The sequence below is a fragment of the Tursiops truncatus genome, chromosome 14 (assembly GCF_011762595.2).
Source record: "Tursiops truncatus isolate mTurTru1 chromosome 14, mTurTru1.mat.Y, whole genome shotgun sequence".
NCBI lineage: Eukaryota > Metazoa > Chordata > Mammalia > Artiodactyla > Delphinidae > Tursiops > Tursiops truncatus.
In genome coordinates this window covers 8,527,001-9,015,853 of record NC_047047.1, presented here as the reverse complement: position 1 = coordinate 9,015,853, position 488,853 = coordinate 8,527,001, and the positions used below count along the sequence as shown (strand labels likewise).

General features: G+C 50.7%; 13 protein-coding genes and 4 long non-coding RNA genes across 57 annotated transcripts; 9 read left to right on the top strand and 8 right to left on the bottom strand.

Moving 5' to 3' along the window:
• The first annotated feature begins 20,152 nt into the window (after positions 1-20,152).
• ARID5A (AT-rich interaction domain 5A) lies at positions 20,153-32,560 on the top strand. Of its 2 annotated transcripts, none has more exons than XM_073791089.1 (7): positions 20,153-20,296; positions 27,559-27,674; positions 29,112-29,232; positions 29,591-29,643; positions 30,087-30,184; positions 30,447-30,606; positions 30,960-32,560. In XM_073791089.1, exons 1-7 carry the CDS (start codon positions 20,293-20,295, stop codon positions 32,184-32,186), a joined length of 1,779 nt encoding a protein of 592 aa, XP_073647190.1. In that variant the 5' UTR covers positions 20,153-20,292; the 3' UTR covers positions 32,187-32,560. The 2 variants fall into 2 exon arrangements, with proteins under 2 accessions (XP_073647190.1, XP_073647189.1); XM_073791088.1 differs by having other exon boundaries at positions 29,591-29,709.
• LOC109549300 (uncharacterized) lies at positions 20,528-38,850 on the bottom strand. The gene is made up of 7 exons (XR_004521738.2): positions 36,978-38,850; positions 28,053-33,130; positions 27,466-27,564; positions 27,073-27,296; positions 26,767-26,885; positions 26,406-26,531; positions 20,528-24,627 (listed from the first exon to the last, which is right to left on the bottom strand). It is a non-coding gene; the product is annotated as an uncharacterized lncRNA (long non-coding RNA).
• Positions 38,851-59,445: 20,595 nt separating this feature from the next.
• KANSL3 (KAT8 regulatory NSL complex subunit 3) lies at positions 59,446-100,800 on the bottom strand. 10 transcript variants are annotated; one of them, XM_073791087.1, is made up of 22 exons: positions 100,727-100,800; positions 99,467-99,731; positions 96,313-96,483; positions 86,134-86,224; positions 85,803-85,988; positions 79,123-79,254; positions 78,778-78,894; positions 78,451-78,552; positions 78,286-78,357; positions 77,026-77,100; positions 76,690-76,847; positions 74,333-74,396; positions 73,686-73,886; positions 73,322-73,478; positions 71,799-71,876; positions 70,201-70,392; positions 69,652-69,736; positions 69,227-69,357; positions 68,248-68,357; positions 67,626-67,848; positions 67,146-67,279; positions 59,446-61,982 (listed from the first exon to the last, which is right to left on the bottom strand). In XM_073791087.1, the coding sequence occupies exons 2-22, from the start codon at positions 99,679-99,681 to the stop codon at positions 61,962-61,964; spliced, it is 2,715 nt and encodes a 904-aa protein (XP_073647188.1). In that variant the 5' UTR covers positions 99,682-99,731; positions 100,727-100,800; the 3' UTR covers positions 59,446-61,961. The 10 variants fall into 10 exon arrangements, with proteins under 10 accessions (XP_073647188.1, XP_019786676.1, XP_073647184.1 ...); XM_019931117.3 differs by lacking the exon at positions 71,799-71,876; XM_073791083.1 differs by lacking the exon at positions 71,799-71,876 and having other exon boundaries at positions 70,201-70,377.
• A 6,474-nt stretch (positions 100,801-107,274) lies between these two features.
• On the top strand, positions 107,275-155,434 carry FER1L5 (fer-1 like family member 5). Its single transcript, XM_073791753.1, is given in 54 exon segments — positions 107,275-107,359; positions 109,538-109,590; positions 110,179-110,270; positions 110,962-111,070; positions 112,102-112,156; positions 112,616-112,725; positions 114,391-114,519; positions 115,697-115,759; positions 116,503-116,553; positions 121,417-121,447; positions 122,123-122,238; positions 122,469-122,592; positions 123,018-123,070; positions 124,282-124,350; positions 128,133-128,176; positions 128,270-128,352; positions 128,433-128,527; positions 129,505-129,633; positions 131,321-131,498; positions 136,916-137,040; positions 137,866-137,966; positions 138,688-138,865; positions 138,941-139,096; positions 140,030-140,161; positions 141,323-141,486; positions 141,812-141,926; positions 142,450-142,552; positions 143,096-143,259; positions 143,349-143,522; positions 143,766-143,910; positions 144,037-144,114; positions 145,002-145,183; positions 145,725-145,901; positions 146,224-146,313; positions 147,370-147,516; positions 147,597-147,759; positions 147,915-147,940; positions 148,719-148,769; positions 148,906-149,010; positions 149,327-149,446; positions 149,921-150,082; positions 150,322-150,413; positions 150,818-150,988; positions 151,200-151,348; positions 151,558-151,697; positions 152,863-152,951; positions 153,213-153,308; positions 153,475-153,616; positions 153,842-153,941; positions 154,017-154,210; positions 154,398-154,507; positions 154,797-154,944; positions 155,054-155,171; positions 155,174-155,434. Coding segments are annotated over 54 exon segments (6,183 nt in total). The 3' UTR covers positions 155,281-155,434.
• Positions 155,435-156,403: 969 nt separating this feature from the next.
• On the bottom strand, positions 156,404-196,328 carry LMAN2L (lectin, mannose binding 2 like). 10 transcript variants are annotated; one of them, XM_073791082.1, is made up of 9 exons: positions 180,502-180,714; positions 179,174-179,292; positions 176,039-176,156; positions 175,145-175,227; positions 163,108-163,140; positions 161,863-162,024; positions 161,497-161,611; positions 158,216-158,335; positions 156,404-157,886 (listed from the first exon to the last, which is right to left on the bottom strand). In XM_073791082.1, the coding sequence occupies exons 1-9, from the start codon at positions 180,686-180,688 to the stop codon at positions 157,744-157,746; spliced, it is 1,080 nt and encodes a 359-aa protein (XP_073647183.1). In that variant the 5' UTR covers positions 180,689-180,714; the 3' UTR covers positions 156,404-157,743. The 10 variants fall into 10 exon arrangements, with proteins under 10 accessions (XP_073647183.1, XP_019786692.1, XP_019786683.2 ...); XM_019931133.2 differs by lacking the exons at positions 163,108-163,140; positions 179,174-179,292; positions 180,502-180,714 and adding exons at positions 195,845-195,931; positions 196,229-196,328; XM_019931124.3 differs by lacking the exon at positions 163,108-163,140 and having other exon boundaries at positions 179,135-179,292; positions 180,570-180,719.
• Positions 196,329-196,476: 148 nt separating this feature from the next.
• CNNM4 (cyclin and CBS domain divalent metal cation transport mediator 4) lies at positions 196,477-233,853 on the top strand. 5 transcript variants are annotated; one of them, XR_012325588.1, is made up of 8 exons: positions 196,477-198,102; positions 223,197-223,340; positions 223,632-223,766; positions 224,775-224,944; positions 225,207-225,303; positions 230,247-230,428; positions 231,400-231,655; positions 232,452-233,852. XR_012325588.1 is itself a non-coding variant. In XM_033838434.2 (7 exons), exons 1-7 carry the CDS (start codon positions 196,701-196,703, stop codon positions 230,938-230,940), a joined length of 2,328 nt encoding a protein of 775 aa, XP_033694325.1. In that variant the 5' UTR covers positions 196,478-196,700; the 3' UTR covers positions 230,941-232,395. The 5 variants fall into 5 exon arrangements, 1 of the variants encoding a protein (XP_033694325.1); XR_004521767.2 differs by having other exon boundaries at positions 196,478-198,102; positions 230,743-231,655; positions 232,546-233,853; XR_004521766.2 differs by having other exon boundaries at positions 196,478-198,102; positions 230,743-231,655; positions 232,537-233,853.
• Positions 233,854-236,377: 2,524 nt separating this feature from the next.
• CNNM3 (cyclin and CBS domain divalent metal cation transport mediator 3) lies at positions 236,378-261,490 on the top strand. 8 transcript variants are annotated; one of them, XR_004521763.2, is made up of 9 exons: positions 236,378-237,749; positions 251,112-251,255; positions 252,249-252,398; positions 252,696-252,865; positions 253,069-253,165; positions 253,524-253,657; positions 254,009-254,147; positions 256,943-257,042; positions 257,537-257,663. XR_004521763.2 is itself a non-coding variant. In XM_073791079.1 (8 exons), exons 1-8 carry the CDS (start codon positions 236,405-236,407, stop codon positions 261,335-261,337), a joined length of 2,193 nt encoding a protein of 730 aa, XP_073647180.1. In that variant the 5' UTR covers positions 236,378-236,404; the 3' UTR covers positions 261,338-261,490. The 8 variants fall into 8 exon arrangements, 6 of the variants coding, with proteins under 6 accessions (XP_073647180.1, XP_073647179.1, XP_033694319.1 ...); XR_004521764.2 differs by having other exon boundaries at positions 253,977-254,147; XM_073791079.1 differs by lacking the exons at positions 256,943-257,042; positions 257,537-257,663 and adding an exon at positions 261,324-261,490.
• On the bottom strand, positions 261,467-270,132 carry ANKRD23 (ankyrin repeat domain 23). Its single transcript, XM_033838679.2, is given in 13 exon segments — positions 261,467-263,042; positions 263,115-263,216; positions 263,358-263,419; positions 263,422-263,449; positions 263,541-263,645; positions 263,735-263,833; positions 264,082-264,207; positions 265,361-265,420; positions 265,422-265,490; positions 265,690-265,793; positions 268,548-268,691; positions 269,745-269,970; positions 270,115-270,132. Coding segments are annotated over 13 exon segments (1,770 nt in total). The 3' UTR covers positions 261,467-262,415.
• On the bottom strand, positions 269,255-274,789 carry ANKRD39 (ankyrin repeat domain 39). The gene is made up of 4 exons (XM_004314457.4): positions 274,627-274,789; positions 273,473-273,576; positions 272,933-273,136; positions 269,255-270,487 (listed from the first exon to the last, which is right to left on the bottom strand). The coding sequence occupies exons 1-4, from the start codon at positions 274,724-274,726 to the stop codon at positions 270,344-270,346; spliced, it is 552 nt and encodes a 183-aa protein (XP_004314505.1). The 5' UTR covers positions 274,727-274,789; the 3' UTR covers positions 269,255-270,343.
• A 1,418-nt stretch (positions 274,790-276,207) lies between these two features.
• SEMA4C (semaphorin 4C) lies at positions 276,208-286,958 on the bottom strand. Of its 6 annotated transcripts, none has more exons than XM_033838511.2 (15): positions 286,533-286,958; positions 283,909-284,057; positions 282,274-282,422; positions 281,885-281,947; positions 281,640-281,738; positions 281,468-281,564; positions 281,229-281,345; positions 280,980-281,131; positions 280,708-280,883; positions 280,290-280,434; positions 279,967-280,189; positions 279,739-279,851; positions 278,212-278,369; positions 278,053-278,123; positions 276,208-277,925 (listed from the first exon to the last, which is right to left on the bottom strand). In XM_033838511.2, the coding sequence occupies exons 2-15, from the start codon at positions 284,015-284,017 to the stop codon at positions 277,096-277,098; spliced, it is 2,502 nt and encodes an 833-aa protein (XP_033694402.1). In that variant the 5' UTR covers positions 284,018-284,057; positions 286,533-286,958; the 3' UTR covers positions 276,208-277,095. The 6 variants fall into 6 exon arrangements, with proteins under 6 accessions (XP_033694402.1, XP_033694401.1, XP_033694403.1 ...); XM_033838510.2 differs by having other exon boundaries at positions 283,909-284,054; XM_033838512.2 differs by lacking the exon at positions 286,533-286,958 and adding an exon at positions 286,059-286,196.
• A 3,905-nt stretch (positions 286,959-290,863) lies between these two features.
• On the bottom strand, positions 290,864-334,922 carry FAM178B (family with sequence similarity 178 member B). The gene is made up of 10 exons (XM_033838516.2): positions 334,805-334,922; positions 331,194-331,305; positions 330,364-330,457; positions 329,915-330,091; positions 329,568-329,665; positions 314,624-314,711; positions 306,879-307,004; positions 293,064-293,141; positions 292,603-292,755; positions 290,864-291,256 (listed from the first exon to the last, which is right to left on the bottom strand). The coding sequence occupies exons 2-10, from the start codon at positions 331,250-331,252 to the stop codon at positions 291,224-291,226; spliced, it is 906 nt and encodes a 301-aa protein (XP_033694407.1). The 5' UTR covers positions 331,253-331,305; positions 334,805-334,922; the 3' UTR covers positions 290,864-291,223.
• On the top strand, positions 304,478-317,238 carry LOC117307891 (uncharacterized). Of its 5 annotated transcripts, XR_012325591.1 has the most exons (5): positions 304,494-305,119; positions 305,615-305,932; positions 306,076-306,123; positions 308,767-312,592; positions 313,216-317,238. It is a non-coding gene; the product is annotated as an uncharacterized lncRNA (long non-coding RNA). The 5 variants fall into 5 exon arrangements; XR_012325590.1 differs by having other exon boundaries at positions 304,493-305,119; positions 305,615-306,123; XR_004521802.2 differs by having other exon boundaries at positions 304,502-305,119; positions 305,615-312,592; positions 313,216-315,366; positions 315,868-317,238.
• A 64,583-nt stretch (positions 334,923-399,505) lies between the features above and the next one.
• On the top strand, positions 399,506-401,332 carry COX5B (cytochrome c oxidase subunit 5B). The gene is made up of 4 exons (XM_004326872.4): positions 399,506-399,661; positions 400,224-400,297; positions 400,466-400,565; positions 401,134-401,332. The coding sequence occupies exons 1-4, from the start codon at positions 399,559-399,561 to the stop codon at positions 401,244-401,246; spliced, it is 390 nt and encodes a 129-aa protein (XP_004326920.2). The 5' UTR covers positions 399,506-399,558; the 3' UTR covers positions 401,247-401,332.
• Positions 401,333-410,000: 8,668 nt separating this feature from the next.
• Positions 410,001-417,945, bottom strand: ACTR1B (actin related protein 1B). Its single transcript, XM_019931138.3, has 11 exons — positions 417,780-417,945; positions 415,855-415,919; positions 414,563-414,638; positions 414,109-414,234; positions 413,633-413,757; positions 413,174-413,390; positions 412,960-413,052; positions 412,689-412,863; positions 411,548-411,609; positions 411,255-411,295; positions 410,001-411,060 (listed from the first exon to the last, which is right to left on the bottom strand). The coding sequence occupies exons 1-11, from the start codon at positions 417,825-417,827 to the stop codon at positions 410,958-410,960; spliced, it is 1,131 nt and encodes a 376-aa protein (XP_019786697.1). The 5' UTR covers positions 417,828-417,945; the 3' UTR covers positions 410,001-410,957.
• A 230-nt stretch (positions 417,946-418,175) lies between these two features.
• LOC109549302 (uncharacterized) lies at positions 418,176-445,128 on the top strand. The gene is made up of 4 exons (XR_002175552.3): positions 418,176-418,922; positions 422,868-422,951; positions 435,912-435,989; positions 444,800-445,128. It is a non-coding gene; the product is annotated as an uncharacterized lncRNA (long non-coding RNA).
• Positions 445,129-447,131: 2,003 nt separating this feature from the next.
• Positions 447,132-452,788, top strand: LOC141276303 (uncharacterized). The gene is made up of 3 exons (XR_012325585.1): positions 447,132-447,264; positions 448,940-449,251; positions 452,154-452,788. It is a non-coding gene; the product is annotated as an uncharacterized lncRNA (long non-coding RNA).
• Positions 452,789-456,063: 3,275 nt separating this feature from the next.
• ZAP70 (zeta chain of T cell receptor associated protein kinase 70) lies at positions 456,064-488,623 on the top strand. Of its 2 annotated transcripts, XM_019931140.3 has the most exons (15): positions 456,064-456,082; positions 458,631-458,732; positions 458,974-459,062; positions 468,049-468,499; positions 469,225-469,385; positions 481,651-481,789; positions 481,889-481,970; positions 482,049-482,095; positions 482,333-482,384; positions 483,440-483,632; positions 484,141-484,347; positions 486,153-486,345; positions 486,437-486,577; positions 486,679-486,791; positions 488,143-488,623. In XM_019931140.3, the coding sequence occupies exons 4-15, from the start codon at positions 468,098-468,100 to the stop codon at positions 488,249-488,251; spliced, it is 1,839 nt and encodes a 612-aa protein (XP_019786699.1). In that variant the 5' UTR covers positions 456,064-456,082; positions 458,631-458,732; positions 458,974-459,062; positions 468,049-468,097; the 3' UTR covers positions 488,252-488,623. The 2 variants fall into 2 exon arrangements, with proteins under 2 accessions (XP_019786699.1, XP_019786700.1); XM_019931141.3 differs by lacking the exon at positions 456,064-456,082 and having other exon boundaries at positions 458,661-458,732; positions 458,959-459,062.
• Positions 488,624-488,853: the final 230 nt, after the last annotated feature.

Here is a 488,853-nt window from a genome sequence, read left to right as displayed (position 1 = left end):
ACATAACAATTGCTGGCGCAGAGGGAGAAAGTCCAGCCAGCCATCATGAGCAGAGCAGTGGCCCACATACGTTTGCACGAGCCCAGCGTACGGCATGGGCAACGTCCAGCCAGGAAAAAAGGCCCGGCTTGGAGTCTGAGTGGACAGGACCCCACCGCTCAGCCCAGAAATCCCCCCTTCCATTTAGAAGGCCAACCTAGCCCTTAACCCCAAAATGATCTCAGACAGAACTTTGGAGAAACTAACATGTCAGGGACAAGCACAGGAATAAAGGCCCTCAAAGGACACGGAGAGGGACGTCAGAGACACGGGAGGTGCAAGGAGCGTGACATCCCGAAGCTAAGGATGGGCGAGGGGAAGGAGCAGGAGGCTGCCAAGCTCACCCCAGGTGTCCGGCGGGATGGCAGCTGGGAAGAGGCCATGGGTTTGTCGGGAAGGAGGTGAGTGGTTGGAGAGGAGGGGTGGAGGCAGAAGCCAGGGGCAGCTGCTGGAGACATGGGTTCGTATGTGTACCTGTATCTGATAGGCTGTGAGGGCAGCTGCCCGTGACAGAGGCTCAAAATTGCTCAAGACTGAGGTTCATTTCCTTCCAAGTCCAAGTCTGGAGGGTGGGGACTCCGCTCTATGAAGTCATCATACCGGCCAGGCCACTTCCAACTTTTGTTTATCCTCCCTGGGGTCCTGCTCTCTCCACGTGGCCCAGAGTGCTTGCCCCATAGCCATGGGCAGCAGCAGGAGGAAGGGGCCCAGGTAGGGCACAGCTTGCTCCTTCCCTTTTAGAGCACAGCCAGGAAGGTTCACACAACCCCTCTTACTTCAGCTCACCTCCCACTGGCCACATCCAGCTACAGGGACTAGGAATATAGCCTTTATTCTGGAAAGTTCTGTGCCCATCTAGGAATGGGAGCCAGCCATTATCCTAGGAGAGAAGGAGAGAATGGATATTGGAGGGGGGGGGGAGCAATCACAGGGTGCAGGGAAAAGGGGGTGGCAGCTAGGGGGAGGGGTGAAGGGAAGAGAGAGCTTTGAGCATGGAACACCTGCGAGCAAGGGTGCAGAGATGGGACCCCAGAGGTCTGGCACCAGAGTGGTCTCCGGCCTATTCTACCTCCCTAGGGGCCTCTCCACCCTCCCCTTGAGCTTTCAGACGCAGGATAAGAACTGACCCATTCCCCCCTCCCCGGGTATGAAGGGGTTAACAGCAGGGTGTCTCTGCCCTCGCTGGGCTGTGCACCCATTGACTTCTGCCGCCTCTCGCAGCTTCCCATTATGTGTGAAAACATGCACGAGGGAAGGAAGACAGGTCCTCGAATTCTGTCTTGTGGGTCTAGCTCATCCTGAGGGTTGATTTTGAGGGCGGGGTGGGGGGCTTTTTGGTAACAACTGCAGACAAGTGCTCCGGGCATCCCCCTGCACTTCATTCTCTCCATCTGTGAGAGGACGCGCATCCCTTGTGTGTGCGGCCTTACCAGGAACTTCGTTAACTCATTGAGTCCTTCGGTGGGACAGTCAGCAGACCTTCCCAGGGTCCTGTGCTAAGTACACAGGATAGCTTAGTGCCATCACAGAGCTGGGTCTCTGCCACCACTGGCCGTGTGACCTGGGTGCGTTTCAGATGGGGAAACTGAGGCTCAAGCTTGAGTAGCTAGTAGAGGTTACACCGGAACTGATTCCAAAGTTCTCCACCCCTTTAATAATTCTAAAATAAAGATAACTAGTCACCTGAGTAAATGTCCCAAAGGCGTTTGAAAAATGTGCCGAAGTTCAGTACATGGAGGGACTTCCCTGGTGGTCCAATGGTTAGGACTCTGTGCTTCCACTGCAGGGGGCCCGGGTTCCATCCCTGGTCAGGGAACTAAGATCCTGCATGCTGCACGGTGTGGCCAAAAGAAAAAAAGAAAAAAAAAGCCAAAAGAATGATGCTGTCAAAAGTAGAAATGTGTACAATAAATTCTACTATCAAGTGAAATATTAAAAAAAAAAAAAAAAGCTCAGTACATGTTCTTGGCACCATGTATATTTTTAACCACATTTCCTTGTTCTCAGGTCTGTTCCGGAGAGATGAGATGGCTAAACCTTAGGCTTCTGGATAAGCAAGGTGTTGCCTCTGCGGATGGAGCCTGTGTTTGTGGGGCCCATCTGTGAGCTCCCCCAGGCCTCACCCAGTGGGCTGTGCTACTCAGAGCGGAGGTAAAACTCCTGAGCCCTCTCTTTAGGTCCAGAGAGGAACCCAGTGCCTCCCCTCAAAGACTCCAGGGACCCCAGGGAGAGGTTAACAAAGTACCCTCCCCCTCCCCCCAGTTCTGGCCCATTGCCTCCTTCTGCCGAATCCTCCTCTCCTGTCTCCTTTCCTGTGGAGGTTTTCTTCCCTGTAGCCCAGCACACCCCAGATAGGCTCTTTTTCTTTGATTTTACTCAGGTACCACTGACCCAGGCGTTTGTGAGCGACTTGAAGGTAGCAGTCACCGGGTACGTGATGGGGGAGTGGGGATTTACAGTGCTGCTTGGCACAGAGAACAAAGTTAAACCAAAGCCCAATCAAACAGTATTTTCACGGTCCTGTTTCTGCCCCTGGGGTGTCCCACTGTTCCTACTGTACAAGCCTCAAACTCCCTTCGTACACCAGGCCTTTCCGCCCACTCCCACACCTGGCGGCCTGAGGGATCTTAGCTCCCCGACCAGAGATCGAACCCATGCCCCCTGCAGTGGAAGCACGGAGCCCTAACCACTGGACCGCCAGGGACATCCCTATCCCTAGGCCCTTTATTCTTCCCCTCTCCTCACCCTGCCGTCTCTGTTTATTTCTCACGCAGAGATGTTCAGCTCTCCCTCTGAACCGATACTCTCCCCAGGACCAGTTTTTCAGGCCCCCAAACCCCCCCACCAGGGGCTCCGGCAAACACCAAGACCACTGCTTTCAGGTTCTGGCAACACCATGGACAGAAATAACACTGAGAAAACACTGAGAAATTCAGAATAGACGTTCGAACCACAGGAGAATTTGTAAAAAGGGTGGGGAGACAACCCGGCATTGAGTGTACAGAGAAGACTGGGTGTCAGAATTGAGCTTTGACCCTGGCCACACAGGGTCAAGAGGTATGGCCTTAAGAAGAAAAGGAACTGTGGGACTTCCCTGGTGGCTCAGTGGTTAAGAATCTACCTGCCAATTCAGGGGACACAGGTTCGAGCCCTGGTCCAGGAAGCAACTAAGCCCGTGCGCCACAACTACGGAGCCTGCGTGCCACAACTACTGAAGCCTGTGTGCCTAGAGCCCATGCTCTGCAACAAGAGAGGCCACTGCAATGAGAAGCCTGCGCACCGCAATGAAGAGTAGCCCCTGCTCGCCGCAACTAGAGAAAGCCGCGCCCAGCAACATAGACCCAATGCAGCTAAATAAATAAATTTTTAAAAAGACGAAGAAGAAGAAAAGGAACTGAGACCGCTATATAAGCTAGAACCCTGGAAAGGCTGCCTATCAGGAAAGAATCTACTCAACAACCTAGGCAATGGACAGTAAATCTGGTTTTGCCTTATGGCTCTGGGCGGGAGAAAAGATTCCTGGGAAAGATCAGAGCTGAAAACCCAAACTATGCATGGAGGTGGCATCCAAACTTACACTCTCCATGGGGCGAAGCATTCCCAAGCTGAAAAATTTACACAAAAATACTCCCCTGATGAGCCCTTGGAGCAGTTGGCATGAAAAAATACAAAACAGACCTCTGAGGCCATTGTCACAGCCCAGGACACACAGGACTCCCACAGAGCAAAACAATCTCACTGAAGAGGAGCTCACAAACACCAATTAAATCACACAAAGAAACTATCTACCGTGAAAGAGAGTCAGCAGTACAGCAAATAGGAACATCATCTCTGAGAACTTGGGGTAACAGGACAAGCTGAAAGAGATCAAATCGGTACGTTAAAAGTTAAACATGTGAAGGGAGGAATAAAAATGACAGTGAAAGAGCAGGATACTATGAAAAAGATTTGAAAAGGAGGAAACAGATTTGAAAAGGAAGCAAGGAAATGAAAGACATAGACACTGAATTTGTAAACAGATTGGACAGGCAAGCCGGCAGATTAGACATAGTCAAATTGACTGAAAGGCAAACCTGAGAAAATTAATCAGAATGCAACACTCTGGCAAAGGACTAGAACGTTTGAAAGAAAGGTTGAGACATAGATGATAAAATGATATGGTTCAATATACAACAAATAGAAGTTGCAGGAGAAAACATCAGAATGAATGGGACAGGAATAATATTTGTAATATTCAAAGCAAAAATGGATGAAAAATTTCTAGAATGGAAAAAAAGGCATGAATCTTCAGATTGAAGAGGCACGCTGAGTCCTAGGCAGGATCAATAGAAGTCAATCCACATAGGAGAAAAGGGAACCCTCCTGCACTGTTGGTGGGAATGTAAATTGGTGCAGCCACTATAGAAAACAATATGGAGGTTCCTCAAAAAATTAAGAATAGGGCTACCATGCAATCCAGCTCTTCCTCTTCTGTGTTTTTATCCAGAGAAAACAAAAACACTAATTCTAAAAGATATATGACCCCCATGTTCACTGCGGCATTAATTACAATAGCCAAGATATGGAAACAACCTAAGTGCCCATCAATGGATGAATAAAGATGTGGTTTACGTATGCAATGGAATATTACTCAGCCATAAAAAAGATGCAATCTTGCCATTTGCGACACACGGATGACCTCGAGGATCTTATGCTAAGTGAAATAAGTCAGATAAAGAAAGACAAATACTGTATGATTTCAATCCTATGTGGAATCTAAAAACAAACAGAAACAAATTAAATGAACAAACCAAACAAAAACAAACACGTAAATACATAGAACAGACTAGTGTTTACCAGAGGGGAAGTGGGGCGGGGGAAGCCAGGGGCAGGTGAAATGGGTAAAGGGGTCAACTGTATGGTGACAGGTGGAAACTAAACTTCTGCTGGTGAGCACACTATAGGGTAAACAGAAGCTGACATCTACATCGCCATCGGGTGGGCTGTGTGGAGCGAGAAGTGGAGAGACTGGGACAGACTGAGCTGGACGGGGACCCTGGAGGGACTGAACACAGACGAGGATTAGAGAAAGCCTTTGTCCCCAGCCCAGAAACCAAAGCCTACGGTGTCCCGCCCTGGGTCTGGAAGACCCTGCCCGCCCCAGGGCCGGATGCAGCTCTGCCCAGCCCTGAGAAGAGGGCTGTCAGCCTAGAGACCCCATGAGGCTGACTTCTCACGCATCAATCTCACTGTCTTCACGTCAACACCAAGAAGTAAGTGTTCCTATTTTACAGATGAGGAGAGTGAGGCCCAGAGGCGGAGTGGCGTGCCCAAGGCCACGCGGTAAGGGGCAGGGCTGGCAGCTGCTCTGACTCGGAGCTCATTCTTTTCATCAAAGGTGGGCACTGTGCCTCCTACTCGCGGCACCAGCAGCCTCCGGCCCGGCAGGGTGGGGTGCCTGGTGGCCACCCTCCCTGTCTATGGCTGCCTCCTTCCCATCCACAGATGGCAAGAGCAATGCTACGGAGCTCGGGCTCCTGTAGGCTCCCCACCTCAGGGAAGCCCCCTCAACTCCTCAATCTGACGGCCAGTCGGAAAAAGCTTCCCAGAAGTCACCCGGCCAAGACGGAGACCTGGACCTCCCCAAACACCCCCAGCACCCCCTACACTTGCTGGGAACCCACAGCCCTCCCGGGACCTTCACCCCAGAGCTTCCTTCCTTCTCAGTGGTCAGCCAAGTCCCCCATTCCCTGTCTCTTTCCCAGCGGGCCCTCAGCAAGGGGGTGGGTCCTGGGTCGTGTGCAGGGAGGATGGGAAAGGATGGGGGTGCGATGGCATGACGGGAAGGCTGAGCCCCAGCCCTGCACTCTATCTGTGGACCCTTTCCCAGATAAAGACAGCATTCAGCCTCCCAGCAGACCGGGAGTCCTTGGTTCGTTGCAGGCAGCCCTGACCGCACTGGCTTTTATGAGAAAGCGGCAAATCGTAAGAAACCCATCTCCTTGGGAGGACTTAGTTGGGACAGAAACGGCAGATGGATGCCAGTTCTGGTCAATCGCCACATCAGCGTGTACAGAATGCACAATGGATTCCAAACCATAATCCTAAATGCGGGCAAAGAGCCTCAGGCGACCAGCCGCTCCTTTGACTCACTGAGAACGATAACAACAGTGAGGGCGGCTCCATCGCTCGAGCACGTGCTCATCTTTCTAGTGCCTTTCACAGCCTAGAGAGGCAGCACTGGGTGCATTTTACAGATAAGGAAACTGAGGTTACTGAGGTTAGGTAACTTGACCAAGGTCACATATTTAGAAAGTGGTGGAACTTTTCAAAATACTCAGTTGGGGAAATGCTCATCATTTGTAGAAAAAATTTCAACAAGGCATAAGAACACAGGTTTCCAGTTAACCCTCAGTTACCCAGAAAAGTCATTTCCCCCACACACACAACTGTGTGTGTCTGCACGCACTTGAATTGTCTGATTCACAGAGTTCTTGATGAATAGGCCAGACCACAGGGGGGGAAAATGTACAGAAACCAGCAACTATATTCCCTGAATTCAGTCGTGTGCTTGGAGAGCCCCAGGTAAAAGGGAACAAAACATACCTCATTCAAAGCAACTATCAGGGAAAGGATAGGAAGCGCGGGCCACCATCAGGGGCACAGCATCTATCTGGGTCCCCCCTCCAACCCCTTGCTCTCACAGGTGGCTGACCCGGGGGTGATGGGCCACCTACCTGTGCTCACTGCAAGGCTGAAGGAAAAGCAGGAGACTGGTGGATACAGGCAGAGCTCAGCCACCAATCTGCTGTGTGGCCTTTCTGGAGCTTAGTTTTCCCATGTGTAAAATCATGAGTCAGCAAACTTTTTATGAAAAGGGCCAGATAGTGAATACTCGGGGCTTTAGATCTCAGTCACATAGTCTTCATTTTTGTTTGTTTTTTGTTTTTGCACAACCTCTTAAAAATAGAAAACCCTACAAAAATGGAACAAGGCCAGAGAGGCTTCCCAGAGTGTACCAGAAGAAGGCAGAAGCACCTCTGCTCCCCGCATCGTAACTCCAAGTTCTCACTCGGCCCCTTAAAATGGAGATGCTCCCAGCTTTTTCTTGGCAGCCAGGGCTCTCTTCGCCCCTCTGGATTAACAGTCATTCCCCTGCTCTAAAGTACTGATTAAAAACAAAAACCAGACAAGTCTTCTGTAAAACGGAGGCCTTGTCCAGGGGTTGGCCACACTCAAATCCCTCCTGGGGATAACAAAACTGACAAAGCCTGGTGACAAATGGCCTCAGAGTGGGGAGTCCATCCAGGGGATTGAGGGAACCACAGAGCGTCCACCCGACGGCGGAGGGGCAGCTGCTACTCAGGCCCCATCAGGGCACTGTGGCTGGTGAGGCGGATCTGATTTTAAGAGAAGTCCAAGGTCTAGAATTTTATACAGTACTTCCCCACCCCGGCCCCTGCTTTTGTTTTTTTTTTTTTCATGTTGACAATTAGATTAAAAACAAAACAAAACAAAAACTGTTGGAGTTTTGAGATAAAATTTCTCTGGGCCTTATTTGCCTGAGTCTTCCACATGCACCTAATCGGCCAGCCCCTCCCCAAACAAAAGAGAAACCTCAGGGAGTTATATGATGACCCCAGAACCCCGTCCTTTGGGAGACTCCCCTGTCCAGGGGGCTTTTGGAAGTGGGAGCATTCACAGGAAGTGATCCCTGAGGTCTCTTCTCTCCTCCCTCCACAAGGCTTCCTGGACGGGGGGCAGCTCCGGCCCTGCAGCTGGCAGACAGCCTGGTATTCTCGGTCACCCCTGATCTCCACTTCCTTTTCATGGGGTTAGAATTAATCTGAAACAGTGACCGCTAAACACAGAGGAAAGATGCTCCCAGGCACAGAGGTGGGTCCGACAGTTGATGCGGGAGCATGTTGGACGTGCGGATTTGTGCATGTGTGTGTCTCCACCGCTGGCCAGAGCACGATGTTCTAAAGGGGAGCTGCGGGAACCCCAGACGTGCCCACAACACAGCAACCACAGGGAGGTAATGCCAGGTTAATGCCAGGTGTTCTGATGGGTCAGTGGCCATGCTGACCCCGCCCTGCCAGCCCTGCCCATGAGCCTGTGTGTGTCGGGTGCTGGAGGGGGGAGCCTGTGTCCTCCTCACATGCTCAGCTGACCCTGCATGACCCTGACCTTGGACATGTTCTGTGCTTGTCCTTGTGTGTTGTGTGTACCAGCCAGGCCCTCTATGCCACAGGCATCTTGCTGTCTACAGGGCTCTTCCTCAGAAGGCCAGCTGGCCCTGCGTGGGAGCTCATGACGGTCCTGCTTACAGGGCGAATTTTGTGCTGAGTCGGCGAGCTGGGCTGAGGCAGCAGCACAGCAGAGGCCAGGCCAGGTGTTCTGGGTGGCCCAGGAAGATGAACCAGCAGCATCTCCTTTCCACACCTGTCCTGAGGTCAGAACGAACTTGGGTCCAACAGGGTCCCTGAGCCAGAGAGTTTCTGTGACTGCAAAGGCTGAGGAAGCTGAGTTGGAAGGGTCAGAATCCAGTGGGGCCCCCCAACCCACTCCCCACTGGAAGTCCAGCCTGAAAAAATAATGATTAGCTACTACGTATAGATCAACGCTTCTCTCACTGTTAATGTCAGTTCAAAAAACCTTGTTAAAAAAAAAAAAAAAAAAAAAAAAAACCTTGTTAATTTGGGCCTCACTGTGTCCACTAGGATGCTGGCCAGAGGACAAGCCCTGCTGAGCTAAGGGGCCTGGCAGTGAAATCGAGGGGAGGGGGCCAGTGTCGGGGATTTTGAACCTAGTTCAGGGGTTCTTTTCAAGTTGGTTTCAAGCAGGTCTCTACGATGCGAAGCCAGGCGTGTTCTAAGAGGAGATAGAGGTCCCAGGAGGGTCAATATGAGACTCCCAGAAATTTTTCTGTAAAGCTTCACATCTCTGCCCCCAGGAGGGTGTGCAAGGATTTGCGAGCCTGTGGAGAGGGAAAAGTAGAAGGAACATAGGGTGCAGATGCACAGACGCATGAGGGACTTCTTGAACGACCTGAGAAGGGCCTACTGGGGCAGGAGAGGGAGGCCTCACTCACCTCTGACAGAGAGCCCCAATCATCTGGGCCTCAAGGAGGGTCGGGGAGGGTCCTGGGGACCCGGCAGAGCCTGTGGGGCTGGAGGAAGCAACCTCCCCTCAGTCTGCCCTTTCTGCCTTTAGCCCCCATGGTCCCTTTTCTGGGGAAAAGAGGAACTACTTGGGGGCCCGGGGCTTTCAGCGAAGCCCGAGGGGCCAGCGATGCTCCGGCTCTGCAGCTCCCTGCCTGGCAAACATTGGGACCCCAGAGAAATACTGGCGGCCTTGGCTAGCCGAATTACTCTTTCGGTTTGAACCAGCTCCCCCTTTTGACTCAGATCCGGCTGAGCAAAGAGAGCGCTTTCTGGAACCCCCGCCCGTCTCCCCTGGCTCAATGCGCCAGGGGGAGGGTGGCCGGGCCGCGCCGCGGGTCCGCTCGGGCAGCGTTCCCCGCCCCGGAACCCCGGCTCGGCTCCCCGGGGCGGCGCCCCCCGCGGACCCCGCAGTCCCCGCGCCCGGGTGGAGCGGCGCCGAAGGCGGGCGCGGCGGGGGCGCTCGCTTCCCGGAGCAGGCGAGGCAGCTCTCCCGCGTCGGTGAGGACCCGCGCGCGGGCCTGGTTGGAAAGAGAAAGCTGCCCGTCACTTCCCCAAAGCACGTGCTTAAGGCACCAAAATAGAAAAAGAAAAATGCTTGGAAAGAATTCGATATTTCCAAGCGAGCATCGAAATCACCGTTCCGGGAAAAGCCAGTCTTGTGGGACTTCCTTACACTAACTGAACCATTCGGAGTTGTTTTTATTCCGAATTCCGCGGGCGGGTGGGCATCGTGATCCTTTTAGGGTTTAGCTCTCAGGCCTCCGTGCCTCACCAGCGCACCCTAACATTTCGGAGCCCCCATTTCAGATGCTGGGGTCACAGGGCTGCCCAGCTGTTATTCTGCAGTTTCTAGCACGGCAGCCCACTAGGAGTTCTGCTTCACGCTCCTGCCTCTGACTCACAAGGGGAGGAGGGGATTTCTGAGTTGTTTCAAAACTTAACCAGAATAGTAGGGGTTTCAGGCAGCCCTTGTTTATTAAAAAAAAAAAAAAAAAAAGCCCCAAGCCAACAAAATATGACACACTGACACATAGAAACAGAAGGAGGGTAGGTGGGGGAGGAACGCCCTGTCTGCTACCTTGGAGCGGGACCTGGATCCCAGGTTTCCTGTGCCCCTCCCCCAGCCCCGGCTCACCCCATGCCTTCTGCTTTGTCCCAGGCTGTGGATAAGAGCTAATATTTATGGAGATCTTCCTCCCACCAGGCACAGTTCTAAGCTCTTTATAAGAAATAATTCATCCAGTGCACCTAACTGCACTAGCAGGTGTGCGGGCTTTTATTATGCCATGCCCATTTTATAGATGAGAAAACTGAGCATGAAGAACTTAACAGATTTCGGGCACTCAGTCTTCGTATGGAGAATGGCCATCACTTTCCCCACTCCACGGAGGAGTCAGAGCCCTCTCAGACACAAGGAGGCCTCACTCACCAGAGTGCAGCTAGTGGGTGTCTGGAACCTCCCTCTTGCAGATTTCTGTGGGTCAGGGTCTGGGAGGCTCTGAGTCCCCTAGAGGATTGAGCAGGAGCTGCCCAGAGTGGAGTCCAAGGCCCCAGATCCTACTCGCCGCCCCACTGAGGGTCCAGCAGCAGCGGGGATACCCAGTGTAGGGGCTCTGATCCCAGCTGCCAGCCTGGGGTCGGAGGGATGGCATGACCACCAGACCTGTAGAGCTACCTGGCCCGGGGGCTCCAGAAAGACGGGAACATGTGCTACCTCAAGGCCAAAGTATCACAGACTATCCTGCCCTTGAAAATTAGGAAGTGCTGCCCTGGGGAAGGGCTGGATGGTACATGGTGATGTGAGGAAGCCAGTGCGAGGAGGTGGGAATGGATATCCTGCCCCTTCCTCTTCCCTTCTTCTCCTGCGTGTCCTCATCCCGCTTCTATGGACCTCCACTGAGCACCTACTATCTGCCCGCCCTCTGTGGCCTCTCACTTCCCCCTCTTCCTTCCCAATTCCTTTGTCCACCGGCTTTAGGATCTCCTGAACCTACTGCGGGAGCTCAGACAAGTCCCTTCCATCCCCGAACATGGGTCTCCTCTCCGGAAGAGCAGAGGCCTGGGGCTGTGGCCCTGCCAACAGCATGGCGCTGGCTGATAGGAAGGACCACTCCTCACTGGGGACAGGCGCTCAGTAGATGCTGGCCAGTCACATAATGGCATGGGACAGGCCACGGGAGCCTCACTGTGGCAAATGTCAAGCAGAGGTGTATGCTGGAAGCGCTGGGACACAGAGGGGGTGTGGATGTGTGCTTTGGGGGGAGCCTTGAAGGATGAGCAGAGGTTCGTTCTCTAGGTGGATAAGGTGGGAACTCCCAAGCCAGCGAAGGGCACTTGGGCAGAGGGAACAGCGCGTGCAAACACTTGGTGTCGGGAACAGAACTTGGGACATGAGGAGGACAGTCCTCCCAGTGTGACCGTATTGTCAGATCTGGCAGGGAGGGGTGGACGCCAAGCTACCACCATGCCCAGAAGCTGTCCTTACCCCAGGTCGATGCCCAGGGAAACCACCTACATGCAGCCCTCTCCCTTCAGATGTGGCCTGGTAGAACCTGCTGAGGCCAAGGCAGGGAGAGAAGGCAGTTGCCACAGAGGAAACTCTCACAGGCCAGCCCCATGCTGGAGACGCCGAGGCACAGGTGGGCAGCTGAGGAGAGGCGGGGGGGCTGGACAACCATCTGATCCCTTTCAGCATTCCCAAGGTAGGCCAAGGTGGTGCCCCAGATGTGGAAAAGGAAGCCTCAGGGGCTGTGGGCTCTCAGGTGAGTTACAGGTGAGTGTGTATATGTGTATGTGTGCGTCTGTGTGTGAGCTACAGGCTCCTCGAAATGCAGGATGCACGTCAGATACACAGGTGCACATGGGTTTGAACACATGCTCCTGGGTATGCAAGAGCAGAAAGGATGTACACTAGGTGTGGGGAGAATTGGAGCGCTTGGTTGGCAGAGTGGGAAGGAAGGAGGGCCTGGGGTATAGACAGGACCATTTAGACCTGAGTTCCCCTTGGGTTCTCCCTGCCAACGAACATTGTGGGACGTCAGGAAGGGACGGCAGGACCCCACGCTCCTCACCCCGTGGCAGTTTCATCACCGAGAAGATGAAAGCAGAGACCTGACCTTCAGCTGTGGGATTGGGTGTGGGGAGAGGGGCAGGGAGAGCATGAAATTTCTAAGCGATCTTGAATTCTTAGAGCCAATGTTCCCCTGACAACCCCAAGCCTAGAAGCTTTTTATTGACTACGTTGGGACTTCGTTGCAGTGTGTGGGCTTCTCATTGCAGTGGTTTGTCTTGTTGCAGAGCATGGGCTCTAGGCGCACGGGCTTCAGTAGTTGTGGCATGTGGGCTGTGGAGCGCAGGCTCAGTAGTTGTGCCGCATGGGCTTAGTTGCTCCACAGCATGTGGAATCATCCCGGACCAGGGATCAAACCCCTGTCCCTGCATTGGCAGGCAGATCTTAACCACTGCGCCACCAGGGAAGTCTAGAAGCTTTCACTGTGATATCAGCAAAGTCCCATGAGTTCGTTTGGGGAGCAGGAATTAGAGCAGCAATGCCCCCCCAACCCAAGCCTAGGCTTCCAACACTGAAGGGGTTAATGGGGCCCACTCAAGTTGGAGAGAAATCATTTACCTTGAGCACAATTTCTCCCAGCACTCTGGCATCCTGGCCAAACCCTAAGACCCCAACTGGGGACCTCAGGACCTTGAAGCTGCTACCTGCAAACATAGAAAACCTGATCAGATGGGGAGTCTCAGGGCCCAGCCCAGGTCACTAAGGCCAGGGCTTGGGGTGCACACAGGGCAGCGCTGTGCAGGGGAGCCAGCAGTGTGACCAGGGCTCAGTCCCCTGGTGTAGGGAAGATGCCTGCTGTGCTAAGAGATCATTGGGTTTGGGGGGGCGGGACTTAAGTATTTACTTCTTTCTTCCACAGGCTCAGAAATACGTAGAATCTGCTTGGTCGGAGGCTATTTTCACATAACACCACCGACACAACAGAAGGTGTTTGTTGAAGGCCGTTGTTTCTAACCCTCACAGTAATCTTGCAAGGTAGGTATTGCTAAACCCATTTTACATGTGGGAAAATTGAGGACTAGAGATGATGAGTCACTCATCCAAGGTCACCTGAAAGTGAGGGCACCAGGACTGGGGAGCAGTCAGCTTGACCCCAGAGCCTCGGAGGCTCCTGTTCCAGTGGACTGGCTGAGCGGGAGTGCAGCCTCCTGGGAAGTCGTGAACCTCTCCATGCCTCCCTCTGTCCTTCGGTGAAAAGGGAATATCAAAAGTGCCCAATTGGGCTTCCCTGGTGGCACAGTGGTTGAGAGTCCGCCTGCCGATGCAGGGGACACGGGTTCGTGCCCCGGTCCGGGAAGATCCCACATGCCGCGGAGCAGCTGGGCCCGTGAGCCATGGCCGCTGAGCCTGCGCGTCCGGAGCCTGTGCTCCGCAACGGGAGAGGCCACAACAATGAGAGGCCCGCGTACCGCAACAAAACAAAACAAAACAAAAAACAAACTGCACAATTCGTTGCAAGAGTGAACGTGCGTAAGGAGCTTAAAGCTGGGTCTGGCCTGCCTCAAGCGTTCAGCTGTAAGCTTGAGTTACTCTCTACTGCTTTGGGGACTGGTGTGAGAAGCCAGTGGGAAGACTCTGAGGCCCAGTAGCCTTATCTGCCAAGGGTCCAGGTTAGGGTCACCGAGGGGGAGATGATACCTGTGTCTGGCTCATGGCTAGGCCCCAGTTCATGTTGTTGGCCCTGGAGCGGGGCTTAGGGGGCAAGCTCTAGAGGCAGATTTTTTTTTTTTTGGCCACACTGCAGCAGCATACTGGATTTTAGTTCCCCGACCAGGGATGGAACTTGCGCCCCCTGCAGTGGAAGAGTGGAGTCTTTTTTTTTAATTTTAAATATTTATTTATTTATTTGGCTGCACCGGGTTTTAGTTGCGGCATGAGGGATCTTTAGCTGTGGCATGCAGGATCTTAGTTCCCTGACCAGGGATGGAACCCATGCCCCCCTGCAGTGGAAGCACAAAGTCTTAACCGCTGGACTGCAGAGGCAGCTTCTTGATCAGCTCGCCCTACCCAAATTCATCACAATCCTGACCTCGGGATGCCAAAAACCTTGATGACTCCTGCAGTCTAGGGCAAAATTGGCACCTCCGTGAGGTTCGGTTCACCCCCTCCAAGTGTCGCCAGCCCTTTGCCCCTGCAGCTATCGAGATATGAACTCTGGAATCCGGGAGAAAGGGGGGACACTGAAGACAAGGGAACCCTAGCCCCGTCTGGCCTAGGCCCCTGGCCCTCATTCACCTCGCAGGACCGCCCCCACGAGGGCACAGATTCTCCTGAGAGGAGGCAGCCCCAAACCTTCCTCGAAGCCCTTAACAATGAGGTAAAGTGAGGCCTAGCGTGCCGCTCCCCCGCCACCCCCTAGCTAGCTGCCAGGCCGAGCCCAGGGCCCAGCTGTCAAGGCGCTGGCGTCCAGCCTCCGCCCCCGGCAGGGCCGAGCGGCGGAGGCGCGCCAGCCGCGCCCCCTCCTGGCTGCGCTCCCGCCCGGGGCCCCTGGAGTCTGCCTCTCCCCCTCTGATGTAAGCTGATATTTTAATTCTCTTACAAGCAATGGTGTTTAGAGAAATGACTTAACCGGATTACTCATCGTCTATAATGACTTGGCCTGGCTTCGAGGCTATTCCTAGACGTGACGCTTGAGGCTTTGATTCTTTCTTTTCTTTTGCTACTTTTTTTTTTTAATACCAAGAAATGACAGCCTTGTGCTCGCACGGCCCCGCCCCTACACTCCCCTCGCACGGCATCCTGGGAGACGTAGTTCTCTCCGGCCCGGGCGCGGGCCCCTCCCCCCGCCCCCGCCTCCGCCCCCGCCTCGTAGTCCTGGGAACCTGCGGGTGGTAAGAAACCCTGTGGCAGGAACCCCGGTTGTGCCGTCTTTGGGCAAGTTACTTAAGCGCTTCATGCCTCGGTTTACTTATCTGTCACATGGGAGACAGTCATACGACAGGGATGAAAGGTTAGCGGAGATCTTATTGTAAGTAAAAGCTCTATACGGACCCCACGTTTTTTTTAAAAAACAAAAAAACAACCTTATCCAGTGCATTTGTACTGACCTCCAGTCTAGACTTACTATTTTGTGTCACAAAGAACCAGGCTTTGGATACCCAGGTCTCCAAGGCTTAAGAGGGAGCTGGTCTACAGTTGGCCTTTCCTTACTCCTTACTCTGCGCAGATGAGTCTACGATCTCATCCAACACTTACTCTCTGCTCGTCGGTGTCCTCAACTGTAATATGGGCATAAATATAGTGCCCACTTCATAGGGCTGGGGTGACACTAAATGAAATAATCCGTGTAAGATGCTTGGTGCAGTGTCTGATAGGCACTGGTCAAAGGTACCGTCATCCCTCCCAGCACCAGGCCGTGGCTCAGGAACTGTTTGAAGAAGGAATGGCTGATCCTTGGCACCTGTGAGGTTGGCAAGAGCTATAGCTTTTGCTCCACAAGATCGGAGCGTTGTTCTGGTCGTGGCTATGTCCCCAGTGCCTAACCCTAGCCCAGTGCTGGCACATAGCTGCGCCACAAATGTCAGATAAATGAATAAATGAAGAATTACCGGGACTTTCCCTGGTGGTCCAGTGGTTAGGGGCGCAGGTTCAATCCCCGGTCCAGTAACTAAGATCCCACATAACCTGACGCGCTGCCAATAAAAAAAAAAAAAAAAAAAAAAAGCGTTACCCCTGCTTTGCTGATGAGGAACCAGAGGCTCTGAGAGGTCAAGTGACTTGCAGAAGGTCACACAGCAGCTGGGCTGAGTGGAGATGAAAACCCACATTTTCTCTCCTTGTCACCCCCCCTTCTCCCCCTCCCCCCAATACCCATGGGAATTCGACTTTCACCCTTCAGGCTCTAGAAGCATAAGAATCTCGGGTTTCTACCCAGCTGGGACCCAGGCCCAGCCCAACAAAGGATGTTGTTCCAGATTGGGCTGGAGGGCAGGGCTGGGTGGGGAGGGGGTTGGGGGGGAAGGGGCAGCAGCCAGGTGCGGATGTGCTCCCAGAGTGGACAAAGCTGGGGAAGCTAGTGGTCACGTGCCCCCGGGGGGCAAAGTGGCCAAAGCTCTCAGATCCCCCTCCCAGCGCCACCTCCCCACTCCCTCACCCCCGGCAGTTCCCCAAAGGCCGAAAGCTATTCTCGGCTTTTTCTAAAAGAGGCATTTGAAGCCATGAGCCAATTTTTTCCATTCCTGAGCTTGGGTATCGTCTATTTCGGGCGTTTGTTGTTTTCCATGAGTTGCGAATGCCACTATGAAGCCGGCCTTTCCTGGACAGCGAGCACGAGGGAGCGAGGCAGGAGCCAGGCGGGGCCGGCGGTTAAAAATACTTCCCGCTTCATTTCTCCTTTGAAAACAAAGCCCTGGGGGCCTTTTGCAACTGCCGAGCCTGGGAACGGAGCTTCACAGAGCAGAAAACTGGCTGTGTGTTATTTCCTGAGTGTGCTGGATGGGTTTGTGGGTCCCAGAAGCAACAACACGGACTTGCTGTGTGACCTTGGACAACTCGCTTAACATCTCTGGGCCTGCTGGCCTCCTCTCCAAAAAGAGGCCAGGTGGAACGATCTTGAATGGTCCCTCCAGCTCTGAGAGCTCTGGGATGAGGACCACCCCCCAGGACCAGGTTTTCTTCTTAGAACTGCGCCAGCAAGGGGTTCTGGGATTTGGAGGCAGGAGGTAGGAGAAAGCAGCTTTTGCTCAATCTCCTGGACTACTTTGTGAGCTCTGGAGCCTTGTAAATGTTCTAAGGGGGTCCAGAATGTCCTCAGAGGATTCCCGTAATTGCAAAAAGACCAAGCACACAAAGAGGGGATTTAAATAAAGACCGCGGTAGATGCATACCAAGTCCCGCAGCCTAACAGCCAGGAGAAACAGATCTGTCTTCTGACCAAGAGGGATCTCCAAGATGCATTGTTGGGCAGAAAAGCAAGTTGCAGAATGGAACAATTAGAATTGTACCACTTTAAAAAAAAAAACACCCATAAAACAAAGTTACATATTTTTCTACACCATGTATTTATGAAAATACATAGGGAAAGTTCTGGAAGCTTTTACCCAATCTGATAATAGAGTCCTTATCTCTGGGTCAGGGAGGGAACTGAGTTTGGAGTGGTGTCAGAGAGGACCAACTTATTACTTGTAATGTCTTTATGGGAGGAATGCATTCATTAGTGGTGCTTTTTTAAAAAATTTATTTGAGACATAGACACCAAGACATTGAGGGCCTAGGCTACTTCTCTCAGCCCATCGTGGGCTGGGAGCTGATGGTTGGGAGATGCAGGAGGAGGGTGTCTGTGGGCTCGAGGTGGAGGTGCGTGAGATAGTGGCTTGAGCAATGGATGTATTTATGCTTTTGGGGAAGCAAATGGAGATGTCATTCCTCTGCAAGATTTATTGGCTGTTGTAAATTACTTTCTATTGCAAACAGCTGCCGCAGGTGGCAATTAAATTTAGATCATATTGTTCCCAGGTTGGCACAGGCAGGTGTGGACTTGCTGAGGCTTTGCACAGCAGCCACTGCCTGTAAGAGTGTGCTGGGCTGCCCGGATGGCAGAATAACTCTATCCCGTGTGGGATGAGCTGCTGCTTTATCAGGCAGTGAGTCTATCCAATCTGGGAGGGTGGGGTTGGCCTAGATTGGGATGGTGAGGGCAGCGTCCTGGTCTCCATCCTGAACCTTGGGCAAACAATCCTTATAGAATGGACAAGAGAATTCCCTGGTGGTCCAGTGGTTGGGACTCCGAGCTTTCACTGCCAAGGGCACAAGTTCGATCCCTGGATGGGGAATTAAGGTCCCGCGAGCTGTGCAGCACACCCCCCCCCCAAAAAAAAAAGAATGGACAAAGCTACGTGATGGCATTCCACACAGCATCTACCACCACGGCCTCAGCTCTCCTGGAGAGAGCTTGTAAACTGGGAAGTGGGGTGCACTATTATAATCACCATTATAACAATTGTTCTAGGCAGTTACTATTGTTGATGATGTGTCTGTTACCAAATCTACAAGCACTGGCTTTTACAAACCAACCCATTATGGGGTAGACAAGGGAGCCCACAGTGTTGTCCACTCTGGGCTGAGCCTGGAGAGTTCTTTCATCTCAGAGCCAAAGGGTAAGGGAGAGGGTTTCAGGGTCACCAACGTACGACCCTGGTCCATTTGTTTAGGGTGATGGATGGGCAGTAATTGATGCAAACCTGGTTGGTGGGTGCCTGGGTACAAGGGCTCCTTAACCATCTGTATTTCCAATCTGCGCCTTGCTCCTGGATTCCAGGCCTCAGTGCCAGCTACCACTGGACATCTTGCTGACCCACCATGTCCTCACCAGCACTCAAATCTTCCCCCTTACGCTTTCTCCTCCTCAGGCCATGGTCCCTGATTCAGTTAACAGCACTGCCAAGAGATGCTGAGGGAAACGGTTGAAGGGGCCTGTACTGGAGCTCTGATGCCTGTATTTAGCTCAGCCTCCACCACTTGCCAGCTGATTTACTTTAAGCTGATTAATCCTCCAGAGCCTCAGTTTTTCTGTTTTTTGTTTGTTTTTTGGCCGCAAGACTTGTGGGATCTTCGTTCCCCGACCAGGGATGGAACTTATGCCCCCTGCATTGGAAGCGTGGAGTCCTAACCGCTGGACCGCCAGGGAATTCCCGAGAGCCTCAGTTTTATCCTATAAAATTAGGAAATGCATAGAGCTGTTTGTATTAAAACTAATCAACAAAATTGTGGCTGCCTACTCTTGTATTAGGAACAGGGTTTAAGTCCTAGCTAGCCACTGCTGAGACCTTAGGTTCTTTCTTCAAATTGAGGTAAAATATATATCACAAAAAATTTACCATTTTAACCATTTTTAAGTGTACAGTTCAGGGACATTAAGTACATTCATATTGTTGTGCAACCATCACCAACATCCATCTCCCAAACTTTTTCATCTTGCAAAACTGAAACTCTGTACATATTAAGCGCTAACTCTCTATTCCCCCGGCACCCCAGCCCCTGGCAACCACCATTCTACTATTTGGCTCCATGAATTTGACTCTAAGTACTATAAGTGGAATCATACAGTATTTATCATTTGTGTGTGGTCTATTTAAGGTTCATTCATGTTGTAGCACATGTCAGAATTTCCTTTCTTTTTCAGGTTGAGTGATATTCCATTGTATGTACAAACCGCAGTTCACCCATTTATCCATCAGTGGACTCTGGGTTGCTTCCACCTTTTGGCTTATTGTGAGTGATGCTTCCAGACCTTGAGCTCTCAAACCCAAGCCTCGGTTTCCTCTTCTGTGATGTCAGTATGGCTGAGTTACTTCTCCCTCCAGCAGAAGTCCTGCTGCAGCTGGCTCAGCATCTCCTCGGGCCCCCACTCCACCCAAAGCCTCACCCCTCCAAGCAGGGGTCATGCCCCCTCTTTCGACTGCTCACTTTGTAGCTGTCCTCTCTGTCGTTGAGATATATGTGGACACTGGCCGTCCACATATATCAGGTTTCCTGTCCCAGGCATTTCTGGGACCCCACAGAGCTTTGGCCAAAGACTTGCTACTTTGGGCGGGGTCCTTGTTTAGCTAACACCAACCATCACTACTTATATGCTGGGCTGGGAGGGAGATGGACAATGCCTTACACCGAGTTCAAGTCAAAGTCAGAAGGGCTTTGCTCACCCCACGCAGACCCCCAGTTCCCTGCTGAGGAGCAAGGAGGATTTTTCCAAGGCTCGAGTTTTGCCTCCAGAGGCACAAGGCAGCAGTGACTCCTGGGTGTCCTGCCTCAGTCTCTCCAGGTGAGCAGCCTAGTTCCGCGGTCTCGGAGACTGGGGAGGGGAAGAGCACACTACAACTCCCAGAGTTCCCCTGCCTCAGGGGGCGGTCCCTGCCCCTCGCGGAAGAATCGGACCCGCCAACCGGAGCCCAGAGCGGAGCGGAGGCGGGCGGGGCGAGGCGGGGCCGCGGGTAGGCGGCTGGCAAGCTGCTCGGCGGGTCAGTAGCGCGGAGAGCGCGGGGTCGAGAGATAGGGTCGTGCGGAGCACCTCGGGCTGGAGCCGCTGGACCTCGCCGGGCCATGGGTAAGCGGCTCTGTGGTCCGGCCCGGGATGGGGCTGGCGGCCCCGTGGGAGGGCGAAGTTGCGGCGCCAGGTCTCCCCCGGCGCTCGTAGCCGTCGGTGCTGCCTTGGGGGGCTAGCGGGGCCGGGGGTGGACTCGAGGGCGAGGACGTGGGGACCTAGCCTGGACCGGGGCGCCCGCTCCCCCCGCCCGGAGCGGGAGGGTGAGGCCCGGTGTCGGCGCGCGCTCTTCGAAAAAAAAGAAAGACAAAAAGTTTTGGCGGCCAGGGGCTTCCCGGGCGTTTATCTCGAAACTCTTGTCGTCTTTTGACTGAAATTTACCAAGTTCTGTACGGTTCTGTCATCCCACTTCCTGCTGTGGTTTTCAATCTCGAGCTGGTCTCAGCTAATTTGTTGTGACAGCTGTCCGCAGCAGTTCTCTGCCTGCAGCCCCCCCGGCCCCCCACCCCCTCTCGACGTCACATCCCGGTGGTTCTCAGAACCCTCCGGCGCCGCCGAGAAAGGGGCACCGGGGTCCGCTGGGCGCGCGGGACGTTTTCCACTGCGGCCGCCGTTTCCTGAAAGTGACTCTGCGCGGGCTTTGAAGAACTTGCTCAATGCATTTTGAAGAATCAACTGTTCCTCTTTCAGCCGAGGGGCGTGCTGATCCTTCGGCGGTTACCGGCTGCTCGCCCCCTACCCTTTCTCTTTTTCTTTTCCCTTCCCTTTTTTCTTTTCTTCTCTGGTCTCTTCTCTTCTTGTCTCCTGTCCACCCTCCTCTACACACACACCCCCACGCTCCCCACGACAGGGAAGAAGTAGCTTCCCTTTTTGCTCGGCGCATCTTTCTCTTGTCTCTTTTTTCTCTCCTCGGGTCTCCAGGAGGGACGGGATGGCGGCCCCGGGAGTGATGGGGGCGGTGGGGTGGGGGGGAGAAGAGGAGTGGCGGTGCGCGGGCTGCGAGCGTGCGAGAAGTTTGGCTTCGCGCACAGTCCGAGCCTGGGACCACGACACGGCTGCCTCGTCTCGGTCCCTGCGCAGGGTGTTCAGGGGGCGCGGCCAGGCCGGGCTCTCGTCCTCCAGGCCCGCGGACGCTGGGATAGGGGTGGGGGTCGCCGGCTGCCGGACCCCCGAAGGCTCAGGGTGCGGGTACGGCGGCACTTCGCTGGCCAGACCCCGGGTCCCTTTGCGGGGTCGTCAGCTATCGAGGAGGGGTCCGCGGGGCCGAGGAGAGGATAACAGGTGCTTCTTGTCCCCTCCCGAGCACCAGGGTTGGGGGCTTGGGGTCTCTGTGCCCACAGGCCGTGTTAGGGCAGAGGAGGGATGGGAGATGGCAGCTAGTGGGTTGGGCCACGGGAGTGGAGTTCCAGAGTCCGTACAAGCCCCGGGGACCCGTCTGGGGCCTCGAACTTGGAACGGCAGAGGTAGAAAAGACCTCAGGGAATCAGCCCCTTCTTGTATAAGAGTCTGGGAAACTGAGTTTTACAGACCACCCCTGGTCTGGCAGTGAGGACGAATCAGGCCTCTAAGACCCCGCCCCCTCTCCCTTCGCAATGGTTCTGGAAACTGGCCTGGGATGGCCCACCCTCCCTCTGGGACCTTGTGGTACCGACTTGGAGAGCCATCCTTGGCGGAGGGTGTGGGGTGCTCTAGGAGCGGAGCGGAAAAGCTGAGAGGCAAACGAGTGCCCCAGGCAGAGGTCAGGCAGCTGACACAGCTCCGTCCTGGCTGTGCCTCTACTGTTGGCCAGTGTTTTGGACAAGCCGCTGCCAAGCCTGGTTCCCCCATAGGTGGAGTAGGTGCAGGAAATGTAGTCCGTGAGGACACAGGAAACGGTCCGTAGATGGAGCCGTTACTGTTACTGTCAAATATCACCCAGACTTGGAGGGGAGGGACAGTGGGGATTCAGCCCCATCCTGGAACAGGGTCTTTTAGGATATCCCAGAGCCGGCTAAAGGGCGGCCGAATTCCAGCAGGGCTTGGGAGTTGGCAGTGTCGTATCTGGTGCCCCCATGCCCCCACTTTTCTACACTCAAGGCTGTCATCTTGGCCCCAGATGTTCCTAGACCTTGGCAGGTCCCCCTTCCCCAAACCACGCTAGAGCGAGCTCCACACGGAGACTGCCAGGCAGCCGGCTCCTGGGCCACAGAGTGGACTGGCCCCTTCAAAGGCTGTCTTTGTTTCAGCTCCAGCTCCAGCTAAGAGAAACTTAAGCCAACGGCCTTAGGCGAGGAGGTGTGGCCCGCCTCTGCTGGTTGTTATTGAGGCTGCTGTTACCATTATTGTGGTAATTGACACGGTGCTCCCAGTGGGTGACTTTTCATGAAAGGAAGTGTCGCTTCCTTTCCATCACACCAAGGGTGAATGAGGCGGGGGAGGGGGCGAGGGGAGGAGAGAGAGAGAGAGAAAGAGAGAGAGAGGCAGGCCTTGAACTAGTCACAGCCGGGCGGCTCTCAGCATCAGCACTATCTGAGGTCAGGTAGCTCATACTGCACCGGTAAGGCTCAGTGGGGCTTGTGTTTTTGGAGCACCTGCTCTCTGCTGGGCAGGACTCCAGGCGCTGAGACACACCGGGGAGTGAGCAGGACAGGCAGACCTCAGATCTCACTGAGGGATGCGCGCACACATGTGCACACAGTCAACTGTGGTTGGTAGGGAGAGCCTCGTTTCTTGCTTTGTTCTGCTTAGAACGTTGGGCCCATGGGGGGTCTAATATAGATAGGTAAACTAAGGTACAGAAGCACCTGTGTGGAGTCAGAGCTCCCTCCCCATCCCTCCTCCTGCCCCACTCTCATCTGCTTTCAGTTCATCTGGCAGGGCAGCAGACTAACAGGAATGCTGTGGTGGGAGACTGCAGATCCCCCAGGGAGGGTGGGCAAATGGGCACCCTCTGAGCACAGAGAAGGAACTTGGGGTCTCCCTGCTCCCATTAAAAAACTTTAGATCTCAGGGTTCAGTGTCTTGGGACAGGCAGACTGCACTGGTTCCAAATCCCAGCTTTGCCACTAGAAAGCTGTGTGACTTCAGGCAAGTTATTGACCCTCTCAGAGCCTCAGGTGTTGTATCGTTAAAGGGGGGGAAATAATACCCACTGGGTGCTGGGAAGATGGAGTGAGCTAATGTATGGAAGTGCCTACTCCAGGGCCTAGCAGAGACTGATTTCAGTTGGTGGAGTACATAGTGTGGAAAGAGAGGGAGAGAGGGGCCTGAGAACAGGTGGGCTTCACTTTGGGAATCTCCACTTTTGCAGCCAGCGACTGAAATTAACCTCTTCACTGCTGTGGTATTAGGATCTAAGGTTAAGCTTGACTTTCACAGAGCCATGGAGCTGAACAGAGACAGATTCCTAACATAGGAGGGGCCTGAGCCATCCCACTGCCCAGCACCTGCCACGCCCCCTCGCTGCCAGTGAGGGGCTGGGTCACAAGGGCCCCAGAGATGAGGAAATGGCAGCGGGCTGTGAGCTTAGTCCTGCTGTCATTGTCAGGGTTCTTCTCACACTATTGCCTAGCTGCACAAAACTCGGGAAATAAGCTCAACAGGGATGCACAGGGCCTGTGAGCAGGAACCTCTGAGCACTGCAGAGGGAGACCTGAATCTACGGAGACACGTGGTCCTGCAGAGGAAGATGCACTATCAGAAAGGTGTTATTATCTTTCAAAGTAATTTCTAAATGTAAATGCAATTCAATCAAAACCTCAGTGGTTTTTCTTCTTTTCTTTTCTTCCTCCCCCCCCCCCCCCCGCCGCTTCCTCCCTCCCTCCCTTCCTTTTTTTCCTCTTTCCTTTCTATGAGACAGAATTATCCTAAACTTCAGAAGGAATTTTCTAAGAGGAGTAATGATGGGGGACTTATGCTCCGAATAGTACGTTGTGTTACAAGGCTACAGAAATTAAAACTGTGCATGGGTCCAGCATTCCACAGTGAATCAAGCAGAAGAGAAAGTCCAAAACCAGCCCCCAAAGTGTTCCTTACAAGCCTGCAGATTGTGGGAAAGTAGCATTTCAGATTATTGGGGGAGGAGATCACTCAGTCAATACTGGGACCACCCACCCATGGGGAAGTATGGTTAAACCCCTATCTCGTACCTTATAAATTTATTTATTTTTGGCTGTGTCGGGTCTTCATTTCTGCACGCGGGTTGCACGCGGGTTTTCTCTAGTTGCAGCGAATGGGGGCTACTCTTCGTTGCGGTGCGTGGGCTTCTCATGGCGGTGGCTTCTCTTGTTGAGAACGGACTCTAGGCGCGCGGGCTTCAGTAGTTGTGGCACTAGGGCTCAGTAGTCGTGGCTCACGGGCTTAGTTGCTCTGCGGCATGTGGGATCTTCCCGGACCAGGGCTCGAACCCTTGTCCCCTGCATTGGCAGGCAGATTGTTAACCACTGTGCCACCAGGGAAGCCCCTCATACCTTACAGATTCCAGATAGATTAAAGTAAACAGATAAATAATAACCATTATTGTCATTATTGCTTCCTGGATGGAAAAGGCGATGTCTGAAGGGCATGCCTTTGGAGAGCAGAGGTTTTCTTTTTGTAACTGAATCCACCTCCATTACAACAGGGCATCTGAGGCTTTGTGCTCAGAGGGGATCTATACACCCATAAGCTCGGGGCAAGACAGGAACTCAGTGCTCATGGCAGCAGCGGTCACTCAGCGGCAGCTGGGTTTCTGGGAGGCAGGAGGACTCACCCAGCACCTACAGCAGGAGGTTTCAAACTTATTTCTTGTAGCAGAACTCTTTTTCCAAATGAAGATTTACCCGGAACCCTGATCTACCAATGATTGGGGAAGAGAAGGATAGGACAGCCAGGGACAGGACAGGCTGGGGAAGGAGGGCAAAGACTTCTCCCCGCCCTCCCTCATCGGGGCTGCAAGGGTGTGGGCCTAGAAGGCCCTGCCAGGATGAGTGAGCACACCACCAGTCCTGGGTGCGAGAGAACGGAGGCCGGCTGCACTCTGGGACTCAGCCGCACACAGAGATAGAGTGTTTCCCTTTGTGGCTCTAGGGAAGCTATAATCCCTTTCCCGTCTGGAGTTGAACAGCTCAGATTGGTGACCTCCTTTCCAGGTAACCCAAGTGCCTGACTCCAGGATATTTTCCCAGGAGAGAATGGCCCAGGCAGAGCTCACCAACTCTGGAACTGAGCAGGAGGGACTAGGGCCACTCTGGCCTGGTGGCTCTCAACCTGTCTGCCCTCTCAGCTCCCCTGGGGAGCTTTAAACTCTGATGCCCCTTGAAGGACCTTAAATCAAACTCACGCGGGGGTGGGGTGGGAGACAGGCATCATGTCTGTTAAATGCTCCCCGCGTGATTCCAGTGGGCCCTGGTCCCACCACCTTATTTCTCTGAGGCCCGAGGACAGTGACTGACTTGCAGCAAATTTGCGAGAGGGCTTCAGTGAGAAGCCCCATCACAGGAACACGATGGAGAGACTCCTTCGGAGCTGAGCATTTTTGTTTCAGGCAAGAAGGGAGAGAGGATGTAAAAGCAGAGCAGAGAAGGCAGGAAGGGAAAGGAGAAAAACAGGAGGATGCAGGCATGCCCATGACCTAGAAGGCTTTGGGATTCATGGCTAGTTAGCAAAGGACTCCAGCGTCCTTCTCTCCCCATTTCACAGAAGGGGAGGCTGATGCACAGATTCGCCCAAGGACCTGGTTGGAAAGGCATCAGTCTTTTGGGGGGCAGTCATTAGCACCCACTTATTTCTGGAGATTGACCGTGTCTCCAGTGGTCAGGAGCCAGCCTGCAAGGACGGCCCAGGCCCAACTCATGCTTGACAAGTGTTAGGCTGGGTTTCCCTTCCTGGTTTATTTGGACTCTCCACCAAGGCTTCGCGGTGTTGGTGATACAGCAGCCGCAGTGGTGGCGAGGCCAGGCCCCTGGACTGGTGGTCAGACAGACCTTGTTTTGAATCTGGTCCCTCAGGGCGGCAAGCAACTTAACCTCTCTGGCTTCAGTCCCCCCAGCCTCCCTTAAAATGGGATTCCTCTGGGACTCAATGAGAGAACATACATGAAAGGGCCAGTGACACAGAGCCAAGACCCTGCACAGCGCCCTTGTGAACAGCTACGCAAGGGGACACTGTTCAGCGGCCGGAGGTTCTGCAGCTCGTGCTTCTGGGTACTGCTGACCTTGTGGGTCACTCTGGCGCGGGTTTCTTGTTCTTAAGGAGATTCTTTTTCTGTCTGGGTTGGAGGGGGAATCTTGCACGTTCCCAGCAGTAAGGATTTCTTGAGTTGGAGCGAACCAGGACAGTTCTTTAAGGATTAACCAAAAGGAGAAAGGAAAGAAAAAAAGAAAAGGTCAGAGGACATGGGCTCCCGGTCTCACATCTGCTGCCAGCCAGAGCAGCTCCCAGTGGCTGTGCTTTGGCAGCGGCAGGGGTGCTGTGTCTTTGCAGCCATCAGCTCTCAGGACGCCCTTAGTAAAACCAAGCCCCTGGCTCCTCCCTCCCCTCTGTCAGGTTGTTGTGAGACACTCATTCTCGCTTACCTGCCACCTACTTTGTGGGTTGCTGGGCGGCCTCACGAAGTTCTCAGGAGGCCAGACAAGCCGTGGGCATCTCAGTCTGGATGGCCCATCTGGATGGTGTGAGGATGGCTAGAGGATGACTAGAGAGAAGTGCTGTGCTTGGCTGGGGGCTGGGAAGGGCCACCCCGAGGAAGCGACTTGTCAGGTGAGACCTGAAGGGTCACCAGGAACCGTGCAGGTGAGGGGAGCGTGTGGCCTAATTAGGGGCAGTGAGGACTCTGCTGGTGCCTCAGGCAAAGGCTGGGTGCTTCACAAATAGGAACTTACCCTCTTCTTGATTATTTCTGGAGGGTTTATGGTCCAAGCAGCCCCCCGTGGTGCTTTGGGGGTCCACAATCATGGAAGCCTCTGCAGCTTTCCCAAACTTTCTGCCTGAAGGTGGGGCAGGTTTTGGAGACATGATTTCCCCGAGCACCACGGCCCCAGTGCCGGTCTCCTGTCACTTGACCCCAAGGTGATTTAGGGTTTCCTTCGAAGTTGTGGGCAGAGGGCTGGAATGGAGGAAGGAAGAGTGTCAGGTGTGGTGTGGGCGGGGCCTGGTGGGGCTGAGAGGGGAGGAGGGCAGAGTCGGGGGAGCCCTGTGTGTGTTTAGAGGGCTGCCTGCAGCAGCCGGGACCGCGTGCAGAGGACACGCAGCAGAGGACGGCGGCGAGGACTCACCCCCACCTGGCCCTCCTGCCGCCTGCTCCTCCCTGCCAGCATCTCACGTTCTCTCCCTCCTCCCCCCTTCTCTCCCTCTTCCTCTCCTTCCAGCACCTCCTGTCAAAGGCAAAAGGAAACAGTCAGAGGATGGTGACCCCCTAGACCCACCTGTGTCTCCTCAACCCGACGCTGAGCAGAACAGGAGCCAGAGCCCCGTCCAGCTGGAGGTGAGCTGGACGACCCCCCTGGGGCCCTCTTCCCTGCCCCCCCTCACCCCCGCCCCACCTGTGTGTAGCCTCCCAGGTGAACATGGAGACTCCCTGGAGATGTGTTCCCTACCCCCCATCCTGCAGAGAGCCTGGAAAGGGGCCCAGCCCCGCTGTCCTGGGCCCTGCACTGGGCGCTGGGAGCGGGGCAGACAGGAAGGCTCACCCGTCACCCCTGGCTAGGGTTTCAGGCTTGGTTTCTGTGGCAGAACCCTTTTATCAAATGAGGATTACCTGGAACCCTGACATATGAAACAGACAAAAGCACTATTCTACGATGTGGAACTACATTTACATCCTTCCGTCCATCCACATCGATAACATGGACCTTAGAGTCACCTCGTGAGATCAGCGCAGCTGTGTTGACCAGCGAGGTCAGAGTGGGCAGCCTCAACTCCTCAGCGTCGTGCTTTGCAGCCATTTGCTTTGGTGGCACAGGCTGGAGTAGAAATCCTGATTCGTGTAGAAGAGTAGCTGCAAGTGGGAACAGGTTTTAACAGATTGCCTGGAGTTCAGAGAAGAGGAATAGAAGAGCACATTCATTTGAAGCTGTGGTCAGAGCGCCTTCATTCCGAGGCTCCAGAGAACAGCTGCCTTGGGCTCCAGTGTGTGCCAATTCCGTGCATTAACATATGAGGTGGCTTGCTTATTACCAGAGGTCTTTGATTAGTCAAAATCAGGGACATGGTACTCGAATAGAGTATTTTTGGAGCACGTGGCTCTCGGCACGGTTCTAGGCCCTGGTGTTTTTCGTCCTTCTCGTGTTTGGGGCCTGCCCTGCCAGGACCTCAGCCCCAGCCTAACAGTAGTCCCCTGCCCTGAGCTACCAGCCACGTGAACAGCATCGGCAGAAATTCCCCGAGAGCAGAAACCAAAAGACCTGTGCATCTGACAGAAGTGCCAGTTGGAGCCCAGGACAGGGTCTCCCCTCCCTGAGTTAAGCACGTGGACGGGCGGGTCACAGAGTCAGGCCTGGCGGCGCGGCGCCACAGAGCTAGGGAGCACCAGGCACTTTTGTTCCTTCAACCTGGACCACGGAGGCTGCTGGGAGCCCTGGGGGCACTGCGCCTACCACCAGGAACTCACAGTGTGGTAGAGGAGCTGAGATGCAGGTGTGACAAGTGGAAGAAGTGGTCAGAAACTTGGAGAAGGTGCAGGGCTGCTCCCAGGGCCTCTGTGGACCCTGACCTGGGGTTCTGGGCACTAATAGCTGACACTTGTGCCTTTTTGACCCCAGGAACAAGCAATGCAGCCCAGAGCTGGGTCTGGGGGTCTGCTCCCTCCTGTGGGAGCCTGGGGGCCACGCATCTCTTTCCTCCCCAGCAGCCTGAGGTTCCGCCCGTCCCCAGCCTCCCAGCAACTGAGGGCTCATGCTGCTGCCTCATGTTTTTTCCCCAGGACTCCCCCGAGGCAGGCGGGGAGCGGGAGGAGGAGCAGGCCTTCCTGGTCAGCCTCTACAAGTTCATGAAGGAGCGACACACGCCCATCCAGAGGGTGCCCCATCTCGGCTTCAAGCAGAGTGCGTCCCTGGGGTGCAGGCAGGGAGGGGGGGCACCCGGCAGGGGACCCCCACCCAGGCAGGGCATCGGGGAGCACCTCCATTCTGGGTAACCCTGGACGCCGCCAGCCCACGGGGGTTGCACACGGAAAGGGTGCCCCCCTCCAGGCACAGGGCTGGCAGTGGGTGGGGCTGGATTTCCACCCTCACAGGCCACTGGGCCCCCAGTGCACGGGGCGTGGCCTGCCTAGCCATCCCAGTGGCCCTGTCTGGGTACGTGCTGGTTCTGTGCCTGCCTGACAGGGCCAGGGGGACAGGCTGCTGGCTACCCCTTCCTCCTGCCAAGACTGAGAGTGGCCCTGCCCTCTCTTTTCTCCAGTTAACCTGTGGAAGATCTACAAGGCCGTGGAGAAGCTGGGGGCCTATGAGCTGGTAAGGACAGCACCTCTGAGGCCTCACCCTGCTGCATCTCCTGGCACGTCAAGCTGGGGGAAGAGAGTGAGCCCAACAGAGCTGCCCTTACCACTAGACAGGAGGACGAGGCAGCGTCCCAAACCCTGCCCTTCCCCAGTTCCCCTGTGTGCTACGGGGAGAAGGAGGGACCCGCCTTGCCCGCTGCTACTTTGCTGCTCAAAGCAAGATTTCCTCTCTTTCCCATCTGTTCTGTCCTCGTGCTTGGAAAGCTGCTTGGGCCAGCACTCGGGCGGCCCCTGGGCGGGAGACCTGGCTGGCAGCCAGGGGAGCCCCCTCCAACCTCGCCGCCCCACTGCTGGAGAAGCAGCTGCAAAACTGCATCCAAGTGGGGACCCCAAGCTGTGAGGACCCCGTGGCCAGGGGGTGCCCGCCGGCCATGCCTTCACGTGGCATCCTTGCAGGTGACTGGCCGCCGCCTCTGGAAGAACGTGTATGACGAGCTGGGGGGCAGCCCGGGCAGCACCAGCGCGGCCACGTGCACACGCCGCCACTACGAGAGGTACGGCCAGGCCCGCGGCTCACAGGACCTGGGCCTTCACCCCCAGGGTTGGACCAGCACGGCCCTGAGCGGGGAGGGCAGACTGCAGGCCTGCAGGCCTCCTGGACGAGATGAGGGAGAGCGCGGGCCCCCGTGGGTTGTCTGTGTGCTTGCCGGGCAGGGGTGTTTGCGGCCCGGGGCTGGAGGAGGCCGGGTAGGCCTGGAGCGGTGGGAGCCTGCTGCCAGCCTGGCCTCCTGGTCAGCGTGCCCGGTTCCTCCTCAGGTTGGTCCTCCCATACGTGCGGCACCTGAAGGGAGAGGATGACAAGCCCCTGCCCCCCTCCAAGCCCAGGAAGCAGTACAAGATGGCCAAGGAGCATCGGGGGGATGACGGGGCCACTGAGAGGCCAAAGAAAGCCAAGGAGGAGAAGCGGGTGGACCAGGTGAGCTCTGGCCGCCTCGTGCCCTGCCCCTCACAGCGCCCCGTACCTGTCCTCACCTTGGCCGCAGGGCTCCCTGCCTAGGACACCCAGAACTTCCTCTGAGGGCAGCACTGGTGGGTGCGTGGGTAGGGTCTGAACTCCAGTCTGTACCCCGTTCACCAGTCCCTGTGTCCTGACCCCAGGCTGTGTCTATTCAGAGGATGGGACACCTTTTGAAAATTTTGCACAAAGGTGCTGGAAGGGCTAGCAGAGGCTCCTGGGTGCCCCCTTGGGACCTTGCTGTCACCAAGTGCCCAGGTCAGGGTGCATGGCTCACACCCAGCCCTGAGGCCTGGCCTTTTCTCTCTTTCCAGATGATGCCAGGAAAGACCAAAACAGATGCCCCTGACCTGGCAAGGCTTCCTAGCCAGGAGCCCTCCAGGGACGGCATGGAACAGCGAGGCCCAGCCCCTGGGCCCTCTCTGCCCTTCGTGGGTGCCAGCGGCTGCCCTGAGGCCTACAGGCGGCTTCTGTCCAGCTTCTACTGCAAAGGGACACATGGTATCATGTCACCACTGGCCAAAAAGAAGCTTCTGGCCCAGGTGAGCAAGGCGGAGGCCTTGCAGTGCCAGGAGGAGGGCTGTCGCCACGGGGCAGGTGGGGAGCCCCAGGCACCCCCAGCTATTCGGCCCCTGGAGAATCCCCGGAGCCCAGGAGGGCAGGCTGAGAACTCCAGGCACCGGCTGACGCCTCCGGAGGGAACACAGGGCCCTGGTGGCAGCCTCAAGGAGGAGGCTCAGGTGGGCCCTCACCCGTCGGCCCCCATCTTCACTGGCTGCTTCCACGCCTACCCCACCGAGGTGCTGAAGCCTGTCAGCCAGCACCCTCGGGACTTCTTCCCCAGTCTTAAAGATGGGGTGTTATTGGGGCCTCCTGGCAAAGAAGAGGGGCTGCCAGCCAAAGAGCCCCAGCGGGTGTGGGGTGGGGATGCCGACCACCCCTCTGCATTCCACAAGGGCGGCTCCAGAAGGGGCCTGTACCCCAAACCCAAAGCCTGCTGGGTGTCCCCCATGGCCAAGATCCCTGCCGAGAGCCCCGTGCCCCTGACCACCTTCCCAAGCAGCCCAGGCCTGGGCAACAAGCGCAGCCTGGAGGAAGAGGGCTTGGTCCATGGCGGCAAAAAACTGCGGGCAGTGTCTCCCTTTCTTAAGGAGGTGGATGCCAAGGAGTGCGGGACCAAGTCTGTGGGGCCCGACTTGGCCGTCTCCTGCCTGCTGGGCCCGGCCCTGGGGCCCACCCTCCCAGAGGCCTGCAGGGGCACCATGCTGCGCTGCCCGCTGAACTTCGCCGGCACCCTGGACCCCTTAAAGGGCCAGGCCACACTCCCCTTCAGCCCCCTGGTCATCCCGGCCTTCCCAGCCCACCTCCTGGCCACTGCAGCACCCTCACCCATGGCCGCTGGCCTGATGCACTTCCCCCCCGCATCCTTCGACAGTGCCCTGCGTCACAGACTTTGCCCAGCCTCGTCTGCGTGGCACGTGCCACCTGCCACAACCTATGCAGTGCCCCACTTCTCCTTCCACCTCAACACCAAGCTGTAGGACTGAGCCCGCAACACTGTGCACAGGGTCTGACTCAGCCTGGGATGGGTAGGCACCGCCAAAGGGCTCTGGGGTGGAGCCCACTCCTCGGGAGAACTCGGCCGTGCCTGACGCAGGGATGCGCCCTCGGCTTGGGAGCCTGGCCCAAAGAGAGGCAGTGAGAAAAGTGGGTTTATCTCTCGAGGAGGCAGCCCGAGCCCAGGGGCTGGGGACCCAGTGGTTGCAAGGCCTTGGGAGAAGACGTTAAGGCTGACAGCTCCCAGCCAGGGCCCCAGAACAGAGGCCAGGAGTGGGGTGAGGGGTCGAGGGGCCGGTTAGCAGCGTGAGGCATCCGGGCTGCCTACGGAAAAGCCAATAAAACACCTGTGAATCCACGCTGCCCTGAGGTGTGTGGTGTGGACCTTTGCAAGGGCAAGGTGGGGGCATCCTTGCGGGTGGTGCCTCCCACAGGCTGACACAGGGGAGCCAGGGAGAGGGACCTGCCCAGCACCTGCTCGGGCCTGGGATGCCATCACCCCAGTGAAGGGTGGACCCAGAGCCAAACCCAGCCTCCCGCAACATACCTCAGCAGGCTGTGCCCTTCGTCCTGTGCCTTCAATCCACTTGGCTAGTTGCGCCCCAGGACAGCTGCCTTTTGCCTACCTCATGGTACAGATGGGGGCCTGAGGCACAGAGAGGGCTGGGGACTTGCCCAGGTTCCCCAGCAGGTAAGTGGGGGAGCAGAGCTGTGCACTCAGGCGTGACTCCAATGCTCTGAGCTAAGCCACAGGGCGCCCTGCAGCACCCCTGGGGGCTGAGGGTCTGAGCAGGAAGCGCTGGTCCGCCCTGGTGGTGGATGCAGACTTGCCAGGCTGCTGCTGAATCTTCCTGGTGAGCCCCCCGCTTCACCCCCAGCTGCCTGCGACACAAGGGTGTGGGGCACAGGAGGTTCCTACTGGGGGCACCTGGAGGGAAAGAGAGGGGTAAAGGTTACAATCTTGGCCTGGGGCATCTGCCATATTTCAGATGTGGTTGCTCCAGGGGCTCAAACCGTGCAGCCTAACGCCCTCCTTCCTTCAGGCTCTGCCTGGGGAGCAGTGTGCCCCCGCCTGTCTCAGTGGGAGGGGTGCCCCTGTCAGAGGCACTGCTTCCCTCCCTTCCTCAGGCTGCCTGTTCCCGGGAGCCGGGCACAGCTGCCTGCTGAACTTCATACAGGATCCTGGAAGGGCAGTGCCACTATTGGCCTCAGGGTCCTGACTTATGGCATCAGATCTATCAGCTGGCGATGGGGTATCTGGCAGGTGGTCACCGCTGTTGTGAACACTCAGGCTCTGCAGGGACATGTCTGGATTCCCTTCCTCCTCTGGGGAGAAGCCAGGCGCCAGCCCAAGTAGCCCGAGTTCCCGGCTCCCGCAGCACCCACGTGCTCCCATCCCTCTGAGCCTCTGGAGTCTCCGTGGTTGACGAGGAACAGGAAGAGGACCGAATTCTCTGGCTACCCTCCCTGCAAGTGCCCTGGGTGCTGGGCTACAGACCCCCTGGGTAGGGGCATCTGCTGTGTGTGGGGCCCTGCCTGATACGGGGCAGGGTTGCTGGGGTCCCCTTCATCTGCAAAGCCACAGCGGCCTCACCCTGGCACAGAGGTGGGCTGGTGGCCTGGCAGCAAAACTTGAGCTCGGGTGGCTCAGAGCCGTGATGGTGGCGCCCTCTGGAGGCTGCTCTGGGAAATACTCCTTTCCATGTGAGTATCCTCATGCTGAGCTGGTCCCCGGGCGGGGGTGGGGGTGGGGGTGGGGGACGCTGTGGCTCTGCTTGGGCATCAGCAAACACCAGGGCTGAAAGTGGACGTGCTTCCTGGAAAACCTCTGTGCCCTGTGCCCTGCAGCTCCGGCGTGCTAGCTCTCCATGATTTTCCTCACTCTCAATTCCCGGGGATGGTACCATCCCTATTTACAAATGAAGCAGCAGCTCCGAGAGGCCCCGCAGCCTCAGGTGCCAGGCTGGGCTGCGTGGAGTGCCTGGCTCGCTGGAAGGGCACCCTGTACATGCTTCCTGGCACTGCCGCCCTAGGCGGACAGGTGCATCCCAGGTCATCGTGGTTTTTATACTCTTTCCTTTGTGTCACCTGCCCTGTCCCAACAGTCCCTGACTCTGCCCTGGGGACCCACAGGCCAGCACCTGCCTTTGAGGCATAAACCATGTTTCAGGGTCTTTTTAGGACTCCTTCCAAACCATCTGTGGTGTTTGAGCTGTCGGCGGTGGTGAGCGGAGGCGACTCTGAAAGGGATGTCCCCACAGTCCCAGCCCTTTTCCCAGGGACAGTCTAAGTAGAGGCCGTTTGACACACACGGTCTATTTCCAGTGGGTGCCAGGTGCTGTTTTAGGTGTTGGATGGACACCCCAGTGGACAGAACCTTCAAGTTTCTGCCCTCGTGGAGCTGACGCCCTATGGGGGAGGCAGTCAATTAAAAAATGAATAAAATACAGAGTGTCAGGAGAAGCGTTGGGGAGAAAAATAGGGCTGGGAGTGGACTGTGCAGTTTTTTTATGGCAAACGTAACTTGGCATAACCTTTACCATTTTAACCATTTTTAAGTACAATTTTTAAGTACAATTCAGCGGCACTGAGTACATTCACAATGGTGGGCGACCATCACCACTGCCCATTTCCAGGGTGTGGCGTTTTAAACACAATGGCCAGAGAGGTAGAAGGTGGCATCTGAGCAATGGCTGGAGGAGGAGACAGGCTTCTGGGAGCTTCTGGGGGCAGAGCAGCAGGGACAGGGAGAATCAAGGCCCCCAGGGCAGGAGCAGGCACATGTCTGAGGATCTGGAAGGCTACGGAGGCTGGAGTAGTGTGAGCCCGGGGAGCAGTGGCAGGGGAGGTGAGGACGGCAGGGAGTGGGAGACCCAGGACACGGGTCCCTGTGGGCTCAGAGGGCCATGGCCACCAGAGGAGGTGAGCTGGGAACATAAGGGGGCGGCTGAAATCACTTTGGTTATTGGGTGAGTTCGTGGGACTGAGTGGTGTGAGAGTGGGAGAGAAATCACTGGAGGAGAGGAGGTCGGGACCAGAGAAGTTGAGATGTGGGAGCCTTGAAACCAGCTTTCACTGCAGGGGGCGCGGAACTAAGATCCCGCATGCCTCGCCGCCAAAAAAGAAAAAATTTAAAAAAATTTAAAAATTAAAACAAAAAATCAGCGCAAGTAGGACATCAGCGGTTTGGGGCGAGGACTGCTGTCTGCAAGGACTGGGGAGGACACAAGGGTCTGTGGGTGACTGCAGCAAGGACACGGGGGGGGGTGTCCTATTCTGGTGTGACCTTCAAAGCGGGGAGCCAGGGGGTCTGGAAGCAGGGGGTGGCTCAGGCCACTGTGGGTAGGGTAGCGTAGGAGGGGCTGCAGGGGAGCGGGCTCACGGTGGGCACAGCCATGGGCTGGCAGTGGGAGGGAGGTACTAGAAGGGCTGGCTGGGAAGTGAGAGATTTCCATTTAGGCTCAAGACCAGAGGCTGCAGATGGTGGCCTGAAGATGTGTTTAGTTGAACCCATGTAATTTTAAAAAATGTTTTTGTAACTAGTTGCCAGCATTTAAAAATCAAGAGATTTCACATAAAAATTGGGGAATTGGGCTTCTCTTTAAAAATCAGAATTTCCAGACACATGGAGATCACTGCCTGAAGCTCAGTGGTGTCTGCTGTCCTTTGGTCAGGGTATACCTGCCCATCCACTACAGCCCTGCTTGTCGCCAAGCCCGAGGGACCCAGCCTGGGTTGGCCACCTGGTCTCCCGAGGACAACGGGCGTTTCCACATTCAAACTGGAGCCCTGCAGCCGCTCAGACGCTAGGCGGCGGCTTTCGCTCTGTTGTCGTAAGATCAGCCAGGTCTGCTTCCGGAGCAAGTAACTCCAAGAATGTCCTGCTGGAAAACTTAACAGGGCTTCCAGACAGGAGGGCAGGGCAGAATTGGGTCACTGCAGAGTCACCTGTGCAGTGTCCCCTGGTTTCCAGGCTGCAGGGGCAGGCGGTGATGGGTGGATGGGACAAGGGCACAGGTACCCCCCTGCCCGGCTCCTCAGGTATCAAAAGCCTTTGCCCCACTCTGGGCCATGCCAAGTGGAGCCACTGCCCAGCTGTGTTTGTGAGGCTGCCCAGGAGGGAAGGGGCCGCTGGAGGGAGAGCAGGAAGGGGCTTCCAGGCGGGGAGGGGCTGCCTCCCCACCTCCACCCCTTCCACGACCGACCAACGATCCTGACTGTCGGGTTCTTGGCTTGATGTTCGGCATTCCTACCACCTTCCTGGCCTGGTCACCCCTCCCTTGAGGGAGCAGGGGGTGGGGAGGAAAGATCAAGGAGGTGGAAGGCAGATCCCCAGCCCTGAGACCCACTCCCCCATGGTTCAGGAAGGATGCTCAGGCCCTTTACTTGCAAACAACAGGAATGAGCTCCCACCCCGGCAGGAAAGAGCTTGCGCGGCTCACAGGACTGCAGGGAGAGCTGACCAACCAGGCTGTGCAGGCACCGACCCTGAGCCCCTCTCCGGGGCACTGCCCTGAGCTGGCTCCCACTGGGAGGTTCTGTCCACTGGGGTGTCCATCCAACAGCCTCTCTTCCCAGCCCTGCATTCAACAACATCACGCTGGTAGCCTGAACTAGGCCAAAGTGAGAGGATTCGCATCCCCCACAAGCCGGCGCTCCAGCATTTCCCAGCACACCACTGCCATCTGGCTCAGCTCTGCTGCCTTCTCCCCCGGCGGTCTCAGGGTAAGGACAGATTTTTCAGGAGAGAGTCTGATCTCAGGTCCTGTGCTTACCTGTGTTACCTCACAGGAAGTGTGTCTGCCAGGTAGACCAAAACCGTAGCTGCCATGCTGGTGACACCAGACGAATAGGGTTCACTGGGCCTCCATTTCCTCACCTGTAATACGGAAGTAAGTCATTTCTACCTCAGGAGTCATGGGCATTTAGTGAAAGTGCTTTGTAAACTGAAGTTATGGATGAATGTGAATCATCAACTCCTTCCCAGCACTTCTGCTTGGCCAGCCTGACCACCCCCTGCTCAGCTCCTTACCTCAGGGCCTTTGAAATTCCTGGTGTACGGACCGCTGCTCTCCAGCCTGGCTTCTGACTCAGAGTCACCCTGACCTTTGGATCCTGTCTGGTCTGGGACAAGAATGGCAAACCTGCTTCATCCCAGGTACCAGCTCTGATTGATGGTGGTTTGTCTGCAGCTCTGGGCTGACTCAGTGTGAAAGTGATATAATCGATTAGTGATGTCTGCCAAGGGCCCAGGAGAGAGAGGATGCTCACCTGCCACAGAGTTGCCATATTATGCATGATGACTAGCTGGTGACCACCTGATGATGGGCTGTCTAACTTAAACTTAGGTCCCTGACCTCACGGCCACGTCTCAGCCGCAGGTCCTGTGCAGAGCTGTCTGGTTTCCCTCCCACATAAGCAATGGTTGTGGAGGAGCAGTGTTTGGGCTGGGGAGCCAAATCCTAGAAGCTTGGGTTGGACATCACCTGCCCATGAGCTACTGAGTTGAATGCCTGGGTAGTAATCAGGGAGGCAGCTTCTTGGGAGAGATCCAGGTAGGCTGGCCCCAACCGTGCAAAAAAAAAAAAAAAAAAGTCTTTCCACGTGGGCTGTGTGGAGAGAGATTATCTAGGGTCAACTCCAAGAGTAGAGTGGAACAATTCTAGCGTCCCTTGTGGAGTAACTGCGGTGCATTTGAGATGGCCTTGGGTACTGGGGAAGTCAGGAGATGATAAATTAAAAGAATCATTCCAACTTTGATCAGCTCACCGCCCTGCATAAACCTGGCCCATGCACTCCACTGCCCTCAAGTTAAACCCCAGATGTCTTAGTAGGAAGGCTCTTTACTGGCCCTGCTTCCTCCCAGTCTCCTGACTCCCTACCCCCATGGCATCCCCACCCCCAAGGCAACCTCTGTCTGGGCTGAGCCCTGAGGCACCACCTCAGCTCCCCTGCATGCCTGGCCCTCCCTCGGATCTGGAAGTACAGAAAACGTTGACCTGAAAAACATTCCCTTCACGGATCCCACTGTTCCTTCCAGCCTCGCTCAGAAGCCTTCTGAGGAAGACTTACTGGCCCAGGTACCCATCCCATGTGCCTTCATGGTACCCGGTGCTTCTCCCATCCTGCTGTGCAGGACCTATTACAAGTCTGTACCTTCCCCCCAGACTGTAGGCTCCCTGAGGGCAGTCAGTGTTTCCCATTCACCACCAATCCCCAATCCTACCTCCCTCCATAGGACAGGTGTCCTAGGCCCACCCAAATAATTATTATGGTACTTATGCCTAGTAGTCGACATCAGGACCCTTTTCCCCAGCCGCCTCTGAGTGGTTCCCAGAGGGCTCTTACGTGCGCAGGAGCCATCCCCAGGTTATTTCTGGAGAACTGTTCCTCACCCCATCAGCCCAGAATGCTGGTGGCCCTAGAGAGGAGTGACCTCGGCCAACTCCCCACCTGGCTTTGGAGAAAGGATAGAACCAACTCTTGACTACTGCTTCAGAAATACGGGCCAAGCCCCATCCTCTTCCCCCTTAAACACACACACACACACACACACACACACACACACACACACACACACACACACACACACACACACACACACACACACACACACACACACACACACACACACACACACACACACACAGTTGAAACTAGGCAGGGAGAGAAACAAGATTTTATTAAACTTTCAGGAAGAACAGAAGGGAGACACAACAAAGACGGACACAAGCCATAGCTGCTTCTTGAAGTTGCTACTCAACCCCATCCATGTGGCAGGTGCTGCTCCCAGCTGCCGATGTAGCAAAATGGAAATATATATATATATATCACATGTCATTACTATTTTTTAAATAAGTATTTAGTAGTATTCCTTGAAGATAAGCAATAGGAATCAGCTGGGTAATTTAAGAAAAGGATGGAAAGGAGATGGTGGCTCATAAACGTGAAGGACTAGAGTAGAACCAGGCCTTGGAAAGCACAAGTCAGATCTGTGCATGGGATGTAAGCCAATCATAACAATTCTGTTCCCCACTTCTCCAGTCTCCTGGCAGGTGGGAGCCATGACCCAGATCTGGCCCTTGAGATCTGTTATGGACTGAATTGTGCCCCCCACTCCCCATTCAAATATTAAAGCCTTAACCCCCAATGTGACTACATTTGGAGATAGGGCCTTTAAGGAGGTAATTAAAGCTAAGTGAGGTCATGAGGATGGGGCTCTAATTCAATATGACTGGTGTCTTTAGAAGAAGAAGAGACACCAGATCTCTCCCTCCCTCTCTCTCTCTGAACAGAGGAAAGACCATGTGAAGATGCAGCAAGAAGACAGCCATCTTCAAGCCAGGAAGAGAGGCTTCATCAGGAAAAAAAAAAAAAAAAAAAGCAGCAAAAACTGACAGAATTGAAGGGACAAATATTTCTATAGTAATAGAGACTTTAATACCCCACTCACAATAATAGAACAATTGGACAAAAGTAAGGAAATAGAGGACTTAACACAATAAACCAACTAGATCTAACAGACATATATAGAACACTTCACCCAACAACAACAGCATACACATTTTTCTCAAGTGCACATGGGACATTTTCTAAGATAGACCATATGTTAGGCCATAAAGTAAGTCTCAATAGATAGCAAAAGATAGATATCATTAAAAGTATCTTCTCTTACCACAATGGGATGAAGTTAGAAATCAATAACAAAATTAAAACTGGAAAATTCATAAATGGTAGAAATTAAATAATATGCTTTTAAATAACAATGGACGAAAAAAGAAATCACAAGGAAAACTAGAAAATACTTAGAGATGAATGAAAATGGAAACACTTAAAAACAAAACTACCACAGGAATTCCCTGGTGGTCCAGTGGTTAGGACTCCGCACTTCCCCTGCAGGGGGCACTAAGATCCTGCAAGCCATATAACACACCAAAACAAAACAAAACAAAACAAAACTACCCTATGATCCAGCAATTACACTCCTGGGTGTTTATCCAAAGGAAACAAAATCACTATCTAGATATATGTACCCCCCCCATTCATTGCAGCACTATTTGCAATAGCTAAGACATGGAAACAACCTAAGTGTACAGTGACAAATGATGATAAAGCAAATGTGGTGTATATACACAGTGGAATATTATTCAGCCATAAAAAAGAACGAAACCCTGCCCTTTGTGACATGAATGGACCCTGAAGGCATTTTGCTAAGTGAAGTAAATCAAACAGAGAAAGACAAATACCATATGATCTCATTTATATGTGAATCTAAAAAAACCCCAAACAAAGACACAGAGAACAGATCAGTGGTTGCCAGAGGTGAGAGATAGGGGGTGGGCAAAATGGGTGAAGTTGGTCAAAAGGTACAATTTTCAGTCTTCCAGTTATAATTATATCCTGGGGATATAATTTACAGCATGGTAACTATACTTAACAATACTGTATTGTACATTTGGAAATTACTAAGAGAGTAAATCTTAAAAGTTCTCATCACAAGGAAAAAAAATTTGTAACTGTGTGTGGTGATGGATACTATAAATATCATGGTAATCATTTCATGATATATACATATATCAAATCATTATGTTGTACACCTAGAACCAATACAATGTTATATGTCAATTATATCTCAATAAAAAAGGAAAAATAAAACTTTGAAAAAAACCCCAAGAAAATGAAAACATGATATAACAAAATCTATGGGACACAGCAAAGGCAGTGCTAAGAGGGAAATCTATAGTTATAAATGCATTAAAAAAGACAAAATCTTAATTAGGAGCATGGGATTAACAGACACACACTACTATATATAAAATAGATAAGCAAAAAGGATTTATTGTACAGCACAGGGGACTATATTCAATATTTCATAATACCTATAATGGAAAATAATCTGAAAAAAATATATAAATGAATCACTTTGCTGTACACCTGAACTAACACAATACTGTAAATCAACTATACTTCAATTTAACCTCCCCACACACAAAAAACAAAACCCCCCGCAAGATCTTAAATCAACAACTTAAGGAACTAGAAAAAGAAGAACTAAACCCAAAGTTAGCAGAAGGAAATGATAAAGATTAGAGCAGAGATACACAAAACAGAGAATAGAAAAACAAAAGAAAATCAATAAAACCAAAAGGTGGTTCTTCAAAAAGATTTAAAAAACGACAAATCTCTAGCTAGATGGACCAAGAAAAAAAGAGAGAAGACTCAAATTACTAAAAATCAGAAATGAAAGTGGGGGCATTACAGAAATAAAAAGACTTATAAGAGAGTGTTATAAACAACTTCACACCGAAATATTAGATAATCTGGATGAAATGGGGAAATACCTAGAAACACAAAACCAACACCAAGACTAAATCACCAAGAAATAGAAAATCTGAATAGATCTATAGCTAGTATGGAGATTGAATCAGTAAACAAAAATCTCCCAACAAAGAAAAATCGAAAACATGATGGCTTCACTGGTGAATTCTACCAAACACTTCAAGGAGAACTAATGCCAATCCTTACCACTTTTTCAAAACACAAGGAGGTGAAGACTTACACAATGAAAATAACAGAACACTGCTGAAAGAAATGAAAGAAGACCTAAGTAAATGGAAACACATCCCATGTTCAGGGATTGGAAGACGTATTGTTAAAATGTCAATATTACCCAAAGCAATCTACAGATTCAGTGCAATCCTTATCAAAATCCCAATGATGATTTTTGCAGAAATAGTAAAACACATCCTAAAATTCACATGGAATCTCAAGGGACCCCCAATAGCCAAAACAATCTTGAAAAAGAACAAAACTGGAGGGCTCACAGTCCTCATGTCAAAACTTACTACAAAGCTACAACAATCAACTGGCATAAAGGCAGACATAGAGACCTATGGAATATAATAAACAGCCCAGAGGTAAACCCTCACATATATGGTCAAATGATTTTTGACAAAGGTGCCAAGACTATTCAATAGGGAAAAGATAGTCTTTTCAACAAAGTGTGCTGGGAAAACTGAATATCCACACATAAAAGAAGTTAGACCTTACCTAACACCATATAGAAAAGTTAAATTCAAAATGGATCAACAGCTAAATGTAAGAACTAAAACAATAAAACTCTTAGAGAAAACACAGGACAAAAGCTCCACAACACTGGATTCAGCAATGATTTCTTGGTTATTATACCAAAGGCATAAGTAATAAAAGAAAAAAATAGACAAATTGGACTTCATGAAAATTAAAAAAACTAAAAATTTTGCATCAAAAGACATTAACCACAGAGTAAAAAGGCAACCCACAGAATGGGAGAAAATATTTGCAAATCATGCATCTGATAAGGGATTAATATCCAGAATATACAGACAACTTCCAAAACTCAACAGAAAAAAAAATACAAAAATAGGCAAAGAACTTGAACAGAAATTTCTCCAAATAAAATACATAAATGGACAATAAGCACAGGATAGGATGCTCAACTATCATTAGGGAAATGCAAAGCAAAACTACAATGAAATACCAGCTTACACCCATTAGGATGGCTACTATTAAAAAGCAAACAAACAAAAAGACCCCAGAAAACAGCAAGTGTTGGTTAGAGAGGATGTGGAGAAATTGGAAAGCTTATGCACTGCTTGTGGGAGTGTAAAATGGCATAGCCACTGGGGAAAACAATATGGTGGTTCTTCCAAAATTTAAAAATAGAAATACCATATGATTCAACAATTCCACTTTTGAGTATATACCCAAAAGAATTGAAAGCAGGGTCTTGAAGAAATATTTGTATACCCTTGTTCACAGAAGCATTATTAAACAGCTAAAAATGTGGAAGCAACCCAGGTGTCCCTTAACTGATGAGTGGATAAGCAAAATGTGGTATATACATACAATGAGATATTATTCAGCCTTAAACAGGAAGGGACTTCCCTAGTGGTGCAGTGATTAAAAATCCACCTGCCAGTGCAGGGGACATGGGTTCGATTCCTGATCTGGGAAGATCCCACATGCTGCGGAGCAACTAAGCGTGTGCGCCATAACTACTGAGCCCACGCACCACAACTACTTAAGCCTGTGCACTCTAGGGCCCACACGCCGCAACTACTGAGCCCGTGTGCTGCAGCTACTGAAGCCCGCGTGCCTAGAGCCCGTGCTCCGCAACAAGAGAAGCCACCGCAATACGAAGCCTGCACACCGCAACTAAGAGTAGCCCTCACTTGCTGCAACTACAGAAAGCCTGCATGCAGCAAACGAAGACTCAACACAGACAAAAATAAATAAATTAAATAAATAAATTTATTAAAGAAAAGAAGGGGACCCCCCTGGGGATCCTTTAAAATATATATATATATAGTGTTGCTTATTCTGTTCGCCCCTCCAGATTCATCCTTCTCCCTCTCTGCCCTGCTTTGTGTCCTAGAACACTATTCTAGGATGCTGACCTATATGGACTTCTGCTTTGCCTTCTAGCTTCCACCTGGGTTTAGCCCATGGGAAGCACCAGCAGGAGATGAGAGGCAGGAGAGGAGACTGGAGTATTTGTTCCTAATACCCACCTGTAACAGAGAACAAACCTGACTCCACATTGGATCTATTCCTTTAGCTCTAACCTTTGTGCTCTGTTGCCTGTACTAGTCATGCTGGCTCTACATCTTTGTCTCAAATAATAAAAGACTGTTGCCTAAAGCCTGAAATATACATCATACCCCTTTCTCAAGGCTGTCTCCGAGGCTTGACCTTTAAAGGTATGACACTTTTCATTCATATAGAGATAAAAAGTTGCAGAATAGAGAATAACATTTGTCTTATTGGAGGTTTACAGGAACATTGTGACCAGACTTAGGTGGACAGCTGTAAGAACAAAGGATTATCACAACACTCCCAGGGCAACAACCAGCCACACCTGTTCCCCACTTAGCATAAAAGAAGCTTGAGGGACTTCCCTGGGGGCACAGTGGTTAAGAATTCACCTGCCAATACAGGGGACACAGGTTCGAGCCCTGGTCTGGGAAGATCCCACATGCCGTGGACCAACTAAGCCTGTGAACCACAACTACTGAGCCTGCGCTCTAGAGCCTGCGAGCCACAACTACTGAAGCCTGTGCACCTAGAGCCCATGCTCCGCAACGAGAAGCCACTGCAATGAGAAGCCTGTGCACCACAACGAAGAGTAGCCCCCACTCTCTGAAACTAGAGAAAGCCCGCCCACAACAACGAAGACCCAACGCAGCCATAAATAAATAAATACTCAATCTGATTTTAAAAAAAAAAAAGAAACTTGACTTCTAACTCGGTTAAGATGATTCTTTGGGACACCAGTCCGCCACCTTCTTGGTCTGCTGGCTTTCCAAATAAAGTCACTATTCCTTGTCCCAACACCTCATCTCTCGATTTATTGGCCTGTTGTGTGACAAGCAGTAGAGCTTGGACTCAGTAACGCACCTACCTCACTACCTCTTGTATTCCTCTTCCAGTCAAAGTCAGGTGGCCCTTCTACGGGGCTACAGTAACAGTGCTCCTTTGGGTCAATGGGTGGTAACAGTTTTCCACTGGTGAGTCCCTGGGTGCTTCACCATTCCTTGTTTTTTCTCTTACCCTGACTAAATGGTCTCTTCATTAATTCTGATGTGCTCTTTGAGTACGCCATCTCTTCTTGCAAAGGTGTTAACTGATAAACTCTATTAATAAACTCTTTGAAAGAAGACACATCTGATCATTCAGAGTGGCATAAGATTTGAAAGAAAGTTGTGCTGATTCACTCAAGCACATATGCAGTTCTTGCAACCTAAACAGGAAAAGAACCTGTCCTACTGCCTGCTGATGGCTTGCACAGTAGCTTCCTCCTCAGAGAGAGGACGAATTCCAGCCCAGTTCTTATCCTCATGGAGACAGAGTCCTTGCCATCGAAAATTTTCCTTTAAAAAGTGCTGTGTGCTACAATCTCTTCAAAAATTGGTTTTGTGGTACCTTCTAAGGCTGGACGTAAGTATACCCTATGACCCAGCAATTCCATTCCACCAAAAGAAATGAGTACACGTATTCATCAAAAGGAATGAACATAGTTGCATTATTTATAATAATCCCAAACTAGGAACTATCATATGGTGGTATATTCATACAATGAAATACTATACAACATTAAGAATTATCTATTGATATATGCAACATGGATGAACCTCACATAATGTTGAAAAAAGCCAGACACACAAAAAGGTACATGATTCCATCATTATAAAGTTTAAAAACAGGCAAAACCAATGTATAAGTGGTGGAAGTCATGAAAGAAATTACTCTGGAGTAGGAGGGGGACAGTGTGGTAGTGTTCATGTGTTGGGAAAATTCATCATTACTGTACACTTTCTACTTGTGCACTATTCTGCATGTACATTGTATTTAAATTAAAAGTTTACATTTTAGAAAGTGCCTTGTGGAATCGCTGCATGTCAGAGACACTCTTGTACCAGAAAATTGTTTTAGGGCTTCCTGTGTCTAGAGTGGGCTCCATAGGAGGTAGAAGACTTTTGTGTCTGCCCCCTGGTATCCAGCTTCCCAGCCCATGAGACAACAAGCACTCCCAGAATGAGGCCACAGTCTAGAGAAGCAGTAGCAAGTACTGCTCAGAACCAGCTCTGCCACCTGCTGTTAGGCCAGGGTCAGTGGAACAGAATGGGCCCTTTTTGAAGACATTTTGGTCTTTCCCAGCCCTCCACCATGAGCTGTGTGGCCCTGGAAAATTCTCTTCCTCTCTCCAAGACTCAGATCCCTCCTCTGGAAATTGAGGGAGGGTACCAGATGCCAGAGATCCCCAAAGCTCACCTAAGGCACTTATTAAAATGAAAATTTGGGATTTCCCTGGTGGTCCAGTGGTTAAGAATCTGCCTTCCAATGCAGGGGACGCGGGTTCGATCCCTGGTCAGGGAACTAAGATCCCACATGCTGTGGGGCAACTAAGCTCCCGCGCCACAACTACTGAGCCCGCGTGCTCTGGAGCCTGCGTGCCACAACTAGAGAAGCCTGCATGCCACAACGAAGGGCCCACACACCACAACGAAAGATCCCAGATGCTGCAACGAAGATCCTGCGTGCTGCAACTAAGACCTGATGCAGCCAAATAAAATAAATGAAAATTACTAAAAAATAATAATAAAATAAAATGCAAATTCTATGGCACAACCCCAGATCTGAATCAGAAGCTATGAGAGTGGGATTTGGTCATATTTTAAATCCCAAAATAATTCAGTGAGCCAGGTGTGTGGAAAACATGACAAGGCATATCATCTCCAAGGACCCTACCAGCTGTTATTTATCTGACATTTTGCCCCCATGGTTCTTGGGGCTCAGGGTTCTGGATCACAAAGACTGAGACAAAACAGCCCCTATCAGATGCGAGTTACCTTGGACTCTAATTGGTAAATTTAATTCATTTGTATTTACTATAATTACTGTAATAGGACTTATTCTGTATTTTCTGCTTAGGGTATTTCTCTCTCTCTTTTTTTTCTTCTTTCTTACTTTCCAATAGATTTAGCCAAAAAAAATTTTTTTTCTTGTTGGTTGTGCCGTGCGGCTTGCGGGATCTCAGTTCCCCAACCAGGGATTGAACCTGGGCCACAGCAGTGAAAGTGCCAAATCCTAACCACCAGACCGCCAGCGAACTCCCTAGCAAGTTTTCATTTATTGGTTTAAAAAGATTACATACTATTTTTGTTCTTAGCGTGGTTAATTGCCTTAATATCCATTCTTATATTCATATACCCTCATCGTCATCTTAACATCTTCCCAGAACAGGACATGTGCTTCAGCGTGCTTTACATCTCCTTTTATCTCTTGCTTTATATCTGATTTTAGAGGAAAGCTTTCAGCTATTAACCATTAAGTATGATGTTACTTGTGGGTCTGTCATAAACTACCTTTATTATGTTGAGATATGTTCCCTCTATATCAACCCTGATGAGAGTTTTTATCACGAATGGATATTGAATTTTGTCAAGTGCTTCTTTTGCATCTATTGAGATGACCATGCGATTTGTATCCTTCCTTTGTTGATGTGGTGTATCACACTGATTGATAATGTGAATAATGAACCATCCTTGCATCCATGGAATAAATCCCACTTGACCATAGTGTTTGTTTCTTTTTATACATTGTTGAATTCAATTTGCTAATATTTTGTTGAGGATTTTTGCATCTCAGAATTTTATTCATCAAAGATATTGGCCTGTAGTTCTTTTTTCTCTGGGGCACTGTCCTTGTCTGGTTTTGGTATCAGGATAATTACGGCCTCATAGAATGAATTTGGGAGTGTCCCCTCCTCTTCAATTTTTTGGTATAGTTTGAGAAGGATAGGTATTCGCTCTTCTTTATATGTTTGGTAGAATTCCCCTGTGAAGCTATCCATTCTCGGACTTTCATTTGCTTGGATTTTTTTTTTTTAATTACAAATTCAATTTCACTATTAGTGATCAGTCTGTTCAGTTTGTCTATTTCTTTCTGATTCAATCTTGGAAGATTTATGTTTGTAGAAATTTATCTGTTTCTTCCAGGTTGTCCAATTTGTTGGCATGTAACTGTTTGTAGTATTATGATTTTTTGTATCTCTATAACTTCTCTTTCACTTCTTATCTTATGTGAATCCTCTTTCTTTTGTACTTGATGAGCCTGGCTAAAGGCTTATAAATTTTGGTTTACTTTTCAAAAAACCAGCTCTTGGTTTCATTCATCTTTTCTATTGTTTGTTTCTATCTTACTTATTTCCTCTCTGATCTTTATTATTTCCTTCCTTCTGCTGACTTTGGGCTTTGTTCCTCTTCTAATTCCTCTAGATGGTAGGTTAGGTTATTTGAGATATTTGTTTCTTGGGTAAGCCTGTATTGCTATAAACTTCCCTCTTTGAACTGCTTTTGCTGTGTCCCATAGATTTTGGAAAGTTGTGGGGTTTTTTGTTTTTTAAATTTTTAATTTATTTTTAAATTTATTTTTGACTGTGTTGGGTCTTTGTTGCTGCGCACGGGCTTTCGTTAGTTGTGGCGAGAGGGGGCTACTCTTCATTGCGGTGCATGGGTTTCTCATTGTGGTGGCTTCTCTTGTTGCAGAGCATGGGCTCTAGGTGCGCAGGCTTCAGCAGTTGTGGCAGGCAGGCTCAGTAGTTGTGGCACACAGGCATAGTTGCTCTGCGGGATCTTCCTGGACCAGGGCTCAAACCTGTGTCCCTTACATTGGCAGTTGGATTCTTAACCACTGCTCCACCAGGGAAGCCCTGGAAAGCTGTGTTTTTATTTTCATTTGTCTTGAGGTACTGTCTGATTTCCTCTTTGATTTCATTGACTCACTGGTTTTCTAGATTCCATATGTAAACAATATTATACAGTATTTGTTTTTCTCTTTCTGACTTGCTTCACTCTGTATGACAGTCTCTAGGTCCATCCACATCTCTGCAAATGGCACCATTTCGTTCCTTTTTATGGCTGAGTAATATTCCATTGTATATGTGTACCACATCTTCTTTATCCATTCCTCTGTTGATGGACATTTAGGTTGCTTCCACGCCCTGGCTATTGTTAGTGCTGCAATGAACATGGGGTGCATATATTTTTTGGAATTATGCTTTTCTCCAGGTATATGCCCAGGAGTGGGATTGCTGGGTCGTATGGTAGTTCTATTTTTAGTGTTTTAAGGAACCTCCATACTGCTCTCCATAGTGGCTGTACCAATTCACATTCCCGCCAGCAGTGCAAGAGTGTTCCCTTTTCTCCACACCCTCTCCAGCATTTATTGTTTGTAGATTTTCTGATGATGGCCATTCTGACTGGTGTGACGTGATACCTCATTGTAGTTTTGATTTGTATTTCTCTAATAATTAGTGATGTTGAGCATCTTTTCATTTGTTTGTTGGCCATCTGTATGTCTTCTTTGGAGAAATGTCTTTAGACATGATCTAAAGACAAATTTAGATATTCCACCCAATTTTTTTTTTTTTTTTTTTTTAGGGTGGACGTCAGTTAAGGGAAACTTTTATTAAAAGTCACAAAAGAATTTAGAAAAGTAGTTTTTCCAACCATGTTAAATATTTAGATGCAATTTAAATAAAAAAGACTGTGGACTATTCATTCTCATTGGACTTATTCTTAGCAAAACTTTTTACTTGCATTTTTTTCTTATTAGTTATCTGTTTTATACATATTAGTGTATACATGTCAATCCCAATCTCCCAGTTCATCCCACCACCACCACCCCTGCCACTTTCCCCCCATGGTGTCCATATGTTTGTTCTCTACATCTGTGTCTCTATTTCTGCCTTGCAAACCGTTCCACCCATTTTTTGATTGGGTTGTTTGTTTTTCTGATATTGAGCTGTTTGTATATTCTGGAAATCAATCTCTTGTCAGTTGCTTCATTTGCAAATATTGTCTCCCATTCTGAGGGTTGTCTTTTCGTCTTGTTTATGGTTTCCTTTGCTGTGCAAAAGCTTTTAAGTTTCATTAGGTCCCATCTGTTTATTTTTATTTTCATTACTCTAGGAGGTGGGTCAAAAAAGATCTTGCGGGCTTCCCTGGTGGCACAGTGGTTGAGAGTCCGCCTGCCGATGCGGGGGGACACGGGTTCGTACCCCGGTCCGGGAAGATCCCACATACCGCGGAGAGGCTGGGCCCATAAGCCATGGCCGCTGAGCCTGCGCGTCCGGAGCCTGTACTCCGCAACGGGAGAGGCCACAACAGTGAGAGGCCCGCGTACCTCAAGAAAAAAAAAAAAAGATCTTGCTGCAATTTATGTCAGATCGTGTTCTACCCAGGTTTTCCTCTAAGAGTTTTATAGTGTCCAGCCTTACATTTAGGTCTTTAATTCATTTTTATTTTTGTGTATGGTGTTAGGGAGTGTTCTAATTTCATTCTTTTACATGTAGCTGTCCAGTTTTCCCAGCACCACTTATTGAAGAGGCTGTCTTTTCTCCATTGTATATTCTTGCCTTTGTCATAGATTAGGTGACCATAGGTGTGTGGGTTTATCTCTGGGCTTTCTATCCTGTTCCACTGATCTCTATTTCTGTTTTTGTGCCAGTACCATACTGTCTTGATTACTGTAGCTTTGCAGTATAGTCTGAAGTCAGAGAGCCTGATTCCTCCAGCTCCATTTTTCTTTCTCAAGTTTGCTTTGGCTATTCGGGGTCTTTTGTGTTTCCACACAAATTGTAAAAATTTTTGTTCTAATTCTGTGAAAAATGCCACTGGTAATTTGATAGGGAGCGCATTGAATCTGTAGATTGCTTTGGGTAGTATAGTCATTTTCACCATATTGATTCTCCCAATCTAAGAACATGGTATATCTCTCCATCTGTTTGTGTCATCAGGTGCATATGTTTTAATGAGCGTTATATCCTCTTCTTGTATTGATCCTTCTATCATTATATAATGTTCTTCTTTGTCTTTTGCTATAAACTTTTAAAAAAGTCTACTTTGTCTTATCTCAGTATTGCTACCCTAGCTTTCTTGTTGTTTCCATTTGCATGAAATATATTTTGCCATCCCCCTCATTTTCAGTCTCTGTCTTCAGCTCTGAAGTGAGTCTCCTGTAAGCAGCACATAGATGGCTTTTTTTTTTTTTATTCCAATCATCCACCCTACACCTTTTGATTGGAGCATTTGGTCCACTGACACTTTAAGTGATTATTGATAGGTATGAACTTACTGCCATTTTGTTGTTTTCTGGTTGTTTTTGTAGTTTTTCTGTTCTTTTTCTTCTTTATTTTCTTCCCCTGTGATTTGATGATTTTCTTTAGTGGTATGCTTGTGCTCCTTTCTCTCTAGTTTTTGAGAATCTATCGTAGGTTTTTGATTTGTGATTACCATGAGGTTCATACATGTTGACCTATACCTACTTGTTTGAAACTGGTAGTTAAAGTTCAAATACTTGCTAGAAGATCTACATTTTGTGTTTTCCTCACACGTCTTGTGTTTTTGGTGCTATATTTTACATCTTCATGTCTATTCCTTAATTGGTTACTGTAGTTATAGTTACTTTTACTTCTTAGTCTTCATAGTAGCTTATTTAAGTGGTTGATCCACAGCCTTTATTATATATTTGCGTTTATTAGTGGGATTTCTCCTTTCTGATAGATAACTTCTTCTTGTAGCCTTTTCTTTTACACATAGAAAAGACCCTTTAACATTTCTTTTAGGGTTGGTTTAGTATTGATGAACTCTTTGCTTTTGCTTGTCTGAGAAGCTTTTTGTTTTTGCTTGTTTTTAATCTTTCCTTCAATTCTAAATGCTAATCTTGCTGGGCAGAATATCCTACGATTAGGTTTTTCCCTTTCAGTGCTTTAAATATATCATGCCACTCCCTTTTTACCTGAAGTTTCAAAAAGATCAGTTGATAGTCTTCTGGAGGTTCCCTTGTTTATGACTCTTTTTCCCTTGCTGCTTTTAGAATTCTTTCACTTTTGCCATTTTAATTATGATATGTCTTGGTATGGGTCTGTTTGGGTTCATTTTGTTTGGGACCCTCTGTGCTTCCTGTATCTGGACATCTGTTTCCTTCTTTAAGTTTAGGAAGTTTTCAGTCATAATTTCGTCAAATACATTTTTGACCCCTTTGTCTCTCTTCTCCTTCTGGGATACCTATAATGCGAATGTCGGTACCCTTAATATTGTCCCAGAGATTCCTTAAACTGTTCTCATTAAAAATTTTTTTTCTTGGGACTTCCCTGGTGGCGCAGTGGATAACACTCCGCACTCCCAAGGCAGGGGGCCTGGGTTAGATTTCTGGTCAGGGAATTAGATCCCATATGCATGCCGCAACTAAGAATTTGCATGCCACAACTAAGGAACCCATGTGCTGCAACTAAGGAGCCTGCAAGCCACAACCAAGGAGGCTGCAAGCCACAACTAAGGAGCCCACCTGCTGCAACTAAGGAGCCTGTGAGTTGCAACTAAGGAGCTGGCGAGCTGCAACTAAGACCCGGTGCAACCAACTAAATAAATATTTTTTTTAAAGTGCCATTAAAAAAAATTGCTTTTTCTTTTTGCTCTTCTGATTGGGTGATTTCCATTATTCTATCTTCCAGATCATTTAGGCATTCTGCATCACGTAGTCTGATGTTCATTCCTTCTAGTGCGTTTTTCATTTGTTATTGTATTATTCAGTGCTGACTGGTTCTTTTTTAAATTTTCTCATTCCTTGTTAAAATTTTCACTGCGCTCATCTATTCTTTCCTCTAATTCAGTTAGCGTTCTTATTACTAATGCTTTGAACTCTTATCTGGTAGATTGTTTCATTAGTTGTTCTTTGGTTGTTTTTTTTTTCTTCTTTTTTCATTTGAAATGAAATTCCTGTCTTCTCACTTTGCTTAACTTTCTCTGTCTCTATGAAATTAGGTAAGCCAGTTACCTATCACAGTCTTGAAAGGGTGTCCTTATGTGGGTGTGTCCCTATACAGTTTGCATGTGCCCAGTTGCTTTGGCGGGAGAGCTGGATCCGACGTGAGCAGAAGTCACATCTTCCCTCAGGGTGTGTTGGCAGCAATCACCTTGGTAAGAGGTGGGGCTGGAGATGAAGGCGCTAGAGCCAGAGCCAAGTCTGAGCCAGGGCTTCTCCTCTGTTCAGGGGCCAACATCACCCTACTGGTGGGGGCAGGTCCCAAGTTGCTGAAGCAGAAGCCCTGAAGGTCAGGTCCAAGCTGGCTCTGTTCCCTCTAAGTGTGTGCTCTCCCTCACCCAGGCATTGGCACCTCTACCCCAGAGAGAAGCAATGCTGGAGCGAGAGGGGCTGGAGCAGGCCCTTGGCAAGGGTCAGGCCATAGGCTGGGGTCGTCCTAGCAGTCAGAGTTCTGGACTACTCTTGTTCTGCTGCCTCTGCAAGCACCAGTAATGGCTGCCACTGCCTTGTTCAGATGCCATGTTAGGTCTGAGCCAATTCTATCCCCCACAGCTGCATAATGTCCTCACCCCTGGCAGCTTTCACCCTAGTAGAAAGCTGTACTGCAGAGTAAGCAGGGCTGTAATGGGCACTCAGCTCAGACTGGGGCATGTGCTTGGGCAGTTGCAGGAAACCAGCCAGAGCCCCAGGCAGTTTCAATCTGCTTCCTCCACCTTGTTTTGGGAGTAAGCAAGCATGTGCACACTCTTCACGAGTGCAGTCTTGGTTTCTTACAGCCTTGCTGTCAGTTCCACTGGCTTTCAAACCAGCTAAGCGACTTGTCCTCCCAGTGTTGGACCCCAGGGGCACCTAATGTGTAGTCTGAACCGCACACTCCCCAGGGAGGATCTCTTAAGCCCATGTAATCCTCCTCCTCTTCTGTGTCCCCTCCCAGCGGTACAGGTTCCAATCCAACTGCTTCTCTTTCCTTCCTACCCAACTCCATGTGGATCTTTCTTGCAGTGTTAGTTGCGTGAGTTTTTCTGCCAGTCTCCAGTTTGTTCTCAGTGAGAATTGCTCCATGTGTAGATGTATTTTTTATGTGTTCATGGGGGGAGGTGAGCTTTGTGTCTTCCTACTCCACCATCTTGATATCTCTGTTTCTGAGTACTTTTAAATATTTCTTTCAATGTGAGTCTTTATGTGGCGTACTTTTGAAGCCTTGTATGCCTGAGAACATTTTTATCATGTCCTTACATTAAAATTCTATGCTCTTTTCCTTGAATGCATAAAAAGCATTAATGAGTGACTCGAATCCAAGAGTCATGTTGAGATGTGTCACAGCAGTCTGATTTTGGTTCAAACCTTGTGGTGGATCTGCATTTTCTCCATGGAAGCCTTTAAGATTTTCTGTCTTTGACTATATGTATAGATGTGCATTTTCCTTATTGCTCCTTTTGGGACTCCATGTGAACCCTTTCAAACTGAGGCCTATTTTCTCTTAATTCCTGACAATTCTCCATTCTTTTAAAAATTATTTCCTTCCTGAAAATTCTCCATTCTTTAAAAAATTATTTCCTTAGTTTTATTTTCATTTTTCTCTCCAAGACTCTTGTGTTGTACTATTTCTACTTCTACTCTCTATATTTACTTAATGCTTCCTGGAAATGTTCTTAGTTGTAGCCTTCCAAGCCATTAATACATTTTTTAGCCATATTTCTCCTACTTTTTATCCCATTATTATATTGTTCTAATTTTATTTTTTCCAAATTCTATATATTATATTTCCCATAACTAATATTTCTATCTGGTTCTTTTTTTATGTTTTCTTATTGTTCCATCTGGATAATTTCTAACATTAGCTCTACATATATTCATCATATATTAACTTCTTCATCCATCTCTTCCAATAATCTTCTTCAGAAGGCATATGTTGTCCAGCATGCTGCCTTTTTATAAGGTGATTGTCTCTTCAACTGTCTAGATATTTAGGGGTTGGTGTCAAAGAAGGCCAAGTGGGGAACCAAAACTTTTGTTCCAATGAATGGGATGAGGCCTCCAACCTCTATCCCTACTGTGTTATGCGAGATTATATGGTTGGGCTGGACAAGCACCCCACCTCGAGGTAACAAGTCACACTCCCTTTCCAACTGGAGTGGCATCAGCAAAGGCCTACTGGAGAGTCAGAACATTCGCCACTGCCCAGGAGTAATGACATATAACCCCTGCAGGTGTAAACCGAGGCCATGTGAGGAAGAGTAACAAGGTACCCCCTCCCCAGCTGGATTAGCATCAGCAGAGGCTAAGTGGGGAGCTGAAATTCTCACCTCCACACAGCAGTAAAGGGAAGCTCGCCTCCCACCCCAACCCCAGTGTCAATGAAAGCTCAGTGGGGATTCGAGACTTCCATCTCACCTAGCAGTATCAAAGCAGCTCCCTCTTTATCCTACCAGAGCAGTCTCAAACAAGGCCTGCTAAAACAGATGATTTAAAAGATCTAGAGCTTCACAGATAATACACAAGACATCAGATTTCAATAAAAATCACATAACAAACATACCAAGAACAAGCAAAATCTCAGCTTAAATGAGAAAAGACAATGAACACATGGTAAGCATTGCGATGCCGTAGATGTTAGAATTGTCTAACAAGAATTTTAAAGCAGTGATCATAAAAATGGTTCAGCGAGCAACTGCAAACACACCTGAGACAAATGAAAAAAAATTCTTAGCAAAGAAATAGAAGATATAAAGAATAAAATAGAAATTTTAGAACTGAAAAATATAATCACCTAAGTGAAAAACTTGATGGGCTCAATAGCAGAATAGAGGGGACAGGGGAAAGAATTAGTGAACTTAAAGACAGACAGTAGAAATTACACAATCTGAAGAGAGGGAAGATAGAGTGGGGGCAAAAATGGAAGCGTCTCATGGCCCCGTGGGAATATTAAAGATCTAACATTCATGTCACCGGCGTCTAGAGAAGTGGAAAAAGAGGGTGGGGTTGAAAAATAATGGCTAAAAATTCTCCAAATTTGGCAAAAAGGCATAAGCCTACAGATTCAAGAAGCTGACTGAACCCTAACAAGATAAGCCCAAAGGAATTCATGCCAAGACACATCATAGTCAAGTCTGAGAATTAAAAAAAAATAAATACTGAAAGCACAAAGAGGGAAACAACACCTTACCTATAAGGTGAAAAGACAATTTGAATGATAGCAGATTTCTCATCAGAAAGCAAGGAAGTGGCTTAATATTTCTGAAGGGCTGAAAGACAAGAATGGCCAACTCAGAATTTTATATGCAGAGAAAATATCCTTCACTAATAAGACATGGCCAGATGAAGGAAAATTAAAAACTTTTGTTGCCAGCTGAACTTCTTGAAAAGGACAGCTAAAGGAAGTTCTCTAAACAGAAAGGAAATGGTAAAATTAGGAGTCTTAGAACATCAGGAAGGAAGAAAGAGAAATGGAAAGAATAAAAATATGTAAATACAACAGATTTTCCTTCTTTTGAGTTTTGCAAATTATGTTTGAAGCAAAACTCTAGAACATTGTCTAACATGGTTCTCAACATATATACAATTGTATTAGAAGTGGGAGAAGGTAAAGGGACAAAAAGGGAGGATAGGCGTCTACACTTCACTCAAACTGGTAAAATGTGGATACAAGTAGATTGCAGTAACTTATGTGTATATGTAATGCAACATTTAGAGAAACCACTGAAAAAGCTATTCAGTCAAGGAGATACATTCAAAAATATTACAGATAAATCAAAACAATATTCTAAAAAAAAAAAGTTCAAGTAAATCATCTGAAGGCAGGAAAAAGAAACACAAAAACAAAAAACAGAACAAATGAAAATAAAAACTAAAAATGGCTGACTTAAGTCCTAACATATCTACAATTACATTAAGTAAAAAGTCTTAAAAAAACACCAATTAAAAAACAAGAGATTGACATCAGATGTGACATGTGAATGTGAGATAAATTTCAGGGCAAAAAAAAATTACCAGGTACAGAGAGACATTACATAATGATAAAAGGGTCAATCCACCAAGAAGAAACCTAAATGGCATGCACCAGATAACAGAACTGCAAAATACATGAAGCAAAAACTGGAAAAGGACACAGACAAGTCCACAATTATAGTTGGAAATTTCACCACTTCCTCAACAACCAATAGAACAACTTTGACAGAAAATCAGCAAGAGTGTAAGAACTCAATAAAACCATCAACTGACAGAATTTTATCAACATTTATAAAAAACCACCCAACAGGGGCTTCCCTGGTGGCGCAGTGGTTGAGAGTTCGCCTACCGATGCTGGGGACGCGGGTTCGTGCCCCGGTCCGGGAAGATCCCACATGCCGCGGAACGGCTGGGCCCGTGAGCCATGGTCGCTGAGCCTGCGCGTCCGGAGCCTGTGCTCCGCAACGGGAGAGGCCACAACAGTGAGAGGCCCGCATACCGCCAAAAAAAAAAAAAAAAAAAAACCACCCAACATAATACCTTTTCAAGCACCTACAGAAAATATACCAAGATAGAGCACCAGATCATGGACCGTATTACAAACCTCAACAAATTTTTAAAGACCGTAATAAGGTATCACAACACACCTATGAGAATGGCTAAAACAAAAAAACAGAGATAGTGTCAAATGCTGGAAACTGGATCTCTCCTACATTACTGGTGGGAATATAAAATGGTACAACTACTTAGGAAAACAGTTTGATGGTTTCTTTAAAAAATAAAAACTTACTACATGACCCAGTAACCCCACTCCTGGGCATTTATTCTAGAGAAATGAAAACTTATGTTCATACGAAAACCTGCTTATAAACGCTCATAGCAGCTTCATTTGCAATAAGCCCAAATTGGAAACAATCAAGATGCCCCTCAACAGGTGAATGGTTACAGAAACTATGGTACATCCATTCCATGGAACATTCATATTCAGCAGTAAAAAGAAATGAACTACTGAAACACACACCATCTTGGATGGACACCAAGGGAATTATGCTGAGTAGAAAAAACCCAATCTCAAAAGGTAACGTACTGCAGGATTCTATTTATACAATTCTGTGAGATGAGAGATTAGTGGTTGCTACAGGTTAGGAACGGTGAGGGGAAGGGGATGGATATGACTATAAAGGAGTAGCAAGGGGGATATCTTCGTGGGGACGGAATTTGTTCTATATCTTGATTATGGTTACTGGGATAAAATGACATAGAGGGCTTCCCTGGTGGCACAGTGGTTGAGAGTCCACCTGCCAATGCAGGGGACACGGGTTTGTGCCCCGGTCCGGGAAGATCCCACATGCCGCTGAGCGGCTGGGCCCATGAGCCATGGCCACTAAGCCTGTGCGTCCAGAGCCTGTGCTCTGCAACGGGAGAAGCCACAGCAGTGAGAGGCCCGCGTACCGCAAAAAAAAAAAAAAAACCACATAGAACTAGACACACATACTGTACCGATGTTAATTTTTGGTTTTGATATTGTACTATACTTATGTGAGCTTTAAGTACTGGGGGAAACTGGATGAAGTGAACATGGGACCTCCCTATGCTATCACTGTAAGTTAAACACACACACACACACACACACACACACACACACACACACACACATCTAAATAGCCCAAGTCTGTCTGTTTGTTTTAAATCCCTTCTCTCTTAGAAAGGCAATAACACGGACCATACGACTTCATCCTCTGGATGTTATTATTAGACTGGGGTAAGAGAGGATAAGAAGTACCAACCTGTAAGTGGGACTGAGCCAATCAGGTTCACTGTGTTCAGAATTTGAATTGAAAGACAGAAACGCAAAGGGATGAAAAAAATCCTGTGATAACAGGGTCAAAACTGGTCCCTGGCCATTCCACGTCAGTTGACGTCATGCGGCAAGAAGCAGAAACTGTCAGGCTGCCTGTCTGAGAAAATGTCAATTGAGAGAATATTCCCTTTTAGAACTAATATGGGTGGTGAATAGTTTCTGCTTCTTGCCACCATCAACCCTGACTAAAACATATACTGTAGAAAGGGAAGATTAAAAAGGTAACAACATTTCTTCTGCATTGTAATTTGCTATGGCCCTGTCCCTATACTGCTGAAGTTTAAGACAGCTATCATGGAAACAATCTGATCCTCATCTCTCACTTCATCTGACCCACCCAGGTCAGTGAGACCAGAGTTGAAAGTGAGGGAAAGATCAGGTCTCTATTAAGGATGGAAACAAGAAGAGCTCATGCATACCAGACTCTCCAACCAGGATATCAGAACTACAGTTTCCACCCATAGAGGGTTCCAATGCTTAATGTAGAGACCTGGAATTTAAGGATAAGAAGGAAGGTCCTCCTGGATACAAGTTTACAAATAATGTGGAGGTTGGAATTCGTTCATTCATTCATCTCTAAGTCATTTATTTATTGGAGGACGTAGAGGTATAGGGATTTCAATCTCTCAAGAGGGACCCCACCTACTGACTCAGGCATAGCCAAGAGCCCACCAGGGCAGCAATAATCACTCTAGGCTTGGTGGGAGGTGAACTGAAAGGGGTCACATGAAGGCCAAGCCACCATCTCCTCACCTCCTGTGCTCATCTCCACTTCTGGTCTCCCATCTCAGAACCCCAGCACAGTGCACAGTAGACAAACAGACACTGGTATCAGGTTGCCTGGGTTCAGTCCTGCTTCTGCCACTTCCTGCTGTGTGGCTTCTCTGTGCCTCAGTTTCCTCACCTTACAAGTGAATTACCTTAAAGGGAATTATAGTACCCACTTCATGGCTCCAGGCAACAGTAAGATGATCACTGGAATTACCACAATATCTTAACTTTTATTTTCTGTGCCACTCGATTGAGTGGTTACCAGAATAAACAGAAGAAGTCAACTAAAAACACACTGAAGCAATCTAAATTTGTTTTTATTTTTAATTGTTTTGGCTAATGGAAGAACAGAACCGTCACAACAGCTCAGCTCTATAACCCATCCAGCCCAAGACTGTTCTAGTGGTAGAGCCAAGGACAGACAGGTCTTCCTCCATCAGTGACCTCTTCTCAAAACAAGGACATCTTCCATAGAGCATCAACATGTATCTGTCATCCGAGAAATCAACTAAAGCCCTCTTGATCCTTCTACACTTTCGGCCAGTAGTTATCACCTTCCGAGGTTATGGACTCCAGGTTTGCTACATGGTAGGCAGAGGAAAGCTTCCTTTTACACTTCAAGGGCTGGAGAAGTATGGAATTGGGGAACATGGCTGTATAGACTTCAACCACTTCCTCCTTTAGCCTGTCCCTCCAGGGTGCAGAAGAATCAATGTTCTTACAACTTCCCTTCTCCTTTTGGCATTCTTTAAGGTGTACACACAAGCCTCAGGAAATCATCCATGGGAAGCACACTAGGATTTACGCAAATGCAGGACGATGCGTTAGTTTCTCCTTTGGCCCCAGCACACACAGGGCCAGCATCTTTCAGGAGCAGCCCCTCCAGTGCTGTCTAGACTGCACTCTTAAGTCATGAATGGGTTGTTCAGGAACCTCTGTCATGAATGATTCCTAAAACTTCACATAGTCTCAGTTTCACCGTCCTCAATTCCTATTGGTGTGTTACTATCCTACCTGTAAAGTTATTAAACCCCTGACACTGGATGTCTCTTTCAGATTTCGTATCTTCCTCCAACTTACTAAACGCCTCCTGAATTTCAGAAAGCAGCTACCTGCCAGCTAGTACAGGGACGCAGCCTAATTCTGTGTGAATCACTGCTAAGCCCAGCTCTGCAGGAGGTCGGGGAGGAAGCGTATGGTGTATAATCTGCCCACTCCACTCCTATCATACACACTCCCCTGGCCCTGCCTGTACCACCCCAAATGGCCTTGTCTGAGACTCCTGCACACTGTGTACTCCCTCCTGGCTGCCACTCATACTGGAGGTGAGGCTCCTGGATTGAATGCAGGTGGCCTGGTTTGGATATACGATGGATGCACTATACGGGTCAGGACCCTGGACCACAAGTCCAGCCACGGCACGCTGTGGGCCCTCCCTGCCTTCAGTACAGATACTGAAGAGTTATATCTGGGTTGCCTTATTCATCGCCTTGGCTGGAAACATTCTAGAGTATGGAAGGGAAAGGAGCCTGCTCTGGAGGATAGGTTGTCAGCCAAATCTAAAATACTTTTTGCACACAAGTATTGTGAGGAGGTAAGGAGGGGCTCAGAGCTCCATCTTCAGTGATCACTTCTCCAGGGACCTCCACCTCCAGGGCTCAGGCTGGTACCAAGAGCCCTGCACAGCAGAGTCAATACCAATAATTTTCCCACTTCTAAGCAAGAAGACAAAAAGTTGCACAGAGCTGAAACAGAAACACTGAAACATGGCCTTCATCATCCTGATGCCTGAGCTTCATGGGACGGCCAAGACGTTAACTTAGCAGTTATCCCTGTTCCACTTCCAAGCACTGGAGACAGAAATATCAGGGGCTGAAGTTTCTCTCCTCTGGCTTGGCAAATTCTTCTCATCTCCAGTTGAATCAACGGCTCCTTAGGTACCAGATGCTAAGCCTCAAGCCCAAATCGTTTTCACCACTGACGTGTCCTTCAAGCCACTTCATCTGCTGTTCCCTTCCTCTTCTTCAGCCTTTCTGGACCTGCAGGCTTTCTGGATACAAGAACTGCCCAAAGCATGATGGAAAAAAGAAAGAAGCCAGCTTTCACCTCCTGGCGACTGCTGGTCCCAACATCTACAGGTGACCAAAGGGACTGAAAGATGACAGCCCAGTTCTCTGTGCCCTATCGTGGGTTTGAAATGAAGAGTTCCCAGGTCTCAGCAGGTACTCAGTATCCAGTGTGGCTCGTAAGGAGGGAGCTGCACGGGGAGCACTCTCCCATGGCTGCTTGGTGAAGGCAACAGTGATGTGCAAAACAAGCCCTGCTGGCACTGAACCACTGGCCAGTGGGCCAGGATGATCCCGGTCCTCAGCACAGGGCTCTCAGTCCCAGACCACACGGACGTCTCCTCCCAACTTGGCACGGGGCAGTACAGACTTCGAAGGGGAGCTCCTTTATTAAAATGCAGTGAGCAGTCCCACACTGCTACTTGGGTCAAGTTAGAGCTAATGCTGGGGAAGAAGTGCCTCCAATCCATACACGGCCAGATCTGCTGAGGACCTGGAGATTCTGGGCACCAGACCTGCAGATGCTAAGGGACAAGGCCCCCCCTGCTGGCGCCATATCACCTTGTCTAATGGTTACGTAAGACCCAGAGGCCCAACCCTGAAGACAGTTGGCAGAGAGGCAAAAATGACTGTCTTAAAGAGGTCTTCAGACAAGTGTACAGCTCAGCAGGACAGCACACGTGCCAGGCCTCACCGTGCAGCAGCCGTCACCAACCTGGTAAAGGAGGACATATCGCATGGCATCTTCAGGGCGCTGGAGGCAGGCGCTGTGGCAGGAGAGGTAGGGAACAAGGGTCAAAAGTTTGCCAGGTTAACACATACAGACCCTCTGACCCAATATCCCACTCCTGAAAATTTATTCCGAAGAAATGATGCTCAACAGGGAAAAAGCTGGATGCACAAGGATATGTGTTCTAGCAGCCAAGTGATGAATAGAACATGGACTCTGGAGGTAGAAACCCACCTCTACTACTTTTTAGGGCAAGTGACTTACATTCTCTGAGCCTCCTTTCCCCCCTCTGTGAGACAAAGAAGACAGCACCTCCTCCCCAGGGTTGTTGTGAGATTAAATGAGACAAACTGCATAAAGCACCTACAGTCTGTGTTCAACCACAAACATTAGCTCTTATTATTACGTATAAGAACAAGAAAAGAATGCAGGAAAAAGGAAATAGGTGAATCATTAAGGGTGATAGAGCTGAAGCAAAGTTTTCCATGACTGTACTGACAATATCATTGTTTCAGGTCTTGTCCATTTTTTAAGTGCTGTGGAAGATGCCATGAATTGTTGAGCCCTGCAGCTTAGGAAGAAGGAAGCAAGGTAGAGAGAGTTGGCCTTTCTTCACAAAGGTTTTCCCCACCTCTCTAGATTTCACCTTTGGAAAACTCCTAAGAGGTCTCTGAGGATACAATAAAGTGGGGGAGATGGAAGACACAGGAGAGGAGGAATGAAGAAGGGTTTGACAATCAAAACTGGAAAGGATCCGCCTCCCATCTGCTCACCCTGCCCAAAGGTGGGCTGTGCACAGATGAGCACTCCATCCTGACCAAGAGGTCTCCAGAGTGAGCCCGCTCGCCCGGGGCTGCTGCAGGAGCAGCTAGAGGCTGCCTGCCAGCCTGGCCAGAGAGGAGAAAAACCTTGTGATCATAGTCAAGGATTCCATTCCCAGGACCCCGCTGCAGGGCACAACACAGTCTCTGTCTCTCCCCTTCCTCCTGCAGCTTCTCAGCTGTAGGGTGTTCATAATGGTCCAGTTCCATAAAGGAAACACATGGTAAATATTCATCACCGCCAGAGACAAAACACATAATTAAGTGCTTGCAAAGACCTTAGAGAAGTCTAGCCAGTGTTTACAACCTTTTTTCATTTTAAATTCATTTTCTCCATAAATATTACAGTATATAACCCCAAAATTTAAAAAAGGGTATTTTTCAAACTTACAACCATTATCACACATTAAAAAGGTTAACAATTCCTTAATATCAACAATTATCCAGTCAGTGTTCAAATTTCCAGGTGTCTTATAAACATCAAAAATGGGTGGTTTGTTTCTCAACCTTTAAAAATGCATATTGTCAGCACCTGAGGACATTCTGAGACAGCCCCTACTGTCTCACCACCACATCAATCACTGACTTATGCCAACCTCCTCATTAGACTAGATGAGAAAATGCCCAGAGAAGTCAGGTGATTTGCCCAGGATCACACAGCTAGCTGAAGACAGAGGGCCTGTGCTTTCCCTGATATCACACTGTCTGGCAGTCTGAACACTGAGGTAACTGTTAGACGCTTTTGAGTCAGCAAGTCTTAATCTAGTAACACCTCCTTTGTCTAAAAGAAAATTATCACCACTAGAACCCTCCTACTAATTTTATACACCCATTTTACTGAGATAAAAACTGAGCTCTCAAGTTAATACCACCAGGTAGAAGTCAGATTTTGATCTTTATTCCGTACTTCAATTTAAGCCATAGAAAAGGATTCTCAATGACCTCTACTCTTCTCAACTCTAACTAGCTCCCCCGGGCCAGAGCAAGCTGAAGAGGTCCACCTAAGAGAGGAGGAAGAAACCCATGATGGGGATCTGTGTTCTAGCTGTGCCTCAAATGTGGCACCAGCAAAGGATAAGACTGCCTGAAAATAGGCCCAAATGGCTTTATACGTCATTTCCGTCAAACCATCAAGAAACTGTTAATTTCTTGTGCTATATAAATGTTTTGGAATATGAGAAAAAAAATGTTTCCCATCTCATTCTATAAGGATAGAATTATCTCTTTTCTACAACTGGACAAGGAAAGGATACACACAAAAAAGCAAGGGTGGAGAGGAAGAGGACTATAGGCTAATCTTACTAATAAACATAGAGCTCAAAATCCTAAGTAAAATAAAAGCAAATGAAGACCAGACATGCTTTTTCCTCTGAAGCACTTAGCTTCTTTCTTTTTTTGTTTTGTTCTCCTTTGATGGGGTTTTGTTTCCTATACATGCACAATAAATTTAGGTATGTGCAAAACAAACAGAATAGGACATACTGAACAAGTACTGAATCTGGAATTTAGACAGTTCGATATTAGGAAATCTTTGAAAGTAATTCATCATTTTAACTGATTAAAAGGAAATGTTTATACTCATTCAGCTCATTTGTTTCCAAAAGGGCAATGAACAAACTTTAAAACCCATTATCAAGAGAAAGGAAGAGAATAAAGATTATCTTAGTAAACTAGAAACATAATTGATATACTTCCTTAACTTGATAACCTGCATTATCAAACAATAATAAGCTTGTGTAGAAACAGACAGGTCAAGGGTACAGAACAGGCCCTGTGTGTACAGTCATCTAGAATGTGAGAGCAGCTGATTTCAAATGAATAGAGGAAGGATGAATGGGCTCATCAATAAAGTTAAATCCTTACCTCACTGAGCATAAAAAAATAAGTTCAAGGTGGACTGAACAACTAAAGGTAAGCAGATGAACAAAAGCAATATAAGAAAACATAAAAACAGAGTCTCAGTATAGGATGATGGGAAAGTTCTGGAGGTGCATGGTGGTGATTGTTGCACAACAATGTGAATACATTTAATGCCACTGAACCGTAAGCCTAGAAAAGGGTAAAATGGTAAATTGTATGTAAGTAAATTTTACCAGTTTTAAAAATAAAAATTTTTAAAAACACAATAAGATTATATTCTTGCAATGGGAAGAGCTTTCTTAAGACCCAAAACTTTGGAGCCATAAGGGAAGAATTTGAAGACTTTACTACATAAAAATTTTTAATGCCTGTTTGATAAAAGATCTAGAAACAAAACTTAAAAGACAAGCACTTAATACTTCAACAGAGAGGAAAAAAAATATAAGCAATTAACTGGAATAAAATATATGCAATTTGTATAATAAATAAAGGATTAACACCTGCATATATAAAACTGCTATTAATTAAGTAGATACAGGATATGTCAAGCAATTCATAAAAGAAGACACACAACCTCATAAGTAATCAAGAAAATACACGTTAAAACAATTTCATTTTTCACCTATCAAATTAATAAAATTAAAAATACTGACTTCCACAACTGACAAAGGCATAGGAAAACAGATACTCTCATCACTGTGGCTTGAATTACAAATGAGCAAACCTTTTGAAGGGCAATTAGTCAGCAGCTAGCCAGATGTTAGACGCACAGACCCTCCACTTTCTGGTCTCTAACCTGTAGAAATCTCCCAGAGGTACACAAAGATCATGAACAAGGGTATTCACTGTACCATTATTCACAATATCAAAAACGAAAATATAACCCAACCCTCTAACGGGAGCTGATGAAATACGTTTTTGTACATCCACCCAGTGAAATACTAGGCAGCTACTGACAAGCAATAGATAGGTCTCTATGTAATGAACAGGGAAACATGTCACAATATGTTTTGTAAAAAAAGGCTAGTTACCAAACAGCCATACTCTGTGATCCAATTTTTGTCAAAAAAAATAAAATCAAATAAAGTACTTTGTACAGAAAGAAGAATCTAGAAGAATGCACATCAAGCTCCCAACAAGGGGATGTCACCTCTGGGAGTGGCATCATGGGAAATTTTCATTTTCTAAGTTATATTATTTCTGTAACGTTTGCGTTATTTAAAATAAGTGATTGCTTTTGTAATTTAAAAACTAGGGGATAAAGTAAATAAAAACAACTCCGCCTCTCTGCACAAAGGCAGGGAAGGGTAGCTATGATCCCCATGATTGCCAGGGAACAACCTCTGTGCAGTATCTTCCCCTACAGAGGAGGAGGCAGAAGAGCTCCTGAAACAGACAGGTGCCCAGCTCCCGGGCAGGGCTGGTGTGGTGGGAGTGAGGGGACAGAGCCAGGCCCTCAGTCAGGGCAGCCTGCACAGCAGTGGGCCCCGTGCAGGAGGCCTCAGCTGAAAAGTGGACACTGAAGGAAAGGACATGCACTACTGGACTCAAACTATTTTTTTCTTTAACCTCTGATCTTTGGGTGGCTCTCAGATCACCATTTAAGATTAGAAACAGTTTACTTGAAAAGGTCATAATGGAAATTACATCAGCTAAGAGAAATCGATGGTGACTTACTTCCCGGGTAAGAGCTCTAAAAACCTAACTGTGCCCTGAAAAGACAGCAATGAATGCAAAGACCTGGAATGGCACAATGCTGGAAAGTTGTTGATCAAAGAAGGAGTATTAGCCAATTAGCCTCTACCCAAACTCTGAATGATGAAACCAAGAATGAGAGGAGAGAATGATGGAGAGGGGAAGAAAACAGAAACATTAAATAGGCACTGAACATATTTACATATTTAATCCTCACAAGAATCCAGGGAGCGTTGCAGAAAAGGAGACTCACAGAGGTCCATGACTTGCTCAGTCACAGAGCTATAAACTGCAACCAACAAGGACCTACTGTATAGCACAGGGAACTACACACAATATTTTATAACAACCTACGAAGCAAAAGAATCCGAAAAAGAATATATATAACTGAATAACTGTGCTGTACACCTGAAACTAACACAACATTGTAAATCAACTATACTTCAATTAAAAAACAAAAACAGGGCTTCCCTGGTGGCGCAGTGGTTGAGAGTCCACCTACCGATGCAGGGGACACGGGTTCGTACCCCGGTCCGGGAAGATCCCACATGCCGCGGAGCAGCTGGGCCCCGTGAGCCATGGCCGCTGAGCCTGTGCGTCCGGAGCCTGTGCTCCGCAACGGGAGAGGCCACAACAGTGAGAGGCCCGAGCACCACAAAAAAAACAACAAAAAACAAAAAACAACCCAACAACAAGAAAGCTACAAACTCTGAATGTGGATGTGCATCTGGTCTGCCTACAAGTCCAGCTCCTCCAATTGGCCAGCCGGCCCCACGCTTCCCAATATTGGAGGCTGTGTCCTTGGTCTTCCCAGGCAGACTCACCTGTGAGCTGGAGGGCAGCGCCTGGGAGGTGGGCTCTTCTGATTGGGCTGCTCCTGAGCCCATGGGGCTCAGTGTGGTGATTCGGCTGGGCTGGCCACGTAGTGTCAGAGTGATGGTGGTGGGGACCTTCAAGCCTGAGAGAGAGAGACAGAGAGAGGAGTAGGCTTTTTTGTCACAGCCTCCACTTCCCTTTCCTGGAGTTTCCTCCCCATGTAACATACCCCCATCAGCCTCCCGCCTCGGCTTCCTCCTCCCCAGCTGGGTCATCTATGCCCTATCAGTCAGTCTGAAAGGCAACAGGAACAGCCTGTGTTCTCTCAACCTCTCTGGGGGATGGACCCACACAGCTGAATCCCTGAGGGTCAAGGCCAGGACCCTGTGGGGTTGGGTTCAACATCATACCTTGACCATGAGAGATAGCAAGGTCTTGGGGGAAGACCCCTTATCTGGGAGTCCCCACGGTTCTCATGAGAGACTCACCTGAAGCTTGGTTAGAGATCTGAGCCAGGCCAGGGAGGCTGCTTGCCAACTTGGCGAGGCCCCCATTGGTCAGCAGCTGGTGGATGGCTGTGGGCTTCCCACCAGGAGTGGCACCCAAGGAGGAGAGAGTGGTGGCCACAGGAATGGTACGGACAATGGTGCTGGTGCCCGTGGTGATGGCACCCAGGCTCTGCATGGGGGTGGGCAACTTCACACTGGTGGCCTGTGGGACACACAAGCCCAGGTGATCAGAAGCTGTTGCCGACAGCAACGGTCGGGTGTGGAGGGCACATACTGTTAATGGCTACCATGTATTCAGTGCCTACCACATGCAAGGTACTCTGACAGGTATTTTCCATATATCACCTTCTTTAATCCTCAAAACAGCTCTGTGTGGGAGGTACTATCATTACCCTCATTTTACAAACAAGAAAACAAAGATACAGAGATCAAGAAACTGGCCCAAGGTCACTTAGTAAGTGGTGGAGCCTTAACCTTTGGTAGTTCCCAGCCGTGAAGCCAGAAGGCTATTTGTCCTTGACCCAGCGTCCCTGCCAAAACCAACTAAGCTGAGGAGGCCTCCTCCCACGCCTGCCCAGCCCAGTGGAAGGCAGATGTGCACCTGTGGGGCTGGCCCGGGAGAGGGGTTTGCTGGGAGGCCAGAGGTCTTGCTGCCGATATCCTGCAAGCTGAAGCTGAGGCCTTGGAGGAGGCTGCTGGCTGATGCGGCCCCTAGGAGAGGATACAGCAGACATCAGCACAGGCTCAGTCACTTTTCCACAAGCACCTGTGCCTGTCCACCCTCAATAATCAACTAAAACACCAACGCTCTTTCCCTCGGACATTCCCAGTGCTCTCAGAAAGATGCCAGAAGGGCTCCCCAAACACGCACGCTGGACGCCCACGTGAGGAAAGGCACCGTTCCTGACACACTGCCTTGGATTCATTCTGCACACCCCAACCTGCTCCAAACCACCTGTCCTAAATTTTGGACAGTTTTAGGAAAACCAAGGAGAACATGAATCCCACTTTTCAGAAATCTATCCCACCTTCCCAGGGAAGAGGAAGGACTTTTTAAGCCCAAAGAATCCCGAACACCTGACTTACACTTCACTTTACACACAGTCCAGTGGCCTCAAAGCAAAGAGGAAGGTCCTCTTGAAGGATCAGGGCATCTGCAGTGCCTTGGCCCTGCTGGGCTCAGGCAACTAGCCTTTCAGTGTAGGGTGAGGGCGGAGAAAGTGAGGAGACACACACAGGCAGAAAAATGTCTCATTTTGCTAAATTTCCAGTTTTATTCAACCAGATGTGTTTAAAAACACCAAAATGAAACCAGTACATACATCTCCCACCAGCTATTTCTCCTTGTAGTACAGGAGGCATTACCTGCAGATTGGGACATTTACTCGCTGCAGATATTAAGGCCCCAAACTCCCCTACCTCAAAGTTAATGCCAGCTCCATGCCAAGCCTCTACAACAAGCCTGAGACCCAGAGCATCCTCCTCCAGATCTAGCTCCACAAGGCTTTCCCAGGACCACCCTCCAGCAGCAGCCCAAACAGACTTCGCTGGGAGGCAGGGAACATTGAGCTACCAGATACCTGGGAGGGAGCTGCCAGGAGAGGTGGCCACCAGGCGGCTCTGGAGTGTGTGCAAGGCACTGGGAGCAGTGCTGCTAGAGACCACTGAGGACGCTGGGCTGGCTGAGACTCCCCCTTCAGCAGCATTTGACCTGGAGACAAAAGTAAGAGCTCCATTATCTAAAGGTCCTTGCCAACACAGGGAAGGTCCAGAATGGGGCCCAGCAAGGCTTTCAGCAATGGACACAAGGCTAGAACTTCGGTTTCTTCATCCCACTTTCTGGATCCAGCCTCTAGTCTTTCTAAAAAAGTCAGGCCTCAAGGAGAGACTTCAGGCCTTGAAGCAAGAGCTACAGAACTCTTTGTAAATTTTAAGTAAGCACTCAGTGGACCAGCGAAAAGGTGAAGAGAAAGAAGGGAACAGACAGGCCGGGAGACAGACTCACTTGGTTGTGGTGAGAAGTCCTGTGAGCTCCTTGGCCCCTGTGGAAGCTTGCCCCAGTGTCATGGTGATGGGCTTCCCTCCTGCGGCTGCAAAACAGAAAACCCCGAGGCCACTGGTTAGTCCTGTTTGGTCCTGACCTTTCAGGGTTCCAGAGGCCAGGCTAAATCCAAGATATTATGGAAAAGACTGGAAGATGAAAAATGAAGGATAACTACATTAGAATAGGAAGAGTTGGGATTATTTTTTCCTTCTACTTTCTAAACCTTCTGGAATATTTTATTATCTTTAATTGAAACCAAAGAAGAACAAAATGTATGATGCTTTGAATGACCCCACAGCTTCCTCGGATCCTCGCTCGGCCTCCCTGACCCTAGTTCAGATGAGGTTGCTGCCCTCTTTCCCCCCACGTGCAACCTCTGCTGTCTTCTCCGGGCGCCTGTTGTGCTGAAGGCGAGGCTGAGCCGCCCAGCAAGTAGCCACCAAGAGGGCAATACTGTGTGCCTGGGACAGTTCTGTCAGTGTTTATTTAAAGAGGCCAGGAGAAACTCACCTTCTGGAGCTCCTCCTTGGGAAGGAGTACAAGGCCCTCCAGCTGTGTCCCCTTGGGAGATAAGGGACACCTTGATCTTCGGTCGCTTGGAGGTCTTACTGCCAGGAAGAGGACTGGAGGGATGGTGCCGCTTCAGCTGGACCCTGAGATCCTCTTTCTCGGCTTCCTCCGTTTGTTCTGATGAAACAGGAACTAAGAAATGGAGCTGCGGTGAAGTTCTCCACAATCCAAGAAAGCCCGACGGATACTGACAGCCAGTACCAGCACTGGCATGGCTGTGTGGGAACACCAGGAAGAACCATCCCAACACGTGCAAGGAGAATGCCAATGCTTCAGTCCTGCCTCACTCGGGCCCACCTACGGTGCAACTCCACCTTGGCCCTCTCAGAAGATGGCTCCATCCCCTTCCCTTACCCTGCCCTGGAGTTGGAAGGAAGGGGCTCTGAGTTGGTAGAAACAAAAAGAAAGGAGAAGACATCCTGACCCTGCCTGGCAAAGGCCAATCAAACAACAGAGGACTCACCACAGTGGACCTCAGCAGGGCTTCCCAGACTCAAAGAATGTGGCAATTCTCACGCCCTCCCCACATCACACAGCTGGAGGGCAGCACACAGTTTCTGGAGAAGCAATAGAGGAGCAGGCTATCCAGTCCTCCCTACAAGGGAGATATCCTCAAAGCTGAGTCCCACCCTGCCCTCAGAGCCCAAGGTTGAGGGTTTGCTTGCCAAATGGGGACAATGGGAAGGATCATCACCAGGACTTAAGGCTGGCTTTCAGTAACTCCTAGGCAGGTTATCTCAGCCGAGACAACTTTACAGGTCCTGCCCAGAGGTAATAGGGCAACAGTGGCCCATGTCACAAGCTAGTCCCCAGGTCATTTGTACTAGTACAGAGAAAGGCCACCTGTTCACACATGGGCTTCCCCCTCCACTGCATCAAACAGACTCATCCTGCACATGGCCAAGCCTCCTAGACTCTTAGGTTATCCTTCGGGTTTCCTCATGGATCCCCTCCTCTTTAAACCTAGAAGCCCGCCCCGGTCCTTCTTCTTAGCGCAGGCAATCAGGGGCGGAAAGGCAGGAGTCACACGAGAAATGGGAGGCGGGGGGGCTGCCATGGGGCCACAGGGAGCTACTCCAGACCACAGTCAGGCCACAACCAGCTGAAAGGAAGGACTGCATCGACTAAAATCAGAATAAGAAGGAGGGAAAAAGGGAAAGGAGTTACAGGTTTATGCTTGATAAGTGCTTGCAGAGGCCAGGATGGAAGCAGGAAACCAGAGGCAGGGAGAAAAACACAGAGAAATTCAGGCTCACAGGCACTGGCCTATAGGCACACACAGGAGAAGCAGAGCCAAGAGCCACAATAAGAGATAAAAGGAGAAAAACACCGAGAGAGGTAAACAGAAAGAACGGGGAAAAAGCAAAGACTATGGAGTAATAAAGCAAAAGGATCAGCAAAGAAAAAAAAACAGAAGATAGAAAAATGCAGAGACAAACAGAGACAAATGAGAGGCAGGGATGGGAAAGAAATAAGAGGGAGAAGCGGAGAGAGGCAGAGAGCAGAGAGTGAAAAGGTGAGGAAAGAGCAATACTCACCAAAGAGACAGGAGGAGGCGCCGGGAGGAAGAGCTTTCCTCACCAGCATGTTTTGTGTCAGAAAAGCAGCAAACTGCGCTGGAATGAATCAGAAAGAATTACAGAATCACAGCCAGCCAGAGAAAGGAGAAAAAGAGAAGGAGTAAGAAAAAGGTATGAAAATGTTCTGGAAAATGGCCAACAGGGGCTTTTTCTGGAATTACCGCAAGGGTTTGAAACCTGACTCTGCCATTTAGCAGCACCATGGAATCATCCATAAACGGAAGGTAATAAACGCACCTGCCTCATGGGGCCACTGCCCACATTCCACGAGCAACAGCAAGCCAAGTGCCAAGAAGAGGGCGAGGCACGCAGTGAGGGCCCATGACCACGAGCTGTTCTCACTGCCCCACCTATGAGCTCTGCCGCAACCAGGCTGCTGTGCTGCGGCTCTCCTCCGTGATGCTCTGGGTCCCATTTCGAACCTGGTGCACCAGTCAGCCTTCCAGAAAACCTTACAGTCTCCACTAATTATTGGCAAACTGCTGGCTCTCTCTTCATCAAAAGCCCAAGAAGACAACGCCCACTTGGAACCTGGCTCTGGCCACCACTGAAGAGGATGCAGGTCATGCGTGGACCCTAGGGGGGTCCTTTTCGTCTTCACCGACCCACTCACACTTCTGCTCCCTGTTAGCACCACTATACGGGCAACCTCGTAAGAGGCCTGGGTCTAAGTCCTGATCCTTTGGCTCCACTAAAAGAAACACAGGGGAAGAGAGCAGAGGAGCCTCCTGTCTCCTGCACGTCTCTCTACTTGACAGCCAGCTCTGGCTGCTGCCTCTGCCCAGGCACCTGAGACCCTCAGATGATACACGCTCCTGGATACATCACCAAACACCAATGCCCAAGAGACCTCGCCTCAGGGCTGCCCAACTGGATCAAAGTGGGCCAGGGGTAGAGCCACTGCTGCTCCCCTCCCCACCCACTGAACACGCCTTTTCCACAGCTTCTTACATTGTGCTGACTGTTCTCCAAACTCTAATTTCAACCAAACAAATGTTTCCCAGACTAATCGAAAACCTATCTGCAGAGACTCCTGAAAAACTTCACTGGAAGTCCCAGTGTGGGAATCTTAACTCTTCAAGGGCAAAACAAAGGGCGGGCACGACACCAGTGCAGTTGCCCTAGAATCTGATGAGCACGGCCAATCCCCTTGTCTGCGGGACCCGAAGAGCTCCCTGACTGCAGGAGAGGCTGGGCAGGGTCCGGAGTTGGTAAACAATTTGAGGCCGATATACGTGTAGTCAGCTCATAAAACCTAACACCAAGCCGAAGCTGTAATTAGTGGAGCTATACAGTCACACTAATGTCACCTTTTGTGATATTTTACCCTTGAAAACAGCCCTTAGTATTTATTTCAACCTAATTTTGCCTGGACAGAAATGTCGGGAAAAAGCCGCAGATGCCAATACTTTCCAACTGCCACATGGCGTCAACTGCAGAAGACAGAACCCAAGAGAGGCCACCGGGCCAGGCAGCTATACCTTGAGCCTGTTTGTGGGTCAGCACAGCCTCTGTCCGCTGCACGTGTCTCTTCAGCAGCTGAGTGCTTCCGATCTGACTGGACTTCTGGGCAGAGGCCACTGTGGTCACCTTGGTCTTGGGACTGGAGGTGGGGCTACTGGACACACTGGAGAGATCCTGAGTAGATTAAGAAGGACAAGGTCCAAGCCAATGTCATCCAGATTGACTGTCAATCGTCAAGTCCCCCTGGAATTCCCTGGTCAGGAATTCCCCTCGTAGGAACTCACAGGCCCACCAAGGCCAACAGGCATCCCCAGGCAGCGAAGGAACCAACTCTTCAGTCCCCATTTCCCAGCAAAAGCACTCCCTCCCTTTCCGCATTACCTCCGAGCCTGAGGGTGAGGCAGGTAGCTTGGCAGCTGGTGACGCAGGTCGACTGCCCCGCTCAGAGACCTCAAAGGCCAGGTCTCTGCGGGCCACGTCCCGGGGCTTCTTCTTCTTCTCAGCATCTTGATCCCGAGGCTCAGAGCCCACGTGCCCCTCCGCGCGAGTGAGCACTCCAGTCAGGAAGTCCACAATCTCATCCTAGTGTAAAGAGGGGCCGAGGCCTCTGAGTCCTTGTCTGGAGAACAGGAACCACTCCGACAGTCCCGACTAAAATCGATTCACCTCAGCTTTGATGTCAGCGTGCCGGTCCCTCCTACCACACAAAGCCTGGCTCAAACCCCAGCCGCAGCCAAGGACCAGCAGAAGCCTGCGCCCTGCACCCGTGAGGCAGTACTCTGGGGTGGTCACGATTCACCACTCCCCCAATGAACCCTTCCTCCCCTAATGCTCGCTCGTGTCTTAGATCATTACTCTCCTTTCCCCCTCTCTCTTTCCCCCTTTCCTTTGCTGATGATTTAGGCCCAACAGAGGCCACAGTGGATACCCATCCTCCTTAGTCAACAGGCTGCTGCCAACAAGACCGAGCCTAAAAGGTTACAGAAAGGCAAGCCTAGCTGAGAAAACCACATGAAGCTACTGTGTACCTGAATACATCTGTCCACCATGCTCTGAGTCAACCCTTCCGATTTCTTCTTTGCTTTGCTTATTCTAAGAGACAAAAAAGAGGAAATGTTTACTTTCCAAACATTCCACAGCACCATTTCTCTTCTGTGTTGGTTATTCTCTAGACCCATGAAGGAAGACTATGTTAGCCCTCAGGCAGGTCTGCAGCCTCTCTGAACCTCAGTTTCCACATCTGCAAAATGGGGAACCATAACACCTCACTCATGGAGTTAACGGGGATGACACAAAACAACATTTGTAAAGAAACAAAGAGTACATGGAAAGTACCCAGGATGGTATACTTCAGAAGTCCTATACCTATGGCTTCACAGGTATACTCTATCTGATTGCTAAGACCTCATCTCGAGGCACCCCAACACAGACCCAAACCCTGAGATTACTGGGTGCTATTGAAAAGATTACTGGGTGCTATTGAAATGAAATTAGCAGGAGGGAAGGCAAGGTGGCCACAGGTTAGTTCTAAAGGGATGACAGAAACTGACCACAGCTGCTGCATTCTCCTCTTTGAAAGCCAGCCTTAAACGCCCTGGCTTCTGACTGGTGGTCTCAGCAGAGAGAGAAACAAGGCACCAAGTGACAGGATGAAGAACTACATTCTGAGCCTCCAAATTCTGAGACCCCGATTTACTGGTTGTAGGTCTCTGACCTCGTGTAACAATGCTCATTTTATGGATGAGGACAGAGTCCCAGAAGTTAAGTATTTTACCCAAGCTTCTTAGCAAGGGAGCCAAGACTAAATTGAGGTCTCCCAGTTCTCAGTCCAATGCTCTTGGCACCATGCAAATATGTCTCATAAGCAGCCTCACAACTAACTCTCACTAAGGGTTATTTCCATTTCTCCCGCTCCCTCACCACGACTCAACACACAGTCTATTCTCCTATAGATAAGAATGTCTGAATTAGCAAGAAAGATAATGTATTTACAAGCAAACATTGCCTTGAGCATCAAAGGGTTAGATTCTAGGTCCACAAGAAGCTGTCAAATGACAAAGGCCAGGAGGACTTCGCCAAAGCATCTCTGGGTAAGAAACTGACAAGAGAGGTGGGAATAGGTACTCGCTTTAAGCTCTCCAGTTAAAGCACACAAATGAAGTTAATATCTAAGACTGAGCATATAAAAAAGGAGACCAGTAAAGGATACAACCTCTTTTTCAGTACATTTCATAAAAACATAACTAAAGGCCCTACAGGCAACCAGCCTTGTAAGAGAAGAGTGGCCATCTCAATGACTAAAGATGCCCTCCTGAAATCCTCTCCAGGGCTTCCCTGGTGGCACAGTGGTTAAGAATCCACCTGCCAATGCAGGGGACATGGGTTTGAGCCCTGGTCCGGGAAGATTTCACATGCTGCGGAATCTACTGAGCCCGCGTGCCTAGAGCCCGTGCTCTGCAACAAGAGAAGCCACCAGAATGAGAAGCCCACGCACCTCAACGAAGAGTAGCCCCTGCTCGCCACAACTAGAGAAAACCCGCGTGCAGCAACAAAGACCCAACGCAGACAAAAATAAAATAAATTAAAAAATAAATAAACTTAAAATCCTCTCCAAACTTTGGCTGTTTATAGAAGAAATGCCTACCCAAGTGAAAGCACAATGGCCAAGACGATAATTACAACATCTTAAAAGTATTTTCTCCCCACAAGATGACTGCTAACTACAAAGAGAAAAATAGGAACTTTACAATAGAGAAACCTGGCAGATGCTTCCTTGATCAAAGTTAACATCACCAGTAATAAGACACATCAACACCATGTAGCCCCTGAGGGGTGCACTGAGGGCACATCAGATCCATAGCATTCCTGCCAAAAATGTGCACCCTCAACCTAATCATAAGATAATGTCAAAAACCTAAATTGAGGGACCGTCTACAAAACAGAAGTCTTCAAAAGTGTCGAGGTCATGAAAGACAAAGACAGACTAAGGAACAGTACCAAATGAAAGGAGACTGAGGAGACAGGCAACCAACAGCAATGTGTGATCTGGATTTGAGACTGGACCAGAAAAGAACGTTAGTGAGATAACTGATGAAATGTGAGTCTGTAGATTAGATAACAGTATCATATCCATGTTAATTTCCTGACTTCGATAATTACACTTTGGTTATATAAGATGTTAACATTTGGGAAATCTGGGTGAACAGTATAGGGAATTTCTTGGTACTAATTTTGCAACTTTTTAGAAATCTGAATTAGTTTAAAAAATTTTTTTAAGTTTTTTAATGCCCTCTTTTCACTGAACCAGGTTAGCTATAATTACATCACCGCCTGATAAGCATCTCTCCAACATGGCACTCTTGCAGCTCTGGGGGAACCTACCCACCTGAGATTATCATCAGCTCCCCCAACCACCACCAAGCTGTTCTCAGCCCGAATCTTCTCCCGGAAGTCTTCCATGGCTTCAGGGTGACACTGCAGGGAATTCTGACCAATGACAAAGAGGACTGGAGTCTTCATATCCAAGAGGGGATCATCCACATCCTAAAACAGATCCAGGTTTACAGTCAGCCAGTGCATATTCACTGAGTACTGCCCTGGCAAGTATGCTCAAGAGAGTCAGCTGGGCAACTGCAGTCACTGAAGAGCAGCTTGGGCGAGGCATGCACTCCCGTACGCTCACCTGCCAGTGACCCAGAAATCAGCCACACCCTGCGCTTACCCCTCTGGGGCCATCCACGGTAAGCAGAGGAAACCCAAGGCAGACAACTGCAGTGACGTATTCCATCACCGACACCTGGAAATAATGGCACGGTTTGTCTCAAGGTCAAATGACTTCACTGCAGCTACATCCTACCCAGAATCCTGGGGTAGTCCAGACCCACCAGCCAGTCCCACCTCCTCCCCCACTGTCATGACATAACCCCTAGGTGTACATAACTAGGTTAGGACATAATCCCTAGGTGCACCAGCCATAGTTGCAGCAGTAAGAGCAAAGAACACAAGATGTGCTGTTCTACCAGAAGCCACCACCTAGAGAATTGGGGCCCTCAGCGGACCCCAGAAGAGGGCTGAACCATAGGATGGGAAGTTTAATACTTGCATCCTGGCAATTTGCGAGGCTAGAATCCTCCCTTTTCCCTCCACTAATAACAAATGCAATCAGGAGAACATAAATGTTGCTCTTTTCCCTTAAGTGAAGAAAATCTCTCCCTTTTGAACTTGATAGCTCCCAGACACCCCAAATTTCTTAGAGCAGCCGCTGACAGGGTACTGCCATCCTTGGGACCAGGGAGTACCGGGAGATAGCCTTCTTCCTCTCATGCCCCTAGATGTCACCTACACTACATGAAGCAGCACAGACTTTGCTTACTTGATCCACTTGAGAATTGGGGCTTTGGACAGGTCGGAGGCACTTATACAAACTAATATACATGCAAGTGTATGTAAAATAAGAAAAGGTTCTCTGATGACTTGGAAAGGGAAAGAACAGGAACACAACATCAAATTACAGAGCTATTAAAATTTTTGCTGGCCACAATTATTGTTTTGTTTTGTTTTGTTTAGGTGGGAGAATGGTACTTATGTCTAGGGGGAGAAAGAAAAAAAATTTTTCAGCGATACATGCTGAAATATATATATATATAAACACAGTGATATGATATTTGAGATTTTCTTCAAAATAATTGGAGGAGACTGAAAGTAGGCAGAGGTAAGATGAAAAAAGCTTGGCCATGAGCTGATCACTGGCAAAGCTGGGTGAGGGGCCCAAGGGGTTTATTATACTAGTGTATCCTCCCTTTGAACTTCTGCTTTTTTCACAATAAAGTTAAAAAGTAAGGTTTGTAGGCAAAGCATCTAGCACAGTGCTCTGGAACACTGCAAAGCGCTCAACAGTCACTATCATCGCGCTGGGCAGCAGCAGTAGTAGCAGCAGCAGTCTATCTCAGGACAACCTCCAAATAAGATGGGGATTACTTACGTGACAGGCCACCAAGGCTCCTGTATTCCAGCCAATCAAGATAATGGGTTTGTGCGGGAAATGGCTGTGAATCTTTGTGGGAAAAGAAGACAGTAAGACTGGAGGCCACAGATTGGTGCAGAATGTTGGGTGTGCCACAGTGAACTGAAATAGGGACGTTCTCACCTCTAGCACTTTGCTTCGCACTGCCCCAATCATGTGCTCCAGACACTGCAGAACTCCTACTCCACTACCATTGTTCAGCAGATGCGTGGCAACAGGGATGACCTAAAGGAAAGAGTAGCAGCCATGAGAGCAGAGCTAAGTTTCAAATCTCCTCTCAAGTCTGCTTAACCTACCTAAATCCCTTCAACCTCGGATAAGCACCATTGGCATTCTAGACAAAAAGAGACTTGGGGGACGCTCCACGTTTAAGTTGACCCATTTTGAGCCCCTCTTCCTTTCTGTCTGCTCGATCCTCCCCAGGAGGAGTTCCTCCTGCCCAGTACGTACCTTGCCTAAGCAGGACAGCTGAGACTGCCAGAAGCGGTGGCGGCGCGAGGTGGGGAACACGGAGCTGGAGGGCCCGGAGGAGGCAATGAGAATGAGAGGAGAGCCGGGGAGTTTGCTCTAAGGAGAAAGACCCCACCAGAGAGCCAGTGAGTGAGAGGTGCTCCTCCATGGAACCCCAATACCTTTCTTATCCCAACCAATGCTAATTTCCTCAGGAAACTACGTTAAGCACTACACCCAGCCAGTTATTAATGAAAGCAGTTAAACAAGCCATTATCCTCTTGCCAAAGTTCTAAGACTGGATTCTAAAAACAATTTCATGGGCCACAGTTAAGTCCAACTTACTGGTTTGTTATGAGAGAGCACTCCCACAGCGGGGTCCCAGGGCCTCTTCAGTAGGAGGGACAAGGCCTCAGCTCCAGCAGCCCCGGTCTTCGTGTTGGACGACACGAGCATCCGGTCAATCAAGGTAGGGATCTAGAAGCAAGGGAGAGGAAAGATGCTTCCAGCATGAAGTAGGAGACCCCACCACCAGGATCAGGTGGGAGGACACAGCCCCACTATGAGCCGAGGAGATTTCAACTACACCTCTCAAACTTTCCTCACGAGAGAAAGTACAAATCAGTGCATGGCTGAAAAATATGCCTCCCATCACATTAAAGATAAGTGGATACAGTCCTCTGGAAACCAATCTGGTGACACGCACCAAGAGACTTAAACTTATTCTTATCTCTTTCTTAACAACCTGTATCAGAAATACATACACACACACACACACACACACACACACACACACACACACGGGGGCTGGGGGGTAAGCAAAAGACAAATTCACTCTCAATAATAGTCAAAAAGTGGACACAACATTAAGGCATATACAAGGAAGTGGTTAAGCAAATTATCTACATAATTAGATATTATGGATTAATTTTAAATATTTAAAACAATTTGTAATAACATAGGGAAATAATTTGCTAAAACGTTAAAGGTAAAACAGAATATATAAAAATTATCTCTACTCAGAAAAAATACTACAAGAAAATATGCCAAAAGGTTAATAATGAACTTTATGGAGTTATGAATTTTTTTTCCTTTTCAGACATCTGTGTTTTCTGAATTTCCTCAGTGAACACCAGTTGATTTTATAAATTAAAAACAAAACTCTGCACTTACTTCTAGAATACTGCCTTCAAACTGTGGTGTGTTAAAAAAATATGTTATTGTGCCCCAAATAATATATCCTACTATACTGTGTATACAGCTGACCCTTGAACAACACGGGGTTGGATGCCAACCCCCCATTCAGTCGAAAAGCTGTGTATAACTTTACAGTTGGCCCTACGTATCAGTGGTTCCACATTACACCATTATGATTTACCAAAAATGTGACCTCACAGATGTGTAAATATAGGTTTCAGACATGCTGATGCTTACACTGAGAAGAATTATCTGTGTGAATCCCATACTACCCACAAGAGGTCAAAATGACCTAGGGGAAAGGAAAGATTTTTAACTGCTAGAGGTAGTTTTCAGAAAAATAAACTTTTTGAGAAACTGGAGAATAAAAACTACTACAGTGATGCAGGCTGTAAAAGTTCAGTCCATAGCTAACATCGTACTCAACAGTGAAAACCTGAAAGCTTTTCCTCTAAGATCAGGAACAAGACAAGGATGCCCACTCACACCACTTTTATTCAGCATAGTATTGGAAGTCCAAGCTAGAACGATTAGGCAAGAAAAAGAAAGGAAAGGCATCCTTTCCGCTAGATTTAGAAAGAAGTAAAACTCACTATTTGTGGATGACATCATATTATATAGAGCAAACCCTAGACTCCACCAAAAACAACCATTAGAATAAACGAATTCAGTGAAGTTGCAGGATACAAAATCAATATACAAAAATCTGCTGCTTTTCTATACACTAATAGAGAAAGTAAGAAAACTTTCTCATTTACAACAGCATCAAAAAGAATAAAATACCTAGGATTAAATTTAACCAAGGAGGTGAAAGACCTGTACACTGAAATCTATAAGACATTAATGAAAGAAACTAAGACACAAATAAATGGAAAGATATTCTGTGCTCACAGACTGGAAAAAGTAATATTGTTAAAATGTCCATACCACCCAAAGCAATCTACTGTACAAATTCAATGCAATCCCTATCAAAATTCCAGTGGCATTTTTCACAGAAATAGAACAAACAATCCTAAAATTTGTATGGAACCACAAAAGACCCTGAATAGCCAAAGCAATCTTGAGAACAAAGAACAAGGCTGGAGGCATCATGCTTCTTGATTTCAAACTATTTTACAAAGTTATAGTAATCAAAACAGCATGGCATCGGCATAAAAACAGAATCACAGATGAATGGAACAGAATAGAGAGCCTAGAAATAAATGCATGCATATATGGTCAATTAATTTACAACAAAGGAGCCAAGAACTTACAGTGGGGAAAGGACAGTCTCTTCAATAAATGGTGTTGGGAAAACTGAACAGCTACATGCAAAAGAATGAAACTGGACCACTGTATTACATCATACACAAAAATTAACTCAGAAAGGATTAAAGACTTGAATGAAGATCTGAAACCATAAAACTCCTAGAAGAAAACATAGGCAGTAAGCTCTTTGACATTAGTCTTGGCAATGATTTTTTGGATCTGACACCAAAAGTAAAGGCAGCAAAAGCAAAAATAAACAAGTGGGACTACAAACTAAAAAGCTTCTGCATAGCAAAGGAAAACATCAACAAAATGAAAAAGCAATCTATTGAATGGGAGAAAATATTTGCAAATCATGTAGCTGATAAGGGGTTAATATTCAAAACATATGAAGAACTCATGCAACTCAACATCAACAAAATAAACAATCTGGTTAAAAAATGGGCAGATCTGAATAGACATTTTTCCAAAGAAGATACACAGATGACCAACAGGTACACGAAAAGATGCTCAACATTATTAATCATAAGGGAAATACAAATCAAAACCAAAATGAGATATCATCTCACACCTGTTAGAATGGCTATTATCAAAAACACAAGCATTAACAAATTTTGGCAAGGATGTGGAGAAAAGGGAACCCCTGTGCACGTTGGTGAGAATGTAAATTGGTGCAGCTACTACAAAAATCAGTAAGGATGTTCCTCAAAAAATGAAAAACAGAACTATCATATGATCCAGCAATTCCACTTCTGTGTATTTATCTGAAGAAAACAACAATAACTCAAAAAGATATATACACCCCCATGTTCACTGCAGCATTAAGTACAATAGGCAAGCTATGGAAACAACCTAAGTGTCCACTGATGGATGATGGATAAAGAAAATGTGGCATATGTATATACGCCACGTTTTCTACACACACACACACACACACACACACACACACATACGAATATTATTCAGCCATAAAAAAGAAGGAAATCTTGCCATTTGCGAAAACATGGATGGACCCTGAGGGCACTGTGCTAAGTGAAGTTAAGTCAGACAGGGAAACATAAATACCGTATGATCTCACTTGTATGTGGAATCTAAAGAAAAACAAACGAAACAAAAAACCAAACTCATAGATACAAAGAACAGACTGGTGGTTGCCAGAGGGAGGGGGTGGAGGACAGTGAAATGGGTAAAAGGGATCAAAAAGTACAAAATAAATTAAGCCATGGAATGTAACGTACAGCATGGTGACTACAGTTAATAACACTGTATTCCAGATTTGAAAGTTGCTAAGAGAGTAGATCTTAAAAATTCTCATCATAAGAAAAAAAAAATGTTTGTAACTATGTGTGGTGACGTATGTTAACTAGACTTATTGTGGTGATCATCTAGCAATACATACAAATATCAAGTCATTATACTGTATACTTGAAACTAATATAATGCTATATGTCAATTATACTTCAATTAAAATAAAAAATGCAAAGATAGGACAAGAAGATAAGCTGTTCCAGGCAATGATAAGCAAGGACAGTGATCCTAATTTTGAAAGAGCAAGACTAAAAAGGTTTCTGTACAAGAAATGAGGGGAGGGACTTCCCTGGTGGCGCAGTGCTTAAGAATCCGCCTGCCAATGCAGGGGACTCGGGATAGAGCCCTGGTCCGGGAAGATCCCATATACCGCTGAGCAACTAGGCCCGTGCACCACAACTACTGAAGCCCACACGCCTAGAGCCCGTGCTCCGCAACAAGAGAAGCCACCGCAATGAGAAGCCCGCGCACCGCAACGAAGAGTAGCTCCTGCTCACTGCAACTAGAGAAAGCCTGCGCGCAGCAATGAAGACCCAATGCAGCCAAAAATAAATAAATAAATAAATTTTATAAAACAAAAGAAATGAGGGGAATATAACCATGCGACTTTCTCAGTTTAATTCAGGAAACAAATGTTTACGCAACCCAACACTGCTGTTACAAGACACCAGCCTAGTGCTTACTGCGAAGGAATTTAATCTACAAGGGTTAATGAAGACAAGCACACAAACAACAAAAGAGGAGGAGCTGATAAGTGCCATAAAGAAAAATAAGCCTCACACTATGATTCAAACCATCTAACAGAAAAGACGGAAGCAAGCAGGCAATTTTCATCTGAAGATGCAGCATGTGAAGTGAGATGCACTCTGAAGAATTCTAACAGAAGACGGGGGAAAGCCTTCTAATCAGAGACACCAGATATAAGCAAGAAAGAACAGGGCTTATTCTGGGCACAGATAGCCTGAAGTCGAGAATTTGGGCAAGGAAGTAGGAGGACGAGGACATAAGGCTAGTAACAAAGGCTAGGGCCCAACTGCAAAGGATCTTCACCCTAAACTGGCCATTTCTTGTAACTTACTTTGTCACTGTGAGCCACTCAACACCTTGAGGTAGAGGATCTGACTGAATTAGACTTTAAAAGCTTTTATCTGGCAGTAATAAGAGTACACCTCTCAAATGACAAAGCCTTGAAACTCACTTTCTGTAAATAAGAATACTTAGAAATAATTAATCAATAACCAACTTCTCTGCTTGGAGCCAGGCAGACCAAGCATCCCTGGTCTGTCCAGCACTGCATCTCTCTCAGCAGACAATGAAGAGGCTAGGGTCTATACCTTCTCTGCTCCCCTTACAATAGGTCTGGTGGTGAAAGTAGCTGGGCCAAGAGCACGATCCCATCCACCTGCATTTTCATCCAGCAGGAACATTAGAAGTTGTGGGAAACAACCTAAGTATTTGCTGTGAATCTGAGAGTCGTAGGAACATAAGAGCCTGAAGGGAGACGAACCATTGAGAGCAGAGCCTCAAGTGGACAGCGGCTCACAGTCTGGGACCCTGCTGACTGTGTGTCCTCTGCCATTCCAGCTAACCTACACCATGACCTAGAAGCAGGGCCGGGCAGCATGCACTGTGCACACCTGTGGAGTCCCGCCAGTGGTCCATCATGCTCAATAAACCTGAACACCACTTCATTCACATGGGAACATCCAGACAGTGACTTCAGTGGGGGAGCAGGGCAAACTTCTTTACGAGGGAAATGACCTCCAAGGCATACTGGCCGTGCAATGTAAGGCAGAGAAGTGGGCTCTGGGCACTACTAATACTCATCCCTCAGGGGATATTCACCAATGCCGTACTCTTCCCATAGGCAGAATGCTGTGGAGAACATTTAAAATGCCTGAAATACTCACAAGCCACTGTTCTCGGCCAGGGGCCTGTCGTGGCTCCACACCCACCCTGTGCCCATGCCTGCCCCCTATTCACCTCCTGGGCCAGGGTCTCCACTGCAGAGGGGCAGCACAGGGGGAATTCTGGGACTATCTTTTCTTTTGTCTCTTTCTCCACTAGAAAATAAGCTCCATCAGAGTAGACAGCATTTCTGTCTTGCTCATCCCAGCGCCTGGCACATTATAGGCACAAAATAGTTGAATGTATAAATTAATGTCAAATTTCCTACCATGCATTTCATTAACGCATCTGGTCCTGAGTTTTGTTTTATTTCCACACTAAGCCAGTCTTCTTTTGCTTTCAAACAAACTCGGCAACCTTCAAGTAACAAACAGGCAGGAAACAATAAGTCTGGAAATTGGGGGAATATGGCTGGGGAAAGCTGTTGGCCAGGTAAATTATAGCAACAAAGCAGGCCAGCTTCCTGCAAAGGAGAAGAAAACCACTTTAAAAAAAAAGGTGAAGAACTGAAGTAATCCAAGTTGCCTGAGGCCATTCTGTATTGGAGCAAAACACTAAAAATGATGGTACCACTTATAAATCATTAACAGTTACTGTGGGTTTCCTATGTGCCGAACTTTGCGGCAAGCATTCTATCTCGATTAATGAATTTTCACAAAAATCCTAGATAGGTATTAGTATCAGCCATTTTTTTAGAGATGAGGAAATTGAGACACTAATCCAAGACTACACAGCTAATTAGTAATCAAGATGAGATCAGCCAGGCAGTCTGCCCCCAGAACCTGTACTCCAATCACACCGAACACAGCCCAGTGCAGTAACTGCAACCAAAATAAAGTGCAATCATGAAGAAAAACAGTGTAACTTTGTGCAATACCGTCTAAGTAAGAAAGCAGGGAAAGTTAACGATACGCTTTATAAAGAGTGACTGAAGTGAAAGTGTTGCCACCGAAGGCTCATCATGATGAGGAGAGACCGAGGCATCACATCACGGCGCCCCCTGCTCCGGAACACCTCCCCACGCGCACCCCCACACTCTCAGCACCACGGGTCTGCTTCCTGCCCCCCTCTCAACACCCCGCCCTGGTAAACCCCTCATCTTCTCCTTTCTCACCTCACCTCAGACCACAAGCTGCAGGGCTGCAGAGGCTAAACATGTTCTCTGGTTTTCAGGAGGGCTAGAGACATTTACGCCTGGTGAAAACACGAAATGATACCATGTCTCTTATTTTTGATAACAAACCTGTTAGCTTCAGTCATGCCCTCCAGGCCGACCAGGCAATGACCTCGCCCAACCCCACTTCCTGAACCCACAGCGGAGGCTGGCTACCCCAGGACAGGGCAGACGGCAATCACGGCCTCACCTTCCCTTTCAGTGTCTGCAAAGCATCGAGGTAGGCGGCCAGCATGGGCAGACTCAAGGTCTCCACCAGGGTGGTGTGCAGCCACTGGACCAGCTTGGTGTCCCAGCTCACACTCGCCAGAGCTTGCCGCACTCTCCTCGCACACTTGTCCACGGCAACACGGCGCAGCACTGGCTCGTTACAAGCCTGAGAGGTGTAAGTGGGGGGACAAAGTATGAGGGCCACCTCGTTAGCAACGTGAGGTGGGGGTGGGGGGAGCGGGGTGAGGTCAGCTAGCCCGTGAGGCCCAAACTATGGGGAGCCCACGGTGGGCAGGCTTCTAGAGTCTTACCCCTTCGTTGGCCAAGCGGGCAAGCCGATCAGACTGCAGGGCTTTGAGGATCTTGTTGAATAGCTTGTTCTGGGCCATTGTCCAGCCAGTCCTATAAGAGAAACTCTGAGGAATTAAAGTCAAACCCTGGGGATGCTCGCCATGCACGTACACTGTACAAAGAAGATTATGTCATGTTTTTTGTTCCCACTATGAAACAGTATAACTCAAAGTAGCTTAGAACGAAGCTAAAGCACAACACCCAGATTCTGGCCAACCAATGCTGCCAATGAACCACCTCAACATATACTTGTATTAACATACACACTACAAGTCAAAACCAGTCACAAACAGAGTCTTTTTGGTGCGAGCAAAGGTAATTAATTACCTAGTGGCTAATATAATCCATCAGTAAACAGAAGCATGGCACCATTGCACAGACATATTTGAATTTCACAAGTTTAGTATTTCACACAAAAAGGCAGACAGGATGAGAAAGCATTTTAATGTACTAAAACCTCAGACTAAGATAAGAGGCCTATTTAATCAGCTTTAGGAACGAAAATGTAACAAACGAAGTGGCTCTTCTCCCACTCCTTAAGAATCCACCCCTCACTAACCTTTCTCCCTTTTCCATTTTTTTCCCTGTATATCACACAATTAAAAAATTTACTTTTGAATGGTCTGTTCCATATAAGTTAACTCTGTATCATCCCTGCGTATGACCCTGGAAGACACACTTTTACCTTGCTTATGGAAGGCTTTATGGTTCCTCCTCCAGCTCAGCTGTAAACTCCCTGCAATTAGAAACCTGTCCTACTGCTCCTGTCCCCACATAATGACACGCAGCACAGCAGTGTGGAGCTGACTAAAGCCCCCCTCCACCCCACTCCTGGCAATCTTAATTACTCTGATACTCCAACTCTGGCCAGTAATCTTCCTAAAGATACTAAGAGAAAGGTAACAGAAGATACTCAATTGTTTACCAACTCTCCCTGCCATAAAAATAAACTGGTGCTTAAATCTCCTTTAAACAATTTTAGGTGGATGCCAGACCCAAAGGAGAACCTGGAACGAGATCAAGGTAGCGCTCCAAATCAGCAGGGAAAAAGTAAATAGGGCTGTGACAACTACCAGCCACCTGGAAAAAGAAAATCTGGATTCCTACACATCACTCTTTACACCAAAATAAATTGCAAGTGGAATAAAAAGTTAAATAAAAATAAAATGACCAAAGTACTAGGAAAAAACAGTAATTAAAAAAATCTAACTACCTATCTAATCTGTATCTTAGAATGAGTAAAACTTTCTATGTATGACCTAAAACCTAGAAGCCATAAAAAGAAGAAAGATAAATGTAACTACATAAAAATTTCAAATTTCTATAAAGGAAAAAATTAAGTATCATAAATGAAGTCAAAACACAATGAAAAAATAACTACTGTTTCATTAAAATAGAAAAAGCCTCTAGAAAACTATTAAGAAAAAGACAAAACACTCAAAACAAAAACAATGGGCAAAGAACATGAAAAGGCAGTTCATGAAAAGGCAGTCAACCCCCTTGGGCCTTCCCTGGTGGTCCAGTGGCTAAGAATCTGCCTTCCAATGCAGGGGATGTAGGTTCGATCCCTGGTCGGGGAAATAAGATCCCACGTGCCATGGGGCAACTAAGCCTGTGCTCTAGAGCCTGCGCGCCACCAACTACAGAACCCACACGCTGCAACTACTGAGCCCACACGCTCTAGAGCCTGTGTGCCACAACTAGAGAGAAGTCCACACACCACAACGAAGAACCTGGTGCTGCAGCTAAGACCCGATGCCAAATAAATAAATAAATAAATATTAATAAGTAAATGTAGGGACTTCCCTGGTGGTGCAGTGGTTAAGAATCCGCCTGCCAATGCAGGGGACACGGGCTCGAGCCCTGGTCCGGGAAGATCCCATATGCCGCAGAGCAACTACGCCCGTGCACCACAACTACTGAAGCCCGCGCACCTAGAGCCCGTGCTCCGCAACAAAGAAAAGCCACCGCAATGAGAAGCCCAGGCACTGCAACGAAGAGTAGTCCCTGCTCGCCACAACTAGAGAAAGCCCACGCGTAGCAGCGAAGACCCAATGCAGCCAAAAACAAAATAAATCAATTTTTTAAAAAATGTAGTCATAAGAAGTTCAGTAGTACACTGTTGTGTGTTCCAGGGATGTTCCAGATCCCTGGAAACTTTGCTGATGGAAATATAAATTAGTACCGCCTTTTGGAAAACCAATTTTGGAAAAAAATCAATCAAAAACCTAAATCAGATCATGTCACTTGGCTCAAACCCTTCAATCGCCCCATTTCAATCAGCTGAAAGCCCAAGTCCTTGCAATGGGCTGTCTGGACCCCCCCTGCCTCTCCAACCTCATCCTCCATGACTGTTCCCAGCTTACTGTGCTTCCCCACATTGCCCCCTCCCTTTATCTCCCCCATGCACATCCAGCATGCTCTCACAGCACAGACTGGGCCCTAACCATCCATTCCCCTTACCTGAAACAATGGCTCCCCCTCCAATCTCCAGGTCCTCGTTCAAATGTCACCTACTGAGGCTTTCCCTGACTCACCTGTACTTAAAACTGCCGACACCTCACTCCCACCCTGGGATTCCCTATCCCCCCTTCCAGCCATACCACCACCTCACATTGTATCCATTTTATTTATTTGCTTGGTTTGTCCTCCTCTGCTAGAATGTAAAGGCCAAGATGGCCGAGATTGTTGTCCATTTTAAGTGCTACATCCCCAGCACATAAAGCAGTGTCTGACACAGAGTAGGGACTTGAACATCTGCTGAATAAAGAAACAGATGAATTGTGTGCATACTACGTTCTAAATCCTGTAAATAGTGGAGTACAAATTCAAACCCTCTCACTCCCTACCACAGAAGCGCCTGGGTCCTGAGCAGCAGAGGAACACGGATACACCATGTGGGCCAACTGTAAATTGAGCCCTTCACTATACAGGGTGCCTGAACCGCAAGGAAGTTGCTTCAAACAACTTCAGCAATCTCCATTTCTCTTACTTTATAACAGACTAGCACCTTTGCCATCATAACCCACCAACCAGACACCCTCTTTTCTACAGGTCATCTCTCTAACAACATGGCCCAGTAAACATGCAGGTGGAAGGCAAATTACCCTTTGTTATGCACACTGCACAGTTATCCCATTATCCTTTCCTTCTGTAAAATAAAATCTCCACCTACCACGTCTCCAGTTTGACAACTTACCACAGTTACACAGTCCCGGAGAACACTAGCTACGAGCCAGGAGCTGGCTGTGTGCCCTCAGTCTCCTTGACTGTAAAAGAGATGGACTAGATGATCTTCACGGTTCCTTCTAACAGTAAAAAGCTCAGGTAGCTATGACTACTGATGGGAGCAAGCTGAAGTCCAGGATCACAGAATTCTTCAGGGGTACCCTCTACCTGTAGTAGCTTTGTTGCCAAAGCTCAATCCGCCTTAACCTCCAAAGCCTCCCATCCTTTTATAACCCCTTGTGGCATACTAGAAGCAGTCTTAGGTTTCCTGGAATCGTTCTTTTTCTTATTTTCCCATAGCTCTCTTGGCTTAATTTCTGCTACTTCATTAGGATTTGGTCAGTTTTTGTTGTGCCTTGATATTCAGAGAGATTCTGGATTTGGGAGGTAGGGGAGTAGAAGCTTTTACTCCAAGTTGGGACTCAGGATACTTTGGGACCAGGAAGGTTTGTGGGAACCAGCACCTTCCAGCCCACTGGCTCATAATCTCATTTTCCTTCACATTATTTAAATGTACGACACACTAACATGAGTAGCATGTCTCATATGTATAGTGATTCTTGGATGGGCTTGGGGATTTGGTGGTGGTGGGAGGAGACAGAGGATGTCCACAAGTGGTTATAAAAAGCTCTCTGGGGCTTCCCTGGTGGCGCAGTGGTTGAGAGTCCACCTGCCGATGCAGGGGACATGGGTTCGTGCCCCGGTCCGGGAAGATCCCACATGCCGCGGAGCGGCTGGGCCCGTGAGCCATGGCCGCTGAGCCTGTGCGTCCGGAGCCTGTGCTCTGCAGCGGGAGAGGCCACAACAGTGAGAGGCCCGTGTACCGTTAAAAAAAAAAAAAAAAGCTCTCTGGAGATACATGGATATTTCCATTTTAATAAACTTCTTTGCTTTTAATGGCTGGCTCTACCCTACTGGTTGGCATTTAGGTTGTGTCCCTTTTATTGCTATTATAAACAGTCACAGTGACCATCCCTCCTCTCCCCAATACACTCAAACACACATCTATTCTATCCATATCTTTACACGGTTGTGCAAGTATCTCTGAAGGATAAATCTCTTGAAGTGGAAATGAAAGATGTGTTAAAATTTTTGAATTTCAGTTCTGTGAAAATAATATGTATAAAGAACCTGCGACATCTTGAAAGCAGTATTATACTGCAGCCTTACCCCCAGCAGCAATGCTCAGTGATAATCAAACAGGTTAAACAATGAATACAATTTCTTCATGTTCAACAATCTCTTGACCTTTCTCAAAGCCCATTGATCATGTTGCAAACCTTAATCCCAAGGACAGAGAATGAGGTATAATTTTTATTTATGAGGTACCGACAGTGTTTCCAAAATTATCCTGTTCTTTATTATACAACAGGATGTTTTCTCTATTTGTTTTTCTTACTCTATATTTATCCTGAAACCCGAAATGACAGGAGCAAGGAAAATGATGTGAACAAAATGGGAAGGGGACTACAAGCTATTTAGAAATTACTACCATACACCAATGTCAGCTGAAATTAAATTGAAAAACCACAATGTTGAGAATCTAAAATCCCCAGAAAAAGTTCTTAGGATTGTTGCTGGATATATAACAAAGTGATTCCAAGAACTGAAACATGTTCTCTATATTTTGCCAGTTTCGTGGGAGGCTGGAAAATTAAGTGGGCAGAAAAAAATGATCTAACCCAAGATTAAGAGCATGCAAAAGATATAATTAAGGAAAAATTTAAAAACAGGAGACAGAATTTTAAATACAAGTCTAAACAGTCAAATAGCTGATGGGAACTGTGGTGAGTCAACACGCTCCCCCCACCTAAACCTATTCAATTTTCATGAGTGCAAAAATGCCTTCTCTCCATTGCTTAGATGAGATCAGACACTAATGTTCTCCACGCTCCCACTGAACCCAAATGACATTCTGACTTCTGGCTCCTCTTATCCAAAGCAGCCAAAAAGTCACATCAGTCCCAGAACCTGATATTTTCAAAGGTAATTCTTTCTCTGATACTAATTCAATATTAAAATGTCTAAAGGATTTTTTTTTTTAAACCAGAAGGCAAGCAGAGAGACAGAAAGAACATCAGAGAGAAGAAAAAGGTCACACTTACTTTTTCAGATTATAAAATTCTTTGCTTAAACACCAGGAGAAAGGAAGAGAGGAATGACAGGGACAGAGAGAGGCAGGGAGAGAGGAAGGGAGAGGGAGGGAAAATAAACAACTCCAAGATCTTGAACTCAAAATTTCAAACATCCATCTGAGATTAACACATAGATACATACAATATTGAGAGACATAATTAGAGCAAATTTAGAAAAGAAGAATTTTTTTCAATTGAATTCAGAAGTTCTGATTTCTAAGATAAGACAACCTGCTTTAGGACACTAGATTCTTTTACTGAAATGTTGACAACGTCCTAAAATCCATTTGAGAGCAATGCCCCAAAGTATCATATGTCAGCAGTATTTTGTTAAATGTCTTTGAAAAGCTGTTCATCTAATTAAACTTGGCATTTGACAAACATCTGGGGGAAAAAGCTGGTCCAACTTCTTGGGGGAACATTACTACACCAGCAAATGTATAACATTTTCAAAGGTTCTCCAGGTCACATGATTTTGGCATGCAGACACAAGAACGCAATCTAGACCAGAGGTCGGCAAACTTCTTCTATAACGGACTGGATAGTAAATATTTTAGAGTTTGTGTGTCATATGGTTTCCATCACAGCTATGCAACTCCACAGCTGTAGTGCAAAAGCAGCTACAGACAATACCTAAATGAGTGGGCATGACTGTGTTCCAATAAAACTGTATTTATGGACACAGAAATTTGAATTTCTTGTGTCTTTTTAAAATTTTTTTTCAACCACTTAAAAATGTAAAAACCATTCTTAGCTCATGGGCCATACAAAAATAAGCAATGGGCCGGATTTGGCGCATAGGCCATAGTTTGCCAACCCCTGATCGAGACAATTAAATCAAGAAGAGAGGGATATTAAACTGCTTCATGAAATATCAGGCATTACTAGAGAAACTCAGAGTCAGTTCGGGCTGGGTGGGGGGGCCTTCATTTTCTAAACATAGAAAGTTATCTGAAGGCAGTTGCTACTAAAATAATTCAAGAGGGTGAAATAGGGCACTAAAAAAGAAAATTAAGTTTCTGAATCCACTGATAAGAGAGGTCAGTAATCTCTCTGAGGAAAAACAGATTTCTAGGGAGCTGTCCTATATAGTCCATGAGTTCTTGATGTGGGAAACTGTAATTTTACATGATTTTATACAGGAAGAAAAGAAGCAGCAATTTAACAATCAAATCAAGGGAAAGAATGGCAACAAGATGATTACAATCAAGCAGAGAGAACTAACTGCAACCTCCAAACAGGCTACAGATCCAGAACTTGGGGACAAGGTCATAAAGTGGTGACCTCTGAAATTGAAGTCAGTAAGTACCATCAAATAATGAAATTAACTGTGTGCAAAAGTAACCTACCTGAAGAGATGGTTTGTAAGCCTGTTGCTAATGGGAGAAGGACGCCTCCAAAATCTCATCAGACACTAAAAGACAAATAATCTGAGATAAACTGAGCGCTAATTAATCATATCAATCTGTGGCAATGTCATAACACGGGGATGGAGGTCCACATGGAGAAAGACAAGCCAAAGATTAGAATCTGTCAGTGTTTCTCTGCCGGACTGGGCAGGTGGAGGTGTGCCCTGGCCTAACTCTGTGGGCCCATCTTGCTTCGAGGAAAGATGGGTGCATCCAGCTACCTTGTTGAAGGAGGGCACCTCCTGTGCAGACTGTCCACTCGCCATCCACTGCGCGAACAGAATAGCTTCCCAGATTCTCCTACTGAGAATCAATGCTCTGGGCCAGGCCACCCCAGTGTCTCATCTGCCTTGCAGTTGTATCTCTCCTTATAAATTAAGAAACTGGTATTCATATGTATTATTAAGTCTCTGATGACTTTGGTAAACATGAAGAGTCCCCCCAAACCTTCTGATCATGACCATGGGCGAACTGATTGAAAAATTCATGCAATTCTCCCATGCAGTTTCTGAAACTGCAAACTGAGGACAAGGCAACCAACACCATAAAGGACACATAAGTGTGAGGCCACCTTGTTCAGCCATAACTAACTGGTCTCTCTTTTTACTACCCTTAAAGAGAAGGTATAGTAGTTGAGAACACTGGGCTCCAGAGTCAGACTGTTCGCTTTAAACAAATCCTTGCTCCACTACTTCCTAAGGTTTCTTCAACTCCCTGAGCTCGGTTTCTTCATTTGTAAAACAGAGATGAAGAAGGGATATGCCTAGGAGAGTTGTGAGATTTAAAAGAGAGAATGCATATGAAGCGCTTGGCACAATGCCTGGCACCTAGAAAGCACTCAACAAACGGTAGTTCTTTTTTGTTACTACCATTGTCAGTATTTTTAGTATTATTAACTGTAACAATGGTGATAAACTACTTTCCTGAATTCACTGATTCCGGTAATACTCTAGTAGCTGATCTTCATTCACAGCAGTTTTCCTCTTTATCTGAAGCTCTAGAGAGCATTTCCCCTTCTTAGGGCACAACGTTAATTCCAATTCAAGACCCCGAACAACTTCTGCAAAAGCTCTTCAGCCAAGGTGCAGAACTGCTCCTCCTTCAACAGCTACTATCCTGATCACATAAGCATACCAGCTCAGTCTCATTCCCTGCTTCCAGCCAAACTCATAAACCATGCCAATTAGCCTCAAACTTTCCTACCCTTCCTCCTATCAAATTACTTCTTTTTCTTCCATTATTATAAAGTAAGAGCTCTCCAACATTATGGCAAGTTTACCACTTACCAACCCCTGATATAAAGATCTTAACACTCCCTTAGTAGGTAAATACATATAGAGAGAGCCATGAGGGAAATGCAAATTAAAACCACAATGAGATGTCACTTCATACCCACTAGAACGGTCATAATAAGAAAAAGACAGATTAAAAACAAGTGTTGCCAAAGATGTGGAGAAACTGGAACTCTCATACACCGCTGGTGGGAATGTAAAATGATGTAGCCCTTTTGGAGAACAATCTGAAAATTCCTCACAAGTTAGACAGAGTAATCATATGATCCAGTAATTCCACTCCTAGGTATATATGCAAGAGAAATGAAAACGTATGTCCACACAAAAGCAAGTATATGGGGACTTCCCTGGTGGGCCAGTGGTTAAGAATCCATCTGTCAATGCAGGGGACACAGGTTCGAGCCCTGGTCCAGGAAGATCCCACATGCTGCAGAGCAACTAAGCCCATGCGCCACGACTACTGAGCCTGAGCTCTAGAGCCCTCGAGCCACAACTACTGAGCCCGCATGCCAAGACTACTGAAGCCCGTTTGCCTAGAGCCCGTGCTCCGCAACAAGAGAAGCCAGCACAATGAGAAGCCCGCACACCGCAAAGAAGAGTAGCCCCCGCTCACCACAACTAGAGAAAGCCCGCGGCAGCAACGAAGACCCAACGCAGCCAAAAATAAATAAATAAATACATTTATTTTTTAAAAAACAAGTATATGAACATTCAAAGTGACATTATTCGTAATAGTCAAAAAGTGTTAGCAACCCAAATATCCATCAACAGATGAATGGATAAACAAAATGTGGTACGTCCATACCATAGAATATCATTCAGCATTAAAAGGGAATGAAATATTGACACATGCATCAACATGGATGAATCTTGAAAACATTATGCGAAGTGAAAGAATCCAGTCACAAAAGACCACGTTCTGTAATGATTCCATCTATATAAAATGTTTGCAAAAGGCAAATTTAGAGAGACAGAAAGTAGACTGGTGGTTGCTAGGCGCTGGAGGGGTTGGGAGGAAATGGGAAGTGACTGCTAATGGGTATGGAGTTTCTTTTGGGGTTAAGGAAAATGTTCATCAAATTGACTGTGGGGATGAATATACTAAAAACCACTGATTGTACACATTAAATAGGTGAATTGTATGGTCCGTACATTTTATCCTCATAAAGTTTTATGTAATAAATAAAAGATAAATAAATATCTGCCAAATGAACAACAAATGACCTAAAGAGGAGTGCTGGGTCCCCACGGTGAGTAGGCTGTAAGAGAAAAAACTAGGCAGCAAACTCATCAAAGTGGGGTGAAGTGTTCCCCCAAAACCACAGACTACAAATCTATTTTTTTTTTTTTTTTTTTTTTTTTTTGCGGTACACGGGCCTCTCACTGTCGTGGCCACTCCCATTGTGGAGCACAGGCTCCGGGCGCGCAGGCTCAGCGGCCATAGCTCATGGGTCCAGCCGCTCCGCGGCATGTGGGATCTTCCCGGACCGGGGCATGAACCCGTGTCCCCTGCATCGGCAGGCGGACTCTCAACCCCTGCGCCACCAGGGAAGCCCTACAAATCTATTTTTAAAAGCCACTCAAATCAAACATCTGTTAGCTTTTCGTACGACTCCAGAACGTTTTCACTACCCTAATTACAGACAATGTAAATACAGTGTCATACAAATGGACATTTATTTAACAGGGTTTCTTTGTCTAGCAGTCTGGGTAACTCAGACATACACGTATGTTAGTACATAACATAACATGTACTGTATATGCTAGAGAGCAGGTCATACCTATCAAATTTAACTCATTTATTTGTTCAATCAACATTTACTATATGCCTACTATGTGCCAGGCAATGTCCTAGGTGTCAGGGATGGAAAGATGGCTGAGACACAAGCTCTCCTCCCCAGAAGCTCACCGCACAGCGAGCTGAGAGTTATCATGCAGAGACAGGAGAACGTTCTGACTCGTGTGGCTACAGATGAAATAAGCTCCTAATAAATGTGTTTCAGTGAAAACGATACGCATTTACAGTGCGGTGACTACTAACCCTGGAGTGCCCGGTCTTCTCAGAAGCAGCCTACCTGTTGACGTGCTCCTCCCAGTCCTCCGGAGGGGGAGGTGCATCCGCGTCGGTCCTGGCGAAGATGACATGCCGTTCACACTCATTCATCACGCTGCGTGCCTTCTGATTGTCATAAAGTGGCACAGGGGTTGACGTGACTGTCTCCACATCTATTGGGACATCTGACTCGCTGTAAAGAAGTGAGGAAATAGGACCAGCCACACGTACTTCACACAACACAGGTATTTAACGATCATCTGGTTGCCAAAAATGTCTCTTTAATATAATCAGCTTTTATTTATTTATTTGTTTTGGCTGCGCCGTGCGGCGTCTTAGTTCCCCGATCAGGGATCGAACCCGCGCCTCCTGCATTGGAAGCGGGGAGTCTTAACAACTGGACCGCCAGGTAAGTCCCTAATCAGCTTTAAAGTATGCATAAGCATATTATATCCACAAGAAAATTATGATCCAAAGTCATCTTTCCCACGCTTGTCTAGATCTCTGCCCTCTGACATGCTGGTATGTGCTGGGGGAACACAAAGTTGTTTTAAAATGAACCTATGCAAAAATGACAAAGAGCTATTTTTTTTAAAAGGACAAATATATTCCCTAAGCATATAGCTGATTGCCTAAACGTGCTTTCCAATACAGTAGGTATAAGCCACGTGGAACTATTTAAATTAATAAAAATTAGAGGGAATTCCCTGGTGGTCCAGTGGTTAGGACTCTGCACTTTCACTGCCGAGGGCCTGGGTTCATTTTCTGGTTGGGGAACTAAGATCCTGAAGCTGTGCAGCGTGGCCTAAATAAATAAATAAATAAACAGAATTAAAAATTCAGTTCCTCAGTCACACAAGCCACATTTCAAGTGCTCAACAGACATATCTGCCTAAGGCTACCATGTTGGACAGAACAGATATAGAACATTTCTATCACTACAGAGTTCTGTCGGGCGGTGTTGGTCTAGAGTTTTAAATAAATTCATACAAACTTGCCCTTTCCTTAGCAAGTCAACTGGTAGTTAATGATATGCTATAAAAGCCTATGATTGTCTAAGACAGATCACCTGGAATGCAGACGCCTTAGCTTACTCTGTAAGGAGCCTACAACAGAAACAAACATAAGTGGATACCTGAAGGATCTTTCATATTTTAAAATGTTAAAGAAATCCTAGTGCCATGAGGGTCCTTCACTGCACCAACTTTGTCACCCAAAATCCGATGTCAATCAAACTGGCCCACTGGCTATCTACCGAACATCACTTTAACTTTTTGACCTCAAGGATGTTATTGTATCCATTCCCAATGGCTGGAATAATTATACCATTATGAAATGAAGTGAAATAATGTGCAGCTAGATTTGGTGGTGGGTGAAAGAGCTGATTATCTTCTGTGGACCAGACATTGGACAAGATACTTAGACTTGTCTTCCTAAAATAGAACTCCTGATTTCACCATTCCAACCACATCTTCCCCAAGCCTTCCCCGACTCATGGCACCACCCACCTGCTCAAGCCAGAAATCTAAGAGTCATCCGAATGTTGCCTTTCCCCTTAACCCTGGCTACTCCTTCCAATTCACTACAGCAGGGCATGTTGGATGGACCTACAAAATACACCTCAAGGCCAACCGTTTTTCTCCACCTGTTACTATTCCTGCTCCATCAGGCTCATGATCTCTGGCCCCAACCACTGCAATGGTCTTCTAGCAGGTCTTATCTACTCCACTCCTGCACTATAATCTATTCAACAAAAATTCAGAGTGATCTTTTCAAATAAAAATCCAATCTCTAGCTTAAAATCCTTCAATGACTTCTTACCAACTCTTAGGATCAAATTCCTACATGAGGTAGCCTCTGCCAACTTCTCCCTTAGCTCCCACTTACACCCCCATTGCAACCACATTCTGGACCCAATGGCCTGAAAAGAGTTCCTAAAACATGCCAAACTCCCACTTTCAGGGCCAATATGTGGAGCCAGTCTATAAAAGGACATAATTTTCTGAGTACTGAAATGACCAAATCCACAAAATCTCACTTTAAGAAAATATCATGAGATATGAACACAGGAGTCTCAATATCAAGAAGCTATTACATAACTAAGAGAAAGACCTCAAATTCTATTTAAAAGAGCTCTTCAGTTATGCCCTAGGCCAGAAGCATCAGGATTATGCTGGATTATTCCCTAAAGTCACAGACCCCATGCCCTGTACATTCAAAGTAGGCCAACAAAATGCTGCTCTCACTGGGAAAAGAAATAAAAACCACTATTCTACACGTGTTGAACACACACATCATGGTACTTCTAGCTCATTAAGGCTCACTGGGGGATCTAAAAAAGCAAAACACGAGATCTCTATTCTCCAACAAACCTAAAACCTGTGCCAGGGGAAAGATTAAACATCAGGTCAGATTAAAACAAACAAACAAAAAAACCTCTTCCCAATAAAAGTTTATAAAATTACTAAGGGCATGATTTAAGCATCAAAATAGAATATATCAACATATCTTGAAACACCAGTAATCAGAACACCTTAAAGGTCAAAAGAACTGCTAAATGAGTTTATTTAGGCCAAATGTAATTCTATCACATATTACATGGTAAATTTATTAAAAAGTCCTTACCCTATAATGTAGGCGGGCTGAATATGTAACCAGACCTAGGAAGGGTTAAGATCAACCCATGGTGACAGTTCTGTAACAAGCTAAGAGAGAAAGCAAGGTCCTGGGGCATATGCTCCTCAACTTTCCAGGTGAAGCCAGGAAAAGCAAATCGAATTACCGTAAAAAAGTTATTGCTGCCAGTGTTGGAACCAGATCACTGGACTAAAGGAATGAGTCTAATCCTAGGTGGCAATGTTTAAAAGTCAACTCTTCAGTCTTTTTCTTCACAGTTGAAACAATCCTCTTCAATTCCTCTTCCCAGACAAGTCCTGTTATCTAAGTTGTTTGCTTTCCTTTGAACATCTTGCTTTCCTAACTCATTAGATGTCTTGATGTAGGTGTCCACATATAGGCCTGATAACCTCACGATGTTTAACAGTGATGCCTGAATTAAACATCCAAGCCCCACCCCCCCTTTACCATCTCCCACAGTAAAATCCGCTCTAATCTCCAAATCTGATCACTGCCCAGTTAGGGCAATGGCCACCCTTAGGAGAGAAGCCCAAACTCACATGGTACTTTCGTGCTGCCTCCGGGGAGTAACAAAGAGCATGCGGGTGGGCCGGGCACTACTGGCATCTGGGTGGGCACTCCACGGCTTGGCATAGCTATGATCCAGAAACACCAGGTCCAGCTCCCGCTCATGCACCGAAAGCTGGAAGAGCAGCGAGGTGCCCATGCGCCGCGCTGACGTCTGGAAGTCCCTCTCCCCACCGCGGTGGGCCATGTCAGAAGAGGGGCAGCAAGTCAGAGAACGGGTACCTGCATGCTAGTCACCTGCAGTGAAAAGTTCCAGTTTAAGTCAATTCAAATGCTCAGAATTTCTTCCAACCTAGAACATCTAACAGGCTTCTTACTTTTGTGACCTTCTAGCATTCGTTACTGAGTATCCATCACACTACAGACCCTTGCCCACGTAGGGAGGGCTCCTGAGATCCCACTCCACCACCAAAAAAGGCTATAGCACCACCTCCATCCTCAATCTCTACAATTTGGTCCGCTGCAAAGCCGAGGGACTCCAATGTTCACCAAGGCAGATACTAAACTTGCTTGGCCAGCGCCCTAATTTCCTACGTGGGCGGGACGGGTTTTGGCAAACAAGAGGAATTACAAATACTAATAATTCTGAAGCTAAGGGTCTCTACGGCTGCACACCATTCTCGAAAGCTTCCCAGAGCCGTCTCCAGCAGTAGCGTGAGCATCCCAGGAACAGCTGCTTAACGTGGGCCTCACGGAAGCCCTTGACGTCTCGTTTGTGTTAAACAAAAGTTTTGCAACGACTTCATAATGTTCTGGAGTTTTAAAAATATACAGGTGAGAGCTCCTCCCCAAAATTTGTAACAATGCTATGCGAGGAAGACCCCTCTCCCTCACCGAGGCCGGGGTGGTCCCTGGGGAACCGCCCTCTGCTCCAGGTACCCTTCGGGGGTCCAGCCACCGAGCCTCAAAACCGCCCCAGCTGGTAGCCAGGGCTTGTGATTCGCACGTTACAGACGGAGGCGCCGGTTCAGGGGGATGGAGTGACTTAGCCAAGGTCACCGAGAGTTCACGACGAGGAGGAGCCGCCTCCCGCCCACCCCGGCCCCGCGCAGCGCCCGCGTCACGGCGGCCCGAGTCCGCCCCCGGCCCCACACGGCCGTCCGACCCGGGCCGCCCGGTCCCCGCGCACCCTGGGAGCCCGGAGGTCCTCACCGAGACCCCCGCCCACACCGACACGGGCCTCAACCCCACCCCGGGCCCGCCACCCCCGCCGGGGCCGACCCTTCCCTCACCCACAACCTTCCGGCCGCGCGCTCAGCCCTGGCCGGATTCCTGTGCGCTTGCGCATTACCGCCTCCAAGCCCCGGCGCCCCGGGCACCGAACAAAACGCGGAAGTGGATTACAGCCTGGGAAGGGAGGGGCGGTGAGCCGCAAAACCCGGAACGGATATAGCTGCGGGGGAAGAGAAGAGCCCAGAACACGAGCGGGTCTCGCAGGCAAGACAGCGCAGAGTCCGGAGTTCGGGCCTATTGCATCTTCAGCAGGGAAAACTAGGGCGAGGGAGGAGGCTGGCTCCTGCAGCCCCTGTTCTCGCTTCCCCGCATTGTTGCTTTGCCGGGTGGCTGGCATACTTCTTTCCTTTAATTAATTTTTATTGGAGTATAGTTGCCTTCTTTTCAAATCTATGTAAATAACTGTTTAAGAAACTTACAGGGGCTTCCCTGGTGGCGCAGTGGTTGAGAATCCGCCTGCCAATGCAGGGGACACGGGTTCAAGCCCTGGTCTGGGAAGATCCCACATGCCGCGGAGTAACAAAGCCCGTGCGCCACAACTACTGAGCCTGTGCTCCGCAACAAGAGAGGCCGCGACAGTGAGAGGCCCGCGCACCGCGATGAAGAGTGGCCCCCGCTCGCTGCAACTAGAGAAAGCCCTCGCACAGAAACGAAGACCCCACACAGCCATAAATAAATAAATAAATTTTAAAGAAACAGACTTACAGACATAGAAAACAAACTCATGGTTACCAAAGGGGAAAACGGGGAGGGGGATAAATTAGGAGTTTGGGATTAGCAGATACAAACTACTATATATAAAATAGGTAAACAGGGGCTTCCCTGGTGGCGCAGTGGTTGAGAGTCCGCCTGACGATGCAGGGGACACGGGTTTGTGCCCCGGTCCGGGAAGATCCCACATGCTGCAGAGTGGCTAAGCCCGTGAGCCATGGCAGCTGAGCCTGTGCGTCCGGAGCCTGTGCTCCGCAACAGGAGAGGCCACAAAAGTGAGAGGCCTGCGTACCACAAAAAAAAAAGTAAACAGTAAGGTCCTACTGTATAGCACAGGGAACTGCACTCAATATCTTTAAATAAACTATAATGGAAAAGAATATGAAAAAGAACATATATACATATATGTGTGTGTGTGTGTGTGTGTGTGTGTGTGTGTATAACTGAATCACTATGCTGTACACCAGAAACAAACACAGCATTGTAAATCAACTATACTTCAATTAAAAAAAAACTGTTTAATTTATAATTGTGATAGTAAGGGCTGGTATTTAGAGAATGCCAATCAAATTCTAAGTAACATAAATAACCTACTTCATTTAATCCTCTCAGTGACTTTATATGCTAGGTTCTATTATAGTCATATCCATAGAAGTCAAGTATTTTGCCTAAGGTTACACAGCTAGTAAGTATCAAAGGCAGAACTGGAACCAGGCAGCCTGGCTTCAGAACCTCCTCACAGCTCCACTCCCCACCATGCCTACTGCAATAAGGAAAAGTGGATGGTGATCTGAGCACGTCGAACAGCAAGCCAGCCTTGGCTTGGGTGATGGGGTGGGTGTCCCTGGGAAGGTGACCTTAAAGCTGAAACCAAAGGAAGAGAATACGGTAGCATGGTAGATGCTGGGTGAGAAGCTCTCCAGGAGAAGGAACAGCAAAGACAAAGGCTCTGGGGCAGAAAACAGCTTTAGAATATTAAAAAAAAAAAAAAAAAAGTGGCAAGAACAGTGTAGCTAGGAAGCAGTGGTCAATAAGTGGAGAGAGATGAGGTTGGAGAGGCAGACATAACTCAGACCCTAAAAGGCCCCAGATGCCCCAGTAAGAATTCTGGTACTGACCATAGATTGCTTTGAGTTAACTTTCCTCTGTGTTTTGTAAAGAGAGAGTAGATCCTAAAGTGGGGGATGTTAACCTTCTTCGTATCCTTCAGAGAACATAGCCAGAATATAGGGAATGGATCCTGTGTTGACTGATTGATGACCGATCAGTTGGTTGACTGACTGACAGTGGGACCCCAAGGCAAGAAACGTGGTTCAAGAAGAAAAATAAATCTTTACCACTTCACACCCGCTAGGATGTCTAAAAAAATCAATGGTGACAACAAAAAATGTGACAAAAAGTGTTGGCAAGTACGTGGAGAAATTGAAACCCTTGTACATCGCTGATTGGTTGGTAAGATGGTGCGACCTCTTTGGAAAACAGTCTGGCAGCTCCTCAGAATGTTAAGCATAGAGTTACCATATGACCCAGCAATTCCACTCCTACATATATACTCAAGAGAATTGAAAACATATGTACACATAACAAGTACACAAATGTTCACAGCAGCATTATTCATAATAACCCAAAAATGTTAACAACCTAAATGTCCATCAACTGATGAATGGATAAATAAAATGTGGTATATCCATACAATGGATGTATCAGCTCATAAAAGGGAATGATGTACAGTTGTCACCTGGTATCCAGATTGGTTCCAGGACCCCCCTTGGATACCAAAATCCACAGATGCTCAAATCCTTTACATAAAACAGTGTAGTATTTGCTTATAACCTACACACATCCTCTCAAATACTTTAAATCATCACTAGATTACTTATAATTCCTAATACAAGGTAAATGTTATGTAAATAGTTGCTGATGCACAGAAAATTCAAGTTTTGCTTCTGGGAACTTTATGGAATTTTTGTTTTTTAATATTTTCCATCTGCAGTTGGTTGAATCCATGGATGTGGAACCCATGGATTCGGGGTGGCCAACTGTACTGATACATGTTACAAAACGGATGAACCTTGAAAACATTATGCTCAGTGAAAGAAGCCAGACACAAAGGCCACATATTATATGATTCCATTCATATGAAATGTCAGAATAGCAAATCTATAGAGACAAAGTGGATTCATGGTTTCCAGGGGCTATGGGAAGGGGGAAATGGGAAGAGACTGCTAATGAATATGAGGTTTCTTTTCAGGGTGATGAAATGTTCTGGAATTAGATAGTGATGACAGTTGCACAACCTTGTGAATATACTAAAAACCTGAACAGTACTGTTTAAAATACTGAATCTATGGTATGTGAATTATATCTTAGTAAAGCTGCTATTAAAAAAAATGCTTTATTGTTTTAAGACACTGAGATTTTTGGAGATGTTTGTTACCTCAGCATAACATAGCCCATCCTGACTGATACATCCAGCCAGACTATCAGTCAAGTGCAAGGGCGGAATAAAGACATGTGCAGACCTACAAACACTCAAAAAATTCAGAAAGCTATGGAAAATCGTGTTCCACTAAGATGAGAGAGTAACTCAAGAAAGAGGAAAGGATCTGGGAAACAGAGTCCAACACAGGAGACAAACGGGGGAATTCTAAAACTGGTGGTGAAGTAGGGAAGCCCCAGGATGATGGCTGTGCTACAGGACTGGGGAGCAACCAATGTAGACTAGAGAGGAGAGGAGGCCAGGAGAGATCTCCCCAGGGCTCAGGGAAAATGAAAAAACTGGTAAAATACCTGATGGATTTGAACCTGGGGGAGACTGTATTAAAAGGAGATCACAGAGCTGTTGAAGGATGTTAAAAGACTTGGTCAGACTTTTAAGAAAAGCAAGCAAATGAAAAAAACGAAGCAATTTGTAAATTACAGAAAAACACAAAGTTGTATTAGAAAGGATGAGGAGGACTTCCCTGGTGGCACAGTGGTTAAGAACCCGCCTGCCAATGCAGGGGACACGGATTCAAGCCCTGGTCCAGGAAGATCCCACATGCCTCAGGGCAACTAAGCCCATGCGCCACAACTAGAGCCTGCACTCTAGAGCCTACGAGCCACAACTACTGAGCCCGTGTGCCACAACTACTAAAACAACTAAGCAATGAGCAACTAAGCCCGTGCTCTGCAACAAGAGAAGCCACCGCAATGAGAAGTCGGCACACCGCAACGAAGAGTAGCCCCAGCTCACCACAACTAGAGAAAGCCTGCGCACAGCAACGAAGACCCAACGCAGCCAAAAATTAATTAATTAATTAATTTTAAAAAAAGAAAGGATGTGGAATTGGAGGGTACTACTTGATCTGCAGTTAAAAAAACATACATTATTATAAAAATGAAAATACTGAATGTAGATTCAGCTCCCAAATGAGATACAATTATGAGAACAGGATGCAGGAAAGGCAGGTGTAAGAAAGCTGCCATGGTGTGATAAACAGCAGTAGATAATATCTAAAAGTGATGAGTTGGGGGAAGTTTGGGAGAGAGAAGCTAGGAGGTGGGAAAGGAGTGAGAGACGATATAAAAGAGATGACTTGATAGACAGAGTCTCAAAGTGAAAAATTCAAGAGATGCTATTTAAATATGCTATTTAGAGGTTAATACTACTATTAGGATGACAGGAAAAGAGCAGCCTTCGGTCCATCTCTCCCCACGGTTAACTCTCTTTCCCTGGCACTTATCCTGAGCCTTCATTCTGCTGTTTTTTTCTTTATACTCTGATCAGCGCTGTGTATGGGTTTGTATCTTTTCTCTTCCCCTCTTCCTTCCTCAGCACACCAGGTTTATCATTTTTTTCATTCTTTGCCAATTTGGGAGGTGATAAATGGTATCTTGTTGTATTTCTTTGCTTATTAAGGAGGTTGAATTTTTTTTAACATCTTTTTTGTTTTTTGGGCTTCTGAGTCCAATTTGGCAAAGTGATAAACAGTATCTCATTGCGTTTCTTCCTTTTCTTTTTTCATAAATTTATTTATTTATTTTTGGCTGCATTGGGTCTTCGTTTCTGTGCATGGGCTCTTCTCTAGTTGTGGTGAGCGGGGGCTACTCTCTTGTGGTGCATGGGCTTCTCACTGCGGTGGCTTCTCTTGTTGCGGAGCATGGGCTCTAGGCACGCAGGCATCAGTATATATGGCTCACGGGCTCTAGAGTGTAGGCTCAGTAGTTGTGGTGCATGGACTTATTTGCTCCGCAGCATGTGGGATCTTCCTGGACCAGTACTCGATCCCGTGTCCCCTGCATTGGCAGGCAGATTCTTAACCACTGCGCCACCAGGGAAGTTCTCATTGTGTTTCTTTGATTATTAAGCAGGCTGAATTTTTTTTACATCTTTTTTTTTTGGTCCATTTGGACAGTCATCTAATCTATACTTTGCCCCATTTTCCTTTGGAGTATTCATCTTTTTCTTATTGAATTATAAGAGCTGTTGCAAACATTCCCTACTTTGATATACCTTTATTTATTTATTTTTTTGTGGTACGCGGGCCTCTCACTGCCGTGGCCTCTCCCATTGCGAAGCACAGGCTCCGGACGGGCAGGCTCAGCGGCCACGGCCCACGGGCCCTGCCGCTCCGCAGCATGCGGGATCCTCCCAGACCGGGGCACGAACCCGCGTCCCCTGCATCGGCCAGCGGACTCACAACCACTGTGCCACCAGGGAAGCTCTGATATACCTTTTAAGGTATATTTTTCTGTACAAGAATCTTGAATTTTATGCGGTCAAATCTATCCGTCTCTTCCTTTTCCTGGGTTTGCCTTTTGTGTCATGCTTAGTTTGGAAAATTATTAACAAAGCAACAAGCATTGTGTTGTGTTTACATTTCAAGAAAAACTGTCAGGAAGTACTTTTTAAACCTGCTGAAAGCAGTCCTAACACCAAGATCACACATTCAGTTTTTTGGGGTTTTTTTGCTCTAAAACATACCCATGCATGTTTTAGAATGGGTAGTAAGCTTACTGCTAAATTGTTTCATCAACGAATATACTTTTTTAAAACATCTATTAATTTTCACGCTAACTATTGGATAAGGTATAATTTTTATAATGTTCAACCCTAAAGCAGAAAAAACTTAGGGACAAGAGCAATGACCCCGTTCCATCCTCATGCTGAGAGGCCTTGAGGGCAATGAAGATGCCACAGCAAGATAATATGTCAGTGAGATTTTTCTTTAACCTTACAAACCCAGCTGGCGTAAGAGCTCATTGATGAGAAAGCTAGTTTCTGTTGGTTCAAGAGAGACTCATATCTAGACTCACGTTTCCTTTAGAGAAAAGGAGGCCTAAATGTTTGCTTCCACATTAGGAAGGACTTCTGAAACACCACTGAAATCGTCTTTGATTTCCTTATTTCTTTTCTCAGCTCACCTCCCTTCTCTATTTTCTCACCTAAACTGTGTGACTTTGGCAATGGTTCACTCCAGATAACTTGCTTGTATAAAGGGCGGATATTATCCTTCTACCTGATCTTGAAATCAGAAGGACAGTAAGAACGAGAGAGAAAAGAGAACGGAAGGAGGAAGTGAAGTTCAGCCAAACTGGTTTGTTTCTACAGCCCTGGGCGCCTCAAGCCACTGGCTTCGTACTCTGTGATTTCTTCTTCCTTCCGTTCTCCTCATTCCTCTCCAGAACCAAGAACCACCACCCAAGAACCACTGACCTTTGTGACATCACCTCTCTTGCTAAGCAACACACTCGGGACCTTCCTTACCCCCTGAGCCCTGGGAGAAGCTTTGGACCAAGTTGCTCCAAGAAGGAAGCTTTGCCAGAGAAGGACGGAGGGAAGTAGGTGGAAGAGATGCTGCGGCTTGTCGTGTGGTCGGCCAAGATTAGCCCACCCCTGAGCCCCCCACCCAGACCCTGCGTGTCCGTGTACTTCAGAGGTGAGAGCCAGGAGCCCTGAGAGGCAACATACGTTCAATGAAAAACTAGATTTATCGGTGCCCTGTGTCACAGAAAGGTGAGGTAGACACCGTCTGGCTCTTTCAAATTTATCATCCTTGTTGCTATTATTTCTCTTAGTATGACTCCTCTGCCTCCCATTTTTTCCGGAGAGTGACTACTGGAGAAAAAGAAGATGAATACTTCTCAAGTTTCTTCTATGAACTAGGGCTGTGCCACAAACAGTTTAAAAAAACCCCAAGTACCTGCTTCATAGGATGGCTGTGAGGATTTGAAAAGATAATATACAGACAGGTCTTTGTACAACTTCTAGTAATAACTGCTCAATTGGATGAATTACTTTTATAATCAACAAAGTTTCATCATAAACGTAATGATTTTTGATCCTCACAACAATTCTATGAGGCAAGTTTTATTGTCTCAATTTTTCATAGATAAGGAAAAAAGTCCAAGAAAGGTGGGAGGGGTGGTGTAAAGGATTTATGAGAGAAAATGAAAGAGGTTAAGTGTATCTATATAACAAAGAGCTGGGAACAAAAAGGGGAAAAGGGAAAGAAAGATGAACAGTCTGTTGGAGGAGAGAAAGGGGGTGGACACAGGCAAATGAGGTTTTCCAGGAAGTGTGGAGAGTGAGAAAATTGGGACCAAGAGAAAATAGGACACAGTAGTTTCCAAAAGAAATGAGCGAAGACTGAAATTCCTTAAGTTTTTTTCTGGCCTGTGAAACCCTGCTTGCTGAGTATGCTATCACTCAGAGATGGAACACTCAGGACTCCAGGTGCACAGGGTGATGTAGGTTTATGTCCCCAGTTTGCGGGTTGAAAGAGGTGTAGTGGAGGTTCAGCATGTCTTTGCCCTGAAACTAATTTTATGGTGAGCTGGGGAACAGTCTGATTCCAAGCCATCTTCCCTGTCACCTCCCAGGCATTGTCCTTCTCCTCCTAGAAATCTCTCTTACAAAGATGCCTACAGGGCTTCCCTGGTGGTGCAGTGGTTGAGAGTCCGCCTGCTGATGCAGGGGACACAGGTTCGTGCCCCAGTCTGGGAAGATCCCACATGCCGCGGAGCGGCTGGGCCCGTGAGCCATGGCCGCTGAGCCTGCGCGTCCGGAGCCTGTGCTCCGCAACGGGAGAGGCCACGGCAGTGAGAGGTCCGTGTACCGCAAAAAAAAAAAAAAAAAAAGATGCCTACGACCCAGAATCCTGGGTTTGCCCCCAGATTTCCTACACATTTTTATAACTGAATGTTTGTTTGAAATCCTTTATTCCTTTTTCACCTGTCGTTTCTAGCCCCGCTTCCCCCATATACCATCCCCTACAGTGTCCCCCTTTCCCACTACTGGACAGGCACAGAGAGTCCCCTGCTTCTCCCCCCACCCCCGACTGTCTCCTCTCTCTTCTCTCTCACACACATTCTTTCCTTGGGAAGAATCTCAAATTTAGCAATTTAGAGGTTCTTTGCAGGGCTATAGACTGTTCTTTGTTAAAGATATTTCTGGGGAAGGCATATTTTAGTGGATAAAGAGCTGTCAACCCATTAGAGATATTTTGGGATGTATTAGGGTACACTAGCTTTGCTCGGTCACAGCGGAACCCTTAAATCCCAGTGCCTTAACACAACAAAAGTTTACCTCTTGCCCACACCAAGGGCTGCATCGACTGTGCAGATCAGGCAACAATCCTGAATGACTCCTCCAAACAGTCGTTTAGGGACCAGCTGCTCTTTGCTTGTGGCTGCAAAGTCACCAGGTACCACCCAACAGGTGGTGCGAGCGCATGTGGAGAGTGGGGAGGAGAACGGAGACTCTCATGGGAGATTTTGGGAGCCAGTCCAGGCTGTGGTGAGCACGGATCCCACACTCGGTTGGCCAGAATGAGTCACACGGCCGCACCCGGCTGCAAGATGGCTGGGAACTATGTACCCAGGAAGAAAATGAAATGAACACATAACATTATCTGACACATGGGGTGATGTCACTCTTATAAAAAGTGAGAAAATTTGAAATCTCCAGAGTAGGAAAGAATCAGTGCTGTATCACATCTGCCAATGTAGACTTGATGTTTTCTACATCTAGATAAGTCCTACCCCTCTTTGCTCACTTGAACCTAGACTTTGAAATATTTCCTACCACTAATGCCGGCCCCTTGGTGTCTTTGCAGATGTCCAGAGGACAACTCATGAGGTGGAAGGCAATCATCCCATATGGAACGAGGTAAAACACATCAGGCAAGCCCAGATGAGGCAATGACAAGCCCCACAGTGAGGCTGGGTCCAGACCGTGCCCAGGAGTCTAGGGAGGGGACAGGGAGCCTCATCAGCCTTTCCCAAGGCTGGAACATCGTGCCCTGCAAGTAGCCTCTAAGCTGAGAAGGCCGTGCAGGTCTCGGGGCCACAGCAGCTCTTGGCCCATCTCACCCACTCTGGGGATGGACCCATCTTGTCCAACCAGGCCGTCCTGATGTTCCCAGAAACCTGAAATAGAGACAGGCCTCCTTGTGTAGGATCCCCTCTCATCTCCCATCCATCCATGTCCCCCCACCCAGTCCCCAAACCCCTTAGCTACTAACAAGCCCACAATACTGCTCAACTCCCACAGTTAAGCTGTGGGAGCCCAGGTAGGTTGCCTGGTCCCTTGGTGAAGGTAGCAAATGCCATCCTCTTAGGAAATTAGACTTGAGAGATATTCCTCAGTTTGAGAGAAACACAGGGCCAGCCCGTTCCCTGTATATTTTCGAATTTCCTAGGAGGATGGAAAAGGGAGGGGAGAGGGAGGATGTTGACCTGTTTGTGCCTCCCACAGACCCTCATCTGGCACCTCTGGAACCGCCCCCTGCAAAAGGACTCTTTCCTGCAAGTCACCCTTCGGGACATGGGCTCAGTAAAGAAGGAAAGGTAAGGCAGAGAGAGAGACAGGAGGAGCCTGGTTCTCTGACTAAAGCTACGGCAGATGCTGCATCTGTAACTCACTCAGATGCAAGGACCAGAATCCACTCCAGACAGCTAATGCAAAAAAAACAAAGGTGGGGTGTGTGTATATGAAGGCTAGGTATACAGATGGACAGATCAACTAGAACTAGGAAACTGGGGACCCAGGGACAGTTCTGTCTCTTCTGAAGGCACAGAATCTTAAATCTCTTTCTCTCTGCCCAACCCTGGCTTCTCATCACAGCCCCATTCTAGTGCCTCACTGAGACTGGGGCTATGGCATCCCAGGTCAAAATTCCCAGGACAGAGAATCTGACTGGCCCAGCTTTGGTCAGGTGCCCACTTCCTGGTCCAATCAGCTGTTACTTGGCACAGGTCCCATTCCGGAGGCGTGTGGGTGCAGAGCTTCTGGGAAAAGGCTGGGCAGGGCAGAGCCAGTAACTGGGGTGCCCACTGTCCAGGAAACCCCAAAGCCAATTCCCAGAGAGTTGAGAGCCCTCTGGTGGATGCTCCCAGTCAACAGCATCCTTCCTGAAGCCTCGGTGGGCAGCACAGCTTCGAGGAGAGAAAGACATCTCGGGATAAAGTCATGCCTGGGACGGAGAAGGACACCATTTCCTCTGGCTCAGGAGCTCACACCTGCTCTTTGTCTCCCCAGGTTCATTGGCCTGGCCACAATACTGCTCAAGCCCTTGGTGAAAAAACCAAGTGAGATCCTTTTCGTGAAGGACCTGACCCTGCTCAACCATTCCATGATGCCCACAGATGTGAGTCGGGCCCTAGGAAGTGTGCGTGGAGGAGTGGGGGCAGCTGGTGAAGCTGAGCTATCCACTCCAGCAGAGTGCCAGTGTGCCCCCAACCCAGAGAGCACTTTCTGCCCTGCGGGGGACCCATCACACTTCCCATCATCTCCCCAACTTCCCCGTGCTGCCCTCCATCCACCTACCCACATCTCCACCCTTCGTCCTCCCATTGAGATTGAGTGTTCAGTTGATTGTCCACTGGTGTCAGCAACTATGCAAGGCCTGGGATACAAAATTGAATGAAACCCACATCTGTTGTCACTCTCGGTGACAAGTGCTCCAGCACGTGTATATTGGGGTCAGTGAGCTATTTCACTGAGGTCAAGAGAGAATGAACAATTCCACTTGGGAGGAAATGGAAGGCTTTACAGGGGAGGTGATTAAGATGTGTGGAAACACATGAAGACCAACCAGATGAGAACAAGCAAAGGTGATTTATTCAGAGCTTGCTATATAACAAGGGAGTCAGCCACCATCACTTGGCTTTGACAGAGACTCAAAGGCAGGCAGAGGAGTGGGAAAGCTCTATGTTTAGAGCACTTAGGGAGTGTTTAGGGGTCGATTCTGATGATGGTCTGGAGGATGGACGGTCAGTGAGAGTGCTTGCAGGCAGGAGGTCAGTTAGGTGTTTGCTGGAGTTCCCACATGAGGTCATAAGACATTGGGCTCGGAGGTTAGCCTCAGTGGTTCTAGACTGGTCTCAAGTCAACCCTCTCTCTCCTCCCCACCCTGCTGCATCCTCTTCTGTCACCACCACTAATGTGTGCCTCCTGTATTCTTCAAACCCCATCCATGGTAACCCATTGCTCTCTCCAGTTTATAACCTCCCTCCATCCCAGACCGCACAGGCCCCCATGGTGTGGTCCTGTGCCATGGCCAGCATCACTCCACCCGGGAAGACTGGGTGTGGCCCCTGCCAGGCTGGACCATGTTCCAGTGCTATGATTTGGCCGAGGACTGCAGGATCTTACAGCTCCCCTGCCTTTGCTTTGCAGTGCACTGTCACCCTACAGGTGGCCCTTATGACCCCCAAGGATATCGAGAAGATAGGTATGTACTTCCATGGGACTAAACCCTGCATTTCACCAAGCATAGCTGGATGGGCTCTTGGGGATCTTGGAGACTCAACCACTGAGCCCTACAGAAGGATAGTGACCAGGTTAGGGTCTGTAGGCCAGATCTCCGGACACCTGCCTGAGGTCACCTGTCCTCCCAATGTGTCCACTTGTCGTCTGTAGACAGAAGACCCAGCCTCCAATGGGCTGCAGAGAGAGGCAAGGATGGCCATTTCCAAGGGCCTCCATATGTAGAATGTGAGGCCCAGGGTTGCCCATGGTGGGTGGAGACCATGGGAATGTCTGGGGAGGATATGTGCCCTTGTCAGGGCCTCTTGGCCATGATTTTAGTCAGGAGCTGGTCACTGGGGATAGAACACTGAAATGGGGGAAATGCCTCCAAGTCTCCTGAGCCCCAGCCTCTGAGAGCCCACCATGGACTATGTTTCCCCAGGCGATGAAGACCACCTGGCCATAATGGCACAAGAGGTGACCAGGCAGCAACGGATGTTTCCCAGCTCCGCTGTACACAAGGCTCTGTCCCCAAAGCCTCAGCACTTCCAGGTAAGGCCGTCCAGGGTGAAAGCCCACATGATTTGGCCGACACCCTCACTGTGTTCCCAGGCCATCCCTGCCTCTCTACAAGGTCATGGAGGAAGGTCAGGGCTTCAGATTGCTCTCCAGGTCCTCAGATCTTCACCACATCCTCTGCCCCTCCAGGGGCCATTCTGGGAAACTTCTGCATGTGGCTGCCACGTGCTCAGGAGACTGGGAGTCATCCTTGGCTGCCCCTCCTCCCCCCAACCCCCGCCCCCCATCCAGTCAGTGGCCAAGTCCTAGCTCTTCATATCACCTGGCCGCACCCATTTCTCCATTGCCTCTTCCATCCCCTGGTCCCAGACAACAGCATCCCTTCTCTGGACCACCTTGAATAGGCTCCTCCCAAACTCCCAGCCCCCAGCTCTCTCCTGTCCATTTTTCAGTCCAAGTGGTCTTTCCAAGATGTCATTCTTGGGACTTCCCTGGCAGTCCAGTGGTTAAGACTCCATGCTCCCGAAGCAGGGGGCATGGATTCGATCCCTGGTCGGTGAACTAATATCCCACATGCCGCATGACGTGGCCAAAAAATAAATAAAGTCCTTCTTATCATGCCATGCGTGTGCCTAAAACTGTTCTTAAAAATGAGGACTCCCAGTGTTCTCAGGACATAACCCAAACTCCTTACGATGGCTTCCCAGGCCCTTGATAACCCAAGCCTGGCCCCCAGGCCACTCTGTCCCCTGCCCCTGCCCCGCCCCGCCCTGCTGTAACATCCTGCACAACTTACAGTCCCCACTCTCAAGACTTTCTCCCCAGCCACCAGGCCTTTGCACGTGCTGTCGCCTCCTTTGGAGAACATTCCCTCTCCCCATTGGCCCTGTCCCCCTTCACGAGGCTAGCTGGCCACAGGATAGAAGGTCAGCGTGCCCAAATCACTACCCTTCCTACGTACTAGTGCGTAGGGCAAAGTTCTGACATGAGGCCTGTTTGCATGGTTTGACCACTCTTGTCTCTGATGGTCAGGTAGCTGCATGTGTATTAATCCTTGAAGGGCCCCTGGACTTGATGGAGACACAGGAGGCCTCATGGAGAATGGCCGGATCCAGGGGCTGGGCTGGGAGAGCTGCGTGCTGTTACTACCTCTAGTCACGACAGGCTCCCACGACTGTGCCCTGCCAGCCGCCGCCATCTCCAGTTCCTTCCCCTGGGGCCTTAGCCTGGATCTTACAGGCTCTTCTCCCTCCCACCTTCTAATTCTAGGCTCAGACTTCATCGTCCCTTTACTGAGTCTCAGGAAAGTATATAAAAGCAGAAGAAGAAGAAATCACAAATCAGAGATGAAATCACAGATCAAATCACAGATCATAGATTCAACTGCACAGAACTTTAAAATGTTCGATTCCCTGAAAAGATCGCAGACAAACTTAAAAAGACAGCAAACTGAGAAATGTTAGACTTTATTCTGTAACAAGTCCTACCACTCAAGAAACACCCAAGATGAAAAGGGCAAAGCGGAGGTGACAGTTCCCAGAAAAGGAAAGAGAAGGAACCATGGCCTTCCCAGGGCCCATGGGGTCGCTTTCTATCCGCAGTAGATGTTTCTTATCAGAACATATTGTTCTTCTAGGGAAGAGTCCCCACTGGGGAAGGGGAGCCCAACGTCAAGTTCCCCTGTTCGCTCCTCTGCAGGTCCGAGTGAAGGTGTTTGAAGCCCGGCAGCTCATGGGCAAGGACATCAAGCCGGTGGTGAAGGTGGTCATCGGAGGCTACCAGCACCACACGCGGATCAAGATGGGAAATAACCCTTTCTTCAATGAGGTGGGCAGCACGTGCCCTTCAGAGCCGAATGGGGGCACTAGGGCCAGGAGGGCCAGCCAAGGGCCGGGCATTTCCTGCCGGCAGCCAGCAAGCTTGCTCCCTGACACGGGTGCTTTCATTTGTTTGTTCCACAAACTCTTACTGGGCATGGAGGGCCAAACACTGGGCTTGGCACAGGGAATAGAGAGCGAGTAATTCCGAGCCCTGCATGGGGGGAGCCAGTGGTCTGTGGGGGGCCTCCCGCATATGTGAACACATAAAGGATGACAACCGGGCAAGACTGCGGTGCACAGGGATTGCAGCCGCGAAATGCAGACCCTCTGTAGCCCTGGCCACTGCAGAAGCCCCACCTCACAGCATCGTGTCTGACACGGTAGGAACTCCATGAACATGCGCCGAATTAATTGATGACTAGACCACCAAGGAAAAGATAAAAGCACGGTGCAGCAGGGGTTGGAGAGGACTCCGAAAGGGCAGGATGGGGAAAGATAATTCAGGAAAAAGGAATAGTGTTCTCAGAGGCCTGGAAAGGAGAAGCGGCAGGGCTGGTTGGCAGAACTGTAGACATGGGTGTAGTTGAAGGGGAGTGGCCGGAGGTGAGCCTTCAAAACGCCCTGGGGCCCCGTCATGGACGGGACTTGGGAGCCATGGAGGGATTCAAGCAGGAGAGTGACAGGGCCCGGTCTGCATCTGGGGGAGGAGGTTCTGGCTGCAGCAGGGAGTGGGGTGCAGTGGACCGAGAGGGCGATCTTTTTTTTTCGGCCGCGTTGCTCAGCTTGTGGGATCTTAGTTCCCTGACCAGGGATTGAACCCAGGCCCTCGGCAGTGAAAGCGCAGACTCCTAACCACCGGACCGCCAAGGAATTCCCAGGGCGATCTAGAAAGAAGCCGGGGCTTGAATCTCCATCCCAGGGCAGTTAGCTGGGCCTTGGTCTGCTTCTGACAAGTCCTCCAGGGATCCCTTATCCCACCCTTTGCTGGATAGAAAACCCCTCCGGGACCTGGCAGGCCTCTGCTTCTGTGGGGGGAGCGGTAGGTGGTAGTGAGCTGAAAGCCATTGAAATGGGTGAACAGCGGGGCAGAAACCTGCTAGTCTGAGGCTTCAGGCTTGCTGAGTCCCTGGGGGAAGTGGTGGAAGGAATGTCTCCTAAACACACCCCGACTCTCTCTGCTTCAGATCTTCTTTCAGAATTTTTATGAGGCTCCTGCAAAATTCTTCGACGACACCATCTTAATCCAGGTGAGGTGCTGGACAGGGTGGGTCCACTTTCTTGTCCCACCTCAATTCTGGAAAGTGCGTCAGCCCCGCATCCTTACCTGTAGAGCTAGAGTCACATCAGATGGTCTTTCTGACCCCAAGGCAGCACCTCTGCCACCTTCTTTATCCCGGCAACCGGACACTCCATTCATTCATTCATCCATTCATTCATTCATTCATTCAACAAATGTTATGGAAGGCCAACTGATAGGCCCTGAGCTCAGCTCCGAGGTGAACACAGCAGCCCTTTCCCATGTGCCAGTATTCTCATGCCACCCTTCAAATGTCCCCTCAACATGGGACATCCCTTTCTCCAATCAGAGGGAGCCCGGTAACAATGGTGAGCATGTATTTATCAAGTGCTTCCTATGTGCCCAGCACAGGGCTAAGGGGAGCAAGACTTCTCCCTTGAAAGTTTACATGTTCTTGAGAAATAGCCAGGACAGCATGCAGGGGAGAAAGTTGAGTGCAACAATTTGCTTTGTGGAGATCAAGTGAATTGTCCTCTCTGATCGATTTCCTCATCTGTAAAATGGAGCTGCAATATATGAACTTCACAGGGCTCCTCTGCGAATTAAATGAGAAAAACTACATGGAAGTGTCAGCCATTAGGAAGCATTGAGTAAATCCTGGAGAATCCAGATGTACCCTTATGATTCCTCCCATGGGGCTGGGGGAAATTGGGCTTGTGAATAACTGAGATCTTTCTGGAAACTCCCCTGCAGGTGATGAATTCCTCAGTGATGAGATTCAATGCAGAGATCGGGAGATTCCAAGTGAGCACTGGATGGAGGAGGCGCGGTTTGGTGAAACAGTTACAGTGACCCACCCTGGGCTCTAAGTCTAGGGGAAAGGATTTTGATGCTACAAGATCCAGATTTGGATCCACCTACCAACTGGGTGATTTAGACAAGTTATTCGGAGCCTCTACTTCCTCATCTGTAAAATGGGGATAATAATATACTCAACCCACAGGGTCATTGTGGGGATTAAAGTATGTAACATTTATGAAAGTGCTGGGTGCCACGTTGAATCCCCCCACACTTATAACACTGTGGAAGCAGAGGACTCAAAAGGTCAACCAAATTGCTGGAGAAACCTAGAGAAAGATTGCTGCCTATGAAGACAAGAGTAAAAAGATTTGCTTTGGGAAAGACCCAGGTTGAGAAGTGAGGAAAGTTCACACGGTCATGAAGGGCTAAACTAAGATTCTCCGAATCCAGGAAGATCAGGAAAAGTTAGGGTGGCCAGATTAAATACAGGATGCCCCGGAAATTTTGAATCTTAAACAACAGGTACTTTTAAATATAAGTATATCCCCAGTATTTCATGGCTCCTCATGAAATATTGCTTGGGACCTACGTATACTAAAAAAGTTGGCGTTGTCCGAACGCGGGTTGGAAAAGAATTTCCAGACATAAGGCAGAATGTAAAGAAGATAGAATTTATTAGAGGGAAGGGTCGCTGCCGGAACAGAGGGCCAGCTTCCTAGTAGTCTGGGAGAGTCAAGCCCAAACGTGTGCTATTGATCAGTTTTTATAGCCAGAAAACAAAGGAATGGTCCGCGGTGAAATTTTCCTTTACCAATTGGTCGCGGCACATATACCTTCCTTCTATAGGATGGGAGTGGGACAGGGCAGATGCCTTTCCTTATTTGGGACAGGTCCCATCGCCCAGGCGGGCGTCGCCCAGGTGGGCTCAGGAATTTCGTAACCATCGTAACATGGTAGGGAAGGTGATTAAGAGTCTGGCAGGGGGGTGTACCGCTGAAACTTTTTCAGGCAGGGTCGTCCTTTGTCCTTGAAGCACCATTGTCCTTGAAGCACCACATTGTTTATCTGTAACTCTAATTTAAGCTGCCATCTGTATTTTCATTTGCTAAATCTGGCAACTCATGGAAAAGGGCCCAGCCCTTGGGAAAGGCAAATTTAGGGCAAATCAAAGTAAGGTTTCTTTCTCACTACAGTACTTGTAATAAGCACAAGAAGGGTCATGACCTGCCCCTCCCCCACCTAACCCTCAAGGAAGCAGCACAGGTTTAGAAATTAAGAGATTCTAGAGAGGCTGGGTAGCAGGAGGTCAAAATGTGTTTGTTTGTTTTTTTAACATCTTTATTGGGGTATAATTGCTTTACAATGGTGTGTTAGTTTCTGCTTTATAACAGAGTGAATCAGTTATACATATACATATGTTCCCATATCTCTTCCCTCTTGCGTCTCCCTCCCTCCCACCCTCCCTATCCCACCCCTCTAGGTGGTCACAAAGCACCGAGCTGATCTCCCTGTGCTATGCGGCTGCTTCCCACTAGCTATCTACCTTACGTTTGTTAGTGTATATATGTCCACGCCACTCTCTCACTTTGTCACAGCTTACCCTTCCCCCTCCCCATATCCCCAAGTCCATTCTCTAGTAGGTCTGTGTCTTTATTCCCATCTTACCCCTAGGTTCTTCATGACTTTTTTTTCCCTTATATTCCATATATATGTGTTAGCATACGGTATTTGTCTTTCTCTTCCTGACTTACTTCACTCTGTATGACAGACTCTAGGTCCATCCACCTCACTACAAATAACTCAATTTCGTTTCTTTTTATGGCTGAGTAATATTCCATTGTATATATGTTCCACATCTTCTTTATCCATTCATTTTGACAAAGGCCACTGTGCGACTTCCAGACGATGACCGAATGTTGAATACGTTTTAGAGGTCAGGGAAAAACCTGAGCTTTTAAAAATATATATATTCCTTTTTTGGAAAATTTCAAACATACACAAAAGTAGAGAGAATGGTATCAAGAATTCCCCCATCCCCATCACTCACCTTCACCAATTCGTTGTCAATCATGTCATCATGTTTTATCTACACCTGCCCCCTCCCTCTCCCCTGCAGATCTTTTTTTCTTTTTTTATCCCCCTACAGATTTTGAATCAAATCTCAGACATCATTTTATTTTTAAATATTTCATTACCTATTTCTAAAACATACAGATTTTATTAAGCATAACCAAAGACGATGACTACATCTAAACACCTTTTTATAATCCCTGGAGAGCACTAATATCTAGTCAGTGCTCACATTTCCCTAATTGTCTTGTGAATTCCATTTACAGTTTGTTCAAATCAGGATCCAAACCAGGTGCACACACTGCAGTTGGTTAAAATGTTACGTTTAGGTGTATTTCATTCAGTCGGTCCTGCCCCCTAGTTTACCTTGCCATTTATTTGTTGAAGCAACTGGATAGTTTGTCCTGCAGTTTTCCCTCAGTCTGGATTTTGCTGGTTGTACTTCCAGGGGATCAGTTCTCACGTCTCTCTGCCCAGGTATTTCCTATCTATAGGCTAGATCAGACTTGGGTCAATTATTTGGCAAGATGATGTCACCAGGAGACACAGAACGACTGTTGGTCTCTTTTTATGTTGTTAAGAGCTATTGATGATCACTGCCTAGATCTATGGCTTCGTTAGAGGTGACTGAGTTTCATTTTGGTTTGTTTTCTTCTAGCTTTATTGAGGTACAATTGACATACAATGAATTATACTATTTTATTTTATCAGGATCTTAGTCCCCCGACCAGGGATTGAACCCGGGCCAAGGCAGTGAAAATGCTGAGTCCTAACCACTGGACTGCCCGGGAATTCCCTATACATATTTTAAATGTATAATTTCATGTTTTAAAATATGTATACAACCATGAAACCATGATCACAATCAAGGTAATGAACATATCGATCATATCTATCACCCTCCAAAGTTTCCTTGTGCCTCTTTGTAATTCTTCCCTCTTCCTCCAATCCTTCCTGCTCCCATCCCCAGACAACCACTGGTCTGCTTTCTGTAACTACACATTGCTTTGCATTTTCTAGAATTGTATCCAAATGGAATCATACAGCATGTACTTTATTGTTGTTTGGCTTCTTTCAATCAGCATAATTCTTTTGAGATTCATCCATGTTGTTGCATGGATCAATAGTTCATTCCTTCTTATTGCTGAATAGTATTCCATTTATGGACATACCACAGGTTGTTGATCCATTCATCTGCTGATGGACGTTTAGATTGTTTCCAGCTTGGCGCTATTAAAACAAAGCTGCTGTAACACTGATGTATAAGTCTTAGCATGGACCTATGCTCTGATGTCTCTTGACTAAATATGTAGAAGTGAAATGACTACCTCATATGGTAGGTGTGTGTTTAACTTTTAAAGAAAATTCCTAGCAGTTTTTTCCCAAAAATTCCAGATAGGTTCTACCATTTTATATTCCCACCAGCAGTACATATTAGAGTTCCAGTTGCTCCACATTCTTATGCAAACTTGATACTGTCCATCTTTTAAATTTTGGCTCTTCTAAGTACGTGTGGTGGTATCTTGTCATGATTATAATTTACACTTCCCTGATGATGTTGAGCATCTTTTCAAGTATTTGCTATTTAACTTCTTTGATGAAGTGTCTGTTCAAATCTTTTGCTTGTTTTCATTGGGTTGTTTGTTTTCTTACTATGGAGTTTTGAGATTTTCTTATATATTCTGGATACAAGTCCTTTATCAGATAAATGATTTGGAAAAATGTTCTCCCAGTATATCACGTCTCCTTTCATGTTCTTTTCTTTCTTAAGGGTTCTTTTTTTTTAAAAAAAAAATAAGTTTATTTATTTATTTTTGGCTGTGTTGGGTCTTTGTTGCTGCACGTGGGCTTTGTGGCGAGCAGGGGCTACCTTTCTTTGTGGTGTGCGGGCTTCTCATTGTGGTGGCTTCTCTTGTTGCAGAGCACGGGCTCTAGGCACACAGGTTTCAGTAGTTGTGGCACGTAGACTTAGTAGTTGTGGCACAGGGGCTCTAGAGCGCAGGCTCAGTAGTTGTGGTGCACAGGCTTAGTTGCTCCACGGCATGTGGGATCTTCCCAGACCAGGGCTCGAACCCATGTCCCCTGCATTGGCAGGAGGATTCTTAACCACTGTGCCAACCAGGGAAGCCTTCTTTCCATTTTCTTAACAGTGTCTTTCAAAGAGCAGAAGTTTTACATTTCGATGAAGTCCAATTTATCAAAAATTTCGTTTATGGGTTGTGTTTTTGTTGTTGGATCTAAGAAATCTTTGCCTACCTAACCCAAGGGGCTGACTGAGCTTTAAAGCAGTCCTGCATGCAAAACTTGGGGCTTGCTCTATGGACCCTTCCAAGGGTGGCCTGAATGTTCTGCGGTACCTTGCCCCACACCATCTTCAATCCTGTACTGCATCCCTCAGGCCTCAGGGAGTCAAAAACTGTCTCCCAGGGGAAAGGGGAAAACCCATAGTCTCTTTACCAAGTCCTCCCTTGACCATCCTCTTCCCCAGGACGGGAGACACCTTTCCCCACCCCCCAGGGGTAGGGAAGAATAACGCTGTGTTGGCCAGCAGTGCTGGTGGGGGTCAAGAATCCTTTCAATCCAGGTCACCTCACTTACTAGTTGTAAAACTTCGGGCTCAAACTCAGTATCCTCCTCTGTAGAGTGGAGGTGATAATGGCCTCCACTATGATAATGGCCCAACTTCCAGGTCATTGTAAAGATTAAAGGAATTAGGGTGGAACAAGTACTCGTATTGTCATCAAGTTGGTTGGCTGGAGGCCCTAACTAATCCTTACTCTATTCTTGTCTTTTCAGACAGATATTGGGTTCATCTACAACTCTCCAGGTAGGTAGCAGTTGTTGGAAATATGTGTGTCTTCTGAGAAAAACCAGGTCAGGTGTTGAAATCATCTCAAAATCCCTGTATGTTCAACACATGGGGGGGAGAGTATTAGAAGGTGTGAATTATTTTCTGTACTTAACATTTTACTGTACTTCATGGTATTTTATCTTGTTTTATAATAGCGTCTTTCTCTACAAAAATCAAAGCATCTCTTTGGGTCAAATGCTAATTTTTTATCGCAGCCTTGGGTTGAATTTCTATTTTATGCCAGTGTTTGAATTTTGTTGCTGTTGTTGTTTATTTTATTTCTTTTAATTGAAGTATGGTTGATTCACAATGTGTGGCCAGTGTTTGAGTTTTGAGTAGACCTGACCATAACATACATACCAGGTTGAGGTTGGGACTTAGGGTTGGGGAAAATATTTGCCTCTCTCAGACCAGGACAGTAACAACTATAAGTTCCCTGGATGGGAAAGGAGGGTCCCTATTTCCTAAAGGCAATAGCGGGCAGCTTTTGCTTAAAGGTAGGAGTGACTCCCATTTCCCCCTGCCCCTGGCTGGGAACCAGAATATATGAGACACGTTTCCACACCCGTCTCCTACAGAAGCAAAGGCTGGTTTCAGGGAAGAAGAATAGAGATTGGAGGCTGGTCTCCCATGGGCCCTCTGCCTCTCCAGGTCACACACTCCTGAGGAAATGGCTTGGCCTCTGCCAGCCAAATGAACCCAGCAGTGGTGTGAGGGGCTACCTGAAAGTCACCATCTCTGCCCTCGGTGTGGGAGACCAGGCACCGGTGAGGCTGTCCCCCCAACACCCCAGGAACATTTCCTACCCTGGCTGCTTCCGTGGGGTCCCCCGTGGGCCCCCCAAGAGGCCACTGCTCTTCACATGCTTTCGTTTGTCCACTGTGTCCCTTCAGGGTTGTCCATCCCCACCCCAACCAAGCGGAAGGTTGGGGAAGCCAAGTCTGCTGGCTGTGACCTCCCTAAGACTCTGACCCTATTAGCTCTCTGGTCTCTCCAGGTAGATCAAAAGCTGACCTACAGGGCTGATGACACTGACATTCAGATCTTCAAGTCATCGGTGGTGCCCATCAATGTGGCCTACTTACAGTTCTTCATCTACTGCGCCGAGGATCTCCACCTCAGTCAGTCAGGGCGGGGGAGGGGCTGACCCTGAGATTCCCTAGCCGGTGGCACTCTGGTTTTTCCTGGGGCTCCCCAGTTCCGTCTTGACACCACGATTTGGGATGGGGGAGAGAGGGAGACTGAAATCTGCCAAGAATGGTTTTATGAAGGTCCCTTTAAAATGGGCCATGTGCCCCTGCCCTGTCTTTGATGCCCAGATGCAGACTCAAGGTTCCCTATGCCAGGCCCCACCCCCGCTGCTGTTGTGTGCCAGGACACACAACAGCACATGGAGACAGGGTGGAAATGGGAGGTGTCTGCCCACGCGGCACCAAACCAAATTATGGGGGAGGGTTTTAAGTTGTTCTATCACTTCTCCATTTCCTTCTCCTGAAAAAAAAAAAATGCTGCTATCTCAGAAATCTTTTAACTTCTTTGCTCTTAGAGAAACACCACTCAGTGAGTCCTATGTTGGAGGTGGAACTAATTGGGGAAAAGGTAAGTGTAAAAATGGTCTGAGACTTAGAGAAATTGGCACCTAAAAAAAAATGGTGTGGAGGAAAAGTGGCCAGGACCCCAGGTGTTGTATCCCAGTTCTTCCATTTATGGGTGATATGATCCCACTGGACCCGGGCCTCTGTGAAGGTGGAGGCCATGGCTTAGTCAGCCTGTATCCCAGAGCTGTGCCCAGTGCCCTGCATAGAGAAGATGCCCACCGAAAACCAAACACCCAAATGCACGGATGAGTGGACAAGTGGATGAAACAACATGCCCGCAAATGCACAACATTGAAACTGTCACTGTCCGCTTTGGACCTCAGTTTCTTCATCTAGAAGTTGAAGGTTCTGGGCAAGAGAGTTGCTGACATTCCATGAACGTCTATGAACATACGGTAGCATTTTCCAAAGGGTGTTGATGGATGTTATGTGCAAAAAAAAGATCGCATGTTCAAATCTGGGGAATGCTGGGTTAGATTTGTTTCAGAATTCATCAACCATCATTTCCACCATATTCTACCTATTAGAAGAAGTCATTAAATCCAGCCCATACGTGAGGGGAGGGAGGTTAGTGTCCGCCTTTTGAAGGGGAGAGTATCAAAGGGAGGTGTGGACATAGTTTGAAGCCACTACACTGAGTATTTATTTCCCAATGAGTGGTTTAGGAACCCTGGAAGTAGGTGAGATACTGTTGGGTGGTAGAGGCATACATTTTTTCAAAAATTTTAGTATTTCTGTGTTTTTCTTAGAGTGTATGAAAAAGTTTAAGCAGTTCAACTAACCCTTGGTTTCACTGACACGGTTGCTTAGAGTAAGGCTAGGTTTAAAAATGAAGTCAAGTGATGTTTTAGAAAGGGGGATACCATCAGCATTGTTATTGCTGACTTTTTATTGGGATCTTAGAGTTTATCTAACAAAATCTATGTGTTTGCACTGATATAATAAAGTTAGTAACCCTGTATCTATTTAAAAGTTAGTTGAAAGCTGATTTAAGGGAAAATATGAAGGAGTCTGGATCTAGGTAGCTACTCAAAGGACCAGAGTTGTAGCGCATGAGAAGTTGTCAAAGTGTCTTTGGACCAGGGATTCCCATGACCAGCCCTGTGCTGCAGACAGGTTCACCTGTGGGCTGGACCGGAAGGGCTGGGAGGTGAGGCCAGTGGAGGGAGGAGGGGACAGGCTGGCACTGACACTGCTTTGGGATGTTCCCAGCTCAAGACACACGTGCAGATGCAAACCGAGAGCCCCATATGGAACCAGATCCTGACCTTCCAGATTCAGGTATTGCTGTGCCGTCACGCCCGCCCTCTTCCTCCTGCACCACAAACAGAAGGGGGTTTGGGTGTTTGTGGGGGCGTGTGGATGGAAGGTAGGGGCCACGAAGCACGGCGGGAGGGGGCGGGGACACTGCCTGATAGGGAGCATGAGGAAGCCCAAGACATATTACAGAGAACCTCACTTGAAATGAATGGGGGGAATTTCCTGGCAGTCCAGTGGTTAGGACTCTACGCTCCCACTGCTGAGGGCCTGGATTCGATCCCTGGTCCGGGAACTAAGATCCCACAACCAAGTGCTGTGAGGCCAAAAAAAAAAAAAAAAAGGGAAACCAATAAATGACCCAGATGATTTCAGCTAATGATCAAGGAGGCTAGGTTTAAAAAAAAAAAAGAAATGCGGCTTCCCTGGTGGCGCAGTGGTTGAGAGTCTGCCTGCCGATGCAGGGGACGCGGGTTCGTGCCCCGGTCCGAGAAGATCCTACGTGCCGCGGAGCAGCTGGGCCCGTGAGCCATGGCCACTGAGCCTGTGCGTCCGGAGCCTGTGCTCCACAACGGGAGAGGCCACAACAGTGAGAGGCCCGCGTACCGCCAAAAAAAAAAGAATGGACCCTACAACTGAACTTTCCAGAGAACTTAAATGTGCCCTTTCACCTACATTAAAAAAAAAAAAGCAATCACTTTCAAGACTCATTCTAAATTGTATTCTGCATTTTCTTATCTTCTAGGCAATGCGCCCTGAATATAATTATAGCTCTTTATTGATGGCTTAGAGGCACTGCAGGAACACAGCTGCATGCTGGCTACATGTAGTGTGGGGCTGTTTGTTCCCACATTAAATGGCCCCAACATGCTCTTCTCTGTGGGGTTCTGTAGTCTGATTCCTAAAGCCTTTCAGTCCTTCTCAGTCACCTATCAGCGGTGTGGATGTCAGTTTTCTCCAAGCCCTGGGAGAGCCTTGATTGCTTTTTGACTCCACGCCAGGCTTCTAAGAGCTGTGTGTAAAATAAGGGTATGCAGTGTGAGAGAGAACTTGGGCACTCCCATAAGTGAGAGTGTACAGAACTTTGTGTGGCATCTGTCTGGCTACCCAGGGAGTGTTTTGCTTTCCTTATACCTACCTTACATTTGTGTGACGTGAAATTAGCTACCCTTCTGTGGACCCTCCTCCCTGCTTCTCGTAGAATCTTCTGCCTCCTCGTGAGTCATCTTTTTTTTTTTTTTTTTAATTTACTTTTGGCTGCGTTGGGTCTTCGTTGCTGCGCACGGGCTTTCTCTAGTTGCGGCGAGCAGAGGCTACTCTTTGTTGTGGTGCGCGGGTTTCTCATTGTGGTGGCTTCTCTTGTTGTGGAGCACGGGCTCTAGGCACGCGGGCTTCAGTAGTTGTGGCACGTGGGCTCAGTGGTTGTGGCTCGCGGGCTCTAGAGCGCAGGCTCAGTAGTTATGGCGCACAGGGTTAGCTGCTCCGTGGCATGTGGGATCTTCCCGGACCAGGGATCAAACACATGTCCCCTGCATTGGCAGGCGGATTCTGACCCACTGCGCCACGAGGGAAGTCCCTATGAGTCATCATTTTTAACCATTCCTCATAATCCCCACCTTCTTGGGTGACTTTATAGATTCTTAAAGTAGGGAGAGATTTTAGAGGGGGCCCAGTCCACCCCCCACCCTTGCTCCCTCCCACCTTTTCTAGCTGTGATGAAGCTCATGGCTGGAATCCTTAGTTGCTCTGTGGATGCTCAGGGCCTTGGATGTCCTCGCTCACGTTTAGCTTCCTTCAGGCTCAGAAGACAGTGGGGAGGTGCAGTCAGGGGGGCCAGGCCCCCCTTCATCCTTGAAAGAGAGCTTCCAATGTCTGAAGATGTCCAAACACACTCTGGACCGTCACCCATTGCCTGAAGACAGTCTCCGGCGCTGGGGCGATTTGGGTGCAGGCCTCATTGTCACTAGCCCTCTGGAAGTGCAGCAGGCAGATGTGAACTCACTCGGAAGTGGCGGGATGACTGCACAGCCAGTGGCATCTGAGAACAGCTGGTCAGGGCCCCAGCAAGGCAGGCTGCAGGGGGCGCGCTGCTGAAAATGGTCTGTGCCAGTTAGCAGTTCAAGGGCTCCCGGACAGGAGGGGAATCAAGACAAGGAACTGGGAAAGGGGAGGAGACTTCCCAAGGGTGGATGAACAGATGGTTCCACCATAAATTCAGATATGGAGGGTTTGGTACTTTGGAAGACCTGGATGCCCAACGACTCCCATCTCTCCACTTCCAGTGTCCTTCCTTAACCTGGGTGATCTCCTCGTAGCTTACTAACCAGATGCTCAGCTGAAAAGCCCTTTCTTTCCCCGCTCCCCCTGACCCTCGGCTTCCATGGCAAGGGGAAAAGGAGAGGGGAGTGGAGAACTGAGGACCCCAGGCCACACCCCAGGAACTGCTGTGAGCAGAGGAGAGGCTCCAGCTGAGAGGATTTGGGGCCCACTCAGGCCTCAGCCCCAACAGCTCTGTTTTATACGTGGATTTTTTGTTTTTATAACTGAGGGCAGAGCAGAGGCAAGACTCAGAAGCTTGGGTTCCAATCCTGATTCTACCCCTTACCGTGCGATCTCAAGCAAGTCCCTCTCTGGGCCTCAGTCCCGCTCGGTAAATAGGGACAGTCAGGCCTTGCCAGAGTGGGTAGGGGCTCTGCATGTTACATGAGAACTTCAGGAACTCAGCCTCTCTGTGCCACAGTGTTCCTGTCTGAAAATAGGAATGATCATAGCTCCTGGCTTCTGGGGTTGTGGGCGGGGTGGGTCTCTCAGGTGATCCACGTAGACCATTCAGGACATGCTGGGGACGACAGAAGCCTCCCCAGAGTGGCAGCTATTATGATTTACTCTTTGAGGAGATAGATGTCCCGCTGTTTAAAGGTTAGGTGCTAGGGAATTCCTTGGCGGTCCAGTGGTTAGGACTCTGTCCTCTCAGTGCTGAGGGCCCAGGTTCAATCCCTGGTCGGGGAACTAAGATCCCACAAGCTGCAGGGCATGGCCAAAAAAAAATTAAATTAAATTAAAATAAAATAAATAAATAAAGGTTAACTGTTAAATGTGAGGAAGACATTCGAGGCCTACAGCCTCCCCATGAGGCTTGGTAAACACGCCTCCAGAGTGAAGGGCCGTGTGAGGACCGCAATCATGCAGCCCAAAGTAGGGTGGACTCTGGTCCACTAGGACCCGATTTATTTTATAAAATTTAAAAATAAATTTTATACATTTATTTATTTATTTGTTTTTATTTTTGACTGTGTTGGGTCTTCGTTGAGGTGCGTGGACTTCTCATTTTCATGGCTTCCCTTGTTGCAGAGCACCGTCTGTAGGCACACAGGCTTCAGTAGTTGTGGCACGTGGGCTCAGTAGTTGTGGCTTGCGGACTTAGTTGCTCTGCGGCATATGGGATCTTCCCAGACCAGGGCTCGAACCCATGTCCCCTGCATTGGCAGGCGGATTCTTAACCACTGTGCCACCAGGGAAGCCAGGTCCACTAGGGAACTTATATAATGAGGGGCCATTTTAAGAATAAGAATACAAAATGATCATGGGACACAGTGCAAGGCCTTTCCCAGGCCCTTGCAAAGGGCCGATGCAGTGGGGGGCCCACAGCCAAAGGTCCATAAGCTCCCATGGTCAGTCCCACTGGGCTCACTGGTAACCGAGCCAGGCCTTGACCCAGACTCCGGACTTTCCACCTGCTCCCAGTTTCAGCAAGGCCCAGGCCATCCGAGCAGGCACCCACTGCCCCTCTCGCTTGCCCCTTGCAGCTGCCCTGCCTCTCCAGCTACATCAAGTTCAGAGTCTTGGACTGGTGAGCAACTGGGTAGAGACTGGAAAACACGCCAGGGAGGAAGAAATCAGAGCTGGGCCAGGGGCTCAGCCTGCAGGGTGTGTTTCTCTCCAGCCCCGGGAACAAGTGCCATGATGAGATCGGGACGGTCAGCCTGTCCCTCAACCAGATCTCGTCCACTGGAGCAGAAATAGAAGGCAAGCAAGCCCCCGGCCCCGCCTCCTGCACCTCTCCCCCCCCCGGGCCTGGGGAACCTTCTCACCCTCTCCCCTTGCAGGCATGTACTCTGGCTTCCTCCCCTGCTTTGGGCCCAGCTTCCTGACTCTCCGTGGGGGTAAAAAGGCCCCTTTCAGGATCAAGGAGGAAGACGCTGTAAGCTTCTCATGTCAGCTCTAGGGAACAGAGGAGGTAAAACCAACCATGTGTAAGGCACCGGGGCCTGGGGACTGCCTGGGGAGGGCCAGGCCCTGGTTTCTGTCCACCACATTCCAGTAGAGGACTCGAAGGCTGTACGTAAATGGCCATATAAATACGGGGCATGTGCTGTGGCCCAAGAAAGGAACAGATGGAGTGCTCTGGGCAGTCACTGAGGAAGGGACGTTGAGATGAGACCTCAGGTAAGAGTTTCGGCAGGTGGAACGTCATAGGCAACAAAAGAAACAGCACAGGTAAATGTGGAAAAGCACTGGGTTATTCAAGACTGGTGGTAAATGCCAGAAAGCCAATTGGCAAAAGAAGGGAATGGGGCTGGGAAGGAATCTGAGTGAGGAAGGGCTGCAGAAACCAGGACCTCAATGCCGTTAGGAGACTCTCCCATGCTCACTCCATCTCTCATCTCTCCTGCTCTTTCCTGGGCCTCATTCATTCCTACTGCAGCCTTGCCTCCCTGCTGGGAAGAGGACCATAGAAGCCTCTACTAGGGAAGGCCAGGGAAGCATTCTAATTGGCCTTCCTAGGTCATGTGTGCTCCCCTTTGACCAATCACTGTTGCTGAGGAGGCAGGGCCTGTCCTGATTGGCCAGGCTGGGATAATTCAATAGGTACCACGGTCCCCTCCAAGCATGAAGGGTTTACCAGGAACAGGGCCCTTCAGGTGGGCCAGCAGGTAGAACTGCATGAAGGGGAAGAGTGGACCTAAGGGTGTAGAAGATGGCTCAGGGCCCAGAGGTTTCCAGGCATGGCCGTGACTGGAGTTTCTGGAATTCCTCCCTGGGACTGTGGTCAGCCCTAGGTAGGAAGTTACAGGACAACCCTGTCCTTCCTTCAGAGGTTTCAGGGGAGACTTTCCTGGTTGTTGTTTTTTTTTTCTCTCATCCCTTTTCTCGCCGTTTTCCTTCCTGTCACACTAGACTATTCCCAACATTGTTAAGGATGGTTTAGCTTATCGAGGTCGAGTCTTCCTGGAGTTAATCACCCACGTCAAGTCCCATCAAGATGCTACGATGAAGGATCTCTCCCAAGATGTGATCAGCGTAGAGGTAACCACAGGAAGAAGGAGCTCCTCTGCCTGCCCCTGGTCTGCTGTGGGTCCCATTTCTGACATTGCAAGAGGCCCTGGCCAGCAGTGGAACGAGCTTTTTGGATGTGTGAGGATGTTTGGTCGATCCACCTGAGTCTTTGCTAAGCCCCTATGGGGGCTTCCTGCCGTGCCAATCCCAGGAGATTAGGGGACCCAGTAAAGACAAGGCTTCAGTTTAAGAGACGTGTAACCCATTTAAGGAGAAATGATGTTCTAAGGAGCCTGGATTTCTTCCTGAAGGCTAAGGAGGGTCACTGAGGCAGGAAGGGGCAGGAGGAACAGAGTCAGGAATAGACTGGAAGGGAGTAAATTGGGCCACCCCCTTAGGAGGAATGGGGACACAGTTACAGGGGAGGAGAACTGGAGAGGAGGGAGCAGGTGCCAGAGACCCTCTGGAAACAACGATCAGAGCCACTGACCGACAGGACACTAAGAAGTGAGGCTGACTCCCATTTTCTGCCTCAGGTGGCGAGGTGGGAAGGTGGGGGGCATATATCAACATGGGCTCCCCAAAGGAGGAACAGGTCTGGGGGAGATGATGAGTCCCACCTTTGACGTGTGCTTGTGAGACACCCACGAAGACCAGTCCCCAAGGCTGCTAGACAGCCAGATGTGTCATCAACACACATCCAAGGATCTATCCAAGGTTCTGGAGGAATTGCCCTGGGGAGTAGGTGGAGTGAAAGGAGAAGGGGGCTGAGGCTGGAGCCCATCAGGAAGCACAGCCTATGAGACTGGAGGAGGAGGAGGGTGACTCTGCAGAGAGACGGAGGGGGAGTCTGCAAAGCGGAGAACTGAGGCAGCCTCTGGAGGGGAGAGTTGCAGAAAGGAGCGAGCAGTGATCTGAATGTGGAGGAGAAAAGGGCTGAGGACCCAAAAGCGTGTGCTGGTTATTAGGAAGACACCAGTAGCCTTGGGTCAGGAGAGAAGCCAGGCTGCCGTGGGCGGGAGGGAGAAGTTACAGATGGTGCATAGAGGCAAGTGCATAGAAACTTGGCTGCAAAGTTGAAGGAGTTAAGATCAGGTTACAGCTAGATAGTGGCTCAGACGGGAGAAGGAGGGTTATTTTTTAAGAGGGGGAGACTTGAGCTAGTGAGCAGACTGGGAGAATGCATAAGTAGGGCAGACGTAGACAGTGGAAATGAGAGAGGGGCTCACATGATGGATAGAGGACCTGAGCAGACGGACTCACGGTGGGAGGACGGGGTTTGACAAAAGCCAAGAGCAGATGTGTGTGTGTATGCATCCTCCACCACGCACCCCTGTCCACACTCGGTCTCATCCGATGGGGGGCATTTAGGCAAAACGGAGAGGGGTGGGGGTGGCCCAACTCAGAGTCTAGCCTGACCAGGGAGCAGACCCTCCTGCCTGATTTCAGGAAGAGGAGGAACCAGGGCCGGCTGGGTGGAGGGGGCCAGGTGACGGAAGTCCTGGGAGGAACTTCCCTTGATCAGCCAGGTGAGTGGGAGTCAAGGCAGGATTTTGAGAGGGGGCAGGGGTTCAGTGATGGTCTAGGTCACCCTGAATAGAAGCAAAGGTAGCTTTTGAAAGAAACTGGGCACCTCATGCTTGCCTCCCTGCCTGTCTCTATAGCCTTGTTCATCCCTTGGCTTACGCACTGGGGATGTGGTGGGTTATTGTTTTAGAAGCACCAGAACCGCCAGAAGTATGGACTGTGCGTCATCTTCCTTTCCTGTACCATGATGCCCAACTTTAAGGACCCGATACAATTCGAGGTCAGCATTGGTCACTATGGAAACAAGACGGACCTGAGTTACAAGCCTCTCGTCTCCACCACACAGTACAGCCAAGTGATATATGATGGTAAGAGTCAGATCCAACAAAAGAGTTGAGAGCAGCCAGTGCATGCCGGGCTCCGTGTTGGCCCTTTTAATGGTATTAGCTCACAGTACATTCATAGGCATTGTTAACCCACATTTAGACGTGAGGAAAGTGAGCTTCAGGGAGGTGAAGTTACCTGCCAACATTGCACAGCTAGCTAGTAGGTGGTGAACCCACGACAAGAACTGAAACTAGGTTTTGACTTCAAGTCCTTCTCTACACTACATTCCACACCACAGCTTCCCAACCTCATCTTCTTTCCTGCTACTCTGAACCACCCCCATCCAGCCATGTGGCTACCATCTGCCCACCTTCCATCCATCCTTGAATCCACTTATCCACACATTCATCCATTCAACTACCACCATCCACTAACCCAGTCATCCAACGAACCACCCATCCATCCTTTCATCCAATGTATGCTCATTGGACACTTCTATGGGGCACTATAAGTTTCTCGAAGTGCAGTCCCTAGGCCAGCCCCATCAACGTCACCTGGCAACTGATAGAAATGCATATTCTTGGCTTCACCCCACACCTACAGAAGCAGAAAACAGAACAGCAATCTGCGTTTCAACAAGCCCTCCAGGTGACTGGCATGCGTGCTGAAGTTTGAGAACCACTGCTCTAGAGGAACACTATCTCACTTTCATCTTTGTCAGCTTCACCCTCTCATCACCCATGGAGGGCTTTCCATGCATCCCCCTTGTCTGCCTGTTTTTTTTTTTTTTTGCGGTACGCGGGCCTCTCACTGTTGTGGCCTCTCCCGTTGGCGGAGCACAGGCTCCAGATGCGCAGGCTCAGCGGCCATGGCTCACGGGCCCAGCCGCTCCGCGGCATGTGGGATCTTCCCAGGCCAGGGCACGAACCCGTGTCCCCTGCATCGGCAGGCAGACTCTCAACCACTGCGCCACCAGGGAAGCTCTTAATGGTGTCTTTTGAAGTGCAAACATTTTCAACTGGCTGAAGTTCAATTTTTTTTTTCTTTTATCGTGTCATACCTAAGAACTCTTTGCCCAACGCAGGATCATGAAGATTTTCTCCAATTCTTTCTTCTAAAATGTTTTAGTTTTAATTCTTACATTTAGCTCTATGATTCATTTTGAATTAATTGTCATATGGGTATCCAATTTTTCAAGCACCATTTGTAAAAAGGACTATCCTTTTCCCATGTGAGTTTTTTTAAATTATATTTTTAAATATTCTGTTCCATTGTTCAGGTTTTCTACTTTGGGGTCTCCATTTATGACCTTAATAATTCTCCTTGGTTTTCTTCTATATCTGTCATTTTCTCCCTGATCCTTTTTGGATCTTTATTTCCATCTTATTTTGGTCGCTTTTCTTATTTCTGTGCCTCTCACTGGATTGTCTGCAGAGTCTAATGTCCCTTGGGCTTCCTTTCATGTGGTCTTCCTTCCTGTGATGTTTTTGGTTGTTTTCTATTCGTTTTCTGAGTTTTGCTGGCTCACATGTCCTTGTCCGAGTCCTGGGTTCGTTCTGGGGGTGGATTTTTGCCGGCACTTTCTGCACTCGGCTCCCATCAAGCCGTGACTCTCGCTGCCTGTCTTGCTGTTCCTTCCCCGCAGGTGACTTCTGCCACCCTTCAATACTTGCAGCTCCTAGGGCACTCACAGTTGCTTTTGGCAGCCCTTATGTGTATTTTGAGCCTGCAGATTATATCTGTCTCCTTGTTTTGCTGAAAATGGAGTTATTTTCCTTCTCCTTGTTGCTTTTGTATGCTCTCCAAGAGTAGAAGAAGAAAATTGCTGTCTCGTATCGGCACGCTCACATCTGAGAGCCCCAGTCATGGATCCCTGCTTATTTATCATTCCAGGGATTCACTCAGTGCCAGGGTCTGAAACTGGCGTCTTTTCAACGATTCTGGATAATTATAAAATACTTTCTCTTTGAAGATTACCTCTTCCCCTTTTCTTTCCTAGCTCTGTCTCGAATTCACTCTATCCTCCGTGGAACTTCTCATTCTGTTCTGCACATTTTAAAATCTTTTGGGACTTCTCTGGTGGCGCAGTGGTTAAGAATCCGCCTGCTAACTCAGGACACACAGGTTCGAGCCCTGGTCCAGGAAGATCCCATCATGCCACGGAGCAACTTAGCCCGTGCGCCACAACTACTGAGCCCTAGTGCCACAACTACTGAAGCCCATGCACCTAGAGCCCATGCTCCACAATAAGAGAAGCCACCACACTGAGAAGCCCACGCACCACAACGAAGAGTAGCCCCTGCTCACCGCAGCTAGAGAAAGCCTGTGTGCAGCAACGAAGACACAACGCAGGAAAGAAAGAAAGAAAGAAAGCTATTAAATCTGGCCCATTTAATATGGACCATTAAAAAAAATCTTTCTTCCACGTTTTTCATCTCTCTGGACTGCATTCTGCATAATTTCTTCTAGATTTTTCACGAGAGGTCTTAGGTAATCAACCATTCTATTAAAACCTTCTGGCAGATCCCTCTCCCTCTCCCTCACTTCATCCTTCTCCACAGCATTTTCCACCATTTGACACACTGTATTTTATGTATGTTGCCTTTTTTGCTCCCACTATTTCCTTAAATTCTTGAGTAAACTTTTTTTTTTTTTTTTTTTTTGCGGTACGTGGGCCTCTCACTGCTGTGGCCTCTCCCGTTGCGGAGCACAGGCTCCAGATGCGCAGGCTCAGCGGCCATGGCTCACGGGCCCAGCCGCTCCGCGGCACGTGGGATCTTCCCGGACCGGGGCACGAACCCGTGTCCCCTGCATCGGCAGGCGGACTCCCAACCATTGCGCCACCAGGGAAGCCCTTGAGTAAACTTTCGATTCAAGTATAACACATCTATGGAGGAGTACACAAACCAAAGCGTCCAGCTCAATGAATTACCGCAAGGCAAACATACCCACATAACATTCAGACCACGAAACCAAGTCCCGACATCCCAGAGGCCCCTTGAGCCCTCAGCCCCCCTCTGCCAAGGGCTGCTATCCCTCTCCTAACTGCCAGTTGGTTTTGTGTGGTTTTTAACTTTATATAAAAGAAATCATATAGTATGTATTGTTTTGTGCCTGGCTTCTTTTGCTCATCATTTTATTTGTGAAATGCATTCACAAACCTAGATGCTGTTGGGTGTAGTTGTGGCTCGTTTATTCTCATGGCTGTATAGTATTCCATTGTGCAAATACCGTAATTTATTTATGCCTTCTACTGCTGAAGGAGATTTTGGACCGTTATGAGTAGTGCTACTGTGAACATTTTTCTCTTGATAATGCTGTTCTATGCCTTTCTGTTGGTTGTATACGTAGGAGCAGAATTGCTGGGGTAGAGGGTATGTATATTCCTTCTTAGCTGCTCGTTTTCTTGGAACTTTATCTGTGGGAATCCTTTGGGACTTGACCCAAATTTCATGCTCCAGTGAGGATTTGTCTTTGCCTCCTCTAGTTACCTGGGGCACTGCCAACCAGAGACTGCGTCAAGTTTTCTCTGGACCGTGCAGGTGGCATGAGTGAAGAATGCAACCTGCATGAGGCCCCACTTGTGGTTACAAATTTTCAGGAAAATTCCTGCCCCTCTACCCGGAGCCACGCTGGAGATGGGCGAGTTTCCTTACTGTCTTCTTCCGTGTGGTGGATTCTTTCTCACTGAATGAGGGTTTAGGGTTTGCAGTGCCAGCTCTGCATAGCAGACTAGTTTGCTCGGGCTGCCATCAGAATGTACTGCAAATTGGGCGGCTTATAACAACACGAATGAGTTCTCTCACAGTTCTGGAGGCTAGAAGTCTGAAATCAAGGTGTTGGTGGGTTGATTCCTTCTGATGGACCCGGGGGAGAATCTCTTCCACGCCTCTCTCCCAGCTCCTACGTGTTGCCTGCCATCTTCGGTGCTCCTTGGCTTGTAGATATATCATTGCATCTCTGCCTCCATCTCCACATGGCGTTCTGCCTCTGTCTCTGTGTCTCTACAGGCCTGTCATCTCTCTGTCCCTCTCCTCTGCTTATAAGGACACCAGTCCTTATGGGTTAAGGGTCCAACCTACTCCAGTACGATCTCGTTTTACCTAATTACAGCTGCAATGACCCTATTTCCAAATAAGGTCACATGCAAAGGTAGCAGGGATTGGGACTTCAACATAGTTTTACAGGGGATGCAATTCCACCCATGTCACATGGGGTGTCCTGTTAGATTGCCCACCCCGGGCAGTGTTCGGCTCTCTCTCCTGGGCCCTGGCAGTTGTCAAAAAGAACCGGTTCTCCAAGATTTGCCAGAAACTCAGAGGACAAAAGTCCACTTTGCTTCCACTTGCCTCACAGACTTTCTGCTTTTACTTTATTTTTGGTTTCTGTGGATTTCTTGCTTTTGTGTCAACCCAGCAATACATCTCATAAAAAGAATCCCTTGGGAATTTCCTGGTGGTCCAGTGGTTAGGACTCCACGCTTTCACTTTCATGGGACCAGGTTCGATCCCTGGTCGGGGAACAAAAATCCCGCAAGCCACACAGTGCGGCCAAAAAAAAAAAAAGAGAGAGATTCCTTTATGCTTCACCTAGCTTTTCCCCCCTCTTTTCTTTTTTTAAATAAATTTATTTATTATTTTATTTTTTGGCTGCGATGGGTCTTCGTTGAGGTGCGCGGGCTTCTCATTGCGGTGGCTTCTCTTGTTTCGGAGCACGGGCTCTAGAGCACAGGCTCAGTAGCTATGGTGCACGGGCTTAGCTTCTCCGCGGCATGTGGGATCTTCCCGGGCCAGGGCTCGAACCCATGTCCCCTGCATTGGCAAGCGGATTCTTAACCACTGCACCACCAGGGAAGTCCCCCGCTCTTTTCAATAAGGATCATGGCCAGGAGACCCAGCCTGCCAAGCCCATCACTGGCTGTGTCCATGCTTACTCCTCTACCCCCCTCCTCTGCACGGCAGGCCCTTCATGTCAGATGTCTGCCCACGCCAACCAAACCCTGGGGCTCCCGAACACAGGACCCACTCCTCATGTGCCTACCCACCACCCAGAAGGAAGACCCTACCTCAGGGCAGGCCCCTGGCCTTGGCATCTTGCCTGAGTTAGGGGCACGGGCTCTGGAACTGAATGCCTGCTTTATACCACCTGGTTGTGCCACCACAGGGAAACTGCTTCCCATCACTAGCCTGGGTTTTCCCACCTATAAACTGGGGACTCCGTAAGGCTGTGTGACACTGAGCACAGTGAACGCTCCGGCCAGCCGGCTGTGCTCATCAAAGCGCGTCCATCCTGGACTGGCCTGCAGCCCACCTTCCAGTAGGAGGAGTCTAGTCAGGATGCTTAGCAGATCCTAGAGGAATGAAGTAGCCCACGAAAGGTCCTCTGAGGGGACACAGTGAGGGAACACTGTCCCTCAGACCTCCAGCCCCCACCCCCTGCTCGTGTCTCTGTGTCTCAGGGAACATCTACCATTATGTGCCCTGGTACAACACCAAGCCCGTCGTGGCCGTGACCTCCTACTGGGAGGACGTCAGCTTCCGCATGAACTGCCTCAACCTCCTCCAGTTCACTCGGGACCGCCTGGTGAGTGGTGTGGGGATGGGGGATGGGGTGGCGGTACAGGGAAGGCCCCGGGTCATTGATGGGAGACTTGGGAAAATGAATCGCAGTCTTAGGAACCCGGTCACTCAGCTCTCTCATGCACTCCACACCAATTGAGACAGACGTGCCAGACACAGGCACTGAAGACACAACGATGGGTAGACACAGTCTTCACCAGCAGGGAAGTCGGATATGCAAATAGGCGGTACGCAGTGCAGTAGGGCTGCGGTGGAGATGCAGGAGAACCATGGGGGCAGAGAGATTGGGGTGGGGGAGATGAAGAGAGGAGAGTCAGAGGAGGTGTTCAAAAAGGAGATGACATTGGAGCAGAGTCTTGCTGGGGGTAGAGAAGGGAACGACAGGCAGAGCCATGGTGATAGGAAGTTCGGGGGTGGTGGGGGCCTGGAGGTGAGGTGGAAATAAGGCCAGGGAAGCTGGCAAGGGTCCGATCACAAAAGGTCTTCATGACTGTTAAGGAAGGAAGCCGCAGAGCAGTTTTAGGCAGGAGAGCCACCTGGTGCCCCCGCCTCAGATATGACTTTCTCGCACCGATAGAAGGGGAGCCCAGTGTCAGGGCCCTGTAACCTCTTCACCGTCCCACCCTGTCCTGGCTCCTTCCCGCCACCCATTGGGAGGGTGGGTGGGAATCCTAGCCTTGCAAGGGCGTGTGACAGCTTCGGACTGACATCCCCAGGTTACCCCTCAAATATCCCCAAGTCCTGGCTGAAACCATCTTGGGCCAATCAGCCCTGCAACCTGTCCTGAGGGAGCCCCATGCTCACTTGCCACTTCTCTCCTGCTGGGCAGAAAGCCAATCTGGACACCCTGAAATCCATGAGGAATCCAAGGGACCCGGCTCTGCTCCTCCAGTGGGAGAAACTGCTGAGGGAGCTGATGGAGGACTGCAAGTAGGGGCGGTGGGCACCTCACCCGGGGCAGGGGCTGAGCCAGACCAGGCTCACACAGGGTCTGGGGTGCAGACAGGACCCTACAGAACAGCCCTCACCGCCACCCTTCCGCACCCCTGCCTCCACAGGAAATATGAGATCTGCGCAGATCTCTCCCCAAACCACAGAGCTGCCTCTCTCCCATTCAGGGACCCCCAAAATGGCCCTGACCTCCCCACCCATCACTGTTCCCCCCACACCCATGCCTGGGGCTCCTCCCAAACCAGCCTCCCCGTTGTCCAGACAAGCCCTGCACAGTCCCGGCCCGTACCTTTTCCCCTGCCGCTCCTTCTATCCACAAGGCCCTCTTTGGGGTCCTGCCTGTTCTGGAAGAGCCATTGTAAGGCTCCTCCTGGCCCGGCAGCCCACATGGATCCTCCCCACTCCCGCCCGGGTTTGGTTGGCCCCTGTCTCACAGCTCACACCTCTGTCCACGAGGAGGTCCTGAGCACGAGCCTGGCACACTGCAGGGGCTGGGAGGATGGGAAGGGGAAGGATGAGGACCCAGGGGCCAGGACCGCAGTGAGTGGGCTTCCTAAGGAGGGTGGGCAGGGCTCCCCGGGTCAGGCCAGCAGGCGCGGGGCAGGATCTTGGGTCTAGGAAGGGCACTGAGGCCGGGCGGGATGGTGAGCAAGGGACATGGAGAGAGACTCAGCCCCCACCCTCCCGGTCCTGGCCACAGGCGCCCACTGCCCTGCATGACTGATCAGCCCAAAGCAACCGACCTGGACAAGAAGAGGTGGCAGCTCCGCAGCCTCCTTCTGCAGGAGCTTGCCCGGAAGGCCAAGGAAGCCCAGCCCAGGGACATGGTGGCCACCGTGGAGGGCTGGCTGTACCGCCTCAACGCCGTGCTCCCCGAGGTGGGTGCTGGACACTCCAGCCGGGAGCGGGCCGTGGAGCCGGCCACGTGGGCCTGACGCTGTCCCGCCCGGCAGCCCCAGACAAACCTCCCGGACGTGATGATCTGGCTGATGTCCCGGGAGCAGCGAGTGGCCTATGCACAGGTGCCCGCCCACACCATCCTGTTCTCCCCGACCGGGGCCCGGCACTCCGGCAGGTTCTGTGGGAAGACACAGACCCTCTTCCTGCAGGTGGGGAGGCCAGGGGTCCTCAGGGGAGGAGAGGGCCTAGGACGTCCCAAGGGAGAAGCCCTGAACACCCCCCACCCCGGGCAGCCCCCATGAGCCTCCCAAGGGCATGCCCGCTTCCTCTCTGTCAGGCCCTTTACCAGGTGAAATGGGGTTTAAACAGTTCTCCAGAGGAAGGCGGGGGCCTGGGACCATCAGCATGTGGCCGACACCAAGTCCACGCCACCCATGACTATTCCTCCAATTTGTCCCCTCCATCATCTGATGCTTCACTTGGTCCTGTCCCTGTCCTGTCTCCCCTGGACCAAGACTGGCTGCTAGCTACATATTTAATACCTATAAGGTTTGGTTGCCAGCCCCTCATATCAGACACAATCCATAAATAAGGCTGACTGACCACAAGTCCCCTGCCCTGAAGACAGCCCTGGGAGGCAGGTGGGGGACACTGCCTCCGTCTCGGAGACGTCCCTGGCTCCCCACTGCCCTTTCCGCCATGGTGGAAGGGCCCACCTGAGTCCTTCTCATCCTGCAAGAATCACTGAGACTTGAATCCTGGCTCTACCACTCACTGGCTTGTGTGAGCCGGAGCCAACTCCTGAGCGTGTCTGGCCTCAGCCTGCTCCTCTGTGAAATGGGCCTGGCGATAACGATGCCCGCCTTGTGGTGGTGTGTGAGGATCAGAGCACTTAGCTCGTTGCCTGGCGCATAGCAAGCATCGTTGTCAATGGCCCCATCAGCACGAGTCCTCCCTGGAGCATTCCCAGGTTCCCCAGCGGCACCCGTACCGGCCTCTGTTATGGCCATCACCCAACTCAGTGTGAGGCCCCTGCTCCCAGGGCTCAGGGTGAAGGGGCAGGTGTGTGTGCCCCTCCCTCACCCGCACCCCTGCCCCTGGGGGCCTGCACCCCCGTGGTTGCTGACCTACCTCCGGCTCAGTACCCAGAGGGTGAAGGAAAGAAGGACACGCTTCCGGCCCAGCTCCGGGTCTGCATGTGGCTCGGCAACGTGACCGACAGCAAGGACCTGCAGCTGCTCCGCCAGGGCGAAGTGGTCGTGTCCGCGGAGACGGTGAGCGGGGCCCCGGGTGGGGCCGGCGGGAGGGTGACCCGGCAACAGCCCAGCTCCGAAGGTGGAGATGAACATCACTGGCAGAAGCTGAGAACCGTGAAAGGGGCTCGAGAGAGGTGGCAGAAACTAAAGAGGTCCCCTGTTGACAAGCCGTAGGCTGCGGTGACAGGAGCGCAGCTCAATGGTCCCCTGGGGCTGGTCACTCTCACCCAGACGGAGGTTTATGGGGAGTTTCTCCCAATTCGTTCAGGGTGTGTGAGGTGAGCCAGGCTCCGACTGCTTGCAGGGGGTCTCGTCCATCATCAGCGTGACAGCCCGGGACCCCTGCCGACCCCAGCTGGGTCCTGCAGGCCAGCCTGGTGGTCCCGGGGAGGGGGAGGCCTGGGACAGTCAGAGGGGCCGGAAATGAGGCATGTTCCCTTAGAACCGTAAACCCAGGAGGTGTGTGAGCAGCCGGCCAGAGGCCGCTCTGTAATCAAAGGAGGGGAGGACATGGCTCAGGAGAAGGTCCTGAGAACAGAAGAGAAATGAGTTTTGAGTTTCGGGCTTTTTAACTTACTTTGTCAAAACATTTTCATGGTTCCTAAGTTGCATGTTGTGGATAGATTGTAGAACTTGAGGTGCTGAGACAGAGAGGGATTTAGGATGAGTGCGTGCCCAGAAGGGGAATGTGGAAGAAAGGTCCAGAGGCAGCAAAGACAGGGCAGTGGTGGAGCAGGACCAGGTTCCCCAGGGTCAGCAGTGACACGGGGTGGACAGGTCACATCCCAGGCACCACCAGGCTCTAACACAGGCATCCACCCCACTCCACTCCTCGAGAGCTGAGCCGCCTGGGGTAGAGGTGACCTTTGAGCCTCAGTCTCCTCAACCGTGAAATGGGAGTGTGCGGCTGAAAGGGGTTAGTTCATGAAATGCCCTTGGCACGGGCCCAGCCACAGTGAGCACTTGACGAGTGGCAGCTGCCTGTGCTGATTGACAGCGGGGGCGGTGCCGTCCCATTACAAGCGACAACGCAGCTCCTGCCCCCGGGCAGGTGCCACATGGCCCTCTGCCTGACTACCACATTTCTGGGAGGTGCTTACAGCCCAGAGTGGGGGACCTAGGGCCAGTGCTGGGTATGCTGGGGGTGGCAGCAGGCACTGATGGACTCCCCTCCCCCAGTACGAGAACGAGGCCAAGTATAAGGACCAGTGGGGACAGCAGTGGCTGCAGCACTGCCCCAGCTTCTCGGATGTCATGGGGCACAAGGCCCTCCCCAAGGAAGATTTCAAGGAGCCCCATGGATGGCACTGGCAGGGGCCATGGACAGTGGAACCTCAGCGGAGGTAAGGCTGGGATGTGGGACCCGGAGCCTGTGAGCCCCTGGACAGGCAGCAGTGGAGCTGACGCCGCTTCTTACCCAGGAGGGCCAGTAGGCAGCAGCCCAGAGAGGCGGGCACACAGCCACTGCAGCCTGGTTCCGGGGGCTGGGGTGCATAGGACAGGGGGACCTGCCCGCCACCCTACCTTGCATGCCAGGCCCCGCTGCCCAGCCTTGCCCAGAGCAGGTGGGGCTGCCAGGTATGGCAGTGCTCAGCCAACAGAGGAGGACCCCAGGGGCCTGTAAGCTCAGGGAGATATGCTGGGAACTTGGGGTCTCACTGCCCCCAGGCTCCTCCTGGACACAGACATCAACAAGAGCCAGGTGCTGGAGGAGGTGTACGAGAACCAGTGCCGAGACGCCACGGGGGCCTGGGGGCCTGCCGCCATCCCCAACACAGACGTGGTGAGCAGGGGGCGCGGGGGGGCCAGCGATTCAACCGGGGGGCACCTTGGAAGCTGGGGTGTCTGAGTGGAAAGAGCACTGGATCAGGCGTTACCAACTGAGCCCTGCTCCCTGGTGTGACCTTGGGTGAGCGCTGATGGGGTTTGTATCCCAAGGTGGTGGGGAGAGGTGCCCTAAATGGGACTGGAAGGACGACAGAGTGGGCACCTTTCCTTCCCCCTTTCGAAGGTGGCGCTTTTACCGAGAATTCAAAGTTCAGTAAGGAACTGAACTTTGAATTTTGTTTCTTTTTTTCTGGCTGCACCGCGCGGCACGCGGGATCTTAGTTCCCCAACCAGGGATCGAACCTGGGCCTCCAGCCGTGGAAGCGCGGAGCCCTAACCACTAGACCACAGGGGAATTCCCGAATTTTGTTTCATTTTTCACGAACTTAAATTTAAGGAGCCCCAGGAGGCTGGAGGCCACGATGGCTGCAGTAGGCGAGCAACACGGCCCTTGGCCCACCCTCTCTGTGCACCCACAGAACGGAGAACCCGTGGAGGCCCGGGAGAATGTGAAGTGTCCCCAAGGCTGGCACGTGAAGAAGAACTGGGCTGTGGAGCTGAACCACGCGGTGGACAGTGAAGGTCAGTCCTCTGGGCAGCGGCTAAGGGCGGCAGGGCCTGGAACTGAAAGTAGCCAGGCTGTCGGGTGGGGTAGGCCTGCGTTCCTGGGGGGCCTCAGTCTCCGGAGAGCAGGGCCTCCACCCTTGCCACAGACGTGGGCCCCAGCTTTGAGACAGGGCAGGTGCTAAGCGCCTCCCGAGCACGTGAACTGGGGTCGCGTCCAGAGCCTTGTTCACCCCAGGTGGCTCCAGGGAAGGGGCGGTGGGCTGGGAGTCGGAAGACCTGGGCTCAAGATGCAGCCTCTGCTACTTACGGGCTGTGTGACCTTGTGCGGGTCCCAGGACGCCTGTGAGCCTCACCTTCCTTGTCTGTAAGATGGGCAGTTGAGCCCAGGCCACCGGTGACGCAGTGTGACCACACCTTCCTTTGTGGCCGGAGAGACCTGGACGTGAGGGACAGCACTGCCCCCTCGGCCTGCCCTTCCAGGGCTTATCTCTCAGGCCTGTCCGAGCCCCCGAGCCTGTGGGCCCCTGGGCACCCACGGGCTGTATCCTGGTCCCTCAGGCTGGGAGTACGGAGTGGGCATCCCGCCCTCGGGGCTGCCCCAGGTCTGGAACTCGGTGGAGAAGACCTACTACTCCTGCCGCCGCCGGCGCTGGGCGCGCGTGCGCTACCGGGACCACGGGAGGCTGAGCCACGAGCAGGAGACCCTGTCCTTCCTGCAGCTGGTGAGGGGCCGCCTGGTCAGGGACCTGGCGGGACCATGGATGGGACCCACCCTTGGCCAGGTGAGAGGGTGACTCTGCTCCCCCCGCAGCACCACCCCAGCCTGGCTGAGGACGAGGAAGGCTGGGAGTACGGCGTCTTCGGTTCCAAGTTCCACCTGAACCCTCAGCCCCAGAGCCAGTTCCGCCGCCGCCGCTGGCACCGCAGGCTGGCCCCCAATAAGGTCAAGGGCATTGCATCCATATTCCTCCTGGAGGGATCCTTGGTAAAGCCCCAGTGGGCTAGGTGTCTCTTCCCTGCAACCCCACCTCCAGAGCCAGGGCCCCCTGGTGCGCCACGCAGACGGAGACGCCCCGTGTGGCCAGATGCACTGACCACTGCAGGTGGGGGGACCTGGGCCCCGGAACCACATCCTCAGGCTTTGGATGGGGAGAAGGGTGACCTGGGCCTGGGCTGGGGGAGGCAGGAAAGGCACCTATGAGCCTCAGGGAGTCTGTCCTGGGCACAGAGTCTAGATATGAAACAGCAAGCTAAGAGGGAAGCGGACGTGGTGTCGTCGACACGGAGACTGGACAGAATCAGGAGCTCCTGGAGGGCTCCCCCAGAGATCACCCAGCCACCCAACCTGCCCTTCATCTACTGCATCTTCAACAGTGAGCATTCAATTGAGAGTCGGCTTGGGTGGCCCCGGAGACACCCAGCACCTGAGGGCAGGGAGCAGGGGGCATGGGGTGGGGATCCTGGGGACGGGTGGCGGACACAGCTCCTCTCTTACCCAGAGCCCCACTACTACCAGCTCTTCTGCTACATCTACCAGGCCCGGAACCTGATGTCTAACCACATCCAGACATTCCAGGGTAGGCGTGGGCACCTCTTCTCCCCCAGCCCCTCCATGTGGACACCCAGCAGTATAAAGGATGTGGCGAGGAGGGGGTGACACACATGCAGACCCCTGCCCCCAGCAGCTCATGGCCCTGGTTTGGGGAAGAGACACAAGAACAAGGAATACAAGGTGGGACCGCTCTTGTGGTGTGTCCCCAACACTGTGGAATCAAGACAGGGAGGCTTCATCCCACTGGAGGCCACTTAGCTGAGCCTTGAAGAGGAAGGAGGAGTTTGCTGGGCCTTGACAAGGAAGAGGGAGGATGAGACACAAAGGCGAGAGAGAGGATGACATGCTTGGGAACCACTTGTTCCTTGTGCTGGACAGAAGATGAGGGGTGGGGAGGAGGGGTGGCAATTTCTAGCCCTGTGTGGAGGCCCCATGGGAGGTTTCAGGTGAGTCACGTGCTCCTGCCTTGGGCTGGCAGTGGCCCTGTTTGTTGGGAGCCAGACTGTTGGACAAGGGTCTGAGCCGGGGCAGTGGATGTCTGCTGGGAGCTGTGTCCACTGGGCATCAGCACCCTCGTCGAGAGGGTCGTGTGATGTTCCTTGATGCCAAGGCCACTTGCTGATGCTGTGTGAGGGCAGCCACGTGTAGCCTGGTCCCCAGAACCCCTCCAGAGGAGCCGCCGGGCCCTCCGCGTCTGTGACGGCTAGGCCCCAACCATGATGGTATAAGGGGCCTCTAGCTATAAGCCCATGTGCTCTGTGGCTTACTCTGAGGTGGCCTTCTGGGGAGCTGGAGTGGCTGTGGCTGTCTGGCCTGAGCCTCCCCGGGTACCCAGTCCGGTGGCGGCAGCAGCCAGAAGAGGGGAGAGCCTCACTCGGCAGCTCAAAGGCACAGCTCTCCTTCCACCCACAGCGCCCTTCATTCGGTTGGTCTTCTTGAACCACAGCCAGTGTACCCAAACCCTGAAGAGCTCTGCAGCCCCTACGTGGGCCCAGACGCTCATCTTCCAGCACCTCCTCCTGTACGAGAACCCCCAGGACACCAAAGAGAGCCCACCATTCGTGGTGTTGGAACTGTGGCAGCGGGACCCCCAGGTAAGGTGGGCTGGGCTGGGCAGAGCTCTGAGAAGTTTTTAATGTATTTTTTTGGCCGTACCATGCGGCATGCCGGATCTTAGTTCCCAGACCAGGGATTGAACCTGTGCCCACTGCAGTGGAAGCACAGAGTCCTAACCACCGAACCGCCAGGGAATTCCGTGAGGAGCTTTTATTTTATTTGATTTTTTTGCGGTACATGGGCCTCTCACTGTTGTGGCCTCTCCCGTTGCGGAGCACAGGCTCCGGATGCGCAGGCTCAGCGGTCATGGCTCACGGGCCCAGCCGCTCCACGGCATGTGGGATCTTCCCGGACTGGGGCACGAACCCGTGTCCCCTGCATCGGCAGGCGGACTCTCAACCACTGCGCCACCAGGGAACCCAGGAGCTTTTATTTTAGAGGAGAATATTCGAAAAGTGCTCCAGCGGGACCTGATTCACAGAGCACATCGCATTGATCCTAGAGTTGTCAGAATCCCAGGAGGAGCCAGACCCCTGCCAGCCTGGCCTCCATGTTTTGTGAACTTCCCCTTCCCTCCAGGGCAATGAGAGCTTGTGGGGACGGAGCATGTGGTCACCGGTGGTCTGGCTGGATGTCCAAAAACGGATCCTGCCCCCCATGAGGTGGCACCCCCTTGTAAAAGGGTTGGAGGAGGAAGAGGGCGAGATCTTGGCGTCCTGTGAGCTGATCCTCGAGACTGAGGTGCTGGGAGAGAGGGCCCGGCTGGGAGTGTGGTGCCCAGCGCCCTCACCCTGCCCCACTCCCCTGCCACATGTCCCCACAGCCAGCGGCCCCCAACCGCAGCCCCTCAGCAAAGTCCTGGGGCCCGGGAACCAGAACACTGGGCTGGGAGGTGCCGGCCTGCCCAATGTCTCCCTAACTCCCCTGCCAGCTTCTGCCCATAGGGCTCCGGGGCCGCCGCAGTTGAGCCTCTTAGGGTCCTGCTTGCGTGTGTGGCGGGGCGGGGGACAGTAGGACCAGCCCAACAGGGCCTCAGGCTCCCTGCTCTCCAACCTCATCCCTTCAGAGTCTCAGACAGCAGCTGCCACTCTTAAGTGTTCCCTGGAAGAGTGGGATCTACATCCTCCCCAAGAGCATCCAGCCCACGCTAAGGAAAATGGCTATTGAGGTGACGACACGTGGAGCAGGGCGGGTGGGCAGGGCGCAAGCCACCCCCAGAGCAGCCGAGCACCACGGTGCGCTCTCTGCTGACCCCCTTGGGCCTCCTGCCTACCTGCTCCAAAGCTTGGACCCCGAGAAGATACCAAGTGAGAGATGGAGGGAGACAGGAGAGAAATGAAGTTCTGATAGAACATTTAAAAGTATTTTCATGCAAACCTCTGCAGTGGGTCGTAGACAAAGGGCTTTAGCAACCATTACCTACAGATGTAAGCCTCATGAGGCCCCTGTGCAAAAAGTAGGGACGACCTTCCAGAGACGGAAATTCAGGCTCTGAGAGACAACACATCCACGCACAGTGACACAGGGGCTCAGTGGCAGCGCCAGGGTTTAGGCCCGGCCCTGCCTGACTCCAAATGGCAGGATGTTTCTCACCTCTTCTGAAAGTAGCATGGAGGCGCCCAGGTCAGAACCTACGCGCCCTGCGGCAAAGAGCGGAAGATGGTCAGGTCCTCCCCTCACTGGAGCCAAGATCAGACCACCTGGCTGGTTTCCACTCTGGCCCTGAGGCGGCCCAATGAGTAGGGTGTGGACAGCTCCTGGGGTACCCAGTGTTTGTCCGTTGAGAGTGAGACCCCAGGGTGCTGGCTCGCTGACTGGCCATGGAGTTCTGTGGGATCCAGGTCAGCCACGAGCTGGACGGCACCGAGGTGCCCAAGAACCCCGGGGCACTCCAGATGCTGCGGGCCTGGGGGGCAGCCGGCAGCGGGAGGTAACCCCTGAGAGAGATGATTAGAGGCCAGATGGGCAGCGGGGGAGGAAGGGCAATACCTAATGGGCACCTCCCTCGTGGAGGAGCGACGACAGCGCCCAGGCCTGGAGGACTCACCCCTCACAGGACAGGAGGACTGGGTGGGCCTTCGGACTCTGCCTTCACCCAGCCTCGTGCCCTGGCCCTTTAGGCCAGGGCCAGAAGAGGGGAGAGCCAGACCCACTGCTCCCAGGCCAGGACCCCATCAGAGGGGCCGCCTGCCCCTCCCCCCACCCTCCCTCTCTGTTCCGGCAGATGCTGGTCTGGGGCCTTCGGAACATGAAGCAGGTGCGTTCGCCCCGGCTCCTGGTGGAATGCTGGGAAGAGTCCGTGCAGACAGAGCCCATCAGGGACTTCCAGACCAATCCCAACTTCACCCAGTCAACCCTCTTCCTCACACTGGTGAGAAGGCCTTGGGCCAGGGCTGGGGCAGCCCCGGCTCGTGGGAAGCCTCACGCCCTGGCCTCTCCCTGGGGCTGCAGTACATGCCTACGGATGAGGCCTTCGCGTTGCCCCTGGTGCTGAAGGTGGTGGACAACCAGGACTTCGGCCAGGAGACCGTGGTGGGTCAGGCCAACGTTGACTCCCTACAGCCCTACTTCTGTGACCCGTGGGCTCAGGACTACATGCCCCCACGGCCTCCAAGTACGGCCCTTTCTTCTTGCCCCTCCCCAGACCTCACCAACACGCTGGCACTGGGAGTGGCCAAGGCCCTGGCTGTCCTGCTGGGTTGGTGGCCCTCCCCTCCCCCCCCACTTCTCCCTTCTCCTGAGACTCATGACTGCGCTTTCTCCACGCAGTGCTGTCTGTGAAGAAGTACCAGGAGGTGAGTAAAGGGCTGGAGGCCCCGTGCCATTTAGAGGAAACAGCCCTTGTGTCTGAGGAGGGTACAGATTAAACAGAGTTCCGATATCCGCGCCCCCAGCGTGAGGCCTACTTGTTCACGGGAACTCGAAAGCAGTGATCTCAACCTGGACTGCACATTAGAAATGCCCGAGAGTTTTAAAAATCCTGAGGGACTTCCCTGGCGGTCCAGTAGTTAGGACTCCGCGCTTCCACTGCAGGGGGGATGGGTTCGATCCCTGGCCGGGGAGCTAAGACCCCACGTGCTGCACAGCCCGCCCCCCCCCAAAATGGTTTCTGACCAGTTGCTGGGGGTAAGAACCAGAAGCAGCAATTATTTTATTCAAGCCCAAACCACCTACGCCCCACCCCCGCCCCAGGTGATTCCAGTGTTTCCAAAGTTCAGAACTGCTGCTCTAGAGCAGCACCTGTCAACCTCGAAAGCACAGGAATCCTTTGGCATCTGGAGCAAAAGCAGACTCAGCTTCAGGAGGCCTGGGGTGGGGCCTGAGGCTCTGAACGTCTGAGCCTTTCCAGAGTTAAGTGTGGAGTTGTGGGCAATGAGAACCGAGAACTAACCTGACCCTCCTTCTCAGCCCCAGTCCTATGTCTGAGGATCCCTGAATTAAAAAGCCTCTGTGAAGGGCAAGGGAGCCAGGGCAGGAAGCCGTGGCCTCGAACCCCTTCTGAGCTCAGAAGTCAGAGGCGGTGGGCGGACCGGGCGGCCAGGCCTTGCCTAGCTCACCGCCATCATTTTTCAGCTCCTAGGTTACCTTTATGAAAAGTTCTGGTTCAAGTCCAGCAACGCTGAGGTGACGTAGGCTCAGCCCCGGGGAATAAGGAACAAGTCCAGGCAGCTCAGGGAGGTGGGGCAGCATGACTCCGGGCAGAGGAAGGCCACGGTGCCTTCTCCCCGAGGGCCAAAATGCCCCTCCTCCTCACTGCCAGGATGAACACGACCAGGAAGTGGACTGGTGGAGCAAGCTGTTCTGGGCCACAGGAGATGCTCCCCTGTCCCTAAAGTACAAGTACAAAGAGTATCACACCCTGAAGGTTTGCAGGCCCCTACGACGGGAGACTGATGAAGGATGGAGAAAATCTGCGGGGAGAGGCCAACAAACCCAGCCCCGAGTCCTTGGGGAACCACCAAGTCGGGGGGTGGCTTCCTTTTCACAAGACTCCTGGCCACGCCGCCACAGGCCACACCCTTTCAGGAACCAGGGCTGCCCACCAGCAGCAGCTCTGCTGACCCCGGGGCAGATGCTCTGGGGCGAGACCTGGGTGGCCCCTCAACCCCGATCCTAGGAATGGTCCCCTCAAGCCCTGGCCAGCTCCCCCCGCCAGCCGGGTCCCACACGCCCTCCCACAGGTATACGACTGCGAGCTGGAGGCCGTGCCAGCCTTCCAGGGCCTGCAGGACTTCTGCCAGACCTTCAGACTCTACCAAGAAAGGCCCAAGCTGGACAGCCCTGTGGTAGGGGAGTTCAAGGTGCGTGTCCCAGCCCTGCCTAGCTGCACCTGTCACCTCGTGCCCCTTCTGTCCAGGGAAGACTCTGACAGGAGCGCTGGTTCTATACGCTCGGCATGAGGATGGGGCACGGAGGGCTTGACAGTCTTGGGAGTGGGGGGCAGAGACCGACCTCTGCAGGGACTCAGGGTGGCCTCCCCCAACTCAGGAAGGGCGAGGGCTTCTCAGTCCCAGCTCGGGCCTGTGCTGCTCTCGGAGGCCCTAGAGCCTTCGAAAACAAGTGCGGACCCCAAGGGATGGGTGGGGGTGGAACGAGACCTCCCTTCAGCGGAAAACACCACCGTGGTCCCCGTAGAGCATCTCTGCAGCACATGCCCCTACCCGTCCTCACGGGTTTCATCCCTGCCACCCTCAACACAGACCAGGGGTACCTCCTGGAGGGCTCTACAGAGCCAGGCCAGAGGCCAATACCTTCCCTCCCCAACACACACACAGGGCCAATTCCGTGTCTACCCCTTTCCTGAGAATCCAGACACCCCCAAGCCCCCTCGCCAGTTCCTGCCTTGGCCTAAGAAAGAGGACTTCCCTCAGCAGTGCTTGGTGCGGGTGTACGTGGTGCGAGCAGCCAACCTGCAGCCCCAAGACACCAACGGCCTGGTAACGAGCAGCCCTGAACCGCAGCGCTCGTCTTCCCCAGCCCCCAGCCCGGGCACCCCCCTCACCTCACCCTACACCCCAGCATCCCGGAGCTCCCTCAGGCTGACACCCAGACTGCCAACTTCCCACAGGCCCCATCTGGTACAAGGGGCTCCTTTCTGCCCCACTCCCGCCCTCCCTGACCAACCTGGGCTGACTCTGCATTTCCCGTCCTTCTCTCACGTCTATCTGAACCCCAGTGTGACCCTTATGTGATCCTGAAACTGGGAAAGACAAAGCTTGGCAACCGGGACAAGTACCAGCCCAACACTCTGGACCCCATCTTTGGCGTGTGAGATGCCCCAACGCACCCGACCCCACGTCCCCGCTCCCTGTGCCGGGAGCAGTTCTAGAAGGCAGAGAACTCTCACGTTCCTTTCTAGCCTCCACGTTCCTAGCACAGTGTCCAACAGACAGAAGATGCATTGATGGGCAGCCCAGCTCTCCCCTCCCCCCTCAACCACTTTGCCTGGGAAGGGAGCTCAGAGTCCCACACCCCAGGCCTGTCCAAAGTCACTCCCAGCCACGACTGAGGGATGGCTATTGGCGGACAAGAGCCATCCCAGGCTCTGCTCTCCAAATTCACCAGGGCCAAACAGGGGGTAGAGCACGGGCACGTGTGGTTGGGATGCTGGAGAGGGAGCTGTGTAGATAACATGGTCCTCGGTCTCTGTGTCTCCAACACTCTCACCCAAGGATGTTTGAAATGAGCTGCACCATCCCCCTGGAGAAGGACCTAGAGATCCAGCTGTATGACTTTGACCTATTTTCACCCGATGATAAGATTGGAACCACAGTCATTGACCTTGAAAACCGACTCCTGTCTGGCTTTGGAGCTCGTTGTGGGCTCTCCAAATCCTACTGCCAGTAAGCGTGGACCTGAACCAGGGCAAGAGAGCACGGGGTGGGGGGGTGGTGGTGGAAGAGTAAGCCCACGGCTCCCCTCGAAGACGCCTGCATCCCAGGCTGGGGAACCAGGGCCCGCACCTGTCTGCACCCCTGCTCCCAGCACTGGTCAGCCTGCAGCTCGAAGCAGAGGCTTCTCCAGGACTCAGATCTCCCCACCTTTTCCCCACAGGTCAGGGCCCTTTAGGTGGCGGGATCAGATGCCCCCAAGCCTGCTCTTGGAACACCATGCCAGGCAGAAAGGACTGCCTCCGCCTCTGTTCAGCCCTGAGGATGACTCTGTGTTTTACAATGGGAAAAAATTCAGACTGCAAAGCTTTGGTGAGAAGCACAGCACACTGCCAGAAAGCACAGAGCTGGGCCTCTGCGACAAGTGGGGCTACAGGATGGAGGAGCTGCCCGCCTCCCCTTCTCGCCTGTAACGGATAACCAAGGCCACTGCCCAGGCTGAGGGTGGAGAAGGGGCCTACGTGGGAGACGGGAAGGCTAATGACCTCGTGATCCCCTCCTTCCATCCCCCTCCAATCTAGAGCTGAAGCCCCCTACTGCTCGCTTTCTGGGATCTAAGAAAGAACGCCTTGCGCTGTACCTCCTGCACACCCAGGGACTGGTACCTGAGCACGTGGAGACCCGCACGCTGTACAGCGACAGCCAGCCGGGCATCGACCAGGTATGAGACTGGAGGGGCTGGATCAGGAGGTGGGGAAGCCCACCCATCCAGGACAAGAGGGGAAGGAGAGACCGGGCACCCACAGATGTACGTGAAAAGAAGACAAGCACGTTCTGTGCATGTTAATAAGCAAGAAGTCGCAGTGGTGTCTCTTAGAATATGGAGAAGTTCAGAGCTGGAAACGTCACCAACAAGAAACCGAGGCCCCGTGTCAGCTGTGGAAGTGTTTCGGGGCCTTCCCCGCCGGTGCCAGCACTGCCTTAGTCTCTCCTGAGGGAGGGTTAAGGAGGCAGCACCTGGGGTCAGAGTGCAGGCATCATAGCCCCGGCTTGGCTGTTAAGTGCAGGCTGTGTTTTCTCCACAGCAAGGAACCCCTAACAGGAGGAATAAAAATCCCCACAGGCACCCTAATTATCCCCTACCCTCCAGCCACCAGAATGGCTCACCTCATTCTCCAAATCTCTCAAGCTGATAGCACATTCTAGATACAAAGTTCTCTACTGAGCACTTTTTAAAACCATCCTCATTAAACCTGTTTTCTCATTAAATGGGGCCAATTTCAAAAGAATAAACCTAGGTCACATGGTTTAAAGGAATCTGTCTTCCACTGTTGGTAGTCCTACCCTCTTAACTCTTTTGTCTCCCCTTTTCTCACCAGCTTCAACCCTTCTTTCCTAGACCCCTGTGCTTTGTGGATAGCTTGACATCCTTAGGATGTGGTTCCACAACATAAAATGACCTGGAGATCACCTAGTTTACTCTTACTCAGGGCCACTAAGGTGGCTAATAATTGCAGCCCCAATCCCATTCTGGAGCGCCATCCAGAGAGGCTGTCCAGCAGGACCTGTTAAATGGCATCAACCCTCCAGACCCCGGTTACACTTGCATCCGTGCGCCACAGCCATCAGCCTCGTAGCCATCCTATGCTCCCAGCCTTACTGCACTATTCTCCCAGCCAAAAAAAGAAACAAGTGGAAGCTGAGGGGCGGTGTGCTGACTTCCGGTCTGAAGTCCATCCCACCTCCCAGATGCCTCGATACCCCACCACTCAGTGTTGGAAACACAGCCTCAGCAGACCTAGAAGCTGAGACAGGGCCCCCCCCAGACCAGGATGCGGAGAACGGGGGCTGGCCAACCCCAGCCAGTGAATCCATCTCCACTCTAGGGAAAGGTGCAAATGTGGGTGGACATCTTCCCCAAGAAGCTTGGTCCTCCTGGCCCCCCATTCAACATTGGGCCCAGAAAGCCTAGGAGGTGAGTGACACCCATCTCCCGAGCAACTGCACCACTCGGTGTGGCCTTCCCAGCGTGCGGAGCACCAGTGGGCTCCAACACTGAGTCACGGTGATTCTTTTCCTCTGTTGGGAAACTGGGGAGCCTCCTTTCCCTGTGGTCCCCCAAACGCAGCACGACTTGGGTGGGCACGGAGGGCAGCCTCCCAGGCCTCTCTTCCCTCACCGAGGTTGCAGCTGGGGAGCTATTCCTCAGCAAAGCCTCAGAGAACAGTGGCTACAGGTATGAGCTGCGCTGCATTATCTGGAAAACTGCCCACATGGACCTGAAGGAAAACAGTTTAAGTACCGAGAGGATGAGCGACATCTATGTCAAAGGGTGAGGGAGAGGAGCGGGGCTCCGTCAGAGTGCCCTCAGACTTGCCCAGTTCTGTCTCTCCATTTCTACCCATGCCTGGCGTCTACTGGGCAGCCCTCCTCCCAGGGCTCCAGCTAGGGGTGGGGACAATCCGAGTGAACCCCAGGTGAGTGGACTTTGGCCCCAGGTGGTTATTCGGGCTGGAGAAGGACATGCAGAAGACAGATGTCCACTACCACTCCCTGACGGGGGAGGGCATCTTCAATTGGCGGTTCATCTTCACCTTGGACTACCTGGCAGCAGAGCAAGCGTGCATCTTGAGTCAGAAGGTAACAGGCCCAGGAGCGGGATGCACTCCTACCTCTCCCCTCAGAGCCTGCGAGCTGCACCAAGACACTTGGAATGTGGCCTTGGGTGGAACCACTCCCCGCTCCCCCTCCCCCACTTTCTCCTCCTCCTCAGTGGTCCATCACTGCTGGGTGATGGGCTGCTAAGTGGCCAAAGGAACTCTCAGAGGAGACAGGCCGGAAATACGCTCTCCTGCCATCCTCCAGGACTACATATGGAGCCTGGACCCCACGGTGATGAAGTTCCCAGCCCGGCTCATCATCCAGATCTGGGACAATAACATCATCTCCGCGGATAACTTCCTGGGTGAGATCCTGGCACAGGGCCCGTGACCACAGGACAGGGAGCTCCTTTTTGCTGACGGCATTTCTCTGGGCTCAGGGGTCCTGGAGCTGGATTTGTCTGACATGCCCCTCCCGGCCCGGCACGCCAAGCTATGCTCCATCAGGATGATGGATGCTGACCCCAAGCGGCCTCACTTCCTCCAGTACAAGCACTGCTCCCTCTTTAAGATGAAGACTGTAAGCGGCTGGTGGCCTTGCCAGGTCCTCGATGGCGGCAAATGGCGCTTGTCGGTAGGCGCTGGGGAAGGTGCCTATTGCCTAGGACAGGGCTGACTACTGTGCCGCGTAACTTGGCTCTGACAGACCCTGGGGGCCTGAGCTAAATCCCTTTCCCTTTCTGGACCCTGGGAAGAGGCCTTTAAAACTATCCTTGCTCCTGCCGTCTGAGCTCAGCTCCCACCACCCATGGTGTTTCTAGGGTAAAGTGAAGATGACCCTGGAGATTTTGACAGAGAAGGAAGCCTTAATCAAGGCAGCAGGAAGAGGCCAGTCGGAACCCAACCAATACCCTACACTCCATCCTCCCCTGTAAGGGTCCTGCAGGGCAAAGGCACCAAGCCTCTTCCTCGTTCACAAAGCTGAGCTGCGGGGCCTAGCAGTCTGTATGGGGTGGTGACCAGGGAAGGAGGCTGACAAGTAAAGAGGGATAATTACCGCCCCCCACCTCCCCACTCCGGCTCAATCGGGGAGAACAGCTGGGGACGGGGGAGGGCAGAAGCAGAAGTTGCTTTTTTAAAATGAAAGACCTTTGCTCTGAATTGCTTGACCTGAAGTTTCCCTCTGCCCTCCATTCTCTGCCATCTCTGCTCCTGGACAGACGCACCCATACCTTGCTCATGTGGTTTCGGTCACCCGTTACAAGGTTCATCCATGTTTTCTGGAAACGCTACCGCTTCAAAATCATAGCCATCTCAATCATCCTGCTTATAGGGCTTCTGCTGTTCAACTTTATCTATTCAGCTCCGGTGAGTGACAACCTTGGAGACAGGGGAAAAGGCACAGCTGCTCTCGGGATGACCCAAGAGAGAGCCCTCAGGTTGCTACTTCAGGCGAACTCTTATCTATTCTCTCTAGAACTATTTGGCCATGAGCTGGGTCAAGCCTGAACTTCGGCTGAGCGCTCCCATTCAAATATACGCCAATATCATCAATTCACTAAACACCAGCAACGCCAACTCTTCCAACCTCACCACTCCCATCAGAACCTGAAATCTACAACAGGCCATAAGCTGAAACTCCTCCAGGGACACATAAATCACCTGTGAGCTATTTTCCCAGAACTTCCAGCCCCACCAGACTAATTCCCCCCGTGTCTGCCAGGCTTTTCTCCTGCCCATCCACAGCACTACCCTTGGGCTTCCTACCAGTTCCTTGTTTCCGGGGTCTAGGGATATTCTGACCATTCTGTTCAGACCACTTCCAACAAGAAGGGCAGAGTTGTAATTTTCCACTGAAATAAACAACTTTTGTAATGGAGCCACCCTGTAATTTGGGGGGGGGGGGTTCACAACACCATGAGAGGCTGAAAACGCCAGGCTCTCAGACAAGACTCACAAGGATGGGGACGATGTCACCCTCACGCACCTCCTCGAGTCTCCAGGGACTCTTCCACTCTAAGAGGCCCTGACGTCACAGGAAAACAGAAGGCAAGGAAGGGCACCTGTGAGGAAAGGTGGCTCACGCGGGGTAAGCAGCCGGCCGAGGCCACCGCTCTCACCCCTCACGTGACCAGGTGGCCCCCTCCCCTGGGACACAGCTGGGACTCCAGCGCCCAGAACGACCTTCGGCCCCACTCATGACGGGAAGCATGTTTCTAGAACAAAAGGGGAGAGCCAGAGCAGAACCTACCACGCTAGTCAGATTGTTTCCTTGCACCACACACTGCTCTGAGGCTGGCCCGGGTGGGGGGACTGCATTTCACGTCTTCCCCGCCCTCTTCACAGAGCCTCAAGGACCTCATAAGCTAGAATCACACAAAAGCCACAAGTGTGACGATCTCCACGCTGAGCTGCCCCTCCTGCACCCCTGCCCGGGCCAGCTCACGAGCCCACCGGTGTCCTCCCACTACAGGGGTCTAGCCAATCTCCCCCGGAACTCAAAAACACAGAACAGCCATTTGCTTTCTCAGTTCCACCTGGTCCGAAAGCCAAGCCCGGGGCCCCAGCTGACCCTCTGTCACTCTGGAGCCGCTCTGCCATGGGGGGAGGTCAGGAGGGTCCCACTGTCATCCCACCTGCATGAGAGCACTACCGCCTATGGGAAGGATACAAGAAAGCTGAGGACAACAGAAACCCACAGCCAGGCAAGGTAACCCTCCTTTCCTTCAGGGCTGAGCAGAGGGCTTTCCCAACCCAGAAGGCAGGGCAAGCGTGGATGGCTTACGGCTCAGCCAAACCCACCCGTAAAAGGAAGGCCACTCAGAAGTTCACGTTTGGTTTCCATCAGCCATGTTAAGACTTTCCCTCAGGCTACAGAAGCACAGAGCTAGGAGAGCTCAGAGTCCAAGCCCTCCAGGGAGCCTCCGGCCTGTTAGCAATGGAATCACAGGGCAGACAGGTGAGCAGCACGTGACCCCTCATCAGGTAAGGCAGTGGAATCAGGGCTGACCCACAGAGGACACTCAGGCTCGGCTGCTCAAATGACAATGAACTCTTCCAGGCACAGATGCCGGGGGTCTACTGCTTCCAGATTTACAACAACCATTCCTTATCCATTAAGAAAGAGAAGCCAGGTTTCCTCTTTGGGCAGTATCCAAGCTCAGGCTATAAGAACAAAGTTTCCTTACATTTTGAACACTCTAAGTAGGCTTCCAAAAATTATGATGAACACAAGACATGCAGCTAAGCAGGCTCCAGAGAGTCCAGAAACATCTCCACGTGGTCAGATCATGTGACAGGTGTTGCTTTCAGTGTCAAAAAGTGGAGCAGTCAGTTTCACAGTTAGTCCCACTGCATCCGTGACGTCTCCCAAGCTTCTCTTGACCTGCACACCAGCTTTCAGCCAAACCTGGCTGAGGGCCTAAAGGGACCTAATTGGGAGGGTCATGACCACACCAACAGAACCAAGATCACCCGCAAGAACAAAGGCTAGAGCCGTGAGCCCCAGCAGAATGCCCCCTCCCTACGGCCACCTAATGAGGGTCAGTGAAACTCAAGTTTGTTGTGTAGCCCCAGGCCCCAAGAGAGAGGCAGCCAGATGTCTTTTCCAGCTCAGGTTGCATCTGCAGAGGACAATGAATGGAGGGGAGGAAGGCAAGGCAGGGAAGAAGTTTCCATCCAGATTTCCAAGGAAAGCTCCTCAGGTGGAGAGAGGCTTAGACAAAAAGCAAAAACCAGTGGACAGATGTCTGGAAGGTATGAGGAGTTATCATTTTTCTAGTCTTTGCAGATTTAAGAATGAAGTACGAGGGTCCTCTGAGCCCAACAACAAGGCAGCCTGGGCTATGACACTCTTTCCGGTGGTTTTGGCATCATGACAGCCTATGTTCTCTCCATCCCTCTTCGCTCCCAAGTGGCAGGACTGCGGGGAAAGGCACATCACAGCAGCATTGCCCAGGGGGGTGGGCTTCCTGATCCAGAGTTAGACGTCCTCATGGGTGACCATGGGAACGCAGCGTCCCTGCACTCAAAGCTCCAGTGACAGAACCGAGTCCTTGACCAGCTGCTGGAGACGAGAGAAGACCCGCCTGGCTATGTGCTCAGGCCAGTGCCTGCTCCTCCCATACTCCTGGGTGACAGTCACAGAGGTCGTGATCGCAGGAGGGCTCAGTAGAAGCGCTTTCGGCTCTGGTCCTGCCATTTGTTGTAGAGTATGAGCCCAATGACAATGGCAAATACGGAAAACACCAAAGAGAAAAAGACGATGAGAAAGAGGGCCAGGCCACTCAGGGGCGGCAGCGGGGCTGTCACTAAGAAAGCAAGAGAGAAGCAAGTCAGAATGAGGGAGCCCGCCCGGTGGGAAGGGCCAACCAACAAGTTATCGAGTCCCCATTTCTGGGAGCTAGAGCTCAGACTCTCCCTTTCCGGATGCCGCAATTTAAAACCTAACAGCCCACAGTCTGCTCATCTGTAACACAGAGACAAGCGAGAAAGCAGGGGCAAGTGCTCCAAGTGCTTCGGAGAAGAACCCCGAAAACAGGCAGCCCCGCCCAGCTGTACTGCATGTCACCCCAGACCCCCACAGCCCTCAGCCTCCTCACTGGCCATGGGGCCTTTCCCCAGGATCCCCCGTGCTCACTCTCGGGCAGTTTCATGTTGTCCACCGAGGGCAGGAACACATCTCGATGCAGCTTCTCCTCTTCTGGGGTTCTCTCCACCGTCAGCTCAAACAACTTCAGGGAAATGACATCATGGTTGTCTAAAGAAAAAGAGAACAAGGATTACTCAAGCCACCCTGAACAGAATGTCTTGGTTCAAGCTTCTAATCCACAGCTAACAAAGTGACCTGAAAAAAAATAACTGAAACTTGTTTCTCATCTAAAAATAAGGACAAAGAACAGGGAATATTCTACATTATCCTGCATTTATAGTTTTTATCAACAAGCATGCATTACCTATATAATTTTAAAATTTAGAGAGGGACTTCCCTGGTGGTCCAGTGGTAAAGAATCCGCCTTCCAACGCAGGGGACGCGAGTTCGATCCCTGGTCGGGGAACTACAATCCCGCATGCCTCGGGGCAACTAAGCCCACGGCACCTCAAGTAGAGAGCCGGCGTGCTGCAAACTACAGAGTCCACGTGCTCTGGAGCTGCGGTGCCACAACTGCAGAGCTCACACGCCCTGGAGCCCGCGCACAACTAGAGAGAAAACCCGCACGCCACAACTAGAGAGAGAGAAGCCCGCGTGCCACAACGAAAGATCCTGCATGCTGCAATGAAGATCCCGCGAGCCACAACTAAGACCCGACGCAGCCATAAATAAATAAATAAATAAAATATATAAAAAAAGGAAAGTCAATGTTATAAAAATAAATAAATAAAAAATAAAATTTAGAGACGATACAAGAACTAACCCCCAATCACACGTAAAACCTTCTAGTGAAAGGAGACACAGTAGCCCCACAGCTTCCCTTTAACATGGACAACACACACAAGCAAGACAGAAGAGGGCCTCACAGCAGCTGTTTAACGGGCCATGAGCAGGGCACAGCTATTGGCCTGGAACACACTTCCCTTCTGGACTGTGCCTAATTCTTTGCAGTAACTGTGACCCTGAATCTCACTATTAATTACCAGAGAAGGATGAAGAAGTTAGGGACTCAATTTTTTCTCTCCTTTTTTAAAGTAACATTATAAATTCAGACAGTCAAACATACTTGACGCGTCTCAATACACTGAAGTTGTATCTCTTACTGAAGCTCAACCCAACCCAAGTTTATCCAGTGGGAGCCTACTGAAGTTGGCTCCCAAGTCCTTTTACACGAACCCAGAAGTTTTTGGTATCTTCCTTGCTTTTCTAGGAAGTTTTCAGCCTGTATTTCCTACCTTAGACCCGGCATTAGCCATTTCCCCAAGAAGCTCCTGTTCCCGTTAGTATTGGTATTTGTACTAAGAGACCACAAATATGGGTGCTAGGGGTGCTCACTGCTACTAGGTTGGTTTTTGCAGACCGGATTTCTTGCCATCTCTATTATTAGGATGGCATTTATAGCTGCTTGGACTCTCAGAATCTTTAGCAGACCCCCAGGTAAAAAAACTGGATTTACCTTCAATTAGAAAAAATGTTTTCTTTGCCAGGACTGAGATTAAACCATGGGACAGGATAAAGAACCACAGTGATGCTCCTCACAATGTAGGGGCATCAAAGGCTGGGACAGCTGTGATGTGTCCTTTCTCAGCAGTTTCCAATAATCCACAGCAAAACAAGTTAAGATGTTAACAAGAAAGACCTTAATAGAAAGACGCAATTTGTATTTAGGGGTATCCTACAGGTGGAGAACATGGATGTACTAACCTAGGCATTATTGCCAAGAACTTAGAACAAAGGACTCCTTAGGATAAACAAAAAATTACTCTTTGGCCATTTCCAACAGTTGGGAACAACTTCCCACTGACAAGTACAACAGGAGGTTAACTGAGCAGGTCCCAGAAGCCTGCAAGCTCACAGGAAACTTGTGGACAGGGATACCTCTTTCAACTTGAGTCATATAACAAGATTCCATAGCAAAGATCTCCAGACTGTGCCTCCCCTTACCTGTGCCAAGGTAAGATGTCCCACAGTTCTGGCCTACCTGCACAGTATTTAGAACTGGCTGCCAAAATTAATGTCTTATAAGTGACAGGAAGCAGATCAATGGTTGCCTGGAGGCAAGATAAGGGAGGAATCCTGCAAAGGGGCACAAGAGAACTTTTCCCTGATGGAAACATTCTGTATCTTGACTGGGATGGTGGTTATAATATGTAAATATTTGTCAAATCTCTTCACACTATATACTTCTGTTATGTGGAAAGCATATCTCAATAAGGTTGATTTTTTAAAAAAAATTAGTTGCCAGGATTTACAAAATCAGATTTCATTAAAAAAATCCAGATTTCCAGCTTCTCTTGAAAAACTAGAAGACATGGCCTCATTGAGCCCACATTTTCTATTGGCAACAACGGCTGAAACTGAGTGGATGCTGCCCATTTCAGATGGGTATTTGCCTTTCTTTCTTGCCAGAAGAAAGTTCTACTTCATCCTAGCTTCACTCATAATACATTATATCAAAAGAACCAAAAGTTTAATTCTTTACCTCTTCTGAAAAGACGTTATGATTGATGCTAAAGCCAAGGGAGAGAATAAGCACATAAAAGAAGCTTCTAATCGGAAACAAGTAGGAAGAAAATCCAGAGAAGAGAGAACAGTAGAAAAGCCCGGTACTGCTAACGCCACATAAGTCAAGGAAGGCAGGGGTTTCAGAGCAATTGGTCAAACAAGCTGAAGAGAGGACCAACAGCAAGCACACAGAACAGCGAAGAAACAGAAGAGCTTTTGCAAAACTACTTGTGCTAATAGCATGGCAGAGACACAGGCCTGAGTGCAGCATTTACCATGGGGGTAAATCTACAGAGGTGGATGTCTTAGAAACGCAAGCATCTGCACACACAACACATTCAAAAGTCTGAGCACAAAGGAGAGTCTGGGGGTCGGAAGAGGGAGGGCAGAGTCAAGGAAAAGCTTTGTTAAGAGAAAGGGAACTAAGCACATTAGGTGAAAGGACAGGAACCTGGCTATAAAAAGAGGCACAAGAAATAGGAAAGCACAGAACTCAAAACACAGGCTGGAAGAGCTGGCTTGATGTAGAGGCAAACACTGCTTTCCATTAGCACCAAACATCTCCCGAAGACAACTGTGCTAGATAACCGCCGGCCTGGGCTTTTAAGGGATCTCAACACGAGAATGCAGGAAGATAAGCGCTCACAGGGCACTTGTTTGCCAGAGTTCTGCATGGCTGGCTCTCCCCTCTGAGAAGCCTCACCCAGGCTGCCTATTGAGATGTGATCTCAGTTAGGGCAAGTAAGGAACGCACATGGCAGTACCTGAGAGATCCCCAGTGATGGAGGAGGTGCCGAAGTAGTAGCCCCGGGGCAGACGGACACCGGGCACCTCTATGCAGTCCCTCCACTCATGCTTGCCATCGATGTCCATCATTATCTAGAATAAAAAGAAGAGATAGGGCTTCCCTGGTGGCGCAGTGGTTGAGAGTCCGCCTGCCGATGCAGGGGACACGGGTTCGTGCCCCGGTCCGGGAAGATCCCACATGCCACAGAGCGGCTAGGCCCACAACAGTGAGAGGCCGACGTACCGCAAAAAAATAAAAATAAAAAAGTGATAAATCAGGGCCAGGCCACGGAAGTGGGAGCGAGACAGCCCATATCGCCAACAGGTCCAGAACAGGGACTCACCGTCAAATGCCTCTTGACATAGCGAATCACAAGGAAGGTGTCATAATGGAGATTGCGGACAATGGCCGTACAGCCCCCCAGCTCTGTAGGCCGCCCGTCCCGCTCGTGATCATAGCTGAGGGAGCCATTGTTCACCATGGCTGAGATGTAGGGGAAAACCCGCTGGGAAAGCAGGGAAGGAAAAGCAGAGAACGGTGAGGAAGTACTCTTAGGAACACCTGTGCAAACAGCATCAGGAATTCTGCACATAAAGCTGAGGTCCTCACAGCAGACCAGACAACCACTCTGTCGCATCACTAGCAGCCCCCAAGAACCCACACTGAGATGGTCACTCGAGGGACATGGCCCAGAGGTGACTGACCTCTCTACCTGCCTTCAGGAATCCTCCTTGCACCCATTTGGGGTGGATCTGGAATGGCCCCTCTGACACTCTGGAGTCTGACTGGAATCCTCCCAAAGATCGCCATTTGGCACTTATAGTCTACACAAGACTGTTGTTTTTCTTCGTGTGTGTGTGTGTGTGTGTGTGTGTGTAATGGCCATGTAAACTTCTTGAAGAGAAAAATCATTTATTATGCCTCTCTGCATGTGTCCACCTTAGCTCCATCCCTTCCCCCCCAGGGCAAGTATTTTGCACACAGAGGTATTCTGAAAATACCTGTTCAATCAGGGAAATCTTTCCATTCAGGATAGCACCTTTCAAATTCTAAAATTCTATAAGCATATGATGTTAAATGGGTCAGGACTCAGAAAGGGCAGTGCCAGAACCAGGCTGCAAGGTGGTGTTCTCCGGCCACAGATGACTATTCTTAGTCAAAAGACCACCCAGCCCATTTAAGCTTCACCACACATAACTTCTCCCACTAATACTCAGGGCAAGGTTCTCCCACTGAAAGTTTCCTCATATGCCACCCATTTTCCCACCTACTTCAGAGGTCTTCTCTCTCCAATAGACTCGTGGAGCAAATTCTTCCCTAGAAATAATGAGCTAACCATTCCAGAACAAGCCCAGTGCTAAGGCAGTGCAGAGAGGCAGGGGGATGAAAGGACAGGAAACATGAGACATGCCACTTCTTTGGTGAGTCCCTCATTGTCCTAAACAATCAACATGCAAGGTGAAGATGCAGTCAAAATCGGAGACTGGTGACTCCTGAGACAACAGCCACACGGATTCTAAACAGTAGCAAATGTTGGATGGACACATAGGGAGTACGGGATGGCCATGGTGGGTCAAGAACTGAGTACCTGGACTCCGGGAGAATATCGTCTCTTCTGGGCCTGAGAGGGTCCAGCAGGTTATTATAAAAACAAGAGAGGGCACAGAAGACAGGAGACCAAGTCAGAAAGAAACAGCCATGGAAGAGCTATGACCCAGCTGTGGTGGATGAGCAAACCAGTCTAAATCCCCAAACAGAATTTTAGGGTCCATGGAAGGCACTTCGCAAGTCTTCATACCCCTCAAAACTACAGGCAAAACTATACGCACAGGTGTTTGTGCATTTTCTAAGGAGAGGGTCTGCTGCTATCATCAGGTTCTCAAAGGGGTCCACTAGGAAGACCCCTCTAACCCACGTGGGGTCCTGAAACTCTCCGAAACTTTATAAAACACACAGCATCACACTCTCCAAGCAGGCCTCACTTATGTCTCTGACAGTCCAAAAGTCAGGCCATGAGTTGGTCTGTACCCAGACTACAGTATTTCTTTAGCAAGGGGAGAGACAGGAGTGGTAAATGGGGCTAAATTCTTCCAAATTCAAGATGTCCTTTACTGCCCAGGATCTGAGGATATAGCTCTTTCCCAGAAGACAAAAATCCCATCACTTGAGAGGCTATCAAATTAACCCTAATCCAAAGGGATCGTTTACCCTGTAATTGAGCCTTATGGACATATATTTCCAAACAGTTATTCTAACCGACAACATGTGGGCAAGAAAAAGCTCTGTGGGAACGCTGCAGCAGGACAGACTTAGAAAAATCACAAGGTTCAAGCATGTTTAGCTTTGCTCCAGAAAACTGCTACAGTTCTAAGCTACTAGCAGTAACAGATACCTGCACAAGCTCAGCTCGGCCCTGCCCTACAGGAAGTGTGGGCAAAGGTGTAGAACCCAAAGCGTTCCTGCCCTCTAATCCTTAGTGAGCACCTGTTACGAGCCAGGCACAGTCCCAGATGCTGGGCGCTCAATGGCAAACAAGATAGGCAGACATCTGCTCTCATGGAGCTGACATTAGAGTGGAGGGGACAAACAATAAGTAAGTAAATAAAATCACTTGAGACTGATAAATGCTATGATGAAAATAAAATAGGTAACACAATAGAGACTGATGAGGAAACATCTCTCTGAGGAGACATCTGAGCTGAGACCCAAGTAGTTAGAGAGAATCCACCAAAAAATCTGAGGGCACAGGAAGCATGAGGTTAGCATATTCAAGGACCAGAAGATGACAGGGGTGTCTTCAACCCAGCTAGTGAAGAAGGGGCTGGTGTGAGCTGAGGAGGGAGCCAGCTCACACCAGCCCCTTACAGGCCACAGCAAGGGTCTGGGGTGAGCCTCAGAGTAGCGGCTCTTCTCTTGTGCCACTGGTGGCATATGTACAGGATTACAGAAAGGTATGAAATGAATCAGTGGATGATTGAACTACTGGAAAACTACTCTTCTACAACTATCATTCAGGACAAGGGAATCATGAGTATGTTATCAGCAGTTTACAGAGATGGGCTTCTGACAAGAAAGCCCGTAACTTCAGTGAACAATTAGGGAAAGAAGGGATTGAAAATGCCCTCGTGAGCTCTGATGATCCCAAGCCTTGCTTCATTTATCAACCCCAGCACCTGTGATCAGAAGTTGAAGTTGTAAAAAAAAAAAAAAAAAAAAGTTGAAGTTGTAACTTTCAAGGGTGTGCCTAGGACGGCGATCCTTAACCTAAGGGGGCCTTACCAAGGCTGGTGAAGCAGCCAATCAGCCAGTATCAGCCAGAGGCAAGCTGGGCCTCAGGATGACCTGGGGGAGCTTTTCAACTGCACATACACGTGGGTCCCGCAGTCAAAGAGCCTCACTCAGTAGGTCTAGAATGGGGCACGGGGCTATGTATTTTTTAAGAGGCACCACAGACGACTGGGATGTGCAGCCAAAGTTAAGAAATACTGCCCTACACAGAGTCCCACAGCTTTGGAGCTGGAATCTGTCTACTTCAGCAACTCCTGACTCGGCCTTCCACCTTCCACCTCACATTAACGATGTCTTTAAATGCCATCTTAACTTCTATGCCCAGTCAGGAGTTCTTGAAGGGTTCCTTGGGTACCCACTCATTTGACACAGCAGCTCATTTTCTTTCCTTGGAAAGCAGCCTATATATAGCCAGAACCAAAGGCAGAAGAATCACCCTGACTCCGGCAAAGGTGGTAGTTTCATTCCTAATTTAAGAGTCATCAAAAATTAGGAACTCCTACCTATTGTCCAAATGGTTGATGTTGGAAAGGTGGGGAGATGTCTTCAACTTTTTGTATTACAAGGCGCTCCACACGGTATTGCACCTTCAGCACAACTTGATTGAAAAGAGACTCATGAACTTGTGGCTGTATGGATCCTATGCTAAAATTCCACAGGTGCAAAGCACACAGGCTGCGAACCACTAGGTGTAAAAAAGAGCACACTCGGCCCTCTGTAATCAGGGAGACCTGGGTTCTAAATGCAGTTACACCACTCACACCTGTGTAATCTCCCTGAGATTCTATTTCCTCACTGTAAGCAGGGAGAATAATACACAGCTCACAGGGTTAATTACGAAGATGAAATATGTAAAGCATTTAGTACAGTGTCTGGTGTTCAGAAGGGAGTCAATAAATGTTCATTCAACCAATGACTAAATTAATGAATTTTTAGATATATTGTTCACAGGTGTTCATATATAAACACAAAGCCAAACATATGTCTTTTAGAGCAGTAATTCCCAGACCATTGGCTGCCATGGACCACTAAAATCTCTAAACATGTTTTTGGGATTAATAGGTTTGCCTTTTCTTGCTTTTTTTTTTTTTTTTGCCTACTAAATATATTAAAATATAATAATGAATGACAGGACAACCATCTGTAATAAACATCATTTTTAAAAAGAACATTCTAAACCAAAAAAGAAAGAACTATATAATTTTATAATAAATAATTAATAAAACATTTCACATTTATGAAAAGTCACTTCATTGTTCCTATTCTTAAACCAGTGAAACTCTGTAACCAACCAATACGAGTCTATGAACCAGCATCTAGGAGCCATTCTCTTAAAGCAGGTTTACCAACCTAAACCCTAGTGCAGTTGAGGAAGCTGGCCAAGTTTGCTCCCTGGAACGTAGATGTGAAAAAAAGGAGGGTGGGAGGGGAGAGGGAGAGCACAGAGCCACACCAGCTACTGCCAAGATGTCGGTAAAATGTCTCTGGGAACGTCACTTAGTGGTGTGAATACGAATGGCTAGCGTTTTTTGAGAGCTTACTCCGGGCCAGCCACTGTACTCAGTAATGTATACATATGCGTTCATTTAATTCTCACAACCCTAAGAGGTAGTACCGGTATCTGCATTTCACAGTTAAGAAAACTTGTTTAAGATAACGGAGGTATTAAGTAGTGAAACAAGCGTTTGAAACCAGGTAGTCTGGCCTCAGAGCCCTGGCTCAATCACTATGACACACTGCTCTCAAGATCAATCAGTATGGAACAATGGTTGGTATATACTTAGATACAACCAAAACCAGCAAACAAACAAACAAAAAACCTAGGTCTCTAATATACCCTGAAACACAAAGAAATACTGGAAAATGGCTCCAAATTAAAGGAAAGGAGAGATATGACAACTGAATGCAACACAGGATCTGGGGTTTTATTTTGCTATAAAAGACACAGTGGGGACAACTGGTGAAATCGAATAAGGTCAATAGATTAGATAATAATTCGTTACCAGTGTTAAGTTCCTGATTTTTATCACTGTGTTTAGGGAAGACAAGTGAAAAATTTAGGATTAAGTAAACATGATGAAGGCAATTTACTCTTAAGTAGTTCAGAAAAAATATACACATATGCATGAGGTCAGACACACACACGCACACACACACACACGCACACATGAGCACAGGCACAGACAAACATACACATATACACGTAAAAGAAAAGGACAAAGCCAATGTACTAAAACATTAACATTTTGGGAAATCTGGGTGAAGAGCATTCTGGAATTCTTTGTTGCATTACTGTAAGTTATCTGTAAGTCTGAAATTATATCAAAATTAAAAAATTTTAATGATTAATCTGAATCTAGTATTTACCACACTTTCAATTTTTCTATGTCTAAAAAATTTCAAAATTAAAAAAAGGTTTAAAAAAACAGTATGTTAAATATGATGCAATGTTTTCATTTTTAGAAAGGTGTGTATAGTTCTGTTTTTTAGTCTTTTCTGATTTTTATGTAATGAGCTTTTACATAAAAATAAGAATTAACAAAACAAATGCCTCTTCTACAGCACCTCCACGTGACCGTCCCCTTGGCTCACCAAAAGAACACACTCACTGCCACTTCCCAGACAGATACTTTTCAGACTTTCAAAACTTTCTAAGTCGCTGGTCCTACAGTACTCTTCATCCAACTAACCCTCTGTGCAGGAACCTGGATAGAGGTGACTGGCTAACTGAGCAATACCCATCCTACTTAGAATGGGTAACATCAGTGAGATTAAGCAGCATGAGAAGGCCCCTGCTCCATAAGCCCCCAAACACCTACTAAACTAGACTAGCTGTGACTCTGTCTCCAAGTCTCAAAGCTCCTCAACTGGAGGATACGGAATAGTGCAGCCTCCAGGCCAGCTGACTGCCTGGAAGAGCTTCACATACTTGAACATTAATCATCATGAACTCTTAAACTCACAGAACGATTTTAGTCCCATTTATCTTAGTTGTGATCCCCAACTAGAACAAACGCAAACCAAGTAATGTGGGGACTTCAATAGAGTACTGTAAAATCAGGAACCCTTAAACTCCAGGTATGCCCCAAACACTGAAGTTCATAACCCACCTACTCAGACTACAAGGGCCAAGATGCAGAACACAGCCTAAGAGGCAACACCTTAATCTCACTGCTAACCACCATTACGGTAGTATGTGAATACTTCTTGTTAACTCTATGGAATAGGAGATCTTGTCTATAGTTCTACTGTGGGGAACCCATGAATCTCCTGACATTGTATATAAAATCCTATTGTATTCAAATCTACCAGAAAGCTGTACATTTCTACTTCCCCTGAAATCTAGTTCTCACCAATGAAGCTCAGCCTCACTGCCTAATCACATCTGAGAGCTTGCTGGACCTAGTTTCCAAAGGAGTGTCTCTTAGAAAACACTGCTTCACCAAGGACTGAGGAAAAAAAAACAACCCTAAGTCACATCCAAGTAGTATAACAAGAGAATTTAAGAACTTATGGAGTTCCTTTAATACTGTAAAAATTCTGTCCACCAACAATAGAGACCAAAAGGGATTAGTGTCCTCATCAACATAAAGATTTGAGGGAATGTGCTTTTCAATTGGAACGGCGTATTATTGTTAATTTTCTTTCAGTTTCAAAAGAGGAAAAACAATCATCACATTAATAAAATACGGGAAGCCCCTCAAACTAGACTTCCAAGCTGGCCTGATCCGAGAAGAGCAGTGAGCTGCTCGCACCACTTTCCAACCAGCTGTTTCTGCCTCCAGGGGTGAGGTCTGAAGGTCTCACTGGGCTCTCATTCCAGGAAGGCCTCTTGCCACCATACTCTGATTTCAACTGAGAGAAGACATTCCTACTCCAAGACTGCTACTGAGTTCTCTGCAATTTTTCACCAACATCTGGGTTCTCCTGAGAAATGGATGACCATGAGCTGATGACTTCCTGGTGCCAAGAAAAGATGATCAGGTTGTGTTTTAATCAACACTGTAAAAAGTTAGCAATGCCAAGATGTAACTCACATACCACACAATTCACCTATTTAAAATCTATAATTCGGGGGCTTCCCTGGTGGTGCAGTGGTTGAGAATCTGCCTGCTAATGCAGGGGACACAGGTTCGAGCCCTGGTCTGGGAGGATCCCACATGCCGCGGAGCAGCTGGGCCCGTGAGCCACAACTACTGAGCCTGCGCGTCTGGAGCCTGTGCTCCGCAATGAGAGACCGCGATAGTGAGAGGCCTGCGCACCGCGATGAAGAGTGGCCCCTGCTTGCTGCAACTAGAGAAAGCCCTTGCACAGAAACGAAGACCCAACACAGCCAAAAATAAATAAATAGATTAATTAAAAGAAAAAATCTGTAATTCAATGGGTTTTAGTATGTTCACAGGTAAGATTATGATAACTGCAATGAACTGTAGAACACTTTCATCACCCCCAAAAGAAACCCTGTGCACTCTCCCCACCCCAGCCCCCAACCCTGGCAACCACTCATCTACTTTGGCACCTGGCAACCACTCATCTACTTTGTCTCTATAGATTTGCCTATTCTGAACGTTTTTTTATATATGGGATTATACAATATGTGGTCTTTTGTGACTTGCTTCTTTTGCTTAGCATCTTTCCAAAGGTCATCCACATTGAAGCATGTATCAATGCTTCATGTTCTTTTAATGTTGAATGATATCCCATTGTATAGATATAGTTTGTTTATCCATTCATCAGCTGATGGACATTTGAGTTGGATCCATTTTTGGCTATTATGAATAATGCTGCTATGAACATTCATGTAACTTTTTGTGTAGACATGTTTTTATTTCTCTTGGGTGTATATACCTAGGAGTGGAACTGCTGGATCACATAAACTCTACATTTAACCATTTGAAGAACTATGGAATAGTTTTCCAAAACAACTGTACCATTTTCCATCCCCACCAGCAGTGTATGAAGGTTCCAATTACTCCACATTTTTACCAAACTTGTTATCATCTGTTTTTTTTATTTTAGCCAGACAAGTGGATATAAAGTTGGCATCTCATTGTGGTCTTTTTTTTCGCACTGTGGTTTTGATTTGTATGCCCCTAATAGCTAATGACGTTGAGCCTCTTTTCATGTGTTCGTTGGCCATTTATATCTCTTCTTTGGGAAGTATCTATTCAGATCCTTTGGCCATTTTTCACTTGGGCCATCTTTTTAATTACTGAGTTGTACCTAGAATATATAAGGAACTGTTACAAGTCCCTTATCGGATATACAATTCACATTTATTTTCTCCTATTCCATGGGTTGTCTTTTCACTTTCTTGATAGTGTCCTTCAAAGTATAAAACTTTTTAATTTTGGTGATTCACGTTTAGTTTTTGATCCACTTTGGGTTAACATTTGTGTATGGTGTGAGGTAGGGAAACACTTCATTATGCTGCCTATGGATATCCAGTTGTCTCAGCACCATCTGGTGAAGAGATGATTCTTTCCTTATTGAATTGACTTGGCACCTTTATCAAAAATCACTTGTTCATAATTGTGAGGATTTATGTGTGGATTTTCAATTCTATTCCATTGACCTATATGTCTACCCTTATGCCAGTACCACACTGTCTTTATTACTGTAGCTTTATAGTAAGTTTTAATTACAGGAAGTGTGAGTCCTCGAACTTTGCTCCTCTTTAATCAAGAGGAGGCTATTCTGGTTCTCTTGAATTTCAATACTGATTGTAGAATCAGCTTGTCAATTTCTGCAAAGAAGCCAGCTAGGCATTTGAAAGATAGGGGTTCCCTCAAATCTGCAGATCAATGTGGGGAGTGTATCACCATCTTAATGATACAAAATTTTCCAATCCGTGACATGGGATGTCTTTCCATTGACTTAGCTCTTTTTCAGTTTCTTTCAATAATACTTTATAGTTTTCAGAGTATAAGTTTTTCAGTTAAATTTATTTCTAAGTACTTTATTTTTTTTGACGATATTTAATGGAATTGTTTTCTTACTTTCATTTTCTGATTGTTCAATGCAAGAATATAACACACAATAGATTTTCGTATGTTGATCTTATATCCTGTAACCTTGCTGAATTCATTAGTTCTAATAGCTTTTTGTGAATTCATTAGGATTTTCTATAGATAAGATCACATCATCTACAAAGAGAAATCGTTACTTCTTCCTTCACAATCTGGACTAGCTGCCCTGACTAGAACCTCCCGTACAATGTTGAATAGAAGAGGCAAGAGCAGACAGTCTTGCCTTATTCCTGATCTTAGGGGGAAAGGATTCAGTCTTTCACAATTAAGTATGATGTCAGCCATAGGGTTTTCATAAATGCCCTTTATCAGGTTAAGCTCCCTTCTATTACTAATTTGTTGAGTATTTTTATTATCATAAAAAGGTATTTAATTTTGTCAAATACTTTTTTCTACATCTATATGATTATATGTTTCTGTCCTTTATTCTATTAATATGGTCTATCATATTAACGCTCAGATATTAAACCAATTGTGAATTCCTAGAATATAGTGTATTTATACATGGTGTATACCCCTTTTTATATGTTGCTAGATTTGGTTTACTAGTATTTTGTTGATGACTTTTACATCTATACTCACAAGAGATATTGGTCTGTACTTTCCATTTCTTGTGATGTCTTTATCCGGCTTTGGTATCAGGATAATACTGGCCTCAAAGAATGAATTGGTTAGCATCCGCTCCTTTGACTTTTCATATGGGTTTGAGAATTGGTATTAATTCTACCTTATGTTTGGTAGAATTTACCAGTGAGGCCATCTGGGCCTGAGCTTTTCGTTGTGAGTCACTTTTTAATTACCAATTCAATCTATCCAAATTTTCTATTTCTTCAACTATCATTTTAACAGCCATTTATGGTCTGACAATCTCACTGTGGCACAGGTGGTACCCTGTTCTTCAAATACTAAAGCTCTTGACTTACCTAAACAACAATTCTTATATTGCTCATGGGGGAACTGAGGTTATGTGATTTTGAACAACGTGTCCAGATTTCAGGGAGCCAAGGCTAAACACAACTTAAATCCTAAACTCCCTCACCCCCTTCTCAGATGCATTAATGTTGCCAGTATTTTCCCAATATTTCCTCATAAACAAATGTGGTAGACAGTGAACTGAGAAACGATGTCAAGGGCACTCTGGTGACAAGGAAACAAGAAACCAGAGAGACAATTTTGCCACTGCCTTGAGTGACCTGATGAATTGTTCCACAGCCCCTCCTGCCTGCTCCTTGTCCTCCTCGTCCAGCACATCTTCAACACACGACGTTTCCAAATTTTCAAAAGGTACTATATTTGTCACCCTCTCCTTATGAGCTCAAAATAATAGAGCAAAATAAAGAGATTGTAGTCTCTGGAGTCAAACCCACTACCTGGGTGTCACTGACGAGTTTTTTTTAACCTTTCTGTACTTCAGCTTCTTACTCATAATGTAGGGATAATAATAATATCTACCCCAAGGGGTTGTTAGGGTAAATAGGTAAGACATGTAAAAGCACTCAAAACGATGCCTGGCGCCTTCAAGTATGATGTCAAAGAAAACCATGCCGCTAACAAAACACATTTGACTTCACCCTCTAAGACAGTACCAGGTCATTAGGATGTAGAGAGGAGTACACCTTCCCCACTCTCTGCACTGAGCATAAGCTCTGAGAACTGAAATTGCAGAGGAGATCACTCTGAGAATGAATATCTCCGTTCTCAAGGAAATCATCCTGGCATAAGGAAAAAACGGATGGGAGGTGGCAGAGCACCATAATTACAAGTGCAGCCTGTGGAATCAGGTGGACCAGTGTTCAAAATCTGGCTCCACCTTATACTGGCTGTCACCTTAGACAAGACACTTCTCCAGTCTTCTGTTTATGCATTGGTAAAATGGGAAAAATAATATTGACTATAAGGAGATTTGATGAGAATCAAAATAATAACTGCAAAGTACCTGGCACATAACAGCCACTGAAAAACAGAAACTGCTTTTATTCGTTTTTTTAATTTAGTTTTAATAAATTTGTTTAATAAATAATAAGGAAACAATGACCTGACGTTGATCCAGGGGTTCTTCAACCTGGTTATGTATGGGACTCTCACCTGGAGATCTTTGAAAAAGTAAGGTTGCCCAGATTGCACCTGGGCAATCAGGACAGCATCAGGCTCTCTGACCTCGGGGCCTGGACATCAATCGTTTTAAATGCTCTCCAGGTAATTCCAAGTGCAGCTGGGAGTAAGGCAGAAAAGAAGTCCCGATTTTTACCATCTGAAACTAATTTTTTTTGATTAACATCTACTCTCCTTACAAAATAAGGCCCATCAGATCTGCCCTCTCAACCAGAATTACTTCTACCTGATGGAGAAATGGAAGCTAAAAGAGTTTGAACGATTTATTTCTGGGAGAAACAGGGAGCCACGTTTAAAACTCTAGTCAAGGGCTTCCCCGGTGGCGCAGTGGTTGGGAGTCCGCCTGCCGATGCAGGGGACGCGGGTTCGTGCCCCGGTCCGGGAGGATCCCACGTGCCACAGAGCGGCTGGGCCCGTGAGCCATGGCTGCTGAGCCTGCACATCCGGAGCCTGTGCTCCGCAATGGGAGAGGCCACAGCAGTGAGAGGCCCACGTACCGCAAAAAAAAAAAAAAAACAAAAAAAAACTCTAGTCAAGCCCTGAAGCCCACACCTCTTATTCAGATGTATTTCTAACTACCACCACTATTTCTTCAGCGGGACTGCAAACCTTCTCATGACATTCCCCTCATTAAAATCCTTTAATGCACTTACCCCCTTAAATACTTAGAAACCCAGACTCCCCAACAGACACACCACCCTTCAGAACCTGCCCCACAATGTGCACGGTGAGGACGAGTCACCTACATTCAGGTTGCTCTGCTGCAGGTCTAAACAGCCAAGTCACCAACTCCCCAAGGAGACGCTGCTCAATCTCACGGGCCAGTTAACTTGCTCAAGAGGGAAGAGTGTTAGCAGCACAGAATGCAATGTGAATGGCGGCCCTGGAACATGGCGAGACCGAGGGCCCTGTTTTTCTTTCTACCCTCATCTCTCCCTGACCCCCCTTTTCCCCCTCACATCCACCTTCCCTTCTCTAACTTTATCACCTTAACACATGGCTTTTCCCTCTGCACTGGTTCCTAAGTCTGCAGATTTCAACATCAATGTCACTTCCTGGAAGAAGTCTTTCCCAACCACTGTCCCCACCACCACTGTCCCACCCCAGGTTAGATGCTCCTGCTGGGTCTTCCTATAGCCCCCCTTGGAGCACCCCCACTACTACATCAGCACCCCTGCTACTAAGTGCAAGGACTGTGCTGGTCTCGCTAATTCCCAGGGCCTGGCACCTTGAAAGTGCTTGAGGTCTGATGGACGGAAGAAGAGCCCAGAAGCAACGTGGAGAAGCAAGTCTATAACTGACCCACAACAAAGGTTCCTCTCCTAACTCAGGTCTCACTTTCCACTTCCTCTAAGCAGAACTCTGTGGGGAATGTGAAAAACTGTTGAATCTGGGTGTTGTATATACAATGATCTGTTCATCCAATTTTTTTATAAGTTTGAAATTTTTCATAAGGAACTTTTGGGGAAAAAAGTACAGTAAGTTCTGCCTCCATTCCTAATCCTGCCCTCCTTTCTAAATATTATTTAGCAACAGGATACCCAGCAACAACGTGTCCTAATCATCTTCCCACCATTTGCTCTTAGGGCCGTTAGGCAGAGAGCGAGCGCAGACCTGTTGCTAGTGTAAGACAGTACTTAAGAACACTCAGGGTCAGCTAACAACAAGAAGCTTCTGCCAACAGCCAGATACTGGATTTCAACAAAATGCTGAGATTTCACCAATTTCTTTCTACAGCCTTTCCTAGAGGAGAGGAGACTTGCTGTGCAGTCCTCTGAGAAGAGGAAGAAGAAGAGGATGCTGGCAAGGGGGAGCAGCTGCAGAAGAGAGCTCAGCAGTGATACAGTACGTCAGGGGAGTGGGGGTACATAAATTCAGCTTGCTCTGTGCTGGCCTAGGTGCACCAACCAGCCATGCATGCTCAAGCCTAGGGGCTCCCAACGTGCACAAGAGAGCACACTGTTAACACTAAAGAAAAAGCCCCATTCGCGAGAGCCATTCCCAAGACTGTGCACCATAAACAGCTCTATCTAGAAACACCCTGACAGAGACATTAACTCTTGAAGTTCAGCAGGTGAAGAAAATAGAACCGAACCCCTCACTTTCTTTCCCCTCTGTTTCCTCTTGAACAACATTCCTAAGGCAAAGGGCTGTGACGTCAGGGCAGCTGACCTAAGCTCTGACACTTGCCATTACCTCTTGCTGCTTCTCCTCATTGGGATACGTGTCTACAAATACTCCCAGCCCCACAAATTTGTCCATGTTTCCAAACACAGGCCCTAGAGAGAGAGAACAGATGATGAACAGTGAAATAAAGCCAAGAGTTGATAAAGGAATAATACATCACTATGATAGAGGAAAAAATGAAATTCAAAAGACTCCCCAGCCTCTCCTTAAGATGAGGAAACAGCTGTAAAAGCACCCAGTGAAGGGCACGGCCTGTAACAAGCACCCAGTAAGCACCTGCAGTTGTCTGTCATTAAAGGCGGGGAAAGAGAAAAGGCCAGCACCACCCTGTTTAGCACCCCAGTTGCTCCCTGATCCAAACTGGTTGCTAAGGCGCCCCTAAAGAATTCTGCTTCACAAACACTTGGTGACGACTACACCCCTGAGAGAACTGAATTCCCAAGTTTCCACTTCTTGTTGCAGAAGAGATCAGGTCAAATCAGGCTGAGTTTTGCCACAACTTGGAGCAATGGCTCCCACACAACAAGGAAAAATAGATAACTCTTCTCCTTTCTCCTGACTCAGGAGTTCTGAGATCGGTCACTACGCATGCCCAGAAGAAACCAGCATGCCCAATGTCAGTGTTCGGGACAGGCAGTGCTTTCCTCCGGCCAACGGGCCGGGAGGTTTCAAAGGGAAAGTGGAAGTTACCAATTAGCAAGAAATCACCCGGGATGAGTCAAGTTCAGCTGCTTCTAGGACTCAGACCCCATTCTAGAGACTAGACAGGCCAGTCTTTATCTACAGACATCAAGGGAGAGGGAAAACCGCTGGCACTGTGGAGACGCGCCCTTCTCAAAAAGAGGGCACACAAAAAAGCAGGCCTGTCACACACCCCACAAGAGCAACCCAGGGTCCCAGTACCTGGCTGCATCCGATCCTTTGTGTACCAGATCGCCAAGCCGTCCCCGTGCAGGTTCTTCTTCCCTTGTCCGTGGATTTTGAAGTGCACCTGCAACTCCCAGTCTCTCAGGAAACATGGCTAAAGTGAAAAAGACCCTAGAATCAGTGAGGAACATGAAACACGAAGCCCTCAGGCCCTCATCCACAGTCTACAGACTCGGAAAACACAAACGCAGGTGACATGAGGCTAAGGGGTAAAACGGAGATCTAAGACTTGCTAAGTGTTTGTGTGGTAAAATTAAACAGATTGAGCCATTCAACTGTATATATTTAATATGAAAAGTGAATAAACCTCCCCATTATCTTCACCATCTCCCAACAGAAACAGGATAGCACTCCACAGTTGGAAAAGACAAGAGAACTTTGTGTTAGAGCACTGTGATCCTACATCCACCCAGCAAAGGATCTCAGCCTACAGAGCAGCGGTGGCTGATTAATTAACACTCATCTGCAACTTAAGATCACCCCTCTGACAGAAAGACTCTAAAAAGCTTGGATTTCAAGAAGGGTCAAAGCTCCATTCATTACAAAAGAAAAAGATAAGCTAAGTCATTCTGCAAAGGTCTCCAGGAATAACTAGCAGATGCTATAAACAACTCTAATTGGCTAGACTTGGCCCTATGCCAAGCTGAGGGGCACCCCAGAGTTCCCTTGAGAAGGGGTAAGCTATGCCCCCACCAACCTCAGGCCCACGGCCAAGGAGCACAAATGCACCAAAGGAGAACACCACCATCCCCAGCACAGGGACAGCCTCTGGTGGAAAAACATTTAAGGAGGTGGTTACCAAACAGACTCTTGTTTTTCTTCTTTTGAATTGTGTATCAAAACCTTGGAAAAATGGAGAAGGAGGTAAGTGGATGGTTAAGTGTTCTAAATAGCTGAACACTTTCAACCACTTTCAACCAACTTTCAAACCAGAGTGGACATTTGATTTACAGAGGCTCCTGGTTAAAGTTCACCGTGAAGAAAGAAGGGAAGGAAGAGTGATAGACCAGTGTGGTTCAGCCAAAGGCCCTCCAAACAGATTGTTCTGGGGAATTCCCTGGCGGTCCAGTGGTTAGGACTCTGCACTTCTGCCGCCGAGGGCCCGGGTTCAATCCCTGGTCAGGGAACTAAGATCCCACAAGCCTCGTGGCCAAAAAAAAAAAAAAAAAAAAAAGATTGTTCTGGCTCTTGAGCAACATATTGCTAGATTATTTTCAGTTTTCATTTGTAATTTCTGGGAAATCTTCCAAAAGTGTTAGTATTAGGAGCACATAGTCAAAAATAAAAGGGGTATGGATACTCCTGAGTTCACCAAACAACCCTGAAATCTCCAATAGCTCTCCCTCCTCTGATGAGCCCAATCCCTGTGTTGTCATTCGGGGTTCTCATCTTTCTGCTTTTTCATTTAGATTTCATAGCAAGAGTGAAATTCAGTGGCAGGAAGCTGCCCCATAGCCAGTGGGTAGGTATGATGCCCCTGGGAAGAGGGCAGGGCCAGAGAAGTTCACACTGAGCCCAGAGGTGTCTGCCATTCATCCTTGGCCTTGTGTAGCGCAATGCTATGCAGTTTTGCTCAGGGCTATGTCTAACAGTGGGTCTCAAACTTTGCTGCATATTAGACTCACCTAGGGAGCTTTTAAAAATCCCAGTGTCTAAGCTGCACCCCATTCCAATTATTTCAGAATCTCTGGGGATGGGACCCAGCCACCAACTCCAATGGACAGCCAAATTTGAGAACTGCTCAAACAAATCCATCCTATTCAAATAACTCAGAAACAATGCCAAAGCTCATTCTGAGAGTCAAATAACAAAAAATACAGGTATCAGAGAATCTGAAAAAGAGCAAGATAACTAGATCCTACACTAGAATCACTGCTACATAAAAGGGTTACGTAGAGACAGCTAGCAAGACAGCAGCAAAGTCTTGGACACGATCATTTATAATCCATAGACCTGTATCAGTGAACCTTGTAACAGAGGTGTAACAAACAACAGCACATTTCTATAACCATTTTAACTTTCCAAAGCTTTTTCATGTCTATTGCCTTATTTTATTCTCACAATAATCCTGGTGGGCAAGTAGAACAGATATTATGAAGCTCATTTAACAGTTGGAGAAACTGCAAACTGAGAGAGGATAAATACTGGCCAGGGCTCACAGTGGGTCTGTGATACAGCTAGATTGAGAACCCAAGTCTTTCAACTGCCAGCCCTTCACCTCTTCTACCAGAACACACTGCCCTGCATTCTGTCCAAGACTGAGTTCAGCACTGCAATCTGGGATAAGGGGCCAGCTTGTGCAAACAGCTCCACGTAGAAACTTCTCATCCCACTGCTCCTTTAGAATTCTCTGCCACACAAAATGAACAGGGGAAATAAATCATTTCCTTTTCTGAGATTCACTTGTCTACAACTAACGATAAAAACCATGTACAAGTAAGTTCTTAGCTTCTACGAACCCACGAGAAAGTGTTAAAGGATGCCAAGGTCATTCCTAAAAGTGGTCATAAAAGATTGAGAAAGAGCCCTGGAAACCGAAAAGAAAGCATCATCTTACACTTGTACAAAATCACAGTGCAGCCACACCAGGAATACTGCATTCACTTCTCGCCGCCATACCTCAAGGAAGACAATGTAGCTAGAAAAGGCCCAGAGAAGAAGGACAAATAAAATGACCAAGGGCTCAAAGTGGCTTTTACACGCAAATACAATGTAAAATTGGACTCAAAGGGAAATAACAAGGGGGCGGGTGTTACTGGGATGAAGCTTGAGATAAATTTAAAAGAGCAGTCTTCTATTTCATAAAGCAAAGTAATTAAACATGAGTTAACCTGCAAAACAACACTCAGGTCAATCAGGAATTAAAGACTGCTCTTTTTCTATTTTCAGAAAATAGAATCAAAATTGATTATCTGCTATACTTAGGGCAACAGAGCATCTCCCTAAATATCTGATTTCATTATGAAGGTCATGACAATCTCTGAAATGAAAATCCTTGATACCCACAGAAGACAGAATACTGGGATAGACAGTGAAATTAAGTCAGTATGCCACTGGTGAATTTTTTAGTACCTTCTGGGTCAGCCACACAGGAGGGAGAAAGATTCTTACCACCCGGTTCCACAGGGCACCCTGTTTACTTTGCATATCTGGGGTAAGGCGGATATACTGGGTCATCACCATGGCATTGCCCATCAGATTCCACAGGGAGGAACTGCTTGTGCCTACACCTACGGAGAGGAAGTAGATCAGTTCATTCTCTTCAACACCAACACGTTCGGAAAGCCACCATGGACCCTCCGAAAGCTGGAGTCATCACCGTTTTTTCCTTTCATGTCACTCGATCTCCCACCTCTGTCACTCATAACATTTCAACTCTTTACCATCTTTACAGTTTCCTTTCACAAAGACTTTCTCAGGTGAAGACCCCAGAGAACATCAGAGCTGTCACTTTATCCATGCCACAGTAGCCACAGCTCAGATCCATTCTTCCCCATTTTGTATGTGAGTAAATTTTAGCACCATGAAATAAAAAATTTCCCCAGTTATACCAAAAGAGCTTGACCCTTTGGGGCTCTGGGGCTTAATCACATTCTTTCTTTGAACAACCCAAGAGTGAAGCTACTTTTCTCCTTACTTCAGACTATCAGGCCCTTGAGAGTGAGAACTTTGTGTCTGTATAACCCACAGTATTAGCAACGAGAAGGCACTGGATGCATCTGCTAAGTAAATAATCACCCTTAGCAGCAGTGTATACACTCTTGCACTCTGTGTTTTTGTTTGTTTGCTGTCCCCATATCTTCCAGTGGGGAACAGACTTGTGTTGATTAAGCCATCTACACTGATTTGGTCTTCTTTGTAGCTAACCGTGTAAATTTTCTGGTTGATAAGCTGTGCCTAGCGGTCTACGAACACTAAACAGAGCAAAGCTAACCAGCCTCTTTCATCAATAGGGCTCCTGGACTGGAGAAGAACACGTGTCTTAACTGACAACAGAATTTTATCTTCTCAGTCCGGCCAAGTTCTACCCTACCTCTGCCGCCTTCTTTATTTCTAGCACATCCACAGCTCCATCCGGAGCCCGGCTCATTGCTAGTGGTCCTCAATCACTCCCATCGGTCGCAGTACTCTCCCCTTCCCACATTCCTCCTGTTCAACTCTAAGCTCCCCTTCCTCCAGGCCCGGCGCTAGCGGCATCCGAGAGTGCGGCTTCGACCTGCTGGAAACTCCCTGGGCTAACTCCGGGGTCGGGGTGAGGGTAAACGGGCCCCTGCCCTTCTTACCCGTGGCTCCCAAACACAACGAGAGCCCCCGGTGCCCCCACCCACAGCCGGCAGCATCGTCGGGGCCATGAAGCCTTTCACTGCCCCCGCCTCTACGGACAAGCTCAGGTCCGGAAGCTCTCCCCAAGCACGACCACCTCGCCCCCGGCGCCTCACCCTGGTAGGGCTTCGACAGCGAGTGCTCCCGTTTCAAGTACTCGAACGTTTGACCCGCCCTGACTTGCCGTGGCCCCTGCCCAGACCCCAACAAAAGAAGAAGGAGCAACATCCTGGACCCATCTCGAGCCGACAAACGCCGCCGCCACAGCTGCCACCACCCAGAGGGTTCCAGGGCCGCCGCCATCTTTCCCACTGCCTTCCCTTCATCGAAAGCCCGCCCCGTCGTCCAAGCCATTGGCCCATGGTACCACCTTCTTCACGTCCTATTGGCTCTCGTCGAGTCCCCGCCCCCACAGGTGAGCATTTCTCCGATTGGCTGGCTTGAGTACCAGTTTGTCTTGCCAACTCAGGAAAGGGGCGTGGCCGAATGCCTGGATTCCCTTATTTGCATTTGTCTTGAGTGCCACTAGGCCTGCTGGGATACGTAGTGATTTCCATTTCGTCTATACATTCTAGAGTAAATCTAAAGAGATAAAATGTTTCTTCCAGTTCCACGCAAACGTTCTAGCCTCTCTGCCATAGTACCCTCCTGACCGTGCGGATCTATCAACTGATCTATAGAATTGAAGGGAGAAATAGACAACTTCACAACTCCAGCAGTTGGAAAATTATCAGGAAAATTATCAAATTTATAAAAGACTTGAAGAGCACGATCAAACAACTTGACCTGATGACATTTATAGAAATTCCAGACAACAACAGCAGAAGACACATTTTCTTCGGGTGCAAAAGAAACATTTCGCAAGATAATCTGAACCAAAAAACCCAAACCTGCACAAATTTAAAAGAATTGAAAGCACATAAAGGATGTTCTCCTATCATTACAGTATTAGACTAGAAATCAATAACAGAAAGATTTCTGAGAAATCTTCAAATGTTTGGAAATTAAACTAACTTCTAAATTACTCGTGAGGGAGTAGGAGGCACCGGGCGGCTTCAGCGAGTCCTCTGAGAAATGGAACAGAGTAATCAATCCTTTACCTGTTGGTGCAATAATACATCCGGGCCCCGAAGCCAAAAAAGTGAGATTCATCCCAGCTTCCATTCTCTTTCTCAGCAATTCCACCACCGAAACAGTAAATAATCATGTCTTGATTGTTTTATCCCTAACTATTTCTCAAAGCCATCACATCCTTTCCATCCCTCCCTTTGTCTTTCCCCTGAACCACAGCAAGTGTCCCAACTGTTGTTCTGTCCACCATTGTCCACATGGCCATCCAAGTGATCTAAACCATCTACCCATGCACTTTCCTGAGTGTCAGGGTTAAATAAGTCCATACAGGTAAAGCTCTTACTTCTTAGAGTAGTGTCTGCCATGTAGTAAGCACTGCAGTATCAGCAGCATCACCATCATTATTAACAGAGCCCGGTATGGTTCACCATCACCTGTGGGGAAGAGATTCAGGCCCCTCAGCCTAGCACACAAAGCCATCTGCCATCTGGCCCACAGCCCCCTTCCTTGTCTATATGCTCCAGTTTCCCCTGTTCCCTCTCCTTTGCCCCAGCCCACTTTCTCCTGGAGGCCTTCCCTGACTCCCTCAGCCAGCGGGCAGTGCCCCACTCTGAGCTCTCAGTGTTCCCAAGCACATTTCTTACACAGTACTTGCCAGCTCTGCGTCTCTGTCTTCCCAATAGACTTGACCAAAGTTAATCCTTCTTTCCTGAGCATAAATATTTTTAATAGGAGATATATGACTATGAGCCTGTTTTATGGGGGATCAACTTTTTAAAATTAAAGCTGTCACAGCTATTGATCTTTTACACGCTCCACACAAAGCAGATGACTGGTGATAAGACATTAGGAATTGAATACATCTATCTGTGTCATACCTTGGCTTTAAAACCGTGCATGCCTCCCAATGACCACAGAATAAAATCCAAACTCCTTAGTGTAACATTCAAGGCCCTGCTCAGCCTGAGTCAAATCAGGCTGTACACATGTCTATTACAATGTGTGTCATTCTGAATTATGGTGCTCAATTAGCAGATTATATGTTTGTTTCCCCAGCAAGTCTGAGAGCTCCTGGACCACAGGGAGCAGATCTTACTCATTTCCTATCCCAGGCCCCACCCACTTCCCCACTCCCTAACCCATCACCCAGCACATAGTAGGGATTCTCATTGTTTTGAATAAAATTATTTTCATTGTATTTCTCTATCAGCTGGAATTTTTTTACTGTGGTAAAATATACATAACACAAAGTTTACCATTTTAAGTATACAGTTCAGAGGCATTAAGTACATTCATATTGTTGTGCAGTCTGTGAGCTTGATTTTTGGTAGATTATGTCAGGAGATGTCTCATTATGAAACTCATTACAATGAATAAAAAGGGAATAAAAGAGAAGGGTGTAAAAGACAAAATGCACAGGACAATAAGTCAGACTGTTGCAAAAGGGACAATGCTCACTAATGAGGAATGCATCAAAGAAAAGGAGGGAAGTGGGTTTTTTTTTTTTTTTTTTTTTTTTTTGCGTTATGTGGGCCTCTCACTGTCGTGGCCTCTCTCGTTGCGGAGCACAGGCTCCGGACATGCTGGCTCAGCGGCCATGGCTTATGGGCCTAGCCGCTCTGCGGCATGTGGGATCTTCCTGGACCAGGGCACGAACCCGTGTCCCCTGCATCGGCAGGTGGACTCTCAACCACTGCGCCACCAGGGAAGCCCGGGAACTGGGGTTTTATAGAGGCAGGTAAACAAGGGAGTCATCATGAGGAAGGCTGGAGAGGGTCTTATCTGAGTCAGTGAGGAAGGGTGGAAGGGGGGTCTTATCTTGGAATATTCTAGAACAGGATAGTCCTTTGAAGTTGGCTATTTTCAGAACTCAAAATGGGGTGAGGGGGGACACAAAGCAGGGGAGGCATTTCTTGACTGTAGCTGCTTTCCAGAAGTACAAGGTTCAGATAAAGTTCAACACGTCAAGGTGTTGAGGGGAGGTGGAAGAAAGAGAAAAAGGAGCCCTGCCCCCCTCCGGCACTGCCCTACACACACGTAGAGGCACCTTCTGAAAGCTGGGTCAGGTCTTGACCGACCACCCTTTCAGCTGCCTGATATCCCTCTTTTTCTCCACGGAATCACAATCTAGGGCTGCATAGCTCCAAGGTGGGGGCCATTCATGTGCAAAGTGAGCTGTGAATTCTAGAGTTCTGGTTGATTCCTACTTTCCTGTCTTCAAAGTCAAACGGGAGCACCTTAAAGCCTGATGCTCCACACCCCATGAAGGAGGTTCCAAGGTAGAATCTTGGCCCCGTCCTTTCCCTCCCTTCCACCCTGCAATTCCCTTTTTTTTTTTAATTGAAGTATAGTTGATTTACAATATTGTGTTAGTACCACCCTTCAGTTCTAAACCTTGATATTCCATTTAAATCTACCCTCATCCAAACCTAGGACACAAAGCAGGGCCTAACGTCAGCCGTCCCCAAACCAGGTAGACCATTCCTCCCTCCTCAGAGATCCAGGCTGAGCCTTGGGGCTGGGCCCATCTTCAGCCCTAAAGTTGCAGCTGACCTGGCCCCACCCCCCTCCATTTCCAGTTCTCCCAGCAGACCCTGGAGCATAGAAGGGGACAGTAGCTCCAACACTAATTGGCCAACTATTTTCCAGTGGCAACTTACAAATTCTGACCTCCCAACAAGCCACAGTATTAGTTAAGAAATCCATATTTGGGTTTATCACTTAGTTACTTGCTTAGTTAGTGTGACTTACCTTCTCCAATCTGTTAATCAATCAGTGAATTAATAAAAACCAATATCCTAAGGACCAGATCTTAGATCTGTGATGGCTCGATGAAGTGGGAGAACTCTTATGAATTAGGGACTGCCTCTAGGCATCCAGATGCCTGCTTGTCACAGAGTTGGGATATAAGCGGCACCAAGAGTTACAGAATGGGGGTGGGGGAAGGAGAACTCTGGCATGTTTGAGTTGGGATGAAAACATCTGCCCTTTTGAAACCCAGCTCTACTGTATGACCTTGGGCAAATTACATAATCTCTCTGAACCTCAAATTCTCTACCTGTAAATTCGGTGTGATGAAACCTACCACACTTGACTGTTGACAGCATTAAACTAAAGAATGGATAAAGGATGCACATGCACCTTGCTGACTCTAAAGAGTTCTATAAGTGTACGGATTAGTATTGTTTGTAAAGCTTTGCTATGGCTTGCTCACTTGTGTTCTGGACTGTGTTCTGGGAAAGTGGGTTTGGTCCCTTTGAAAGAAAGTGCCTCTGTTAGAAGTAGGTTTATCAATGAAGTAGAAACCACTGGCTTATTTGAGGATATTGTTCAGGGATCTGGGGTGCAGAGTGGAAGTGTGTAATGTGCAAATCTTATCACCAGGGTTTCTAATGAGAAATACAACAAGCTATAGCTTTGGAGGTCAAACAGCTAAGTAAAGTCTTTATTGGGTATAATTGTCCTCACTCTCCTTCTTCCTGTGGTAGATGAACAGATGGAAGAGCCCTGAGCTCTCCAGGAGTTGGATGTGTAGGGAAGTGCATGGATACAGCTGAGCTACAGCTATGACAGAAGCCATGGGAGGGGGTGGATGAGGAGGGAAATTCTCATTCTGTGCAGAGAATTCAGAGCCCATCTGTGCCAGGAATGGCAGGCTCTTCAGGATGAGTGGATGCCATGGAGTCAAGGGAAGCCATCCTGTGGCTTCGGAAATTAACCTGGCCCAGAGTCTTAAGCCAGCCTGATGATGGCTATTTCCAAAGTCAGATGGAGGGTTGTTGGCTCTGGGAGAGAGCCAAGAAGTCAAGGTTAGACTACACACTAAAGGACAAAAACTGAAGACTAATGTGTAAGAAGCCCAATTATAGAGACATGGCTTTATTTCTTTAAATCATACTCCACTTGGAATTTCTTTAAACAACTAGACTGACGCACGGCTGTTTTATAATAAAGATTTCTATTTTCTGTCATGAAAACTCTTATGATGTCCCTTGGTTTCAACATTTGTCAATGAAAATGACAGCTTGGAAAGCATTGGTAGTACACAGGTTTGGGTTTCAATACATGGCTCTGTTGACCTTGCCTAGTTGTATGACCCTGGGCAAGTTATGTAACCTCTTTGGGACCTGGTTTTTCTACCTGTAAAAGGAGAATAATAATAACACCTACCTCACAAAATTGCTATAAATATTTAAATGAGGAAAGGTGTGGAAAGCACAGTGTTTGGCACATAGCACTGAATAAATGGGAGGTAATTTTTATTAATTGCTACCTGTCCCTTCACATCTGAATTACAATGGCAGCTTCTTTGCTGGACTCACTCCCACCCCATTTCCTCAACACACTGACCAAATTTTAGTTTCCATTACATCACTTCCCCAATAAGAATCTTTGTTCCTCCCTGACAGGATTAAGACAAAACTCTTTAGTGTATAGGCCAATGTCAGGAGTTTAGCTCTTACTTTAAAAGAAACTGAGCTTCTAGAAGGTTTGGATCAGAAGAGGTTTATAATTTATGTTTTTAAAAGATCACTCTGGGGAATTCCCTGGTGGCCTAGTGGTTAGGATTCCAGGCTTTCACTGCTGTGGCAGGGGTTCAATCCCTGGTCGGGGGAACGGAGATCCCACAAGCCATGTGGTGCGGCCAGAAAAAAAAAGAAAAAGAAAAATCACTCTGGCTGTTGCCTTGAGAACAGAATGTGGGAGGGAAAGGGTAGGAATAAGGAGGCCAGCTAGGAGGCTATACTGGTGCTAAAGGAAGGTGCCTGGAGTCTGGGTGGTGGCAGCCGAAGTGGGGAGAGGTACCTAGATTCTAGATGTATTTTCAAGGTAGAGCCAACAGGATTTGCTGATGGATCAGACAGAGACATAAGAGAAAAAGATGAGCAGGATGCCTCTGGAGTTTTGGCCACAGCAACTGGAAAGATGGAATTGCCATATACTGATAAAAGGGAAATTATGGGAGATATATGTTTTGGAGGAGAAATCAATATTTTAATTTTGGTGATGATGGCTTTATGTGTCTATTGAACTTCTAAGCAGAGAACAGGCTCTCCAACCCTAACCATTAACCCAGTAAGACCGTATTCCCAATTTTTAAGAGAAGCTGTTGGGGGTCAGCGTTGGGGGACGTTTGTTGGTTGATCAGTATTCAGTAGAGGATTTTCCCTCACCTCCTGTGACAGCCAGCCTCCAAATGGCCCCCAGTAGTCCGTGACACCTGCTATTCATGCCTTGGATAGCCCCCTCCCATAGTGTGTCAGTTTTGGTACATATAGCCAATAGAATTGGAAAGAACAGGTGGTATGTCACTTCTAAGGCTAGATCATAAAAGACATCATGGTTTCTACATCGTCTTGCTCTCTCTTGAATTACTAACTCTGGGGAAAGCCAGCTGCCATGTTGTGAGCAGCGCTGTGGACAAGGGCACATGGAAAAGAACTGAAGCCTCCTGCCAACAGCCATGTGAGCAAGTCTGGAAGTGGATCTTCCATCCCCAGTCAAGCCTTCGGATGAATTAGGCCCCAGCTAATGTCTTGATTTCAACTCATGAGACTCTGAGCCAGAACCACCCAGCTAAACTGCTTCCTAGGGGCTTCCCTCGTGGCACAGTGGGTGAGAATCCGCCTGCCAATGCAGGGGACATGGGTTTGATCCCTGGTCTGGGAAGATCCCACATGCCACGGAGCAACTAAGACTGTGCATCACAACTACTGAGCCTGTGCTCTCGAGCCTGCGAGCCACAACTACTAAGCCCGCGTGCTGCAGCTACTGTAGCCCACGTGCCTAGAGCCTGTGCCCCGCAACAATAGAAGCCACAGAAATGAGAAGCCAGCCCATCGCAACGAAGAGTAGCCCCGGCTTGCTGCAACTAGAGAAACCCCGCGTGCAGAAACGAAGACCAAACACAGCCAAAAATAATAAAATAAATAAATTTATTAAAAAAATAAAATAAAATAAAGTGCTTCCTAATTCCTGACCCCAAAAACCTATGACATAATAAATGTTTACTATTTTAAGCAACTAACTTCTGGGGATAATTTGCTATGCAGCAATAGGTAACTAACATACTTCTCAAAGTCAGGTGAAGGGGGTGCTCTGAGAAAACTTGGGGGCTCCTGCAAGAAGAGGGACTGGCATCTTATACCACCATAAGCACCAGACTTGCTGTTCTGCCCTGTGACTCCTAGAGCAAAGGGAGGAGAGAACTGAAGACCTGAGGCGGAGAGAGGGGTCATCAGTGGAGTGGTCTCTACAGCATCCATTGGGTGGACTCAAGAGGGGCTGTCTGCCAGGCAAAGGTTATCCCGACAGCAAGAAGCTGGGGGCAAGGAGTCCCAACAGAAGCTGAGCTAAACCCCCCCCCATAAGAAGCCAATACCTGGACACAAGCCACACTCAGTCAAGCAGCAACAGCCATAAAGGGGGGGGGGTCTAATCTGTGGGAGGTTAAGTAAAGAGGAATTGCCCTTCCCCTTGTCCCCTTGCCCTACCAGGCCCCAATGCTGGAGAAGTTTGACCCTGAAAAGGAAGAATGAAGTAACCCCCTCCGCCTGACACCAGATACACACATACACACTCACCCCAAATGGGCTGCAGTGACTGGAGGAGTGAAAGGCTGACCAAGGCCCTTCCCCACTCCAAGTCCTTGGAGCAGACCCTGGACCCCGCGCCTGGAGAAGGACGACAACGAGGGGGCACAGGTGACATAAGTCAGAAATGAGATGTCAGCTGTTAATGGGCCTGACTGGGTTCCTGATACTAAAAGTCACACTAAAGATGGTGGACCCACCAGAGAACTCAAGGAGGGCTGGAAGGGGGAATTTTGACAGAGATTGGTTAAAAGCCTTGATTAGAGAAGAAATAAAACCATGTCATCTTAAGTCCCCACTGAATTGAAATTCCTCAGTCAACCGATTACAGTTCTGCTCCTGGAACCCTAGTCCTCAGATGGGTATAGCACACGCAGGAGGGCTAAGAAGGTTTGGAGTCCAGACAGGTTGGAACAGTATCGAAATCCATTTTTGTGTGATCCTGAGCAGGTTTCTTTCTTTATTTTTTAGGGGATGCTGTGCTGTGCAGCATGCGGGAATCTTAGTTCCCTGACCAGGGATCAAACCCGTGCGCCCTGCAGTGGAAGTGCGGAGTCCTAACCACTGGACTGCCAGGGAAGTCCCTGAGCAGGTTTCTTCAGCTTTCCAAATCTCCCTTTTCTCATCTGTGAAAGGAGATGACTAATGGTACCCCTTTTTTCAAGGCTGTGGTGAAGCTGAACAGAAGTACTGCCCTCAGCAGGGGGAGGGGACCTAGTAACAGACAGCTTGAGGCTTCTATTACCTCCATTTAGGGACCCTCCCCTTATATAAAAACCCAGGCTCCTGATTGGCCCTTCTTGGTGTCCTACCCACCCTAGGTCAATTGCTGTGGCCTGGGGTACTTTTGTCCAGGCCTGGTCAGTTGCCCATCCCCACCAGAACCCATGAAAATGGAGGTGGGACAGGTTCCCAGAGGAAAGGGAGGTGCCGTTTGCAGAAGGAGGGGAAGGAAGCGGAACAGACCAGAACAACAGATGCCCACTACCTCTGACCTGCCTTTACCTTCCTCCCTTGGTTGTCCAGGAAGAATCCTAGATCAAAGAATTTAAATTAGGATAGAACCTAATTATCTGATCCAGTTCCCTCAGGTTAAAGATAAAGGACCTGAGGTTAGCAAGATGAGCTGGTTGCTGAAGGCTCTACAGGTATTTGGTGACTTGGCAGTTGTTTGGGCACTTGGGAATGAAGATCTGTAAGGCAGTCTCCCTTCCTGGGTCGGGCTAGGAGCCAATAAGGTTTGGGAATCAGGAACTTGGCTCACTGATCTGCCTGGGCTGATTTATTGCCACATGTGGATTATGGAACGCACTGTTGGCATGGAGGACATTTACAAGGAGAGCATTCTAACACCCACCATCCTCATAGGCTTCCCCCAAACGGTATTCCAGTGGATGCCCGTGAGCAACGCATGAGACCAGTATTTTTCAAGTTGTGACCCTGTCAAGAAATCAATTTAGTTGGATCAAGATCAGATTTTTTTTTTCCTAAGAAATAGAACAGAGCAGAAATGATATCAAGGGGTAAATATCGTCTTGTGAAACAGCTTTCTAAGTTACAATTTTATATATAAAGCTACTGGCTAAATGCTTCCTCCTCATTTCCCATCCCTGGTCCCCAATAGTATTGTTTTTGCCCTCTTTTTTTTTTTTTTTTTTTTTTTTTGGGGTACGCGGGCCTCTCACTGTTGTGGCCTCTCCTGTTGCGGAGCACAGGGTCTGGACGCGCAGGCTCAGCGGCCATGGCTCACGGGCTCAGCCACTCCACGGCATGTGGGATCTTCCTGGACCGGGGCACACATCGGCAGGCGGACTCTCAACCACTGCGCCACCAGGGAAGCCCCTGCCCTCTTTTTAAAGGGAAATCCAATTCATTCCACAAACGCATATGGAATGCTGAGTATTCCGGATACAGAGATGACTATGACACAGTTTTTGCCCCGAAGCGTTCTCAGCCCAGTGGGGAAATGGCCTCCAGTCCAGATTAGGGAAGAGAAGCAAATGAAGAGGGCAGACAGTGGCTGGATACTTTCCAGAAAAACAACCCCTGGGCAGTGGAAGGGGGGTAGGGGAGCTTTCGTGTTCTGCTTTATACACCCTGTGTTATTTGAATTTATTGCAATGAACATGTATAACACCTATTTTATAAGCCCAGCAAAAATATAAAAATACATGAATGGATAAATGAGTGAAAGGTACAGTAATGTGAAAGTCCTGGCCTGGAGGAAGGGAAAGAAACCAGTGTTTACAGAGCAGTGCTTTCAAACCAGGGCTCATTTGGTTCTTGCAATACAGAGAGAAGGGTCTCTTGATCTTCATCTTTAAAATGGAGAAACCGAGGCCCTAAGAGGCCAAGCACTTTGCCCCAATTCACCAGATGGTAAGGGTCAGAGCCCGTGACATTTCTGCCAACTAAGAAAAAGGGTCAGAAACTAGGGACAATGACTCCAAAAACTTGGTTCATAAGCCTCTATAAATACTCAGCGTTCGTTAGCTTGCTCTTTTTAGTTTTTTTCTAGCGATGAGCAGTTAATCTGTTAAAATAGAAAAGGGTCAGACTTCCCTGGTGGCGCAGTGGTTAAGAATCCGCCTGCCAATGCAGGGGACATGGGTTCGAGCCCTGGTCAGGCAAGATCCCACATGCCGTAGAGCAGCAAAGCCCGTGCGCCACAACTACTGAGCCTGTGCTCTAGAGCCCGTGAGCCACACCTACTGAGCCTGCGTGCCACAACTACTGAAGCCCACGCGCCTAGAGTCCATGCTCTGCAGCAAGAGAAGCCACCGCAATGAGAAGCCCGCGCACCGCAAGAAAGAGTGCCCCTGCTCGCCACAACTAGAGGAAGCCCACGTACAGCAATGAAGACCCAACGCAGCCAAAAGTAAATAAATAAATAAACAAATAGATAAGTAAATTAATAAATTTATTTTAAAAAATAGAAAAGGGTCTTTCCCTTTTGGGAGGCAGAAGGAAAAGCTTGCTGAGGTAGCCAGTCCTGGGGACGGAGGGTGTTCCAGTGCACCCGACAGGGAGGGAAGCAGGAGGGAAGGAGAGCGGGCAGAGTCCTAGGTCCAGCAGGCCCCTCTCACACCCAGTGCTGCCCAGGGCTCCCCACAGGGGCCCTGGAACAGCAGGGGCTTCCCTAGGCCTGGGCTCACAGGGTGTCAGGTCTCTCTGATCCCGAATGAGAGGCTTCTCTCCCTCCCAGCAGCCTGAGAGCTTGTCTGTAACGCCCAGCCCCCCTGCCCCCCACCAGCTCGACCTCCCCTAACCCCAGCCTCCTTTCTTCTCTCCGCACAGAGGCCCAAGGGGGCCACACGTGGTCTTGTTCAGTCCTCGGTGATCTCCCCCTCAGCCTCTGGTTTTCCCCATCATCCTCTATTGATTTCTTCCTCCGCAGGAAAGGGAAGGGGAAGGACAAGAAGACTGGCTGAAGTTGGATAGAGAGACACAGCAGAGCTAAGGACATCTGCGTGTCCTCTAAAAATCCTGGCTGCATCGTTCCCATCATTGTCACGGTATTGAGCTCTTACCATGGGCCAGACATCCTCTCACTCCGCACTCAAGAATGTCCCGGAGTCCCAGGTCACACAGGCAATCTGTGGCCAAGCCACCACCCCCATCGTGCCTCCAAAGCTGTGCCTGAACCCGCATGGTGGGGCATCCTGCCTCCCGTGAGTCTGTCCCAAAGGAGAACAACCTGTCCTATGGCCGTGGGAGCCTTGAATCCTAGCCAGTGAATACAAATGCTTCCTTCCCCTTGCCGCTTTGGCATCTGACTGCTTCTCAGAGGCACATCCTTTTATTGGCCTGGATCCACTGACCTGATGTTTTCATCCCCTTCTCTGGCTCAATGAAGTATCTGTCTCACACACCAGGTCCTCATGTCCCCACGTGCTGGGATGACCTGCGTTGGGATGTGAGTCAAGGCAGCATCCAGGGACTTCCCTGGTGGTCCAGTGGTTAGGATTCTGCGCGTCCAATGCAGGGGGCATCGGTTCGGGGAACTAAGATGATCCTGCGTGCCGTGCAGTGCGGCCAAAGGAAAAAAAAAAAAGGCAGCATCCAGCTAACCTCATGCTTGCTCCTTCCCTCCTGAGAAAATTTTTTTTTAATTTTTATTTATTTTTGGCTGCGTTGGGTCTTTGTTACTGCGTGAGGGCTTTCTCTAGTTGGGGCGAGGGGGGCTACTCTTCATTGCAGTGCACGGGCTTCTCATTCCGGTGGCTTCTTCTGTTGCGGAGCATGGGCTCCAGGCGCGCAGGCTCAGTAGTTGTGGCTCACGGTCTTAGTTGCTCCACAGCATGTGGGATCTTCCCGGACAAGGGCTCGAACCCGTGTCCCCTGCATTGGCAGGTGGATTCTTAACCACTGCGCTACCAGGCAAGCCCCCTCCTGAGACAATTAAATGGCACAGATGTATCCTGCAAATGCTCAGGGTTACTATAGACTCATAGACAGTGATGAAACAGACCGTGGCAGGTATTGAGGATGATCCGTGTCTCACTGTGAAAAGGTGTCCCACTGCTGCCAGCCAGGCCGTCATAGCCCAGGCCCACGGCATCCCCCAAGGGCTCTGCCCAGCCTGGGGCCATGGCAGACCTCAGGCTCTGAGCTCCACCAGCAGATGGGCAGCTTCTCTGCCCACAGCTCCCCATTGTGGAGACCCAGAGATTGAAAAGGGCTAAGAATCCAGGCTGGGAGGATCCCAGCCTAGGAAGTGGGAAAGGAGATCCCAGGTTACTGATTCAGGATCTTGTTCGTCACTGGATACTCGGTGTCAGCTCAATGCCAGGTACAGAAAGGGCAATAAACCTTGTGGGCTGTCTCCCTACACAGGACCAGAAAGGAGGGGGCTCAACCACGGGAAGTGTAGACGTGCTGCCGTAGGTCCCGGAAAGAACCCATCAGGCCCAATGGAGTGAATGCAGTGCTTTAGGATGCTTGGGGGTCAGGTATCAGGACCCCTTGGGGAAGGACCTTCTCCAAACTCCTTACTTTCACATGGAGGCAACTCAGGTGAGTAAAGACTTCTACCCCAGGCAGAGGAACAGGTCTGCCCCCTAAAGGAGAGAGGCTTCTCACATGCACATCACTTTCTTGTTCTTACAGCCTCGTTCACAGGAGCCAGACATGGTCCAGGCTTCCTGCTTTGCACATTAATACACCTCCGTCTCCACAATGTCCCCACCTCGCTGCGGGAAGTTTCTCAACTCTGCAGATGAGGAAAGGTTTAATGCCTTAACCAGGAACAAATGCCAGGCAGAGAATGAACGTGGACTCCAGTCTGCATCTCAAATACCTCCCCTGACTCTTTCTGGATTGTATCATTTAACTATTACCCAAGGAGTCTTGTCTCCCCTGCAGACTGAAGGCCCTGGGAGGGCAAAGAAGAATTTCTTTCTTTCTCCCTTTCTTTCTTCTTTCTTCCTTCCTTTCATTCTTTCTTTCTTTTTCTTTCTTTCCCCTCCTCCCTCCCTCCCTCCCTTCTTTCCTTAACTGTATAAACTATTTAATAACAGATGACGCCTCCTCCTTCATTTGCAGGGCATCAAGCATTCTGGACATTGTGAAAGCTTCCCTTTAAGTTACGATGGGCACCCAGAACAAGGCCCTATGGACCTCTGCCTGGGTAGCATGGAAAGGGGAATTTCTTTTCTTTACTTCATTGCATCTGCTCTATTCACCTAATCACGGGTGTGAATATAATCATGGATGGGTGTAATTTTTTAAAATTAATTAATTAATTAATTTTTGGTTGCATTGGGTCTTTGTTGCTGCGCGCGGGCTTTCTCTAGTTGCGGCGAGCAGGGGCTGCTCTTCATTGCAGTGAGCAGATTTCTCATTGCGGTGGCTTCTCTTGTTGTGGACCACGGGCTCTAGGCACGTGGGCTTCACTAGTTGTGGCACGTGGGCTCAGTAGTTGTAGTTCGCGGGCTCTAGAGCGCAGCCTCAGTAGTTGTGGCATACAGGCTTAGTTGCTCCGTGGCATGTGGGATCTTCCCAGACCAGGGCTCGAACCTGTGTCCCCTGCATTGGCAGGTGGATTCTTAACCACTGTACCACCAGGGAAGCCCAGGATGGGTGTAATTAAGTGAACTTTAGCAGAGACTGATTTTTCCTACCAAATCCTCACCAGCGCTGGCATTTTTAACCCAAGTATCTTGAAAATTTATTTTTTCCTTCCCTTTGCTGGCTTCTGTCATTGGGCTCAGTGCATGCATAGAATGCTTCTGAGTACAGATAGTCTGAAAAGGGCAAAATAAAAATAGCCAGTGGGTCGATAATAGAATGGGAAATTCTCTAAGTACCGTAGGGGAGGGCACTGGTCCTAAAGCCGGCTGGAAAGAGATGAGGGCAGAAGCATCCCTGAGAGCTGGGCTTGCTCCGAGGTGACGTAGGTGGCTCATGCTGGTCAGTGGACATGGGAGGGAACAGCTGGTCAAAAGTTCTGCTTTCTGCTTTTCTTTCTTTCTTTCTTTTTGGCTGTGTTGGGTCTTCGTTGCTGCGCGCGGGCTTTCTCTAGTTGTGGTGAGCGGGGGCTACTCTTCATTGCAGTGCACGGGCTTCTCATTGCCGTGGCTTCTCTTGTTGTAGAGCACAGGCTCCAGGCGCGCAGGCTTCAGTAGTTGTGGCATGTGGGCTCAGTAGTTGTGGCTTGCGGGCTGTAGAGCTCAGGCTCAATAGTTGTGGTGCACGGGCTTAGTTGCTCCACGGCATGTGGGGTCTTCCCGGGCCAGGGCACGAACCAGTGTCCCTTGCATTGGCAGGCAGATTCTTAACCACTGCGCCACCAGGGAAGCCCTCTGCTTTTATTCTGTGTTGGCCAGTGCCCATCTGATTCTCCTGTTTTCTGAAAAACTGGCAGGCTGGACACTCACTATGGAATATGAAGTGAGGCATCTGCAAGGGGTCGCTTCAGGCTGGCCTAGCACACAGCATCCTCTACCCTTGCTAACAGGGCTTAGTTGAATCAGGCCTCTGCCACCACGCCTCCTCCTAAAACACTATATTATTGTTCTTCTCTGTTTAGTCTCCTTCCGGCTGGTATTGATTGTTGCTTTTATTGGCAAACAGTATACCGTAATAAAAATAAACACAAGTGTTTCTGCAGGGAGACAGTGAAATGGATTCTGTCTCCAGGGCTGGGAGAAAACTTGGTCCAAGACCCAGTGGTCAACCTGGTACCCGATCCTCCCGTCAGCACACCTCTGCAATTATAAGGATGTTTGTCTGTCTGTCTCCTTCTCCCTCACTGGATGGCAGCTGCGGTTGGTCTTTCCCCCCCACACCCTGAGTGCTTAGTGCTCAATTCATAGTTGCCGACTGACATCGAGGTAGGGCCGCCCAGGAAGCAGTCATTTCAGGGCTGGGCCTGGCGCTGCGCGTCTCAGCTTGTTTCCACAGGCAGCTGCCCCAGGGTCAGTCACCACAATTTGGGGTTAGGGGTTTGGTCCCAGCAGGGCAGATAATAACAGCAACAACAATAACAACAACAGCTGCATAGTCAAAGAACATTCACAGAGTTGTTCTGTCCTGTTCAGTGCCTAGGCCAGCTGTTCCCACAAGCTTAGTGGGATGCTGCTGTGTTACCATTCTTATCCCCATTTTACAGATGAAGAAAATGGGGCTGAGAGACATTCTAACTTGCCTTATCCAAAGTCACCCAGGCCTGCTCTGAAGATAACAGTCTGGGTGGACTCTGATTTGTGCCTAGACTTAATTTCTTCATCTGTAATATGGAAATAATAACACTACCTCTTAGGGTTGTTGGGAAGATTAAAAAAATATTACGTACGTGTTTGCTTATTGCCGGTTTCCTATCCTAGACTGCAAACGCCAGGGGGCAGGAACTTCGGCTCATTCACTGCTGTACTGTTTGAGTCTGGAACAAATGACCGTAGTAGGTGCTCAATATTTGTGTCCTAAATGGAAACGACAGACCCTGGCCCTTCTATCTGCGGGTACATCCTACAGCTTCAGTTCCCCAGATTTTCCCTCCACGGGCCCCCGAAAGGAGACCTCGGGCCTGGGCCTGGGGAACCCACTTCTGGTCTTGGGACAAGGTGGGCAAAACCCCCAGGAGTTCCAGAACAATGCCGGTGGACTTGAAGACCTCCCTCAGGCCTATGCCCTCAGGTTCTCCTTTTCTTTTTTCATAGCAGAAAATCAATTTTCTCACAACGCGGTGCTGCTTCCGAGAGGTTCTTGCAGAGAAGGGCCACCGCCCCGAGCTGCAGATTTCTGGGGAAGGGAAAAGAGCCCAGCAACCAAGCCCAGTCTGGGCTGCGGAAGAGGAACTACGTGGTCGAGAGAGCAAGTCGGGGAGGAGGAGAGAAGGACCCGCCGAGAGAGCGGAAAGGCGTGCGAGGAGAAGGGCGGGGCGTGCGCTCGCCCGCGGCTCCCGCGCTCCCACACCGCCCCACCTTAAATGCCGGACCTCCTTAAGGGAGGGCGCTGGAGCCGCGCGCCAGGAGGCGGGGGCCTCCCATGCAAATGAGGGGCGTGGCGTGGCGTGGCAGGCGGGGCGCTGACCTGACGTCAGGCAGGCGGCCCGGGCAGTTGGCTCGGCGGCGGCGGAGCGGCAGGATCGGCGGCGTGAGAGGGGCTGCGCGGAGGGGCGCGGGGAGCGGCAGCGGCCGAGCCGGAGCAACATGGCGCCGGTGGGCGGGGGCGGGCGCCCGGGCGGCGGGCCGGCCCGAGGGCGCCTCCTCCTGGTGGCGCCGGTGCTGCTGGTGCTGCTGTGGGCGCGGGGGGCCCGCGGCCAGGGCGACCCCCAGCGGAGCGCGATCCTGGGCATGAGGCTGGCGAGCTGCAACAAATCGTGCGGGATGAACTCGGATGGCATCATCTTCGTGTCCGAGGGCAGCACGGTGAACCTGAGGCTGTACGGCCAGAGGCTGGGCTCCCTCTCCAGCAACCTGATCTCCTTCACCGAGGTGGACAACGCCGAGACCATCCACAACTCCACCAGCTGCCCCGAGCTCACCAAGGACCTGGTCGTCCAGAAGCTGGTCAACGTGAGCCGCGGGGACACGTCCGGGATGCTGGTGGTGCTCACTAAGTTCCTCCGGAGGAGCGAGAACATGAAGCTGTATGCGCTGTGCACCCGCGCCGGCGTGGACGGACCCTGGCAGAAGTGGACGGACAAGGACTCGCTGCTCTTCATGGTGGAGGAGGCTGGGAGGTTCCTGCCCCTCTGGCTGCACATCCTCCTCATTTTGGTGCTGCTAGTGCTGTCGGGCATATTTTCTGGCCTCAATCTGGGGCTTATGGCCCTGGACCCCATGGAGCTGAGCATCGTGCAGAACTGTGGCACTCAGAAGGAGAGGCGCTATGCCCGCAAGATCGAGCCCATCCGACGCAAGGGCAACTACTTGCTCTGCTCCCTGCTCCTGGGAAACGTGCTGGTCAACACCTCCCTCACCATCCTTGTAGATAACCTCATCGGGTCTGGGCTGGTGGCCGTGGCCTTCTCCACCATAGGCATTGTCATCTTTGGGGAGATTGTGCCTCAGGCCCTGTGCTCCCGACATGGGCTGGCTGTGGGCGCGAACACTATCATTCTCACCAAATTCTTTATGCTACTCACCTTCCCCCTCAGTTTCCCCATCAGCAAGCTCCTGGACTTTTTCCTGGGTCAGGAGATCCGCACCGTTTACAATCGGGAGAAGCTGATGGAGATGTTGAAGGTGACGGAACCCTATAATGACCTCGTGAAAGAGGAGCTGAACATGATCCAGGGGGCCCTGGAACTCCGGACCAAAACCGTGGAGGATATCATGACCCAGCTGCAGGACTGCTTCATGATCCGGAACGATGCCATCCTGGACTTCAACACCATGTCGGAGATTATGGAAAGCGGCTACACGCGCATCCCCGTGTATGAAGACGAGCAATCCAACATCGTAGATATTCTCTACGTCAAAGACTTGGCCTTCGTGGACCCCGATGACTGCACCCCTCTCAAGACCATCACCCGCTTCTACAACCACCCAGTGCACTTCGTCTTCCATGATACCAAGCTGGATGCCATGCTGGAGGAGTTCAAGAAGGGTAAGGCCCGATGCAGCTCCCGCTTCACTCTTTGTGGTGTCGCGCGTATCCTTGCCTGGTTTGTGTCTGCTGATCTTAGCGTTCCATTTGCGTGACTCTGTGTCCCTTTGCTCAGCACCTCCTGTGCCTCTGAGGTGAACGGTACTCAGGGCCGCAGAAACAGTTCTTAAGCATCTGCTGTCTGCCAGGAACCGTGCTTTGCGCTTCAGGTGAATCAAAGCAGAGCAAGACACACTCACCCACCTGGGAGCCAGACAGAGGGAAGCTAATGCCTCAGAAGAGGCCAACACCAGGGCATGGAGATTAGGACAAGCACGTCTCACTGGGGTCAGGTGGGGAAAGGGTCGGGTGGGGAAGGGGCAGGTGAACTGGGAAAGCCTTCACAGGGGAGAGAACATTTGAGGAGAGCCTTGAAAGGTGGGGACACTTGGTACTTGAGGCAGAGGGAACCCCTCGAGCAGAGAAGCTGAGTTGGGGAGCAAAGGATGTGCTTGTGGCCCAGCAGGTGGTCATGTTCCTGTGGGTACAGGCTCTGCTGATCACTGGTCAGTGGGGGAGAGACTGAGTCATCTGGGGCCTCAGGAAGAGCCTGAAAGTCAGGGCAGTCAGACTGCTGGAAGCTTGGAGCTCTGGAAGGTTTTGGAGCAGGGGAACAGTGTCCCTGGAGCTCCTGGCCCACAGAAGCTGAATTGGGAGGGCTCTGGTTGGCTCCCCGCCCAGAGCAATGCCAAGTAACGCTTTGGACTATGCAGCAGAAGCAAGCCGATTAAGTTTTGGTTATTGTTCTGTCTTTCCCAGGCGCCAAACAGAAGCTTCCCTCCTGTGGTCTGCTGGGAATCTTCAGCGGGCCTTGCATTGCCTTGTGTTTTTTTCTCACATGGGTTCTTGGCCGATTTTCAGGTAGTTAGAGAGACACTCGGAGGGTTTACTCACCAGCCTCAGAGCTCAGGGCACACACCCCTTTCCTCACTTGCAACAAAACTTCTCTCCTACCTCTGCCACCCCAAAGCCTTCAGAGTGACAGTAAACAAACCAATTATGGAGTAAAACCCTCCTAGGCCAAAGGGAGAGAGGAGGCAGAAAGGGAAGGTCTTTATAAAGGAATGGAGGAAGAGAGGGAGGGGCCTTATCCTAAACCTGGGGACTTGGCTGTGTTTCCCATTGGTGGAACTCCCTCTGGCTGAGGGCTTCTAGCTTCTAGCTGGGAGCCAGCGCCCGGACCCTTTTCAGTCATTTCTGGAACCGAGAGTGGAGGAGAGCTTGAACTGGCTTGAATCAGTGGGTGATGGAGTGGGTTTGGGAGGAGCTGGCCTGGCAAGGATGCTGGGGTCGGGGTCAGGGCCAGGTACCTTCCCTTTTTCAGTTTGAAAGACTGAATCTCAGCGTCAGAGCTGAGGAGGACTTGAGTGGGAGACAGCCCAGTAAGGCCGTCTCGCTGCAGAGGGACCCGTGGTGATGGCACAGCCTGGGGGGGAGCTTCGGGGTCTCAACAGAAGAGCACTGAGGATTTGTGCCCCACCCCACCCTGCAGCCTCGAGGCCCAGAGGACCTCTCCCATGTTGCTTGGTCGGGAACCGGGTTAGGACTCAGCAGGGCAGCTTCCTCCTTACCACCTCGATGGTCTTTGGGACTGTTGCTGGTGACACGCCCGACAAGCATCGTTCAGCCCACATCTGGATCCAACCTGTATGGACTGGCTTGGTCAGGCTTCTCAGCCCCTGATCAGCAGGGTGGGAGCTTCCTGGGTCTCGGCAGGGCCACCTTTGGACTCAAAAATATAAATAAATAAAAAAAATAAGGTACCGCTTCCTGAAGCTGAGGAAGCAGAGCTAGCATCTCTCAGGCCAGAGCACTGCTGCGTGGGGCTCTGCAGATGCACATTTTAGTCCACTGGACTCTCCTCCGTAACAGGCTTGCAGCCTGAGACTGAGGCCTGGAGGGGGTGCTGGTAATTCCATGGGAACACAGGCACAGTCTGCCCTGTGCAGTGTGAGGCCCTGGAGATGCAAGTGTGAGGGATGGTCACACCGAGTGAACGTACCCGGGGTGTTACACCATCACTTCCTTGTTCGTTGCCATGCTGGGCTCCCCGCAGTGTGACCTCTGGCAGATCTTTCCATCTGGCATCTACCTTTTCAGTCTGAGGCCCTCCAGGACGCGGCAAACGCGTAGTGTACACCTGCAACGTAAAGGATTTTCTTTACAAATCTGGTGTTTGGAAGGCTCCTTTTTTAGCTAAGAAAACCCACCAAGCCAGGTTAACACAGCCAGCAGCATCATCAGCACCAAAATCGGGGCCAGGGTGCCTGCTAGTCTAGCCGAGGGTCTTTTCTGCGCCTCAGGGGACTCTTTGGCACCTCCTTCACCTCACCTTCAGGTGAGGGTCCTGAATTCTGCCAGAGTCTTTCCGCTGCTGGTGTAAAATCCTCTTTTCAGGTCATTTTATCTCCACCTTACCCACCAGCATTATAAGCTCCCTGAGGGTTGGGATCATGCCTTATTAGTGTTTTCTCCACTCAGTTGCTAGCAAAGAAATTAACAGTAAATGTTTCTTAAAGGATGAATGAGCAACAAGCGAATGGCTGTCTCTGGCAAGCCCTGCTAGCCTTGCTGGCCTTGAGGACACTCCCACCCTAGAGCCTTTGCCCTGGCTGTTCCCTCAGGCAGGAATGTTCTTCCTAGACTTTGCATGGCTTACTCTCCCCTCCCTCGGGTCTGCTTCAACTTCACCTTCTCAGTGAGGCCTTCCTGTCACCCTAGTTAAAACTGTAACCCCCTTCCCACCCTGACCTTCCTGATCTACCCAGACCTACCCTGTGCTCATTTTTCTTTTTCTCATACTACTTTCTAACAACTGTACAATTTACCAGTTTACTTTGTTTTTTATTGTCTGTCTCTTCCCACTAGAATGTCAGTTCCAAAGGGCAGGGCTCTAAGTTCTGTTCACCAATATATCTCTGGCACGTAACATGGTTCTTGGCACATAGTAAGACCTCAATAAAAAGTCACTGAATGAAAGAATGACCTGTCAGCTTTGAGAGAGAATTATCCGCATTCCAGAAGTGTTAGAATTTTGACGAGCTGATAAGGGCTAAAGAAAAATGGGTGTGTTGTGCTGTTGTCCAGGGACTTGACATTTCCAGCTGCCCCAAGAAAGCCAGGAGGTGCTCCTGCAGTGACACATGTATCAGAGGTTCAGGTCAGGGACTGAGAAGCAGAGTGTGGAGTCTTGGTTCTCCTTCCCTGTGCCTCAGGTTCTCAGTGAATAAGCGGTCTTTGACCATCAGGAGCTGACGTGGCTTCACTCATTAGTGGGAGTCATGAATATGCTCCCACACACGTAGAGACAGGCTCAGAGAGTCACTGCAGGCCTGGGGGCGCTGAGCTTCGCCTAGGGACCAAAGCAACGAGGTGACAGCTTCCCAGCCGCTTCTGCCTTCCAACTCAAGGCAGCTGTCACTGTTTACTGAACCCCGTGCTATGTGCAAGACACGATGCCTCGTGCTGCAGGCTCTCAGGAGTAAGACCCACTAATTGGTGAGAGCTGTGAGGCCACTGAGAGGCTCCTGCAATTTGAACCTTGGTCCTTCCACTTAAACCTCGTCTAGAATGTTCGCAGTACTGGGAGTTTTGGTTGAGTTTGGCTACAGCTCGAAATCTTAAAATGAAGCTTCCCTGGGCTGCTCCTGGCCCTGCTGTGTTTTTCCTTCACCACAGATGCTCCCCCAGACTCTGGAAGCACAGTAATGAATGAACTCTCCACTTGAGAGTTTGGAAGCTCCGCCCCTCATTGAAACCCACCCTCCAGCTTCTGCTGTGCCCCTCCCTCCCCCTCCCTCCGGGGCATTCCTGCCCGTCCCAGGCATTCAGCACTTCTTTAGTCTTTGGTCACTGACCCCTGGGGTAACCTTGCACCTATTACTGCTCCTCATAAACAGTTAGTGAGTTATATTTTGGAGGGAAAAAGCTAGAAATAATTTCTCGAAAACTCCTCCCATATTTCCAGCTATGTCACATCACATTTTCCCCACCTGCTTAATATTATTCCTGAAACAACTTTATACAGGCTGGACAGAACACTGCATAATTTTTGCATTTGCTTTGGGTTCCTCCCGTCTGGCGCACCTTAAGTATCTTATTTCCCTCCACCTGCTTGTTCTTTTCATTTGTTCAACAAACATCTAACTTTTGGAAGCCTGTGTGTCAGACGGTGTGCTAGCTTTTGGGAGTCAGAGGACTAACACAGCCCTGTTCACAGCAGCCGCTGTCTACCAGGGAGACAGGTAGGCACGGTGGGACCCGGGAAGGCCTAGGCCTCCAGACGCTTCTGCAGTCAGAATGACAGAGCCCAGTGATTATTAGTCGGGGTGGGAAGTAGTTGTGAACATCTGAGGGTTTTGCCTGGGATTCAAGTTGATGATGTTGTCATTTGACGGGAGTGGGCAGAGGAGGGAAGCAGAGCCAGTTTGGTGAGGGCGGAGGGAGGGGTGGTGCTAAATAATAACGGTGTCACCCTTTATCAGACTTCTGTGCCCAGCATTGTGTGCACCGGAGCACCTGTCGCTTCAACGAATGTCCGACTGCCTAGATATTCTGTTCAAACGCAGATGAGAACTCAGTGGGTTTGGGGTGCGGCCCAAGGGTCTGCCTTTCTGACAAGCTCTCCGATGATGCCCGTTCTGCTGGCCCTGGACCACCCCAAGCAGCACGAGGGTGCAGTCCATCCAGGCAGGTATGCGGGGGAAGTGGCACGTGGGGCTCGGGAGTGAGGCGGGGACCCGGCTGAAAGGTTTGGGAGCCAACTGAGAGCAGGCAGAGCGTGTGAGGCATGGAGAAGCCTGGCCCAAGCGGCTCTCTGGCGAGATGAGAAAGAGCCATGCAGGCCTGGTCTGGGGAGCCTCCTGGGGAGGTCGCATAGGGCGAGTGCTGAGCCCAGCTGTGGGATGGGACAGTGGTCACGAGGTTCTGGGAGAGGGCGGCCTCCAGAGTGGAGAGCGAAGGCAGCTCTACACCTGATCTCGGACAGCTCCACCTGGAAACACTCTTGAACTGAGCTGGTGATCTGATCTCAAGAAGATTCCCCCGGGGCAAGTATATCTGAGCGAGTGACAGGAGCTGCCTGTTGGGGCAGAGATGCCAGCGGAGCAACTGACAAAACACTGGCCAGGCTGCTGCTCACTTTCTCTTCAGTGTGGTGCGTGTGCAGTCCGTGCGCCAGCTTCCATAGAGGAGCCAGAGCTGAGAGCACCTCACCCATCTTCTATTTACAGATCTCTTCCTAAAGCTATTATTTGTGTACTGGAAGGCTCTGCCTTACGGCCAGGCCCTAATAAGAGCTTCTTAGATCTTTACTTGTCAAAAGTCTTGTATTTCTAATTCAAAAGACCAGCTCTAGAGTTTTCCTGGACTTCTCTGGTCAGGACAGGTGGTACTGTACAGATGTTTAATATGGAAAACAGTGCACAGAAACACAAAACCACACTTCTCCTGTGTCCTGCAGGAGAAATGGATAGGGGCAGGGGACCCTCCGGAAGCCGGAGCCTTGCTTGTCTTGTCAGTAGAGATCTGACATTTCAGCTGGATCTTCGAGGGGGAATAGACACAGTACTTTTCCTGTCTGTGCCTCTTGTTCTGGGAGCACTTGGACGAGACCAAAGGGTGAGAAATGAGCTTCTCAGTCCTTGGTGCCCCGACTTTGGGGGAAACTGCTTCTGCATATGTGACCGCCTCTCAGTTCTTTCCAGAGGGGCTGGGAGGGGCCACCACTGTGTGCCCGTCTCCCGAGGTAGTGCTGTCCTGCTGATGAACCAGGTAACTGAACAGCTAGGATATCCTTGAGGGAAAGGAGTGGTGCCTCGCATGACGTTTTCCTGCCAGTCTGTCTCCTCGAAGGCAGGGGCCGCAAGCCTGTTTATCAGACACTCTCTAAGAGGGGAGTGTGCCTAGAGGGGGAGGGCGGACCGGACCCTTATGTCGCTGACTTGGTGATTGATTTTAGGGGAGCCCCCTGGTTCCTTCAGCCCAGCCTGCGGGGAGGGACAGCTTGCCTTGCCTGTCCTAGGGCTGGCTCTCTCTTTCTGCCTTCCTTTGGCCTTAGGGAGTTTTGAGTCCTGCAGAACTTCTCAGGAGAACTTGCCAGGAGGATGTGAGGGTTATGGAATTTCCTAGAGGTGCCCAAGGTGGCCCTCAGTTAAGAGGACGGGGAGCAGCTTCCTGGTGCTGTTGCTGCCGTTTGATCCCGTCCTCTCCCCTTGTTCTCCGAGCCCCTCCATCTGCCATTGGGCACAGCTGCCCTATGACAGGGTGCTCTCCTGTCCTGAACCTCGGGTTACCCCTCTCATCACACCCGAGCGTCCCAGGACATCCATCTGTAAAAGGCTTTGTGGCTACAGAAAGGACTCCTGGCTCATTTCATAGACTGGATTCTGGACTACTTACTGTATTCCTGTTCCATTTATTAGGGAATTTCTTTTCCTTAATGTTAATTAAAAAGACCTACATATCATCATCAGAACCTTTGAAAACAGGCAGAAATCAAAACCAAACAATCCAGAAGCCTGTGACTTAGAAAGAAGCACTTTTTCTTTTTTTTTTTTTGCGGCACGCGGGCCTCTCACTGCTGTGGCCTCTCCCGTTGCGGAGCACAGGCTCCGGACGCGCAGGCTCAGCGGCCATGGCCCACGGGCCCAGCCGCTCCGCGGCATGTGGGATCTTCCCGGACCGGGGCACGAACCCGTGTCCCCTTCATCGGCAGGCTGACTCTCAACCACTGCGCCACCAGGGAAGCCCCAAGAAGCACTTTTAATATTTTAATTTACTTTGATAACTTTTTAGAAAGTTAATCTTTTTTTTTTTAAAGTTTAAAAAATCTTGTAACAAGACAACAGGCTCAAAATCATTTTCATTTTTTTTTTTTTCATTTTCATTTTTACAGCCATGCTCTCTCTCATTAGCTGCCCTTACGTGTTTTCACATTGAAATCACTGTCTACGTACAATTTTGTGCTCTGCTTTTTGGAACACAGTTTAGATCGGTTCTTCAGATTTCTCCTCTGATAAGAAGTGAAATCCCTTTTTATCCCTGGGATTCTTAGGGGGAGTGTCTAGGAGGATTTCCACAGACTGAGGGCTGGGCTGCGTTCTGTGGCTGACAAGGTGAGCCCAGAGGGCTGGGGTGTGCAGCCGCCAGCCTGTTTCGTTGGGGGTTAAACCTAGGGTTGCTGGAACATTCCCCAGACGTTATAGCCAGAGTCTCTTCCCTGCTGCAGGGCCTATTTACCGTGACCTGGGCAGGGTTCTCGAAAGACTGGTTTCACCGGGCTCTCTGGAACGCCTGGTCTCTGGCCAGCTGGCAGCCAGGAGCCTTGGTTGGAAGGAAGCCTCCCTCCCGCAACCCCTTGCCCCGCCCCAGGCAGGCTCATTCCCACACCTACATCCACACCAACAAACACCCACATCCACACACGCGCACACACACGACCCCACACCTACATCCACACCCACACACACCCACGTCCACACGCGCACACACACGGCCCCACACCTATATCCACACCCACAAACACCCACATCCACACGCTCACACACACGACCCCACACCTATATCGACACCCACAAACACCCACACCCACACACTCACACACATGACCCCACACCTACATCCACACCCACACACCCCCACGTCCACACACGCACACACATACATGCACACATACGCACCCACCTACCCACTCACACACAGGCAGGCTCAATCCCACACACACTCAGGCATCCTTTTACACGCTGTTACCCACACCCACCGGCAGACAGACACACAGATTTATCCATTCCAGGAAGGCGCTCCCTCTCCTCTCTCTCTCTCTCACACACACACACACACACACACACACACACGCGTGCGCGCGCGCACATATGCACAGTCACCTAGAGTCCTGCTTTAAATGCACGTCCGTCTCTCATCAAACTTTCTCGAGAGTAAGTTTAAAAAGGGAGCACACGCTTGTGCAGTGGAGTTCATTTTGTAAAAGGCTCAAAATAGTGACTGACTTTTGGGCTCAGAGAAATTGCTCTTTGGTGGCTGGTGAATTGGTCATCCACATGAATGACAGCACCCAACCCGGAGGTTGTGGGGAGGACAGAATGAGGTAGGGCACGTACGGGGCTCAGCTCAGCGCCTGGCACCATGTTGTCGTGCAATAAATGTCAGCTGTTTTAAAAATTATTGTTATTACGATCCCAAAGCTACCCCCATTGGTGTTGACACCCGCTTGGGCCACGGTGGTTCTCACATACTGGCTTGGGTGGCAGCTGCCCCACTGTCTGGGCGTGGTGTCTTTCTTGGAATTATGAATACATTGAGGTCAAAAGAGCCTGCTATATAATTGCATGCTAATTCAGATGGCATCTTATCTGGACCCTAGCATGTATGTTAAGGGTAACAGAAGCCAGAGCTTAAGAAAAAAAATGTCCAGAAAAGTAACTTAAAACTGAGGAGATGCTCCTCATTCAGTTATTTGTTTCCCACACGTTGGGAAAAGTTCAGGCAGCCGTCCTGATGGCCAGCGCCTTTGTGGTCTCACTGCAGAAGCACGGCCTGGGGGTCGCTGCTCTGGGGAGATGTCTGGGAAAGGAGCATGGCCACATTTACCAGCTGCGCCTCTATGTGGGTTCTTTCATCTCAGGATCCACCAGTCAACTGTCCTCCCTGGTGCCCCAGTTAGGGAGGCAAGAGGCTGTGATAGAAAAGCAACAGGAACAAGAGGGGGATCCAAGGGACTGAGGCTCCGCAAGAGGCCCAGTCTCCCCAGAAATGCCCCAGACCCAAGCTGTGGAAGAGGGTAGAGCAGGGATCGTTAAAGAAGGAAGAAATGCCTTCATGACTGGTTAGCCTTTGTTGAATACTGAATTCAAGCACTGTAGACAGGGAACCGAGGCTCAGAGAGGCTGAGAATCTTTCATTCTCAGCCACATGACAGCTAAGTGGCCACCCCAGACTGCTCCCCTCCACGGGCCAAGCCCTTGACTGCTGTTCTGTGTCAGTTCTCAGGGGGGTTGTAGGTATTGAGAAAGAGACCAGAAGATTGGGATAGTCCAGTAACCCCAGGCTAGAAAATTTACTGTCAGTTCTACATTTAAAAAAATTGAGATATAATTGACATTACATTATATCAGTTTCAGGTATAAAACAAAATGATTTGCTGTATGTGCATGTTGTGAAGTGGTCATTGCGATAAGTCTAGTTAACATCCATCACCACACATAGTTACAAAAATTTTTTTCTTGTGATGAGAACTTTTAAGGTCTACTCTCTTAGCAACTTTCAAATAGACAATACATATTATTTATTAACTATTTACTATAGTGCTCATGCTATACATTACATCCCCAGGACTTATTTAAAACCCCGCCCCTCCCCTCCCCCTCCCCCCCCAATTTTAAGGACTTATAACTGGAAATTTATACCTTTTGACCACCTTCACCTGTTTTGCCCAACCTCTCACTTTCGGCAACCACCTAGATTTGTTCTATTTTTTATTTTTTTTAATTTATTTATTTTATTTATTTATTTTTGGCTGCATTGGGTCATCGTTGCTGCGTGTGGGCTTTCTCTAGTTGCGGCGAGCGGGGACTACTCTTCGTTGCGGTGCGCGTGCTTCTCATTGTGGTGGCTTCTCGTGTTGTAGAGCACGGGCTCTAGGTGCACGGATTTCAGTAGTTGTGGCACGCGGGCTCAGTGGTTGTGGCTCGCGGGCTCTAGAGCGCAGGCTCAGTAGTTGTGGCACATGAGCTTAGTTGCTCCGCGGCATGTGAGACCTTCCTGGACCAGGGCTCGAACCTGTGTCCACTGCATTGACAGGCGGATTCTTAACCACTGTGCCAGCAGGGAAGCTCCTAGATTTGTTTTAAAGTAAAGTTTCTGTTGAAGCAAAGTGCTTAAATCATAAGTATTCAGCTTGCTAGTTTTCACAAAGGAGCACCCTTGTGTAAATACGTCTTAGCTCAAGAAATAGAACATTATCAATATCCTAGAAGCCCCCTGCACACCCTCCCAGTTACTGCCCCTGCCCCCCAAATCATCATGGGTCAATTTTTTCTGTTTCTGAACTTTTATAAGTGAATCGTATAGTATATACTCTTATGTCCGGGTCCTTCTGCTCAACATTAAGGTTATGAACTTTATGCATGTTGCTTGTAGCTGTAGTTCATTCTCTTTTCGTTGCTGTATAGTATTCCATGATAAAAACACACCACCATGGTACTGTTGGTGGACGTTTGGATTGTTTCCACTTTGAGAGTCTTACAAATAATGCCACTAAGAACACTCTTGGCATGTCTTCTGGTGACTATATGTAGCCAGTTCTGCTGGGAATATGTCTGGGAGTAGAAATGCTAGGGCATCATATAGGCATAGAGGAGACAGTTTTCCAAAGTGCTTGTATCTGTTTCCACTCCTATGCTCACGACTCTGGTATTGTTGGCTCTTTATTTATTTTATTTTAGTTACCCCATCAGGTAGGTGTGTGGTAGTATCTCATTGTGATTTTAATATAGATTTCCCTAGTGACTAATGATGCTGAGCACGTTCTCATCTGCTTCTCATCCATTGTGGTGGTTAGTGCTTTTGATTCCCCGTTGAAGATTCTTTGCCTATATGAAAGGCAGGAAGCTAGAATCCTGTGTTATCTTCTGGAAGCTGTATTGTTTACCTTAGCGATCTATAATCCTTCCGGAATTTATTTTTATTTATTATTATTATTTTTTTTGCGGTACGCGGGCCTCTCACTGTTGCGGCCCTTCCCGCCTCCGAGCACAGGCTCCGGACGCGCAGGCCCGGCGGCCATGGCTCACGGGCCCAGCCGCTCGCGGCACGCGGGATCTTCCTGGACCGGGGCACGAACCCGTGTGCCCTGAATCGGCAGGCGGACCCTCAACCACTGCGCCACCAGGGAAGCCCTATTTTTGTTTTTGATGTGTTACAGGTCAAGATTCTTTTTTTAAAAAATCCATATGGATGTCCAACTACTTCAGAAGAACTCATTGAAAGGACTGTCCTTTCCTCACTGAACCATGGTATATCTGTAGGTCTGGACCCTCTTCCATTAGTCTCTTTATTTTTCCTTGTTCCAGTACTCATTGACATAATTGCAGTACTTTTACAGTAAGCTTTGGTACCTGATAATGTTCAATACTTTGTTCTTTGTTCTTCAAGATTGTCTTGACTATTCTTAACCTTTTTTGCCTGGGAATTTTATGGAATTGCATTGACTCTATAGATAACTTGAAGACTTGACATCTTTATAGTAATGAATCTTCCAGTCTACAAACATGGTTACCCCTCCATTAGTTCATGCTCTCTTAATTTCTTTCAATAATATAGTCATTTTCTGTGTAGAAGTCTTACACTTCTTTTCTTGATTTATTGCTAGGTATTTAGTGATTTTAAGCAGTGTCTTTAAAGTTTTATTTTTCATTTGTTTGTTACAGATTGTTCCAACCAGGGTGTATTGCAGTTCAGTTCTGGTGCCAACCACCTGGCATTAGCATCAGTCCCCATGGGTGTAGGGGCTCAGTCCTCCAGAGACGGCTCTCACCTCAGATGCCAGCCTCAAGTGGGGTCCCCTCCACCTGTGTACATCTGACCAACTGGCTATACACTCAGGGGTTTTCATGACTCCCCCTTAGGTTTGATAATTCGCTAGAATGGCTCACAGAACTCAGGAAAGTGCTACACTGACGATTACAGTTTTATTTTAAAGAATGTACCTAGGATGGGGTCTGTCTGAGGGACAGGGAGCTTCCATGCCCTCTCCCTCTGGAGCCAGAGTGTGTCACCCTCCTGGTACAGTGGTGTGTTCACCAACCTGGACGCTCCACTGAGCTCTGGGATCCAGAGTTTTTATCATCAGGACTTCCTTAGCATATGCTTGATTAAGCCATTGGCCTTCCCTGGAGGTATGGCCTTTTGTGCCCTCTTCAGTTTAACTGGTGACCATCTCCAGTCTCTCTAGGGTCCCACCTAGAGTCATCAACATTATTATTATTATTTTTGGCTCCTCCCCGAAACTTGTGGGATCTTAGTTCTCCGACCAGGGAGCGAATCCCGGCCCTCAGCAGTGAGGGCCCGGGGTCTTAACCACTGGACCGCCAGGGAATTCCCTAGAGTCGTCTTATTAACATCACAAAGACACTCCTGTCACTCAGGAAATCCAAGGGTTTTGGAAACTCTGTGACAGGAACTAGGGTCAGAGACCAGATATATTCACAAGGATAGAGAAATGTAGTTAATTTTTGTATAGTGACTCTGAATTCATTGACCTTGCCAAACTGACTATTTAATTCAAATAGTTTATTTTAGATTCTTTTGGCTTTTTTACACATATAATTATGTTGCCTATGAATAATGGCAATTTTATTTATTTACTGCTAAACTTTATACATTTTATATCTTGTTCTTGCCTTTTTCACTGCCTAGGACATATAGGATCATGTTGACCTGGTGACAGTGGGCATTCTTGTTTAAATATCTGCTAAGATGATTGAATGATTAATCTCCTTTTTTCCTCAATTATACTGATTGATTTTTGAACGCTAACCCTTAAATATTTGTTGTATAACTGGAATAAACCTGACTTAGCCGTGATGTATTCTTTTTACGCGTCATTGGATTTGACTTGCCAATATCTTTGTTTAGAATTTTGGCATCTACGTTCATGAGAGAGATAGGCCTATAAGTATTTCTTCTGCCATTAAAAAGAACATTGAGGAAGATATTATTACAAGGTATCCCCGTTAGGTTTTTGTTTGCTTGTTTGTTGTGGCAGGAAAAATAATTGCCTAATAATTGAGTCCTTTTCCCTCTTTTAACTAATATTTCAGTTTAGGCAAGCAAATTTGAACGTAGCAAGTAATTATATCACCCTCTCCCTCCCCGTTTCCTGCTTCTCCTTCAGACAACCAGTATAAGCGTCTTACATCACCGGCAATGTTGCTGCAGTTTTTCTCCTTCTTTAGGGTTTTTTTTTTCTTTTCTCCTTCAGATTTTGATATCAAGGTCTAGAATGATTTTAACAGTTTACAAATTATTTGGAAACGTGTATGATTACCAGGAACCAACTGGGCTTCACCAATGGAAACAGAACAAAAACCTTTTTTTTTTTTGTGACGGGGGATAGGATTACTAGGTTAGTTCAGGAGAAAACTAGTCCCAGACTTAATGTTATCTTGACGTTAACATTTAAGAGAATTTCCTATTATATCTTCATGAGTAACATGCAACATGTGGGCTCATTAACAGTGGTCCAGTTTTTAGGTTGATTTGCCCGTAGATTATTAGCTGGTTGCACAAACAGATCCAAAAGAGCAGATGCCTCTGAAGGCAGTAAGTGTGCTGAGTCTGTGAGCCGTCCTGCGGGGAGTGGTGAGGAAGGGGCTTCTCCTCAGGGGTGGGGGCTGGGGCGGGAGGCCAGATGGCCAGGAGCTGGGATTCCGGGGGGAAAGGCCAGGGGAGCTCCTGAGACCAGAGGACGGGTGGAAAGAGAGAGAAGCAGTTTGCTGGAAGGATCCAAAGTCAAAAGGAGGCTGGTGGTGCCTTCGTCCGCTCACAGGCATGTCAGCCGGGCCAGCGTCTTCTCTGTACTTTATTTCTTTCCACTGTGTAATGTAGCTCTAGTTCTCTGTGTTCCTCTCCACCCTCCGCACCATCCCTGGCTGTGTCCTCCAGGAGAGGTTTCCACATCTCTGAGGACCAAGACACCATCAGTTGGTCTGAGCTCACTCCTTAGATAACTTAAGAAACTTAAAAAAAACCCCAAAAACCCCTCTCCTTTGACCCAGGTATTCCCCTTCTAGAAATCTATCTTAAGGACATGGAGATAGATCCAAATATATTTATTACGAGGATTTTCATATTGGCAGAAAAAGGGGAAGGGCACAGTTTAAGAGCCCAATGGGGCTTGAGATTATGTACACATGTGTGCAATGAAATATTATCAGGCCATTCAATTTTTACAAATGTTTCTATGACATGGGCAAATACAAAGAATGCAAAGTATTTAAAAAGCGGAGTACAAGGGCTTCCCTGGTGGCACAGTGGTTGAGAATCTGCCTGCTAATGCAGGGGACACAGGTTCGAGCCCTGGTCTGGGAAGATCCCACATGCCGCGGAACAACTAGGTCCGTGAGCCACAACTACTGAGCCTGCGCGTCTGGAGCCTGTGCTCCGCAACAAGAGAGGCCACGACTGTGAGAGGCCCGCGCACCGTGATGAAGAGTGACCCCCGCTTGCCACAAGTAGAGAAAGCCCTCACACAGAAACGAAGACCCAACACAGCCAAAAATAAAAATAAATAAATTAAAAGAAGGCTCAACATTAAAAAAAAAAAACAAAAAAAAAAAACGGAGTACAAAACTATTTACATTATGATCCAATTTGTGGAGAAAATATATAATATTTTATCTATGTATGTTAATTTTAAAAGACCAAAGAAAACAAGCAGTTACCAGTACTTATCTTTGGAAGGTAGGATTAAAAGTGATCTTAATTTCCTTCTTTCTACTTTTGTTACCACAATCAGAAAAAAAAAAACATGTAAAAATTAGTTAGATGTAAAAAAAAAAAATTACAAGAAAATTGGGGAAGTTAGAGTGCTGACTGTTGATAGTCTTAAGGAATTATATGTTTGGGTGTGATGATACTGTTGTGGTTTTGTTTTTTTAAAGGGTCCTTAACTTTTAGAGATACTCACCAAAATGCTTGGGTAAAAGTTACAGATGTTTACAGATAAGATCTGGGATTTCCTTCATAATAAACCAGTGGAGCTGGTGGGGTGAAAGAGGAAACAGGATTGGCCAGAGGAGTTGTTAATTGTTTAAGGTAGGTGAAGGGTGTAATGATATTATTTCCTCTCCTTTTGTATAGGCTTTTATTTTCCATCATAAAAGGTTAAAAATTAGGGACTACTAGTTAACTGAAAAATCAAAGCCGTGAAGACCTGTCCTGAGAATTAGAGAACAGTCTTAGGGTTCCCCCACATCCATTTGTCAACAGCTTGACCCCAGGGGCGCTTGGGTTAAAAGAAGGCTATTTGGAGAAGTCCCATTTCTGAATCCCAGCTTGCTCACCTCCTCACAGTGCTATTCTGGGCAGGACCTCTCTGAGCTGGGGTTTCCTCCTGTGAAGAGTGGGGTTGGTCGTAGGAGATGCTCTGATGAGGGGAGGGGAAGGGCGGGACAGCACCCTGCCCTCCTCCCCCAAAAGTGCTCGCCCTGACTGCTCAGTGCCTGGGGGGAAGTAGACCCTGAGGGGGGACACCCAAGCGTCTATGTCTACGGTGCAAAGGGACAGCGAAGGTGTGGCCACCTTTTCAAGGCTGTTCTAAACAGAGCTCTTTAAACTTTTTTGATTGTGGACCCTATTAGGAAAAAAATTTTTTTAGTTTGTATCTCCATTCATTCAAAAATTATATACATGTACTGTTTTTCTAATACATATATTATAAAACAAAAACAATTTTAAAGAAGTAAAAATGGAATAACCATTATTTTAAAATGTCTTGCTAATAGTTATCACTTCCTATTATCTCTAGCACACACTTTCATATACTTTCTCAAGGCACAAAATACCCTTTTGCTGGGATTCATCATTACTGACAGTGGCTGGACGTCTGTGTTTCACATAGTTTTCTTTGTTTTGAATCATTTTGGCCAGTCACTCAGCCCTGACTCCATCCTTACTGATTTTCCCCCGATGCTGGTTGAGGCAGCAGGTGGTGAGAAGGGCAGCTTTGGCCTTTGTTGGCATCTGTGCTCTTCATTCTGGGATTTCCTTGCCCAGACAGTTGTTAAGCAACTGTCCATTTTGCGAGCTTTGCTTTGGTCCCGTGTACTCCACGTCGTGTGTAAACCCCTGTCTGCACTGGCTCCCAGTCTGCTGGAGTATGAGTGAGTGTGTATGTGCAGGACATCCGGAGCCCCGTGGTCACCTGCGGTGACTGGTGACCAGCTGGCTTGCAGGCCTGGTCCAGGCCCACCCGTGGTCAGTCTGTGTAGAAACAAAAGCTAAAGTTGCTTATTTATCTTGGATTAAAAATAAACAGAAACCGTGTAAGGGATGAGTACCCCGTTGGGAGACCCTGTTCTGAAAGGTCCCGGACGGGCCGTGACTGCGTTGTCGTCTTGCTCGGGGTGGCTCGGCTTGTCGATCTCCTGGTCAGTCTCTAGAACCCCTTTTACCTGCAGACCCCTGTCTGTTTTGGCAAGTGGGCCCCAGTGTCTCCATTTCCATTTCTCTTTTCCATGCAGCTGTCCTCCTATCACTGTCTTTTTTTTTCTGCTTTACTCTGTTTTACCTTTTGTCTTGCCTTACATTTTCATTTCCTTCCTTTTAAAAACATAACCCGTTGGAGCTTCCCTGGTGGCGTAGTGGTTAAGAATCCGCCTGCCAACGCAGGGGACACGGGTTCGAGGCCTGGTCCGGGAAGATCCCACATGCCGCGGAGCAACTAAACCCGTGTGCCACAATTACTGAGCCTGTGCTCTAGAGCCCGCGAGCCACAACTACTGAGCCCACGCGCCTAGAGCCCGTGCTCCACAACGGGAGAGGCCACCGCAATGAGAGGCCTGTGCACCGCAGTGAGGAGTGACCGCCGCTCGCCGCAACTGGAGAGGGCTGGCGCGCAGCAGCGAGGACCCAATGCAGCCAAAAATAAATAAAAATAAAATAAATTTATCAAAACCAAACAAAAACATAACCCGCTATAATGCGGTATTTTCACTGGTGATATTCATTGGCTAGCTTGCCTGTCGGGCACCTGCTGTATATTGAGCCTCATCTGGACAAGGAGGCATTAGTCAAGAACCGCCCGGGTGAGTGTAAACCGGGACCCACACTGGGGAGGGCAATTGGGAGTTTTCTATCAAATTTGCCCTTTGACCTGTGACTCCACAACTATAAATGTATCTCACGTGGGTCAAAAATGGTGGACATACAGAGATTATCCTTACAGCATTGTTTGCAGTAGAAATAAACCTGGCAACAATAATGTGTTCATCAGCAGAAGGGAGAGGGTCAGATCCACATCCACACTGGTGCCCACAATCCGAGCTCTCCGGCCGCGGAGTGGGGAGCAGCTCTGCGCTCCGGTGACCTCTCTGAGGGCAACATGTGAGGTGCAGAAAAGTGTACCTTGTATTTTTAATTAAAATAAAAGTAATATATTTATTGTAGAAACTTTTAGAAAGGTGGAAAATGATTAAGAAATAAAAGTCAAAGTCACCCTCATCCTACCACCCCAAATGTTTTTGATGCGTTTTCTTCTAGTGAGTCAGCAGTGAACTGTATTGCTTCTCCCCCTTAAAATGAGACATCCTTCTTCTCTTTTCTGATTATAAATGTAAAAATTAAAAAGTAAAACATGTTGACTTTAAAATGCATCAAGCAAAAGCAAAAGAAACCAGTATTGCTCTTACTGTCCTGTTTTGTAACTTTCTGCTTTACACAAACAGTGAACCACCGTCTTTTAAAATAAATCTATATCTACATCAGCCTTCTTAGTGGCTGCAGTACTGTGTCATAAACCACACTGGGTGGACCCTCCTGGGCACACCTTGCACATGGCCTGGGCACTTCCTTTGTGCTAAGGTCTTTCCTAGAAGTGAAAGAAACGGAGTCCAAGGTCTTATACATTTTACATCTTGACGCATACTGCCAGGTCATGACGGAAAAATGTCGTTGTTCTCTCCAGTACTGCACTCTTTTAGTCACCACAGTCTTATATTTTAATTTATATTAAAATTAAGGACCTCCTCAGTGTTTTTTTTTAATTAAAAAAATTAAAAAAAATTTTCTCACTGTTCTTTTAAATTGCTTATTGATTAAACAACTTCCACCCGGCCCTCCCCAGTCCGGTCGGCCCTCTCTGCCCTGGATGCTCTGCAGTATTCTTTTTGCATGTAACTCTCCCACCCCCTTGGAGCTGAGTTGGGAGGGCTGTGCTCTGCCCCTCTGGTTCCTCTGTCACCCTGGCCCCTGGCTTCTTGCTGGGATGGGCCAAGGCTCTTCCTGCTGGCTGCGGTCAGGCTATTAATCATCAGCCTAATCCTGCCCTGGCCGGTGGAGGGCGGCGGAGGAGGGGGATTCCCAGGAAATCAGGGTGCCCGTTGTCTGCAAGTGCAGACCCATCACCCAAGGCTATGTCTTGGGCAATGGGTTTGCACTTGGCAGGTGGCTGCCTGGCCAGCTCCTCTCCCCATGGAGGGTGCCTGAGAGCTCAGGGCCAGTCTTGGAACCTGGGATGGCAGGAGGTGGGACCTGCCGGGAGGCCAGCGAGGGAGGCCAGAGAGAGAGGCCAGAGAGAGATGCCAAGGACACCATCTTGGGTGGCGGTAATCCCACGTCTGATCTGGGGCCCCTGGATCTTCCCCATGAGAAAAGGCAACTGGAGCTGGCGAGTAGGGCCTCTCGGAGCCCTTGTGGACTTTGAAACCCAGCACCTAGTAATGTGTTTTTCTTATGATCTTTGAGAGACTATAAAGGTTTTTTACGGGGCAGGGGGAGGGGGGAGGAGGACACAGCTGTTTGCTAAAATGGGCATTGTGGGCGGTGGAGGACTGGGCTTTCCAGGGCCCCTGGAGACCTCCCTGTATGTTTCTAGCAGAGTTTGGAGCATCTGCTGTGCACCGGGCGAGGGATGGGGGGCTCGTGGAGAGAAGTGAATCACGGTGCAGGCCAGGCTGAGCTGCATCCTGGTCCTGGTCCGCGGGGAGCTGGATGCCAGGCAGCCGACGGCACAGCCCGCGGCCTTCCAAGTGCTGGGAAAGGAAGAACTGGGGCGGGGCGGCGCGGGGGCAGTGAGTGCCAACGGGCTGGTGGAAGGGTAAAGAGGTTGTTGAGGGACTCAGGCAGGTCCTCCCTCTGCTTGCCCCCTCTTCCAGGTGGGAGAGGGCAGTGAAAGAGGCCCAGGCTTGCTGTCTGCATCTGCCGATCCCGCGGGGGTTTCTAGAGGCCTCGTGCAGCTTTCTGACCTGGACAAAGGCTGACAAGGGCGGAGAGGGCAAGCTTGCAGCCAGATGTGGCCCAGAGGTGACCTCAGGACAGCAATTTCAAGGTGCCTCCTTCCCTTCCCCACAGCCAGGTTGCCCCTTCCTAGCAGTGCTTGAATCTAGAAGGCTGAGGAAGCTCCAAGCCCTAGCAAAGCAGTGTGAGAGTATTTTTAAGAGTTTCTTTCTTTCTTATGTGTTTCTTTCTAATTATACCATTGTTATGGAAATTTTGGAATTTCTATTTAGGGAAGTATAAAAAAGAAAAAAGAAACCATACTGAAACCCCCATACTGTTAGGTTAAACCATATGAATTGAAATTGTCTTTTTTTTTTGGTCAAAAATAGTGAAATATCAGCAATTTCATAGGGGGCAGCCAAATATAATCATTTTGCTACATTGTCTCAGCCTTCTTTTCTTTGAATAAGGACTGCCTTGGAAAACGTGGGATGCTCAGCTTTTGGAGTAGATGTATCATGTCAATTTTCATGTTTCATTTCTCACCCCACTTCTCCCCCCAAAATCCAATTATCCAGTTGAATGGATACTGATAATCAAATGAGGTGACTCGTTAAAATGAAATTCTATGTTAGATTTAAACTCCATACAATGAGAATCATAAATGTAAGTCCTGAGTTGATCCTCTTATTCTAAATGGTAAATCAGTTAATAGTAATTTCCGAATTACTGTTCAGAAGCTGCTTTTTTTTTTTTAAAGTCATCACCCCCCGTTGCTTTTTTTAAAAAATATTTATTTATTTACTTGGTTGCACCGGGTCTTAGTTGCAGCTCGCCAGCTCCTTAGTTGTGGCACATGGGCTCCTTAGTTGTGGCATGCAGACTCTTAGTTGTGGCATGCATGTGGGATCTAGTTCCCTGACCAGGGATCGAACCTGGGCCCCCTGCATTGGGAGCATGGAGGGTTTTTTTTTGTTTTCTTTTTTGTTTTTTCAGTACGCGGGCCTCTCACTGCTGCGGCCTCTCCCATTGCGGAACACAGTCTCCGGACGTGCAGGCTCAGCAGCCATGGCTCACGGGCCCAGCCGCTCCGCGGCATGTGGGATCTTCCCAGACCGGAGCATGAACCCGTGTCCCCTGCATCGGCAGGCGGACTCTCAACCGCTGCGCCACCAGGGAAGCCCAAGGGAGCATGGAGTTTTAACCACTGCGCCACCAGGGAAGTCCCTACAGAAACTTCTTGATTACTAAAATTCAGAATAATTCTTTGCCTAGTCTCCGTCCCTCTCCCCCTTCCCCCATTGGTTATGTTTCTTTTCCTAAGGCACATCCACATGAACTGTGTCATCCATTCCACAAATATTCATTGAACACCTACTGTGTGCTGCTTGCTGTTCTGAGTTTTGGGAACACAGACGACAGCCTCTGATATGATGGAGCTCTCAATCTAGTGGGAGAAGATGGTCCATAAAACGACAAACACAAGGAACAAGCATGTTCTATTTTTTTTTAAATTTATTTATTTTTGGCTGCGTTGGGTCTTCGTTGCTGTGCGCGGGCTTTCTCTAGTTGCGGTGAGCGGGGTCTACGCTTCATTGCGGTGCGTGGGCTTCTTCTCATTGCGGTGGCTTCTCTTGTTGCAGAGCACAGGCTCTAGGCGCGTGGGCTTCAATAGTTGTGGCTCGCGGGCTCTAGAGCGTAGTTGTGGCACACGGGCTTAGCTGCTCCGTGGCATGTGGGATTTTCCCGGACCAGGGCTCGAACCTGTGTCCCCTGCATTGGCAGGCGGATTCTTAACCACTCCACCACCAGGGAAGCCCTCTATTGTTTATTGTAGGTGATAAACTAAAGACAGGGTTGCGGGGCTGGAGGAAGTGTTGCCGTACTCAGTGAGGCCCTCTGGGTAGGCCAAGGTGACGTTTGAGCAGTGAAGGAAGACCCGAAGCAGGCTGAGTTGGGCAGGTGTGTGGGGCAGGAGCAGGCCAGGCTGAGGGAGCAGCCTTAGGAGTTTGAGGAAGAGCCAGGAGGCTGAGTGGCACAAGTGTGAGAGAGCAGGGCAGCAGGAGGGCTTTGGGCGCCAGGCCGCTGCGAGGAGTATGCTGTCTACCTGGAGGGAGATGGAGCCACTGAAGGGTTTGGGGCACAGCATGAGGTGACGTTATAACTTGTCCTATAAGAGGGTCCCCCTTGCTGTGGTGTTGAGAGTAGACTCGGGTCCAGGATGAAGACTTGGGGTCTCACCCTCTGGGTGAGAGGAGGTGCACGTGGCTCAGCACGTGGCAGTAGCAGTGGAGGCTCCCAGAAGAGGTTGGATTCTGGGTGTCCGTTGCAGGCAGAGCCGATGGGATCCGCTGAGTGGGTTGGATGTAGAAGGGTAGAGAAACAGAGGAATCAGGGACTTCCCTGGCGGTCCAGCGGTTAGGACTCCACGCTTCCACTGCAGGGGGCCCGGGTTTGAACCCTGGTTGGGGAACTAAGATTCCGCATGCCACACAGCGTGGCCAGAGAAGAAAAGAAATAGAGGTGGCAAAGTTTATTCCCCTAGGGCCTCATCCACTGGATGGATGGAGATTGGGGAGGTCTGGAGGAAGGGCAGGAGCTAGGTTTTGGCCGACTTAAGTTCAGGATGTTAGACATCCACGTGGAGCTAGCTGTCAGCGAGCAGCTGGCTGGATATGTGAGTCTAGAGAGCACAGGAGAGGGCTGGGTTGCTCATACTTATTTGAGACGCCTTGACTTATTTGTATTTAAAGTCCAGAGGCAAGGGACCAGGTGCAAGGACTGAGCCCTGGGACCCTCTCTTCTCAAGGAGAAGCAGCAGCCCTGAGGTCAGATGAACACCAGGAGAGCCGTGTCCTGGAAGCCAAGGAGAAGGGAGGATTTCTAGGGGGAGGGAGAGAGTTGGCCCCTTGTCAGAGACTGTGGCCTGGGCAGGTCATCTGAGACTGGAACCCCACCGTTGGAGGTCATTGGTGACCTTGGCAAGAGAGGTTCTCTGACCAGGAGGGGAGATGGTTCTGCTACGACCCAAGAATGGCCCCTCTGGGCAGATAAATTAGAAGGCGGCAGATATGGCCCAGGGTCCTGTGCCCGGGCCAGCAGAGGATGACTGACTGGCCCCCAGCCCAGCACCTTTGCATGGGACCCAACTGGCCAGCCACAGTCAGTGCAGTGTTCCAAGCTCTTAGCCTGCAGAGCAGGGCTGGCGGTGGGCCATGCCCCAGGTTGCCTTACCTACAGGGTACCTGTCTGCAAGGTGCTGCCACTAGAGGGCGCCCACACCCACCAGTGGATTCCACAAACCAAGGTGCCCCAGAGAGGAGCAGGGAGGGGGCTGAGAGGGGCTCAAGGAATCTGCTCGTTTCATCCACAGGAGGGGCATTTCGGTCCTTCAGAGAAGCCACCCACCTTTCCCTGTGAGGCCCAGTGTGACCCGTGACTGTTTTGTGGGTCAGGACTTGTTCTGAGTCTGTGGGTTAATCAGAGGGTTCAGTGGGGACGGGGACGTTTTCTCAGATTACTGGAGCTGTGTCTTCTCTGCAGGCGCTCTGACTTCTGGGCTGTGAGCAAAGACCTGTGGACCGAGCCACACCCACCCTGTTCTCCGGGGCTCAGTCTGCGGCAGGTTAGGCATGGAGGGTCCTTGCTCACCCCCTCTCACCAGTTTCCCTTTGTTCGCTTTAATTTTGTTTCCCCCCCTTCATTTTTTCTCAATTAAAAAAAAAAACCCATAGAAGTAAAACATGCCTAGCAAGTAGAACGATATAGAAGGGTATAAAGTAAGGGATAACACGGCCCCGCCCTCAAACTCCACATATCCCCGAAGGTGGCCATGGTTATCTCCTCCAGACACTAACAGGGTAGTTTACACCTCACCGGCCCTCGCAGGCAGATGGCAGCACGCACTCTGTCCGGTTATAGCCTCTCCAGGGCTTCCTTCCACAATGTGGCTCATCCGGCTGTGCCGCGTTCTCCCCAGAACAGCAGTGGCTCCTGTTAAGGACTGCTGCTCCATTGCTCTCGAGGTTTGAGGTTGTTAAAAAGAATGTTCTGATGAACCCCTTTGCTTGTTCTGTCTTTCTACGTTTTGAAAATTACATCCGTAGAGTAAGTTCCGACCCGTGGAATTTCCAAGTCCAAGCTTAGGGACCCTGAATTCTGAGACATGCCGCCAACTGGGCCTCCTGAAATGTGTGCCTGTTTACCTGCCCACCCACCAGAGTGCCTGTGGGGGCCTGCGTGTCTCCCCAGCACTGGGCGCTCCCAGCTTATTAGGGTGTGCCGTCTGGAAGCAGCAAAAGCTCCCTTGCTCTAATTCTGGTTCCCGCCTGATGCCACAGCTTAACTGGCTGCCCCAGGCCCCTCAGAGCATCCTTTCTGTCTCCAGAGAGCGCTCCTGCATGGGCAGCACTGACAGGTGAAGAGGCCGGGGGGCCGGACACCGGGGTTCTGGCCCTGACTGCCTGCTGCCTGCTGAGGACCTTGGCCGAGCTCTGGGTCTTGCCGGCTCAGCTCTGAAGACACTGGAAAGTTTTAATCGAGCCCATGGTTCTTCCTGGCAAAGCGCTGAAAGGTTTTTGACCACGACTGGAAATAAGGATACCACAGTGACCGGCACCTTGTGCAAAAGTTTCGCACACAAAAAACCAACCACACAGGGCTTCCCTAGTGGCGCAGTGGTTAAGAACCCGCCTGCCAATGCAGGGGACACGGGTTCGAGCCCTTGTCCAGGAAGATCCCACATGCCGCGGAGCAACTAACCCGTGCGCCACAACTACTGAGCCTGCGCTCTAGAGCCCGCAAGCCACAACTACTGAGCCCGCGTGCCACAACTACTGAAGCCCGTGCACCTAGAGCCCGTGCTCCACAACAAGAGAAGCCACCGCAGTGAGAAGCCCACGCACCGCAACGAAGAGTAGCCCCCGCTCACCGCAACTAGAGAAAGCCCACGCACAGCAACAAAGACCCAATGCAACCAAAATAAATAAAAAATAAATAAATTAAAACAAAACAAAACAAACAAAAAAAAACCAACCACACAAACAAAAAAAGTACTTCCCCCCATGTGGTGTACTCTGCGATTTTTCACTTTATTTTTAAAGATGCTGGTCCCGAGAACTGGTATGTCTCTGTTCTCCCTCAGAGGCCCCTAGGAGTTACGGGGATGCATCCTGGGGCTGGGATTCCCCGAGGCCTTAGAGACCTGGAGAACATCCTCTGCGCACCGTGCGCTAGAGTCAGGGCTGAGACTGGGTCACGCAGGGGAAGCTGACTTGACCTTCACAGCTCTCCGGGCCTTCCCCCCTTAGGCTGCTCTAGACCCGTGTCCCCGTGTGTGGGTCACACAGTCCCGTTCAACCCAGAGTGGGGGCCGGGCCCTTTTTGGCTGTCACCCTGTCATTGTCACGCGCTAGGGCGAGGGGCACGAGAGCAGTGTGGGACCCCAAAGGAGGGCCTGGGAAGCCCTGCCGCCCCACAGAGCTCCTGTGGAGGGTCCTTCCTCCCCATCCTCTGCCTCCTAACTTTCTTTCTTGCCTCGAAGGGTGGCCCTCCTAATTATAGCCTGGGCTAATTTGTTAATGGCTTTGGGTACTGAGAGCCCTTGCCTTGGGCAGGATCACGGCCCCTGGGTACACGCAGGGAAGTTTTGCCAGGGAGCACTGGATGAAGGGACGTGAGTGGCCTTTGAGGCCCATGGGGGGGCGGCGTGGGCCCCCTGGGGAGCCCCATGTCCAGCTGGTGCACGCAGGGCTCTGACCAATGCTGCCTCTGTCCACGAGTTATCAGGGTGGGTCTCTCCCCTTTCCAGGGGTCCCAGGAGCCCCTGGTGCGCGGCACCAGGCAGGGCCTTGCCATTTTCATTCTATTTAAACAAATGGTCCTTAATTAAATGCCTTTAAATTGAAAAATACTTTTGGTTTTCCTCTCCATGAAAGCAATGTCTGTTTGCAATAGAAGCTTCAGGAAATGCACAAAAGGGAAAAAAGGCCATTCATGACCCCACCCCAGTGACTTATGACCCCAAATGTGTTAACTTTTGGTTGAGGAGTCTCATGACTGGTCCCTCTGCTCTTGTTTGACTCATTATATTGTCCCCGCAGGGAAGTCCCACCTGGCCATCGTGCAGAAGGTGAACAACGAGGGCGAAGGTGACCCCTTCTACGAGGTGCTGGGCCTGGTCACCCTGGAGGATGTCATTGAGGAGATCATCAAGTCCGAGATCCTGGACGAGTCTGATATGTACAGTGAGTCCCCTTCCCACCCTGCCCTGCTCTGCTCTGCTCAGACTGGCACCTGCTGTCCCCAGGCGGGAAGGCCGCCGTGGGGACGGGAGGCTGGGCGCCAACCAGGGCTGCTCGGAGCGTCCTCAGGAGCCGCCTTTCCTCCTCCCAGCATTTGTGTCTCAGCGCAGACACTGCTGCTTCTGCTTCTGGTGGAAGAAGGGCCCGCGGAGCTGGGAGTCGGCGGGTGGGTACCAGTCTGTTCCCCGGTCCTTGGGGGATGCTGTTCTCAGTTCCAGATTCCTTCTCTTGCAGCTGACAACCGAAGCCGGAAACGGGTATCTGAGAAGAACAAGCGTGACTTCTCAGCCTTCAAGGATGCTGACAATGAACTCAAGGTGAAAATTTCTCCTCAGCTACTTCTGGCTGCTCATCGCTTCCTGTCCACGGGTAAGAGCATGAGGAGGGCCTTCGGGTGTCGGTGGGATACAGCCCCGGAGGGAGACGTACTGGGCCTCTGGTTACTCCTCCCCAGGGGACAAGGGCTACAGCAGATGAAGGGCCTGGGGCACGCGCGCCTGCTTCTGGAAGGGGGCGAGGTGTTTTCCTTCCATCCCCACCGAAGATCCCTGCGGTTTGTTTTCCCCGTTAATGGGCTGCTGCTACAAACTTCCAGGAACCATCCGGCTTTGTTTTGGCTGTTTTGTGCTGGGAGGACCTGAGGTGGGCACCGGGCTCCCCGTTGAGGAGGGAGAAGGAGGCCCTTCCATGTGCCCCCTCCCCCTGGGTACAGCCCACAGCCCTGCATGCTCATCCTCTCTGAGCATCTGGATCCAGCTCCCTTATCTCTCTGCCTCCCCTCCACCTGCATCTGCTGGGCCCCTCGGGACCTGACTTCTAGGTCAATGACTTTTCTCTCTTCTCACCCCTGACTCAAAGCTCCCTTGGAGACCCGGGTGATTGATTAGGAAAACGCCCGCCTGCTCTGTCCTCTCCCCTCAGTCTGACTTCCTTCCCAGCCCTCACTTGCTAAAGCTGTGATCCTTCCCTCTCCTGTGCTTTTCCTGCCGGGCTATTGATGACATGGATACTGACAGTCGTGATAGTCACGTTTATTAGGCACTTCGCATGTGGCAAGCGTGTGTCTAAGTGTCCTACGTCTGTTATCCCATTTCACCAAACAGCGACCCCATGAAGTTTTAAATCCCTATTTTACAGATGAGGAAACTGAGGCACGGGTGAAGGAGTTTGCCTGAGGTCATGTTTTATTAGTGCAGGAGCCACTGTCCAGGCCCAACCAGTGACAGACCTGCATGTACTGAGGCCGGAGCCAAGGTCATGCCCTCCGGGGAGGCAGGGCCAGGCAGTGAGGAGCCGTCCAGCACAGCAGTGACCATGTTCCAGGCACTGCCCCGCCCAGCCTGGCCTCATGTGAAATCCTCCTCTCTCCTCCTCCAGAGGTTCCCCAGTTCAGCCCCTCTCTGATATCGGAGAAGATCCTGCTGCGGCTGCTCAAGTACCCAGACGTCATTCAGGAGCTCAAGTTCGACGAGCACAACAAGTACTACGTCCGCCATTACCTGTACACCCGCAACAAGCCGGCTGACTACTTTATCCTCGTCCTGCAGGTGCGCCTGCCCCGCCCTGGCCTCCGTGCCCGAGCCGCCCTCTCACCTGCTTTCCTGCCCTTGAGCCTCTGCTCCCCGTTGCCGGTCCTCCGCCTGCAAGGCCACCGTTGAGCCCCTGGGTCTCCAGGGCTCTGGAACTAGCTCCTCCACGGGGCCCACAGCCCTGTTCACTCCTCGCGTCTCCCTCGTGCCTCAGGCTTTTTCTTCCCAGGTGTTTTTTCCTTCTCAACTCTGTTTGTAACCCTGACCCGTGTTCTTTCAGGGGAAGGTGGAGGTGGAGGCCGGGAAGGAGAACATGAAGTTTGAGACGGGCGCCTTCTCCTACTACGGGACCATGGCCCTGTCCTCCTCCCCCTCTGGTGAGTCTCTGGGCCATGTCTGGGCCGCCCTCCAGCACTCCTGGAGGGGGAGAGACTCGGACTGGCCCCCCAGAACCTAGGGCCTCCTAGAAGGGTCATAACCCAGGTGGCTCGGGGGAGAGGAGGCCAGCGAAGGCCAGAGCTGCCAGGGCCTCGAGGAAGTGGCCTGGAAGAGCAGTGACTCACCCCTTGGGACCGGGTTCAGAGAGTGGAGGGAAGAGATGAGGGGATTCTGACGAAAGCCCGGAGGGAGCTGAGAGCGTGTTCTGAGGTGGTGAGACCAGCCCACCAGGAGGCGAGGAAGAGCGTGGATATGAGTCAGGGAGCCGCAGGAAGTTGACGGCATTTGCTTGCCATATGAAGCAGGAGGCCTGTCCTGAGCAGGCGGTCCTGTGACAGCAGAGTGGGCCGACTGGGCAAGCGGGCCACAGTGGCCCTCCTTAGCCGTGATGGCGGGAGGCCAGTTGAGAGGGAGGCAGGTGGAGGGAGGCTGCAGGGCCTCACTTGTGAAGACTGGGCCAGGGGAGCCAGGGTGGGGGAAGGGGGCCCATGGCTCCCGTGTTTGGAGGCCAGGCCAGGGCCTGGTTTTCGGCCGCGCAGTTTGCAGATGGCTTCGGCTTTTCAGGGGGCTGAGCCACTGCCTTTTGGTTAAGGGGCCGTTCTGATGGAATAAAGGGACCTGGGGGCAAAGAAAGGACTGGACAGCCTCTGAGAAGGGCCACTGGCCACCCCGGCGCCCTCTGCTTCTCCAGTCCTGGGTGGCTCAGGCTCCCCTTGCTGGAGGGGGTGCCCGGCAGACGAGGCCCGAGTCTCGCCCGGCTCAGCTCCTCGCCAGTTGTGTGACCCCTCCGGCCCCAGGTTGCTGCGGGCTGGACAGTGAAAGTCTGCTTTGGTGCCGGGGACAGGCACATGGTGAGGGGGCTGCTGCAGCTCCTGGGGAGCCTCGATGCTGTGCCTGTTACTGTCCTTTGACAAAGAGGACCCCCATGTGGGGGGCTGGGCACCCGTGCATACTGACACAGCTCAGCTCCTCCACCAGCGTGAACAGGCTCCTGGGGGAGGGGAGTGGGAAACAAGGCTGCAGAGCTGGGTTTTGGAACAGGTGGCCCCTGCCCAGGTGCCTCAGGCCTGGGGAGGACTTCTCTGCCCCTCCTGAGAGCACCTCTTGCGGTCCAGCTTGGGGAAATCTTGTGCAGCAGGGCACACAGTCACAGGATGTCCCTCCAAGCACCCTTTCTCTGCAGCCATGCCTCAGAGCCTGGTTAGGGTCCTGGGCTCTGTCTTTTGATGTGGAGGCCCCAGGTTCCCACTTGCAGTGGCTGGAAGGGAGGGGAGATGACTTCCGGGGGCTCTGGGCACACTCCACCAGCTTCTGCCCTTCTCTGATCAGGGCTCTGGTCAGCTCTGAGCACCCTCCCCGTCAGGGCCGGGTCCCCTTAATTGTTGTGCCCCCTCTCTGCTCGAGGGAACCTGGCCCCCAGCAAGTCTGCTTCTCCATCCTGTTCCTGTGGCTCCACGCCCACCCCACCCATCACTGACCTTTTCCTCTTTTGCTCCAGTGCCTTCCACCCTGGTCAGGTGTCCGCCTGGCAAGCGGAACTCCCTGCTCTCCCGGCTCTCAGGTAACATGGCATGGCTGGACAATTTGCACTGCCACCTGCCGCCTGAGCCCTCACACTGCAGCTGCATTAACCGCTCCCAGCAGGCACTGGGGGCCCCGCCCCTTGCCCAGCACCTGTGCCATCCCACCTGTTCACACTTGTGGACCAGCCTGACCAGTGCTAGCTGTGCTTGGCCTGGGGCCCAATTACTATGTGCCTTTGCCCAGGTCCTGGAAGGGTTTCCCCAGAGGTCCTTCAGTCTTTGAGAAGAGACAAAAACGCCTGCAGGTGACAGGCTGGGAGTGGAGGGTGGCTCCCGGCCAGGCCAAGTGAGACCAGCTGCTTGGGGCCACTCACAGGCCTCAGCAGGATGACTTGTCACCCCATCAGCTTTCTCTAAAAAACTTTCCAGCTTTCCTCACAGGCTTTGGTTTTCATTCTTTGGCTGCTGGTTCCACCTGCCAGGGGGAGGCAGCAGCTGGGTGGTTAGAAGTGTGGCCGCAGTCATACTGCCCTGGTTGAATGGGGTCTCCGTAGACACCAGCTAAATGATTCCGGGAGCTGACTTACCTTTTCTAAGTCTTGGTTTCCTCCTGTGAAATGGGAGCAATACATGTGCCCACTTCTTAGAATTGTTGGCAGCAGTGAGAGAATTGATATAAAATGTTTAGTTAGAGCTCAGTTACTGTTTGTTTTTTCTCTGTTACAACCAAAATGTGACATTCCAATCAGAAAGTGTTTAGGAAAATTCCAAAAGCCACAGAAACATGCTGTTTCTGGCCTTTGATATGTCACACTCCCGAGCCTTGTCCCAGGGTCGGTGGGAACTGTGTTGGCCCCAGAATCACTCAGTTCGAGGGATTCCTATCCCATGTATACTGCGGTGGCAGAGGTCCTGATGTCAGGATTCTGGCCTGGGCTGCTGAGCCCGGAGGAGAAGAGCATTACGAGTGTCTTTGAGCTCTGGTCTCAGTGCATAACTTAGAGAAGGTCCCTGGGTCCCAGCAGTGCTAAAAACTTATCACTTCAGTCAACTGTTTCCCCTATTATGCTTGTACAGCTGGGGTTTTTTCCATCTTAAATGTACAAAAACACACTTTTTAAAATTGATCCTCTTTAAAAAAAAAAGTAAAAAGGTGATTTAGAAGTCACTTGTCCCATTCAAACACAGCCAACTTTTGGCAGTGATGGGAAGTACAAAGCAATTAATGGTCTTTGAGCAGGGGGCTGTCTGATGAGAACAGAATGGGCCATGTCAGCCCTCACTGGCCAACCCCTCAGCCTCACTCTCCTCTTCTGCTCTTGCTTCTGTCTCATAGATGGCCGGGAGTTGATGCACACATGGTTTGAATCCTGATGTCTTTACCTAATATGGGAACCGAGACACTTTTCCATAAGCTTTCTAGTTAGAGCTACACAGAGTTTCACCAAGCAGGTGTGCCTTCATTTGGTTTTTTTCCCCCTTATGCATATTCATGGGGGTCTATATTCTAAGTATAACAGCATGATGTAAACCTCTTTACGGAAAAACTTCTTCTATATTTATGTCCTTAGAATATTCTTCCAGAAATGGACTTACCAAGTCAAACCCCCTGTTTTTTTGTTTTGTTTTGTTTTAATCATAAAAGTAACACAGCTTATTTAGAAAATTGGGAAGGTGGAAAAAAATCTTAAGAAAATTAAGAAGCATCCTAATTTCATTATTCAGAAACAAACACTTCATATTTTGTTAGATTTCTAGACCTCTGTTTTTAATAGGCCATGTGACTAATTTCTGTTGGTTTAAATTCAGTTCCTGTTCCTGGAGTGTTAATAAGCATTAATTAAAAGCATTCTATCATTCAAATAATTAATGTCAAATATTAAGCAATATCCCTAGTGTTTCTGGTCTTTGCTAGAACTTAATCAGAGGTGTTGCTTAAGTTAGAATGAGTGATACGTGCACATGGTCCTCTAGTGGTTGTATATCACCTAATCATAGACTATCCAGACTGTATTTTCCTGGTTTTATGAATGAAACTCAAACGTAGAGTATTACTCAATTCAGTCGCACTTGGTTCAGCCACCCAGATTCAATGGTTGCTCTTTTCACTGGTCTGTTTGTTAGAATAGCTGACTCAGTAGTTAGTAACTTACTAGTTAACTAAGCAAATCAGCTTAGTCCACGTCCTGTTCGTTTAGAACAAGCCAGTACGCCTCCACAGTTAACTTCTTGGTGCATTTCATTGTTTTCTGAGTGTTCCCCAAAATACGAGCTAATGATGTACAATAATGTGTGTGCCCTTTCTTTTCCAAAATAAGGAGCTGGTTCCTTCCTGGTTGGAGGTTGAGCCATTCCCCTTGCCTGGTTTCAGTCGACCGAATGGAGGCCTGTGCTTCCCCTAGTGGCGGGAAGAGGCACTGCCACCGCTACCCCAGGCTCTGCCTCATGGGAGGGGGACTGAGACCCAGCCCCCAGACACCCCAGAGTGGGAAGCCTGGAGCTCTGGGGCCTCTAGGTTCCTCTGAGAGGAACCTGCTGCACCCCACCCCCCTGCCAGACTGGCTGGGCTCAGCAGACACAGGGCAGGACTGTTCCATACACAACAGGTTACGTGTAGAGCACACTTTTGAGCTCTTACGAGCATTTTGAGATGTGAGCAGGGTGTCATGTTGGGGGGTGTATGACGTGTGGTGAGAGAGTGCAAACTGTAGGTTCTTCCTTTGCATATAATTTAAAAGTATGCAGTTTGGGCTTCCCTGGTGGCGCAGTGGTTGAGAATCCGCCTGCTGACGCAGGGGACACGGGTTTGTGCCCAGTCTGGGAAGATCCCACATGCCGCGGAGCGGCTGGGCCCGTGAGCCATGGCCGTTGGGCCTGCGCGTTCGGAGGCTGTGCTCCGCAACGGGAGAGGCCACAACAGTGAGAGGCCCACGTACCGCAAAAAAAAAAAATGTATGCCGTTTATGTCCCTTGACAGAAGCTGTCATCGAGACAGGGACAGTGGCTCCTCTGCCATGCTGGGGTCATCATTGTGTCACCCTTGCCTGATCAGCTGTTGGGGAAATGAGGGGTTTTGTAGCCATAAACTTTCTGTGTCTCTGGTTTTTGTTTTCTGTTTTGTTCATCTGTTTGGGTAGACTTTTTAATTCTTACTGCACCACAGTCCTAAACAAACTAGCTCATTGGCATTGATGAGGTCAGACCTTCTGCAGGCAGAGCTTCTGTTCGTTTGTGCCCGAGAGCCACTTCCCACTGCCGGTGGGGGCACTACTGCCCGGGTGTCCGTGGACAAGGTTGGACGGGAGGCTGTGAGGGGCACCAGGCTGGCCCCCGGCCTGACAGCCTCTCTCCCTCCACAGACCGCTCCCCACCCCACCCCGCACCCCTCAGCCGCTCGGCCTCCCTCAGCTACCCGGACCGCTCAGAAACGGCGTCGAGCACGGCCCCCTTGGCAGGCAGCAGCCAGTTCGGCAGCTCAATCCTCGGCCAGTACACCTCCGACTTCAGCGTCCGGGCGCTCATGGACCTCCAGTACATCAAGGTGAGCGATCCCCATGGCCCTCTTCCCAGGCAGCACCATCCTCCTCATCCTGGGCGTCTGGATCACTCTGTGTCTCACCGGCAGCTTCTTTCTTTGATCCACCACACCCAGCACGGAGGGCCCGGGATGCATGTCCCTCCTGCTCTAGCTCCTCACTCCTTGGTCACCCCCCCCTCCGCTCCGCCCCCTGGGTCACGCCCTCTCTCCTGGACTCGCAGCCTCCCTCCTGGCTGCCCGTTTCTCCGGGTCTCCTGTAGGGTTGGCCCCCCCGGCCCTGCTGTCGGTGAACCAGGCCGTCCCGCTTCCCCCTGCAGATCACCCGGCAACAGTACCAGAATGGGCTGCTGGCCTCACGCATGGAGAACTGCCCCCAGTTCCCCCCGGATGGGTGCACCATCTGTACCGAGAACTTGACCGACAAGTCCGAGCTGCCCCTGGTGGACGAGACCACGACTCTCCTGAACGAGTGCAACTCCTTGCTGCACAGAGCCTCCCTCGAGGGTGCCATCTGACGGGAGGGCCCGGGGTCCCCCGCCAGCCCCGCGGGGGCCTCCCCAGTGGGCCCACACGAAGACAGGGAGCCTGTTAGGCCGGAAGGGGTACAGATAGCCTGTCTGACTGAGCAGCCAGATGGCCCCCGACCCGAGGGGGATCTGGCCTCCGGCAGGGACCTCTGAACAGCTCCGAGCTGGCGGCTGCCCACCCTGGACTGTGGGGCAATGGGCCGGCGACCAGGAGCACTTCTAAACTAGGCTCATCTCACCTCTTTTTAATACCATATGGGGAAGGGAAGACAGGGTTAAGGAACTTTATTTAAAAACAATTTTTTTTTTTTTCCACAAAAACTTTAAAAGGGGTAGGGTTTCTCACCCCGGGAAGCGATAGCCATAATCTGCTCGCAGCCGGGACTTTTTGGCTATGTCCCTGACTCAGGAAGCCTCCTCTTTCTGCTTCTCCTCCGCCTCCTCCAGAGATGGCATCCCACGGGCCTGCTGGAGGAAGGTTTTCCCTTGGGAGGGAAGAAAGTTCTTCCCAGGAAGCAAAGAACCAAATAGTGCTGAGAACAATTGCCCGGACACGCGCTGAGGCTCGCCTGGTGTCACCGAGGCCGAGGGATTCTGGGAACCGTGATCAGGGACGTGACACTCGCAACTGCGGAGAGGAGCACTCCTCCTGGTAATCGCTGGACCCAGGAATCTCCTAGAACTCTGCTGATGAGCTCTCCTGGTGAGTTGGGCTCCGTTGAGGACTCTCGCCCCGTCCCTCATATCTGCCCCTCTGGACAACTCTCCCCTTGTAATGGGGCTGAGTTCAAGTGTTAGGCAGGGTCTCACACCTTTAAGATTGCTAACCCCTGCTCCCCAGGCCCTGACCTCACTTTCACCAAAGGTTTTCCCCAGGCTGGTGGAGCGACTGCGTTAGAGGGGACTTGTCTGCGATGCTCCTTTCGGGGCCAGGAGGGAACCTGGTCATGGGCATCTACGTCGTTAGCAATTCGTTCCATCCCCCTTCCCACCCCACAGAGAAAGTCAGGTCTCAGTCACTGACCCACCAAGCCCTTCTTTCCGGACTCCCGGTTTCTAATCCAAAACCCCAGTGCCTCTTAGAGACTGAGGACAAGAGGACGTTGTAGGAAGCCAACCTAAGCAGGTCCTTCATGCCCTTTCCTCTGTGGCTGAGGCTCACCTGGCTTTGTTCACGCACTTACAGATCTAACTAAAAGGCACATAGCTGGCAGCCCCGTCTTCCCCACGTGTGTGTTATCCTAGTGTGAGATGTCGTCCTGGCCTTTGCTGAAGCTCATGGTCCTGGGCGCTCAGAGCCCCAGCCCCACGCGCAGTCCTGCCCCAGCACCTTTTCCCTGTGCTGCAGGCTTCCCGCCATCGGGGAGGCTGTAGGACCAAGGTCCAAGGTGGCCCTTTGGTTGGGTGGAACAGTTGCTGGGGGGGTGGGGGGGCCCAAGATCAGGCGAGGGAGACTCCACAGGCCTTCCTGAGTGTTATTTATTCACTCCTTTCCTCAGCCTGTGAGTCCTGTTACCCCAAGTGCTCTGTTGGGGACCAGGAAATGTCTTGCACCAAGTATACTGGCCCCTGGTCATTTTAAAGTTCTTCCAGACACAGAATTGATTCCTACAAGTCTGCAGAGAAGGTGGTGACAGCCATGGGTTCTCAAGCCATAAGGAAAAAAGACACCAGACCTTTGGCCCCCGTTGGGGCCTGAAAACCCCTCAGTTTTCTCCAGAAGCAGCTTGCTTTCCGAGTCCACACAGGGGCTCGCAGAGCTGTGTTCCTGGGACCTGAGTGCCAGGTGGAGCAGACTCACGGCCTGAACCGAGTGTGTGTGAAGCCAAAGGAGCAGGTGCACACACTTCCACGGCTACCTCTTTGCACGCACAGTTACTTTCAAGAGATGGTCCCGCCTCCCCTCCTCTTCCCGACCCCATTTATAATCACTTTGTGCAGAGGGTCATGATTATTTCCACATATTACTGGTCCGATGACTTCCTCCTCCCAGTGCAATTTTTCACCTCCTATTCCAATCTCTCGTTCCTGGGCTGAGCAGTACCCTGACCTGGCCCAGCCCTGCGTGTCTTCCCGTGGTAGGGAGACCTTCGCAAACGGCCCCTGGATGGGTAGGCGAGTTACAGCCACCGTAGCAAATAACTCATATTTATTTTGCATAAGATTTTAATTTGTATATTTTTGTGATTTATTTTGGCATTGTTATGAGTTTGACTCTCGGGGAGTTTTGTTATGACTCTTGTGTCTTTTGTCACAAAACAATGATAATATTTGCTAAACGATATATGGAATTTATTTTTGATTGGTAATAAAAAAAGAAATATGTATAAATCTTGGTGAGTTTACAGTTGGCCTGTTTGAGTCCTGTCGATACTCGGTGCCGGTCATAGAGCTAGAAGTGGCCGTGCCTGGCTCTCACCTATGAGAGGGCAAGGGGCCAGCATTCTGGGACTGTGTAGCAGTAAAAAGGAAGCAGAAATGTAACTTACAAAAATATATATAATCAAGGCTGTTGTCACAGGAGCTAGAGAGTGCCAGCTGCTGCTAGACAGACAGGGCAAGGGTGCTCAACTGCCACCATTAGGGATCCAGTACAGTGGACACCAGAGGCTTGGGGGCAGCTGGGATGGGCAGATTTGCCCCTCCTCTCTCCCCTGGGGGCTGAAGGAGAAAGGAGCTTGATCCAAAAGTATGATCATGTGGTCTTACAGCAGCAGGTGCCTCTCAGTCCACACTCAGGGGCTGGTTGTGGTTTCACAGTTGGAGCGCTCACCGCTGGAGAGCCCGCCTGAGAGGGACCTCACTGTATCCGCTCCCGAGGCTTCAGCCAGGCGGACTCCTGCCCACAGGTGCCTGTGTGTGCAGTCGAGTGCACCCAGGCCAGGGGCTCACGTGCACTCACAACAAGTGAGCCTGGCTTGACAGGGCCAACTCGGGGCGGGGAATGTTTAAAGAAAGGGAGGCACTGGGTAGGCAGAAAGGAAGGAGGACATTTCAGATAAAAGGAGTAACAAATACAAAGTCTTGTGCATAGGTGGGCAACAATAAATTTCATTCATCCATCTGTTCCACACGTTTAAGCCCTTGCTACATGCCAGGTGCCCCCAACCCCTCAGGCTGTCTTCTCCGCCTGGAACTTCCTCCCAGGTCTTGGTGGGGCTCACCCCCTTGCTTCATCTAAGCCTCTGTTCAAATGCTACTTCCTTGAAGAAGCCTTCCCCCATCACCCCAGCCAAAAGAGCTTGGCCCCAGTCCCTCTGTCCGTCTCCTTGTATTGCCATGTTTTTCTCCATAGCACATATTGTCAGATATTAAAATACGGATTTGTATATTTTCTGTTGTCCTCACACTGGAACTTAACCTCCACCAGGTCAAGGTCTTTCTTATTTCCACTGCAGTCCCAGCACTAGGACAGTACCTGGTACATTGCAGGCACGTTTGCAGACTTGAGAGAGAAGAAGGAATTAGCCAGGGGTCACACACAATAGTTACGGGTTTGAAACTCAAGAATACTAGATAAAACATGGAAATGTCTTGAACCAAATGATCAGAAAGGAAAAATCGCCCGTGGGGGAACTGAATGCCCGGTGACAAGTGTCTCCACTGATGCTGTGATGATGGGCCAAAGACTGACTCAGAGCCAAGGAAGAAAGAAGCTGGCAAAGTAGTGTTGGGGCCTCTATTGTTCACAGAAAGTCACTTGTGAGCAGCTTTGTTTGCTCTGTACCGGGTCCTTTGTCTTTGGGTCTCACAGTTTAACTCACTATTTGTGTTTTCCAAGCGTGATCCAACTGTTTTTCTACTCAAAGGTTTCCCCCCTCCCAAATAAGTTACAGGTTGTTTTCCAAGGGAGCTCGAGACCAGGGGAAAAGTAACTTGTCAAAGGTCAGAGCTCTGTCTAGATATACCGACCGAGTGTTCTCCCCATCTTACCTCTGGAACTGGTCTTTGCTAGTTAACTTTTCAGGCACATGACTCATTTCAAGCCTGTTGTGCATTCTATCTCAGTGTCAGCATTTTATCTGGACTTGGAGACAGAAGTGTGAACCAAAGGGGTTGAGTCTACTATTATTATTTTTTTTTCAAAAGAGGCATGCCAGCCCAGTGGAAAGGCTCAGTAGTCATTATTGCTTCTGCTGGCGGCTTATTCTGGAACTTTTCACACAATATTTCTGCCGGTCACTCGCCACGGGCTTATTCATTCTTGCACATTACCTTCCACACAAACGTATTTTACTTAATTGCAGTCACAGTGCCTAAACTGTTGTTTAAAGTGTTTTCATGACACAGCACATGAATTTCTATAGAATCCTTGTAAAGACCATTTTAAATGACATGTACATGAACAGCCTTATGAAAGTCTATGTATGTTAGGAGATTTGAAAATACATAAAAATGTAAAGAAAATACAAAAAAACCCATTTCATCTGGACTCAAAGAGAAGTCGTGTTAGCAGGTTGTCTATTTCCTTCCAACCAGGTGAAGTTCACATACAATAGGTTGAAGAACATTCCACACTGTCAAGGACCACACAGTCTTTGGGAGGATTCTCTTGAATAGTTCTTGTTGGTCTTTAGGAATTATTTTCCCAAGGATGATCTGCTAGAAGTGGAGTGACCAGATACTGTACAGTAATTCCTGACAGAGCTGCCGTCTCCTAATGTGGCTGGGATGGCGAACAGGATATTAGGCCGGTCGCGTTGAAACCCAACATCCGTGTCTGAGTCGTGCTTCACTTTTCTCCGGTAAAATATATTCATAACATGTAGTAGCTGTGAGGATCCAATGAGGTAGTGATTTCGTGCGTGTACGTATTCACCATCGTTCTCCCTGGCAGGAATGCAAGTTCCTTTAAGGCAGGGGCTGTGTGTCACGTCCCAGACCTATAGCAGAATCGGGTGCGATCAAGAAACACTTTCAATAAACCTTGGCTTCCGATGCCCAGTCACCGGTTCTTTCAGCCCTCCTCGCCCTTTAGGTCAGTGGTTCAGGGGGTCCCTTTCTGAGAAAATGGCCCATCTCCGTTGGCTGAATTCTCTGCCTGCAATTTCAGGAGCGCCGCTCCGCTCTGCGACCCAAGTCCCGAGCCAGGGACTTCCCAAAGCACGGGCCCGGCCTCCCGGTGAGCGGCGACTGCCGGTGAGAACCAGACGCCCGCGGAGGGGGGCCAGTTCGCCACTCCGCGCCCTCCGGACGCCAGCCAGCCCCAGCCCCAGCCCCAGCCCCAGCCCCGGGAATCGCGGCCGAGCCCCGCGGGGCCGAGAGCCCCACGCCCCCGACCCGCCCCGGGATCGCGCCGCGGCTTGTTTACTCCCCGGCGCAGCCTAGTCCGACCCTGGGGCCCGCCCCCGCCCGCCGCCTATTGGCGGAAGAGGCGCCAGGGCTGGCGACGATTGGCCCGGGGGAGGCGGAGGGGTAGGCTGCGCGGGAGGCCGAGAGGGGGCAGCAGGCGATGGCGGCGGCGGCGGCGGCGGGTCGGCTAGGCTGGTTGCTCGCCGCGCTCTGCCTGGGCAACGCCGCCGGGGAGGCGGCGTCGGGCCCGCGAGTGCTGGGTGTCTGTCTGGAGGAGGACGGAGCGGCGGGCGCGGGGTGGGCGCGCGGAGGGGAGATGCGGGCCGCTCCGGAGGCCACCTTCCGCCTGCGCCTTTTCGGCTCGGGCTTCGCCAACAGCTCCTGGTCCTGGGTGGCCCCTGAGGGGGCGGGTTGCCCCGAGGGCGGGCCGGCCGCGGCGTCCGACGAGGCGGCGGCCCCCACGGGCGAGTGGCGTGCGCTGCTGCGCCTGCGCGCTGAGGCTGTGCGCCCGCACTCGGCGCTGCTGGCGGTGCGCGGGGAGCCGAGCGGCGAGGCGGCCGCCCCCACGGGCGAGTGGCGCGCGCTGCTGCGCCTGCGCGCCGAGGCCGTGCGCCCGCATTCGGCGCTGCTGGCCGTGCGTGTGGAGCCGGGCGGCGGGGCAGCCGAGGAGGCGGCGCCGCCCTGGGCTCTGGGCCTGGGGGCGGCGGGGCTGCTGGCGCTGGCGGCGCTGGCGCGGGGCCTGCAGCTGAGCGCGCTGGCGCTGGCGCCAGCCGAGGTGCAGGTGCTGCGCGAGAGCGGCTCGGAGGCGGAGCGTGCGGCGGCGCGGCGCCTGGAGCCCGCGCGGCGCTGGGCCGGCTGCGCCCTGGGCGCGCTGCTGCTGCTGGCTAGCCTGGCGCAGGCGGCGCTGGCGGTGCTGCTGTACCGCGCGGCCGGCCAGCGCGCCGTGCCTGCAGTGCTCGGCAGCGCGGGGCTCGTGTTCCTGGTGGGCGAGGTGGTGCCGGCTGCCGTGAGCGGGCGCTGGACGTTGGCGCTGGCGCCGCGCGCACTGATCCTCAGCCGCCTGGCAGTGCTGCTCACCTTGCCCGTGGCGCTGCCCGTGGGCCAGCTGCTGGAGCTGGCGGCGCGGCCAGGGCGGCTGCGCGAGCGCGTGCTGGAACTGGCGCGCGGCGGCAGCGACCCCTATAGCGATCTCAGCAAGGGCGTGCTGCCCTGCCGGACCGTGGAGGACGTGCTCACGCCCCTCGAGGACTGCTTCATGCTGGACGCCAGCACCGTGCTGGACTTCGGCGTCCTGGCCAGCATCATGCAGAGCGGCCACACGCGCATCCCCGTGTACGAGGACGAGCGTTCCAACATCGTGGACATGCTCTACCTCAAGGACTTGGCCTTCGTGGACCCCGAAGACTGCACGCCGCTCAGCACAATCACCCGCTTCTACAGCCACCCACTCCACTTCGTCTTCAACGACACCAAGCTGGACGCCGTCCTGGAGGAGTTCAAACGAGGTAACGGCCGGGGAATCGCGGAGGGGACTCGCATGTCAGCGCCCTACAGAAGGAGTGGGGGTTTAGGGAAGCTTGTGGGGAAGGGTCCCACCCTCGTGGAGAGCAGGGAAGCCTCTAAGGGCCCTTTTAATGAAGAGGATGGCTTTGCAGCTCCGAATGACCCTTCGAAATATCATTTAAAGGCTGTGGCTCTGAAACTGACAGTGCTATAGACAGCAAAAGTCCCCTTCTCCTGGCAGGCCCCCAGTTTGGGGAGGTATGTCTACTTGGCTCTAACTCTCCAGCTCTTTACCAGGTCATTTCTGTGGCCTTTGGCTTTGTAGCAGGTCCAAACTCTTGGATAGAAACGGAAAGAACATAGAAGAGTATAGTCTTCAGGTACCTGGACGCTGCTGTCTGCACACATATGATATAAAAGTATCTGGTCCTGTGATGTTTCCAGGGCATCATTGTTAAGGTCACTGATGGGCTGCTACCTTCCTGATTGGTAAAAGGAAGGGAAAAGGAATGATTGGTAAATGTTTTTCTACAGGTGTGGAAGAAACTTCCACTGTAATTTCACCAGAAGCAACTTGATGGATACCAATTAGTCTCCCATTACTTTTTTTTTTAAACCCCGAGTAAGGTCTCAAGTTCTCTCTTAACTCCATATTTTCACCCTCTCCTTTCACCCTGGTAAAAACTGAGACTCTCGCATTGTGAAGGTTTGGATTCCCCTGCAGTCTCCCTCTCCGTTGTTGGGCTTGGGTGTCCTCCCCAGAGGACACTTGGCCACTAGCCAGGCTTTTCACACCTGAACTGCAGGATGGGCTTGGGGACACCTCAGGACTCTGGATGAGCTTCACCCTAAAGACTAATTGCGGCGGAGAACTGAGCAGCTCCCCCTCATCTTCCTGGCAGCTGTGAAGTCTCCAGGCCCCTGTGAGCCCCTTGACTGTCAGGGCAGGGAGGCCAAGCTCTGCAGTAGTGACTATGTTACTCCTGCATTAGCACTGCTGTATGGAGGCCACTAGTGGGCGCTCTCGCGCACCACCTCCTGCTGAAGGGTGTTGAAGTTAGGCAGTAACTGTTACTACTGTATCTGGGGATCTCGGTGGGAGACTTTGATGGGCAGCCCTGGCTGCTTTGCTAGAGAATCTCTGATAAGCTCCTGGCTGTTTCTTCAGAGAGTAGCCACGCAGCCCTTCACTGGGGAGAGGAGGCTGGGTCGGGGGCCAGGCAGCACCCCCCAGTAGCAAGTACTCTGTCTCTGAGTAGTACTGTAGTCTCTGAGGCAGTGGGGATTCTCGTGGCCTGGTGGCCAGCCGTGCAGGCCCTGGAGTCAGCAGGGGAGGGTACCATCCTGCCCCTGCTGCCTTCCAGCTTGAGGCCCTGGGGAGGCCGGGCTTGACCACCAGGGCGGTGACTGAGCAGAGCGTGGCACCATCCGAGTGGTTTGCACAGATCACTGACTGGTGTGGAGACCACAGTTGGGGGGTCCCAGTGGTTGGGGGGTCCAGTGAGAGGTGGTGGTAGCCTGAACAGGGGTGCACAGCGGGCCTGGAGAGGAGTAACCCAAGAGGGCATTTGAAGATGGGCTTAGGAGGATTTTGTGGTTAGCCCAGGAACTGGGGGGCAAGAAGAGGAGCTGAGGATGAATGTGCATTTTGGCTTGGTGGTGGCCTTGACTTTCCCTGAGGCAGAGCACACGCAGGGAAGAGAGGGCTTGGGGGCGGTGGCGGGTGGCAGGCAGACGAGTTCGTTCTGGACACGGGAATTTGTGGCTCTGCAGTGGCCCGAGAGGCAGGCTCCTAGGATTAGTTGATGTGCAGTGAGATGCAAGTGAAAGCCCCAAGCAGGAGGGAAGGATCTGGACGTCTGTGTTGAAGTGGTCCTAGGAAGCAGCGCTTAAAGAGGGGCACAGCAGGGAAGGGGTGGAGGGCAGAGAGGAGGGGCTGCGGAGGAGAGCCAGACCCGGGAACGCCCTGGAAACTAAGGGAAGGAGAGTGATCAGGAGAGAGGCTGGCGTCATGTCCTTTGGATCCAGCAACCAGGATACCCTTGACCTTTGCAGAGCAGTTGTGGGGCCATGGAGTGGGGTGCTGGGGATTGAAGCACGACAGCCCAAGGAGACAGGCCTTCCGGGAGGTATGGCTGCAGAGCGTAAGCCAGGGGGCAGTGGCTGGGAGAGGCTGGGCGGGCAGGAGGCCTTCTGCTCTTTGGTTTTAAGATGGGGGATCTTAAGATGGGGGAGTCGAGTGGGTTTAGGTCGAAGTGTTGGTAGGAAGTTGCTGGTAGGGAGGGAAGGCCAGTGCAGGCTGCTTCTGTTCTGGGGTGGTGGCCTTGGGGCGGCTCTGGAGAGCCTCCTTCTAGAAGGCGGTGCGGGAGGGGTGCAGTCTGGAGGTTGAATGGGGGGCTCTTCAGTCCCCTCGGCCTCCTGCCTCCTGTGGAGAGTGAGGGCCATTCTCAGGGCAAGATGGCCACGTCTTTCCTGTGATATCCTGGGCTTTCTCTGCTCTCGTGCAGTGCAGTCCTTTGGCAGATCGCTTTACGTTTCCTCACTAAAGTCCTCGTTAGTCTAACACTCTTCATCGTTCCTCTGCTCATGAACAAAGGGCGTATCGCAGCCTCCCTGGTGCGTGCGGTTTTAGGAACCGATCCCTGTCTCTCTGCCGAGTGTATGAGACGGTGGTCCCTCTGAATTCCCGATGCTGGAGGCCCTGGCATCTTGGCAGTTACTGCCATTCTGGGCCCTGTTTCTTTCTCTCCTTCAGAGCACAGTTTTGGAACTGTATAGTCTGGGAGAGGCACCTTCCCCGGTGAGGTGCCCCTCTGTCACTGTGCAGACTTGAGGTGACAGCTGATTGTTTTGTGCAGGCATTGCCGGGGGGAGCGCGTACTTTGGAGGTGTAGTAGGTAGCATGTATTTTCTTTAAAGCTATTAACCCCTGCCTTCTTTGTCAACCCCCAGTGACAACCACCAGTGACCTCAAGGACATTCAGCCAAAGGAGGGATTAGGATGGGTGCGCTTTTCGGAGTCTGCTTTAAACCCTGAGTTGTGGTTCATTGCCTTTCAGAAGCCAAAGGATTGCCCCAACTCTGAAGAGTCAGACCTGCTCAGACATCTGTGAGGGATGGTCACATAGTACTTTTCTCACAGGATACGTTCAGACAGTTTTTTTAAAAAAACGCTAAAGAGGGAAGGCAGAGGAATTCCATCGCCAACTGCATTTTTAGGAATGTCCTAGAAAATAGGCATTATGGAAGGGTCCTCTAGCACCCCTGTCGTTTGTGAGCGTTCTCGAGCCTGCTAACTAAAATCAGAACTCTAGAGCTTTTCAGAGCTTCCTGGTCGACGTCGGCAGGTGTGCCATCTCCCCCTGGCCTGCGGCTCTGTAGAGCTTTCGCGGGGAGAGCCGACGGCACCTGTCTGGGGGCCTGTGTCCGTGTTTGCAGTCAGCCAGCCAGAGGGCCCCATATCTTCAGGGCGTTTTATCCCATCAGATGAGAAGCTTGAATCCCTCCAGCTTCCCGTTCTCTGTGTGCCCCTCACTCCTTTCTGGTTGCCTCCTGGACCCCTCAGACATCCTGCCTTAAGGTTAGATCCCGTGGCCGCTGTTTGGGGGACCTTGCGAGGGCTCTTCTGTCTTCTGTTCATTATTGAATCATCTCATCACTGAGAACCTTGCGCCCATTTTATAGAAGTTTTGAAAGCAAAGTAGAAATTAGTCATTCCTGTAGGTAACCTGCCAAAGGGACTGGCTTTGTGGAAGAAGGGGGCTGAAGTGGGTCCTCTGCTCCCAGATGGCCATCTAGAACCTGGGCTTTGGCTCCCGAAATCCCAGAAGACCGTTGACCCACATTGTGTGTCGAGCCTCAGCCTTCCTGACGTGGCCTAACGGATTTGTATCCCGTGGCAGAGCTGTTGGGGCCCTCGTAGCAGTGCTGCCTGCCTGCCGGTGTGAGCCATTCCAGCCCAAACACCAAGGGGTGGGAAGCGTCTGGAAATGCCACGTTCCTCATTCAGTGCCTCTGTCTCAGCACGAATGGGCAGACAGTTCCCCAGGGACCCCTAGCCCCTTCCTCCTGGGAAGTGGGGAGGGAACTTAATGTGGGCATTTCCGCCTTTAATTTTTGTTCCAGGATGGTAGAGCCCCTAAAGAGGGCTGCTGGCTTCTCTTCAGTGGGGCCCTGAACTTGGCACCATGCCTATCTCCCAGAGGGGAGGGGGCTCCTAAGATTCAGTCTTTTGTTCTCCTCAGTGAAAGTCACTTGAGTGGGGTGGGGGGGGGTGTTAGGAGAGTGGACTCAGAGCCAGCTGCCTGGGTTCCAGCTTGGCAGGGTCACTGAACCTCTTTTGGCCTCAGTTTTCTCTGTGAACTGTAAAATGCAAATAATAATATGTGCCGTATAGAGTTGCCAGAGGGTTTGGTAAGTTAATAAATGAATAAAGCATTTGGTGGCTGGCACGCAGTAAGCAAGCCCTAAGTATAGGCATGCCTTGGAGATATTGTGGGTTCAGTTCCAGACCACCACAGTAAAGCAAGTCATACAAGTGTTTTGGTTTCTCAGTGTATATAAAAGTTATGTTTTACGTGTAGGGTAAGATTGTTTATTTGAGATTTTTCTTGTTTCTTGAGGTGAGATTGAATTGCTATGAACGTCCCTCTTAGAACTGCTTTTGCTGTGTCCCATGGGTTTTGGGTGGTCGTGCTTTCGTTGTCATTTGTGTCTATGTATTTTTTTATTTCTTTGATTTTTTCAGTGATCTCTTGGTTATTTAGTAGCGCACTGTTTAGCCTCCACATATTTGTGTTTTTACAGTTTTTTTTCCTGTAATTGATTTACAATCTCAGAGCGTTGTGGTCAGAAAAGATGCTTGATACGATTTCAGTTTTCTTAAATTTTCCAAGGCTTGATTTGTGACCCAAGATGTGATCTGTCCTGGAGAATGTTCCATGTGCACTTGAGAAGAAAGTGTGTTCTGCCACTTTTCGGTGGAATGTTCTATAAATGTCAATTAGATCTATCTGGTCTGTTGTGTCATTTAAAGCTTATGTTTCCATATTTATTTTCTGTTTGGACGATCTGTCCATTGGTGAAAGTGGGGTGTTAAAGTCCCCTACTATTATTGTGTTACTGTCGATTTCTCCTTTCATGGTTGTTAGCATTTGCCTTACGTATTGAGGTGCTCCTATGTTGGGTGCAAAAACATTTATAATTGTTATATCTTCTTCTTGGATTGATCATTATGTAGTGTCCTTATTTGTCTCTTGTAACAGTCTTTATTTTAAAGTCTATTTTATCTGACATGAGTGTTGCTACTCCAGCTTTCTTATGATTTCCATTTCCATGGAATATCTTTCTCCATCCCTTCACTTTCAGTCTGTATGTGTCCCTAGGTCTGAAGTGGGTCTCTTGTAGACAGCATATATATGGGTCTTGTTTTTGTATCCATTCAGCCAGTCTTTGTCTTGTTTGGGGCATTTAATCCATTTACATTCAAGGTTATTATCGATATGTATGTTCCTATTACCATTTTCTTAATTGTTTTGGGTCTGTTTTTGTGGGTCTTTTTCTTCTCTTGTGTTTCCCGCTTAGAGAAGTTCCTTTAGCATTTGTTGTAGAGCTGGTTTGGTGGTGCTGAATTCTCTTAGCTTTTGTTTGTCTGTAAAGCTTTTGATTTCTCCATCAAATCTGAATGAGATCCTTGCTGGGTAGAGTAATCTTGGTTGTAGGTTTTTCTCTTTCATCACTTTAAGTATATCCTGCCACTCCCTTCTGGCCTGCAGAGTTTCCACTGAAAAATCAGCTGATAACCTTATGGGGACTCCTTTGTATGTTATTTTTTGTTTTTCCCTTGCTGCTTTTAATATTTTCTCTTTGAATTTAATTTTTGTTAGCTTGATTAATATGTGTCTTGGGGTGTTTTTCCTAGGGTTTATCCTGTATGGGACTCTCTGTGCTTCCTGGACTTGGGTGACTATTTCCTTTCCCATGTTAGGGAAGTTTTCCACTATAATCTCTTCAAATATTTTCTCAGACCTTTCTTTTTCTCTTCTTCTTCTGGGACCCCTGTAATTCGAACGTTGGTGTGTTTAGTGTTGTCCCAGAGGTCTCTGAGACTGTCTTCAATTCTTTTCATTCTTTATTCTGCTCCTTGGCATTTATTTCCACCATTCTGTCTTTACTCACTTATTCATTCTTCTGCCTCTGTTATTCTGTTATTGATTCCTTATAGTGTATTTTTCATTTCAGTTATTGTGTTGTTCATCTCTGTTTGTTCTTTAGTTCTTCTAGATTTTTGTTAAACATTTCTTGTATTTTCTCAATCCGTGCTTCCATTCTGTTTCCGAGATTCTGGATCATCTTTACTATCGTTACTCTGAATTCTTTTCCAGGTAGATTGCCTGTTTCCTCTTCATTTATTTGGTCTTGTAGGTTTTCCCTTGCTCCTTCATCTGTGACATTTTTTGCCGTCTCTCTTTTTTTAATGACTGGGATTGTGTTCCTGTTTTACTGGTTTGGCCTGAGGCTTCCAACACTGGAGTTTGTAGGCTGTTGGGTAGAGCTGGGTCTTGGTGCTGAACTCTGTGAGACCTCACTCTGATGAATATTCCCTGGGGTCTGAGATGCTCTGTTAGTCCGATGGTTCGGACTTCGGAGCTCCCACCGCCGGAGCTTCCGCCCGACCCTGGGCTTGCGAATCAAGATCCCGCAAGCAGTGTGTGGTGGCAAAAATAAAAATAAAAAACAATAACAAAGTAAAAAATAAAATTAGACTAGGAAACTAACAGATAACATAGTTAGATATGTTAGAAATAAAAATATAGATGAGTCAACAACGGGAAGGTACATCAGTACCACAATAGTAAAAAGAGGTGGAGGGAAAAGAAAAAAAAAAAGGTGGTGGGGGAAGGCCTTGGCTGTGGAGGGCGGGGCCTAAGCAAGGGCGAGGTTTGGGTGGTGGGCGGGGCCTATGCTCAGGACCCACAGGGCTGGAAAAGGCCCTGGGGGCTGTGGGGGGTGGGGCTTAGGCTCAAGGAACAGAAGGAGCCCAGGCGGCCCCACACCCCTGGTCTCAGAGGGCAGGGGATCTCACCTGGGAGCCCAGCAGGCTTCCTGGGCTCAGGTGGGTGGGGAAAACACCCTTCTCTCCTCTCCTGCTCCTCCTGGAGGGCCCCTCCTGCCTGCCTCTCCTGATCCCCACCTGGCCTCCCTCCTTTGCCCACAAGGACCCACGCAGCCTGGAGGGGCCTTGGAAGGCGGGGCATTGGTCTGGGAGCTCAGCAGGCTCCTTGTGCCTGAGTGGGCGGGGCAGTTGCCCTCCGGTCCTCTCCTGCTCCTCCGGCAGGACCCCTCCCGCCTGCCTCTCCTGATCTCCCTGTTCTCCCTCCTGTGCCCCCAGGACCCTCACAGCCTGGATGGGGCTTTGGAGGGCACAACCAGCTTGGGAGCTCAGCAGGCTCCCCGGCCCAAGTGGGCCATGCGATTGCCCTCCACTGCTCTCCTGCTCTTCCTGGAGAGTCCCTCCCACCTGCCTCTCCTGATCTCCTGGCCTCAGGGGCGCTGATCTTGTCTGGCCTCCACTTCTCCTCCCCCCTTGTTCCTGCTGTGTCCTACCAGTTCACTCTGGGGTTCCTCCCGTCTCCTTGGGGGTCAGAGTCCCCCACAAGCAGACGGCAGGCGCCCTAGTTGTGGGGAGATGCTAACTCCGCGTCTGAAATAGAAACAAAGGAAACAATAGCAAAGATCAATAAAACTAAAAGCTGGTTCTTTGAGAAGATAAACAAAATTGATATACCCTTAGTCAGACTCATTAAGAAAAAAAGGGAGAGGACTCAGATCAATAAAATTAGAAATGAAAAAGGAAAAATCACACAACCAACACTGCAGAAATACAAAGGATTATAAGAGACTATTACAAACAACTATATGCCAATAAAATGGACAGCCACGAAGAAATGGACAAATTCCTGGAAAGGTACAATTTTCCAAGACTGAACCAGGAAGAATTAGAAAATATATAAACAGACCAATCACAAGTAATGAAATTGAAACTGTAATTAAAAATCTTACAGCAAACAAAAGTCCAGGACCAAATGGCTTCACAGGTGAATTCTATCAAACATCTAGAGAAGAGTTAACACCCATCCTTCTCAAACTCTTCCAAAAAATTGCAGAGGGAGAAACACTCCCAAATTCATTCTACGAAGCCACCATCACCCTGATATTAAAACCAGAAAAAGATATCATAGGATTTCCCTGGTGGCGCAGTGGTTGAGAGTCCGCCTGCCGATGCAGGGGACACGGGTTCGTGCCCCGGTCCGGGAAGATCCCACATGCCGCGGAGCGGCTGGGCCCGTGAGCCATGGCCGCTGAGCCTGCGCGTCCGGAGCCTGTGCTCTGCAGCGGGAGAGGCCACAACAGTGAGAGGCCCGCGTACCGCAAAAATAAATAAATAAATAAGAAAGTAAGCAAGCAAGCAAGCAGGTTTGATCCCTGGTTGGGGAACTAAGATCCCACATGCTGTGCAGCGTGGTCCCGCAGAAAATCAAACTAAAAAACCTTTATGGCTAAAAAATGTTAACCACCATCTGAGCCTTCAGCGAGTTATAAACTTTTTGATGGTGGAGAGTCTTGCCTCCGTGTTGGTGGTTGCTGGCTCATCAGGGTGGTGGCTGCTGATTGGGGTCGCCGTGGCAGTTTCTTAAGGTGACAGTGAAGCTTGCTCTATCAGTTGGCTCTTCCGTGCACCAGCGATGTCTCTGAAGCACCCAGCGCTGTTTGATAGCATTTTATCCACAGTAGAACTTCTTCCAAAATTGGAGTCAGTCCTGTCAAACCCTGCCAACCCCACAACCCCTTATCAGTTAAGTTCATATGATGTTCTAAATCCTTTGTTGCCATTTCAACGGTCTTTGCAACATCTTTACCAAGAGTAGTTCCCATCTCAAGAAACCACTTTCTTTGCTCATCCATGAGAAGCAACTCCTCGTCCATTAAAGTTTTATCCTGAGATGGCAGCAATTCAGTCACACCTTCAGGCTCCACTTCTCATTCTAGTTCCCTTGCTCGTCCTACCACATCTGCAGTTACTTTCCTTCATGAAGTCTTGAACCCCTCAAAGTCATCCATGAGGGTTGGAATCAACTTCTTCCAAACTCCCATCAGTGTTGATATTTTGATCTCTTTTCATAAATCATGAATGTTCTTAATGGCATCTAGAATGGTGAATCCTTTCCAGAAGGTTTTCAATTGAGTTTGCCCACATCCATCAGGGGAATCTCTATCTATGGCAGGTGTAGCCTTATGTAATGTAGTTCTTAATAAGACTTGAAAGTTGAAATTACTCCTTGATCCATGGGCTGCAGTATGATGTTTTGTTAGCAGTCATGAAAATAACATTAGTCTCCTTATACAGCTCCATCAGAGCTCTTGGGTGACCAGGTGCATTGCTGATGAGCAGTACTACTTGAAAAGGAATCTTTTTTCTGAGCATTGGCTCTCAACAGTGGGCTTAAAATATTCAGTAAACCAATGTGTTGTCATCCTTTATTGTTCAGTTTATAGAGCACAGGCAGAGTAGATTTAGCGTAATTCTCAACGGCCCTAGGATTTTTGGAATGGTAAGTGAGCATTGGCTTCAACTTAAAATCACCTGCTAACTGCATTAGCCCATAACAAGAGGGTCAGCGTGTCCTTTGAAGCTTTAAAACCAGGCCTTGACTTTTCCTCTCTGGCTGTCAAAGTCCTAGATGGCATCTTCTTCTAATATAAGGTGGTTTTGTCCACGTCGAACATCTGTTGTGTCGTGTAACTACGTTCGTTAATGATCTTAACTAGATCTTCTGGGTAACTTGCTGCAGCTTCTACCTCAGCACTTGCTGCTTCGCCTTACTCTCATGTTATGGAGATGGCTTTCCTTAAACCTCGTGAACCGATCTCTGGTAGCTTCTTTTCATCTGCAGCTCCCTCACCTCTCTTAGCCTTGATAGAATTGAGAGGTGGGGCTTTGCACTGGGTTAGGTTTTTGGGTAACGGAACGTTGTAGCTGGTTTGATCTTCTATCCAGACCACTCAGACTTTCTCCATATCAGCAAGAAGGCTGTTTGGCTTTCTTACCATTCACATGTTCACTGGAGTAGCACATTTATTTGCTTGTTTGTATATTTTTATTTTTTGGAGCAGCTCTTGTTTATTTAAAAAAATTTTTAAATTATTTATTTATTTATTATTTATTTTTGGCTGCATTGGGTCTTTGTTGCTGCGCACGGGCTTTCTCTAGTTGTGGTGAGCGGTGGCTACTCTTCTTTGCGGTGCGCAGGCTTCTCATTGCGGTGGCTTCTCTTGTTGCGGAGCATGGGCTCTAGGTGTGCGGGCTTCAGTAATTGTGGCACGTGGGCTCAGTAGTTGTGGCGCACGGGCTTAGTTGCTCCACAGCATGTGGGATCTTCCTGGACCAGGGCTCTGAACCCGTGTCCCCTGCATTGGCAGGTGGATTCTTAACCACTGCGCCACCAGGGAAGCCCTGGAGTAGCTCTTTTAATTTCCTTCCAGAACTGTCCCTTTGCATTCACGACTTGGCCGTTTGGTGCACGAGGCCTAATTTTCAGCCTGTCTCAGCTTTCGACATGCCTTCCTTGCTAAGCTTAATCATTTCTAGCTTTTGTTTTAAAATGAGAGGCCTGTGATTCTTCCTTTCACTTGAACACTTAGAGCCTATTGTAGGGTTATTAATTGGCCTAAATTGCAGTATTGTGTCTCAGGGAACAGGGAGAGAGGAGAGGAGAGGGAGAGAGACAGGGAATGACCGGTTGGTGGAGCAGTCAGAACATACACAGTATCTATCAAGTTCCCCGTCTTATGTGGTTGCAGTTGGTGGCGCTCCCCCAAAACAATTACAATAGTAACATCACAGATCGCCTTAACAGATATAATAATAATGGGGTTTGAAAATCTGGAAGAATTACCGAAATGTGACACACAGAGTGAGCAGATGCTGTCTGAAAAATGGTGCCGACAGACTTGCTTGACGAAGGGTTGCCACACACCTTCAGTTTGTTGGGAAAAAAAAAAAAAAAAAAGCAGTATCTGCGAAGCACATTGAAATGACGTAGGCCTGTACTGCATTTCTTCAGTTCTCAGTTGCACGTTGTTTTTGTATTTTAACATCTCTGTAACCAGGATGTCTCATGATTGATGACATCTTGGATTTGATGACATGCAGTAAATGTGATCTTTTTATCCTTTTACAGCCTCCTTCCTTTCTTGATCGTCTGGTTAGTGGTCTAATAATAATAGCTTTTGCTTGACTCTTGACATTTTCATTCCCTCCAACTTTGGAGCAGAGGTCTTCCTATACCTGATTACTGGGGGCGGGGCAGGGGGCACGGATGCTGAAAGAATGAGGCAGCTGCTTCCAAAGCATGCGCTTCTAAACCCAATCACTACATTGTCATTGAACCCAAGGTATGTAAAGTAGGATTCATACAAAGAGGTGAGCGTGACTTTTTGCTTTACCAAAGGATTCTTGAAGCAAGCACCCCTTTACATGCAGGTCCAGGCCGGCTTTTACCCTATGCTTTATTCACTAGTAATAAAAAGGGGCAGCAACCTAAATGTCCATCAACAGATGAATGGATAAATAAGATGTGGTATATATGCAAGTGAATACTACTCAGCCACGAAAAAGAATAAAGTGATGTCATTTGCAGCAACATGGATGAACCTAGAGAATATTATACTTAATGAAGTGAGTCAGACAGAAAGACAAATATTATATATCACTTTTATGTGGAATCTAAAAAATAATACAAATTATATAAAACATAAACAGACATAGAAAACAAACTTATGGTTACCAAAGGAGGGGGGAGGGATAAATTAGGAGTGTGGGATTAACATATACAAACTGCTATACATAAAATAGATACGCAACAAGGATTTACTGTACAGCACAGGGAACTATATTCAAAATCTTGTAATAACTATAATGGAAAAGAATCTGAAAAAATATAACTGAAACACTTTGCTGTACACAGTGTGAACTAACAATATTGTAAATCAGCTGTACTTCAGTGAAAAAAAATACTGTTAAAAAGGGGTGGGGGCATGCTTGACATGAGTTTGGTCTCAGTGCCATATCCTAGACCTGCACAGTCCACTCGAGTCGCCACTACCCACAAGTGGCTGCTGAGTTCTTGAACGGTAACCAGTCTGAATTGAGATGTGCAGTGAGTGCCAAACACACACCAGATAGCAAAGACTTAGTGCCCAAAAAAGGAAAAATATCTATTCATATGTTTATATTGACTGCATGTTGAAACGATATTTTGATTATATTGAGTTGATCATAAAATACTATTAATTTCATTTCTGTCTCTTTAATTTTTATAATGTAGCTACTCAAAAGTTTTAAATTACCTGTATGGCTTGCATTCTGTTTCTTTTTGTTTTTGTTTTTTTAAATGGTTTTTTTGACGTGAACCATTTTCAAAGTCTTTATTGAATTTGTTACACTATTGCTTATGTTTTATGTTTTGGTTTTCTGGCCCTGAGGCATGCGGGATCTTAGCTCTCCGACCAGGGATCGAACCCGCACCCCCTGCATTGGAAGGCGAAGTCTTAACTACTGGACCGCCAGGGAAGTCCCACATTCTGTGGCTTTTGGACAAGCATAAAGCTTTATGGAGAAAAAGCACTTACCCGAAACAGAGTATATTCTTGAAGTTTCCCTAACAGTCCCCAGCACTCTGAGGCCGGGCTTTTCTCAAGCTTACATTTTCTCGTAAAACAAGCAGTTAGCTCACCTGAGGAGGATGCAGAGGAGGAAGGAGAAGAGTTGCAGCTTCCTGCTCTTCCTCCCGCACAGTGTGGGCTCTAACTGGCCGATTATCATCATCTTCATCCCCTGGGTGACTTTCATGCACCTCGGCTTCTGGAAATACAGGGCAGCCTTCAGAATTGGGAACGCTCCCTTTGGAGACTCAGGCGGGGTGGCCCCTCTCAGCTTCCGCATTCAGACTGTCCCCGGGGAGCCAGCGTCTTTGGTGTCGGCGCCCTGTGTCCACGGTCCGGTTGCGGCTGTTTACGGTGTCTGTTCTGGTCGGGATGCATCCTTGTCTAAACCACGTTTACGGCGTGGAGTCGCACAGACCCGGGGTGACTCCAGCTCCGCTGCTGCCTGGGGGGACTTGGGCAGGTGGACAGGGGGTCCAAGACTTACTCCTCACGGGCACCTAGGAAGAGTCTCTCCTGGTGCCTGGCCTGTTGTGGGAACATAGACATCAGCCTCTGTCCTTGTAGTGGGCCAGTCACATGGGACTAAGGAAAACAGGAGGCCCCCTAGCAAGCTGTAACGCAGGTGTCCCTCCCCGCAGGGAAGTCCCACCTGGCCATCGTGCAGAAGGTGAACAACGAGGGCGAAGGTGACCCCTTCTACGAGGTGCTGGGCCTGGTCACCCTGGAGGACGTCATCGAGGAGATCATCAAGTCCGAGATCCTGGACGAGTCCGAAGACTACCGTGAGTCGTGGCCCTGGCGCTTTTCTGGCTCAGCCGGTCTTTCGAGCTTACAGAGACGTGTGGATCAGAGGATGGCAGGTCTCCGTGTTGTCAGAAGCGGGGCTGGATCTCGGGTCAGAGCCGTCATGTACCCAGGCCCCGTCTCCTTACCCCTGCGTGGGCCGGGATTGCCCCTTGCAGGAGGGAGGGCTCACACGTGTGCCTGGACGCAGAGCCACGGGGGTGTGTCCCATGGGTGGCTTTGCAGTCCCAGGGCTTGCCCGGAGCTCTGCCTTTAACGGGCTTTTTCCTAGTCTTTATCTTCCTTGGTCCGTTTGCATTCTCTTGTTCTGTTGTATAGAAGTGTCTTCTCAGAGAAGCCCATTCTTTACTGCTGAGAGGTTCTTCCCCAAATACATGATCGTGGGGCCTGTGATTGTGTTTTAGAAGTGCCTGACTCTTGGGATGGCAGCTGCGGTCTGCAGGGCAGACACAGAGCCCATGCTTGACGGCGGGCCTCACGTGGGCCCCCTGGGACACTGAGCTGCCTGCCCTGTGAGCTTGGAAGTGAATCTCTGCCCACGTGTCTGTCCCCCAAATGCAGCCATTTGGTTTGGCATCTCAGAGTGCCGTAGGCACGGGGTCTGCAGGTTAGCGGCTGTTTGGCACCAGTAATCCTCGAACGTGTGCTTTCTAGCGAGGGGCCTGTTGTTTTACATAAGCTGTCTGCCATCGTATCGGCATTATCTTCTCCCAGCTCCGAGGAGGGAGCAGGCCTCTCTGCTACTTCTCGGGACATCGCTGGAATGCAAGCTGCCACCCCTCTGACCAGGCACCAGATCACTGCCTGGGTGGAGTGGCCGCCAGGTGCTGTCAAGACAGCAGTGCCCTGATGCTGTCCCCCCACAGGAGCCCCGAGGCCTTGGGGGGAGGGAGAGGCAACGTGCCCCTTGGTCCAGTCATGTTGATGGAGGGCTGCTGGAGCCTAAGCAGGCCCTCTTCTCCCCGCCCCAGGAGACACCGTGGTGAAGAAGAAGCCTGTGTCTCTGAGCGCCCCTCTCAGGCAGAAAGAGGAATTCTCCCTGTTCAAGGTGTCTGACGATGACTATAAAGTGAAAATCTCGCCTCAGCTGCTCTTGGCCACCCAGCGCTTCCTTTCCCGAGGTGAGGGTGAGGGTGGGCCTCGTCCCTGCTCACCGGCCAGTGGAGCAGGAGACCCCCCCCACCCCATTCCCAGTAAGCAGGAGGGTGTCCAGGAGAACTTTGGCGACTCTCTCTGCCGCCCTGTCATTAGCTCGGGTCACTTGAAGGCGGCTCCTCTGTGGGTGGCGGAGAGCTGAGGCCGGGTGGGTGTTGTGGGAGGCTGGGGGAGCCGAGGCATGCAGCGGGAGGCGGGCGGGTACACGGGCTGCGCTGGGCCCGGTGGACACTGTCCCCGCACCTGTTTCCCCTGTGGGGCAGAGGTGGATGTATTCAGCCCGCTGCGAATCTCCGAGAAGGTCCTGCTGCACCTGCTGAAGCATCCCAGCGTCAACCAGGAAGTGAGGTTTGACGAGAGCGACCGCCTGGCCGCCCACCACTACCTGTACCAGCGCAGCCAGCCGGTGGACTATTTCATCCTCATCCTGCAGGTACCTGCGAGCCCGGCCTGGAGCCCGCTGCTTGCTTAGGAAGTGGGGAGGGTCTGAGAAGAGGAAGGAAGATCCAGATGCACCCGCCCTGGATAAGTGGGGTCGGTGCTCTCTCCTTGTGCTCTTTGCTGGCAGGGAGGATAACCTGTCCACCTCTTTCTTTCCCTGTCCCTCTCTCCTCCCCCTCTTCCCCGACCTCCCAGGGCAGGGTTGAGGTGGAGATCGGGAAAGAGGGCTTGAAGTTCGAGAATGGGGCCTTCACCTACTATGGAGTGTCCGCCCTGACGGCGCCGTCCTCGGGTAAGCTGCAGCCGTCCCAGAGCTGGAGGCAGGGGTCGGCGGCGGGATGGGCATTGCCGAGGCTCTCCAGTGCCCCGCGTCCGGCCTGTCCTTCCTGCAGATCCCGCGCCTCCTGCAAGGCAGTCTGCCTTGGGGCGTGCTGGCCCTCTCATCTGCGGGCTGCATGGGGGTGGGGCAGCATTTCTTCGGGGCTCATCTTTGTTGCTCTCCCCACCCCTGCACAGCTTTTCCCAGGAGGAGCATGTTGGCCATCCTTTTCAGAGCCCCTGGCTGTACTCCCTCACCAGGGTGATTTGTGGGGTGGATCTCAGAGGCTGGGTGGGGCTGGCCTGCTCCGTCACCCACTATCCTCTCATAGTTCACCAGTCCCCGGTGTCCTCGCTCCAGTCCATCCGCCACGACCCGCTGCCCGAGCCCGCCGAAGGCACCCGCTTGTCTGCATACTGTCCTGACTACACCGTGAGGGCCCTCTCTGACCTGCAGCTCATCAAGGTGACCGTCTGGGCTGCTCACTGGTGCTGGCTTTTAACCAGCTTTGCGTCCCCGAGGGCTAGACCAGCTGGTCACACATTTGAATGGATTAAGAATAAATTCTGATTGAGTCTATCTGAGACTTCCAGAGCAAGACCTTGTACTTGCTGTGAAGGGTGGATGGCCTGGCCCCTCTGTCTGCTGGTGGGCCTAAGCGCCCAGCTTCCTTGGAGATGTTAACAACGCTTCCGCCCCGCACCCCCCCACCCCCCAACCCTGGTTTGGGGGCTTGAGGGCAGGAGGGAGGGGTGTGGCCCCTCACCTCCCCTTCTCCGTCCAGCTGCACGAGTTGCAACGCTTCCTGTGCCCCAGGTCACGCGGCTGCAGTACCTCAATGCACTCCTGGCCACCCGAGCCCAGGCCGTGCCGCAGTCCCCTGAGAACGCGGACCTCCAGGCCGTCCCAGGCAGCCAGACCCGGCTCCTTGGTGACAAGACAGCCGCAGCCACAGGTGAGCCCCGTGCGGCTGCATCCTGCGGCGTTGACCCCAGGGCGAGCGTGCCCTTTGCCGTCCTGGCTGCACACACAGACCTGCTCTCTCTGCCCTCGCCCTGCCCTACATTTGTTCTTTTTCCCTTTTGTCTCCCCGTTCTTTTCTCTCTCCCTTCTTGTGTGTTTTTTTTTTTTAAGAAGATGTTGGGGGTAGGAGTTTATTAATTTACTTATTTATTTTTGCTGTGTTGGGTCTTCGTTTCTATGCGAGGGCTTTCTCTAGTTGTGGCAAGTGGGGGCCACTCTTCATCGCGGTGCGCGGGCCTCTCACTATCGCGGCCTCTCTTGTTGCGGAGCACAGGCTCCAGACGCGCAGGCTCAGTAGTTGTGGCTCACGGGCCTAGTTGCTCCGCGGCATGTGGGATCCTCCCAGACCAGGGCTCGAACCCGTGTCCCCCGCATTAGCAGGCAGATTCTCAACCCCTGCGCCACCAGGGAAGCCCCCTTCTTGTGTTTTTAATAACTCGTCACTGCTGAGCTATAGGTCAGCTGACATTCTGAGTAGGAGCACGTAAGTCAGCATTTTCTCTCCAGGGCCTGTAGGGTGGGTTGATTTGATTAGAGAATACAGTTGACCCTTGAACAACAGCAGGTTAGGGGCGCCAACCCTCTGCGCAGTCAAAAATCTGTGTATAACGTGGTCGGTCCTCTGTATTTGTGGTTCTACGTCCGCAGATTCAACCAGCTACAGCCTGTGTGGTGCCGGAGTATTTACTATTGAAAAGTAATCCGCATATAAGTGGACCCACGCAGTTCAAACCTGAGGTGTTCAAGGGTTAACCGTAGTTGCTAAGTGGGAGTATGGTCACGTTCAGGGGCTGTATTGGGTCATTTGGGGTTAGGGTTAGGTCACCTAGAAAGTGAAGATTTGGGTCACCAGTGGGCCTGGCTCTGAAGGTAGGTGGCTGGTGGACACCATCCCCAAAACCCAGAAGAGCACCTCCTGTGGCGTTCGGTCCCATCCAGGCATTCCACTGGGAGCAGGAAGAAACAGACTTTGCAGAGTGGGATGGGAAACCCCACCCTCAGAGTGTAAGGAGGGAAAATAAAAAAGGAGCCTGTGAAGGGTGGGCTTTGGGTGGGAGTGGTAAAACACATCAGGGAACTTTCTTGTCCTTGTTATTCAAGAAGGTACTTTTATGCTGACCGAGCTCCTAGGTTGGGGTCTGAGGTCCTCCGGGGCTTGGCGGGGCTTGGGAGAGGCCGTGGAAGGAACTGCAGGGGCTTGACTGCCTGTGCTCCATCCCCCTTACCCTGCAGTGGGGACTCCGAGCTCTTAACTGAACACTTCCCATGCCAAGCACTGTGCTAAGTGCTCTCCTCGTCCTGACTCATCTAAGAAAACTTCCCTGAAGTTTTGAGAGGTGGTAGCTGTCATGCCCATCTTACAGGTGAAGAGTCGGAGGCCGGGAGAGATGGGCACTCTGGCTTCGATGCACCTTGGTTACCGGACTCACGTTTGAGAAGGGAAACGTGTTTTTATAATGGAAAGGTGCTTCCTGAGCTGCGTCGGTGGCTCCACTCCTGCGAGCCCCATCTGTGGTGCTGGTGAAGGACCCTGGGGGGTTGAGTTGGGTCCTGGATCCGGGCCTGGTCGCGGTCCTTTTGGAATGAACGGACCCTTCGTTCGCCTCTTAGGGCGGAGCCCGCGCCTCTGTTTACCCGCTGTGACGGTCTTTTATTTTGCGAGGCACCCCTCACACAGAGGTTCGCACCATCAGGTTCGCACCATCAGGTTAGACCCGGGTCTCAAAGGCCAGGACGTTTTTGTGTTTCAAAGTGTGAGCCTTTTGGCTTGGGTTTCCTCCATCTGCTACTCTGACTGCACAGGTTGTGTATGAGGTACAAACTTAAATCTAAGAATCCTGGTTTTTCCTTTCGTTTCATCTTTTATCACATACCCAGAGGTTTTTTAATCCTTTTGTGGCTTCAGTGGCTCGTGAGGCAGTCCTCTGAGAGCATCGTTTTTGGTGGCTCATGGGTCATTTCCTCTTTGTAACGGATTACCAAGCAGCCCCTGTTCTGTAGTCGTGATGTTGGTGATTTGCCCCCAAGTGTGCGGCCTGACATTGGCCCTGGGCGGCCCTCAGGGTCTTGCACTTTATCTCTGTTAACCTGTTGCTTCGCTGCCCGGGGAGCTCAGTGTTGCTACACGTGTTGGACGCGTCCCCGGGGCGCTGCTGAAACGGTGCAGGTCAGAGCCATCCTCTGGGTGACTGGCTCTAGCTTCCTCAGCAGAGAAGTGTCTGAAATGCTTGGAAAGCACGATGATCTTGAGCTGCCTTCAGCCGGGTCGGCAAATGGCGTGAGGGCCAAATCTGCCTGTTCTCGGAACGTTTTACGGGAGGTGCCCATCTGCTGAGGGATTGTACTCGGCTGCAGGTGGAGTTGCCTCGTTGCCCCCGAGGCCTGCAAAGCCTAAGAAGACTGGCCCTTTACAGAGACACCTTCCGGAGCCCTGGTCCGCCGCTTCACATTCGGAAAACCCCCTCCACATCGATCAGTCCCAGAGCGGGATTCCCAGGGAGAGTCCGAGCTTGACACCGGGCCTCCTGGGCCGCTCTCGCCCCCGCGGCCCTGACTCTGCGGTGCTGCCCGTGCTGCCCAAGCTGCCCGAGCGGAGCGGTTCTGCCGGAGCAGCTCCATAGCTGGTCTTCTCTCTCTCTCCCTCCCTCTCCCTCTCCCCTCCCCCTCCCTCCCCTCCCTCTCTCCCTCCCCTCCCCCTTCCTCTCCCTTTCCCTCTCCTCTCTCTAGCTTTCCCAGTAGGCCTTTCCCTCTTTGGCACATTTGGAAACTGCAGTTGATAATTGACTGTGGACTAGTGAGCATTTTTTGTTTTAAGACAACACGCAAGGTAAATGTCTTGCCTTTTACTTTACCTTTTCTTTGCTTTCCTTTGCCAGCCTGTTAGCTGCTGGGGGCCATGCAGACCTCTCCCCCCAGGTGGGGGGCACTGCTTCCTGTCCCTTGTTGCTACTTCTCATTTTTCTGGAGGGCAGAGGGACCATGAAATGCCTGCTCAGCCTTGGAAACAAAAGCTCCCTCCCAGCGCCTGCTGTGTTGTCTGGGCAGCCGCCTCCTGCCTGGCCTTATGGCCTCGGCCTCCCACCGGCAGAAGCCCTGCCTGTCAGTGATGGCATCCGTCCCGGCAGTGGTTTTCTCTCACGAGGCTGAGCATTTTCCTAGCTAAACGCTCCCAGCTCTGCCTCGATGTCTCCCGAGGAGGCCTGAGGCTCCTCGGCCCCCCGCCCCCCTGCCCCTTCCCGTCCTAAAGAGGACTGAACACCTGGGGTCAGGGGACCCGCTGCCTGTTCGGGCTCCGATGCCGATTTTCCCTCTCCCCTCTAGGGTCCAGCCACAGCAGACCCGGCCTCCCGGCGGAGGAGAGCCCTGGGCGGAACCCGGGAGTTTAACCGCTTGGCAGGCAGCCCCAGGTCTGGGGAACGGACAATCACGTGGGGAACTGGAGCGAGCCAAGGAGCGGCTTCCTGCCAGCCTGTCCGCATCCCCTGCAGGCCACGTTTTAGATGGCCCTCGTGGACGCGGGTCCTGGCTGCCCTCAGAACCAGAGGCTGGTGCCAGGAGCCTCAGCAGGTCCTGCCCCCCTTTAGGAGATGGGGGTCCGCCGGGGCCAGCCCTCCAGGCCTGCTTCCGAACGGAATGAAAGGAACAGTGCCACCTCCAGTCGCTGTGCCAGCCTCCCTGTGACAGTGCAGTGTGTTTATACCTCTTCTGGCCAAGCCACCACGTGAGTGCACGGTTACCGCTTCTCTGTGGCCGTGACCTGTTCTCTCTCTGCTTTTAATCTGCCAGCCTCCTGCTGCTGGCAGCACCAGTGTGGGCTGGGGGTTCACATCCGTGGCCTTGGCCACCGTGACCTTTCAGGCTTCCCTTACGATGCCATGCTTCAGAGCACGTGCCCAGCCTGTCCCATGTGCCAAACCTGGAAACAAGCCTGTCACACCAGCCCCGCTCCCTCCTGTGCAGGTGGCTTTCTCACGCTGGCCCTGCGGGGCTGAGGAACCTCTTCCTCCTGCCACTCCTCAGCCTGCCTGGCTCAGTCGCCACTAACAGTATTGTCATTTCCTGTGTTTTAAGAAGAGGTCACACGTGGGAGGAAGGGACTGCTCTGCTGCACCTAAGCCTTTGTCGTGGGGTTCCGGGGAGGGCAGCCCGCGGCCCCCCTGGGGGCACCGTGTGGCTGTCAGGTGCGTGGAGGGTGGCCAGGGCGGCCAGGGCTGGTTGTGAACCAGGTAGAACCCTCTCCGTCCTTTGGAAAAAAGAACATGACATCGGAGTTTTTCTTAGATCTCTGAAACATTTCAAGCTCTTTGCCATTTTCCTTTTCTAGCTCTGGGGTTTTAGAGAAGCGGGAACGAGAAGGTATTTGTCTCGCCTTCTGGTTCACCTAAAGTCACCTTCCACAGTGCTTCAGCTGCGCAGAAACCAGGGCATCACGGGGACCAAGGATGGGGAGGGGGCAGGATTTCTGGAACCTTTCCCAAAGGTATTTGGGTCCTTACCCAGGATCAGTGGGAATGAAGGCCAAAAAACAGTGGCATGCTCACTGAGAGACTTTTCTCAAGGAATTCTCTCCAGGAGCAAACCCAGGTGGGAAGTAGATACTTTAAAATTCTCTCTCTCCAGAACAGTGGTTCTTAACTTTGGCTGCACATTGGAAATCACCTGGCAAATTAAAAATACTGATACCTGGGGCCCATCCCCCAGGGATTCTGATTTAACCAGTCCAGGCATCAGGATTTTATTCTTTAAAATTATTTTGGGTTCACAGATCATATACCCTTCACACCCGCTTCCCTGAATATCTCACATAACCTTGGTGTATTTATCGAAACTAAAAAATTAACATGGGTACAAAACTATTAAGTAAATTACAGACTTGGATTTTTATCAGATTTTCCATCATGTCCCTTTTCTGTTGCAGGATCCAATCCAGGACACCAAGTTGCATTTAGAGCTATTGCTTTTTTTTTTTCCTAAGTAACTTGTTACTTTGAAATAATTAACAGATTCATAGGAAGTTGCAAAGATAGAGGTCCCACGTACCCTTCACCCAGTTTTCCTCAATGATTACATCTTACATAGTTACAATGCAGTATCAAGACCAGGAATCTGACACTGGTGCCATGTGGGCATATAGTTCTATAGCATCTTATCACATGTAGATTTGTGTAACCACCACTGCAATCTAGATACAGAACTGTTCTTCCCTAGGATCTCCCTCCAACAGACCCTTTATTAGAGCCCCCCCACCCCCTCTGGCCACTATCCCTAATTCCTGGCAACCACTAATCTGTCCATCATCTCTATAATTTTGTCATTTCAAGAATGTTGTATAAATGGGGTCTTACAGTATGTAACCATTGGGACTGGCTTTTTTCACTCAGCATAATGTTCTGGAATCTCCTCCAGGCTGTTGCACGTGTCAATGGCTCATTCCTTTTTGATGGCTGTGTGGTGTTCCATCATATACTCACTGTCCTGTCTAAGGACATCTGGGTGGTTTCCAGTTTTTGGCTATTCCAAATAAAGCTGCTATGAACATTCATTACAGGTTCTTGTGTAAACATTGGTTTTCTTTTCTCTTAGCTAAATGTCTAGGAGTGCAATTGCCAGGTCGTATGGTTACTGCATATTTAAGTTTTAAAAGAGACTGCCAGACTTTTTCAGAGCGCCTGTACAGCCGTACGTTCCCACCAGCAATGTGGGAGTATTTTTCCACATCCGCTCCAGGATTTGGTATTGTCACTATTTTCTATTTCAGCCACTCTGGTAGGTGTGTAGTGCTATCTCATTGTGGGTTTTATTTGCATTTCCATAGTGGCTAATGTATATTTTTTCATGTGCTTGTTTCACCTTGTGAAATGTCTGTTCATGTCTTTTGCCCATTTTCTAATTAGATTGTTGTTTTTACTGCTGAGTTTTGAGAATTCTTTATATATTCTAAATACTAGGCTTTATTGGGTTTTTGGTTTGCAGATATTTTTTCCCTCATCTGTAGCTTATTTTTTCATCCTCTTAACAGGATTCTTTTGCAGAGCGAAAGTTTAAAATTTTGGTGAATTACAACTTACTGATTTTCTTTTATGGACTATGCTTTTGGTGTCATGTCTAAGAATTATTTAGTCCTTGGTTGTGAAGATTGTCTTTTTTCTAAAATTTTACAGTTTTAATTTGTATGTAAGTTCGTGATCCATTTCGTTTCTTTTAAAAAATTTTTTTTGCCTATAGACGTCCAGTTCTTTCAGCACCATTTGTTGTAAAGCGTATCTTTCCTCCGTTGAGTAACTTTTGCATCTTTTGGCATATTTGCTGTGTCTATTTCTGGGTTGTCTGTTCTGTTCCTTTGACCGATGCGTCTGTCTCTTCACTGGTACCACACTGTCTTGATTATTATAGCAATTTAATAGGTCCTGAAATCAAGTGGACTGATCTCTCCCACTTTGTTCTTTTCCAGAGTTGTTTTAGTTTTAAATTTTAGAATAATCTTGTCTACATATACAAAGAAAAATCTTGTTGGGATTTTGGTAGGAACTGTGTTAAACCTGTGTATCAGTTTGGGTGGAACTGACATCTTTACTCAGCTGCATCTTTCAGTCCATGTGTACGTGTCCATTTATTCAAATCTTTGGTGTCATTCATCAGCGTTTTGTAGTTTTCAGCATACAGGTCCTTAGATGTTTTATTAGATTTACCCCTAAGTGGGTTTTCTTTTTAGCAATTACAAATGGTACTGTGTGTTTTAGTATTCAGATTCATTGTTAGCATGTAGAAAAAAGGTTTGCGTATGTTTATCTTGTATCCTGAGATCTTGCCGGAACTTCCTTATTGTAGGTGGGGTTTTTTTGTTTGTTTTTTTTTTTTGGCTGCGATGCGTGGCATGCGGGATTCTTAGTTCCCCGACCAGGGGTCAACCCTGTGCTCCACCCCCGCACACCCCCAGCCCCCCCGCAGTGGAAGTGCGGAGTCTTAACTACTAGGCCGCCGGGATCTCCTACATAGACAAGCATGTTATCTGTATGATAATGCTGATATCCGGGTCCAAACCTAGGGATTCTGATTTAATCCATCTGGACATCAGGATTTTTAAAATCTTCCCTCTTGATTCTAAGAGGCAGTCTAGGCTGAGAAGCCCTAGACCACCCTGCCTACCTGCTCTGCCCCTGGGGACCTGTCTTGCTGTCAGGCCGGCATGGTTATCAGGCTTGAGTTTCTGAGGAACTGGCCCCTCTCAGCCCAGAAAAAACAACCAGGCCGTGATGGATAATCAACCAGTTTTAATGAACAAAAAATACTGATACGTATAAAAAGGTATTTTTGTCTGTCAGTCACTTAAGTGTCCCCATTATTTCCTAGATGGGAAGTGTCCTGTCCATGGACTTGAACGCCTGTTTCTCCCATGGCCCTAGCGTCTGGGTGCACGGGGCTCTGTCAGGACCGGGCAGGAGGTGCCCATGTGAGGGGAGGGCGTGTGGCCCCTGTTGGGAGCTCTTGTCGGCTTTTTCACAGAATAGAAATTGCCTTGTCCTTGGCCTGAGAAGGCCACCAGTTAGACTAGAAATAACTGCTGCAAAACGGCTATCAACCCAGGTTCCTTATGTGAGGGAGGCTGACCTTCATCCTGGAGCCCAGCCCTCTGCCTGTGGTTCTCAGTTTAGGGCGGAGCTGTTCTCAGATGCACCTTCTGGCGTGTAAGGACCCTGCTCGCCAGCAGTACAGCAGACAGGTCTGCACCAACGCAGTGTGACCGGGAAAGGACAGTGGGGGGGGGGGGGAAGCTTTAGGGGAGCGTGTGGAGGTGGGGCGTCGGGCCACCCCCAGTCGGTGGAGGAGGGAAAGGAGCAGCTGAGCTCAGAGCCCTCCACGTCCTGCCTCCGAGGGTTGGGGTGAAGCAGCACGGCCGCGGCTGCAGGGGCCAGGTGAGAGCGCGCACTCTAGTACCAGGGCCGGGGTGACGTCAGCGCCGGAGGCAGAGCAGGGTTACAGGCCACCACGCCGAAAGTTGAGTGGGCCGCAAGCAATCCCCAGCACCCAGGCGCGTCCCCCTGCGAGGGGAGCCACCAGATGGCCAGCCAGAGGGCAGCGGCAGGCCTGTCCGAAGCCTTCGACAGAGGGCACAAGGTTTCCCTAAAACATTAGCTCCAGCTCGCCGGTCTTGGGGCTTCTGAGGCAAGCAGGCTGGGGCTGGCCTTCTGTGCAGGGGTGCTCAAAGCCATCCAGCAGCCCCCTCCAGACGGCCAGGCACGGAGGCCCCTGGAGAAACCTGCACCCAAGGGCATCTGCTGCTGGCCATGCACCGAGTCACCACCTGGTGGCAGGAGCGCCCTGATGGAGGGCAGAGCCTAGCCACCTCCTGGACCGGGGACCAGTGGGCACCAAGGAGCCCTGGCACCGGCCCCAGGGAGCTCGAGGCTGTTCCCGTGCTGCTCTGCCCTGGGCCCCCACGCTCCTCCACTGCCCCTCGTCTGGACCCACTTTGTTTCCTGCACCCGCCTGCCACCCCCGGGTCCTCTGCGTCAGCCCCCAGCTCGCGCCCTGGTGGGGACTGGCTCAGCCTGGGACAGGAAGCCGGGGAGGCTGGTCTGACATGGCTGTCTGGAGGCGAGGAATCAGCCCTGAGCGGGGAGTCGTGACCGTGACCGAGGGAGGAGCAGGCGGGTGAGACACGTGAGTGGCACGGGGGCGGAGATGACGGGATGGAATGGTGGCTGCGAGTGGCCCTGAGGATCGGCTGTTGTCGGCACCGGGTATGGGGGTGCACCACGTGGGCCTGAAGTGCTTCCCAGATGCGCGACTGCCAGTCCTGGGCCAGCTACACTGGGGTCACTGAAGCCTGGGCACGAGGATGCCGGGTGAGTCCCCGCTCTCCTCCCCGGAGCGGCCCGCCCCGCGTGCTCGCTTGCACTCACCGCATTCTCACGCCCAGCCCGGCCCCGGAGAGCAGCAGCACCTTCAGGGCTCTGCAGTGGCCGGGCTGCACTGCCTCGTGTAGAGCCGTGTCCCCTTCCTGTCGAGGTGGGGGCGGCGTCCTCCTACCTTCGCTTCCCAGGGTGGGTCAGGTCAGCAGCTACTGTCGCTGAGCTCAGGCTGCCTTAGTCGTGGCCCCCAGGGGTGGAGCCGCCCCAGCCCGGGACAACCAGACGCCTACCTTGTCCTGTGCGTCAGCGCAGGCCCTGCAGGTGACGAGGTGCTGCAGGCAGTCGCGGTGTGCACGGCCATGTGCAGGGGCGTGCCCCAGATCTAAGGGAGCAGTGAGGCTCAGTGTCATTCCAAGCTGGCAAGGCCGTGTCCCAACCCCAGGAAGAGCATCGGGCCGCCCTGCAGCCTGTGCCCTCCCCTGGTCCCGGGCATTGACCCGGGCACCCCGGTTAAGCAGCTGTTTGAGGATGTCCAGGTGCCCTCCGCGGCAGGCCCAGAACACAGGGGTCCTGTCCGGCTGCAAAACAAAAGCACCAAAGTAACCCTGACCTGCAGAGATGCCAGGCGGGGGGTCTGCCGTGGGGATGGCCCTTCCCTGGTTCTCACCAAGTCCCGAGCGTCCACGGTGGCACCCGCCTCCAGCAGCTTGTTCACGAGCTGGCTGTGACCCTTCGGACAGGTCCAGTGCCAGGCCGTGCGGTGGAGCTGGCGTGCTGCGGACGGGAGTTAGCTGCAGGGAGCGCAGCCACCCCCGGAGGTCCCACCCGCAACCCCATTCCCAGAGCTGGTGCCCTGAACAGAGCTGCTTACTCCCCCGTCGTGTGAAGGGCCTCTCCCTCCAGACTCAGGAGGCATCATGGGACCCATGCCCCATAAAACAGAAAAGCCCTGCAGTTTCCTAGGCTCTGACTGGACCACACTGAAGGCCGCATGCCTGCACCCACCCTCGCTACCTTGTCGTGGGCACTGGGGTCCCCTCCATCTGTCAGGTACTTGTCAGTCAGGGCCTCCTGGTTCTCAGCAGCTGCCTGCAGGAATTTCTCCAGGTCCACGGGCTCCAGCTGGGCCAGGGGCTGTGGCTGGATAAGTTCAAGGACGAGATCCACTCACTCCCCACACTAGGCCTCTGGGACACGGCCTTACCAGTCTAGCCAAGTGGTTCCAAATAGCTGGCGGAGGACCAGCGCACTGTTGGCTTATACAAACAGTAGATTTAAACACTTGCCCCCAGGACCTCCCTGATGGCGCAGTGGTTAAGAACCCGCCTGCTAATGCAGGGGACATGGGTTCGAGCCCTGGTCCGGTAAGATCCCACATGCCGTCGATCAACTACCTGTGCGCCACAACTACTGAGCCTGCGCTCTAGAGCCCGCGAGCCACAACCACTGAGCCCACGTGCCACAACTACTGAAGCCTGTGCACCTAGAGCCCGTGCTCCGCAACAAGAGAAGCCACCGCAATGAGAAGCCCGCGCATGGCAATGAAGAGTAGCCCCCGCTCGCCGCAACTAAAGAAAGCCTGCACGCGGCAATGAAGACTTAACGCAGCCAAAAATACATTAATTATAAAACAACAACAACAAAAAAACTTGCCCCCAGAAGATTCTGACTGAATAGGTATGGGGCAGGGTTACGGATTGACTTGTGTTCCGCCCCCCTGCACAGGTTCATATTGTTGTAGTCCTCACCCCAGTACCTCAGTACATGACCTTATTTGGAAATGGGGTCATTGTAGCTGTAATCGGTTAAGATGCCGTCATACTGGAGTAGGGTGGGCCCTGGTACAATACGAGTGGTGTCCTTATTGAGAAGGGACAGACCTTTGGACACAGGCACGCAGGCAAGGAGAAGGCCACGTGAGCTCAGAGGCAGAGATCGGGGCGATGAGGCCACAAGCCAAGGAACACCACCAACCCCAGAAGCTGGGGAGAGGTGTGGACGGATCCGCCCCCAGAGCCTCAGAAGAAATCAACCCTGCCTGCCGACTCCTTGATCTTGGACTTCCAGCCTCTGAAACGACCATAAATAGCTGTTGTTTAAGCCCCCAGTTTGGGGTACTTGGTTCTGGCAGCAGCTGTGGAAAACGCCAGGGGCGGAGGGCCCCCTGGTGCGGGCTGTGCAGCTGCGCAGCGGCAGTGTCACTCCTCCCCAGGCCTCCCACAGGGACGGGGGGCTCCTGCTCAGGCACTCCAGCCCTGGTGTGGCACTCCCACGCACCCACCTTCCCGCTCACCTTGACCTCAGGCTCGGGTGCCCTGGCGGGGACTCTGCGTTTCAGTCGCTTTCCTCTCTTGTCTTCGAACCAACGTTTCCAGGTCAGCCAGGCTCTCCAAGTTAGCTCTGGGACTGCTGAATCTTTCATGCTGGGGCAGAAAGCAGGCAGAAACAGGACCACGCCAGCCATTGGCTGCTGGCCACGGCAACCCTGGGGCAGCTCTTGGTGGTTCTAACCCTCGTCTTCCCAGCCGCAGGAGAAGCGCCGCGCCCAGGCTGTCAGACCCTGAGCCCCGGGCTCGCAGCCCCCCTGCTCCACCCCCGTGCCCCCTGCCCCCCGCCACTCACTCTCCTCTCCTCGTCCAGTTCCTGCCTCTCCCGGGCCTCGGCCTCCAGGATCAGACACTCCGTGTCCACGTCCCAATTCGTTCCTTTCGACTCTCTCCACTTACCTATAGGAACAGAAAAAAAATCAGAAAAATTAGGAGGAGCCCTTATAGAAAACACAACTGTGCCAGACAGGGGAGTCCTGCCAGGAGCTGACGTACAGAGATTAGCGATCTGGATGTGGATCTGAGAGCTGGCCTGACCCCTCTCAAAGCTCCATGGCAGAGCGAGCCCCGCTGGCTCCCTGACCCCCGTGCTTGTCGCTGGCTCTCACCACCTGCAGCAGCGCCCGAGGCCCGGGGGCTGACTGCTGCTCACTCTGTCCTGTCAGCAGGAACCCTGCGGCCTGGGCCTGACGCCGCATCTATTTATGCAGCTGGGCTGTGTCCAGGTGAGCTCAGGGCCTCCCTCGTGGGTTGTTGTCCTTACATTCCTACCCGATCACACCACACTGCCACCTGACCCCAAGCCCGGGGGGACAGAGGAGATGCCTCCCGGATAAAATTCTGAATTCCTACGTTCAAATTTTGGCTCTTCATGAAGCTATGTTTCTTCATAATAAAATGGGGTAAAACTAGCACTTACCTCTTGGAGCTATAAAAATGAAATGACTACCGGTGCTGTGCTTAGGGCAGAACCCACCAAACAATGGTCCATTCTTTTCTTCCTCCCCTGGCCCCCAGCCCCGTGATTCAGCGCTAGGGAGCCCTGAGGAATAAGCACGTTGAGGGGAGAGAAAAGGCTGGAATGATACGATGGCAGAGCCTAGGGCTTCTAGCCACGTAGAACCTACATTCCATTCCCTTCTAAAGCAAACTCAGGCAGCCTAACACTTCCTGGGCCCTGCAACCCGCCTCCCAGCAGCGGCTGTCCTGGGCTGCGGCCAGCAGGGCCCTGGCCCGCAGTGGGGCTTGTGGGGCAAAGTGACACCCTGAGCCTCGCTACCCTCCATGCCCCATCCCTCACAACAGACGTCCCAGAGTGTCACTGGTGTGCCTGCTTCTCTCGCTGCCCAGGGAACTCGAGCGCCCTCCTCCTTGTCCCCAGCCAAGGCAGCCAGACCCTCCAGACCATTTCCCCAGCAAAGACCATCAACGCAACTGAGCTCAGCCAGCACCCAGCCACACTTGTGTCTTCCGGGGTGACCTGCCGCTTCCCGTTCCTCTTTGGCCAACACAGTCCAGGGCAAAACCCACTACACTCAAGGATTTTCTCGTCTACCATCGCCAGACGCCTTTCTCACCGTGTCTCTCTCTTGCTCCTTGGCCCCTCACCACCTCACACGAGAACTAGGCAGACAGGCCGGAAAAGTACTACAGGTTTCTACTCCCAAAACCTCCTCAGGCACCAGAAAGGAGCTGCCCGGCCTCCGCGTTCTGCTGAGACGGTCTGGGGGTGCCCAGACCACTGCCCGGCCTCCGCTGCACGTCCTCACCAACTGCTGGATGCTGACGAAGTCCATGGCCCCTCCCCTGCTCGTCACGCCCCCAGTGAGAAGAGCCTAGCAGCTCAGCCCTTTTATAGGAGAGCTGTCGGGGGCCGGGGGGCGGGGGCAGGGCAGAGGCTCGGGCCCCCGCCAGGCAACTCCGTGGCTCCGTAACACCCACCAAAGTACCGGTGTGAGCACACAGCCCACTGCGGGCGCGGGAGAAAGAGCTGTTTTGAGCTGAGTCAGTTGCATCCTCAGACACCCCCCATCCTGCACCTGTGCCATCCCCCCCCCGCACCTACTCAGAAGTGATTCAACCAATAAACACACATCCTGGGCGCTGGGCCACCAGCCCAGGTTCCGGGGGAAACGGCTCCCATTCTCCTAAGTGCAGATGCCCTGGAGAAAAAGAAGTGAGCCGCCACGTTGCTGTAGGTCTGGCTGCCTGAGACCCTGGGAGACGCGGCCCAACTGCCGCGGCAAAAAGACTCCTAGAGAGGACCCCTAAAGCACAGACGCAAGGGGCCGACCTCTGCCTCGAGACGCTTCCCGGCTGCTACAGGAGGAGACCGAGGGACTTCCCAACCCCCGGCCAGTTGCCAGGCCGCCTGGGCTGCTCTTGGTGGTGGTTTCCTTCCCCAGACACCCACCCTGCTCCCTCACCACTGTGACAGTCAAGGTCGACGATTAAGCTAGGCCACCATCAGGAGCCAAGCCCAGCCCGTCATCAGCCCCTCATGCCTCTTGAAGAGCCTCCCACGGCCGACACGCACGTCCCCCACCAGGGACCTGGTGGTGGACCTGGGCACGGAGACGCCCTTCGCCAGGAAGGTGGGGTTCAGATCCGCTGCAGGTCCAAGTACGAACGTTAACCACTAATCCAGTTGCAAAGCAATCAGTCTGCAGCTACCAAAGCCAAACTTCCTAATTCTCCCTCAGACACCAAGCACGACTTCCACCCAGCTGTGCCTTGAATTCTGCCTTGACCTTTGAAGGGCAATCTGATTGCTCGTGTCACTCGGATCCTGGAGTCTTATTCACTAGCTCTCAGATTTCCTGGAGCAACATGAGCAGGGATGACCAGGACGAGCCAGCGCGAGGGAGAACCGTGGATCCAGGGCGGCCCAGGGCCCCACCACAGCTAGCTTCTTGGTGACTGCTTCCAAGCCCAGCGGCCACGGCTCACGGGCCCAGCCGCTCCGCGGCACGCGGGACCCTCCCGGACCGGGGCACGAACCCACGTCCCCTGCATCGGCAGGTGGACCCTCAACCACTGCGCCACCGGGGAAGCCCGAGCCCCGAGCTTTTGAGAGAAACCCCATCCTTATGCTCCAGGGTGTTTCTGTCAAAGGTGATTCTTGCCGGTGGTCCTGAGGAGGGAAACGGTTACCTGGAGGAGAGTGAGGGGAAACCGACGAGAACAAGCAGGACTTCAGCTCTGGACTCCACTGCCTGCCACACAGACTCCTCTCCTCCAACGTTCGAGGGCGGGGGCACCGACAGGCTGCATCAGAAATTCTCAGCAGAAGACTTCCTGGTATTCACATGAAACTAATTGGTAGTAACTTAATACTGGTATAACTTATCAAAGAAAAAACGTACTCCTGGTAAAAACTCCAAACAGCAAATGAAGCTCAGGACACCCTTGGTTAAGTACTCTTGCCGTGGAGCCCGGGGAAGCCATGGGTACAGTTTAACACACAGCTTCCTCACGCTCCTCCTGTGTGTTGTGTGTACGCACCTACATGTTTCTCCATACTTTACGTCATCACGACTCAGCACTCTCCACATTAGCATACGCTGCACTCAAAGTGCTAGAACCTCGCCGTCCCCCTGCTGCAAACACCTAGGTTATCTCTGCATTTTTTTTTTTTTTTTTTTACGTTACACCCCATGCTCCAATCCAAATTTTTGAAAATGCCTCTGTAAATAAACATCTTTGGGGACTTCCCTGGCGGTCCAGTGGTTAGGACTCAGCGCTTCCACTGCAGGGGGCATGGGTTCGATCCTTGGTCGGGGAACGAAGATCCCGCAAACCGCTCAGTGAGGCAAAAAAAAAAAAAACCCCAAAAGCAAACATCTTTGTGCACACAGATGAATATTTCTCTAGGGACCTACAGAGAAATCAATGTATTGGCCCCGTTCAATTAAATTTTAATAGATATTGCCAAACTGCCGTCCACACCGGCGGTAACCAATTTCCATGAACAGATAAAAACAAACACAGTTAAGACAAGGAACAGCATCAAAGAGAAAAGAAAAAAGAGATATAATTATGTACATATATACATAACAAAGGATCAATATCCAGCATACAGAACTAACTCCTATGAATCGAAAAAGAGAACAATTTTAGATGGACAAAGGGTACGGACAGGAAGGTCACAGAAGACAGGCGTTCAACCTCACCAGCAATTAGCGATGCAACCGAACAGCAGCACTGTGTAGTCTATCAGACGGTTGAAATGAATGAAATTACTATAAACACAAGTGCTGGTCAGGTTCTGGAGAGGTGGGAGCTCCCATACACTGCCCACACGGTGCCGGGCACCCTCCCCAGCACTCCCCAGATATTCACTCGTCTCACCCCCATGTGGACTCTGAGGCAGCCCCACTGTAGTCACTTCCACCTTAAGAGATGAGGACGCAGGGGACTTCCCTGGCGGTCCAGTGGTTAAGACTGTGCTTCCACTGCAGGGGGCACGGGTTTGATCCCTGGTCAGGGGAATTAAGATCCTGCGTGCCGCGAGGCAAAAAAAGAAAATGAGGATGCCGGACAGATGGGTAAAGTGACTTGTACCAAGGTCACTTGGCTAGAAAGCAGCTGTTCATTTGTCACATATTCCACAGTTTCTTCTCATGCTTACATACTTTTGTATCTTCAGATTCGGGTCTTTGCTCGAAATTTATTCTTGTGCGTGGGATGAGGTAAGGATATAACTTTATTTTTTCCAAACGGAGAGATGTTTCCACATGAACTAATTTAGAATACGGTCACCTGTCCAGGCTGGAGTACTGGCAGCCCCACCAAGTCGCCACCCTTGCTTCCCCAGTGGCCAGAATGGGGCTCTTCCAGGGTCCTCCAGCCTCAGGATCCCACCCTGCGGCTCAGGCGCTGACTGAGGCGGGGGCTTGGAGGGCTAGTCCGTGTACCCCACACGCAGCCCGTGACAGGAGCGAGGAGACTCAGCTGGCCAGCAGGTCCCGCAGGTCGCTGTTGCAGGGCAGCAGGTCACAGGCGAGTCGTGCCTTCCGGTCCCGGATGGCCTTCAGGGCTGGGCTGTGTTGCAAGAGGAGGGAGCAAATGTCCACGTGACCCTTCTCGGCGGCCTGTGGGGAGAGAGGCCCGGATCAAAAGCCGTACCCCACTGGGCCCTGTTCTTTCTTGCTCCACTTCTGGGGCCCTTTTAGTCCGAGAAAAGGTCTCATGGAAATGGAGGCGCTGGCCGTCTGAGCCGGTTTCCCCTAACCCCTGCCAAACTGCAGTGACGTGCTGCAGGGTGGCGGGGCACCCTGGTGCCACTTGGGCAGTCAGCTTCAGCTTTTCTTCCTTGTGTCCTCTGCTCAGTGGCCATGCTTCTTTGCCCAGGCCTGCACATTAAGAACAAGGACAGAACCTTGGATCTCTAAGCACCTTTACAAACATTCCGATTGTCTATAGGGTGCTGGGTGCCGTGGGCACAAGACACATCAGACACGGCCCCTGCCCTCTGGGAACTTTCAGATGAGCGGAGAGAAACAGGCCCAGTACCCAGCTTTCTCCTCGTCCCCTCGGAGATCAACGATCCCAATCTGGATGTCAATTTCTAACCTACATCCTCCAAAAGAGAAGTGTTAAGTGATTTACATAGATTATCTTACTTAACTTTTATAATAACCATCAGAGGTAGGAAGTATCATTATTTCCATTTTATAGACGAAAAAACTGAGGCTTATAAAAGTTGAGTAACTCGCCCTAGGTCACAGAGCTAATGCGGCAGCATGGGGAATTCTAAGCCAGGTCTGTCTGACCTCAAAGTCTGAACTCTCAATAGCTATGTTGTATCACCATATTCCCTACTCCTCCCAAGAGACAAAGGGCTACGGGGGCTCCTGAAAGGTATCAAAGTTAATGTTAGTACCAAACACCATCTCAAATTCGAATCTAAATCTTTATTCAGCATAAATATTATCTTGATGAGTACAGACCTGGGATTCCCTATTTTACTGCTTCAACTCAGGCAATAGCGTGTTGTGAGCAGTTGTAAGATGAATTCCAAATAATTTCTGGCAAAAGGAAGTGCCAATGTTTGCAGAAGGAAGCAAGGGAGGGAGGCAAGTAAGCTGGAAGGAAGGGACGATTCACATTCCTCACACACATGCATTCCCTCAATTTCTCGAGAATGCCGCAAGTGCGGGTGACACCAGCTAGGTCCATCCATGGCAGTGTCCTGCCTATCAACACCCATCATGAGAGCCGTGGCAGTGAAACACTCAAGCCAACACCAGTTTAGACCACTGAGAAACGAGCAACCCGCCTTTCCAACCAGCAAGGGTCTCAAAACGAAACAACCCCCAGCTGCTCACTCAGCACCTGAGCTCAGTGCTGAGGCCACGGCAGGAAACAGGACCAATCCCAGCTGCCTCCAGTGAGACGGAGCTCACACAGGGAATTTCAAGGGGGAGAAGAGTCAGAAGTGGAGCACAGAGTGCTTCCGGGCATCCAGGTGCAAGAGCTGTCCTCCTCTGAGGAAACGGGAAGGCTCTCTGAGGGCGCGATGTAGAAGCTGCAAGCCAGAAGGAAGGACAGACGCTAGTCAGAGGGAAAAGGGTGATGTGAGGCATCCGGATGGGGAGAGATGTGCTCTATGGCCTGCAAGTGATAGAGAAGCAGGTTCAAGAAACTGAAGACGACTAGCGGGGCAAGGGCAAGCTGGCAGGTAGGCAGGGGCTGACCCCAGAGGGCCTGTACAGCAGCGTAAGGACTTGGTAAAAGCAAGCCTCCGAAGGACTCGAAGGCGTGGCGTGGTCAGAAGTGCTTTTTAAACCATCACTCTGGGAGAAGATCAGTGGGGCTAAGGGAGGAACAGGTTTGCACACATAGGCCGTAAGTATGTGTCAACTGCGTCTCAAAGATGCACGAGAAATCGGTAAAAGCGGATGCCTTAAGGGAGGGAAGGGAAGACTAAGGGACCAGGGGTGGGGGGCGGGGGGGGGGAGGCGGGGCGGGGAGGGAAACTTGTGTCCACGGTAGACATTCTGTACTCCTCAAACCGTTCACAGCGGGTAGGTGTTTCTAGTCAGAAAACATTTAATTAAATGATCACTCCGATCACAGCGTGGAAAGCAGACTAGAGGGATAGGCAAGAGTGGGTGCAAGTTTCAGAAAACTCCGTGGAAAAGCATTGAGGACACATCATTAAGGGGAAGAAAAAGAAAATGACGCCATACGTTTAGTTCTAATTTATGTGCGCAGGAGACATGCTGGAAAATTATACGTTAATCCTAAAGTGACGAGAGGTGAGCACCGAGGTTACAAACGATTTCAATTTTCTACTTTATGCTTTTCCGTTTTCCCCATGTTTTCTACAGTGAACGCATTATAACTTTTACTTTTTTATTTTTGGCCACGCCTTGTGGGATCTTAGTTCCCCAACCAGCGACTGAACCTGGGCCCAGAGCAGTGAAAGCGCGGAGTCCTAACCACTGGACGGCCAGGGAAGTCCCATATTATAACTTTTCTAATGAGAGAAGACAGGTTCTTGCAACCTGTGAAACTTCCAAGAGGGGACCCACCTTGTGCAGACTGGTCATGCCGTCGTCGTCCACCAGCCTGGGATTGGAGCCGTGCGACAGCAGGAGCCGGGCGATGTCCGTGTGCCCACAGTAGCTGGCCCGGTGCAGAGCGGTGGCTCCCCCGTGGGTCTGGGCATCACACTTGGCCCCGCTCTCCAGCAGGAACTGGCACACGGCATAGTGCCCGTTGCGGCTGGCATAGTGCTGTGGGGAACAGAGCCGGGGTCAGGGGGCAGAACCGCGGCGGGGGGTGCCCCCTCCAGCACCTGGGTGACCAGGGTGAGCCTTCATTCCTAGCTTCAGTTGCCGCCACTGTAAACTGGGGATAATAACCATTCCTACCTCGCAGAATCCTTATGAGAACGAAGTTAAATAACTAATGCAAAGCACTTATGCTAATTAAAAAAACCCAGGTTCACGCGATGCTTAAACAGAAACCCTGCTGGGAGAGGAGGAAGGGTGGGAGAAGAGAAAATGCAAACATCATCCCCTCCTCACCCCCAGAGAGCAGGAAGCCGGTGAGGCTCATCCCCAGCTCACCAGAGCCGTGTAGCCGGCGGAGTCGGGCTGGCTGGGGTCCGCTGCCTTCTGAATTAAATACTTCACTCGGCCCAGGTCCCCGTTCAGGGCTGCAGACCAGATTCCTGCAGAAGGACAACCCGAGCACTGAATAACACTGAATGACTGGGGGCTTCCAGCGCTCCCTTTGCCTCCTGACCTGTTTTCTCATCTATAAAATGGAAATTCATGGGTTCAACAAATATTAACACGAGCACCTCCTCTGTGTCAAGGACTGTGCTGGGTGCTGGCGACATCGCTGGGAGCAAGACAGACAAGGGGCTTGTCTAACCAGGACAGGAGACTGGGCAGACACAGTCACCCTTCTTCCCACTGCAAACACACCAGTGTTGGATAAAGTACTGTTTAAGATGTTTGAATATACAGTCACAGTCAAAAGGAAGAACAGGACATTGCCAGGTGCCAGCGCAAAGTGAAAACCACAGCCAAAGTTGTGAACAGTCACCCCATCTGCGGAATCCCGAGAGTCCTCAGAACCGTCCCACAACTCAGGGGGCTTTGGCTGGAACGCCTGAGCGAGCAGCGTCTGGAGCAAAGTCGGCCGTGCGCACGGTGAGAAACCAGACAGAGCCAGGCTCTGTGCACAGAGCCGCGGGTGGCGAGTGCAGCAGCAAGGATAGTCTGGGGCAAAAGAGTTACCCCGCTGAGCCCACAGGTAGGGATGACATCGCCTGCCTCGAGGCCATCTCTGTCGTATCTCACGCCTGCAGTGCCCACACGCAGCCCCCCTGGTCTGAAGCTCCATCCTCTCGGGGTGGGTGCAATACCCTGGCTGCAGGCTCTGCTGCTCAGGAGCAGACCCGGGAGCAGGGCTGGGTGTCCTAGGGTCGCACCAGGTGAGGAGCCGAGCCCAGCCGCACCACTGGGGAAAGTTCCTGAAACCAAAGCCTGTTTCCCGACCTGCACGCGAGCCGGTGTTTCTAATGCCGAGCTCCCGCCGGGTCCCTGGCGGGCTCTCACTACGCGGGAGCGGTGAGCCCACCGCCCGCCAACGCTCCGACTAGGTCCCCAGGCTGCCTCCCCCTCGGGGCCCCGGTTTTCGGCCACCTCCTCTGCCCTGGGGGCCTGGGGACGCCGGAAGGCGCCGGGCCGGTAGGGCCGCGCACCCGCCTCACCCCTCTCGAAGTCCATCTCGTCCAGCGTCTGCTGCACGCCGGGAGCCGCGCTGGGCCGGGAACAGCAAGGGCCTTCGGCGCAGGGCCGCGGCACCGCCATGTCGCCCTCCGCGCCCTCCCACCCGCTGGCGGGCGCGGCCGCGGGTAAGGTCACGGGCACGGGCGCCGGCGCGGCCACGGCGAGCGGGGTGGGCGGGGCGGGCGCAGCGCTGCCCACCCGCCTGGCCTGACCACTCGGCGTCCGCACGAGCCACGGGGCCGACCAATCAAGCTTCTGGGTCTGAGCCCGGGAGCCAATCGCGGCGGTGGGGTTGGACCTGGGGGGGGCGGTGCCTGGCCGCGCCCGCCCGAAGCGGCCACGCGAGGGCGTCCCAGGCTAAGCGGAGGCCGGGGCGCGCCCGCTGGAACCCAGGGGGGGCGGGGGTGGGGTGGGTCGGGAGCGTTTATGTGGCGCCCTTCCAGGTTCTCTTCGTCCCACCGGGCTCCCCAAGGGCAGGGGGTCGCCGGGAGCACCCTAAGGTCCTTTCCCCCTTCTTTCCCCCACCACGCGGGCCCAGGAAGACGGATCGCCGCGGCGGCGCGGTGACCACTTGAAAGGCCGCGCGACACCCTCCCTCCTCTCGCCCCTCCTGCTCATTTTTCAAAACCCCGTGGGAGGCAGGTAGTCATGACCTATCCTGCCGCTGGGAGTACCTGAACGTAGGCCCGGGGGGCAGGGAAAAGGGCCTGGAACCCTCAACCCCACAGTGGGCACCTAGTTTACCGAATCAACCTTCTTGTATCGAGACATTCTCTGGGCTGTGGCTTAGTGACCGTGCGGGAAGCGTAGCGTGCTCAAGTCAGCAGATGCCAGCCCTCTCTTAACAGCAGGACGCCGGGCAGCAGCCTATTCCAGCCACAGTAGGCACCCCCAGACCGGTCAAGGGTACAGAGGACTGGCTGGCTGCCTCTGTGTGTGGGCGTGAATTATAGAACCCAGGCGGGGTCCTGTTTTTCTTACAAATACCTGGGCCCTGCACGGCTCCTTCCATAGGCCAGGGGCTTGGTGCCCACCGGGTGGCAACGGGGAAAGTTCCCTATGGTGTGTTGCTGGAGCGTTCAGGGCTAACAGTCTGGAGGGTAAAGGCTGAAAGTCATCCTTCCTCCCTTAAGTTGGTTGGGAGCCCCATCCCCACACGAGCCAGCCCACACCACCTTAAGCTGCTTCTAGGAAGTTCCCCTCCTCGGCCCCCTCACTCCCATTTCCCCTTCCCAGAGTTCTGGGAAGCCAGGCCCCTCCCGCTCTCCTGCTTCTACTCCCCATGCCCTGACTTCTCCCTTTGGCCAGAAGCCAAGGCTGGCTCTCAAGAGGCTGTGGCCCTGGTCTGGCTCCCAGCCCGAACCACCACTGTGGGAAAACATTGGCGCCTGGGCTGTCCCCCCTCCAGAGAGGGGCACAGGCAGGAGGGGGACCACTGAAGGAAAGGCAGGCTGCCCCAGGACTGAGAAGGGGGGCAGTCCAGCCCCACTCAACCCACAGGGAGTCTCCCTCTTGGCACCCAGAAGGTTTTGGCCCAAATGTCTTATCTCCGTGACAGGAAGTTTCATTTTCTCCATTTTATTTGTCCATATAAAAATACTCAAATATTTACAACAAATAAATACGTGGGGACACAATAAGTTACACTGTGAGAAGCCCTCCTCCTGGGGCTGGGAGAGGATGTGCCGCGTCCACAGCATGCCCGCCCTCTCCTCCCCTCCCCCTCCCCCTCCCCCCACACCACCTTTCCCAGCCCCGCCAGGGAGGACAAGTATAAAATACCACTGAATCCCAGGGCCAAGCGGGAGGCCCCTCCCACCCTTCCCCCAAACACACAGGAGGCTCCATCTCCCCCCCCCCCCGAAAACATTCACAGCCCTGGGAGTAGGACCAGGCCCACCCCAGAGCCCTGGACTCCCCCAGAGGGGCACAGCACCCTGCCCAGCCCACCCCCGTATGTACATGGCTGCCCCCCAACTGGGGACAGGCGGGGGTAGGAGAGGCAAAGTGATACAACCCCTTCCCCTTCATAGCTTCAGTGACCCACCAGGAGGACCCCAGGCCAAGGGAAGACTTGACAGAAACAGGAAGACTGTGTCACACACCCACACACACATACGTGCACACGTCCACAGACACACATGTATGTACACAAACACACCCACGTCTCCAACTTCCGCCTTGAAAGGTTTTGGCTGCTGGGGTCCCGTGCGTCTGTGATTCACAGCCCCTCACAGAGGAGGAAGGTGCCCTCTGTTGTGAGGCTGGTGCCCCGGTGAGCCACACCAAGTGGCAGTGCCCGTGCTGAAAGAGCAGGTCCTCATGGCCGGGCGGTGCCGGGCAGGGTCCGTCCGGGGCAGAGCAGGTGCCCGTGCCATGTCCCTGAGGTAGCTGGTGCCTGTGCAAAGTAGGAGCCGCGCCTCCCACGCCGCCCCGCCGGAGGGGGACCCTCACACCGAGGACTCCTCGGGGTTGGAGTCCGGCAGCTGCTGGCGCTGCTGCAGTTTGCGTCTCAGCTCGTCGGCGAGCTCGGGCAGCGGGTGCCCGAGGCTGCCCCGGTCCTCCCCTCCCAGCTGTAAGCGCACGTATCCGTTGGCATTGGAGTTCCGCCCGCCCCCCAGGTGGAGCCGAGTTGGAGAAGGCAGGGGCTGGCCGGGGATGCCAGGAGGCGGCGAGGGGGGCCCGCCGCCGGGCTGGCACCGGGCGTGTCCAGGAACGATCTTGAGGGAGCCGTCCGAGTAGTAGTAGCCCACGGGGTCCCAGAGTTTCTCGTCCGTCTCGGGGCCGGGCCGGAAGGGGGGACTGGTGGGCTCCTTGGGCAGCTCCAGAGGGTACACCAGGGTCCTCTCGGCTGCCTTGGCGCCCTTCTCCAGCTCCTCCCGCAGCCGCCGGCGCAGGGACAGAACCAGCAGCAGCAGCACAAGGCACACGGCCCCCAGGGCCACCACGGCCAGCCACACCAGCCCCAGGCTCTCCAGGGGGGCCCGGGCCTCCAGGGTCACTGACGGGCCCGCCACCACTGCTACCAGGTAGCCTTCGGCAGCCAGCCGGGCCCCCTGCTCCTCCGAGAAGCAGTGGTAGGCCCCGGCGTGGCGGGGCTGGGCGGCCATCACCACCAGGGCCTGCAGCCGGGCGTCGTAGAGGAAGGAGCCGGGCTGCTCTGCAGGCAGCTCCCGGCCCCCAAAGGTCCAGCGGGCATGGGCGAGGTTGGAGGAGAGGCGGCAGGGCAGCACCAGGTCTGTGCCTGCCACCACCGTGATGTTTTTGGGCGTGAGCCTGACTGCAACGGCAGAGAAAGCAGAGCAGAGAGTCAGTGCAGGAAACCCAGGCCGGGGGGCGGATGCAGACACTTCAGCTCTGGCCCAAGGCCCACCGCCCTGGGAGGGGGACTAAAAAAGACAGCTCACCTTTCTTACTGCCCCGGAAGTTACAGATGCTTGAGGTGTCTGAGACTGTCACGTGCTGGATCAGCAGGGACCTGGTGGGGGAAGCAGAGGCCATCAGCGTCCCAGCTCTAGCCCCCCTCCCCTCCCTGCTGGTCCCAGCACGCGCAGAGCCCCACTCACCCGGAGTGGCCGCCCACGGCCGTGCAGCGGCTGGTGTTGACGCTCCAGGCGCAGTAGGGGTCCCGAGCGAGCACGCAGTCAGCGCAGGAGCGGTACTTCACGCAGTCGGCCAGGGGCAGCTGGACCAGCTGGGAGCGGGAGCCCGCAAAGAGCAGCTTCTGCCAGAGAAGCACAGGAGGGGGGTGAGCCAGGCCCGGACACGGCCTGGGGGCGGCTCAGACCTTGGCCAGGGGGCACAAGGGGCCCAAAAGAGAAAGGGGGCTGCGCTCAAGTCCTGAGGAGGGAAATCTGAGGACTGAGAATGCACGGAGGGCTTACTGCAGGCCAAACGCAATCCTAAGCATCTTACAGATGTGACCTTATTAGAAAGGAACAGCGAACCTGTGAGGCTGAGAAATGTAATCTCACACACACACACACACACACACACACACACACACCTACACACACACATCCCTACAAACACACCCCCCCCACACACACACCCCTACACACACATACCTACACACACACCCCTACACACACACACCCCCTACACACACACACCTCCTACACACACCCCTACACACACACCCCTACACACACACACCCCTACACACACACCCCTACACACACACCCCTACACACACATACCCCTACACACACACACACTCACTCACTCACTCACTCACTCCAGGACAGTATAAATAGCGCAGGAAGTTCAGTTTCCGCAGGGCCCGTCAGCCTCACAATAGCACCAGCAGAGCATAAGGCGTTTTCCTCTGTTTGAATGGTGATTGCCAATTTGTGTGTTTCTTCAACCACAGACTTTGTTTCTGCCATTATTCCACGTTCTGGAGAAACAACCTGAGCCGCCACCACAGGTGGTGAAAGGCGCGCGCGGGAAGGTGCCACAGGTTCGCCAGAAGAGAGCAGAGCAAGAGCAGAAGTGAGAGCAGCACTTCGGGGAACGGCTGAAGCCGCCGGAGGCAGGGGGCAGGGCTGGAGGGCAACGGGGCCGGTTGGCAAGGCGACGTCACGAGGGCATCACGAACCGACACAGCACAAGGCCGGGCCAACAGTGGCACCGGCAGAGAAGAGGCACAGCACAACCCCGAGGGGCCTGAAGAGAGCGCACAGAGCAGCTGCCACGGCCCCGTTCTGGGAACGCAGCCCCGCCAGGACCAGGCTATATATGAAACATAACGCCCGGCCGCCAGGACCAGGCTATATAGAAAACATAACGCCCGGCTGCCAGGACCAGGCTATATAGAAAACATAATGCCCGGCTGCCAGGACCAGGCTATATAGAAAACATAACGCCCGGCCGCCAGGACCAGGCTATATAGAAAACATAATGCCCGGCCGCCAGGACCAGGCTATATAGAAAACATAACGCCCGCAGAGCGCGGATTCCGTTAGCGCTCTCATTCCTGGGACCCGCCCCAAGCTACCCGAGGTGGCTCAGGCATCTCCCCACCCCTGTACCGGCCAAGCACACGACCAGGGGTGGCCTGGGGACAGTGGTGGGTGGGGCCTGATTACTACCTTGCTCCGGGACAGGACCAGGCTTTCCACTGGCTCCTGGTCAAACACCTGCAGCTCCTCAATCAGGTGGACCCAGGGCCCCAGGCTCACGGCCTTGAGCAGCCAGCCATCTCCTGTGGGGGGGTGGGGGAGGACAGGTGTAAAGAAAAGAGCAAGAGGCTCTCCCCGCGCGGGGCACACAGGCCTCCGCCCAGTCCCCAGCGGCCTTGCCGCGCCCCCTGGGCCCACCTGTGCCGATGAACAGCACTGTACAGGTGGCTCCATCGAGCCCCGTGACCCGGTCGGCCACCAGCTGGGTGAAGTTGGCGTCTTTCTTCACCAGCAGGGGCCGGCCCCACCGAGGCCCCACCTGCTCCTCCATCAGCGGGTGCTTCTTGATGAAGTTGAGGGTGTTGTCGGGCAGCTCCAGGGAACTGGTGTAGCCGTGGCGCCGGTGCCAGTTGTTGATGCACTGGGGGCGGGGGAGAGGAGGGAGAGGAGGGAGCTATCAGCCCGGCGGGAAGGGCACTGGCGAGGAGGACACAAGCGCGCCCCTGCCCCGGATGACTCACCGAGCCGGGCCGCGGGCTGGGTACCGGGTCGGTGTAGCGGCCCCACTTTTGGGCTTGCTCATGGTACTCCTTGTAGGGCCCCTCGAACACCCTCTGGATCTCTTCCAACTTGTACTCACAGACTGCTGACAGGTCCATGTCGCCCCTGTCACAGCAAGGGAGGGACCCCCAGGGTCAGGCCTGGGGCGACCACAGTTCCGGGCGTGCAGCGGGAAGGCAGGGCCCAAGCACAAGAAGGTCACGGGCCCACGTGACGCGACGGCGGCTCCAAGTGCCACCGGGGACAGAGCACGGCCCGCCTCCCGCGGGGGGCTTTGCAAAGGGGCCAGGCGCCTGGACGTCCCCCGGGGCCTGTCCCTGTCAGACCCAGCCTGCGGACCCGCTCCTCCCCACCCCCAAGGGCTCCCAGCCAACTCACCACCGTGCCCGAAAAACCCCGAAGAAGGTGGTGTTGTGCCAGGAGGCGTCCTGCAGGGTATGCAGCGCCTGCAGCTGGTTGAAGTAGAGCTGCCAGTCAGGCGCGGAGCACACCAGCCGCGCCTTCAGGAACGTGGTCCACTTCCTCTGCAGCGTCCGCGCGCCCCCCACGTCACCCTGGGGGACAGCGAGGGGACACTGCTGGTCAGCCCCGCCGGGCTCCCAGGGCCGTCCGCCGCGCTCCCGGGGCCGCCCGCCGCGGGGCGTCTGTACCTTGCAGACTCGGGCCACGCGGGCCACCACCTGCTCGGCGTAGCAGTCGTATTCCACGGCGCGTTCGCTGAAGAAGAAGTACACCTTGTCGTCGTCCCCCGTGAAGCTGCCCAAGCTCTCCGGGATGTAGGCGGAGCCCACGAAATGCGGTTCTGCGGGAAGCGGAGGAGGGTCAGCCCGGGCGCTGGGCCCTCGCGGCGCTTCCCACCCACGGCTGCCCGGTTGACTGGCCGGCTCCTCGGGGCTCACCGTTGAGCCAGAAGGCCAGGTACTCCGTCTTCATGGCGTGGTGCGGCCCCATGATCCGCAGGATGACGGGCTCCGTGCCCAGGAAGTTGTTGAGCGTGGCCGAGTACAGCTCCCCGTCTACGGGAGACAGGGGGTCAGCCGGACCAGAAGCGAGGTGCAGTTGCACTCAGGCCACACAGCCCCGGACTGGGAACAAGTCCTGGGGGAACCCCCCAACCTGCAGCGGGACAGCCACTCACCCACAAGGAGGCCGGTGTGGCCCTTAACTGGGTCATAGGGACACTTCCCCTTGCCATCTTCGAACTCGCCACGCTCCAGGGTGAAGGTGAGCATGTCCTAGGGGAAGGGAAGAGGCAATGAGAAGGCGACGGGGATCGGTCGAGGGGGCTGGGGGAGGGGAGCGGCACTCACAATGTAGGTGCACTTGGGCTGGAAGGCGTAGGTACCACAGACATACAGGTGGGATGCGTTATACGGCTGCAGGAAGCGGATGAAGTTGAAACACTCCGTCTGGGGAGACAGAGGCGTCAGTTAAAGTATGAGGGCCCCGGACATGGGGACACAAGGACCCAGACCAGCACTGGGTCAAAGGGGGCTCTGGGGAAAGAGTGTGCACCATGCCCCCCGCCCCTGCCAGCAGTGTCCCAAGCGCCCACCTGGTTACTCTTCCCTTTCTGGGTGCACTCCGCCTTCTTCTCAGCTGGCGCCTCCCATGAGATCTGGGGGCAGGGAGGGGACACGTCAGCAATGTCACAGGTACATACTGAGCATGTGCTACTAGCAGGGCCCATGGCAGCAACGTGGGGAAGCCAAGTGAGAAGACACGGTCCCCACTCTCTGGGAGCTTATTCCAGCAGAGGTCAGAAGCCCCAGCTGCCCCAACGCAGTGGACCCAGTAAGTGCTGCAGACTCGGGGGAAGCAACATGCTCACCGAGGAGAATGGGGTGGGGGGCAGCTGAGCCGAGGGGACAGCCTGGCCAAGCGAAGCCCCTCCGGGTCCTGCCTCTCTCACCCCCGCGTGCCTCCCGCTCCCCCACCTCTCACCACTCCCTGCAGCTCCAGAGCCTCCACGCTGAAGGCAAACAGGGCCTCCCGGGCCCCTACGTACAGGAGCCCGGTCTGCTCGGTCAAGGTCAGCGTCAGAAAGTCCTGGATGCCCGTCTGGGAGAAGCGCCGCACCACCGTGGCCAGCTCTGCAGGGACAAGGCCAGAAAGAGCAGGGATGGGGTGAGCGGACCTTCCTGGGACTCTGGGAGGCCCCCCCACCCCCAAATCAGCCCTCCTCTATGCGATGGTCACCCCTGGTCCCCACATTAGAGCTAGCACCCCACAGGCAGATGCCAGCCAAGCCCCCTGACTGGTAGTAAAGGGCATTTTCTGAACAGGCTTTTGGCTCTGACAGCTCCACCCAGGCCTCCCTGGCCTTTCCCAGCCGGGGCGGAGGCAAATCTGGGCTGGGGAGGAGGAAGGAAGGATATCTCAGCCACAGCTTCCGGTCAGAGGAAGCCATCAGACCGACGGCTCTCACTCTCAGGGTCAGCAGCACTCCCCCCTCCCAGCTTCCTCAGCTGCTGCTTCCTTCTTTGCTCTGCTGCCTGCTGCCCTCACCAGGGTCCAGCCAGGCCCTGGACCCTGATCCAGTAGGGTAGGATGGACAGAAGTTGTGAGCACTCCTTTGACTTAGGAAACCCTTCCCTCCAGTGAGACCCAAATCCGGGCTGTTAGGGATACAAGCACAGCCGGCTATGGGCTGAGGAGGGACGGCAGGAGATGGAATCGGGCTGGGGGGCCAGGCCAGGGAGGTCAGCGGAAACCAGAAGCTGGGGACCAGAGATGGCGCTGAAGCCTCAGGGCTGGGAAGCCCTGTTGCCATCCGCCAAGCAGCGCGCTATGGTATTCGCGTAGTCACAGGGTTCCTACGTCAGCCCCCAGAACAGCTGCCGACCTGTCCTCAGGGTCCCTCTGAACCAGCCTCACTCTTTGGAGACAACGACGGGCCCAGACACAGGCCGGCAAGGGAAGGCTTCGTTAGCATGGAGAGGAGCCTGTGGGAGGTGAGCTCATCCTGGGCCCCCAGAGCACACAGATGATACAAACACCTGACATCACCTCCGCAGACAGGTGTGTGAGCACAGAAGGGCTGTCAGGTCTGCCGTCCCCCCATGCGAGCACGTGCATGCGTGCGCACCCCCCCCCCCACTCTAGGGCCACCAGACAGCAGAGTGTCAGGGCAGCAGAGGGACGTCTATTGTATCAGGGTTGCTAAGGGGGCTCCTGGGGGCAGAGAGCTGGAAAGACTTGGGTGCAGGCAGTGACACCCTTCACCTCATGCCCATCCTGACCCAGGTTTCTCTCTTTAGGCTCTCAGTGCTCGCGATAATTCCAGAAGTGAGGCATGGGGAGAGTAATGCAGAATGGTCACTCTCTCCTGTATAACAGGGGCAGCTGAGCCAGGTCCTAAGTGTCAGGAGGGATCCTCTAGGTCCTGGCCTGGACTACCAGTTCTGGGTCCCTAGGGCCACTCACTCACATTCCTCAGTAAGCTGTGTCACATACATCAGTGGGCCTTGAGCCCGACTGCAGAATACGGCTGGCACGTCCTAGAGGGCAATTCCTTAGCACCCCTCTTCCCCCAGGAGTCCCTCCTGGCCTCCCGCTCCCCGCCCTCCAGGCACTCACCCCCAGAAGATACCGTCTTCCGGGGCACCAGGTTCCACCACACCTCAGCCCCAATGCCCAGGCCCCACAGTCCCACTGCCAGCAGCCAGACGGCCCAGTGCATGGCCATGGCACACGCCCTGGCGCTTAGCTCCAGGCCAGCTGCCCTGCTGGGGGAAAAGAAAGGGTCAGAATCACAGCCAGAGAAAACAGACCGGAAGGGGGCCCACACAAGCCGTACCAGGAGGCACCGACAGGACAGAAGACCAGATCCATCCTCCCCAGGACTCCCCCGTGCCCCAGGCCTTGGAGCAGAGACCTAGTCCCCTCCGACACCTGGCCTCAGCCTCTACAGCCTCCAAAGGGACCATGGGGTCTCCCTGGGGGGAGGGAGAGAGCTAAGTCAGCTGCAAGAGCGGACACTTGGACACTCGGACAACCTCCGGGCCCTCCCCGACTCCTTCTCTTCAACAGGAAGTTGTTTAAGAAAATAAAAAGGGGACCCCCCTCCCCGCCTCAGGCCTGATAGATTCAAAGATTTCTTAAAATAACCTCTGGAGGCAGGACCTGGCCCTACTGGGGCTCCAGCCAGCTCCAAGACCTAATTCTGAGACGCAAACCCCTCAGCAGGGTGATAAGCATGCGGTGGGGCAGGAGGTTGGAAAAGACCCCCAGGGAGGACTCGGCACATCAGGCCTGCGGGGGTCCCGGCCCCAGCCTCTTGCCTCCCCCAGCGCAGACAATGGCCGGGCAGAGCCCCAAACCCCGTTCCACATCACAGGGCTGAAGTGGGTCCGGGAGCTGGAGGGGCCCCGCTTCCCGAGGCCCCTTTGTTGCCCAAGAAGGAAGGCAGGAAGTGGGTGGGATGGGCGTGGAAATGACCAGGGCCTCATCCTGTTCCTCGCACAGGATCCTAGGAGACACCAGCCCTAGGGCTGAGGGGCGGCGGAACAACGGAGCCGGCTCCGGTCTCATCAGGGATCTCCCGGCAGCGCGTTCAGGCGGGGGCTGGGGGGAAGTGAGGACCCGGTGGGGAGCGCCAGGGGGGTTCCTCCTGGACCGCGGAGGGCGCCCCGAGCAGGGCCGGCGCCTGCTGCGCTCTCCCGGGGTCTTGACGAACCTTCCCAACTCAGAGATCGCGCCCCCAGGACCCCGGCCAGGGCAGGCCATCTGGATTAATTTCCACTGCTCCAGCCCTCCAATGCCGGGAACAGAGACAAAGAAGCTGGGTCTATGCTCACCCCAAAACAAAGGGTCCCCGCCAAGACCCCGTCCCGGGTCCCCCCCGCCCCCCCGGATTCTCCCCTCCCCCAGCTTCGGGGATTTGAAGGCAAACAAAGCGGCGGCGCTGGGAGCGTGGCGGAGCCCGGCCTGCGGACGCCCCCTGTCGGCCCAGTAACCCAGCGCGGGAAGGGCGGGGGGGGGCGCAGGAGATGCGTTCACCACCACCCCCGTCCCCCAACACACCCCCAGCCCTCCCTCGGCCCCTTACCCCAGGCCCGGGCCGGACCCCGCGGCGCGCTCCAAGGCTCTGCCGCCACAGCTCCTCCCCGGAGCAGCCCCGGAGGTGGGGGTGTGTAGAGGGGTGCGGGCTCCTGGCGGCGCGCCCCCCACCCTTGCCCACCCAGAGCGGCGGGCCGCGGACGGCGCCCCCGCGGCTGCAGGGCTAGCGCTCCAGCCGGGGACTGGGCGGCGCGGCTCAGGAGCCTGGCTTTCCAGGACAGCCCGCCTCCCCAGCGGAGCGGGCGCGCGGCCGGGGGGCCGCGGCAGGGAAATCCGATCCCACAACATCGGCCTCCGTCCAAGCCCGCCCCAAACTTTCCGTCGGGGGTGGGGGAGCCAGGGGCAGTTCGGGGGCCTGGAGAAGATCCCGGCCGCGGACCGGACTGCACGAGGGACCCCCGCTCCCTGAGCCCCGCTGCCCCTGACCAGTCCGCGCCTCCGGACCCTGTGGCGGCGGGCGCCGCTCTCCCTGCTCCCCAGCCCCCGCCAAGCAGCCCGCGGGGGGCGCAGAACGGCGCTCGGGCGGACAGCTGTCCCCGCCGCCGCCCCTCCCTGAGCCCCCAGACCCCGTCCCTCGCGCGTGCGGCGTCCCCTGCCCGAGTCGGGGGACAAAGCGGCGACCCCGGAACCCCCTGGCTCCGATCCCAAGCACACCCGGCCTCACTCACCTCTTCTTCGCGGCTTGAATCCCTGGGCGCCGCCCTCGCGTTCGGCTCCGACCACGGTCCGCCCCTGCCCGCGCGCCGCCGCCGCCCGCGCGCGCCCGCCCGCCCAGCTCCGCTGCCCCTCTGCCACCGCCCCTCGGCCCGGCTCGGCTCGGCGCCCCTGGGCTCGGGCTCCCCGCGCCACCGCGGCGGGCGCCGGCTCTTTCTCCGCCGCGGCCGCGGCTCTCCGCCCCCTCCCCCCTGACGTCAGGCGGGGGGGCTCGACGGAGGTCGGGGGCGGGCCGCGAAGGCCCGCCCCGGAGGGGGCTGCGACCCGCCGCGACCCGCACGCCTACCCGCTCCCCGCCCGGGGGCTCGGACCCCCGCCCCTCCCCGTGCCCTGCCGCCCCGCGCCTTGCAGCCGCGAGCTGCGCCACCGCGCCGGGAGGTGGGGCGGGGGAGGGACTCCTGGCCCTGGCACTGGGGAGTCGGACTCACCGGGTCTTTCCGAAGTGTCCCCCAAGGCCAACCGCGCAGGCTGGGCGGCCGGGCTCGGGAATGGGGCTAAGGGGATCCCCACGCTGAGGTTACTGGAACGAAGGCGTGCGGGCCACTTCAGGGCGAGTATCCGAGGCTTCTTTTCGGGGCGGACCAGAGGGGTCTGTCTTTTGGCCCCCAATTCTTCTCCGTTTCTTGGCCCCAACTCCCACTGACCCCTGCGACCAGACTGGAACGGGCCTCACCAGCCAGTAAGACCCCCCCAGTCTCCCCGAGACCTTCTGCCCCTTGTTTCTCACGCTCCAGGCGGAGGGACCTGCTCAGCGCCCCCCGGCCAGCTCCCGGCGAAGACAACCCTGGACTCGGATTGCACAGAGCCTACCCTCAGGAAATGACTCCTTCTGGTGCCCCTGGAAGACTGAATAACAAGTGACATGAGCCCTGATGTTCAGACGAAAGGGTTCTGAGGGGAGCCACGCTGGAGGAGAACTGGCATCTTCCGAACCGCCAGCCTCCGCCCACAGCCGCTCCTAGAAGTAACTTGTAGCCCCGGCCTCCTGGGCGGTGCTGGGGTGTCCTCCTTGCCAGCTGGTTTCTCGGAGCTGGGCAGGTGGACAGAGGAACCCCAGGCAGCCCAGCCCACCGGGACCCGGAGACAGATGCCACCTCCTGGCTAGGGGCAAAGGGCAGAGGTGAAGAGACTGGAGGCCCTGAGGCTGCGGTGGTGACTTTATGCCTGGTGCAGTCCTGGAGGGGAGGGACACTTTAGGGCCCCGTCAGCAGATCTGGATTATAAATCAGTCCCGATGGGAGGTTTTGTTCTGGGTTAAAACTTGGCATCAGAAAAGTGGAGACCAGAAGAGTCGTGGAGATAATTGGGAAAAGCAGCCCAGTTTGGATTCAGTAACAATTGGGTCTTTGCTGGTATACATAAAGGCCCCTTCTCCCGCGCTGGCCAAAGCCACATTTCCCAGCTCCTTTCCACCAGAAAAAAAAAAAAAAAGAAAGAAAAGCTGTGGCCTTGGAGATGCTGGAGATAGGGGGCAAGCTAGTTAATTAGCATGGGGTGGGCAGGGAAGGCTTTGCTTCAGCTGACAGGGAGGAAGATGAGTGACCCCCCTCTTCCTGTTAGACCCTGCGTCTATTTATGTGGTTGTAAATCAATAGGCAGGTACCCCTCACATTTGTTCTGTGCTTCACACTCTGCAACTTGCCTTCACTCTGCCCTCATGACCACCCTTTCCAAAGTAGGTATTGTTTCTCCCATTCCATAGATGAAATGAGTCTCAGAAAGGTTACGCATCCTGCCCAAACTCACACAGATAATGAGCAAGGTCAGAATGTTAAATCAGGCCTTAGGACTCCTGATCCCGTCTTTCCACTAAGTCACAGGGTATCCTGATAACTTTTAGGCCACAAACACTCCATTTCCTGCTGTTTTTCCTCACCTTCACCTCCCACCCACCTCTAGGTGTGACGGTTACCAGGCTGAGACCTGAGCTCCTAGCCCCACCTGCAAGACGGCCCTAGTGGAAAGTCTCAGCAGGTGGTTTGGTTTCACTGGCTGTGACCGTCTTCTGTAGCTCAAGGCCGGCTGCTCGGTTCCTGCTAACAGACTCCGGAGCCCTTCCCTCCCAAACGCTCCTCAAAGTTAAGGCTGCAGCTTGCCTGCTCCCCTCTTCCACCTTCACTCATTTTCTGCTGCATTCTCTTCCTTTCCGGCGCTGGCCTTTTCCGTGGGTGGGTGGGTAGGGGATAAAGTTTCCTGCATGACTACTTGCTCATGATTCATACTTTAAAATAAAAGCACAACTGGTCAAAAAAGAGGATTCCTGGGTCTTAAATTAAGAAGAAAAAAAGTTACTAATACCGGGGGAAAAAAAAAAAAGGCTTGTGTATAGGTATGTCAAGCCTCCTCAGGGCCTGTCTATCATATTCTATGGAAGGTATCCACTTTTCAGGCCTTAGGCCTTGACAGACCCTCTTACTTTCCCCATTTGTTCAACCACGTGTGGCCAAGAAAAGGCAGATGTGCTAAATGCCCCCCGAGTTTCTCTGAGGACCCACTGGCAGCTCAGTCCGGCCCCTAGAGATGGACCCAAGAGTCTTCTCTGGAAAGCAAGGCCCCCCTCACTCCCACACCTTGGTCATGCACCATGGTGCCCCTCCTGTGAACTCCAGCTCTCCTGAGGCTGCTTTCTGAGGGGGGGTGAGGGCGGGGCTGAGGGGTCACAGTGGGGTTCTGTAGTCAACACTGTCTGGCCAACTTCCAAGGGAGTCAGGAGCTGCTGTCACCCCACAGGGGGGAAATGAAAAAGCCTGGGTCAGCCACCCTTCAGGGGCCTGAGGGCCTGGAGACCGAGGGGAGTGGGGACATAGGAAAAGGACTTCCTCTCTCCACTTCCTCCTAAAGGAGAGTTATCAAAGCCGTCCACCTGGGAAGCCTTTCCCTTCCAGCCCCTCCCTACCACCCTCGCCAAAGGAAGCAGGAGAACATCCGTCATCACAGCCCCGGATGCTGCCTTTCCAGTGGCTTCCACCAGGATATCCCTCAGCCTTTCCCCAGGGGCTTAGGGATCTGGAAAGCGTATGTGGCGAAGTTGCCAGCATCACTGTGGAACTCTTGGCCTAGAGGCTGGCTCTCTAACTGGTCCCGGACTGGTTTTAGAAGATCTGGTCAGCTCCCAGCCAGTTCCAGCGGGGGCCCATTACACGTCCCGGGGGACGCCGTACGCCCTTGGGTGACCTCAAAGTGCTCACCTCTGCTCAGGTTACAGGGAGGCCTCTGGAGGGCCTGAGCTGCCACCAACACCTCCTCTCTCCCTGGCATCTATTTCTCTCCTGGGGGTGAGTGTCTCCGGGAGCTGGGGCGGAGGGGGGCAGTGCATGAGAACCGGGCCTGGGCAGGAGGGCTCCAGAGCCTGCAACACTGGACAGCTCGAACCCTTGCTCAGAGCCCAGCAGGGGCGGCTTCGAGAATTGGAAACTCCCTGCTTCAGACTCTCAGGGCTCCCTACTCCCTCTCCGCCCTTGGCTTCGAGAACGAAGAAAGAAAATTTCAAAGGTGATTTCCAGGTTTCCAGAGCAAACTGAAGAGCCGGGGATCAGGGGCAGGGGCGGCCCTGAGGGAGGGTGAAGGCGGCGGCTCGGCACAGCTCTGCTATCGGAGGATCTCAGGCCTACCTGATGCCGCTGGGGCCTCAGGGGTGCCCTGGCCAAGGGGGCCTGTGATGTGGCCAGGAACAGAAACCAGAACTCTCAGGCAAGCCGCCTGGGCCTCCAAGCCTCCCTGGCAGAGAGCTTCTTCCACCTCTCACCTGGCGAAGGAAGAGAGGCAGGGAGACGTGGTGCCCGGCCCTCGGCCGTGTGCTCGTGCTCTCTGAATTATACATCTGCCTTGGCTCCCAGCACTCTGGGGACCCAGCGAGAGCCTCCAAAACAGGCCCAGGAAGCGATGGGCTACACTTCGGGGCTGCAAATAGAGGCACTTGGCCTGAAGGTCCTTTATGTGGGGGGAGTTTCCTACTTAACCTGCCTTACCCTGACCCCCGTCGTGTGAAAGAACGAAGGAGAGGGACAAATAAACAGAGAAAGTCACAAGCGCCAGCCATGGTGACCTTCCACTGGCAGATGCTAGGGTGGAGCTGAGGAAGGGGCACAGGCCCAGTGGGCAGGGCTCCTCCTCTGCTACCTCCTATCTACCTCCTGGGGCCCCTGAAAAACACCATCCCAACCCAGGAAGGAGTCAGGAGGGGTCAGGGACTAGCAATGGATTCTCAGGGTTGGACGTGTGGGCAGATCCCCAAGGGTCTCCTGGGGGTACCGAAGGCTCACTCACTTCTCAAGGGGAGCAGGTCAAAGACGTCCAGCACCCGTTTAGGGATCAGGGCCCACAAAACTGATCTTGGGTAAGGCAGAGTGGAAACAAAAAGTCTTGGGAACGATCTTTCGGCACTGCCCCCCATGCCCAACTCCTAAGTCTGGGAGTTGATTTCAGAGCTCGACAACAAGCTGAATTAAGTGCAATTACAGCCCTGAGCTACCATCTCACTCCGGATCTTCCCCAGTGGCAGCGGGGAGCGGGGAGTCCCGGTCCCAGACCGGTCCAAACAAACGTTCCCCATCCTTGCTCCCTGGGTGTCTGACAGCTCTCAGGCCACAGCCAGAACTGCTCCTCCCTGAAGGTTTGCAAACAGCCCTCAGCTGCAGGGGGTGGGGCGGGGCACATGACTGCCTGGGGTGAGAATTCTGCAAAGTATAAGCGAGAAGTCAGGGAACTGGGCGCTGAGCACGGGCCCTCAGTAAGGGACTGAAGGAACTCTTGTAACCAATGATGCTGAAATGAGACTTTAGCGTGCACAAGGAACCCTCACATTAGGGACACACAGAGATGGGAAGGAGGGTGGGGAGGATGGTGGCCGGAGGACCCAGGAAGCCCAGGAAAACCAGAGCTTTGGAGACAAAGGTCTCGGGGAGAGGAGACGGTGGGGAAGGGAAGGAGAGCTGAGAGGTGAGCCAGGCAGCGAGAGGCAGGATCCTCGCCCGGAGGGGGCTCAGGGCAGCGGGGGAGGCAGGTGCCTGCTTCAGCTGGCTGGTCCTCCTCTGGTCTCCATTCTTCACGCCTCCAGGCAGCTGGGCCATGTTCACTTCCTGCCAGGGCAGGAGCACTGGGCCACCCCTGCCCTGCTCCATTAGATGTCTTCCCAGGGGCTGAAGTACTGGGCCTGTGGCAAAGAGAAAGCAGGCTGTGACGCTCTGGGCCCAGGTAGGGCCCACCGATGTGACGCTCCCTGGCGCTCCAGCATCCCTTGAATTTCCACTAAGGCCTCCTCCGTGCCAGATGCTGAGCCACAGGGCTCCTGGGGCTGCCAGTCCAGGTGAGGACACGGCAGGTCAACGGGCCACTCAACCACAGCTCTGCCTCCGCTCTCTCTACTCCCTGTTCACAGGCCCAGGGCGCTGTGAGAGGAAGGTGGGACCTGCCCCCTGGCTCGGCCAGGCCACGGATCACTTTTCCCTCTTTTCATGACAAACACACTGCTTCTCACCAGAGACCAGTGTGACCTAGTTCCTTAGGGGTTGAGGATGAGGTCTGCTCTCCAGTTTTCTCAGACACTTGTGAAATCTAGACCCAAGCCACAGCCTGTGGCTGATGTGTCAGTTCCAGGTCAGAGGTTACGGGGGAAGGACAAGCGGAGGGGAGTCAGAGGAAAGGCAAGTTGGGAGCCCGGGAGCATCGGGAGGGGGGTTGGAGAAAGAGTTTTTACGAGACCCAGTTCATCTGCATCCAGGGCTGGGGGCGAAGGGGTGGGAGGGCTGCCTGTTGGAGGAAGGGACAGAGGCCAGAAGGGAGGCTGCCAGAGTGGGGCTGCACTGTGCTAAGTGTGCGGGCTCGCGAGTCAGGCTGGTTCTGTGCCCTGGTTGATATTTGCATGACCCGGCCTGCATGATGGGGCAAGCTGTTTAACCTCTCAGTGACTCTGGCTAGCTTGTTCATCTGTGAAATGGGATCATAACAATACGTGCCTCATGGAGGTTACGTGGATTCATGTAGAAGAGGGTTTTTATTCAATAAACATTAGCTATGAGTATTTATTACCCAGGGAGTCTGAGGGAGTCAGGAGCGTGAGTGCTGCTGCTACAAAAACTGGAGGGACCAGGGCAGCCTGGGCGCGTCCCCCCAGCAGAGTGGGAGGCCAGCCTCAGGCCCACAGGACAATTGGGCAGAGAGGGTGGACAGCTGGTGCCTCTGCTGCCCCTTCCTGGCACAGCTCACGACAGACCGGCCCTGTGGCCCAGGCTCTTCCCTCTCCGGGGTGAAGCTTTTCTTTGCCTTCACCCTGGAGTCGCCTGCGCTGTGCCTCCCTCCCCGCACTCCCACACGGGGCCTCTGACTCTCGATAAGAATGGCGATGGCCCACCGAGGATACGTCTCCCCGCACTGCCCTCTGCCCCCATCTTCCAGCCAGGAACCCGGCAGCTGCAGAGGGGGTGGACACACTGAGGGCTCCGGTCAGCCGCCTGACCACATCCCTCCCTTCCCAAGCCTGGGGGCTGGTGTGGGTACCACCTGGGGCTGGCAGTGGACCAGCAGCTCCTGCCAGCGGATGTAGGTCTGGGCAGCCAGGTCCTTGAGTGTGGTCCAGTGCATGGCCTGGGGGCTCTCCCGGATGTGGGTGCTGATGCAGCGGTCCAACTGCATGCACAGCAGCTGCAGCTCTCCCTGCAGAGGCCGTGGGGGGCGGGGCACAGGCCCGGCCGCCACAGTCGGGGAGGGGAGCACAAAATCGGAGAAAGAGGAGGACGGGTCTGAGTGACTGCCCAAAAGTCAGGCAGGAAAGGGAGGGGAGGCACGGGGTAACCGGGGGCACGGGTCAGTATCCCTTGGGAAGGCCTGGTGGGACGCTGGGAGGAGGACGAGGCCGGCTCCCCTAGGTCTGCTTCTTTTTCAGCCTCCCACTCTTCCCAGTTCCTGGCAGCGGGCTGGGCTCCTCCCCCAGGGGCCCCAGCCCAGCCTCCTGGGAGACTCACCCATTGGTCTGGAGTAATGTCCTGGCAGCTGACCACCAGCCCAGCCAGCGTCAGGAGGCTGTGACACAGGTAGCAGACCTGGGGAGAGACAGGCTTCCCTGAGTGCAGCTCCGGCCCAGCCCTGGGCTTCTGTGACAGTGTCTGGGGAGGTGTCTTCAAGGAGGGCCCCGCTCACTCAGAGCTCTGCCCCTGAGGAATGACCGTGCTCCCCCGCCTCAGAAAAAGAAGAAATCTCTGCCTTCCAGAAACCCACACTGTCACCCAGCCCCATCCTGGGGCTCCAGAGGAGAAAGCCCGTGGGCGAGAGGGGCCTGTCCACTCTGAGCTCTGCCTGGTGTCTGTGGTCCCCGAGGTCTCTGCTCTGCTCCCTGTGGCACCCACGCCTGTGCGCACTGTGACCAGATGCCACTGTCCACTATATGCGTACACGGGCCCCCCATGGGTGCCCAGCTCAGCCCGGGGGGACACCCCTGCACAGACAGATGTGCAGCTCAGTCCAGACACTCCCACTGTGCTGACCGGAGGAGGCTGGCGAGGGGAGGGGGGCAAAGGGCAGGAGGTCTGGTTGAGCATTCGCCCACCTTACCCACCTACTCATACCCTCGCTCTTGCCCCCTGGACACCAAGGGGTGAAAACAGGACAAAGGCCGATTCTATGTGATCAGAGGCTACGTTAGATCCCGGGGTGCCCTTGGACTCTGCTGGTGCCCATTCATTTATGAGACATTCACCTGCAGTGCAGAGAAAACGAAGTACGGGGAGCACCCACCCCAAAGGCAGGCGAGGCTCCTGCTGTGAAGACAGCCTGCTCCTGGCACTCAGTGGGCATACCCCTCCCCCACTCGGAGGTGCCTGCTGCTCTGTCCCCTTCAGACTCCTCCTAAGATAGGAAGGGTGGCAGGAAGCACCCCACCATCATGCCTGTGGCAGATAACCAGCCCTGAGGCTGAGCTGGGAGGAGAGGCAGGCTCTAGAGATGGCCAGCAGGGCTCCAGCTTGGTGATAATGGGGTTGGAGCTCAGAGCCAGCCAAGGCTCCCCTGTCCCCCCACTTCCCCTGCCCTTATCATCCTCCCCCTTTAGAGCACCTGGTGGTGCCCCAGAAACGGTCACAGCCTCTTTGCACAGACCCAGCAGCCTCCTTAGGGCAGAAGCTAGAACGGTTTTTGAGGGCATCAGACACTCTAGAGTGTAGTCTTCTCCAGCTCAAACGCCACGTGCAAAATCCTGAGGCCACAGGCCACCGGCCCCCCTCCTCCAGCAGCACCTGCCCTGCTCAGGACCCAGCCTGTCCTTCAGCACAGCAGCTGAGGCCCACAGGTGGCTGATACCACAGGCTGGCCGGGTTGGGTGGCATGCCACCTGGCAGTGGGGAAAAGCAGGGGGCCCACTGGGTGTGCCTCCAGGCGGCGCTGCCCCAGGCTGGGGAAGATCCAGCCTCCGCGAGCAGGGTCCACCTGCTGGGTCCCCCTTCCCCAGCCTGGCCTTGCCCTCGGGAGGCTCACAGCATTCGGAACTCCTGAACTCTGCAGTCGTGGCAAACGGCTCTTTCCCGCCGTCCCAACCCCCTAAAGCAGGCTCAAGCCTGTGCGCTAGACAGTGTACCTTGACTAAGACACAGCCACACACACTCAGACGTCAGACGGGAAAAGATGCTTCAGGAAGGCGATCATTCGGTTACTGACACTGAATACTGAGCCCCAGCGTTCCCTTGGACCAGGAGGACAAAGGGTCCTTCTGGCTTTTCTGGGGAGGGCGGGGGAGCGGTGGTGGTGTGCAGCTGAGAGGGCTTCAGGGAGGAAGTGACTAAACCAGGTCTCAAAGGAGCCGTAGGATTTGAGGTGAAGGTGGCCCTGTGCGGGTGGGGCACAGCCAAGATTACACCACCAGACAGATCCCGGGCTGATGCGAGAAGCAGAGGCAGGACTCGCCGGGGGACTGACCACCGCTGGGGCACGAGCTGGGCTGGAGCGGGGAGAGAGGGGCGCCCTGGGGACTGGGCTGGCAGCAGAGGGACCAGACAGTGGACAGTGGAGGCCACTCCACGCTGCTCTGGAGCAGGGAGCCTGGGTTGTGGAGGACAGACTGGGGGCACTTGGGGGAAGCAGGGGATGGAATCCATTGGGATGGAATCCACCGAAGTGAAAACGCGGCTCTCAGAAGGATTACACTTCCTCCTTCGTCTCTTTTTTTTTCTTTTCTCTTTAAGATAATTTCTTTACAATGTGTGTGCTTTACTCATATAATCAGAGTATAATGACAAAATTTTAAATTAATTTTAAACCAGACAATGCCAATGATAAACGACTGAGCCCAGGTGGGTCTGGGGTAGGTGCGGGGCAGGGGAGAGGGACGTGACCTTGGGAAGCACCCTCTTTGAGAGAGGGGCATTGAGCAAGCTGATGGTGAGAGGTGGTGGAAGCCAAAGAAAATATCCCAGTGCGATGGAGCTGTCCGTTGGCGGCCGGGAGGGGGGGCCCTGTCTGCGGGGTGGGTGTGAAAGCCCGGGAGGGCTGTGGCAGAGGGGAGAGAAGGACCTTTCACCTGTAAACATTCCCCCAACCGAAGCGGGCGTGGAGGCGCTGGGCCGCGGGCTCAGGTGGAGGCCCTGGCCAGGCCCCCAGCCCCCTGATCTCCCCTCCCCTGCAGAATGTTATCTTCCTGGGAGGGGGGCGTGGTGAGGGTGGGCCTGGGATCTGAGGAGTGCCCTGGAGGAAAGCCTGTGCAGCGGGGATTTACTGAGAGCAAAGAGCGGGTACGTGTGTACGGGTTTCACAACTTCATTCTTAATGCCGATTCCCATAATTGAATCTGGAGGGAAAATCCCAGGGAAACTATTCTGAATACGTTTGTTTTTTTTGGGGGGGCTGGGGTGGGGACGAGAATAGCAAGAAGGAGGAGGTAGTTCTGAAGAAGAGCCCTGTTAACCACACTGTACAAGCCGATCGTCCAAAGGGCGGGTGAGGGTACTTGGGAACCGTGCCCACTACCTGGAAGGAGGGCTGGGAGCATTCTCCCCTCTTTGGGGAATAGGGCTTCGCTATCAGCAGAGTCGCCCAGACCATTCCTCCCCGCGGTCTCTGCACTGAGAGGAGAGGTGAGAGAGGGTCCTTCCGCTCTCATCCAGACAAAGGGACAGACCGCGGCGCCGGGGACACGCCAGGCTTCTCCTGCACCTCAACCCTCCTCTCCCAGGCCCTGTTTCTGTGAAGGTCAGAGAAGCAAACCATGAGCAGAAACTGGGGCTCTAGCAGGCTGGGGGAGGCTGAACCTGGGTCTCCGTCCTCTGGAAACTTCCTCCGGTGGGGAAGGCAGGGGCTGGCCCAGGAGCCCGGCAGGGCCGGGCGGGAGACTGGGTAGGACGCTCAGTCAACAGCCAGGCGTGAGAGCTGCGTTTCCTGCTCCAGTTGTGCTGTGACCAGTTCCTGAACTCAGCAAGCCCGCTCCTGTCCTGCCGGCACCACAGAAACATGGGGCTCTGTCTTCTCTTTCAAGATACTGGAAAGGGAGGCTGGAAAGAGGCCAGGCATCGGCGGGGCCAGTGCAAGGTGGCCCTTCCTCCTGTCTGAGGCCCCTTCCAAGTCCCTATGGGCGGGTGGGGGTATGTATGGGTGTAGGGGAGGGTGCCGGGTGGCTTCAGGGTTAGTGAGCAGTGCAGGGGCACACCTTGAGCGGAGGCTATATCCATCCAAGCTTGGGCATCTCGTCTGTAGAACGGGTGCTCCCCAGCTCAGGCCACCCACCCAGCACCTCCCGACTGGGGCGTGAGTGGAGGCTGGGAAGCCCCCAAGGGAAATGGGGCCAGGAAACCTCAGTCCACGACTTGGGGAGAGGCAGAGTCTGAGGCATGGGACGTGCCCGAACCCAATGCCGACAGGAAAGGACGGTCCCCTCCCGCTGCTGCCAGCGGGGCCTGAGCTCCACCTTCCGGGTCTCTCCCTGGAGTCTGGCAGACAGACTTTTCTGAGAAGTTCTGTGCAGGATGCCTCCCTCCTGGCTCTAGAGCCTGGAGACGGGGCCCCGTCCTCTCCCTGGGGAAGGATGACACGGCAGAGAGATAAGGGACAGTCCACTGGGCTTGTCACCCGCGAAGGGGCCAGGGGAGGGGAAGGCCAGTGTCTCCTTTTCTGGTCCAGCTAGTTCTGACCCGGGAACCGCCAGCCAAGTCTTGGTGTATAGAGCCTTCGTCATGAGACGAAAGGCAAAAAGGGTGGACGGTTCCCAGGAACTTCATCCTTTAGAAAAATTCCCCTCTAGCTAATGCCAAGGGAGCTGGCGGTGGGTTATTTATGCTAAGAAACGGCAGAGAGGGGGAGGGAGAGGATCTCCCAGGAAGCCACTCGCTCTGGCCAGAACGTAATAGTTTCTCCCACCGCAGTTCCAACCAAGAGCGCAGGCTCACCCGAGGCAACCCTTCGAACCCAGCCCCCTCCCTGGAGGCTGCCAGCCCGGTGGGGGGCAGAGGGGGTGCAAGGAAGGCGGGGGATGGTGGGTCTTGCTCTTGGCTGGAGGGTCCTGGGGGAGCAGGTCCAGCCAGGCTCTGGGGCAGCTGCTGTGGGGCATGGGGAGGGGGTGAGGGGAGAACTAAGGCTGACCCAGGAACACCTGCTGGGGAGGACACACTGACTCAGAGGACACAGCCTTCCAGCCAGGCTGCTGGGGCCCAGGGGCTCACACTGCAGATGTCGCCGGCTCCCGCTCGGCAAGCTGGCCCTCAAGGCCAGCTGCTGTCCGGTTCCTTGCCCGGGATGCCAGGACCCCAGGGCAGCCTCCCTTGGTCTCACCTCTCCAGGCTCACAGGCTCTGGGGTTGGGAGGGGTCCTGTCCTGGGGGACCTGCATTCAGCCGCAGCCTGGCTGGGCTGCTCTCGGCCCCATTTGGAAGGCCTGGAGGTCCAGGAGGAGAATTCTGCCATAGTCCTGTCATTGCCACGTGTGGGTCTTCTCAGGGGTTCTGTTCCCTCAGAGACACTTCGCTGCAAACACACGTGCTGAAGGTCAGTTCTAGAACCAATGAAGCCTGGGAAAGAGTGAAGCCGCGCTGGTCCACCTTGGGCCATTTCAAACCCAAGGCTAGAGCTGGGCCCTGATGAATTCTTTTCCTTCCTTCCTTCCTTCCTTTCTCCTTTTATCAAATTGAACCCTACAGCACTACTGCGCAGTGCCCTGACCCAGCGGGTTCCCACAGAGGTCCTGCTGACCTTCACTTTCAGTAGATGTGGAAGCTGAGCCTGGAGAGGTCCCCTGACTGCATGACCATCTCCACTAAGTGTTAGGCCCGATGCAAATGTCTGTACGTGCTCCCTTAAGGTGAACAAGCTGTGCGTGTGTGTGTGCGTGTGTGTGTGTGTGTGCGCTTGCACGCGCGCTCATGCTCCCTAAAGGGGAGTTAACCCTGGAGAGATCAAGGCCCTTCTGCATTGCACAGCCAGGGCCCCAGGGCCTGCTAGAGGCAGGACAGGGAGAGGCTGAGGCTCCCCCCTGGGGAGGAGAGTCGGGGCAGCAGGCCTGAGCCCCAGGGCATGGTCTAGGTACTCCATCACACACCGGCTGGGCAAATAACAACAGAAATAGTCTGTCATGAGTAATCCTGAGGTAGGGCTACTTGCAGGCCCCAGGCCAAGAGTCTCAGACTGGGGACAGACTGAAGCTCATCTGGCTAGCGTGTCCACCAGGGCTCAGGGGGACAGGGGACGCGTTTTTTAGGGGAACCCCGTCTGGACCTGTCCTGGAGCGTGACACCTGCCACCATCTCTAGGTGCTGTTTCTTCCTAACTTCTTCCGCCCCACAAGTTAAGTGCAAGATTTATTCCCCTTGCCCAGGCCGTTCCTGCTCCAAGTTGCACTCTCTGATCTTGGCTTGGGCAAGCACCAAAGCAGCAAGCAGAGGGCTGTGCCCACAGGAAAGCTGAGTATGGAAGTGGCTCTGACCAGGACAGGTCATCTGTCATAGGTCCTACAGAGGAGGAAGTGACAAGGACGCATGACCCACATCCCTAGGAAATGACATGGTGACACGGCCCCTCTTCCAGGTCCCTGGAAGCACAGGGCACAGAGGCCAGAGAACAGACATCGCAGGCAGGACTTGCCAGACTCACCCCGGGGGCTTGCAAGGCCAGATACTCAGTTCTGTAAATGAAAGTGCCTGTTTAGGCGTGGGGGTGGGTGGAGCCCTAGACACGGAGCAGGCTGATGGGAGACGGGCTGGCAGCATCTGGACAGGACCAGCGCTTCCGGCTCAGCTTTTGGGAATGGCCACTGCCTAGAAAGTTTGTCTCAAGGGCCCAGCGGGGCGGAGAGATGGGATGTCTCTGCTGAGGCTGCTAGAGGACCTCGGGGCCCCGCATGGGTCCCCCTCCACAGGTAGCTCAGAAGATGAGCCCCTCACCTGCTCTTCTAGCTGCCCAGAGGAGGTGGGTTCAGAGACCTGAGACCCTGAACTCACCTGAAAGGGACAGAGGTATTCTTTTTTTAAGCTCTATCCTGAACTTGGAGTTGGACCCTGAGCAGCCCTGGCCCCTGCTCTTGGTAGTGAGGAGGGGAGGGAACTAGGAGGCCGTGGCACAGCGGGGCCAGGTGGGGAAGAGATGCAGTTGAGACAAAAGCAGGAAGGCCAAGGGCTTTTTGTTCCTGTGGACCTGCTGCAGGGGGTTATCTCAGCGCATCTGCCCCCCTCCTATGTCTGCCGTGGGAGGAACCGAGGGGCTGCAGGCAAACCCCTGCTGGAGCGCTCTCACCCAGCCCACCCTTCCTTTCTGGCTTCCTGCTGGCCATGGCGGGCGGGGTGGGGGGGGGCGGGCAGGGGGGATTTGACAGGCGGGGGGGATTGGCTGGCCCTTCCTGCTCCTCCAGCTAGGACTAGAGACCCTGACCCCAGGGGGATCTGGAACGGAAACCCAGCTCTGCCTGCTGCCCAGAGAGGGACAACATTCTCGGTGCCTGTGTTTGAGAATCTACGCCTGGGTGTGCACGTGTACATCAGTACGCGGATTCCAGAGCCGGAGGGAGCCCCTGAAACCAGCCCGGGTGTTGGCGGGGGCTGGAGGGGCCCCATGGAGCGGTGGCTTCCTCAAAAGCCATTTCCTCAAAAGCAATGGCCTCCTCCCTTCTCTTTCTTATCTTTCTCACTCTCTGTATTGTCTCCTGGCGCGCTGGCATGGCCAGTGCCCGGGGAAGCACTGCCCTCCTAATACGTCCCATGGGTGTTAGAGAACAAGGCCTCTGCCCACGGCTGAAGACCAGAGGGATGCCACGGACACTAAGGCTTCCTGGTGCCCAGGGTCCTGCCCCCTCCTTTGTCGAGTCCCAGCCTCCCGTCCCCTACACCCAGGCCAAGGTGCCGCACAGTGGGGACTTCAGCCCGGATTCCAGGGAAAGATGTGTGACCTGGGCTGGCCACTCACTTCACGCCCGGCTATGTGATTAGCTTAGAGGTGAACACATGACCCAAGCCAGGCCAACGAGACTCAACTTTGGGACTCTGTTAGGATCCAGGACAGAAGCTCTTTCTTTCCCCCTGGCTAGGGTTGCAGAGGGAAGGAAATAAGCCCGGGGTGTCTGAGAAGCAGCGGGAAAGCTGCCTGCGAACGCACCAAAAGGCAGAGCCTAGACATGCAGAGCGCGACACTGCAGTTTCACGACACTGCTCAGCGCTGGTCCAGCTGAGCCTGATGAGCCGTCCCAGGACCTCTTGGGACGTGTGTTTGTGTTTCTGTCACTACAGGGTCCTGGCAAAGACGGGGTGAGAAGGGACAGGACAGGCGGTGAGCAGAAGAGCAGTTGAGGGGGCCATGGTCTGTCTGGCAACTGCCCCTCCAGGCTGAGGACAGCTAGTGAGGGGCCTCACACACCCTTCCCGCTCCCCGCTCAGGTGTGTGACAGCGGGAGCTGAGCCCAAGCTGCTTACACAGGGCTCCTAGAAGGCACTGCTGAACTCCCTGGTGGTCCAGTGGTTGGGACTCGGCCCTCTTACTGCTGGGGCCTGGGTTCGATCCCTGGTCGGGAAACTAAGACCCCGCAAGCGGGCACTGCTCCCCCCACCCACACTCCCGAGGCTGCTGGGCGGGGCTGGGTGCAGCTGTGGCGGGGGCGGGGGGGGGCGGGGAGAAGGTCCCTCACCAGACTGTACCTGCTCAGGGCAGGCATTTTTTTTTTTTTTTTGTGGTACGCAGGCTTCTCACTGTTGTGGCCTCTCCCGTCGCGGAGCACAGGCTCCGGACGCGCAGGCCCAGCGGCCATGGCTCACGGGCCCAGCCGCTCCGCGGCATGTGGGATCCTCCCAGACCGGGGCACGAACCCGTGTCCCCCGCATCGGCAGGCGGACTCTCAACCACTGCGCCACCAGGGAGGCCCCAGGGCAGGCATCTTAATGGAAGCATGTGGTTGAGATAGACCCTGGACCCAACCCTCAAAGGCAACTCTGTTCAGGTGTGTGAAGCAATGTGTGGCCATGCCACTGGCTGAGTGAACAGACTGTCATGACCACCGCAATCCAAGGACAGGAGAGACAGGCCTGGCATCGCCAGGAAGGAGGACCAGCAGGGCAAAGACACGGGCCTGAGAATGGAGGGTTTCTGGGACAGACACCCCCTGCTTGGAATCGAATGGAGTGGTTTGATGCACAGGAGAAAAACCGCATGGATGAAGCAGGGCCAGCTGACACAGGCCTTGGATGGGGCGGTTTGAATATGATGTGACAGGCACTCAGGTTCGCTTATTCCTGCGAAAGAATGGGAGAAAGACGATCGCAGAGTTGTCCAGGGGGACCTGAAGGATGGAGAGACAGAGGCAGGGGGGTCCTGGGGCAGAAGCAGGTGAGTCACCCGCACGGGGTAAGGACGGTGTCTACGGGAGGGACCCTTGAAGGGTCCTTAGGAGGACTGAGCCTGGGGGGGGGGGCAGGCCAGAGGGCAGGCTAGAGCTGCCGAGGACTCGGGCTGGCTGGGCTTCAACAACAGCCGCCTGCAGAATCTAAGCCTCCCCTCCCCAGCTCAACAACATCGCTGTAAGCCCTGCTCGTACACCCGCAAAGAAGCCAGAATTCCTGGGAGTCAATCAAAGCTGGCCTGGGCCCCCGGCCCCACGCGCCTGCAGACGCTCAGAGGTACCCACTGTGAAGGAGCTCAGCGGCCACTCAGGTGGCTGGGATGTGTATCTGGGGCACGGATCTCCCTTTAGGGTCAGCTACCCAGAGGTCACCTCCCCAGGGGTCACCTCTTCGAAGTTTATTTCCAAAGGTGTCAGCTGTTCCTCATTTTGGAGGAAGTGAGGAGGAACCCGACGCAGCCTAGCCAGAGGAAGAACTCGGGGGTCCTCAATAGCCACTGTCCATTCTTCAAAACCAGTCCTCCTAATCCTGGCCTGACCAAGGCCCCCAGCCCTGTGGGCGTGGCTCTCCCTAAGGTGTGGGGCAAGGGGCAGGCAGCTCAGGGGAGAAGGCAGAGAGTGGAGGGAGAGGGAGGGCTTCCTGCTCCACCTGTCCTGCTGGGTGCCACGAGGGCCAGGAGCCTGTGCCCCAGACAAGCCTGAGGGAGTCCACGTCCCCCTGCTGGTGTCGAGTGGCAGCGGGAGAGTGCAGGGCGCAGAGAGCCGGAGGGCAGCCCCCAACTCCCCAACCACACCCAGTCACGTAAGGCAGCTCTCGGCAGGGTCACCCGACACAGGGACAGGCCAGCGCAGGAGCAAAAGCAGTAAAACTTGTTTGTCAACTCTGTTAACACACGGGCACACCGTAAAGATATACAACATACAACACGCACGCACAGGACACGTGCACACACACACATGCGCGGCAGTCCCGTGCCCTCTGCAGATGTGCAGAGACGCCAGGCGTGAGTTCAGAGGAATCTGTGAGGCAGGGCGGGGTTCACCCGAGCTTCAGCCAAGCCCAGAGCACAGCCCGCCCCTTCCCTGTTCACACACGCACTTCTCCTATAAACAAGCCTCACGAGCACGGAGACGCGAGCACAGGCCACGTGCGTGGAGAGGCGTGCGCAGGGTGAGGAAGCCGATGGGAGCCCCTTGCAGCTGCCAGGCTCAGTCTGGGTGGGGTGGCCTCTTGCGGCTGGGCCCTGGGGGGTCAGGGCCCATCACAGATGCAGAACCCTCCGTGGGTCCCCGGCTGTCTGTCCCGTGAGGGCACTGTCGGGCTCTGAGGAGGGCGTGCCCAAGGGGCAGAGGAGGAGACAGAACTGGCGGGTGCCTCAGTGCAGCCCCAATGCTGGGACATCCCCCTCCGTGGCCTTAGTTTTCTTTCCACACAATGGAAAGAGAGATGGTTAACTTCCTCAAACTTCCCAAATTTAACCAAACTGGGGGAAAAGTTCCACCCTACCATAAAGATCCTGGTTCTACAGACCTTCCAAATCCCTAGGGGAAACACAGAGCCCCAAATTCCTTCCCTGTAGCATCCATGTGGCAGAAGGCCAGGGAGAAGTCAGGAAGGGTAGGGAAGTGTGGTCAACAGGAACGTCACACGCGACGGAGGTTTAACAAGACAGTCATCTCGATAAAAATGAGTTAAGTCTGGGCAAATATGGTTGAGGCAAGACAGCTAAAAGAAAACAGAAAGTCCCCAGGAAACCCCTGGTTCTGGGCTGTACGGCAGAGCTCGTCGCTTTGAGGAGACAGTGAAATACAGAGTCCAGTTACAAGATGTTTGCACAGAGGCGGAAAGGACAGCCTCACACACACACGGAGGCCTGGGAAGGAGCTGGCCTCTTGCAGAATTGGTACCCATGGGCCAGAGGGAAGCATCTGGAGGCCAACTCTCAGAGTACAAGCCTGCATTAAGACATCCTCGCCCACCTCTCTCAAACATGCGGGGCGCAAACTCCTTGCAGGGCAGCCCCAGACCCCCCGGCGTCACTCTCATCTCGATGCTCCTTCTCCTCTGGGAGAACCCCTCTCAAACCAGGCAAGCACAGGGCTGCCGAAAATCACCCAGGGGCTGAGTAACTTCTTTAGCCAAAAGCACTTTAAAATGCTCAAAGTACTCTCATCACCCCGTTCAGAAGCAGGATTCCTATTTTCCACACAAGCTCTGCCCTGATTTGCTAGGACGCTTTGTGACTCTTGAGCTAGGACAGAACCCGCCCCCCCCAGCCCCCTCCCGCCTCCCATCCCACCCCTGCAGTGTTGCAGAAGGAGCAAGTTGCTTCTTTTGTTGAACTTGGTGGTTAGCTTTCTCAGGCAGGAATCTCACTAGCTTATAATTACAAACAATGGCTGTGATTGGTTCTCTCATAAGCAGGTGACACTTCCAAAGTCAAGGGCCTCCAACAAGAGAAGCCCAGGCCATCAACCCTTGTAGCCTTAATGAAATAAGGACATCAAGAGACAAGGGGGCCTATACACAGAGGCTGGTCTGAGGGTGGAGGGCGTGCAGAGGGAGGGTGCTTTCCAGCAGAGGGGTGGGAGGGCCAGAATGGGGTGGAAGGAGAGAGTTCAGAGCGGGAGAATTACAACTGCATTCATTCATTTGTGCCCTCATTCAACCATCTAGCGCCCAACACAGCACGCGATGCTGAGACACCAGCTGTGCCCACAGTCTAGCTGGGGAGACAGACAAGTCAAGGGACAACTGCAAAGCCACGGGATCAGTGAGGAGAGTCACACCCCGGGCAGGGAGCACCCAGCCTCCGGGGAAGGCAGGACCAGGAGAAGAAGGCTGGGAGCTTCCTGGGGGCGGGAGGAGCCTGGGCCAAGGCCCCAGGCAGAGACAGGAGGGGGGGCGGGGAGCGGAGGCTGGCAGAAGTGTTTATCTGCAGAGCTGGAGGAGGGCTGCGACCCAGCAGTCTTGGCAGGAAATCTCCCAGACAGGAGTGAGGGGCCTGGGGGCGGGGCCCAGCAGGGCTGCCCCAAACGCTGGGAAGGGCCTGTCCCCATTTCCTCCAGGCTGGGTTGCCTCAGGCCAACCTCACTCCGGCCTTAATTTCCCCGCTGCACCCCAAGCAGAAAGAAGGCAAAGACTTCGAGCTCTAGGGATAAAAGGCTCGGCCAGCCCAGACCACCACTCCCTGTAAAGCAGGGCAGATGACGCCCCCGCTCTTTTCGGCCAGTGAGTAGCCCGATCATCTTTGAAGATGAAACACGCCTGGGCCCTAACGAGGAGTCCGTGGGCTCAGCGGGGAGTGGGGCTGGGCTGCGGAAGTCCAGTCGTCTGCCCCACCCGGCCCTCCCGGTCTGGAGAGTACCTGGCCCAGGGGGACAGGATGCTCTGCGTCGCTGTGCAGACTGCTGCCCTGTGCCCGCACCAGCCCCACCCCTCCACATCCCTTCTCTGCTCTTGGCTACCTCGGAGCAGGATCAATCCCAGCGGGCTCGAGCTGCAGCAAAGGCATCCAAGAGCTGCCCGGGCCTCACTTGCCTCTTTTGCTGCCCTGGACCAGCACCCGGCCAAGACACGCCGGCCCCTCGTGTTTCCAGGCCAAATGGGTCATTTCCAATATGCAGCCGACCGGGGTTGACACTTCACAGCCTCCTTTACATGCACGAGAACAGTCCTCAAATATAAAAGGATACCCTCAGCCCACTTACTCCCCTCTCTTCCCAGGCTGTTGAAGGCACATCTGCTACCAGACTGTGAGGCGAGGTCCAGAGGCGGCCCCAGTGGCCTGGAGGGCAGCTTTTCCTTGGTCAGACCAGACACAAGCCTCCTCTTCTCTCTCGCCCCTCCCCTTCTCTCTTTTTCCCTTCCCCCAGCCCAGACCTGGGGCCTGCGCACCTGTGTCCTGCTCAGACAGACCACCCCGAGGGGCTGACCCCACCTCTGTTGCAGAGCCCCCGGAATACCCAGACTTAGCCTCCGTAACGAGCTCCAGTTTCACGGGAAACAGCCGGCAAAGGGGAACAGGGCCCGGGGACAGCTCACGTAAGCTCACCGACATTAGGCACAACTGAGAGATAACCTTTCCTGCGAGTTCCAGGAGAGGAGCGTACACCTGGGGGTTGTCATATCTTCTTAACAGTTCATTTGTATTCATTGTAATTAATTCACTTATATCTGATTTGCAGAATGATGCCCAAAGGCTGGCCTTCTGGATGTCAACATCCAACCCCCGGGTGAGCTTTCTGGAACTACCGCCCTCCTAAATTAGCAGGATGCCTATCTGCATCCTTCATCCCTGAGTCCCCAGGGATGGGGGAGCTCACTGAGCTCTATCCCCCAACTCCCCAGGGAGCCAGGCTTGGGATTCCCAGGCTGAAGCCCCTACACCACCCCCCCACTTGACATTCACCCCCGGCCACAGGCCTGGTCACTCCAAGCCCCACAACCGGCAGGCTCTGGGGTACCTTGTCGCCCCTGACTGCCGCCGAAGCATGGCTTTCAGGAAAGCTGGGCGACGTCTGGAAAGTCAATTAGGAAGAACTGGGGGAAGGCCAAGGACTCAGCCTCAGTGAGGACCACGGGAAATAGGAACAGGGAGCTGCACCCAGCTCCACTCGCAGGAAACATGGGGCCTCATGCACCTGAACATTCCCTGGGCTTCTCCTTTAGGGCACTCCCTTCCCACCCCACTCCCCTCGCCAGCGCTGCAGCTCCTGCGTCCTCTCTAACGCGGCTGGCAAAGCCACGCCAGGCCGCAAAGGCCACAGCGAAACTCACAAGCCTGCACGCCTGTGCCCACTGCGCCTCCGTGAGGGGCACAGGCTCTGGGGAGATGGGCGGGAGTAGCTGGCTGGGCCCTGCCCCGAGGCCCCGGGCTTTCGGGACGGGCAGCCTTAAGGGCCCCAGGCTGTGCCTTGTGGACAGCCCAGCCTTCCCTGCTACCCTGGGGTGGTGCCTTGGCGGAGGCGGGCAGGGGCTGGGTGCTCACCTTGTGGTCTAGCTGGGCACTGGCCTTTGGCTGCTTCTCCTGGCCGGGCGGCATGGTCTCAGGGCCCAGGTACTGCCCCAGGGTTGATGGCCTCATGAGGCTCAGGAGATGCCTGAGCGAGGACAGCTGGGGAGAGAAGGGCGGCCATAACTCACGAGTGCTTGGGGCACTTCGGGGACGCATGGCCGGGACACGCCGGCTGGCAGGCATGGGTCAGAGCCTAGGCTCTGGAGCCAGACCATTGGCTCCACGACCTGGGGGCACCTTTTCCTTTGGGAGCCATGTGGCCTCTCGGGGCCTGTCCCCATCCGTGAAACGGAGACAAGCACACCCCTTCTTCCCGGGAGAAGAGGCTCTCATGCTCGCAGGGCATGCGTCCTTTAGACAAGTGAACGAGGAGGACTTAACCCACATCCCAGGACTGAGCAGACACTCAGGGCTTAGAAGAACCAAGACCAGAAGAGGGTCTCCTCTGCCACAGGACAAGACCTTCCCACCCTGAGCTGCTGCTCAGGCCTGCTGGCCCTCTATTGTCATTTAACTTCTCACCACGGGCGTTTTCAACACTCCTGAAAGAAGAGAGGTTGGGAACTACCTCCCTACTCATCTCTGTGAACGTGAACGATGACTGCACTCATCGCCCCCAGCCCCCCTCCGCCTTTTTCCTTCCAGAGAATTTCAAAGCAAATCCGAACACCGTATCATTTTACCCACAAAGAGCTTCAAACAGAAAAGGATAAGGATTTTTTTCCCCAACATAATCACATCATTCTCTTGCCCAACAAAATTACCAGGAATTCCTTACACGATCAAACACCTGTGTTCAGTTTTCTCTGATTGTCTCAAAAATGTCCTTAGGCAGTTGCTTTGTTGGAATGGGATTCCCCGCGAGGTGCACACACTGCCCTTTGGTTAATGTATTATATCACCCAATCTGCTAGCTGCCCTACCCCCCATCTCTGAACAAATGGGGGCACGTGGCCTGCATAAGTCCAGGTGTCTGCATCCAGCCACTCCTTCCCACCCAGCCCCTGCACCTGGTTTGGGCAGCCTCGGGTGGGCCCCAGCAAGGACCACCAGCTGCCCCAGAGCTAACTCACGGCCGGGGCTTCAGGAGGCAGGCAGTCTCTGAGCCCTGGGCCCCTCTGAGGCCACCTGTAACCCTGGGGAGGGAGGATGCAGAAGGAAAGAGCTGGGCCAGGGGAGTTCACAGAGGCACCGTGTCTTTAGATGTAGCAGGTGGAGGCTGGCCCAAAGGGCGAGGGCTAAGCCTCTGGGCCAGCTCCCTGCCCGAGCCCAGCCCTGCCTGGCACACCTGGCTTCTTCCCCCTGACTCACCCGCAGACACCTGCTCAGCACCTCGGCCAGCCACGGGCTTAGAAAGCCCACAAGAGCAGCTGGGCTGAGTGAGGGCGAGGAGTCAGGCCCGGGGCCTCGGCTCCTGGAAAGGGGCCAGGGCTTCTTGGCCTAGCGTCTGATCCCTTCAGAGAGGGAGGGCAGGAGGCAGGGAGAGAGAGAGGGGGAAGGTTCTGGGCGAAGAGAGGCACCATCTAGAGCTCCACCGACACCAGAGCTGTGCCGCCTTGCTCAGGCCTTCCAAGTCTGGCGATAGTTTCCAAAACAGCCCTGCCTGCTCCGGGCTCACAGCTGTGCAAGCACAGGAGCGGGCTCTGCAGCCCACGCCCCCAGAAGCAGCCCTTCGGCAGGCAGCCCCGCCCCAGCTGGGACCCTCCCTGCTAGGAGCCCTGGGCGGGCCGGGCTGGGCCGGGGAGCACACAGCAGTGGCTGGCTGCTCCCACGGTTTTCCTCTCACTCTGTGAAAACAGCTTCACTCTGCTCAGCACGGCAAGCTGCTGCCTTCTGATTGCTTATTCTCCTTTGTTCCCAGCTCTGGCAGCCGCAGTCATCCCCTCCCTGGGAGACACACCCTTCTCCGCGCGGTCAGGACTTATTTGGGCTGCGTGGGTCCCAGCAGGGCCAGGCTCTGACCAGCACGCCTCCCCACTTTACCCCCACCGCTGGGAGCTGTCTCTGCAAACACTTAGCCTGTTAGGACAGACGTCCCCAGACAAGAAGCAAATGATCACCCAAAAAGGCAGGCCTCCGCTGGCCTTGTCGGTTTGCCCGGCAAGAGGCGGCAGACAGTTCCAGCGAGGCAACTGTCCACACGGCGGTCCCTCCTGTGCTCAGACTCCGGCAGCTGCTTCTATCGGCCCAGCGGAGAAGGCCAGCATCTTAAATGTCTGCGAGGCCCCGGGTGGCCCCTGTTGTTCCCTGGAGCCTGGGCCCTGCCTGGGCCTTCTGACCGGACACTGAGCGGCTGCCCCCTCCACCTTCCAGCCTTCCTCCGGGCCCACCTTCCCAGTGAGCGCCCCCCCCCCACACCTGCCCGCCCATCTACCCGGCAGCAAGCACCCCTTCTGACATGCTATGTAATTTTCTTGTTTGTTATGTTTATTATTACTTGTCGCCTGCCCCTCACTAGAACGTAAGCTCCGTGAGGACAGTTTTGGGTCACTGCAGTGTCCCCAGAGCCTTGCACAGCACCTGGCACATGGCACAGTTGTTCCGCCTTATCCGAAGTTTCACTTTCCACCGTTTCAGATACCCGTGGTCAACCGAGATCCGAAAATATGAAATGGAAAATTCCAGAAGTAAACAGTTTTTAAGTTTTCAATAGCGCGCGCCCTTCTGACTAGCGTGATGAAATCTCGCGCAGTCCTGCTCCGTTCCTCCCCGGATGTGAACGTCCCTGTGCCCAGCGGATCCTACCCCGTTAGTCACCGGGTGGTCGTCTCAGTTATCAGATCGACTGTCGCAGTACTGCAGTGCTTGTGTTCTTGTGCTCAAGTAACCCTTATTTTACTTAATAACGGTCCCAACGCACAAGGGTAGTGATGCTGGCAATTCAGATATGTCAAAGAGAAGCCGTAAAGTGCTTCCTTTAAGTGACAAGGTGAAAGTTCTGGACTTTAGAAGGAAGGGAAAAAAATCACATGCTGAGGTTGCTAAGATCTACAGTAAGAACAAATCTCCGATCCGTGAAATTGCGAAGAAGGAAAAAGAAACCCATGCTGGTTTTGCTACTGCATCTCAAAATGTAAAAGTTATGGCCACAGTGCACGATAAGGGCTTAGTTATGATGAAAAAGGCATCCAGTTTATACAATAAGATATTTTGATGGGGAGAGACCACACTCACGTAGCTTTTATTGCAGTATATTGTTATAATTGTTCTATTTCATTATTATTGTTATTAATCTTTTACTGTGCCTAATTTATAAATTAAACTTTATCATTGGTAGGTATGTACAGGAAAAAAAACATAGCATATATAGGTTTCAGTACTATCCATCATTTCAGGCACTCACTAGACATCTTGGACTGTATCCCCCGCGGATAGCAGGAACTATTGTATATGCTTAATAAGCATTTGTTAAATGAGCAAATGAACGAATAGCAGGTCAGGTCTGCAGCTGGCCTTTCCATAGTAGATGCAAAACTCTGTCTCCCTTGGTTTTGGCCATTTGAAGCTCGTGTTTTCCAATCTCCAAACTGGAAGGCGTGGCTTGACAAAGCAGGCTTGCTGTGTTGTAAGAGGTGGCCTGGGATAAGAAACGAACTCCCGATTTCTCTCCAAACCTGTTCCACCTGTGTCTTGCCTGTCTCGGTAAAGGGCTTCTCCATTCTGCCAGCTGCATAGGTCTTGGAGGCCTCCTCGCCTCCTTTCTCTCCCATTCCACATCCTGCTGGCTGTACTTGGGAAATACACCTAGAATCTCACCACTGCTCGCCACCTGCGTGCGCCGCCAGCTCCTCAGGCCAAACCACCATCAGCTGTTGCCAGGATTACTGCAATTGCCTCCTTCCGCCCGCAACAGTCTAGTCTCAACACAGCAGCCAGTGTAATTGTAAAAAAATTTAAAAATCAGATTATGTCCCTCCTCTTAATCAAAACCTTCCAGTGGCTCTCCACTTTGGCATGAAAGTCAAGCCCCCACCTGAGTCCCCACTTACCTCTGACCTCAGCTCCTCCTACCCACCCTCAGCCCTCTGCTCCAGCCACACCAGCCTCTCCTTTTGCCTCCAACCTGAGAGGCCTTTGCCTGCCCCAGTGCCTTTGCACCGGCTGTTCCCTCTGCCCGGAATGCTTTTCCCCAAGAAACCTGCGTGGCTCCTTTAGGTCGGTGCTCAAATGTCCCCTTCTCTGTTCACCCCTATAAAACAGCATCCCCCCAACACTCCTCCTCCTCTTTATCTGGCATTATTTTTCTCCATAGCACTTATCACCATCTGGAATGCCAAAGATTTACTTCTCTCTTGGTGCCTGTGTCTGTCTCCGCTGAGTTTCATGAGGGGAGGAGACTGAACGAACGCTGTTCAGGGTTGTATCTTCAGTGCCCTGAGCCGTGTCTGGAGCACACTAGTGCCTTGGGGCCAAAACCCTGCTGTTTCTGGGATATTCCCATGATCTGCAGGAACACCACGAAGGAAGCAGTTTGAACCTGAGGCTCTCCTGGAAGATGCAAGCCTTGGGGCTGCTGCATCTCGACCACCTACAGAAGTCCTGTCTCTCAAATTCAGTTCTTCAGCACCTGCTCCTGGGGCCTCCGGCTGCAGTCTGAGATGGAGAACCAAGCGATCCAGGCATCAGGGACTCCTCCTGCCCAGTGGTGCCCTGAGAACCCGCTGCCTGGGCACTCACCCCAGATCCTCTCCTTCAACGAGCCAATTCTCAACCACTGAAGTCCCCTTCACGGTAAATCAATTGCTAAGGTTTATCAAGCACTTATGCATGGATGAAGGAAGGGCCGGCCCTTGTCCTCCTATCTGCCAGCCAGGACCAAAGCTCAAGGGACCAGCCGGGCACCTCAGCTGAAGCAGCAGGTGTGGTCCAGGCCGTCACCACAACAGGATCCAAGGAAGGGGCTGGAGAAGCAGAGACGGCACACTGCAGGGGTCCCAGGCACCTGGGTTTGCATCCTGGCTCCACGGCTTTCCCACTATGTGACCCTGAGAAGTCTCCTAACCATGCCTGCCTCCATTTCCCCATCTGTCCCGCACCGGGGCTCAGTCATGCTCTGCAGCACGTTAGAGCCACCACTTCGGGTGGGATGTAACGGGTGGAAAGGAAAAAGTGCTCCAGGCACAGAGCCACGTGCAGAGGGTGGCTGGGCTGGCCCGCGAGGAGGGCCCAGGCAGCCACGTGGTCGAGGAGCTGTGGGGAAAGCGGGGCGTGGGGGCTTGACGTGGGCGGCTGCAGGGCCAAGGTGGCCCTCTGAAGGCGTGTCTCATAAGGAGCCGCCCGGCAGGCCTGACTGGAAAGGGGAGCGCCTGCGGCCCAGAGACCTGGCAGGAGGCCGTGCAGCGGCCGCGGGCTTGCAGTGGGGACGGGGAAGCACATCAGGAGGACAGCGGGCAGGCTCGAGCTGCCCGTCTGCCTCTCCAGCCGCCGCGGGTCTGGCGCAGCTTTGCCTGGCCCGCCTGCCGCCTCTCTCCTTCCTGCGGCACGAGCACTGACGCGCCCTTCGAGACCTGGCTCGGGACGGCTCTGGAAGCCACTTCGCTGCCCTCGGGCAGAGTCAGTCACGGGGCCCTCGGCCTGCCTCTCTCACGCTCACATCCTCTCCTCCGAGGTCGTCTCCCGGTGCAGAGCCTGGCACACAGGAGGCGCTAGGCTGGGGTCTCACGAACGCACGGCAGGCACGCGGGCAGGTGGGTGACAGGTGTGGTGGGACGGCCCTGGAGCTGGGACCCACAAGGGCAGGGCTGGACTCCGCGCCAGACGGACTGAGAGCTCCCAGGCCAGCTCTCCCTGGGGGAGGCATCCTCCCGCCCCGCCCCCACCAGCCCCGCTCACTCGCCTCCCCTCCAGGTCCCCGGCAGGCCAGACCACCCAGCTCTTCCCCAGCACCACTCCCCTCGCCACTCTCTGGCCCTCATCACGCTCCCCGCACTCTCCCCGCGTAGGCTCTGGCTAATAAAAAACAAATCAAAACAAAACCCCAAGCCTTGAACTGACCCTCATGCTCGAGCCAGCCTGTGTTTTCCTGATCACTGACAAGCGCTGCCGGATGGACAGCGGCTACCCCCACCCACCACGTGCAGCCAGTCCTGCCTTTCCTGATCTCGACACTCTGGCCTCTCACCTCCGCTCTGCTGACATGTGTTGGGTTCTCCGAGGAGCTCGGTGGCCACACTCCGGTCAACACCAAAGCCTGTCTACCAGGCTGCCCCCACCCCGGGAGCCTCCTGGGATCACTCTGTCTTGTCCTCGCTGGTGCATCTCTGCCTGCCCCGCCCCTAACCATTTGGCCCCTCTGTTCTCTTTCTCGCAGAGATGTTCTGTCATCAGGCTCTCAGCTTTGTGAAGTGACCCCTGAGCAGGCCACCCTCCCCTCCTGCCCTCCCGAGGTCTCTGCCTGGGGAACCTTCCTTTGCACACCCGGGAACTCAACCTTGGGTTCCTTCAGCCCACACGTGTGTGCTGAGGTCCTGTGTGTGTCAGGTACTGTGCTAGGAGCTGACGGGCAGTAGTGAGCAGAAACCATTTGGTCCCTGCACTCAAGGAGCTGCTGATGCTGTGTGTGTGTGTGTGTGTGTGTGTGTGTGTGTGATGCCAGGGCACTTTTTGGACTGGGTGGTCAGCAAAGGCCTCCTGCGGAAGGTGACACTTCAGCTGGAACTGGGGTGAGAAGACACTCACGCCGTCCTAAGTCTTGGGGAAAGCATGGAAGGCCGAGGGGGCAGCCGGGGCACAGCCAGGCCGGGCCTGCTTAGATGAGCCAACCCAAGCGGTCGCCTTTCTGAGCTCCCGCCCTGCGATCGTGGCCTCTCAGACTCAGCCCACCAGCCCCAGGAGCGTCCAGAACATCCTCTCAGCGCTCTGGCCGCGGGCTTGCCCCGTGGACCTCCAGTGACTAGAGACGCAGCCTTTCGCCGGGACTGCCTTGCCTGTCTCGTGCTAGAACTAGACGGCTCAGCTGCACCCAGCAGCTCCTCTGGGGTTCCAGGGAGACCCTTGGGGTGGGGGGAGGCCGGTGAGAGCATTCTCAAGCCCCCTGCCACCCACCCTCGGGCTGGCTGTGACCCATGCTGCCCCCAGGGCCCCTGAACTACTGCTCTCTGAGCTGCAAGGAGGCTGCAGTCGGAGCTCTTTGGAGAGCAGAGGGTGGAGGAAAGAAGGTACTTCCTCCCCTGCTGCCCCAAGAATGCCTGACATGGGGCAGAAGGGTCACTGGGGGCGAGCAGTGTTAATTTAGTAGTGTTCGTTTTCACCTTTGTTGTTTTTCCACCTATAAAAAATTATATAAGCAGGGGCTGGGGAGGAGGGAATGGGAGTTGTGTTCAGCGAATTCAGACTTTCTGTCCGGGAGGATGAAACAGTTCTGGAGGTGGATGGTGGCAGCGGTTGCACAAGACTGTGGAACTGCACACTTCAAAACGGTCAGAACTCTGCCCTCAGAATTGTTAAGATGGTAAAAAAAAAAAGTTAAAATGGTAAATTTTATGTTACGTATATTTTACCGCAATATTTTGAAAAAGTAATACCTGCTCCCAGCTGACTGCTCTATCCTCAGGGCCGAGCACAGAGTAGGCGTGCAAAAAGTAACCGTCGAATGCAAGGATGTGAGCAGAAAATTCAGACTCACCTGGACTTCGCCGGCCTGAGGCTCCCAACCTTCGGGAAAAGAAGCGGGAGGAGCCGGCCGGGCTTCCCCAGCGGATGCTGAGGCAGAGACTCACCTGGGCCTTCTCTTGCCAGAGAGGGAGCGTCCCTTGCTGGTCCAGCAGCCGGGCAATGATCACGAGGCTGAGCTGGCGTCGAAGCTGCCTGTGAGAGAAGGGGCGAGAGAGACTGAGGGGGTGTACCACCCTGGGGCGGGGGGATTGAAGTCCCCAGGGTGGGTGCAAGGAGGGGCAGGACACACACCGAGACGTGAACAGGGGAGAGCCACGTAGGGAACTTTGGCTTTCTCCTTTGGTTTATAGCGTTTATTATTTATTTTAGAAGTAATAAAACATGCAAGCTGGGCAAGTTTAAAAATAAGCAAAAAGAAAAAAGTTATTTTTTAAAAGAAGTGGTAACTTCAGAGGCTCGCATAGTGGTATTTACCGGCTTAGTTTTTTCCTCTATATATTTGTGCTACACAGAGATCGGGACCGTTCAACCTCCTTCGCACAGACCGTCGCCTTTTCTTTCCCTTGCAGCATCATGAGCTTTCAGCCCATGCAGGCTGGTGGAAGGTGGGTGACCGGGGCTTGGTGAGGCCAGGTTTTGTTCTTGTGTTTTTCAGCCAGCATCCAGTGACTTTCTTTTGGAGAAACCCTCACCCACCACACCCGGCCCAAATCCCGGCTGCCAGGGTGGGCCCGTGAGCCAGGCCTGGCCCATCAGTCCCTGTGTTTGAGCCACTGAGAGGTGGCCTCGGGGTCTTGGCTGGAGCTACCAGTAGAGCGTGTGCCTTTCCAGCAGGACCACTGATCAGGTGGGAGGTGACCCTGCTGTCGCTGGTGGCCATCCTGCCTCTTTGTGGGGCAGTCTGGAGAATGCAACAAGCAGAGATAGAGCCCTGACAACACCCAGAGCCTGCCCTGCCTGAAGCCTCCGGCCCCCGGACCCGTGCGGTCAGTGGGTTGGTTGGCTCAGCTGATGAAGTCCCTTTGGCTTCTTCAGTCAGTCTGAGCTGGGCTCCTAAGTCTAGCGCCAAACAGTCCTAACTGATTCACTCAGGATGGAGCTGGTGTCTCCACTCTTCAGGAGTAAAGACCTCTAATGGGGATTTTAGACGCTAACGTTTGTGGCTCTGATTTTCATGGGTCCTTGAGGGCTGGAGCGAGTAAAAAGAAGAGAGGAGGGAAGCAGAGACTAGAGGACAGGGCTAGGGGTGGCAGTGGCCAGGAGAGGCTGGAGAGGGGCGATGCGAGAAGGGGTGGAGGGTTACATCCTCCTCGAGGCTTCACACACTTGTTGCCCCCATGGACAGCAGAAGGCAGCCCCTGGCACGGACTCTGATGTGGCCCACAGTCGCTGATTCCCGCGGAAAGCCACCACCAGGGGAAGCAAAGGAGAGGTTCTGAAGCCGGCGGAAACTGAAGGAACACGAAGGACACCAGGTGGGCTGGAAGCGGCTCCATAGAGGAGAAATGCTCTCTGGTAACAACACTGCTGGAGGGTCCCCACGGGCGCCCCTACCCCCATCCTTGGGACGACCCCACGGGGAAACGAAGGACAGGACATCGGGGACAGGCAGCCCTCGGAAATGATGTTTCCCTAAGGAAGTACCTGGGGGAAGCAGGACTGAGCCCCGCCTGAGCGGTGCTGAAGGCGCCCCTGCAACTTCCCCAGGGCCTGTGGCTGCCATGGCCTCACGTGGGTGCAGGAGGGGCTCCCAGTTGGTGGGGAACGGAGGTGGGAATGGCCTTCTCCAAGCCAGGAGGGTAGGTGGTACCTGAAGCAGGGGCCTTGTTGATCTTATTCAAGAAAATCAGAGAAATCAACAAGGCAAGAGGCTCTTGATTAAAAAAAAAGGGAAAAACGCAGCATCAGACAGCAGCATCACATATTAGAAGGGTAAACACGAGAAAGAGGGGAGACGCTCCCACACAGCCGGCAGGGACACGGATGCATACACCTACCTCGGCCAACTGCCTGGCGAGACCTACTAAAGATAACGATGTTCGTGTGCCCGCCCCACGGCCCGGCAGTCCTAATCCCGGGCACACACGTACGGCGTACGAGAAAAGAGAGGGGCACGAGCAGCACCGATCCGCCACTAGAATGGAGAGAGGGACTGGGCTCCACTCACGCATCTCAAGCCCACGCGGAACGATTACGGATGAGCCACGACTCCATCCGGCAGCACGGGGGAGCCTCACAGGGCTGTGTGAGAGAAGCCAGTTCCAACAGAACACACGTGTATGATTTCACTTACACTAAGTACAGAAACGGGGATACGTGGCAGGGGTCGGGTGGCGGGCAGGCTCTGCTCACGTCTCATTTCTTCTTCTTCTTTTTCTTTTCATTCGGCCGCACCATGTGGCTCGTGGGAACCTTAGTTCCCCAACCAGGGACTGAACCTGGGCCCTGGCAGTGGAAGCGCCGCGTCCTAACCACTGGGCCACCAGGGAATTCCCTCATTTCTTGATCTGGGTGCTGGTTTTACATGTGTTCGACTTGTGGAAACCCACTGAGCACACACTTACGGTCTGTGTTCTGTTTGTATGTGGCAGTCCAATAAAACTATTACTTAAAGAAGAAGTTCAGCTGGGGGGTGGTAAGGACTGCCTGACTTAGCCAATAAAAATACAGGATGCCAGTTAAATTTGAACTTCCTATAGATAAAGAACAATTTTTTTTAGCCTGAGTTTCTCCCATGTGATCTTTGTATTTTATCTGGCCACCCTGGGAGGGGCCGGCCATCCCCTTCCATTCTGGACCGGTGACCTCGGTTCCCTTTCTGCAGAGCGCCCCAGCTTTCCCACCCACCCTCCGAGTCCTGGGGAGAGGCAGCCCCATCTGGACTGCGTCACGGGACAGAACACGGGAGCCCTCATCCGGCGCCCCACCCGCGTATCTCCCTGGGCTCCCACCGCCAGAACCTGCTCTCCAGCTGTTCCCCGGGAGCCCCAGCAGCAGCTGGGCCAGGAGCAAGGGGAGGGGGCAGGCGGGGGGAGGTAGACGGCCCCTCCAAGCCGAGCTGCTGCTCCAACGCGAGAACTTGCAGCCGGAGTCCCCAGTCCAGCATCTGGGCTTCATTAATCCAAACCCGGGCCTTGGGGAGCGCTGTTACCCGCAGCGGGTGCGGAGTGGCCGACCTGGGGGTGGGGTGCTGGCAGGCCGGCAAAGCAGAGCTGGGGGTGGTTCCAGAAGGGAAGAGGTGGGCCGGGTGGGTCAGGACAGAGCTGCTGTCCAGAAAGAAATAGAAGGCAAGCATCAGAAGGAGCGCCGAGGGGGCGAGTGGATGAAAAGAAACCACATCTGAGGGCGGCGCGCTCCCCGCCTGCCCACTGCCTTTCATCCTGACCGCCCTCCCTGCCTTCTACACACAGTCCCCTGCCCTCTCAGCTCCCACTGGGACACAGGGAGAGGCAACAGGACCACTTTTTCATTCCACACTGAGAACTTACTCTACAGAGGGGAAGGAGCAAAGACTCACCCCAAACACCACCCACACTGTGCAGGGGGCAAGCAGGGGGGCCCGTGGCCCGGCTGAGGTTGGCCCCGGGCCGTCCTCCCCCAGAAGCTGCCCAAGCCCACCCGCGAGGCCCCCCCGGAACTCAAACCAGGCGAACACAGGAGGATGCAGAAGCCACTGGAGCCATGCCAGCCAGTGTCATATAAGGCAACAGGCTCCAGCCCTCTGAAATCACACCAGGCCAGGCCTCTGCCTCAGTCCTGCCCCGCCACCCTGACGGGCCGCTGTAAGACCAGGACACCGGATCAGCTCTCAGAGGGCCTCAGGCGCTGGGAAATGGGGAAATGACTTTTCCAAACCAACAGCAGAGCCGGGAAGTGGAGCGCAGGCGCTCTGCTCCCCAGCCTCCAGCCTCCAGCTCCTGCAAGGGGCAGCCTGTGGGTGCTCTGAGGACCGCAAAGGCACCTGCCAGCTCGGGCCATCAGGGTGTCAGGACAACCACACAGGTCACCGCAGTCCCTCTGGAGGGGAACTGGGCTCTGCTGAGGTTGAACTACTCTAAGAGGCCACCAGGCATCTGGCCAAAGGCGTGAACGGCCTTTTCCATGTCTCTAGGGCAGCTCAGGAAGCAACGGCAGCGGCCTGTTCCGCCATGGAAATGCCGCCCAACACCCTGCCCCAGGGCGTCTGCCCGGCTTGCCGCTCCCGGGCTGTCCACGCCGCCTCTCAGGCATCACGACCGCCTCTCATGCCACCCGCCCCTCAGCCCTTCCCTGGAGTCTCCTATCTTGCACGTGAGCATGTGCCACCTGGGCAGGAAGAACAAGGAGCTGGGCTCAGAGGTCAGGGTAAACTCTCCGGCCGTCTGCCCAGTCATCCCCACACCCGCTGGGACACTCACAAGTGTGGGCACACACAGTGCAGACAGGAAGAGACGGTGGGATTCAGACAGCCTCAGATCCACACGGTGGGGTCCCACCAGGCAACGTGAAGGAGCCATCTACCGGTCCCACCGGTACCCATGTTCAAAGCCCGGCACCACACACCTACGGGAGAGAAGCTGGGGAAGCGGTTTTCTTTGCAGAGGGAATGCCTGGGAGGGGCCCAGGGTCCTTCTGGGGAGCAGGTGACATTCTGGCCTGTGATGCAGTGGTGGTTGCACAGACGCCTGGCAAAGTGTACAGTGTCCACCTCTAATGTGTCCTCTCCTGCATGCATAGTATAACCAAATAAAAAGGTTACTACTGCTCAGTAAATAAAGTTCATGTAGACGATCACAACCAACTTCCCTCCTCCCATCTCCCTTCCTCCCTCCCTCCCTCCCTCTCTCTCTGGTATTATGAGGAAACCCACAGACCACTACACTTAAGATACCTTAAAAGTCACCCTGTCTCATGTCCTGGTACCACATATCCGTCCGTTTAATTAGGGCCTTCGTGTACTTGAAGGAAGTCGCCGAACTTCCCATGGCTACCCCTCCCCCAGTGCAACAGCTACTCTTTTCTATCCTTTGGAATCTTTTTGCCATTCTGGGTTGGTTCTTATGAAGTGCCTCAGGGTTGCTGACATACCCGTCAAGTGAGGCGCTCAGAGCTGAGGCTGACACTCATTTTAGGGGCAGCCTCGAGATGCTAAGCCGTTGACAGATTGGGCCCAAAGTTAGTTCACACGTCTGGCCGTCAAATCCCATTTCCCAGATCCTGTTCTTAATTGTGCAGCTGGGCCTCTCTTTCCCACTCAGCCCATCATTATGGTCTGCTGAGATGTTCCGGCATCTTCAATTTGCTGTCAGTTACATTTATGTTATGTGTGAACTTGACCATTGTTCTATTAATGGCCTCGTCCAAGACCCAGGGTCTGCGCTGGCCAACCTGTCAGTGAAGACGGAACTCTGGGTGGCCGCCTGGGCCTGCCCTCCAGGCCAATTCTGATGGCTAGCAGCACTTCTGGGTGACGAGCCCATCTAAGTTGACATCGCTCAGCCCACGTTTCTTTATGTTGTCACAAGATACGATGATCGTTTCCGTCAAAGGCCCTACAAAACCCAGACAGCCTTCTCCAGAGTACCCTTCTGGTTAGCCTGTCAAAAACGAAATGAGGCTAGTCTGGTATGATTTATTCTTAGGAATCCTAGAAAGCAGCGCTTCCTTTTCTATGTATGTGCTCACAAGCTATCCCCTGGGGAGTTCTGTTGAGGGACACATCAAGCCCGCAGCACTGAGTGAAGAAAGCACCTTCTGCACCCTCCCTCCCCATGCCCCGGGAGCTCCCGCACCCCCCCCCCCCCAGGTCTCTGCAGAGTGAGGGCACTCCACCTGCACGTCGCCCAGGACAGACTTGAGACATCCTTTTGCGGGAGGGGACCTCAACTCATTTCACACAGCTGGATGCTGTCCTACTGTCTCCCCCCATATCTTAGGCTGCAATCCCCTTTGATCAATATTTGAGTCCAGATGAAAAATTATGCTCCTCGACAAGGAAGACAGAAGCAAAACAGGAATTACGTAGTGTTGTTCTCTCTTCATCAGTGTTAACGTTTCCCCACCAGCCCAGAACAGCACTCCTCACTTCAAAAATAACTACACAGGGGACTTCCCTGGCAGTCCAGTGGTTAGGACTCCGCGCTTCCACTGCAGGGAACATAGGTTCCACCCCTGGTCGGGGAACTAAGATCCCACATACCTCGTGGTGTGGCCAAAAGAAAAAAAAAAAAAAAAGGAAAAATTACACAGAAGCCCCTTCTACGGGCCTTAGCTTTTCCCACCAATACTGTCACTGGTCCGTGCTGTTTCTCCATTTGCCTTGCTCATGTCCCTTTCTTTCCCTCTTCCATATCTTTCAAGATCAGAGATCATGCATGAGCTCTGAGTGCAGCCCCTGCACCTCTAGATACTTCCTGTATTTTTCCTCATTGGGTCCATTTGCAAACCACGTTCAAAGTTTTATTGCAGGATCTCTCTAGCCCCCCTGAACCATTTTTCTTTTTGGAATCTGCTACTAAAAAGCTCTCACTCTCTCTACTCGTTTTGAAATCTGCCCTCCAGAAGCAAGCACTCCACAAGCATGCTCTCCAAGCCCCTCCTCCGTGCCAGGGTCCAAGGACCCAGCGAGCAAAGTCACAGCTCTTGCCCTCACGGCACTCACAGCCCAAGGGGTCAGCAAGGGGCAACAACAACCAGGGCTCTGCATCCGGAGGTCTCTCCGAAGAGGAGATGCCTCATCTGAGCCTAGTCTTGGGGGTGAGGAAATGTCAACCAGGCAAAGAGGAGGAAGAAGATAGGGGAAGAGGCTTCTCTAGGAAGAGGGAACAGACGTTGAAAAGTTCAAGACAAACGCTCATCACGGGTTTGGGGAGCCGCACAGTTTCGGGATATAGCTGGAGTGCGGAAGCCTGTGCGGGGACGTGGCGGGGAGAAGGCAGGCTTGGGAAAGTAGGCACGAAAGCCCTCGTACACCAGGCTGTGCTGTTTGAATTTCATCCTGAGCATAGAAGCCTGAAGGATTTTAAACAGAGGAGTGACAGGGCCAGATGTGCATTAGAAGGAAGAGGCCACCGCTGGACACAGTGGGGATGGGTCACACGGGAGAGAGCCTGGAAGGAGCCAGCTCTGGCTCCCTGGCAGGCGTCCAGGGCTGCTGTCCTGAGAGCCTGAGCCGCCGTGGCACCGGAGGGTGATGTGGAGAGGTAACTGTCGTGGGAGATGGGGACGCCTGAAGGGACAGAAGGTGCCCACAGACCACCCCGCCCCCAGGATTCAGGCCATGGGCAGATGCCATCACAGGGCCATGGAAGACAGGAGGAGGTGGTCCCCCTTGGAAGACAGTGACTTCTGTTTCACATGTGCTGAATTTGAAATACTTCCCACTCGGATCTGGTGCTGAGCAGAAAAGTCTGGCCAGAGGTATTGACTCGGGAGCCCCTGGCGCGAAGTTGGGGTTGAAGCCATGGAAGTGGCTGAGATGGGGTCCTGGGTGGAGTCCCAAGGAGCTGGACTCCGAAACGGAGATGAGTGTGCATGGAATTTATGGCAGGAGCGGGGTATAAGGGTGCTCTTGGCATCACTCCTATCAGGGGCGTGGAGGAAGCAGGTCTGGGCCGGGGGCAAGCCAGGCTGCGATGCAGTCACCGCAAAGACCTCAGCCGACCCCGCAAGGGGCTCTGGAGCTGGCAGGGTCCCCGTCTCTCAGAGACATGCAGGGTTGAGGCAGCGGCAGCCCTTTGTACCCCCAGCCCCGGGCTGCTCCCAAGGAAGGGGCCCAGCCAACCTCCCGCAGAGGCAAGCTCGAAGCTCCCAGCAGCTGGGGAGAGGCACGCGAGTCCTGCAAGGGGGCAGTGTGGACAGAGCCCCGCCCAGAAAGCCCCCCGAGGCTGTGCCAAGGGACCAGAGAGGAGAGGCTGGGGCAGGACCCTGAGGCCAACCAAAGCTCGGGGAGAAGCGGCGGGGCCACCGAGGATGGCGCCTGAGGGGGAGGGGCCTGAGGAGGGGAGGGTACCAGGAAAACGACACCGTGCAGCCAGCCAAGGCGAAAATGGGAAGCTTGCGCACGAGGACAGGCCATTAGGTCACTGGTGACAGAGCGCTTTAGGAGGACTGGGCTGGCGCCTCTACTCCCACAGCCCCCCGCCCCCCCACAGCCACTCATAAAGGGGAGCGAGCGTCTGCTCAGCCACCAGCCCGGTCACGAGGGAGGAGCAGGGGGACCCTCGGCCGTCCTCCCAGCTCCAGCCGTGGTCCCTTGACCCCTGGACATGACTTTCCTCTTGCCTCTTGTTCCTCCAGATTTTGAACCCTTCTGAAATCTTGAGGGTCTGGGGCCTTGGTGGACTCCTTCTAGAATGTTCTGGACTTGTCCGTCTCCAGAGGCCTGATTGTCTCTTTTCTCAGGTGAGAACTCCCTCTGAGACACTCTGAGCTCTGAAGAACCCCCGTGTCCAGGGTGGGCAGGGTTTGGACAAGGAGAAGGAGAGAGCTGGGGGTGGAGAGCCTGGACGGCAGCAGGAGCTGCAGGAAGGGGTGGGTGGAGATGGAACTGCCGTTTGAAAGTAGGAGACACACAGAGCACATTTCTTTGCTGACAGAAAGAGCCAGTAGAGAATAAAAAGCTGAAGGTATAAGGACGAGCAAGGATGGTGCAGAAGGAAGGTTCTGGAAAAGGCAGGACTGTTGAGATCCTGAATGTGGAGGAGGGATCAGGAGGAAAGGCGGGGGTGAGAGCTGTGGGTCCACGGGGCGTGTGTGCGGGGGCAGCAGTCATCCTGTGGAGAGAGAAGGGGCCCCGCTCTTTGCTGGGAGGGCAGAGGTGTCTCCAGCAGGAAGCCTGGTGGAGCCTGGAATCTGCTGAGGGCCCCCAGGAGGCTGGCTGGCAACTCAGGGCGGCTCCTGGGCAGCCTGAAGGGGTCAGGGGCCGAGGGGGGGGGGAACCAGGGAATGTGGTAGCACCACGCCACGTGGCCATGCAGTTTTCAGGGTGGGCAGATCTGAAGAACACGCAGGAAGGGAGGTAACAGTGGAGCGAGGGACCCAGGAAATGAAGCCGGAAGAGGCTGATGGGCTGGGAGAAGATGAACCGGTCCGGGGCCTTGCACGGACCCTCTGCCCACCCAGGGCGGCAGCGTGGAACCCAGAGGGAAGCGAGGAGGGCTCCGGGGAGCTCTGGTGTGCCCGCACCTGTCACTACTCTCATCCCTGGGGCAAACACCTGGTGACTTTGAAGGCTGCTTTCTCCCAGGGCTGCCTGCTCCTCCCTCGTGACCAGGAATCCGCTTAAGCTGGTGTCACTTCCCCTCTACTTCCAGGGCCACGGTGAGGCAGCACCCGTGGGACATTTAATAAACTTTCGCAGGCGGTGAAGGAGGGTCCCGAGCCTGGGAACATCAGCTTTCAGTGGCAGCTCCCTCCCGAAAGGGCCCGTGGGAGCTGCCGCAGGGGCTTGCGCAGACATGCGCTCTCCCTAGCAGCTCCTGGAGCCACCCCAGAGGGGCAGAGTCCCAAGACAGACTTTCCTCCAAGAGCCTCCTCTTCCCATTGGCCCCATTTCAGGTGCTTTGCTCTAGTCTGTACTTTGATTTTTCACGGTTACGCTCAACTTCGCCTTACAGTGCATCCCTTGAAGTCTTGGTCAACCAGGTGGGGAGGGGGGGCGGGCATCACACCCGTGTTGGCGGGGGTTCTCGCTCTGTGCTTAACCAGTCGGCAGGCAGGCAGACGAAGAAAGTGGCAGCCCATCGTACAACAACACGCCCTCCTTCCTGGGGTCAGTCTGGGCACTGAGCCCAGTGGGGCAGCCACCAGCAAGGGGAGAACAAGGCCACCACCACGGGGACGCTGTGGAGGGGGCAGCTAACTAAAGAGCACAGTGAATACAGTGCAGCTGTGAAAAAGCATTAGAAGCTCTTTCCGGTCCAGTTTGGAACAGCTGCCAAAACCTACGCTGAAGTGGAAAGAAGGGCGGCGAGGACAAGCCAGAAGCACAGATGAGAACTGGGGACAAGGCTAGGTGGTACAGGCACGGGGGAGGGGGAGGGGTGGGGGTTCAAGAGGTGCCCCTTGGTGCCTTTTGAATTTTGTTCTGAGGGCTTTATCTATGTAGAAAAAGAAATGAAATTTCTAAGTAAATGAATGCATACCCTCCATCCCTGTGACGAGCCCTCTTTCCCAGCAACGGGTCTCGGCAGGAGGTTTTACCCTAGTTGGTGTCTGTTTGAAAGCAGGTGAGGCCGGTCCATTATATTCACTATGAGCATTTAAGGAGCATCTGCCGGGGGCCCTCGAGCTATAAGAAAGATACCCTCGGAAAGACACTGATTCCTGATATCACAGTTTGGCTAACAGATGAACAATGTCATAAATTTAGGATATGACACAGGTAGTTTCAAATCTGTTGGGGAATGATGGATTACTAAGACAGAAGAAAATTGGTGTTGGGTCACTGGCTCTTTGGGGGTGGAAAAAATCAAGTTAGATCTCTGTCTCATACCCACAAAAAAGAGATTCCAGATGGGATTAAGAGCCAAGAGAAACAAAGTTATGTAAGTACTGAAAGAAATGAGAACACAATATTTTTATGCTCTTGGGGGTGGGGAAGGCCTTCCTTTTCAAGATAGAAAGATTCAATTACAATCAACTCTCTGTACTATCCATGTACCTTTTCTGTGAATCTAAATCTATTCTGAAATTAAAAGTTTATTGAAGGGACTTCCCTGGTGGCTCAGTGGTTAAGAATCCTCCTGCCAATGCAGGGGACACGGGTTCGAGCCCTGGTCCGGGAAGATCACACATGCCGCAGAGCAACTGATCTCGTGCGCCACAACTACTGAGCCTGCACTCTAGAGCCCGCAAGCCACAACTACTGAGCCCGCATGCCACAACTACTGAAGCCCACGTGCCTGAAGCCTGTGCTCCACAACAAGAGAAGCCACCGCAATGTGAAGCCCGCGCACTGCAACGAAGAGTGGCTCCCGCTCGCCGCAACTAGAGAAAGCCTGCATGCAGCAACAAAGACCCAACAGAGCCAAAAATAAATTAAAAAAAAAAAGTTTATTGAAAAAGGGAAAAAAAATCAGTTCACGGAAGGATATACACAAAGTTTTAAAAAGGACAATTTACAGACTTAGGAGAAAACACGGTGTCCAAAATGTAATAAGTTGCTTATAAATCAATATAATTAAGAAGAAGATAAATTACCTGATAGAAAAATGGGCGAGATATCAAGAGGTAATTTACACCAAGAGAAACACAAAAGGCCAATAAACATAGGAAGAGATTCTCAATTTCACTGGCAATCAGGGAAATGAAAATTAGAACCACAGGAAGAGATTTTTCACTTACCAGATTAATTAAAACTTAAGAACAAAATTGAGACTACACGGTGTTAATGAGAATGTGGAGAAACAGGCATTTTCATGTCTGTTATTGATTAGTGCAGCTTCTTTTGTGGAGGCCAAATTTTATATATACATACTTTAGGACTGGAATTTCTTTTTTTTTTTTTTTTTTTGTGGTACGCGGGCCTCTCACTGTTGGGGCCTCTCCTGCTGCGGAGCACAGGCTCCGGACGCGCAGGCTCAGCGGCCATGGCTCACGGGCCCACCCGCTCCGCGGCATGTGGGATCCTCCCAGACCGGGGCACGAACTGTGTCCCCTGCATCGGCAGGCGGACTCTCAACCACTGCACCACCAGGGAAGCCCAGGACTGCAATTTCAAAGAACTTATCTTATAGAAATATTTGGATAGATGCACAAAGCTTGTATATTGGACAAATCTCCAGAACAGGGGACTGGTTGCATGCACACTAGGGAATACTATGCAGCTATGGAAAAGAATGAGGCTCATCTCACACACACACACACATATGTGCAGGCACGCCTCGGAGATATTACAAGTTTGGTTCCAGACCACCACAATAAAGCAAGTATTACAATAAAGCAAGTCACATGAATTTTTTGATTTCCCAGTGCATGTAAAAGTTGCGTTTAAACCTACAGACTGGGAGAAAATATTTGCAAGCGATGCGACTGACAAGGGCCTAATTTCCAAAATATACAAACGGCTCCTACCGTTTAGCAGTAACAAAAAAAACAAACAACCCAATCGAAAAACGGGCAGAAGACCTAAACAGAGATTTCTCCAAAGAATCTCCAAAGGAGACATACAGATGGCCAAGAGGCACATGCAAAGATGCCCATCGTCGCTAATTACTAGAGAAATGCAAATCAGAACTACAACGGGGTACCACCTCACACTGGTCAGAACGGCCATCGTTAAAAAGTCTACAAATAATAAATGCTGGAGAGGGTGTGGAGAAAAGGGAACCCTCCTGCATGGGTGGTGGGAAGGTAAGTTGCTGCAGCCTCTATGGAAAAGGGTATGGAGGTTCCTCAAAAAACTAAAAATAGAACTACCATGTAACCTAGCAATCCCACTCCTGGGCATATACCCAGACAAAACTATAATTCGAAAAGATACATGCACCCCTATGTTCACAGCAGCACTATTTACAATAGCCAAGACATAGAAACAATATAAATGTCCATCGACAGAGGAATCGGTAAAGAAGATGTGGTACATATATACAATGGAATATTACTCAGCCATTAAAAAAGTAATAAAATCATGCCATTTGCAGCAACATGGATGGACCTAAAGATTATCATACTAAGTGAAGTAGGTCAGAAAGAGAAAAACAAATACCATATGATATCACTTACATGTGAAATCTGAAATACGTATCTATAAAACATATCTACAAAATAAACATATCCACAAAAAAACCTGACTCACACACAGAGAACAGACGTGTGGTTGACAAAGGGGAGGGGTGGGAAAGGGAAGGATTGGGAGCTTGGGATTAGCAGATGTAAACTATTATATATAGAATGGATAAACAACAAGGTACTACTACACAGGAACTATATTCAATATCCTGTGATAAACCATAATAGAAAAGATTATGAAAAAGAAAATATATGTGTATAACTGAATCACTTTGCTGTACAGCAGAAATTAACCACAACATTGTAAATAAACTATACTTCAATAAAAAATTTTTAAAAGTTATGTTTACACTATACTGTAGTCTATTAAGTATGCAATAGCATTACGTCTGAAATAACAGTGTATATACCTTAATTAAAAAACACCTCGTTAAAAAATGCTAACCATCGTCTGAGCCTTCAGTGAGTCCTAATCTTTTCACAATAGTAACATCAAAGATCACGGATCACAGACCACCATCACAAACCTAATAACGAAAAAGTTTGCAATATTCTGAGAATTACTGAAATGTGACACAGAGACACGAAGTGAGCAAATGCTGCTGGAAAAATGGCACTGACAGACTTGCTCGATGCAGGGCTGCCACAAAGCTTCATTTGTAAAAAAAACCACAATATTTGTGCAGTGCAATAAAGCGAAGAAGCACAGTGAAATGCGGTCTGCCTGTATTTATAAACATTTACATACATGTAAATATATATACATATAAAAGTACACAGAACAAATACAAATTACATGGCCTGGTTGGACCAAATGGGAAACTGGGGCTGGACCACATGGGGCCTTGGAGACCAAACTAAGGTGTTTGCACTTGGCCGTGCAGGCGACAGCAAGCAAGGCAAAGCAGAGAGGGGATAATCACATGTACCTGCAGAGCAAACAGCCTTTGAAGGAGGAGCCAGGGACAGAATGCCACTGCCACCATCCAGGTGAGAGATGGTGAGATGAAAGCAGGAGGGGGCGGGAAGGAGGTAGCTGATTTAAAGTGACCCAGACGAGGTCCCTGCTTTTGTGGAGCTGACACAGGCAACTAGAAGCCAAGATTTAGGATGTGGAAGGCAGAACGGACACGATTTCGGGATGAACAGGGAAAATGAGGTGGGGACGGGAAAGCCCTCTAGGACTGCCATTTCCGACGCATGCATCACCTAAAGGTCTTAGACAGAGCTTCGAGAAGCCCAGTTCTTTCAAATACACAGCAAAAGCTTTCCTTTCAGGACTGTGGAAAGGCCTCCTCTCTTCCAGCCAGATGCATAGGAAAGAGATCGAGCTTCCCATCTTGGGCTTGAAGTTGAGCTCAGGATGTTTGCTGCGGACAGCAGTCTGAGCAGAACCCCAAGCCTGCTCCCAGAAGCTTCCCCTGGGGAGGGAGTTGCAGGAGGGTGGTCCCAGTGGAGAGTGACTGTGTGGGTACCTGTGAAGGGTCTTCCTGGAGGGGGTCCAGGACAGGTCTGGTTGGAAGGGTGGGAAGGGGTGTCATTCTAGGTGGGACGAGCTGCAGACGGAGGGCTGGAGAGGACAGGAGGGGACCTGGGGAGAGGTCTGCACAGGGAAGGGCAAGGGACTCCTTGCGGCTGTGGCCTCAAGTGGGAGAAGGAAGGAGGGGAGAGGGGAGAGACTGGGGCAGGTCCAGCAGCGAATGGGTCTTATCTCCCTGTGGGCTGAGTTTGTTTGTTCACCTCGTTCGTTCATTTGAAAAGAATTTACGAAGTGCCAACAGCATGCCAGGCACTGTTCTGGACGTGGGGTGATGTGGCAGTGACCCCAATAAGAGATCTGCTCTCCTGGAAGCGACAAGGAGGAGAGGCAGCCATGAACAAGGAACAAATAGTAAGATAACTTCTGGCAGAGATCAATACTGTCCAGAAAATAAAACAGCATGATGAATGGAGAGTTTGAGAGGGGGGTGGGAGCGGGGAGTGATCAAGAGACAACACACAGCTGAGGTCTGAATGACAGAAGGAACCCTCCCTCCACTGAGGACTGGGGAGGAGTCACAAAGAAGGGCAGGTGGGGATGCTGCAGGTCTGAGGCTAACTGTACGAGGTGACGGTTTAGCTAAGAAGACCGCGTTAAGAAAATGAGGCTTTTTTCCCTTTGTAATGAACTCATTCGTGAGCTGTATTTTTAGTTCTTTCTCCTGGGTTTTTGACATTGGGCGGGAGGGGGAGGTCTGTGGGGACTGATGGGGCAAACCGTGGATCGCTCACAGGGGTTGAGCACAGGCGCGGGGATAAGCCTCAGGTCAGGGGAGACAGAGGTGGAGAAGCACCCACCTGCTCCGGGGCGTCACGTCCAGGAAGAGCTGCACAAGCGCCAGCAGGTTGTGGTGGTGATCAGATGCCCGGCTCAGGGCACAGCACAGCTGCCGGAGCTGTGGGGACAGTGGGCATCAAGGCGGGCTGGGGGGGCGTGGCCCGCCTTCCACCCTGACCTCCCTACCAGCCCACTGCGGGGGGTGGGGGTAGGGGTGGGGGGGATATCTGGAGAGTAAGAGGGTGGGTCGTGGAGGCCAGGTAAGGGAGGGAGCAGCGCTGTCTCCACCTGGGGCGCTCTAGGGGCCGTGAGAGAGCATTCGCGGTGAGGCTGGGGGCTTGGGCTCGGGCTCAGGGGTCCGCCATACCTTCCCCGGCCACTCCTGGATGCTGTCCAGGAGCAGAAGCAGGAGCTGCTGGAGGTCGGTCTTGGGCAGCAGGCGGAGCCCCACGTCCAAGCCGGCTCGGCACAGCAGCTCAATCAGGCCCAAGAGGCTCCCATCGGTGTAGGCCCCTGGCTGGGCCAGCACGCACAGCATCAGGAACTGGAGAGCAGAGAGAGCGCTAGGGCAGGGGTGCCTCCCTGGCACTGTGAGCCCTGGGCCCCGCTGGGAAGGAACTGAGAAAAATGGTGAGGTCTGGAGTCGAGGCCCCTCGGGTCGTCAGGGGCAGGCGCAGGCGCAGGCGTGGTGGGCGCGGGCTTCTGTGGCATCTCTCCTGGCCGTCGGCACGGTGCCTGCGATGGTGCTCAGCAGTGTTCACTGAACCGGATGCTGAATAGGTGTGGACTGCGAGCAGAGGGACGGGTGGGGCTCACCTTACAGATGTGGCTCAGGCTGCTGTCCAAGGCCGTCTCCTGGGGGGTGTCCTGCTGCTCAGTCCGGCTCAGGCTAGCCTCACTTTTAAGCTCGCTGAGGTGAGACAAAAACAAAGGAAAGGAAACTGGAGGAGATGGGCGCAAGGGGAGAAGTGAGGCAGAGAGGGAGGCCGCGCTTGCTGAAGAACAACAGAGAGCCTGTGGATGATCCATTCAGCCTGGGACCCTGATGCCCTGTGTGTGCTGGTCACCCACTGCTGCGTAACAAATGACCCCCAAATGCAGAGGCTTAAAAACAACAGATATGTATTATTCTGTGCAGTTTCTGAGGGTCAAGAATCCAGAGGCAGCGTGGAGGGGCGGGGAGGGGGGGCGCGTCTGGCTCTGGGTCTCTTGGGAGGATGCCCCCAAGACGTTGGTGGGGGCACTGCTGTCAGCTTAGGCTTGACTGGGCGGGAGGAGCTGCTTCCCAGCTCACTCAGGGGTCACTGGCCTCAGTCCTTGCCATGCAGGCCTCGCCACAGGGCTCTGCAACTTGCCCCGGCTTCCCCTGAAGCGAGTGACGTGAGAGAGAGGAGATGCCCGTCTGAGACGGAGGTTGCAGCCTTTCATAACCTAACCTTGGAGGTGACATCGCTTCTGCTGATTTCTCCAGGCCACACGGGCCAGCCTGACCTGGGGTGACAGAGAGCTGCACGAGGGGATGAATGCCAGGAGGTGCGGGGTCACTGGGGCCTCTTGGGGGCTGGCTCCCCAACGCTGCCGCTCCAGGAAGGCCTCCAGCTTTAGTTTTCTGGGACTTGGAAAACAGAAAATCATTCTCCACTGACCCCCAAAAGTCTTCCTTAAAAGCACTCTGTGTCCACACAGTTATGGTGAGTCCGCTCATGCGCTGAAAAGGACACTATTTTGTAGCTCACGTCAGGTTAGACTCCAAAGTATCTGCAAGTAAGGTGAAATCAGAGTATAAGTGGTCCTCGAGAACCCCTCCAAAGATGTCCCACTACCATGCTGTCCACGGACAAGCCCGGCATGGCCAGTTTTCCCCTAGAGAGGAAACAGCCTGGATGAAGTTAGAGGCCAGGGTCGTATTGAAAACACCCTCTTTAAAGACCAGAGTCACACTCAGGGTGGCGAGAGTCCTACAGGGAGAGAGGTACTAGCCGACAGCAGAGCCACACCACCCTCTGCACGAGCCTCCCAGGCACATGCTCCCTGGAGGAGACACTGATCAGGGGCCCCCTCACTAAATGATGCTCTTTCTCTGGGCAAGTGTATCTTGTTGGTTTCAAATAAGTGAGGTGACTGTATGACAACGCTCCCTTTGCTGTCTCTTCCACTCCTCCACTCTTACTAACTGGCCTGGAGTTCCTGATAACAGCGGACTCTCTATAAGTGAAGACGCCGATGATGACAACACCACTGTCAACAATAACAGCCTCCCGTGTAGCCCCCCCGCCCCCGGCCACGGTTCCCAAAGGCTCTGCTCTTCTTTACTTCTTGGTGCTGCTTCTCAGAGGGGGAAAAAAGAAACCCACCTCTAGGCACCCGGGAAATTGGTGTCAACAAAGCAAAGTTGGGAGGGGGTGCGGGACAGGATTGGGATCAGACATTCTTCCAGGTCTTAGCATTTATTAGGGCCAGAGTACTAATGGGTAAGGCTGGCCCTCACGCATCTGGGCACACGCTGGACCTGCGTCAGTGTGTGCAGGGGAGTTCTGGTTTGTACCAGCCCGTGAGCACGCACGGGGCCATGCAAGCATGGGTGGGAATGTTTTCAGATCTCCCGAAGGGTGGGGGCAGCCTCAGAGCCGACTTTGTGACTCTGCCCAAGAGGAGCGGGCTTTCAGACAGTTTGGTGCTGCCAGTGGGAGGAGGAGTGTAGAAAACGTGCGCTGGTGATGCGTCTTCTCAGAGCTGGGCAGGGGAAGTGTGGCTATGACGAGAGGCCTCTCCTTGCTGGGAAGGAAGGCCAGCCTTCCCAAGTGGACAGGGGAACAGCCTCCCCTGTGCCACCTCTGCTGGGAACAGCAGGAAACAAATCAGGGTCCTCGTCCCCGGCCTGCCTTCCTGAGGCTCGACTGGGACGTCGGCATCGTGACTGCTGTTCTGGGACGCGGCGTCAGCTCATCCCCAGGCCTTCACCTCGGAGAAGAGGAATTCACAGCCTAATAAGCCCACTCCTCTCCCAGAGGACTCAGCAGGTGAAGGGCAAGTTGAGGGTCCCACCGCCAGACTCCACCTGCAAAGCAGCTTCATCCCACCCCCGCCTCCCAGCCTCAACACAGGCTTGGCCAACAGCCAGGAGCTGGAGTTTGGGCTGCAATGACATTGTTCTACACTCTTAAGAGAAGTATGTCAGCTTCTCTATTTGTTTTCCCCTATTACTGTTGGAAAAAAATAATAAAGTGACCCTCTGCACCTTCTCTGAGGGAAGACTGTAAGGGAAGCTACAAGCACTGCCGCCACCATGACCGAGAGCCCAGCAGTGTGTCAGGTGCCCCACCACGGGGGCTGCAGGCCGGGTGCTCTCCTCAGGCCTGCACCGCCAAACCAAACCAGACCCGTCATCTGGGCTCTGCGAGACCGAGGTCAATGCAATGAAGAGGAATAGATGCTGAGCATCTAATAGATGCTGTCCACTTGGCAGACATCAGACGATGTGCACATGGTCCAGCAGCAGCAGGGCTGTTCCCTTCTAGAAGGAAATCCTGAAGCATTCAATGAGACGGTGATGAGTTTTAAGGAAATCTGAGATTAGGAACAACTGGTGAAAGACCTGTCTTTCTCACAGCAACGAGCAAGCCAGCCAAGCTAAGCCGTGCGCCCACGTGTGCCCTCATTTCCAGTCTTGGCCACTGCAAGGCTTGTGGGTGCCCCAGAGGAGCCCCAGGGCACCTGTTCGGCCAGCGGAGCCTTAGATGGTGACATCCCGAGAGGTCAACAGAGAAGCACCTGACGTGGAACCAACTGACACAGGACGAGCCTCCGAGGAGGACGATAGAGAGAAGACTGCCTGCCCTGAAGATTCTCTTGTGGCCCATGTAACCATGAAGGACGCCACACCCTTGGTGGAAGAGATACCAGAATGTTCTTGGTGTTCCCTGAATAGTCTAGAGCAGGGGTCCCCAAGCCCCGGGCCGGTACAGGTCCGAGGCCTGTTAGGAACCGGGCTGCACAGCAGGGGGTGAGCAGCAGGCCAGCGCGCAAAGCTTCATCTCCCGCTCCCTGTCGCCCACGGCAGGCTGGCACACTGCAGGGTATTTGCAGCACAGCAAGTGTGGTTTGGTCTGGTTTGCTTTGGCAGACAATTACCAAACACAGTCGTGGAACAGGTTCTTGAGAAAGCTTTGGCCTTCCCCTAGAGAAACATCCGCCCACCACGGCGCCCTGAGGGCCTGTCGGCAGGCGCAGCCTGTCTGGGGTTCTCAAACCAACTGCTCAAAGAACTCTCAGCAGAGAGTTTGGATGTGCCGTAACTGACACCTTTACAACCCATTCACCCAACACGAGTCGTCTATGTATCGTCCGGCTCTGTCCCTAGAGGGTGGGGACAAATTAGCATCGCTGCCCAGGGCACAAAGGGGGCACCCATGACACAAAGTGGAGCACTGTGGAAATTACATGTAAAATTGTGCCTTGCTGGCCATGAGCTGATATTAGGTAATGTGCCAGGAGGGGCTTGGAGACAGACCAAAGAGATTGGGACACGTCTTAGGAGAGGAGGGGCGGCGAAAGCTGAGTCAGGAAGGGGCGGGAACAAATGCCAGTCAGAGCAGCAAGACTCAGCCGTGCCTGGCTTGGCTCGTCCCTGCCTCGAGGCTGCGTCACACGCCGTTCATTCGTGGTGCGCAACCGTACTCAGGGGTACCTGTGTGCTGGGATTCCCTCAGACTCTGTGCTTCGCCGTTTGGGCTAGAGCCTGAGCTTGGTAACTTCTCATTTTTAACCTCAAAAAATGCACATAATTTGGGAGTTCCCTGGTGGCCTAGTGGTTAGGACTCCGGGCTTTCACTGCTGTGGCCCGGGTTCAATCCCTGGTCGGGGAACTGAGATCCCACAAGCCGCACAGCATGGCCAAAAAAAAAGCACATAATTTAAAATAATCATCAGAGGAAATCTTTCCTTTCTCTAACTTGTAAAATGCTTACTGAGCCAAGGCTGGATACCACCAACAATAATGAAAATGGAGCTCTGTACAATGAACGGCCAGGCGTATTACATTTACAGAAAAGGAAATACTTTAGTGTTTCCTAGCATGGATATATGTTTAGAAGAGTCTATTTGTGGGGTAATATTTTGTTTTGTTTTGTTTTTTACATTTTTCCTGAGGTGTAATTGGTACTACACATATTTAATGTACACGATTAGATGGGTTTGAACTGCTTTCAGTGGCTGTGGACCACATGAGGAAGGACACCGAGGTGGGGGAGGTACTCACCTCCCATCGTGCTGGAGGGGCCCCGGGGGCTGCAAAGCAGGGCTGTGGGTACCCAGGCTGTGGAACGCGGCCGTGACCTCTTGCAGCGAGGGGCACCACAAGCTCGTGTCCGCATCTGTCAGGCCAAGGAAGGGCAGGGGGTTAGGGAGGGCACAGCAGGACAGGCCGCACTGCGCCCACAAGCGGGGCTGGTAGCCCCATCCTCGGGCAGCACGGGTGTTATCTGGAGCTGTGAAGACACCAGTGGTTTCAGATACTTGCTGGCACTTTGGGAACCTGGACATTCATTCTCCCGTCTTCAAGCTATGGCCACCTTGACGTGCAAGGGACCGGGGAGGACGGCACACTGACCATCTCCACCAGGCAGCCGTTGGGGCACTGAGCTGCCCCGAGCTGAGCCAGATGCCAAGTCCTGAACCAGAGGCCTCGAGACAGCAAGACTCAGGAGACACCAGGCTCCGCGGCCCTGGGCTCTCTGCCACCAAGGGCTGAGGCCAGCTCTGCACCTACTGCGGACTCAGCAGCGCCTTGGCGGCAACGTCTGGGCACTCCCAGGTCCACCGTCCCTGCCAGGGCCCCTCCTTGCAGCCCAGGACGCATCTTCTCAGCAAGCTCGAGCTTCGAGGACATTCTCTCTTAACAAGACGTGAACGATACTCTGACCCCATCAACAAAGGGGAAAAACCTTACAGACTGAGGGCCTTTTCTCCTGTCAGGCTATTTAAGGGTATTTTCTGAACCGGGAGAACAGAGAAATAACAGGCAACGCAGTGGAACGTATTTCCCAGAGATGGCTGCACCTCTGCACCCCACTCCACGCGCTCTCCTGCACTGCGGCGTCCACAGCCTCATCGAGGGGCAGCACCCACGTCTCCACCCTCTCACCCCTCCACATCATCTTATGTGCTGACTTGACTGCTTCTTGTTTGTCTTTCCCCATTAGAATGTAAATTCCACAAGGACAGGGACTAGGTCTGTGCTGTTCATCCCTGCACACCCAGAGCCTAGAGGAGTGGCCAGTGTGTGGAGGGAGCTGATGGATGGATGGATGGATGACGAATGAATGATGAATGAATGAACACATGAATGGAGAGCATCCTACACAAACCTGACCAAGCCGTACATGACTCAGAGGGAAACTGGAAAAACGTCACAAGCTGGCAGTGCTGAGAAAGCAAATGAGAGATCTGACAGCGGGTGAGTTGTGGGAATCAAGAGTGTGGAAGCTGGGCCAGGAGCGCATGAGCAGCTCGGGCTTGAACCTTCCCACCTGAGGGCCCCCCTCGATGGACCCCCACCATGTCACCAAAGACAAAAAGGTGACCCAGTAGAACCCCTGACCTCAGGGAGCTCAAGTCTAGGAGGGAGAGGAGCCAGGCAGATAAACAAATACAAGAGAGTGTGTTCCCGCAAAAATCGAAGCCGGGGAAAGGTAGGGAGGCTACTCAGGGAAGGGGAAATTAACTGGGGGCTGGGGGAGGCGGAACGGCAGGTGGGAAGCACACGCCCGGCAAAGGGACAGAAATGACAAAGAGCATGAAAGAGCCTGGCACATCCAGCGACCCAAGGCAAGAAACAGGGCGTCCTCAACGAGCTGAGGTGTCTCGGCAACGGTCCCGCGTGGCTGCAGAGCCAGCAGACGGTGGAACGGCCGGCGGAGGGTCTGAGTCCCGTCCAGGGACGAGCCTTGGGCCGCTCGGCATCGAGTGTCTCTCTCTGGAAACGTATACGGGTCGAGGCTCACCCAAGTAGTAACGAGACTCTGGGAGGAGGAAAAACCTTCTTGTTTGTTTATTTTTTTCCTCTTGGGCAGCTTAACAAGTCCGAGAAAGGTAATGCTACCCCTTGCCTGCTACACAAACTAGCTGGGAAGAATGAAGGCTGCAAAACACAATGAGAGAGGACTGTTTCCCTGCGCCTGAGCCATGGGGGACAGTGTGGGCAGCCGGTGACCTTGCCAGGGAGGGGAAGATGGTGTGGCAAGAGAATCAACCCAGCGGGGCAGCGACACCCTGCCCGCAGCCCTGGACCCGGCTCCCCGCGGCAGCCCCCGCAGGTGCCTCTGAAGCCCCGTGACAGCAGCAGTGCAGACCCCACCGGCCAGAGGCCCAGCCTGGCCTCGGCTCCTCTCCCTGCGCCTCCCCGGTGATTACTCCACACGCCCGCTCCACCCGGAGTTAAAGTGTCAGGAGCGGTCAGAGAAAGGGGCCTGGGTCACCTCGGGGTCAATCAGTCCCCATCCGACAGCCCGGGCGGTTGGTTAAGTGAGGACAGGCACCGAGAGCCCGTAATTAACGCTGCCCGTAAGTAGGCCATGTGCTCAGCTCTTCCCGAGCACGGTTTGCCCCGAAGGAGGGCTTTCTGGAGCTGACACAGAAGAAAAGTCTCGCGAACTCAGCTCCTCTACGCCCACAGCACGGTCATCTGAGGTGATCCCCCGGGGGAGCACCAGGGCCCTGGGCCGTGTCCAATGCCAGCGCCAACAGCCCCGCGCATCTGGGCTCTGTTTATTAACTGTGAATCTGAAAGCTCTCCTGGGATGGAACTGAGGCTTCGGGGGAAGTCAGGGGAAGAAAGGCATCAGGTCTGAAATAAAAGCGACTTTTCCATCTGCGACTCCGAAGCAGCTTTACGTCACGTAACCCACTCTCCTGGCACCCCTTCCACTGAATGGGACAACCATGCCCATCCTGAGAACCCTCCTCAGCGCTGGCCGTGCCAGCCCCCCTGCCCGGGCCTGCTCACCCCATCTTCACACCCACCAGGTCCCATCCTGGGCCTTAGGGGAGCGGAGTCTTCAGACATCTGTCCTTGTCCTCCCCCTCCCCGCCCCCAAATCGAGTTGCTAAGGAGCATTCTGGGTGTTGCAGGCGCCACCTGACTGGGTCCTGATTCTCTGACACCGTCTGAGACCCCTCAGTGCCACAGCAGGCAGAGTCCCCATCAGCTGTAACGGGGGTGCTGGTTCCCAAGGGAACGCAAGCTACCGACCCATCACACACCCGAGCGTGGGTGGGGCTCACAGCATTTAGGGGAGGCTTAAAATCGTATGGTTTCTTAACCTCCCAGCTCTGATTACTGAACTCCCCTCAGCACTCTTGTATTTAAATTGAAACTTGTTCTACATCACGGGCTTTAGTCAATCAGCTCTAGCCCTAGTCATTTAAAATTGTTATTCAGTCAACAGACAGCAAGTGAACAGCAGGCGATTAAAGTTCTGGTGTCACGGAGCCGAAGGTTTCGTGGGGAAACAGACAACACTCACGAAAAAGAAATATACCGTGCCCGGGTGTGTAAGTGGCGGGGAAGGAAAGGGGTCAGGGTGACGCAGGGCGATGCTACGGGCGGGCGGAAGAGCCTGCAGAGACCTGGGTCCAGCCAGGAGCCCGGCGTGTTGGAGCTGGTGCCAGGCCCAGGGGTGGGGGATGGCGGGAGGGGACGGGGACAGGGCCAGAGAGGCCTGGGAGAGGAGGGGAGGGGCCCGGCGCCCAGCCCACAGACCCACCCCTCTGCGGGGCTGGGACGAAGGGCGAAGGAGACGTTATCAGAGGGATGATCAGAGTGTGCGGTAGAAACACAAAATCCTACCCAGCCCACGTTTCAAGAACACGCACATTTCATTGCCCCGACTACAGCATGAGCACGGGACAGAGCCTCTCACGGCTTCCCCACAGAGCACCGCCCCGGCGGTGGGACCCTGATGCGCCCCGACCCAGACCCGCTCGCTGCTGCTCCGGCCTCTCACGCCCCCTGGCTCCCCCCCAGACCTGCGCTGCCCGCTTTCTTCCTAATCTCCTTCTTGTTCCTTCTCTGCTGGGCAACCCACCCTGCTGGCCCCTTGTTTTCCCTTTTCTTGCCATTGCCCCGGAGCTCAGGCCCTCCCCACGGGGCCCTAGAGCCTCCCTGCCTACCTCGCTGTATGTAACGCAGCGGGCGCCCACCCCTCCACACACCCCCCTCACCACACACCACGCTACTCACACACACCCCCACACATGTACCGACACGCCCCACCACACAGACGCGTGCACACACACCACCCATTCACACACACGTACACACACACACAGAGGCTCTGTCAGCCCCTCTGTGTGGTCTGCTGATCCACGAGCTGAGGGTGTGTACAGGGCAGGTGATGCCGTCCCCAGGCCACCTCTCCTCTACTGCCCTCCGTAACTCACACCACTGCCCTGTGCCACCTAACACCGTTGAGCATTCCAGGCTCTGTGTGTAGGACAGACCTGCATTGAGCCAAACCACTGAACCCATGGTATCTGCTAGAATTAGATTCAGCTGCAAATAACAAAAAGCACCCCCCCCCCCACCCAAAACAAAAAACCCACCTGGGCTTAATAAGCTAGAGTTTTATTTCTCTCTGATGAAAAAGAAGCCTGGAGTGGGCGGCCACACGGTGGGGACCTGACTGTCCTGTGGGACCCTGGGTGACGTTGCTGCTCCACCGTTCTCAGCAGGTGCCTCTCCTTCTCAAGACCACCTGGCAGCCCAGGGTGGCTGCTAGAGGCCCAGCTATTACGTCTCACCTCCAGGCAGCTACTTCCTCACTTTGCTACTTTAGTACACATTCTTGAGTTGTTTTTAAGGATGCAAGGCCCCTTCAGTGTGACTCAGGAAGGCAGCAGCCAACTACCCTCTCAAGTTTCAAAAGCAAGAATTTGAGACTGATTCAGACTCAACCAAAGACGTCCCAGTAACGTCCCTGAATGCATGGCCCACCGGTTCTCTCTCACTTTGGATTTCTGAACCTGCAGTTTTGGGAATGGTCCTGACCTCTGGAATAAAATGAAACAGAAGACACCAGGGACTTCCCTGGTGGTGCAGTGGTTAAGAATCCTCCTGCCAATGCAGGGGACACAGGTTCGAGCCCTGGTCCGGGAAGATCCCACATGCCGTGGAGCAATTAAGCCTGTGCACCACAACTACTGAGCCTGCACTCTAGAGCCTGCGAGCCACAACTACTGAAGCCCGCGTGCCACAACTACTGAGCCCGCGCGCCTAGAGCCCGTGCTCGGCAACAATGAGAAGCTCGTGCACCACAACGAACAGCAGCCCCTGCTCACCACAACTAGAGAAAGCCCACGCACAGCAACGAAGACCCAATGCAGCCAAAAAAAAAAAACCCCAAACCCCAAAAAACAACAACAACAACAGAAGAAAAGGTATCCACACACAGCACCTTGGGCAGCAGACAGTCTAAGGGAAGGTGGTGTCTGCTGTATGTTCTGCATCGGGGGCCCAGCTAAGAACCTAAGGCAGTGGTTCTCAGACTTGTCTGCACAGTTTGGAATCACTTAGGGAGCAGCTTCAAATATTGCTGCCACCCGTGTCCACCCCAGTGACTGTGGTTTAATTAGGGTGGGTGTGGCTTGGGTTCTGGAATTTTTAAGAAGTCCCAAGTGATTCTAATACCAGCCAAGTTCGGAAACCCCTGCGCTAAGGAAAGCTGTGGCCCTCACACCAGAGCGGCACCCTGGGGCCCATCCTCACTTGCTCTGGCTGATAATGCGGGCGGGGGAGAGGGAGGAATGAAAGGAAGGCAGCCCCAGGCCCGCATCACTCCCAGGGCTCCCAGCCTGGCTCCCAGCCTTTCTCAGCCTGGCTGCACGTCACGACCACCTGGGAGTTGGAAAAAAAATCCTGTGCCAGTACTATTCTACGTGTGTTCTGGGAGATCAAAGCTACCTGAGCCCAGCAGCTCATGGAGCGGCACCCTGTGACCCGGCTGTACAGGTGGTGGGTCAGAGTCAAAGGTCCAGGGAGCAGGGTGATGCCCGCTGAGCTGGGGTAAAGCACGCGTGCTGGTCCCCACGGGGCCCGCGGACCCCGTGTCCTGACCTTGGAGGAGCAGACAGGCAGCTCCCCAGCTGACTGACCGCGGGGTTTCAGAGGGCCTGGTGGGGAGAGATGCTGACGTCTGCTGTGGGCAACACACACGGTCCCGGAGACGTGGCCACTCATTCAACGGATATAGTCCGCGTCCTACTGTGTACTCGGCTCACGGAGCTGCCAGGGACGCAAGTGAAGGCTAAAACAAAAACGAGCAAAGACATGGTCCCTGAGCTCTGGGGCTCACAGCCCATCGGGAGAGACAATATGAATCAAAGAATCCACACATCAGCTATAACCAGAGCCACAAAGAGTGGGAAAGGGATAGTGGGAGTAGAGGAAGTGGGGGCTGGATGGGGGGTGGGAGAGGGGGGCAGTGCAGACCTGCCTCGGGAGGCAATGCTAGAGAGGCCATGTGAGCCCAAGGAAGAGGTGGAGTGAAGAAGGCAAAAGCCAGGGAGTTGCTGGGAGGAGGGAAGAGAGATCCTGGGTGGAGAAACCGGCACATGCAAAGGCCCTGCAGCAGGAGGACAGATGGGGGTGGGGGAAAGAAGGTCAGTGAGGCCGGAGCACAGACAGCAAGACAGAGAAAAAGATGAAATGAGCTGGACTGGGGGGTCAGGCTGACCACATAGGAAACTGTGCACTCCATACAGAGAGTATGAAGCTCAGGCTTTCCAGCCCCCTAATTATCTGTAAAAATGGGAAAATAATAGTATCTACTTGTTGGACGGTTGTGGTGACTGAATGAGACTGGCCAAGCCCTGGGCTCAGTGCCTGGCACGAGCGCTCTAGAAATGTTAGCTATTATTCTTAATGAAACTACTTTTATCATCACCACAGACAATGACATGTTTCAAAAATGAGGATCAATTATGAAGCTGAATTACTGTTATTGTCGTGTTCCTGTTGAGGGCTCTGGAGGGGCCGTGCTGAGCCAACGACAGTTCCCAGTTCCGAGGGAGCTGGTGCCGGGTGGGGATCTCCCGGGTGGTCCTCAACGTGTCTTCCTGCCCATGTGGGTCCACACATGCCGCGTGCTGGGGCGGCAGACCTGGATCCCGGCCTGACTCGGGGCCTGGGGACAGAGGCACCTGCCCTGTGAAGTTCAGAAGCGAAGGGCACCCACACATGAGCACAGAGTGGGCCCTGGGCCTGGCACGTAAGTGCTCCTTGCACGTGTGTGATCCACGAATAACAAGGCCATGTGGAGCCCTGAGGGGCCACTGTCCACAGGCTGGGGCTCCAGTCCGGGAGGCTCCAGGGGCTCTGGATGGATTGCTTCCTGCCGCTCCAGCTGGAGACTGCCCCGCCCACCATGGGAGACAGATCAGGTGAAGGGAGGACAACTCCTCGTAAGACTGCGAAGAGTAGAGAGCGTCAACCGGATCTTATAGAACGAAGGGGTTTTTGACTGCTTGAAGACCATGCGAGGAAACAAAAAGAAAAAAACCAACCAGCTGAGAACAGGCTGAGAGATAAACGGCCAAAACAGAACTACAAAAATGAAGAAGAGGTACAGACAGTATTTAGAACATTTGTGCTGCTTAGTTCCTTCAGTTTCTCTAATGATCTCCGATTTATAAAGAAGTACATTTTTGTTCTGATAACAGCTATCATTTTGAGTGTCCCCTGTACACCAGGTGTTTCACATACATAACTGCTGCTAACTGAAAACAATCCTTGGTGCGCAGTGCTGGCCCCTCAGGTGAGAACTGGGCATCTGACTGCCCAGTTCCACCTGTGTCCTGATGCCACTCCAATGCTGCTGCAGGGTTTTGCCAAGGGAGTGACTGTCGGACACCCTGACTCCACTCCATCCACCCCATCCTACACGCCAACATCAATCATGCAGCCCTGTGTTCCCATGATATGTGGCTGCTCAAAATTTCTAATAATGAGTCTGCCCAGAGCTCCAATCAAAGAATGCTTTTGCTGGTCTCCAAACTTTTTTTTTTTTTTAACTGGAGTATAGTTGCTTTACAATATTGTGTCAGTTTATACTGTATAGCAAAGGGAATCAGCTCTACAAATACATATATCCCCTTTTTTTTGGATTTCCTTCTCATTTAGGTCTGCTGGTCTTCAAACTTTTTTGATGGTACATATCTGTCATTAAAATTTTTTAAGTTATACCTCCAACAAATACACATTTATAAGCTATGTAATTGCACAGTGATACTAATATGTTATGTATGTGATATAACATATTAAAAAGAGAACTTAACATGAGCTACAGTGATCTAAGTTTCCAACTTAAGAAACTGGGTGGGGGGGAGTGATGGGGAGGGAAGCAAATCAAACCCAAAACAAGCAGAAGAAAGGAAATAAAGGTAAGAGCAGAAATCAGTGAAATAGAAACAAAAAACAAAGGAAAATAAATGAAACCAAAAGCTAGTTCTTTGAGAAGATCAATAAAGTTGATAAACCTGTGACCTGACTGATCAGAAGTAGAGAGAAACACAAATTACCAATATCAGAATGAGAAAGAGACCATCATCACTGATTCAACAGACATTAAGAGAATAATAAGGACTTCCCTGGTGGCGCAGTGGTTAAGAATCCGTCTGCCAGTGCAGGGGACACGGGTTCAAGCCCTGGTCGGGGAAGATCCCACGTCTCGGAGCAACTAAGCCCACGTGCCGCAACTACTGAGCCTGCACTCTAGAGCCCACGAGCCACAACTACTGAAGCCCATGCACCTAATACAGCCAAAAATAAAATATAAATAAATTTTTAAAAAGGATAATAAGAGAATATTATGAAAAAGTCTATATCAATAAATTTGACAAGATGAATGGACTCAAACTAACAAAGCTTACTTAAGAAGAAACAGATATCATAAATAAACATATATACATTTTTAAAAATCAGATTTGTAGTTTGAAATCTTCCCACATGAAACAAAGCTCAGATGGCTTCACTGGCTAATTTTACCAAACATTTAAGGAAGAAATAATACCAGTTCTACACAAACTCTTCCAGAAAATTGAGGAGGAGGGAATACTTCTTAACATATTCTATGAAACCAGCAGTACTCTGATACCAGAACCAGAAAGAGAAAAGTACAGACAAATATCCTTCATGCACATAAATGTAAGAGTTCTCAGCAAAAATTTACCAAGCTGAATCCAACAATACATAAAAAATTAATATATTATAACCAAATAGGATTTATTCCAGAATGCAAGGATGAAGGAATAAACATTCGAAAATCAGTCAGTGTAATTCCCCATATTAAGAGACTAAAGAAGAAAAACCATATAACCATCTCAAAATCCAATATACATTCCTGATAAAAATTATCAGCAAAGTACAAGTTTATTAAAATTGTAGGATACAAGGCCAATCTGCAAAAATCAAGTGTATATCAGTACACGAGAAATTAATAATTTGAAAATGAAATTAAGAAAACAATTCCATTTACAATAGCATCAAAAAATACAATATTTATGGGCTTCCCTGGTGGTGCAGTGGTTGGGAGTCCGCCTGCCGATGCAGGGGAGGCGGGTTCGTGCCCTGGTCCGGAAGGATCCCACATGCCGCGGAGCAACTGAGCCTGTGCACCACAACTGCTGAGCCTGCGCTCTAGAGCCTGCGAGCCACAGCTACTGAAGCCCGTGCGCCTAGAGCCCGTGCTCCGCAACAAGAGAAGCCACCGCAATGAGAAGCCCGTGCACCGCAACAAAAAGTAGCCCCCACTAGCTGCAACTAAAGCCCACGTGCAGCAACAAAGACCCAGGGCAGCCAAAAATAAATAAATAAATAAAATAAATTTATTTAAAAAAAAAAGAAGATATACAGATGGCAAATAAGCCTATGCAAAGATCATCACGTTTTAGGGAAATGCAAATTAAAACAATGAGCTACCGCCACATACTTCTTAAAAAGACTGACTATACCAAGTGGTAGGGAAGATGTGGAGCAACTGGAACTCCCCCTCACTGCTGGTGGAGATGGTATGACCACTTAGAGAAAAATAGTTTGGCAATGTCTTAACAACCTAAACACACATTTATCGTATGACCCAGCCTATCCACTTGTAGATGTTTACCCTAAGGGACCTCCCCGCAAGGACTTGCATAACAATGTTTATAGCAGTTTTATTTTAATAGCCCCAAACTGAAAACAACCGAAATGTCCACCAAGCCTTGACTTGGATGAACAAACTGTGGTACTGCCCCGCAACAGAATACCACCCGGCTATTGAAAGGGATAAACTATGGATACACACAACAGCACGTGTGAAATTCAAAGTAATTGAAAGAAGCCAGACCAGAAAAAAAAAAAGAGCACCTACTGCATGGTTCCATTTATATAAAATTACAGAAAATGCAAACTAATCCGGAGTGACAAGAAGTAGATGGGTGGTTTCTTAGAGACAAAAGGGGAGAGAGATGAATTAATTACAGAGGCACAAGAAAACTTGGAGGGCAGGGGACAACGGATATAAGTTTTTGATGTGGTGACAGTTTTATGGGTATATACCTGTGTTTCGTGTATAAGTTGTACACGTTAAATGTGTATAGGTTAATGTATGTCAATTATGCCTCAACAGAACTGTTTTTAAAAAGATGAGTTAAAATGTTAATGTTTTCTTTTCACACCCTGGGGGCTCATCTACCTCCAGGACCCCTCGACTCTGGAGAAAACCCTGTCCAACTTGTGCTGTGTGGGCTGTGGCCTCTCCTGACACCCAGGGAGAGAGCTGGGAAACTCTTAGAAGAGAAACTCTCCACTGGAAGCAATTTCAGATGAATACCGAAATGACAGAAGAAAGATGGTGTAAATACAACCTGTAACTATAAAAACATACATTATGTGGATTGTGCATTAATTCTGTTCCTGGAAATCATCACGGGAAACTGTTAATAAGGAGCACTTGGGGAGAGGAAGGGGCCGTGGGGAGTGGGCAGGGAGGGAGGCGTTCGCTTTTCGCTTTGCACCTTTCTCTTGTATTTGAATTTTCAGCACTTGGTACGTAGGGCACTTTTGAAAAAATAAAACCAGGTTCCATTGGCTAGTGAGTTTATTGGTCATCTTTTGGTTTGTGTCATTCTTTTTACAAGAAGCTACCTTATAGATATTATCTGGGAGGGAGGAAGGAAGGAAGGTTGAGAAGAGGGAGGAGAGAGGATGCAAGCAAGCAATGACAGAAAGGAAAGCCACCCACAAAACGGGGCTCGCCCAAGAGAAATTACGACCCTGGAGCTCTGGGGACAAAGGGAAAAGCATGGTGACCAAGTGAGGAAGGACAAAGTGTCCAAAGACACTGCTCATGAAAACAAAACGAATTTGTTCTGAGAGCTAAATTTCTCGCCCACTTTAAAAACATCCAAAGAATGTACTGGCCAGGGTCTTTTATTCTGTTATATTCTCCCCTTCGCACACAACTATCATAGAAGCTGGCAGGGAATGGAATGAGTAGGTCAGAAGGAACAACATTGTCTTGGAAACTAGCGGGAAAGGAGCTACACCTGTTTTACTTCTCTTCCAAAGTATTTCGATCTCACTGATGGAGCCGCTCTTCTCCAGGTACTGCTGCCTAGTCAGTATGTTTGGCACTGAGTTACTGGCCAGTCCTACACCAGCACAGCCAAAACATGTTTGTTAGAGAAACATGAGGTCATTTCTCGCAAGCAATTAGTTGCACAAGAATATGTTTGCTTTCAAAACCAAACTCTGCCATAAAAAAAAAACAAAACAAAAACTATTAGAGCTAATAAACGAGTTCAGCAAGGTTGCAGGATACAAGGTCAATACACAAAAATCTGTTGCATGCCTACACACTAGCAAGGAATGATCTGAAAAGAAAACGAAGAAAAGAATTCCACTTACGATAGTATCAAAAAGAATAAAATAATTAGGAATAAATTTAACAAAAGAAGTGTAAGACTTGTACACTGAAAACCACAAAACATTCTTGAAAGAAATTAAAGAAGATCTAAATAAACGGACAGATATCTCCTGCTCATGGATTAGAAGACTCAATATTATTAAGATGGCAGTAACACTCAAAGTCACTTACAGATTCAACACAATCACTATTGAAAGCCCAGCTGTCATTTTTGAAGAGACTAATAAGCCAATCCTAAAATTAATATGGAAATACAAGAGACCCAGGATAGCCAAAACAATTTTGAAAAGAGCAAAGTTGGAGAACTCACACTTCCCAATTTCAAAACTTACTACAAGCTACCATAATCAAGAATTTGCAGTACTGGCATAAGGACAAATATGTGTGTGTGTACACACACACACACACGCACACGCACACACATATATATCAATGGAATAGAACTGAGAGTCCAGAAATAAACTCGTACATCCGTGGTCAACTGATTTTCCACAAGGGTGCCAAGATAACTCACTGTGGGAAAGAATAGTCTTTCAACAAATGGTCCTGGGACAAGTGGATATCCACATGCAAAAGACTGAAGCTGTACCCCTACCTCGCACCATATACAAAAATCAACTCAAAATGGATCAAAGACCTAAATGGAAACGCTAAAACTATAGAATTCTCAGAATAAAACATAAGGGAGGGACTTCCCTGCTGGTGCAATGGTTAAGAATCTGCCTGCCAATGCAGGGGACACGGGTTTAAGCCCTGGTCCGGGAAGATCCCACATGCCACGGAGCAACTAAGCCCGTGCGCCGCAACTACTGAGCCTTCACCCTAGAGCCCGTGAGCCACAACTACTGAAGCCCGCACACCTAGAGCCCGTGCTCCGCAGCAAGAGAAGCCACCGCAATGAGAAGCATGCGCACCGCAAAGAAGAGTAGCCCCCGCTCGCCGCAACTAGAGAAAGCCCGCGCGCAGCAACAAACACCCAATGTAGCCAAAAATAAATAAATGAATAAACTAAATAAAAAATAAACAAACAAACATAAGGGAACATCTTCATGACCTTGGACTAGGCAGTGGTGTCTTGCTTGACATCAAAGTATGGGCAACAATAGAAAACAACAGCTAAATTAGACTTTATCAAAATTAAAAACTTCTGTGCATCAAAGGCCACCGTCAAGAGAATGGAAAGATAACCCACAAAATGGGAGAAAACATTTGCAAATCACACATCTGGTAAGGGTCTAATATCCAGAGCATATAAAAGAACTGCAGCTCAACAAAAAAATACAAACAATCCAATCACAAAATGAGCAAAGCATTTGAATAGATACTTCCTCAAAGAAGATATATAAATGGCCAACAAGCACAGGAACAGGTGCTCAACATGCTTAGTCATTAGAGAAATGCGAACCCAAACCCACAAGGAGATATCACTTCACACCCACTAGTATGACTATTATCAAGAGATGGACAATAACAGATGTTGGCAAGGATGTGGAGAAATTGGAACCCTCAGACATGGCTGGTGGGAATGTAACATGACGCAGCCACTTCAGGAAATAGTTTGGCAGTCTTTCAAAAGGCTAAACATAGAGCCACCGTATTACCCAGCAATTCCACTCCTAAGCATATACCAGTGAGAACTAAAAACGTATGTCCCCGTGAACACTTGTGTGCCAATGTTCACAGTAGTGTTACTCACAAGGGCCAAAAAGTGGAAACGACCCAAGTGCCCATCAGCTGACGAATGGATATAATGTGGTACGGCCATAAAATGCAATATTATTCGGCCGTAAAAAGGAATGCTACGACATGCATGAACCTTGAAAACATTATGCTAAGTAAAAGAAGCAGACACAAAAGGTCACATATTGTCTCATTTCATTTACATGAAATGTCCAGAATAAGCAAGTCCACTGAGACAGAAGGTAGATTAGAGGTTGCCAGGGGGCTGGGAGGAGTGGGGAGTGGGCAGTGACTGCTGAGGTCTGAGGTTTCTTTTTGCGGGTGATGAAAATGTTTCAGAATTAGACAGTGGTTGAACAGCTCTGTGAATCATACTGAATCATACACTTTAAAAGGGTGAATTATATGGTACATGAATTATATCTAAATAACAACGACAACAACAATCTGTCCTGGTCTTGCCAAATATTAATGAAGCTTCACTACACCTGTAATGGCCCCCACTGTCCTCCAAGATCTGGCCCGAAACGTCCAGTCTTATCTCCTACTCAGCCCCTTAAAGGAAGCCCCACTCTCGCTGCTCCTGGCTTCCCCCCAATCTCTCCACAGCCAGGGCTATGCCCAGGGCTGCAAACCAGTAGAACTATATTCTATTCTATGTACAGTCAAATAGTCTGCAGATGGGTTCACAGTGGGGCGTTTTTGGGTTTTGTTTCCTAACAGAATTAGTTACCAACAGGAGATTTCACATAAACATCCGTATTCTGGCTACAACAGACTCTGCTGGCTGCCTATCCAAGAGCCATGCTCCCCCTCCTCCCTGGGAAGGGAACGCTCATTTCATCCTGGTGTCTGCTCGGGGCAAGTGGGTCCACCCCAGTGGAGGAAGCACATCAGCCCGTGGTGGAGAGCCACGGCAACAGAAACAGGCTCTGGCTGTTTGAGCAGAAAACAGTTTTATTAAATGTCAAAAACCGATTGACCTTAAAGGTTCTGAAGCTTGAACGCCAGGACACCTCACCTGCACAGTCCCGCGAGTGTTCTAGGTTAGGTAGGGAAGCCAGGCCGCAAGCAGCAGGCGATTCTCCGTGAACAGTTCTGGAAAATATCCGAGAGATCTAGGACAAAGAGCCCTGGTATTTACTTGGTATGATTTCTTGACTCATTTCTCAATGTTCCCTTTCATACTTAATTTTCCATGTAGTGAATTAGATGCTCCAGATGTTAGAATGACAAAGATTTAAAGCAGCTATTATGACTGTGCTCAAGATGGCAAATGAGAATATGCTCATGTTGAATAGGAACAAATACGAAATCCCAATAGAGAAACAGAAACTATAAAAAACAATAAAGGACTAGATGGAAATTCCAAAACTAAAAATTCAAATATTTGAAAGGAGGCTGGAAAAAAAAGAGTCTCCTGGATTCTACCCAGGAGGTATAGGATTCATGAGGCTGAAAATTCTTTAGACAAAGCCACGGTATTCAAAGGGTACCGGCAGGTAGAAGGGGTCTTCTAGAGCCTGTGATCCAGTTCTGTCTAATGAAACAAAATGGAAAGAATGTCCTGATAAAAAGAGAGAAAAATCTATAAGAAGCAATGATCTCTTATCCCTCACCCTTATTTATCCTTCCTGCCTTGAACCCTGCTGTCTTGTGAGAACATGATGATGCCTGGAGCTACAGAAGCCATTCTGCAGCCTTCAGGGGGAGTAGTGGGAAGGGAGACACAAGCTGAGCCAGAGCCCTGGTGATGCAAATCTGTTGAACATACCATGGAACAACCTGCTTCTGGATTTCTTGTCATGTGAGATGATAAACTGTTCTTAATTGGACATCTGTTACTTACGAGTCCAAGTACATCCCAACTAAAACATAGCGTCTCTTGAAAATGGACAGATCTGGCAAAACGGAACGAGCCAGCCTCTTTAGACAGGCCGGGAGCTCTCTAGTCACCGATCTCACTAGGTCCCCACTGCAACCGAGTTTGCAATCCCTGCCCTACACGTCTTCTGAGAGATGAATCAACTGCTCCCTCTTCTACAAAGCACTTCCCGATTCCTGCCTCCCCCATCTAACTAGAAGTAGTTTCCCGAAGTTCTGCCTCTGCCTCCTCTCTATCTCCTATTGTAATTGGACACTTAATCCCCTCCCACCTATCAGCCCCCTGAGGGCAGGAACCACCTTCTTAAACCAGGAAAACAATTCCCACCTTACTCCAATCCTCCAGCAAATGCTGGGCTCTCAGCCCTTAGCCCCAGTCGCCTGGAGCACACCCATGACGGTCAACTCTGAAGCCTGGATCCCAGGCCCTGCCAGAGACCCGGCCCCACCCGGGCTCTCCCCTTACTCAGGAAGCATGCTGTGATGAAGGCGATTGTGTAAGACCTTTCCCGGGATAATCTGGGAAGAACCTCTGGTCAGCTACATATTCCAGAAAAAGATGGAAATTTACACACCTGCAAGTCTCCCCCATTTTACAAAAGAGAAAAGCCAGGCAACTTGAAAACTCACATACCAATCACAGATCCAAACCCCCACAGTTCTGCCCCAGAGGGCAGTGCCCCACAGAGGACAAGAACACTCAGAGCACCTCAAGTCGTTGACAAATCCGAGAAACATGACTTCCTTTTGCATCAATCCTGGATCTAATTTAACCATACAAATGCTCCCTGAACTAGCAGTTGATTTCCAGTTCCAGCTTTTGGTAGATTCTCTCCTGGCACCTGGCTCTTGACTCTGGGCTTGGCCTTTACTTTTAAAAACTTATGTAAAAAACACATAACGTAAAAGTTGCCATCTTAACCATTTTTTTTCATCTTAACCATTTTTAAGTGTACAGTTCAGCAGTGGTAAGTACATTCACATTGTTCACCATCACCACTACCCATTTCCAGAACTTTTTCATCATCCCAAACTGAAACGCTGTACCCATGAACAACTAACCTCCCATTCCCCCTCCCCTAGCCCCTGGCAACCACCATTCTACTTTCTGTCTCTATGAATTTGACTACTCTAGGTACTTCATATAAGAGAAATTCCACAGTATTTATCTTTTTGTGGCTGGCTTATTTCACTTAGCATAATGTCCTCAAGGTTCATCCACGTTGTAGCATGTGACAGAATTTCCTTCCCTTTTTTTTCAAAGATTTTTTGAATGTGGATCATTTTTAAATGTTTCATTTAATTTGTTACAATGTTGCTTCTGTTTTATGTTTTGGTTTTTTGTCTGCCAAGTGTGTGGGATCCTGGCTCCCTGACCAGGAATGGAACCCACACCCACTGCATTGGAAGGCGAAGCCTTAACCACTGGGCCACCAGGGAAGTCCCAGAATTACCTTTCTTTTTAAGGCTGAATAATACTCCACTGCACGTATAGACCACATTTTGCTTATCCATTCAGGCGTCAGTGGACGACTGGGATTTGGGTCCCTTCCGCCATTTGGGTGTCGTGAGTGACGCTGCTGTGAACACGGGGGTACAAATAGTCCCCGCTTTCCCTTCTTTTGCGAACCAGGCCTTTGCCTTTGCCCAAACCAATCAAGATCCTGACCTTGGGCACAGCATTCTGTGGCCCAGTCTCTATTCCAACGGGAGGGAAAGAGACATCCTCCCCGCCCCCCCCCCCCCCCCCCCCCCCCCACCTTAATGCCGGGAGAACCGCTCTGCAGTGGAATGAGCTACCAGAGCTGAACTCAAGGGCCCGTTCCCGGGTCCACCCCATCCCAGTGGAGGGCGAATCAGGGACAATGTGGCAAGAAGCAAAGAAGAGTGGGACGTCCCCTCTGCCTCAGCGCGAGGAGACACAGACCACCTCCCGCAGGAGAAGAGTGGGACAAGGGAGGCCTCTGTTCCCCAAAGGGCAGGCCTGCCACAGAGGCGCGAAAGGGCAGCCCAGGCTGCAGGGGCAGAGGTTATGCAAAGGGAGAGGAGGCCGAGACTGGCGCTATTCAGAGGACCTCAGTTAGAGGGTCCCAGGCGTAGGGGCAGGGGCGGGGGAGGGGGGAGTGGGAGGAGTCTGGAATGCTCTAATGTGACAGATGGCCCCCAGCTCAGCCAACGCCTGGAGGGAAGGCACAAAAGCAGAAATTCAAAGGGCTGCTTGCCGGTGGTGGTGGTGGGGGGTTAATGGTGCATCATGGGTCTATAACCTTGGCCTTCAGAGCTACGTGCTTCCATGTTTTAGCGGGAGGGTGGGCAGACTGCAGCTGGTGGGCAAGGGCGCGGTCTGGAAACCTGTGGATCCCTCTCACCGTCTGCCCTAAGCACCTTCCAATCGGTTACATGGTATTTTTTGGTGCCAAAGTGTCTAGGTTCAGGCACCAAACGATGACAGCCCGGTAAGGGTGCAGCCACAGAAGGGGAAACTAATTGCTTCTGTGAACTCTGAACATCTGAAAGGGTAAACATGACTCAGGTACTTCCCTGGTGGCGCAGTGGTTAAGAATCCGCCTGCCAATGCAGGGGACAGGGGTTCGAGCTCTGGTCTGGGAAGATCCCACATGCCTCCGAGCAACTAAGCCAGTGCGCCACAACTACTGAGCCTGCGCTCTAGAGCCCACGTGCCGCTACTGAAGCCCTCGCACCTAGAGCCCGTGCTCCGCAACAAGAGAAGCCACCGCAATGAGAAGCCCGCGCACCGCAACAAAGAGTAGCCCCCACTCGCCGCAACTAGAGAAAGCCTGTGTGCAGCAACGAAGACCCAACGCAGCCAAAAATAAGTAAATTAAAAAAAAAACAAATAAAAATAACTTAGGTGTATCCCTTACATGTCAGGACCAAGGTACAGACTCAAAGCTCTCACTCCAGCCCAGTCCAAACTTAGGGGCTCCGCTGATGCCCTAGGAGCTGAGGAGGGCTGCGGGGAGGGGCACAGCTTCAGGGCCCTCCCCCTTGGTGACTCCAACCCAAAGAGCTTCCCTGATTTGATGCAGATGTTCCTGGAACCCACCCAAGCAAACTGGGGCTCTCAGGAAGAAGCTGGAGGTAAGCTGTCCTCGTAAATCCAGAGAACCCAGCTCCCAGACTGTTCCAGGATCCTAAGTCTGTGAAGTCAGCCTGGACTTGGCCCTGGTGACATGGAGCTGAGGCCAGAGAAGGTGCTGGGGAGCCTGTTGGCTCAGCTTTTTACTAACGCAGGAGCCAGAGCCAAAGATGGCCTGATGTCTCCGTGTCCCGGTGATGCAACATCCCCACTAGCACCTCTCCCACACACTGGGCTGGGGCGGTGCGGGGCTGAGGGCTGAGTACTATGCAGGCTCTCGAGCTTGGGTACCCAGCATGCCAGCTGCTGCCCTGCACCCGAGGTACTGACCAGACGGACGGAAGAGCCCATCCACGCTGAGGTCCCACAGGAGACCAAAGGCTCCCAAAGAAGTTTCTGGAGGCCATGTCAGCAGCTAGGAGGAGAAGAAAAAAACAGGTTAGCTGGGTCATTCCTATGGAGTAATAGCAGAAACCTTTATTACGCCATATTAAATACGTCCCATTTAATCCTCACGAATCCACACAGTAGAAGGATATTGTCATTATTGCTGCTTTACAGATGAAGAAACCAAGCTCAGAGAGGTCAAGCAACTTCCCCAGGGTCACAGAGCAACGAAGCAGAAAAGCCAGGATTCAATCCCAGGTCTATGTGACTTGAAATCTCCTACTCTGTCCACCTCCCTGTGTGGGAGTCTTGGTCCTTCTGCCCCTCACTCCCTGTGGTCACAGCCACGCCCCTCCAGGGCAGGAACCGGTGTAGGGAAGAGAAAGAGCTCAGCGGCACTGACTACCGTCAGCTGTACAAGATAAAGTGCGGCCCCTCTTCGAGGCCCTCACATCACTTCCAGGCCAGGGCCTTCACTCCGAACATCTGAGCCTCGGGAGCCCACCGGCTCTGGGAGGTCCTTGGTACTGAGTGCGGATCCTCAACAAGCTGGTGGGGGGAGGGTGGGCAGGGCACCCACCTGACTCAAACGCACTGGGATTCTTATTCGAACACTCCTTGAGTCTGCGGCCACAGCTGGGGATTTGGAACGTGAACAGAGTGTGACATGGAGACATGCACCCTCCCCACCAGCGCCATCCAGTCCGGGGACACACAGGTGAGGCCAGGCCACGCCATGCAGCACACCATCCTCCCTCTGGAGAGTGCCGAGGAAAGCCCGCTGCAGTGGGCGCTCGGTTCAGGACCAAGGCTCCCACCCCCACGGGCTGGGCATTGCTGCTGGCTGATTGACCTCGGACAGAGGGAGTCCCTCACCCAAGGTCACACCCCCCTCTCCAAGTGCAGCCTTCGTCTGATAACTAGCCGATGCTGGGGTCCAAAGGCCAGGACCCCTTGCCTCAAATGGGACAACTCTAAAGGGTAATCCCAGTTCCAGAGCACCCCAGGACTGGCCGTGGCCTGGCATGCAGTTGCTTTGCTACTCGGCTTCTCCTTCTGCCCCGGCCCTGCTGCCCTCCCTCCCTCACAGGGGCGGCTTCCTGCTTCCCAGGGATCTGACCTAAGACACGAGAACCCTGCCTCCCTCTTCCTTTCCTAACTTTTTTATAGTCGAACACGTGATCGTTCTCCAACAAGAATACAAATTCACTGACAGCATAAGCTTCCTGCTTTTGTCTGCCCTCCCCAGCAAGGCTCACCTGGGAAGCATACACTAGGGCTCCAGTGACGAGCTCACACAATTCACGAGCACTAAGGCTGAAGCCTACTCACCCAGTGCCCACTGTTCACTCCACTGAAGCCCCCGGCTTCAGGGAGGGTGGCGGACAGCAGGAACTAGTCTCCATGGGGACACAGGATGGCCTTTCCAGAGAGTTGAAGGAGCAGGGTTGGAGCGGTCTGCCCAACTCCCCCACCCCCTAGCTCTCAGAATCAACCCCGGGTATGCATGTGGGACCCCAGCAGCCCTGTGAGCCTGCTCCCCTAGCTGCCTTTGATTGGGGGTGGTCACTGAACCCCTCTTAGGCCAATCAGACTCTCTTTCCTGAGAATTTACTTAGCCATGGAGCCTGGGGTACAGAGAGAAGCCGAAAGCCTGTCCTAGGATCCCGACCCTTGTCCAACCTGGTTCCAGCTCACCCTGAGGCCCAGCTGTATCCCTGCCCTTGGATCCCACGAACCGCCCCTGCACCTTCATCGGAGCGCCACCCGCCCCAGCAGCTTCAGGCAGCCCCCGTGGATCTGTGCCTCTCACTAACAGCGCGCGGTTCTGAAGTATGCGGAACCCCATGGCCACGTTCTACGCATCTACCTGGGACACCATTTCCAGGACCTTTCTGTCCCTAGAGCTCAGCATGTAGCCTGTCCTGAACCAAGGTCTGCAAAGGAACCAATGCTACTGTTGCTGTGGGAAAATAAGTTCCAAGTGACAAGAAAACCAAAACCTCGGAAGTGAAACATCAGAGCCCATCCTAAAGCCTGTAGTGTGATCACGTGAGTGGCAGACAGCAGCTGCCCTGGTCCTCCTTCCCCTCCGGAGACAAAGATGTTGGGCAGGGTCTCCCCCAGAAGAGGCCCCCAAGGCCAAGCGCACCCCTTTCACTGATCTGACTTTAGCCGTGGGCAGGGAGAGGAGCTGCTTTGTTTCTCCTTGCTGGAGATGGAGAACCTGACCTCCGTGCTAACTTCATTTCTTCCAGATGATGCCCAGACCCTGGGCAGAACCTCGGGGGGCTATAAGGACAAGGCAGCTCACAGGATTTCCTCACTCAGCCTTCGCGTGGGACTACCGACCCCAGTTTACAGAGTGGAAACTGAGGCACAGAGCTGATGTTAAATAACTCCCCAAGTCGCACAGTAGTATGTGGAGGAGCAGGGCTCGGTCCTCTGCTCTCGGGGACCCCCCAGGTGACAGACGTGGGGGGAGAGACAAGGCGGGGCTCGCTCACGCCTCCACGCCGTGTCAGGGTCACACAAGGACCCTCTGTGGGCGACATCTCAGACCGGCTCTTTGTGCCTCCGATGCCCGACTTTGCGTCTGTCGTGCGCTGAGCAAGGAGAAAGAAGCCTGCACTGAGTGTGGACGGAGAATAATGGCTGCTCTGTTCCCTGTGTGGCCTGGGCCCGGGGGAGGGGCAGGGCAGGGCCGATGGGAAGGAGCCCAGAGGGAAGGAGAGAGAGCCAGAGGGCTCCTTCTGGAAGGCAGCCAGCCTGCCGAGGCCGAGGAGTTCCGAGGACAATCCGCCCCGCAGGGTGGCTCTAATTCACGGCTGGGGTCCAGGCTCCAACTGGCAGGAATGGGACCAGCTGGAACTTGGGACCTGCCGGTCCCCGGGCAAGGGAAGGTCCTGGGTGGGGGCCAAGGCTGCATCCCCGTGCCCCGCGTTCAGATCCCAGCAGCTGGTTCCCGGGCCTTCCCTTCTGGCTTCTCACTGTCTTTCTCAGCGCAAAGGTTCTGAGCCCCGGGCAGAATGCATGTGCCCCTGGCAGCAACCGGAACGGAAGGGAGGGGAAGACAGAGCAGCTGTTCTAGGCTTTTCCAGCCGACCTACAACTCCACGGCGGGAGGCAAACACCCGAGCACCCCAGCTCAGCATTCACCAGGGCCCTCACACCTGCAAGGCTGCCGCAGGGCTGTGCTCCCGCTGCCCATGGGACGAGGGCCGGGACCTGTGACTTGGAGATGAGCCTGGACACAAGGCGAGCAGGTGCTCACACCTGCTGAGGGGCCCTGCCGGAATCACACAGAGGGCCTCTGGGGGCAAAGCAACACCCTGTGAGGCACACGCTCTGGGGGGACCGGAGTGAAGACAACAGACCGGTCCCTGCACCTCCCTGTCTCTGTCATCACAAGCCCCCCTCCCTCCTCCAGCCTCAGCTGGGACAAACCCAGCAGCACCCAAGGCCAGAAGAAGAGGGTGGGTGCCCAGCCCCCCCTGCCAGCGGCCCTGCCCAGACTGTTGTGCCGGCACGCTCCCGCCCCCTGGCGGCAGGCCGCGGTGCTCACCTGGAACAGCCACCGGAGCAGGGGCACGGGGCGGAGGCCCGAGGGCAGGTAGAGGCTGCTCAGGAGGCCGCTGCGCAGGAAGGAGAGCTGCTGGGCCGGCGGGGAGCTGTGGGAGCAAAGGGACAGAGGAGCGAGGTCAGGGAGGGAGCCTCCTCAACACGCCTGTCTTGGCGAGGCTGGGTTCAGGGGGATGGTTCAGATTTCCGCTTCACCGGGATGCTAGAAGCGCGTCAGTCCCTGCTCTGGACAAAACTGCTGGTGGAGCCCTGGTGCGAGCACCCGCTGGAAGGTAAAACAACCCGTGGCACCATCAGAATCATCTGCTGTCCACGAACACATGTCACAGTAGGGTTTTTTGTTTGTTTGGTTGGTTTTGGTTTTTCTTTGGCCACGCCGTGCGGCATGCGGGATCTTAGTTCCCCGACCAGGGACCGAACCCGGGCCATGGCAGTGAAAGTACTAAGTCCCAACCACTGGACTGCCAGGGAACTCCCTTCACAGTGTTTTAAACACACGACTGAGGAATACAGTTTGTCCTTCCCATTTGACGGGGGTGGGAGGAAACTGAGGTATTTACCAGGGTTGTAAAAAGGACCTGCGTTGCAATGAGGAGAGGGGCCTGGGAGTCGCACCTTTTAGCTGAGGGCTCCGAGCTGCAGCGGGCGGACAGAATTACCCATGGGGCCCACGTGGAGCCAGCATCCGGGGTCTGGTTACACAGAGCGTGTCTGCCCCGTCTTGTGTTTTTCCGAAACAAAGGGGACACCTGAGAAGATGGGAAAGTAACAGAAAGGGGCCCAAGACGGGGAAGTTTTGGGAAGGAAATAACAACCAAGGGTGCCACGTGGGATCCTCTGGAAACCACGTGAGCAGCGACGGTCCCAGGGCCAAGGGGGAAGGGCGCTCAGACTCTCCATACTCCTGGGGCCCTAACCTGCGATTCCATTCCCGACTGGATCCGACGGGGCCTTTCCCTCCCGCCAGGAGCTGCTGGCGTGGAGAGGAGCCCTGCTTTGAGTACACTGTTGCCCCGATAGATCATCTGGACCCACAGGATCCCAGGTCCCTGTACAACGAGGAGTTGATATATTTTGTGCGGTTTTAGGGCCTCTGGTAGAAGGTGCTTCGTTTCAGAGGGGCTGGCTGGACTGCATCACCCTCTTGTACTCCTGGACGTCCCGTGGAGGCTGGGTGTGGGGTAGGATTCTCCCGCTCCATCCGTGTTTGGTGAATGCCTCTTCGCTCTCTTTCTAGATAACGTCCTAAAGGCAATTAATAAGGATTCCAGAAAATGAAAAAGTAACTTCGTGTTTGTTCTTCTTTTTTAATGGCCAAATCCCGGCAAAGAGCATTTCAGACAGCATTTAAAGTCATGACTCGAGAGAGAAAGTTCCTCGGTCAGCCCAACCTCCTCCTCTCCTTTTTAAAAAGGACATCATACTTTAATCTGCCAGGAACAGAATGCTCCAAAACAAAGATTCTCCTCGGAGCCAAGCTGCTGTCTGCTTGAGTATATCCAGGCAATTTACAAATTGTATATGTCTTTTTCTTTTTTTTAAATCATTTAGGTTCAGAGAAAGCAGCTTTGTTCCTGTGCTTGTGAAGCTGGCCGTTCTAAAACAGTCCTTTATTTGCACATACAAACACGTGTGCACCCCAGGGCTGCTGGCACACACCACTCTGATCCCCGTGCTCAGTCACACGGACACTTTCATGGACTGACTCCCGCGATGCATGCGTGGTTCAAGCACAGCACCCCGAACACTAGACGATACCCAAGCGCACCGTGTCTGGAGGGCCTCACAAATTGGCAGGACCTGGCCAGGGGCCATGTGGTAAGGAGGCTGGGGCTCCGGGGACTCTAGGAGACTCTGGCTCTGGCATTCTGCTCGGGGGGCACCCACCAGCTTCTCAGTAGGGGAATTGATTGTACAAGCCCCTGTAGGCTCAGATAAACACATTTCCGACTGCTGCTCAGAGGGAGAGATACCCCTTGGGTGAGAATGTCTCCCTTCTGCTACACCATTCTGCAGTGCAGTTTCTGCCAGAGAAATGCTCAGTCCGCCTTGGGTTCACTGCTGCTGAGCTAGGCTTAGTCTGCAAGACCAGGAGCTGGAGGTACGCCGAGAGGGCACGGTCCGGCTGTGCCTCGAAGCGAACGGCTTTCAAGGAATTCTGTGCCGACAGCCTGATGAGATGCGAGCACTCTCCTCCATGCGTGCTCGGTGTGAGGGAGGCAGTGCTGCCTTGCCGGCTGCACCACGAGTCCCATCACCACTCAGTGGAAGGACAGGCCGGCGGCAGAAGTAACTTCCCGCTTGGGGGAAGGGTGGGGATGGGCCTGGCGTGCAGACACTGCCCTGATCTGAGGCAGGAGGAGAGTCTGCACAGCAGCACGTGGGGAGGCCTGGAGGAGAAGGGAAGCGTGTGGCAGGTGTGTGCGCTGCAAACTCAAACACCGCAGGTTACGGAATCAACTGCTGTCAGATTTACACAAACCCACGGCGTGTCCACAAGCCAAGAATGCTGACCCCGGGTCCAGGTGGGTGCCTGTGCTTGTGGCAAAGCCAAGGCCAAGGTCAGAAGTTATCCTGAGAATGTCAGAATGTCTCGGAGCAAGAATGGGAGGAGCAGAGCCTCCTGTTGGGCAGCAGATGCCAGGCAGGCCCAGCTGAGCGCGAAGCCCCAGCTGCCAACCCTGAGGATCCCGGGGAGGGGGGGCGGGGGGGAGGTCCCCACCCAGACAGGGAGCTGCCAGAATGCACTAACGCCCTGCCACCGCGGCAAGGACACGGGGCCATGGGAACAGAAGGAAGGAAGGTTGCGGGGGGGCGGGGGGATCAGCCCCAAAGGGGAATCACACAGAACAAAGGCCCCAGCCTGGGTCAGCAGGCTGGGCTCCTGGCGGAGCTCCGACCTTCTGCTTGGACTGTGGGTTCCTGATAAGGCCCGCGTCAGGACCCCTCCAGCCCCCATCTCTCGTCTGTTTTACGGGCGGCCGTCCCAGAGGGCGAAGTCTCTAAATGCCTCGGGAATCCCAAGTGATGGCAGAGGGATAAACAGCGAGCGCCGTTATTTATACAGTGTCAGTTTCCGCGCCTTTGCCAGGCTACTCAAATGTTAGCTTAAGTGAAATGCCGAGGAAAAGAGCAGCAACAGACGGCGGTCCAAGCGCTCATCCCTGCTCCTCTTCGTTTTCCTCCCTTTGTTTAAACATCAGTGAGCGCCACGCTGGGTAGCAGCCCAGGGATCCCAGCAACAACCCGGCTGGCCACTGCTGCTGGCTCTGGAGTTTGGGGGCAGGCGCAGCCAGTTGGGCGGCTCAGCCCCGTCCACACTCTGTAACTGCCGGATTTATTTCACCCGGGCTTGCCCCTGGCAAAACAGGAGCTGGGGCCTGGGCCTCGGGGGGGGGGGGGGGGGGGGGGGGGTGTCCGGTGCATATGCATCATTCACACCGTGAAGCTCCGACCCACCCCCTCCCCTGCCCACTGAAGCCGTCGCGGAGGGAGGTCCCCGTCGGCGTATCAGGTACCCCGAGAACACACTGCAAACACCTCACGGGGAGAGCGGCCGGTGCACCCAGAGGACAGACATGGGTCCTGACGCTCCCGCACACACTGCGGGGGCCCAGGGTACTTCAGCGGGCAATCTCCACGCCCCCACCCCCCACCCCACCCCCATGGCACTGGCTCCTGCCTTGGAGCTGCCTGTGGGCACAGGTCCTACAGCTTTTCCACTCGGGGCTGGGGGGGGATTAGAGGCGGAGGAAAAAGTTCAGCCCCTGGTACCAGCGTCTGTCATAGCATGTGACTTTGGTCCCAGGGAACCGACCTGAGGTCACACGTCCAGCCGGGTGACAAACGAGAGAGGATGGCCCGGGCCACCTCCAGCCCCACAGCTGTGGGTTCTGGGAGGAGATTTCTTGCATGTAAACCTGTGTAGGTCCGAGCCGGGAGCACCAGGCCCGGCGCCCGCCCTCGCTCCGCAATCTGAGACAAACTGCTGGCTTAACCTGTGCCAAGATTTCCCACTTTGTGCAGTGGAAAGAAAGACAATATCCCTCTTCACCGAACAGCAAGAAGAAGCAAATCTACTTCAAGAAGTGATTTCTTTAAATCTCCTTCACTTTCCCCCCCAAACCTCTAATGATAAAAACGATACGTGTTTATCACAGAAAGTGTGGAAAATACAGAGGAGTCTAATGAGGAGAAGAAAAGTCACCTGCCATCTCACAAAGTGTTCACTTTTTCTCCGGTGAGAAACTGAACCATACTGTTCTCTGAGAGATCAAGTAACATTTTCTTCTTCCTCCATCTTCGTGCTTCCGGCTGCGCACAACGGGATAATTATTGAACGGCTAGCAAGTAACCCTCACGCTTGTGTCTGGGCTTGAAGTCCTTGGCACAAACAGGAAATAAAGGATGACGCCCCCCCTCCCCAGGCTAAAGGGTGACCTTCAGGAAGTGGCCCTTCCCCGGTGCATGGCAGGCGCCCCCTGACCTGGCCGCGGGCAGGGCGCGGGCATTCCTCCAGGAAGCCCCGCGAGCCAGGCCCTGCAGCCCCATCTCTGCCCTGCTTCGTGAGCAGACCTGAGGGCGCAGGGTCTGGATTCCCCGCTCCAGGGAAGCTGGCTGGCCACCTGGCCCCATTTGGCACGGCCGCTCGGATCCCAGGCCACCGCACCACGGGCCATCTCATCTGTCAAACACTTCCTGCCGGCCATCCAGCCTGGGACAGAAAACCTGCTGTTGGCACAGAGCCCGAGGAGAAGCAGCTCAGGAAGCCGCCTGCCTTTCCCCTCTTATCTCCTCCTCTGCCCAGCCGCGCTCTGTCCCTCTCCTTCCTCCAGCTCCACTATCTTACTTCTTTCTCTTCATTCCTTTTTCCCCCCTTTTCATCATCTCTTTATCAGAAATACTTTCAATTTGGCAATGGGAACTTTTACCAATATGCATACCCTCAGACCCAATCACCTCACGTCATATGCAGGGATCTATTCCAGAACTGCAGACAAAATATTTCTGTATAAGGATACTCTCTACCACATTGTTTACAGTGGGGGGAAAAGTTGGAAACAACCTGCATGTTGAGAAAAATGAGGAAAATGGTTAAATATGTTGGGGCATCAATGCCACGGGATACAGTTTCACCATTAACATTTCTTTGTCTAATTGCAACATTTGGGCCTTGTTTGCATTCTGATTTCAACAACATATTAAAAAACACTTAAAAGACAATCAAGGAAATCTGAATGCTGACTGATATTAATGCTATTAAGAAATTCCGATATTTTTTAGGTATAATAATATACTGAAGTTTTGTCTAAAGACAGAGTCTTTTAGAGACACAGACTGAAGTGCTTACCGAATTAAATTGTATGTGTCTGGGATTTGCTTAAAAATAATCCTGAGGGGACAACGTTAGTGGGCAGGGGTAGAGATGAACCAAGATTGGCTTTGAGTTGGTAACTGACGTTGAGCGATGGGTACATGGAGGTACACTCTACTTTGATGTATGTTTGAAACTTCCCATGATAAAGAGTTTTAAAGGAAACACATCAAAACATTGTTATCTTTCTATTATAAAATAAGATGGACTAGCCGGAAAAGAGAACAAGATTCCTGCATTCAAGTGCTAATGTGGCCCCAACCTCCACGTGCCTTACAGGCTGGGGCAGGGGTTGGTGGGGGCTGGTGGCCTCTCCTCCATCCCCTCGGCCCGCCAAGGCCCAGCAGGGCACCAGCCCCCTGGAGGGCCGCTGCACTGTATCCTGTGCTTTTTCTCTCTATCTTATTCTTAGACATGTGAACTCACAGTTGCAAGCGTTGCGTGGTATTGTGGTAAAGTTTTCAAAAATCCCCTAAAAAATCAACATAGTCAGGGGTTATGTGATAATGACCATGAACACCTTCTAACGAGAGGAGGACCAGGGTGGCTGTCCTAACGTTATACAGAGCGTACCTGGGGCTGGGGACAAACTTTTCAGGGTCAGCACCACACACAGACCCAAGGAGGAGGAGGAAGTGGCCATGACAGGCTCTGGAGAACTGCTGGATGGCCGGGAAAGTGGCTCCAGTGTTGATGGAGACATAACCCGAAAGGCATGTATGATGGGTGTGACCAGAGCCGTTCCATGAAACTGGGGCATGGGGGAGGGAGAGGCAACACAATTACAGAACAGATGCCTAATATCTGCTGTAATGTAAGATTTTTTAAAGTGTGTACATCTAAATTGGTAAATGAAATATTATAAGTTGACGTGTGCTATTTCATCTGTTTCCCTAAACGCTGACATATCCAAACTGGCAAAACACAGCTTTGGATTGCCTCATGTGGGGTGGTCCTTACCACTGGGTTCCCTGAGGGAGGGGCCTGGTAATGCCGCGCCAATGTTTACCTGAGGAACAGCTCTTCCAGGCGGCTCTGTGGCTTCAGGTGTGAACAGTCCAGGATGCAGGGCAGAGGGTGATGCCGGGGTAGAAACACAGTCTCGCCTGGATGTACTGCTGGGATGACCTGCAGTGACACGGAGAACCTCTCCACCAGCTTCCTGGCAAAGCAAGAGGCAGGAGAGCCGGGCGTCAGCAGGCACACCTGGTCTGCAGCCTGGAGGGAGGCCAGGGGGGACCAGATGGCTGCCCCCGCCCTGCAGCCCCCGCCTGGTTGGGACCAGCCCAGGGACACGGCGCCACCTGCTGACGGAGGGGGAGCCCGAGAGATACAGACTGAGGAGCCCTTCCCCCTCCCACTCTCGGTCAGACCCCAACCCCTCCCTCAGGGCCTTGGTCCAGGAGCCAGAATCCTGGTCCCAGATCCTGCCCCACACATGGGCTGCGTTCAAACTTTCACTGAGTGCCCACGACTGCGAGTGCCAGGCGCTGAAGGTTGAGTCAGGCGTGGGTTGCCCTTGCACGGACAGGAAAAGCGTAATGGGATCACGGCAATGCCCTCCAGCAAGGGGACCAGCCTCAGAGCTGCTACACAGTGCCTCGAGGGGAGGACTTTCCCCCGCTTGGACTGCTTGGACTCTCCGTCTGAACAGCGTCCTCAAGCTCCTCTGAGCACAAGGACTCTCCAGGGAGCCTGCTAAATGCAGACACCCCGGCCCACGCCGCCCTGAGAGTCTCATTCAGTGGATCAGGGATGGGCCGCACGGACAGGGGAGAAACAGGGAGATACATTCCGACTCTATGGGCACGCATCTAAGGGAGGCGGTGAAGAGGATTCCTAAGAATGAGGCAGATCTCTGCACCACGCAGGATGGAATGATCCCCTGAGCACAGCACGCAGTGGGTGAAAATAGCAAGTTGCAGAATAGGAGGTGCGTGCGCGCACGCGCAGGTCAACATACAGACACGCACATGCACGTTCTTAGACACAGGCAACACCCCCCCACACATCTGATGCGCCCAACCAAGGTCTGGGGTCGTCCCTAGGGAACGGTATGGGGGAGGGGAAGGAAGAAGAGACATTTTCCCGTTTATTTTACGCAACTGTGTTCAGCTTGATTTTGCAGTAACATAACATACGCTTAACAATAAAAATAACAAAATAAAACGAGCCACCCCCTCCTCTCACCAGAGGAAGGCCCATACCCAGGTTCTCAGCCAGGCCCTGAGGCAGTGAACTTGGAGGGGACGCTGCCAGGGACTCCCGTGAGGATCTGGGACCAAGTGGCCGGCACTGGAAGTGGAGGTGCAGAGCTGGTGGTCCACCAGCTGGCCAGAGGAAACCTGTCACGCTCTGGCCAAGTGACCTAAGGTAAGGAGGGTCATCCTAAGGATGAAATGGCACAATGAATGGGAATGACGTCGGAAAATTGGGGAGATTCTGATCCCGCAGCCTTTGGAAGTAGCCTTGGCAAACCACCCCACAAATGGTGAAACAATTTTCTGTTCTGTTAATTTCTTTGCTCTTTGAGTTTCTGGCTATCTACAGTTCCCTATGTTGTTTTTATAATTTGAAGAAAGGTACAAATTATTAGAAGTTTGTAAGAACTAGGCTCATCTGTAACAAGTTCTCAGCTCCTGTCCCCCAAACCATCGTTCAAAGGGACTTTTGTGATATTAAATATAATGCATGTGCATTATTAAGAACTCTGAGATGACTCTCTCGCATCTAATTGAGGATTTCCTGTGCAGCCCAGAACTGAGGATAAAGGATGATGCTGTGGTATAAATATCCTCCCCTCCCCTGCCCCAGCACACACATAAGGTCTTTTAACTTTAAGAACAGAGAATATAGGACACTGTCTATTCAAGACGCAAGCAGTCCTTGGAGCGGGAGCAGATGATCTGCTCAGGATGACTGGGGGCCTTTCTATGATGCGTAATTGTGGCGGTCACGTGACTCCCAGTCACAGGCGGCCTGCCCGCCAGATGGTCGCCAGCCCCCAGCCTCGGCCTCACCCCTTCCAGACCCACACCCCTGCCTGGCACCCCCCCATCCCACCCCCGGCCCCATTCAGGGATGGAAGAGGCTGCTGGCTTTGTACATCAGTAATTTTCTTTGAAGCAGAGAACTGAACTGTCCCATCAAAATGATCCCACATCAAAACAACCACCTCCGTGGCTGCTGTCAAAAAAGGCTTTCTCAAAGTACTACCTGAAAGTGTCACGTGCCCAGAAAATTATCAGCAATTTCATAGCCTGGCACACCGTATGCCCAGATAACTCCCTTTCTGTGGGGAATTTTCAAAACATCCAGGCCATGACTTCCAGAATCCTGGATGCACTCAGGAGAAAGGCAAACAGATAGAAAGATTATTCTGGCTACAGAGATGTCTCAAAATGTTTACTTCCAAGGCTATCCATCCAGGGAGCGGGGAACCTGGAAAGCGAACCCATGGCTCCCGACATAGAAAACTGCTTCATCACTCATGACGCCACCAAGGCCTTTGGCCCAAACCCGCAGATTCCATTCAGTCCTCATGCTCTGCAGGGAGCCATCGTGAGACCACGAGGCACCCTTTGCCTGCCCCTGGGCAGCGTGTGGAAACAGGGACCAGCTAGGAGACAGGCGTCCCCTAATCCGGGCCAGGGGCCAGCAATTGCACACAGGCTGTGGCCTCCTCTCGCCCGCCTGTTTCTGTAAACGAGGTCTCAGTGCCACACAAGCAGGCTCGCCGGTTACGATGGCCGACATGGTTGACGGGTGCTTTCCCGCCACGGCAGCACAGCCACGTAGCCGCCGACAGGCTGTATGGTCCTCAAAGCCTGAAATATTTACTGTTCACAGGCTTCACAGCAAGTCTGCTGATCCCCGATCAAGTCCAAAGACAATTAGCAGAAAGACTTGAGACAAAAAGCACACGGGCAGCCAAGGTGCTGCTTGGGCTCCTCTCTGGGCATCAGTGATGGTGAGAACCATTTGGGGGTCCTGAGAGTCGGGGCCCCCAGGTGTCTGTGTGTCATCGCTCACGCCCCTCGGTGAGTGGATGCAGAATGCTGACTCAGCGTGAGCACCCAAACCAGACCATCACGGCTGGGACCTGAATAACGTCACCCGGACGCATAGAGAAAGCAAAGCCCGGACAGGCAGGCAATCCAGGGTGTGTGGACCAGCCTGGCCTCAGTCACATGGGGGCACGTGGGGCCTGAGGGAGGGAGGGGAGAAAGGAAAGGAAGGCAGACAGACAGACAGATCCGTCCCGGCTCCACTTTCCCCCTCGGCTGCTGCCCAGTCTCCTCTTTTGCTGTCTCCTCTCATTCTCCTCTGAACCTACTCCAGGCAGGCTCGCCCCAGGCGCCCCCCCAGGGTTGCTCCTGTCAACGTCACTGTGACCTCTACGTTGTGCCCCCCCCCCCGCTCTTCTCTCTGTGCCGGCTCCCGGCTGATCTCATCTGGTTTTGCAGCTCTAAATGTCACCTATACATGGTGATTCCCAAGCTGGCCTCTCTAGACAAGGGGGTCCTTGTCTTGGTCTCACCCCGGGGGTCCCCCAAGTGAACTCTCGTGCCCGTGCCTGCCACCCCCCAGCGTGCGTCACTCAGCCCTCCTCCATTAAATAAAGACAACTCCGACCTTCTGGCTGCTCAGGCCAAAATCCCCGGGGCCCCTCTGATTCCTCTCTTTCTCCCAGAGCCTCCATGCAGCTTGTCAGCAAACCCCGTCGGTTCTACCCTGAAGACGTACCCAGAGTTTGCCTCCTCCTCAGCACCCGGCCCTGTCTCCGGGATTACTACCGTGGCACCCTCCGCCCCCACCTCCCCTGCGCCCCGCCCCCCGAGTCTACCCCCCACCCAGTTCAGATGAGCGGCAGCCAGCTTCCTGCAGCCTCCCTAACCTCCTCTCTCGTGCCTGCTGCCGCCGCAAGGCCCTCCCAGGCCCACCTCTCACCATCTTCAGGGCTCTGCTGAAAAGTCAGCCACTCACAGAGGCCTTCCCTGACCCCTCCTCCGAACCTTCCAGCCCTCCCGGCACTGCTGACACCCCCTCCCCACTCTCTCCTTTCTCATGAGCACCTGTCACACAACTTCCTTCATTCACCGTGTGCATCGGTGGTCTCCCCGCCCTGACGGCGAGCAACACGGGGACAGAGACCTCTGTCTGGTTCTCTTCCTGCTGTACCCCCAGAGTCTGCACAGAGCCTAGCACAAAGTTGGCACGTAACAGATGTTTAACGGATGGGTGGACAGACGGATGGACAGACGGACGGACAAATGGATGAACGGATAACAGGGTACCCTGAAGATGAATTCAACTGTGGTCCTCAGGTATCTCCTAGACTCCATGGTACAGATGACTCCAGCCCTCCCTCCAGCCAACGGGTCAGCAGACTCCGGCCCAGATGACAGCTCTGACAGAAGCCGCCTTCCTTCCCCACACAGGGGAAGACAGAAAATGTCACGTGGCTGTATTTTCCCGTGTAAAGTCAATGTTCATTCAGACTGTAGTTTGAGACCTGGTTTCACATGTTTGGGCAGACAACTGGGGAAGAGCAGGCCGTATTTTATACCTCTGTGTCTTCAAAGGCCCACACTAGACCCTGACACACAGTAGGTGAATAAATGCTTCTCGAATCAATGAACAGATGTGGGATTAAGAGAAAGATGCAGCTTGAGAACTCATCAACAGCACACAAAACGCAGTTGAAACCCCAGAACCAAGGGCAGGTGAGCACTTAAACCCTCTGCCTGGAGAGGCGGGTGCGGGGACTTGGCCCTGAGTGGGCACACGCCTCCCCTCCCACCTGTGCCCACTCCCCGCACCTGTGCTCTGGTGTGAGCGGCACGTTATCAGGATCCGAGGAGTTGAGGTCAAGACAGTCCTGCAGAAGCAGCTTCTCTCGCTCTTGCTCCAGGGCCTGTTGCCTGCCGGAAGGTGAGAGGTGAAAATAGGGTCAGTGCAGTGCCTGCTCATCGGCCCGTCACTGGGCTGCAGGGGCCTCCCAGGGCACAGCAAGGCCTAGGCACGGGGGCCAGGGAGCTCGGAGCCCTGTCTCCCTGCACACAGCTCTCAGACTTAGATTCCTGGTGGGGGGAGGGACTGCACTGCATCAGCTGTGCTGCCTGAAAGAAGACAATTTACGCTACACAACGTCAAACGCACCTTTATTTGTATACTTTGTTCTGGCACCTGCTCGCTCTTTAACACACCAGGGGCAGGGCCTAGCCCTTCTGCTCCTCCCGCGTCCAGCCCTGTGCCCATGGCTCCCCCGGGCCTGCCTCTCCAGCCCCAAGTGGCAGCCCCCCAGGGCCTGCTCCTTCCCTACTGCACCTGCCCTGCCCCGCCCCTGAGTCCATTTTCTCCCTCCAGGCCTGAGCGCCTCACTTCCCTTTTCTTTTTTTTTTTTGCGGTACGCGGGCCTCTCACTGCTGTGGCCTCTCCCGTTGCGGAGCACAGGCTCCGGACGCACAGGCTCAGCGGCCATGGCTCACGGGCCCAGCCGCTCCGTGGCATGTGGGATCTTCCCGGACCGGGGCACGAACCCGTGTCCACTGCGCCGGCAGGCGGACTCTCAATCACTGCGCCACCAGGGAAGCCCTCACTTCCCTTTTCAATCGGCCCCACCAGAGGCCCTGTGTGCCGACCATCATCTTGCCGGAGCCCGGCTCCCTCACCTCCTGCCCTGAGCACACGCAAACCCCAAAAGGGGGCACCAGTCCCCGTCTGGGCTTCTGCGTCCTTGCTCCCTCCAGCTGTCCAGGGCGCTCACCCTGGCTTTGCCCACTGGTCCTCGGTTCTCAAAGGCTTCGCCTCCAGCCCAGCCTGTGTTGGGTTCAGATCCTTTGAGCCAGCCACTAGATGGATGATTTCCAGCCAAATGTGGCCGGTCCTCCCGACATCGTGCACCTAATTCTCAATTCCTCTTCCCTACACAGGCCCCAGCCACCCAGGGCAGCAGGTCCCACGGGAGCTCCCCGAGGCCCCGTCTCATCACCATTCACCCTGTTCCCCCCTCATGCTTCCCATCCATTCTCCATGACGCAGCCTGAGCGCACTCTCTTAAACACATGGCAAAACGCATCAGGACCTGCTTAAAATCTGCCCATGACTCGACCCTGTGCTCACGAGGCTCCCGTTCACATCTCAGCTGCATCTCCTGCTCTGTCCACTCCCCACACTCTGCCACCGAGAATTCCAGTCCTAGCCAGCCGGGAGAGGCACGGTCTGTCCTTCCTGCCTTTCCATGTGTGGTCACTCCTGCTGCCCTCCCAACTCTTATCCTCCAAGGTCCAAGGACAAGGATCCCCCCTGGGGAGCCTGTCCTGACTCCCAGGCTAAGTTAGATGCCACTGTTCCAGGCCCCTCCATAGCAGCTTTACAGCACAGGAAATACTAGAATCATTGCGTTCAATTCCAGGTGAGTGGGGCTCACCATCATATCCGTATATCCGGTGCCTGGCACAGGGCGCAGGGCAGAGCAGGAACCTTCCCATGCAAGGCATTGAGGAGCGGGTAGGTCCCCACACGTGTTCACTTTCCTGCTGACACTTCTGAGTATCTAATATATTTACAGCTGGTTACTGTGCAAACGTACAGACACGGCCCCTTCCCTAACTTACCCTCTGGTTAGGAAAAAATATACTCAGGTAAAGGAGTTAAACAACAAAAGTCATGGGCTATTAAGAGCCCAGAGGAGGAAGGTGACTCTGGGGTGGGGTCAGGAGTAGACACAGGAGAGAAAACAATCATTCATCCCACACGTGTATTTAACCCCCTCTTGCGGGCAACAACATGGGCTGGGAATTGGGAAAAACAGAGACCAGTGAGATGTCATTCCGACAAGAACCCAAGCATCAGACAACAGCACCGCCTCTTAACTTCCGCAAAGTGAGTGTGCACACACTGAGCAAAAACAACACCGGAGAAGGGATGCGAACACCAGAAGAATAAGCCTGTGGGCAACGTGCTCCCGTGCATCAAAGCGCAAGCCCAGGGGTGAAGTCCACTGCGTCCCAGCCGCCCCAGTCCTCGCGGCCAATGGAGGAGCAGGATTCTAGTGTCTTCACCACCAAATGGGCCCTCAGGGCAAGCCAACCATAGCACTTGCTTTCCAGTAAAGAAAGAGCACCGGGGTTGGTTTCCATCCCCACCTCCGCCGCCCTAAGGGATTTCCAGTTCTGATGGGATGTGACTTTTGCCTTTAGAAACCAACTTCCACGTGAGACATGCTCACCATAATCCCAGGGGGAGGGCAGGTGAACTAGACCAAGCGCTACGGAATAACGACCAAAGCGTGTTCGGGTGGCGGCGCGGGGCAGGGCGCAGGAAAAGCTGGCACCTTACCCCCCACCCCTCCCACTCCACCTCCGTCACCGTTGAGTCGATCGTCAGGCTGTGCGCCTCGGTATCAAAGCAGTGTGCTTCTTCCGCTTCGCTCGGTGGGAGCTGAGCAAGCCCTAAACCAGCATGAACTGGGCAGAATAGCGCGGAGGTGGGGACAGAACCGGAACGAGGGCTCTGTGCGTGGTGAGGGTCTGGGGCTCTCTGCCGCAGAGGTGCTGCCCTTTGACCCGCTACTGTTCTGCACACTCGTTATTCACCAGGGCACACAGGGCACTCAGGAGGCATGCTGAGGGCGGGGGTAGGCTGCTTTATCCTGAGAGGAATTTGCTCTGAGTCTCTGAGGACAAACCCATGAAATTACTGCCAACCCCACAGAAATGAAGACCCCCATGATGGACCCTTCCCACTCACCTCTTCTCCTGCAGTAAGTAATCCAAGCTGTTGACGTAGCACCCGGACTCCCCAGAGGCAATCTGGAGAAGCCACATGGGAATGGGCAAGAAAGAGGAAGACAGAGACAGAGGGAAAAAGAATAAAACTGAAGCTCCGTGAAGCCCTTTACTTATTTTGTTTACTTTTCTGAACAGGCAATACATTCAATCGCTCACCTCCATCCCCAGCCGCCCAGGTCCCTCCCCATAGGTGAGCACAGGTGTTTACTGCTGGCTGTGCTGAGACACTGTACGCACAGACAAGCACACAGTAATACATCATAGACTCTCTCCTTCAACACAGGTGGTAGCACGCTACACCCCCTTTTCTGCACTTTCCTGATTTTCAGTTAACAATATGTCTTCAGGGTCAGTCCATATCAATACTAAAGGGATAGTTTTTTGTTTGTTTGTTTGTTTGTTAAAAAAAAAAAACAGTTCCATGGTATTCTGATTTATGATTAGAACATAATTTATTAGTTCCCTAGTGATTGGCATTTTGGTTATTGGCAATCTTGAGCTATTACAAACAAATAAATCCTATTCTTAGAATAAATTTCCTGGATCTATGGGCACTCAAACGTCCCCACAATCTTCCCAGCAACCACAGTTTATTCCCGGCTTAAAGTTCATCACTGAAGTTTCCACTTCGGAATCCCAGGTCGCTGGACCACAGTTAGCCTGAGGCTTTGTGCCTGACCTCGCCTAGACCCATGATCCCAACCACAGCTGCAAAAGCCTTGATGGGACCCACACAGGGGCGGCATCAAATACGGCACCACCCCAGGCATTTTTATTAGCAGGAGTTAGGAGCAGAAATAAAGGGAGAGATGCAGCCCAGCCTTGGGGGCCCAAGCTCCCAGGCACGAGGGCCCAGGGGCTGGGGAGAGGTGGCGGGGTGTGTGTGGCCAAGGAGGGACAGTCAAGGCGAGGTGGCCGAAGGAGGGCAGTTGGGGCGTGGCTGAGGAGGATGGCCAAAAAGGGGTGGCTTGGGGGTGACTAAGGAGAGGTGGATGAAGAGGGGCGGCAAGGAGAGGAGGCCAAGGGGCAGTTCCTGGCTTACTGAGGTGCGGGCGTCCACCCATGGCGCTGCAGTCTTTGGGCTGGTGCCTGCCGTGCTCCAGAACGGCTCCTCCAGTGAGGCCAGACCCCCCACGGGGTCTGGGTCCTGGGACTCCTGCTTTGACTCCTTGGGCAGCTGGTGAGCCAGTCTTCTCAGGCCCCGAGGCCCCGCCGTGCCTGCCTGCCTCTGGGCTGGGGCCCCGCTGTCAGTCAGCGGGGCCCTTGGCTTCAGGAACTCCACGGGCGGTGGGCTCCAGTCGCTGGGGAACATGTCACCATCGGCCTGCATCTTGGGCTTCTTCGGCGACTTGGGAGCTGGAGCAGAGGAGGGGCTGCAAAGGCACCGCGTGGGGTGCAGGAACCCCTGGTGCAGGGGGTGGTCGAGGCAGCTGCTCTTCAGGTCGGGCAAGAGGATGGGCCTGGCGGCGGCTGCCTGAACCCCTGTGGACGGGACAGAGCCCTGCAGTGTCCCCACCTGCCTGCCACCATCCCAGCCACAGCACCACACTGGCTGAGGAGAGGGGTGGCTTGGGATTGCTGTGGGCAGCATGCAAGCGGAGTCCCTCAACTGTGCGTTTTCCACTCCCTCGTGGCCCCAAACGTCAGAAAGGCTCTACCTGCACAGGGGAGCGACACCTACCTTCTCTCCAAGGACTGGCTAGCACAGCCTTCTCGGGCCTGGCCATCTGCACACCACTGGGCGTTTTATCCTGGAAGGAACCACCTGTCAGGTGAGGCGAGCCTCCAGAAGAGAGCTAAGTGCTCTAGAGGAGGTCCTGGGCCCCTGGGTGCCCAGGAAGGAACTCCCCCTCCAGCTCCACCCCAAGGACTCAGCACACGTACCACAAAGATCAAGTTGCTGAGGTGAAGGAGGCTTGATCTGACCTCTCATTTCAAGGACATGATGGGCAAGTGTAAAGACATCAACAGTTTTTAAACCTGTATGAAATATTGCATAAAACAATATTATACAAACCTACTGTGGTAATCATTTCATGATGTACATAAGTCAAATCGTTATGCTGTACACTTTAGACTTATAAAATGGTATATGTCAATTATATCTTAATACAATTGTAAAAAAAGAAAAACACTTAAAAAAGAAATATCATACACATATGTTAATAAACACACAATGTTTAAAGATGTAATCTGTACCAATAAAAACATAAAGAGGAGGGATGGAGTTGTATAGGAGCAGAGTTTTTGTATACTATTGAAGCTAGGTTGGTACTAATTCAAACAGGTCTGTAATAAATTTAAGATATAAATTATAATCTCCAGTGTCACTACTAACAAAATAACTTCAAAATATATAGAAAAGGAAATGAGGAGGGAATCAAAATCACACACTACAAAGAAAATCAGTTAAACACAAAAGAAGGCAGTAATGGATGAACTGAGAAACAAAAAAAGACGTAAGATGTATAAGAAACAAACAGTAAAGTGGCAGAAATTCTTCCTTATCAGTAATTAGTTTAAACATAAATGGAGTAAATTCTCAAATCAAAAGGCAGATACTGGCAAAATGGACTAAAAAAACATGATCCAACTATATGCTATCTACAAGAGATTCACTTCACATCTAATGATACAAATAGATTGAAAGTGAAAGGACGGAAAAGATACTCCATGTAAATAGAAACCCAAAGAGACCTGGGGTGGCTATATTAGCATCAGAAAAAATAGATGTTAAGTCAAAAATTGCTAGGAGACAAAGCAAGCCATTATCCATTGATATAAGGGTCAGTCATCGAGAACATATAACAATTATAAACATATATGCACCTAAAAACAGAGCTCCAAACTATGTGATGCAAAATGACAGAGCCGAAGGGAGAAATAATTATAAAATAATCGCTGAAGGCTTCAATATCCTACTTTCAACAATGAAATTATATGGAAGATCAAACGAAAACAGAGGACTTGAGCAACACTATAAACCAACTAAACATAACCAGACGGACACAGAACCCTTCACCCTGCAACAGCACAATGTGCATTCTTTGCAAATACACGTAGAATTTCTTCAGGATAAATTATCTGTTAGGCCAGAAAACAAGTCTCAATCCATTTTAAAATACTGAATTCATATAAAGTATCTTTCCCTCTCACAATAGAAACTAGAAATAAATGACAGAAGAAATTTCACAAATACATAGAAGTAAAACAAACTCTTTAACTATATGTATCTATATATATATACACCAAAGGAGTAGAACTGAGCTCCAGAAATAAACACATACATCTATGGGCAACTGATTTTCAATAAAGATGCCAAGAACATTCAATGGAGAAAGAAGAGTCTTTTCAACAAATGGTGCTAGGCAACTGGACATCCACATTCAAAAGAATGACACTGGACCCTTGTCTCACCAGACACTGTACACAATAATTAATTCAAAATAGATGAACAACCTAAACAGAAGCACTAAAACCATATGACTCAGAGGAAAACATAGGGGTAAGTCTTCATGGCTTCAGATTTGGCAATGGTTTCTTAAGATAAGACATCAACAGCATAGGCAACAAAAGAAAAACTACATAAATAGGATTTCATCCAAATTTAAAAGTTTGCACTTCAAAGGATATTGTCAAGAAAATAAAAGGACAACCTACAGGATGTGACAAAATATTTGCAAATCATTTATTTGATTAGGGTCTAGGATCCAGAATATATAAAGAACTCTTACAACTTAGCAACAAAAAGGTAAAAAATCCAATGAAAAAATAAGCAAAAGACTTGAATAGGCATTTTCAAAAGAGGATACACAGAGGGCCAACCAGCACATGAGAAGATGCTCAATGCTGACAGTCACTTTATTAGGGAAGTGTGCATCAAAAACACAATGAAATGCTACTTCACACCCACCAGGATGTCTATCACCAAAAACAAAAAATAACTAGTGTTGGTGAGGACTGCAGAAATTGGAACCCTCATACATTGCTGTTGTGAATGTAAAAAGTGGTACAGCCACTGTGGAAGACAGGTTGGCAGTTCCTCAGTTAGTTAACGATAGAATTACCATATGAATTACCAAATGACGCAGGAATTCCACTCCTAAGTATATACCCAAAAGAAGTGAAAACAGGTTCTCAGACAAATCCTTGCCTGTGAATGTTCCCAGTAGCACTCTTCACATAGCCGAAAGGTGGAAATAATGCAAATGCCTATCAGCTACTGAACGGATAAACGAAATGTGGTATATCCACACAATGGAATATTATTGAGCCACAACAAGGAATGAAGCACTGATACACGCTATGACAATGGATAAACCTCAAAAACGTTATGCTAAGTGAAAGAAGACAGACGCCAAAGAATCATATATATGATTCTCTATATATGAAACGCCCAGAGTAAGCAAATCCACAGAGACAGAAAGTAGACTAGTGGTTGCCAGGTGCTGTGGGAGGTGGGGGGAGGGGAGGAGGAATGAGGAGTGACTACTTAATGCGTAAGCTTTCCTCTTTGGATCATGAAAATGCTCTAGAACTAGACAGCGCTAACACTTGCACAACACCGTGAATGTACCAAATGCCACTGTATTATACACTTTAAAATGGTTACAATGGTAAGTCTTATGTATATCTTACCACAATCAAAGATAAATAAATATATAAATTATACATGGGGGAAAAGTGTATGCAAAATAATGTCAAGTAAGTAGAGGTCAACACAACTTGGTAGAAGTCATGAATTAAAAAGAAAAAAAAACAGAACTTCCCCGGTGGCGCAGTGGTTAAGAATCCCCCTGCCAATGCAGGGGACACGGGTTTGAGCCCTGGTCTGGGAAGATCCCACATGCTACAGAGTGACCAAGCCCACGCGCCACAACTACTGAGCCTGCGCTCTAGAGCCCGCGAGCCACAAATACTGAGCCCACGTGCCACAACTACTGAAGCCCGTAAGCCTAGAGCCCGTGCTCTGCAACAAGAGAAGCCACTGCAATGAGAAGCCTGCACACCGCAAAGAAGAGTAGCCCCCACTTGCTGCAACTAGAGAAAGCCAGCATGCAGCAATGAAGACCCAATGCAGCTAAAAATAAATTTTAAAAAAAACATAAAAAAAGAAAAAAATTACAGAAATATGAAATAACCATATTAAGTGAAGGAGTTACGGCTGTAATTTTTTGCAAAATTGTTTAAATAATAAAATGTTCTAAATTTGTGCCTATCTAAGCACTGGAGGGCAGCATCAGAAGCCTTAAGGGGACCACTGAGATAAGGATGGCACTAAAAATCATCCTGTCCTGGTTCTGACATCCTGCCCTCCTTTGGGCCTTCAGGAGGTGTTGCCCAGGATTGCCCATCCTCCCACTTGCCAGTGGGATTTTTTTTCTAGTTTTTCTGCCTTAAAAAATAATCACTCTTCCTCCCAGTCCTTCTTGAAAATTGCTTCTGATTCAACCTTCCTAAGCATCAACTCAATCGTGTCACCTCCTCTGCTCAGAAGCCATTGCTGGGCAAAGGTTCACACATGAGGCATCTTTAGAAGGTGATGAAAGCATTCTCTATCGTGACTGTGGTGGTGGTTCCTCAAAAACTACATACGATTGTCAAAGCTCATGGACCTGCACATCTAGAAAGGGTAAATTTTACTGGATGTAAGTTATACCTCCATAAACCTAACCTGACAAATAACACCAGCTTCCACTTAGCAAATATTGAGACTTTTCAACATATAAAATTATTTCCACATTAGAAATCATCTGGAGGAAAACACAACATACAAATTCTGTTAAATGAAATGAAAATGCTTCTGGGATAATCTAAGCCATCTCTGTATATAAGGTGTCCACTGTTGGCCTTCCCAGTTCTGCCCTCAATGGGGACCCTGGCAAGTGCTAAGAAATCACTGAACTTTCCCTTGTAAAGGAGAAGTAGGAGCAGCGGGGGTTCAAGTCTTGATAGGAGCCCCCCGGTGGCATTTTTTCCTCCTGCTGTGGGGTGATACTTGGGCCATGGTGTGCCTTCTACCTAGGAGGCCCCTTTGGCCCTGGGGAAACAAGAAGGACGAGGGTGGGGCCCAGTGGAAAGGGAGCCAGAATGGAGGCTTCAGGATGAGCCAAGCAGAGGATACGGTCTGGGAAATAGGAGAGCAGTTGTCCATCAGGCCCGCAACAAGACAGCAGGCAGGGTGTCAGGGTGAAGGAGCATCAAGGTGCATGTATTAGTCAGCTTGGGCTGCTGTAACAAGTAGCACAGACTGGGCGGCTCAAACAACAGACATTTATTTCACAATTCTGTGAGGCTAGATGTCAAAGATCAAGGTGTCTGCAGGGTTGGTTTCTTCTGAACCTGTCTCCTTGGCTTGCACATGGCTCTCTCCTCCCTGTGTCATCCACATGGTTTCTCCTCTGTATGCCTGTGTCCTAAGCTCCTCTTCTTCTAAGGACCCCAGTCATATTGGATTAGGGCCCACTCTCAATGACCTCATTTAACCTTAATGACCTCTTTAAAGACCTTATCTCCAAATACAGTCACATTGTAAGGTGCTGGGGGTTAGGACTTCAACATATGAATTTTAGGGGATCACAATTTACGTGCCTTTGGCAGCACATTATTACATGCCTTTGAGCTCTGTGCAAGGTGGAGGCTGGGAGTAGAGGCCTCTAAAAATGCTGACAATTCTTGATGTGTATCAGAAAGGATGATACTGAAAGTCCCAGGTCTTTCCCATGTTCTTGATTCAGACATCATTTTACTGCCAATATGGCCATGACATCAGCATGATCACAGTGGACAGCCCAGACATCAGCTCAGGCAAACAAAAACTGTGAGCAATCTTCTATCTGAACTCTCAATGGTTTAATATGTGAGATGACAGGTAAACACCAGCAAAAAAAAAAAAAAAAAAAATTGCTCTTATAGCCAGAATATCTGAAAAGCTGTTTGGTCCATAAGTAATAATGCACCTAGTGGAAAATGTCTCCATTCCTGAGAAAACTGGGGACTAAGACCCGGATCCCCCCAGCAGTGCTCACAGAGGATGAGACATATGTGGGGCAAAGGTCTAAGCATGCTGATGACACCTCCAGCTTTTTCATGGAAGCATTTTATTTATTTTTTTAATTTATTTTTATTATTATTTTGCGGTACACGGGCCTCTCACTGTTGTGGCCTCTCCCGTTGCGGAGCACAGGCTCCGGACGCGCAGGCTCAGCGGCCATGGCTCACGGGCCTAGCCGCTCCGCGGCATGTGGGATCTTCCCGGACCGGGGCACGAACCCGTGTCCCCTGCATCGGCAGGCGGACTCTCAATCACTGTGCCACCAGGGAAGCCCCCATGGAAGCATTTTAACAGACAAACTGCAAAGTTGGTCAGGAGTAAAATTTCAAAATTCTGCAGAAGTCAAAAAGCAATAAAATATTCCCTTTGCTTACTGATAATACACGGAAAAGGGCTTTGGAAAAGAGCCTGGAAGTTCCTCAAATGATTAAACACAGAGGTACCACATGACCCAACAAAAGCATCCCTAGGTATGTACACGAGAGAAATGAAAACATGTGTCCACACAACATCTTGCACACGGATGTCCACAGCAGCATTATTCACAACAGCCAAAAAGTGGAAACAACTGAAGTGCCCATCAGTCATTGAGTGGATCAACAAAATGTGCTATGTCCATATCATGGATATTGTTGGCCATGAAAAGGAATGAAGTACTGAGACGCGCTATGACGTGGATGGACCTCAAAAACACCACAGCAAGCAAAGAAGCCAGACTCATAGGAGCACATGTTGTGGGTTCCATTTATACGAAGTGTCCAGAATAGGCAAGTCATAGAGACACAAAGCAGATTCCTAGTTGCTTAGGGCCGGGAGAGAGGAGGTAAGGTGGGGTGAGAGCTCAGGGATGCTGGGTTTCTTCTGGGGTGACGAAAACGTCTAAGATTGACTTTGGCGATGGTTGCACAGCTCTATGAACTATACTCTTTAAATGGGTGAGTTGTGTGGTATGTGAATTTTATCTCAGTAAAACTGTTTTTAAAAGAAAGTAAGTACAAGGAGAGTAAAACTAAAGGTCACTGCTGTCGATGAAGTTGAAGATTCTGAGAGGGCAGAGGACTTCAGTAACAGGAAGCTGGGAAACACGGTCAAAGCTGTTCACATTGTAGATGCTGATCAAGAAGCAAGAAGGAAAAGAAAACGAAAGAATAAAATGTATCACTAAAATCTTCCAGAAATATTCTATGTGAATGATAATGCCTTCTGGGAATTTTGGGGACAATTACAGCTACTCTTTTTTTTTTTTTTGCGGTACGCAGGCCTCTCACTGTTGTGGCCTCTCCCGTTGCGGAGCACAGGCTCCGGACGTGCAGGCTCAGCGGCCACTGCTCACGGGCCCAGCCACTCCGCAGCATGTGGGATCGTCCCGGACCGGGGCACGAACCCATGTCCCCTGCACCGACAGGCGGACTCTCAACCACTGCGCCACCAGGGAAGCTCGCTACTCTTTTTAAAAACACTTTCATTTGAGGTTCTTAGTGCAAAGCTGAGTCTAGAACATTTGCCTAAACCAAGCAAATGCTCTGGTGAGCAGAAGTCCATGGAGATGATAAAATATAAAAAGAATCAGAAACCGCTGATATAATGAGACCAAATCCATGCAGAAAAAGCTGCGTGCAACGGGGGTGGGAGGGGTGAGGGGGTGGGAGGAGAGGCTATGTTCTCCTTTTTAAATCGGTTTCTTTTCTGGGCACAAGTGCTTTCTGTGTCTTCCTAACAATGCGGAGCCCACTACGTTTAGGAAAAACAGCACAGCCTTTGTTCCAGTCCAGAGTCGATGGCTTTTGCTGTTCCAATTTCAAGATCATGACAAGCAGCACGCTCTGGTCCATGACAGCTCAGCAGTTCCGGGCTCAGATGGAGCGCCGGGCGCAGGGCGGGAGCATGGTGAGGTGGGCTAGGTGGGTGGCTGTCCTTGCTGAGTGAGGAAGCGGCACGGTCTCTCAGCCCCTCCTCTGCACCCTCATCACCACACTGGGGAGTCCCAGCTCTTCCTGAGTCACCTGAGTGCACAGACGGAGTCTTATCTCCCTACCCCAGCGCCTAGCCCAGGGCCCAGCCCAGAAGGAAGCTCAGAAAACTAGTCGATGCTATCATACGCTTATATGTCGGCTTGGGCCGCCTTCACAAAATACCATAGGCTGGGGGGTGCTTAAACCACAGATTTATTTCTCACAGCTCTGAAGGCTGGCAGTCCCAGACCCAGGTGCTGGCTGGTAGGTTATATTCTGAGGCCTTTTCTTGTGCCTCACGGGAGGCTGCCATCTCTCTCGATCTTTCTTTTGTGCACTCACAGGATGGGAGCCGGTAGAAAGCGAGCCTGTGTGTGCACTGTGGTCTCTTTCTCTTCTAAGGATGTTCATCCCGGCATGGGCCCCACCCTCATGACCTAACCTAACCCTAATTACCTCCCAAGGCCCCATCTCCAAATACCATCACATTGAGGGTAAGGGCTGCAACGCAAGAATCTGCGGGGGAGACGCAGTTCAGCCCATTGTGACATGCAATATACCAAACATCACTACACTAGGGACAAATCAAATCAATCAACTTTAAAGGACAATATACATGCAGAAAAGGGAACCAGGGTAAGAATACAGCTTGATGAATTTTCACCAAGTGAACACACCCACGCAACCATGACCTAAGTCCAAAAAATAGCATATACCAGCACCCCAGGGTCCTCCTCACGCTGCTTCCCAGTCAGGACCCCTCCCCTCTGCTCAAAAGGTAGGACTTCCATAGATGCGTCTCGCCTGTTTTTTGAATCGCACAGCATGGATTCTTCCGTGTCTGGCTTCTTTTGGTCAGTGTTATGTTTGTGCACGTTCGTCTTCATTGCTCTGCAGTGTTCTGTTGTATGAATACAGACAGGCTCAACTCTTCTACTATTGATGGATATCTTTGTTGTTTCCAGTTTCTGACTATGAATAATGCTTCCATGAACGTTGTTATACTGGCCTTTTGTACACACAAAGCCACACACCCACACACCCAGTCACATGCATTTCTGTTGGGAATGCACCTAGGTGTCGAACTGGTGGGTCACGAAATAGTTATGTCCATTTGTGGTAGCAAAGGCCAAACGGTTTCAAGGTGGTAGGATGAATTTACCCTCCTATCAGCCATTTATCAGTTCCCCTCATTCTACCCTTGCCAACACTTGAGAACGTCAGTCTTTTCAATGTTTACCATCCTAGGAGGTGTGTACTAGTTTCTCATTGCATTGTTCAATTTGTACTTCCCCAATTATAATGAGATGGAGCGAATTTTCCTATTGCATTGTCCTCCTGGATATCTTCTTTTATAAAGTGCCTGTTGCCCATTTTCCTGTTGAGTTGTCCTTTTCAAAATTTCTTCATCTGGAGGCATTCTTCATATATTCTCAAGGCGAACCCTCTGTCAGTTACATGTGCTGCAAATATTTTCTCCCACTAGATGGCTTGTCTTTTCACTCTCTTAATGGTGTGTTTAAAAGAAGTTTGTAAGTTTACTGTAGACTAATTTATCAACAGTGTCTTCTATATTTAGCACATTCTGCATCCTGTTTAAGAAATTTTCCTCTATCTCAAAGTCACAAACATATCCTCATATGTCAACTTTTAGAATTTCTGTTATTTACAATTCATACTTGGATCTATAATCCACACAAGATACATTTAAATTGTTATTGGTGTATAACTTAGATAAGGTGCACAAATCTTAAGTATTGAGCTTGATGATTTTATATACATATATGTAACTACCACCCAGATCAAAACATCGAACATTTCTCACACCCTAGAAGGATCTCTCAGACCTCCTTCAGTCAATAACCCCAAAGATAACAATACGTTGCCTCTATCACCAGCAATTATTTTGCCTGTTTTGGAACTTTAGATACACAGAATCATACATTTGGTACTCTTCTGGGTCTGATTATATTTTGCTCAACATTAATGTTGATTAACATTGAGATGCATCCATGCTGTTGCATGTTGCTGCTGTCCATTCATCTTCGTTATTGTATAGTACTCCATATAAATACATCACAACTTCTTTTTTTAATATTTATTTATTTATTATTTATCTTGGCTGCACCGGGTCTTAGTTGCAGCACATGGGATCTTCGTTGTGGCATGTGGGCTTCTTAGTTGCGGCATGCACACTGTTAGTGGCAGCATGCATGTGGGATCTAGTTCCCCGACCAGGGATCAAACCTGCGCCCCCCTGCATTGGGAGTGCAGATTCTTACCCACTGGACCATCAGGGAAGTCCCCATCACAACTTCTTTACCCACTCTCCTTTTGATAGACGATTAGGTTGTTTCTTATTTCAAGGTATTATGAATAATAAGGTGGCTATGAATATTCTCGTACATGCTTTTGAAGGACATAAACACTCTTTTATGTCAGATATCTACCAGGATACACAAAACTTTGATGCTACCACACTATGAAAAACATTTAGATTTGTCAAGCTCTCCCTGCCAAAACACATAGCATATTTTACCTATAATACATCTATAGTTCCCACATCTATAGTTCTTTTTGGAAAGAACTGTGAGAACCAGTCTTCTCTGTTTTTTATTTTGAAATAATTTCAGACTTACAAAACATTACAAAAATAACACAAAGAATTCCACATGCCCTTCATCCAACTTTCTCAAATGTTAACACTGCATTATACTTGCTTTATCATTACCTCTCTCTAATGTATGTGCGTGTGTGTGTGTGTGTGTGTGTGTGTGTGTGTGTGTAAATATGTGATCTTGACACTGTTGGAAGAGTACTGGCTAGTTACTTGGTAGATTCTGTACACTTGGGTTTGTGTGATGTTTCCTCACAACTGGGTTCAGGTTATATGTTTGGGGCAGGAACACACAGATGTGACGCTGAGTCCTTCTTGGAGCCTCATATTCGAAGGCACAGATGTCAATTTGTCCCATTACTGACGTTGCTAACTTTCATCACTTGGCGAAGGTGGTATCTGCCAGGTTTCTCCACCATAATATTACAATTTTCCCTTTGTAATTAATTAACATCTTATGGGAAGATGCTTTGAGACTATGTAAACATCCTGTTTCTCATCATACTTTCATTTCCTAGTTTTAGCATCCATTGATTCTTGCCTGAAACAATTTTTATGGGAATGGTTGAAAACTAGTTTTTGCTTGTTTTTAATAACTTCAAATTTTGCAAAAATCTTACAGTAATAACCAGTACTTCTCACAAATCAAATGGAAGCCTGGAAGATCACTAGACTTTTACCACAAAAACATCCCCAGAGTCACCTTCAAAGATTAAAAGAATAAAACTGGCAAACTGGTGGTGGCACCGGCAGTGGCTACATTCTCAGGCCAAGTGTAACCCTCCCCTGAAGGCCTGAGAGGCAGCCAAAGAAGAGAGAGAACAACTCTCCTAAAAGTCTCCGATTCTGTACAAACCACCCGCAGACAATCTCGATGCAGGCCGAGAAAAGACGTTTTGCATGCTCAAAGCATCTCATTCTAGAAGGAGCACATAAGGTCAGCCAGGGCAGGGATGGGAAGCAGGCGTCAAGGCTGGCAGATCCTGAGGTCCCCAGGGTCCAGCTCATGTCTTCTCTGGAGACAAAGCAGAAGGCGAACTACAGACTGTGTTTCTAGGAGATTCTCACCTCTGTGGCTCTCCCCAGGCTGAGACCTGCTCACCTGTTTAAACACCAAACCCAGCACAGACAACCTGCTGCACCAGCTGGGATCCCGCTATGTTGCAGCTTAACCAGTCAGGCTCCCTGGGAGCAATGTCACCAAGAGAGCTGACATAGAAACAGGTTCTAATTTATAAGAGGACTAGGTCCCAGAAGCTCATTCTGAAAGCCAAGAGTTAGAAATAAGAGAGATGGGGGCTGGAGAGAAAGACAGTGTCCAGGTTAGCTCACAAAATCAGTAACTCACAAAGCAGTTGCAGGGAGGATTGAGGGCCATGAAACGGAACCTTGACCCAGGACATGATTCCTACGAGATGAAGACTGACCTAGGCACCAGAAAGACAACTTGCCCCAACTTGTCCAGTACAGTTCTGCTCAGCAAAACCCAATTTAGCATCTCTGATGTGTCAGGTCTTGTGCTGAGCCCTGGGATACCAAGGAAGGGGACGATAGGGCCTCTGCCCTTGAACTTGCAGCACTGGGAGGTGTCTGCCAAGAGACAGACCCGGGGTCACCAAGACCCCAGTGGATGATGGAGCCTGGGCCCCACTGTCCCAAAAGGTGTGTTCAGATTGGCTGGTCATGAGCAGGCTTATGGGCTGGGGCTGCCTGCTCAGCGGGCAGCTAAGGCTGGTTGCCGTAAAGCACATGCCCCTCAAAGGTATTGCTCTGCCAGTGGTTATACAGCAGTCAAATTTTCCCCGCAAAGAAGACACATCCACCAGCTGTTTCTTCCCTCTCCAACCCACAAAGTAATACATTTTTCTTGCTTGTACCTATTGTTCTTGGCTTTGACCAACCCCCTCCCTTGAGTTCCTTGAAAACATTAGCATTTTCAAAGAAGAAGAAATGAGCCACAGTAGAGAAACTCAGTCTGATAACAGGTCATCTTTTCTGCCTGAGGCTCCAACTCTGAAACCTGCAATTCATCAGAGCTAACATTTTAAGAGCACTGTGACTTCCTGTGCAACTAAGAAAGACAAAAAGCTGCCGGATGAACGACGGCACAGAGGAAGACACCATCCACCGTGGGACCCAGCTCAACATCGAGCTGTTAAAACGTGAGCAAAGATGCAACCTAGAACCAATTAAAAACGATAATTCTGGTTAGTCTGACAGGCTCCGAGCGCTGTGTGCTAGGTGTCGAGACGGGAACACAGGAGGGGACAAAAGCAATGACGTGAAGGCCCTGCTCCAGTCCAATGGGGAGACACACTTATCGTCTAAACTTTACTTCTTCTTCCGCTGTCTCCCTTGCAAGCCCGCAACACCCAACCATCCAAGGCCTGTTCCTCCTCAATCTCGCTCAATTCTTTCCACATTAAGGAGACCATCTTAGAGCACGGCTCCCTGGTTCGGCCATGTTCCCACCTCCCCAGTGCAGCCCAGGGACTGGGGCTCCGTCTGTCAAACGTACCCCACTGCAGGACCCCAAGTCCTGCAAACCCAAGTCCAAAGCCTTTATCAGCCTCCGTCCCCAGCCTCTCCCATTCTTCATCATGGTCTCACATTTGATTTCAACATATCACCTCACTTTTTTGTTCTTTCACTTTCCAGGCTACAAGAAAAATAAAATAATCTGTCTTAAAGTGTGACCACCAGGGCAAATAATTATGGACTCCATAGTGCTTTGAGCCTTGATACATTAATATCCAAGATTAACTCAGAATATTACAACTATTGTGCTTTTATGAAGACCATTTCTTCAAGATGCCTTATTCCTAACACCATGCTTTATGTCTGTCCCTTTAAACAAATATTTAATAGCTCAGGAATGTTAGTGAGGGCAGAGGCTCTGGTCAGCAAGGACTCAGCTCACTATTTGAAAGATGAAACAAGATGAGTTTTATCCACAAAGAAAAGCCAAACAGTCTCCAGTATCATAAACCACACATCCGTCAGACTGGGCAGGGGCGGGAACAGACAGCCTTTCTGGAAAGAAGAACGACAGCGACCCTTTGTGCCCTGGGGAACATGAAAAACAAACGCGCAAACAACAACAAACGACCAAATCAATCAAAACACAAACCAATTCCAAACTGGCTTGAAGACATCTCCACTGCAACAAAGCGAACCATGCCTTGGTGACTGTGCCACCCGGGGAGAGGAGGGCCTGGCCTGTTTTCATCCGGGCCATCCCTGGGCTCAGATCAGAGTCAAACGCAAATGCACACGTGGAACAAAGAAATCCATGAAAGTACAAGACGGGAGGACAGCTGACCGACACGGGGCTTGGGACCGACCAGAGTCCCAGCGGGGAAGTTACGGTGTGGCCACCATGCGCCTCTCGAGGACCTTCAGCCTCAGTTTCCTCACCTGTAAAACGGAGCTGGCCGGCCTACTCCCTGAGTTGCGGGAGGAAGTCGGCACAGGGAGGCCTCGTCACGAAGGGCAGGGCTCAGGAGGCCCGGGAGGGTGGCAGGGGACAGGGCCGGCTAGCGGGGAAAGGGAGCGGGCACAGGACTCCAAGATGGTGGGGGTGGAGGACGCAGGACCGGCGGGCCGGCCGGGGACAGGCGCGGGTCCCTACCTCCTGGACTGCGGGGGCCTCCCAGCACCTCAAGGTCGACCTCAGCAAGCCACTGACCTCTAGTAACAGCTTCCGGGACCGCTGCTCCCTGCGCGCCCAGCCTCCGGGCCGCGTGCGCAACTCCCTCCACGTGCGCACCACGTGCGCGCCCCCCAGAGGTTGCAGGCGGCCTCGCAGGCGCGCTCCCGGCACCAGCCCTGGCTCCCGCCAGCAACGGCTTGCCTCCCCACGCTGACCCTTAGTAAATTCAGTAAATCGCTGAATCCTTATCTGGGCACGATGGTGTCCGTTTTACAGATGAGGACACCAAGGCCCCGGGGGAAAGGGCCACTTGCCAAAGGCACACGGACAGAAGGGGGCGGTGTCAAGATTCGATTCCAGACCTGGTCGTCCTAGCACTTTGGTTCTTTTTAAAGTTGAGACGCTACAGGCCTTGTGTGTTGGGAGCACTGTGCTCGTAACCACCATCCATGGTTATGATTCCCCACGTTTTGCTTTGCGAATGGATCTGTCCCTGATTGTGTGTGAATGTCTGTGTGCACGCGCTTTGGAGGGCCTTGGCCCTCAGACTCACACTCAACACCTACTGGTTGAGCCCCTACCCCATGCCTGGCATTGATTTGGGCCATTTACACATTATTCCTCTTTGTCCTCCGCCAGTCCTGCCATCAGTTAAAACCCACATCCTACTCTTCTGGAGAACTGATTTTTTTTTTTTTTTTTTTGGAGAACTGATTTTTAATTAGGCATCATGAGTAACTAATCATCCTCTTGTGTGGTTTTTCAGGCAGGATGGTGGAGAGCTGCTGCTGGAACTCTGGCTAAGCCCATACTGTGAGCAAGCCCCCTCTTCTGGGGCCAGGATGTGATGGCTGGGAAGGCAGCAGCCCTACTGTGCTGGGAGGCCTTCCCAGCAACATTGGTGCTTTGACTTCCTTTGATCATCACCTCTAGGAGTTCAGGCCCATTAATTCATCTGACTTCCAGTTGTCAAAAGGGATAATGGAGAAGTTGAACAGATCCCATCTGAACTCCTTACTGTTGTTTGGAGAACTCTTGCCATTTTAAATGTTTTAAACATATATAGGTTAGATCCATTTTAATGAGCATCATTTCAAAGTTTAAGATAAAGAGACAGGCAAAATTGAAAATAACCTACACAAGAATAATCCTTTTCAGTGTATAAATGCTTTGCCAATTTTACCTCTTCACAGCAGGCTGGAGGGCATTACTGCTACCCTCATTCTTCAGATGAAGAAACTGAGGCTTGGAGGCCACCTGCCTGGCCCAGGGCCATACACGGGGTTATGAGAGCCAGCATTTAACCCCAGGGCTCTCCTTGCTACTGACCTGTCTTTCCCCACATCTCTCAGGGTTTTGCCTTCACTTTGGAGACCTGTTGTCCTACTTCTTTGCTTGTGTTCAGGGTCTGTGTTCTTGAGGCCCTCTGTATTCTCCCCAGAGGACCCTGGAGAGAGAAAAAGAGGTTTGGCCAACAGGGTTGCTTCGGGTGGCTCAGGGACTACAGGAGAGACTACAGGAGAGACCCCTGCAGGGCCTGGCCATGGGCACCTGCCCCGTTGTCCTCTCCCTCCCCCTCCTCCTACTCCTCCAGCTCCTCTTCCTGGGATCTCTGTTCCCTCAGGCCCTGCTCCAGGGGACCCCCTGCTATGCATGCCCTCTCCTAGTGACTTGATCTCTTAGCCCAGTTAAAGAACTGTGTTCCTAAGAGTCCTTTGAACACACCCTAGTGATGGGACTGATTCAGGGGAGCTGGCCTTGCTCCTTCCCAAGTCATGCCACGTGAGTAGCTGCTTATAGCTGGAGTGACACTTCCAATTATTTTATTCATCCATAACTTCTACTTCATGTAATTATCATTTATTGATCACCTAGTAGGTGCTGCATACGCAATATGAGTTGTAATTTAACCCTTTTAAATGGCCCTACAAAAGGGAAATTGGAGGTTCGGAGAGGTTAAGAAAGTTGCCCAAGTTGCACAGCTGCTAGTTACTGAGACCATCTAAATCCATGTTTCTCTGACTCCATAGTCTATACCTCTTCCTCCACACTACACTGATTTCAAGATTTATTAGAGAAAAGATAAAAAATCAAAACCACAATGAGGGAGAAGACCCAAATTTTGGCCAACAGGGCTAATGTGATTATGTGAATGAATAGTAAATCTGTCTCTGAGCTTCTTGGAAGCAAGAAAAAGAGGGGGGAAACATGAAGGGCTACATGCTTCTCTATATGATATAGAGTCTCTGAGGTAGGAGGAAATAAAATTTTTTCCTTATTTTCCATTCCAGAAGTCATTTCTCATGTGGGATTTTGTACAAGGATATTATGTAACAAAATGAACAAAGTTTTCAACAACCAGGTACAGCAAAAGACAGCTCAACAATTGTCCTGTGTAAAGCGTTAGTCCATTCAGGAATCATTCAACAAACCCTGAGCACCTACCATGCCTTAGCCGCCTAGATGCAAACCACGTGCAAAAAGATAATTACCCTGCAATGTAATCAACCCCATAATGGAGGTGTGCCTGATGCTTCTGGAGCACACAGGAGTGGGATGAGACCCTGCCAGTGAGGGGTGGGGGGAGTCTGATGACCTCACAGACAACGTAGCCCCACAGTCTTGAAGTTTGAGTTGGAATTGACAACTTATTTTCAAAAGGAGGAAAAAGCACGCGAGGAATGTGCCAAGACATGAATGCAAATGGTACATTTGAGGACTGGAATGTCACCTATCAGTGGGGCAGTACAGGACTCATAGGCGACAGCCAGCTTGATGAGGACTTCAAGGGCCAGGCTAAGGGGTTTCCTCAGCAGGATCCAATTCAGTACTGAAGGAACAGAGGCCAAACAGAGATGGGAGGAGCTGGGAACAGGGAGTCCCAAAAAAGGTAGTAACAAGACTACACGTGGGAGTCGGTGGCTAGGCCCCAAGAGGGGCCACCCAGGCGACTATTGCTGAGGAAGAACCACACACTGACAGGAGGGGAACCCCAGTGTGTCAGCCCAGAGGACAGATTCCAAGAACTGGATGAGGGGACCCAAAGTGAGCTCAGTTGGAAACCAGGTCGATTTTAAGAGTCCACAGAGAATTCAGGAGGTGAGGTCTAATACAAAGTTATTCCTGTAGATGAAGCATGTAATATCAAAACAAAAACCAGTGAGGGTGACTCCGTGCAAGACTCCACTGACAGGCCCAGAGCCTTTTTGGGATTAAAACACTCCTTCCCGGGACAGAACAGAGATTCAAGGATGAGGACTGAATAAAGGGTATATACCATGGGCTATCCTTGGCATGTCACTTTTCTGTGGTTTTTTTTTTTTAATTCTTTAGACCTGTATTTATTTATTTATTTATTTATTTATTTGTGGTACGCGGGCCTCTCACTGTTGTGGCCTCTCCTGCTGCGGAGCACAGGCTCCGGACGCGCAGGCTCAGCGGCCATGGCTCTTCCCGGACCGGGGCACGAACCCGTGTCCCCTGCATCGGCAGGCGGACTCTCAACAACTGCGCCACCAGGGAAGCCCTCTAGACCTGTATTTAGAGGATGATTTGAGCTCAGGCTCTCTGATGTCATTCTGGGAGGAGAACGTTTTGGAAGCTCCTTCTTTGAATCTTCTGCTTACTCTGAGCTGAACAAGTGTCCAGTTCAGATGAATTGCCCCAATAACCCTGTGGATTCATGAACTCATTTTTTGAATGTATTCACATGCATGTGTGCTTACCTATAACGTGTTCCCATCTGCTTACAAAAGCAGTGTACCAAAAAAAAAAAAAAAAACACGTGGGGACTTCCCTGGCAGTCCAGCGGTTAAGACTCCGTGCTTCCACTGCAGGGGGAGCGGTTCACTTCCTGGTCAGGGCACTAAGATCCCGCATGCACACACCACAGCACCCCCCAAAATAAGTAAATAAATAAAATAAAAAAATAAAAAGAACAAAAGCAGTATAGCTGTCTTTTATGGAGACAACTGGGATTTGTTGAATACTTACTACATGCTGGACTCCATGCTAGGTACTTGGATAAAGAGAGGAACAAGATGAATGTGGTCCAGCAGGTCCTGCCCAGGGGGAGCTCATACTCTAGTGGGAGAGAAAGGTGGATACACAGCCACTCTCTCAGCATCAAAGGCATCACAGCCATTTCCCACATGCTGCCTCATTTGACCCTCACAACTACCCTGTGAAGTGGACCTTTCTTTCTTTTTTGGGGGGGCTTGATTTCTAAAAGTTGAGATATAATTCATATACCATAAGTCATCCTTTTAAAGTGGTTTCTAGTATATGCACTAGGTTTGGCAATCATTATCACTAATTCCAGAACATTCTCAAAAGAAAAATCAGAACCCATTAGCAATCACTCCCATTCCCCTTTTCCCCCAGCTCCTGGCAATCACTGATCTACTTTCTGTCTCTACAAATTTGCCTGTTCTGGACATTTCCTATTTGTGGAAAAAAACTATTCTTTCCCCCATCGTCTTTGCACCCTTGTTGAAAATCAATTGACGATTAATGTGTAGGGTTATTTCTGGACTGAGGTTACAGGTTACCATTTTATAGAGATTCAGAGAGATTAAGCTACTTGGCCAAGGTCACAGAGCTAATAAAGAAGACACTGGATTCAAACCCAGCTGCTTAGATTTGTCTAAAGTGCTATGAGAAAACACAATGGGGGAACAAATAACTCTCCACCCTGGAAGGCAGGTGTCAGGACTGGTCCTAAAATCCCTAAAGGGAAAAAGCAGAGAGGCCTTTGGTAAAACAGCAAAGAATAAGTCGTGGTTGGAAAGCCAAGGGCGAGGGCAGCAGAGGCAGGATTTAAAGACTTGTCGGGGTATTCGGCCTTCATTCTCTAGGAGAGGGGGAGTCCCTGAAGGTTTGTAAGCAGAGAAGAGGTGGACAGGGAGGGAGAGGTGGAGGACGCTTGGAGGGGAAAGATGGTGAGTTTGGATAACTTGATTCTGCAGTCCCTGAAGAACCACGAGGTGCCGATGGGGGTGACCAGCTTAGTTGGAGAGAGTGGGCTGGGAGCGGGAAGAGGGCTCTGGTGGGGCTTGAGTCAAGGAAGTGGCAGCTGAGATCCAGCCTCCAGCAGAAGGAGAAAAGCCAAGAAGAGAGGCTGAAAGGCAGCCTTGAAGTTTAGTTTCGGGGAGGCAAGGAGGAGGCGGTTCACATTGGGAAGGTATCTAAGAAAACGAGGTTGTAAAAGGAGTCTGGGGGTTGGCAAATAGGAGGACAGAATTTCAGGGCACAGTGTGGTCAGAAGGCCGGCTGGGTGAGACCACGTGTAAGTGGTTGCTGAAGATGTAGACTCAGGGAGGGAGCAACTCTTGCAAGAAGTCTGGAACGAGAAGACAGATTGAGGACAGAGAGGCGCTGTGTGGAGGAAAGACTCATGTCTTGGCACGCTTGAAGGCCAAGAGAAGGTGCCTGATGCAGGGACAGGAGGAAGAGCCCGGCAGGTGAAGGAGCAGCCCTGGGGAGGGGAGACCCAGTTCCTCCAAGACCAGAGAGAAGAAGGAAGGGAGGGGAAGAGGAGGGTCAAACAGGAAGAGGAGGGAAGGGAGGCTGAGTAAAATACAAGAGGGTAGGGCTAGGACTTAGGAACAGTGCGCAAGGGCTTCCCTGGTGGCGCAGTGGTTAAGAATCCGCCTGTCAATGCAGGGGACACGCGTTCGAGCCCCGGTCTGGGAAGATCCCACATGCCGCAGAGCAACTAAACCTGTGCGCCACAACTACTGAGCCTGCGCTCTAGAGCCTGTGAGCCACAACTACTGAGCGCACGTGCCACAACTACTGAAGCCCGTGTGCCTTGAGCACCGTGCTCCACGACAAAAGAAGCCACGGCAATGAGAAGCCCGCGCGCCGGAACTAGAGAAAGCCCGCGCGCAGCAGCAAAGACCCAACACAGCCAAAAATAAATCAATAAAAAGAAAGAAAGAAAGAACAGTGAGCAAAAGAACTGCCAAGCGGCCTTCCCTGGTGGTGCAGTGGTTTAGAGTCTGCCTGCCGATGCAGGGGACACGGGTTCGTGCCCCGGTCCGGGAAGATCCCACATGCCGCGGAGCGGCTGGGCCCATGAGCCATGGCCACTGAGCCTGCACGTCTGGAGCCTGTGCTCTGCAACGGGAGAGGCCACGACAGTGAGAGTCCTGCGTACTGCAAAAAAAAAAAAAAAAAAAGAACTGCCAAGCTTCCAATAACAATGGCTCAGCCAAGGGCAACAGTCACGAGCCCGTCATAGTGTGTGACGTTCTCCAGCAGTGCTAGCCACCTTGGAAGCAGGAAAGCAGAAAAAACACGGTTGCGTAAATTTAGTGTTGAGATCAGTGGGCAAGGGAGCAAGGAGCTGAAAACGTCGGTGACAGTGTGGTTGAGCCACCTGAGCAGGGATTGTCCCAGCTGGAGAATTATGCTGGTCACTCCCTGCCTGGTCCCCCAGGTCCACGCTCCACCCCTCTCCCTGCTCTCTCTGCTTGGGGGGCACTAACCTCCATGGCCCACATCCAGGGACTCCCTTGTCCTCTGGTGGCCAGCCAGGCAGCGAGGAGGGTGGGAGGAGAGCGAGGCTGGGGAAGCAGGGGCCCTTCCCGCCCCCGCCAGGCTCTGGCCCGGGCACTGCGCCCCCTGCTGCTACAGTGGTCACCACGTGCCAACACTGCCTGGCCCAGGTGGTCAGAGCATCCCACCATGGCCGTCCCTGGTCCTCACCATCCCTTGGGGTTCCCTAAACCCTGTGCACCCTCTGCAAACAGTCCTCTTCTAATCTCTTCCATGCAGGGCAGTGGGGCCCCAACTGACTTGGGAACAACAGATCTTGGCCCAGAGGGAGGGGGAAGGAAGAGGTAGATGTAGAGGAAGAGAGGAATACTAGGACTTCCCAGGTGGGGCTCAGGTTCCTCCTTGAAAGAATAAACAGAGCTCTACAGGGCTGGGCCGGGGGATCAGTGGGCGAGAGAAGGGTCCTGGGAGGAGGAGGAAGGGTGGCCATTCACCTTTCTCCTGCGTGAGGTGTCCTGTACTGCCCCCTGGTTCACCAGACTGCTTTCATTTCACACACACACACACACACACACACACACACACACACACACACAGTAAATAAGAAGCTCCCTCGGATCCCTCTGAGCCTCAGCCTGGCCAGGCCCCATGCTGACACGGCGCCAGGTGACCCATTTTGGGTTTGCAGCATCTGCACAAAAACATTCAGTTTGTTCTGACCTGGCTTTTCCACCAGAAGGGTCCTGGCCCCCAGCAGCCTGCCAGAGGTTCAGCCCCTGGGTCACATGATCCTCAGCTCCCGCTAGGAGGCGCCGGGGCTCCGAGCTGTCCCTGAATGCTGCAGGATGGGGCCAGGCCTCACGCGGCAACTGTCTCCCTCACTCCTTGTTATAATTAAAAACTGGTCCTGCATCTGCTTTTGTAAGAGGTGGGGCCTCTGTGATCCAGTCAGAGCTGCTCTTTCTGGCAACAGAAATGCAGATTAAGTCCTTTTTTTGACCCCATTCCTTCAATCTTGTGTGAACTTGGCCCAAGTGAAGAACAACCTCCCCCCTTCCAATTCCTCGTGATAGATTCAAGGCAGAAGCCACATTTGACTCACTCTTGAATAGTGACCAGCTTTGGCCCATGGAAAGGAATTGATATAACTTCCCTAACATTGAGTCTCTGCAAATCAATTAAACAATCTCCCCAAATAATATGAATAGCCAATTTTTAAAATGTTTATTTCATTTCTGAACAGATAATACATTCACACAGTTAAAACAAGACCCCCAAATGGTATAAGAGGCCTGCAGGGAACAGTCTCACTCCACCCCGTCCTCAAGGGCCCAGTTCCCTCCCCCACCCAACATGGACACAGAGGTAACTACTTGTACTGGTTTCCTGTGCATCCTTCCAGAGTTCCTTTAGGTAAATACAAGCAACTATGAATGTACTGAATAGACAGTTTTTAAAAAAATACTCATTAATGATTTAATTTTTTTTATTGAAGTATAGTTGCTGTACAATATTTTATAAGTTACAGGTGTACAATATAGTGATTCACAATTTTTAAAGGTTATACTCCATTTATAGTTATTATAAAATATTGGCTATAGTCCCCATGTTATACAATATATCCTTACATGTTATTATATAAAAACATAATAGGGGCTTCCCTGGTGGCGCAGTGGTTGGGAGTCCGCCTGCCGATGCAGGGGACGCGGCTTCGCGCCCCGGTCCGGGAGGATCCCACATGCCGCGGAGCGGCTGGACCCGTGAGCCATGGCCGCTGAGCCTGCGCGTCCGGAGCCTGTGCTCCGCAACGGGAGACGCCCGCGTACCGCAAAAAAAAAAAAAAAAAAAAAAAAAAAAAAGAATAAAAACATAATAGTTTGTACCTCTTAATCCCCTCCCCCTATCTTGCCCCTCCCTCCTTCCCCCCTCCCCACTGGTAAGCACTAGCTTGCTCTCTATATCTGTGAGTCTGCTTCTTTTTTGTTATATTCACTAGTTTTTGTAGTTTTTAGATTACACATGGAAGTGATATCATACAGTCTGTCTGACTTGTTTCACTTAGCATAATGCCCTCCAAGTCCATCCATGTTGCTGCAAGTGGCAAAATTTCATTCTTTTTTATGGCTGAGTCATATTCCGTTGTATGTTACGTGTGTGTGTATCTATCTATGTATCTATGTATCTATATATATATATATATCACATCTTCTCTATCCATTCATCTGTTGATGGACACTTAGGCTGCTTCCATATTTTGGCAATTATAAATAATGCTGCTATGAACATTGCGGTGCATGTATCTTTTCAAGTTAGTGTTTTTGTTTTTTTCTGATAGATACCCAGGAGTGGAACTGCTGGGTCATATGGTAGTTTTGAATAGACAGTTTTTAAGCCAGCATTAACTGAGCGCTTACAATGTGTTAGGCATGGTTCTGAGCACTTTGTGTTAACTCGTTTAGTCCTCAAAAGAGCTCCAGAGGTAGGTGGTATGCCCGTTTGAAAGAAAATGAAACTGAGCCCAGCAGTTCACAGCCGAGGAAATGCAAATAATCAATAAACTTATGAAATGAAGGTCAGCTGCCTTAGAGTTCAGGGAACTTAAATACGAACTCCAACAGCATCTTTTTTAAAAAATTAATTTATTTTATTTTTGGCTGCGTTGGGTTTTCGTTGCTGCGCGCGGGCTTTCTCTAGTTGCGGTGAGCGGGGGCTACTCTTCCTTGTGGTGGTTTCTCTTGTTGTGGAGCACGGGCTCTAGGCGCGTGGGCTTCAGTAGTTGTGGTACATGGGCTCAGTAGTCGTCGCTCGCGGGCTCTAGAGCACAGGCTTAGTAGTTGTGGCGCCCAGGCTCAGTTGCTCCGCGGTATGTGGGATCTTCCCGGACCAGGGCTTGAACCCATGTCGCCTGCATTGGCAGGCAGATTCTTAACCACTGTGCCACCAGGGAAGGCCCTCCAACAGAATCTTATTTTCCATCCATCAGTGGGCAGACTTGGCAAAATATCGGTAACCCTCACATGTGGAGGTGGGAACCAGCACTCACGTGCCCTGCTGGTGGGAGCATGAACTGCTTCAAACTTTTGGGAAAACAGTCTGGCAGAATTTTTTTTTTTAATGACGTTGTAGATTTTTAAATTATTAATATTTTGCCGTATTTTCTGCAGAGCTTTCTTTAAAAACAAAAAAAGCTTTACAGACACTATCAAAACTCTCTTGACTCTTGCGGACTTACCTGGCTGTCCAGTGGTTAAGACTCCGCCCTTCCATTGCAGGGGGCGCACCACATACCACACGGTGTGGCCACGAAAAAAAAAAGCTCTCTTGACCTGGTTGGAAGGCGCATAGATTTGTTCTTACCCTGTATAGAAATTTTTGCACTATTTTTTATATTATATATTGCAATAACATTTTTTTTGTTTTTTTGGGCAGAATTTATTTTTATATTTGATGTACACATCCTTTGACCCTATTCCTCATAAATGAAGACTCCAGAATATAAGGCTATATATACTGCAGATGTGCATCCCAGCATTGACAGGCAAAAAACTAGAAACCATCTGAATATTCATCAGGAGGAAAATGGTTGGGTAAATTCATAGGCAGTACTTTCACAGTAGGGAATATTATGCAGCAACTACATAAAATGAGTCAGATCTCTATGTGTCGATTTGTGATGCCCACAAAATATTTCTAAGTGAAAAAAGGAATTTACTCATAATTTGTATAATAGTGATATATTTTTCTATTTTCTATTCATTTATATTTCTGTATATTTTTAAGAAACATCGCAATATGTGTATTTGTTGAATATGACTGTAGGAGAATGGAGTCGTGATTCTCAATCGGGCAATTTTGCCCTCCAGGGGACATATGGTAATGACTGAAGACGTTTTTGGTTGTCACCACTGGGGAGCGCTAATGGCACAGACGCTGAACATCCTGCAATGCACACGGGAAAGCACCTCCCCCCACAACACCCTGAAAGTAATTTTCCAGCCCCAAATGTCAATAGCACTAAACTTGAGAAACCCGAGCAGAGAAAAAGGAAGAAAAAGGATAAACATGAAACTGTCAACAATCAACTTTTTCCTTAAACATATATGTTGTTTGACTTATTACAATGAGCGTTTATTTTGACCACTATAGGAATTTTCCTATAGAAGTAAAAAATAATACTCAATAAAAGTTTATTATTTTGGCAAAGACAATGGAGTAGGAAGGAGTGGGAGGCCGTTCCCCAAGCCAATCTGTTTCTCAAGGAGACATTTGAGGGCAGGGTTGTAAGCGGAGGGTGGTGAGAGCTCGAGGAAGCCAGGGGCGGGACCTGTGGGGATGCCCTGGAGCCTGGTCCGCGGGACCTGTGGGGATGCCCTGGAGCCTGGTCCCGACTTTGGAGCTCACCAGCTTAGACTGAATAATCTTAGGGCTTTTGTGAGCTAAACAAAGACCTGCAAAAAACATCCTATGATTAGGCAAGCCTACTGTGAGAGGGAGAAACAAGCCTCAACTCTATTTCCATTTTATAGCCTGGAATAAACTATCTTATGGTCAGGCAGGAGGGAACCATAACACATCAGAACAGAATTTCTCCCTGGTCCGCTGAGAGTTGGGTTAGCAGGTGTTTCTTGGCAAACAGTGCTCAATTATGATGGGAAAATTAAACAGCATTCTCTGTTGCAGTCCTCATCAGTCTTTAACATGCTAGTGTCTTCATCTCCAAAAGGGTGGTTATCAAATGCAGAACTTTCCTATCTTGACCAAGTCCTTTTTACTGAGAGCATATCCGGAGACCAGGAGTCCATGGGAGTATACTAATCTCCCATGGGAATACTAATCTAGTCTAATCATAATTTTACTGATGAGGAAATGGTGGCCAAAACAAAAAGTGACTTGCTGAGTTGGCTGGTGGGGTTCCATACCAGAACACCTATTTTCCAGACCAATGCTTTTTTCTCCCTCCAGCATTAAACATCTAACCATAAGTACACATCAACTATAGATTCTTGGGGAACATTCCTAGGACTTAAGGGAATTTTTTCCCAATTTAATTTGGAAGGGGTGCAGTGGAGGTAAGGAAGAAGGGATTAACAGCAGAAGCCATTAAAAGCAAAACACACCTTTATAGAGGATCAAGACATCTTTGGCCTTAGAGATGATTTTTTTTTTTCTTGATAGAGGGTCACCCACGAAGACCAGCTGTGCTCACGTGAAGAAATGCTCCATCAGGTCCTTTTGAAAATATAACCCCCACGGGACAGGTGGGAACACCTGGGACTTCAACCCTCCCCAATTTACCTCAAATTGACCTCATTGGGCCAGGAGAAGCCCTACAAAACTGATTCTGTATATTCTCTCCAAAAAATAAATTTACTAAAATTTACTTGATCCTATTATATGCCGGGTCTCTGCAAGGCAGTGAGAATTCAAAGGTGAATAGTGCATAATTCCTGCTCTGAAGGGGTTTTCTATCCGGTAGGGAAACCGATACTGCATGCAGCCAGACTGTGACAGGGCTATACTGACAATGGGAACTAGGGCCTAGGAGCCCATGGCAGGCAGTGTTTACAAAGCCCACCCTAAGAAACTTGCACATCTTAGCTTGTGGGCAATAGGGGAGCTACGGAAGATGTTTTCAGTTTTAAACGCCGAACTCCCGTCCCAGTACGTTCTGGGACTCCATTCTTCATTATCAACTCCGCTTCCTGCTTCCCCTCCCTTAACCTCTACTGAGTTAACAGCCTCCCAGTAGCCACCCCTTCACCCCACATCACCAAGGTCTTTGGTCCTGGGAGGGGCCCACAATCTGGCCCTACCTTCCTCCCCCTCCCCAGCCTCGCCTCAGGCCTGGACCTCATCACCTCAAAACCACTGTAACAGGAAACTGATGCTTGGACTGCGGGCAGGTCCTGCCCAAGTTCTTGTAGGCTGGGCCACAAGTTTGCAGTGGCTCACACACTGCCAAGAGAACCAGCATCACAATTAGCATGCATCACAACTAACACAGAGTCCACTCGTAAATCTGGACAGTTTGGTGTGCAGCAAGTATCCTGACAGGCACTGGCTTCACGTCTTCCATCAGCTGCCTCCATGCTGCCTGAGCACCACTATCATGCAAGAAGCACAGGAACTCCAGTGTGGTTGACCCGTTCCACGGACGAGGATCCTGAGGCCCACAGACGCAAAACGAGTTGCACCTAATCCCAGCGTTAGTAAACGGCAGGGTCGCCAGAAGCCTACAATTGAGACCCTGACCGCCTCCACGCCTGCCCGGCTGCACGGCGGACGCAACGAAGCAGAGCTACGCATGCGCAGCCTTTCCCGCGGCCCCGCCCCCCGGCCGAGTCAGGTGAGTGGGGCGGGCTCCAGGCCGGGAGGAAGCGGAAGGTGGTCACGGAGGGGAAAGAAGCCCTCCCCCGGAAGTGCCTTCTGCCTGCGGAGCCTGCTCCCGGAAGTGCTGGTGTTTGTAGCTGGCGTGATGGCTTCAAGGTTACTCCGCGGAGCTGGAGCGCTGGCCGCGCAGGCCCTGAGGGCCCGCGGTCCCAGTGGAGTCTCCGTGGTGCGCTCTATGGCGTCTGGAGGTACTTGGCCTGCTGGGAGCGCCGGGGACCCGTGCCGTTGCCCTCCCGGGGTGGTGTTAAGGCAGTAAGGAGCGGGGGGTTGAGGCCGTTCAGCTCCTTCGGGCCCCAGTGACCGCCACAACGGACCCGAGAACCTCAGACTCCGCGGGCGTCTCCCGTTGTTCTCGGCCGCCGCTGCTGCTGACCACCATACTGACCCTTCTGCGAAAAAATCCTAAACGGAGACGTCGGCTGACCTTGGTGGGCAGGGGTTGCATCCGGGACGTGGGGGGGCTAAGCCGCCCTTCAGGCCCGCGCCCGCCTCAAGGTCGATGCACTCCACTAGGACTCTGGTTGACCTGGTTTTAGAAAAAATGTGCCGAAAAATGGGCTTCCATGGTCGAAGGAAGAAAGGATCACCCCGTGTACCACTTTTGGGTATCGTGACTCTGGTCCTTAGGGGTCAGTGGGTATGGGTAACCTCTAGGAGCCTGTGGACCCACTAAAAGTATGCAGAGATGTCCATATGTGCATTTTCCTTGATCATTTCAGGCGACATCATAATTCACGTATTTTCCTTTAGGTGGTGTTCCTACTGATGATGAGCAGGCCACTGGGCTGGAGAGGGAGGTCATGCTGGCTGCACGCAAGGGACTGGTGAGGAGAACCTTGTGTCTTCTCGGGAGCTCATGGCCTTGGATGGAGTCAGAGCGGCCTCCTCTCTGGGAGCCTTCCATCCAGGAAACCTGGCTTGTGGGAACAGTACTGCTATCCCCTAGAGGGTAGGGGTCATTTGGCATAATGGGTCCTTCATTTGTTTTTCAGGACCCGTACAATATACTCGCCCCAAAGGCAGCCTCAGGTACCAAGGAAGACCCTAATTTAGTCCCCTCCATCAGCAATAAGCGGATAGTGGGCTGCATCTGTAAGTACCTCACCACTGTTTTCTTATCCATTTGTTTAATATTTGTTTAATATACAGGATGTCTATCAGCTGCTTCACATCTGTTGTTGTGTGTGAGTGTAGGTGTATAAAGAAGATGTGTGTGTAAATAAGTTGTTCTAAGGGTCTTGGCCCTCAGGCCTCTCTGCCCGAGTAGGTCATCCTTAATGGTAAAGAGGCCTGGAACATCAATAATACTGCCTCATTGGAGAGGCAGCGTGAAGGAGTATTCATCTACAAAATATTTATTGTACTTTCTCTTTGCCACACACCATGTTAGGCACTAGGGGTACATACCAGGATGGACCCAGCTTTGGGGTTCTGCATAGGCAGGGAACTGTGAGAACCTGTGGTGACTCTGATAAGAGATCAGCTTACTCACAGGTAAACTTGGCCTCAGTTTCTTCATCTGAAAAATGGGGAGAGAGCTTGAACTGATAAGGTGTCAGCCATAACTCTGTGTCTCAGAGGTGTCTGAGGAAGAGAGGTTAACGTTGAAAAAGTCCCCTCTTCTAGGCTGGATGGCCTTCAGCCACCTTTTTTCTTTCAGGTGAAGAAGACAACAGTGCTGTCATCTGGTTCTGGCTGCATAAGGGCGAGGCCCAGCGATGCCCTAGCTGTGGAACCCATTACAAGCTGGTGCCCCACCAGCTGGCCCACTGAGCCCCTGCACTAACTCACTCAAAATGTGATGTAAAGTTTCTTCTTTCCAGTAAAGACTAGCCATTACATTGGCTTCTCCTTCCATAGTTGGCTGGTCTTATTTCTTTCCTGTGTTTTTTGGGAAGGAATGGATGATTATGTTGGGAATAGCTATCTGTTAATACTAGCTTGCCATCCACTTGCTTTTGAACACCGAGATTGCCAGTTCCCTAATGCAGTGGTAGCTACCACCTGGCATGGGGAAAATGGGCTGTGGAGTCAGGCCGACTGGACTTGTAATACTGGCTCCATCATCTAGCTTTGTCACTGGGGGCCTGCTCTCTGAGGGTGGGTTACATCTTAATATAAATAAATAAATAAATACCTTGTGAGGTGTTAGGAATAATATATATAAAAAGAGCCTGGCAGATAGTAGGTCCTCACATTGTTGTAAAGACAGAGTGGCCTTGTGGGGAGAGTTTTGGCTTTGAAGTCTTAAGGGACCCAGGTTCAAAGCATAGTTCATGGGGATGCCATCAGCAAAATCTAGAATATGGGACAATTCCAGAAACCAGCAGCCAGTTTCTTCAAGTAAATTGCAAGCAGAAAAAAAACAGGTATGAGTACTTATCAAGTGAAACATGAGGAAGATACCAACCAAGAGCAGTGCGTGGACCTTGTTTGGATCTTGATGTGAGAAAATCAACTGTAAAGAAAAATATCAAATACGGATATTTGGTATTTAGGGACTTATTAAATTTTAGACATGTTAAGGGAATTAGTTTTTTTTTTTTATGCTTTAGTAATATATACTGAGGTACTTAGGGGTGAAATATGTCTGAGATTAACTTTAAAATAGAAGAAGAAAGAGAGTAGTTTGGGATATGACTGATCCATTGTAGCCAGGTACAAGAGGGGTTGTTGTGGGCTTCCCTGGTGGTGCAGTGGTTGGGAGTCCGCCTGCCGATGCAGGGGACACGGGTTCGTGCCCCGGGCCGGGAAGATCCCATATGCCACAGAGCGGCTGGGCCCGTGAGCCATGGCCGCTGAGCCTGCACGTCCTGAGCCTGTGCTCCGCAATGGGAGAGGCCACAACAGTGAGAGGCCCGCGTACCGCAAAAAAAAAAAAAAAAAAAAAAAAAAAGAGGGGTTGTCGTTTTTCTACTTGTGTGTATGTTTGAACTTTATCATAATAATAAACCAAAAAAAAAAAAAAGTTGAGAGAAACAAAAGCCCGATTCAGTCCCTTTATGCCTGTGACACCTTGGACAATTAATTTCTCAAAAGCTGTTTTATCTGTAAAATGGAAATAGTACATATTTTGTTTTGGGATTTGCCATAGAGGTGGCTTTGGTTACTATTGCCACAAAATTGATCCAGACTAGATCTGTAAGTTGAATTGATAATGGGAGAGAAAAGCCCTTTCCTTCATCTTTTTTTCTTAATTTAAATTTATTTATTTACTTTTGGCTGCATTGAGTCTTCGTTACTGTGCATGGGCTTTCTCTAGTTGTGGCGAGCGGGGGCTACTCTTCGTTGCGGTGCGTGGGCTTCTCACTACGGTGACTTCTCTTGTAGAACACGGACTCTAGGTGCGCAGGCTCAGTAGTTGTGGCTCGCGGTCTCTAGAGTGCAGGCTCAGTAGTGGCACACGGGCTTAGTTGCTCCGCGGTATGTGGGATCTTCCTGGACCAGGGCTCAAACCTATGTCCCCTGTATTGGCAGGTGGATTTTCAACCACTGTGCCACCAGGGAAGCCTCTTCCCTTCATCTTGCCTTACCTCCTCTTAAAGGTACAAAGCTACTACTTCCTTTCCTGGCTGTCATCTCATTTCCAGGAAATGTCCAAGCATTTATCTGCCATTCAGGGCCATTCTCTGGGAAGGGGACACCTAAATAGCCACCTACCACTCCCACCTTAAATGCTGTTATAAACAAGAGTTTCCCAGTCAGGAAGACTGGTTTAGTGCTACCCTCAAGCCCTCTTGTCTGGCCCACCTCCTGCATCCTCTTTCCTTTTTCACCGTCTCCCTTTGCAGTCAAAACTCTGCTTAGAGTGGACTTTTTGACTCTTCACATCATTATTTATTCTGTCTGCTTCCTCCCTCATCTCCAAGCCCACCTTGCATCTTTATTATTTTTTAACTTTTAAAATGGAAATATATTACAATATTATGTTTCAGTTGTACTACATTATGAAATGATCACCATGATAAGTCTAGTAACCATCTGTCCCCATACAAAGTTATTAAACTCTTATTGACTATATTCTTTATGCTATAAATTACATCCCCATGGCTTATTCATTTTACAACTGGAGGTTTGTACCTCTTAATTCCCTTCACCTATTTTGCTCCTACCCGCCTCCCCTGTTCTCTGTTTCTGTGAGTCTATTTTCATTTTGTTTTTTAGATTCCACATGTAAGTGAGATCTTACAGTTTTTGTCTTTCTCTGTTTGACCTATTTCACTGAGCATAATACCCTCTAGGTCCACCGATGTTGTCACGAATGGCAATATTTCATTCTTTTTTATGGTGGAGTAATATTCCATTGCATATATGTATATATTCATCTATTGTTGGACACTTAGGTTGCTTCTATATCTTAGCTATTATAAATAATGCTGAAATGAACATTGGTATGCACATATCTTTTTGAATTTTTTTCTTTGGGTAAATACCCAGAAGTGAAATTGCTGGATCATATGGCAGTTCTATTTTTAATTTTTTGAGAAAATTCCATAGTGGCTGCACCAATATACATTCTCACCAATAGTGCACAAGGGTTTCCTTTTCTCCACATCCTTGCCAAATTAGTTATTGCCTTTTTGCTGATAGCCATTCTGATAGGTGTGAGATGTTATCTCATTGTGATTTTGATTTGCACTTCCCTGATGATTAGTGATGTTGAGCATCTTTTCATGAGTCTATTGGCCATCTACATGTGTTTGGGAAAATATCTATTCAGGTCCTCTGCCCATTTTTTAATTAAGTTGTTTGTTTTTTTGATGTTGAGTTGTATGAGTTCTTCATCTATTTTGGATATTAACCCTTATTGGATATATTATTTGTAAATATCTTCTCCCATTCAGTAGGCAGACTTTTTGTTTTTTTGATACAAATCTGTTTCATTGACATATGTGTCTGTTTTTGTGCCAGTGCCATACTGTATTGATTGCTGTAGCTTTGAAGTATAGATTAAAATCAGGGAGTATGACACATCCATCTTCGTTCTTCTTTCTCAAGATTGCTTTGGCTATCAGGGTCTTTTGTAGTTCCATACAAACTCTGATTTCTTCTAGTTCTGTGAAAAATGCCACTGGTATTTTGATAGGGATTTCATTGAATCTGTAGATTGCCTTAGATACCCCCTTGCTTTTCTCTTTTAAAAATTTTAACCAGTTTTCCCCTAAGAAAGAAAAATCTCCATATATTTCCAGACTGTGGTGGCAGAATAATGGTCCCCCAAAGATGTCCATGTCCTAATCCCAGAACCTGTGAATATGTTAGGTCGAACAGTAAAAGGTTGTTAAGATTGCAGACAGAATTAAGGTTGCTAATCAGCTGACCTTAAAATAGGGAGAGTAACCTGGATTATCCAGGTGGGCCCAGTAATCACAAGGGCGGCAGAAGAATGAGAGTCAGGAGGATGTGACTGTGGAAGAATCGTCAGAGGGATGCAATGTTACTGGTTTAAAGATGGAAAAAGGGGATCACAGGCTAAGGAATGCAGTTAACCTCTAGAAGCTGGGAAAAGCAAGGAAATGATTCTCCCCCAGTCTCCACAAAGAAACACAGCCCTGCTGCCACATTGATTTCAGTGCAGTGAGACCCATGACAGACTTCTATAGAACTGTAATGCTTTAATGGCATCAGTAGATCAGTGAATTCAAGTCCTGTCTCCTGAGTTAGTGGGTCTCAAATTTCGCTGCACATTAGAATCACCTGGGTATATTTTTGTTCCCCATACCCGGCTCACACCCGGACCACTGAAGCAGAGTCTCTGGGGGTGAGACCCAGGCATTATTACTTTATAAAGTTCCCCAAGTGCTTTCAACATGCCGCCAAGGCAGAGAACCTCTACCTCAGGCTAACCACAAAAGCACAAAAGCATGAAGAGCTCTTTTTCTTGCCTGTTGGTAACTGGGAGCCCTAGGGGCAAAGAGGAAATGTAACACCCTAAACTAGGAGCGCCAGACCTTTGCCTGTGGGTAGAAATGGGCTCCATCCAGCCATTTAGCAGCTCAGAAATTGGATCCTGTCTCTCCTCACTAGGAAAGAATACAGGTATCTCTCTAATGGTATTTATTAAACAACCTGAAAGTACAAAGATCTTTTTTTCTGGAACCACTTGAGTAAGTTGCTATCTGATGCCCCATCACAGGTTAGTGTGCATTTCCTACAAAGACATTCTGTCCTATACCCTGCAATGTGACTATCAAAATCAGGAAATTACAACTTGTACATTTCTACCATTTAATCCTCAGACCCTGTTCAAGTTTTGCTAAATGTTCCAATAACGTCCTTTATAGCAAAGAATCCAGTTCCTGTTACCTTTAGTTGTTATGTCCCTTTAGCCTTCTCCATTCTGGAACAGTTCTTCAGTCTTTCCTTGATTCCTGTGACACTGACAGCTTTGAAAATTACACCAAGAACTTAGGTTTGTCTGATGTTTCCTCATGATTGGATTCAGGTTATGCATCTTGGGCAGGAGGAACACAGAGGTGATGCTGGACGCTTCTCAGTGGGCACATGACGTCGATTTGTCCAGTTGCTGATGAGGTGTTCACTTTGGTCACTTGCTTAATGTCTGCCAGGTTTCTTCACTGTATAGTTGCTCCTCAAATATTATTATTATTTTAAACTTAATTTTAGTTTTTTGGCCATGCTATGTGACTTGCGGGATCTTAATTCCCTGACCAGGGATTGAACCCTTGCCCTCAGCAGTGAAAGCGCAGGACCACCAGGGAATTCCCACCCCTTAATTTTTTTTTTTAATTTTTATTTATTTATTTATTTTTGTCTGTTTGGGTCTTCGGTGCTGCGCACAGGCTTTCTCTAGTTGTGGTCAGTGGGGGCTACTCTTTGTTGCGGTGTGTGGGCTTCTGGTTGCGGTGGCTTCTCTTGTTGGGAGCACGGGCTCTAGGCGTGAGGGCTCAGTAGCTATGGCACATGGGCTTAGTTGCTTTGCGGCATGTGGGGTCTCCCTGGACCAGGGCTCGAGCCCATGTCCCCTGCATTGGCAGGCGGATTCTTAACCACTGCGCCATCAGGGAAGTCCCCACCACCCCTTAATTATTAATAAGTATCTTACAGGGCAATACTTTGAGATATCAATACCCTGTACCTCATCGAACTTTCAATTTATTAATTTATATCAGTATAGACTTATGCTTTCACATTGTATTCAATGAATTATAATTCATAACTGTCATTATTTTTTGATGTTTAATTTGTTCCAAATTTGACCAGTGGAAGCTTCTTCAAGCGGGCTCCTGTGGCCTTTTGACATGCCCCTATCATTCTCGTAGCACTTCTTTTATTCTCTGGCACAAAATGTTGCAGGCTGTTAAACCCGCGAGGTAGGTGCTATTATTATCACCCCCATATTAGAGATGCGGGAACCTAGGAACAGCTCCAGATTACACAGCTAGTTAGTTGTGGTGGCAGGATTGTGAATCCAGACCATTTAGCTCAAGCCTGAGCTTTTCCCCTCTAAGTTTTTATTTTGAAATAATTTTAGACCTATAGAAAAGTTGCAAAAATAGTACAGAGTTCCTGTTTACCTTTCACCAGTTTCTGCTAACATTAACCTATGACATTAACACATAGTACAGTGACTGAAACCAGGAAATTCACATTGATACAGTACTATTAACTGATTTTGCCGGCTTTTTCAGTAAGGTCCTTTTCTGATCAGAATCTCATGTTGCATTTCACTGTCATACCTCCTTGGTCTCCTCAAACCTGTGACAGTTCCTCAGTCTTTGTCTTTATAATCTGTCACTTTTGAACAAGATCGCTGGTCCACTGATTTATAGAATGCCCTCAGTTTGGGTTCGCCTGCTGTTTGCTCCTGGTTAGGTGGAGGTTATCCAAGAATACACAGGTAACATTGCCGTCTCTTAATGCATCACGTCAAGATAGTGATTACCGGGGATGTAAACTTTGATCATTTGGTTAAGGTGATACCTACTAGGTTTCTCCACTGTAAGGTTACTATTTTTCCTTTTTTAATTAGTAACTACCTCATGGGGAGATACTTTGAGACAGCGCAAATATCCTTATTTTTTGCTTACTAGTTTTTGCATCCATTTTTGCCTGCAGCAATGATAACTGTGGTGTTTGCCTAACAGTGATTTTCTGTTATTCCTTCTACATTCATTAATTGGAATTCTACAAGTAAGAACTGTCCCTTCTCCCCCATGATTGATCTCAGACTGGACTCATGACTATTTTATTCTATGACTTATAATCCAGTATAATACAAATATAACCCAGTATAATACAAATATAATCCAGTATAATACAAATATAATCCAGCATAATACAAATATAATCCAGTATAGTACAAATATATCCAGTATAATACAAATCTGACCACTGGGTGCTCCTGCCAGTTGTTTCCCGAGTCCTTCAGAGAGGCCATCTTCTTTTTTGAGCACTTCCTTCCTTTACAGTACCACAGGATATTCTAGGCTAGGCTCATTTTATACTTTCTCTGCCCCAGGTCTGCAATTTCTCCAAGGACCTCTGGTTCCTTTTATTGAAGAATTGTATTTAGAAACCAAGATCTGGATACTATCTGTGCTTATTGCCACTGGGGTGTCATTGTCTCTAGGCCCTCTGAGCAGACAGTGCTAAGAAATATACCCACACATATTCTAACCCATTTACTTCAGTATCTTTCTGTATGTATGATAAAAGCCATGAGCTCATACTACCCCCAATCCCCATCCAACACCACAGGGTTCATTCTAGCCTTATCACCGTCTCATCTGTAGCTTTTTTCCAACAGTGAGAAACCCAGCAGGGCTAGAGCTCTGTAACCACACCATCCCTGCAGGAGAGGGAGTAGGGAGACTGTTGCTCGGCCTTAAAGGATGGGATTTTGACAGACATTAGGGAAAGTCATTCCCAGCAGACAGAAGACCATGAGTAGAGGCTGGCAGGCAAATCAGGGCATGACAATGCCTAAGCCTAACACAGGGAAGGAACAAGACTCCAAAGGGCCACAATTAAACGCAACAATGCATAGCTCATGAGGGCAATTTCACCAGCAGTTTCGCATCAATCCAGTTTTATTTCACCAAGCAGTGGAGAACTGCCTGACATTTTGGATTAGGAAGTGGCAGAACCAAGGCTATCTGGGCTTTAGATCCAAGGGCAAATGGATTGGGTGGGGAGGATGGAGCTGTGGTCATGAGCTAGGGTGGTGGCGGTGGCTACTGTGGAAAAGAAACCAGGTGGGAAAGGCGCTACAGAACCAACAGAACCTGGCAACTGACAGAACGTGGGGAAGGTAAGAGGAGGGAGAAGGCAAAGTGACAAGGCTCTAAGCCTGTGTGCTTGGGAGAAAGTGGTACCATAAACAGAACCCCAAACAAAGGTCTCTCTGTAAATTCTGTTTCCCCTTGGGGACAGGCACGCTGTGACCACAAAGCCTCACAAAATGTTCTCTGAAGACAGGCCTGACTCAGTGACGTCTCCCCTCCTGCCTGATCTCTTGAGTTCCAGGCCCTCCCTCAGCCCCACCAAGTCCATCGCCTTCAACACACAGCTATAATAACCATGCGCCCCTGACTGACTGCCCGTCACTCAGGACACAGCTAAAAACCCTCCCGAGGCCCCCTACATGCTGGCCCCAACTTACCCTCTGGTTTACCTCACATTATAGCCAGAGGCCACTCACGCTGCCCTGCGCCTTAGCCCCGCTTGGGCCCATGTCCTTTTTTTCTAGCCCCACTGGTCCCAGGCGTCTCCTTGAACTCTTATTTCTCCCAGGAACACCCCCTCTTTACCTGGCAAACCCCTCCTACACCCATGCAAGTCCGCCTGCCCCACCTGCTGGCTTAGATGCCCCTCCTCTTGGCCCCCCAGCTCTGTACTGAAATGCCCTGTGTATCTTTCTCCCCTGATCTGTGTTTTTAGGGGCAAAGATATGTCTTGTTTATCGCGGGCTCCAAACACAAGGCACCTCCTGGACATACTGTAGGTGTTCTTGATGTAAGTACTTGATGAGGAAGGAGAGGGTAGACACTCTCCACTCACTTCTCACTGCTCCCTCTCTGTCCACTGCCCTTCCTGTCCTTGCTGCTCAGCTTACTCTCTCAGAGCCCAGCTCATCGATACAGCCTTCTACATCTCTCCCATCACCCCGCTTCCTGACTTGGCTGAACTTGGATCCTGTATCAGTGTTGGTCTATTGGCCTCAGCTACATCTGAGCCGGGCAGCAGAGGTGCTCAAACAGAACAGGTGAGGGCGTGGATGCACCCAGCCCCAGCCCCGCCTGCCACAAGGCCCCATCCAAGAATAAAGGGGAGAAAGGCAGCCTGTTCTCCTGGCAGACTGCAGCAAGCGTGTCAAGAGGCTGGGGAATTCAGCCACCAGGTTGACAGCCCAGCCTCCTGGGGCCTCCCGTGCCACGCTGCCCCGCCAACCACTGAAATCTCAGGCTTCTGAGCTACAGCCAGTGCCGTGCTGCTTTGGTCCTCAGGGATGGATGAGCAAACAACAGTGCAAAGAACCACAAGAAAACAGAGCCACACACTGGGCCTTGTCCATAATTATTACTATAATGATTTACAAAAAAATTTTTTTCAGGCAACTGTGTTAAATTATTGTACATTTGTGGAAGAGGGAGATGGGGGTCCTGGCCACAAGGTAAATGAAGACCTCTTCTGTGGGAGAGGTGGGAGGAGGAAGTGTGCCCTCCTCACCCCCACTAGGTCTGACTTGTGATTAAGTGGCTTCCCTTCAACAAATGAAGACATTCACCCTTCCTGTCCCAGGTACTGGTGTAAAGGACAGGAAGCAGCAAGTCACTGAAGTGCTTTGAAGGGGAGAACGCAACATGCTGCGGCCGCCCAAACCCAGTGCATCCTCTGCTCTGGCTCCAAAGGGTCGGACTCCAGTCCAGACTCCTATGGGGGACGGAAGAAGACTGACAAGAACTCAGTCTACACCAAGGCACCCATCCAGAAAGATGGGAGAACAGAGTGTGAAAGGGTCAGGGATGCCTAGGTGTGGCTCTCCGGGCTACTCTGTTGGGTCAGGAAGAGGAGGAGGCATGAGAAGCAGTGACACACCGGCAGGGAGCTGCTGGCTGCCCCCTCCTCCACCCCACTCCCCAAGGCTAGTTATACAGGCATCCAGGCACTCTGGCCCTGTCGGAGAAAATGGGGGTATTTGGGTGTCTGGCCTTGGAGCTCGGGGCAGCAGAGAGTCATGGGCCTAACTGGTTCTGCCAAGGGGGACACCCAGAACCGCCCAAAGCTGGGCCCCTCAATTCCCATCTTCCAGCTCAAGCCTCCCATCCATGCAGCTAATGTTACTGTGTGTGCGTGTGTGTGTGCGGAGGGCTGCAGGGAAGCATTGTTGCACCACTTGCCGGGGGTTCAGGGCATGCAGGGGGCCCCGAGGCCTAGTATGTGAACCGGACCAGAAAGGGTTAAGGACTCTGGCTCCCCTTTCCTCCCATCTTCCCAATGCTACACCTTCCTCCTTGGGCGCTAGAAGGTTTTACGATGAATAGCCCGCGAGCCATCCTCTTCGTATTCCTTTTTGGACACCCACATCTTCTTAAAAGTGTCCAGCGAGGCCAGGATGGAGCCACTGTGACGAGGGAGGGAGAGCAGTCTTGTGGACCTGAGGGCTGAGCCAATCGCCCTCCCTGGGCGCCCAGAGCTCCACTTCCCTTACCTGGGAGGGAAACCCACCCACCTCCACCTGGCCTGGGCCAACCCGGGGAGAAGTGTCCAGGGCACAGTGGTCTCCTCCCAGAGCCCTCCCCGTGAGCCCCGCCTCACCCGATCCACGTGGAGTACAGCCGTTCCTGAGGGGCTGAGATCTAGAGGGAGCAAGCGGCAACGTGACTGCCCCACCCCCGCACAGAAGCCCCAGTCCCAGCCTCAGGGAGGGGGGGCCTTTCTCCCAGTGCCCGAGGCCAGGCAGCAAGTGCCTCAGCTGGCAGCAGGGGGAGCAGCAGGGCTGGGCTGGGCCTGGAAGGCAGAGGGCATCTGAGGGTGGTTCTTGCTCTTTCCTCCTCGGGTTCAGGTTGCCCAGCACCCCCATGCCCCATGGGGACTCTCCATAACCTCACCTTGATTTTGACGTCTTTGGGGGCAAGCTTCTTTACTTCACTTAGTAATCGGTCGCCAAAGCCTGTGAACACAAGGCTGGCTGAACTGGGGGTCCACATCCAACCCTTTACCACTAGCTCCCCCGCATCCAACCTCTGGTGCCCCAGCCCCAGGTGCTGCCACGCTTGTTTTTGTCATTCTTGCCAGGATTAAGGGTAAGGGCAAGCCACCCCAAAGGCATAAAAGATCCAGCAGCATGCCTACAGGTGGGCCCAGCTTCCTTCCTCAGGAAGGCAGCATGAGATAGAACCCCAAGTCACTCAGCTCTGCCCGACCCCTACACTCTCCCTCCCCCGCTGCTCTGGAGCCAAAACCGCCAGAAGCAAAGGCAAAGGCGAAGGCGAATGACGAGTCAGGAGAACACGCCTCCCACTTCTACCCAGCAGATGGGCAAACACACACAGTGTCGGGACGGCGCCGGGGGACTCTCGTCCATAACTGATGGGGGTGAAAGTGGCACAGCCTCTCAGGAGGGAAACTCTGGTGATATCTACCAGGTAACAAATGCACATACGCACCCTCTTCCTCAGCAATTCTAGTCCTAGGATTTTTCTTTTAGGTATGTTCTCATCACGTGAAGTAACAGTGTATGAGGTCAACCATTGCAGCATCTTTGTGATCAGAAAGAATTTCACCATCCGCAAGGCCATCCGCAGTTAACGGTTAAATGGCACATCCATCCCATACGGCCAGATAAGAGAACTTACACTCTAGGAAAGATCTTCTGGATGTGGTGCAAAGTCAAAAATACATGGCGTGGAGCTTCAGTACACTAAGGTCTGTGTAAAAAGGGAGTGCTTATTCATGCACAGGTGTTACCTGAGAAACTAACAATTCCTGTGGGGAGGGAACTGGGTGACCAGGACAATGGGAGAAGGCAGACTTCATCTAATACATTTTAGACCTCGTTAAACTTATCACCTATTTACAAAGTAAACAAAATTTAATTTTAAATCTTTCTCTTAAAAAAAACAAAAACTGAGCACCCAAAAAACCAACAGGAAATGGGCCATCTCCCAGGCTTCTAGGAAGCAGGATGCAGTCTGAGGGTCCAGCTGCCCTTGGCCTCCAAGTCATACTACCACCTCCCAACTGTGGTACCTTTGAAAAGTGTGGAGCCACCGGAGAGCACGATGTTGGCGAACAGCGTCCGGCGAAGGTCCATGTCAGACTTGTGGATGGCGAAGGCCAGCACCTCGTGGAGCCCCTCACTCTCATCCCCTATCAGGTCTGGCTGGAACAGCAGCTCGGGGGCCCGGAAGCGCGCTGGCCCCACCTTGGGAACACAAGATTGAGGCAGACAGGCCTCCTCCTCCTCCTCCAGGTCCTGGCATCACTCCTGCCCCCGCCCGGGGCTGGCCTGGCAACTTACGTCGAGGGTGCTGCCGTCTGGCAAGGTGTACTGCACCTTCTCCGTCTCCAGAGCCTCATCCTTCTGCGGGCTGATGGACAGGTAGCAGGCCCGCTGCAGTGGGCAGGGACACAGCCCTCAGGAGGCGGCAACCGGGACACCCGCACCCAGGGCTCAACCTTACGCCGGGTCCGACCACCCCCCGCCCCGTTCCCCACCTCCTGCCCTGCGTCACCTCTTTGATGGTCCGGACAACCTCAAACTCAGCCGAGGTGTGAAAGTCAACCCCCTCCTTGCGCAGCTGCAGCCGGAGGTAGCGGGAGACGTCGCGGCCGGCGATGTCCACCCGCATGATGGAGTGTGGCATGGCAAAGCCCTCGTAGATGGGGACGGCGTGAGTGACCCCATCCCCTGAGTCCAGAACGACTCCCGTCGTGCGTCCTGTTGCATACCTGTCACCAGGTCAGCATCCCTTCACCTCAGCCACTGAGGCATGGGGACCTCCTCACCCCTGGAAGGGACCCCGGGACATGTGCATCATCTGGTCTGAAAAAGGGACCCGCGGGACTCCCTAAAGGGACGGTCATCAGGGGGTTGTTTCTACAGGGAAGTCAGATGCCTGGTCATCCCGAGCAGGAGGCTGCCCCCAGGGAGGACGGAGATGGAGGGGCCGCAGGGCTTAGGGAGCACTCACAGGCTAAGCACGGCCTGCATGGAGATGAACAGGGCTGGCACGTTGAAGGTCTCGAAGAACACCTCTGCCGCCTTCTCCCGGTTCTTACATGGGTTGAGCGGAGCTTCCGTGAGAAGAACAGGATGCTGCAAGAGACGCCAGAGTTGCCGGCAGGTGCAAAGACAGCGTGCTGGCGCTGCAATGATCCTTCCAGAGAGCCACCCGCCCCTGTGAGCACATGAAGCTGCGGCCTGCCATCCCTCCCGACGGCACAAGCCCATCATCTGCCAGTAGTTTTACTCTTCCAAAGATCCAGCGCTCCCTGGGAAATTCTGCTCGGCGGCCACGGACTGTGTGGACCCAGGCCCACGCAACACAGAGGTGGCAGGCCCTGACAAAGCCAGAGGAAACGAGGAAGCCTGACTGGGATGCCGTGGGCAGGGAGAGGACACCACAGGGAGAACTGGGCCCCCCGGCGGGAGGGGCCGCTGCCCCACCTCCTCGGAGAAGGTCTGCAGCTGGTCCTTGGAGTAGACGTACTGCCAGATGCGCTCCATGTCGTTCCAGTCCCGCACCACTCCGTGCTCCATGGGGTAGCGGATGGTCAGCAGCCCCCGGTGCTCCTGCGGAGGGGGGAGGCCAGCTGTGGCACCAGACATTCACCCAGCAACTGCTCCCCGCCCGCCTGGGAGCTGCCCCTTCATCCGCTCGCCGGGTGTCCCCATGCCCCATGACAGGTCCTGAACCCAGCACAGGTTCATCTGTCCAACTGCTTCTCAGGCTCTCAGAGCCCAGCCAGTCTCCAAGGCCAGGACCAGAGAGGGTGGCAGATGGCCTCAGAGAACAGACGCCCAGGGCCCTCTCTGGCGGTACAGCTCTGATCACCAGTCAAGGCTCCTGGGACAATGAAGACCCCCAAACCCAGAAAAAGGCAGGCTCCACAGGTATTACCTCTGCTTTTGGTCCGATGAAGAGGTCCCCTTCCAGGGCTCCAGCCATCACCCGCATGTGTTTGGGGCGCCCGACACTGCGAAGACAGGAGAGGTCAGGGAGGTGGGCAGGGGGCACAGCTGAGCCCAGTCCAGGAAGACCAAAGTCCAACTCCAATGGTCAAGAGGGTAACTGTACTCAAAGCATCAGGAGGTGGCCACGGGGCAAAGGCCAGAAGCTAGGCCTATGGGCCACGGGACTACAGAGCAGGCCTTGGCAGGACGGAAGGCTCAGGGTCAGAAGACGAGGTGTCACTTCCATTTCCCACCAGCCCTCCCAGAGACGGCTGAGAGCTCTGTAATGTCAGCCCTGGCAGAGGGTCAGCTTCTGTAGCCACGATGACTCAGCCCACGCTCTCGATTTCAGGAGGGCAGACCAAGGCGGGGTGGCCCCAGGAAACTGGGCTGTGGCTCCCGTGTACACCCCTCTCTCACTCAGTCATTCCTGCCCCTTCCCACTGCCAGGGCTTCCAGAACAGAGATGCAATTCTTGGCAGAGTGGACGGGCTACCATTACAAAATCTGACCCAAGTTCCCTGCACATCAAGAGGAACCTTTAATTACATTCAACGTGAGTTCAAAAGGAAAGCTGAGGCCCCACTGGATGCTTTAGGCTGGCTCTGTCTTGATATAGCCAGCCATTTCAGGGGCCTTAGGACTCCCCCACCCCGGCTTGGGCCACTAAACCCTAAAACCTCCAGGATTTGAGATGAGACACGGCCGAGGGAAAACTTCCCGATGGGCTACAGTGGCCGGAGAAGCACTCCAGGCTTTCTCCAGGTTTCACCTCCCCCTCACCTCTGCCACCACTGGCACCATTCAGGCAAAGACCCTCCTTGACTGAACAAAATATTTTCTAGAGTCTGAAACTAAATGGGCCCTGAAGAAAACATTTCCCGGGAGGAAGGGGTGGCATTAACTCCCCACTTTTTCCTCTGAGTCTAGGTCTCTCTCCTGGAGATGTCTCTCTTTTATTCTTGCTGCTGCTACCACACCCTGTCCCGAGGGGAATGCTGGTGGCTTCTCCTCCTTCCTGGCTAAAGGAGGGACCAAAATCAGCCTCCAAAGAGGAGGGGGAAGCCCAGAGCACAGGTCTTCTCCTTCCAGCGCCCTTAAGAGCAACAGCTTCACAAATCTGGAGTCTTCCCTACAGGTGGGGACAAGAGTTGGCCTCAAAGAGAGCTGTGACACAGGACCCACGTTCTCTACGGAAGCAAACCGAAGGGTTAGGGATGCTGCCTGAGCAACACTTACTAGTTTGGGAAACAGTATTTGGGAATCTGGTCTCCTGCAAAGCCAGCCTTGATCACCCCCGAACCCTGCAAAGAAATTCAATGTTTAGCTCCCAACATTCACCTCCAGATGAAGGCAGTGCCTTGCCATGGGGAGGGCTGCTGCCCCACCATGGCAGCCCGGGGTGGCAGCCTGAGATCCTGCCAAGAGGGCAAGGCCATTTACAAGTACACCAGTGCTTCAAAACCGGGAGCGATTTTGCATTCCCTCCCCCAAATTTGACAACGTCTGGAGACTGGGGAGCGGGGGCTGCCACTCGCTTCTAGGTAGAGGCCAGGGATGCTGTTATACATCTTAAAAGGCACAAGACAGCCCCACATAACCAAGAATTATCCAGGCCAAAATGTCACTAGTGTGGAGATGGAGGAACCATGAAGTACATCCTCGTCTGCACACTCCAAGGTCAGCTCCAGCCAGGAGCTGCACAAGCTACTCCCAAAACCCAGCTAGAAGCAACCCATAAGCTTTTTGCAACACTCTGGCCCCCTCCCCTCAGCAACCATGGGCCACATATAGGACCCGCTGGGGAAGATCACTGGGTTCACTGGGACAACTGGCACCTCTCCTCAAGTGGCTTCTCCAGAGACTACAGGAGGACAGCTTGGTCTTGCCACTGCTCCAGCACGGAAGCTGGACTTAGAATATCTTAAAGGGAACCTGGCGTCTAGAAACCTCCCACTCACTGCAGGAATGAGCATCTCAAACCCTCTTCCCATAGATCTCCATCACAACCCTTGGGGTCCGCAAAGCAGAAATAAACATCCCCAAGTTACACAGGAGGGGCTGGAAGCCCAGAGGAACCAAACAGGTTGCCCTCTAAACTCATTAACTTGTTGATTAGCCCGCCAAGTAAGGAACTGGCCTGATCTTTCCTGTAGCCTGATGGAGAGCAACCTCCAAGCCCAGCTCTAGCCTTATTAAACATCCCCTGCTGTGACTCAGGGCACGTACATGGGTACTCCAAAAAAGACAGCCGTTCAGGGATTACAGGGAGACAGATCCCAGAAAGAGAAGTGAGTCATTATCAAAAACTCCAAGGCCCACACACCAGAGGCAGATACCCAGCTAGGGGCAGATCCACAGATCCCTGCCCTTCATTTTCTTCCCGTGGACCAGAAAACATGCTGAGCCCCAGTGCTGAAGGACAAACCACAATGAAGCCAGGCAACTTTCCTCTGAGGTTTGCAGACAATGTTCCCAAACTGCTAAGGGTCCTGGGAAGAGGAGTCCTGAATTCTCTCCACTGCCCTGCCGGCTGTGGAACTTCTGCTTGGCTCGGGGAGCACTTAAGGAGAGGGTCAAAGTAGCCAAGTGGTCAGCCAGGTGGCGGCGGCTATGTGGTGGGCAGAGCTTAACTTGTATTTTCCCCAGTCCCAGGAAAAGGGCGCAGTAGGGCCTGCCCACTCTGGTAGTGCTGCCTGGGGGTGCAGCACTTGGAAAGAGCTGTTGTAGAGGTCCCCAGGCCAACCTTCTCCAAAAGATGGGGCCAGCAGTGTGCAAGAGGACAGCCAGGGCCACAGCCTGAGAAGGGGTAAAGGGGCTGGGGTCGAAACCTGCCCAGCAACCCCACTCTCAACTGAGAAAGGTCCGGGGTGCCTCGGCCGGGCCGCCCGACTGTCACCCCACCTCTCGGGATGCTGACCAAGGGCCGCCAGAACGATGGGACCCCCTTCTTCTACGGACCTCCCCGCCCGGCTCAGGGAGGGCTCGGGCTGGGGTTCCGCCGCGCCAGCGGGGGGCTGGCCCCGTGGCCCCAACTACAGGGCCAGGTGGGGACGGCCGGCAGGGGTGGCGGGCGGGCAGTGAGCTAGAGGGACCAGCCGAGTCTGTCGGGGGTCCCCGCGTGCACTGCCGCGTGCGCCCTCCCCCCGGCTGCCGAGCCTCACGTTGTCGATGACCACGGGCTGGTTGGCGATGATGTCGTAGGACTCCATGGCCGGGCCGGGCCGGCCCTGCCCAGCAGGCGGGCTGCAGGAGTGACCAACTGCGGCCTGGCGTGCTGACCGGGACAGCGGTGGCTCCTGACGCGGTACCGCGCCCCTCCCTCCCCGAGCGCGCAGCCTACGCAAGCCCGGCGGAGTTTTCTGGGGGGCGGGCCCCGCGGCCAATCACCGCTCCCACCTGGGCAGATTGACGGCGGGCCCCCGGGTCCCGCGGCGGGCAAAGGGGCGGGGCCGCCTGTCCTGGCCAGCCAATGGAGACGGCCCGGAGGAATCGCTGGGGAGCTTCCAAGGTAGGCTGCACCGTGTGGGGGTGACGTCATTGCCCCGCGCTTAAGGAGGAGGCGGTCAGCGAGTGGTGGGCTGCTAGGTCGCCTGTCCAGGGAGACTGCTTTCCCGAGCTTCAGCACCTCCGACCACGCTTCTTCGTGAGCTCGCCGTCCCCGAGGAGACCGGCGGTGGATATTTCCCCCAAAGCATTTCTTTATTGAGCACTGAGGAGGATCCTTTTCCTTGTAAAAATGACAGTTTCGTGGTAACGGTAGCTGGAGTGAATGGAACACCTGCTACGTGCTTGCGGAGCACTCCTACCCACTTTACATAGATTACTATATTACACCCTTGCAATAACTGTATGAGGTATTATTATTCCCATTTTACAGATTTGGGAACCGAGGAGGCTCACGCGTGTGTAACTTGCCCAAGGTTATCCAGCTGGCAGCAGCTGGGATTAGCTTGCGGTCAGCCTCCAGCCGCGTTGGGGTCAACTGCTGCAACAGGGCAAGAAGATACCGAGTCCTGAATTCATTGACCAAACTGAGCCATAGTTATTTGCCGCTCTGTATAACTTTCCCACTAGACTGTGAGATTAAATTCGGTAAAGCTGAAGCACGACATCATACAGAAGAGTGCAGAAATCATAAATGTACATTTCAGTGAATTATTAGCATGTGGACACGCCCGTATAACCATCACTGAGTTTAAGAATCAGAGCATGACCAGCTCCCTGGTAGCCTCCCACCCGTCTCGTTCACTGCCCTATTCCTCCTCCGAGGTGACCACTATCCTGCATTCTACCGGTCACCACAGGTTAGTTTTGACTATTTTGGAATTTTATGCAAATAGAATCATAGGTAGGTGTTCATTTGTATTTGGTGTCTATGCATTCATAAAATGGGTCAACGTGCAATTGTTTAAGATAATGAAGGAGTTATATATAATCTGATATGAAATACATCAGGACATATGGCTAAGTCAAAGCAAAGAAAGCCAGTCACAGTGTCCAGAATGTTCTATGTGTGAATGGCTCTGAAGAGTGTATGAGGCACCTTCAAGACTCTTTAATATGGGAAAGGGGCCACCGTAAATGCGGGGAAATGAAGGGCAAATTCTTTTTACAATGTAAACTTTTAAATTTTGGTGTTTTTAACTTGTTCTGTGTCTCTCTGCTTTGCAAATAAGATCATCTATACCATTTTTTCTAGATTCCACATATATGTGTTAATATACGATATTTGTTTTTTCTGTCTGACTTACTTCACTCTGTATGACACTCTCTAGGTCCATCCACATCTCTACAAATGACCCAATTTTGTTCCTTTTAATGGCTGAATAATATTCCATTCTATATATGTACCACATCTTCTTTATCCATTCCTCTGTTGACGGACACTTACGTTGCTTCCATGTCCTGGCTATTGTAAATAGTGCTGCTATGAACACTGGGGTGCATGTGTCTTTTTGAATTATGGTTTTCTCCGGGTATATGCCCAGTAGTGGGATTGCTGGGTCATATGTATATCCACTCTTTTTTAGATTCTTTTTCTTAACCCATTTTTAAGTGTACAGTTCAGTGGTATTAAATACATTCATAATGTTGTGCAACCATTACCACCATCCATCTCCAGAAGTTTTTTCACCTTATAAAACTGAAACTCTATACTCATTAAACAATAACTCCCCATTCCCCATGTGACAGAATTTCCTTCCTTTTTACAGCTGAATTACATTCCATTGTATGTATATACCACATTTTGCTTATCCATTCATCTATTGATGAATTCTTGGGTTGCTTCCACATTTTAGCTATTGTAAATAACACTGCTGTGAACATTGGTGTATAAATACCTCTTTGAGACTTTGCTTTCAATTCTCTGGGATATATAACCAGATATGGGATTGCTGGATCATATTATAATTCTATTTTTGATTGTTTGAAGAACAGCCATACTGTTTTCCATAGTGGGTGCATCATTTTTCATTCCCAACAACAGTGCACAAGGGTTCCAGTTTCTCCACAGCCTCACCACGCTGGTTAGTTTCTGTTTTTGTTTTTGTTTTGGATTGTAGCCATCCTAATTGGTATGTGGTGGTAGCTCATCATAGGTTTGATTTGCATTTCTCTAATGATTCATGATGTTGCGTATCTTTTCATTTGCTTATTGGCTATTTGTATATCTTCTTTGGGTACATGTCTATTCAAGTCCTTTACCTTTTTTTTTTTTTGGCTGTGTTGGGTCTTCGTTGCTGCGCGTGGGCTTTCTCTAGTTGCGGTGAGTAGAGGCTGCTCTTTATTGTGGTGCGCAGGCTTCTGATTGCCGTGGTTTCTCTTGTTGAGGAGCACGGGATTTAGGTGCACGGGCTTCAGTAGTTGTGGCGCACGGGCTTAGTTGCTCTGTGGCATGTGGGATCTTCCCGGACCAGGGGTCGAACCTGTGTCCCCTGCGTTAGCAGGCGGATTCTTAACCACTGCGCCACCAGGGAAGTCCCCTTTACCCATTTTTGAATTGGGTTTTTTTTTTTTTAGTGGCAATTAAATCCTGAGTTTATTTTTTTTTATTTATTTATTTATTTATTTATTTATTTATTTGCGGTATGCGGGCCTCTTACTGTTGTGGCCTCTCCCGTTGCGGAGCACAGGCTCCGGACGCGCAGGCTCAGCGGCCATGGCTCACGAGCCCAGCCGCTCCACGGCATGTGGGATCTTCCCGGACCGCAGCACGAACCCGTGTCCCCTGCATCGGCAGGCGGACTCTCAACCACTGCGCCACCAGGGAAGCCCTTGAATTGGGTTTTTTGGTGAGTTTTAGGAGTTCTCTATATTTTGAATATTAATCCCTTATCAAATATGTGGTTTGCAAATATTTTCTATGGGTTGCCTTTTTACTCTGTTAATAATGTCTTTTGATACACAAAAGTTAAAAATTTTCACGAAATCTAATTTCCCTATTTTTTTCTTTTGTTGCCTGTGCCTTTGGTGTCGTATCTGAGATATCATCGCCAAATTCAATGTCCTGAAGCTTTGCCCTATGTTTTATTCTAAGAGTTTTGTAGTTTTAGCTCTTATATTTGTCTTTGACCCATTTGAGTTAATTTTTGTATATGAGGTTAGGTAAGAGTCCAATTTCATTCTTTTGCACGTGGATGTCCAGTTTTCCCAGCACCATTTGTTGAAAGGATTTACCTTTCCCTGCTGAAAGGTTTCAACATCCTTGACAAAAATCACTTGACCATATATGTGGGGGCTTATTTCTGGGCTGTCTATTCTATTCCATTGGTCTATATGTCTGTCTTTATGATATATCCCTTTGTTTTTTTTGGCTGCGCTGGGCAGCTTGTGGGATCTTTGTTCCTCAACCAGGGATGGAACCCGCGCCCCCTGCAGTGGAAGTGCAGAGTCCTAACCATTGGACCACCAGGGATTTCCCGATATATATTACTTAAAAAAAAATAAATTTAGTTATTTATTTATTTTTGGCTGTGTTGGGTCTTCATTGCTGTGCGCGGGCTTTCTCTAGTTGAGGTGAGCAGGGGTTACTCTTTGTTGCGGTGCGCAGGCTTCTCATTCTCATGGCTTCTCTTGTTGTGGAGCACGGGCTCTAGGCGCTCTAGAGTTTTTTTCAGTAATTTTTTCTCAATTTCAGTAGTTGTGGCACGTGGGCTCAGTAGTTGTGGCTTGCGGGCTCTAGAGCTCAGGCTCAGTAGTTGTGGCGCACGGGCTTAGTTGCTCCATGGCATGTGGGATCTTCCTGGGCCAGGGCTCGAACCTGTGTCCCTTGCATTGGCAGGCAGATTCTTAACCACTGCGCCAGCAGGGAATCCCCTGATAAAGAGTATAACTACTCTATATCAAATTGAGAAAATTCCCTTTGTTCTCTAGCTAATGGGAGTTTTATCCTGAATGGATGTTTGATTTTGTCAAATGCTTTTTCTGATCATCTGTTGTGATGAGCATATGATTTTTGTATTAACATGATGAATTACACTGATTTATTTTTGAATGTTCAATCAGTTTTACATTCCTGGAATAAATGTCATTTCGTTATGATATATTATCGTTTAAAAAAATATTGTTGGATTCAATTTGCTAAAAGTTTGTTAAGAATTCTTACATCTATGTTTATGAAAGATACTGGCCTATACTTTTCTTTTCCTGTAATCTTTGTCTGGCTTGTTATCAGGATAATGCTCATCTCATAGAATGAATTGGAAAGTACTCTCTCAATTTCAGTTTTTCAGAAGAGTTTGTGTAGAAGTGATGATGTTTCTTCCTTATTGATAGAGTTAACAAGTGAAGCCGTCTGGGTTTTGAGTTTTCTTTGTGGGAAGGTTTTTATCCGAAAAGTCAAGTCCTTTAATATGGAGCTGATTTCTTTTTAAAAGAAAAGCAATTGGGGCTTCCCTGGTGGCGCAGTGGTTGAGAGTCCGCCTGCTGATGCAGGGGACGCGGGTTCGTGCCCCGGTCTGGGAGGATCCCATATGCTGCGGAGCGGCTGGGCCCGTGAGCCATGGCCGCTGAGCCTGCGCGTCCGGAGCCTGTGCTCCGCAGCGGGAGAGGCCACAACAGTGAGAGGCCTGCATACCGCAAAAAAAAAAAAATGTGTACTGGAACCCAAGTCCAGTGCTATTTCCCCTAGAGCAGGCCAACTGCAGGATGTTTCTCTCAAATACCATGCATGAGTGTATCGATTTAAAAAGAATTACATGCAGATCCAGTGAAAGATTGGCTCACAGCTAAAGTTTACTTTCCCATAGGTTATCCTCAACAAAAGAGCTTGAGAGATGCCAACTTTGCATTGAGTTCAAATAAGCGAGAAGAACATTTGGTTAAACTATTTGGTAAGTAATCTCCCCACATGAAACTGTCAGGCTGTATGAAGAGTCTCATGCGTGTCCGTGGTGGTCTCCCAGATAACCTTTCCTGCTGCTCTGATGGGAAGGAAAGTGCTTTGCTTTGAGGCTAGAACGGGTTCTCTAAGTGTCAGAGTCTCAAGAAATTAAGAAAAACATAGAAGATAAACAGTTGGAAAGGATTCTGCTCCTCAAGCAGGGGTCCATGTAGCAGCAGCAGGGCCACCATCTGGGATCTATTGGAAAAGCAGTGTCAGATCCCAGCTCAGACCAGCTGCATCACATCTGCCTAGTTGAGGTCCCCCGTCGAATTCTGCATGTGGTAGAGATGGTGAGGCCCTGAGGCTGAGATAGACCTTCTCCCAGGTCCTCAGCCCTAACTGAGCATGAGAATCCCCTGGGAGATTGTTAAAAAGAGACACGTGATCAGATTTCCTGACATGGGAAATCTACCTTTGCATCAGTAGTTTTTAAAGCTCTCCAGGTGATTCTAGGCTGGGACTCATTGATCTATTCCAAGCCTCCCAGGTAAACTTGAGAAAAACCAAGGCCTAGATAGAAGATGGTTGGGTACGAAGCTCCAGGAATACATCTCTTCACCGAAGCTAGAACTGAGCTGGCAAGATCTATCTTAAGCAACTATTTTGGAACAAGAGATGAACATTTGCATAGTCCAGTAAAGAGCTTGATGAAGAGGTTGGTAAATTTTAGTGAATTTCAGTGTTCCATGTAGATCCTACCGTTCTCCATCCCCCAGCCCCATGGCAGGTAGCCAAGTGTTTTGCAGCCCACATTCTCAGTGTGGCTTCCTGGTGCCAGAATCTGGGTGTGTGTTGATCACTGCCTTTGACCACTGAGGGCTGGCACTGAGGCTGGCCATTTCACATGATAGTTTCACTATCATGACCTCAAGAGCTTCCAAGAAATTCTGTCAAAGAGATTAAAAAGACAGTATTTTTTGTTTTTCTCCTTTTGAAATATAGACACTTACGGAAACCTTTGTCAGGCCACCGAGTGACTGCAGACGTAACAAACTGGAAATTCAGCACCCATACACAGTAAGGAATATACACTTTGCCAAAATAGTTTGGAGAAGTCACAAATGCATGGTTCCAGCCCTCAACAAGCCGAAACTGTCCATCCCTGAGGAGTGGGAGAATGAGATTTCCAAAGTTACCCAAATAGAATGTGTAGCTCTCAACAAAAAGAATTATGAAGCATACAAAGAAACAGGACAGTATGGCCCATTCACAGGAAAAAAAAAAAAAAAAAGAAATAGTAAGAACCCATCTCTGAGGAAGCCTAGGCACTGGAATTATTCATCAAAGATATTAAATCAACTGTCTTTAATATATTTAATCAGTAAAGGAAATGATGGACAAAGAAGGAAATAAGGAAAACAATGTTTGAACAGAGTAGGAATATCAGTAAAGAAATAGAAGTTAGAAAAATGGGGAGGGTGGGAGGGAGGGAGACGCAAGAGGGAAGAGATATGGGAACATATGTATATGTATAACTGATTCACTTTGTTATAAAGCAGAAACTAACACACCATTGTAAAGCAATTATACCCCAATAAAGATGTTTAAAAAAAAAAAAAAAGAAGTTAGAAAAATGAGCCAAAGGGAAATTCGGAAGTTGAAAAGTACAGTAAGTGAAACGAAAAACTCACTGGAGGGATGTGACAGCAGATTTGAACAGGCAGAATTAAGGATCCCTGACTTTGACCTGGGACACTTGAAATTATCCAGTCTGAGGAGCAGAAAGAAAAAAATGAAATGAATAAACAGAGCATGAGGGACTGTGAGACACCATCAAGAGTACCAACATATACGTTTTAGAAGTCCCAGAAGGAAAAGCGAGCAAACGACAGAGAACATATTTGAGGAAATAATGCTCCAAAACTTCCCAGATCTGATGATTATACACATCCAAGAAGCTCTACAAACTCCAGGCAAGGTATATGGAAGAGACCGACACTAGAGCACATTATAGTCAAACTGTTGAAATCAAAAGACAATCTTGTCAGCATGAAAGAGAGAAGCGACATTATGTACAAGGGATCCTCAATACGATTAATGGCCGATTTCAACACAAAAATCATGGAAGCCAGAAGCAGTGATATGACATATTTAAAGTCCTGAAAGAAAAGTACTGTCAACCAAGAATTCTGCATCTGACAAAACTATTCTTTGATCATGGAGGAGAAATTAAGACATTTCCAGATAAATATAAGCTAAGAGATCTGCCCTGTTAGAAATACTAAAGGGAATACTTCAGACTGAAATGAAACAATACTAGACAGTAACTCAAAGCCATAAGGAAAAAAATAAAGAGTAGCTATCTTATTTTCCAGCAAAACAGATTTCAAATAAAAAAATTTACAAAAGACAAGGATGTTATATATTGATAAGGGTTCAACACAGAAAGAAGACATAACAACTATAAACACATATCACACAGCAACAGAACCCCCAAATATATGAACCAATAATGGACAGAATTGAATGAAGAAATAGTTCTACAATAATAGTTGGAGACAGTAACCCATTCTCAATAACACATAGGACTAGAAAGATAATAAGGAAATAGAAGACTTGACCAACAGTATAAACCAATTAGACTTAACAAGCATGTACAGAACACGCCACCCAACAACAGCAGAAAATACATTCTTATCAAGTGCACATAGAATGTTCTCCATATGTTGGCCACAAAACAACTCTGAATAAATTGAAGAAGATATAAATCATATAAAGTATCTTTCTTGATCCCAATGGAATGAAACTAGAAGTTTACAACAGAGGGAAAACTAGAAAATACACAAATATGTGGAAATAAAGCAACAGACTCTTAAATAACCAATAAGAAATTAGAAATTACCTTGAGATGAATGAAAATCAAATACGACATACCAAAACTTATGCAGCAAAAACAATGCTAACAGGGAAATTTATAACTATAAATGCATACATTAAAAATAAGAAAGACCTCAAACAAATAACCTATCTGTATACTTTGAGAAATAAGAAAAACAATAGCAAACTAAATTCAAAGCTAGCAGGATGAAGAAGATGATAAAGAATAGAATGGAAATACATGAAACAGAGAATAGAAAAACAATAGAGAAAAATCAATGAAACCAAAGATTGGTTCCTTAAAAAGATAACAAAACTAACAAATCTTTAGGTAGATTGAATGAGAAAAAAAGAGAGAAGCCTCAATTATTAGTTAAGAATTGTGGGGACATTACTATAATCACAGAAATAAAAAGGATTATAAGAGAATACTATGAACAATCATATGCCAAAAAAACTGGATAACTTAGACGAAATGAGCACATTCCTAGAAACACACAAACTACCAAAACTGATTCAGAAGAAATAGAAAATTGGAATAGACTTGTAATAAACAAAGAGACTGAATCAGTAATCAAAACCTCCTAACAAGGAAGAGCCCAGATTCAAGTTGCTTCACTGGTGAATGCTACCAGACATATAAATGAGCTAACACTAATGCTTCTCTAACTCTTCCAAAAAATTGAAGAGGAGGAAGCACTTCCTAACTAGTTCTAAGAGGCCAGTATACCCTGATACCAAAGCCAGACAAAGACGTTTTAAGAAAACTACAGAGCAATATCAGTTGTACATATAAATGCAAAATTCCCCAACAAAATGCTAGAAAACCGAACCCGACATCGTATTAAAAGGATTATACACCAGACCAAGTGGGATTTATTCCTGGAATGCAAGCATCGTTCAACATAGGAAAATCAATCAATGTAATAGACTACATTAACAGAATGAAATACAAAACCACAGGATCATGTCAACTGATGCAGAAAAAGCATTTCAGGAATTCTGGGTTTGCCCTTCTTCCATGTGTGCTGTTAAAGAGGCTTCAAGGGCTTCCCTGGTGGCGCAGTGGTTGAGAGTCCGCCTGCCGATGCAGGGGACACGGGTTCGTGCCCCGGTCTGGGAGGATCCCACATGCTGTGGAGCGGCTGGGCCCGTGAGCCATGGCCACTGAGCCTGTGTGTCCGGAGCCTGTGCTCCGCAACGGGAGAGGCCACAGCAGTGAGAGGCCCGCGTACCGCAAAAAAAAAAAAAAAAAGAGATGGGTACTGTCTGGCTGGTTGATTGGTGGTCAGTGACCATAACTGAATGAATGAATGGATGCACATAGCTCTTGCAGTCCCACTATCCACGCTTTCAGAAATTCCCATCTAGGAATGAGAACACTTTTCTCTTCTTGGCAGGTGCTCTGTGTCTCTGAATCCAGCCCCACGTGTGTGGAAGGGGAGTGGCTGCATCTGAAGTTGGGTGGCTGGTGCAGGGTTTAGAAGGATCCCATCACCCCCCTAGGCCTACTGACCCACCCAGTGCCAGGCCAGTGTTGGCCTTGGCATTGGTGGGCCACTGATAAACTTGCCAAGTTCTCTCTGAGCAACAGTTCAGGAACTTGTAGGTCAATGCATTCATCAAGGAAGGGGATGTGAGAACTCACCATCTTGAATGAGTGAAGTAATGGTTAAACTTTTTGTGTCCTTATTGTCAGCATTTATTCCATCAGGTGAGTAGACCACCCACCAGTATACCAACAACCTTTGAAAAAGGACTCAGAATATACACAAAATGAATGGAATTTGTGATGATTATTTTCTGTTGCTTTTCAAAGTAAACCGAGAAGGACAAACAAAACTGCTGTCCCCAGGGAATAGTAGAAGACTGAAAACTTTAAAAGGGAAGGAGAAATTAATATAGTTCAAAATATGTAATCATGAAAAATTAGGAACAGTTTATAAACAAAGAGCTTTCTGACTAAAACTCTGTTTTGCTTTATTTTTACCCTCCGGCCTTCACCCATATTTATGGGCCATCCTGGGGAAAGTCTCAGAGATGGGTCAGAATGACAGCACGAATAAGAAGGAAAATTATGACACTACATATCATGAGATTTGGGACAAAGTTTCTAGCTACATATCTTTAGTGGGCAATGTTTACTGCCCCGGACATCTAGTGGAATCAAAATTTTTCAGAAATGATTTATGTTATTGGAATTTCCCTTCCCAAGAGGAGGAATTTTAGAGTGTAATTTCACGTATTCGTTGAGTTTGTATTATTTATTCACTGTATTTATAGACTGCTTTACAGGGAAAAATATCAGGTCTCCACTGCTGGTATTAATATGCCTTTATTTACTTCACTTGAGATGAAATTCTAGAAGAAACAAGAAGAACAGCAGGCAAATCAATTACAAAGAGAGACACAAAAGAAAGCAAGTATATGTCTTTAAAACTCTTTAAGATCACACTTTTCTATAGGCCTATGTACTGTATTATAGGTACTAAGTTACCATTTTACTGTTCTTTAAAACAGCTACTTGTGCAGCAAAGACAAATAGAGATATGAAGGAAAGAATTGTCTGATATCCTCTCTATAACCTCCAAGATGAAAGTGTAACTATCCTTCTATTTTGGGGAAATCCCTCAACTTCATGTGTCCGACAGGTTCTTACTCTCTGGAGGCTATTCAGAGGACAGGGACTGGACTTGCAAATGGTGTTTATACCGTTTCTTACACCGGGAGCCCTGAGTGGTGTAATAACTTTCCACCAAACACGCTTTATACTTCCACGTGCGTGACCTGGTTTGAGGCCAATCTTAGCCCTGGGTGAGAACTGGTGCAGTCTTTAGTACCTCATTCCACGGATAAGACCAAGGACAAAAAAAATCACTTGCCCTAGGCCCAGCCGTAGAAATAACAAAAGTGATGAACACACTCTTCCCTTTAAAGCAGCTTCATATCATTATTATGTTTTAAGTAACACTTTGAGAATTAAGGCAGGTATTTGATCACAGGTCATAAGGATAGAAATGGGAATCAGAAATTGTCAGCAGTGCATATTAGTGCCTGGGTAGCAGAGGAGTGAGAACTTGTTGGAATATTGCATACAGATGTGAATTCCAACTCCTGAGGTTCCTTTCCCACAGCATCTGCCTGGGCTCCAGCCTCTGCAATCAGCAATCAGCTGGTGCTTCACTCTACAATAACATATAAACTTTCAAACACACATTTCCAAGTACAAGTTGAATTCTATGTTAGCATTTCAACACTGGATTAGGAGTTTGGGATTAGCAGATGCAAACTAGTATATATAGGATGGATAAACAACAAGGTCCTACTGTATAGCACAGGGAACTATATTCAATACCCTGTGATAAACCATAAAGAAAAAGAATTTAAAAAACACTGAAAATATGGGCCCAAGGGGCTTGTAAGGGTGTACTGATAAAAATTTTTCAATTTGTTTTCATGTGTTTTATCATCACAGGAGCCAATGTTGATGGGAATTCTGAATCAGAATTTTTCCTTGGCAGTATGGACAGAATTTCCAATAATAGTAAATGCAAATAGATAAAATTGGAGTTAGGGGTCAATAAGTGATACCTCTTCTTCCTCTTGCCTGAGTTCAGAACCAAATGTGAGACTAAGCTGAGGGTCCAGCAGATGGAGCTCAGACAATTCTCTCCAGGAATACTTGGCTGGCTAATGTGGGTGCTTCACCTGGAACTAGGAAGAGTGCTCCAGTCACTGGTAAGGTTTAGGATACCCTTGCCTTCTCCAAACCCCCTCCATGAGAGAGTTTGCTTTTGTAAAATTCACAGCGTAGAGGAGCAGATCAAAACGTTTGCTCTGTGCAGAGGGATAGAGACAGAGAGACAGAGGCAAGGAGAAAGGAGCCAGTAACAGGCACCTGAATCCCTCTCCCAAACTGAACAGTGAAGTCTCTCCCCAACCCCTGGGGGATGGGGCTAGTGAGGGGCTGAGCACTTTCTGGAAGTGGTACCCCAGAGGCGTTCTCTCCATCAAAGCAAAGGCTCATCTCAGATCTGATTATGATGGAAGCAAATGGGCTCTGAAGAGGAACTAGAATCCCATGCATCATTTCTTCCCTAGACAGATGTAAAAATTTAAAAAGAAAAATAGGGAATTCCCTGGCCGTCCAGTGGTTAGGACTCAGTGCTTCCACTGCAGGGGGCATGAGTTTGATCCCTGGTCAGGGAACTAAGATCCTGAAAGCCATGCAGTGTGGCCAAAAAACAAAACAAAACAAAAAGGCCAAATATGTCACTGTCTGAGTTGGTGAATAGGTGGTCTTTCCTGGGTGCAGGAATAGGAACTAGGTCAGTGGTTCCCAAGCCCAACTGTGCATCAGCCGTGGGGAAGAGGATGTGGAATGGAAAGAGCTTATTAAAAATCCGTATTCTTGGAACCCACCAAGAATCTCTAGAAGCGGAGTCCAGGTTCTGCACATCTTTGCATATTCTCTGAGTGACTTGGATACGGTTGGCCAGATACCAGCCCCTGGTGTTTGGAACCATTGGCTGAGATGGTTTTCGGAGATCAATTTACCACAGAAGTCTCTTTAAAATGAATACTTCTACTATCCCTGAATTTACAGTACACATTTCCTTCTGTAAATTGCATGATAATCATAAATTAAATATAGTTGGGCATCTCTTTGGTGCCTGGGTCTCCACTGGGAGAAGTGAGAGGATGCTTTTGTGCTGAGGACCACACGTGGGCTAGAATGGCTTCGTCAACACAGTCCACATCATCCCATTTTTCTGTGAAATGGCTACCCATTTGTCCCAACACCATTTATTAAAAAGTCCATCTTTGCTCCAGTGACCCGAGAAGCCCCCTTTATCGTATACTGAATTCCCATAAGTACTGGGTCTTTTCCTGGGCTTTCTAGTCTAAACACTGGTCTATTGGTCTCTGAACACGACAGTACTACACTGTTTTCATTACAGAGGCTGAGACAGTATGCTTTCATGTCTTGCGGGACTAGTCCCCTTTGGGCAGTTTTTGTTTTTTCAGTGTTTTCCTGGTTATTTTTGCATGTTTGTTTTCCCCATGAACTTTAGTATTAACTTGTCTAACTTGATTAGAAGCCTGTTGGTGTTTTTATTGGCACTGCTTGCAATTTATAATGCAATTTATAATGCAATTTCACTTTGGGGAAATGGGTAGTAAGACAAACCTATCCTAGAAAAGGGGAGGTCTTTCCAACTTCTTTAAGTTTACTTTGAGCTCTTTCAGTGTGTGTTAAAGTTTTCCTCATGTAGATTTTGTACATATCTTAAGTTTATTCCTAAGTAATTTAATCTTCTGTGTCATTGTAAAGGGGGGTTTCCCTACCATTATATCCTCTACCTAATTAGTGTTTTGGTGTAGAAAGGCAATTGACTTCTTTATATTAATTTTATTAATTAATTTATTTAAAAAATTTATTTATTTATTTATTATTTTTGGCTGTGTTGGGTCTTCGTTTCTGTGCAAGGGCTTTCTCTAGTTATGGCAAGCGGGGGCCACTCTTCATCGCGGTGCGCGGGCCTCTCACTGTCGCAGCCTCTCTTGTTGCAGAGCACAGGCTCCAGACGCGCAGGCTCAGTAATTGTGGCTCACGGGCCCAGCCGCTCTGTGGCATGTGGGATCTTCCCGGACCAGGGCTCGAACCTGTGTCCCCTGCATTGGCAGGCAGATTGTCCACCACTGCGCCACCAGGGAAGCTCTGTATATTAATTTTATATTCGACCACCTCATGCAATTCTAGGTTATGCCATTATATCATCTGAAAATGGAAATAGTTTTACTTTACCAGTTATTGTGCTGCTGATTTCTTTATCATGTCTAATCGTCTATGCTAATACCTCTAGGACAATCTTGAGTACTAGTGGAGATGCAGTGGGCATCCTGCCTTGTTCCTGCTCTTAGAGGAAATGCCTTTAGTGTTTCCTGATTTAGACGCTGGTTATAGAACTAAGATGACTAAGGTACATACATATACACACACATAAATGCATACATACATACATATATACATATGTGTACATATATTCACATTGAGAATGTATCTGTCAATTTCTCTTTGCTTGCATTTTTTTTAAAAAAAATATTTAATTTATTTATTTTTGGCTGTGTTGGGTGTTCGTTGCTGCACGTGGGCTTTCTCTAGTTGTGGCGAGCGGGGGCTACTCTTTGTTGTGGTGCACAGGCTTCTTATTGCGGTAGCTTCTCTTGTTGTGAAGCACAGGCTCTAGGTGCGCGGGCTTCAGTAGTTGTGGTACATGGGCTCAGTAGTTGTGGCTCACGGGCTCTAGAGCGCAGGCTCAGTAGTTGTGGTGCACGGGTTTAGCTGCTATGTGGCATGTGGGATCTTCCTGGACCAGGGCTCAAACCCGTGTCCCCTGCATTGGCAGGCGGATTCTTAACCACTGCGCCACCAGGGAAACCCTACTTGTGTGTTTTTAAAAACAGGCATGGGTGTTGAATTTTGTCAGGATCTTTGTAACTATTCATATGATTTAATTTTTCCCTTAAGTCTACTAGTATTGTATATGATATTAATGGATTTCCTAATATTGAACAAACCTTGCATTCCTAGAATAAATCCCACTTGATCATAGGGAGATTTGGTGTGTCCAGTCACTATTCAGGAGTCCTGGGCCTGGTTCCAGCTTCTGTCCTGCTTCAGTGTATCCTGGGAAGTGGGATTCCTTTAGCCACCAAGGAAGCAGTGGGCTGCAAGTCCTTGTGTGGGAATGCAGACCAAGTCACAATTTAGAACTTTTAAATATTGATACATATGATGGGTGTGTCTCCATCTGTACTCTTGCGCTAGTCCCTGCAAATGTTAGGTGTGGCCTGTCCAGGAGTGCACGTTATAGTACTAGGACACCCTGAATAATAAACACAATTGTTCATTGTTTAAATGTAATTAAGTGATCTACTTGGGGGACACACAGCTTACTCTCAAGCTTGGTCTTTTGATTTGTAAAGCAATTCCTTCTGTTAATTGCTTTCAAATAAGGAAGTGCTATTTTCCTTCATAGGAACCAGGACAAAATGTTTGTTCTTTTAACATCAGAATTAATTTATAACTTCCACCTTTTCTCTGCATACATTATATTCTACTGAATGCCTTATTGTATTTAGGAGTGTCTATTTCCCCCTTTAAATTTACTGGTAATCATCCTTCTAGTACATATGCTGAAATGACCATAAGACAAATCATAACAATAACTGTTGCATTCACTAGACTGTCTTTCCCCAGGGCTGAGGAGTTAAGGGTCTGATATAAGGTAGGAGCTTAATAAGATTTGCTAAAGGAATAAATGTGTGAATGAATGAGTGAATGGTACATTCTGAAAAAATAATAATCACTGTTATAATGATAAAATTAATGTACAGTGAGCACTGAGTACCAAAGGAGTTTTCAACTACACTATTTAATGCCCACAGCAGTCCTATGTGTGTAGCATCATTATTACTATGCCCCCATTTTCCACATGTAGATACTGAAGTTAAGTAAGTTGCCGGAGGTCAAGCAGCTAGTAGGAGACAGTGCCGCTGTTTGAATGCCTGTAAGACACACCAGTTACACTTGCATAATTTGTATCCCTTTTAAGGACACCTGGAAGAACTTTTAGGCAGAAAGAGTTTCACAGACACCACATTGAACAATAATTTGCAGTTCTTATGACTGGTTCTTAGATTTTCTCACTAGACCAGATGCCCAGTGTACCCAGGGCAAGACCTCCTTCTGTCTTCTGCTGAGTGGGTTCCACCTGTGCTGCTGATGTGCTCGAAACGTTGCCAGTGGAGAACAGGGAGGGTAGCATTTTCCTTTCAAGTAGTTGCTATATGAAAGGACTGTCAAATACAGATGCTGACAGTGAGCATTCCTGTCCCCCTCCCCACCCTGGTTATGACACTGGAGGGGGCTTGTTCCCCTGGAAAAACTATACCATTCCCTCGCAGACTTTGTGGCATGTCCCAGCTGGCCATGTTGGTAGATTTCTCTAGGACTTTTGCATGTTCCCAAAAATGACATCACCTTCTCGAAAAGTGTCCTTCGGTCATCGGCCTTATTGCTTTTTCTCCCTTCTCGGAGCTTTACTCGATGCTTGACCACTTCCTAAGCACAAAATGGATTTATTTTCCTCTGTCTTCCCAGATCCCCAAGGTATGCAGTGATCGATCTAAATTTGGCTTGAAGCCAATTCCATATTTTCTTTGTTAACAAAGGATCACATTACAAATTGATCATCACACTTATCTTGATAATCCATGATGTTGGGTTTCTAGGAGCCTCCAAATTAGAAGAAATATGTAGACTAGAAATCCTCCCTTGGGACTATACTGTTAGGTAGACTCATTTGATCTTACTGTTTTTGTAGGTCAAAAATGATCAGAGATCTCCAATTTCATGTGGCTAAACTTAATATCTTGGAAGTCCTTCAGGGGGTCTCTGCTTAATGGTACAGGTTGCATACCCAGGTCCAGGCTTCCTGCAGAGTGTAGATGCCTCTGTAAGGGTATCACTTCTCTCCATCCACAATTCTTGCACCAAAGCAGAGGTAGCTGATTAAAATCCTCATGTTCACATGGACACAAGTGAATGTTTCCTTTTTTTTCAACTGTCTTCCTTGGAATTTTATTCCTACTGTGGTTTTAAAATATCTCCACAAATTCTTTGATACCCCTCCCTCTGAAAGATGAAGCTTCATCCCTGTCCCCTTGACTGTGGGCTGGACTTGGTGATTTGCTTCTAATGAACAGAATATGGCAGAAGCGATGATGTGCCACTTCATAGATTAGGTCGTAAAAGACCTTATGGTTTCCGGCTGGCTGTCTCTTCGGTTAATTGCTCACTCAGAGGAAAGTCAGCTGCCATGTGAGGACACTCCAGCAGTCCTAAGGGGAGGCCCCTGTAACGGGGAACTGAGCCCTCCTGCCCACAGCCAATGAGGAAGTGAGGCCTTCTGCCAACAGCTTGTGAGCCATCTAGGAAGCAGACCCTCCAGTGCCTTTCAGCCTTCAAACTACTGCAATCTTGGCCAACCAGACAGGCCTAGCCGGTGGTTCTGGCTCAGAGTCTTTCATGAGGTTGCAGTCAAGATTCTTGAAGATTCCTTCTCTTACTCAAGACCAGCTGTCACTCTCCTTCCCTGTGGTAGGCACTGTGCCAGGAACTGGAGAGCTAAATGGGGCATTCTTGTCTTCCAAGAGCTCACAGCTAGTAAGACAGTCAGTCTCATTAATAATCATTGGACATAAACATGCTAAAATTGCAAGTATGTTAAAAGTGCTTTAGGTTATACTTGCATGGAGCTTTGGGAGATTAAAAGAGAGGCAGGTCTGCTTGATAAGGTGTTTTGAGTAGGTGAAAAAAGAAGAGGCCTGAGGAGGCCCTGCATACAGTGGTGAAGGTGACACCCCACAAGAAAAGGAGGCCGACCAGGCCCCTCTTCAGAGACCAGGAGCTGCTCTGAGGCTACTCTGTGGGGACCAGGAAATCCCAGACCACCATGTCTGTACCTCTTCCTTAGCAGTAGTGACCTTTCAAAAAACCAGAATTAATGGTAAGAAAGGCAGAGGGCCGGCTAGGAAGAGGGGTGAGGAAATTATCCTGTTTAGAAGTGAAGTGTCTTGGAAAAAGTGTACCCAGGAGAGTTCAAGGTCATAATGATCATAGCTCCACTGAAGGGAATCTAGTCCTCAGTTAACAGTGTAGCAATAAAGTGCTGTTAACATATAATCAAAGGTGCATTTCAATGCTAGAGTCTCCTGAGAGCAAAACAAACAACACCCAAAGAAATTATGGAGATGTAAAACTTCGACTTCTCCTTGAGCACAAAGCCAAAATTTCTTGCTTCTGGGCTCATTGAAGACGACTTTACCAGGCCCAGGGTGTTACTGACTGACAGCTTGGATTGAGTCCACATCATGGAAATGCGTGGGGGATTTGCTCCTTGTGCTTGCTCTTGTTATGGACTGCTACTTTCTCGTAGTTAGTGGCTTTCTAAAGTTGAAATAAAGCTTGGAAACTGACGGTATTTGGCAAAACTTGGTAATTGTGCTTATTTTTTTCCCACAGAAAATAATCCAACAAATGACCAAAATCACAACCCACTACGCGTGAAAAACATCTTCCAAACGCTCCAAAGATCTTTAGGTAAATGAGAACTTATGACCATATTGATGATAAGTATATATAGTGACTCCTGATTCTAGGTTTTGTTTTTGTGCTACAGAGACAAGGAATGTAAAAATTTGCGTTCAAGTGGCAAGTCTATCTTTTTTTAAAAAAAACTCTATGAAAGAGCAAGGCAAACACAACCCCTTAGTAGATTAACTCTATGTTATCCAGGGTTTTCTGTCTGTGGTTGTTAATTCCTTGACCCTGATTTGACAAGCTGGCTCTTCCAAAGTCAAGTAATTATGAGTCATTTTAAGCTGAGAGTTTTCTCTCTTTTTCTAAGACAAGTTGAATAAAAAATAAATTTATTTCTTTTTCCAGAAATGTGAGACTGTTATCACACACTTCCTAGACAGATTCACCCCAAAGCTGCAGAATTAGCTGCAGTTTTTCAACCCTGTCTGTTTCTACTAAGCCATTCTGTGGTCCCTCTACCAATAAATGAATATTTCAGTGTATTTAATCTTCTGTATTGCCCTTGAAATTCAAGAAACGTTCTTTTTAAAATTGAAGTATAATTGACTTAAAATATTATATTAGTTTCAGGTGTACAACCTAGTGGTTCAATATTTTTATACATTACAAAATGATCACCATAGTAAGTTTAGTTACTATCTGTCGCCAAAGTTATTACAATATAATTGACTATATTCCCTATGCAGTACATTACATACCTGTGACATATTTATTTCATAACTGGAAGTTTGTTCCTCTTAATCTCCCTCATCTATTTCACTCATCCTCCCATGCCTCCTTCCCTCAGGCAACCACTAATTTGTTCTCTGTATTTATGAGTCTGTTTCTGTTTTGTTATGTGTCTTCATTTGCTTCATTTTTCAGATTCCACATGTAAGTAAAATCATACGGTATTTGTCTTTCTCTGTCTGACTTATTTCACTTAGCCTAATACTCTCTAGGTCCATCCATGTAATCACAAATGGCAAGATTTCATTCTTTTTTATAGCTGAGTAAGACTTGTGTGTGTGTGTGTGTGTGTGTGTGTGTGTGTGTGTGTGTGTGTGTGTGTATGAAATACATATATGACATCTTCTTTATCCATTCCTCTATTTTGTTCTTGTTTTTTATTTTGGCCACACCCCACAGCATGTGGGATCTTAGTTCTCCGACCAGGGACCAAACCTGCACCTCCTGCATTGGAAGCGCAGAGTCTTAATCACTGGACCACCAGGGAAGTCCCATTCCTCTATTGATGGACATTTCTGTTGCTTCCATATCTTGCCTATTGTAAATAATGCTGCAGTGAACATAGGGGTGCATATATCTTTTCAAATTAGTGTTGCTGTTTTCTTTGGAGAAATATCCAGAAGTGGAATTGCTGTATCATATGATAGTTCCATTTTAAATTTTTTGAGGAACCTCCATACTGTTTCCATAGTGGCTGCACCAATTTACATTTCCACCAACAGTGTTCAAGGGTTCCTTTTCTCCATATCCCTGCCAACAGTTGTTATCACTTGTCTTTTTGGTAATAGCCATTCTGACAGATGTGAGGTGATATCATGGCTTTGATTTTCATTTCCCTGATGTTCAGTGCTGTTGAGGATCCTTTATTGTGTCTGTTGGACATCTGCCTGTCCTCTTTGGAAAAAATGTTTATCCAGGTCTTCTGCTTATTTTAAAATCAAGTTGTTTGTTTGATATTGAGGTGTATATGTTCTTTGTATATTTTGGATATTAACCCCTTTTCAGATATGTTATTTGCAAATGTCTTCTCCCATTCAGTAAGTGGCTTTTTCATTTTGTGGATAGTTTGCTGTGCAAAAGCTTTTTTTTTTTTTTTTTTTTTGTGGTATGCGGGCCTCCCACTGCTGTGGCCTCTCCTGCTGCGGAGCACAGGCTCAGCAGCCATGGCTCACGGGCCCAGCTGCTCCACGGCATGTGGGATCTTTCCGGACCGGGGCACGAACCCGTGTCCCCTGCATCGGCAGGCGGACTCTCAACCACTGCGCCACCAGGGAAGCCCTGCAAAAGCTTTTTAGTTTGATTAGGTCTCATTTGTTTGCTCTTGCTTTTGTTTCCCTTGCCTGAGGAGGCGTATAGCTGAGACTGCTGTCAAAGAGCTAACTGCTTATTTTTTCTCCTAGGAGTTTTATGGTTTTAGGTCTTATATTTAAGTCTTTAATCTGTTTTGAGTTTATTTTTGTTCATGGAGTGAGAAAGTAGTCCAGTGTGATTCTTTTGCATGTGTCACTGTCCAGTTGTTCCAACACCATTTATTAAAGAGGCTGTCTTGGGCTTCCCTGGTGGCGCAGTGGTTAAGAATCCGCCTGCCAATGCAGGGGACACGGGTTTGAGCCCTGGTCTGGGAAGATCCCACATGCCGCGGAGCAGCTAAGCCCATGCACCACAACTACTGAGCCTGCACTCTAGAGCCCGCAAGCCACAACTACTGAGCCTGCATGCCACAACTACCGAAGCCTGTGCTCCTAGAGCCCATGTTCTGCAACAAGAGAAGCACCGCAAGGAGAAGTCCCTGCACCGCAATGAAGAGTAGCCCCCGCTCACCACAACTAGAGAAAGCCTGTGCACAGCAATGAAGACCCAAAGCAGCCAAAAATAAATAAAATAAATGAATTTATTAAAAAAAAAAAAGAGGCTGTCTTTTCTCCATTGTATATTTTTGCCTCCTTTGTCATAGATTGACCATAAATGCGTGGGTTTATTTAGGGGTTCTCTGTTCTGTTCCATTTGTCTTTGTGTCTGTTTTTATGTCAGTACTGTAGCTTTGTAGTATAGTTTGAAATGAGGGAGCATGATACTCCAGCTTTGTTCTTCTTTCTCAAGATTGTTTTGGCTGTTCAGGGTCTTTTGTGTTTTCATACAATTTTTATTTTATTTTATTTTATTTTATTTTTTTGCAGTACGTGGGCCTCTCACTGTTGTGGCCTCTCCCGTTGCGGAGCACAGGCTCAGGACGTGCAGGCTCAGCGGCCATGGCTCACGGGCCCAGCCGCTCCGCGGCATGTGGGATCTTCCCGGACCGGGGCACGAACCCGTGTCCCCTGCATCGGCAGGTGGACTCTCAACCACTGCGCCACCAGGGAAGCCCAAATTTTATTTTATTTTTTCCTCATTTCATTGATTGATTGATTGAAGTATAGTTGATTTACAATATTGTATTAGTTTCAGGTGTACAGCAAAGTGATTCAGTTATATATATATATATATACTTTTTTTTCCTGGTTCTTTTACATTATAGGTTATTACAAGGTATTGAATATAGTTCCCTGTACTATACAGTAAATCGTTGTTGTTTATCTATTTTACGTATAGTGGTGTGTATCTATTAATCCCATGCTCCTAATTTATCCCTCCTCCACCTTTTTCCCCTTTGGTAACCATAAGTTTGTTTTCTGTGTCTGTGAGTCTGTTTCTGTTTTGTAAATAAGCTCATTTGTATTGTTTTTTCGATTCCACATCTAAGTGATATAATATAATATTTGTCTTTCTCTGTCTGGCTTACTTCATTGATTATGATAATCTCTAGGTCCATCCATTTGCTGCAAATGGCAATATTTCGTTTTTTTCCATACAAATTTTAGAATTATTTGTTCTAGTTCTGTGAAAAATGCCATTGGTATTTTGATAGGGATTGCAGTGAATCTGTAGACTGCATGGTATATCTTTCCATTTGTTTATGTTGTCTTCAATTTGTTTCATCAAAGTCTTGTAGTTGTCCAAGTATAGTCTTTTACCTCCTTGGTAAGATTTGTTTCTAGGTAGTTTATTCTTTTTAAAGCATTTGTAAATGGGATTGTTTTTGTAATTCACTTTCTGATAGTTCTTTGTTACTGTACAAAATGCAACAGATTTCTCTATATTAATTTTGTATTCTGCAACTTTATTGAATTCATTTATTAGTTTTAATAGTTTTTGGGGTGTGTGTGTAGGATTTTCTATATATAGTATCATGTTATCTGCAAACAGTGACAGTTTTACTTCTTCCTTTCCAATTTGAATTCCTCTTATTTCTTTTTCTTGTCTGATTTCTCTGGCTAGGACTTCCAATACTGTGTTGAATAAACATGGACAGAGTAGGCATCCTTGTCTTGTTCCTGATCTTTGAGGAAATTCTTTCAGCTTTTCACCATTGAGTATGATGTTAACTGTGGGCTTGTCATATATGGCCTTTATTATGTTGAGGTATGTTCCCTCTACGCCCACTTTGTTGAGATGTTGAATTTTGTCAAAAGGTATTTCTGCATCTATTGAGATGATCATATGGTATTTATTCTTCAGTTTGTTAATGTGCTGTATCACATTGATTGATTTATGCAGATATTGAACCATTGTTGTATCTCTGGAACAAATCCCACTTGATCATGGTGTATGATCCATTTAATATATTGCTGTATTCAGTTTGCTAATTTTGTTGAGGATTTTCGCATCTATGTTCATCACTGATATTGGCCTATAAATTTCCTTTTTTGTGGTGTCTCTATCTGGTTTTCATATCAGGGTGATGCTGGCATCATAGATGGGTTCAGAAGCATTCCTTCTTCTGCAATTTTCTGGAAAAATTTGAGGAGGATAGGCTTAGCTCTTCTTGAAATATTTGGTCAAATTCACCTGTGAAGCCATCTGGTCCTGAACTTTTGCTTGTTGGGAGGGTTTTTTTTTTGTTTTTTTTTTAAATTACTGATTCAATTTTATTACTGGTAACTGTTCTGTTCAGATTTTCTTCTTCTTCCTGATTCAGTCTTGGGGGATTATATATTTCTAGGAATTTATCCATTTCTTCTAGGTTGTCCATTTTATTGGCATATAATTATTTATAGTGATCTCTTATAATCCTTTGTGTTTCTGTGGTGTCAAGTGTAACTTCTAATTCATTTCTGATTTTATTTATTTGGGCCCTCTCTTTTTCTCTTGATGAGTCTGGCTATCGGTTTATCGATTTTGTTTATGTTTTCAAAGAATGAGCTCTTAATGTCATTAATCTTTTTTTATTGCTTTTTAAGTCTCTATTTCATTTATTTCTGTTCTGATCTTTATTATTTCTTTTATTCTATTAACTTTAGGTATTTTTTGTTCTTTTTCTAATTCCTTAGGTGTAAGGTTAGATTGTTTATTTGAGATTTTTCTTGTTTCCTGAGGTAGGCTAATGTTGCTATAAACTTCCCTCTTAGAACTGCTTTTGCTGCATCCCATTGAATTTGGATCATTGTGTTCCCATTTTCATTTGTCTCTGGGTATTTTTTGATTTCCTCTTTAATTTCTTCAGTGACTTATTTGTTGTTTATGTGCATGTTGGGTGTATTTTTGGCAATTTTTATGTTTATGTTTTTGGCAGTTTTTTTCTTGTAGTTGATTTTTCCTATCATTATGGTCAGAAAAGATGTTTGATATGATTTCAATCTTCTTAAATTTATTGTAACATATATTATATAATATATATATGATTTTTTTTGGCCATGCTCTGTGGCTTGTGGGATCTTAGTTCCCCGACCAGGGATCAAACCTGTGCCCCCTGCAGTGGAAATGCTGAGCCCTAACCACTGGACCTCCAGGGAATTCCCTATATATGATTATTTTAAGTTGATGGTCTCTTAAGTTCGAATGCATTCTGATAATCCTGCATTTCCACTCCTGCACCCCCACCATATTTAATGTTGTTAACATCATATTTTATATCTTTTTGTTTTGTGTATCCCTCAACTACTTATTGTGGAGGTAGATGATTTTACTACTTTTGTCTTTTGGTCCACTACCTTACTGTATATTTGCTTTTACCAATGAGCTTTCCTTCTGTGATTTTTATATTTCCAGTTGTGGTCTTTTTTTTTCCACTTAGAGATGTCCTTTTAAATTTTCTTGTAAAGCTTGTTCAGTGGTAACTCTTTTAGCTTTTCCATGTCTGTAAAACTCTTTATCTTTCCCTCAAATCTGAATGATAGCTTTGTGGAGTAGAGTATTCATGGTTGTAGGTTTTTTCCTTTCACCACTTTGAACATATCATGCCCACTCCCTTCTGGTCTGCAAAGTTTCTGCTGAAATGTCAGCTGATAGCCTTATGGGAGTTTCCTTGTACATAGCAAGTTGCTTTTCACTTGCTGCTTTTAGGATCCTCTCTTGATCTTTATTATTTTTTTCTTTTTCTTTAAATTTTTATTGGAGTATAGTCTTTTTTAAAAATATTTATTTATTTATTTAAATTTTATTTTTGGCTGCATTGGGTCTTAGTTGCAGCATGCGGGATCTTCCATTGCGGCATGTGGGCTCCTCACTGTGCCAGGTGGTCTTCTCTTTAGTTGCAGTGTGCAGGCTCCAGAGCGCATGAGCTCAGTAGTTGCGGTGCATGGGCTCTCTAGTTGTGGCCCATGTGCTCAGTAGTTACGGCGTACGGGCTTAGTTGCCCCGTGGCATGAGGGATCTTAGTTCCCTGACCAGGGATTGAACCCACATCCCCTGCATTGGGAGGCAGATTCTTAACCACTGGACCACCAGGGAAGTCCCTGGAGTATAGTCTTTATCTTTAATTTTTGCCATTTTAATTATGTCTCGGTGGAGACCTTTCTGGGTTCATCTTGTTTGGGACTCTGTGCTTTCTGTATCTGGATGTCTGTTTCCTTTCCCAGGTTAGTGAAGTTTCAACTGTTATTTCTTCAGATAAGTTCTCTGACCCTTTATTTCACTCTTCTCTTTCTGGGACCTCTGCAATGTGAATGTTAGTATGCTTGATGTTGTCCCAGAGGTCTCTTAAACTATCCTCATTTAAAAAAATTCTTTTTCCTTTTTTATGTTCAGCTTGGGTGATTTCCACTCCTCTGTCTTCCAGTTTGTGGATCCATTCCTGTGTATCACCTAATTTACTGTTGATTCCTTCTAGTGTATTTTTTATTTCAGTTTTTGCATTCTTCAGCTCTGTTTGGTTCTTCTTTATATTTTTTAACTCTTTCTTAAACTTCTCATTGTATTCCTCCAATTTTCTCCTGAGTTTGTTGAGCATCTTTTTTTTTTTTTTTTTGCTGTACGCAGGCCTCTCACTGTTGTGGCCTCCCCTGTTGCGGAGCACAGGCTCCAGACGCGCATGCCCAGTGGCCATGGCTCACGGGCCCAGCCGCTCCACGGCATGTGGGATCTTCCCGGACTGGGGCAAACCCGCGTCCCCTGCATCAGCAGGCGGACTCTCAACCACTGTGCCACCAGGGAAGCCCTGTTGAGCATCTTTATGATCATTACCTTGAACTCTTTATGAGGTAGATTGCTTATCTATACTTCAGTTAGTTCTTCTTTGGGGGTTTTGTCTTATTCCTTCATTTGAAACATACTAATTTTTTCCACATTCCACCTAATTCTCTGTGTTTATTTCTAAGTATTAAGTAGGTCAGTTATGTTTCCCCATCTTAGAGACGTGGCCTTGTGTATGAGACTTCCCATGGGGCCCAGCAGCACACTCCTCTCTGGTCACTTGAGCTATGTGCTCAGGTGGGCTCTTTTGTTGTGGCAGGGCTGGCTACTGTGGATGTGCTGGTAGGTGAAGTTGGCCCCTGACTTGGTTGGCTGCCGGGCCCTGCCTTGTGCTTGCTGGTGTTGGGGGGCTGGGGCCTGGTGTGGCTGGCTGCACAGCCTGGGGGGTCCTGGGACTGCTGCCAGTCCGTTGGTGGGCAGGCAGGCCCCCGGCGCTAAAAGACTCGAGGGAGGACTTCAAAATGGTGCTTGCCAGCCCCAGGGTCACTGTGGTAGAACAAGATCCCCAAAATGACTGCTGCCAGCACCTATGTCCCCAGTTGCCTCCTTCCTCTCTGGGAGCCTCTCCGAGATCAGCAAGTGGGTATGACCAGTGTCCTTTCAAATTATTGCCTCTGTGCTGGGGCTCAGAGTGTGTGAGATTTTGCATGTGTCCTTTAAGAAGAGAGTCTGTTTCCTACAGCTCTTTAGCTCTTCCGTAGGCAAACCCCGCTGGCCTTCAAAGCCAGGCATTCTGGTGGCTTGTCCTCCCAGTGCAGGAGCCCGGGGCTGGGGATCCCGATGTGGGGTTTGGACCCCTTGCTCCTTGGGGAGAACCTCTACCGTTGTGATTATCCTCCTGTTTGTGGGTCACCTTGCCTGGGGAGTGGGTACTGACTATACCCTGTCTCACTGTGGTTCCTTCTTTATAGCTTTAGTTGTGGGAAGTCTTTTCCACTAGTCTCCAGGTCATTCTCATAGACAGTTGTTCTGGAAACAGTCATGACTTTGGTGTGCCCCTGGGAGGAGATGAGCTCAGGGTCTACCCACTCTGCCATCTTGGCCACATACCTCAAGAAACATTTTTTTTTTATAGTATTTTGTGGTTTCTGAATTGTTTTCACGAACATTGTGTTATCAGTGAGGTAGGTCTTATTATTTCTATTTTATACTAGTTGAGACTGGGGTCGGAGAGGCTCAGCAGCTATTTGAAAGGTTCTGGCTGAGCCCTGTAAGGGTGCTCCCTGACCAGCAGCAGCAGCATCACTCAGGGAAAGTGAGAAATGCGCATTCTCAGCCCCCACACCCTAGACTTCCTGAATCAGAAACTCTGGGGTGGGGCCCAGCGATCTGTGTCTTAACAAGGCCTCCTGGTGATTCTGAAGCACACTCCAGGGTGAGAACCATGCCTCAGTCTACCCAGGAATTTGTTAGGTTAAAAAAATAAACGAAAACAAAACACTGATGTCCGTTTGGACCTTTCTCCAAAATCCTAACTCCTCACTTTGACTCTAGAGGCAGTTACTTTCATCATGAAAACAGAACTGATCACAGCTGCTGGGTGTTTTTAGATGAACCCATTTTGTCTTTTGTAGGTCACATTGCAGAGAAGAAGAGGGATAAAGAATCCTCTCTATTCAACAGGGATGTAAGTGATGAGCAGTTAACAACCATAAATAAAGGAACAGTTCAAGAAGCAATCAGTCCAGGTAATAATCTATAGAGTGTGAGCTAAATAAGGGGCCTACATATGGATGACTTCAGAATGCAACTTCTGCCTTTCATGGTGTTTTAATGGACTAGGTGTCAGCACACCTTTAATTTACCCACGAAAGCACATGATCTACAGTTAAAATTATGCATTAAACTAACTCTAGGAATTTGCCACCCACCCTTTCAAAAAGATGCTGCTTTTTTTTTTTTTTTTTTTGCGGTACGCGGGCCTCTCACTGTTGTGGCCTCTCCCGCTGCGGAACACAGGCTCCAGACGCGCAGGCTCAGTGGCCATGGCTCACGGGCCTAGCTGCTCCGCGGCATGTGGGATCTTCCTGGACCGGGGCACGAACCTGTGTCCCCTGCATTGGCAGGTGGACTCTCAACCACTGCGCTACCAGGGAAGTCCAAAGATGCTGCTTTGATGTTGTTTCTACAAGCCAGGGTCATCCATAACATGGGCATCATAATCACAGTCCTTGACATTACTGAGCACTGATGCTTTCTACCAAACAGGAGGGATTAAATGCCAAAGGTTAACCTAGTCCTTGATCTTCATCCTTGGATTACTTGAGGCTGGGCCCATTCAGAGTGAGTAGAAACTTGCCATCATGGCAACGTGCTGGTACCAAGTCCAGGACGCTCCCTCCATGTGGCTACCCACTAACAGAATTATACCTGGTTGTCACTTCCTAACTCTAAGAAATTGAATGCTGAATTATTCCAACAGAGCCCTTAAAGTTGCTTGATGCTGCTGCCTCTTGACATAGCATCGACGAAGGTGGGAAGTTGGACGTGCCTCAGTTTTCTCCCCATAACCCAAGAAGGCCCTTGGCCAGTATGTCCCGCCTGCATCACTAGGCTCCCCTCAGCGGCTCTCCACATCTGATTCCTATCATTGTACCTCTGTGCCCCATTTTCCTGATTCCTTTATCTCTTTTGGGTCACATTACAAATGGGGTAACAGAAGCTCTGAGTCCCCAGTGGCAGCTGATGACTGCTTCCCTTGAGATCTAGCTAAGATTGCCTTGGACAGTATTCCCAAGCCCACATGCAGTGGCATTCCAAATCTACCCTCAAGGTTTCTACAAGTCCCTAAAGGGTTGAAAAAGCTTGGGATCATCTTGGCATCATGTTTGCCTTATGTCTTGAAATTCCCCCAAACCTACACACCCGAGGCAGATAATGTACATGGCAGAATTACCTGGAGCTGGGGGTGGGGGAGGAGGGATGAGGGACAGCAGAGAAGAGGTTGTATCACTGCCCTGTGAAAGCTTCAGACTGAATACTTGACTCCATTATTTTTAATTGAAATACAGTTGATTTACAATATTGTGTTAGTTTCGGGTATTCAGTAAAGTGATTCAGAATATACCTATACATATATACACACACGCAACACACACACACACACACACACACACACACACACACATATATACACATATATATTCTTTTTCAGATTCTTTTTCATTATGGTTTATTACAGGATATTGAATGTAGTTCCCTGTGCTATACAGTAAGACCTTGTTGTTTATCTGTTTTATATATGGTAGTTTGTATCTGCTAATTCCAAACTCCTGATTTTTCCCTTCCCCCCCTTCCCCTTTGGTAACCATAAATGTGTTTTCTTTGTGAGTCTGTTTCTGTTTCGTAAATAAGTTCATTTGCATCGTTGTTTTAGATTCCACATATAAGCGATATCGTATGATATTTGTCCTGGTCTGACCTACTTCACTCAGTATGACCATCTCTAGGTCCATCTGTGTTGCTGCAAATGGCGTTATTTCACTCTTTTTTATGGCTGTTGACTTCATTTTTCTTTTTTTAGATTTATTTATGGCTGTGTTAGGTGATTCCATTTTTCTTAAAAGCCATTGTAGTGGGACTTTTCACCTCCTGTAGTGGCCCCGTCTCCTCCCTCCATCTTCACTCTCCTCTATTCCTCTCCTGACCTCCAAACTCGTTGCTTTGCTGTTTGCCAGCTCATACCCTCAGCATCTCACCTCCACCATCAAAGGTTAGGAATGTCTTTTCCTAAACACAGCCAGTTTATTCCCCAAGAGGACTTGTGGAACCAGCAGCTAAGATGCTAAGGTTTTCATTCTGGCTCCAAGCAGAACCAACCAGGTGTCCCTACAAAGGCGTACAGGGTCGTCGCTCTCTGTTTACTCGGCCGTGCGTCTTCTCATTTAGATGTTCCAAGCAGGAGTATGCCATGCGCACAGCTTCTGCGCTTTCTGTAGAGGGACATCAGCGTCGCCGCTGTCTCGGTGGCAGGAATCCTCACGGCCACAGTGTCGCTGCTGCTGGTGTTGGTCACGTACATCAGGAAGAAACAGCCATCGTGAGTAGCTCTTAGCGCCCGCCTTCCTTCCAAGAACTCACAGATTTTTGTACCAACGTTGCCCCCAAATTTCCTCTGACCCTGGATTTAGGAGGACAGTGGGGACCTCTGAGCCTGGCTGTGCGTCAGCATCAGCTGACATGCCTCCTAGACGTGCAGATCACCCAGGCCATTGGTTTTCAGACACTGCCTTGTGGTTCTGATGCACAGCTGGGTTCAGGGTTTCCTGGTTTGGGCCATCCTTGCCTCTGAAGGCCACCAGAGGTGAGGCCGCACCTCTTCCCATACTGAGGACCACTGAAAGACGAGATGGTACAGCCTCTGGCTGGAAGATTGGAAAACAGGAATATGGATGTAGAAAAGAAAGGCAAAGTATAGCTCCAGGTGTGTGGGGATGGATGAGGCTGAGGAGGAGAGGAGAGGAGGCTGACGTTCGGCTCGTTCAGACTGCTGCAGCCGCGCTGATGGTTAGAATATTGAAAGATGCCTCTGTTGGTTGGTAAACAGCCCCTTTCCAGGACCTCCCCACACTTCCCAGTCTTCCCCATGACCCAGCAAGTGAAGGGTTAATGGCTGGTGCGGAGGGGCGGAGGGGTGCGGTGAGAGGGCCTCCAGGGCTCTGCTCCATCAGTGGCCATTTTCAATAGTCAGTGTATGTCTGTACCACTTGTTAAGTACTTCAACTATCTCCCTGATGAGAGGGCTCAAGCACAGTGGCGCTAACCAGGAGCAGGCACTAGAAAGCAGAGTTTACAAGATTATGCATTTGCAGTAATTGCGCCTCGAAATTATGTGCCTTGGTCTGTATCCCTTGGGACCCACATTCCTGATCACGGGGAAAAGCAGCTCTCCAAGGCCCCTCACGTCCTGCCCAGCACTGTGTTAGGTCCTCGGCCTGTCCACAGAGAAAGGAGGCCGTGGTGTGTGATGAGGGGTGAAGTGTCCACCCCCCATCCCATCCCTGCCAAACTCTGCAGTATTTAAATTTCCCCACAAGAGTTGCATTGCTTTCCCTAAGTGTGCTTGAAAATGCCAGGCTCCCGGGACCGGTAACCCATTCCGGCCAGCCACCATCGCCTCCCACCCAGCTTTCTGGGAGAGCAGAGAGAGAGCAGTGGGTCCCCTGAAGCGAAAGGGGAATCCTGAATATGGCAGAAGTTAGAGAAGATTTAAAGCCCTCTTGGAAATAAGTTTGACGGGCTTCACAGTTCTGACTGGGGCTTATCCATTGGATTCACCATTTCCCTTCCGTGTCTCTCAGAGGTATCAAAAGAAGTGGTGAAGGGGAATTCCCTGGCCGTCCAGTGGTTAGGACTCTGCGCTCTCACTGCGCAGGGCCCGGGTTCGATCCCTGGTCAGGGAACTAAGATCCTGCAAGCTGTGTGGTGCAGCGGGACGGGGTGAAGTGGTGAAGACTGGCTCCGTCCCACAGAGACGAATCAAAGCTGTGGAGAGCCTGTGTTAGTTATGAGAACGTGGTGGGAAAGGATTTTCCCAGAGACTCTGTGGTGCCCCGAGGCAAAATGAATTTCACCCGCGACAAGCCTTCCTGATGGGAAGTACATAGAGTCCTCACCCCGCAGAAACATCAGCCGCTATTTCCTCCCACGGGGTAGCTGGTAGGAATTGCTACCCATTTAGTTGTGCGGTACAGTTCCTGTGTACTTTGTTTTAGATCTCCTTCAGCAAACATGACCTACAGTATTTTTATAATGAATGGAAAGACTTGGTGGCAAAAGTCTCAAGCAAAGAAGACCAGAAAACATGGAGGAAAACAGGAACAGTTGAAGTTACATTCCAGTGTCTAAGCCAGGTGATGGGGCCAGCCAACCAGCACCCAAAGCCGTGATGCGAGGCGATTCTCCATCCAGACTCCGTGGAGAGGCAGTTGGATTTCTGGCTGTGAGGTGCACGCTGCAAAATGTTTACCTTTTCCTCTCCACTTTGAATGGACCAAGAAAATTTTGACCACAGAATGCTCATAATGGTAATGGCGTTAACGACTAGTACGGGAGACTTAGCACATTTCCCCAAAGACTGACCTGACACACAATGGATTCATTTATTATAGCAGTGCTTCATTTTCTCAGCCGTTCACTGAACAGATATGAATTGAGCACCCCATATACAGACAATATCAAAATACATGAGGCAACCAAAGATGCTCGAATCAGCAGGCATGGCCCTCGCAGGTTTCTGAGGACATGGCAGGCAGCTGGCTGAGGCCCTTTGGTAGTCGGTCTATGCCTCTCTGTCCCCATGGCCAAAGGGGCCAGGGGTCTGAGGGCTGGGGTCCAGAGGAGAAAGGTGAGAAGCGGGGGACTCAAGTTGGCGTTGCAGGCTCAAGAGAGCAGCCATTGCAGCTCAGGCAACTCTCGCCCCTACACTGGAAGGCAGGGTCCAGAGAGAAGGACGCTGCCCCGCCCCCCGCCCCCCGGGAGGGAGGGTCCTGAGGCTGGGGGAGGATGTGTTCCGCCACACGTGCGGCCACAGCGGCCCCTCAGGTCCACGTGCTCCAGGTGTGATTCATGCCTTCTCGTCTCGACCTGAAGAGGATGCACACTGTCTTGTGGTGCCAGTCAGGGGATGCAGAAGGGGCAGTGGGGGAGCCCAGCCACGAGCACGCTGGCGGGGGCGTCTCAGCCGCACTAGGAAGGGCGAGGACGGGAGCGAGATCTGAGGTCAGAGATGCAAAGAAGGGGTGTGGCCTAAGCCAAGGGTCCGAATCAAGGGGTGGGGGGACCTGGCCGAAGACACCCGTGAGGGGCATGGCCTGAGGGCCCAAGCGAAGGCTTGACTTGAAGGGGTTTGGGGTGGGGCGTGTTAGCCGGGGAGGGAACGGGGCTCTAGGGAGGAGGTGGCCTCGCGAGGGCCGAGGGCACACCGTGCTGGACCTGCCAGCAACGGGTAGACTGGAGCGCAGATGGAGAACCCGGGAGGGGCGCGTCAGGGAGGGCATGGTCCAGGGACCAGAGGCGTGGCCGGGACGTAAGGGCATGGCTGGTGTTCACCCCTCCCTGGGGGAGAATGTCCTCTGGCGCAGGGATGTTGTTGGCTGCTCTTGTTGTAGGAAACATCTGCGGTTTCCCCAGGGGTAGACCTCTTGCAGGCCAAGACGCTCGCCCAGGCTCGTACTCCCCCTGGCTGGAGAGGACCCAGGCCTCCTGCTAGCTGCCGGCCTCCACACTCCTTTCCTGGGTCTCAACAAGTCTCTTGGGTCACCTTCCCGGCTTCAGCCTGGGACCCATCCTCCACCTTAATAAGCTACACTTACTGAGACCCTGTTATGTGTGTAAACTCTCGATCCATATTGAAGTATAGTTAATTTACAATGTTATGTTAATTTCTGCTGTACAGCAGAGTCATTCAGTTATACATATGTATATTCTTTTTTAATATTCTTTTCCATTATGGTTTATCATAGGATATTGAATATAGTTCTCTGTGCTCTACAGTAGAACCTTGTTGTTTATCCATTCTATATATAAAAGCTTACATCTGCTAACCCCAGCCTCCCATTGCATCCCTCCCCCAATCCCCTCCCCCTTGGCAACCACCAGACTGTTCTCTATGTCCATAATTCTATTTCTGTTTCATGGATATGTTCACTTGTGTCATATTTTAGATTCCACATATAAGTGATATCATATGGTATTTGTCTTTCTCTTTCTGACTTACTTCACTTAGTATGATAATCTCTAGGTCCATCCATGCTGCTGCAAATGGCATTATTTTGTTCTTTTTTATGGCTTAGCAGTATTCCATCGTATATATGTACCACATCTTCTTTATCCATTCATCTGTCTGTGGACATTTAGGTTGTTTCCATGTCTTGGCTATTGTGAATAGTGCTGCTATGAACATAGGGGTACATGTATCATTTTGAATTGTAGTTTTGTCTGGTTATATGCCCAGGAGTGGGATTACTAGATCATATGGTAATTCTATTTTTAGTTTTCTGAGGAACCTCCATACTGTTTTCCACAGTGGCTACACCAACTTACATTCCCACCAACAGTGTAGGAGGGCTCCCTTTACTCCACAACCATTCCAGAATTTGCTATTTGTAGACTTTTTCATGATGGCCATTCTGACTGGTGTGAGGTGGTACCTCATTATAGTTTTGATTTGCATTTCTCTAATAATCAGCAATGTTGAGCATCTTTTCATGTGCCTATTGGCCACCTGTATTTCTTGGAGAAATGTCTATTTAGGTCTTCTGCCTATTTTTTGATTGGATTGTTTGGTTTTTTTTGTTGTTGAGTTGTATGAGCTGCTTATATATTTTGGAAATTAAGCCCTTGTCGATCACATTGTTTGCAAATATTTTCTCCCATCCTGTAGGTTGTCTTTTCATTGTGTTTATGGTTTCCTTTGCTGTGCAAAAGCTTGTAAATTTGATTAGGTCCTATTTGTTCATTTTGTTTTTATTTCTATTGCTTTTGGAGACTGACCTAAGAAAACATTGGTATGATTTACGTCAGAGAATGTTTTGCCTAGCATTTCTAAAAAGCTAGTCTACCCCCAGATCCCACTTGTGACACCTCTTTCAGAGGTCTGTCTTATCCCAGCCCTGCCTTGGGCTTCCTCTCCACAGAGAGGCATTGTAATGTAACTGGATGAACGTTGGGCCACTCTTGGGAGACCTCAACTCATCTCCCCTCTGTGGGCCTCAGTTTCCTCTTCTACAGGATGGGCAGCCTAAGGTTTGCCTTGCCTACATTGCAGAGTTGTAAAGGGCAAGTAACAGAGTCAACATGAAATGACTTGCATAAAATGCCCTGTCGCTGGGATAATGACTACATCTCTGTGAATCAGACACTAGGCCCAGCACTTTACATATATTAACCAATTTACAGAGAGTAAATCATTTCCCCCTTTGCTTTTAGGGATGGAAGATGTTTCTTCAGGAAAAAGAAAGAAAGAAAAGAAAGACTGAATTCAATGTAGTTCAGTGCCCACTGTATGTGCCACACCCACACCTGTATATTGCCCCTCCCCCCTCTTCCCATTGATGAACATTAGTTTGTTCTCTATATCTTTTGAAATGAAATTTTAATAGCTGCTCTATCTCCCTTTGAGTTAACATAGCTCTAGCTTGGACATAGCCTGAGTACATTTGAATGGTGGCCCCTGAAAAGATAGTCCACATCCAAATCCCTAGACCCTGTTACCTTCTTTGGAAAAAGGGTCTTTACAGATGTTATTAAGGATCTTAAAATGAGATAATCTGGATCACCTGGGTGGGTCCTAAATCCAAGGACAAGTGTCATAAGAGAGAGAAGAGGAATAGACACGAAGAGAAGACAGAGGTAGAGATTGGAGTCATGTGGGCACAGCTGAGGAAGCCAAGGATTGCTGACAGCCCCCAGAAGCTGGAAGAGGTAAAGTATTTCTCCCCTAGAGCCTCCAGACCTACTGGGTCCCTGATGACACCTTGATTTCAGACGTGTGGCCTCCAGAATGTGATGGTCAATTTTTGTTGTTTTAAACCACCCAGTTGGTGATAATTTATTGTGGCAGTCCTAGGAAACAAATACATGGCCATATGAACTGTCTCTGATGCTTGAGTCTTGAGGGCACGTAGGATTCGGCTGGAGGGACGCTGGGGATTGAGGCGGTGAAGAGAGGGGGATGGTGTTTAGGGCATCAAGGGAAGTGCACAGTGGTGGGGCAGACCCTGTGGTTTGTGGCTGGCAGGTTTGCAGTTTCCTGGGGACAGCTGGTGGGGAGCCCTGGACCCCCTGGATCCCTGGGCCCGTCTTATGCTGGTCTGGGCAGCATCACTCAGCAGCCGCCCAGAAGCCCTCACCACCAGGGAGGGAGGGACCATGGGAGGAGGTGAGGGGAAGGCACTTCCGGAGAGCCTTCTGTAAAAACCCCCTGCCAGCCAGGCCTAGCGCCCAGGGGGTGGGGGTGGGGGTGGAAGGAGAAGCATTGGGTGGGAGGGGGTGAGAGAATAAGGTGCGGGAGGGGGAAGGGGTGGAATAAGGTGGAGGGCAGGGATGAGAGAGGAAGGGGGGGCTGACAAAATGTCTTGAGGAAGAGGAGGGCTCGGGAAGAGTAAAGCAGGAGGGTGGGGGAGGGGAGAAAAAATAAAGGGGGGGCGGGTGGGGGAGGAAAAAGCAATAAGGGGGTGTAGGTGGGAGAGTAGAGAAGTGGGGTGATGGAGGGGGAAGACTTGGATGGAGGAGGGGGTGGGAGCAAGGAGGGGGGAAGGAATAAAGAAGGAGGGGGCTGGGGAAGAAGAACGGGGAGACTTAGCGAATGTGGCAGAGGGGTGGGGGAGGGGCTCTCCCTAGTCAGCATCAACAACAGTGTTACTATTGAGCGCTGGTCCCCACTCAAGCAAACATTTAGTGGGCACCTCCCTGTGCCAGACACAGTGCCCTGGGGGCAAATACATCCCGACTCACACGCCCTCCCAGAGCTCTGCTGGGAGATAGCATGGCCCTGCCCTTGGCCTCTGTGATCCACCCCCTTCAGTCATGGGGTGGGCACGATCATTCCCATTTCATAGACAAGGAAACTGAGGCTAGAGAGGGGAAGAGCAAAAGTTCTGTGAAAGCAGGGCCCTGGTTACCCCAGGCGGGCAGCTGCCCCATAGGTCTCTGAGTGCCTGGCCAGCCATTTCCACCCGAGGTCCATCTGCTCCAGACTTCACCGCCACGGCATTTCCCAGGCATGCTCCCCGGGGAAGCTGGGCCCAGCTGGACCCCAATACTTCTCCAAGCCTCAGTTTCCTCATCTTGGCAACGGGGGTAAGAATTTACCTCCTTCACGGGGCTGTCGGGTGGTTCATTCAGCAAACATTTCTTGAGCTCTCGCTGTGTGCCAGGCACTGTGCTGGGCTGGGCGCTGGGGATGCCGAGGGGAGCACGTGGATCAGCTGCCCGACAGCAGGCTGCTGGTGGCCTCCTGAGCGTGGAAGGAGATGTGGCTGTCAGGGCTCGGGTATACAGCAGGCACACCATAAATGCCAGATTCTTCCTTGAGCTCCCGACAGGTTGTACGCCTGTCCTCATTCCATCCTCATCCAGACCTCTCAGGACCCCAGACCTGAGAGGCAGGCCACCCTCCCACTGGCCTCCTACCCCTACCTCAGCTTCCATTTGAGAAACAAGTTGGGGTCATGTGCCTCTAGCCTCCACCAGCGGCCTCCCCAGCCCCGTGGGCCCACTGGGAGCCTGCCCTGAGCGGTCTCTCCCTCATTCTCTATCAAAGAGGTGGTTTCCTTTGTGTTCCCAGTTTGCTCAGGGCTTCCACCTCCAGCTCAGTGGCTGGTCCAGCCAGCCTGGCCCTGGCGTGGTGAAGGGTGGCCGCCACACAGCACAGGAGATTTCAGGGCTGAGCCTTGTGGAGGCTCTGGGCTCCATTTGAGCCAGCAGACCTCAGGCTCTGCCATTTACTAGCTGTGAAATCTCAAGCTTCAGTTTCCTCTTGGCCTCAGTTTCTGTATCTGTAAAACGGGGCTAACCTGCTTCTTGTGGCTGTTGTGAGCATTAAATGCACCTTAGCTGGAGTCAACACACAGGAGTGCTCAATATAAATGAATAAATACATCTTAGCTGTTATGATTGTTCTGCAAAACTGTGGCTTTTTACCTGTCCAGCATCCTTCCAGCCGTAGCCTCCAACTTCCCTTTGGGTTCTTCTCCCCGGTCTCAGTGTGGTGTGGATGGGCTTTGTGCCTGGGTCCTAAGCCACTCTCACATCCAATCCGCTGGTTTCAGGGACTTGGTAAGGGATGGACATGTGATCCACTCAGCCAATGAGCTGTGATGGAGCTTATGCTGGGAATACTGAGAAATAGATGTTTTCTCCTGAGTGGGATTTGAAGCTGAGTTGTTATCTTGGACCCCAGGGAGAAAAGTTATCTGAGAATAAAGTCAACAGATAGAGGAGGTAACAACCCTGAGGCCATCATTTGAGCCTTGAGTAAGTTGTTCCTGAAGCCCATACATGAGCTTTTCATCCATCATGCTATATTTGTTAAACTCCATTATGTGCCAACTGCGACTCTAGTTGCTGGGGATGCAGCCAGGAACAAGATAATCCCCACCTCACAGAGGTCCAGTCTTGCCCCAGGGCCTTTGCATCTGCTGATCCCTCTGCTTGAAATGCTGTTCCCCCAATATCTCCATGGCTCCCTCCTGTACCTCCTTCAAGTCTCGACTCACAGGTTATCCCCTCAGTGAGGCCTGCCCTGACCCCTCTGTTCAAATTCACACACCTATGAACCTCTTCCACCCTTTCCTGATTTATTTCACTCCTTAGCGCTTGAGCCACCTGATATACTCCATGGAATACTTGATTATTTTGTTACTTCTCTGTCTCCCCCACTAGACTGTCAGCTCCACAAGAGAAGGGATTTTCATCTGTGTTGTTGACAGCAGCTCCATAGCGCCTAGAACAGAGTGTGGCATAGAGTAGGTACTCAGTGTTGAATGAATAGGGAGCCCCGGAAGGCCTATCTGAAGAGATGACATTGTCATTGCGGTTTGGACGTTTAAGAAGAGCGGTCCATTTGATGACCCCCAGAGGAGGGCACAGCCTATGGCTGCTGTAGCAAATTGATTCTCTTCTGACTTAAGCCAGGTTGGATTCATTTTCTTAATCCACTTTCAACCTTTAGAATCCTAAATTGCTCTTGGAAGGATGCTGTACTCAAGAGCTACGCCCTGGAGGGCGCAAGGAAATCCTGTTCCTGCCCTTGGACGTGCAGTCGGTAGCACGCTATCGAAACTGGGGAAACGGAGAGATGATGGTGGTGGTGATGATGATGGCGACAATGGAGCACCTGCTTTGATGCTCATGAGGTGGGTACCACTATCATCCTCATTTCCTGAATGAGGAAACTAAGGCACAGAGAGGTCAAGTAACTCGCTCAAGGTCCCTCAGCTCTAAGTGGAAGAACCAGACAAGAACAGCAAGGAGGTAAATGTCACGTCGTCTGACCACCCAGAGGAAAGGCGGGTGCTGCCCGGTTGAAGACACCCAGGTGGGAGGGCATTCGGTAGGGGCCCTGGGGGCATCACTGCGCTGAGATGTGAGTCTTCTCTGGCAGCCTGAAACCTCCACCCCAGGGCCCACCTGCCGGGTGTTACCCATGCAGTGGCCTGGCGTCTTTTTGGCTGTGGAACCAAATCTGGCCGGCTCAAGGGCAGGTGAAACCAGCACAGAGTCCCACCCCACCCAGTCTGAGGATGGGGAAGGCTTCCTGGCGGAAGCGGCATTTAATCAGAGACCTGGAGAAGGAAGAGTCAAATGGAGGAGAAGAGGTGGGGAAAGAGAGTTCAGGCGGGGACCAGCTGGGCAAGGGCCCGGGGTGGGGGTGGGGGTGGGTGTGAGTGATCAAATTCTTCTGAGGCTCTTCGCATGTCTAGAGTGAATATTTACTCAGACCCACGCTGGGCAAACACACCGCAACTTTTCCAGCCCACTGTTCCATCCGCTCTTTCGTCTGCACATTCAAGAGACGCATCCACCACCCTCCACTTTGGCAAAACACATGGCGTTATCTGCAGGCCAATCTCGGAACTGTCTGAGCACCCAGCTGGCCTGGGCCCCTCAGGACGTGGTCTCTGAGATGGAAGTGGGTTAGAGGGTTGCTGAGCCAGTGCCTTGCAGAGGCTGGGAGCCCCTTTCTCAGGCCTGAAGACCCCAGAGACAGCAAGCCTCAAATGCTGCTGCCCCTCGGGCACCCCACAGGCGGCCTGCTCAGCTTCCAGCTCTCTGGGAGGCCGGCCCCACAGGGAGCTATTTTGCAATCAAGCTTTCCTCCTCCCATGTCCACCATGACCTGGGCTATGGGGCCAGACTGCCCTGCTCCCATCATGCCTGGCCACTTGGAGTCGGTTGTTTAACCTCTCTGGGCTTCACTTACCTTATCTGGAAAATGGATTCAATGGGTTAAACTGTAAACCGCTCACAACATTGTGTGGCACGTAGTAAGTGCTCAGTAAGTGCTGCTATTATAATTGTAGCTTATGTGGTTCTGATGCTGTGATTTCTCTCCTCTTCAGTTTGCTGGGGCATTCTTCTCTCATTGCCCCAGGAAAGGAGCATCCAGTATGGAAACAAAGATTTTATTCTGCCTCCTGAATTTCACGATGTCTGTGGGGAAAGGGAGCTCTTCTAACGAAAACAGTTTTGGGAGAAATCTATGTAGGGGGAAAGTACCCAGCCTGAAGCTTAGAAAAAAGATTTCCTGAGTAGGAGGGGGGATTTAGGGAACTGGGGGGTAGTAGAGGCTGGGGGAGAGGGTCCCAGGAAAGGAGTCCTGGGGTAAAGCATGAAGGAAATGCCAGGCCAGTTGGGGAGCTGAACCCACGTCCCCCAGGGCGCAGGTGCAAGAGAAGAAAGATTTTTTTGGTCTCAACGGTGGGCCTAGGACAGCCCATGTAGGTCCCCAAGGCCCCACGGGTGACGAGCCACTGAAGAGGTGAGAGAGCCCCCAGAGCCTCAGGGCAGTGGGAGTAGATGGGGCAGAGTGGATTCCAGGACAGGCCCGGCCTTGTAGCCCGACAGCTCCGTGGGCCGCCGAGGGAGCAGATGTTAGATGTGGTCAAGTGGTCAGAGGGTGGGTGAGTGAGGAGGAGAAGAGGCTGAAGAAGAGGTTGTGAGCAGCGCAGGAGGTGGTCAGGTGCAGTGCGCGGGGCTGGGCTGGGATCGGGTGCGTGCTGGGGGACACACCATCTCCGTGTCTTGACGACATGACCGATCCTTCTTAGAAGCCATCCCTGACACCCCCAGGCTGTGTCGGGCTCCTCTGTGTATACACAGTGTCCAGGCTTCTGCCTTCCCAGCCCTGGTCATCCTGGTGACCCAGCTGGCCCCTCGCCTAGACCGTGAACCATCTGAGGGCAGGCACAGGGCTGTCGTTGTTGACCTGATGGCTGGCACACAGGAGGTGCTCTGACCTTTGCGGTGTGGACCTACTTGGGAGGTTTATCGTCTCTCCGGCTTTAACCTGTCTGTGGAATAAATAAATCACTCATATGAGCAATTCAGCCAGGGACAGGCCCCGGGTCCATGTCCCCTTGGGAAGGGAAAGTGGGGGCATTCCAGTTTCCAATGAGTCCTGGGGATCCCCCTCCCACTGCCACTACCCCACCCCCATTCCGGCACACAGCTCCCCTCCCTTACCCTCTCCAGGTTTAGGGGATGCTGTTGGGATCATCATTCTAGCATAACCCCTGCCTGCAGCTCGCCTCATTCTCCCCACTGCTGGGCAGGCTCTGCTTGGCCCCGGAAGTGCCGTCTGCCCTCCCTGGAGCACATGGCTTGCGATTTTCCTTGAACACAGCACTTTGTGACTTTGACGTAAACTTCAAACACAGCCCCCTTTCCTGTCTTCGCATCAAGGAAACAGGCTGAGTTTCAGAGAAAGGCGCTTCCAAGAGCACATCAGGCCTTCCGGGCCAGTCCCTGCCCAGCTTGGCTGCCGTGCTCCGCTGGGGTGTCCAGGTGAGTGGCTGGCCTCCGGCCTTCTGCCTCTTTCTTGCCAGCACGGCACCGCAGGGGCTTCCGGGGCAGCCAGCAGAGGGTGACTCAGATTCCCCACCCCCTCCACCCCGAGTGAGAAACCCTGGTGGGGTATGACCTCCTTACCCCTTGCCAGGGTGTATGAGTGGGTGGTTAGCCGGTGGTGGCTTCAGGCTGGGGGCTCGGGCTGCAGAGAAGCCCAAGTTAGTTTCTCGGACCCCAGTTCTTCATCTAGAAGCAGCTGTCTGTCGGCTTTGGGACCAGAGACCTTGCAGGTGGCCTGTGCCTCCACACCCGTCAGCACATCCCCAGGTAAGTCATCCCAGATGGGGCAGCACCCAGCCGCCATCTCCAGGGGTGGTCTGGGTCTGGTGAAGGAGGACAGAGTCAGGAGGACACTGTGGTACCAGAAGGGCTGTAGGACCGAGGTGGGTGACACCCAGCTGGGAAAGGAAGCAGACACGACCTGTGGCCACCCTGAGGGAAGGAGGTCTCGCTCCAGCGGGCCCGCCGAGTGGTAGTGGACGCCTATATCCAGGGGCCACAGAGGTGCCTGCTCAGTCCCTAGCCTCCTGCAGGGCCCCATCAGTGCAGCAACCTTGACTTCAGGAAGCAGAGAAAACTCCAGAGAAAGCAAACGTGTGCTCTGTCCCCCAGGGCCGTGAATATGAGGGTGGCTCAACAGGGCTGTGAACTTGAACATCAAAATGCCGGATGATTCCCATGAGGGGACCCAGGACAGGCTCCAGCCATTTGTAGGGGAGCTCAGGTTAAAGGGGAAACAGAGATGTGAAGAAGGAAACAGCTCGAATCCTGCTCAACCGCTGTGTGTCCTTGGCAAGTTGCTTGGCCTCTCTGAACCTCACTTTGCCCATGTGTTAAATGCAGATGCAAATGTTGGCAACTAGTAGGTGCTTGGCTCCTGACTGTGGGGTGAGAGGTTGGGAGAGGTGTCCCAAGCAGGAAAGGGTCTTGGCAGGAAGGAACAGGGGTTCGTGTGGTGAACGGCTCAAGATGAGCTTTGTCGCTCTTGTCTTAGCCACGGCAGCAAGCGCACAGTAGGTGCTTAACAAAGCTTTGCTGAGAGATTAGGGTCAGGGACTCCTGTGCTGGAAGGTCCTTGGGTATCACCTGTGAGGGCTCTTACCCTGCCAGTGCAGAGCTGCTTTTTCCTGTTGTCGCCTGTCCTCCAGCCTTGCCACACAGCCCCGGCAGGGACGCTGGGCAGGCAGGCGGCCCAGCTGGATGGTGTTTCGTGTACACCCTGGAGCCAGGAGGCCGATTTGAGGCCTGGCTCTGCCACCTACTGTGTGTGCCGTGTGACCTTGGGCAATTTCCTCCTTCTCTGGGTCTTCAGGTGTCAAATCCACAAATCCTCTACACACAGCATTCTCCCGAGGATTAGGCGAGTGAATTTCTCTCGAGTGCCTGGCACACAATAGTGCCGTATAAGCATATTGCTAAAGTCCTAATTACGATCACTAGCTCTGGGCGGCCTCATAGCTCCTGGAGACTCTCCTGGGGGCTGCAGCAGCCAGACCTCTCCATGCTGGCTGCTCCCCGCCGCACCCCAAAGCATAGCGTTAAGGAAGTGCTTCTTAACTGGAGCCAGTTTTGCCTCCCCCATGCCTGCTGGGGACATTCAGTGCCATCTGGAGACATTTTTGCTTGTGACTCAGGGGGTGTTACTGGTCTCTAGGAAGACAGAGGCCAGGGGTGCTGCTGAACACCCTACAATGCACGGATAGCACCGTGCGGTCCCCACTGTCAGGCTCTGTCCTCCTGACTCATCCCACCTTTTCTGTCCCCTAAGTCTTTTCCCATCTCCTGTTACACAGAGCCTGGCACCCAGAGAGGGATAGCTCCTTGCAGAGGTTACACAACCCTTAGAACGCCAGCAGCAGAGGTTGAAATCGCTGGGGAGTGGTGGCAGTGGGGACTGATCTCGTGGCATTATTCAGTCAGTTGGTCAACAGATAGAGTCTGTTTGAGGCCTGAGGACCTGCTTCCAACCCCCAACAGGCCAGCACTCTTTACCCTGACAGTTGAAGGCAGCTCAAAGTGCAGCGACACCTGGGCCAGGCAGGCGTGGGAGCCCCTGGGGACCCAGATCAGAGCCGTGGATTGCATTCTCCCAATGGCCACGCACTAGAGTGGCTAGTGCTGGCTGCTGGTCAGAGAGACCTGAGTTCAAATCCTGACTGCCACTCACAGGCTACATGATTCTGAACATGACATTAACCTCTCTGAGCCTCAGTTTCTTTAGCTGAGGAATGGGGATAACAGTTCCCATTTGATGGAATTGCGGTGAGGATTAGATTAAATGGATAATGCTCAGAAGAGGTGTCGTAAAGTCTTCGGTACAGAGGCTATTGTTATTGTTGCCCGCTTGACAAATATTTGTCGGGAGGAAGCAGGGGCTATCGTGAAAACAAGACGGGCATAGGCTCTGCCTTGGGGAGCTCATGCTGGCCAGAGTCGGTGGAGCAAACAGACTGATCATACGTGGCCACCAGGGCTGTGATGCGGGAGGACGGGGCCCTGGGAGAACAGAGGAGGTGCCTGACTCAGCTGGGGAGGGAGGGGGAAAATCATGGAACACTTCTGGGTGGAAGGGACAGCTGAGGGTGGCCTGGAGAAGGGTGTGGACACTGTTCCAGGCAGAGGGAACAGCCTGTGCGAAATCTCCTCCGATTGGTCCTCTCCTCTCCCACCACTGGTTAGTGGAGGAAGCCGCTAGATCCTCCGTTCACTATTCTCTCCTAAGGAGGCCCCCACAGCCCCTCATCCCTCATCAGGCTGCCAAATTCCAAGGACCTGCAGAGGGGTCTCCACCCACCACAGCGGGCTGCATACCTTCCCAGGTACCCCAGTATCAGTAGCCTCTGCCCACCACGAACATTTATGGGGCACCTACGATGTGCCTGGCTGGTATAGGCAGGGGCAGGAGACCATGTCCACTCTCACCGTGCTTCCATTCTAGCAGGGGACAAAGATCCTGTGGCAACAAGTTGACGGTACATCACATTTTCAGTGGTGAAGAGCAGTAACGCTGGGTCAGGGATAGAGAGAGAAGGGGAGGAGATTTTAGAGAGGGAGGTCAGGGAAGACCTCTTGGAGGAGGAGGTGACATTTACACAGAGACCCGAATGAAGTGAGGGGTGTTGGGAGAAGTGTGTTCAGGCAAAGGGAACAGCCAGTGCAAAGGCCCTGAGGTTGGACCAGGCCTGATTTGTTTCAGTGCTCTGAACAAGTAACATAAGGAGGCCCGTGTGGCTGGTGGGGAGTAACTGAAGGCCAGGAGGCAATGGGGCAGATTGGGCAAGGCCGCTGTAAGAACCTGGACTTTAACCTTGAGTGACGTGGGAGTCCTGGAGGGCTGCGAGCAGAAAAGGACGGGCCAGGACAAGGGCGGGCCAGGCCCCATGCTCAGTGTTTGGTGAGCCTTCTCTCACGGAATCCCCACAGCCCCGCAGCGCTAGGCACCTTCATTGGTGCTGTGTTCCAGGTGGGTCTGGCGAGCATGGCTCCCCGCCCAGGACCACACTGCTACTACCCAGTAGATCCATGATTTCATGATCAGATCTGATGCCCTGGTGTCAGGGAAAGGATAAGGAGCCTGTTGCCATCCAGGGCACAGCGCTAACTGCTGTCTTTGTGACTTGGAACGTAACCAAGATGGCAGCTGACAAATGTCTGTGCTGCCTCTGTTGGTGGCCTGCGGACTGGGGAGCAGGAAGGGTGGCTTTAGGGGGGACTTGGGGTCTCGGGCAGTGAGGGGCTGCGCACCCATTCCTTGGGTGGGGACACTTGATGTCTGGCTGTGGGTGGCACCTGGGGCCTCCAGACCTGCCAGGTCCAGGGGGATCATCTCATTCCGTCGGCAGCCTGACTGCCTCAGTCTTCCCTCTGGTGTCTCATGGTAGACATTTAACTGGGGCTTTGGATACTGAGTCTGTTCTGTGGAACAGCAGCACTTCCAGGCCCTGCTACGTAGGTGTGAGGAATAAACAAAGCTGAAAAGCGTCGTCCTTTCCTGGCAGGTCTTCTCAGAGCCTTTAATATGCAAATATGCTTTCCACAGCTTTTGTAAACATAGTTGATCTCTTGACCCGTATTTCCTTCAAAGTATGTTTGGGGCATCCTCTGTGTCTGGAACAGGTAGAATTTAACCCTGCCTGTCCCCAAAAAGGATGCTTAAAGGGTGGGATTTCAGGCAGCTCCCTCTAGCCAAGGATCAAACTCTCCTCCCCTTTCCCCAGGACCTGGGCTGTGAGAACGAGGCTGGGGTCCCGTGGTCTCTCTGTGGAGCTGCAAACCATGGGAAGGCCAAATGAGCATCTCTGAACTCACGAGGACCTCGCAAGCTCAAGGGGAGGATGGAGGGGGTCAGCCCAGGCAGGAGTGGGGTGGGGAAGTCTCATGGTGGGCATGTCTCTGAGGAAAGCCGTGCAGCCTGCAGGGACATGGCTCAGGACAGAAACATCTGATCGTCCAGGAGGCTGCCAACCGGTCAGGCTTCTCTGAAAGCTGTTGTTATTACTGTTGTCGTTGTTATTGGCAAAGGGACAGGGAAGTGGGAATAAAGCTGAGAATGCGTGGGGAAGGCTTCTGCCTCTGACACCTTGGACTCAGGTCCGACATGGCCAGTCATGGCTTCTGGCCCTGGACTGGGTCTCAAGAGGCAGCCTCTCCCCACTCCCGCTTCTGCACTCATCTGCCTCCGGCTACCCAGGCTGCACCTGTGGCCACCACAGGGTGGAGCTTCTCAAACTGTGTTGTTGACAGTTTCCTGCCACAGCTTCCTGCCCCAGAGACCAGCTTCACTACCCCCATCCCTCCCCATGGTCCCTGGACAAACCCTCTCTTCGCTGCCTTGCCTTAGGTCCTGATACCCTGTGGGGAGCAGGGCCGTGAGTCTGCCAGGCAGGGCTGGCTGGACTCGGGGAGTGGAGAGAAGTGGGGAGGGTGTATCCGGCGGAGCACAGTGCATGGAAGTGCATTTGAAGGAAGGCTGATAGTGCAGCCTGGCTGGAGCAGAGGGAGGGCCAAGGAATTTAGTCTGATTCAATGATGTAGGCAGGAGGGAGCCACAGTAGGTTCTTGAGCAACGGAGGCCTTGGGGAAGAATCGCCTAAAAGCAACTTGCAGATCCTGGAGCTTCAGCTCATGTGGGAAACAGACTGTGGGGTTCAGCCGACCACAGTCACCGTGTGAGTTAGATCTGGATCTCAGGTTTTATTAATAGACACAGCAGGTGGAGATCAAAGGAGGTGATGGCAGCACAAACCGACCTCAGGGGAGAGCTCTGGATGAGACAAGTGGGAGTGGCAGCATGGGTAGCCACAGCCGGGATGGCCTAAGCAGGGGACGGGGGTTGGAGAGGGAGAGAGAGCAGGAACCGTCAGAGAGGAAGGCGGCAAGCCAGGGGGTTGACGAAGGACCCAAGAGTGTGTGTGTGGGGGTCACAGTGTCCATCACGCAGGGGACCCAGCCTGGAAGAGGGCACGAAGTGCTTGCCTGGTGCCCATCAGGTGGTGATATCGTGCTCTCTGCAGCTGGAGAGCACCCTGGTGGAGGTGAGGGGAGCAGACTGTGAGGCTGGATGAGACAGAGGGAATCAAGGAAGTGAGGCAGGAGTGTAGACAGCTCTCTCTTTCCTATTTCAGTTAATATTTGTAGTGCCTGGTGTGTCTATACCTTCCAGCTCCCTTTCTCCCCTTTTAATTAAAAAAAAAAATTAAGGTATCATTTACATACAGTAAAATTCACCCCTTTTAGTGAAAAATTCTGTGAGATTTGACACATGCATACAGCTGAGAAACTGCGGTCTCAGTCAAGCTATAGGCTATTGCCCTGAATTCCCTCATACCCCTTTGCAGTCCATCCACATCCCATCACCCCTGCTCCCCACTGGGCCTGCTGCCTCCGGCAGCCACTGCATGGCCCTGCAGTTTTTTGTTTCGCTTTGTTTTTATTCCTTTTATGTTATTTATTTATGTATACAGCAGGTTCTTATTAGTTATCTATTTTATACATGTCAATCCCAATCTCCCAGTTCATCCCACCAGCACTGCCCCCTCCTCCGCTTTCCCCCCTTGGTGTCCATACGTTTGTTCTCTACATCTGTGTCTCAATTTTTGCCCTGCAAACTGGTTCATCTGTACCATTTTTCTAGATTCCACATATATGTGTTAATATACGGTATTTGTTTTTCTCTTTCTGACTTACTTCACTCCGTATGACAGTCTCTGGGTCCATCCACATCTCTACAAATGACCCAATTTTTTTCCTTTTTATGGCTGAGTTATATTCCATTGCATCTTCTTTATCCATTTGTCTGTCAATGGGCATTTAGGTTGCTTCCATGACCTGGCTATTGTAAATAGTGCTGCAATGAACATTGGGGTGCATGTGTCTTTTTGAATTGTGGTTTTCTCTGGGTATATGCCCAGGAGTGGGATTGCTGGGTCATATGGTAGTTCTGTTTTTCATTTTTTAAAGGAACCTCCATACTGTTCTCCATAGTGGCTGTATCAATTTACATTCCCACCAACATTGCAAGAGGGTTCCCTTTTCTCCACACCCTGTTCTACAATTTTGAATGGAATCATATGGTTTGTAGCCTTCTGAGTCTGGCCCCTTTCACTTAACCTGACGCCTTTGAGATACATTCATGTGTGTATCAGCATTTCCTTCCATTTCAGGCTGAGTAGTGTCCCACTGCATGGATATACCACACTTTATCTATTCATCTGTTGGGAAACATTTGAGTTGTTCCTACATTTTGGCAGTCGTGAATAGAGCTGCTATAAACATTCCTGTGCAGGTGTTTGTGTGAACGTAAGTTTCCATTTCTCTAGGATGAATACCTAGGAGCCCTTCTGACTCTTTTAAAACACTCTTCTGGGATGGTGACCTGCATCTCCAGGTCCCCGATTAATCACCTGCCTGTAACTATCGGGACATCCAAGACCCCCACAGCCCTGGCTCTCCCAACCCCAGCATTAGACGCTATCTAGTTAGAACGCAGATTCCGGCCCCTCCTCCAGCTGCGCCGATTCAGACCTCACCTGATTCCCGCTCTAGTTTCTTCCTCTTGGCTCCAGTGCCCATTCTTGCATGTTCCTGAACGCCCAGGGAAAGGCAGCCTTTCTCAATCCACAAAAGCTTGCTTTGCACCCCCTGCTTACAATTGCTTAAGTAAGAAGGGTACCCAAGGAGCCTGCCTTGAATGCAAAACTATGCCTGGGTGGCCTTAAGTGGGCCCATCTCAGTAGAGAAACGACCAGAAACTGTTAAGGGGAAATAATTTTTTTCAACATTATCTAAAAACTTACAAATATACAGAAAACAGGAACAATTAGTTGTACAAATTACCCACCCCCTAGATTCTACAATGGACATTTTGCTATATTTGCTTTATCACATACAGTTAATCCTCATTATTATTGGATTCCATATCTGCCAGTTCGCCTACTTGCTAAAATTTATTTGTAACCACCAAAACCAATGCTCGCTGCGCTTTCACGGTCATTGGAGGGCGTGTGCAGAGTGGTGTGAAATTTGAGTCAACCGATGTGCTGGTTCTTTGAGGTTGAGCAAGGTGATGCTTTGCCTTCTCGATTCAGCTCATGCTGTAAATAAGTCTCTTTCTCACAGTCTATTTAGTGCCACATTTTTGTGCTTTACGTCGGTGATTTCACTGTTTAAATGGCCCCCAAGGACAGTGCTGAGGTGCTGTCTAGTGTTCCTAAGTGCAAGAAGGCTGGGCTGTGCCTCACAGAAAAAGTATGTGTTGGGTAAGCTTATAGTTATAGGGCTGCTGGTCAAGAGCTCAATGTTAATGAATAAACAATATAATTATGTAAGTTGTCTTTAAACAGAAGTACATAAAACAAGGTTATGTACTGATCGGTTGATGAAAATATTGTGACCAGAGGCTTCAAGGAACCTGACACTGGATCTCTTCTAGAAGCAAGGACTCAGTACTTCCTAATTCAATACTTTATAGAAATACTGCGAATAGCAAGACTCAACGTTATCAATCTGCTTATCCATCCATCCATCAACATTATTTTTTGGATGCCTTTCAAAGTAAATTACAGTCATCACTACCCATCACACCTAGGTATTTCTGCACGCAGATCACTGACCAGGGTTCAATATTTTATGGTTCTTTTTTTACTGAGGGGCCCAAATACCATAAAATGAACAACTCAAGTTGGTACATTTTCTGAATTTTTTTTTCATTTTCACATTAATTCAATTTTACGTTCTCTGAATTTTGAGCAATTCAGACACCTGTGTAACACAACGCTTCTCAAGATATTGGACATCACCATCACCCTAGAAAGTTGAAGGTGGATAATTTCAGGTTAGATATCTTCCTCACCAGGTATCTATATGTCCTTACTTCCTCCTCCCCATATAGGGTCATACTTTCCAAACCTCCTTTTGTTTAATGACTGTATCGCAGTTCACATTGGAGTTAAATCCTAATGTATTTAACCAATCCCCGATTAATGGATATTCAGATTAGCTTATGCTTTCTAGACACTCGTTCACGAAGGCAGGGCTAAGGGGAATTTCTAAGGTTGCTGGGAAAGGGTCAGAGGGAAGAGTCGGGAAGGCTAATGGAGTCAAGGTCCTTTGATGAGCAAAGTTGTTCCAGCTTCCAGGCCCTGGGACTTGCTGTTCCTTCTGCCTGATGTGCTCCCCTCCATGCTTTTTGAGAAGTGGGCTCCTCCTTTTCCTTCGGATCTCAGCTCAAATGCTACCTCCCCAAAGAATGTGACCATCCCAGCTCCAGTGGCTTCTTCCCTCTTGATCTCACTCTATTTATTTCCTTTAGAACACTGACCTCAATCTGTAATTATTTTTGTCTCTCCTTGTTTATTGCATCCCCTCTCCCTCAGACTGTTATCTTCAGGAGGGCAGGGATCATGTCTCTTATTCACCCGTATCTCCATCCTGAAACACAGTAAGAATTCAACACGTGTTTGGGAGGTGGATGAAGGTTCCAGGTGCTGTTGTGTCGTGGCCAGTGGGGCGCTCCGTACGAGGTCTGAAAAGTCAAAGGCTGGTTTGGGACTCCCCAGTCTGAGTCCCGTAGGCTGGGCCTCCTTTCCAAGTTGACTCCGGCACAAATCAGGCTCTGCACGATCGGCACACTCAGCTGTGCCGCACGGATGCCCTTTAATGCGGGCTCTCTCCTACTATCTCTGGGTACAATGGACGGGTTCAGGAAGGGAAACCGAGGCCCTGACGTGCCCCCAATCCTGCTCTGAACTCACAGAGTCTGAAGAGGCGCAGGGGCCCGTACCCTGCTCAGTGCAGCGGCGGCGATGCCGGACCCCGCGGCGCACCTGCCCTTCTTCTACGGCAGCATCTCGCGCGCCGAGGCCGAGGAGCACCTGAAGCTGGCGGGCATGGCCGACGGGCTCTTCCTGCTGCGCCACTGCCTGCGCTCTCTAGGCGGCTATGTGCTCTCGCTCGTGCACGACGTGCGCTTCCACCACTTCCCCATCGAGCGCCAGCTCAACGGCACCTACGCTATTGCGGGCGGAAAAGCGCACTGCGGCCCCGCTGAGCTCTGCGAGTTCTATTCGCGCGACCCAGACGGGCTGCCCTGCAACCTGCGCAAGCCGTGCAACCGGCCGTCGGGGCTCGAGCCGCAGCCCGGGGTCTTCGACAGCCTACGCGATGCCATGGTGCGCGACTACGTGCGCCAGACTTGGAAACTAGAGGTGAGAGCGCAGGGCCGAAGGGGCGGGTCTTGGGAGGGCGTGGCCGGAGGGGGCGGGCCTTGGGAAGGCGGGGCCGGGAAGGGCGGGCCCTTGGGGCCGAGGGAGCAATGGAACTGGGGGAGAGTGGTGGTCTTCGCCAGCCTGTATTATGCTGTGCTGCGCCCGTTTTAGATGCTGGAGGGTTGGGGCCTGACTGGGGGCGGGCCTGGGAGGAGGCCTCGGAGGCAGGGGCCTGAACGATGCTATGGTGCTTGTCAGAGGCAGATGGCAAAGTGGAGGTCGGGGTAGGTGGAGGTCACGCTGAGTCCAGAGGAGGCGAGGCTTGGGCTGGGAGAGGGGCCTGAGAGGATGGTGGGGTCGGTGCTCTGGGGTAGGTTGGCCGGCAGGGGCGGTGGGTTGTGGTCTTCGACAACATGCAGTGCACCATGGGGCGCGATTACCAGTGTTAGATCTTCAAGCTGGAGATGAGCTTGGGGCCGGCTAGAAGGCGGGGCCTGGGCCGTAGCCCTGGATGGGCGGGGCCTGGATGGCTTGGGGCGGGACCATAGAGATGAGGGGGCTTGGCTTTCATTAGCAGCCTAAATGACTCACCCCCTAGGTGCGCCTGGGTGGGTGGGCTGTCTCATGTGGAAGAGGCAATTGGGAGGGTCCAGGAGATGGAAGAGGTGTCCTGTGGCCGCCTACTTGGAGACACAAGTCTTCTCCACCCTCCCGTTCTTCCCTAGGGCGAGGCCCTGGAGCAGGCCATCATCAGCCAGGCCCCTCAGGTGGAGAAGCTCATTGCCACGACGGCTCACGAGCGGATGCCCTGGTACCACAAAAGCCTGACGCGCGAGGAGGCGGAGCGCAAACTCTACTCAGGCTCACAGACGGACGGCAAGTTCCTGTATGTGGGGCTTAGAGCCTGGGGCTGTGGGGTGGTGAGGCTGGGGCAGACCTCAGAGTGCAGGTGGGCGGTGAGGGGTGTGCCTGCGCTCACAAGTGTGAGTGGGTAGTGCTTTCCTGAATGTGCGCAGGGACGTGATATGCGAAAGGGGCAGCAGTGGTGAGGACTTCAGAGTTGGGCGGCTTGGGTTGGAATCCAGCGTCTGCTACTTACCATCTGGGAACGCTGGGCAGCTATCGGAGCTGCCTACTTGGATTTCCTCTCCTGCATTCACCAAATATTTGTTGAACAGTTACCACATGCACTGTTCCGGGCATTGAGGACGTGGCAGTGCACAGGACAGACACAAATCCCCGTCCTTGTGGAGCAGGTAGACAAAGAAGGATGAATCGCTAAAACATAGAGTATGTCAGAGGGTGGCAAGTGCTGTGTGTGGAGCTGGGGAGGGGGGCTCCAAGTTGAGCTTAGGTGGCCAGAAAAGGCCTCTCCGATCGGGTGGCTTCTGCGTAAAGAACCGAAGGAGGTGAGAAGTGGGCTGTGAGCTCTCTGGGAGAAGGTGTTCCTGGCAAGAACACAGACCAGGAGGAGGTTCTTGGCATGTTCCAGAATCAGCAAGGAGACCAGTGTGCTTGGAGCTTAGTAAGCGAGGACTGGAGTGGGAGGGGGAGAAGGCAGGGAGGTGACTTTGGCTTTGACCCTGAGTGAGGTAGGAGCGCTGGGAGAGCGTTGAAGCAACTCCCTCTACCTGCACTGTGGATGGTGGTAGTACCTACCCAAGGGTCTCTTATGGGATCGCAGGAATTAATATGTGTAAAGCAATAGTATAGTATCTGGCATATACTAAAAATGCACTAAGGGTTATTTTAAGTGGGTGAATGTGCGTATCTCTGCCTGAGCATGAGCCACAGCTGAACCATGTGGCTGTTTGTGAGTTTGTTATTATGAAAGAGTCTGTCTAAAGCCCCCTGCTGGGGCTGCTGCTTTCTGGTCTGGACATGGGTTCGTTGTATAGCAGATGTTATCCGGATGTCAGCTGAGGCCACTCAGGCCTTGAGATATGGAGAAACTTGGTGCCTGTCTCTTTCCTGTGACCTCAGGGAGTCTAGCATCCTCCCCTTGAGATGTTAATTCTCAAGGGTCTCTGTTCTCATGGTTGCTTCTTGGCCTGAGATCCTGCCTGGCTGAATCCTTGCTCTCACCCACCTCCCTGCTGGGCTGTTCCCTCTCCTGGGGCCATCCCACTTGGAGGAACTGACCCCTTTCCCTTGATTTCCCCCACCCATGTGAGGTTTCAGCATGTGTACCAGATTACCTGCACGTCTCCCACAAGATGCAGGTCCCTCTACAAGACTCTACTGTCAGCTGATAAAATACTTTTTTTTTCACCCTGCCTAACAGATTTAGGCTGTAAATTTAGGCTGTAATTGCATGTTACAGATAATACTCAGCTGCAAGGACGGCTTGTGAACAGATTAAGATAGGTCTGTTTTCTCTAAGAGGGAAACTCAACTTTGCATTTGTATCAGTTAGCTTTTGCTGTGTAACAAGCTGTCCCAAGACTTACTGACTCAAAACAACAGTTTATTACTTCTCATGATTCTGTGAGTCAGCTCTGGCTGTTGGCTCAGTGTCACCTGGGCGATAGGGATGAGTAGGCTGCAGTGCTGTCATCATCGAGCAGGCTAGCCTGGACTTGTTCACATGGTGTTGGTTGCAGGGTTCCTAAGAACAATCAGAGAAGGCAAGTTACAATACACAAGCACTTTTCAAGCCTCTGCTTGTGTAATGTAACTGATGTCCTCTTGGCCAAAGCAAGCCACTTGGCTCAGACCAGAGTCACTGTGGGGAAGGGACTACCCAAGGGAGAATAATTGAGGCAGCCAGTTTTGCAAACAGTCTATCAGAGGATTAGAACAAGGAGGCCATAATGAGGGTGATGGGCATCTCAAACGTGGGCATTTGGGGCATCTTTCCTTTTGGACTATGAACTGGAAGGCAGAGCCTGCATCTGGTCCTTCTAGAGGGCTCCACCTTCTAGTACCTAGTGATGGCCGGTACTTGTCCAGATGTTTGTCACCTGCTTCATCAGGATGCTGCACGCTCCCCCCCTCAAGCGTGATGCTCACTAAGACCTTCTCGGCCATTGGTCACACATCTCCCCACGTTCACATCTCACTTGCTCTTGCACAAGTTACCCCAGGTACCTGAGTGTCCAGGGGCTCTCTCCAAGCCGGACACAACGAAGGGGGGTTCTCCACCTTTCCTGTTGGTGCAGCAATTCTTTCTCCTTGTAGCTGCTTCCTCCTTTGTAACATGTAATTTCATTTTTCTTTCTTTTTACAATCTAGGTTCCCTTCTCTGGTTTCATCTCATATCCCCAGTTCAGCCTTTCATCACCTCACAGTCTTTGCCTCTCTTTTGTCTTGGTTTTTTTTTTCTTTTTCTTTCCTCCCCACCCCTCCCTTCCCCATCTCTCCTTCCTACCTCACGCAAACACACGTACTCATAGAGATAATGATTCCACCATTCCAATGGTTTAAAACTTTCTCCCAGATTCCCTAAGGCCCCCGACAATATCAAAAGATTCTGGGGGGAGGGGGTGGAAGAAGTGAGTAGAGGGTGGAGCAGGGGGGGATTCTGAGCCCCATCCCAACTCAGCTTTTTTTAAAAAAATTAATTAATTAATTTTTGGCTGTGCTGGGTCTTCATTGCTGCATGCGGGCTTTCTCTAGTTGTGGTGAGCAGGGGCTACTCTTCCTTGTGGTGCACGGGCTTCTCATTGTGGTGGCTTCTCTGGTTGTGGAGCATGGACTCTAGGTGCGTGGGCTTCAGTAGTTGTGGCACGCGGGCTCCAGTAGTTGTGGCTTGCGGACTCTATAGCGCAGGCTCAGTAGTTGTGGAGCACGGGCTTAGTTGCTCTGCGGCATGTGGGATCTTCCTGGACCAGGGCTCGAACCTGTGTCCCCTGCATTGGCAGGAGGATTCTTAATCACTGCGCCACCAGGGAAGTCCCCCCAGCTCAGCTTTGACGTGTTTCTTATCTTAAGCTTCTATGGAAGATGTTGCTTGACAAACAATTCCACTGCCCAAAGGAAAAGTTTGCAAACTTTCTCCATTAACACAGCAGAGTTTATAACAGGCTTGGAGTTAACCAGTCTGTTGGGATAAGAGGAATCTCTGGAGAACCAGGGCGAGCGGCTGTAGGTGCTTTGGATATCGAGGTGGCTTGAAGTCTCAGAGGTGGATAGGACCAGCATTGGCCACAGCAGGCTGAGACTGAGGGAGCTAGGATCTGGGTACAGTATAGAGACTGGAGCTGACGCTGGGTTTCAGAAGCAGTTGGAGCAGTGACATTATGAGGGACAGTGGCTCATGCAGGGAAATGTCAAGAGACCAGAAGCCACCACCATGAACCAGACTCCTGGAAAGTTAGGCAGGACATGCTTCTGACAGAAGCACTGTAGGTTTTTCTTGTGGTTCCTGTTGTCAGTAACTGCTTTCTCAGTATGTGGGTAGTTAGGGGCTGAAGGTCAAAGCTGTAGGCGCAGAACCTCTCCTGAGGCAGGGATGAAGGGACATCCCTGATGCATCACGATGCCTGGGACAAGCCCAGGACTGGTCTGGTTCCGTGGTAAGGGTGTGGGTGTGATAGAAAGACACACCACTGTGGCCTGGAATGCTTACCAGTGACCACCGTTCAGAGCTGCTGATGAATGGTTGGAATTATACCTAACGCTGTTTGCTGTCAAAGCTCGCTTCCTTTCTGCATAATTGCAGCATCTGTGGGACTGGTTGATTCAACTTGAAAAGACACTTGACCCCTGGAAAGGGCCTTCAAGAACATATTGTTAATTGTTTCTTAATGGATCACTGACCCCTTTGGGAATTTTAGTGAAGCTGAACCCTTCTCACAATCCCCCAAACATATTTACCCCAAAGATTATGCCTACAGTTATATGAGATCACGGTTGATCCTTTGGAGCCCTAAAGTCTGGGTTAGTTCTGTGTTTTCATTTTACATGTGAGGAAACTGAGGCACACGGAGAAGAAGCAACTTGCTGTGGCTGGGCTGGGTGTCAGTCCCATGGAGCAATTAACTGGAGAGTCAGAAATGGATTGGCATCCTGGCTCTACCCCTAATCAACTGTGCAGTTTAGGCAAGAGGTGCAGTGTTCTTGAGCCTAAGCTTCCTCCTCTGCAAAATGTGGATAATGAGAGGACAAGGTAGGTATCTTGTGGAGAATGCTGTGAAGACTAAATGACAAATATGTGAAGAATTTAGAACGAGCATCTTAATAAATGGTAGCTCTTATTTTTTTCACTGTTATCAGTTTCTATATATTATTTTTAAAGTGGAGGGAATTCCCTGGCAGTCCAGTGGTTAGGACTGCATGCTTCCATTGCAGGGGGCACAGGTTTAATCCCTGGTTGGGGAATTAAGATCCCACAAGTCTCATGGCATAGCCAAAAAAAAAAAAGTGGAGATACGAGTTGATTTCTTAGCCTGTACCTCTAGTTTAAGTTCAGGCTTGAACTACAAGGATGAAGAACTGCCACCACCTGGTGGTTTTTTTGGTAAATAAAGTAGAATTTGTGACATTGAAATATATGTGGTGACCACACCAGTATAGTAGTCTTTGCCTACGTGGGATTGGTGGCTGCTCTTTTGTGAACTCACATGTCTCTTTCCAAAGACAGTGTATCAGTTAGCCTTTGCTGTGTAACAAACCACCCTAAACTGTTGTAGCTTAAAATAACATTCATTTATTCAGCCTTGATTCAATGGGTTGGCTATTTGGGCTTAGTTCAGCTGGGTGGTTATGCAGCTGGTTTCTTTTGAGCTCAGTTGTGTGGCCGCAGTCAGCTGAAGGATTGACTGGGCCTTGATGGTCTGGGATGGCCTCACTCACATGTCTGGCAGATGGCAGCCTGGGATGCCTTGATTCTCCTTCATATGGCTTCTCCAGCAGGCTAGTGTGGACTCACTTCCATGGTCGTTGCAGGGCTGCCAGGAGAAGCAAGAAAGGGCAGGCAAACCCCAGTGTCACCCACTTTTCCAGCCTCTCCTTGTGTCCTGTTTGCTAATGTCTTATTGACCAAAGCAAGTCACATGGTCAATCCCTGATTCAGGAGATACAGAACTAGATTCCATTTATTGATGGGAAGAAAGGTCTAATATTGTGCTGTTTTTTTTCAATATTCCACACACGTTTGCTGATGAGTGGCTGAGCATTGAGTTTTTTTATTTTTTTGAATTTTATTTTATTTATTTTTTATACAGCAGGTTCTTATTAGTTATCTATTTTATACATATTAGTGTATACATGTCAATCCCAATCTCCCATCCCCCCCGCAACATTCCCCCCTTGGTGTCCATACGTTTGTTCTCTACATCTGTGTATCTATTTCTGCCTTGCAAACCAGTTCATCTGTACCATTTTTCTAGGTTCCACATATATGTGTTAATATACGATATTTGTTTTTCTCTTTCTGACTTACTTCACTCTGTATGACAGTCTCTGGGTCCATCCACGTCTCTATAAATGACCCAAGTTCGTTCTTTTTTATGGCTGAGTAATATTCCACTGTATATATGTACCACATCTTCTTTATGCATTTCTTTGTCAATGGGCATTTAGGTTGCTTCCATGACCTGGCTATTGTAAATAGTGCTGCAATGAACATTGGGGTGCATGTGTCTTTTTGAATTATGGTTTTCTCTGGGTATATGACCAGTAGTGGGATTGCTGGGTCATATGGTAATTCTATTTTTAGTTTTTTAAGGAACCTCCATACTGTTCTCCATAGTGGCTGTATCAGTTTACATTCCCACCAACAGTGCAAGAGGGTTCCCTTTTCTCCACACTCTCTCCAGCATTTGTTGTTTGTAACTTTTCTGATGATGCCCATTCTAACTGGTGTGAGGTGTTACCTCATTGTAGTTTGATTTGCATTTCTCTAATAATTAGTGATGTTGAGCAGCTTTTCATGTGCTTTTTGGCCATCTATATGTCTTCTTTGGAGAAATGTCTATTTAGGTCTTCTGACCATTTTTTGATTGGGTTGTTTGTTTTTTAATATTGAGCTGCATGAGCTGTTTATATATTTTGGAGATTAATCCTTTGCTATTGATTCGTTTACAAATATTTTCTCCCATTCTGAGGGTTGTCTTTTCATCTTGTTTGTAGTTTCCTTTGATTTGCAAAAGCTTTTAAGCTTCATTAGGTCCCATTTGTTTATTTTTGTTTTTATTTCTGTTACTCTAGGAGGTGGATCAAAAAAAATCTTGCTGTGATTTATGTCAAAGAGTGTTCTTCCTATGTTTTCCTCTAAGAGTTTTATAGTGTCTGGTCTTACATTTCGGTCTCCAATCCATTTTGAGTTTATTTTTGTGTATGGTGTTGGGGAGTGTTCTAATTTCATTCTTTTCCATGTAGCTGTCCAGTTGTCCCAGCACCACTTATTGAAAAGACTGTCTTTTTGCCATTGTATATTCTTGCCTCCTTTGTCATAGACTAGTTGACCATAGGTGCGTGGGTTTATCTCTGGGCTTTCTATACTGTTCCATTGATCTATATTTCCAGTTTTGTGCCAGTACCATATTGTCTTGATTACTGTAGCTTTGTAATATAGTCGGAAGTCAGGGAGTCTGATTCCTCCAGCTCCATTTTTTTCCCCTCAAGGCTGCTTTGGCTATTCGGGGTCTTTTGTGTCTCCATACAAATTTTAATATTTTTTATTCTAGTTCTGTAAAAAATGCCACTGGGAATTTGATAGGGATTGCATTGAATCTGTAGATTGCTTTGGGTAGTATAGTCATTTTCACAATATTGATTCTTCCAATCCAAGAACATGGTATATCTCTCCATCTGTTTGTGTCATCTTTGATTTCTTTCATCAGTGTCTTATAGTTTTCTGAGTACAGGTCTTTAACCTCCTTAGGTAGGTTTATTCCTAGGAATTTTATTCTTTTTGTTGCAATGGTGAATGGGATTGTTTCCTTAATTTCTCTTTCTGGTCTTTCATTGTTAGTGGATAGGAATGCAAGTGATTTCTGTGCATTAATTTTGTATCCTGCAACCTTAGCAAATTCATTGATTAGCTCTAGTAGTTTGCTGGTGGCACCTTTAGGATTCTCTATGTATAGTATCATGTCATCTGCAAACAGTGAAAGTTTTACTTCTTCTTTTCCAATTTGTATTCCTTTTATTTCTTTTTCTTCTCTGATTACTGTGGTTAGGACTTCCAAAACTATGTTGAATAATAGCGGTGAGAGTGGACATCCTTGCCTTGTTCCTGATCTTAGAGGAAATGATTTCAGTTTTTCACCATTGAGAACGATGTTTGCTGTGGGTTTGTCGTACATGGCCTTCATTATGATGAGGTAGGGTACCTCTGTGCCCACTTTCTGGAGAGTTTTTATCATAAATGGGAGTTGAATTTTGTCAAAAGCTTTTTCTGCATCTATTGAGATGATCATATGGTTTTTATTCTTCAATTTGTTAATATGGTGTATCACATTGATTGATTTGCGTGTATTGAAGAATCCTTGTATCCCTGAGATAAATCCCACTTGATCATAGTATATGATTCTTTTAATGTGTTTTTGCATTCTGTTTGCTAGTATTTTGTTCAGGATTTTGTATCTGTATTCATCAGTGATATTGGTCTTTAATTTTCTTTTTTTGTACTATCTTTGTCTGGTTTTGGTATCAGGGTGATGGTGGCCTCATAGAATGAGTCTGGGAGTGTTCCTTCCTCTGCAATTTTTGGAAGAGTTTGAGAAGGATGGAGGTTAGCTCTTCTCTAAATGTTTGATAGAATTCATCTGTGAAGCCATCTGGTCTTGGATTTTTGTTTGTTGGAAGATTTTTAATCACAGTTTGAATTTCATTACTTGATTGGTCTGTTCATATTTTCTATTTCTTCCTGCTTCAGTCTTGGAAGGTTATACCTTTCTAAGAATTTGTCCATTTCTTCCAGGTTGTCCATTTTATTGGCATAGAGTTGCTTGTAGTATTCTCTTAGAACGCTTTGTGTTCTGCAGTGTCTGTTGTAACTTCTCCTTTTTCATTTCTAATTTTATTGATTTGAGTCCTCTCCCTCTTTTTCTTTTTTCTTTTCTTTTTTTTTTTTTTTTTTTTTGCGGTACATGGGCCTCCCACTGCTGCAGCCTCTCCCGTTGTGGAGCACAGGCCCCGAACACACAGGCCCAGTGGCCATGGCACACGGGCCCAGCCGCTCCCCGGCATGTGGGATCCTCCCGGACTGGGGCACGAACCCGTGTCCCCCGCATCGGCAGGCGGACTCAACCACTGCGCCACCAGGGAGGCCCTCCCTCTTTTTCTTGATGAGTCTGGCTACAGGTTTATCAATTTTGTTTATCTTCTCAAAGAACCAGCTTTTAGTTTTATTGATCTTTGCTCTTGTTTTCTTTGTTTCTATTTCACTTATTTCTGCTCTGATCTTTATGATTTCTTTCCTTCTGCTAACTTTGGGTTTTGTTTGTTCTTCTTTCTCTAATTCCTTTAGGTGTAAGGTTAGATTGTTTATTTGAGATTGTTCTTGTTTCTTGAGGTAGGCTTGTATTGCTATAAACTTCCCTCTTAGAATTGCTTTTGCTGCATCCCATAGGTGTTGGATCATCGTGTTTTCGTTGTAATTTGTGTCTAGGTATTTTTTGATTTCCTCTTTGATTTCTTCAGTTATCTCTGGTTATTTAGTAACGTATTGTTTAGCCTCTATGTGTTTGTATTTTTTACGTTTTTTTCCCCTGTAATTGATTTCTAATCTCATAGCGTTGTGGTCAGAAAAGATGCTTGATGTGATTTCAATTTTCTTAAATTTACTGAGGCTTGATTTGTGACCCAAGATGTGATCTGTCCTGGAGAATGTTCTGTGTGCACTTGAGAAGAAAGTGTAATCAGCTGTTTTTGGATGGAGTGTCCTATAAATATCAATTAAATCTATCTGGTCTATTGTGTCATTTAAAGCTTGTGTTTCCTTATTAATTTTCTGTCTGGATGATCTGTCCATTGGTGTAAGTGAGGTGTTAAAATCCCCCACTATTATTATGTTACTGTTGATTTCCTTTTTTATAGCTATTAGCAATTGCCTTATGTATTGAGGTGCTCCTATGTTGGGTGCGTATGTATTTATAATTGTTATATCTTCTTCTTGGATTGCTTCCTTGATCATTATGTAGTGTCTTTCCTTGTCTCTTATAACATTCTTTATTTTAAAGGTTATTTTATCTGATATGAGTATTGGTACTCCAGCTTTCTTTTGATTTCCATTTGCATGGAATATCTTTTTCCATCACCTCACTTTCAGTCTGTATGTGTTCCTGGGTCTGAAGTGGGTCACTTGTAGACAGCATATATATGGGTCTTGTCTTTTGTATCCATTCAGCGAGCCTGTGTCTTTTGGTTGAAGCATTTAATCCATTCACCTTTAAGGTAATTATTGATATGTATGTTCCTGTTACCATTTTCTTAATTGTTATGGGTTTGTTTTTGTAGGTCCTTTTCTTCTCTTGTGTTTCCCACTTAGAGAAGTTCCTTTAGCATTTGTTGTGGAGCTGGTTTGGTGGTGCTGAATTCTCTTAGTTTTTGCTTGCCTGTAAAGCTTTTGATTTCTCTGTCGAATCTGAACGAGATCCTTGCTGGGTAGAGTAATCTTGGTTGTAGGTTCTTGCCTTTCATCACTTTAAATATATCATGCCACTCCCTTCTGGCTTGTAGAGTTTCTGCTGAGAAATCAGCTGTTAACCTTATGGGAGTTCCCTTGTGTGTTATTTGTCATTTTTCCCTTGCTGCTTTCAATAATTTTTCTTTGTCTTTAATTTTTGTCAGTTTGATTGCTATCTGTCTCGGCATGTTTCTCCTTGGGTTTATCCTGCCTGGGACTCTCTGTGCTTCCTGGACTTGGGTGGCTATTTCCTTTCCCACGTTAGGGAAGTTTTCGACTAGAATCTCTTCAAATATTTTCTCGGGTCCTTTCTCTCTCTCTTCTCCTTGTGGGACCCCTATAATGCAAATGTTGTTGCATTTAATGTTGTCCCAGAGGTCTCTTAGGCTGTCTTCATTTCTTTTCATTCTTTTTTCTTTATTCTGTTTTGTGGCAGTGAATTCCACCATTCTGTCTTCCAAGTCACTTATCCATTCTTCTGTCTCAGTTATTCTGCTATTGATTCCTTCTAGTGTATTTTTCATTTCAGTTATTGTATTGTTCATCTGTTTTTTTGTTCTTTAATTCTTCTAGATCTTTGTTAAACATTTCTTGCATCTTCGCGATCTTTGCCTCCATTCTTTTTTTGAGGTTCTGGATCATCTTCACTATCGTTATTCTGAATTCTTTTTCTGGAAGGTTGCCTGTCTCCACTTCATTTAGTTGTTTTTTGGGGTTTTATCTTGTTCCTTCATCTGGTACAAAGTCCTCTGCCTTTTCATTTTCCCTATCTTTCTGTGAATGTGGTTTTCTTTCCACAGGCTGCAGAATTTTAGTTCTTCTTGCTTCTGCTCTCTGCCCTCTGGGCATTGAATTTTTGTTGTCAGTTCAAAACTTAAGGTTTTGACCTTATGAAGTATTTTCACTTCTCAAAAGAAGAGAACTAGTATTTAGAGACAATCACCTCCAGGCCAGCCCACCAGTCTAGTTATGGAAGCTCCTTCCTTTCTGTGGGACATTTGCCTTTCTTAGTTTGTTGTGGGATTCTCTTCCTTGCCTTTGGTGCTCCCCCATTGCTCCCCACCCTGTTTCCTATCTCTCCATGTGTCCAGGTAGGCTGCCCTGGTCACTATGTCAGCCTTCACTGCATTGTTCTTTGGGGAACTTGCTGTCCGGCAATGGATAGGATATTCACAGCCACCCCTCCATCCCTCACTCATGTTTTGCCATGGAGATTTAAGGGACATTTCTCTGTCTCTTTGGCCTAAGGAAGAGTTGCAAGGTGGGCTCGTGTCTGTCTTGTTCACCACTGTACTCCTGCCTTTAGAATAATGCCTGGCATGTGGTCAACACTTAGTAAATATTTGTCCAGTGAATTAATATCCATGGGCAGGGCCCAAGCCCTGAGAGTTTACACTCTGATGGTGCCCACCTGTGGGTCATCCCATGGCTATTTCCTGCTGTGCGCTCCCAGCCAGCTCTTGTGTAACTTAGTTCAATCCCCTAGATTATTGGTCTGTTGTCTACAGTGTCCACAGAGCCTGAGACCACCTCCAGAAACAGCTGCCCCTCCCTCGTCCATTAGAAATCTACACTTAACCCTGGAATAGAAACTTGTGCTGGGAACTCAAGACGAAACTATTTTGTGGGAGATGCTGACTAGTTTTACAATAGGATGGGAGGGTGCAGGTGGCCCTAAATTGGTCCGTGTGTGTGTGTGTGTGTGTGTGTGTGTGTGTGTGTGTGTGTGCATGTGTGTGTGTGGTTGGACAGGTTCTTACTGCATGAAGGCACCATCTTTTAGGGGCTTAATTCTGATCGATAGACATGGAAGATTATTTGTTTTGGCAAATTTCCAGAAGAGGACAATCAAGGGTTTCATTCTGTTAAAGGTCATCTGTTATGATAACTGGTGGGTCTCTTGTGATGGCAAGGTGACTTGTGCTGATGTGTACGAAGGTGCCCTGTGATCTAGCCATGGACTTGCACTTGCCTTTGTCGCTCTATGTATAGAAACAGCTTTGTCTCCCCAAGAGAATGGTCTTAAGTCTGTGTGTCCCCCGTGAGTGGCTCTGTGTCCACCATAGATGAAAAAATATCCCTCCAGGAATCGCCAAGTGCCTCCCCGCCCCACACCTGTGGCCCAGTGTCCAACCATGGGTGGCCTGGTATTCAGCCATGGAGGACCAGGTGCCCCCCAGCGTATGGCTAAGTGTTCCCCCCTGAATGGCCAAGTGTGCAGCTGTGGGTGCCTGAGTATCAGGCCCCGCAGGGCTGAATGTCCACCGTGGGTGGCCCAGTATTCCCCTGTGGATGGCCACATACCTGCCCTTGGATGACTGTGAACATGGCCATTCACCTCTCTGCTCACCCCGGCACCCCCTCCGCCAGCCCCACGCATGGCCTGTTACCAGTAGGTCTGGAGGTTGAGTGGGGCCTGACCTCAGCTCCCGCAGCCCCTGCCACTTCTCCATGAGGCTCTGGGGTGCAGAGCCCATAGGGCATGTGTGTGGGAACTAGGGCCTAACTAGGAGGGCACCACGGGGGAGGGGACCCATGTGGTTGTAGGGGTGACACCCCCTCCATCCCCCACCAGGCTGAGACCCCGGAAGGAGCAGGGCACCTATGCGCTGTCTCTGATCTATGGGAAGACTGTGTACCACTACCTCATCAGCCAGGACAAGGCGGGCAAATACTGCATTCCCGAGGGGACCAAGTTTGACACGCTCTGGCAGGTAGGCCGCCCACACACCCTGTTGTGGGGAGAGGCTGCAGCGGGGTGCTCAGGCTTCTGGGGAGGAGGGGAGCCCCGGCCCTGACGCTCCTCCCTGCAGCTGGTGGAGTACCTGAAGCTGAAGGCTGACGGGCTCATCTACTGCCTAAAGGAGGCCTGTCCCAACAACAGCGCCAGCTCAGGTGAGCGGGGCAGCGGGGCACAGGGGTGAGCGGGAGACCCCGGCCCCCACCCCCTCACTGTCCCTTCTGCTCCCCCAGAGGCCGCTGCTCCCACACTCCCGGCCCACCCATCCACATTCACCCAGGTGAGTCAGCAGCGCCGTAGACTTGGGGCCTTGGGGATGGAGCTGGGTGGGCAATGGGTCCTGTTCCCAGGGTGGGGCTCCGGGCAGGAGATGGGGGGAGAGTGGGGCTGCCGTGGAACAGAAGAGGGCACCCCCAGCACCATCTCTGGGAGTCCTCAGACAATGTGGGTCTCATGAGAGGGGCTGGGTGCCCCCAGCTCTGGCCCTGCTGACCCTTGCTGACCCCATGACCTTTAGCCTCAGAGACGGATCGACACGCTCAACTCAGACGGATACACCCCTGAACCAGGTGAGTCGGCAGAGATGGAGGTGTGTAGGGGTTCGTGTCAGACCAGGAGCAGGGTCCTGGCTGGGCCCTGGGGTGTGTCAGGGGAGGGACGTGTGCCAGGCCTGACCTGCGGCGGTGGGCCTGGTTGCCCTGTGCATGCACTGTGCCTGCAGGTGTCCACGTGGGCACATGCATCATGCCCACCTGTGAGCACGTGCCCGGGGGCATGCTGACGTGCAGGGGAGTAGACCTGGCCATGCCTGGGCCAGCCCGGGTACAGACACACATCTGTTAAGCACCTACTATCTGCCAGTCATGCCCCAAGCTCACTGAGTGTATGAGCTTTGCTGAATCCTCCCGACAAGCACATGAGGCGGTCATGGTAATTATTCTCATTTTACAGAAGAGAAAGGAGGGCCGGGAACTGTCATGTCCCGCAGCTAGGCAGTGGTGGAGCTGGGGTTTGAACCCAAGGAGGCAGGCTCCAGAGCCCAGGTCCCTGAAAGGCACTGTCGCAGATGCTTCTGTGTTTCATGTGTGGATGTAAGCCTGTGCACGTGTGTGTAGAGAACATACACGGTTGCCTGTGCACAGAGAGGCTCATCTGCAGCCCTTGTACACCTGGCTGCGTGGTGCATACGCAGACCTGGGCAGGCGTGACACGGGTGCAGACGTGTCAGTGCACACACACCCATAGGTGTGCACGCCTCAGCTGGCACTGTAGTGGTTACTTGTGCAGACACGCCTTTGGACCCCCATCACACACCGAGACGTGGGTGAGAGTGTACGTGGGTGTTATGCGTGAACACGCAAGGACGCATGTGTGTGCACACTCAGGCCAGTGCGCACTAGAGTCCTCTTGGACGTGGCTTCCCAGCTCACCCACAGAGGGGACCAGGAGTGCACACAAATGCACGCACATGATCACACACGTGTGCACGTGTGATGTGCGTGCTCTGCACGGTGCACCCTGTGCCTTGCGGCGACGTGCCTGGTGGGCACCGAGGCTGCCCTGCCCAGCCCCCATCCCTCTCCCTGCTCCTGACTTGGGAGCACACGCCTGTGTGTGTGCCCAGCATGCCTAGCGTCCTCAGAGAAGCCGCGATCGATGCCCATGGACACCAGCGTGTACGAGAGCCCCTACAGCGACCCCGAGGAGCTCAAAAACAAGAAGCTCTTCCTGAAGCGCGAGAACCTCCTCATGGCTGACATAGAACTTGGCTGCGGCAACTTTGGCTCCGTTCGCCAGGGCGTCTACCGCATGTGCAAGTAGGCTGCCCAGCCTTGGCTGGGGAACCGCTGTGGGAGGGGCAGAGGGGGCGCTGCCTCCCAAGGCCTTGGGGGTTGGAGCCAGGATGTGACTTCAGGTTGCCTGGGAAACAGACGCTGGGACAGGAAATTGCCTGCTAGGCGGGGTTACCTGGGGGAGCCCAGGGCAACACCCGAGAAGGAGTGAGAGGGGCAGGTCTGGGGCAGAGAGAAGTTGGGCTGAGCTGCAGATGCAACAGAGTCCCCCTTGTCTACTCCATCGGCTGGTCACTTGGTACAGGCTGCCCCTGGGGAGGGTGACACTTTGAGCCGGTTCTTTTCAGCAAGGGGCAGTTCCTGGGAGGGGCTTGGCTGTGAGCTGTGAGCCGTGAGCTGCAGGGAGGACTGGGCGGCAAACCACAGCATCTACTACACAAGTCCAGGGAGAGGAGAGGCAGGTCGGGTTGGGATGAGGGGGCCAGGTCGGGCCCGTGCCGGCTCACGCGTGTCCCTCTGTGCGTCACGGCAGGAAGCAGATCGACGTGGCCATCAAGGTGTTGAAACAGAACACAGAGAAGGCGGACAAGGATGAGATGATGCGGGAGGCGCAGATCATGCACCAGCTGGACAACCCCTACATCGTGCGGCTCATCGGTGTGTGCCAGGCCGAGGCCCTCATGCTGGTGATGGAGATGGCGGGCGGCGGGCCGCTGCACAAGTTCCTGCTCGGGAAGAAGTGAGCCTCTGGGCCGGCCAGGTGGTTGGGGCTGGGGGCGTGGGCGGGAATGAGCCTGTCCGCCCACGGGTGCGTTCCACACTCATTTCCCCGCGTTTATAGACACACTCACAGCTGCTGCCCACACTCACGCCCATGACAGATCTGACCCCAGGTTTGACTTTCAGCTCTGCCGCTAACTGGTGTGACCCCAGGTGGGTTTCTTAATTCATCTGTGCCTCAGTCTCCTCATTTGTACCACGGCGATGCACAGTATTTACGTCCAGGGGCTCTTGGGAGGGTCAGATGAGTTGACGTCTATCCATAGAAAGTGCTCAGAACGGTGCCTGGCGTTGCTTATAGGAGCTTTGTAAGTATCAGCTCTGTCCCAACTGCCACCTCTGTTCTCTCGGCCAGTTCATGGCGCACGGGAAGTTGCCGACGGTTGACGGTCTTCGACCTGAAGCAGGGCTGGGAAACTGCAGCCAGGCTTGTGTTGTACAGCCTGCTTTCGCATTTTTAAAGGTCTGTGGAAAAAACAAAGAGGACTATGTGGCAGAGACCATATGTGTCCAGCAAAGGCTGAAATATTGACTCTCAGGCCCTGTAGAGAAAAAATTGGCCCATCTCTAATCCAAAGAAATTGGTTTCGTTTGTGTTCCCTCGTGCCTCAAACTCTTACCCTCACGACACGAGGCACATGACCTTGAACCCGAGCTCTTGCTGGAGTGCGTGCCTTCACGGGTCCCAGTTCATGTACTCAGTTATCCCATGGGTGTTCACTGGGCAATTTCTCTGTGACAGGGACCATTACCAGCACTTGGGATTATCAGCGAACAAAGAGACAAAGTTCTCTGCCCTGTAGTTTGGTTGGGAAAGAGAGGCTTTAAATAATCATTATAATACCGTAAAGTATAGAGTATGTTGGAAGGTAAGTACTATGGAAAGGGGGGTTGGGAGTGTCAGGGTAGGGGGTGAGAAGTGAGAAGGTGAGGCAGCCAAGTGCAGCTCTGGGAGAAGAGTGGTCCAGACAGAGGGCACAGCCGGTGCAAAGGTCCTGAGGTGCCTGGTGTGGTAGAGGAACTGTGAGTAGGGCCCCGAGGCTGAAGCAGAGTGAGTGCAGGGGAGTGGGGAGCTGACATGGGCAGGGAGGTGATGGGGAAGATGGTGCAGGGCCTTGTGGGCCGTGGGGAGGACTTGGACATTTACCCTGAGTGAGGTAGGAGCCCTGGACGCCGTGAGCCGAGGAGGGGCAGGACCTGACTCCAGTGTGGGAAGGACAGGCCGTGCCGGGTGAGGGCAGAGGTGGCTGTTCTGGTCCAGGCTGGCCATGATGACGGCTGGGTCAGGGTGGCAGAAGCAGACGTGGAGAGAAGTAGGGGGATTCTGGAGGGATTTTGAAGTCAGGGCTGCCAGGGTTTGCTGATGGATTGGATATTGGGTGTGAGGAAAAGGAGCTGAGGGCAAGGCCAGTGCTTCTGAGTAAGTGAAAAGATGGAGAGAGAGGAGCGTGTGTGTGTGCGCGCACGCGTGTGTTTGTACAATCAGGAACTTGGCTTTGTCTTTATTATCTTTGAGATGCCCGTGAGACCCCCTGAGGGCACACAGAGGACGCAGGTAAATGTGTTAAGTCTGGGAATCCCAGTATATGGACGAAATTTAAGGCCTCGAGCCTGGATGAGGGCAGAGGTTTGTGCCTGTTTTGCTCACGCCGTGTCCCCCCGCCCCATGCCTGGCACACAGCAGGTGCCCAATAGCACCTGTTGAACAGAGGCTCAGCTGGGTCAGAGAAGTGGGCTTTGCCCCTGCCTTCCCCTGCACCCCAGGGAGGAGATCCCCGTCAGCAATGTGGCGGAGCTGCTGCACCAGGTGTCCATGGGCATGAAGTACCTGGAGGAGAAGAACTTTGTGCACCGTGACCTGGCGGCCCGCAACGTCCTTCTGGTCAACCGGCACTACGCCAAGATCAGCGACTTTGGTCTCTCCAAGGCACTGGGTGCTGATGACAGCTACTACACCGTGAGCCCCCGGCCCTGGGGTACCCAGGTGGAGGAGGCGGTGGTGTGGAGGGTCCCCGAGCCCTGTCCCGGCAGCATCTCCCACCCTCCAGGCTCGCTCGGCAGGGAAGTGGCCGCTCAAGTGGTACGCGCCTGAGTGCATCAACTTCCGCAAGTTCTCCAGCCGCAGTGACGTCTGGGGCTACGGGGTCACCATGTGGGAAGCCTTCTCCTATGGCCAGAAGCCCTACAAGGCAGGTGTGGGGCAGAGGCGGGCGGACAGCTGGGTGGGGAGAGGGGCCGGGGGGGAGGGGCCCTGGTTACTCACATGCGTACTTGGCTCTGGCTTGAGCAGAAGATGAAGGGCCCCGAGGTCATGGCCTTCATCGAGCAGGGCAAGCGGATGGAGTGCCCCCCAGAGTGTCCGCCCGAAATGTACAAGCTCATGAGCGACTGCTGGACCTACAAGTGAGTGCCAGCGGGCAGGAGGGTACCTGGCTGAACTGACACCCAGGCCTGGGGCAGGAGGTGCCCAATAGTCCAACTAACTCATCCCACCCAGAGACTCACCCAATTCATGGCCTTTCCAACCCTCGGTACCTTTATTCCCCCTGCATCTATGCTCAGCTCTCCAACAGACTGACCCTACAATGCTCCACTGGTCCAGCACCCCAGCACCCTACCTGCGGACACCCACTGCTCCAGCATCTAAAACCTCAGTCTCCCACCAGCCAATACTCAAATGATCCTGCAACACTCAGACAAGTCAGTACTGTTACCCAAACTATGATACCAATACTCAGGGCATGGGATGATACTCCATTATATAATTCCTGTTTCCCATCAGCCAACATTCAACACCTAATTACCCATTCAGGCCAACACCAAAGCACTCAGATACTCAGTGCCCTCCCACCTCTGTCTGCTCGAAGCCCGGCGCTTGAACATGCCAACTCCTAACACCATCGATACCTCCCCTTCCCATCACACAACAGGCAACATGCACCCAAACAAGCTATTACCCTACACTAACCCTGCAATGCACGGGCATTCCAATATTTGGTACCTTTCCTGCCCCAGCACCCATTATTCCACTGGCCAACACCTTCCACACTGATACCCAAACACCCAAGCACTCCAATAAATACACACCCTACTTACGATAAATGAATAAGAAATGATCAGCCCATCCCTTCTCCACCAAGTATTAACTCAACCTCTACCAAGAAACAATACACCAACACCCCAATACCCAAAGAGGCCAGCATCTAACACCCCAACGCAATACATGGAGATTCCACACACACACCGTTAATACCCTGACTCTCCACTAGCTGCACCCATCCTCACACCATTAATTCCCTGACTCCCCACTAGCTGCACCCATCCTCCAGACGCCAATGTTCCTCTCCTTTGCGGGCAGCATACTTGCATCCGTGTGAGCCCATACCCAGCACCCCAATACCCTGACCAAATGCACACGCTCAGCACATCACCATTCAACATCCCAGCTCCCCGTGGTCCACAGTTGTCACCCCTGCACTCAGGGAGCTCCCTTCCCTGAGTCTTCGCCAGTCAACACTCAGTATATGGTTCCCCTGCATCCTGGATGTCAGCTCTTCACCTAGGCGATACGGCCAACCCGGGATTGCGGTCCTCTCACACCCAGGAGACCCCTCCATTACCCGATACCCACCCCCCACCCCAGGCCCACTGCTTCCTGAGCCCCGTGCATGTCCACCCACCAGCTGAAGTTGGGTTCTGGGGGTGTGGTCTGGATCAATCAGGATCCAGTCTGGATCTCCCCGACCCCTCACAGGTGGGAGGACCGTCCAGACTTCCTGACCGTGGAGCAGCGCATGCGCACCTACTACTACAGCTTGGCAAGCAGGGCCGCGGACCCTGCGGCCGAGGCTGCGTGTGTCTGAGCTCCAGCCTGCCGGCCCCTACGCCCCAGCTTTTCCTCCTGTGTCCTCAGCTCCCTCCCAGGACCTCCAGTCTGGCGGAGCCCAGCTCAGTTTCTCTCCCCCACACCAGCTGGGCTGTGAGAAGGGGGACAGCTCAGACCTCCGGCCCACACTGGTCTAGTATTCCCTGCCTGGTCACCTGGCCCCTCTGGCTGGGGTAGGAGGCCGAGACCCAGGCAAGGTGATCCTGGGCTGGAATCTACTGGGAGGCCCTGAGCTGAGGGGGCGTTGCTTACAGCAAGGACCCTCCTTCCTCTGGGCCCAGAGGGCGGACTCCCGGAGTTCTCAGGTGGCAAGACCCCAATCATTGGAATAAACGCAGCTTCTCTCTTGTCTGAGATCCCTCATCTTTCTGGGGTGAGGGCGGGGGGACCAGGAAAGGGGCTGGGTCATCGGAAGGGGTCCATGAGAAGTGCCTGATGGTGCAATGCACGGGCATTCCAATATTTGATACAGCTTTTCTCGTGTGGGCCTGGGGGCTGGCATTCCCGCCCTTGTGTCCCGGGGACATCTTTACCAGCGTGAGGGGCTGCAGCAGGTGAGCGTGGGGACTTAGGGGCCGC

What these genes read in the sequence shown, in the direction of transcription:
- ARID5A (XM_073791088.1), top strand. An exon ending in CGTCAAGCTGGGGGAAGAGA is followed by an intron (nt 29,710 to 30,086) that starts GTGAGCCCAACA and finishes GCATCCTTGCAG; the next exon opens with GTGACTGGCCGCCGCCTCTG. An exon ending in AGGAGAAGCGGGTGGACCAG is followed by an intron (nt 30,607 to 30,959) that starts GTGAGCTCTGGC and finishes CTCTCTTTCCAG; the next exon opens with ATGATGCCAGGAAAGACCAA.
- LMAN2L (XM_019931123.3), bottom strand. Translation starts at nt 180,688, where the DNA reads ATGGCGGCGGCCCTGGAACCCTCTGGGTGGTGGCAGCTGTGGCGGCGG. An exon ending in CTGTGTGGCTGACCCAGAAG is followed by an intron (nt 176,157 to 179,134) that starts GTACTAAAAAAT and finishes TTTTCACTTTAG; the next exon opens with CCATGTTTCCTGAGAGACTG. An exon ending in CATCACTGGGGATCTCTCAG is followed by an intron (nt 158,336 to 161,496) that starts GTACTGCCATGT and finishes CTTTTTCTTTAG; the next exon opens with ACAACCATGATGTCATTTCC.
- SEMA4C (XM_073791076.1), bottom strand. Translation starts at nt 285,678, where the DNA reads ATGTTGTGGGATCGGATTTCCCTGCCGCGGCCCCCCGGCCGCGCGCCC. An exon ending in CCTGGCCTTCTGGCTCAACG is followed by an intron (nt 281,132 to 281,228) that starts GTGAGCCCCGAG and finishes CGCTTCCCGCAG; the next exon opens with AACCGCATTTCGTGGGCTCC. An exon ending in CTTCCGGGGCAGTAAGAAAG is followed by an intron (nt 277,926 to 278,052) that starts GTGAGCTGTCTT and finishes CTGCCGTTGCAG; the next exon opens with TCAGGCTCACGCCCAAAAAC.
- ZAP70 (XM_019931140.3), top strand. Translation starts at nt 468,098, where the DNA reads ATGCCGGACCCCGCGGCGCACCTGCCCTTCTTCTACGGCAGCATCTCG. An exon ending in AGTTTGACACGCTCTGGCAG is followed by an intron (nt 481,790 to 481,888) that starts GTAGGCCGCCCA and finishes TCCTCCCTGCAG; the next exon opens with CTGGTGGAGTACCTGAAGCT. An exon ending in CTGATGACAGCTACTACACC is followed by an intron (nt 486,346 to 486,436) that starts GTGAGCCCCCGG and finishes CCCACCCTCCAG; the next exon opens with GCTCGCTCGGCAGGGAAGTG.
- KANSL3 (XM_073791087.1), bottom strand. Translation starts at nt 99,681, where the DNA reads ATGGCCCACCGCGGTGGGGAGAGGGACTTCCAGACGTCAGCGCGGCGC. An exon ending in GGAGCTGATGATAATCTCAG is followed by an intron (nt 74,397 to 76,689) that starts GTGGGTAGGTTC and finishes TTTGTCTCTTAG; the next exon opens with AATAAGCAAAGCAAAGAAGA. An exon ending in GACCCACAAACAGGCTCAAG is followed by an intron (nt 71,877 to 73,321) that starts GTATAGCTGCCT and finishes GATTCATTCCAG; the next exon opens with CGCAGTTTGCTGCTTTTCTG.
- ANKRD39 (XM_004314457.4), bottom strand. Translation starts at nt 274,726, where the DNA reads ATGGCGGTGCCGCGGCCCTGCGCCGAAGGCCCTTGCTGTTCCCGGCCC. An exon ending in CCGCCGGCTACACGGCTCTG is followed by an intron (nt 273,137 to 273,472) that starts GTGAGCTGGGGA and finishes TGTTCCCCACAG; the next exon opens with CACTATGCCAGCCGCAACGG. An exon ending in GCATGACCAGTCTGCACAAG is followed by an intron (nt 270,488 to 272,932) that starts GTGGGTCCCCTC and finishes CTCTCCCCACAG; the next exon opens with GCCGCCGAGAAGGGTCACGT.
- CNNM4 (XM_033838434.2), top strand. Translation starts at nt 196,701, where the DNA reads ATGGCGCCGGTGGGCGGGGGCGGGCGCCCGGGCGGCGGGCCGGCCCGA. An exon ending in TCATCGCTTCCTGTCCACGG is followed by an intron (nt 223,767 to 224,774) that starts GTAAGAGCATGA and finishes CTCCTCCTCCAG; the next exon opens with AGGTTCCCCAGTTCAGCCCC. An exon ending in ACTTTATCCTCGTCCTGCAG is followed by an intron (nt 224,945 to 225,206) that starts GTGCGCCTGCCC and finishes GTGTTCTTTCAG; the next exon opens with GGGAAGGTGGAGGTGGAGGC.
- ACTR1B (XM_019931138.3), bottom strand. Translation starts at nt 417,827, where the DNA reads ATGGAGTCCTACGACATCATCGCCAACCAGCCCGTGGTCATCGACAAC. An exon ending in CAGACGGCAGCACCCTCGAC is followed by an intron (nt 412,864 to 412,959) that starts GTAAGTTGCCAG and finishes TGTGTTCCCAAG; the next exon opens with GTGGGGCCAGCGCGCTTCCG. An exon ending in CTGTACTCCACGTGGATCGG is followed by an intron (nt 411,061 to 411,254) that starts GTGAGGCGGGGC and finishes CCCTCGTCACAG; the next exon opens with TGGCTCCATCCTGGCCTCGC.
- CNNM3 (XM_033838428.2), top strand. Translation starts at nt 236,405, where the DNA reads ATGGCGGCGGCGGCGGCGGCGGGTCGGCTAGGCTGGTTGCTCGCCGCG. An exon ending in CCTGGAGGAGTTCAAACGAG is followed by an intron (nt 237,750 to 251,111) that starts GTAACGGCCGGG and finishes CCCTCCCCGCAG; the next exon opens with GGAAGTCCCACCTGGCCATC. An exon ending in CCTGACGGCGCCGTCCTCGG is followed by an intron (nt 253,166 to 253,523) that starts GTAAGCTGCAGC and finishes ATCCTCTCATAG; the next exon opens with TTCACCAGTCCCCGGTGTCC.
- COX5B (XM_004326872.4), top strand. Translation starts at nt 399,559, where the DNA reads ATGGCTTCAAGGTTACTCCGCGGAGCTGGAGCGCTGGCCGCGCAGGCC. An exon ending in TGGCTGCACGCAAGGGACTG is followed by an intron (nt 400,298 to 400,465) that starts GTGAGGAGAACC and finishes TTTGTTTTTCAG; the next exon opens with GACCCGTACAATATACTCGC. An exon ending in GCGGATAGTGGGCTGCATCT is followed by an intron (nt 400,566 to 401,133) that starts GTAAGTACCTCA and finishes TTTTTCTTTCAG; the next exon opens with GTGAAGAAGACAACAGTGCT.
- FAM178B (XM_033838516.2), bottom strand. Translation starts at nt 331,252, where the DNA reads ATGAGCGGACTCACCATAACTGTGTGGACACAGAGTGCTTTTAAGGAA. An exon ending in GTGCCCAGCTAGACCACAAG is followed by an intron (nt 293,142 to 306,878) that starts GTGAGCACCCAG and finishes GTCTCTCCCCAG; the next exon opens with GTCTGCTACCTGTGTCACAG. An exon ending in TGGTCCACTGCCAGCCCCAG is followed by an intron (nt 291,257 to 292,602) that starts GTGGTACCCACA and finishes TCTTTGCCACAG; the next exon opens with GCCCAGTACTTCAGCCCCTG.